Raw genomic sequence first — 576716 nt, 5'->3', positions numbered from 1 at the left:
TTCTTGATCTCCCTCCGTCCCCACAACCTCCATCCCAAAGACCCCGTTCCTCCTGCAGACTGACTACCTCTTGCGGTAGGACGTACCTTTGTTAATTAAGAGGCGTCGTGTGTGGTCCGCGGTCTACGGCTCTCCGTGCTGCTGCAGAGATACGCTATCCAATGTCAGAATCCCTCCTGCTCCTGGTTTGGTTCTCCCCGAGTACAGCTTTGTCCGCAAGTTCCATCCCATCCACGTGCGCTGTTCGTACCGCAGACCAACTAACTAGACGGATATGTCCATCCAGGCTAACAAGAACTCGGAGCGAACGCGAACGGATCGCATGCAGGGATGGATTTGTAGGAACCGCGTGATAATGTGCCATTCAATGTCCATTTGCTCCTGTTCATGGAGGCTCATGAACCATGGACAAACAGACGGGCAGACATGTTATCGAAATTCGATGGAAACCTAATTTTAGTCCACTTCCGTTTGGACTCCGTTATATATTCTCACGGGCTTTCAAGTTGACGTAGCCACTATAAGGCTCCCGGAAATTCTGCCTCTTTTCTCTATCCAGGAATATCAAATCACGTACTCACATGCCTATTACTGCAGAGAAATTTCTATCCCAAAAACTGTGCCATCGTGTAACCCCTGCGGGCAGTGCAGATTTCCCTTTGGTGCGCAGTATTCTTTTGAGCATGTATTTCTGGACTCTGAAAAGACTCGTATTGAAACTGGCGCAAAAAAATAAAGCAGCCACTTCAGTTCAGCTGCTTGATTTGCGGAAAGTTTTTTAACCGAAGTTTCTCTTTCCTATTGCAGAAGCAGATCAGGATGGTGTTGAGGACGACGGAGCCTACGGCTTGGAGGAGGACGACATGCCCTCGGCAACGATCGCGACCGACACTGAACTGATTTCTGGTGGTAGTGGTTCACTGCCAGTATTCCTGACCGAGCCATTGGACTCTTACGTGGTGAAGAGTAAGCCAGCCACGCTGCACTGCAGAGCTGCGAAAGCGTTGGAAATATACTTCCGGTGCAACGGAGAGCGCGCTGTTGGCTCCCGGCCGTCAGACTTTGTAGACCCTCAGACGGGCACTAGGATAGTCGAAGTGGAACTTGACGTGACGAGGAACCAGGTCGAGGAGTACTTCGGCCAGGACAAGTTCAAGTGCGAATGTGTGGCATGGTCGGGATCAGGGCAAATCACGAGTCAACCTGCCTCACTGGACGTAGCTTGTAAGTATATCACAAGGAAGTAGCCCTTCCTAAAATCAGATGTATGTAGACTGTGAAAAAAGTACTTGGTCGACATTTAAAATCACGAGAAGTCACTTGTGGCCAGGTGAAGTTACGTGAAGTTTTGCGTGATATCATGTGAAGTCGGTTAAAGTGATGCAGTTTTTTGACGTCATGGATGCTGAAGTCTGGTGCTAAGTTTATCTTAAGCCTTTTGTTACATTATTTTATACGACTTAAGCGACTTGATGAGATACAAACTGTCTTATCTATGAGTGGAACAGTCAATCGACTACGATGCTTTGACTGGAAAAAAATATTGCTATTTGAGGTGAAAATCGTTTCAAATAACATGTGGGTGAAACGAAGCATGGTCAGCGATGGGCGAGAGGAGAGAGGTTGATCCAGGCTCCAAGCGCGCTGGGGGCTCCGGTAGCTGTAATTACAATAATTACTTCGTCGAGCCGATTAAATCCAAGCGCTGCTCTTATCTGCGGACGCGACAGAGGAAGAGTAGGAAGAAATATGGCGGGCGTCGCGCTTTGCTCTCGTATCTAATCACAGTCATTATCGTAATATTCGTGATGACGGGTCACCAGTCTGCGCGCTGCCGCCTGCACAGTCATTTTGTAATTATTATACGAGAGGCATGCATTAACCTAATGGTTAACGTTCGCCACAGACTGCACAGACTCCCTTGGACCCGAGGTGCGGTCCGCCGAGGAGCCACCGGTCCTCAGATGACGATGCTGAAACGTTAATGCGTCGTTAGACGCTGCAGTAAACGGCCACCCTTGGTTCCGATAACCATCACGGATTCGAGTTAAGCATCTTAGATTTTTAATGAGTGCCAGTTTTCAGCGCTGCTTTACAGACTAAACTGGACCTTACCAGTCCGTTAAACTGACCTTACTCGATTCTCTTGGAAATGGAATGATTTCCACACGTCAGCTTGACCAAAATCTCAGACTGCAACTTGAGTTCTTGACAATTGGAAGGCAATTCTATGGTCTTTATTGAAAATGAAAGCCCAGATCACACTACTGATTTCTTCATCTTCCTACACGTCGATAATCACTATTTGATAGCTTGAAGTTAACTGAAAAATCCATTTTCCTTATGTTTCAGATTTGAAAAAGCAATTCGAATCTCCGCCGTACTCTGTTTCGGTTGAAGTAGGTCAAGGAACGGAAATCCGCTGCGTTCCACCCGCAGGTGTCCCACCGCCAAGAGTTGACTGGCTCCGTAATGGAGTGAAGCTGGATGCGCCGACAGACACATTGCTTATTTCGAGTGAAGGACACCTTCTTTTGGGTCAGGCAAAGCTTAGTCATCAAGCGAATTACACTTGTGTAGCGGAGAACATCGCTGCGAAAAGGCTGAGCGATCCTGCAAGCCTTACTGTCTACGGTAAGCAGTGAACACTGTCTCATTCCTTTTACTGCGATACGTTAGACAGCTTCGCTTGACCGTCGCGTCGGGGACGCTGGCTTGAAACAGCAAATGATTTTTAATTAGTTATTTCGTAATTCCTTTCTTACGCTGGTCAGCAATTGCCTTTAATTACGACCGCGATGTTTTTAGTCACTGATGTGAGTGTCGTGTGAAAGTCGTTCGGGTTGAATTCACACCGTTCAGCTAACTCAGAAAATCCGGAACTACCTACGGTTTTTACGCCCGTTCGTAATGAGCATTTTACGAGACCTTAGCCGTAGAAGTAACCTGACGGACGGACGAGATCTTCTTTCAGTTCAAAAAGCCAAATGGACCAAATAAATCAAGAAATTTTTTTCCTCTGTTTCAGTCAACGGCGGATGGTCCTCATGGTCAGCCTGGTCAGAGTGCAACTCGAGGTGCGGTAAGGGTGGTCAAAAAAGAACAAGGAAATGCACGAATCCTTCACCCCTAAATGGTGGCGATAACTGCAAAGGTCCTTCGACTCAGACGAACGACTGCAACACTGTATGCCCTGGTGAGTGACTGCTATCTTTTTATTATTAACGACTATCTGCATGTTTTCGACGTTATACCGTTAGCAAAAGAATTGGACAGTCTATTTTCGAACGCTTGCAAAGGACGCGTGTCCTTGTGAATGCTTATGATCGTCGCATCGGGTATCCACCTCATTAATGGGACCCATAAAAACTCCGGTTCCGGTAAAGGGGCAAGAAGTTTCTCAGATGACCGGAGCTTCGTTCATGGCTTCCTCGGGCTGATAGCAATTCCCTTTATTCGTGTTTTGCGAATGCGGGTGCTGATGGGTCCGAAGGAGACTGCATGAGCGAGGTTTTGTCAAGGGCTGCACCACGCGATGATTGCTTTGCGAATACTCGTTGATTTATAGCCAATGCATGCTCACTGAGCCGCTGCAAGAACGGCGGGAATTGCCGTTGGTGCATCTCCTCTGCACTTGTAGTCTGCTGGACCGCAGGACGACTCTCGACTGAACGATGCTTCCTGGAAACCATCCGCACGCGAGTGTTTGCGCCAGCTAAATTCCTCCAGGCTTGAACCATCGCCCTCGGACACACCGACCGGCACTAATAAAATAGAAGGTGCTCTCGCGTACAGGTGTAATTGGACGTTCCAACTTCCAATCGTGTCTTCACGTACCATTTCCTTGGCTATCCTCAGCCTTCCGCGTCGCACTCTTCGATCCGTTTATCAGACTGAAAAACGAAGGAAGGTGACCGCCTCGAGAAAGGGGAAACCAATGGAGCTTTTTTCTCTTTTACCATGTGTTTTTCCACTTGATGTCAGTAAATGAAGCATTGTATGTTAAAGCGAACATGTTCATTTAGTCAGTTCATTCGACAGTTTAGGTTTAGCTACTTTGATCATTCTTGTTTCGTCGTGTTGTAACATGATGTAAAGACTATTGCAAATATTATTGATATATTAGGAATCTCAGAATAGAACTGAAAAATTAGAAAAACCGACCCAGAGAAAGTTCTTTCATTCAATATTCCGAAAGGACACGCCGCCTGTTAATTCGAAAAACATTGTATGATAGCGATTGAAGTTTGCAGTGGTCAAAATTATGGAAAAAATTGCTTTCCCATAATTAGCTTAGGTACACAGTATACTCTGTTATAACCTTCAAAAATGTTCCCACTGCGATCGTATGACAACTTCATCTCTTCTTTCCAAGAAATAGAACTCCTGGTCTGTTACTGCTGACATAACTAGATAAATCAATACTCATCTGCATGTTGTCAGAGCAGTACTTTTTTATCTTGGGACTAATTCGACCATAAATTCAGGAAATATGATCCATTTACTTAAAGCAAATAGAATTTGTCTGTAAAAATATTCCAATATTTCCTAGACTTGCTTTGAAAAGCATTACTCGATTCGAAAGACTTATGAATAATTTCAAAGCTACAATCGATTACGTGATACGTGGTCGAATAAGTCACCATATTTTCAAGATTTCAACCAAATTCAACAACAATGAATAATATCTACGCGTAACAATGTCTATCTGTCCCAAAATGCATTCATTTCCTGGAGCAGCTGGAGCGATAGAAGATCAGTTCACTAACACCCTGGGTAAGTGGTTAAGCCAAACGGTAATCGAGTCCACGTATTTCGACGAGCAATTGCCAACTGTAACGGTAAGCCGGAGGGCTTGAAACAGCTCCCGGCTTTTTCGGTCGGTTGAACATGAACGAATGAAATCCGAGCTTCGTGACGGAACTGTTCACACGGCAAACGGCCCCCTGAGAATCACGTAGCATCATTTCTCAAGGTCTATACCCACACGGGCTACTGTTCAACTCTGACTGATCGTCGGGTTAGGCAACTCCACTGCTACCGGCGCTGTCGATGGTAATGGTTGAGCCAAAGCACGGTGCACGCGGGCCTCGCCCACGCGATACACAATGCCAACGGGAGTCAATTTATTTAAGCCTTTGTACCCCGCGCTCCTTATTACCATCGCGATCCATTCACTCGCGGTAACAATAAACACCTGCAAGCGAGGCTGGATATCCAACCCCGCTCGTTAAGATTTTACCAGTATTCTCTCCAACGTTTAGGAAAATAAATTTCCAAGTCTCTTTGAAGCGAGTTGCCCAGAACCGCTACCACTACTTGCCAGAAAAATAGAAAACCGGATCGCAAAGGAGTTATATCGGATACATTATACACGAAAACCGCGCACTGAATATACCTTCAACATTTTCCTCGACAGCTGTTGACGGGAGATGGTCCACATGGTCGAGCTGGTCGGTATGTGGAAGCGACTGCTCATATACCAGAAGGAGATATTGCGACAACCCGCCGCCGAGTCATGGTGGAAGGCCTTGTCAGGGTAGAGACATCAGTGCGGCCAACTGCACGGGCGGAATGTGCAACGGTGAGTTTCTTCTTTGATCTCCAGACTCCCTGTTTCAACGGGAGCAGTAAGCGAGGACGTTTCGTTCCTCAAATTATACCCCCGTTTCCCATTTTAGACCCCTTTAATCGCTTTTTCTTTCCATGCCCAATGATCTTTGCGCTCGCGTTCAGTAGAACGTAAATTAACGCGGATATATTTTTCGCTTTTCAGTTGGTAGTGCGAAGATTGGGGGTGCTCAGCTAGCCGAAGAAGGTAAGTACTTCTATTGACGGAAATAATTTCTATCAATAACTCGGGTTGATGTTCTTATCGCGCGGTGACTGGTGGAGACTCCCAGCAAAAGGGAGGGGGGAGGGGGAGGGGCAGGGGGGCACTGCCGCATGCTCCTCAATGACATTCAAATTTATGCCACCCTGGCGTCATCCAATCCCCAGAGGTTCGTTTGCGCGGTGAATTAGTCGATAAGATAAAATATAATCTTCGTCATATCACCCCTTGCTAGCTTCAATCCTAAAGGGAACCGCAAAGCCGGGAGGAGAAGGGCTGTCGCTCGTCATTAGCTTGAATTTGTTCGGATAAATTCACCTCTGTATGAAATTTTCGTCGTGAGGGTTTTCCGTGGATTATTCAACCAAAGGTTTAATATTTGCATTTGATTACTGCTACGGTTGAAGAAAATGGAAGCTTGAATAGGTAATCACTTGACGGCGTAAACTAAGATCGAAGGTTCAACGACCTCGTGTTTACTTTTAATTACAAAGTGTCGTGCAAAGGGGAAAATTCACGACAATCAAATTGCGGATCTTGACTAAAGCGTGTTTCGGCTACCAATTTTATTCACGTCTAAACAACTTTACGTTCATTTGTAAAAGTCCTGCGTCAATATAGATATTCTTAGTTATTTATATTGAAATTTGAAGTTGAATAAGGATTTTTGATATGCACGTCGTTGTGCCTGCAAATTAAATAGTGCAGCCTTGATCAAATATACTGAATAAATAATGAGTGAGAAAAAATACAAAATGAAAACGACCAAAGAAGAAAAAAGAATGCAATTCTTTGACAAACAAATGGAATAATTCACGGTACTTTGCACAGATTGGGGGGTAATTTTCTTTAAGATTCAACGACCCGGGGCTTTATTAATCAGGCCTCGTTAATAACTGAAGGAAATTTGCTCGTGAATACCGTGTGGCTCGCTCCCTCGACTGGTTGATATTTACTTTTAATTACGGGGCTCGTTAATTATTGAAAATCAGAACGTAAACTGCTCTAATTGTGACGAGCGACCCCTCGCTGTCAATCTGGGGAACAGTAGCGGTGCATGCGATAAACAATTGAAAACCGTCGGTGCGTCGACTCTTTCCTTCCTGACGTCCTCCGACTTCGACAAACCGTCGGTAGGGTCTATAAATCGTCGAAGCTGGTCACTGTAAACGTATACGTATTGGTACAGGGTGTTTTTATCGAGCGGTATACATCAAAGTTGCACGCGATACGGTCTGCCCTGCGGGTGACTTTGGTATGAAAGAAAATTATGTAATTGGAAGACCACTGCCCTCCAACTGAGACGAGGGTTCGTTTTTTCTACCCACCGTTGCAGAAACTAATCACATATGCAAATAATCAACGATTAAGAATTGTAAATGAGTATATATCGAAGGATAAGGGTAATATATTTATGCATAATGACCGCTCCGTACTTTCTCAACGCCGGATTACGAAAATTGCACAGTTCTGGTGAAATTCTTGCTCGTGAATTATGGATCCACGGGTTAACGGGAGTGGAAAGTTCTCAGATCATTTATTCATAGATGCTGAGAAAAGCTTCTTTACAAAATGCAAGAATAAGTTAATCTCAAAAGTCTATTGCATTAAATTTTCTTGGTGAAATCGTAGGTTATTTTTTACATCGCGTATCAAGCTCTGTGGTTATTCTTTGGTATACCTATTATTTGTTCTTGTCAGCGTTCCTTTGTCTCAAATCTAAAACCAAACAAAGACAAGTAGAAAGGCAAGGAAAACCCATTCAACAAGGGATGCAAAGTATCCGCATTCACTTTTGCGTTTACAATGTGTAGATTTATGTGCGTGCTAGTCGGCGAAATGCAAGTTTTACCGATCTATTTCACTACAGGAAAAGTCACTTTACCTTGGATAAGATCGATGCGATGAAGTTTGCGGAGTTTCGGCAGAAACCAGGTTTGCAAGACTCGTTTCAGCAAATGGCGGAAAGCGCTCGCACCTGATACCAGGGTTGAAAATGGTTTTGGAACCAATGGAGCACGGCGGTGCTCAGTAGTTCGGTGCGAAAGCTTCCCCTCCGTTTCGCTTAAGCGTGACAATCCCTCGTGGATAAGATCTGACCTAGGGCTTATCGCAGTCTTGAGACATATGTGGCTCCGTTTCGTGCAAAATGGAGCGGAATGAGCTCAGCGATCCTGAGCAATGCGAGTACGGCTATGGCGTTCTGTTTCAGCTAATCGGCAGATGGACGTAGCTCTTTACGTGGGCCTTACGGTAGCATGTATTGTGATCGGGGGCCTGGCGTTTTTCCTGGCAAGATTGCTGAGGCGAAAGGGTCGCGATCATTCCTTGTACTCGATGGCACGTAACGGTAAGTAATCTGTTTCCTCCAGCGGGGATGTAGAGGGGAAAAAATGAATGTCGAGTTGGCAGTTTTAATGAAGCGGTAAACCGGTCAAACCCTCGTTAAACCATAGTTCAATTTTCAATATTGCAGACTTTCAGCCCGAATTTTTTCCTGATCAGGACAAAAAACTGAGCTTGCAGCCAGACGTCACGGCTACAACGGTCCCGGCCTGCTACGAGTATCCTTTCGATCCGAAACTGTCCATGTCTAGGTCTCTATCCGAGCACCATTACGACGTTCCCCACCTCTCGATCGCCCCTCAACCATCCCCCATGTCCCCGACCCCCAGCACATCCACCCAGGAGTCCTGCAGCGACAAGCAAATTCATTCGGATAGTGAGAACAGCGTGACCAGCTCTTACCCATCCTCGGATTCGACCTATAACGTCGCGTCGGACACGGTGAGGCTGCCCAAACTCGAGACCGGAAACATTGCCAGGGCGATCGTTAACACTCGCGGCGCTTTACTCGTCCTTCCTGACGCCGGGATTTCGATGTCAGTCCCAGAGGGTTCAGTTCCAAAGTCCCTGCGTGAAGAATTGTATCTCGCAGTTTTAAACGAGGATCGATTTAGGCCGAGACTTCCTGGTAAGCACTTTCATCGCACCCCAGGCTTTATCACGCGGAACAAAGAAAAGTTTGATTTCCAAATTCCAAAACTTGATTATCACTATCAATTTTCAATCTACTTCAGACAAAGTCCAACGAATAATTTGAGACAGAAGAACGAAGGAATCTTGTCCATCAAATTCTCGATATAGTACCCAATAATAAACCGAAAGCACTAAATATAGGTATAAAAAATAATTTCAGTTTGTAAAATTCATCCACCACAGATTGCAATATTACTTGCTGTAAAGTCTGACTCAATGGCAATGAAAATGAACGACACAAGTTTTGGAATTTCATATCGTATTTTAAGAACCTTGATCTCCAAGTATGACGCGATTCTCTCTAGATGGAGTAACTCAGTTGTCAGCCGTGGTGACCTGCGGTCCTTCGTCAGCGTCTTTCAACAAGCCTGTCATCCTGCAGTTCGAGCACTGCGCGATGCTGCACCCAAGCACATGGGAGCTGAGCGTATGGGCGTCTGATATAGACCTCGACGAAGTGTCCGGGGAACAAGTGACCTGGACCCGCGTCTTGACCCTCGGAAACGAGACCATAAATACCCCGCTGTTCACGCAGCTTGATCACGCCGAGGCTTTCATAGTTACCGAGCAGCTGAGGGGCTACGTTCTGGCCGGAGAAAGCAGTCAGAACACGATAGCGACCAAAAGGCTGAGACTGGCGCTCTACGCTAGCCAGGGAAACCAGTGCTGTGTCAGGGTTTACGCCATCGAAGATACGAAGGCTGCCATGAAAACGATCACCGACAGAGAGTCACAGATCCGAGGTTACCTCCTGGACAAACCCAGGACGCTACTCTATCAGGACAACGGAGAGTCGCTCTGCATCAGTATGGAGGAAGTGGGCAACGAGTGGCAGAGCAAATCTCCGACCGAGTACCAGGAGATCTCTTTCAAGGAAGTATGGAACTGTCAGGAGAACGGGCAACACGTCTCTTTCACCCTGGACGGTGCATTCGGACCCTCCACGTCGAGGAGCTACAAGCTCCTTGTCTGCCAGGGAAATTCCGACACGCGACAGGTCTTCAGAATCGTTTATGACGGCGCGAAGCAGCTCGTCTCTTCCGGTAGCGTGACCAGACCATTGAGAGAGGTTACCGTGGTCAGTAGTGGACACGCCAACAACACGACCACCGACTCCGCTGCTCTGAGACCATTCAGGTTTACCAGGTCCCTTAGGAAACAGCTGTGCCAGTGCTTGGACCCGCCTAATGCCCTCGGGAACGACTGGAGGATGCTGGCGCAGAGACTTCAAGTCGATAGGTGAGTAAATTTGATCTGAAAGATATTTTTGCAAGAGTTTGTTAGTCTTTTATTTGCCTGTCATGCCGTATTGTGATTTTTCTTGACACGGCATAATTGTAATGGAAAAACCACAACAGGTACCGATTTGTTTTTTTTTAATACGTTGAACATTGAGCTATTGACTTGGGTTATTATAGGTTTCGGTGGTATCGACTTGTTCTAAACTTATTCTCGCCAGGTTTTTATATTGCTGACTTCATTTTAGATCGGAACTCGGTTATAGGCAATTTTTTGATAGCACGAAGTCATTTCAGGCATTTACAGCATATCCATATACTGTTACAATCAGCATCACTTTTACTCTGTAATGTTTCTATCAGATCATTGTTTACAAAGAAAATTATCACTATGAAGGCAAGTAATGTGCTTAGCGATTGTAGTTTTTGTATCAACTTTCAAAATCCCACCAGTCGCCATTCAGGAAATATAAATCTGTTAAGTGAAAATTATGATTTTATGATCACCATGCAGCTGCGAAACAACCACGCCTTCAGTACTCAATGTTTATATTCACATGAAACTTTCACGAATATTATATCCGTTAAGATTCAAAAAAAACTACTTCGTAGTATTTGTCGAAGATATTAAGTTGTAATCGTAAACTTCTGCCAATGTCTGAAAATCAAATATCCATCAAAAATACGTTATTTTTTTAGTAACGTATAATAATTTGCTTGAAGATCAATAATGCTTCCTTGCTTTCGCGGGATTGATAGATCCAGAAGTATCCGTACGCGCGATTGTTTTTCCACCAGTAAGTATTTCCTCTGAACGAACACAGGTATAAATTTGCCGGAGAGACGTGGTAGTCGGTGTCTGTGAAACTTGAAAATGTATTCTCATCATGAATTCGGCGCGAGCCGGGGCCGCCTCTGGAAACCTTTTCGGTAGAAGTTTTTTCATCAACATGCCTCGGCGAGATTAATTGAGCAGGTTTCGGCTTCGGGTTTGACTCAAAGTGTATAAAATAAATGGAACGGAATTGTGCGTGGGATGCACGTCTTGTTTAGATTGGCCCGATCAGATTCCGCGGTAACGTCAACTTCCGTCCGTTGTGTTCCAGGTACATAAACTACTTTGCAACCAAGGCCAGCCCCACGGAACACATCCTGGACCTCTGGGAAGCGAGACATCGCGAGCCAACGGCTGTCACTGACTTATTGAATCATCTCAGAGTTATGGGACGGACAGATGCCGCGACGATACTTGAGGCCCAGCTTGGACCATGGCTGTGAGGTGCTCGTGAAACGAGGTGATAAACGCGTTTAGTGACAGAAGTGAAATGTTGTGAAATGACACTCAAGTGCACATGACTATGTTTAACTTCGAGATGCGATCCGGGACAGTGAACCTCGAGTGTTTCAACGCCGTCGTAAGAGAGTTCTCAAGATGCGCTATCGATTTCTATCGAAATTTACATAAACAGATAAATAGAAATCTGTGAAAATGACAGCGAGCAGCAGATGGTCTCTGACTACCGGGTGATATAATGCGACGGAGAGATAGAATCTTCGAACGGAGTGAATCGTGTAAGGACTACAAATTGGCGGAACGGAATGAGTGGCCGATGAACTTTTTCGGATCGACAGGACTAAGGAGAGGTAACGAATTTACTTTTTCGTTGACGGAAGATAAGATTTTTGCTTGCAATTGTAATTTAGAGCAAATTTATTTGTATGAAATCTAATAATACACGTTTGTGGTGACGTGTAACGTGTATAAGAACGTGAATCGAGAATGCAGGGGTCAGGATGACTCGATTTAAAACACTGCCTTAACTGTGCGTGATACAATACACACCGCTTGTACATATAGACGAAAGTAACATGCGATTATTGGATATTATATAATATGATATTATATTATGTATATTAACATATAGAGAAATCAAAACGGTATGAATTTAGGTTATATGAAATGTTATATAATCGAAAAAACGAATAAATATAGAGACAGAACTATGCATTTAGATGAAAATATTTACAGGAAACTATTTAAGAAATAAAAAGAGGTAAATAATATTTAAAGAAAATAAAAAAAAGACGAGAAAAATGGAATAAAGAAAGTGACGATTGGGTATATATGGCGGAAAATTATCGATTTATTATAGAGTATACTATATTATGAGACGAGGGATGTTATTCGTTTTGAAAAAACGTGCCAAAATTATTTGTTGACTTGTACGGATGACGTTTTTTTTTTTTTTTCTACTGCCGTTAAGGTATTTTGCATTTCATAATTTTGTATTACTATAACTATTATGATGATAATGCTAATGATTATTGATTTTTTTTTCTTCTTATTCTCATTGATTACAGTAAATGTGATACACAGAACTGTATCTATGTTGTCGGGAATTCATTCTAAATGTTTATTGATAAAAGTAACATTGACTATGTACAATATTAATTTAAACGACACTGTTCATCATTCAAAAGATTGTATATTTGTTACTTTCGACGAATTAAATATTCTTGTATACCTGAATACCTTGATATTTCATTTACAATTTTCCGCACCTCACATATTCAGACAACTCGTCAAGCTGATCTAGGATCAAGGTAAGTGACAATAGTCAGACACGATTAGTTAGTCTATTGCAAAGTTTACCCCATTTCGTATGCATTGGATAAAATTAATATTCTGCCACGATATCGCATTCATCACATTCAACATTTATCGGTCGTCAAATTAGGAACTCATCGCAACTTCCTAAACTTTAATAAAGTCCGTCTAGACTTATCGGAAAATCAAACTTAGCGAGTATAATTGAGATGAATGGTCTCCGTTAATTCAAATATCAACTCAGCTTCAAGAATAGCTAAAAATGCATGAGATTGAATGCATTCAACAATTCACTCCTTCCGCAACCAGAATTCTACGCTAGCACATTTTCATTATTCAGAAAAAAATGTGTTTTCGTGGGTTATTTGTTGGGAAATGTTCGTCGCTCATTTTGATACAAATTAAATGATACATGCAGTGAATTTAGCTGGAGTAACACAAGCGTCAATTAAGAGGCATTTGAAGTACTGACGCTTTGATGAACTTTCGCTTTTACACTCAGGCAAGTTCTCAAGATATTTTTGGCAATAGAATTCGTTGACTATAATCAACGACGTGGTATTTTTGTACCATCCAAAATAGTCGATTCGTTATCGTTAGCTGAGTTTACTGCCCATAAACTTTACCAAGGGACCATTATAAATAACGAAATCTGCTAGAAGACAATTTAACACTACTCAAAACTTGTGTGAATTTGATCGTAGAAAAGAGCTGAACGTACTTCATACCAGATATTCAGTTGGCTCAACGTCTCGAAAGTTTTTCCATTAGAATTAGAGACACGCACCAAGATAACGGCTGCAGTAGAACGGATCGGTTTGGTGGGAAGAATGAAAAGAGAAACAGGGAAAATAAGAAAGAGCGAGAGAGGGAGGGCGGGAAGGAGGATGGGAGAAAGGTGAGAGAAAAAAGAGGAAATAAGTCGTCACGGTTGTTTTCACGAACGACACGGGAATTGTTATCCAGGCGTTACATCATCGAACGGTGCGACTGCGCCTCCGTCAAAGTGGATTCGAACTGCCATCCATACAGCGAGAGAAAGAACAGGCTAAGTTATTTTTAATGGAAACCGAACACGCGACTGGCTGTTCTTTATCCCCCATTTATTTCCGTTTATTTTCATGTAGGACAGCGAGGAAGCAAGTCGGGGACACTTAATAAATGTAAATTTCATATTTCGTATTCATATTTCCCGTGTAGCACTTAGCACCATGTTACGTTGAACCGTCCCTGGTCATTCTTTACGACGAATGCAACCAGCGCCGCAGGACCGACAAACCCGAGGTATAAACACGGAGGCGGAGAGGTGGGTCCTTAAACACACGTGCAAAGGGCCGCGGCTGGTCCTCGGAGTCTCCTCGGGACCTTTGCTTCTTGTGTAAGCTTATATCGAGTTATACGAGAGGCTCCAGCGGCGAGTAACACGATACCCACATTTGCGTCGACTGCGACTGGAGATGTTCCGACGACCTCGTGGAGGTGGATAAGCTCGTCGAACTCGTCCTCAAGTCCTTGCACCGCAGGACTTTACCCAGCCGTAGAGCCTCGGCGAGAAAACGGCACCAGCCCTTATTCAAGATCAAAAGGTATTTAAGGACATTAAAGGATTATATTTATCAGAAAATGATAGAAGAACTTTTTTGTAGAGCGTTCAATTCCGTGCAAAGATACGTTCTGGGCTTACCAGTACACTAATGCGTAAGTGAGTTACAAAATTCCAAAGTTTAAGATAAATTTTTCCCATATTATTTAAATGGGAAATAAAAAATCGCGATGAGGTACGTCCGAATATTAATATTAGGAGCTGAAATGTAGACAGCATCTTTTTTTCCTCACTTCCAACAACATTTTCGACTTGAATTTTGAAAAAAAATAGTCGATTTTTTTAATACAGTCTAATGGACTGTATATAAAATTTTTATAGAACGAACGTATGAGAGAAGTTCGGATTTTTATGAGTATTTTTTTAGAAATAACTACTTGGCGTTAAGAAAATAACAAGAATTGAATCCTTAGTTGTATACGGATAAATGATTTCTTCATTCAAGAACGCGTATAATAAATTGCTTCTTCTACTTTTCTTTCTTAAAGATTTATATCACAGCTACATTATAGAATTACAAGATATTTCAAGAATTCTTTCTGCTCCGATTAGATCTCTGGCTTATCTGAAATCCTTGTCGAAATGAGCTTATGGAATTTGATCAACATTTCTGAGAGTTCATCGCTCCATAGTATTTCTGAATTGACAAATATCTTTTCATTAACAGTGAATTATTTACACCGAAACACAATGGCGTTGCGCAAGAGGTTAGGAAAGGTTACTTTATAGCTGCTCAAGACGATTTAACCGCCTTGAAACATCAGTCTTAAGACTTTGAATCCCACTGAACGGTCTCGAAGTAATAAATTACATTACAAGCATTAAGGATCTAAAATAACTGCTCGTGAATGAATTTTTTTATTGTAAATTGTATACATGGTTGTTTTGAAAAGTGGACATTCTAAAGCGACTATATTCACCCAAGAATCTATTCATCAAATAGTTTTCACATTGACTTCTTCTCGACAGTATATTCGTTAAGTTTTTAAAACTTGTTTAGGAGACGATTGAAAAAGCGAATGAATTTCACTTGAAATGATAGAAATTGTTGAAGTTATTGTCAATAACAATGCCTTCTATTAATTGAAATAGATTGTAATAAAAAAAAATGATCCGCGAAACTTGATCTACATCCTTTGAAAGGAAATGAAACCCAATCAGATTAAAGAATCGGTTTCCAAAAATTCTTACAGAGCCTGATGACCACGTTTCTGTAGTCAAATTTTGACCGTGACAAGGAAGTTATGTATTACTATTTGAAGAGGGGTGCAGAAGGTTTATCTGACTTAGGGGTAGTCGATCTTCCACCGCGACGTGCACCGTCGTATTACAGAGACATCCTGCCCCCGGGCAAGAGAGCAAACAAAGCTTCCTGTTGCCGGCGAGTAGAACAAGTGGGGAACAAAGTGGAGTCGAGTCGCGTGAGTGCAGTAAAGACGCGGCAGATATGATATCTCTGACCAACGATTACGACACGTGGTGTAGTAGAACAACCAACGGTGGACGTATATCAACGTGCAGAGTCGTTTTGTCAAGAAAAGATTTAAACACACGACACGGGTGAGCTCTCTTCTTACTCCAACAATATTTACGCGTCACTTGAATTCCCGTATCAATGTTTAGAGCGTGTTTAAGCCGCGTCTCTGGTAGCCGCGACGAAAGACGCGAGTTTCCCATCTGGATCCACCGTTTGTTTGTTTATTTTTCTTCACTTTTGCAACGTGAGATTCCAGCCGGTGTTCAACGACTTGGTATTTTTTTAACACCACTAACCGTCACACGAGTCATGGTTTATCGGTTGAATGCCGAGGTTTGCAAACAGTCGTTGCAAAGATTAGCTGCCGGAATTTGAATAAGGAAAGCAATTGAGTGTCGGGTATCGTTTCATTATCTGTCGTGTAGCGTACCATATGCCAAATCATGTTCATGCGAAACCATATTTAGTCAAAACAAATACTTTATTCGTGAAACAAGGTGGGACTTGATTTTGGAAACAATTGTTATTGCTAAATTGAGAAATCATTTATTTGATTTAACTGATCGATACTTGATGCAAATGACGTTTCTGTCTAAATACATTTTGCAGATTGAAAAAAGTCTCTGGATTTATTGGATTTTGTGACTTATTGTTAGCAGATCCAGAGAAAAATTCTAATGTAAGATCTTGGAAGATCGCCAAAATTGAGTGTCTTTAATCGAGGACTCGATTTGCGGTATGAATTAGATTAAAAATATTGAAAGACATCTGTTTGATCGCATTGTAATATTCTGGAATATTAGAGTAATGGTGAAAAGGTCACAAAATTTTGAAGGATTGTTAGAAACGAGTAAAAGTTCTAAAATAATTTATGTATAATCCACAAGCGGAGCTGCTGACCTGGTTCAACTCCATTGGAACGAGTTTCGGATTTAATTCACTTTCAAATGAGTTTCTTGAGTGATATAAAATTTTCACAACAGACTCTCATTAGCAAGATTAGAGTACATGAATTATTGGAGAAATTTGATGCCGTTTTAGCGTTAAATAATAATTTTGTACGAAGTTATGATTTTTTCATACGCCAGCAATTTTGAGGAAACTCTGAAAAACTTGACCGTTTTTTTTTTTTAAATCACCGAGAGCGAAACAATAACCATGAAAAACAATGTAAAAGTATATACGATTTTATTTCAAAGTGTTCCTATAACTCGTTTTCTTCACAGTAACAGCTCATATCATACATACCTACGACTATCCGCAGTAACTTGGCGCAAAGCGGGAGGAATTTTTTTTATCCTGCGCCAACAAGATCGTTCCAGCGGTTCTGTATCCCACTGTCTAGGCCGACGGATCGTAATAGAAGACAAATACTCCAGGGAGGTTTTTCTCCGGAGAAAGTGGCAAGCGAAGGAGGTTCTTGGGGCGAGAGAGAATTCGAGAAGAAAGAAAATAGAAAACGAACGAGCTTGCAGGGCTGTAAAAGTTGGTGTTGGAGGGAACAACGCCTAGGCGTCGTCTAAAGCGCTTAAAATCGTTGCGTAAACGACGTGGAATGTGCGCAAGTGTTTTTCAAGTGTTTCAGCATGACGGGAAAGCGGAGGCCAAGTGCTATAAAAATAGATACACGCCATTTCCCCGTAGACTTTTCTGGAGATATCAACTCGATTTCCGGTTAAATACGCCCGGTTTTCAAACAAATCACGAATATCACCTTACAGCTGTTTAAAGAAATTATTGTTTGTTACAGTGAATGAACAACGCTAATAAAATTGGCATTGTTTCGATTATAGCTGTTTCGATATTAAAATTACATACGGAAAAAATTATTACATGTACTACCGATGTAGTATAAATATACAGTTTTCACCGATACGTTTCTTTTTGGTTACTGGAACAGATTTGATCTGTTTGTTTAGTCAACTGTTTTTTTACTAAACTAGATCATTTTTATTTTTAGGATTCCGTAGTTCAGAAAGAAAAAACGGACCACGTATAGGATCACTTTGTTGTCTGCCAAGACCCTTTTTCTCACGAACGAGTGGAGGTATCGATTCGAAATTGATATCAAATTGTAAGGTCTACGATCCCTTAGACGTGTAAAAAATTCAAGCTTCTAAAATAACGCAGTCAAAAAATACGGCCATTTATGTCACATATTTTAATCATCGCCAACTCACTCATCAAAACCTGTAGGGTACTTCCTGTCTGCCTATAATCATGAAATTTGGAAAGTTGCAGGGTCTCATAGCACAAGTAAAAAAAAAACTCAGAAAATAGTTAATTTGTGGTTATATGACACACAAAAAATAATAATAATAATAATTAAGTCTGTACGGAACCCTCAGAGCGCGAATCCTACTCGTACTCGTCCAATTTTATTTCAACTCTCAACTACTTTTTGGTTTATGGCAAAAACTGAAAACAGTTCAGAACTGTACAGTGACCGGAACTAGAAATCTCTCTCACAGTGTATTCTCGATGTAGGGAACAAGGGATGCTCGGCCCTTCGTTAGGGTTGTAATTAATTAACGAGACTGATAGTTCCTCCGAGATTACCTGCACACTGGACCAAAATACACAGTCCGAAAATAGGACGACAATTATTCATCATCATCGCGGAGCTCCGCCAATCCGTTAGCTGGAAATCCCGGCAACTTTCCCCGTTAGCAGGGAATCTGCACAGCATCAGTTCCTTCGGGACCACGATCAGAGTTTTGAGTAGGACTCCGATTACACCCATATCTGTAACGATTCATCGGGGGCATATCCGCGAGTCGTTCCGCTGACGTTAAGCCGCTAATGGATAATAACGATCGATCCTACGGTGCGATCCGTCGAAACGTAAAGTATACGCGACACGCATGCAGCCTGACTCCGAGCCGCTCAGAAGTCACACCCCGGCATCTGCAATGGGTACAATAAAATCCTTTTTGTCCTGACGCGTCATTGTTTAACGGTTGATTGACGTTGATCGAGGGGTTGTTCCATGGGAGTCCTGCGGCAAGTGTCACTGGCTTTTCTCCTCTCTTTTAGCTCGATTCTTCGGCGAGAGATGCACCCTGGGTTCCATGACGCGTGACCGCCCCCCAGGGAGCCACGCTAAATGGAACCCCCATTAGTACGAATGCCGCTCGGTCCCGATAGATACGCGGTTTATTCGCCGATCTCGATTCGCTGCGGTATCGATGACTGCACCCCTGTCATATATTCTTGGCCCGGGGTGAGCGAGTTTTGGGTAAAAACTGACGGCGTCGCGAGGAATTAGGCCCAAGGGTCGAGGACCAGATGTCTGCGGGCTCACGGTGGCTGAAATTAATGGTGACTAATTAACACCCGACACCGTTGCGAGGTTTATGGTGTGCGAGCCTGGTTCACCGACCAAGAAGCACGCGCCGGACGATATTCGTAACGTAAAACGATCCCATCCGACCGCGCACCTGCGTTTTACTCATATAAAATTATGTACGACACGGCGGATTATATTATCTATCAAATTTCCAACCCCATCAATGTATCGCTCATGGGTGCTGCCGATATCAACCTGATCCCAGAGACAGGGGCTACTCGCTTAATTACAAGCTATATACCCAAGGAGTTTATGGACTGTTTCTGTCTGTGCGAATTATATTTTTCTTCACTGTACTTCTTCTTCTCACTGTACGGTAGACAATAATTGACTTTCTTGTGGGTTTTAGCATTGAAAATGCTTCAATGATGGGGATACTGGCTAGGATGGAGTCCGTATAGGGTAGTTCCGACGGAGACGTTACACGAAAACGACGGCTCTGTGATTGGTCGAGCGCCTGCTCCATCAGTGAGCCGATGATTCTGACCATTATGCCGGCGTGTGTGGTTTGCCAGTGGTAGATTGACTTTGCATGAGATAAATGCGAGTGCCAATTCATTTTGCTTTGACTATATCTGTTTTGCAACAAATGTGAATTCTGATAACGATATTTCGTAGAACTACATTTTGATATCTCCGAAAGTTTCACCCTCTGTTATAGCTGAATATTTTTTGCTCGAAAAAGTAGGGCTCTTTGGATTGTTAGAGAGAATTTTGTGGATTTTGAATAATTCTAGGAGTAAATCTTTGATGCACCATATCTACGTAATTTTGTAAGAGAAATGGGTTGAGCGCAGTTAAGATACGCTGCGAGCAATAAATGAAAAGTTACAGCTGAAAAACTGAGAATTTCCTTACTTACTTCACTGATGATGATCTTACCCTCTTTTTGATGTCGTTTCTGCGTTCTTGGGCGTCCAATGAGTCCGAAAAGGATCGTATGAAGCAATTCTGAGACCAAAGATTATTCGCGCGAAAAAAAAGTGAGGCTGACCCCTCAAAAATTTTGTTAAAAATTCTGAGAAATTGGAATAATGTTGGAACTTATTCTTTCATGCACTGTATTGACGTGATTTAGCGGGAGGAATCGATAACGCTCAGTTTTGACTGAAGGCGAACAAAAAATTAGAAGAAACGTCAGAAAAACATAAAATTAGCAACATGTTGTTCAAAGGATGGGTCGAGAAAATAACAAATACATCGCTACACAGTTTCGTTTCTGTTCATTATGAGTTTCAGTAGATTTGTTACGCCTTAATCCTAGTGAAGGTGTTCGGGTGACAGTGTATAGTACGTTGATGAATTGCTGAATGAATTTAAAATGAATAAAAAACAATTTGTAAAAATATTTAGACATTCCGTAAAGAGCTGGTTATTTTATTAAGGTGTGACAGTACAATATCCTGAGCCGCATATGATAAGTAGTATATGAGATAGTAATAAATGTAGTTTGTAAGGATATATTGGGATCCGCAGTGTGAGCAGGTGCAATGCACCTCCTCATGATACAATATGTATAACACTGTATGGTTTTATGTAACCTGAATTGAAATAAATGAATAGATGAATTTCTGTGTTTTTTCTTCGCACTTCCTCGGCTATCGGTGCCACGCTCTTGTTCACATTTTTTTTGTGTGTTTCAATGCATGCCTGCTTGCTTGAGAGAGCCCGCGTTCGCTTGCTTATACATAATACTTCGATTGAGAATTGATCAATTCGGAGAAATTTCAGCGAAAAATTATTCCTGGTATCAGGAGAACATCTCAGCCGAAGAGGTCGACCAAAAACAGAGACTGCTTGATTGAATGCTTATGATGTCGACGCTGTGAGTCCCGATGCATGCCTGCTTGCTTAAGAGGGCCCGTGATTGATTGCTTATATAAGACTTAGACTAAGAATTGATCAAATCGGAGAAATTTTCGCTCAAAATTACTCCTGGTATCAGGAGAGCAGCTGAGCCGAGGAGGTCGTCTAAAATCAGAGACTGCTTGATTGACTGCTTATGATGTCGACGCTGTGAGTCCCGATGCATGCCTGCTTGCTTAAGAGGGCCCGTGATCGTTTGCTTATATGATAAATAGACTAAGAATTGATCAAATCGGAGAAATTTCAGCGAAAAATTACTCCTGGTATCAGGAGAGCAGCTGAGCCGAGGAGGTCGTCTAAAAACAGAGACTGCTTGATTGACTGCTTAACATGTCGACGCTGTGTGTCTCGATGCATGCCTGCTTGCGTCAAAGGGCATGCTATCGATTGCTTATATAAGACATAGACTAAGAATTGATCAAATCGGAGAAATTTTCGCTCAAAATTACTCCTGGTATCAGGAGAGCAGCTGAGCCGAGGAGGTCGACTAAAATCAGAGACTGCTTGATTGACTGCTTAACATGTCGACGCTGTGTGTCTCCATGTATGCCTGCTTGCGTCAAAGGGCATGCTATCGATTGCTTATATAAGACTTAGACTAAGAATTGATCAAATCGGAAAAATTTTCGCTCAAAATTACTCCTGGTATCAGGAGAGCAGCTGAGCCGAGGAGGTCGACTAAAATCAGAGACTGCTTGATTGACTGCTTAACATGTCGACGCTGTGTGTCTCAATGCATGCCTGCTTGCGTCAAAGGGCATGCTATCGATTGCTTATATAAGACTTAGACTAAGAATTGATCAAATCGGAGGAATTTTCGCTCAAAATTACTCCTGGTATCAGGAGAGCAGCTGAGCCGAGGAGGTCGTCTAAAATCAGAGACTGCTTGATTGACTTCTTATGATGTCGACGCTGTGAGTCCCGATGCATGCCTGCTTGCTTAAGAGGGCCCGTGATCGATTGCTTATATAAGACTTAGACTAAGAATTGATCAAATCGGAGAAATTTTCGCTCAAAATTACTCCTGGTATCAGGAGAGCAGCTGAGCCGAGGAGGTCGTCTAAAAACAGAGACTGCTTGATTGACTGCTTAACATGTCGACGCTGTGTGTCTCGATGCATGCCTGCTTGCGTCAAAGGGCATGCTATCGATTGCTCATATAAGACTTAGACTAAGAATTGATCAAATCGGAGAAATTTTCGCTCAAAATTACTCCTGGTATCAGGAGAGCAGCTGAGCCGAGGAGGTCGACTAAAATCAGAGACTGCTTGATTGACTGCTTAACATGTCGACGCTGTGTGTCTCGATGCATGCCTGCTTGCGTCAAAGGGCATGCTATCGATTGCTCATATAAGACTTAGACTAAGAATTGATCAAATCGGAGAAATTTTCGCTCAAAATTACTCCTGGTATCAGGAGAGCAGCTGAGCCGAGGAGGTCGACTAAAATCAGAGACTGCTTGATTGACTGCTTAACATGTCGACGCTGTGTGTCTCGATGCATGCCTGCTTGCTTAAGAGGGCCCGTGATCGATTGCTTATGTAAGACTTAGACTAAGAATTGATCAAATCGGAGAAATTTTCGCTCAAAATTACTCCTGGTATCAGGAGAGCAGCTGAGCCGAGGAGGTCGTCTAAAAACAGAGACTGCTTGATTGACTGCTTAACATGTCGACGCTGTGTGTCTCGATGCATGCCTGCTTGCGTCAAAGGGCATGCTATCGATTGCTCATATAAGACTTAGACTAAGAATTGATCAAATCGGAGGAATTTTCGCTCAAAATTACTCCTGGTATCAGGAGAGCAGCTGAGCCGAGGAGGTCGTCTAAAATCAGAGACTGCTTGATTGACTGCTTATGATGTCGACGCTGTGAGTCTCGATGCATGCCTGCTAGCTTAAGAGGGCCCGCGGTCGCTTGCTCATATAATACTTCGACTAAGAATTAATCAAATCGGAGAAATTTTAGCGAAAAATTACTCCTGGTATCAGGAGAACATCTCAGCTGCGGAGGTCGACCAAAAACAGAGACTGCTCATGATTTCGATGCTGTGTGTCTCGATGCTTGACTGCCTGCTTAAGATGGCATTTGATCGCTTGCTTACATACTACTTTGTAGAAATTCTAGCCTTAAACTCTTCCTGGTATCAGGAGAACATTCGAATCAAGGAGTTCGATTAAAAATAAGAATTGGACGGAGGATTGCTTGTGATTTCGAGGCTGTCCGTCTGTATGCATGCCTGCGTACTCAAAATCGCACGCGATCGCTTACTTGTTGGACGAGCCAGGGTTCAAAAGTGACCGCCGAAAAGAAAAAAAATTGCATCACCTGTTGAAGAGGCGGGGAATATAAATCACAAACTCTCAGGTTTAAACTTTTAGTATCACTTTATTCAATACGCCTTTACATGTATACTGGTGTCAGTGTATAATACTTTTACAAGTTGCTAAATAGTATTATTTCAGAATACAAAATAATATGCAAAAGAATAATTGAACATTATTTAAACAATCACATCAGAAGGGCAATACACATTACTGTACACAATATATGAAAAATCTCATACGCGATAGCTCTCGCGATAGTTATTATTCTAGTTCGTATGTAAAGTACAATCTCCGGCCTGCGTGCAGGCACGATAGCTCTCCCCAGGAAACGATATGTATGATATTGTATTGTTGCTATTCGATGCAAACTGTATCGAATAAATTGATGAATCAATTGATTTGACTATGTTTCCTGGTCATTGTCCGAACTTCTGGTACTACGATTTTTGAAATCCCTTTTTCTGCCGTGCTCTGGGTTTAATTCGATTGGTCTGAAAAGTGTCATCTGAATTGATTCGAAGGGTAAAAGCTTTTCAACCCAAGATGAAAGATAAATGAAGACAAAATGCTTTCGATTTCTTTTAAAAATTTCTAATTTTGAAAAATTCGCAGTTCGTACATGCTGCGAGCAAAGGATCAAAAGTAAAGGCCAAAAACGATAAATTTCCTTCGTCATTCCGGCACTGCTGGTCCTTTACTTCCTTAGATATCTTCTTAGGATTCTCAAGGATCAAATTAGTTCAGAAATGAGCATGAAAATCAATTCTGAGGCTAAAATTTGTTCGTTCAAAAAAGTAAGGCTAACCCCTATGGATTGTCGCTAAAAATTTGCAGATTATTAATAATCAATGGATTCGATCGCGTGCAATGGATCAAGTTCCAGGCAAAAACGAGGAAATTCCTTAGTTTTTCTCAACCTGTTTACACTCCCGTACTAGATTTCTTCGCATCCCTTAGTAGATAATTAGTCCAACCAAAGACGTACAAATTGACCCTCGATGCAAAAATTTCCGTGTTCGAAAATCGCAAAAAAAGTAACGACAACCCTTTTGAGTAGTAATTTAACAAGTTGCCACATATTCTAAAAGTAAAGAAAAAAGAAATGCACAAGTATGATCAAACATTACATGTGTAATAATTCTAATTATTATAACAGGAAACAGAAGTGCGGTACACATTATCTGAAGCAGGATTAAAAAATATAATATCAGATAGTCATTGTCATAGTTAGTAAGTACAATTCGTATTCCGGCTCATACTAGAAATGTTACAAACGATATTGTATTGTTACTATTTTATGAAACCTGGAATAAAATGCATAAGTTATCGTTGGTCCCACGACGAGTTAAATGCCTTTTTTGGAATCCTTAAGGACTAATTATCATAGTTTAGGAAGAGTTGTACGAATAGATTCTGAGATGAAAATGTTTTGCTCCAAAAATCTCGAATAAAATAAGGATAACCCACTAAAGTTAACCTAAGCAGCTATGTCCATTTCGTTTGTGGTGTTGCTCGGGATGTACATGCTTGTCTTATCGTAGGTAGTTTGGATGGCTCACCATCAACGATCGCAGGCTGTATCTTCTGCTAAGTGCACTATTTGGCATTCTACGTACAGGGCGTTCGGCGTTTCTGAGTTATTTACCATCCGTGAGCTTAGTGCCTATCGTCCTGCGTGCTTAGATCTGCGGGACCAGTATCAAGAAGTGGGGCTTTTAGCAATTCCTTCACAGTCGCTGGTACTCGTCATTGGAATTCTCTTCCGGATGAACTCGGGTGAGCTTCGATTCTTTTGCCGCTTTTGAACACGGTCTTTACATGTACCGCTTCCAAACTGAATAGAATCATTCTTACTCGTGATGCAAATGCCATTATCTCTCGTTCCTTCACTCTTCTGGTGTGTGTCAGCATAGTGTGATATCTTTCTGTCAGTCTGTAGTCCTAGAACATAGTTTTCAGTTTTAAATAATCAGAAACTGTGAATTTTAACATTGAAAATGCTTCTACAATGGGGGTACTGGGTAGAATAAAGCCTATCTAGAGGGGTTCTGGAATAGAGATCAATGGTTCTGGCAGGGATGTCAAACGAAAAAGAATCGGCCGAGCGCCTGCCCCTCCAGTAAGCTAATGATTTTGATCATCATGCTGGCGTATTCTTACTCAAGGTCTGCTAAGTCATAAAAAAGATAGAAAAAGTTTTCTACACATTTATTAATCTCATATAAAAAGGTGATAAATGTACAAAAAAATTTGAATGCGAATGAATTTCAATGACTGTGGCGGGAAAAAATTGAAAACAAAATTCGAAAGGATAGATTGATACGTATTATAAGTATCACGTTTCACATAGGTTAAGCGAGAAAGAGTAAATTTTCGATACTCAAATTCTTGCAGATTCTCATCTAACAGAAAATGTGTTGTAGCAAATGATCTACATTCATAATATTCTTTGGTTCTACGTGAAAGCTTGAAGAAATACTGTAAAAAATATTTTGATGATAAACAGAATTGTCTGTTCTTTTTTTTATCGAACGCAATCCGAGCATACATTTCGTGGGCATGATGGTTTTATTTTGTAAAACATTTCAACGATTTCATCGGCCTACAGATGTTGTTGAGATTTATTCAGCCAGATCGTGATCAAAATTTTTCTAAAATTTGTAATGCAAATATTTTCATTGTTCTTTATGATCCACATTAAATTCAACCAGCTTGTAGTGAAGATATTACGTTTTTGGGGTGAAAAAAACCACACTCACCAAGTAATGACGTGGCCTCTGCAGCTGCGGTTTCACCGACACGGAGGTCCAGGCATCACGGTGAAATATGCCCCTCCTCATCGTATCAAAATTCTACACCAGAGTTGACACTCTCTCGATTTCAGCCACGTTATAGGTATAATGTTTACACACGCCAGTCTGCTCTGCAGCTCGAGTCTCAAGCGTGCGCAAAATCTTGAAATTGCAGCTGGAATATTAAAATTCCGTGACTATAGGTCCTCTTCTTCTTTCTCTTTTCTCGGAAAGAATTATTATTTGTCACTGGCGTCGCGGTGAATCGATTTGGCGATATTGGCAGGCAAATATTATTTCCTCAGCTAATCCATTCTAGAATTGCTTCACACATTTTTACATCCGTAACTCATGGCCTTTGTGTGTGAAAATGACAGGATGAGAATGATTTCAAGCAATGCACGGTGAGATTTCAGTCCGAAATCAAAGATTATAAATCAGCGTAACTCGCACGACACATGTCGTGGATTAGAAGATACCTTTGGATAAAAATTGAGAGACCATGCCCGCAGAGATAGACGGGTTCGGTAGTGTGACAAATTGAAAGGCAGAACCAGACCACATTTTGGGTGGCGTTAATTTTAGCCTTGAGATAGCTGCTGCAGTGCCCGAGTCCTGTGATTAACGGATTTTGTCATTGGGGCAAAAAAAGGCTTTGCGGGCTCGGAATGCCTGTTGATTGCTATCGTAATTGGCCTAATTGTACGGTGGCCCAATTTATTTAATTACAGATAATTGAATATTGAATTTCTCTTGCCCGATTCTTACCACTTTTTACGTCCGTTTTTTCCCGCCCTTGATCTAAAGCTTGCCTGTCGTCGCCCACGCCAACTCACCGGACTCAGGAGACTCGGTAAACGTTTTTGCGAAGGCGTGGCTGCGAAGACTATCATGGGAACGGACTCTCGTGTAGCAGCCTCGGATCCCGCGCGAGACACGGGCTCTGGACCAAAAAATCTAGGATCCTGTTCTTGGGAGGAAGAAAAAAAATTATCTGGCAAAGGATCCTGCAGTGCAATGCGCGTTGAGCAGGGATGTAATAGACTTCGAACCGTTTGTTACACCGGCTGTTATACATAAGTTTACGGCTTAATCACTTTTCTCTACACTGTGGTGGGCTCCGCTTTATGTAAATTGCTCGAGGCTTTAAAGCACCTTAAAATACTGTGGCAATATTGCTCGCGGGTACGTGCGCACCTTGGCTGTGTAACGGTCATGCAAATCTCGACTATAGTTTCAAAAGTTTGTTATTATAACGCGTAGGGATTTTGTATATATCATCCGGAATGAAAGAAGGGAAGGGGGATCTAGAATCGAGCTCGCTTGTTCAGGGAATTTGCATTTCTTGGGCTAAAGAATTAATGGCATCAGGTGTAGATACAAATAGCTTCATGCTTGATCAAAAATTGAGCTAAGATGATGTTGTATCTTATATTCTTAGCTACACAAAATTTTCGTTCATTAGTTGTCAACAAAATGTGACTCATTTCTTTTAAAAAAAGAATTACAAATATCGGCATTTGGCTCTAAAGTTTATATTTCATTCAAAAAGTTATTCAGATTGATAACAAGGCATTAAAAAACCTGTAATAAGCGGTATTCTATGACGTATATTGATTAAAGAAAAATTAAACAAGATTAAGGCGACGTTCCACGAAACAGAAAATATTATACTCATGACCATATTTTTTAATTTTCCGGTAATGAGGATGTACAGCAAGTTCCGTTCCGAACAAATTTTCTCTAAGACACGCTAAGATATTCATTTTAGGATATATACTGTAACATTCAGTACCGTTCCTACAATGCAGCTCGTGGCAGATTGTTATTGTTAGTAATTTAAAAAAGTTATTAACCATTCAAACAGTTAGATTTTCGAAAAAATGTGTCTCGTGTGTTGACAACGCTCGCCTTGGCTTATGCCGCGAACTTCACACTCTTCGGAAACCACCCACTTTCCGCACTTGAAACACCATATACAATTTTTCAAAATATTTTCCGAGATCAAACCAGAACAGAAAATATCGTTGATAATAATAAAAAATTTCGTCATCAATCGTTTACTTAGTTAACATAGAATGCTCCAAATATTTTTCCATGAAACTTCGTAGTTCCGAGTGCCTCGTGTCAGGTGGACCAACGACGGGAGTCGCCGCTATAAACCAACACCGAGGTACTTGAATCAAACTAATTTGTTTACCCACTCTATAAAAGCACCCTCGCGTTAATCGTCCGTAGTGAAAGAGGTGGACACTTGAGCTTTTCGGCGAGGAACGCTAGGCTGCGCCAGCATTCTTTCATGCGAAGCGTCATTTCCGGGCGGGTTGACACGTGGGGAATTTTTATTTCAAGATTAATTTGTTACCCTTTTCATTTCGAGTGTCTTAACTGCAGGGTGAGGCGCGTGTGTCCTTCACTAGGCCCCTCGGCAGACTATCGCGTCATGGGGCGCCCAGCTAGCCCGCACCCTTCCAATTTTACTCAACACCAGGGTACCCGAGAGCCAGGGAAAGACAACGAGACTGAGAGAGAGGGAGAGGAAAAAGGGGGAGGGGAAGACAGATAGTAATGCCGAGAGGGAGGGAGGACCGACTTCGAAATGGATATTAATAGTTCTGGCTGGTGCACCCCATGATCACCGCTGATTACTCCGTTACAGCTGTTATCCTTGATTAAAGCTTAAGTCCTCTCCCGGTGAAAACGGTCTTCCATTTATATAAATTCACCCAAAAGTAGCATCGTACCCGTGGGCAATTGCCGTCGCTGATGTCAGGGAGATTACCTCGTTCGTTCGCAAATGCGCGTCGGATGGAATCCCTGACCCTCCGCATGATGCCCCACGTCACCGAGGCGAAATCGCTCCTGGAGGAAAAGTCATTGTCGACGGCTGGAACTCAACCTATAGGTCCCTGTTCAAGAAATTATAATTCCGCCTTTCGTCTGCGAAACAAACGGCGCTGAATATTATCATTGTCATGTCTTCCTTTCCGGATTAACTTAAAAGCCTCCTTGCTGATCTGGCGGGCGAAACTCTGAAATTATCCAGTAACAGGGCCAATAAAAGTATCGTTAATCCTAACATATGAACGATCCTGACAATTGAGCCATCCTCTACAAGTAGGAAATATCAAGTCTAAACAGCGGCGAATAACGTTGATCTCTGGTTTAAAGAATACAACTGATGATGCATTGAGGAGATGAAGACTAGTGTAAGTTCTATGCTTATACATTCATCTGTTTTTGATGTTTGAAAGCGGTGAAAGAAATGGAAAATTCATTTTCAAAACATGGTTGGAATAGCTGTGCACATGTGAGAGTTTCATGAAAATTATGTAATCGTAAATACATAACGGAGCTAAATTAGAATTATATTGATGAACAGTAATTACTACTCAGCAGGAAAAAATACTGGCGTATAATTCCGGTTTCAAAATGTTCATGTACGTTCTACTGTAATAAGCCTGAAGTTACACTTTGATATGCATATGTTGGGTTCTTCCAATGTTGAAATGAGCTAAGTTCACGATAATAGTAGCTGTGGACTTTAATTTAGCTTGAGGTTATCGAATGAAACTACCTAATTATGTAATTCCAGGAACTTTACCAACCTTTAGCGACATGAACTGCTTCCCAGGATGATGGTTACAAAAAACCGAAATGCAAGTGCATGTGGTAGTTGCTCTTCTTATATGCTTTCTGGGGTCGTAAGTGGTGTTAAAAAAGTTTTCGACCGCTGATCCTGTGTCAAGTGAAAGTCACGATGGTCGTGTAACAATGTGCAATTAAGAAGCCAATCTTCCTTATAGGGTAAAGAGGCTGGGTTTAGGAGCGTGAGGTGCAAGCTGGAGGACGCCCTCGCACCATTAATTTTTTTCTGTTCTCCTCATTTCTTTTTACAGCAAAAAGTAAAAGAATTGAATGATAGAAAAGCTTTTAGCTGTATTGCGTCTCGTCTCAGGCCCATAATCCCGAGGTAGCATCAATCACTTACTTCATTAGCATGCATTAACAGATATTGATAAAAATCCAGTTGCATACCTGAAGAAGTGTTGGCCTCGGTGGTGGTCAACTATATTTCACGAGCCAGCGCCGCAGCACCTGCACTGATAATATCGCGAGCTGCCAGCTACCAAGAAACAAACAAGTTTAAACGGTTTGCCATTGGTTAGCGTTTAACTGATCCTTGATGCTGGCGTCTCTCTTAGACCCACGTGTTTTCGATATTCATCTGCATCTCTTCAGGACGACTTCGTATAACTTTTAGCTCAGCTTGGCTGCCGTTTGTTATTTACTGAGCGTTATACCGCGTGGGAAGAAATTGGACCTGTTAAAATGCATGTCGTTGAAATGCCAACGCGTACGCAAGATGTATTGATTCTGCCTACAGGATCATCGATATAATCCACCCTAAAGCTCCCAGAGGAGGATTTCATCCAAGAACCCACCTTATGAATCGAAGAGAAGATCTTCGCCTCTATTTTTCTCCTTTCTTCTCCTTATTCTTCTCCTCCTTCGAGTAAATTAAATTTGTCCCCAATTCGGTTGTTTCCATTCCCTGCCACGGCACCGCTCCGGGACTCTTTGAGTGCCAATTTAGCAACATCTGGTCGCGGCCTGTTTTTCTTTAGGAGGAGTCCGTGTAGGTACGAAAGTGTCGCCTGCCGCTTCGTCTTCCTCTCTCTTCTTCTTCTCACGATATAAAGGAAAAGACACTCGCCTTCGGCTGACCTTGGACGATTGCTTTCATCAAGAGGCATTCGGGGCTTGCCAAAGTCTCTGCAGCCTCCAGGCATATCCGATAATCTCTCATCTTCGTCTTCTACACTGATGGCTTCAAGAATTTTTTTTCGAGAATTATGTAACTTTCCATCGCACTGTCTTATCCATTTATATCACTTATCAATATGAACGTGACATTCTGTGTTCCATGATTGCGCACACATCATCCCCCGATTTCTGGCTCAATTGGAGAATCCGATTTTGGGATGAACGACCTTTTACGCTCCGCTGTATAAATAGCCATATCGATTATGCGAACTGGGAGCAAGTTAATTACGCCGCGGTATGTCGCCCGTTATAACGAGGTCTCCCGTAGAACAAGGAGCGATCAATTTCTTTGGGCGCATCGTCCTTCCCGCTGACAAGACGAGCATAAATCTTAGTTCAATCTGAGTCATCTTCAGCCCTCCTAGCTTTCAACGCATCTTTCCCTCGCGCCATAACTCTTGTACCATTAAACTACAATTCCTCGACATTACCGTTGGGTGGGTGTAACTGAAGTGCGTTTGGAGATCCCTCCACTCGAAGGGTAATGGCACGTGCGTTCTCCGAGTTGGAGACAGGACAATGACGATGGACAATATATCGCCGGACCTAAAACGCTCGCAGGCACGTTTTATTTGACGAGAATTTTCACCACCGTCACGAGTTTGAGCATTCGCCAGTCGAGGCGTCTGGCAGTCAGTCGATCCGCCGCTTTTTGATCTCCTGACGGAGCTGATATCCGCTCGTGTATAAAAGCCTGCGTTGGACGGGGGGAAACAGAAATGTACGCTTTTCAACGTTCTCTGAAGTCCGTGTTCAGAGTGAAAATATCGCGAACCACCGCGCGAACGATGCCGTAGGCTGTGTAGCCATTTACATTATTGAAAATTTATGACTGCACCGGCTCTCCTTGCCCGCTGGAAATGTATTATGCATTATCTTTCCGCCACATAGATCACATTAGCCCAAGTTCTGAACTTGTGTGTTCTTGAGTGGCCGCGATTTCTGAAACCAGGCGACAAACCTTACGAGCAAGGATATCGGGAACTATTTCCATTGCGCCATTTCACGATAAACTCCTACGACTTACTACCACCGCTGCACTAGTTTCCTTTAAACATAACCTTTACTAAATTGTTCGTAAATCTTTAGTCGATTTTGCCGACACATCAGATTATCGTATGTCACTTCTCTAGAAAATGATGAAGAACAGTCTTTCGATATCCACATTGACTTGCATTTAAAAGAGGAGTCATTTCTCCTTTTAGTTTGCGATGATTGTGCTGAAATAATTCACTCCTTGCACGCACTGTAAGTGGTCTCAATCTAACGAATAATCCACTTTGAAGGACAACTTTCCCTGAAATACATGAATTAGTGTAATACTTGCAGGTGTCCTTTTACGAAGTATCACTTATAGTCATAGTCAGTATGGATCTCTGATCCAACTATTTCAAGTACGGGAGCAAGTTTCAAGCGAATAGAAAAGGGCTCGCATAATTTCCCGAAGAATTTTGAGTTTCTTAAAGGCACATCTTTGATAATTAGGCTGCGATCTACCAGGAGCACATTCTATCCACGTGCCTGTAGAAACCAAAAAATTTACATTGCAGAGAACACAGGGAACAAGAACTATGGCGAGATACTTAAGTACGCTTACCCAACTACAGTTCTGCAAGTTCCAAGTAACGGTTTGTGCAATGTATTTTGTGAAATAAATCAATGGAATAAATTGCGAGGCGGTGCAGGACGGGTAATGCGGTCGCTTCCAGGAATGCGGTGACTAAAGCGAGGGGCATTCGGACTGCAAAGCAACGATGCTGGCAGTTTGACAAGCCAATCCTCTCCGCCTGCCAAGATGCCGTGTTTCTATCTATACCAAAACGAAACGGTGGGTCTACAGATTGCATTCGCGAAATTAATAGTCTCATACCGATAAGAGCCTGATACCGACTCCCAGCTACTTTATACCCACTGATTTTGACGTACAACCGACTTAAGTTCTGTTATACTTCTTACTTCATCAGTGGATACAAGACGAGCCTGTAAGTGCACCATATTTAGTACTAGTGATAAATGTATTCAAATGATGTTTGAACCGAGGTGTACTTTTATTTGCTTCAAATAACTTGAGGATACTCAAGTGAATTGATTTGAATAAGTAAAGAGTATTTTGGAATCCTGGACTTCCTGAATCACTTTAATTCAATCGTAATAAGTATACGGTTTACGATTATGATTTGGATTAGTTTGAAAACACGCTGCTACTATACGTTGAAATGGTTTAAAAAGTTACTTTTACAAAAGTCTTTTCTATGGTTGACTCAAATAGTTTTTATTCACATGGGTGGCTATAACGAGGGTAGACAACAATCTTACCAATCAGTTTACGAGATTTTGTACTCCTCCACTGGACACTTGACAAATTGGTAACCACTTATAAAACGATCAGTGTTACTTTCAAACCTATTATAGAAGTTTCAGGTACACCGTCCTAGTGCATTAACCGACAAAAATGTTTAAAAAATGATGCTCAAGTATTACCATTAAATATAATGGATACATCAAAGGTTGGATGTGGATTGATTAAGGGGTTTCAGCATGAAATTATCACGTCAGTACAAGATCACTGTTAAACACTAGTCTCGACTTGGCACGTAATGCGATGATAATTAGGGTGGGAAACGAAGAGCATAATCCGACGCCTCGAAGGTTCTCCGGATCCCATTCGGCGCAGAGGAGTCAAAGGGATCGCCGAAACGGCGAGAGATCTTTGTAATGATATAATTGGTTAAAGACGGGTACGTGAGCCACCTTAAAAGGTGAAAACATCAGTTCAGCGCGGTATTCATTTTGCGAGCACGAGGTGGCCGGACACCACCAACGTCGTGGCCGAGAATTATAGGCAGGCGCAGGTAGATCGCGCGAATCGCAGCAATTGCACCGAGTAATTTGAACCTCAATAACGTGGGCAGCCGCGTGGATTCACACCGGGTCGCTTAGCCTTGCATGATTACGACTGCAGTCGACGCACGTGCCCCCGTAATTATCCTCCCCTGGTACGCTAAGTGACCCTCATGTGTGAATCCGGGACCCGAGTATCGTTCGTATTTCAGGATTGGTTCGTTCACGATGAAGTTCAGAAGTTTCCCGCAAAATCAAATCATCGTTTTTATTCTGAATTGCGATGTGTCAACCACGCTCGTATAGCTCAATTCGGAAGTTTCGAGTCGACCGTTGTAGTTAGCAGATTTTTCTACTAAGACCACAATTTCAATTCCTCTGTTATATGTTGTATATTTATTATACTGATGTACTTCTTTAGTTGATTATTTGAAACAAGTGTTCACACAAGACTTGAGTACTTTTTTTTTTGTTCAATTGCAAAATTGAAAACAAACCACCCCGAGTTTATCAACCAGTTATATAATCTGATAAATCACTCAAAATATCCCGAAGGTTATACGATGGCAAGTGCCCAATTGGACAAAGAACACAAGGGCATGTACCAATTCACAAAATGGGCTGAATTGACGAAAGGTGACTCTTGCTCTGTGCAGAATACAAAATGAACATAACAGAGGCTTATGCCTGTCTTTCAGTGGGCGAGCGAAGCGGCTGTCATCGGCTCAGCGTACTTATCGCATTCTTAGGCTGGTGAAGGGAGAGCGAGCTGGGACGAGTAGGAGTAGTACTCGCAGGGAGGAGTAGATTTTGGTAAATATAGACTAGATGCCGTTGGTCCTCGACGAGTCCGTCCGCTCCCGTTAAGCCAGATGTAACGTTTCACTTCCGTTTTGCTGCCACTTCTCTCGAGTCACTTTTTTGCCGGCCTTTTCCGACATGCTAGGCTTGCGTGTGGCAGGACGCGTTGAGTGTTTCCAAAATAATGATTTTAATTAGAAGAGTATGGCGGTTTGGAAATTGCACCCTAAGGAGCGGATCTCGTCGCCCGCGTATTTCTGGAGCGATGTAGTGGAGATGCGTGCTCACGCCTCAGGGTGCGACCTTCTTCTCGAGAATGTTATTCCTTAATCACCCGGTTCACGTTCGAAGGCAAGGGTATGCGGACATATTAGATCCCACGCCTAATTTTTCCACCTGAATACCCTTTGGCCTCCAGCATCGCAAAATCAGTCCTGACAACATCTGCTATAAAAAAAGAGACGAAGGGGAACTGTGTGAATATAATCTCATTTACATCGGAGTGTAGGCTGGTTTTTACTCCGTGGTAAAACATTTTTTTATGCTCGTCAACTCCGTGTCCAGTAAAACCAGTTCTTCCTACAGCAGCACGGTTAAACCTTACGTTGTACAGCTGATGGGATTCAATTAAGGAAGAACGCTACGGAGTCTGTACACTGACCTGTACACTGAGAGGAAAAATATTGCACACCCAGCAATTCACAGGGTTTCACATGTCATCAACTTCAACTGGTGGTTGTCTGAGGTAAATTCTGTACATCAGACTACTAGCTCGAGACATGATGAATGAATTTCAACCATATTTTTAGACTTTATCGATGGGAAATGGTAAGAAAATTGATTTTTGTTCACTTGTTATAGAAATTGATATCCTGATCTGGTGAGATTTCAGCAACTAATTGATCCCGAAGAGCCTACTACTTTCCTTTCATTACTAGACTAAGTCTGCAGTCAAAATACTATATACCGAAGCACTCATCGTTAGTAGAATAGCTTGTCCATGAACTGTGGGATTTACAATGGAAACAAAAATCAAGAGAGTTCAATTTGAAGAAAACCGATGACGACATGATTTGGATAACCACACCATACGATATGTCCCGAAATCAAAACCAAAGGTTTAATCCATTCGTAATCACGCAAAACCCTGAATATCTTTTAAACTCATACTACATTCCAATTCTCATCGTCCAGTGTAGAAATTCACCATCGCCGTATCCGACTGAGCTTTAAGGCTGGCCAAACTGGACAACCTCAAGGTAGCCTTTGCATACGCGAACACGTAACACGCGAACTCAAATTTCCCAGAGGCGTCGGAGGTGTTTACTTATTTTGTCACAGGGGTTGGCGGGGGTGCGGGTGCACGGTTAAGGGAGGTGCGAGTCGTTTGTCAACGCAGTGGCTATTTATATCGGTCCCACGGTGACTTGGGGTGACAAATGGGGCCACCTCGACTCTGTAGCCGAACCTGGTACTGCCTGTTTACACCCTGGAGTCCGTAAAAACAGCGATGCAAGCTTTATGCTCTGCATCATCCACCTCTCTTATCCAGCGATCAAGGACTCGCGTTATCAAGTCACTTTGATACCGGAATCCAATGGAGCTTGAAGCAAGGAAAATGCTTCACCAGGATGAGGACGTGTGTCCCGAAATACGGGCGGGTCTTAGAACGAGAAGGTCTAGCAAGAAACTGTGCGTGGGTGTAATTTCGTATAAATTTGTCTCCCTCGGTGTAAGTAACCCACTTAGTCCCCGATGCCATCACCCCTCGTGTATTTGAGTGTCTGTGTATGTATATTCACCCAACGCATCAGACGTCACGGATGTCCCGGAGTCAAGGTTCCCGTTTGAAGGCGTATTCAAAATACATTAACAGCTACCCGAAAATCTGAAAGCGCCGAAATACGCTCATTAAAATTCCGTCTGTCCTGTACGCCGTCGCACTACGTCGTCTTTATTGAACCCGCGTGTGTCGTCTCGCGTGCACCGTACCGTACAGGAACCTCGTGTAATGTACATACGTACCCAGGATGGATAAATCCAACCAGCTACACTCTTCGGCTGGCAGCCAGAACCGGCAGACACGAATGTATGCTGCAGTTTGTATAAATGTCATTTGGTTGTTATTCGAGTACCACGTATCGCCACGTTGGATATTCAAGCCGTTTCAAACTCCTCATCACAAGTCCAGAGAACAGATTTTTGATCTCTCAGTAACGGTTTTCAGAGTTCAGAGTTTCAAAGTTCAGTGCACGTCGTGATCCACGTAAAGTTTTGCCCGTGAAACAGGAAACTTGAATCTCTTCAAACTCAAAGTCGTTGTACATTGATATTGATTTCATTGGCAGCGTTGCTGTGAAAACGGTTTCAATATAAAGTTTCCTTGTCTGACTGAAACAAGGCTTAAGAAAAACAATTTAGATACTGTAAGATCGAAATCAAGATTTTTTTCATGCAACGATAGTATTACTTTTTCTGTTGTATGAGTATGAACGAAGTCTTGCTACGTATCAGGCCTGGAGGCGTTGATTTGATTTACTGTATATACCATAAATAATCATGAGCTGTTCATTGATGATGATTAAGAATGATGAAAATTGGAACTGCTGAGGTAGGCTCACTCATTAAGATCTCCAACTTGAGTTTCTACCTACGTATTTGCAAAGACGGAGAATCCCTTGAGGTGAATTTCTCCACGATTCTTAACTACGAAAGGTCTCTCAGTGATTGATTGATTCTATTTTTCGTACAAGTTCATTGCCTGAACGATTCATGAAAATTTTAAGCCTGAACTTGGGTTTCCTTGTGTCCTGACAGGACTGTTAATCACTGTAAGACCTTACTTGGCATCAAACTTCCGAGGAGTTTCGGATAGAAAGAGACTCCTTCAAAGCCGTCTAAAGTGCTGACCCCTCCCGTTTAATTTCACTACAGTTCGGCTATTAAGAAAGGTCTTATACGTAGCAAGGTGGCATATTTCTGGTATACGCCCCAGAATATTGCCGGCTTAAGCCGTGGCGAGGGGCCCGCGCTCGCGTCTTTCATGGCATATCAAGTAGTCCCCTTTTCACTATACCTCTACCTTCACTTGCCCTCCTCCCGCCTTACTCCCTCTCCCCCTCTCCTGCTTCAAGAGGAGGATTACCCGACATTACGCGGGTTTGACGCACCGCGTCGAGTGGAAGGTCGTAAAATGAACGTCAAAAGCTTGGGGTTGGCCCTAACTACAGCCGACCGCCTATACCCACCGGAAAGCTGTTAAGTCAGCCTGACGAAGGCATACTTGCAGTTTGGATCTATGATGTTTGAAACAAGTATCACTTGCCGAGGGTTCTGTACGAATATTCTTGTTCATCAGTAAAGTGGACGCTAGATACTAGCACCCTGCAGGTGAAACGGTCTGCGTTAGTGCAAAACTTGCTGGAGTCACGCAAGCAAAAACTAACACAAGAAAAATGTTATGCCATAATAAACTGCTCATCATGGAAAATGACACATCCTTTTTTCTTCTTTAAATTAACGATAAGGTACAAGACTCCTAGGAATGTCTCGACAGGTTTCATAAATGGTTGGAAGATTTGAAAGGGAAGATCGATTGCCATTCAAAATTCAAACTATTTCCGTAAATCATTTGGGAAAACAAGGTGATGGATCCAAAAGTTTTATGGCATATTGTCTGAGTGTGATATTCCCGCGTAAATTTATTGTAGGTTATTTGATGTTAAAGAACCGAAAAATAATCACAATGTGTTTAATTTGAATTTGTCTTACTTGGATACGAGAGTGATGTTTCTCTGATGGTGTCCGTTATTCAAAACCATTCAGTACAATTGCCTGTTACAACATATTTGATATTTTAATATTATGTCTATAACGTATGTTTTTTTTCACAAGTTGTATCTATTCAGATACTATTTATTGTTAGTTACCACAAAATATTTTTTTCGAAGTTACGTTATTAACCCACTAAAGAGTTCGTCGATAGCTCCAGTTCTAAACGGCCATGCCTTTAGTAAAATCTAATTACTTTCTTCTATCCATACGTCTGCTACAACGAAAAAAGAAGAAGTAAATTTGAGATTATTTTTCTTACAACTATATGCGCTAAACGTGGAAAGTGAAAGTAGACAGAGATTACGGGGGATACAAATGGGTATAATGGTCATGGTTATCAAAAAGCTATTCCTAAAAAAATGTATCGTTGATCCACTTTCGCGAATGGTACCTATATTGTTTTAAGTCACGAATGATGTGCATTTTGAAGACAAGAAATACCATCAAACGATCTTTCTTGAGGTGTTTGTATCTAGAATCGATGATACGCTCAAGGAAAAACGTCTCAATTCGTATTATTATTCATAGGCTGAAGTCACCGTGGTCGGAGGACAGGAGTACAGTCTTGTCGCAGCGGAGACTGCATGCGGCGCGAGGCACCAGCTGTGTAAAAAATGAAAGCATGGGCAGGTAGGGACCGCAAAAAAGGCAAATCGATGCGTAAATACGTTGTTGACTTTACAGAGAGGCTGAAAGCCAAATGGAATTCGGTCCCGTGATTTAGTGGCCGGTTCGTTCACTTTAGTCGTGCTACCGTGCGAGGCGGTGATCCTTGGGATCCATCTTCGCAACCCATATCCTTGCTACACAGGAGCGAAGCTGGATTTGTACGTGGGTGGTCGAAGCCTGCACGAATCTTTGATAATTGTTTCAAATCACGCTCCTTAAATCAGGAACGTTGTGGACAGAAGAAGTAAAACACTTTTAAACTAAAGAAGCACCTGCAGAGGATTCCGTGATTAATATGTTGTTCCGAAATGTCCACAGTTCGAATGACGAATTGGCAACTCGCAGATAATCCAACATTGGCACTGACGTTTGGTAGACCGTTGATAAACCATTTCCATTTATCGCCAAGGTCCTTCGGCCATATATTTTGGCTCACTTTTTTTCCTGTAGTCATTTACGACCTCCACTAACGGGCAGCCACAAATGGTCCCTATTTAACAATCATCCACGGTTTCAATTTTTCTCCGAATTTTTAGTCGTCTGATCAAGTGCCTACGCGCAAAGGCTTTGCGCACACAAAGCGCTCAAACTCTACCGTAATATTTAAAAAAATTATGGAATACAGTAAATCCCCACAACCATATGTAACTGCGTACTTAAAGCTCATTACTCAACGGATTAACGCTGGATGAAAAATCTCTTTGGCTTCCTAAAAATCTACAAGATGTAACGTAATATTTCAATTTTTATACCTTGGATACGTACCTGTTCTTGGTAATTTTACTTCAACATCTAAGCATAATTGAAGACATGGAATCAACTATATTTTGGCCTTGCCTGATTTTACGTATAAATACTTTACGATCTTATTCGTTTCAAAGTATCGGTCATGGGGTTGAATTTTGCTATGTTTTTGATGTTTATTTTGTGATTCTTGAATGAAAAATTTCAACTAGTTACATGTTTACGTGATAACGAATCCAAAGTGTCACTCTATAGTCTTGTCAAGCTATTTATGATCATTCATTACATAAAGGAACTCAAACGCCAAGATCATAGGATTGAATTTTATAATAAGTTGCTCTTAAAGATGATATATTGACCTTTGACAAGATCGAGGTTCAAAAGTGGTAAAGAATTGGGAAGGGAGGTGGAGGGATTTAATTAAGGGGTTGATAAACGGCCTTGACGTGACTACTTCCTCGCAATCACTTCGACGATCGGGGACGTGGATAGGAGAGTTGAGTAATCGGACAGTCAAAGCCACACGCTTGTAGCAGATGTTAGTTTAAATAATTACAGTTGGACGACGCGGGGGGAACGTTTGGACGGCAGAAGTTCCAGCGTTAATCACCGTAGGCGAGAAGAGCTGAGAGTCGAGGACGTATCGTTCCGCTAATTACACTGTCTCGGAAAAGCTGGCCGCACATTCATCACAGCCTGCAGTCAGCCTTCTCCGCTCAAAGAGCCAACGAGTTTTATTAAATCTTCCGTATAACGAAAGGTCCTCTCGCCAGGTCCAGCCGCTGATGTGGTTCAAGTTCTCGTTGGGACTGCGGTACTCGAGGCTCGCAGGACGTCACGGATGGACGACTCGTTGCCGAGGTGGACGAGGGCTTCATCAACGACAGGTGATTCTTCGCTTGAGTAACCTTCGGGCGGATGGTAGTTTCGAGCTAATCGCCCGTCCTCAACCGCTTAATCCTGGCGCGGAATCCGCTGGAGGCTGCGCAGCTGAATATCAAACTTGAGCAACCAGTTCGCTGTCCTCACCGCCATGGCGCTGCAGACTTCACGGATAGACCAGCGGTCACCATGAGCTAGCCGTCTCTAATACGAGGAACTAATTATACAGTCTAATTAATTGCGCTCCGTGATACACCGCTTTGCCAGGAGCAAAAAGTCCTCCTGGGATCGCACATAATTTAGGGACCCTCCCTCACCCCTATGTCTGGACGAGGCCTCGCCGTTGGATGGCCAGGTGCCCTCGCGGCGCGATCTTGCCCTCTCTCGACATTCGATGCCTGCGTCTGTGGGTCCAGCTACCGTAAATCTTTTCGAACAAGGTACGTCGTCCGTGATTTTGCCCGGCCAGGTTCACGTGCACAAGTGGACCCCAATGCACACATAAATTTCCGCATGCAGGGACGCGGCCGAGCGCGGAGCGCACGCGAACTCGTGGACACGAAAAGCTCGTCCTTAAGTCGCCGGCTTGTCTCCGCTCGTGCACCGTAAGCGCAGGTTCAAGTTTCAGTCTTATTCTGCATTTTATGCTTCATGATGACCGGGGATTTAAATTCGATTGTTTTTTACAAGGAGGGAGATCCTGTACTACATCCGACGTGTCGTCGCGGAAAGACCGGATCAGAATTGCAGCTCGTATAATGACACATGTTCCTGCACAGATTCGTCTGATGCTGGGGATGGTTTTACATTACCATCCAGCTAGAGTGTGATGATAAATGATCTGTCAGTCAATCACTTTACTCGATCACCGCGAACGTTCGAATTTTTATGTAAGTCGTCATACTTTCAAAGATTTTCAGCGGATTTCATCAAACTGTCAGACCACACCAGTGGAATTGTCAATGTCGTATTCTTTTCTGGATTTCCCCAGTTATGACCTGAAAATTCTTTAATGATCTCAACGATTTACTCAGTTGTAAAGAATACTCAAGAATAGTACAGAGCTTTTTATAGATTAATGAATCAAGTTCTTTTACCCATCAGTTTTCTATTCCACCGGCATCGGTTAAACTTTTCACTTTCCAACTTTGAACATCTGAAAACGTTTATGATCCAGCTTGATATGCAACAATTCACCATTTACTCACGCCTTTCTTTAAGAGTTTTCCCAAGTTCCAAGCAACAAGAGATTCCGCTGATGGTTGAAGTTACGGATTTGAACTGAATAGACCGGATTAAATTCTCTGTAACAACGGTTCCCTCTGCATAGCATACCTACCTTTCGAGATTCTTCTTATATCTCCATCCAATAAGAACTAACTTGCCAGGTATTCGTTCTACGGTGGAACAGCATCCCGCTGACGTAGAGGAATGCCTGTGTGATCCGCCGTGCCGCCTGGAGGACAAACGAAGAAACCGCGACACATACACAACGGAGACCATCGCGGCTGCAAGAAATCGCGCAGAAGATAAACCGTATAAAATAAGATGGGAGATGGCGGAGGCTGCGGGAGGCGCGGGCACAAGGTAGCTCTGATAATTAATAACCCACTTCTTAGCCCCGGTACAAGCCTTTGTTCTGCCGGACTCTGGGACACGGTGATGCGGACCTCGAAGACCGCCTCGAGGATCCTGAACCGTTCTCCAGCCGAACACCAGACTGCATACTCGGCGATTTCTCCGGTTGGCTAACAAAGAACGATCAGGGCCAATTCATTAACCAAACAAAACACTAATTGGTTTGCTTCGTCGGTATTAAACCGGTCGCGAAACCGCCACTGGATTCCGCTGCACATGACCGTGAGGTTCCGCAATTATTTTCCCAGTGTATGCCAGTCCATGGCCATGCATGGTTTGCATATAGTACAATATTTGATACCTGCACGAGAATCCTAAGCGGCAGATAAAATTTAGGCATAATAAACGTAATGTATGAAAAACGTAGAGTAGCGTTATGAATCCCTGTGAATCTAATTTCCTCGACTTTACAGCATGCGACGAGGGGAGAATTATTTGTAGCTCGCCGTATGTCACCCCCGTGCAATTTATCAAGTTTATGCAAGCTTCCGTTCCGCCTGGAATGGTATTTTTCATTTCGTTTCTTCTTCTAATCCCTCATTTTTTGGTAGCTTCTCCAACCCCAAAATGCACGGTATGAAAATTCTACACAGTTTTTCTTCCTCCCCATTTAATATTCATAATATTGCTGCTGTGCATTGTGAATCGTCAGATCAAAAGTTTTCGCTCTGAAGAGCTTTCGTGAAACGTTTTAGTCCCGTCTTCCTCCGAACCTATATCTATAACCTGCATTGAAAACATATCAAGCTCTTTCTTACTCTTTCATCAAATTGCCTCTCGTCCAATTTGTAGATCGAGACATGCTTCAGGATACAAGGGAAATGTTTTCAATAATTCAACAAACAATGCTGTATACGTACATCCAACTGTTACGATAGCGCACACAAGTGAACAAATGGATGTTGAACAAGGCTTTGAATGCATACACAGTCTGAAGAGACAAAATGTCCGTCTATTTAAATAGAACAATATAAAAGATCGTTATTCTAATGATTCTACCTGAAGGCACAAGGGGAATAATTGTCATGGTGTCTTAATTATTGACAGTTTCATGTTGGCTTGACTGTCGACCATGGGTTGGTAAGAGATGTTACCTACCACATCAAAGAGATTTCCATCAATGCCCCTCGTGGAACGACTCACTGTACAATAATTGGAATATTGCGACACACCTGTGAAACTTGACTCTACGTATTGGCATCGTGATTATCCGGAAGTCTTAATAACAGCAAGTTCTAATCGACTCGTAATTAATCGACGTTACGCAATAGCGTAAAACTCAATTTGAAACCGCAATCAATTCTGGCAAGGATCCAACGAGTTCGTCTCGATTCACGTACGTACATCCCTCATGAGAAACTTCGTACCTTGAATGATCATCCCATCAATCACACTCCGTCAAAATCTCCTTACGCAATAATTAAATACCAGCATTAACTCTGGCAACATCGACTGGCCTTTCAGCGAGAAACTGAGGTTAGGTACTCAAAAGCCTTCAGACTATCGCAGTGAAACACTTTTTTCTTCAGTCTCAAATTAGGAAAAAAATAGAGCACTCAAGTTGAATAGATACCCTTTCGCTAAGTTTTCACTTCACAGTTGATCACGTAACATCAAACTTTCCAGACTTCAAAAAGTTCGATGAATTATATCACGTACCAATCGCTCTATAATCGATATTACAGAATCCAGATCCTGGTAGATTTTTCGACCGTTAATGAGCAAGTGAGATAAAAAACCAAAAGAGAGAGAGGACGAAGTAACTAGAAACATAAATATCCAGGGCAAGGGGCGTCGATAAACGGTCAATTGTTAGAGTATAAAAATCGATAATAAAGATCTGGAGCTGAGGTATAAGGTCTTCTCTTGAGCCTGGTTTTCTCGGTCTCCCACGTAGCCGTGCTCAGTGAAGTATAATCGCTCGATGATACCCCACGTGCGTTCCTCCAGGTGAGTTATGTACCGACCGGGTTCTTTAATCTGATCGCCGGGCTATGACCATTATGCTATTACGGCATATGACTTAACAGTATTAAGGCAATTATCGGCGTGTTATATTTCCAGTCAGTGCTGAACAATAGTTAGTGAAAGGCGCATGCTGCATGCCTTCGGATATCCCGCAGAGAGTTTAGCTCGAGGACGCGCATTGTGTCAATTGTTAGCTGGATATATCCTGCCAGTGAAGACAGACGGAGCCGAGGATTTAAACGGTATGGCCATTGACGAAAAATAGATAATAATGAAGTGGAAGTTGAAAAAAACATTTGAAACCGCGTGGCTTTGTATTTCGATTATTCATATGATATGATAAAAAAAACTCGATTCAGATATCTACCGATCATCAGAATCAGCTGTATATACCGCAAGTTTTCTTTGAAATTTGACACTCAACATCAGTAAATAGGCAACTGATGTTACATTTTACACTGCTTTATATTCAAAATTTCGCTTCGGTTACTTATCCGCTAGCGTTGGACTCGATTTTCGCAGAAGACTCCAGTCATACCACTCATACTTTCAGTTTCACATAATTTGGGAAATTCTGAATGTGAAAGACTTCCAAATTCTGAAGATGGTTTTCTTTTTTTGTAAGAAAAAGTGCGCCAAATATATAGAAATAAGTTCACCAAGAAATAATTTATCTGTTCATTCTAATTTAAGTCGTTGTTCAACCACTTGGAAAAAATTTCACGTTTTCGTAGGATGTGTTTACGGTTTCCGCCCTCTTGAGAAGCACTTGAATATTTCCAAATCGTTGAATTTGCACTCGGCACTCGAGTTGAACCAATTAAAGTACAACACAGAGCCGACGCGATTGCCGGGTGCCCTGCGGTTGTGTGTGGTAGGTTTGGTAATTGAAAATTTATCTCCCTCAACTTTTTGCCCTCACCACCCGCATTTACAATCCCCTTGGGAGGACTTTCGGGAGTCCTCGGTGATTAAGCCGCCCCATTGAAACAATGCCTAAATATTTTTTCCGTTATCTCTGGCTTCATGCGTACATGCATCACACATCCTGGCGACACCAGAGGTGAGTATTCGCGCGCTGGCGTGCGGTTGAAATACGCAAAACGATCGGTCAGATTACGGATTACAAACAGTTATTACAGACGGGGAATCGTATCGAATCGGCCGTAATAACCTCGCGCTGCAGCGATTTCCCTACATGCGTTTCGCCTCCGGATCAAAGATCGGTCTCGATATTGGACCGCTGTCACCCTAACTTACTAGAATGGTCCGTGTATTTGTAATGAAGCGTGTAAGCGAACTAGATGCATTAGGTATGCAACGATTCCCTAGCGCAGCTGTAATTCTTGGTCTCGATCTAAACTGCGCTCCGCTTCATCAGACTTCTGATTTCTATGCTACTCTTTCTCTTGCTTCTTCTCGTCCCAAGAGAGAGAGAGAGAGAGAGAGAGAGAGAGAGAGAGAGAGAGAGAGAGAGAGACAGAACAAAAGACCTGTTACACGACGGAACAAAGATAGAGTGAATAGATGGCAGTATAATAGATTTCCGATTTCTTGTACCTAGGTGCAAAGATGCAACGTTAAGCTTGTTCTATCGTCCAGTTTCGAACTTCGACCCCATTTCTCCGTTTTTAGAAAGAAAGGAATTTAATGTAATCACCCTAAAAATTAAAAGTTGAATTTTCAGTGGATCTCCACATTTTGAAGCTTAGAGAATCACCTCCAATCATTTTCAGATGAAGTTCCGTGTGTGTGTGTGTGTGTTCATAACAAAAGACATCGACATATCTTTATGTAACATGGTATTCAAGGGTTTTAAAATCGTTAATCAGGGATCTAAATTTCTAGTTTGAAATTCAAATTCAGCATTATCCTTTTTTTCTCTGTGAACTTGGAAGCTGCAGTATGAGAACGGGAATTTCGAGGGCTGGCTCATGGCCAGTTTGAAGCCACTTGTTTCTTCTTCGCTTTAGCAAGGAAGAAACAGTGATATAAATGGTATAATGAATTGAACGTGGCATTATTGTTTTATATCAAGGTTTGCACCGTATTTCAGTCTTCAAATGAAAACCCGAATTAAAAAGTATCATTAAAATATGTCAACCGGTTACTAGGTAACATAAAAAAAGGTAGATATTCCTTTTCCTTAAACATTTCGAGAATTGACAACGGTGTCCGTGCCTGGCCTACCAGATTGTAAATATATGGGGCTGATCGTTTGAAAGATCGAAGGGTGCAAATATTGAGGGTTTACGCAAGGCTGACGGCAATGCATTGCGCCAGGTTTACCAGCTCTCCTGTGCAGTTTCGAATTGATATTCGTACGATCGCGCTTCGCGGATACAAACGAGTCCCCTGGGCAGGAAAACGAGTTCAGCATCCGTCCGACTGCGGGAAATTGAATAGTCCGGATCTAGCGGATGAGTTCACCGTTTGTTAATCGTCGCTAAGCAACGGTAATCGTACGGCTTCGGTAATTAATGATAGTTGGATCGAGTTGACAGATTAGTACTCCCACGTACTATTCGGTAGATCTCTGAAATTGACTGACGGAACGATTTGTGGTGAAATTTTGGGGGACAAATTTTTTGTCAGCATGATTACGCAGACTTGCCAATTTTCGGAACTTTACGTGCACTGGAATTGAAGAAAAAAAAATGTACGGACATTCAGAAAAATGTTATTGAACTCTTTGAGTCTTTAGCAATGATTGGAGATCCATGAAAGAGAAAACAAAAATTCCATCATTTCATTTTATAAAATCGTATAAGAGATTTGAAAATCAGACAAAATGAGTGAAGTTTCTTTTCGAAACGCAGATAAGAAGACCAATATCAGAAGAATTGAGACGATTATCAGAAAAGTTTAAGAAGTTGTTCGTACAAACAATCGTAAAAAATCGTACAATATAAAAAGCCGTTGGAACCAAAATCATACAAAGATTTCTAGAGGTGTTTTAACGTCAACAATTTTCAGATAAAATTTTTCAATTACTAGGTAAAACGAAAAAAATTCTTGGAAAAATCACGAGCAGAGTTTTGCAGAAGATCGTCTAACGATTATCGGAAATAGGTTTGACCTTAGAGTAGATACGCTGAACTCCGTTGGATCCAGTTTGACGAGATGATCTATCCTCTCCTTGGAGAACGCGCGGAAGCAGCTGATCTTGATTGAGCTCAAGATACGCGGGCGTGTCTGCGTGCAGAGCTGTTACAGACGTCTCCGTTTCGATCGCACTAAGAGTCCAACAATCTTTGTTATAGTTGCGAGACGTGCAGAGCGTAAATCACATTTCCTTTGGCTGTTGTCTGCTCATTCTCGCGGGGAGTTGAGAGTCTCGAGCGGAAGTTGAACTTAATGACATAGAGAGAGAGGATTGCACTTGTCGCAATAAAGCATAGGTTGAAATCACTTTCCTCTCCCCCATCTCGAAGCCTGCTTCCCAATGAGTCTCGTTTAGCTGCATGATCTGTGTAAGCGTGCGAAATATGCAAAGAGATAATAGAATTTTCGTTATCTTCAGTAGTACCTAGATAAATCCATGAGCTTAATGATTTTCTTGGAAAAATTAAATCGAGCGTAAGTACGAGTAATCTTTGTCGGAATGCACTTATGATAACTATTCCGGATAATTCTGCGGGTAGATTATTCAGCTGACTAAGTTTTCTCTGATAACAGTAAGCCTCTAATCCTATTCCATTTCTGTTTTCATCTCGTTGTCAGCTTAAATGATGACAGACTGTCGAGACAAAGATCCTCACTTACGCATGCGCATGAAAAATGGCCTTATTTATTTTCGGATATAGATTACAAATAATGGATCAGTTGTCACGTCTTTGGTCAAGTCGTCGAACAAATTATGATCGAGACATTTTCACTCAGTGTTAATTTTTAGAATTTCTAAGCTCTGGTCGAGACGACATGACGTTCTACCAGAAATACGCTTTAGAGCAAAAGTACTGCACGTTTATTCATTCAGACGCATAAATAGCTCTACCGTAATTAAAGGGATTGCTATGGATTAAACTCAGTGGCTTGTCGCGCAAATCTTGAGCCAAGCTCTGATCCTCGGCTTAGACCCGTTCGTCTGTCAACGACTTTGAATTAAATTACTCTGACGTGTCCTACATCCGCACTTGCTGTACGCGATCTCAGTTTCATAGTTGTAATTCCCAGCGCTAGTATTATACCGACAAAAAAATAATTTGAGGAGTTTCCCCCAAGGTGTACTATAATTGTCTTTCAGGAATAGGGAAAATTTTTCTCACGTCACGTTTTTTGATGTTTATTTTTTGAAAGATTATATTTTTCAAAGCTCAGGGAAAAATTAGTAATCGGGAAAAAGATTCTGACCATTCGAGATGTTCTTTAACTGGTTTACAACGGTCGTAAGTCAAGATATTAAGATTTTCCATCCAATTCATGTAGAAAATTTAATAGAGCTCAGAATGATTATCTTGAAACGAAAGTTGTAGATTCACATTTTAGAGTTGTAAGATGAGTTGAAATCTGTTAGATTTCGTGAAATATAATTTCGAAGTAGCAAAAATAGACCAAACAGTTCAGCCACATTCAGTATTTGTTGCCGTTTTTGTTGTTGCTATTTTTTACGGATCACTTCGGTTCAGTTAAAATTGAAATTGGTGAATGGTGAAGAAATATTCACTCTTCTATCAAAACTTCATTCTACAAGAATATTTCAGTTTTGGCGAAATGATCGGTATAAGAACATGATTAAAATTCATGCTTTGTCGAAAGTGACTTTAACAACATAACCCGGGTATCTAAATTTTCAGTTACTAAAGGACTACATCATGTTTATTACTATGAAGAACTGGAATTTCAAATATTATAAAAAATAAACAGATCAATGTTCACCTCAGAGTCCTACAAGAAACAACGAATTCAATTTCACATACCCTTAATTAATTCAAAGCAATGACTAATCCTTTCAGACACACATTTTTCAATTCAATATTTTGGCCTGAATTTTGCTTCTCGGGGGTTTTTGAATCGCTAATCACGATTCTAAAGTTGGAATTCGATAACGTATAAATCCAATACAGCGGGTATAAAATCGAAAGTCCACAAATTAGATTTTTCCACATTTCAATAGTCATACGAAGTATCAAAGATAATTCGAAGTTTTTAATGAACTGTGATAAGGCTATGCCTTGAAATTTTTTAGATAGGACATTGAGCGTCCCACCGTGGCTGAAAGGGTTAAAATAAACTAGATTCGGAATTTGATACTGAATAGAAAAAAAAACCCAAAAAAGATTTCATTCCATCGCATTGTCTCTGAAGAGGTAGTGAAAATTTTTGTGAACGAAGTTTGGTTCATCGTTAGAAGAAAAAGACACCGTGGTAGTACATGACATTGAAGGTAACAGCTGTAAGGAGTCAAGAGCACACGCAGCGTCGGCACACATAGGTGTATATACATTATCCGCTCGTCAGCTGACAAGGTGTTCGTTGCCGTCGTACAACGCTACTGTCACGTACAGACTCGGTTCGTTCTCGTAGAACCGCGTAGCCTGCGATGCCCCTACCAAATGCAATTTCCGCTATTTTTACCCGAAAAGCTTCCCGACATAACGTCCTGACACGTTCCTCAAATAAACCTTCACGACGTCGGAACCGTTGCACTGCGCGCGTTTTGTTCCGGTACTTGCAACTTCTCCCGAGGATTCTTCCGAATACTCAACCTTCGTCTTTCTTTTTTGTTTCCAATTTCTGGGTGGCTTAAGTGGCCACCGATAAATCTGAGATTCTGGACAATTGTACGAAAATAACGGAAAAAATTCACCAGGGAAGATCTCCGCAGGGATACGGAGCAGACGTTTCTTTGCCTCTGCAGAACGGATGCGATAATTAATCAGTTTCCAAGAGTCGAGCTCTGTTACACTGTGACCGGTTGTCAACCTCCTGTTCTACAAGCTTCTGCTTACCGGCTGAGAGTGCAAAATTGAATTAATAATAGATATGCAACAGTATAACGTTTCACCGTGGTTTCATACGTTACATAGTGATTTATAGATCGCAGAATTTTGATCATGCTCTTTTTTCATTCAGTAGCCTGAGTAAAATGCAGCTTCGCAGTCTGCAGACGCCTAGACGGCAAGGAATATAAGCATTTCCAATATAATACCGACGGTGCAGTTTTTTCATTTTCATTCCTTTCCTTCTCTCAGTAATTTTGCAAACAAAATATGTATATATATATATATATATATATGTATATAAATTGATCGGAAAATTGTCGGAAGATGAGTTACGACCAGCCGCGTTGAGCCCGCAGAAAAACGGGTTTGCCCAACTACCGTGTATCCGGTATATGTGTACCCACATACACACGGTTTTTTTTAAAGTTATCGACCCCTGCGTGATTGTAAAACACGTACCATGTGAAAACGTGTAATTCATTAATTTTTTAACTAACCATTTTTCTTATCACATATTTTTTTCACCTGCTCGCTAATTATACCTATACACGCCGTGCAACTTGACTTGACGATGTCCCAGAGTTAATTAAACCTGTCATCAAAACTGAGACTTTGGAAATTACACGTAAAATAAAAAATCCATGCTTCTGAAGAATCGCTATGTGCTTCAGAATTCTTATCCACATTGTATGGTCGCAATATATTGAAATAAGATTCCGGTTTTGAGGATTAGAAACCACAAAATACGAATTGGAATAAATAGATATGGCATAAAAACTTTGGCCAAAGCAAATTTTGAATTGAGCACTTGTACTTTTGTAAAATCTGAGCTACCGTTAAGGGATATAATTCAAGTATTATACTCGGGGAGTAAATTAATACTTCATTCTCGCGGTTCTCGATCATGACGAGAAGACGTTGATAGGTTTAAGAGCCAAGTTCAGTTCTTACGTAAATTAAATTCTTCATCCCATCTATCTATCATCGCGTCACGTTTATGGTTTATGTTAATACACGCATATTATACACAAGCTGCTACGCGTCTGCTGGATTGACGCGGTCCGTAGAAGAGGATGCTCACGTAAACATTCGAAATCTACACGATTCCCCTTGGTCGGGATTTTTTTGTACCCTTAAGAAATGCCACCTCAAGTTCATACACCACTCAATAGTGCGGAGCAAAAATGCAAAACGTACAATCTTGTCGTTCTAAGATAACGAATTATTAATTCTAATTATAATGTTACACAGAATAAATAAAATACATTATACATCAATTACACACGATACACACGTGCAATCAAGTGTTTCGAGGATCAAAGAACAACAATTATTCTCAAACACTAGAGCAATCAGTCATGTTCTAAAACAAGCGACCAGTTATATCTCACCACGACTGCAACCCTTCACTGTCCAGCAACCCCTCGAGTTGTTGACATCGACTCGGAGGATTCGTGGTAATAGTTAGTCCCATGGATAATCGGCATAATCACGATGGTGAACAGAGTGAGAATGCATGGCAGAGAACAACGCGTGACTGGCCAAATATCTATAACTCTATCTCAATGATAACTCGGCGTCGTTGGCAGCGAGGGAGTCGACTCTCATTAATAATACCCCGTGCAGTCGAAACGGGCGTCGCGACGCTGCGCTGGTGTACGCTGATTTCCCGGTCCTCCGATTTCTATCCTCCACAACGGCTGTCCGGTGGACCGTATCAATCAGTGAGTACACTGGAAGGGCGGGCTGGACTACGTCGCTCCCCAAACACGAAGTGACCCCTGGCTTGCCGGTTCCTTCTCGACTGCACGGAACACCGCCATCAATTGCAGCTGCTCCATAACCTAGTCGATAAATAGAAAAGCAGTCGAACCGATGAAAGGATATCCACCCTTGGAAGAGAGGGATGGTGAACCGAAAGAAAGGGGAGCTGCTAGGAAGAAAAGCGGAAAGGAGAAGCCGTCGCGTCGCCTCTCTTTTTGCACGACAGTCGCAAAGAGGACTGGAATGAGAGTTAATGACCAGGATGAAAAAATTCGAAACGAACTTATTGTAAGATCGACTCGCGAGCAGTGCACGCAGGGAAATAAAAGTCGGCTGGGAGATTAATTCCGAATTACGACTTATGATTCGGTCTTTCGTGAAATAACTTCAGTCGAATGAAACTCATCTCAGCAGTTTTGATAGTCAAGATAAATTTCTTAATTGCACAACCTTAACTGTTCAGAACCTGATCGTTATTCCGGAATATATTCGAGGATCGAATCGACCACGGCGATGAATAAATGGTTTGATTATTAAATAACCAGATTATTTTCATTCGCAGTTTATTGTTGATTTGACATCAAATCGTTGAAATACTTGATTGGAATGAGGCGTGTCTTTATTTCTCAAAATACATGTGGAAGCAACGGGTGATGGTGCGAAGATGGAACGTGTAACATGTTGCACTTTGCAATCCCATTCTTCACGCGAGAGTGAACTTTTCTCCTTTTTCCCTCGCAAGCGCTCCGAAAAATTCAGATTTCTTAATCCATAATGCATAAGCCGTTTAAGGATCACTTAGCCATGACAGAAACTAATGAAGCGAGATGACAGGGATTAGAATAAAACGATCGTTTACCGAAGGAGTGACGTTCTGAATATATGTATATATAGATGTATAACGTATACTATAATACTTCACGCAGTTTTGTGGAAGCGAGAAAAAAAATTAATTGAGGATTAACAAGAATTCTGTTTAATCGGAGAAAAAATCGAAACATTAAATCTATATTGCACCTAAATTTTGAGACACTCGCTGATCATAGAAACCGTATATTGGCTTTTGGAGAGCAAAAAGATGTATGATCGTTCCTGATATTAATGCTGTTAATGGTATTCCTATTACATCGTACAGAAAAAGACCGAAACAAGATTGATCCGGGTTTAATTTGCGAGTTGACGGTTGAATTTTTATAAGCCCAGACCTTTGAAACCCCGCTTTTTTCAACTCATCAGAGAAACAAAGTCGTTCAGCCTGGCTACATGCTATCGTGAAGTAATTTCGCTAATGGCCCAGAATCGTGGCAGTCTGGGTTATCCGGCTTTGGGCCTCGGTCAGCCTAATCCACTGTTGGATATTCAAGAATTAAATTGGTGCCTTGGGGATTTTAATATACGCCGCCCGTCATGTCAACATATATATTTCTTGCTCCGCAGAAACATTTTAAACTTGACGAATGAAAGTAATTGATATTCATTACTCAAGAGTCGGTTTAACTGAAATGCAATCGTCGTGATTGGACAATTTTTATTTTAAAGGCTCGTCGTGCTTTTATAATTTCTTCTTTTTTACCCCGTTTCACCAGAAAACATAACAATTATTTTATGCTCCTCTTTGATCTTCGGACAATCGATATCGGCGGAAGCAAATGGACATTAATTTTCCACACACTCAACGGGGCAATTCGTATCGAAATAACTGGAAACAACACACGGTAATATCAACGAATATAATCTTGCATCGGTCGTTGAAACAATCGATTGTCAATAATAATTTCTATCACCCTGAAATTAGAATAACTGAATTATATCCAGTTTTTTTTTAGAGAAAATAATACGTGCAGTCAGTTCCTGGCGAAACTTTTGTTTCAAAGATGTTAAAACAACGTCCTGATCAGTACCAGTAAAATGTTCTTTCCTGTTTTTCATCTTTCTCTGCAAAATAATCAAAGAAAAATTCGGTTCGTTGTTCGATGTTGAGTATGCAAAGAATAAGACATCGCATTTTTGTGACTGCAATGATTACGAGCGCGGTTGGTATATGCATCCAGAAATAGGGTCTGAGGAACGCACAAAGCTGAGCTGACGTTAACAAATGAGGACCCTCTACTCAAACGCGTTCCAGGTGACGCGAGAAAATGTTCATTTCATAAAAATTTGTCGCTCCGTCCGTATCCATCCGTTTGCGTAGCTTTAAGTATATCTCTACTAATAGCTGGATCTACTAGCCCGCGTAGCTACTGCGCATTGTGACACATACGTCGCCTCATATTTTCACCCGAGTTCTGTTCACCGCACGAAATCCAGTGAAAATAAACATCGAGCTCTGAAATATTATCGCCGACGAGCGCTGAAAAATATCCTACAGCTTCACAGTTCACAGCACTGCACATATATGTGTATATATATGTAACTATATATAATATATGAATACACTCATATGCATATATATATATATGTGTATCTATCGCATCCCGCGAGGTTATAAATACGTAGCTGGAATGGAATTACACGTCATTTCGGGGTAACTATTTGTCTGCAGCTATTCGTACTGGAGGTTTGTGGAAACGGTTCGATTCGCGGTGAAAATCGAGTCGTAACTCTCACCAGTTTTTTTTTTTTTTTTTGCCTCTACTGTTTTTTCTATATATTAGAAAAAATCCGATTCGTCTCAAATAATTATATTGGGTACGTCCTAATCTTTTCTTTTATCTTTCTTTTATATTGTTCCTAGCTATAAATTTAGAATCTGTGATTCCAAAAGCCGCACGGGATATGGTTTGGTACAAACTGAATTGATTTTTTATGCGTGGAAAAAATCTAGGGTCGAAAACATTCTGTAGCAGTATTTTGCGTTAATGGGCTTGATATTGGTAACATGAACATTTCACTATTTTCCATTGGGAAAGAAAGCAAAGAACTAGTCTGAGTTTATAGACAAATGAAAATTGTGATATCAGAAAAACAAGCCGGAAAAACAGTTTTTTCGTGACACTCGATCTGTCGGTCTTTCCAACGAACTTCCATGATGATCTCGAAAATGGCTAGATGAAAAATACGAAACTGACAGGACTTGGCGACTAATTGAAAAAGTATTATAGAAAGACTTGAAAAAAAAAATCTGAAAAACCAAAAGTTGATAAAATTTATTCTAAATAAATTAATCAACTAGGAAAAAATATGATTGTTTGTTTAGAAAAAATAATAAAGAGGAAAAAGTATAGGTTTGTCCTGAATTGAATTTCCGGTAGAAGCAGAACTTCAAATTAATGCAAACAACAATTTTGAATTGATGAAAATATGCCCATCATTTGGCTGTAAAATCATGTAAGTTTTAGTTTTTTTCATTGAGACCTTTCAGAGATTATCGCGAGAGTTCATAGAACAGCACCGATTGACCGATACGCATTGCAAAAACCTGCTTTTCAAATTCTAGAGGTTCGAAAACGTAAAGATTTGTTAAAATTGTAGAAGTGATTTTGGATCGAAACTAATATCTTCCTTACGTCACCAAAGGTGATGAAAAGTGAAAAAAGAGAAAAATGTATAACACGTACCAAGTGAGAAGACCTAGGATGGCATGATTTCCATAAATTACAATCGTGAGTTGTCAGGGCGGTACGTAGCGTTAATTATCCCCGCCCGATTAAATCCGGTCGATAAAAACTAGTTACTTTCTTACCCTCAGGGCCAAGAAGGGGTTGAACTTCTCGCTGGGTGGCCTCACGCCTGTAATTCTCACAAGTGTCCACTCCTAATACTGGTAATTTGGCCCGTGACCTATGACACTGAGGAACTTCGTAACTCCCCCCTCCCTAGATGAAGTGAACGTCCCCTACATCCCACGGGATATTGCGAGAGACGCGTAGGTATGTGTACACCAAAATTCGCACAAGAATCTATTGAGCAGTAGAGAATTAGTTCTCTGTCTGGAAAATCCAAAAAATTGTAATTTCAACCAACGAAAACTGATATCGTGAGTTTTTAAGAAGGATCAAGCTCCTGGATAATTCAACACAGAATCTTCCCAACCTGCAAGCTGTGTCCGATAAATAGAACGGAACTTACTTTTATGAAATTTTGAAATAAGTGAGTTTCAATTGACGTCTGCAATATCGACAAAAGAAGACCCCACAACTCGTGACGAGTGTTCTGGAGATGCACTAAGCGACACTCACGCCTTTTTGGCGTGTCCCGTTCGTTGGAGATAGATTTATTCCCCGCATCCTTCAAGAGACACACCCGAGTGTGGATTCTGGCACACTTAAGATCTTGAACGCTCTATGCACCGAGAAGAGTTAGGGGTCGTTCAACGTGCCGTGTACTGTAGACAAAACTACTTAAGGCATGAGCTAGCGTTGCAGAACGAAGAAGGCTGAGCTCGGTGCATTTGCCGCGTGAATTCTGTACCAACCAGCGAAGGGAGTTTGCTCCGCAGTGCATTATGGATCTATAAGTAGCCAAACCTAATTTCACGCGCGATGGTAATGCAGCTCCAACTTTCTGCACGTGAATACACCCTGCGCACCCACCTTCGCTGGAAACAGTGCACCCCCCAAGTGAATGGTTGAACCCTACTGCAGGGGTTGATATCGCCCGCAAACCCACCGCTAAGAGCTGCTAATCAAGCGTGCTTGATTGCGTTCAAAGTGACCAGAAATTCCGCTCTCCACAGTTACGAACGCGTTTGAAAGCTCAATTTTGGAAACAAACGAAACGGCTGTTCAGATGGTTGCACACCCATTTTCCAGAGGTGAGAGAACTGCGATGGTTTGCCAACAAAGCGAGTTGTTCGTAACAGTTAAACGGGACGAAGAGAGCAGGAGGGTGAAGAGGAAAAAGTGGACCGGAGAGAAACGCACAAACACATCAGCGGTACTTGGCCATAAACACTGGTTCGTAGACCGTTCCATGGTGAACCCGGTTCTGCCCAATCATATGCAAATGGTCCCGTTAAAGGCCAGGTGTAAATTATAATTTGAATCGTCCCTAAGACCGGCCATTCAACGTGTGAAATCGGAGGTCCGATCCGATAAGACTTATTATGCTATCACTCACGTGTCAAAATAGATCTTAGATAGGATTGAACCGGCGTCAGAAGTGGTCCAAACTGATTTTCAGTTTCGTTGGGAGATTCGGCGTCTTTCTTTACGGATCCGGGGGCAACAGACACGCCTCCCATTCCACATAGATTTCCCACCTGATACGGTACCCATTGATTTTATTGTACCATCAAAATTATTTCAGGCAGCATTATTAACAACGTCGTTTCGCTTACTGATCGAGAATCAAAAGTCTCAAGAGCAACAAGGATGCTGCGCCATTTCAAGTTTAGATTATACAATTCCTGAGTCGTTGGGTAGAATGAAAATGCTCAGCTTTTTAGATGAACGGATTGGAAAAATACAAAACTGTCTTGTATAGATTGACGATAGGAAGTAACTATTATAATATCAGCGTTGTATTTTGAGACATATCTTGTTCACCGAATTTTATCCGAATGAACACGTGTGATGCTGGTTTTTTATTTTTCACGACCTCATATCTACTTATAAATTGTATCGTTCAAGAAAATTTGATAGCTCTTAACCCCAATGGAGTCCATGCGAGCGCCAGAATTACAATATAAACCGAACGTGATCAAAGAATCAAACAATTTCGTTAGGGAAATTAGCGGGTTCTTCACGCCTACTGTGCGTTATAACTGCATCCGAAGGCCGTGAAGGAGTTCAGCATCAATTGGCTCCGACCTAACGTGTTCTTATTTATAAGTTACTGATGAAATCAACTGAACTCGAGTTGGGCTGCAGAATGTATCCATGCTGCGGGAGTTTATACTACCATCGACCCCCCGTGGGCGGATGTGGTCTCACATGTTTACATATGCCAATTGCAAAACGGCATATGTACTCTCTCGCAAATTAATACCCACCTACATATCACGGATTTAAGAACAGGAAAAAGTAATGCCAGTTATACGCCATGATGGGGAGATCGGAGACCGTTTTAGCAACTCAGTGTAAATATTCGATCGTCGGAAGTTGGAAATATGAGAAAGAGAGAGAGAGTAAGAGAAAGAGAGAGAAAACTGTAAGATGGAATTTGTGAGATTCTAGTACTTTTTCTTGGATTCAAAAATCTCAATGCAGCAATCCCTGAAATTTGATGAAATTCGCACGCCGATCCAATACTATATAGTTGTTGAATCGAGCGGTGCAGAAGACGAGTAATCAAGCGGTTAAATCCGTTTAACGAAGGTTGCAGGCCGTCACTTTCGACAGTTAATCCGACACCTAATATCGAGTCGAGCAAACCGGGACGGACCCCTTTTGGGGCGGGTGCAGAAGCCGTGCCAATTCCGTTGATTGGATGCTCGGAGGAAAAAGTTAATTGGTCCAGCTGAGGGACGTACCTACCAGAGTCCACGGACGTGATTCTATTGAAAACAAGGCAGCTGTAGAGTCTTGCAAGACGTCCAGATGGTTCGCGGCGCTAATTGCGACCAGGTTCATCGGGGAAAGTACGAAGTCGGCTTAGCGTCGGGTTCGATGCCTCGGTTAATTATCGCCGGAGATTAATCTCGTGGCGGATGTTAAGCCCCGTGGAATTCGGCGACGAAGTCGAAGGAATAGTCGTGTACAAAGTTCTGTAAACAATAATCATATACGATTCGAAGAAGATATATCCCGGCTTGCAATTCACAGGGTATGTACTATATATATAGGTAAATACCCTGGAGCTATAGGGGATACATTGTTTTTAATTAAGAAATTGATACGCCCGACTAATTAAAAAGCTGTCAGTAGCCAGTTAAATATATATAATTAGCAGATAAGCATGCGTATTCATTAGCCCGACTAACGCCTTCGAATAACATTTGCATTCGTAATTATTACCTCTCTCGTACCCTCTCTTTCCCCCCTCTCTTTCCCATTCGCTGCGCGACAGGGACAGTAACCATTCTCCATCTTACAAACGATAATGACCAATAACTTATTGTAATTTACGTCGCTTACCGCTTCGAGCTTTCCATATTCCCACGAAAGGCGACGTCGACTCTCTCCCACTCTCTCGTGCTTCGTGTAGATTCACGTATGCGCATCGACGAGCACCTTTAAAATCCGAGCCATGTTCACACGGCTGGGAGTGAACAGAGCACACCGCATAACCGTAGCCTGTGCCTATACAAATGTTTCAAAATTTTAGCTAGCCATGGCTCCCTGGCACACGAACACAATGACTATAGCCGTGTGTGGCACGTGTACCTGCATCGTCAGACGTTTACGTAGTCAGCAAAGCTGGTTTATAATAACCCGGCGAACCGGTACGTTTGCGAGCTCGGTGGTCCCTCGTCAGTCCGTCGTCCGGTTGCCCGTCCAGTCGAAGCGAAAGCCTCGCTTTCATTTGATATTTTTGTATCAGCGGTTCAATCTATTTCGAAAAAAAAGCATGAAAAATGAGAGAGAAAAAAAATAGAAACCAGAAACGTAGATGTACGAGATAAAATAATGGAAACATCTTGGTATCGATTATTGGTATATTTCGGGGAATGCTGCACGGTTACCGGGGACACTTTTCTACCGGAGCGTCATGGGGAAAGCGGCGGAGATCTGATACGATCTTCTGAAATTAGAATAACGAGACGTTCTGTGCCCGAGGGCCGAACTTCGATGACCAAATGTCGTACGCACACGCCGGTGCTGCACGCGTTCGTTTCGAACAGATTGTTTGACTGACGCAAGAGTGCTTTTAAAAGTAACAACTGGCTTCAAACGAGGTCGTGTTTGCCATCAACTTGAGTCAAAGTTAGTTGATATGTAAATAATAAAGGCTAGAGCAGGCCCTCGAGTAGTTAAAAGACGGTCAGAATGACCACTGGATAGATGCATTGAATGGAAATTTTCAAAATATTTATTCATACGTTGAATTTATATGCCCGCTCTGGAGTTTCAGGCTGATACTTTTTGCTTTAGTTGGATTTATTTATTCCGTTGTGCACTGGCGTCGGGGAGGGGGGAAAAACGATGGTGGCGTATGGGACCGGATACAATGACACGAGCAGCTCTCCAGAGAACCCTCGTCCACCTAAGTTGAATATAATACACGTTGCTCGAAACATGACACAATATCGACTTCACACCGTGATATAACGCCTTCAAAGCCCGGGTATATAATACACTCGAAAACGAGTAGGGAAAAGTGGGGCAAAATTTGGACACCTGACCGTCTGCTTTTTTCGCAACATCCTCTGCGTGTATTGCTTGGTTTCACGGGTTTTCATTGCAAGCTATGTCAAATACCGATTGTAAAGTACAAATTACTTTCCCAATTCGTAGAATTGAAGAATAATGATATTTTATTTGATGCTAAGAATTGATGCACCTGTTTGTACTGAAGAACTTTGTTAATTTATTGATTCGTATATCGAACAACAGGACAGCTTTAAATTGATAAATTGAATTCAAATTTAAATTGAATAAGAATTGAAACCTTTTATGAAAATCAGCATAACGAATTACTTCTTTCCAAATCAACATCAGATTCGACGAAACATTGATAGTGAACGATTTGTAAGTGAAAACTGGAAGGAATCGCAAACATTGAAAATATATGGGACTGAATGTATATTATTAATTATCTATTCTATACCTACCAGTTTGTTTATTCCATAGAAAATTCTTCGGAGCAAAGTCTGAAATATTTCTGTCAACTTATTCTAGAAGATTCTGCATATAAAAGTGTATTTAGAAATTTTTTAAATATATTTTACCTATCTTGAAACCCATTTGTCCTCTTCCAACTACGGCTGTATCGTATCGTACATGTATCCAATATGTATCGTATTTCGGTTGAATCCGGTAATGCAAGGTCACATATTCCATTAGAACAAAAATCTACTAACTCGAGTTGTTGTTAATTAATAAGCCCGTGAAATTTTTTTTCAACATTAATAGAATAGTATAGAGGCCAGGGTCTTATACCAATCTTTTTTTTTTTTTGTTTAATCCATTATTCCACGTTTGTCACACCAACGTCGGTGGTAAAAATATGCATCCATGTAGGTGCGAGATGTTTGAAATGGAAAGAGCTTCGCAATCTAGCTTATAACCGTAAAGTGGTAAGGTAAACGAGAACGTGGAACGTGCGTGAAAAGTGCCTCAGCCGGTGAGTTCCTTTTTTTCGATTCCACGGGTCTCCGGGCCCTGCGGTAGCAGCAAGCGGAAATGAGATTTTTATTCTACGTCCTGGTTGAAGCCGTTCAAGCTTTAAACCACGATTCTGCACGACACATTAAAGCTAAATTTCAACATTATTTTTGCACTTAAACGATTCGCTGCGCTTCGTTATTACCGCGTGTACATAAGAGGTTAAACGCGTTGGTTCAAGCGTTCTAAACGTCTGTGTTTACGGCATCAGAGTAGCGCAAGACGTGGTCCAACGATTAAGCGTGCTAAAAGGACTTGTATAATTGGAAATTGAACCTCCTTCTGACTTGGCGGAAAAATTTTGCAATTTCAGGAATGAAACTTCGATTCGAATTCAACAGTTGACGGAAAATTATACGTCAAGCTACGGTGTCAAAGAGTCAAGTCAGTCACCCCGCGTTAGGTAATTAAGAGAAATTTAATTGCGTTAGTTTATGAACTTGTTTGACTAACTTCAGTTCGGTGCTAGATGCAACTAAAGCCAAGGTACGCGCTTTCATAACGAAGTAACTCGATGGATAGACAGACGGACTGACAGATAAACGTGCAGCGAAACGTCGTCATCACTGTCTAACTTGTGATGACAGCTCGTGTACCGAGAACAGCGCCACTTAAGCTAATATATGAAATGCAAAGATGACGTCTAACCAACAAGAAACCACACAGGGGCCATTCTATTAGCGAGTTGGTTGCAATCATTACAGACAAAAATAAACTTATTTTTGACACAAGATTCTTTTTGTGGTAAGTCATTTGTTGACCAATAACTTTTATACAGACTGATTCGGAAAATTGTGATTATTACGTTCTATGAAGCTCGGGCTAATGCTTTGAGCACCTTACCTTGTACCTTCAGAATCGTTATCTTAATTTTCTCAAAATTTATTAGCGTTTAATGTACTGAGAATGCTGAAGTTTTTACCTCGTAATCTAGTCTACAATTTTTTGATATCCCTTTGTCGTCTTTCAACAGGGATTCGCTTGGTATGCGCTTGTTGAAAATGTAGGTTAAAAATTCCTAGGCTTCGTTAGAGCATCACGTGAAAGCTAGGGTTGGATTTTATGATCTTCTCGTCATCGTGTCACGAGGAAATTTTCATAGCATGATAAAACTGGTCTACTATAAAAATTAGTCCACTACGTAAGGCTAGACCGACACGGCCCTAGAACACACAGCATTCTTCATTTTATAGTTTTCTAATCAAAAATATAAGGATAACCTTCTTTGGCTAGGTGGAGACGTCTCATTAACCGTACCTTTGAGAGCCTTTAAATGATAAACAAGAATACCCAAAGTTCGATAAAGAAACACTTAGGTACTTCCAAAGTATCAGAGACACACCTAGAGGAAAAATAAGAAAAAAGGTAACAGTATTGACACGAATACCAAGATATTTATCATGCAAATATGCATACTGTTCGGTCAGGAGTTTGTCACGAGTTGCAGAATTCCCAGGTCACGGAAAGGTTTTTCCATGCGGAACGGCGTTCATGGAAAACTGGTTTAATTTGCACCAAGTGAATGGAAACCAGTGCGTGAGTAACTCCGAACCTGCAGGCGCCAGTGGTCTAACCATATTCGTTATATCTTCACCATACCGGACGTTGAAGGTAAACTGCATCGATCTTCCCGATAAGGGATGTGAGTTTCAGTCCCAGCTGGTGCGGTATAAATCGGCTGGATGCGGGTTGGCGGGAAAACTGCTTCTCTTGGTACTGTATACACGAGCTTGTCACGTTCGCGACAAAGACAAGTCCCTGTAATTGAACTTGAAGTAGGTAGCTGTGCGAATACCAGTACTTGAATGGAGAACACAGACATGGCTCGTTGCCTGGCGATGAGTTCATGTGGCGGGCCAACATTTCCCGCGTGTCGGTAAGCGTTTGGTAAACCGGCTTGTTCGTTGAATCAAACTACACGGTGGGTGGATCGCGAGAGAGTGGCTGGTATTTGTGAATTGCGATTGTCCCAACGGAGCTCTGACTGCTGGATCAACGACCCGGCATTGACGCGGGCTTCAGGGGATGCCCATCCTCGCCGTTTCGAGTTTCATCTGGACATCTTTCAATCAACGTCTCTTCCAATCAACGGCTCGAATCTCGTATATCCTTTTCATCAACGCGTTCCTTCTCTATATCTTTCCCCGAATAGTCACCTAACCTTCCTCATCGACCGCGGCATCATCCTCCGCCTGGTGCCACCCCTCGAGTAATAAGGTCGCTTACGTCACAATCTTCATAAATTGATTTACTATCCTGGTGTGTATTTGGGTCGCTAAGGGTAGCGCGAAATAGCGTCCAGCTACGAATTCATATCAGATGACGTCCACGTTTGAACGTTTCGTTCTGTCTTCCATTTTCTTTTTTGTATCTTCTTATTACCGTTACCTCTTGTGTGTTTCTTCACTGCTGGTAAATCTCATTATGTTTTGAACATCGAGGCATACAGATTTAAATCGGTAGCACTGACTTTCTTTTCTTGGTGTATACATGTAGTGATCGAACACCGTTGACTCATACTGCTAACCTGCCGTAGGATTGGACTTGACGGTGATTTATCTTCCAGATCTCTTTTTACTCTCTTCTGTACCAGTTCAAACAAGTGGACATGGAATAATGGAAGCTTACGACTTGTGGGAAAAGCATTTAGAGCAGCGGAACACGAGCTCGAAGAATGACTGTTTAGTCCTCCTCAACCACACAGTATCCTTCAGTCCCGCCAATTCGAAGCTTCACTTGTTTCTTTGATAACCTCTTGTTGATTCTTCCTGCGGTCGAGTTCATTCCCTGAACTTTTGTTCAAATAGTTGATTTCCCGGAGTCTACCAACCACAACGAACTACCACTGGCCTGAGGGGCTTTCTTCAGTACTCATGATTTCCCACAGTTTATCTGATTAACATGATCACTTCAACGCGTATGAAAAAAAAAAAAAAACTTTGTACTCAGACCGAACGACGAGTTGATGACCTCGAGATTACGCAAGTTACGTATGATAAAGTGCAATGCGGCAAGAGTTATGAACAAATACAAGTGAATCTCTGCATCATAACGAAGGCATATATGAATTTAAATACAGGACGATTCAAAAGCTATGCAACAAACGTGTCTACACATTTGCAGTATGCAGCACAAGATTTTCGGTAAATAATTACAAGCCAAGTGAGAACGGTACCTTCAATTCGAAGATCAAGGAACTGGGTTCGCCAGTTTTTGCTCTCTCAACTCTCCTCAACTGGTGTACGTGACACCGATCAGATTGAACAGGACTTTTGAATCGTCCAGTACGAAAGTGCAGCCCAGTGAGTGGTCGTCCTGGAACGAGTTCCGTCGAGGGCAACCAGCCGAGGGCGTGTCGTTCGTATTCTGAATGATCGTCAGGTATAAATCTTCGACTCTCGACCAGTCGCGTGCACATTCTGTACCTACTCTACTCGACGCGCGTGAATCCTTGCACGAGTCGGTGCAGCACGACTTTCCATCTGTCCGTGGTTGCGGGAACTAGGAGGAATGTCGATATCTCGGGGACGAGAGATCGAGGACTAGAACAGGAGGAAGAAGAAGAGGTCCGGAGGAAGGAAAGGTGAGGTTAGCACAGCCACTGGCCTCTCCCGCTTTACGCCTAATTAACTTTGAAACCATTCGGATGTTCTTAGTCCCGGTGGGCCGATTATATCGACGAGTAACGAGCCGCGGTAGACAATGGGAAAGTGACAATTAAGAAAATGGCCACCACGTGTAAATCCGCCTTAAGACGAGCTTAAAAGATCAATGCGAGCTGAGTCCTCTCTCCTCTCGAAGAGATACAGGCTCCAATCATATTAGTACCTACGATTCGTTTCGACGGCATTCTCCACCTTCTGCAGCATCGGATGAAAGGAAATAAGGTTGTTGCGCTTGACGAGTTATGCAAAGCCGTAGAGTGTGCATTTGACTAAGCCGTCGAGGATGTTTCGAGCAGTTTTAGACCTTCGGACTGTCTCCTCGCTCCGGCCAACCCTTATCCACATCGCCTCTTGAGAGTTACAGTCTTTTTCTCCAGGCAAAAGCTGCTAGTATACCTTCTCTCATCTCCCCTTTGCAGACTGATTACGTATGCCAAGGACATTTCTTGAGCTTATGAAAATTCCTAGGCTTTGTGTCTCCAGGTATATACCCGGATGAATAAGACGTATAAGGTACAAAATAGCTGCGACATGCTTTCGTACACTTTTCGCCATCCGCCACGTGCTTGTATCTTTTTGCAGTGACGATCCGTCTTCTTCATAACCTGAAAAGCGGTGTTTTATCTCCCCTGACCTGATCCCAATCACCATAAAATACACCACCAGAAGGATTTTCAGACTGGACTTACCGAAAATCAGACTTTACCTCCCTCTTTCTGATCAAAATTAGCATTTCCGATTGACGTATATCTGCTTTTAGTTGGTGATAATTTCCCGAAATGAATTTTAGACCCCTTTGCTTTACCCTAAACCACAATTCCTATGGAAGTCCAAGAGTTATTCGCGACTATTGCTACGCCGATTTGAAATTCATCGTATTACTTTCAGTTTATAAATAATAATGGCACCAAACGAGAATTGGTATTTGGAATAACTCTACGGCTTGTGGTTGGTTGTGAGGGAACACCGACTAACTGTGCACGCTACGTGAATGTACTAGCTATAATCGTTCGAATGAGGTTGTGGCGTCGAACACATGGCGCTATCCAAGACTGACGGGCTTCGACGAGAGGGGGATTCGGTTTATTTTCACTGGATGCTCGGGACTCCCTCACGAGCTTCGTTTCAATATTGAATGCACCGAACTGAGTGAGCCGAGCTGAACCTCGGCAGCTAATAATACGGCATATAATTGGCCAGACTTCTAAGTCTATATGTTATTCTTATGATTATGATTTTCGTGATTATTAATAATACCTAGGGTCTGCAGCGCCGAACAGCTGACTTCCTCAACCCTTCCTCCACTTCTTGATCTCCACCTTTTCTTAAGCTGCTGCATATGCTGCACGGCAGCTCTTGATAGACGTGCCATACGCTGTTGGTCACAAGAAATAAAAATAAGAACCACCACCCAGTTTTTACTGAGAAACTGTTTTGGTAACGATCGTTGAAAGCTATTTCTAAAACAATTAGCAAATCGATAAAACGTAGGTATTTTAGTGCTCCTCCGTTACGACGAACTATATGCATATGCTTGGTGAGAGTTTTCCTATTGACTTTGAATAATTACTTATCTCTTCCCAAGTGGAATGAAAACCATGTGAGAAAAATTTCGTCTAATCTATTACTAACCAGCTCAGCAATCTCTACTACAATTTGTATGCCTGCTATCAATTGATAAAGGGATAGGTAAAATGAAATTCGCGGATTCGTTTATTTCATCAACTAAGACTATACTTGGAGAATTTTGATATTCAATGGGATCCCAAAGTAAGATGCATACGTAATCCAACGAACGACATTTGATGCACTATATAATATATCCACGGTTTTATGGAATCACCAAAATCTTCATCGACAAGCTTACGTCTCAGCCCACGGGCCGAATAGTGGATCTCGCTTATTCTCCGAAACGTCAGAGTAACACACTTGATATTCTCACCTTAGTTTTCCACCTACTGCAGATAAAGGACACCGTCCATAAAATATGAGCCCTTTGCGTTCCTGGGGGAATACTGCGGTCCATGATCCAGTATCATAAAAAGAACGATCTGCGCTTAATAACTACAGCAGGAAGGATAAACGAAAGCGTAGTCACGTAAAAACGCAGAATCCTGCGGATAAGATGAAGAAAAAGGCTTCAGAAATAGAGGCAAGGGTCTGCACACGCGCACCCAGCCAACTACGAAGAGCAAACCTAATCCACAAGGATAAAAAGAGACCGTTTGGTGTTCATCAGCGCGCCATGTTCTGGTCAAAGGTTGGAATATTCTGTCTCGAGATTAACAGAGACCAACTGGCACCCAGCTTCATCTGAGTCCGATTCCTGTCCTTCTTCCATCAGCAAAGTCTCCGTATCGTTTTGTCTCTCTCTCCTCAACTGGGCCCCCAGCCTCAAGTTATGAAGTTGCGCTCCCCGCTCGTTCCAGGCTGTGCTTCTCGCCTTTCCGCAGTTTCTAACCGTCTACCGGGTTATGAGGGCTTGTAGTATGGATAATTAACAGGAGCTACTTCCCGTGGCGTTCTATATTTGCTCAGACGCGAGAAGGCGGCAACGTGAGTGGTGCCCTAAGCTGGTTTGAGGTAATGTAGTACTCGGAAAATTAGGGATGCCGGATAAGGATATTTGAAAGGGGTTAATTAACTGCGGCGAACTATGCTGACGTGCATTTTGCTCTTTCCGACCACGCATACACACCGCTCAGCCGTGCTTAGCGAAGACTAAGTTATAAAAATCCCGGCATCCGACGCTCCTTCCAACACACTCGCGACTTTATCGCCGTACATTTTCACCTCGTAACCGGAGCGATTACCACCTGTGTACAATTAGAATGAATGTAAGATCATGGGATGATTATACCCTCCATTCTCGTTGTTGTTTCGCATCCCAGATACGTAATGTGCCTTTGCGAGATTCTCAGCCTACACGTAGTTGACTTCCTGATATTCGATTGTATTAAAATTTTTGATTAGACTCAATTTTACGCTTACGATTCATCCATGGACAAATAATGCGGTTGCAACTAAGAAAATCACCCTTAACGAGTTGCAAGCTTTGAAAAAAATTTAAAAACTCAATGGCTCGATAGATTTACAATACAGTCAAACTTCGATCAATGGTAAGCTTTTGATGTTAAAGGATAAGAAAATTTAGAAGTTCAAGGTATCATGACATACGGAATACTTTAATACACTTATGATCTCGAATTCATTCCAATCGAATCCAAAGATTTTACACGAGAAATATTGGTTTGTATGAAAATGGATAGGCAAGAGACGAAATAGTGGCGAGATCGATCTGGAAAGTCTCATATATAATTTGCTAGCACCCATACGCGTACACACGTGATGCACAACGTAGACTGACACGAGTACCCTTGACGGTTCAACTGCAGGAACGCTAGAAAAAGTCAGGCAAATGACCGGCGCTATTAACGAATTCTGACAACCCATCATCACATCTTGTGATATATATTGGTTCACGTTTAGTGGTAATGAATTTTCACGTCCATTTCCAGTTTTGATTTGCAGGATTTATATACTACTCAAATCATATTAAAGAAATAATTGTCAAGTAGGAATAATTTTTTTCAGAATTAATTAACTTCGCTTTTTTCTCTGTTAGAACAAAAATTTGCAAAAGATCGACTGAGGAACTCGTTATAACTCACTGTTAGGCCTTGTGCATCACACTTCGGTGAGATATTTTATTGAAAGCTAATATTTTCTCTCCTTCATGAATATATAAACAGACCGATCTGTATTGCCGCATGCATGGCATACATAACTCGTACTAGCAGTGTAAGCAACGGCATGAATGACTATTATAACTCTCCGCAAAAAACTTCTAATAGATATATTTATTGATTTTCATTGAATTAAATATGTTTGCATTTGCAGTTCACTTCGTTCGGTTTACATTATGCTAATTATATGTGTTCAGCTAATGTGATCTTATCCGTTTAGTTGAGCCACTGCAATTTCTATACGATTAGCATACCGATATTGTATACTATTCTAAATAATTTCACCGCATTTATCCAATAGTTGAATAATTCTTCCTCGTTCGACAAAAAAATAAGGATTCAAATCAAAATCGCCAATATTTTAACACTGTACAATCTCATAATTTTTATCCTGATTCAATTTCATGCTACCGATTTCTATGAAAGCTAATGAACCGGTATCAAACACACGGAATTATTCATTAGCGTTTCGTTTAGCGCTTTATAGGATTATAAAGGACGCGATACGTGCCAAGGTTGACCGAGTGGTAACAGGCTTACGGTTAATCATGCCGAAGGGCTCGCGGAGGACCTTCGAGCCTGGAATATGGATAGTAAAGGTTAAATCACGAAACGAGAAGCGCGGGTGGCGTCGAGAAGGTTGAAATCGTTCGGGGACATCAAGACTGGGCCCACGCGCCACCGGATCTCATTGAAACATAAAACTTAAAACGCACTTCCGTCGGTGACTCGTCGTCGGCTGGGCTGGGATGGCTTGCCGCCCGCGTTCGAGACGTCGCGACGTCGGTTTTAGCCGCCTGCCCATCCCGGCGGCGCTTTTGAATCGTTTGATCACGTTTCAAAGCATGCTCCATGCTGTGCTCCGACTATTTAGTTGTAATAAACGAAAACAAAGACGAGCCACCACCCGAGGTTCACCGCCGTGTCTACCAAACTTTGTCCAGTTCCAACCAGCCATTAACTTTCTATTACACCCAGACTGTAATTCCTGGTCACGGGGTCTCACAAAGTTTTCTACCTTCTAATTATTCAACTTGCAATGCGTATCTAGCGTAATGCGTTACAATGACCCCGCCGCCTTCACAAAGTGGAAGAGAATTCTGGTTTCGGCTGTTAATTTGAATTATTATAACACGGTATGCCTATTATACAGTATTCAAGAGATCCGAGAATAGCTGCTGGTGCCGTTTTTTTTTTTTCAAAGTGTTTGTTAACGACGTGGTCGCGATCACTGAACGGTCTCGCATCATAATCACCTTCCGTGTATCTATCGTGTAATTTAATACCCGGCACGTAGCGCTGTCCATATAATACGCGCAACGGAAGCAGCTGAACTATAATTAGTATCTGATTTATTAATCGATGTAACAGTTTTCTCGGATCGTAACGCGCACGTTCTATTTTTTTACTCACTGAATCACTCGATCATTCGACGCAGAAATTGCGACAAACTTTGTGCAGTAATCCATGTGAAGGAAGCGTAGGAATTTCTCGTCTACTTTGGACAGGAAGCTGATGCTGGATTCTGATACAAAGGTGAAATATCCAGTCACGTGATGACTTTAGGATGGGTTGTAAAAGGCAACATCAACGATATCACGTGTGGCGCCTGACGCTCGCGTCGTGCCGCATAGCGCGAGAGCGCTGCACACTCCAAACCGGAAATGCATTGTGACACGGGTCGGCTATAACGGAGAGATATGATATTACGCGTAAAATAGCCATAAAACCTCCTTCGCGGCTACGTCATTTCGCAGAGTGAAAACCTCCGCAGCGAAATCTCTGGCGGAGAACATCCTCGCACAATCATGCTACAGTAGCGCGACTGAGCTCTGAAAACCATTTCCGCAACAGCAATAACGGAAATTTAATCAACTATCGAATGCTTGCCAATACCATTGTTTCATTGGTGTTCCGTGAAATAGCACAGAATGCACGCTTGATACTGAAAGATTTTTCATCAATTTACAGCGAGACGCTTTTATCTGATCGTATTGGTTTTGATTATTATTTATACCCGAAGACCATTTTCAAAATTTTTAAGCTATTCATCTTCTGATGGTAAAATTTTTTCGCATCTAATAACGAATCGTTGTACGACATCTGTGTAACAAAAGATCATCGAAACGGTGTTAAACAGTTGAGTCAGTTACTTACAATTTCTGCATCTGCGAAGCTCTCAAAATCAGTGAATCCTTCGACTGGAACGGCGAATAAATTAAACTCGAGATTGAAGTGGCAATGCTGACCCTCACTAACTTTGCGAGCTAGAGTATCGACGGAACTATCCCACTTCCTCAAATCTACTCAGGTGACAAGTTCCACAAATCCACTTCACTGTATCGATTCATCTATCCGTGTAACCGCCGCGTTGTGGTCACTGTGGCTCGATGTGTGGTCAGTGTCCAAAGGGATGCCCCCTTCAGGGTGTTGGGTCTCAACCGATAAAGTAATGTCTTCCATTCTAAGGTCCGTGGTTTCAATGGGCGGTAGCCGACGACAATAGTTGATCCATTTCGATGATTAATCCGTCTTATTGTTTGAAAGGGTCAACTGTACAACAGATGGACGTTCGCGTTAGTCATATGTAATTGACCGCTCTTTGAGGTATGCTTCATACGGTTGCGATGCACGTGTTTCTATTCAAGCAGTGGAATCCTGAGCCATCGAGCAGTTCACGAGTCTTGACGATTGTTTTACAGATTTTTACTGAACTTCCGCGTATTGAGAACGTCTGCAACATATGAAAAAATTCAAATTTTTCACAGCAACGCCAGGAAACGATAAACAACAGGTGTTATTACTTTGAGCCTCCGTATATCAGTTGGCTGTAATTGTACAATTTCTTTTCAACGCAACAACTGAGAAAAGAAATGGAAATACGAGTAACTCTGGTACCTACTCAATTCGTTCGGAGTTTTTTCATTATTATTTTATGCTTTTTGTTGCACCTAGTGTGCAGTAACGGGATCAGGCCGGGTGCTTTTGTGAAAAAAGAATCTTTACAGGCTTCGTTGCAGCTGTATGGTACGTTTAATATAACGGATGAAATGAGTTAGCGGCGGTTTATTTCCTTTACAGAACGGGATACGGGTATCGATTGATTGTACAATTTTACGTATATTTTTAAGTGAGCATGATATGAGGGAACAGCTGAGAATAATCATTTCTAGTGTAAAAATCATTTCCACCGCTGGAACTTACAGTGGGTTAGATAAACTGATTAGATCGACAGACGAACCAATTTCATCTCACCTAAAAGCGACTGACTAATAGATTGATCAACGTGATAACACTTTTCGACGGGTAATTAGGTGAGGACTAGATATTTTTTCTCACAGTGTGAAAGCTTTCAACGTTAATGAGGTAAAGGCAAACATCAGTTACAAATAGACCGTCACACATTCCTGGTTTGACTATAAGATTTCGACGTGGAAACACGAATCTCTTTTCCACTCACGGCATATTTCGAAACTACGGTTTATTTGCTTTATTCCATTATTCTATTCAGGTCAAACCCATAAACGGAGCTTCTTATAACAACTCTGAGGCTCGTAACCCTCGCGTGCTTCTGTACTGCACAAAAAATCATGCTTCACGGTATTTCCAGTTACTCATTTATCGACCCATTCTTACTTCAGGGCCTCAGCTAGTTGAGAATCTTTGAATCTAGAGATAAATTACTCAATATCGTTTCCGCGAGTGTTTCTAATTATGCTCTATACAATTATGAAGGCAACAATTATTATTTTACTTTAACAACAACTGTTATTGAAATTTGAATGCAAATCGTATGAGATGAACTTTCTTATTCATTTTGAAAGCTTTGCATAGTCTTGAATATATTTATTTGAGATGCTTGATTCGAATTTTGCGATATCATCAATTAAGCTGATAAGACATAACATTCAAACCCTTGACTTGCAATACTTAATATGATATCTCATTCGAAGCAGTACTTTGAAATCGATATTCAAATTTCAAGTGTTCAATACTTCACTGATGCGATCAAACATATCAATGAAATTCAAATAGCCTTGGGAATATATAATATCTTGAAGTGAAACGCCATAACTAGCGATGGAAATTTCAGTGAACAACCAAATTCTTGAGTTTCAAGTAGTTAAAAGCGTGACGCTGCGTTTCGTATACTAAATACATTCGACACGTGACGTAAATGAGATGAGAAGCTGGACTAGTACCTGCGTTATGTGTACCAAATACTGCCCATTTCTGGTCTAAAAACACATCCACGTCTGTCTTTTAACACCATTAAAGGATAGCTAATTCCGAACCGTACGAAGCGTCGAAGCGAAGAGACGCGAACGTCCATTTTCTGGAAAATATGAATGAACACACGATTTCTTTTGATTTAACTTCGTATAGGTCTGCACCGACGATATAGAAATACCGCACAGCGGGGTTCTGGGCTTCGGGTCCACGGATGAATTAAGCGGTGGAAATACGCGTATTATCTGCAGTACGGTGAAACATTTCATTACCACTTGGCTCAGTCTTGCGTAAGCCATTTAACTCAAACCACGGAGGCGGCCGTTGTAGTCGTACAACGTAGTCACCGTCGTGTGCTAAATCTGCCGCTAAGTGGGCTCTGTTTTGTATAAAGATTTACGTCTTCGAGGGGGATTGTTGCTACAACCGGAGAGTCGGCGAACCAAGGAAAGCTCCCACGTGTCGCTGGAACTTCGAAGGGAGGGTACCATCTTTCCAGAGGAGCAAGAGTGCCACGAGGATTTAGGCACGTACCTATATGTATACCTATTCGACTGCGATAAACCGAGGTGCCGTGATTTTTCGAACATGGTTCGAGTCACTTCAGTTTAACGGGTGTTAAGGATGAAATGAACTTTCGAGATGATTACGTGATTTATCTTGTAACGTTTGATCGTGAGCCCGGATGGGCAGGATCTTAAGGGAATCCAATCCATTACGGAAAAATAAAAATTATAAGGCACGTGCTGCAGTTAGGCGTTGGGGCTCGTTGTAAATTTGATTCGATAGAATGGAATTCCATAACAGGAAACCTGAAGAGTGACCTGTGGTTCATGGTTTGGCCGCAAACCGCTACCGAAAAAAGGTTTCAATGGGTTGATTGTTACTCGAGATACCGAGGTATCGTTTAGAGGCTCGAAGCATTTTAAAGAGGTGGAGTATTAGGCTAGGAGCAGGAGTCAAGATGCGTCTGGATCGTTTGATTTGGAAGAACTTGAAGAACTGAATGAAATACCGGGATGCGGCGATGCGAGGATCGATGAGCCGTCAAGACCCTGTAATTCACGACACAGCGGCCCTTGTAGGGTTTAATTTAAGGTGCCGGGAGGAATTTTAGGAGAGGGTGGTAAATTGACCCGGAGAAACGGAAATAAAACAAACATGTTTTGTTATAAAGAGCCCGCGGAGTGGCGTCTCGGCACGCTCTGAAACACCCGAGTTATCCGAGAACTCCGGAGAGACTTCGTCGCCTCGTAGTTGAAATAACAACTCGAGTCAATACGGTGAAATAATGGTACTTCTGCTCGACTCTCGCTAAAGTACCACCGCGCTATAGAGCCTTTCTTCCATTTGCGAAAAATGAAATCTCGGATAAAATATTCTTCAAGCGATATAAATTTGATAAGGAATTACAATTTAGGATTTAAGACGCTGTAATTTTCGTGCGAGGGAAGAAAAATTACTCTGAAATGCATGCGTGCGTTATATTTTGGAAAGATCATCATTCTCACCCATGTTCCCGATGAGTGACTGGAGACTTTTAATGCCTTCGAAATCTTTTCTTTCATCTTGCTTCCACGGAGGATGAAGAAGGGAAGAGAAGGCAAAAGTGACGATTTCCGCCTCCGGTTCCACACAGTTTTTGAGACACTGAATGACGACGCTAACGACTCTGTGTAAGTATAAAAAATTTCATTTTATTTTGAGTTTTTCAGTGCACGAAACTTTAAATCATTTTTCAGAAGCTTGTCATTTTTAAAGTCGGTGAACACTGTAAATCAAAATCTAATGTACCGATTCTTTTGAAATTTCGTACACTATTTCCACACATAAATCATCAGGTAATATTTTTGAGTATTTTTCTTTTTCATTATTAATTATTTTACAGCAATAAATTTGCCAATTTTGTAAACGAAAATCGAGTTTCTGACTTCCAGGTGCTACCAAAAATGGAAAAATCGATGAAGAAAAAAACTCGATGATGTTACATCGAGTAACATCTCCCCTAATAAACGCATTTTGATTTTTTTGTTTCAGCTGATCCAATGACGAGTAATAGCGTTCACCGTAAACCAACTTTTTTTCGCGGCGCCTGCTGAGATTTGCGGCCACAGGCTTATGCATCAATATTTTACAATCAAAATTCAAGAAAATATAGTTAAGATAGTGTATTATTATATGAAAATTAATTAAATGAACCAGGATTACCTGTATCACCTAACAAAATTCTTGAAAATATGCTTTTATTTCACCAAATTAACAAGCGAACAAGCTAAGCCACGCAACTCATCGTCTTGTCCCAATTTTTTCGTTTTGTTGTTTTGTTTTCCCTAGTAATAACGAATTCGTTTAGCGTTTGAAATAGTATCAGATAAGAGTGCTCGGCTTTTATCTTTCCCAGTTAAATAAAACGTAAAAAACTTTGAGATCCCACGTTCTGAAACCTGTCAGATTGAGTAACCGAACAAAAACGAAGTTTTGGAATCTTTTCTTTCAGGCTGGCCTATTTTGTAAATTGAGAGCATTTTCATGATTTTCCAGTATCAGGAAAACTTTCAGCATATGACAATATTGGCATTGGATTTGATGCCTCAAAGACCCTACAGAAAATCCGTTTGTTTACGCGTGTCAAGCGTGGAAGAGGAGCGATAGTAACATTTAAATACCCTTTACGGTGTTCCCGGGAAGGATGTGTGCTGCTTGACGGTAGGTGCCCACATGTACGGCTTAGGTGAGGTGGTCGAGGAAGAGAGCCACTCGGTGTTTACTCAGTGTCGACGGCAGTGTTTGCCAGCGACGCTTAGAATTTCCTAGGCGAGTCTGAGAGTCGCCGATGGGTGTCATCGGGTCAATCTTTCCGAAATAGAATTCCCCTAACAACTTTCGAAGCAAGTTTAGGTGCAGGCACGACGATTTGTTACCCACTAGACTCGGACGCGTGAATTATATTTGGACGGGAATGATCGCACTGCAGCGGGATCTACTTTGTGATTTGTCAGCGCTGCACTTTGAGCCCGTCAAGCTTCCAGATGAGCGTCACTTAGTCGGCCATAACCTGCTCGCAGCCAATGAAACGGTACGCTTGAGCTTTCGCGTTTCAATCATTCCTCTGTGTTCCATAATACGCGTCCCTAGATGGAAACGAGGCGGTTTGCAGGTTTCAGACCGTCGAGATTTGGTACTAGGGAATTCGGAAAGCGCTAATTGGTGAACGAGACCGTTTTCGTGTTCGTAATGACTTTCTCTTGTCCCACTGGGACGTAGAGGGTGGATCGTTGTCGCGTTGCAGGGAAGCTCGCTTACCGGTTAGACCCATTGTCTACCATTACAGAGATTGTTCCAATACCTCGTGGCTCTATTCAACCGCCTCCATTCTTCCCGACGGCAGGGTTTGCCTTCATTTCCGGTTATGAAAGAGCTGATTTTACCCTGACATTCCAACCCATATATACATACACACACTGAGGTGTCCGCATAATAACGAGAAAAAATGACAGCGTCATCACCTCCGGTTTTGCAAAATTTCATGTTATACTTTTTGTAAAACACTGAACTAGAATTCTTATGTCAATTCACAAGCTTTCTTGCTGTCTGTACGTCAAAATTTCTTTGAGGCTATAGTAGGTTAACATAAAATAGAATAAAGCATGGAAAGGTTTCAGATTCTCTTTGCTTAAGGTTTTCGAAAGCAAGTCGAGTCTCTTATTCTTCGGTTTCACCAGATCAAGCCGTTGTAGATATATGCTTTACGATTAGATGTGAGAGTTTAGAAAGCCATGCAACCTTTTGGAAAACACATCCACGGTATTGTATATATCGATTTGAAACGCACATTAGTGTCTAATGAATGCGCAGGAGAATCTCCGTATCGGATAAAGATATCAAATAAATTTCAGTATAGATGGTGTCTGAAGTATCGTGGGCTAGAAGGCAGTTGGCGCGATCCAACGGCTTCCAACGCCCGCTAAAAGCCGTAACCTTAACGGAGAATCGAAGCTGCTTACCATAAAGTCTATCCTAAAGCCGAAAAGCTCGCTCAGACCGGGCATTGCGGTCCTACAGGGAAACGTGGCCAAACAGGATTGAAAAGCTTCGAAGCTCTTGTTTGACCCGCGCTGGGCCATATCGTTTTATTTTTGGAACCTTGTGCTGCAGAGGCCCGGGAAAGCCTGCGGCGAAGCTCTTTTTCACCCTCGGCACTGATCTGCTCCGAGAGGATGATATAACTGTAAGCAAACCGTCTTTTCCAACAGCAACGCCGTCCCTTCAACCCTTTTTTCACCTTGCTTTCGTCACATTATGCGGCCTACACTTCTGACGTCGGTTTATCCTGGTTCATCTCCTCTGCAGGGTTCTTTACTTTGAATTTCCATTATTTTAGGCGGGAAATAACTCGCCGTACGATACTTTGGGTCGTTGTTGACTGAACGAGGTTCACTTCAAAGTCAACTGAGAGACTCACAGCTCCTCTGATGTGAAGCTTGTATCGTGCGTTTGAATTCCGATCCTGAACTGACCGTATAAACACACTGACCTATGGGTATCCACTTTTTCCCCGTTATTTTTTTGGGATAACTCATTTTAATTCTATTTCTAATTTTTTATACGTGTTTGCCAGTTCAGGTATGACGTAACGAGCACTTTACTGCCGATGCCTTTTAATCTTACTTATTCAGAATATAATGTATTTCTTATGTCGACATGCCTCAGACAAGAAACAATGTGCAAATATGAAAATGTTCAGTGTACATGTTTCTAGGCATGATTTGTTAAAAAAAAATTGAGTTGGTTTCAAACTATTTAAACGTTTTACATCGGAAAAAATTAATTTCTTCACGCTGTTTCACAAGAAATTTTTCAAGTTCTGCAATTCTACGATATTCGCGAAATTTTCCATTCCAATTTTTTCAATATCGGTCGTAATGAAACCAGAAATCCACATCTCCTTGCCTTGCGTTTCAACTTTGGAATCTAAATGAAAATCGTAGCCACTGAAAAATGTCACTAGCGGAAAGTGATGAAGCTAAATAACTTAATTTCCTGTGAAGAGTTAGTTCAACTTATATCACTTCGAAAAAAGTTTCAAATTCCCAAATCAGTGTTATTCTCTGGATTGATTGTAAAAAAATATCGGAAGAGACGTCAGTGGTTGATTAGCTTTTCGATAAAGTCCTAATCTGTGTGCAGGTCGCTTTTGAAAAAGTTTATCTCCTACTCCACCTTAGCGCAGTAGCGAAGAAGCTTGATTTGGACCGTGAACTGTCCGGGTTCAGATAAGCCAGTCCAAAGTACGTCGCGGAAAATTGATTGGTGCAGCGAAATCTGTTAGGAGACAAGTAAGACGCGACGAATGGCACGGAAGCTCATGGGTATTAGCCGAGGGTCAAACTTCGTTGACAATGGAGGATTGTCCTTCACGAGGATAATGCTCAGCTGCAACGAGTGCGCCAATATTATCACACGTCCTGCTTTCAGCCACGCGTGCCATAATCCCTGCATTCAAGCAGTATCTCCAGAAATTTCTCCACAGTGAATGCCTGCAAGCGGAATAAACCGTCGCAAAATTGGCGCAAATTTGGTACTCAGGCTTTTTTTGCTACAGGACGTCAAGTGTTCAAGCGATGTCAAAATACTTGACATCGTGACTTTAAGTGACTTCGTGAAGTGATATCACATCAATTGATTACATGACTTTAATATTGGCTTATTGGTGTGGATATATTTCCGATCAACAGACAAACCGATTAAACTCCGAAGAAACTTACGTTAGTTGTCTATTGAGAACATAAATTTCATTCAAAATTCCCTTTCGTGATTTCGTATCGGCCCTGAACAACAAGTCCATTGTCATAGGCTGCTTCCGCAACTCTGTAACCAATGGACAAACAAAAATTGTGTACACTGCGTGCATGTTCACACATTACACATACCCATAACTATGCGTAGGTATGTATATACGCATAAATTACACAAGGCAGACGTTTTACAAAGATACACTGGCATGCGCCGGAATATTGTACTTAAGGTGCTTATACGTATGTGTTATAGGTACTTGTGCCTTGTGTGGGGTCGCCCTACCACCTGCACATGCGTTTGTGTAGAAGCTCTGATATGCTTGCTCAACTATTTGATGCTTGTTTGAGAGTTAGCTCAAGGATTAGGCCTGAGTTAGCAAAGTTAAGCTGACTCTGTATTTGTGCCTGTATGTGTTCCGGGTAGCAATTTAATCTCTTGTTAGACTTGAGGTGCAGGCTATGTATATGGTTCCACGGATATATCCATGGTTGGAGAAAGTGGTTTACTCCTTTTTCAAAGCTTCCTCGAAATTTCGAAACAATGTCAAAGCCTGTCGAGGAATTCGAGGAATTACCTGCCCCCGAGACTCTCTTGTAGCTTTGAGCTCGTATAACGTTCAACAATTACCCACCCAAAGCTATTTTCCACCGCTTTTTAAATTCTGACTAATATATTTTATCAACGCGATAATTTGAGGTTATGGAATCAACTGACCGGCTTATGCAAATATTTTTATCAAAGAGACTTGAGGTGATTTAACGGCCATACAATTCCATATCAAAACTTTCTTAATAACGACACAGATTTGGAAAAATATAATTTTTTTAAATATATGATACGCAGAGCATGATATTTCCACATTTTAATGTTCTCGAGTATCACTTCAGAGAATTTGAAAACGAGACCATCCGTCATACTCTTGAACTGTAGTGTGCAATGAAACAAAAACGGAAATGGATGAAAAGTTGTAATTGCGTTACGCAGTACTTGACTCATACTCACTACCCTCGGTTGTCACACTTCGTCACTCTGTCACAAGCTCCCCACTTCCCAAACAGTAAAACTTAATTTTCAAACCATCCCTTGACTCTAAGTTTTATTACCTGCAGACTCAGAAGAATTATTTACAAGAATGCGTATCTCAAAGATAGTATTAGGATAAACTCACAAATCATATGCAGGCATACCAACAAAGTGTTTGCAAATTAATTCACTCGCATATCATAGTTCAGTATGAAAAAATATATTTTTTTAAACGACTAAATCCCGCAAAAACTACGTTTTTTGTACATAAAAGGTGAGGTTTTGCATTTCGTAAAACCAAAACAAAGCTTTCATTACTTTGAACAAATTTTTTCTTCCGATTGAAAAAAAGGATCTAAAACAATATTTTCTTCAAATAAATGACTTATAACTGCAGACTCTGATTAGACGATTACTAAAAGGTAACGATGATGGTCGAAAAAATTTTCAACGACCATTTAAGAAGTCAATACAAGCAAGACGTGAAGTGATATGAAAAAGTGAACTACATTATTGAACATATTTTATATTCATCCATGGGGGTCTGCAAAAGCGTGTGCATTTATTTGCAAATCTGTGTTTGCCAAGCGTGTCGGATGCATTCAAAATTACGAATAGGTAGATATACCTGTATAGAAACATACATGTATTTGCGAAGGGAGTAGAGTCGTGTATCTGACGCGTATGAGTTCCGAAATATTATTATATGTGGCTAGAACACCGCTTAGTACACGGGGTAGAGGCAGTTTTGCCTGAATATGACGGGTGCGCATGCACCCGGCTTATCTTTATGCATGGGGAAAATTAGTTGTCTAGCCTCGTTAGATAATATCCCCTGCACGCCCGAATAGCAAATAAGCTTCACAAACGAGTTACGTAAGTTCCGTCGACGGTCGGCCCGCACTTTATCCACCTCGTTTCATATCACGCTGCACTGAATCCAAAAGCGTGTTTTGGAGCCATGATTTTTGTTTTTTGTTTTATTTTTTTACAGTGAAATTTACTCACAGTCTTAGCATAGAATGTAGTATTGCTGGTTATCAAACGTTTCTGGTACTCGTGTCGATACGTCTAATTCTCTTCAGTTCTCTAACCGGAAGTAGGGAACTAGTAGAGTGGTATTGCGCATGAAGAAATTTCTCTATGGTACAATTTGACGAAGCTGTGATGTGACAAAGTGGTCATCACTTATTTAACGAATTGTTCTTGAAAATTCGAGTTTGAGAAATTGCAGAGTTATGAATTTGGGAATCCAAACTTGCGGTTTTAATATGACGGTTAGAAATTCAGGGAATTGCTGGGTTCGGACGAGAGTTTGAGCCCGTAGGTTTTCCAAAATGCTTATTATTACAAGTTAAAATGAAAAAATGAAAAATAACTGTTCCGAAAGTCAGTCATTTCGAATTTTCACTTTACGATTTCAGATTCACGATCAACGACTTTTAATTCTAAATTCCAAGTTACCAGTAATAAAAAAGATATGGAAAAATATGTGTCTTGGATAAACCCTTTATGTTTATCACAGCTTTGTTGGATATACGATAATTGTTACAATTCGAGTTATTTTCAAGGTCTTTTACCTCATCATGTGATTCCTTCTAATACCCATTGATTTCCAATAATCCAATCATTTCCGAACGTTCTACGTGATTTCTAAAAGGCAAGTAGAACTAACAGAAACACGAAATAAATCATTAAAATTCACCACGAATGTTGGGAAATGATTGGGATTTGCTTAAAATCACTTTTCCAACTGATAATTAACGAAAGCAAGTAATGAAATCGAACTCAATTCAATTTCGATGAATTTCAATCATTCGTTGTTTACCATAACATATTCAGTGATTTACATCATTTCCAATGATTTTACCAATTTCAATTGATTCCACATACGATCCTAGAAAAAAATATGAATTGCATTCGAGTGCCTTCGATTTTCAATTTCCTTTAAAACTGTCTAACTAATCACTTCCACAAGCGAATCACGTTCCCTCAATAAACAGATTGTTTCTCGTTCACACTTGACTATCCTTATTTTTCACGAGGGGCTTACGAGACACCCTGTATATTGCAGGTTTGCAAGGGCGTGTGTTTCGAACGGCGAGGTGTTCAAACACTCTCGACGCTATCTGGCGTTCTATTGTCTTGGTGAGCGGAACGAGACGCGTGACGCAAACAGCGACATTTAACAATCAAATTTCAATTTGGAAAGCAGATAGGCACATACGCCAGCAGCGAATCGCGCCCGACTAGTTACACAGTTAAACAAGCAACCCTTTCCATTAATATCACAATGCCGCGTTCCAGTCTGACGTACTTATCTCTCATCGAGTCCCCGTCTGCATCCCGTTTCGGAGAGTCGAGCCTATTTTCGAGAAGCCATCTTCCCTCGCGCCTTCCGGCACCTTCGCCAAATATTCAACATTGCAGCCCCTGTTTCGCGGCGGAGAAACTCTGATCCCCGTGTTGCGTAATCCTGTGACGTCACACCACCGCAGCCATGCCTTATCGGCGAAAGCTCATCTGCATATTCAACGCTTTTACCGCCTTCTCCGTTTTTCTTTATCCCCCTTTCGTCGCCACGTAATCTTCACCGATTCAAAGTCAGAGGCTCGGCTCTTGGCATTGAGCAAACCGGACGATCCTCACATTTTCGGGATCTAGTTCTGGCACATAAAGAAACACACCCGCGCGTTATGGAAATCATAGGGTTGAATATGTTACTCCTGGACTTGTCAGCAACCCTCGAGGGTTTCGGTACCCATACGTGCTGCCTTTATCGCCAGACGCAAGCGTAATTGTATTCAAGGTCGATGGACGGCTGGTCTATCTAGTCCCATGGGAATACCACCCTGCATTTATATATATGCTCATGTGGTTACATAATACATGTATAGGTAGAGGAAAAGGAAGTACATAGTAGTCTATCTATCTGCTTATACGAGAGTAGTGATCACTGGTACTCTTGTCAGAAAAAATTGGGGTTCATTTTCTTTTTTTTCTCTTTGTTAAGCAGTCAATCCGGGAATTTGATCTAAAAATCATTGATTTTATCTGAAGTTATCTGGGTACCTGGAGCTGTGACTCATTTCAAGTCACTTCAAATCATGTTAAGTCATCTAAACTCATTAGAAAAAATGCTAATTCATTTTGAATCAAAACCGCGACGTAAAGTTAATGGATTTCATTCAAATTCTTTTGAAGTTTTAATGAAATTTTCAAAATTTTTATCATTCCGATACGTTATTACTTTTAAATTGATCAATGACACATCACAATACACTGTTTAAATCCGTGATGAAAATTATATTGACCGTTAATGAAGTATAATAACATGCATCCGATAACCGAATATTACATCAATATTTGAAAGTTCCTCAAAGTGCGTTCCATGAAAACGAAATCCAGTATATATGTATTTATCATCAGTACAAGAACTGATCGATTTTCATTAACGATATGCGTTTAGTGATAATTAGCATAAACGTCAGTGGCAGAGTCCTCCATCCCGCATGCATCAGGGGTCACGTTGAAACCGTCGATGCGTTTGTTCTTCCTGGACTTCAATAGCATATTGAATCTCTGTCGAATAACCTCGAGCCTTCGCAAAATAGCACCATGTGTCGAGTGCTGAACAGTCTTTTTCCTAACTGAGTGCGTAAAGTTCGATTTTTCGTATCCAATTGAGTAAGTGAAAAGTACATTCCCGCACTAGAGCGGAAAAAAGTACTAAAAATCTACTATTAGAAAATGGATCAACGGAACGATTTTCATCGCTGCTATATTTTACAATTAGTAAAGTTCATCGATTATTCTTACTTGCAGACAAATATCGAGCTGACAATGAGACACAGGACTCGGAATTAATGGCGGCGAAGCGAAACGGAGACGAGTTAATTAGACTCGCGGTGAGATTGAGAGGAAGACGTGTGGGACTCTAGGAGATCTGCCAACTCGTTGAACCGTTTTATGGTACCAACGGAGTTGTGGAAATTGTTTTCTGCAGCACAAGGAAGGAGGCTGGCGATTAACGGCGGTGCCAGGATCGGTTTTGTTCTCCTTATTTCAACCCGCCGGGCGCTCGATTTTTCTATTATATTTATTTTTTGGCCCCAGCTAAACTCTTGGCTTAATGACTGGCGAACTGAGCGTGCTCTGCAGCGTCTGCATGGCCCCTGCAGGTAATTACTGGAACACACTTTAAACGCTCGCATTTAACATTGCCATGGTTTATTTTCAATTAAGAGCTCTCTTTTCCCCCTGAATCAGTCCTGCGAATGTAATCACAAGTTGTAAAATATTCTCGAATATATTCATTCTGGATCTGATTTGTACCTGTGGCACTCGTGTGATCAAAATTAAGGGCAAAAAAAATTCTCTCCGAGTAATCATATTTCCAGACAATCCAGTGCGGATCAAGCGATTATTACGTATAACGCGTTGCGGAGTGTAACGTGAAATATATTTGACGCAAATTCCGAATGCGGTAAACACAATGCAGAGACAATGCAACGCACATCTGGCGTATATGCATTTTCAAATAGATGCACGTAATCTGCTCGTTTATCGCAGCTTTGGTGTGCAGGTTATAGGTATGTATAGCTAATAATTCCTGAGGATTGGGATTTTCCTCGCCCGATTCGACTACTGTTAATTAGAATTTTACGACCAGCTTTGTTCCTCGTAAAAACGAAGCTTTTGACATTCGATAAAACCATCAGCCAGGCATTGAAACGTTATCAATGAACTCAGTCAGCGGTATAATCGCTTCTGTATTTCCACTTGGGAACCAACACCTTGTTGTTCGATTATTCAAATGCATCGAGACTCAAATTTCCATTTCCTCGATACTTCGTATAACGTGTTTGGTAATGGTGAAAAACATTGACACCTGTGTTGCATTATTCTTATTATGGAAAAAATGTGCATCCAAAAGTTTTTGAAGTCCATAATTTGTAGAATTCAATACACCTGAGTTAATTGTATTAAAAATAACCGTTCTGCGTAAAAGAAAGAAATTGAAGTGATAATACAACTAAGCATTTCTAGAAAAAGTCGTTCTTTTTTTTGTAACTTTAGGATTGTTTGAAATGCAGTAAATCGTAATAAATTTAAATACAGTGACATTTTGGAAACTCAAATTCTTTGAAGTCGTTCTACAGCAACAAAACAATTATTTTAACGTCTGCAATGTTCTGTTACTCTATCGTTACCAACTCAATCATGTGAAAAATGATGTTTGAAATTCGATTTCCTCAAATACTAACGTTAACAGTCCTATTATGAATTTTTTTTCTTCTACTTGCCAGAACCAGATATTCAAATCAAGTCACGAATTATTACTCAGTCAAATAAAATCCAAAATCCAAATTTAAATAGGTATTTGAATTCTATAATTCGTCACGCACGCTGCAGAACCTGATCATCGAATAAAACAGGTGAAGTAGTTGAAAGTAAATATTTAGTGTAACAAAAAATCAGTTATAAATTCACTGCGAATCGATGAAAATACTTGAGATAAACAGCTTGTTCTTCTGCAAAGAAGCAATAGCGTGTAAAATTGATGTCGAACGATTTGCCAAAGATGAAGCAGAGTGTTTTTTCTGGAAGAACTCAGCTGTGAATAAAAAATGTGGCAAAGTGTTCTTGGTGCTACGAAGTGAGGAAATACGTGTGACGGGAATAAAAATTTCATTTTCTATCCGCAGCCATTATACCCACAGCGAATGTTGCACAGCCGGATTCCAAGTCAAGGTATTCTGACCGAATTCCCAAGCGTTGCAGCCACGTAATTCTGGCGATAAACACGCTCAGAATGTACCTACGCCTCCGATATATCCTGCGCATCGAATTTCTCTACTGCACGGTGTGTAACGCATACCGCAATTCGCCAAAATGCGAATTTCTCACCACGAATGGGTTGAATGCAGCCGCAGCTATGGATCTGCCTGGGAAAAAATAGATTTGGGAAACGGCTGCCGCAGGAAATAAGTATGATTCCTAAAATAAATACAATTATTAAAAATAATAATAAAGTTCAGAAAGCGCCAAATTCTGAATTATTTGGTGGCGAAACTTGAAGTAAAGAGATCAGAATTTTACGAAACGACGAAGTTTTAAATGGTCGCAATCTCGATGTCTTAAAGTTCTGAAATGCAAGATTACGAAAATTCAAGTTAGATACGATGGAGCAAAGTTTCAAAAAATAAAGTTTCGATGCAGTAAAATTTCTATAATCAAAATATACTCACACAGAGTACTTTTACTCGATGAATGGGTGTAAAAAATCAAAATGACCAGAATTTCGAAACTCAAAATATCGATAATCCAAAAAAAAGAAGGATGAAAGTGGTGAAATTTCACTAAGCCAAAAGTGCACAAGACTGAAGATCTTGGATCATTCAGAATTTCGATGTTTCAGATTTTTTAATTTTTTCATTTTCGCACCTTTGAACATCCACTTGGAGTTATGTCTTTTGGTCACTTTGTCCTCTGAAAATTTTGCCTTTTCGGAACTTAGCAATTTCGAAACCTTGATCGCCACGTTTCAGACAATTTAAAACTTGATATTTCGTCAAATTTTGATTTCTTGATTTCTTTCTTTGATTTTGCTACCAAAAAATTTCGGAATTTGGCGCTTTCAGAACTTTTTAAATTCGGAACTCCAGCCCTGCTCCAATCCGACTTCCTATACGAGGAAACTTAAATATTCCATGCTCATCGAGAGGTTGTATATTTCAACGGCTTCCCTCGCGTACTTGGCCCGTTTTCAGCAATAAAATTTCGTCGGTAAATCAAGCCAGCTCGCTACACTACCTACTTGGTAATGCGGCTGTATTGGACTCCGCGTTTCCCATTCGTTCCGAAATTCACTTCTGAGTTGACTGCGGTGAATTTATCTGTATTCAAGTGCCCGTTGAATCGTTGATTCGAATTCAATATTTCGGACTCGGCTGCTGCTGGCCACGCGGAGTTTAGTTGCCAAAAAAATATATACCGCATTCAGGAAAACGGTTTATTCCACACGTGCAACGGCCGTTAAAAATTTCTCTACGGTCAGTAAAGTATTTTTATTTTTCAAAACAATAAATGCTCGGCACAAATATCTACAGATATAATAATTTCTGAAATTCATATAAAAGTTCAAGTAAGTAGATACATTTTTCTAATGGCTTTAAATATATCTTTTGCTTACGATGGAGGAAAATTTTGTACTTTTTGCAAAGAATCTTTCTGCCTAAAGAATATATCTGATTATTAAGATGAGGTTTTCGTTTTAGTTTCGGGCGTAATTGATTACTTTTTGCAGTAAAATATTGCTCACTGTACTTTCGCAGAACTTTTTCAGAGATTTTTGAACCGGAAACTTAGCATAGTTAGACGGCTTTTACTGTGCGCGCTAAATCTGCCAGAAAAAATCATCCTCGACTCGATTGGACTCTTAGGCGAAGCTGATTTGTGAAAGACCATGACCGTGATCTCTTGGAAAATAATGGTGGAACAAATATAGGTCGGCATAATTTTCCCTAGAATGCTCGATCAAAGGAGGAGGGGTAACATTGAATCAATAGAACTCTAATAAAGGTCCAGATCCGTTAACAAAGCTCTTTTGTTCCGTTGTTATCGTGTAATACGATATTATATTTTCTTTGCGAATCCGAGATTACTTCCGTCCTTCCGTCCTTTCGTTCTATCGTTCTTTCTTTTTCCCATACCCATCGGTTCTGGCCAAATATAATTTACCTCGATATTCAATATTATAATTTTTTTTATCATCAATGGCAGCAGATTGCATACGCGCATATGTATTTCATCCGATTTACGTTATAACAAACGTACAACTGAGGTTTGACAAAGTAAGAAAAATGGAAAGGGGCCGAATGTAATCAATTCAGTATCTGATAGATACAATACGTCACGTGAAGATATTTGAGAAGATTTCAAGTAATTTGCTTGAGATTTCAGAGATTTCTCAGGGCTTAACGATATTCGAAATAAATTGCTTTACCTCAATTTCACGAAATAGAATTTTTAAACAAACAAAACTGTTTCAGAGTTTTGACAATTCTGAGTAATTTTAAAAGAATTAAACGGCTGGTACACAAAAAATTGAAGAAATGACGAGCCTTTTGAAAGATGTTGATAAGCTTGCAATGGACCTCGAACCACGACTTTGAAAACTCGTTCAATCTTGTGTAATCAACTGCCACCAAAAAAAAAAAAAAAAAAAAAAAAAAAAAATAAACAGAAACAAAAAGTTAGAAGAAGTCTCTCGACATCTCGCGGTTGGTACTTCAAACCCACATCCGACAGCTGATGCGGTCTTCGTGCCGAGCTAATGTTAGACTGAGAGCTTTCAATTTGTAAGAAAGAGCTTTTTTCGCGTCAGAATCGACGGAGACCCGTTCCATTTTATTCCCGTCAAGGGACGATGGAAGTGTGACACAAATCTGTCCTAACCCGAAAGGCAATCGTTCCTCATCATTTTGACCATGCAAGATGGTACAGAAAATATACGCTATTGCACGACGAAGAGAACTAACGTATATAGCGGCATGTGGTGCTGACGCGAAGAGCCTCTCCTAGCTATAACACTCCAAATCTGATTAATCGTTACACGTGTTGTTGGCCTGTACACGCTTCTTTCTACGTGGGGTGTTATTTTTCGAGGTTTAGGGTCGGGTCGCGGTTTTTGTTGTGTCGAGAGCGTGAACGGGTCTGGACCTCGGGCGATAGACAGATTATACTTATCGGGTATTCACAAGGGGCTTCACTCACTTGTGGAAGCGATAAATTCGAGAGTTACAAGTGAAATTTTGAATCAGAGGAACTCAAGAAATTACTGAAACATTCGTTGAAGCAACGAAAAATCAATCAATATCATGGAAATTATGGAAATTGTTGTGAATCTTGCGATAAACGCCAAGTAGTTTCGATTCGTCGACATTCTGTTGACTCCAATCCTATAATGTGCTTTTTTAGATTTCCAATTTACCAGGTGATTTTCAATGTCTTTCTAGCGTATTAAAAAATCACTGAAAATTTCGTAGAACGATGGAAAGTCATTCGAAATAGGAAGTAAGATCAGTATTAGTGATTTGAAATCATTAATTTGTCATCAAATCATTTATTCGTGTACCTGCACATTTTGGTGTTCATGAAACATTTGCACTGCATTCAATGGAAGCTTCAAAAAAGCTTGCGGATTTAACCGGAGAAAGCAGTGAGCTATTTTGGAGAAAACTGCGAGATTTCGGGTCGTTCGCGAAACAATAAGGCGTTGACGGACGAAAAATGTAAATTGAAAACGCAATATCAAGGCGGCGAGATAGTGGATCTCCGACGACGACGCGACGTCGCGGCCAAGTGACGGGCTTAAGACCTAAGTATGTGTGCGAGAATTTCTCTATTCGACGATGTCGTCGCCGAGATGTAGAGGGCGTAGCGTGTACATCTTCGTATCTTCCTCCTATCCGAGAAACTCATAACTTCAAAGGCGGAAGATGCAGGCGCTCGGTTGACAACTCGAGCTTTATTTTTCGTCAAAACATTTCCCTGCGGCTTATGCGTCGACCACAGGGTGCATAAATTGGACGAAATTGTTTCTTTGCTCCTCTGCGAAGCTATAATATATATCTATACTGTACAGAACTGCGAGACAAAAGGCCGACAGTTTGTTAGGAGTAATAGGTCCGTTTTAGCCGGCTCTTATTCTTCTTATTCTTCTTCTTCTTCTTCTTAACTTCTTCACTCGTTTACTCCCCAATTTGAACCCCTCCGAATTGGGTTTACTTATCAAATTATCTTCCTTCGAGAGGAATCACCACAGACCCCACTCTTCAAGTCTTAAACCAAGTATTACACCCCTTCTTGTTATACTCTTTGATCGGTTCTCTATCATCTCATAATTCATTGACGGTCTGTTCCAATTGGCCGGTATTATAATACGAACCTTTTACAATTTTCTGATTCATCATACCAATCGATATTAGTTTTTATTTGCAATTTTCTAACACTGTCATCCTGTAATTTTTTACCATACACGCATATTCAATCACGTTGACATCCGATAAGCCGAGGAAATTGTGATAAATCTATGAAGAAGTTTGATTAAAAGATCATTAATTGAATGCGAGATTAAAAAAATGAAATGAAGAATAATAAATTCAAATAGAGAAAGAAAGAACAAACATTATAATCCACCTTGCGCGTAATGGTCAGCTTCAAAACGGGCGACTTCTTAAATGGAAAAGTTTTCACGCGTGGAATATCGCTTGCGAAGCAGGCAATATCCGCCATGCATATTAATATTTCGTGTACTGGTCAGTTCGTCCGTTCAAAGGTTTGAAATCGGTGCCTGGCAGTGAATCTGATTACGAAGCTGTGTAGGCACCCCGACCATCGGCTGTACATGTTTGAAGTCCCTCGATTGCCATTAACGCACCCCTCGTTGGTGCCTGAGCACCGTTATTGAAAATCCGGAATGATTTTATAACTGTTGACAGGCAATACGCCGAGCCCTTTACGCCTGACCTCCTAAAAACAATGAACATTATTAATGACCAGAGTAATTTTTGGTGCCGACGAGTTTTCGACGTTGCGTCATTTTGATGGTGAGAAAACGCGTTGTAGAGGATTAACCATAACCACATGCTGCGAAAAAAAAGTAGATGCAATTGCAGTTGTTGATTTTTATTTAAAACGGTAGATAATTTGTTGATTTATTTTATTCATTCGTTTGATCCATTAATTACCCTCCTCTTGCTTTTTAGATACGATTGTTAAAAACGAAGTTCCTTATATATGAGCGATCGAAGAGATATCGGATCAACTGAAATTTCTGAAACCATATGAGGAGCACGTTTTGGTACTTGAAAAGTCCTTTTCGAGCATTTTCAAGAGTGGATTTGAAACTCGATTTTTTGTAAACAAGGTTACAGTCAAACCATCAAACCAATTCTCATGAAATTGGCACAGGATACTGTTTCTTTCCCGCAGACGTGCAAATAAGCGTTTTCACCTGATTTCACTTACTCACAATTAGGGAAATCGCGATTACCTAAATATGACAGTGGCTTTGGAGTACAATCTGTTAACCTCGAATCAAAATTTTGAGAATCATTGGAGATTTTTAGAATTTTTTAATCGCAATGCCTTGTCCTGGTAGGCGAGAGTCTCGCATCATCCTCTGTGCGGTATTCTGAATACCGGATGTTTCATCAAGCAAAATTCTTGATGGTTCAGGGAAACTAAGATTTTGCAATATCGAACCCGCAACCAAATGAACACTCGATTTCATGAGACGCGACGAACGACGTGAACTAATATTCACTTGAACGACGTCACGCTTTATTGATTTCTTTATTTGTAATTCATTTCTCCGATCCTGTGCGTTGACTGTTTGCCAGCCACGTATTTGAATTTCCCATAAGCTCGAGGAAACTCCGTTGCAACGAAAATTCAGTACATTCTACTTGCATCGCCCAAGTCTCGCCGGATTTAACCGCTTCGATTACCAAGAGAACTCGGTTCGATTCAACACCCGAATTAATCACTCGGTTTCACAATATTTTATGATCACTTAAATTTAGTAGAATTATTACGAAACATTACTTGACAAATAAATTTTACTTTGATTAGGTAATTCTCATGACTTCTAAGATTTCATAAGATTTCTTAAGATAAGAAAATGATTTCTCATGACTACTGTTTACGTTGAGAGTGGGCTCGGCTGAATCGTCCAAGGACAAGACCTGGCCTTTGAAAAAGAAATGCATTTGGGAAACAATTATAATAATTAAAATAGAATTAGAAAAGGTAAATAGAAATCGTTAAAATAATCGAGGTTTCACAACTGAACTGCCCTGTGCGTCGGAAATATTTGAAAAGTAAAGAAACAGTATTATTTCGTTGCTGATTAAAGAGGTTGGTCAGGAAATGTAGTCACAAGTTAGATATTCTCATAGGTGAGTAGATGTCGTATTCAGAATTAAGTAAGGTATGCAGAAAATGCGTTCAATAATGGTAATCGATCAAGTCGGATTGGGAAAATATCGTGAACTAGACGCGCGGACCAAATTGCACGAACTAGGTGCAATCAAGTAGAATGCATGAATTAAATGCTCTCATGAAAGTTGCACGAACTAGGTGCCGTGTGAATAAGGGAAGGTTCTCGTTGTCAGCCTGTTATTAAACCAATGTGGATTCGTCTGATTTGCGAAGCTCAAGTAGACTCGGCGCTGGTCAAACGAGAAGTGAGTCTCGCTCAGTGTTGGCGCTTTTGTAAGAAGCGGTTGGTCGGATCATCGAGCGTTCAGCAGACGCTCGGTGACGTCACCGATATAGAATTCGAGCGACTGACAAATTCTCATCTCCCTTGCTGAACTATACTTTTAGGTGATCATTCATTGATTGTATGTGGGAGTGAGTTTGATAGCGTAAATCCATACAAATAGAATTTATTCGTTTAGTTACAGTAAAGAAAAAATATAACTGTTAGGTTCCTAAACAATTACCAATGATTACTAATGCAGAATTTTATTGGAATATGACTGTTGTCAGTTTGATTTCGGAGATCACGAAATAATTTCAAAAAACTAGAAAAAATGAATGTCATCCATCGATATAGATATCGTCTTGACTTTTGAACTCTAAAAAAACTGCTTGTAACATTGCAATTTTAAATAAATATGGTAAACGTATGAAAAATTTTGCAGCTCAGAACTGTCTACGGTTTTATAATGACACAATATCAAAAAAATATACAAAAACTCACCGATGTTATGCGCAGCATGCATCAAAAAAGTCTTGTGTACCTCTGCAATACTACTGAAAATATAAATTTTTAGCCGTTTGCTTTTTTCATAGCATCACGGAAGAGTGCTCAAGACCGGTCCCATATTACCGTATAATTTTGTGATTTGACGATCATTAATTCGTCTATATCAGGCAGATTTTATGTTAATTTTATGTGAGGATTCTGCGCGAATTTTCAAGGCGTCTATTTTGATTGTTCGTTGCAGTGGTTTGATTCATGGTGAAGTGCAGAATCTTGGAGATTGCAGGGTTTTGCACTAATCCTACCGTTCCCACTCCCCCTAACGCCTCTACTAATACATTGTGAACGCTCGCATGGTATTCGTATTGTAAGTCTATTGTGAACGGTACTTTACTTTCCAGAACAACTATCTAGCTGCTTCACACACCAAAAACTCGGCTGTAGTTTGTAGCATACCGGTTATTTCGCCTTTTTTTCTACAACGATTAGCATATGAAGCAAACTCGAGGCGCACATGTAATCAAATTTTAAAAGGATCACAAAAAATTATGGCCAAGATTCCTTTGAACACAACTACGAAATACTGACTATATGTATATATATAACACGAGTCCATTTTTCTGAATGATGTTTAATCTGCCCAGTAATTAAGATTGTTAAAACATTCCTTCACCATTATAATCTTTCCACGTTCTTACAATAAATAAAAAGCATTCTCCAACCTTTTCATGAATATATTCTTCCTTTCGTTCGATTTACTTGAAATTTTGCATTGGTGGGCGCTTGTGGCCACTGATTGCGAATTTGAACTCGAGATTCCAAAATTCGAAGTAGCGGATGCAATATAGCTGACGTAAGTTCAAAAAGCTATTTGACTTTGATAAAACTACTGAAATTAAGCAACTTTTTCTTCAGCTTCAAATGTAAACAACTCTCGAAATGAAAGTTATCAGTGAATACATTCGTCATTTTCTATAAAATAGGTAAATTACGGTATTTTTATTTTTTTCAACAAAAATATGAAAATTTTGAAAACATTCTGTATGATTTTTTTATGTGTATCAAGTTTGTTTGAAAATTGGGATTCGGATTCATATAGTGGATTAGCTGAAATTGCTTTTTTTCGTGGAAAAGTACGAATTTCGACTATTTGTTTTTGTGCTATTCTTACAATGAATGAATTAATAAATTTAGTATTTTTTTAGACTTAGAAATATTTTAGAGACCATGTGGAACAAAAAAACTTGGCAGCTGTTACCAAAAAAAGTAATTCGACAATTAAAAACCTTCAAAAAAAAGTGGGACGCTGAACGTCCCAACGTGCATGATAGGGTCAAGTGTTGTACAAATATTAGCGGAGAAATTTATGAATAGTTGATATGTTTGAAATGCTTTCATAACTTCAGAATGATATCTTTATACAACGATTGATATCATTGTGAAAAAATTTATTTTAAGAACTTGAATGCTTCCGACGTCTTCTAATATTATTATCCGTCGACTGGAATACATGCCTCTTCGTCTCCCTTGTCTTCTTCACTGTAATGACTTTATCTGATTTCGGTACGTAATCGAATATAATATTTTCGAGGGCAGCGGCTGGTAATTCGATGAATAAACTAAAGATTAGCCCTGCTATCATTGTCAGTACCAAACTACCAAGATATCTATCAAACTGCAAGTAGAAAAATCATGATAAGTCTTGGAAAGATATACTAACAAGTTGTCGGAAAAAAACTCACCACAGCAGAAAAATCGAATAAACCAGAATTTCTTGATGCCGAAGCTTTTATCATCTCAATCGGCAAATGCAGCAAATAGATGGAATATGATAAGCGACTCAGAGGCCGAAAGAACGGCAGTGACAAGAATCTAGCAACAGGACCTGAAATGTTTTCAACAGCATTTAAGTCTCCTGAATAAATCTTATTGCCTTAAATAACTAGCCTTCAATTATTTGCGGAAAAAAACCAATAAAAGCGAGAAAATCACGTATTATTGTATTAATACTTGCCTCCATAGCCCTGAGTACACGCATAAACGATCCAAGCCATGGCGATCGACCAAAACGGACGTGACGTTAAAGCGAATACAATCTCCAATACTGGATTATAGGCAAAATTAGTATTGTAAATATAATGAAGGGGCCACGCACAATTAAGCATGAGAGCACAAGCGATAATCCAGTAGATCGTTGAATTCACCTAAAACTCCCGAAAGTTTCAGTGCATGGAACTCTAGTAGTCGTCAAATGGGACGGCAAAATATGGAGTTCGAATAATTAATTATTCCAGCAAAATTCCATCACGTTACCTTCGTAAGCTGCCTCTTGTTGTTCGTAACATCGTAGCCCAATAAGATTCCAAGGAAGAAGGGAAAACCACGGTTATAAGTGGCCATATAAAAGTCGAACATATCATCCCATATGATTTCTCTGGAGCCAAAATAAACATGATGAACATTATTGAACATACTACGATTAGGTGAACAATATAATTGGCTAATAATTACTTACCCTGGGTCGAAGTTGACCCTGAAAGTTGCGCTTGAGTAACCATTGATAGCTAGATCAACGGGCGGCGTGACGATCGACGCAAGGAGGAAGAAACCAAGTATTCGGCGTCCGTGTTTTGGCCAGTAGTACAGAAGATACATGATAATTGGCGATATCCAAAAAAGTTGCATATCAACAGCCAAGTACCAGGTGTGATGCAGACACTGAAGTTTGCACAATACCAAGTTAATGAAACGACTAATTACACTGTCGTAGACAAAAATTCTAACAACATCCGGTAACGGTAAAATGTCCTGATAAGAAACGTATTAAACGAATAGTATCAGCTACTGAAATTATAAAACTATAAAGAGACAGTTTTGCTTTTGACTACGCGCTGAATGCCTGTGAACAGATTCCAGTCGGATTTTGGTGCAAATTTCATCGATCCGCAAAAATAAATATCTGTAAGATGCCTTGATAATGTTTCAAGCTCTTAAGAATCTGTTCTATTCATACTTTCAGATGTGTGCAGTGTACCCTCAATCATTCCTGACACTCCTTCGAAATGACGTAATGATTACGCTCTATCAGTAGATACTATAATTTATGTAACCAAGAATCACAGCTGAATATGACACACCATTATGGTTTTGAACCGTTAAGGTATACTATCACATGTTTTGGTCATGAAAATTCCAAAATGTTTTGTAATTGCCAGTAGTTGAAACACATTTTGAGTTGATTGAAAGCCTGAAGTTTGTACTTTACCATTTCTTCTTCTTTCTCAAAGTTGTGAAGGTAGAATAAGTTGACCCACCAATTTTCACGGCAAGAGTCGACGGCTGAACTGAGTAACGCCTTCCACATAGAACCGCCCGCAACGCGATGCACAAGAAACGAGGAAAATAAGATGAGAACGGCTATTGATGCCGTCAATCTATCGGAATGTAAGATAGTCATGTATGAATCAATTACGTAACAAAGGTTTTAGATTATTAATTCCCAACAACATGCAGAGTAATACCTATGAATAAAGTCTGAAACAGAAAAGTTGTGTGAAATTTCTCTGTAAAAGCGAAATATACCAAATAGATTCACTCAATAATCAAATCAGACATTTAATATTATACCTGAGATAACGGTGGACGTAAAATTTCAGCCAATTAATTTGTTTCCCCGATTTCAATTTTTTAAAAACGGAGTAAGCCATGCAAAATCCGCTCAGTAGTAAGAAGGTGTCGACAGAAAATGGTGCCACCTGAGCAACCACAGCTAACCACGAATTTGTCAGCTAAAGAATAATTGTCATTATGTTAATAACTGCTTATTTATTTCTTGCCTATCTATGAATTTAAATCGTCTCCTAGTCTTCCAGGATAATTATAATTATTACCAAGCCGAGCCTACATTTGAACTTACTTTCAAGATATCTGCCAAATTAGGCATCGGTTCGTATATAAATGGGACGAAATGGTGAGGGATCGTGAGCCAGTACATACTCAAGACTCTTATACCTTGGATCGAGGGTAGTTCTTTCGGGTTTAGCAATTCAATTGCATTTGTACGGAGGGAAAATTTCACAAATGTATTCATTCGCGTGGATGCTTTCGAAGATTTACGGTTTCCCAAAAAATCGTAGATGGTGCAGAATATCACAAATACGCCAACGGCCAAGAAGAACATTCTGAAACCCATTCGCTGCTTAATTCACGGACCGTATAATTTATCCGAGAATGCGTTCCCAATGTGAACTTACATTGTCAAAACTTCTCCAACAGTAAAATCTTCAACCAATTCCACTTCTGAGCAGGACGCTACGGTAGCACCAAATCCCAGACCGCTTATTATCGGTATGCTTTGGATGGTGACATTTATGATCTGCTCAACTTGCGTCTCATTGCAAGAGGATGGAAAACAAACTGATGAGAAGATTCTATCATCTATATCACTGACTACAGGTGTAAATATCTGGGAAATCGACATAAACGACACCATGCAGTGCTTGCCTCGAATACTAACGTTGTTGTAGTGTTCGTTGACTTCGATGCACTCGTCGTACATTCCATAATCCCGTTTGTTACCTCTTAATAGTCCCGAAGGAAGTTTCGACGAGGCGTCCAGCACTGTAATTATAAAAAATGATACACCCGAGGAAAGATTCTTCCACACGATGATGTCGAGTTATGTCAATTCACACAAATTTTGTCTAATTTATATGCGTATGCGTCCATACACTCGAGCGAGAAACACGCGTGTGGTGAGAGCACGCGAATTCACGGAGAAACTCTTCCCCTCCGGGGCTTTGGCGTTATTATTGAGAGGTCGGACTGTCCAAGAAGAGGTGAAGTTGAGCTACTACGAGAAATGATGATCACTTTCAAAGTGAAACGTGAAGTCTTTCCCGTCTTGCCTTTGTTATGGCCATTCGAAGCACACCGAAATTTTTGAAAAAATTCTGGTAAGTTCTTCGAAGCTTCTAGTTAAAGATCCAATGGTCCCAAAGTTTTCCTCGTAGAGAAGAGAAGACCAAGCTCCTTCTTGATTACAAAATACACACATAACAAGAAATCGCACGAGCACGAAAGATCCTACGTTTCACTTCAGAAGTTAATATTAATAGTCAGGAGTCTATCAGTAGATCGTCGTCTCGGTTGAACGGATTTTTCTTCCTTCGTTGTCTTAATTCTGAATTTGGTTTGGTACCGTCAAAATTGAGCCTCAGTGTTTGGATTCAATAGTCGGATTTTGTACAGAGTCTCTTTGCTTATGATCTATTTGCATTGGCAAAAACATGAATATTGACTCTTTATGTTTGGGGTCGTAAAAATAGTGACTTTACTCCTGAAAATTCTTTCTGCGAGTCTATTGATAAGGGAATTCTGTAAATTCTTACTTTGCATCGCCCACGTCTGACCGGATTCAACCGCCTCGATTACGGCAAGAACCTCATCGGCGCAGGTAGATTCGGACGATTCCACAGTCAATTTGATCACTTCTTTCCATCGTGCTGGAAAATAACTAAAAATATCTGTTGACGATGCACCAATTTTTCCCACATCGCCTTCCACAGATGCGTAAACTGATATTTGTCCAAAAGCATACAGTAGCACTGTCACGTATTCAAAATGGAAAAAGAACATCTTATAATTACAGCTGAGTGGATTCAGAGAGACTGAATTCCTCGTTAAATCGAATTTCATGAATTTAAATTCTGGTCCCTTCTCTTTCCATGGATTATCTGCGTCCAAGGCTATCTATCTAATACATAATCACAGGAGCCCAAATTTGTTTCGTTGTTATTTCAACACACGTGGAAAGGTCACGCATCTCTCGTTTTTGCATAACATTTAGGTGTCGCGACATTAAGACTAGGTAACTGCAGCGTATGCGGCATGCGGAAAATGCAAGCCCAGGAAAACACACCTTGGAACACTTGGCGTTGTTGGCAGAAGGCAAGCAGTCGATACGGAGGTTCGGCACACCTCATCTCCACATACGTCATAGTCACATTGCCAATATTTTATTGATCAATGCTAGAAACAAATGTTAAACTGACATTGTAAATAAAATTTTAAGAGTAACATATTGCGAAATTCTTGAACTTACGTGATCCTACCTCAATCCAATTTCGTCGGATTCCGAAATCAGAGAGAAATCATCCAGCATGGTCTGGAAGTATTCACTTTTAGACATTGAAAATACAGACAATGGGATAAGCATATTAAATGTTTTTTCAATCAAACGAAATCAATTTAACTATAATCAGCAAAATGATGGAATCTATTGATTAAACTCAAATTTTGAAGTCAAACACAGGGTCTTTCGTGCCCACGTGATTTCTTGTTGTGTGAATATTTTGTGAACAAAACGGCGCACGACTGTCTCTCCTCTGAATAATTATGTAAGAATACTATTGGATCTACGACTAGAAGTCTTAAAGAACTTGCCTAAGTTTTTTTTTTTTTTAATTTTGCAGCACTTCAATTGGCCAAAATAATGGCAAAACGAGAGAGATTCCATTTCACTTTGAGGTGAATTTTTTTTTTTTTGAAAATGTGAAAATTCGACTAGAATTTTGCGCAACGTTTTGCCAGTAGATCGGAATCTGCAACACGGCTTACCAATCTTAAGCGGGTTTCAATGTCATATTGACATCCGATTATTCTTACTTTGCATCGCAGTTGTTTGTGAAAATTTTGTTGGCTCGTTGCCCTGGTGGTCCCTGAGCATGCGACATTTTTTTTACTTGGTACATAATTTCGTGTCAAGTCGCCGATCGCGCCAAGTTCTTAAAAAAAAACAAGATGCGCACGATGCGATGCACTAAAATTCGATATTCGATATGTTTTATACATTTATAGATTTTCAAAGCTTCCAATCAAGCGCTATATCAATATGATCGATGAACGTGTGATACGTTTGTTTATATGCGAGATGGATATTATTTAGTATAAGAGTAAAAGACACAATATTTAGGAAATGCTATATAATTTATTTGAGCAATGAGCTCTCAGAAGCGGAGTAATAAAAAAAAAGGTGATAGTGAATCAGATTTCTAATTTATATTAACAAACGTAGTAACAACAGAATAATGCGCATAATTAAGAAGCCAATCTTGCCGGTAATTACGTTGAAATCCGATATACGGATACTGCGGAATGCGAAGAATGCGAAAATGTATAAAATGCTTAACAAATCATCAGAATAACAATTAATAGCACCAAAGGTGCGAAACAATGAGCTTTACAATAAAATAACTTGAGAACGAATCGACAAGTTTAAAATTGTATAACGACGAACATATAATACAATAAAACGGTTGAGAATAAAATAACTACTACACAAAATATAAAATAATGAACAAATAGAGAAAACTAGGCGGCATAACAAATGTATTGATATAAATGCAACTCAGTATAGCTCGTCTCACAGCCTCAAAAACGATTCGTTTGAACAAATTCAATCAAACTTGTAATTCACACAGAACCAGAATGTTTCGATGTAATTATTACAACAGGATGATAAATTTAAAATTTACTGAGCTACGTCTACCGGTCTTACGCAGAGCACGTTTCGCCCAGATCTGCCGTATGATGACGACGCTACGCATCTACCGATTATACGTCGAAGAGGGGGAAATTCGTGACAAACGGACAACCGAAGTATACCTACCAGTTGTAAGATTTCCAACATCGACAAAATCGTCAGTTCGATCAAGAATTTCTATTGTTCGGTCGACAATAACGTCACGTGGTACTGCGGTACGAGGTTAAGACCTTACGTTTCGTAAACAATCCATCAGCTACGCGACATTTGATGCGAATCAACGCACGGAAGCAGATCAGAAAGTGTAAAAAAAAGTGTTTACAAGTTCACAATTATAATAAATAAATCGGTAAACATCTATTGAATCGATTTCTTCAAGGTTATGATAGCACAGTTGTTGAAATATTCGGGACAATGGATACGGAAGCATTCGAACGTGCTTTAAAACGACGCCTGACGACGTGAAAAATGTTAAGCTAAATTTTACGCGAAAGCAAAGTTGCTTGTCAGATACTCATCGGAAAATTATTGTACTAATGAGTCGGACTGTAAAGTGATTATTTTGGACTTGATGTGAGAAAATTTGTGCGGTGCAGAACAGCATGCTTCGTGGGATAACCTTCGTTCCATCAGTCATAAAATAAGACGCGATACTCGGACGATGAAGGTAAGATTAGAGACTAAAAAATATGAATTATTATTAATTTTCAAGCGAACAACTCGAACGATGACGTTCCTATTTTTTTATGACATTTTTGGCCAATGCAAAGTTCTGCGCTAGACTAAAGCGTTGGAATGCTAACAACATACGAAGCTCGTTTCTGATTTTAATTATTAGAAACAAACGAAATAAAAATGTATATTGATTATTCCTTATTAATATGATATACAAAGGCACTCGGCTAGTGGTCTTAATCATTAAATTTTTTGCAATAACAACAGCAGAATTTCAATAATCGTAATTCAAACGTATGAAAAAACCGTAAAACTGGCTGGAAGAAATATTTATTACCCATGAATACCAAGCTCTAATAACTTGTTCGGTATCGTCATCGTCGCATCTATTTTTCGATAGCTAGTTAATTCAAGACATAATAACATCCGCTCGTTATAACGAAGCTGACGAGTAAATTTTTCGGTCAGACGTAAAAATTCTGGTCCACCTTTACCACGCGTGCGTGTCTGATTGTATGAACAGTGAACGACGGTAGCAAGAACGAACTTCTCCCCGAAGTAAGAGCCGCTAAACCACATGAGCTCGGTGGCCGGCCTCCTGTCCATATAAATCTCTGATCCAGCGATCCAGGAGGCGATATACGCGGCTGGAGATTAACGTCAAGTCGAAGTTAACGTCACTGCAAGCCTGCCGGCTACCGATTGGGATGTTCGCTGTTTACGGCTCGAGTTCAACTTATCTCGGTTTCGTTTTTCACCTCGCGAAATTGCCGGCAAGAGAAATAGGGACGAGGAAGGGGAAGAACGTCATTGGATCGAGGCTTGCATCCTGTGTAACCGGAAGCAGTAACGATCTCTTTCCCCGAGGCATGGGGACCGTGTAGATACAGGCGCAAAAGGAGCCTGAGCGAATCTCATTCTAGTGCAAATAGCCGACATGCGTCACTCGGCTCTTCGTCGTATTTACAAAAAAGCTCGGAGCATTTGTCAAAACTCGAAATGATGGTAGAAAAAACATATACAGTGGATGTTTGGCTATTTATCTAACGGGCGTTCCACCGTTTCTGTATAAGGGTTCCGAGGCAACTTTCTTCTTTTCTTCCCTGCCTTTCGCGCCGCACATCGTCGGTGATTTTTCAGTCTAGAGCTTCGTTTTTCTAACCCGGAGATATATACTTTGGATATAAAGAAGAACGTTTCCTTATTATTATCATACTTTTCCTTGGTCTCTTTTTTTCTTAATATTTATTGTGATTTTTATCATCATTTTCTCTCTCTTCTTTTCCATCATCTATTCTTCTATGTTATACCTTTTTGCCGTCTTTCCCAAGGGTTTGTTTACCAAGAGCCGATTCGTCAGCGTCTTGAAATGAATTTCGCCCCGTTAAGCTCGGCTACTGTAAGACGTACCTTATATATATATATATATATATATACCATAAAAGAACCTCTTTGGAATGAAAATATTTTCCAAAGCCGTCATTATCGATTCGCTCGGAAGTTTTCTCGGCAGACTTTGTCCCACTTGAGCGGTACCAATTGATGAAATTTTTTTTCCGAAAAAAAAGAAGATTAAAAAAAAAAAACTCATTATTGGAAAAGTTGGACTCGCGAAAAAGCACTCGGCGGGATAGGGTTCAATTAATACTTACGATTACACCGGAAACGATTGGATTCCGTCCTTGTAGACCAAGTTTTTATTAAACTTCGGAGCAGGTACGACTTCACTGCGATTTAATAAAGAGACCCTGCAGTAGGTATGAAAGAGTCCCGGCAAATACTTGAATTTTCGCAGCGATTCACGTCGTCGTAATTGCAACGCTTTCGCTGACCACTTTTGATAATCTACCTCGAAAAATGAGTGAGAAAAAATAATGGTATGATATTTACTCGGTTTGAACTTTCTTTTTGCGCAACTTTCTTCCGAAGTTTATTCTCTTCACCTTTCTCTTCTAAACTTGTGCTGATTCATACGTTCACATTTTTTTCTATCCATTTTCTCAATCAATATATCCGATTTCCATTGTGTCGCGAATCTTTTGCACAAAACAAATAATAATCTGCGGTCTGAAACGACTGCTCTCAGTAACTCTGTTTGCTCTGTGCTGTGTTCTCTTGTTTTTCATTTTCGTTTCATGTATTTCCCGATTACTTACTGCTTTAGTTTTAATTTCAGTTTTGCAGTTATTTATATCTTATCTTACGAAGTATAACCTTCGTCCATTTGCACTCACTTTACTTCTCAATAATGTTATTTTGTTTCGCGGTGCTCGAGTTTATTGTGCTTCTGTTTCTCTTATTTTTACTGTGCTTTGGTTTGTTTCAGTTAGTTTAAGGATTTTTTATTATATTTCAAATTTTGACTGAGGAATTGTAACACTTATTTTAGACAGCAAATCTAAGTAGTCCAACATTGCTATAAACATTAATAAATACCAGTAATAATAATAGTGATAAAAACCTGACATAACCGTTTGAGAATGATTAAGTCTTCTTCGTTATAATTCTCTAAATTGATATTTTTGTTCTCATTCAAAAACATAATCCATAATGCACTCGCAAGTATTTTTGTGAAAAAATTTTCTTCCCTCATATCCGTCCAAAATACGACCACCACATGGTAAAACAGAGAGGACGCATTTTACAGTAAAGCTTCGTGGGGATTATATTACCTCATTTTTCACACGAGTATACCGCAGATGTGGGCCAGTCGTCGGGGTTTCAATTTGATAGAACATTTTTCAAGCATCTAAAAACGCTCAATATTGATTTCCCTCCATATCGCGTGGCACGTATCGGCCCCAGGTAGAAGCGTCCCGAGCCCTGCAACCCTTCGCCACAAGGCCAGAGACCACAGCCGGTAGACACCCCTCTGGCTATTACTCGGCCATACAACCCTTCTTCCGCGATATAGCCGGAATCGCAGGTTTTTCCTTTTCTCGAGCGATTCTCTCGAGAAAGGTTCGGTCACGCCCAGCGCTATCTTAACGCCTGTTTTAGTGTTTTAGTATTTTTAGTGCCCCAGGATAATATACTGGTTCCGAGGGAGCGCGGAAGCTCTGCATATAAAGATAGCCATCTTCGTTACTCGAGTCTATGATGCCCCTTGCACTTGGCGAGCATGCGTGATGCAGGTAATTACAACGACGCTTCGGACGCACGTATTTCTTCTCGCGCGGCTCTTTCTGGGACTCGAATATGAGTAGTTTTTTCCTGTCTCTGCACTCGCTTCCACCGATCGTTTCACCTGCACCTTTAACGGCTTGCGCCGCGGTATCGCTTGGTCTTATTATACTTACTCAACGACGACCGAAGGCTCTTATGCACTCAACGCCGTCAACGAGAGTCACGCTGAGTGACCACTTGACAATTTTCTTCACCTCAAACTCCGTTAACTCCTTCACCTTCGTGCTGCATACGTATTCACTTGGCTTTGCTTCACGTACGTGCAGCTTATTCATGCATTTACAACCTGCAGGGCTTTTAAGGGGTTATATATATTATATATACAGTTAGGAGGCCCAAAAAAATCGATTTTTCAACAATTTTTCTTGGGAAGATCTGTTCATTTATTAAAGTAAGAATTTTTACACATATTGTGGTAAGCTTTAACTGTATTTTAATATTTTTTATTCATAAAAATAATTATTTTCAAAGCTGCTATAGCTGATTTTCGGAAGCACTCTAAAAAAAGGCGTCTTACACGATATCTCTGGACTGAATAATAGAAAATGAAAAAATCAAAAATATTTCGTTTAGATAATGTATTATCTTGTAACTGATTAAAGGAATAATCAAGATAATAATTTTTCACAAAATGGCGGTTTGTTAAAAAAAAAAAAAAATGAAAGTGTTCATAAAATGGAAAATATTTGTCGGTCAGAAAAAAATCTTCCATTAATTACTAAAAAATATACTTAAAAAGCCCGTGTTAAAATTTGAGATTGATTGGTTGAGCCGTTTCCGAAAAATCTTGCTCGCAGACTTCAAGTCTAACACAGTTTTGAGGAGAAGGCGTTTAAAGTTTAATTTTTTTTTTTCAATTTACATCGAGTTGTTAATATTTTCCGGATTGACGTACATTACGAAAATAAAATTACAAAAAAATCGATTTTTACAAATTTTAATTTATGCGTTGTCGTTAATCGATTTTTTTTGCGACTTCATAATACTTACTTATGTAATTTGACATTATGTACCTTTTTCGAGAGTAAGATTTTTCACTTGAAGTAATAAATTTAATAACAATTTGTGTTCTCACACTACATCGTCTGATAAAAATAATTCGTACCACTCGAATAACGTCTTATATTTTTAAATTGTCATTAGAAAAGATCAGTTTTGGTCAAACAATGAGAACGATTGTTAAAAACATGTTAAAAATGAAATCTCGAAGACTGTTTCTTCACTGCTCAGCTCTTTCTTGATAGCAGTGTCATTTTAGCCGTACTAAAGATTGTCGACGGAAGCTATTCATGCATGTGATGATTCAATCCGACAAAGCTTGCTCAGCGGTGTGTCCGGTGAATATAAATACACCTTTTGAAGTCAAAGTTTATTCGCGTACGTACATGTGTAGCACGGTGAAATTTATGGCCACGGATCATCGTTTGAACTGTGAGTGTATGGATTTTTCAGGAGAAACCCATAGATTCGGATTTTATGGCGAACGAGTCGGAAGACTGTAGATGCCAGCTAACCTTCATTTATATCGTCTATTTTAGGTTAAATTTCAAAATTATACGCTCCATTCACAGTTATTAAATGAATCAGTGATTTACCTTCAGAAATCCTTGTAAGCATCATCTTGACATCTAACATTTCAATTATACTTATGCAAGTAGAATAAAATTATATTTCAGTGTAAACCATTTGGATTCAGAGTCGATAGTAATGAGGTGTCACACGGCAAGATGATTTCTTCGCATCAAATTAATTTTCACTGTATTTTTATCCATCAATATCTGGGCGACTGGAAAGTAGTGAGCATGTATTCGCGAAGAGGAAGGCAGCAAGCAGCCAGTTAACGTAATAAAGCCTGATTCGACTATATATTCGCATATATACGGAAGGCGTTTAAACAATAGAATAAATTTGAATAATGAATTAGAGAGCGAGGGTACTCGAGGAATAAAGGTGCTCGCGAGCGCATTGCAGCACGAATATCTCATCGCACACAAGAGTATCGGGGTGGAGGGTAGGTACGACGAGTAGGTAGTAAGAAACAGAAACGTCCTTTGTGATTTACGATTCCATTGAACGTGCCAAGCCGGTAATGGGGCGACGCGCGACGCTAGGCAGCCTCGACCTCAAAGTCCGGTAGTGAGCAAGCGTGAAAATCCTCTCCGTCGCCTGCCTCCATCCAGGCATCTTATACGTGCGCCTATGCACGCCTATGCACGCCAGGATGCCTCCGAGCAATGCACGGTCCATCCGTCTTCCGTCGGTCGAACGCACTCTGGAGACAAATCCGGAGTGCGAGACGATCGTTCCAAGCGCGTCCCGCCGTTTATACACATTTCCGTTTGTCACAAGGGGGGTGAAAGAGGGGGGGAGACGGGGACGATATCGTCCCACGGCGACGACAGTCGTCGAAACTTTTGTAATAATTGTAACGATGGTAAGTCACGGGGGAGACGCGCTGCGCATCTACCCGAAACTGTTTGTCTTCCCTATCCTATAAACTTTATGTATTGTTGACGGTGAAGACTCGTCGATTTATCGTCGACCGTAAATCGCTCTCGATCTTTTTTTTTTTTTTTATTTGCTAAGTACAGGCATGTATAGCATTTGAATCAATGATGTATGGCGAAAGAACAAGATATGGATGGATTGGTAAATGATGTGCTGCAATTCAAGTCTTCATGCGTCGGTGGGAACGGTGGAACGGAAGAGGAACGTTGAATAGACGTTAAAATGTGAAACAAGAGAGGGACGTTGGGTTACCGTCGAGATGTGAAATAGGAGAGGAACTACGGAATGATGTTAGAATGTGGAACAGGAAGGGACGATAGAGTAAAGTTAGAATATAGAACTGTAGGAGAGGAACGATGGAAAGGGCTTAGAATGTGAAACAGGAGCGGAACGGATGAAATAGGGCTGCAAGGTCAGATAAAATAGATAACGTAAAAACGCAATGGATTCATTGTGTTACGTAGCTTACTAGAAATCATTTATTTAGAAAATTCGACATTCCGAATGAATTGAACGGAAGGATCACTTTTCAGCCAACTTAGTTAGTCATTTGGCTGATTCCTTGCGACGTTGATTAATTTTTCTAATTAAAGAAAACAATTATTCATGAATTTCTGTACACTTATGATAGACTATCGTTAATTGCGTATTAAATTTCGGAAAGCCGGTACAAACATTGAATGCACCATGTCTTTGTATTTTTTTGTTGATACGATATACACGAAGTTTTTCAGAAAACAATTGCAGCCTGAGTGAATCTGTATTCCCCCAATATATCAGAGTTTCCTCCCAACGGCAGTCCCCTCGTGGAAATCGCTGCTCTTTAGAAGCTCCGAAAAGCACTGCAGCGAACTGTTTTTTTCGGAAGTAGGGAGGTTTCGGAAACGCCCTTCATTTCAGGGTGGGTGATAAAAACTGAAGGGAGAGCTAAGAATTGTGGGAAACGAATAGTGCGGCACTACTGGTCGCGCATTGGGGGTGCATTTCGTCGACGCCCGGCTTGCAATTTCATTTTACGATTTCGCAAGACGCCTGCAGTATAGCAGCCCTTGTTCCTGGCTCATCCTAATATCCACAATCATTTTACCAGCACGTAGTCGCAGTAGGTAGTGACGGAAATTTCAATCCACTCCATGCAGAAGAGTCGAGTCGAGACTAACGTTTTTAATATTCTGTTTCAAAATCGAAGTCTCGTTTTCTTTTTTCTTTCATTTCGTACTCGAGCTTCGTTACTCGCTATAATTGCGAACTTGGTCGACCTGCGAGTGTTTTGTCATCTAATAAAATGCATTATTAACAAATCATAATTAAGCAATACGTTATTTGAAGTCCGTCGGTCGCTTGGCCAGCCTGCGATCCAAAGGCCAATTAATTAATGGAGGTAAATTAACTCATCTTATGTACTTAGCATTCGTTATTGTCAATCGGGAGGAACGCGTTGGGTAATGTGTGCGCCTTGTTGTTATCCCAGGCCGCTGCCGCGTGTAACCTCAACATGCCTGATCGTGAAGCCCGCATGAAATTTGAGATGGTTGGAATTATTCTTTCTTCTTCCGCTCACGATTTTATTCCTACATAACGAAGACAATGCATACTGCACACTCGGCCGATCTTTGGATATCTTCACAATCGAGACCAGCACCGTTTTGAATTGATCACCAATTAACAAAACGTAAAACGAAGCTCTCTGTTAACTGCGCACGTAACAATCATGGCAAACAATCACCACTGAGTAATGCATTCTTCTTAACAATTAAAACCGGTATTAAGGGACCAGGAATTGATTGCAATCTCTACTGACAGGCTGGCTTGAATATGCTTTGAGTGCTTTTGTTAGGTGCTTCACTGTGTAAATAATCCTTTAAAAGGTGCACGAACTTTATTGAAAAGGTGTACCTAAAAACGTATAACGCCAAATTCGTCATATCTAGGTGTAACGGAGATCGTATTTTGACTCAAAGTCAACAAACGATGTGACATATCAAGCTTTAAATCTGCAAAATTAAGATTCTGTTCTAAACTAATTGTGAGTTTATTTTAAGCAGTAATTATGTGCAAGAATATTGATCGAGTTGGAACAAATGATGGTGAATCTCACCAATAAATTTTTATGAAAGTTTTTTTAGTCCAGCAGAATAGATTACATATATATATACGTCTGAGAAAAATGATGGCTCGTAAGTATGGGTTTGCAATTTTTTATCAGCGTCTGATTGTTTTATAATTTACTTTAAGCCAAGATCATCTTGCATTTATACCTTAAAAATTTGGATCAAGTATAAAAATTTCACCGTAACATATTCAGTTCGATACACTTTGAGAAAAATGCGGTGTGGACTTCTGTAGAGTATAAAGTACTTGTATTTTGTACAAATTGGTACCAACTTAACACTATCTGATGATATTATATATATATATATATATATATATATATATATATATATATTATATCAATATTGAATTTCAAAAGTCATTATGAAAATTTTTCTGCTGTAGTAAATTTTAATAGCATGTTTCACACGTTTTTTCCGTACACAAAGTACCGGTTTCTATAACGTCGTATTCCATATCAATTTTCCATCCCGACCAGCATTGCACGTACGGAGCAGCAACGCTGTGGGACAATTGAAATTGTAAATCACCGGCTGGATTTTCCCTTCTTTTTATACAAATACGTTATACAACCGTAATTAAATCGGTATTGAAAGGATCGGGTGTACGGAGTCTACGACCTCGGCTTACAGCAGCCGGACAAACGGTGGCCGGAGAGCATGCCAAGGATCTGGTTACAGATGGCATAACAAGTTGCAGGTTTGCATTAGCTTTGGTAATGGCGTACGTGCCCAGCCACCTAATGCGCCCCTCGAAAGCCCCTTTTGATTCGGAGGACCTTTACAGGAAGGAATCGGGTTCAATCGAGACAAAGTTTTCAACTCCAGATCCACAACTCAAGCTTCAAATTGACTCGCGCTATTCACGTTGTTATCGACTCAGCTGACTTGCATTATCTTACAAAGTCGTATTAATTTCTGGGAATCGATTTTGCCAATTTCATTTGTACAGAGCTGACTTTCAGAGCTGACTAACTCGGTTAGCTTCCGGTGCAGCTTACAACGTTATGAAGAAAATCGGTATTTCTCGGTTAAAATTATTATTTAAACACCTACGTGTGTCCTAGTGTTGAATGAGTGAAATTTAATGGTTCGATACCTGAGCATACTTCAGATTAACAGGAATTCATTTATTCGTGAATAAAAAGAGGGCACTGGTTCACTTTCCGTCTCTTTATCTCTATAGCTCAATCTCTTTCCTCTTTCTTTCCGATGTTCAAGGGTCAAAAAAAGGGCAAGAAGTGTTTTAAGGGGAGAGGAAAAGAGAGAGGGAGAAAGCGAGACTCCTGGAGTTAATCCGAAGTGCTTAAGCCGGCGCGGCGTCGTGTTCTGAAACCAAACGAAATCGCGAACTGCAAACGACTTTAAATCGAAATAGCCAATTTGCCGACGGGGGTTGTGCCCTTTGCTTCGCGAATATCCTGAAGTTGGAATGAAATTTGGTGTTCAGAGCGTACGGCGAGGGCCGCGGTTGATGGTAGGAGTAAAAAGAGGAGAGAGAAACCCTCTCTACCCGCTTTTCTGCCCCTTGTAATTGAGTTAGCAGTACCATATCATCCTGTATATATACAGCGTTTGTGTACCGCGGCGGGAAACGCCGATAAAACACAAGCATTTAATTAAAAGATAATCAACAAAATTTCACCCTGTTTACTAATGTTGCCAAACGGCAGATAAAGGATATTTTCAATCGCCACGCACACACACACACACACATCTGTACATCGCAACGCGTGTACAAGTGAAGTAAAAAACCGTGCAAAGTAATGTTAAAAAATTTAAGAAGACCAGAAAATCTACCACGTGATAAAAAAATTGACCAAATTTGGAAAAGGATCAATATTTAACCCCAATTCTTTTGAATACTAAAATATTCGAACCTGACATAGAATTCTGGACTTTAAATATAGAGTTACTAAATGACAGAAATTTCTGTCACAAGATAAACGTTTCGTTCGGATTGCGTGGAATTTTTTTCGTGTCAACTGATTAAAATTTCTAGCACTTGATAATGAAATTCTGAACAGTTACGTCAAGATAGTAAATATCACTCGTGAAATAATTTATTCGTAAAACTTTCAGCAACATCGCTTATTGACGAGGAATAAGAAATTGAGCGCCGTAATTTGAGCATAAAATTTAAATGATATAAGCATGAAGTTACTTTCGTCAATATTGAATCATCGCATTACTTTGAATATTAAAATTTAAATTGTCATATATTTCGTAACTGTAAGCAGAATTCTGTTCACGTTACTCCCATGGCTTGAACTATCAGACGAAGAGAATTGGTTCTTCAGAGTGCAGTTGCAATTGGCAATGCACCGAGCTGGGTCACGCAGTCTGCACGAGGTTACGGAATAGCGTAAGTGAGTCGAATGAGAAAGACATAAAGTTAGGCTGAAACGTCGTAAACAAGTCGTAGGTGGATCGGAATTGATATTTTACGTCAGTTATGCTCTGAGCTTGCCCCTCCCTTTCGCTGCTTCTGCTGCATCTCACTCTCGCCAATAAAGATATCTTTGAAATGTACTTGAAACCGCGAGCAAAACTAAGAAATGCACTTCTCGTTTCGACCGTCGTCTGTAAGTCGACTGTGGCACACATACATACACATGTATCAGCGCAGATAAGTACGGATGAAATGAAGCTCGAGACTTTATAGCTACTATTATCGATGCACTGCGTGTCGGATATTCGTTTCAGACTTTGGTCGTAAATCCCTGGGTTACGAGTTTCAACTGTCTATACGTAGGATACGAAACGATTTACCGTATATTTGCTATTTCGTATATAGAACTAGAACTTAAACCTATACGGAAGATATGATATTCACTTTTGAGTATGTTGAAATATATATACGATTCACAAGTGAAAGGACAAAATGTGCGATATTTTTTACAGAATACTTATCCCAAAGTGTGATATATACATTTTCATGTAAAATTTATCACATTGTTTTGTTATTTCTACGATAAATTTACCACGGAATGAGAACCGATGAAAGTATAATTAAGTATATTTATACATATTAATTACTAATGCGTCTTTGGTGGAATTTCGTTCTCTGCGGATTTTTATACTCTGTGTTCATTTACTCATATATCATTCTTCAATCAATCTGTTTTCATGACTGTTTTTACTTTCGGTGGTTTATGTACTGTGAAAATATAGAAGACAATATCATTACTGATTGCTTATCAAGTGTAGCATGAAATGCTGTTAATATTTAGAATTATTCGCTTTGCAATTGCTCAGTCATGGTCAATCTTTTGCCTTCTATACTTAGAAACATTATCTCTGAAAAATTCATCTATTAATCATGGATCTCAATTCAATCTTTTCGAATTTTGCCTATTCGAATTGGACACATCAATAAGCTTGAAGCTTGTCTTTATTCTGCAATTTTTCGAACGCAAATTCAAAATTGAATTTCTTGAAAGACTTTGGTATGAAAATAAAAAAATAAAATAAAAAAATTAAGAAGACTGTTATTATAAATTTCCTGAACTAAACTTAACTTCTATATATGTACACGGGTTTTTCTCATTACGCAGAATTTTTCCTACGTTCATATTGATCTTCGATTCTCAGGTCTTTGATTTCTGCAAATCAATATTGTTATTCAAACCGTACGTATAACGAGCTTACAATTTCACGCTTGATTGAAAACCTTAACGAACCTGCAGCTTGTGAAGGGGAAAAAAAGATAATCTGAAGAAGTTACCGTGAGACAATATCGCCGTTGAAAATTTTTCAATTAAAAATTTCCTCCGGCTTCGAAGAGCTGCCACACGGAAAGTCACGCTCAAGAGACGGACCAGAGCATTTGAGATCTCCATAAAAAATAAAAGAAAAGAAAATGAAAACAATAACGAAGACGGTAAAATAATAGAGAAAGAAGAAGAAAAAAATAGTAGAGAAAGAAATTTTAATTATCACGAAGACACATTATGTTAACCACCCGACAACGAGCCGTTCCGTCACACACGAAGTACGGGGAGCCCGTCCATAAATGGGCGCAATATAATTTAAACGGAAACGTTTTCAGCTGCAGACTCTCACGATGGCGGTGTCTTTTAACTTATGATTCTCCCGAATATTCCAGACGCGAGGGCAGCTTGAAATTTTCAAATAATCGCCGCTCACCGCATTCGTAGGGTTCCGACGTAATAACTGTTTTTCATGTATTCTATTATATGCCTCTTGCCGGACAAAAATTAGCCCTCGAAACGTTCAATGGTCGCTGTAAAATATAGGTTACCACAGCATAAAAGGTTAGTTTATTGAAATGGTTTTCTGGCCCGTTGCATACTTATTTTTTAATGTATCGTGGTCGTATATATATACAAACGCCCCGCCTCTTTATCCTCGTCCGTTTCTCATTCTCTCTGATCGCTATTCGTTGTCGAAATTTGACTAAGGATTATTCGTTCGGGAAGAAAAGGGGTGAAAGCACATCGGATGAAACTCTCGACACCTTATGATACAATGAAAATATTTTTATATCTGCAGACATATTTGCATAATACTGATAATACTTAATTAATCCTCCGAACCGTCGCTGGTCTCTTAAAATAATAATTATTATTGATATTAATAATAATAATAATAATAACAAAAAACAAGAAGAGCGAAAGAAAGAACGAAAAAGAAAAAAAATGGCAAAAACTTTTAATTAAACAATTTTCCTCCGTCAATTACGATTCACTTTTAATTAACGCCCACGACGCCATAATGCGGAAGTTGGATAATTTTTCTCAACCCAATATCATGTATATAGTCAACCTGCACGTATATCTTAACGAGATGATAATTTTTTCGCGCATATTCGAAGCGCCCACGATTTCGTCACGTTTCTGGTACTGTAGCAAAAATCAGTCGACCCTTGTGCCGGTTACTCTGCGCTATGGACATTTGCAAGAGTAAAATTATGCGGATATTCAACATTCAACGTGTCGAAGTCCTGGAATTCGGAACAATTCTAAACTTTTGCAAGATTGTGGGATTCTGAGGTCGGTACTTCTCCAAGTTCTGCAGCCTCTTGTTTCAACGTGAATGTAAACCGGACAATCGCATCCTCTCGGTCCTTTATACCTCCTTGCTCCCAAGTCGGTTCAAGAATTTGCTAGCTGTCGAACCGTGATTAACGTTGTTTCTACCACGGCAATTCCGGGATCAAGGTCAGCAGAGATGGCAGTCTTGTTTCACGCGCGGAATTAACAATTGGAGAGGACTTGGAGTGGCTTGAATCCTTCTCCAATGTTATTTATACGTACATTTATCCCATTCTGGCTGCTTTGTTGGAATGCTCTTTGTTTCTGACGATTTTAAAATTGCAGTTATGCGAATTTAATACAATAGAATCAAATACTAATAAATGTAAGTCCTGGAGATGTCTATCTGGGACCCAAACCATATCCCATTGGTTCTTTCTCACTAAATTTTCTCGAAATGTAAGACCTCACGTAATCGTGAAGAGCCTTCACGATTGTTTGAAATTCGAGTTCCGTGGCTGGTTGTGTTGCTAAACTGTCGGAGGCGAGTTAAATTTTATCGGATGGAATTAACGTTAAGCTTTGGTACTGGAGTTGGTGAGGCTTTTTCGAGTCGTTATTTTGGCCCGGTCATAAAGGTTTTATCACCATACGTGATACAGATCCACGATTACTAGTGAAAGAATAATAAGAGCAGTCCGTACCTGCGATGGGCTCGTCCCGATGAATTATTAAACGAAAACCCTTCCATCTAATGAAGCCATAAAACGGAACTGAGCCTGGAGCGAAAAAAGTGAGAGTAACGCTGGGTTGCTGGAGTTGAATTCCAATTGGGTTACTGGTTCAAAACTCGACCTCGAATCGTGCTTCAAAGGCGGGCAGATCGGAAGAGCTAAGTGGTCATAAATGACAGTCGCGTCAGCGATAACTTGCCGGAAAACCGGAAAGGCACTGGATCCGATTGAACATGGACTGTCGCTTCGAAGAAAAAGGTGATGTGCCTTGTTTCGTGCCGGAAACGTGGGTCAAATTAACCTGGACGTCGGTATATCTCTTCAAAGACGTAGCTAGAATCGTGAGTAAGAACGCATATAAAATAGCAGCCGATGGGATTCCGTATCTCGATGATAAATTTTTCTCAAACTATACCTACACACTCGGCTATTCAACTGTCTAAAAGTTTCTGAATTGTGGTTTTATACTGTTCGACCCGCGGCTGTAGTACTTAGAACGCGGAGGCGTCGGGTCGGTAAATTCGAGTAATTTGATTTGGTGAAGTTAACGAACTGTGTCGTCTGCAACATTCGTAGTTCAAGTTAGCCGAACAAAGGTCCATTAGATATTCTAATGTGCCATGAGGAGGCTGCTCGAGTATCTTGAAATAAACGCGCTCGAAGAATATTTCAAATTACTGGATAAGATCGTGTCTTGAAGCTTACGCATTGCTGCCAACTCACTCTGAACAGTATGCTTCAGATTATTGATGCTTCGTCGTGATATCGATTGAATCAGCAGATCATAAACCCGTCTTTCGATTATTCCATTTTAAGCAGAAATATATTGTACCAGTGACACACGTGAAATATTCTTATTTGCATTTTAGAAAGCATTCCTGAAAATCATTTATTCCAATTCATCAATTCATTCTATTGCTTTTATTCCACAGCATATCTTCACTTTCACTTCTGTTCATGAATATGTACTAGCCATTAGTACTGTTTTTTGTTTCAGTAATCAAGTTAAACACAACTTTGGTGAACTTTTACTGATTAATTACTTGAACCTAATTTCCTTTAGAATAGAACAGAACAAGATTCTTTCTGAAAAAGGAAGCTGATGATGTTAGACACAGAATTTTTTGTTGGAATTACTAAAATAACATCACTTTACATCACTTTTTCCATATCGCATGATTATCTATTAAAGCTTCGACTTGAATGTGATTCAAAAATCTTTCTCGGCGTATTCTCCAAATAACTACGCACCCGGTACAAATATCTAACGAACAGTGTAAAGTGTAAAATTTTATTCTCTCATCAAACGAGAAGTACGATGACACGGTCTCACAATCAGCGTTTGTCACACTTGGCGCGTGTGATTTTCTCTCACGAATCTCAGAATTCCAACGGCATATTGTTTATTTACCATTAGCCTCGTCCTTTTCCCTTCCTTTGAATCATGTTTCCGGAAAAAGGGCATCACTCCGGTACCCCAACCTCCTCGTTACATTCTTTGATGTCAACACGGATCGACACGATAATAATACTTCTCAAGTTTTGCGTCGTTCATCCTGTCATTGCGCTGCAGTATATGCACCAGTCTTCCTTTCCCGAAGGAATCACAATTCAGTTACCATGACTTTCTGCATGTCTGGAAGGGTCGTTATCGATTTCAAATCATCACAACATTAAGTGCCGAGGGAGAGCCTGGCTCCCCCGTAGGATAATGTTAATTTTTCAGGGGCTCTTGGGGATGCTGCCGACTCAGGGACGGGGGTACTATAAGGGTATTTCAATTGTTCCCATTACCCACGGAATTATTCATCACTACTTCCTGCCGTGCAATTTCTCCATGGGAAATTATTGTCCCGGGGCACATGATCCCCCGCAGTCCGAACCAACAAAATTACTCATTAACCAGGAATCGGACCAATTTACAATCATACGCATGTAACACCCAGCAGACCCTCCCTGCCATATTCGATACACCCGAAATCGTTCGCTCGGTTCCAACTAAATCGATCATCCGTCTGTTAACTCGTTTGGGAATACTACAGGATGAAAAAGAACGTTGCAATGGAATAAAAAATGTCAACTACATCGATCTTCTTTTGACTATCCGAATCTCCTTCTGTATATGTATACGCACCCTGGAATTCATCAATATCTTGGAAATATTTTCACCCTGTTTTTCCCCACTTTTTCTTCATTGCACGTTGTTTTCTCCGGTCACCAGTTGACAGCCTATTCTGTCTGTCACTCTCGAGCGTGCGTCCAGATTTTTACACTTTTACACATTGAGACGTTTTCTTTTTTAATACGGTTTTGCTCTTTTCATTCAGGGACCCTTTTCACTGGGGTAAATAAAAAAAAATGCGAAATCATCTGCACCAATGGTGTACAGGTGTTATAAACTCTCCACGTTCGAATCGCGATCCATTATCCGTTTGCTTTGTAGGTTGGTACACCTACATCCGTTGCATATCTGAGTTGATTTCCCTCTTTCGTGCACGACAACCATTACTTCTGGTTCATTTCAGGTCGAGCTTGCAGGCAATATTGGCTCGGCTTTGGTGGCACTGACTGATTTATGCCTGAAAAATTTGTCTCGGGTTTAGGTCCCTGGCACGTGACGCCTTTTCTCCTTGGCACAATGAACTCTAGTCGAGATGACAATATAACGCGGAATGAATTTGCGAACATGCCGGAATTGAGGCCATGTAACAGGGCGAGCGAAAACATTGTGCCTCATTTTACACCAGCATTGAACTATTTGAGAAGAAGAAAAAGCATGTACACATACATTATACATGCTCAATTTTGTGGTAATAAATTTTCACCACAACGAGACGGTATTAGAACGACCAAGCCTCTCGGTGCAAGTAGGGTGGCCCATAACTCAGACCCGTTGATTATAATTGTGATTTATTCGGGTTTCCTAAAGTTATCGGAGTTCCTTTACCGTTGTGAAGTGCTGCTACCTGCTGCAGGCCAGCCTTCACTCGGTGATAAAACATGCATTAGGACCCCGTCACGTTGCTGGTAACTGGAATTAGCGACAAATATACATAGTCAATTTTAACGAGGTGGTCCCTCGTCATCCAAGCTTGACCCCAAAAGTGTATATTCAACCACCAGAGGTTAGGCCGCATAGAAATGTCTCGGAAAGTACTTGATAAACATTATATTATTAATCCGTCGGAATTTGAATTGGTTATCGGATTACAGATACAAGAATTTCTGAAATGAACCATATTGTCATCATGCGTGATTGAATATTTTTTTCCAAAAATGTACGTCATAAATTTATCCATATCTTTCATAATATGGTTTCAATATTCTTGAGATTCATCTTCTGTCCGGAAATAGAATTTTCACCAATTTCAATTTCTTTGTTCAAACTACTCGACAGAACGAACTTAATTTTACATCCTGTATTATGAGATGGAAAAACTCTAACTTCAAGATCGTGAATGCAAGTAATTTTCAATGCTCGTTCGCTTTAAGAAAATTTCATTCTGGATTGCATACTGTGAATTGTTGGAGTAAAAGTTTTATGCTCATAGATTAAACTCCCATCGCTATCAAGGTTAAGGTGTTAATGATACGGGCATTGGATCGACTAAGAATGATTATACATATCAAGCGGATTAATCCAAATGAAATTCCAATCTGCTGTAACGTCAGAGACCTAGAACCAGAAATTAGGTTAACTAGATTCACGGTATGATTATTCGATTCGCTCGACTAGCTTCCGAGGACCAAAACGATCCAGTTTCGTAATCATCACCGCGTTACCACAAAGACGAATGATTAATTAAGACGCGAAGTGGAACACGCGAGTCCATCTCACCTGCAGTTGTGCAACACGCGCATACTTTTCGTTCTACCATCGCACATATCTCTGCGGCGTGACACTTGACCGAGGTGTCAGCCATCACGTTGTCTCCTTACCACCGCAGTCGGTATAGTATAGTCACCCCAAATTGTCACAGCGCGAGGTCCCTTGCCCAGGGGTCTCAAAACCGTGAGATTGGGGTGAGATTTCTACCCTGCCATCCACCGCCGTCTCTGTCCCAGCCTCCTTCACCCGGCAACAACGTCCTCCCCCCGCAGAACGTCATCCGTGAAGGTCCACCCTGTCTGTCACTCAGCCTGTCCGGGGTGGCAGACAACTAGTGCAGGGGATGTATTGTCTGCTGGAAATAGGATGAGGGATGCTGCAAACCAACTTTCAGATCATAATCCTAAGGAAGAGAGACTTTGAGGATTTATTTCGGATAGTGGCTTTTTTATCCTCGACATTTTTTCCACGTTTTTTAAGCGTCTGGCTCGTCTTCTATTTGGTCTCGTTTCGTCGTTTGCCATCAAGTTCGCGTTTCAGACTATTATCAGTACGGGATATTCTAAGCATCATTTTTACCTCGAAAATCGAGTTTTTTACTAATTGTTGAGCTCGAACTTCGGCAATGATTTATTCGCAAGCAGAAGGATTCTGTTGATCAAGAGTTTGGATTTAAAGAGACAGTAGACAGTATTGTTCTTCAATAATCCAAAATTAACCCTTTTTACAGTTTATTCATGTTTGATTTTGAGAAATATAGATGATTGCGCGAGGATACATTGTTTTCACATTATGAACCGCTACAGAAATTAAATTCGAAATGTCAGTTCAATGTTTTTCGACAGCGATAATTAGTTACTGTAAATTTAATTTTGCATATCTTGATAGATTTTTTAAGGGCGGTGCCAATGTGGGGTGATGTTTAAATGGAAAACAAGCCTTACCATACAGACGTTGGATTACGATGCACTATGCTAAGCGAAGTCAATTTTATTCTAAACGAACAAGAGTTTGGCTCGGCGCGGAACGTGACTCCGTTTAGCATAGCGTTGGAGGAATTGTCGCCCCGGCCACTTCACCCTACTACACTAGACTACACAACACTTCACTTCACTTCACTTCACTTCACTTCTCCCTTGATTGAGGTACGCGCAACCCGACCTGACTGCTTCGCGACGAAGTCACTCGAACGCACGTCCTGCCAGCGCTAGTCATCTCGTTGCCCTTGGATTATAATTGAAGGTAGGAACAAAAAACTAGGAAGCTACTTCCCGTGTCAAAGGTCAGCCATACAGAGAAAAAATGTCGAGAAAGAGGAAAGAAAAAAAAATGAAAATGAGGCGACAATAATTCTTTGGTTCTAACATCAAACTCTAATTCCTCAAAACGCATGTATCTATCGGATCACCAAAGAGCAGTGTCCGTAATGTTATTCCCGAGGCTATGTCACTCCGTATGATAAATGTTTTGAAAAAGAAGTATAACGCAGCGGAAAACCGAACGGAAGAGAAACCAACTCTAAACCAACTTGCATTTTTCAACGTCGAAAGTTTTTGCCGCCTCGTAGAGGGAAGCCGAAGCTCGATGCAAGCTTTAAAGGGGACGGATTCATGTCCGGGACAAAGGGGCAAGTCAGGGCGGCGTGGAACGTGAGCTGCAAGGGTTTGCTGCACTGAACTACGCAGATGGAGATAAAATCCCCGGCGCAACGGACGGATTTAAGAGATCTAGGAATTATGGAATTAGAATGGCGTATACGCATTTCACGTTATCGGCGTAACGCAGAGTGGATTTTTTCAACGGTTTTTAGATTATGAGCTTGATTTCTCCTGCACACGTATCACGTGATCCCGGCCCGTGGCTAAAATGAATTCAGACGTATCCTAGCGCACTCTACCCCCATGGGATTTCCATAATTTGCATTGTAAAAGTATTCAGCGCCAATTGCAGCCCTCGAAATTATGCATTCCGCCCACTTCGGCCGGTGTTCCACAATTTAAACTCCCGGCCTCCGGACCTCGTTGCTTGGTAAATTTTCAGCTTTCCATTGCCAGAGAGAAAATGAAAAATAACAAAAAAAAAAAGACGTAGATATTAGTCCGATATTCGCGCCTATTACGTTTTCTTCTTCTAATATTATCTGTACCTAACAACATTGTGCACCAAGAGAACGAAAATGAAAAGTTTAACAAACTATAAAGCAATTTACAGCGCGGTCTAACTCAACCTGAACGACGTCTAGCTCCTGCCAATCGATGCTAGCGTCGATAGTTTTACCTGCGAAACACACTCACATTACAGCTCTGTTGCGAGAATATACGATCGCTTATGCGAGTATTACACGGGCGTGATATTGAAGCCCGTAATGAGCCGGTGACCAGGGGTCTGTACAAGTTAATTAATCCTCTGGAGACTAGACACGTATGGCAGAAGGTGATTATACGGGACTGCGCACGCGTCCCGCGATATTTGCGGCACCCACGCCTGGTCTACGTACAAGCGGCTACAACTAGTTATCCGCAAACACATTCAAACCACCGCAATTAAATACACGTTTTAATCGCATAACAAATGCTACGCCACGCTGGTGGCCTGGCGTTTCCGGAGAAATTAGATGGTCCGTAGAATGCAGTCGAATGATCTGCCCGTAGGGTGGCACCACTCTTCAATATCAGTATGGTGCTGTACAAATTCGACACGCCGAACCGCATCTATTATTCCTCCTACATGTCTGCCAAGTGAAATCGATTTACTCACGGATATATGTAGTAAACCCCTCAATTTCGAAACTACTGGATGGATTCGAAGCTATAAATTATTCACAGTGCACGCAGGTATATCGGTATATCTACATTTTGGGGTAAGATAATTCTCATGACTTTCAAGGAAGCTATAAAAATATTCGTGAAGAGATGCATTTTTTCAACCGATAAGAGCTTCGCAGAAATAAGGCAATAACTGTTTGTTCGGTACAACATACCTCACTTTTCGAGCAGAAGATTCTAAGCAGATCCTTGATCTGAGTTCGAATCTGTGGTACCGGAATTGGCTTTGAAAAGACGCTGATGTTTCGTCGATTTTCAAATTTTCCTATGTCCGTAGAACGCAGAAAGTTTAGAGACTTCGGAACTTGAGATCAGGTCAACAAACAACTTGAAACTATATGACTATTAAGCTCTTAGAATACAGTGGCCAAACGACAAGCTATAGATGAATAAGTTGAAACGATTTTGGTAATGTGACGCTCAAGTCACTGACGATTTTTGTTGGTACAACAAATTGTAATATCATTTTAGCGTGAATGAATCATGTATTCTGCCCATGTGTCAAGGTTCACGCATACCAGACTCTTCAGAGCTAGTACGACATAAACGCCACGGTAATTGCCTATAATAACCCGCCAAATTACGAACGTTGATCTGTGTCTGGATGTAGGTAGCCGTCGCAATAGGTATGCCGTGCATAAATACACATATTGTAGAAGTTTAACGAGGAATGTTCAAGTTTTATTATTTCAACTGGCTATGCAGAAGTGTTAGATCAGTTCACAGCGCCCTAGGCTTAACGCGAGGTGTCTGGGAGTGTTTATGACGGGCGTTCAAGCGCCTGTATCGTTCGTTTACTTAGGGTCTAAGAAATTCTTAGAAACGAGGCTGCGATGTATCTGAGAGCACATACCGCATAGGTTATACCGTTACACACGTTATCGATACACTGATTTTAACGATCTTCAGAGTGAATCATAGTTTTAATTGGTTCATCGAGATCAAATTACGATAAAGGTGATACATAGCAGGAGATATAGCTGAGGCACCATCGCCTTGAGAGAACACTTGCAGCAGGTCGCTAGGTGCGGAACATCTTTGACGATTAATGTTGTTACCATGATCATGAATCTCATTCCTTTATTACCATATTTATTCCATTGTCCGCACTTGTACGAGCCTTTTTTTACAGTGCCGTCTGGACTTGAAGAAAGTGACTGCATTACCAAAGAGAGACAGCACAATCTACATCATCGTGAATTCTGGAACGCTAAGGCATAATGACCAGCTTCTCCGAAGCATGTTGGTGTACCTTCAGGGTCCTTGTGGAACCACACAAGCCTTGCATACTTGCGTTTACGCAGAGTCAACTATCTCCTTTTCTAGCCACTTGGTACCTTTCGCTCATCCCAATTAGCCTCCTTGTATAATTTCGCTGATCTTCTGCATCCGTTGCTTACCATGCAAAAGTCTTTCAAGCGATACGGCAGAGACTGATGCCTCTGAATCCTTCACGTCACGGAGGGGAGATGCTGCCACATGGTGCCAGCTCAATTCAAGTACGGTATTTAAACTGCGGAGATTCAATATGAAGAAACTTTGTCTGGTTTTATAATTCTTTGCTTTTGCTTTGAACTTTGGTCGGATTTCTTGTATCAGGAATCGATTCATTGAGAACCTCATACAGAAATGAAGTTTGGCTGACTTGACGTAGCGTGCTGAAGCCGTGACTCGTCATTTCCTATCAAACGGTTCATTGCACGCTTCTTAACTTTTGTGTCTCCACTCTCTAAAATGATGTTCAGTACTGAATCCTAACCGTTACCCGTATTTGATTAAAATAGTTGAGTGAAACGCCCCTCAGATTTTGATCAATGATTAGCAACATTTGATCACACATGTAGCTCCATCTGAAAAGGTGAAACACTATAGGCTAACTAATCGGTTCCTCAGCAGCGAGTTTTTACCTCAAAATGATTATATTACTAAGTCAAAGCCAGCTGCTATGCATCACTGTTACCAATTTTTATTTTTGCCAATCCTTTTCGAAGTAGAATATATTCCTGTCAGTCATTTGTTCCGAGTGTTACTGCGTCCCCGTCACTCTCGCCTACACAATTACAGGAGAAGAGTGAGGACGAATAATGTTCCGGCCCTCATACGGTGGGTTTGGCGTCATTAAATCGACTTGATACAATGCATCAGCAAGTAAATATACCTCCTGATTCTCGCATGTCAGACCGCGGCGTCCCGACCCTGCCAAGTTGACTACGATGGAATTGGCGCAAAGCAAAGGAACGGAAATCCAGAACCTCCGGAGTAATTACCTCTAAAACGGAAGCGTACCCTAATCCTTACCCTCCCGTCCCCGACCCCTTAGAGAAAACCCGCCGCCGCCCCTACAGGCACGCACATTAGCGGCATGTGTGCCGACTGCGTGCGACGTGATTGATTCGCTTGGCGTGTGGCGGAGGACTTGGCTTCGCCTCCTCCACTCTGCTCATATTCTCGTCGCTTCTGTCTGCAGCCCAAGTACCCCGAATGAGCAGTAGAACTGACGATGCAATATTGGCCACATTTTACAGTGTAGTCGGTGGTTCGTTACGCCGCATCCCATACATACAGGTCACTCATACAGTACACGTATAAATATACACACTGTGTACACATGTGCAGTGTACACAACAGAGACCGGAGTTTACTGACGACCTATTGAAGTAGGACCGAGGTACAACGCAGAGTCGAGCATCAGGCTCTGGTTTTCGTCGGGCATGGACCTCCGGAGAGGCAATAGACGTCGGGAGTCTTGCCGACGACGGATATCTATAAATTGCTCCAGATGAAACGGACACGCAAATCTTTCGCTTTGTCACCCCAATTTTTAGTCCCTTAGGGTAGGTAGTGCACACTTCTCAGAATAAATGGCCTTCTCTCGACTCACTTTCAAACTATTTCTTATCTTGTGACACCCATTCAAATCCAACAGTTTTAAGCACACGACGGGTAGATGATGAAGCCAATTAGTACTATGAGAACAAAACAAATTGTTGCTTTAGTATATTCGAAAGTAGTTGTATTATAGGAACGCTCTTTAAAGTATTAAAAGAAAGGACAGCTCATTTTGACAGTTTCTCTTGATCATCAGGATTCTAAGTATCTCTATGTTTTCTAGCAGATACTATAAAAGTATTCAGGAAGGGTAAAGTTCACTCTTGATGAGCTAAGTCAAATTCAACTTACCCATTTGTTTTCATTAAAATTTTTAGGAACACTACAGATATGCAGGTACAAAAGTAATTTACCAGAAGGTTCATTCCCTTGGCGATTGGTCCCTGCGTTTATTAGCCATTTATCCATTTAGGCAGAGGTGTGGCAAATAAATGTTGAGATCTAATTTCACGGGAAAATATGTTCATCGAATTACTGAACCCTCGGTTCTGCATCTCTTGTCTCGTTACTTCTACTCGCCGTTACCTTTCAGCTACGTTTAATTCGATTTTCTTTTCACCATTTGACTTATCTTGGTCCTAAACTCAATAGCATCGCGAGTAAAGTATGTTCAGCTGTATTTTTGTAATCGAGCATTACGAACGACGTGACCGTTAATCTCAGCCAAGGATAATCTTGCAACCAATATTCTTGAAGCAAACTGATTCAGTGTTCAAGCGAGGCACTCTGCTTTTCGAATTAACTGTCAATCCGAAACTTCAATACAAAATAATGATAGAATGACGAATACTGTGAAAAAGAGTTTGCTACCCACATAACATTTGATACCAGAGATACCTTTCTTGATAACAGAGCACTTTCTCGACAATTCTGATTTTCTAAAGCTACCGAGCACATTACATATCACTGGCAAGTTGAATCTCTACATTTAAGATGACGTGGCATCGGTCGGTCGTGCAGTGCAACATCGGACTTGGGTTACCAAGGCCACACATCACGGTGCAGGGAGCTTGCACGGCAATCGATGCGATACCAACGGAACGCGTCATTGGTAACGGTAGATACAACAGAATTCTGTTTCATTGATGATCGACATTGAACTTGACGTCAAAATGACGTCCTGTATACCACGTGGATGAAGGTAACTTTTAGGAGCTTCCAACGATAAGGTTGATTCTTTAGCAGGCCAGCGACGGTGCTCAAAATGTAAATGATTGCCAGCCGTACGTCAGACTTATCTGATGTCGTTCAAGTTCAGGGAATCTATCGGTAATCATTCTTCATTGTGAATTTTTCGCGGTTGTAGATAAACTAGGTGATATGGAAACTACCGGACCTGAGTGAAGCTCAAAAAATAGTAGACAATGTACAAAGTTACATGTTACTTTAAAATGGATATTAGGATTATAAAATATGTAGATGGAAATAAGTGTTCATCGTACTATCGTTCAATTCATAGTCATGTTTCACAATGTAATATTAAGAAGAACAATTACTGTATGGATATTATAAGTAATCATTTCTGATACTTGATAATCGATACCAAATCGAATGAAAAACCTTGATTACTGAATAAAACTTTTGCCAACCGACTTACAAACTGCTGGCCAAATAACAATGGCAAACAACTTAAGAACGATGTTTTTCTCACCGTGTCGAAGGGAGATATTCAAAGCATGGTCCGACGTGATTGTGCTTCCGGAACCGTGACTTTGGTTTTCTTACAAACGCATACGTAACGAACAAGGGAAAACATCAAAGATCAGACTACACATCCGATACATTTTCCCCGCCCCTTTTTTAGAGTAGCCATTGCCCAACAACTGGCGTATTCTCTATTTCAGGTCCGGAGAGTGTACCTACGTGTTATCGAATATTCAGAATTCAAAGCGAGTGGGAGGCTCTCCAGTTATGCCGATTCGCGACCCCCGGAATACCATTTCAACGGTATCACGAACTCAAGAATGTGGGCTTCCTCTTCATCGATCGACATCGTACACTTCCGCCTTCAGGTCATAGGATATAGCATAGTCTTCAAATTCGAAAGGATTCAAAGAGAAGTATAAGGCGCATATAAGTAACTCGAGATCCCGAGCAAACGGGCTGATTGGCTTGGGGTTTCTTCTGACATTCAAATAGGACTCACACATGAAAGGTGTCGGCCTCTTCATTCTCCCTGCAATTTCTTTGCCACCTTTTTCCGACGAAACCCGAGACTCCCAGCCACCCTTGCAGCCGCCTATTCATTCAGCGTTAGCCATTCAAAGGAACCATTTATCAACATATTTGATATGCTCCTGCGTTATGCCAAGAAACGGCAAAGCCAGCTCAGACTCTATTGAAATAATATGCTAATCCAGAGTGGTAGAGTTTAAAAAGTGTGCCGATAAATTCTCGGGACTTTTGACGTAATTTTTCCCTTCTTAGAGAAGTTCTGAAAAATTCTTTTTGTGCCGCTTCCGTCTTAGAGAGACTTTTATACTTACGACCGCTCCGAGCTTGATATGCTTTATAGGCTGAATTTATTATTGCATTAGCCTTCCGGATCGTCAGTTGAAAATGAAAAAATCAATGGCAGCACGCGATGGCAGGGGGCTCATCCAGCCGGCAACGTGAATTGATAAAACTTACTCTGCACCAACTCACTCTTCCGTTGGATGTTTCTACTCAATTGGATTTTCAAATCAAGTACGACTTGTTCCCCTGAACTTTATTATTAATCATCTGTTTTTTCGCGATTTTCAAAATATGACAGATCAACGCGAAAAGCGCCTGATGTTTCTCGAACTTCCGATGAGCAGATCGCTGATGAGGATCTTATTCCGCAGTTCTTCATCTCAATCAAAAGTAGACTATAAAAATATTCTGAATTAAAATTGGACTCAGCGCATGCCATAAGTGATTGGTGAGCGATATGAGGGTCTTAGGTTATAAATCCGCATGCCGGTGTCTTATACGTACACAGTGACATGCGCGGTGACGCATGCGGAGATATTTATGCACCCCGGCGGCATAAACACGCGGTGAAAACCTTGCCTCATACATATATCGGTTGTATTAACCACAGCTATACTAATAGGGGAACCGCGAAAGTTAAGCACAGTTTGCCCCTTCTTACCATCGTCGCCTACCGTCATGCACTGGCTTTTTAGGTATACCAGGTGAATATCCTACACTTTCGCTACCTTCTTGAACTCGGGATCTTCTGGTTTTCTCCCGGTCTTGGCGCAACGCTGTCGTTAAAAAGGGCATTAGACTAATCCGGGACATTCAATTTCGAAATGCCACGTCAGCCAGACACTTTCAAGCATATTGGGTGGTACTTTCATTTACTTAAGTCCGCCTTTCCCTCAATTTTTGCCCCCTCCATCCGTGGCCCCATCTTTATCGTCACCAAACCAAAGCACACTCCTTCATTATAGCCACTTGAGTTTTTCCAGTTAAGATTACGACGTCTTCTTACGCCGACCACCCTGATGGGTTCGGTTATTAGGATCAGAGTGCAGATTGCCTCCGCGTGGAGCCAAATTTATGGATGACGGTAATGGTTCGGGCTTATTGAACGCGCTCTTATTATTCGCAAAGCCTATATTCGTACCCAGTCGAAGGTGTCCCAACATCTCATTGACCATCAAGCTGACATTTTTGCAACTTATTTTTCATAGACTACTTACGAATCTTTCTGCTTAAGCTCTATTCCGCATATGCGCAAACCCTGCCATATCGTTTTTTGTTTTCGTCGTGCCCTGTTTTGAAAAACAGAATCGAAAAATTTGAGGATCCAAACCCAATGATCAGGCTCTATCCTTACAATCTACGTCCTTCAGAGAATGCGGTGAGAAATGCTACCAGGAATAACAGTTTTGAAAATCAATCGATATTCGAAACAATAAATTCACTTTGTACATGATTTATTTGTAAAAATCTGACATAAGAACCCGAGTCCCTCACGAATTATGCATTGCGAACTCAGGGATCGTTTTTAGACTTCGTTTTCGATTGACCAAATCTTCCCAGTCTCGCCTCTGAACAGAATTTGCGAAGTTTTTTCATTCTTAAGAAATATTCATTCACATATTTACCTACCAAAGCGAACGAATAATAGTACCTAAGTATAGTGTGTACATAGGCGCGAGTAAAGCGCGTAGGCGAAGGAAAGCAATCGAGGCATACGCCCCGCGATTTAAGTCGTCAACTTTTATGGGGGTAGTTTTCTTGGAGATGGCCCACAGCCACATAAAGAGGGGGTCGGAAAGGGGGTTGAAGAGGTCGGGGAGTTTGTGGTAATATGGCGGCTGCGAGGGGAATATGGCGGCAAGTGTATACAAGAGATAGCGACAATATTGAAGCGCCTGGCAAAGAAAACTTGAGAGAGAGCGAGCGTCTTGCTTCTATCGTACGGCGGACATCGAGACCGGCACGTTTCCACCTATCCGCAATGTTAATGCGCTTTTATTAGCCTCGGGAAAATTCGCGGCGGAAAATACTGTCGGAACTTTGACAATTTTCGCCTCGTCGATTTCGTTGTCATCGATTTCATCCGCGAATTAGATGCAGCTGCGCTGTTTGACACATCTCCAAATTTTCCAGCCACCCGAATTAGGGAAGGGATGAGTTGACCGTCTAGGCCTTGGCATAAACTTGGGGTGGACACGACTCTGCCTAAGTCAGATCGCACTTAACGCCCTTTTATACTTCCGCTGATTGCATCTGGCATTTGTGTCACGCCCTCGAGTGTCCAGTCGATATGCCTGCCTGACAAAGTGGAACTTGGTATTCCGAACGCCTTTCCGCCGACGGCAGACGGATTTGCGGAGGACCGACTGCGGCTGCGACTGCGACTGTCTCTGTATGGTAAAGTTGGTCAAATCGCTTTCGGACGATTCTCATCGCGTAGAATACTAAAACTATATACGGCGAAGATCTGCCCTGTAGATGACGATCCGTATATACCGACGAACACATGCTTCGACGTTTTTTTGGGAAATAGTATGCAGCAAGAATTTAGTGGTCTTACTTTTCCCTCTGAAAATGCGAAACTTGAACACATCTAGGAACGAATATGCCTGCATGACAGTTATAATAACGACTTTATCGAAGGAGAAAAAATCGCAAGATCTCCGATATAAATTCCCGACACACCAGAGGCGCGAGTCGCTCGTTCAGCGGTGTGCGAAAAGTAGGTATAAGAATGGTGGTGGAGAAGTGGTACCACCTTTTTGTTATCAGCTCGACACAGCGCGCGAGTTTTATACCAATGACACCCGGGTGCCTGTCGATATCTTATTCAATACGTATTCTTGGGATTCGTACGATCTGAGGGACTCGAACCGGCATAAAAACTTACGAGCTGTGCTCCGAGTTGTCGCGAAAGTCTTTCCCGCTTGGCGATACCGAAGCCGCTCAAGATCGCTTCACCGACTTTCTGCGGTAGTCCGCGGTGTAACGCAGCTCTCCGCTTTCTTCATCCGCGGCTTTGCAGATTTTTTTTTATTCTTTCTACTTTTTTCCGATCTATGCCGTGTACCTACGTATCGTGAAAATTTTTCTCACTGGAAGGGGAAGTTTTTTTTTTTTTTTTCTTTTCTGGAAAAGGGCGAGGAGGTAAGCGACAGAGTGAAATCTACCGCCCTTTTTTCTCTTCAATTTAGGGCTGTATTGTACCACTTCGGAAACGATACGGTTTTGGCATATTATTTAATCATTGATTTCGTGGCTCACTCTCGTTAGGGGGTGCTGAGATAATTTCTACGCGGAGTGTACCTGCTCTGATTTACTTCCAACCGATTCGGTAGGGAATTGAATTACCCCTGCGGCGAGTGCAGGCGAGGTATACCGAATTAAGAAACACTGAGATTTGCGGGAAATATCGCCGATGTATAAATCAGAGATTGTGGAAACTTTTTTTTTTAACACAAAACTATTCTTCATTCGGTACAGTGTAAATCAATATTCCAACTGTGTGTACGTGTCTGCGGCGACAAAATCCGGAGGGCGCATGAGGAAAACGAAGGAAAGAAAAGATATACGTGCAATTAAATAAAAGGGCTGCGGGGGGTGGAAGTGATTAGGTTGATCGCAGTGCCTGGCATTTTCGATATTTAACACACCGATATATACATATACCACTGCAGTATTATTAAGAAAGATTTGCAGAATCGAGAAGGGAGCCACGCTGCTAACAATAAGTCAATAAAAAATAAATATGGATCATTACGAGGGCTATGACGTCTGGAAAATATGGAATATCTAGACAGTTAAAAACTTCCCTTCAGTGGCCATAAATTTACGTATTATACTCGATCAGCATTCCGTCATCCCGAATGCTTATACCGCAAGCTTTACATTTTGACAACTTTGTTATGGAACCGTATTGCGTATTAAAATTCACGTACGTTCGCTGGGTACAACATATATGATACAGCCACATGTGAGTATCGAAGATCGCTGATCGCATAAAAACATGAATTTACGTTGGTTGAGAGGGGTCTCAATAAGCAAAACCTCAATTCTTGACGTATCTACTTCAAAATAGTTCATCCAGAATAAAGCACTAATTAAAGGAATCCGTGTTAAATGTTACACAAAAATTTCTAATCTTTTTCGAGAAAAAAAGCTCGAATAAAATAAATCTTTTCACGAGGACAATCGATGTGTGAATATTTATATAAGAATAAACATTGTAAGTATAGATTCCAATTATTTTTTGCAAATATTTATGAACGTTTTCACAGAAAAGCTCACAGATTTTTTACACATGAGCAACATAAATTTTTTCGCTTCTTATTGATCGTTTGCTTTGAAATAGATCAAGGTTATTGTTGCAAGTACTGAAAAAATTAAGTCGTTAATTTTTAAACGCCGCAGATCTTTTCCTGACTTTTTACTTGTCACCTTACAAATCCAAAAATTTCTTGTTGATTTCCTTGAATGATCTTCAAGTTGATCACAATACATTGATAAGCAGCTGCATCTGATCCGCTGATATTTACCCGGTCCTAAAAGAGCCTGACGAGTGGATCTAGGAGTCCGTGGTTAATGGTGCTGAATCACAGATTGCGAAGGCCCCTAAATTTGAATTCATTATCAACCCTTTCCCTGCAGTGGATGCTATAGCACTTAAGGATCGTAATTCTGCTCGGATGATCACAATATTTATACCTACCAGCAAAAGGTTGAGGAATGAATTCACAGTCACCGACCAGAACCGGAGAATCTCCAGCCAGCGAAGACGCTCACCGCCGGATAGTCAGAGGCAAGAAAAATAGGCATAAACATCAAGTCTGTGTACGTAAACCCACCGCGGGAAATTTGAATCGGATCGATATACACAGTATAGTTTTATGATCCAGTCGTCGAACGATTATCGCGAGAGCGTTAGCAAGAAGGTGTTGATGTCGGGAGCGTTAGCCAAACGACCACGTTGTAAAATCGAACATGGTTGAACACAAAGGTCGAAAGTGACACGCGAGGCGGGGATTCTGGTTCCCGGCATCCGGACGGGAGGACGGACGCGCAATATTCAGGCGGCATTATTTGGCACGGTGGCGTTTGCAAAATGTGCGAACCTGATATCGGAGTAATAAATCAATTATAATATTCCACGGTTGGCTTCGGGTATCGGTTATTAGTAAAACCCGTCGACGCTCCGGAAGGCGGCCATATATTCATGGGCATTCGGTGTTTCTCTCGATTACAAATTTCGCGTTTTCCATCTCCTTTATCGGCGGTCCCTGTAGCTGGCTCACGTTAACCCGGGATTCCCACTTCAAGCGTGGAACCCCGACGTACATTAGTCACTCACTTTATTCGATTTGCCGATTTATTCGCCGGGCGGCTGACGCCCAAGATCGAGAGTGACCCCGTCGGCTAGTAGCGACTGTAAATATCCTTTCATCTCACCTCACGCCTAGATACTTCTCAGCCACCGCGCGATTTATCCCACTCCAAAAATCAAACGAAGACATAAAAATATCTCGCGGTTTGAGCCGTCTGTTCAGTCATTCATAGCTTTCGGACAACCGGTGAGAGGGAATTTCGCGATATCATGATTCAAAATTTATTCGATCGAGTTTTCGACGGCTCCTAACGATGTCCAGCATTCTTCTTCGCGGCATTTCTCCATTTCTTTGACCATCTAGCCAGTCATCGAGTTATTGTAAGGTACGTTCTGATCGCGGGTGCGAGACTGCTTTGCATAGTCCATGCCGATGTACCAACGCCTTTCCACCCTTATCCCCGCATTCGATGCAAATTACAATATTTTCGAGCTGCTCGTTCGCACGCGAAAATATACGAGTCTCTTCATCAAAATAAGAATTACATTCCGAGCGATGGAAAGTGGGATTATGCTGCTTCGAATTCCGCGGACAATATCTTCTTCTTTTACTCTTTGTTCTCCAGTGAAGATCATGGCTAATCTGCATCAGCTGTGACGCTGAATTTCGTTCGCCATCGACCTCTGGCGCGATTTTTTCCCCGTCATATATATATATATATATATATATATATATATATACATATACAATGAAAAGGAGAAAACTAATTTTCCGACCACCGCAAATCCGTTGTCACGAGTTACGGAGCAGAAAAACGAGACGCCGACGAGGTGGAATCAGCTTAGCCGGTGGAGCTCGCGAGATGACACGAAAGCCCTGCAGGATCTCGCTCCTGCGTTTTCGAGTAATGTTTCCCACGCGACCGATACATCCCTTCGGCCAGTTTTCTGTGTAATGCTTACCTTTTTTCCATCCGTTTTTGTTCCTTTTATCGTCCTGTTTCCCACCCCTTTCACTTCGTCCTCTTCCAATTCCCCGTGTTTTCACTTCTCCCACATCTCCCACTGGCAATATTCAGATAAAAACGGGGACGTGAGGCGACTGTGAAACGAAGAGATACAAATTGCGACCAAGTGCGTGTATTTTTTAACTAACTGCCGTGAGGCAAACACGCGTCGCCTGGTTGCCCACTCTCTGCATCTCTTCGAATCTCTCCTCTCTGAAAAAATTGCAGGTGAATTATTTTGAGATGAGGATATTACTGTGACTTGGACTTCCATTTCGTATGGCAAGCGCGTCTGGATTTTAGCGCCCGTTTTCATCCCCATCTTTGATCGAGATAAACGCTGGCGAAATCTTTTCAAATAAGCCTCCTCGAATATTCTTGAGCAAAAGTCACCCGCGAATAAGGCATGATTGATAAGATAATTATTTACCGTCTTTTGTTATTAAAGTAACAGGATATATATATTTTATATACATGTATATATATAGGCGAGTGGGTCCTGCCAGATTTCTCATACAAATCACCGGCCTTAGTCACCCGGCTTCTTATCTAAATAATCGTGAGTATATTTCGTCGCGAGGAATTTTCTGCTCTCGGTGTAATATCAAGTTTAAGAAAGTAAAAAGACAGAGAGGAATATATTTTTCTAAGACTCTAATTCTTTGACACAATGAAATCCCTCATCGTTTTCATCAAGCAGCAAACTATTACTTTAACTTTCAAGAGAATTTTTTTCATGCATTCTACAAAATGAAATTCCAGAAGACGAATAAAATTCTGCTGAATTTTCAAAATTATATTAACGAATTTCTTTGATTCAAGAAAAAATTCTACAACGCGAATGAAAGCGTATGTTAACAATTTCATGATGTTGAAAAATTGGGCCACAAGAAATATTTTTATTACTACAGAATATTGAATTTACATAAATTGCAGATTTTTTCAATGAAAAAATCTAGTATCAGATTTTTGCCCGATACTCAACGGAGTTCTATTTTGCTGTGTAACTTACCGAGTAATTAAACTTAGCAAAGTTCTTTCTCAGCCGCGCAGAATTGAAAAGTTTTGAGCGTAAGCTGCTGGTAGAGAAGCCTTCATCTAAAATTTCAATTTACTCGAGTAAATAATCCAATGAAATTTTTTCACATTGTCGTCTTTTACTCATCCTTGTTCTACTTTTTTTTGTTCGATATTGTTCCGCTGCACAGTAGCAGCCGCCATTGTTGTCGGCAAAGTACTCAGAGTGCCTCGTTGGTTTTGTTTTAAAATAAATAGGCACCGAGAACGTTGGGACAGCGTTATTTTCCGGCACGTTGCACTTGAGCCGCTTTCGTTCGCTTTCGACCGCTTTCGTCCAGGCTCGAAGTTCGCGATTGCCTCGCCAGCAAGAGCTATAAACCTATAACCATGGCGTATTTTAATCTGATGAAACAGATTATATCACCCTCCGCGAGAGATGTAAGTAAAAAACCGCAATATGAGGCATCAGCGAATATATCGCCTCGTAGAATCACACTCACGCCGTAAATAATACCCGGCTATCATCTATCGAATCTGTATGCATCGAACTCTATGGCGCTTCGTGAATCATTTTTAGGCCGTCGTTTTAAGTCTGGTTCAATATTCCTCAAACACAAGATGGAAATAACATTTTAATATCGTCGGCCACTGAATGAAAAATAAACAGAAAGAGCCGTAAGTTTGATAGTGGAAAGTAGAGAGTAGTAGGCTAGAGTTCGATGAATCGTTTCCCCAACTAATCGAACAATCGTTTTTTACCGAAACCATCATTTAATCGATTAATCGATTTATCGAAAAAAACCGATAATCCAGACCATAGATAAAAATAAATTAGTTGCACATCCCTAGTGGACAGAAAAATGTACCATTGTGGGGATCGAAATTCAAATAATCATTTAAAATTCTTGTATTTCGTCCAAATTTCGTTCAATCAACCTGATGAATTCTTATTTTTCGTTACGGTCGATGAAATAGGTATTGTAAAATACAATAAGATCAGGTTATCAAGCCCAGTGAAATATGGATTCTTTGTAGTTGAACAAAATGTCTCAGTCTTCTCGTGAAATTCCATGAGGTATTGTAATGCCTTGACAAGATTGTTCAAACTGTTATGAAATTCAACTTAACATATTTCAAGATATTCATAAAATCTTGTAACAAAGCTTATAGAAACCGATTAAAAATTGAATGAAATCGGTAAAATTCCACGTCAAGTCCTTTGAAACCTATACAAGCTACCTCAAACTCCAATAAAAAATGCAGCAGAAATATTTTCAAACATTTTGAAATTTCCCAAACGTCCGTGAAGCATCGTAAAAAATCTTGTAAAACTTCCAAACCCAGTGTACATAATTATCCCAAATGATCAACCCCTTGATACGAAACACAGTTAACACGATTACCGATAACCGGAAACCGAATGAAATGAAATTTCCACGAACAGTCTCAGTACTTAATGATTCTCCTACGGTAAAACAGACCCGCGATCTTTCCCTCTTTCTTATTTCCTTCGAGGATCCTTGCTTCGCAGACTTGGCGATCGCAGTCGAGGGTTGGGTCAGTCAGTCGAGGCGACTCCCTGTCGCACCGCATGACGGTCTCTTCGCCCTCTTCCCCTTCCAAGGATTCCCCAGGGCACTTTTTACGTCGCCGAACCGCGTCAAATGTCTCAGCAGTATTATCTGTTAACATACTCCCTCGGGTGCTCATCCCAAGCCTGTAGGTTTCACCCCGACGACCAATTCCGCCCCTATTTCACATCTTCATTCCGTTTACTGCAATCTTCCGTTAACTCTTCTGCAATATCGATCATGCCATGATTTTATCTCTGTTGAAACGCAGTACACTAAATTGTTCACCATGACTGACTCATCGGTGTTACAGGTGATTCGAATCAGCAAAAACTGTGCTGGTAATCCATTGAGATACTTTTTCAAATTGAAATACATGCGGAAATACTAGTCTGAATGCAATAGTCGAGATCGAAAAGATGATGCGAATGTTGAAATAAAACGTCAGCGTCACTATAGCTGCTTAAATCGTATAAGAAGATTCAAGAGCAGACGCCTCTCGCCACCGTCGGGTCGCAGAGAACTTTCTTCACTTTTTTCATATTGACTACTTTGCTGCGCAGACTGCCCAGCGACCCTGCAGGAGGCGTCGTCAATTGGGAACCGCTTTCGAATCTCCCGGTCAGCTCGGCTCCTGCGGGATCGTCTCTTTGTCGCTTATTGCCGGGATGATGGAGTCCCCGTAACTCGATTCCAGGCTCCATCTGAGATAGTGGAAATCTCTCGCCTTCCCACTCCCGCCAAGTCAATAAGGCAATTCACTGACCCAAATTGACCTATTGCTTCGAAAGAATAGCTTTTAAAGAAGGATATTTCCGTAGCCTGCTCTACCGAAGTTCCATCAATCTCGTAACTTCCAGTTCTGTCGTCCATAAATTCCGTTCAAAACGCTCCTTGAACTCGTCCGGAACTTTACACTTTTGTCATTGGCTTTCCGGGCGACTTAAATCGTCATTTTTACGCGATGGCTGTGCGTTTGGAGAGTGAGAAATTATAGAATTTAAGCCGTTGATAATCCGCGCGCGTTGCACACGGCTCGATGTTTTGACACGTCCGCAATTATTACAGAATTGATTTCAACAACGGACCCCTTATAGATCGAGATCTTTATCCGTCCATAAAACTAATCCTATCAGAGCCTTCCAAAGCTAAAAAAGAGAGCGAGAAGAAGAGGATGAAAAAAGTACGGTACGGGAAAAAAATATTTTATGAGCTGCTTATACGTTCCAGTGGTCACCCTGGCCAAATCCAATTTTCAAGATAGCATCTTTACTACGAGGATCAGGTGTTGTCCGCATTTATCATCTTTCCTGCAAGTGACCATTCTCACCAGGGGACCGATTCCTCGAATTACTTGTATATAGGTGGCGCATATACATATATTATACTTTTCGACCGATATTCCGTGACGCGGAATATTCGGCGATATGTAATTGCAAAAAACGAATCGAATTTAAATCTGTCCAGGCACCGTTTGTCGCGTCATGCTGACGGTAACTCAAGCATACAAGGATCATCAGAGAACTCAGGAGTTTATTTCATACTGAAAATTTTTCTTTTTTTCATCCGTTGACAAGATTTTTAACTCCTTGACCACAAACCATGAAATGATGAAAATGTCAAGATCCAAAAAAAATCTAAGTTTAAGACTTGAAATATAATCCTTGCGCCCTGCGTCTGTACAATCGGTACAATTATAACAATGAATCATTTTCAAGACAATGACGCCCGGTGTCAACTGATAACTTTCGTTGAAGAGTTATTACCATATTTAGTATTTTCCTTGGTTCGCCTACCATAGATATAAAATACTTTATAGCAGGGTGGAATTAACCCTTGATTTCTGAGCATTATTCTTGCGGGTGGCGAGCCTCTTAAGATAAAAGGGGCCTTCGTATCTTAAACACATAATGGTTGCTAAAGAAGGGTACGTCGGTCTTTACAAAATGAGAGAATTAAGCGAGGGATCCCGTAACTCGGCGTTGTACCGCACAATGTACTCAAAGGATTTATGATTTCTTTTATTATAGGTAATGGTCCAGAGAGCAACTCCTTCGATCTTGAGTCTCACAACACGTGCCTCTGGCTTTCCTTGAATTTCTTATTTCTTAACTTGCGCTTTTCTTCTCTCAAGAATATTTTAGATTTGGACAGTACTTTGTTCAACTTTTTTTTCCAAACGCGAAGATTCAAGTCTCACGTTTTTTCATGATAACGAGTCTAAGAGGTGCTTCATCCCAAGTGACTCTTCTTCGAACAAATAGCATGTGAAAAAACACAGTCATTTATAACGAAATGACATTATCTCTTAACTTCACTTATCGTAGTATTTTTCAGCATATAAAACTATTATCCATACAAGTCAAAAAAACTGTAGTCAGTCTATTTTTCGTGACCAATTATTTGAATGGAAAGCAATCACGTGCTGTGAGGCGCCTCTTAGTGTCAAGCCAAAAGTCTTATCCTTCTTAGAAACTAATGGTTAAAACAAAAAGAATATTGCATAAAACCGTCCAGAATAAGCGAAATCTGCACTCTCGCTTCCTCACGGAGTTGTTGGAACGTGGGTATGGAGACATGTGGATGCGGATAGATATATTATAAGGGAGGATGAAACAGGCGGCGAGCCGCGACTTGGCACCTTGTACTTCTCACAGATAAATCCTACGCGAGGCGATAGCGAGAAAGGGTTAGAGAACGGGCGGGAGCGAGTGAGAAGGAGTATCCATATTCATCAAGCTCCTATGTTCGGCTGGCTCAAATTCGGAGGATTAACGCGAAACTTCGCGCTTGACGCAACGTACCACGGGCCACCGTATTCTAATCCGGGCATCGTGACGTCATATTGCATAACAATTAATCAACGAGCGATAACTCGCCCCTCCGCTGCCAACGCCACCGTCGAGTTGTCGGAGTGGGAAACTGTGATAATCATTTCACGGGGCAGCTTAAAGTGCCACTAGTTAACGGTAAGCCGATTTAAAACCGATTTAATATCCGGGATAATGTATACTAGATCTCATACTGCTCGAGGTATTCGTTCTAGCTTCCTTGTATCTGCCCTTATGGAAAGAGATATACGCGCCTCGACATAAAACAGTGCTGAAGAATTTTCGCAAAAGTATTCACTCGCCTGATACCTACGTAAGTTTAAATCCCATTTCTCTAAGACAAGCACTTTCGAGTTCAACTTCATTGAAACTCAAGATCCTATGTACAATTTTTTGGTGTAATATCATTGACTTCATTATATTTATAAACTCTGGTAAAGAAGAACAATCTTTTTTTTTTTAATCAATAGTAACATGTCAAACGAATCCAGAGCCTGATAACCTCGCTTTGAATCGAGGTTGAAAATGATGGCGAGTATATCAGAATGTACAAAGTTAAAAAAAACGGCTGTCTTTTATTTCAAAATGTATTCATTCCGTCATAAGTTTTTTGCAATGACACTGAATGTCTCAGTCCAATGTAAAAATCATCGCTTCAACAACTGTTCTATGCAATGCAACGAGTAATGATTAATTCCTCGGAGTAGTGGTCGAATGACTCACGAATGCACTCAGGTCTGATCCGCACTTGGGAAAATCTCCGCGAGTCAAGATCACTCGATGAAAATCCTCTTTGTACCCCGGTTGCATCGGGTAACGCAGGACTGCTGGCCTAAATCCTGGCAAATAAATTTTCCCGCTGGCACTACATCGGTTCTCTTTTCGTCCAACCCTTATAAGTCTTGCAGGGGTCCTTTGGTTACTTTTACACGATGAAGACCCCACGTTCACCCGCTTCGTACGTCTCTGTGTAGTTCTAATAGGCGGTGGCACCCGCCACATGCTAATGCGTAATGCCGATCAAACAACTGTTTAAGCAACCTCGAGTTAAGTGCGCCTATTCTTCGGGGGACCTGTTCTATCCCGCCAATATGAGGGTGGCGGAAAAAATCTTGTCCACTCCGCTGGCGCAAGCTTTTGATTATAAAAGCGTTGTTGCAGGCTTCGATAATCTGTTCCACATTAAGAGGATCGAAATTCAAGAAAACAAATCGCAAAAGATCGTTGAAAGCCATGTTCAGACCATGATCAGTCCCATTCATGCGTTCTCAGTTCTTGTTGGCCAATATTTGTTCGCCGATGGAAGCGTATATTCCATTTTCGGAGTGCGCTGATTGGGGACAGATGCACCAGGAGGGGCAGCGTCGGTGCAAGTCCACGGGGCGACCCCGTATCGCGTATGGGGCGACGTTCACAATAACCCAGGAACACAATACCGCACTGGCTCTCATAGCTACGGGGTGCAGAACACGGGGCTAGACGTCTGAACCCCGAAACGACGAGGCCACGGAGCCGGTGGTGCGTAACAAAGCGCGGTGTTCGCACTGCCGCAAATGTCCGACGTAAATGCGATTTTCACTCAATAACGAGGAAGTAAATGATCCGGAGCTTTGTTTCGGCCGGGTAGTTGTATTTACGCAAGTTGCAGTGTTTCTTGATAATTAAGAAATGATCGTAGATTTTATACTTCGTATATCTTGTGGTAAATAACGAGTAATTCGATCGTCGACAATTTATCCTATGTTTCTTTATTTATTCCTGATTTGAAAAAATGAATCTTCATTTTGTTGCAAGTGTTACGTATGTACTGAATTTGTATTTTATATGAACAGTCGTTTAGTATCTGCCGATATAACAAATTTGTAAATTATTCAAAAAGTAAGAAATTTATAGCAATGGATAAATTTGGCGATTGATAAGCAGAAAAAAAATTTGTTCTGTCTAGCTTTCTATCATTTTTCAATTGTTAATTGAATTGACATATTGCTGAGCGTGACAATCACTTTCAGTATAAAAACATATTATTTGCAATTTTGTGTTGACGTATGATTGATCAGTGTTATTGATCTTATACGAACTTCTCAAAAACTTTAGAAACAAGATCCAATTATTCAACACAATACACTGTTTTCCAAGTTGATAATTCTAATTTTTTCAGAATGCCATCGATTATATTTGATAATACCAACGCGAAAAAATTGTTGCCGATCTGCTCATCCTGCTCTAAATTTCTGAAAAAGGGATTTCCAGCTCTGTGTGTATGTGACGCAAAGTTTTCGTCAACTCGAATAAAACTTTCATTACTCGTAGGCGTAAACTATTTCGTGATTCAGGGTAATCGAGAATGGGGCTGAACAGCGTTTGCAAGTCCGCCTGGATTCATCTGGTGGATTCTGGCGTGCAAGATAATCAGCGAGTTTGTATTTCCATAAAATCTGTTACTCGCATGATCGCTTGAAATTCTAATTAAATGGCAGATTCGATGTGAGCCGGGAATGATATGCAATCCTGATCCGATACAGATACCAATAATATCGACCGATGAGTTAGTTAATTAAATTAAAATACTGGTATAATAGTGTGGCAGATGGCCTGGCCAGAAATACAACTTGGAAGCGGGGTTCCGGGGATGAAGCCCTCTCCTGACCCCCTCCAACGCGCCATAATACGTAACTCGTTTAGTGCTGCAGGTTGACAAGAACGCGCGACCCACGAAGCGAGAGGGTGGATGCGATTCAGCAACGTTGCTCTGGGTTAGGTTGGCCAAAATGTTTGAAGCCTTTTTTCCACCCTTTCTTTTCTCCCTTTTCCCTTTTCTGTTGCTTACAAATATGGAAGGCCTCAAGGCTCTACTGCAACGTGAAAATGAGTAACAATTCACGTTAAAAAAAAAATTCTCCTCATATATTCAGATTTGAAATGCGGTAATTTAACGCTAGACACACTATTCCGAAAAAAATAGAAGCACAACTTCCCAAAGTAGTGAAAAAGATCAAAAGCTGCGACTTGATAGGATTACTCAAGGTGACACAGATTTGTAATTTTTTTTTTACAACACAGTATCGAGTTTTTGGGAAGTTTCAATAGTTAAAATAGGGTGGAGTACAAAAATGCGAAAGACAAGAAGGTCTAAGGGACAAAATCCCGAAAGTCAAACTACCGATAGTTAAAAAAGTATAAAAATAAAAATTGAGAACGCAAAAATGTATAAACAATAAATTCATAATGAGGTTTTTTTTTTTTTTTATGAGATTGACCATGATTACGAACGGCAAAAATATCAAATTGCAAAAATATCGAACAGTCAAAAAGTTGATTTTAACATTTTTTTAAAAATACATCTTTAGTCAGTCTGGTGTCTTTGTCGAAAATCTGCGAATCCGAATTTATCAATAACGACAAATTAATTTTTTCGGTTTTGCGGCTATTCGAAGTATTAGTAACTCAGAATTTTCAATATCGGAATTTTCTTTCTTCCGTACCTCCACATTCTTTGCTTTGATCATTCGGAATGCCTTCTGCTCTGAAAATACTTTTTCTGATAAGAGAACTTTTGGTTAATAAAGTTTCGGGAAAACAGTTATTCTACGGGGTGATTCATAGAAAATTCCAACTTCGCTAGGCTGATCATTCGTTGTTTTCAAAATTCGTATCTCGAAAATTTCGTGTTTTCGACTATCTATTTTTTGGTCTTTCGAGATTTTGATCTCCACCCTATTTCAAAATTCTTTATCGAATTATGTGCAAATTTTTTTTGGGCAGATTGATCATCATACTCGTATGATCGTTGATCGGTAATAATTATAGATTCATTGAAGTTGAAAATTGATTCCAGTCACTGATGACTTTGGTGAGTTGACGAAACTGCAAATGAAAAAGAGAAATTGAATCGTGAAAGAATTTATAATTTTCATCAAAATAATTATAGCCAAATTGAACTACCTATATCTACGTGGCACATCTGGTCGTTATAAATCAGGCATGAGATTTGTGCAAGGTTTTTTTCCCGTGTTTCGTACCCCAGATTTTTGAACTTTCCAAAGTTTCCCATATATATCTATAACGTGATAGATTTATCGTCCGTAACTCATTCTGGCTCCGGAAGCTTTGTTAAAGTGTATTTTCCATTTTTTTCCAAGCTCGTCGAGATGAGAAAGAAAAAAAAGTGGAACAAAAAAATTGAGACAATTTAAACGATCCGGAAAGTTCGACAGTTTTGTTTCCCCGCATTTCTCGGTCTGAAAATTTTCGACATTCTGTAATTAAACTTTTTCAAGGTTCACAAACTTCTTAAATATCAAACAAACGCGCTAGTTTTCAAGCTAGGTATAAAAAAGAATTGTTCCAGTCTCCACCGCGATTCAGGTCGGCCCACAAAACCTAAGTTTAGATGCATTAGTTATTTACCGATGCCAATCGGAGTACTATTTACTCGCTTGGGGTGCGAAGCAGTGAACGAGCAGACCACAGTTTAGCGTTTCGGAAGACCAGAACTCCTCGTTAGCGACGTTGTCGCAACATATGCGCTAGGCAGACTCCATATGGGCTTTCGCCAACCCAAATCCGAAGCTATTCAGCCCTGCATTGCCCGGATCGATACGATTCCGTTTCGTAATCAGCCTCAAGCCTAAGTTCATTATCCCTCCCCCTCAACCCTCACTTGTTAAGAATTTCCAAATCACGATTCAAAGCTTCGCCGTTACTCTAAAAGAGAACGTATAAATAGTTAAAGATTTTTCGGTGCAAAATGGTTTGTCGCTACTCCTTACTTTGCGAGAAATTAAAGTCATTCATGCTAATAAAAATATTGCTTATTAGTTTCTTGGTAGAAAAACTGTACTTGGAAAAGTCGTTTCGACTTACAATAACGTTTCACCCTCCCCGATAAACATAAATATGAGATGTGACCGCTCAATGAATCTGAAATGAAAGTAACACCGATGTGCCCATATGAAACGTGGCACGGGTCGTGGGCATAAGCGGTGCGGTCAATGGCGACTTTAAATGCAACCATATGATGCAGGGGTAAAAAACCTGCGAGTTCCATTCACACAGACGTGGCTGACTATGTTCGTGTATGAGCCGCGCATGCATGGCACGACAAGTGTAGGTGCCACTAGAGCAGGCCACGAGGTTCTAGCAGGTTGACTAGCTTTGTCCATGGTCGATGATGACTACCGGGTCGCCCCCAGCACAGATGGGCCGCTAATCTCATTGAAAACTCATGAGGACTCGGGTGCCATGGGGGGCCGGCTTATGGTCGGAGGAAGCTGGCATCATCACCGGGTTCTTCATGGCGGGTACTCGGGCACCCGTGGATGTTCGCCTGCATGGATGCAGGGGCCAACCACCATATGCCTCGCCACACAAGACACACGCGGGGATCTGAGCCTGTTTTCCTTGAGGGTGAAAAGGAGGCAAGTGAGACGCCCAGAATGATTGCAGCAAGGACTCGAAAACATAGGATAATTATACGCCGAGGGTAATTACCACACGCAAAAATCACTCCGCGACCCCGTCATGCATGTGTTCAAGTAGCATAACTCGCAACACGGGGCGAGGCTCATACATATTCTCTGCCCGCTGTCCGGGTGGCAAGGTTGGCTGCCCGCCTTGGTCCGCGTTTAACAAACACAACACGCAATGCCGCACGCCATACGGGGACTCTTAACGAGCGGACAACTAAGGTATGCTGAGGTAACTGTACCCTCGGTAAAGCCTTGCGGGGCACGAGGGGCATCCAGCTCGCCGGATGCCACCAACATTTCTGTACCACTCGGGGGTTTTATGCTCGTCGACCGCCGCGGTGCATCCTCCGTGTCGGAGGGCAGACTTCGTTCCAGGTCGAGGGTGGCTTTGGAGGATGGAGAAAACCTCCGCGCAAACGACGATTCCTTGTCGCTGGTACCTGCCACGTTCGAAAACTCATTCCCTAGAGGGTGTGAAAAGGGTTTTGTCTGATGGTGACTCCCAAAGCCTATTTCAATATTTACGAACATCGTCGCTTGTGTTCCGGGCTTTCTAGGATAGGAGGAGACCGTCGACCCCAAAGATACTCAGATAACGTGACCGCCTCGTGTAGGGTTCGACTGATCCGAAAGATTGCTTTTGACACTGTGATTGGGGTGAAGCAATTGGTCGATTGAAAGATAGTGAAACTGGATACCTTCCGCCGTATGCTTTCGCGTATACTATAGCAACGTTATGCCTTGCTCGGTTTTCATATGCCCGGCTTCTGAATTAACCTTGCATACTTTCTCTAAAACTTGTCCGTAAAAAAGAGAACAAGATACCGAGTCGAAACCCATAATGACAACCGCATCGCGAATCAATCCAACGCTGAACAACCATAAATCCAGGATGGGGTGAAGGGTCGAGAAGGGGTACCTGTGCCACGAGACCCCCAAACCCACGCATCGACCATGATACCTCCATATTGTCACATGATGGATGTACTCGCATCGAGGCATATGTGAGATGCATCTGACATACTGCCTGAGCATTGTCAGCTGAGACAGGGGGCCTGCGAGTCCATTGATGTTCCAAAATGGGCTTAACTCGGTCGAATGCAGAGTTTAGCTTTTGGATTCCCTCCGTGTCCGCTACGCCTACTCCAGCAAGTCGGCTTATCCTCGTCCAGAATGTGCGGTATATTCCGTTTACGCATCGCGTAATGGCTCTGCTCGACAACTGGGGTCAACTCGTTATATCACGAAACTAGGCTTCCGGAGCCAGCCACCGAATGATGGAAAAAGAAGAACCGTGGCCGATGGATCTGCTCCAGAGACTCCATCAATCTGAAATGGAGCGCAGGTGGTTGGTCCAGATCTATTCTGAATATGTCGACCTTGGAAGACGCGTGATGGTTCGACTCGGACAAATTACCAGACAACACTGGTGAGACTAGGAGCTCTGGTTCCTCCAGGGAGAACGGCGGAGAATCAAAGTCGCATCTGTGACTACTGCAGGCGCTGGTTTTCTCCGGTGGTCCTACGGAGATGGGGAACCAAGATGCGGGAAGATTGATGGAGCGGGTCTCGCCAGCGCGTGGCTCCTATCCCATTCTCTCTCCTGGGCCGGGTGGGGTGTAAATGAGACGTTCTGCCCAGAATAAGTGGGAGATTTCGTTGTAGTTGATTCTTGAACTGTGACGGGAGTCGCGTAACCCGTGTCGCTGACAAATGCCGAGAAGCGTTTGTTCCGCTCTCCTTGAACCCGCTGTGTATGTATTCACATTCTCTTTATCTTAGCTATATAGCTACGCTCGCTGCTCTCACCGTTCTCAACGATAAATCTACAATTTCCTCGTGTTATCGCAACCAAAACTTTCCCCACTTTCCCGCTCACCGAGGATCCACCCGACACGAGGACGCGGCGTTCTTGTTTTGCGTTATATTTCCCTGGCGCCATACCCGCAACCCTGTTGGCAAAGAAAACAAATATGCTTCCCAGAGAATATTGTCCTTACCGTGCCTGGGGTCTAAGTGCAATCTGGAATACCGCGGCGTTCTCTTACGAACCACGTATATCAGAGTGCTACTAATGGATCTGTTTGCCAGAAATTAAGCAATTAATCCGGACCACCGTCACTCCATTCTTTGGAACGTACTGTTGGCGCAGCAATATTCCGAGAATGAGTTTTGGCTACGTTACGTTTTCGCTCGGAGTCGTTGTTGATGACGTCAAAAACTTGCTGGAAATCATTTTCACTTTTTATATATTTTTAGATACTTTTTATTGACATTATGAGTAATTTGAAGTTGGCAGGTCTGACTGTGATTCTAGCTTAACATGTTTGAAGAACATTTCAAAATGACGTTTTGATCTGATTAATTTTGATGTTTACGATACTCAGAAAATGTACTAGGAATCCAAACTCATGGGTGGTAAAGCTGTATCATATAGATGTATATAGATTATTCTCACAATAAATTCCGATTCATTATTTTTTAGGTGAATCCAGTTGAGTCTAGTAACTAGAATCGATTTTCAAATCGATGATGACCAAGTTCCAACGAATAGCCGAGAATATAGTCGAGATCGTAGATGCAGTGCAGACTGCAAATCGCGTAATTCACGATTGCAAGATCGCTGCGAAGAACTTTCACGTAACACGTAAATTCACCCGGGATAGGTTTCCTCTATATCCTGCAGTTCCAGTCAGGCGTTATATTCTCCTTGCAGGAAGAATTGCGCAGGAAGATACTTTCGCCGATGTCCTGGCGTAGGTTACGGTCCGCGACACACCGTTCATCACTGAACCTGCGGCAGGGGTCCCACACAGGCAGGACGAAGAGGACGCAGACGAGAGTCCTGGACCCCCGAATCCCCGAGTCTCGCGACTCCTGGCGCAGATCTGCATAGCCGTACTGGCATCTCGGGACGGGCGAGCTAAGTGCTGGATTATGCAAAGCAGCGGCCATACAGTATAAAAATACGGAGCGACTCTGCGCCATCTTTTCCGGACCATTCTAATAACTTCCCCACGTTTCTTGCCTCCGTCCCTCCTTCCTCTTTCCCATTCCGCGTTCCCTCTTCCCGTGTGTCCCCTGCTACCGTCGCTTGGGCGAAGGGAAGAAATAAGAATTCCACAAAAATAACCATAAAGCTGTCTGAAAACCAAAGCAGCGCGGATAGTCTGGTTTGGATTATTCCATTATCCCCGAATAAAGGAGCACTGCTCCTCAACTTGTCATCAGCACTCTATAACGGAGAAGAAGAATCAAGGTTGACGTGTCCGTGAAATATTTTGCTCAATCAAATATCGAGAAGATTTTTTTACGTGGATTGATATACGCATATTCCCTATCATCTGAATCAAAAAATTAGCAATTTATCGAGGACATTGCGATTTTCAAAACTGCCTTTAACTTCCACTCTGATAGAAAAAAAAAAAAAAAAAGTATACAAATACATTTTAAAAGCACCCTCAAAATCACGCGGGGCTCTAGATAAACAGTAGCTTCATCTCCCAAGTGTCCGTTTTCGGGGCCTCAAATAGAGGAACGGGAAAGTTAATGTGTACTGTATACTGTAGTAGAAGCATTAAAATCTGCTACATTTTGGAACACTTAATTAATTGATGGCTATGTACCCTGCGACTCCGTGATTCAAGCATCCCAAGTACGTTCGAGTGACTCGATCAAGCTTAATATCGAAATCTGTGTAGTTCGTAGCGCTTGGTAGTCATTAATAAAAATGAAATTGGTTTTAGCTCGAAGCATTTGGCGCGCCAGCCAGGCACATGACTTGAACCCTGCACCCTAAACTTTTGCCAGTCATTGGCAACGATTAATGACGTATGAATATTTAGAAGTATCGTTAACTGTGCTCCGCGACCCAGCACAGCTGAAGTCAGGCATAAAGCAACAGAGTTTCAATTAGAAGGCGACAAAACGCCACCCAGACGGTCCTCTTTTACCACGCAAGTGTAAAAATTAATGTATTACTAAAAAACAGATGGTAATGTGTCATTATGACTTCTCAGTCACAAAGTCTTTCTACTCTGATTCAATTTTCAACCTTTAGAAATTAGTTGACAGTAAGTTAACTGGTAAGACCATTGCTCTTCGAGTAATTTTTTAGAAACCTAGTTTTACAATTCTTGCAACATAGCTGAAACTCAAATAAAGTTTAAATAGAGACTCAAGTTTCAACTTACAGTTTAAAATGAAAAGGAACATACCGAGAAAAATATCGACCACTATTAAAGCGTTCAATGAGGGTAAAATATGTAGGATAAATGTATACTCACACACATGCCTACTTATGCTTGATCTTCCTATCGCAAGGATCGTGTAGGGTTGAAATATGCTAGAAGATGTGCAGCAGTACAACTATAGCGAGAATGATTAACGTGAAACCGCAGTTCTAAAAGCGAAGCGTGATCATCTCCGATTTCCTCGTTTCGTTCTGGCTCGTTAAGTCGTAATCTTCTTAGGCACGAATTTACAATCTTCTCGTCGACTCAACTCACGTTTTCCGCGGCTAAGAACAAGGCGGAGATAACGCCGCGGAATAGCTATGTAGTACCGGAACATTAATTTCGATGTAACCTACCTTCCTCCCTCTGCAACACCAGCTATCCTAAGGAAGGTAGGTAGGTACCAGCTACATACTCTACACTCTGTCGGTTTGTACTTTGGTAAGGTGTTCACGTTCCGTGTTTCGCGTTCCGCCTTTCACGTTTCCCGTCTCACGTTTCACGTAAGCAAAACTACACGCAGCCACCGTGTGCACAGAGATAAGCCAGATAGCCCGAGCATCTTACCCCGGTAAGATCTGAATTACGAATCTGAATACACCCTGTTCTCTCTCTCCCTCTTCTCCTCTCTCCTTGTCCTTCAAGCGCTAGCTTCTATAGTTACTCCGACTTGAAATTACGCCTCGTTAACCTTTGGGTTAACTTTCGGACGCTCCGTGAAGTGTTACGCTTTTCCGTTAGATATTAGATACGACCCAGGCGCAAAAGGAGGTAAGAAAATCAAATTTCCTCCAGGCAATTGTCGATCGAATATCTGATCATATTGATTTATTATTTAGAAGTGAATTGCAGTCGTTGCAATTCAACTTCGAGATTTTTAACTCTTGCACCTTGAAAGAAAGAAGGAATTTTATGACTTGACCATTCTTCGACTCATGACAAATTCCGTGACAAATTTTAAGAGATTGTTGATTAGGTACACGAGTAATCTATAATTTATTTTATTAGTATGATAGAAAGCCTAATAATTCTTGAATTATCAAACCGGGCTGATGGATTTATGTCGCTTCTGCTACCCGTTTTCTGTTTTTTTTTTTAACAATAACTGTCGACCCGCAAGCATAAAATTTTTCTCTTGGAACGGTACGAAAGAACTTCCTGAATTCTTGCTTTGCCCTAAACTGTGCTAAATATGCAAACTGGAACAATTCTTTGAGTACTTTTTACGTGCATAGCTTCAAGCTCAAGAGCTCGTGAAATCTAGATCCTTCACACTCTATATCTTGGGATTACTGATCTGGTACACCTTCTCGTATGATCAATAATTTTCCTATACAAGTGTGTAAAAACTGAAATCCTTCACTTTGAGTCAAATCAATCTTAAATCATTTAGGAACTGAAAATAGGGATCGTGTGCAGGAGCGGATAAAAACGTGTATCAATGATGGCGATGAACAGTCTCTAATTAAGCGATGCTGCACCAGCTTCGTGCGCATCGATAAGCGAGAAAAGGGGAAGGAGAGATAGATTCTTATGTCGAATTGGAACAACCATCAATAATCCCCCTGATAAATATGCACGTCCAAAACTTTAAAGACAAAGGATCATTTATCAATCGCAGATTAATGCTTTCTGCGTAACGGTAATCATGCGAAATACAAAGGTACGCTCTGCCGAATGAACTTTTCATAAGTCGACGATGATTGATAAGTGCCGGTCAAAGTCTAGCGTGAACGACTCTTAATCACGAAGAGTTTTAACTGCAAGTCAAGTCACATTCGGTCGTCATTTAGATTCGCATTACAATCACACATTGCGTCTTCTATAGATGAGGATTACCTGAACACGTCGCATGATAACTTCAATTTTGGAGATTCTTTATAGATAGGTGATGCATCTTGCAAGGCTTTTTGTGCTCTGCGAACCCATCGATTACTATTGAGAATAAGAAAATAAAAATGGCACGATACGCACTGCTTACCCTCTTTGAAAAAAAGAAACAATTGATTTCTGCAGGATACTATGTGTTCCTACAAGGTGCCTTTTTCGGTTAAACTTGTCGGATGCGAGGCATGAGAGACACTCTTTGTGGCGAGTGACGCGTGTTTAACTGCCGCCGCGTGCCAGTCACGTGTCAGGATATATCCAGTCACCCTTTCGCCCGTTCAGTTTTCAACGAGCCAGTCAATCGCGTGAACTGTGACCTGCTGGGATGACAATTCTCGTGAAATAACATAGACAGATGGTTATAAACGAACTCCAGCGAAGAGAAATCATTTCGAGAAGTCGACAACTCGAGTGAAAAATTGACTTGTAAGTGTAATAATAAATAACAGTTATCAGCAATACAGTCTTAAAATTATACTTATCAGGTGTAACGAAAAATATCTACGTTCCAATCTCGTGCAGTGACTCAGGAGAAAAGTGAAAAAAAAATCATTCTATAAGGAAACTGGAAGAAGGGCCAACGGAATATAATCTGGAATTGGCTCACGGTGAATCGTCGCTCGAGGGTCACCGTTTTACGTCTGCAAGGCCATAAATACCCATTAGCTGTCCTAATCCCAGGATGGTTTGTGGAGATATAAAGATGTTCCCAGAGCCCCGCGGAGTGACGCGTGCCACAGATTTTTCACAGGGGGATCTCTTGCCACTCTTTGCCCGCGTCCTTGTTATCGGTAAAAATAGGACGATGATTAAAAATAATACAGTTACGTAAGCCAAGTTTATTTGCTTATGGCGGTGTAGATATGACCTCACTCGCTAAGTGCAACAGGAATATTGCATACACTATCCCCAGTATGCAAAATCGATGGATATATGTATGCGATTTCACACGTCTATTAATCAGAGGTGACGAGGCTCTTGTGATAGCATGTATATTCATATATCCTGCACCGTGCGTCTAGGCGTAGGCATAGATTAGTCGCTCGACATTTGGCCCTTGTAGCACGGCAGTGAGCAGCACCCTCATTCCTAAAATCATGGAACATTCATTCGAGGCAATCGCCCGTCTCGCGTTAGTGCGAAACCTGCAGGGTGAAGCTGTAATTTATTATTGCACGAATTCACGATGCACATACGTATTGGTCGTGCACGTATAATATATACCTATATTTATTCTCCGGAAACCAATAAATACCAATAAATACGCGGAGAGATTGAATAATTCTGCACTTACGCGCGGGCATAAAGTGTGATCGGAATTTTGACCTCCTCCATATCCGGAACTCCTACCAATATCTCACTACGACTTACATTACAAACGATTGGAAAAAGGACGAATCCTATGTTTGATCGGAGGCTTGGAACCGGTGCGAAGGAGACTGGAGTAATCAGAGCGAAGCAGGATCCAATCAAAAACTCATTAAAACTTTTTGCAAACTTGATCAAGAAGTTAATGTCCTTCAACCTTTCGGGATTCCCGTAGGAATCTGCGGTATCCCAGCGCAGCGAGTTTTGCCGCGTAAGAAGTCGACAGCTCTCACATGTCCGGGAAAATGGATTGCTGGTTTATGATTGATTGCCTATTGGTTTCGCGGTGAGACTCGTCCATATCGAGACAGGGTTCCACAGGCTTCGGAGCGACCTTCGTCGCGAGGAAAAACTGCATCGGTACCTCAGCAAATGAAATCCGTCAACCTCCGCTGCGGAGGATATATATACTAGAAGAAAAAGAAACGGCCGCGGAAGGCGAAGAGGAGGTGAAGAGAAAAAGCTTGAGCTCGTGGACGATGTGAAAAATTACTATCCAAGGAACGGTCAGCTGGACCTTCTGTCCTCCGCAGTCCATTTGGCACGTCACATTACTCTCTCATGATGACCACTCATCCCCCAAGATGACCGCTGCTGAAACGCGCGTCTGTCCACGCGCTGATATACGTTTGAAATATTCCTACGTCCGCACATATCCCTGACGACATTCGACATTTTTCACACAGCTCAAGGGTACACTTTGGACTTCAGTTTCAAACATCTCGAATATCCGGTGCTCGTCCGGCTAGAAATTATTCGTGATGAGCGGATAAAAATATTGCTGAACGATCAGTGAACGTTGTCACAAATCACGCTGGTATCAACGTTCTCCTATAATCTGGATTTGTTTAGGGCGCGGCATCGACTGTTCTATCGTTAACCGATACAATAAGCAGTGCCAGAGGAACCGCAACGGTGTTGAAAATATTCGCTCCCGTTAATCATCCTGAAATATAGCGATCAAGCACTGGAGCGCCGGACTCGTTCTCGGCGTGGTGCCCGCGCGCATAGCACATGTGTCGAACCTGAAATATGTGGGCGTGGCCTGAAGGGTGCCAGCAGACACGTCCCGACGACGGAATATGTTCACCCCTCGGTCGCTCCACCCTCGAACGAGACCTCCGTCGCTCTCATTGGCCAGGAGACTCCAGCCACCCCCGCCGCTCGTGGCCGTCTCGAAATTCTATCCCCTAAATACGGGGATGCTGCGACGCTATCCTCATTTGAACGTGGACCGCCGTACAGAGTCGCGCGTCATCTGCTTAGACCTAAAAGTGACAGATGGTCCCGACTCCGAAACCGCCACTTCGAGGCTAACGCTGCGATTAAGTGTGTTTCCTCCTTCGACCGAGGTGGAGGTGTGCTGTGCTGTGGATTTTATCGTTCGGTAAGCAACTATTCATGAATCCTTCTTTGTCGTACTGCACTCAGTCGTCGTTTGAAGTAACCGCTTGAAATAAAATTATTCGTTTTCGTCATCCAGCGTCATCTAATCACCTCAAGTATTGCCCCAAGCTGTAATACACTTGTCAGTGTAGACGATGATCAGTGTTCACCAAACCATTAACTTGATTTGATTTCGGTTGGCAGTGAGATAGATAAAATTAGAGTTAAGTAACACAGAGCATTTGCTACTTCAGGTTTATGCAGAAGACCGAACGACGTCACCGCGCACGATGACCATGGAAGATCGCTCCGGAGGGATGGAGCGCGCTGCACCTGCAACGGTGAACAACGTGACATCCTCCTCACCCTCCGACGCATCGTACCCTCTTCAACGTTCGGTGAAGCGTTCATTCGATGTCGCGTTTTTGGTAGCACCGGACGAGAATCTGGCCCGTCGTCAGAGCGAGAAGCTGCGTTTGGTATCAACGGAGAGCCTGACGGAGAAGAGGAGCCAGCGATTGCCAGAAGTGAACGTGACGACGGACCACGAGGCGGACAAGATGCCGCAGAACCTGACGATCAAGCACTATGATCACGAGAGGAAGATCCTCGACACCCCGATCAGTCCACCCTACGTATCGCCGCGGCTGCAGATGACAAGTCCGCCAAAAGTGTCGCCCGACGACGAGCCGACGCGGAGGTACAGTCTCCCGCAGCTTCACAAAACCCCGAGTCCACCGATATTCCTGAACCAGACGAGCTTGAACAAGAGTCTGGACTCGGCGGAGCTCGTCGTCGCCAAGGGTTACGACCCTGTTCCATCACCGGATAAGAACGAGTCCAGGAGTGCTTTTACTAAAGTGGCATTCACCGGGCAGAAGAATGGCTTTGACAGTAGCCAGGTCTCGCCAAGGTCTTCCGTTTCCCCGGACCAGCTGAGCTATCAGAGCAGCATCAGTCCGCCGGTGAACCTGACGAATCCTTCGTCGTACAAGTACGCCCCGTTTCCCGGTAAGGTGGCGTATCCCTTTCTGATGAACCATGAAGCCCAGCAGAACAGCATCCTGGAGAACCTGAAGATGCCGCAGATATCTCAACCGCCGAAGGACTTCTCGAACCAGATACCGAGCCCCAAGGTGGCCGGCTTCAGGGCAGAACTCTCCCCCGTGTATCCGAACCTCCCTTACAATCCAATATCCGTGTTTCCACCGATGGCCGAAGCCTTGGCCAGGCCTCGATTCCTCGCGACCGCTGGAGTTACCGGGCTGCTTCCGCCGTCCTTTGCCGCGCTGACTCTACCCGCTCAGAACGTATGCGCCAAGTGCAATTTGTCCTTCAGGATGACATCAGATCTCGTCTATCACATGCGGTCTCATCACAAAAGCGAAAACGCTGGTGAAGCTGCGAGACGGCGCCGGGAAGAGAAACTCCGATGTCCCGTCTGCGACGAGAGCTTCAGGGAACGGCATCATCTCACCAGACACATGACGGCACACCAGGATAAGGAGAGCGACGCGATCGTCGATCAGGTTGAGATCAAGAGGCGTGCAACCGCTGTGCAAGGCAAATGACATCGCAAGGTCAGAGATGATGTCAATATACTAGGTTATGGTTATGGAAACTAATCAACAAGTTCGTCAGGTGTTGATTCGATGGTTGTTGCATTTAATGGAGATCTTGGATATCCTAACGGGCGCGATTTGAGATCGACGATCCAATTCATCACGCGGGGTCGTTGAAGAACCGATTGTTTTTGTAAATTGATACGAAGAGTCAAGCGGAAATAGGTACTTAGTAATCGTAATTTATCTGTATATCTACATACCGACATTCCCTGTATGGTCAATATTAGATAGGTGAATTTGTACATATTTGATATAGTAATGTAATTACTCGAATAGAGTACATCTACTCATACACGATACCACTTTTAGGGATTAAAGAATCTGGCTTCTGTTAGCCAAATTATACTGTATATTAGATTCAGAAAATTTTTAGTCAAACGTCTCTGCGTACTCGAACAATAAATTTAAGGAAAACGAATATAAATCCGAAAGCTTATTAGCTCTCATTAAACATCGGATCAACATTCTTAAAAATATGCCATGGATGGTTGCGAATGAGTTAGTATGCAGTTTGTTCACTTTGATCGGTGTAGCAGGCCTATTAAATAATCGATAAGCATTTTGATTTATTGGATTCCTATCGACAGCTTCCACTTGATACACGTTTAAAATTAATTTCTCAATTTCCATTTTTTTCTCGAAGCTCTACGAAACCTTTAAGAAATTTTGTCACATCAACATCGGGTTGACACAGAAATTAAAGTATATTTCAAAACAGTAGTTATTATTTTCTGTAATGACAAAGGCCGCCCTTCGTTCGTTAACTTTTTATAGATCAGATCATGGAATCGCGCATGGAAACAATATATTTTCATCCGAAATGCATTCAAGATATGTCGGAGAATGTAAATCTAGTCGACGATTGGAACAAATTTCCGAGATGTGTCGCTACATCTATTTTCATTGTGTTTTTTTTCTGGAAATTAGAGTCGTAAGAATACAAGTAGCTACATCTACGCACTTTGGGGAACTACGCCGGTAGAAAATCCTGTTTTAGTGTATAAGAATTTGCAAAGAGCAGTTCATTGGATCTCTGAAAGTTCGAAACAGTCAATCGTCAATAATCCTAATACAAATATTATTGGTAACTATTAAACACCATAATTGACACCGATTGCTAAGTTTTGCATTTTTAAAGGGCCTTCTTGAAAACATTTATCATTGTCAGGAACATTTTTGTGAGGAAGTCGAGACTAGAGAATACGAAAAAAGAGTATACATCTATTCGAAAGCGTGAAACTGTCCAAACAAGTCAAATTACCGTGGAAAGCGTGAAGAATCTTGAAAATTACGATTCCGCAATGGTCAGATTATTCGATACAAAGAGCGAGTTAAAATTTATCAGCCACAAGGCGTCTTTCGCCGTGAAATAAAAAAAAGGATCTTTGCTTCAATTGCAAGTTTATCAACCGATTGGAGAGATATGGAAGAAAAGGAACGGATGTAATTTCCGAGTTTCAGTTTCACGCTTCCGTAAGCAACTGATAACATAAAGCTTGCAAACATTTAGCAACGGTACCTGGGGGTCGGAATCGATGACATCCTCGGTCAGTGCAGGCGGTAGGAAGGATGATCTGTGCTTGGCAATAAATAGATCGTAAACTGTAGCACGTCACACATAAACCTCTGGAGTGCGCATAATGGCGGGAAACAATGAATACCGTAATCGGAAACAGTGCTGGTTTGTTATCTGGCGTTTACACTCCATTTAACTTGAAACACCGAATCGCCCGGCGTGCGCATTCGCGTTTTAAATACACGCGACCTACACCCACCCTCTCACACCCTGCAAACCCACCTAAACCCCTCTCCACACAACCAAGTCTCGCGGCTTAACATAGGGTTAAACACAGGATACGAACGGTTTAATATTGTCCCAAATTACGTAATTTATCGTCCGTGTGCACTTCGCGCTTCTCATTTGAAACAAGGGTTGCGTTTAGTCCGGTGCAATACAGGTAAGGGTTTATCAGAAAGAATTTTGTTCGAGGCCTCCCTTGTTTGGCCGCATTAGAAATAACATTCGATAATCAGGCTAATTCGATTTACGTGAAATAGATTTGGTTCAGTTGACAAATGGAAAAATTCTATGCTTGACTATTCTGAAGTTTTTATTTGTCGGTGATTTTCATGATTATTATTGCCTTGTTATAATTTTTTCAATCATGAGGCAGTAATTGATGGCATAGTATACATGTAATATATTAAAATGCCAGGGTAACGGATAAATATGCCATTAACACATAAAATTGTAAAGAATAATATATGATTCTGTGTATATTTGAAATATTCATACCTACAGTATTCTGTACAGCAATAAATGAAAAGTAGTATGTAAATATATGGTTAGTGAAATTTCTTGATATAAAAATAAATTATTACAAATAATCGAGGATCCTCAAAATTATAAACAGTACTAGCTTGAGGGAAAAAAAGTTGGCTTTTGTGAAACTGCGGTAGTTCGAAAACGTGTCGGAAGGATAACTTGCGAATTTATCCATTACATCGAATTTGTACGAGAAGCGGCGAGCAAGCTTTAACAAAATATCATCTCAAAAATATACACATATATTTTTTTTTGGCATATTCTTGGTGAAGTGAGAGGTAAATCGATACAAAATGATGGCTGATAATCGAGCAGTATACTGCGGTTCAACCTATAGGAAGAAGGGAATGGAACCTCGAGTTTTGTAGAGAGATCTGATTCTGATTGCTTCAAAATTGCGATTCGATTTTTATCGATGTTTCTGATTTATTTCATCAAGCTTGAAAGCAAAGTGATGCGCATAGACATTTTTCACAGTCCAGATTGAGTTATCTTCGGTTTAAACGTTATCAGAATTTATTGCCTCACGTCTCGTTTAGAACAGCAGATGCTTTCGGCTATCTCGTAGAGATTAAAAAAAATCATTATTCAGCTAATAAATTATTAATCTGTTACGCGAACCCTGCGATTTTTCTGACCCTGTTGTATTCATACCTTGGAATTATATATGGTGTATAATATGAGCATGGATTTGTTACCGTATTACATGGAAAATCAATTTTATATACATATATATGTGAAATGTAATTAAGTTTTCATTTATTCGATGTAAATTATATTTATTTTCTCAATGTATAAAAATCGTTGATATAATTTTTTATGTAAATATGGATTATATTATGTAAATATGAATATTGTATATGTATCGCAAATCATTGTTAATTAATAAAAGAATATCCGTACAATTAAAGAAAGATTAAAAGTACTTCAATCAATCTCTTCCCGCCCTTACTTAGCAAAACCTTTCGATATATATCCTCAAACTCAAAATCTCTGAATCATCCTTTGTATGTGGGAAATGAATTTCACTTTTAACCAGTTTTTTCAACACCAAAACCCCCTATTTTGATAGTGTAAATTATAAGCCGCGATTTCTTTTTCTTTTGTTTTTCAAACCTGACCCGCCGTTCGAGGCAAAGAAAATGCCGCAGACCTGCAGGGATGAAATATTTCACATCCAGCTTAGAGCTTCTTTCTTCATTCAAAAACAACGACCGATGTGTTCTACCCTCGCACTGGACATACGACGTTGCGAGTCGAAGGAAACCACTCGACAGTATGGCCGAGCTCCGATAGCATTTTATAAGAAGCGAATTGATTCTTGGTGAGAGATTTCATCCGTCTCTCTCCAGCTCACCCTTCGCCAAGCTTTTCTTTCTTCCACGCACAGCGCGGTAAATCACAGAAAGCCGATTACACAGCAGCAGATTAATTTGTGGCCACTTCTGAACCCGCAAACTCAGAGAGAGGAGCGACTAAATTAATTATTGTTTGGAATTACAGTTACAATGCCGAGGAGGATTACGCCCCCTGGCGTCAGCCGAGATACACTCAACGGTAAACCGTAATCTCTATTTTTCAATACTCGTATACCTCACGCGATATTTGAAAATAAATTCATCAATTCTCACTTGATCACAACCGACGATGTACGCTTGTTTCTCATGCGAGAGACAAGTCCTAACAAGTAGACTACAACTTGGATGAAGTATTGAGAATATGACCAAATTCAAATATACACAAACGATACACCTTTTCTTTTGTTTGCTATACGCGCGTAAAGGTACGACGCAACAGCGGTTAACTTGATGTGTAAGTGTAAATTTGTAATGAGACTCTCAGTCTCACTTGCTCCGCTCGCAATGATGTGTCGAACAAATATTGTGCCTATGTAATATCTAATACAGATCAGAGTGATAAATATTCTTAAATCAATAATGAGTATCGATTAACCATGGACCCTGAAATATTAACATGAAGAACAGGATTCAATTGAAAAACACCCTGTGATGGAAACAGTAAATAAAAGTTGTATTTCGATTGCAAATTAGCTGCAAAAGAACAGTGTCAGGAAATTTTCCGGGGTTATATAATATTCCAACCCAATAAACGGGTTATAGATTGATTGAAAAATGACCGAGTCAATAAACAATGCCATATATAGAACATGGATTACACGTGCGAGTCACGCTTTGCTTCGCTTCCTAATCCACTCTAAGTTCGATCTTGGGATTATTAACGCGACTTTATTCGGTTGCTGGGTACCATTCACGAACATACGACCCTCGGACCACATCTCGGAGCTGGTTGGCTGGCAAAATCTCCTAGTGAAGTTTGGGACTAGGTATGTCAACTCATAGTAACCCGACCTGGTGCTCAATGACTTCGATTGCAGAGAGGAGTCAAGTTCCATCCAGTTGGTGAGTCGAGTTTTCCATCATGTATTACCGGTCCGTTTGTCCCAAGACGCCTTCGAGGATTGTGGACAGGATATTTTCGTTACTGATACTTGAAAATGGCACCCAAATTCATTTCGCGTGATCATTACTTTTGGTGTTATTTTACCAGCCCTATGCAGTGGATGCGCAGGTGATTTGAATGAAGTATTTTTCCTCAAAATTTTTTATGCATATCGCTCTCAAGTGCACTAGATTCTATAAAAAAAAGGTTACATGGAAGATTTTTGCATTTTTGCAGTTGAATGATATTTGAAAGACCGTCATCACTACATTTCTTTGTAAAAATGATTATGTTTTTATGCTATTAAATTCCTATGCCAACGTATTTTAATTTCGATTTTATTCTATATACGAAACAATATATTGAGAATAGCAGTTTAGAATATAGTGCATCTTATTGTACATTGTTGATCGTGAGGCTTGACATGATAAGTGACCTTTCATAGAACAAAAAATAATATTGTTTTGCGGTAGATTTGACCGTCTCATATTTTTGCGATATTCAAAGAAATATCAGCAAGTCGTTTACGTTGCAACTTTTGATCTTATGCCATACAAAATCGAAGGGCTCCTCTGTTTATAATATTTCTGACGCAATGGAAAAAAAAATTAAAACAGCTTAATACCGATGTTTAAATTGTTCGTACGAAAAATTTTAACCTTTCGACTGGAAAATATTTTTAGCCATCTTTGAATGTCATTCCATTTATTCAGAAGGGATTTTCTGATTGTTTTCAATTAACACAGATCAAATGTAGCTATGGGATTGTATTTTCGATTCAAAGAAATGTCATTTATTTCGAGAAAAATAAATTTTCAATCAAGATATTACGTTACCTAACATTAAATCACATTTATTTTCTTCTCTATCTTATGGTAAACTCAAGATCGTTTTTTTTTTTTAAACCATCTAGGATTCTAAGGACACTTATTTAATGTTAAATTGCACAATATGAAGACGATCAAAGCTTGAAACATTCTATGGACTAGACTCATTTCTATAATTATGCGTATACCATACTCTGCACTAAAACCAAATGCAAACTATATCGCGTATCAAAAAAATCGGGAACCCTCGTATAGAAAGTCTTTCACATTGTTCCCACTATAATCTCCGGAAATTAGTTTCAATGTCTGGAAGTCCTCGGGCGACACGCGTCTCTATTAACACCCTGATGTTTGAAAAATCCTTCACCTAATCCTCGAACCGCATCGGAATAGGACAAACAATCTCTTACCGGCCTGAACGGCTTAAGTTTCTCCCCCCCCCCCCCCCCCCCCCCCTCAAGTAAGTGTACTTACCCTCTGCCCGAGGTCCATAAAGATAAATAACACCGAGGTTGTCCCCCCAGCAGAGGGGCTATTCAGCCTCCTTTTCTTTACCCCCCACCGGCTCTCTGCCCTTCAGTTTTACCCCGAAGTTCCACCTCCGCGGAGTCATCGCTCGCCCTTTAGACTCGAGCTTCCCACCCTTGTTAGCGATACTTTCCGCCGTGGCCGTGGCGAATTGCGCGCATGCTTGTTCTGTCACTGAAATAATGACGACGTCATAGCCTGGGGCCGATTCGCCACAGCCCGCGGGACGCGTGGCCCACGTGGGTCACGATTCGAGCCGATTGGACGCGGCTATGCTAATATGGCGACCGTTCCGCGACATTTACTCTCAAATATGGATCTCCCGAGGAGTCTATCTTGACAAACATTAAACCAATACCACCGGAAATTGTCGAGAGGAGCAGGTTTTACTTTCTTTCCAACCTCTTCTGCTCCGTTAATACCGATTGACAGATTTTTCCCCGACTTTTGTCCTGAGCTTCGAATGATCGAGCAGTACTTAATTGATCGGCTGGCGTTCGATCTGCACGTGAGACTGACCAATCAATCGTAATAAAACCTTACTAATTAATAGTGTTCAGTTCTTCAAGTCATGTTACTACATGATCTTGGATTTCTAGAAATATGTACTTTTTCTCCTTCGCACTTACGATCGGTTTTCTATGATTGAGACATGAGAGTACGCTTTGCTATTCGATTATTATGATTCGAGGGTGATTCGTGGCTGCCGCAGGACAGGCCTTTAGCACTGTCAAAATATCCTATGGTAACAAAAAAATCGATACGAACCTCGCACCCGCCACCCTGTTCCCAATTCGTCGCGGTCTTTTGAGGTGATTATGTAACTTGACTGCGAACATGAAGCTTACGGAGCTCTCACGGTAATCCCTGAACCAGATTCCAAACACAACAAGCATCACTAAACGATTTTACGTGAGTTAATTCGAGTGAAACTGCAGTAGAGCTACAGTTTAAGGGCATATGTTTTAAAACTCTTCGTGGGAATGTCTCGTTCGATTTTTTTACTGTAATGTAATTCGGTTTGTAAATGACGAATTATACTTGTTTCAAATTTGAGACTGTTTTTCGACTTCATCAAAATCAAACTGTCTGTTCGAGCAGAAAAAAAACCAGCAATCGTCTCGTCACGTGACTGTAGCGATGTTTCATCCTCCCTTTTTGTATTCTTTTCTCTTGTTTCATACGTTTTTTTCGCACACACCTTGATTTACTGTGCAATATTTTGCGCCGCTGCAGTTGGCGCCTATGTGTCAAGCACAATGGCGCTGTGTGACAGTTCGTTTCAAATTATCATTGCAGTGAGTACTTCATAGTTTCCTATTTTTTCAAAACTCCATTGTTAACTGCACCGGTTATTTCGTGGTCGGTAGAAGCCACGTTAATATATTTCCCTTGAATTTCGTGAACAACGTGACAGCGGTCGACTGAATTTATATGCCCAACCCTGAGCTACACAGTATTTTTTATCGCTGTCGTAAAACATAAGATGATGTTTGTCTCATTGGTTTGGTAAAAGGAGCACAATGGATGAAACGAAACAAAATCTTGTGGTACGATCAAATTCTACAGTGAAATTGTACGATACAGTGTTCTGTGATTAAATTATGCCACCAAATCTTACTCATTTGGGCGACACGTTGATTGTTTTTCAAATCAACGTACGGTAAAATTATCGTGGGTCAAAAAGATAACCATTTAAAAAATAAGTTGTAAAAATAATATCTATTTGAAGCACTTTCTCAGTTACAGATATCGCGATAAAAACGATTCTTTTTGAAATTCTTAAATTCGAAATATTTCAATGCAGGTGAAATTGTGTTCTCGAAGGTGAAGTATGAGTATATTTTCTACTGTGAGATTGAATTTGGAAGTAGAAAAGTCACAATAGACTTGCAAAAGAGTGATTATTGAATTCTGAATATTGCTACTCCGAAACTCATTTGCTAAATTTTTCTTACGAACTAAAACATTCAAATCTACCTACAATTGAAGAAACAATAAAATCAGGTGTTCTTGAATATTGTGAATATAACTGAATAACGTGAGTTTGAAAAAATTAAAATATATAATTTAACAAAAGCATTACTTCTCAGAAGAATAAGCAAAATTATTCTGGGAGTCTGAATATGCAATTTATATAATTTTTAGCTACCTGAACCACGTAAACATTATTCGAGTCACCGAGAATTTTTATGGTATATTATGTAACCTTGACGATGAAGTTATTTGTGGATAATTAAGGGTATGGAACCCTGCTTAAATATGTCCCACCACAAAGCAATAAAATATCTTTATCTTACACGTGCCATTACCCCCTTGATTCTGAGAGGGGGAAAATTTACATTCATATCGGGAGTTCGGAAAGATAACCCATTTAAATAAATTAGTAATACTATCTCTTACCGAATGAAGATTAAATATATTATCAATTTTTATACCATTGCTTCGTGAATATGAGAAAAAAGTTTTCACAAATTCGAAAGCATATAGAGTTTACTGTCTTTCTAAATTATTTAAATTAACCTATAAATACCTTAACAAATTTCGATTAGTAGATGAAGATATTCATAGATCGTCCTGAAGTTTGTGACCGATTGTCATATCGAAAGAATGTTTATGCAAGTGGGAAAACAGACCAGAAAAAAACCGTAAAAATAATTTGGGTGCGCGTACTTTTGTACACTAAATATGGCGTCAAAATTTTTCTACGATAATCCATACTGCTCAATTTCCCTCAATTTCTACACAAAAATTTTTCACATTGTATAATTTGAGAAAAATTTTACGCTGATTTAGAAGAAGAATTATTTACGTCTGAGAATAATCTGGCAGAAATTTGAGTGCCTCCGAGATTCCGCAGAGCTTCCGAGTAAATAGGAGTAAATTTCGCAGGTACAATGGGTGGGACGTAGTAAGGTGGTCACATTAATTCCTAGTAATTATCAGAGATGTAATTCATCCGAGGGTCCCGGGTCGCGTCCGGGGTCACCCACTGCGTGTTAACGCCGTTGTTATGCCCCATTATTACCCCACCTTGCGAGCACACAACCGCACGCAGGGACGACGCGTGAAAAAGTTGCCACTTTTAAATTACCTGCTGTAACTTGACCCTCCATCTTTTTTCGTCTGTTGTTCTCCCCGAACTTGTTTTTGTTCATGATGAATGCTGACCTTCTCCTTTTCGATCAGGAGCTAAAGTCTCTCCAGAAATTACTCACCATATTCAAAACTCAGAACTCATCTTGCGGCCTCTGGATCCTGGTTTCAATTTTATAGGCGTATGAAAACGAGAAATTAAACGAGCCGCTTCAGCCGGTTTTGAGCAGATAGTTTAATGTGGATTTATTACGATCGAGATAGACTTGAAACGTGGGGTACATAGTCACGTGGTAGGAACGCATGCCTCCAACTGATAGCTAGCGGCTGGGCATTGTGTTCTGGGTTCCTCGCCGATTCTAAACTGTACTCGTTGTGCGGGGAACCGCAATGTTTTAAACCAATGGGGTGTTTCACCCCAACAAAGTAGTTTGGAATGCTGATCAGAAAGCAGATATCGCTTCCGTTCTTCACCGGAGTACAAAGATCACGGGGGGGAGATTAGAGCATATTTTGTATTCTTTTTTTCGACAAATTTGTCCTGCTTTGGTCTTGGATGAAGGCACAAAAATAGGCTGGAGGGACTGGCTTGCTGTACCCCTTAAGTGAATTACCAATCGGGTCACGGTGACGAATAATATCAGGATTATTTATCAAGATTTTTAAAATTCACATCCACGCCTGACGCGAAAGAACTTAATGATGCGATGTCAGTTTTTTACTTTAGCTACAAAAAAAAAAAAAAAATGGAAACCATAAAAGTGTCTCTACACAATTATTTCACTCGTTAGGATTTTTGTTGATGCAGATAATTTTGTCTCTATTTGCAGTTTAGCTATCAGATCCTACGGTTATTTCACCAAAATTTTCTTTTTTTGTATATCATCATGAATCAAAAGATTTGGTACTTCCGCTTTCAACATCATAATCTGAATTGAACAGTTTCATGATCAATAAGCTACGTAATTTAGATCCCTAATTTGCTTACTATAAGAAATAGGATCGAGCAGTGAAAATAGATTTGGAATTAGCCGATAAAAAAAAAGTAACAATCATAAGAACGAAGCCCGAAGAAAACCATGAAGGCTTCAAACATTAAAATTTGGTGAGAACTTGAGTACCGAGTACAAACAAATTGGTCATTCCAACATCATTTCTTTTTACACAAGTCAATAATCTGAATTGCGATGTAAATCTACGAGAGTTTCATCAAAGTATCTCTCTGCAAGTTGCAATTTGGAGATCATCATCAAGACAACGAATCAATTCTGCGAGAGCAAGAATTCAAAGGAAAGTGAGCACATCGTCTGACCTGACCAGAATCGGTTCAGCTATCTGCGCCGTAACTATCTCTTCGAAAGTATGAATGTAGACGGGGCGACAGAGTCCCGAACCATATTTCACGTTATTTAATTCATATGGTAATGCGGCGTAGGAGCGTGGGTTAGTGAAAACTTTGGGGACAATGGGAGGACAATACACTAGCGTTGCAAACGGTGCAAACGCGGTTATCGAATTCACTTTGGCGACGCGCCTGTTATCGACAATGTCCGCGTCCGCTGGCCCGGAAGCCATTCACATTGGCCCATGACGAAATTTATTTAACTTTCGAAGGCCGCGAAATACAATCGAGACTTGACTCGCTGCCTCCCCCGCATTCACTTCGTGAAGCTCGTGCCAATCGCCTCGCAATAATTTTTTAAAGAATTTTTCTGAGCCTGGGTTATCAAAAATATAATACAGATTCCGTCACTCCGATCCGTTTGGCACTGGCCCCTTCATCTCGTACATGAATTTCCCATTTTCCGTCGGAGCTACGCGAGGCCATCTGCAAATTCACATATGCCGAAAGAGCACTCCAATCTGCCGTTAGCCATAACGTAATAAGCGCAGACTACTAGGTCTTCACTCGTTGCCTCGCATCTATTTCCCTCACCACCGACGTTTCAAAATATTTTTGCCAAATGGCGGGGGGAAAGGAGTATTCAAGAAATTAGGAAAAGCAAAAGATCAATCACTGTTGAATCCCGGCACATATTAGTTACGTAATCTCTAAAAACTCTTGTCATTCTTTTTCAATCTTTGGATTCATTTTGTATTTGTCATGCTATCTTTATGATTATTGTAACCTCGATGCAATCCTTGGAATCTTTGTAATGTTTGCAATCTCTTAGTAATACTAAATCTGTGCAGTCATCGGGTAATCTTTGTAATTTTTACTGTTTCTAGAATCTTTGTAATCCTTACAATCTGTTAGTAATTTCTATAATCTCTTTGCAATCCGTGTAATCTTTGTGTAATCTTTGTAATCCATGTATGTGTAATCGGTCTGCGCCACTTTTGTATACCGAATAACCCTTCGAGAACTATTAGTGACTTCTAACAACGAAATTATACATAATATTACGTAAAAACATTTATACACACGAACCAAATGACTGTTGAGTAAAAATAAAAAAAAATATTCAACTTAAACAACAGATTTTCTAAGTCGTTTGTTAGTTTTTTAGATTCAGTTTTGTCGAAGAATAATGTATAACCAACGAAGAAACGGAGGCACGGAAAGTGGCTAGTCCGTTGGGCATATGTGTCGTTTCTCACTACGCGAGAGCTGCTCAGCTGTGTAAGGATAGGGCGAGAATCTGGAGTGGACCGCATTACAAATTTAATCTTACAAATGGATCCGAAAACTTGGAAACAATGGAATATACGAAATGCGGCCGCGTATATCAGGGCCAAGGCACTCTCGCCTCTGCCATGGGGTAAGGGTGGTGGGTGAAGGGTGAAGGGAGTCCACCGGCAATATTGTACGGACAATCCATATTCTCGGTCGCCTCTGTTTGCTCCGAAATTGCAAAACACTTGCTCGCTCCGGAGTAACGCGGGCAAGAAATTTCACCGCAGCTGATAAGACAGTTACAATAGACCTCGTCCATGCGATATAAAACCGCCTTATTCATTCCCGAAAAAATTCAACCCAAAGACATGTTATTCCGCAGGTTAAACAATTTCGAAAAAGATATTTTCCTGCACCGAAAGACATTTCTTTCACCATGTTTGGTCACCCTATTTAGTCAAACCAACAGATATTATATCATTTTAGACTGAGTATACAGGAGAATTATTCTTCACCATTTTTAAAATGATTTCTAATTAATTGAAGATTAACGTCTCGATTTTGACGATTTGAGATTTGCTTACTCAAATTATTCCGGCTTCCCTGAAACCTGAACCGATACTTTGCTGATAATTAATAGATCTTTTTCACATTCGGGGTCAGACACGCACGCTATTTGTTCTCGTATGGAAATCAGTGAGTTGCGAGACCACGGCGAAGGGCGAGGAGCAAGACGGGGATGAAGGGGGTGAATTTCTAGGCAGATTAGCATAAATATGCCGTCTTAGAGCGGGTCGTTTGTCATCGTTAGCAAAGCACACGCTTCCTGGGACTGGCGGAGTCACACTCCTACGAATTGCCGAGCTGTTCTATTCCCTGTGGATTCTCTTCTCTCCGGCTGCAGTCCCACAGGAAGGAAGTTCTGATATAGTAAGCCCGCCCTGGGTGTTTCAGGAACAAGTAGCCAGATATTCTCATAGGTGGAAATGCGATATATGTATTTACGCTAACGCGCGTACTATCATTTTGGTAGGAATAGGCTCAACATCGCGACGCAGCGTTTTGGCGTTATTATGTACCGCTAATCAAACGCCGCAGTTAGATCGACTGTCATAACTCAAGTCACGACTGATGAGGTGTGAAAAAAAGTCTTATCTCGAATCCCGCTGCAGCAGCTCTCGAAATTCGGTGTCTAATTTAAGGATTCAAAATTCAAGGAATCATCGGACCTTTCTGTTCGGGATAACAAGTCTAGAGTTGATTGTCAACTACAAATAATTTTGATGACATCAAATCAAGCTCCCCTATATAGCCCCGCTCGTTTCTCTTTTTTTCTCTTAAACATTTATAGGCACTTGAAATTTTTAAATTAGCTAGTTATTAAATTACATTATAACTTATCTGACAGTTTTTCTTGAATTAAAGTATCGAAGAATTCAATTCCGCGGAAATTTTGATTGTAGTTCTCAAACTGTACAAGATTTTGTTTCACAGCTTACATTTTTTTTTTTTCTTTCGTCGGATTGCCTCAGACTACTAATTCGTTTCGAAATCTAAATATTAATTACAAATACCATCAGGTCTAAACTTTGCGATAGTATATAAATAAAAATATCGCCACACTTCTAATTCCGCGAAAAAGAACAAAAAAAAAATGTTAAACTTCAAACGCATCACACTACTTTAAAAATTTAGAAACTCAAGTATTTTATCGAACAGTAAAGCCTAAAAATTATTGAAATTGAGACGAATTCACACGCGTTTCGTGTCTCCTATTTCCAGCAACTTTAATCCTTGGAATATCGATAAAAATCAATATCATATAAAGATGATTTGCTGCGAATGGAAAATACTCCGTCGATTGAAATTCGGAGCAATTCATTAACGAATATTGTCTTATTACTTCAACACGTCATCGTTCCTGGTGGTTACAAGGTTTGTTTGCGAGTGAATAAATTTCAGACCATCCAGCGATACAATCTGCGTTATTGGTATTGGTACGGTATTGGTCCCAATCTGGTAAAATGTATGGCAATACTTCTTCATAAACACCCTCGCCACTTACTCGCGCTCAGTTATATTAATACGCACATATACGTATATATCCTGCATGTATGTATATATATATATAGATTCGTCGACAGTCCTTTTAGGGATGACATTACTTTTCTATTACCGTGATTGAATTATTCACCACGTAGGTACGGGGCACACTTCGGTTTCGCGGAAAAAAACTTTCTTCCGAAACTTGGGCTGAAAGATAATCTCTCAAACCAAGTCCGTGGCTGGAATTCCCTGAAAATGTACTCGAAATTCTGCCAAACGCACAAGAATGACTGCAAAAAGAGAATTTATGTTTTAAGAGTAAAATAAATTTCATTTTTTATATAATTAAATGATAATTCCAGTGAAATTAGCGTCGTTACAATAATTTTTTATTGTTTGTTGTTGCATCAACATCAAATTATGACAATAGCTGTAAAGAAAATATATTTCGAATAGCTAGAATCACAAGAAATAGTAAAATCTACTAGATTTTCTGGGTGCAGCAGCAAAACTTAGTTTCATTATCTACCCAAAATTGCATTTTTCGATGATGTTGAAAAAAATTAAGACAGTTGAGAAATGCATAGTAACAACAAATAGAGAAATTTCTCTCGGTACAAAATTTTTTTTCACTTTAATCGGCAAACGTCACTCCAATTTTGCAGTTCAACTAAAATTGGTTTATAATATATTGCAAAATCATATCAGTTTGATTTTTGAAACTCCGTCTCCGCTTTAGTCTAATCAAGGTGGATTTCGAAAAAGTGTACGAGCTGGTTTAACCTTTCACCGATCTGCGGGGGAGACGAAGCGTTTCGTTCGCAAGAGTTCTTCACCCTTCCGCCACAGAGACCGTTTACTGGATAATTCATATTTATGGGCAGTTACTTTATCAGCCTCCCTTCTCCCCTCCTTTCTTCCGCCCCTGCACGTCGCCTTGTATTCGTTTAATTGAGACGTCCGGGTCCGCAATCCTGCAACAGCGAGTGCCACTGTTGTTTGATAGAGGAGGGTGAGCTCGCAGGGGTGAATTTCTCTCTCTGGGGGTGAGAAGACAATGTTTCCCAGTCGATACGGACCTCGGTGCAAATACGAAGCCGGTCGATCACTCGAAGGATACGCGACACGGTGGACATTGTCCATAATTCGATGGAGGATACGGATCATCATTTACGTCCGATAATCTTTTGCCGTCGCAGTAAGAGAAAGACGCCATTATAGACCGAATTCACTTGGATTCGGGCACGTTGAACCGAAACTTAATGTCCCATGTCATTCAAAATCAAGTAAATGTAATCTATGAAGTCTTCTAAATCAACCAAGATAGGCATATTGAATTTTTTATTCAGAAAGTGGACTTATAATGGGCCAAACATAACCACATTTTTGTAGTAATAGTTCACCCAACGTATCCCTGTAAAATCTTACCGAATCAAGATTAGAACATATGATTGTTTTTGATGTTCCCTTTTGGAAAATCAGATCAACCTACTTCTCTCGGTATTCAATTTGAAATTTCTGAACCTGTAATTAGGTGGTAGATAATGATGATCTACAGATTCTAATTTTTTCGATAAACCGTGCGTTTAGTGTATTTAGGAGGGAGGATTCGGAATCGGAAATTACAGTATTCGTGGAATATAAGTGCAGGAGTGTTAATGTGAACACCCCATGTATATCCACTTAGTTTTTAGAGGACCCTCCTTCCCAGAGCGCCCCCTCAACTATTAAATACTAATTCCATTAAATCGAGGAAGGGTTGCTCGCGTGCTTATGTATCTGACCCATATTTCATAACGAAAGCTTTTCAATCTGAGAAAATACTTATGGACCCTCGCGCGAAAATATGGCTGGCACTCTGCTCGAGCAAACTAGATTTGATGGCGAAATTATTGCCGAAAGTTTTTGTTTGTTCGTTTCTCCGCTGTTCGACTTACCGATATAAAAAACGAGAAGAACAGAAGAAAAAAAGAAGCAATCCTCTCAACCAAAAAATTATACGCGTATAATCATTTTTTTTCTCTGTGATCTCTGCAGTCGGTACCGTTCGCTTTTTAATGCGAGTTGATGCGCATGTATGAAATACATAAGGTCAGGTGATCATTATTTTTCGGGAAAACAAAGACATAAAAATTATAATGAATAAGAGAAAGTTCGTCGTTGGTGCGTTATAGTGTACATTCTATGAAACGCTTCACGCAGAATAAGACCTGCACCGGTATCTTATATCCTAGAAATTTCAATGCCGTTGAAAATGGGAAATTTTATACTTTTGGCAACAATAAAACAAGGCTACGCACGGCTATACAGTCGTACCGTCAAATCAACTAGATCATTCACAAGCGCCATAAAATGATATGGGGTTCGTGTGTAGTTGATGCAAACGCGGCTCGAGTAGAATCCAAAGAAATCTCAATCTTATCTCGAAATACCCAGGCTGAAATTATCCGATCAAACTTGCCTTCACTAATGTTAAATGGATTTCTAAAATAGGCAAGTTTTTGTACCGAGCGAAACGCAAGAGTCGGGGTTTGGCGACGCGATGACGTAGAACGGCGATAACGAAATTTCAATTATAACTTGTTCAGTCGTGATATGTAGTAAATTATTATAGAGAGCTTCGGAAAACCTTAATCAAGAATTAAAATTACACGTAGAGCCTGGATCCTGAAATTAGAAAGTTCACGATATTCCAGCGGTATGTATACTCAAGCTTGCAGAATCTCTGGTGAGAAATTTCGCACTTTCTCACACTGTGAAATTCTGATCCGTTGATATCATCGAGTTTCAGGTTTATTGGCATATTATTTTTAAGCAATGCGCAAAGACCTAGATATTCTTTGAATATCGCTGGAATTATATTGCAGAGAGAAAAAGCCTTTTGTCGAACTTTTAGATAGGATGGAAGTGTCGTTGCAACTCATAATATATAACCGCGCAAGTTACTCTATTTTATTTCATATTTCTTTTTTATTCTCCACGTACGATGTTTGTTTTTTTTATTTTTTATTTCTTCTTCTTCTCTTCATTCTAAAACTATTTTCATGGCGAAAATTTTGATCGAGCGCCACTTTCTCGAACAAACTTTTACTTCAATTACTCCACAAGCTATCAAACTATCGCGTGATAACTCAACCTCAGCTTTTCTCGCGTCGGGTAACCTATATAACACATAGCTTCAATCGCTAAAAGGTCTTGCTATAACATCCCTGCTTCAGTGACGTGTGATCTAGGATAACTTTTGTATTTTCTAAAAAGGAGACGGTTGATCATTATGTTTACGACGCACAAGAATATGCTCAAAACTGCCAGAGCGTATGGAAACCAGAGAATTTTTTACACTGTAGCAGTGCAACGAATATCCCTCTTGCACTCTCAATACCCAACTTAGACGTTCATGTGAAAGATGGTATGTATGCGGAGTTTTGTCCAAGTGTTTTGTCCATGGTTCGCAAAAATGGAGAAGAATGTAAATTCATTCATTTCATTCAAGCAGGAAAGGAACGCATTGTTCTTACCAGTCAAAACAGTCAAACACAGCCATTCGTTCTAATTGAATTCCGAAATGAGGCTAATGACGATTTGATACTCATTCGAACTTTCAGGATCGCTGACTTGACATAATGATAACTTTTAATTTAATGATTTGATGAAAATTGATTTTTTGGTGTGATGAATTATCCTGTTTCCTTACTCATAAAATTATTTTAGCATAAAATTTTTTTGTTTGTAGTCAAAGTTAAAGACTTAATGTCTTCTTTGAATTTTGGCATTCAGCTTTCCCTCCCTATTTTACCGATGAATTGTTTCTTCTAAACGAAAAAATGTATCAATAAATTAAGTAATCGCGAAATTAGTGTCTTAAATTAAACTGTTTTAGATTATGGCGATGTCTTTATCGCTGAAACAGATTCTAAAAACAAGTTCTAATGCCAACTGGATTCGCTTGAAATGACTTCAGATCGTATCAAGTTATTTCAAGTGACGCAAGATCATTTGAGTTGGATGTTTTTTGAATTAATAACATCTCAACGTTATCGAAATGTATGTCGTGCAACTTAAGAATGTTTATTGCGCTTCAAGCATGAAAATTTCCGTAATCTTTACACTCCAAAAGGCATAATCTCTATTGCACATCTTTTTTTTTTTGTGCATGAAAATTCATTGAGTCTTCAACTAAGTGACCTATTCGAATAATCATCAAATAATCGTGCAGAGAATCTTTGACGGATGGCGCGTGGTATCCTTGCAGGATAATCCAAGCAAGGAGCACGGATCCCTTTTACAATTTATGTAAGGGTTGAAGCACCTGCGCCAGGAGAAGAAGTACTCATTGGTTGATGCGGTGCGGAAAGACGGAGGGCGGAGTTCTACGTGGCATATCGGCTTATCGCGAGGTAGTCTTGCTTCCCTCGAGGGTGCTGCCACCAAACCGTTACCCCCGGCTCTTGCGGCTCGGTTAACCAAGCATGTGCGTTAAACAGCCGCCGGGGACAAATTTCATAATCCTTCCTACGTTGAATTATCTTTGGTTTAATTTTAACGGGCCTAACGTCATGCCAACCTTTACTTTTTTTACGTCATGCAGACGATCAATTACATCGCAATCGCTTGGATCGTTTGATCGCTGCAGCATTCTCGCGGGAGGAATATCGGTCGACATATTACTACATTTGTAAGTGTTAGACTCGAAGCTTCATTTTATAATTTCTCTGCTTACTTAACTAGCATTAGACAGTTACCAATGATTTCAATTTTTTGGTAATTTCAGTCAATGTTTAGGATTTTTTTTGAAACTTTATTCTAAAATCTACTCTCAATTTCGGTAAGGATTTGAATTTGCGTTTAGTTGCTCTAAATAATATATTCGAGTTCGTAGCAATTTTTAAGTACAAGTTTGACTATTCAATTATTGAGGAACCGATTACATAAGTCTTACTTCAACAAATTTTAAACTTAGAACTGTAAAATTGTTGCTCTTGTATCGTGAAACGTTTGTGATTATTCTCTCAACACTCTTTACGACCGGGGCAATGAGTTTCAATTTTTCAATTTAAGCCGTGCCAGTACAGCTGTAACAATCATTAATTTTTTCTATACAGTAACTGGATTATGTATTGGTAAATCAACTCTGTGAGAATTGAAATCGAGTCAACCAGAAGCATAATTGAAACGTGTGATTCGATAAAGCGTTAATATTAGTTAATAAAAGTTCACGTATTCTGCAACGAATTACGACGGCTTACTATATCAGCATGTTATAATTATACGAGATATTTAATTCTAAATTTTCTGTCCAAAACACTAATGTGTGCAAATTTGTTACGGACCATTTTTCCATTTTGTCGAGTCCACCTGCCCGATGTCTGTGACTTCCATATTGGATGAAAAGTGAAAAAATCCGTGATATTTCGACCGCGACTGTCTACACGGAGTATTTCCTTCCCCGAGGACCCCAGACACCCCCATCCCTCGGCCAATCAACGCCATAAACTCATTCAGCGGTTTACTGCGAATCGCTTTACAACTGGCGGTTACGATGTCACCTACCACCGGAAACAAGAGAACTAGTTACCGAAACTGCGCTAGTTTAAATTACGAGCATGATTTTTACGATTTATTTTTGAGGGATGAAAGCTCGGCGTTGCATGTATGCGGGGGTGTCTATATCTGTGTAAGGCTCGGAATCTTCGGTGTGGGATGAAACTGGAACGACTGAGAATTAACATCCTACTGTTCGCCATCTCGATTTGTCCGCCCCTCAATAATTATTGCACAACCCGAATCGGTGTGTGTTATCTGCTATGTCTGTTGTTCCTCCGGAGTCTTTTCACATTTTCGATTATCGTTTTCCCTCTGTGACACAGTCACTGCTTGGAAAGGATTCGTTCCACTTGTCCTTGTTTTCTAGCTTATCTAAGACGGATAATACATAGTGGTGAGAAAAATTCTCACGGATATACCGAGTCAATTGTCTGATTTTCAAAAATTTCTGTCACCTTGTTGTGTTTTTCACTTCACAAAACTATTGCTTTTCACTGAACGATTGAATTTCCAAAACATTGAACCGATTTTTTTCCTTTTCTTAATTACTCTACAGTTTCTCGTACAAATTATACAATAAGGAAATAATGTTATTTGGTGCAAGTAAATCTGAAAACGAAAGAGAATAAAATATTGACTGTAAATATTTACGGAGATCAAATTGATGATTTAAATATTGTTTGAAATTTCTGCTTCCAATAGCCTGAACTTGACATTCCTCAATTTGTTTATAAAACATTCAACCTTGGACTACAAAAAGGTAGTAAAAGGTATAAAATTTCTTCGTAACGGTAAAATAATTCGTCTAATAAATTTTTACAAAAGCTAAGCACAATCTTGAAACTTGTCGGACTGAAAAAAAGAAAAGACAATGGAGAGATGAACTTAACTAAATTGCATTGAAAAGTCTTAGTTTCCCGAAGCTGTCATAACCTGGAGCTGAGTCGCCTCCACAAGGCGTTCTTCTGCAGTTCGTATTATTTATTATACGTGCGGCAATCGCTGGGCGCCTGAGGCCAGAATCGAAACCACCTCATTACTGCGAGGGCGTGTTCCCAGAGAATCCGTTTTGGGAATATTGAAGGTAATGTCACGGTGGGATTTTATGCAACACCCGCCGGAGGCTTGCCGCATTAACCCGCCGTTACGAAGCTCTGATGAAAAATGGTAATGCGAATTGATTCAGTTTTGTGTTTTTTTTTTCTTTTTCTTTTTTTTTTAATCTATTTATTCGAATTACTTACTTCTGTGTTATAAAATTTTTCCGTTGTTGAGATTTGTTGGTATAAGGGAAAATAATTTGTCTATAATTGGATAATTTTGTATTTGGTATCTTGTTTCTGAGAAAAATAGCAGTGAGAAGAATCCGACAACGGAAATCATCAATAATCGTTCCTGGATATTGATATACAATTAATTGTCTATGACATTCCAATCTTACTGTTTTAATGCCTTGAAATTAATTATTGAAATCTCACTTTCACTCGGAAAGAAAAATATTCCAGATCTTACATCTCCTGCGATAAATATATAGACAGCACTTTTCTTCTTTACAATCTCGATAACAAGAGTTACGTTACAAAACCAATACTAAGAGTTACAATATGCTTTGGTAGATTTACCACAATTGAATTTTTAGACTCCAAAAAAATTCTGTCCATATATTCACCACAACAGATGTGAAATCTACATGACATTTTTTTTATGCACGCTCAATGGGCTTGTGAGTCTGCGTGGCCACTCTCCTCGATTCTTCGTAGAAGGCCTCGTAGTCTTACACCTCAGGAGCAGATGACACGTCCGCCGTAGAGCGATAAGAAAATGGAAGCGTCTAAACGCGGCTCGCGAAGATGCCCGCATTACTAAGCACGAAACAGGAGCGAGAGGGCAGAATACACAGAATACCACAATCGGTTTTATGACGTCGTCTTGGGCCCTCGACGTTCCTCGAATACCAAGAACAACCGCTGGCAGTCTAGCAGGGGTGTTTCTCTTGCTTTTTCGACATAACTGAGGGGGTGAACGGGGCCGAAGCGACGTTGTTACAACTTTAATTAAATGTTTGTCGTTATTATACCTACGCCTGTAACTAGGCAGGTTCTGCCGGCAGGGCCGCCTCTTAGATTTCACTTTTAGCACCGATCTTGCGATAACGTAACCCTGGATGATCCTCTACTTGCTTTGCTACGCTCCGCGTCTTGATATCGTCGACACCAGGCGTACCTACTACCACGACTTCCATTCGACGTGAGATGGCTGGAAAACGCCCACAGCGGTAACTAACCACCGAAGAAACTGCCGCCGAGACGGCGGGGCTTATTCGAGCTCTTCGAAGGGAAAAAACTGAGGGGTGCTAGGTCACTTTCAAACTTAAAAGACCCCGGGGTCTGCCGGAGCGACTGTACTTCCCCCCTTTTAATCACAATCATCAAAAACTGATGATATCTTGAAGCTATCTCATATACAGAGCAGTTTGCGGAAAGAAAATCGCACGATACAACTTCACATGGTGGATTTTTTATAACTTTCTGGTGCTCGGACTTCTTGCGTGAACCGCTTCGTTGTATTGAGTTATTGATTCTCAACATTCCAAATACGAGAATGATTCTATAATTGTGCCTTACTTGAAACGCTACATGCATACCAAATGAATCACCCGATTGAAAAGAGCGGAAAAGGATGATCTACTTGAATAGAAATTCTTTGAAATTCTTTTCGAGTACTTAGATTAGGTACTTCTCAAGACAAGTGGATGTAAATAACAGAAATCTCATTGAGAATTCATCACATTATTATATTTATAGGCTAAGATCATTTTGAAAATACAATAATTACATAGACAAGAGTTCAGATTTCGATGCTTCATTTCAAAGTGCTTCTAAATGGTTGGAAGTTTAGTAGATGCATTTGATTGACAACTCATTTACTTAAAAAATTCAGGGAAAAAATTTTTTTTCGTCATGTTTGCAGGATTAAATATTCAATTTTACTACATCAATCGATATTGACTACGATCAACAAATAAACGTATTTAAGTGACGAGTAAAAAAATGATCCGTTTCAATGATTTTGCCGAAAATTTTTTGAACCAATCTACCTACAAGAGTTCCAACCATTTAACATCGATTTGAAATCAAATATCGACATCTAGGTTTCTTTTTAAAATTCCAGCAATCCTGGTTCCTTATATTCAAAAAGATTCTTATACCTCAAGAACATAATAATTTAATGAGAACTGAGTGTGCGGCTATCTAGTAGCAGAAATAACAAAAAGTACCGATTTTTTGGTGGACCAGACTCCTTAACCTATAGCCTCAGTTATCTACTACAGAATCCTCGCCACTCAACTTGATATATACAGCTATCCAACGTACATTCACGTCTCTCAAACGTACACGATTAGTGGCCTGAGACTAGGAAATTCATGCACAAGTTCCATGATTGCCGTCGAATGATAACGGGGTGATTAAATTAGGTAAACACAGATGCGGTGCAGTCGAGCAGCTCAGAAGTGCAGATGCACTGGCTAAACGAGCGTATCAGGTTCACATACATGTTGGTACACGGTAGGTACGAAAGCCTTTGGGGGTGCGCAGGACGATAAATAGAAGCTGCAAGTCCAGCCCGTGTGTTTCGTGCATCTGTGTAAAGACGGAGGCTTCTTCGCGGGCATATTGGCAATCTCGACCGGAGGCAATCTCGGCGAGGAAATATCTTGAGCAAGGGAAAACGGTACCGTGGTCAAGATGGCGCGGCCATATATACCTAGTTTTATGTAGACTGACGCGTACCCGCGATATACAAGCACACTGCAGTGTTCCGCTCAACCTTATATTAGCATATAAACTCGTAGCCCCGAGCGACGCCCTCGAGTTCCTTGATTTATGTACTAAATATGCCTTACCCAGCTCTCCGGATTCGTGGGAGGAATAGTTGTTTGTTTGGAGACTGTTGGGATGCTGAGACGCCGGCGTGATAACCGACCACCAAAAGAGAACAGGTCACTTCTATCAAGGACTGATCTTTAAGCACCACCAATGGAACCTCGCTGTGGCTCTATAAACGGGGTGGAACCAGCTCGGTGGACCCTTTTTTAAATTCACTAATTTTGTGCTTTTTCTTTTGTAAAATGGAAACAATATTGGCAAGTTCAAAGTACCGTTTATATAACGCGAGCATATTTTACGCGTTTTTCCATACGTGTATTCCGTACACAAAGTATCCGTTTCCATGACGTTCAAGTGAATCTGCGAATGCGCAAGCATGAAGTAATGAAAAGACCACTTTTAAATCCTAGGAGTTGAAAGTCGTCTTTTCTGTACTCCGCGCATGCGCTGTCGCCAACCAATCTGAAATTACGCGACCCTAACCTCAATTTTGTGAAAAACGCGTAACCTACTCTTGTTGTATGAAAAATCGTATCCAACAAGGAGGCAACAGTCTTTTAGCCTTGTGTATTTGCAATATTTCACCTACGACTCATATTGCAAACTTACGCTCAGTCCGAAAAGACCGAGGTTGCCTCCTTACAACATATTATTAGCTGCTGTTTGAAACAAGTTTAACTGTCCGTAGTTTTTCCCTTTGAGGATATAAACAAGCGACAATCTGTTCATTAGTAACAAATTTTTAAGGATATACGGCAAGTTCCGTGAAAATTTTTGGCTCTCTTAGTAAAGAGAAGAAGAGAGTAAAAAAATATACGCATTTGGTGTATTCGTAACGTGTATAAAAATATAAATCAATGCACTGATAATATGGTAATAGGTTGGAATTAAACCGCGTAATCCAGCAATAATTCAAGCTCCGCGGGTGTATCAAACTGAATAAGCATAAATGAATAATTGCGAAATAGATTATTTAACCTGGCCACGCTGCGAACATCTTTTAGTCGAATCTCGGCGCTACAATGACGTTCGGAATAAGGGTTGAATAATGAGTTCTTTCACCGTTATCGATTCATGAAAAATTATTCATTCAGTGGTAATCGTGAATGAAAGCACTTTGAAAAATTGACGCGGTGAGTAGTATATTTGTCAAAGGGTTCGTGGCTACTAAGCCCGTGATTATTCGTGCACAGCAACGCGTGTATAAACGGTTAAACTGAATTTTAGTCGCTATTCACATTATACGGATATCGGTTTAACTCAGTTTCCGCGGCGTTTATGCAGATCAGGCAATTTTCTTGTGGTTTTGCCGGTGTTAAAATATGTATGGAATTGAGTTAAGCTACTCGCGGTGACACCCGACGCCCACGTCCTCCTGCCGCCGTCGCTCAGCGCCCGCCTCCGCACCGCCGGGGAAGCTGTTACCAGCCTATTTGCATCGCATCACCAACCGTTTCATTAAAATCACTGTTTTACACCCGCGAAACGAAAATATGCATTTCACTTTCGCTCCCCTTCTACCACCGGTCGCAGTATCAAATATAAATTACCCCAATTTGAAAATCACTAATTGCAGAACGTTTGAGCTCTTCGAATCCTGGGTAACAAGTATTATAATTCATGTGTTTGTCACAGTATGCGCTCACAAGAAGACCACTGTGGCTTTTATAAAATGAATGTGTTTTATGTAAAGTTCCATCGTTGAAATTTTATCAGGTGGTTTGGAGGTAGCATTAAATATCTTCTAACTTCATGGTATAAATGAAAAGTAATGTTCGTTTTTCACTTTATCTTTTCTATGCATAAAAATCATTTATGTTGCAGTTTAGAATTTTTTTTTACCATATTTCAAATTAATATTAAATACCATTTCAGATCCAAATATTATTCTCATCCCCAAATCTCTAATTTCGTATAATTGCAAGTTCCATTTTATACTTAACGCAGAATCAATAATTAATATCATATCTATCAAGGACTTCTGACTTGAGAACAGCTGTCTCATTTTTCACAAATTCTCGCATGACAGTTCCATTGACATAAGTTTTGGTCGCACTGCAGATCGTCGTCTCGGTTTACCCTCCGAAGTCGAATAGCTGAATCGAAAGCTTGCATCTCGGAGTGAAAGCTTTCGTATAAACGAAAAGTCGGCATTGTTTCAGGGACGTAATATTCCCGGGACAATATTTTTCATTTCTTAGAGACATATGCAGCGCAACGTGTGGAATCGGTGAGTATCTCGTACATATATCGGGCGCCTATCTGCACCAAGAGTTATAGACGAGCAGTGAGAGGCGCGGGCGTCGCGACGGGCGCCGCCTGCCGCCGAGACTTTTGTTTCCGAAGAAGCATAAAAATCACTGGCAGCGTAAAGTCGCGGGAGCTCAGACCGCACCAGACACTTTTATGTGTCTAACGTTAATTTGCATAATCGAATATAAAATTTGAATACCGCGCACATTTCTTTGTCGGTTCTTATGTCGTATGTCACAGCCTCCAGCGTGCCTCCCATGCCTGGATCTCCACGCGTTCTCCCACCCTCGTTCAACTTATTACCAAATCAATTCTCACATTTTTCATTTCCGAAAGAGAAAAAAATATTGAATAAAATTCTTTCATTCGTTTTTGCATCGCAGAACTTCTCTCGTTACGATGTTTTTCACTTTGAGTAAAGACGTCTTAAATAAATCTTCATTTTTCTTTGCACGAATAGATATGCATGTATGCATTGGTATACTATGAAAAAACTACGGTTCTATTCTACGCATTTGGATTTTTTATACTGAATTTCGAAGTTCCGCAAATTGATATCTTAAGCACGATCGATACGCATGGAAATTTTGTTTACATGAAATAATCTGACAACTTTCGGAGTTCCATTCTATCTGCAACGGAATAATCAATTTGATAAATTGTTGCATGTATTCATCCGACTTTCATTCATTTTTCAGTGTAATAAACTTATTTTAAATGTTCACACATGTGGAAATTTTTTAACAAATCAAACAATTTATTATAATAAAATATCATTTTAAAAAAAATAGACGAAATATATCGAGTGTCCGAAATCCCGATTTATTACCTCCATGTATCAATGTTCTTCTAAAGAAACCCGTAAAACGGTAACACACCGACAGCCTTGCATCACATTCATTACCTGTTAGTCCACATATGATTTCAGCCGACTACAAATAATATCGATTCACTATTTTTCAGACATTCGATGTTAAATGCTCTGTCATCGGGTCTATCGCACTCTGTAAGCCGAATCACGGTAATCCCTCGAGATCACGGATTCTACAAGGGTGACATTATCCGTCGGTAAAGCTGAGGCCATCACCAACAGCATATACCGTGTGACCGTGTGATGGAGCTTGCCCAAGTCGTTGACTGAAGATGTATAAACACTGGTAATGGACGAGATGAATTCATCGTCAATCGGCGCACTATTCGTCGTGCATCTCAAGTTGGTAAACGATCGGTGCGCAAAGACGATGAGAACTAATGTTACCATCACTCAACGCTTGAACACAGATCGTTGATGGATGATGATGCAGTGTCATTTTCGTGTGTCATCGTATAAAGGCCATATACCCTCTACACTCTGCAAATTCAATTGAGGTTATTCGTTTCAGCCAAATTCAGCAATGTCGAAACTTTTTCATATAAAAATAGTACTTGCAGATATTTATTTGAAATTACAAAATTCACGATTGATAATAGCACAACAGATTTCACAATAATCTGGGTATTTTTTCACCTGTGCTGTAACTTGATTGAATTGTGAAATCGGTTACTAACCTTCAAATACAAGATTAGTTAGATATTTATTGGTTGATTAGTGCGTATTCAGTATTAAGAATTTCAAGTTTGAAAATATATATGTATTCCCAACTAAGTCAATACTATTTTACGCGGAATTTTAGAACTTTTCCAGGAAACCCTAGAATAATTGAATAGTGATTATTACAATGCCTGTACTTTTCCTGTGGGATAGTAAGCCATATTATCCTGAAGACACTTCTTGAAACTAGAATCTCCGTACTCACTGGTAATGTGCGGACACCTCGTAAACTTTGGCGATATTTTTTAGTCGAAATTATAAGTAACGCTAGTATTTTTATATTGTTATTCCTGAGAACAATATGAGCTTTTCCCATTTTTACTAAGAAATATCGTAAAATGTACAAAGTATCCATAAATTGACATTGAGTTCGGGAATTTTTATTACGAGAAGTTTCTCCGTATGTATAGCAATAATAATGATACCATTTGTGATTCCGCCACTGAAGACGAAAGTTGAAACTTTACTAAGTGTTTTAGTGTTAGAGAGATAAGATTTACAGATTACCATGAATGTACATCAATAAAAATCATTCACTGACTAATTCGGTAAACAATTACTACTTGAATGTTAGAACTCCAATAGAAAGAAGCTCCAGTATGGAACCAATGATCACAGCATGCAATCCAAGAATACACAGACAAGAACTGATATTGATGAAGAATATACACATCAGGTTTCGCCAATGCAAATTCAATAAAACTAGAACATAATTTGCTGCACGTCAATCCCTTGTTTCACTCACAAGACTTCATTGAAGCGTGATGTAAATGAATTATAAATCTAGATAGAATATGAAAAACTGCCGACTGAAATCATCTCAAGATGGATTTTCCAGAATCATAATTTTAGTTTTAGGATCAATTTGCTTGACCGTTTCGGGACTCATTAGATCTCAGAAACGCAGACAAGACATCAAATAATGCGTGGGACCACAGCGAATGAATTCCAATAAAAATCTTCGGTTTTTTGGATATAACTTTGAATACGTTTTTCGCAGCGTATTCGGACCACGCGCAATCAAACCGTCTCACAAAATTACGTCATTATACTGCATCAAAGGATTGTTTACAGCCATATTCGAAATCGTCAAAATTTTCGGAAAAAATGCAGTATATTTACCTTGATTTTTCTTTTATCTTGAAGTAAGAGACTTTTCGCTTCTATATCGATTCAAATGACCCTCTTCAGACGGTGTGAAACTTGTGCGAAGCAAAAAAGGGATTTCAATGATTGGTCCATCAACAGTTCGAAGAATACGAAGTAAATACGAGAAAATCAATTCATGCTTTGATTTATTTCAATACAGGTTAATTCAAATACCGTAACAATACAATATTATACGTACCGATTTTTGCAGAGAGCCATTTAACCCATAAGTAGGCCTATGCTCCAACTGTATTATTGAACTACAATAATAACTATCTGATACGACATTTTGCATAATTCACGAAGGGTCTTGCATATTGCACTTCTTCTGAATCGTATAATAATAAGAGTTCTGACTTAATGTTCGAAAATTTTTTTGCATTTATTTTTGTCTTTCCAGACAATACTGTTTCAAAAATTGTTATGGTAGTGTACACTGACACTGCAACACTTGTATTGGAATTGATTGGAACATATTGAATAAACTGAAAGTAGAACATTATACCATTGAGTTTGTGATTTATTTGACCCTCCACTTCAGAATGTTAGTGCAGATTTTGCTCTCGTCAGCCATTACTTATGATTCGTTGCTCGTCAGCGATCAATCACCAGCCCTATTAAGCAAGCAGGCATGCATCGAGACACACAGCGTCGACATCATGAGCAGTCAATCAAGCAGTCCCTGTTTTTAGTCGACCTCCTCGGCTCAGCTGCTCTCCTGATACCAGGAGTAATTTTTCGCTGAAATTTCTCCGATTTGATCAATTCTTAGTCGAAGTATTATATAAGCAAGCCATAGCATGCTCTTTGAAGCAAGCAGGCATGCATCGAGACACACAGCGTCGACATCATAAGCAGTCAATCAAGCAGTCCCTGTTTTTAGTCGACCTCCTCGGCTCAGCTGCTCTCCTGATACCAGGAGTAATTTTTCGCTGAAATTTCTCCGATTTGATCAATTCTTAGTCGAAGTATTATATAAGCAAGCGATAGCATGCTCTTTGAAGCAAGCAGGCATGCATCGAGACACACAGCGTCGACATCATAAGCAGTCAATCAAGCAGTCCCTGTTTTTAGTCGACCTCCTCGGCTCAGCTGCTCTCCTGATACCAGGAGTAATTTTTCGCTGAAATTTCTCCGATTTGATCAATTCTTAGTCGAAGTATTATATAAGCAAGCCATAGCATGCTCTTTGAAGCAAGCAGGCATGCATCGAGACACACAGCGTCGACATCATAAGCAGTCAATCAAGCAGTCCCTGTTTTTAGTCGACCTCCTCGGCTCAGCTGCTCTCCTGATACCAGGAGTAATTTTTCGCTGAAATTTCTCCGATTTGATCAATTCTTAGTCAAAGTATTATATAAGCAAGCGATAGCATGCTCTTTGAAGCAAGCAGGCATGCATCGAGACACACAGCGTCGACATCATAAGCAGTCAATCAAGCAGTCCCTGTTTTTAGTCGACCTCCTCGGCTCAGCTGCTCTCCTGATACCAGGAGTAATTTTTCGCTGCAATTTCTCGGATTTGATCAATTCTTAGTCGAAGTATTATATAAGCAAGCCATAGCATGCTCTTTGAAGCAAGCAGGCATGCATCGAGACACACAGCGTCGACATCATAAGCAGTCAATCAAGCAGTCCCTGTTTTTAGTCGACCTCCTCGGCTCAGCTGCTCTCCTGATACCAGGAGTAATTTTTCGCTGAAATTTCTCCGATTTGATCAATTCTTAGTCGAAGTATTATATAAGCAAGCCATAGCATGCTTTTTGAAGCAAGCAGGCATGCATCGAGACACACAGCGTCGACATCATAAGCAGTCAATCAAGCAGTCCCTGTTTTTAGTCGACCTCCTCGGCTCAGCTGCTCTCCTGATACCAGGAGTAATTTTTCGCTGAAATTTCTCCGATTTGATCAATTCTTGGTCGAAGTATTATATAAGCAAGCCATAGCATGCTCTTTGAAGCAAGCAGGCATGCATCGAGACACACAGCGTCGACATCATAAGCAGTCAATCAAGCAGTCCCTGTTTTTAGTCGACCTCCTCGGCTCAGCTGCTCTCCTGATACCAGGAGTAATTTTTCGCTGAAATTTCTCCGATTTGATCAATTCTTAGTCGAAGTATTATATAAGCAAGCGATAGCATGCTCTTTGAAGCAAGCAGGCATGCATCGAGACACACAGCGTCGACATCATAAGCAGTCAATCAAGCAGTCCCTGTTTTTAGTCGACCTCCTCGGCTCAGCTGCTCTCCTGATACCAGGAGTAATTTTTCGCTGCAATTTCTCGGATTTGATCAATTCTTAGTCGAAGTATTATATAAGCAAGCCATAGCATGCTCTTTGAAGCAAGCAGGCATGCATCGAGACACACAGCGTCGACATCATAAGCAGTCAATCAAGCAGTCCCTGTTTTTAGTCGACCTCCTCGGCTCAGCTGCTCTCCTGATACCAGGAGTAATTTTTCGCTGAAATTTCTCCGATTTGATCAATTCTTGGTCGAAGTATTATATAAGCAAGCCATAGCATGCTCTTTGAAGCAAGCAGGCATGCATCGAGACACACAGCGTCGACATCATAAGCAGTCAATCAAGCAGTCCCTGTTTTTAGTCGACCTCCTCGGCTCAGCTGCTCTCCTGATACCAGGAGTAATTTTTCGCTGAAATTTCTCCGATTTGATCAATTCTTAGTCGAAGTATTATATAAGCAAGCCATAGCATGCTTTTTGAAGCAAGCAGGCATGCATCGAGACACACAGCGTCGACATCATAAGCAGTCAATCAAGCAGTCCCTGTTTTTAGTCGACCTCCTCGGCTCAGCTGCTCTCCTGATACCAGGAGTAATTTTTCGCTGAAATTTCTCCGATTTGATCAATTCTTAGTCGAAGTATTATATAAGCAAGCGATAGCATGCTCTTTGAAGCAAGCAGGCATGCATCGAGACACACAGCGTCGACATCATAAGCAGTCAATCAAGCAGTCCCTGTTTTTAGTCGACCTCCTCGGCTCAGCTGCTCTCCTGATACCAGGAGTAATTTTTCGCTGAAATTTCTCCGATTTGATCAATTCTTAGTCGAAGTATTATATAAGCAAGCCATAGCATGCTTTTTGAAGCAAGCAGGCATGCATCGAGACACACAGCGTCGACATCATAAGCAGTCAATCAAGCAGTCCCTGTTTGTAGTCGACCTCCTCGGCTCAGCTGCTCTCCTGATACCAGGAGTAATTTTTCGCTGAAATTTCTCCGATTTGATCAATTCTTAGTCGAAGTATTATATAAGCAAGCGATAGCATGCTCTTTGAAGCAAGCAGGCATGCATCGAGACACACAGCGTCGACATCATAAGCAGTCAATCAAGCAGTCCCTGTTTTTAGTCGACCTCCTCGGCTCAGCTGCTCTCCTGATACCAGGAGTAATTTTTCGCTGCAATTTCTCGGATTTGATCAATTCTTAGTCGAAGTATTATATAAGCAAGCCATAGCATGCTCTTTGAAGCAAGCAGGCATGCATCGAGACACACAGCGTCGACATCATAAGCAGTCAATCAAGCAGTCCCTGTTTTTAGTCGACCTCCTCGGCTCAGCTGCTCTCCTGATACCAGGAGTAATTTTTCGCTGAAATTTCTCCGATTTGATCAATTCTTGGTCGAAGTATTATATAAGCAAGCCATAGCATGCTCTTTGAAGCAAGCAGGCATGCATCGAGACACACAGCGTCGACATCATAAGCAGTCAATCAAGCAGTCCCTGTTTTTAGTCGACCTCCTCGGCTCAGCTGCTCTCCTGATACCAGGAGTAATTTTTCGCTGAAATTTCTCCGATTTGATCAATTCTTAGTCGAAGTATTATATAAGCAAGCCATAGCATGCTTTTTGAAGCAAGCAGGCATGCATCGAGACACACAGCGTCGACATCATAAGCAGTCAATCAAGCAGTCCCTGTTTTTAGTCGACCTCCTCGGCTCAGCTGCTCTCCTGATACCAGGAGTAATTTTTCGCTGAAATTTCTCCGATTTGATCAATTCTTAGTCGAAGTATTATATAAGCAAGCGATAGCATGCTCTTTGAAGCAAGCAGGCATGCATCGAGACACACAGCGTCGACATCATAAGCAGTCAATCAAGCAGTCCCTGTTTTTAGTCGACCTCCTCGGCTCAGCTGCTCTCCTGATACTAGGAGTAATTTTTCGCTGAAATTTCTCCGATTTGATCAATTCTTAGTCGAAGTATTATATAAGCAAGCCATAGCATGCTCTTTGAAGCAAGCAGGCATGCATCGAGACACACAGCGTCGACATCATAAGCCGTCAATCAAGCAGTCCCTGTTTTTAGTCGACCTCCTCGGCTCAGCTGCTCTCCTGATACCAGGAGTAATTTTTCGCTGCAATTTCTCGGATTTGATCAATTCTTAGTCGAAGTATTATATAAGCAAGCCATAGCATGCTCTTTGAAGCAAGCAGGCATGCATCGAGACACACAGCGTCGACATCATAAGCAGTCAATCAAGCAGTCCCTGTTTTTAGTCGACCTCCTCGGCTCAGCTGCTCTCCTGATACCAGGAGTAATTTTTCGCTGAAATTTCTCCGATTTGATCAATTCTTGGTCGAAGTATTATATAAGCAAGCTATAGCATGCTCTTTGAAGCAAGCAGGCATGCATCGAGACACACAGCGTCGACATCATAAGCAGTCAATCAAGCAGTCCCTGTTTTTAGTCGACCTCCTCGGCTCAGCTGCTCTCCTGATACCAGGAGTAATTTTTCGCTGAAATTTCTCCGATTTGATCAATTCTTAGTCGAAGTATTATATAAGCAAGCCATAGCATGCTCTTTGAAGCAAGCAGGCATGCATCGAGACACACAGCGTCGACATCATAAGCAGTCAATCAAGCAGTCCCTGTTTTTAGTCGACCTCCTCGGCTCAGCTGCTCTCCTGATACCAGGAGTAATTTTTCGCTGAAATTTCTCCGATTTGATCAATTCTTAGTCGAAGTATTATATAAGCAAGCGATAGCATGCTCTTTGAAGCAAGTAGGCATGCATCGAGACACACAGCGTCGACATCATAAGCAGTCAATCAAGCAGTCCCTGTTTTTAGTCGACCTCCTCGGCTCAGCTACTCTCCTGATACCAGGAGTAATTTTTCGCTGAAATTTCTCCGATTTGATCAATTCTTGGTCGAAGTATTATATAAGCAAGCCATAGCATGCTCTTTGAAGCAAGCAGGCATGCATCGAGACACACAGCGTCGACATCATAAGCAGTCAATCAAGCAGTCCCTGTTTTTAGTCGACCTCCTCGGCTCAGCTGCTCTCCTGATACCAGGAGTAATTTTTCGCTGAAATTTCTCCGATTTGATCAATTCTTAGTCGAAGTATTATATAAGCAAGCCATAGCATGCTCTTTGAAGCAAGCAGGCATGCATCGAGACACACAGCGTCGACATCATAAGCAGTCAATCAAGCAGTCCCTGTTTTTAGTCGACCTCCTCGGCTCAGCTGCTCTCCTGATACCAGGAGTAATTTTTCGCTGAAATTTCTCCGATTTGATCAATTCTTAGTCGAAGTATTATATAAGCAAGCGATAGCATGCTCTTTGAAGCAAGTAGGCATGCATCGAGACACACAGCGTCGACATCATAAGCAGTCAATCAAGCAGTCCCTGTTTTTAGTCGACCTCCTCGGCTCAGCTACTCTCCTGATACCAGGAGTAATTTTTCGCTGAAATTTCTCCGATTTGATCAATTCTTGGTCGAAGTATTATATAAGCAAGCCATAGCATGCTCTTTGAAGCAAGCAGGCATGCATCGAGACACACAGCGTCGACATCATAAGCAGTCAATCAAGCAGTCCCTGTTTTTAGTCGACCTCCTCGGCTCAGCTGCTCTCCTGATACCAGGAGTAATTTTTCGCTGAAATTTCTCCGATTTGATCAATTCTTGGTCCAAGTATTATATAAGCAAGCCATAGCATGCTCTTTGAAGCAAGCAGGCATGCATCGAGACACACAGCGTCGACATCATAAGCAGTCAATCAAGCAGTCCCTGTTTTTAGTCGACCTCCTCGGCTCAGCTGCTCTCCTGATACCAGGAGTAATTTTTCGCTGAAATTTCTCCGATTTGATCAATTCTTAGTCGAAGTATTATATAAGCAAGCCATAGCATGCTCTTTGAAGCAAGCAGGCATGCATCGAGACACACAGCGTCGACATCATAAGCAGTCAATCAAGCAGTCCCTGTTTTTAGTCGACCTCCTCGGCTCAGCTGCTCTCCTGATACCAGGAGTAATTTTTCGCTGAAATTTCTCCGATTTGATCAATTCTTAGTCGAAGTATTATATAAGCAAGCGATAGCATGCTCTTTGAAGCAAGCAGGCATGCATCGAGACACACAGCGTCGACATCATAAGCAGTCAATCAAGCAGTCCCTGTTTTTAGTCGACCTCCTCGGCTCAGCTACTCTCCTGATACCAGGAGTAATTTTTTGCTGAAATTTCTCCGATTTGATCAATTCTTGGTCGAAGTATTATATAAGCAAGCCATAGCATGCTCTTTGAAGCAAGCAGGCATGCATCGAGACACACAGCGTCGACATCATAAGCAGTCAATCAAGCAGTCCCTGTTTTTAGTCGACCTCCTCGGCTCAGCTGCTCTCCTGATACCAGGAGTAATTTTTTGCTGAAATTTCTCCGATTTGATCAATTCTTAGTCGAAGTATTATATAAGCAAGCGATAGCATGCTCTTTGAAGCAAGCAGGTATGCATCGAGACACACAGCGTCGACATCATAAGCAGTCAATCAAGCAGTCCCTGTTTTTAGTCGACCTCCTCGGCTCAGCTGCTCTCCTGATACCAGGAGTAATTTTGTACGAAAATTTTACAAAAGCGGCATGTAAACAAGCGATCACATGCCCTCCGAAGTAAGCAGGCATGCAATAAGACACTTGGCGTCGATATTATCAGCAGTCAATCAAGCAGTCTTTGTTTCTGGTTGCCCTTCTCGGCTAAGATGTTTTTCTGATACCAGGAGCAATGCAACGCTGAAATTTCTCCGAATCACCGAATTTTAACTGGAATTAGGATGGAAACAGCATTGTTTAAATTCGAGAAAATTTTCACCAGACATCTAAACGGGTCAGCCTCACATTTAAGAAAAAAAAACCATTCACGTTCCAGAATTGATCTTCGTAACCCTTTTTCGACGAATGGGCCCCTGATCAACGCAAAAAACATATGATTAAGAACGGGGAACCGGGTGTAGAGGAAATACAAAGAAAACGCACCAAAAACTTGTACATTCATTTATTCAGTTTACATTTTTCTATACGAAACAGTACAATGTTTTACATTTCGCATCCTGCGGACGTGCATTGTACCTGTGTACAGGTCGGAACCTTATATATACTCACACAATACAGCAATTATTATTCTATCTACTACTTTTCATGTGCTCCTTCACTCTACCATAACGGTCAGATTTGTTATGGAGTGTTCAGTCATTTTGATTTTTCCTTATTGAATCCAATGTCATTCAGCAAATTGTCCACGTACACCTTATGACTGGTACCAGGATTATGGCGTGATAAGTATACTGAAACTGAATTGAAACAAAACTTTGCATCTATGTATTCATTCTCCCCTTTTTCAAACACCTGGTGCAGATATTAAGCGATGGATCTTTCGACACAGAAGACATCAAGCTTATGGAAGACTTTGCCTAAAGTCATTCACTTTTATTCTGTTCTACATCAAATTCCAAAGCCACGTATCTGTACTTTTTGGGTTAACACGCTCCTTACTCGACAGTAATAAACATCTATCACGCCCACTCATACCGCTAAATATTCCAAAAAGGATATTTTAATATTATAAGCATGATTATTGTGCTTGACAAAGTGATGTAACAGTTTAAGCGAAATTATTATCTCTCGCCCATCAAAGTTTCATGTCCATCGCGATTTCGAGTCGTCCTCGTACATTGTAGAAAGAGAAAGGGGCGATAAATTATATATTTTATCGGTTGAAAGAGTTAACTTTGACGGAGGAAAATCACGTTACCCTACGACGCAGTTACTAACCTGATCAACACGATAAGAAACAATAATTAAAGGGGAGGATAATGCTGTTTGGTGCTAGGCGCAGTAGCGTCAGATATAAGATAAATAAAAAACAGGAAAGAGAAGAAACGATCAGAATCTACGACGGTTTTGTACGGCTTACTCAATAGGTACAGATAATGGCAGAGGGGAGGGGTCGTATCCAATAGATAAAACACAAGAATTAAATGAAGTGGTATAGTATCAAATGTATTTTGAAGATGCAAAAAATTGATCACAATCGAGCAAGAGAAGAATTTAGATACATTTAAACAATTCAAGAAATTCGAATACAGCCAGAGAGAAAGATACGAGTGAGAGTTATCAAATTAGTGAGACAATTATTCATGTAATAAGCGGTATAAAGGCAGGTGTGTTAGCGATACTATGACTCGGTATAACAATCAGCAAGGTTTACAATAGCAGGTGTTATGAGCTAATATGCAATGCACAATCTGAGATCCTTAAAACTAATCGTTATAGTTCAGATAATGCCTAGATAAAGATAAAGGAATAATCGAAACAATTTGGAAGTAAAACAGTTAGATACTAAGACTGATAGAGAAGGCAGGAATTACTACGATTGATAAGAAAATGGAGAGATACTACAAATGATGAAGAATTAAGGATCATCACATGTGAAAAGCAAGTAAGAAATATTATAACTGCTGAGGTAAAGCAGGTAATACAAGTCAATCAACTAATCTTGGAATTGTAGCTAAGCTATTTAAATTTACAGAAGCTCAAATATGAAGTGGAATAATATGAAACGAGTATTATATTAGAAATTAGAGAAATACGTAGATTCTAGTTTGCGATATATGCGGTACGATGAGATATAATATCAGGAGTAAACGAGAGATAGATACTCTTAACGTATCAAAAACAGATATTACAGAGAGAAAATATGAGACAAATGTAGAGAATTTATAAGCTAATCTATCGATCACTACGGAGAACAATATTTGAGCAATTCAAGTAGAGCAAAGCAATTGAAGATATTCTACTCAAGCATAAACGAAGATATAGTAGAGCGCTGCTGTTCAGCGGTATCAAAAAGTAATTCGAACAAGATAAAATCACGGAAAGAAGCAATGGTCATTACAAATTAAATAAGTAAGCTAACCAGTCGCGAAATTACTTGCAGTATTAGGTAATAAGAGAGAATAAGATATGAGACAAGAAGAGAATGAGACCTGAGCCCATGTGGCTCATGCAGAGCAAGCTGCGAAAAAAAAAGAGAAAAGACATAATGCAAGTAAATTCGTGGCTTCACAAAATAGAAAAGAAAATCTCATTTACGAGAATAGTAGAAAGCTATAGAGACAGATAGTGAGAAGTAGGTGGAGAAGAGATATATAACACTGAGTGAAAATGATATAGAACAACAGCGATGAAATACTGATCACGAAAGCACGTCTGTCGGTGAAACTAGCTGGACGTAGAGTGTGCCAGGCTAAACGACGATCTTGACGATTCTGGCCGATTTTCTGCGTGCTGCTATGACGTGTTCCTCTTCCTGTTTTTGGTGATCGCTGATTGCGCCAGTAGGTCACGTTGGTACAGGTAAACAGGTGAAACGAGCGGTGGTCCATCTTCGATCGTCTTCTTCTCCTCCCACGTTGACATGAATTATCGATCCGTTGAGCGATATGTGGAAGGGTTACTGTCAGCTACTTTGCGTTACTTGTTAGAGGGGAATCGATGTGAGCGAGAAGATCCTTCTAGGACCAACGACCCTCATTTTGGAAAATAATAATGATCTTACTCGCAGAATAGCGGTATCGGTATCGTGCAGAATTGGGATAGATTTGGCTTCAACTTGTTACAGTGCTGGCACTCCCTACGCTGACTATTTCTCCGGGACTGCCACTCGGTGCTGGTCCTTCAACACTATTGCACCGAGTCTTCCTGGTGGTGATGATTCATATGCTGGGTTCTCCTCCTGAGTCCATCAGTCCGATGTGGTCCACCGCTTCGATCCTGGGCTTGTCCTCACGTTGCAGCCCTCCGATAAACCGTGGGTTTCTAGACAACCACGATTCTGGTTTATAGCAGGTGGAAGAGTATATATTATGGTTGGTTCAGCTCCAGGCTGTAGGTTTTCTTGTGTTTTTGAGGCAAAACCCTGTACACCGTCTAGATGCATCCATGCGGCAGTGGCGTTGCAATGATGGTTCAGCTGCTGGCCGATAAGTTTAAATGGTCGGAGGTCTTCCTTGTGCTTCACGCGCGACCATATACGCAATTTTGGTAGGTATCCATCCGAAGTTGGTTTAGCGGTATTCAATTCGTTGCAGTTAGCGATAGTTGGATGTTGACCCGATACGTGACCTCGGCCTTGCGAAATTCGATTCCCTCGAAGCGATGTTCTTGAAGATCATTCTCGTAGTGCTATAAAAAGATAGAAAATAGACAGGAATTAGCTTGATAAGCAAATCTTACTTAGAAATTAATTAGTCGTTCTTATTTGAGTTTTGGGCTCAGACGTATTTTCGTGATTTGAAGGAGTGCGATATGTACCATGTGACGTGGTATGAAATACCACGTCACAACATGTATGTAGTACGTACAGCTTACAATTAGCCGACAAGGTAAAAATTGACTTTACGGGTAATGTTGCGTCGGACACAGGATTTAATGATTTGAAAGCCATAGCATTTACTTTGAAAATCAGTTATTGAAAAGCAACCGTTGATCTTTCAATAACGTTATTTATGTAATTTTGAACATTCCAAAATATTCCCTATAAAAAAAAAGATTTTTTTCCGTCTTTTTAGCACTTACAATTAAACATGAATTGAGAAGAATCAATATTGAGTATTTCAACAATTGATGAGAAAAATATGGTGTTATAACGACATGAACATTATGCAGAAGGTGAAATTAATAAGGTTTAATTTTGGCCTTTGTATTTCCTGTGCGAGATTTGCACACGATAGTTGTTAGCTGTGAAAAACTTCTTTTACCGGCGTGGTCAGTTACTCGATTGATAATACGTGAAACTGCTAATACCCTCAAACCCGCCAGGGCTGTGAGTCTTTATGTATCTTCAGTCAAAGCCAAAGCGTAAAGTATTTTCGTGATGACCATTTCTCGGTAACTTACTCATTGGGTTACCGACCGAGGCCATGTATCGACCTATGGTCAGAGGTCCGAAACTGATAAGAGTCGTCCTAACAAAATCGATTTTGATTGAAAAGGCCAATACTAATGAATTAAAGCTGGGTTGAACAAATTACTGTTTTTGTCCTCTGTGCGCCTGTTTTTCTTCTTTCAGAACTACAGAAGTATAATGCACGTATGCCTATTACTTTGAGCTAAAAAGCATAGATTTATCATAATATAAGTAAGGAGATTAGTTTATATTAGTGGAGGTTAAAATTCATGAAATAATTAGAGATGTTTAATTAATTAGTTCGCCTTTCTTTTATCTTTCAGCAAGAATAACGCCACTCATTTTACAATTTAATTATTTCGTCGTTCGTGCCGTTAATTTAGAACTCCTTTGTTCGTATCGGTCATAAAACACTGGCTCATTATAAGTATATGAAATAATAATGAAATTAGCTCCACGGAATGTTCACACAATAGTAAGTGTTTATCCGTTATTCCAAATTTCATTGTCTTATTTCTATTTACGTGCAATTTGTTCACAAACTAACTTCACCCGACCTCTCGAAGTATTGTGTTACCGGGAATAATTCGAAACATCGTATTGCTAAAATGTTTTTACGAGCTTAATCAATTAAATAATCGATATTTCAAGAAATATTTTCATAACAGAATTGCATGAATTGATACAAAAATTGAACGTCTCTGAGCAAGTTGGTAGAATCACATTAGAATGTGGTATAGAAAATCACTTTGAACATAAAACTACACTGTGCCTCGTACTGTGCGAATTACGTTGAAAATGAGTTTTCAGTTGATAGTCGGGCTACAATTAAAATAATGAACGGACCCCCTAGTAAAAACGAAGTATAGATAATTGTCCTGACGGCCGTTGGGCTGTACAACACGAAGGAATCGAGTAAAAAGCTTCTTACAAAGGGCTGACAGGTGGTTCGGAAACGATTGATCGTAAATTTTGCTCAAGATAGATTATTGACGGCGAACTTACAACCCTCGTAAAGTTTGGTTTTATTAGGTTTCGTGGTATCGTGTTTGAGACCGAAGGGTCTGTTGACGGGAGAAAAGATTCATTTTTGGTGTCATGAAGGTGAAAAAAGTCGGTAACGACTCATTGTCGTTAACATTACTTCGCAAGTATTGGACCGCAAATAATTTGTTGTCGATGGGTAATAATAGTCCCTGAAATAACCGAGGAATTGGAAAATGCTATGCCATAGACTCCACCGCACTTCACGAGAATAATAATTCCGAAGCAATATCGTCGAAGAAAATTTAATTTGTTCAACGACGAGTTGAAGAGTCAGAAGTAGAATTTTGAGTGAGTGCCCTTCATCTTTCGAGCACTTGACATCGGTAGACATAGGGGAACGGAATGAAATGGAACGAAATGAAATGAAATGAAATGAAATGAAACGTAAGATATAATGGAACGAAATGAAATTCATATTGCCTTTGGCGATCTTGTGGGCGTCGAAAGATAAGACGAATTTCGACACAAGGATTGAGGAGCCAATCTGGAAAAGCTAATCATCGAACAGTCTTCTTGGATGACAAATTCAGAACTCGGGTTTGACAGTCAACTCTTCATCCTCATGTGACTCGTTTTTCCTTCCTCGTAAATGTTGAACAGAGAAAAGTATTGACGGAGAAAACCGTGTTTGCCGTTCCCTCGCGGAGACCGATATAATAGACCAAATTCGCTTTTTAACCAACCATACATCTTGTGAAGTACCAGCACTGAATTTCGTTTCAAAGAACCGGGAATACCCAGGTTATTATTGATCGGGAACAGTTCACGGAACAAGTGGAAGGCAGTTCGGGAGGATTTGAAAAAGCTGGGCAGGAAAGAGACGCCACGATCTGCGGAAAAGTGTGGGGAACCAGGCGGCGGGAAATTGGCAAATTGCCTATCAACACGAATCGCGCGCCATTCAATATGTGAGATATTGGCCAGGATTCCGGAGGCCCCTTAACACCGCTGAAAGCTCCGCAACGCGACGCCGCGGGATCCACAGGACAATGTGGCGTGGCAGCTTGCAGCCACCTCAGAGCTTTCCCTGAGGAAAATTTTGCGAGAAATTCAGTGAGGCGTTACTTATGACAGCCGCCATTCGCAACGGAATCTCAGCAAACTGTCAGTATTGTCTACATGGTACTCATGCCCGAAAACTATCCGTTGCACAATAACAAGAACTTCACCGCCGATCTTTTTGCCCAACAAGCTCTTGGTTTGACAGGCGTTGTCACTTTCAGGTCTCACCCAAGCTATTGTGCGATTTGAAGATGTGTATACATTTGCACATACAGCAGCGTAGCGAATTTCACTGTCGCAGTTCACCTTAGTTCTGAAGTATCGCTGATTTGATATTTAAGATCTATAAGTTATTCCTCAGGCTTTATAGTGAGATGGATACGATTTATACTACCGAATGCAGTTGCTCGTACCAGAACGTACCTTCTATCAGTGAACACTGTAATGAAGGGAACAAACTACATTTACAAGCTTTGAAATTTCTCGAAGGAAATGGATGTTGACTACAGAATTTCTTTGAGCACCTGCAGAGAGAAGAAAGTTAGCGCTAACTTGTTAAAAGAGTCATTGAAAAATATTGCTTTCCTTGAAGGCTTTTTAAGGGCTATTTTATAGGCAATCTACTTGAAAAAGTTTTTATTCAGAGAAACTAATTGAATAAAAGTCAAAGACTGTAATTACATCGAGCATCTGACAGTTGAACGAAGTCAAAGTTAAAACTAATTATGTAAGTCTTGCGATTGTGTTGCGTGCAGTATTGATGAGACAGCTTAGAAAATTCATTTTCGAGAGTAATGAAATCTAAGGCTAGAACAATTTATAATCTCGTAGTTCATTTTTCAACACTGCATTTAGTGTCGCGGTTGAAGAAAGTAGTCGGATATGTGTTGCAACTGAAAAACTAGTTTCATGCTCTGCACGAATATATTTGAGAATAATCATGTCGAAGGTCTTTTTAAACGGGACTCTTTTTACTACGTTTTTATCTTCGTCTAGCAGTAAGGTAACATTTATAGATCTCAACCTGTACCTGATTCCGTCTTCCATTTTTGGAGGTAATATTTAACCGCTGTAATAAGCCTGTGCACCGACTCGAAAAGAATTCTGAAACCCCGGTATCAGTCCTTCAAAAATATATATCAGTTTTTGCAGTTTGCATGCCCATTTCATGCAAAAAATACGCTGTAATACGTTTCCCTATTACGTAGTAAGCTCAACTCGCGTGATTTGAAGTAATAACGTACAGTGTTCTGAATGAGACGAATGCACCGAGAAATTGAGTTTCCAACCTTTCCGAATCACAGGCATATATTGAAAAAAATGCAGTATTTGCAACGAAACATCGTGGTTGAATGAGCTTTTTTTTAACGAAACTGAACCATTCGGTGACTCCAGAACAAATGTTCTCAAACTGAATAAAAATCTGGTAGAAGCGTGTTATTGGAGAAAAAAATTCGCTAATTGAAACAACATTTAATTTGTTGGACGAAATTTTTTTTCAGTGCAGTACAGATTTGACTGCAAACGGTCATTTGAATATCGAAATGAAAATTTATCAAACACCAGCTGGTATCCTCAGAAGACGACGGGTATAAACAGAAAATCATGCAAATAGGCACATAAACAAAGGGAGAATTTTTCTTTTTTTGACTCTATCGATTTTCTAGCCATATTCCCTCGTGAATCTACTCACTCGATATTCATTCGCGTCGAAGCTGAAACGCGTAAGATTTGCATAACTTTTGTACACTGAGCTTCTACATTATTAACTTATTTTAAAAAAGCTGCAAATACAAAAGCTCGATCTCATCGTCATATCGGCAGCTGTTCTATTGAAATGACCTACAACTTTGTAAACCATCCATCAAGTCCACTATAAACGAATCGCATGATGTTTCATAATGGAATTTCCTGATGTAAAAAGCATCAGCAATCTCGTACGGTTATCTGCAACTCTTACGCTGTGATGTCCATCGAGTCGTCACTCGGTGCGTTCATCGTGATATCAGATCTTGCAGTCAAGTACCCATGTAATGTGGAAAAGGACGTTGTGCAGTGTTCGCTTCTCTGACCAGACTACATCGCCTCGATATTTAGGGTCTGTATAATTGCACGTCATGCCCTGCTTCTCGAGGTACGGGAAAATAGGCGCGCCGTAAAGCAACTTGTTATGGCTGTTAACGTTGCCCAAGCAAGTCCGTGATGTCTTCCAGAAACGAGCCAACTAGCGAACTAACTACGAGTTTAAATCTTAATAACGACTTAATCAGAGCAACGAGCTAGGAGATTATCTGGCGTATTCGTTGCAGCCCCCCGCCTGTCTAGCAGGGTGCTCAATTCTTACCCGCGATAACCGGAATACGCGAGCGAGTATCTCGTGTGCAACTCTTGTGCACGTGTGCAAAATTCTCTTGTTTTTCTTATATTTCTTTGCCTCCTACATTTATTCTTTTTCTTACTTTCCCCCTGCTTCTTCCTGTTTATGCTCCATTTTTCTTCTTGTTCTTTCCCCCCCAAGAGAGCAACGGATCGCTTAAGCTCGTTAAGACTTTCGCGGTGGACGGGAACCGCAGAACCAAATTGAATTGTCCCACTTATTATATCAACATACACACACAACAGCCTCGAGTTTGCAACGACTTCACCGCCTCGGTTTCCCCTCTTTCTTATCCGGTTCCCACAGGCCTTTTGCTCGAAATGTCTTATTGTTTTTGCCATCAACATTTGCCCATCTTGGTATCGATTTTAACGGACGTCACATGATCGGCTGGACATACGGTCTGTACACCCTTCCCAGCAGCTTCTTGTGGTTAGGAAACCGTTTCTGTCCGCTCCCGTATCTGAAGAAGCGAAATTAGCCGACGAAAGGCCAAACGCCACGTACGTACCACGCAGCATCCTGCTTATCCTGCACCCTTGTAATTCGTTCGGCTTATTGGCCGCAAATGCATCGCCCTGCAACCAACCATCCGGAAATTCCCTCTGACCCGATTCGTTCCTCGCTCGTCTTGCACCCGGCGTATATAACCAGCCAAGAAAGTATGCACTGGGACGCGGGTTATACGTATCCATAGACATTGCGTTCAACGGTAGTTGGTACATCTTCCTGGGCGAGCGCCAACTCCGTGTGTAACGAAAAATAGACGAGAGCAAAGACGTAGGAGGAAGAAGTGGAAGAGGAAGAGGAGCTGCAGCTAGGCGGATGTAGAGCGGGGAATGAGAAAGTCAGGCGGTCCCGTGGTATTCAAATGCGTTCGGTGCCCTTTGCGGCGCCTTCGAGTATAATCTATAGCGAGACAATGTCGCCCCTCCATCTCCATGACCGTACGTATTATGCAAATGTAAAACACTCGACAAAAGTGTATATTCGCACATGCGCCGAAAGAACGACCCCGCATGTCTATTGTCCCCGTTTACATAACCGGGTGCAAGATCACCGGAAGTGATCGGATGGCCATAATATGACCTGCGATTACGCTTCGTCATGGCACCGCGAGCGCCAGCCACGAATGAGTTTCGCACAGCATTGATACGATCTGCAATTATCCTGCCATCATGATCTCGTTGGTAATCTTTACAGTTTTATTTCACCGGATATTTCTTTTTTTCAAGATTCGAATGCAGTGGATTGTCCTGAAATCAATTAAAAACAGCCGAACATTTCACTGAAAGGGACTGCAAGATGATTTCGTTTGACGGGGATTCAATATTATGGAAGGAAAAACGGAACAAAGTTCTTTCTCGGAAAATAAATTGATACAGATCAAACGGCGCGATACACACGTGACTCTTTTCTTCTTTTGTTGAAGATGTATTTAAGAGTTACGAATGAAGCAGAGACGTACGTCTGTATGCTCCGATTTTTTCCCCATCCACCGAATACAGGGACGTCTTATCACTCCAGATGCCGTATTCAATTTACATTCAACCTTAAAAATTCGTTTTATAAATCCATACATACTGAGAATTTCTTTTTCAACTCTCACTTTTCTTATCAACATCAGAATTTATATGATCAGAATCTATCCGAAAACTAATCAGGTTCCTGTTCAGCTTGAACGAATGAATCATCGATCGAGGTGCATGAGTCTATTGTATCCGGTAAATACAAATCTACGAAACATGATTGTAAGACCAAATCTTTACGAACAGATCAATGAAAGCAACGATCAAACGTTATCATTGAAAGTAGCGGCAAATAATTCTACAGATTCTTCGCAACTTTTTTGGCTACATCACGCTGATCAATGACAAGGAAATACGGCAGAATTTTCCAATGCTGTTATAACACGACCGCAGTTATGAATATAATGATGTGTTTTTCCCAGAATATTATTACGGGAGTAAGCAAAGTCAAAGAGATAGAAATCGGCGATCAGATATGCGGGTGGTCCGCAAATTTTTGAGAATTTAATCATAAACTGAATACACCATAACGCACTGGACCGATAATAATTTTCTTTGATCTGCTTTTAATTAAGTTTGTTACCGGTTTACCCAGGTGAAGTTTTCTTTTGCTTTCATAGACTTTTTAGAAAAGATTCGGGTCGATGTTGCGAAATTAATTTTACTCGGGGGCTCTGCCTCGATCGGTCCGTAAACGAGGCTAAGGACTCTAAGAATTGAATTTTAATCTCCTCCGAGCGTTGGAGAAGCTGGCAACTGCAAACCCGGACGTAATACACGGTGTAGATTTCGCAGATTCACCCAAGTTTTCCACTTTAAAGAGAGCGCTTGGCTACGACTCGCTTTGTGTATTAACGTACCTTTCGCACGAATCTCGTTTCACGTGCAGCACTAATAAATGTAAATGCGGAACGCCAAGAGTCATATTTCGACTCATTGCCTTTTCTTATCGACAAACGCTCCGCGTCTCTCAGCTCCGCAGCTCTTTCGATGTAAGCCGGGCGTTCGAGCGCAAAAACAATGGCTGTAAACAAAGGGCCGTCTATGGGGCTGACGTGGGCCTGTATACCTTGGGGCTCAGGCCACCGTACGCCAAATAAGTCGAGCTCGCGACCACCTGGACGCCAAGACTTTTGGAGACGAGAAGCGGTTTTTCAAGCCAATCCTCCTAAACGGGCACAGCCAAGGCTATCTCTAAATGGTGTGCCAAGGCACGGGCCAATACAGCCATGGGCACTCTCGCCGTTGCATGTCAGCATCTGCGGGATTTAAGGGCAGCTCGAAGGGAACGCGTACCTACACATCATGGACCGGCTGATCAGACAGACACAGATTTCGTTTCAGTCACGAATGGTACATTCTCATCGTCAGTTGGTTCTCTAGTAAAATGCTTTCGATATCAGTACTATTTTTAAAGATCACTGTGTACATAGAAAATATTACAGCGTAAGGTAACATTGCGCGAGCATATTGGGAATATTGATGATTTTTTTAACAATGGCAGCAGTTTCTTAGACGTTAATTGTTGATTCGATTCTCAAATATCTGTAAAGGCTAATACTCACAGGTGATTAATGAGTCGTTCCACTGACTGACGAGTATATACGAGTGTGTAGACTATTTAGTGTTCGTCGCTCAGGCTTTGCAATCGGCTGAATTCTCATCAGTACCTGCTTTTCTAGAAGACGGTGATGAATTATCGCATTCAGGAGTGATCGTGATCACTATTTGCCACCTAGCTCTTGAAGATGTCAGTGTTTGATGAGAGCGAGTGGGTACGTAACTAGATCCCGTTGTCGCGTACCTGTTTATTTGCTCGTACCAGTATACGAAGCCTCGATCTTAGCTTTCGACTGCTATACGTGACTGCCTACCTGTTCCAATAGCTAGAAGGAGACGGAAGGAGATGGAAGGAGCTGGTAAAGGATACGGGCACGAAGGAGAGGAGGAGTACAAGTCGCGGAGCGGTTAAGGACAGAGAGGGTTCCATCCGAGGGTGACTGACTATACATGGGAGTCCCCGAATGGAAACCTTTACGACGGCTTACTCAAACAGCGGTACTAATTCGGGAATTATTTGAGTAAACACTCCCGAGTTTCGAGAGTTGCTCTTCTGAACGGTAGCGGCGCTTCTGATGGGACGTGGGAACAGCCATTGCTGGTCCCGATAGGCAGACTTACTTTGATTTTCTCTCAACTACTTCTGGCTCCTCCAACGACGCTTAACCCACGTCGAAGTACCACCTTCAATTGCGTGCACCACACCGTTTCTCGGTACTTGAAGAGCTAGTGTGTCCTCTACACTCGATTCAGCCGTCATCAGGTCTGAATGCACAAAAGAAGACTATTCTGTGTATTGCGGATGGAATGGAACGAGAATAAACACCGTATTTCCAGCCTTCAATGTACGAATTATGGTCTGCGGAATCGCAAATGGGGAATAATTGAATGATCATGGTCAATTTTCACCCTCCTTATTCATGGACAAATTTACCCCAATCGTCCCGAACAAACAGCCACCCCATTTGACGGCTTACGCCTGTGTCTTATGATTTATTGTGGTCAATATTGTGCTTGGTACTTTTACCCCCGCCAGCGCATGTGCGTTCAATCAGCCCCCGATGGTCGTTCCATTTGCTCCTATTCATTGTAAGCAAACCACCAGTGCCAGTGACACCTGGGATCGATCGATCGGACTTACACAGCAACTCGTGCCCCTGAAAGGACGCTTTAGATGGCACGTGGAACGATCGTCACAGAGAAACTTGATTCGAGCACATGGCTCGCTGTGAAAGGTTTCAGACGCTTATACGATGCAAGTATTGTACTCGCCCCGCGAATTCGTTTCGTTGAGCATTCGAAAGTGTGACGTGTAAGGATGAACGTGCAAGTCCAACTGCATGTGCTAGTGGATCAAGTATTGTTGACCGCTTTCACCCGAATTGAAGTAACTTCAAGTTCCGGTATTTGGTTAATGCGCAACACATTACCTCGAACAAAAGGCCGGTGAAGGTCCGACAAGCCCGAGGAGGATCGCGTACCTTTCGCCCATATTAACGTGCTTGTAAAGGGTCCGGAATATTTGTGTACATAACCCATGCATTCATAGCATTATGAGAATATACATACGCGATTGTTCCTAAGTATTGTTTGAAATTAGTGAAAGATTTATTTGATCATTAAACAGCCGACAAGTTCAACAGGAGTATTGCTTCTGTTCATTGAATCAATCTAATCTTAAGTATAGAATGTGCGTACAATTTTTATATGAACATTTATAAATGTCAACAGTCGTGCCGTGCCAATTTATAATTTTAAATATACTTACAAGCATCGGTACGACGGACAGTTCCTTGTAATTCAAATTATACTTCAGCTTAATTTTGAAGTGGATACTTTTCTTAAAGAAGGTATCCAAGTTGTTAGCAGAAGTTACTGAATTGAAAAGACCGCGAATAAGTTTGTGCAACATCAAATGACTTGAGAAGTATTTTAATTACTTTGAACCGACGTTAAAAGCATTGCAAAGCTGTATTTTAAACAATTTCAATATGTCTCCAAGTTATAGAGATTGACTTGATCTTGCCCTCACATGACTTGACGTGTTTAACTTTCCAAATCCTAACAGACAATTAGTTGTTTTGACACCACCGTACAGAAATTGAAAGACCCAGCCTATTGTCATCTACGTCCAGCACCTCGAACTTAGACAACGAAGACGTAACTCCAAGTCAGCAAGATTAGCCGTGTCAATTCACGAAGTCAAAATATTTGATAAACACGTCACCCGTAAAGACCCACCTCGGTCCGAGACTGATTTGCCAGGCGTCGACTCCCTGTGGGCCCTACTGCAGGTCCTTGTTGGCTCTTACGAGCCAGTTTGTCGGTGAGCGCGTGAACGCACAAATATAATATCTTGAACGAGGTGGCAAGGCAGGCGGGTAGGCTGCGGACAGAAGGATCTGGCAAGGACTATGACGAGGGCTTGGGCAGAACGCTCACGGGGAGATCGGCCCGGGTGGAGGAAGAAGGCCAGGGTAAACAACGGGGTGGCCGGTGGCCCCGAAACTAATCGCTGTTCGTCCTGGGTTAAGGTTCCCACAAAGGCTCCCGTAGCACTATGGGACCCGGTGTTCTCTCACGCCCCCGCCACCCCCGGGCCACCCTCGACCAGTCCTAGGATAGCCGAGCCTAGCCGAGAGCCAGGGTGTATACGTGCACGCTAGAGCACATAGCACATGTGTGCGTCGGAGCGCAGACACTCAAAACTGTCAATATTGAGGGGGTATCCGAGTGTTTGCCTTTAGCTTAAAGAGTTTCGGCTTGTTTTAGTTTGGACTTTGAGTTTGTACCAATTATTGAACTGCAACGCAACGTCCGCGCTGTCACCATAGGGGACAGAATCGTTGACTAAGATTCACGAGAAATTTATTATACCCTATCTAATTTCTTGAGCGATGACCTCTTTTTATACGTTATATTCATGGACATAAATTTTTATTCGTTAATTAATAGATCTCATATAACTGGAAAGTTCACGAGCTCACATGAATACAAACGATTTCAATCACCTCTCACGTTAGGTTTTAACATCATTTCTTGCAATTGAATTATGAAATGTGATTTCAGAAGGTCGTACGTATATATTCGAATTCTTTTTGTGAATGCTTCGCTGGTATCAGTTGCGGAGTTTCAAGTCTGGGAAAATGAACCCATGGTCGAGTTACTGTCAATTAAAAGTTCTCTTTCCCTTTGTGCACAGCATCGCTGTAATAATCCATCTCGAAACTTTTTCACCCTCGACATTAACGAGGACGATAAAGATATAGTTATAGACTTAATGACTTTGCCCGGATGACGGTATACCCATACACAGGTGGAAGTATCTAACTTTCATAACACGCGTGAAGGGTCTTTTGGTCAAGTTTAGGGTCCAGTGCAGATCTACACGGTTGTTCACTGTAAATCTAAAAATCTGTATAGGATACTTGGCGTAAGCCAAAACAGTTCCGAGCCCCCTCTTGCTATTCCGATCACGGTTTCCTTATAGTACTGTAATTGGGAGTTTTGTTGACACGAGGGGTTGGCCTACTCAGTTCATTGACTGCGAAGCGAGGCTCTAATGTATTCCCCGAGTACGGTGTAAGTTTCATCTCCTGCGACCCAACTTTCCTCCGTGTAAACCTATATAACACCGTGGGAAAAATCTCTCCGCTTTCTCGCGATAGCTGTGGGTACGAATTTGAATTCATTATTTTTCTTCCGAAAGCGTGTTTCGTTTTCTTTACTTTTTCTTCCACAGTTTCTCAGATGAGAAAAAGTCACCTTCCCACGTCACCTAACTATTTAACATCAATATTAATTTATCGAGACAAACTCTTCGCTGAAACACTTTAATGGTAAATAACTACGAACGTAATAATGACGCCAATTCGCGACGAGCAGCATTACGTACCTGTGTTAGTGTGTTTGATCGAATTTCGAACCGACAAAACCCCACCTGTAGCACATAAAATAGCGAACACCCATGTCCTGTGATACGACGAAGAACAAAGATCACGCAACACAACCTTTTCGTCTCGCTTCTTCAGGTGTATAATTGACCTCCTGGTACGGTAGGTGAAAGGCGTAGGAGAAGAAAATCGTTGGGCCTCTCTCCGAGCGTCATTTGGTGGGTCCGGATCCCGCGAGGTGTGTGGGCAGCGTTGGCGACCCCCGCCGAGCGTCGGGGCCTCTGTGAGCCGCCGCCCCGCCGCCCTGGCGCGAGGCCCAGCGTGAGGAGGTCTCAATCTCACGGGACGCGAGGCCCCTCAGCCTGGGCCCGGTACCCAATATCTCTCGGCTTAACGTCATGATTAATCGGCACCGCCTACTTATTGTGTCAGAGTTGGACGGGGGCCTGACGGGGCGGATAAAGAATCGGGATAAGGACCCGGATAGCCGGTGATGAACTGCATCCGAACGTTCACAACATTATTAGACACGGCCCAGGCAGGCAGCAGAGATCCTCGTAAACAAGCGAATAATTTAAACCAGGATGCCAGAGATGAGTAGAGATCGAGTCCACAGAGTCTCTCCGCGATGGGACGACTAGGAAGTTTCGTCGAGTTGACTTGACTTGACTTGGTCCAATTTACTCCTGGCAAGACTCGTCGAACTTGCACGTGGGCTTATAACGTCGGGAAATACGACAGCTAAGACAATTTCCACAAAGCTCTTAGCATCATCCTCGGGGCTTTTACGCGCTGTGCTTTTCACAGGTACGGAAATAATACCATGTTTGTTGAAAACGCGGCAGGAGGGATGGGGGAAAGAGGACGGGGAAATATTCAGGAGAATTTACGACCCCCTATTCACGCGTTTCGATACATCCCCTGATATTCTTGGGAAGATATATATCACGAGAATAGATAAAGGGAATATATCGAATAAAGGTATAGTCGTATAACAAAACTAAAATCCGAGCTCGCGTCAAGCCATTAATCACAAGGGGGTATACGCTTTATGTTAGGCTAGTCTCCGCCGGCCCTTGGAGAACTGACTTAGAGTGATAGCCCAGAAGATGATGTAGGTTGGAAAGTGCGCGTGGCATTTGTTTCAATCGTTCACAACACCCTTAGAAATATAGAATGAAGAAAATTGCCACAAGACTGACTTGTTTTCTTTCTATCCTTTTTTTTTCTTTTATTCTTCGTTGAACACGAGACAGCCACCTTTGTCCAGTTCCAAGTCGATTAGCGAAACTTTTCACGCAAGAAAGGTATTACTGCACACTTTATTATTACTCCGCAAAACATACCATTATAATCCATCTAATTGCAATACCTCGTATAAGGTCCTTACGCCTCGTCAGAACGCCTCGCAATCATCATTAGCGCCCATTAACGTGTCAACCGCGTCAGAAACGAAATGTCATTCGTAAAAATTCTAAAAGTTACGATAACGGCCGTTCTGGTACCACCTCGATAGTCACTATGAATGACTAAGCATGTACTTTAGGATGATGGAGTAACGATCCACTCCATTTGTTGCCGAAAATTTTCATTCAAGTGGAGGAAAACCAGCCTGCAATCTTCTGACTCTATTAAACGCTGCAACACGTTGTTGATTGTGGGAACTGTGAATTCTCAGAAGGATTTTCGAACGACTGTGACAGACGAGACTTTTAGGGCCAACCAACACCTCGTTTTCTCCAAAGGGAGGACAATTTCATTAGGCTTAACTCTCGTCCCGTAGGTTGCGGTTAGCCGAGTTGACTCGCAGAATGGGAATGAGAACGGCAGAGTGCATGAGGAATTGAATTTCATTGAAGGTTGTACTATTTTTTTAAACGCCTTGGCGATTCTAATTGAGTCATTTCTCGCATTATCGTACTCTTTCACATCTCGCTCGTTTAATGGAGCTGTTAATAAGCAAAAATCTTTGAATCGAAAGGATTAAATCAAGCGAAAGGATCAGTAAAGTACCGAGTGACGTGGTGACGCGGTTGCGTGAACACTCCTGCACCTTCCGAAGAGATCAACTTTACACTTATACCCACGAAAAACTTTTCTATTACACGGTGTTTTCTCACCGAAACTCTCCGACCCTTAACCGCTGATCAGACGCCGACACTTCCGCCGTTCGCGTTTCAAGGTGAGACGTTCTCACCTTGCGAATGGCAAAGCCCAGAAAATGGGCCGTCGCCAGGTGCGGCCGATCGATTGTCTGACTTGAAACACCCGGCCAACGAAACCACAAACCCTGAATCCCCCTCGAAGAGATTTGGCTTACGAGGGCGTTTAACGGAAGAAAAATGACAGTAAAAGTAGAGCGCTCCGAACCCAAAATGGTGCAGGATATTTTATTTTTCCCAAGGGGTAAATAGCTCATTCTCCTTCGTAACTGATTCCACGATGTGCTGCCAGCCACTTACCTTACGAAGCCGAAGCCAGTAGCCACGGGTGACTCCTTCGGCTGCTGGAGGACTGACGGTTCGTCCTGATGGTGGAAGTTTACCGAGGAACGTGAAGAGCAGGAAGGATGTGAAAGTATAAAAGTATCCGGAACGGAGAAATAACCCCCAGCCGTCTCTTATCCTTATCTCATTTTGACTCGTCCTTAAGAAAGTAATACAACTTGTTTGCGACTAGCACTCGCTTGGATAGTCGCTGTAAGAAGGTTATGGATGGATATAAGAGGTTAACTTGTTATGTCGTTTGGATGCAATTTCCTGACTATGCCGTTATTCGTCTTCCGTTTCCCGTCTCCCCCGTCTTTCATCTTCGTTCCATCTCCGCTGCAGCTACAAGCGCCGCATCGTCTTGAAATATCCGCCGCCTCGCTTCACTAGCCCCGATGCCTCTTTATTTACGAGACAGATTCCTAGTCTCACTAGCCCCTCCCTTTAAACCGGCTTATTAGTGAACTTTCATCCTGCCTCGTTCTGGGATTTTTTATTCTCAGTGTCGCTGTAAAATTGAGAATATCATTGTTGATTGACCCATCGCACGAAAGAAGGTTAACTTCACATCAGGCTGCAATGGCGTCGTAAAGTGGACACCGTATTGTTCTCCACTTCACAGTCCATGAAGAAGTTATACTCAAGTGTTCATGTTCATTCGTGAAAATACACTTGAATGTTGAAGCACCGAAGTACCTAGCGAGAGGATTTCAGTGCAGGTATTATACTTGGGGCAGAGTGTCTTTTGATTTGTTGAATATTAAAAGAATATTATTTTTGCGTTGTACCTAAGAATATAATACTTTCAATAAAGACCTTCGATTTATGTCGTCCGCGATAAAACTAAAATCTGTGTGTTTATGCAAATGCAACATTTTCCCCCGAAACCAGTCCTTTACCTTTCAAAGTAATCCACTCCAGCATAAAAAGTTTCCCCATACTCGTTGACTGATCAGATTATTCAACGAATGATAAAACATCACCTTCCCTGAACTCTCGTCACGCCTACCACGCTTGCCTATCGAAGTATTGGGCAACCTAATCGATTACGGATGTCGCTCATAATGCCGTTGTTTAAGGTGTGTCGACACACTCTGGTTGTCGAGATAAAGATTTTCCTGAGACGATGACTGTAGACAATTGATTGATGACCCATTTGACGCCTTCATCAAATTTCAAAATTCAGGTCATTCGACGTCCATCATCTGCATTGAAACCTGGTGGATGGATGGATGTTAACTTGAAATCATGATAAAGTTCAAATTTGCACTACCATGGATGCCATGAAATCTTACCGCAACGTGACAAGAATTCTTTTATTCAGTCCAGCAAGAATCTGGCCACAGATTTTTTCTGAGGATACTCTGAAGTTCGGGAATCGCGTCAACCTACTTGCAATCAAAGATCCAGAGCGCTACACTTGTGCATGATGTGATCCTTGGAAGGAGGCCTGATCTAAGCCAGGTTTGAACTCAACAACACATCTACTGTACTAGCTCCATGATCTGAATTTGCAACGATTACTCACAAGAGTCCAAGCCAGAGTTAGAATTTGTTGGGGAACTGAATCTTTGCGAGCACTGGCTGTAGTGCATATCCACCTGGTTCCTGATAAATAAAAAAAAGCAACGTTCAGCGCCGCGATGCGCTCAAGTTTCTCAGTTTTCAATTCTTCACTTTTCAAACTTGTCAAGTATACATTACTTACTCAATGTGTATGCAATCGGTAGTTGCATATAAATTGAGGATTTATTTGAATGTTAACATAAATTGGGTATAATATTTGTTATTTTGATTTATTCTGGATAGAAACGGCGTTCTTACCAAGGGAAAAGTGATAGCGTCAGCAGAAAATCGACTGAAGCTCGGAATGTGAACATGGGATGAAGATTGGACCAAGGTGTGAGCACAAAACGGTGAAGGGAAACTTCCGATCGATAAATGTCAATGAAAAATCTGTACACCATTAAGTGAACAGGCCTTGAATTTGCGCAGTCGCTCGTATGGCAGTTTCGAAGTCATCGTGACATAAAGAATCGTAATCCCGGTCACCTCCGAGATATCCACGAGGCCCCATTGGTTTAAAGCGTCGTAGAGCGAGAGGGGATCCCGAAAATATTGCAGAATGGTTTAATCTCTGGGGCGTGGAGGTAGGAATTTCAAAATTCTCGATGCGAAAAGTTGAACAAGCCCGAAAGGGTTGTATTTTCCGTTAGGAAAGTGTTCGAGAGAGGTTTTTAATGGGTCGTTTTAGGGGTCTAATTATTTGAAGGTGTTACAGGACATCCGAGGCGTAAACGCCGGACGTGCCCCGCGTACGAACCCGTTTCAATTCAATGAGGGTTACAAATTTGTTAATACTCTCCTGACCGGCGCTGCAGCTTATCGGTTTACGGAGGCTACATTTAATTCCACGCGTCCTTCCGTGCCTATATAACCCCCATTCTTATCCGCTCTAACGTGAGCCGTTCCTTTCCATGAGGCAGATGCGAAATCCGCTCTCCGCAGAAACCGCCCTTAACCAAACACATTCGAAAGCTAATTAATTTCGATGAACCCGGCAGTAGGTACCTACAATGGAAGCATGAAACGGTCAGACAGATATTTAGACCGAACACAAAGGCCAAAGGCAATCACCATGCCACCGGCAATTTCTTACTCACCTGGACCGTGTACGTTCTGACATATGAATGGCCAACTCCAATCTGCCTCAGCTATCACCCGCCCCTTCGCATTCTAGCGTGAGAAATGGAGGATCCTTTACAGGCAAGGCTTCAGAATTTGCTGTACCGTATATTTGATGCGAAATTCCCTTCCTGGTCAATCTACCATCTGGTCGACGAGTTGACGCACGTTGGTGCTCAGGTCGAATGGATGAGGGGGTGAGGGGGTGAGGTTGTCAGGTTTATGCTTCCATAAACGTACCTGAGGTGCGGTGCAGAGACTGGATCACCAACCAGCCAGCTTTTATAAGTGAGCCCAGCAGTTTATGTCACACGTAAACTGAAGCATTGTAGGTATTTTCACGTCCAGAGGAAACCTGAAAATGTAACACAAATGTTGCATGAAAGTAGGGCAAGAATATTTTAGTACTGGAGTCAGCTTCGAAACTGCAGTTTGGAAAGAAGCAGATAGACAATTATTCGTACTTCAATGTACCCATAAAGACGCTTCAAAATAATGAACAAATCAGAATACTGTCTATGATAAATCGGTGATCGAATATTCATAAATGGTGATCGCTAATGAGCAATTAACACATTGTCATCCTGACTTCTCGAACCAAAATCAGTCTGAAGTGTAATAGCTATTTGAAAACTCGCACGACCTGAAGTAAAGTGCATTCGTTGGTATCAGCATATTTTAGAATAAAAATTTCGCAGTATATTTATAACAACATTAGAGATATCACCCCTGAAAAATGGTGAAAACATTGCGATTCAAACTCTATCCAGAGAGTTGAAAAGGTTTGTTCAGCCATCTGATTTTCACTTAAATACACCAATTCGTTGGCAAAAGAAAGTTGTAATGTATTTGGCCAAGTCTGCTTGATGTGACAAGCTTTTGGCCCGTTTACTCGTTCAACGCGAGTCGAAGTTATCTTACTCTATTTTCGCAAGGGCTTAATTCAAATTATGCATGACGTACTCTAGCATAATTTTCTGCGTTTAGTTTCAGCATGGAAGTTGGGTATTACATAGATCCATGGAAAATGTCGACAAATGGTATCGCCGTTCTTGCAGGGCAGTACCTTTCATGCAACTGTCCGGTGACACGATGTAATTTGCATAATATCGCAATGGAGTAACTCACCTAAATAGCTGCTTACAGTCTGCCCTGTAATAATTCAACTTCCGTCAAAAGCGATGTTGCTGCACGAATTGAAAGAAACGGGGCAGCTCTTGCCGGCGGAGAATCGACCCAAGTTTCGATTTGGTTCTCACCTGAGCCCCAGACCTCGGTATTCCCTAGAGATACGTTGATCGGCTTTCCAACTCTCCGAGCCGGCTGCAGGGGATGGCTGTGCCTGGTAATCCGCCAGGCTGTTGCTAAACCAATCGCAATGTAGTGCGAAACTTTTCAAAACGTATGAGAAAATCATTTTCAGTTACTTGATTACACCAATTGCTTCGATTCTGTTATTCTCTTCGTCTTATCCGCCAATTGAATCGCATTAATACATCAATTTACTTGAACATGGTCGAATTTTCAACTGATCACAGTGTGACTTTTACTGACTCGATTCTCTTGCTCAGGATGTTCACGTCTTTTCTCAAAGGTATCTAGTTCTTGTGCAGTTGATCAGAAATAAGTGCTAATACCCTCGGTAGAACGCGTCTTTGAAATTGCGAGAGCTGGTGTGGCGGATATACGTATAGAGCAATGGCATCGGACCACCTGCACCACTTCCCGAGAGCACAACCCCGGATAATTGTAATTGTGATTGTAATTGCAGCTATGCCGTGACACAGCGTCTCTTTTACCCAAGCTGAGTGCTTCTGGCTCTTAAGAAGAAGATGGCTTTTGCTGACGAGTCGAATCCACGTGTTCCATGGAAGACACGTCGCGGTGGCTTCGTCGTCGTACTGCAGCAGTAGAAAGTTCAAATGGTTCGATCGCTGGGTTTTTCGCTCTGCGTTTTAGCGCTATCCGGCTTACCGGGGTTACTCACGTTTTTCCCTCGTTTTTCCTCCCTTAATTTCACCTTCCTTTTACACGATGTGTTCTGTAACCTCCAGGTAATTCTTCCTCGAGATACGCACTTCCGTTTATAGAATCGACGACACAGCATAAGATGGCAAGTGTGACGTATAAGAACCAGAATATCACCAGCCATTTATCATCCACGTTGGAATACATGTGTCAATTGGCTGATATAAGCTGTTTCCAGGAAATACGGAAACTGGAGGCTTGTCGGAAAGGGGGCGAAGAAAAAAGCGTACAATTTTCATGCGAAAGTTGGAACAAGAAAAAAATATGCATAAAATCTCCTCACCGCACCACTGGTTCAAAATATAGGTATATGGTATATAACCTGCGAAAGTAATCAGTTATTTTTTCCAATTTTACGCACGATTTATCAAGCGGGGATTTCCCATATATGCCTCGATGCAAATGAAGTCACGAACCGGCTTATCGAAGTGTTTGTGAAATGAAGTTATCCGTCTCGGTTGGTTCTAAATTCTAAAATAACCGCACACGGATGAAATGAAAGTTGGAAGTAAACGGGCTACACTAACCCCCGCCGATATTTCAAGAGAGGAAAACTGCTAACGTCACCGATTTCCAGGTCAGCAGTGTAGCTCAATACAACACTGAGCCATGTGCCTCACTCGCCGTACTACAAGTTCTTTGTGTATGCGAAGGAATTGAACTCGATTGAACGCGGTTTCAAACGGCACTTGGAACTGAATGACAATAATTTCTAATCTACCGGATCAGCTTGTATTCAAGAGGGGAAAGGGGGTTCCCTTCAAGCCTTTCGAAGAAGCAATTCCGTCGTTATGACGTACGGCCGAGGTTATATCGGTAGTTTATTTTCCCTAAGATTGGTACAGGGTGCTGGTGTGTATTGGTCGGATATCTATAAATCTGCTCGAGGCAAAGGCAACCCTTATCAACCGACTTGGCAGATCGATATCATGTTCACCCTATCTAGTTAACAAGGCAATCAGGGGTGGTTTCTCGATGCCGTACTACTCGGGTTAACTTAATTAAGGGATGTTCCTGCCTTCGTTGAAAGCAATAGTGAGCCTGTAACCGATGATATACAGGGTTTAACCAGTTTACTTCGGTACCATGTGAGAATAGAGTGAAGATTCAACCGACACGAGTATGCGTGGCGTTATTTTCGTAGTTCAACTCGGTTCTCCGTTCATTCGATACCCTGGAGATCACTAACGCTTCGTATTCGAATACTGATCAATCACAAGTTACGTCAGAAGCAGAATAAACAGAATAAACAGAATAAAACTAAATTCTACTGGGCTGGATGGTAAAACTTAATTTGCGTAACCAGTAATGTAGAAAATTTTGTTAACTACCCTATTAAAGTAATTTAAGAACCTTTTCTACAAATTAAATTCAGAAATAATTGCGTCTATTGATATTTTTCATTTGATTTTTATAATTCAATGTAATTATATGGGCATAATTTCTATGTTAATTATCTCGGTTATTCACAGTTTTCTTTCTTCAAAAATTGTAGTAGAAAAATTGCGGACTGCAATTAATACATACGGCTTTGTGAAGCTAGAATATATCGAGGTCGATTGAGAAAGACCAAATGAAATATTCAAAATGTTCAGCACAAACAATTTGGCAAATGTGAACGAAATAGAACAGAGCGACTAAGTACATCAGCAAATGGCCGAACGAGGGTAGTTTGGCAAGTGAACTAATACAGCCAATTATCAATCCGTTGATTATCATTTCCATAAGGTGACGTGTCTACAAAGAGAATATTGTAGATGGCGGAAGAATACGATGTGAGCATACATTCTGATAGAAAACTTTGGTTCTTCATGCTATATGAGCATACAACGTGGCGTGAGCTCGCAAATAAATGTAAATTGCCGGGCAGAACCAGCAAAAAATCAATCAGATTGCAGAGTCTCTTGTCTTGATATCTGTGATATTAGTATTAATACCGATCGTTGAATAGAGCGAATATTACTATGACACTGTTTTAACTCTACTGGAACCTCGAAAATGCGATCAAGCAATTTTTCAATCATCAACGTATTTTACTTCCATTCCAGCCCGCGATCGTTGCAGGGTTGCAATAAGGCCACGCAGTCTACGTTTCAATTTCATTTTATGCAACCAGCTATTTCAGATTACTGGATTTAGTATGGTACCATTCATTTTTCCTTTATTGCATATGCGAATACCGTATTATTCCAGATAAGAGCCCGACTCCGCGGTGCACATTTTAAGCGTTTGCTTCAGCGGTTGATTGTTTAATGCATAGTTAAGAAGGGGGAGATCAAATCTCACTTTACCCTCGACTCAAATTTTCAGATTAACCGTAATGTTACGTTTCATTTATCGTAGCACTGTTATTTCAGTCTTTAAGCTGACTGTTGGAATTTAAAAATTTTCCATTTGAACTTTGGAAATTTGATGCAACGTGTGAAAAGTATGAAATACGGTTTCATTACAATTTGGTGATCGAGTTAAATGATGCTTTCGATTAACGGCTGCTCGATTAAGCACAGGTTATTTAAGTGTTTACAATAAGCTAAAAAGTATATCAAACAACTTTGGAGGTTCGTGGCTTCAAACTCGAACCCGTAATTGGATCACTTAAAATATATCAATACCTACACAATTAGTGAGTAATTGCAGAAGCAATTTAGATGTTCAATCGAGAATTATTCTGTCCTCTAAGCACCCGCGTGGCTGCGTAGTGAAATATTTTTCGCTTAATTAAATAATGAAATAGAGGTGATTAATTATGCCGCAACAATAACAATATTTCTTCCAGCTTAACTCACCTTTTTTCGGCTACCCTTTACAAGCCGATCGATACAAATACGTGCACAAAACTAGAAATGAATTTATCGCATCGCATCTTGGCTTGAAGTACACGGTAAATAATTATAAACGAGTGAAAAAGTGAAGTTAATTCTAACGCGTCGCCGGTTGCAGTTGCGTGTCTCGAACTTGTACAATACAAGTCGCAGGCTTAAGGGCGAAACAATTATTCCTGCACATTTTGCGATCACGTGTTCGCGTGTTGTGCAATTTTATAGTTAATAAATAAGGCCGGACTGAATCTCCTTTATCGGCGTGGAGTGTTATCACGATAGTCACGTGCCGCGGGATCTATATTGAAAGATGTTAACCGACTGTATTATTCCGTCTGAAAAGTTTTCAAGAGAGTGATTAAAAAAAAAGGCAAAAACTGGCTCCGAGCGTCACGCCGACTCGCAGCCGCTAATCTGCGAGCTGATTGCGTCGAGCTCTGTTTATTGAATTACATAATCAGTGGGTTATTAATATCCGATATTATCGCCGATTATCGTGAACCGGAAACGGCTTTATCGGACTCGCCGAGACCCAGGGCCCTTCGCAATTCTCACAGCGTTCACGACCTGGCCCTTCACCCTATCTCTATACGTACTTATCTTCCACTCAACGAGGGTTTGAACAAATTGGCCAGCCATGGTTAATCACGCCTACAACTTGTGGGCATAGCCCGAATCCCGTCGTGGCGGAGGCAAGTCCAAAAATTACCCCGATTAATTAACCCCCGTGGCAATTACCGCTTCTTGAGTGTTACAACCTCTGAGCACAATATTGTGTCGGTGGTATTTGTGCGGACTGCTGCCCAATCCTCTGGCAACAATCAATGCGGACTTAACAACGTTTTGAACGAGCAAACAGTTAGAAGCGCGCTGAACGAACAGTGCAGTTAAATATTTGAAGGGTGGAGGGCCCGTTGCGGTAGCTGGTATTGATGCATCGAACACATAACTCAGTATTACACAAAGTCAAAAGTGTCGAAAAGCTAAATTTTGTTGTATACAAATTGCAGTTTTTTTTGTTTTTTTTTTCAAAACTAAAATTGCTCTTTAAAATATGTTCAGTGCGTAACATAGCAGAAATGAGGACATTTTTTTCACTTAATGTTATTGTATACGCACAGATTTCCATAGACTGAAAAACATCACGTTGTTTTATTAGACTTTCTGGGACATTCAAAAACTGTTAAAATTATCATAATTTTTTTTCAACGAGGTAAAGTGGTTACGCGACACTCGCGTGTTTGAAGTCGAATAAATCTCGAAGGTTAAATTATTCCGGGTAAAGCCAGCAACTTGTATAGTAACGTCGGTAGGTAATTGCAATTGTAATTTGTTATAAAAATACCGCGTTAGGTATATTAACCTATAAACAGTATATATTTACCCACTATTTTGAATCTCGATAGGTTTCAACTAGGCTAATTGTTCTTCGATAAACCCTCGGAGTTATGTTATGCCTACTTATTACTGCTAACATACAGAGCATTGAGCCATAATAAAAAGGTGCAAAAGGGTGGAAAAAGGGGGAAAATTGTTCTACGAGTAAACATGGGACAAAGCACACAAATTAACCATTGAAAGAACAATAAAAAGTCCCGCGACTGCTAGTTTGGTTTTTCTAGAGCGTGATTAGGACCGCGAGAAGAAATGTCAGCAAAAGAAAATGCATTTATACTTCCTCGTGTAGTTAATTTTTTCAACTGCTTTCAAAAGACTGCTCACTATTCGTAGTTGATGAGATGATAAAGTTTGCACAGAGTATAAAGCGCAAGCACCGAGAGACGGTACAGCAGAGAAAACACTCGGAGAAAAATGAAGGGTAAAAATAAAAGCAATGAGAAAAGAAAGGAAAAGAATACAGGAAAGGATAAGGTGCAAAAAAAAATACACTGTTCATGAATCCAGGGTTGAAACTACGACTATAATATTTAGAGCCGGCTCAGGTCGTATAGTTCAAGAAGGTAGAAGAAACTAGGGGAAATCTTTCGTGAACCAAAACTGCTAGGAACTTACGGAGTAACCTGAAATCTCGCGGGACACTATATACTTGGCAGAAGTTACGCGAAAGAGTCAGCCAGTTTCTTCGAAAGTTTTAAAAAACGTGAAATAGTTTCACCAATAAATCAGTGCACCGTATACGTATATAGTGTACTGGTACAATTTCTAGTATATTCGAAAGTTCACATCCACAAATCTACGTTTTGAAACCAAGTAGCTGGAGGATTACCCGACCTTTCGAATCATAAGCGAGCTCCAATTCTCTAACGCGAAATTTCTTTTTCACGTTCTACAAACGTGGAGCGTATGAGTAGTAAATACCTTAAAGCAAATAAACCTTGCAGTAGCTGTTTTGACGTCGCAATTAATTTAGTTCTTGAATTTATCGAAAAATTTTATTTCATATTTGGTACGTGACTCCACAACGTGAGGTACATTCGCTGAATTCGAGAAAAGGACGAAAGCTCGTTAAGGGCTGCAGCTTACACCCCCGTGAAAAGTAATCGGAGAAAGTGGGACCGCGTCAGGTTATAACGTACGAAATGAAAACAGATTTACATTTCGACGTAAACGGAATCACGACCTTTAACGAACGGGCACTAAACCCGCGAAACGTCGCGTCAGGGGCGGCGAACGAGAAACGGCGAACGCCAGCCGCCACATCACCGTAAATCTTAATGGATTTCTCATTTCTGGGATTATCATGCCCGTTATTCCGCATAACTTTTTACTCTCGCCGCAGAGTTTATTCGCCTCTTAAGAAAATTAATCATAAAGCGAAAAAGGCATTCGCTGCAGCGCGATCATTCCAAAACAGCCCCGGGTCCCGAGGTGAACTGGTCCATGGTTCATGGACAGAAGCCTCCGGCAACTCCGGACTTACTTGCGGCTAAGAGAACACCGGCAGTGATATGGTTCCGCAGAGACAAGATATAACCGTGCGATGGCTGCTGCCCCATTATACGTAACATTGTGTTGTTACCTCGACTTCGAGGGGGCGCCAAGGGCTGTAAAATGTCGGCCAGAAACCTCCGGGTCATGAAATTCAGATGGTCCTCCTCTACTTCCTAACCGCGCCCTCGTCAGTCTGCCGTACAACAGTGGAAAATTAAATTTGGATCTCTTGACGTTCACCTGAGCAGACTATGGAAGGGGAGAACCGCCCCTGGGAGCGGAAGAGGTGTCCGAAATTATAATCTCTGGTAAACTGACGTGCAGATTGGTAATTCGGGGCTTGCTAATTTGCTAAAACTTGCTAATTCGGTGATAAAAATATTTACAATAGATGGATATTCCACTTTTTCAAGCTCGTGACGTCGATTTTTAAATGCCTGTCATCTCGAAATTAGACGCCATTTCATTCCGAATTATACTACAAAGTATGCAAGATACTTTACAACTTACTGAACTCGTTTTCTATGTACACGTTGGTACGTATATATATATATATATATGTATATGTGTATCAAATAACAACGCAATACAAAAATATATGAATTAGAAAATAAGTATTCTTTACATAAATGTGCGAAGCCCTGAAATGACCAATTGGACTAATAAAAAAAAGCTGCAATTACGTTCGCATAATTAGAAAAATTCTAAAAAAATTTCGGAAAGCGTATTGCTGGAAAGATTTTCAACCATCTCTGGGTAGTTTGTTACATTTGCGAAGAGATTTTAAATAGACTAAGAATTACATATTCGATGTAGAAATCGTTAATTCCCATGAAACCGATAATATAATTTTTGATTACTTCGTATAATACACGTATGAAACGTGAATCATAATCAGTGCTTAACATTTTAATTCACATACTTCCCTTCGCGTTGATATTAAACTTTTGCAATTGCATAATCAATTTTTATGTTCAAAATATTCTAGTGAATTAAAAGCTATTCGAACGCACTTTACGCGATGTAAATATTGAAAATAACATTTCACAACTGTAAACAATGAAGGGAAAATTGTTTCGATAAAAGTTTTCAACACATTTTCAAGGTATACAAAAGAATAAAAAAAATTAAAAAATGTTATTCATTATAAAACCTATTGTTTCACATCCATACCCTTGGATAATTTTGAATATAGGCACGAGAGCGTGTAAGTACGTAAACAACCGTATTCCATCGTGCGGAACCACAGTGGAAGATTGAAAGCCTAATGAATACATGTGCCACGGAAGTATTTTCCCCTTGGAAAGTACAATGATTAATGATATCAGAATTTAATGAAATTTTGATGGCTGCTGCTCGTATATAACCATCTTCATGCACCGTTTATCACGTTGGATTATGCATTTACATATTTATAATAATGTTTTTGGAAACAAAGGCTGTGTTTTCAACAGCTGATATCAACAGTTTCATCCATTTTTTCCGTCAATTTGGAAATCAACGCTGCTGAAATTACTGTAATTGTTTCCAGTGATGCATGCTTTTGAGTTTTGATTCATAGTTTACTGCTCCAGATGAACTGGAAGCGTGACGAATACCGTGATCTGAGTTTTTCATTCGGGAGACGTTGAGGGAAACTGATGTAGCAGAAACTAGAATTATTCCATGACGGTTAAATAATTTTGAACAAATTCACACCTAGTACTCATTAGGATTCCTTAATAGTTCCAGTGTCCTTCGCTTCACGTCATATGAAGCGTTTTTATTATGACAATAACGTGTAACTTCCTTCAAGCTCTTTCAAAGTTTTTAAAGCATCCTCAGATCCAACGACCCGTGTAACCACGTATCCTATATGGCCGTGTACCACATCCAAGACACAGAAGGGCAGGAAGGTTGCAGTTGAAGCTAGTGACTAAGAAGTTTGGATCCTTGGAATTATCGTATCTCCAATGCCCTCCTTTGCGAAGATCAAAGTGCGGGTTGGTTGGTACGATGCGATTTAAATGGCCGGTGATTTTCCACGTGCGTCCTAAGAACTGGGGTAGCACTGGGTGGCCGCAAAGAGTCGTGGTGAAGCTGTATACCTTCGTAAAGGCGACTTATCTTCAAATAACAACTTAATAAGTGGGCAAAGCCGCGGTGAACGCTGTTTACTACACGCCATGGTCTACGCTGCTCATGCCCTTCAAGTTATACCGTACAAGAGGCGAGCTGAAATCCTCGCATGCAGCCCGCGGTGTTTTCTTCCGTAAATAACCAGGAGGAAGCTCGTACGTTAGGCTTTAAAGCACCGCTTGTCTTCTCCCGCTACGGTTCACTAGTCCACCTTTCGCCCTAAGATACCCTGCACCTTAAGGTTGAATTAGGATTAGAATTACAACCACGATGAGAGTAATCCGAAGAATAAGAAGGTGATGTTAAGATCCACGCCCAACTTCGCGTGATTCCAGGGTAGTCTTAAAGGTCAGCATCCCAGAGACAGGAAGTTATAGAGTCGGTCAAGCATTGGTTTACAGAGAAATCCGTTCCTTCGTTCTTGCATTTGTCATCCAGTTTTCTCTAGAAAGTACTTTCAACTCCTCAGGATCCTCGAAATCCTTGAACGTGATTTAGCGAAACACCAAAACGGTGCCTCGGTGTATCGTAGCTAAAAGCACGCACAGCGACAGACAAGTGCTGCAAAACTGAGCGAAGGTGAGCCACGCAAGGCAGCAAATAGGACGAAGGAGCCATCGAACACCGATCTCGGCGTCACGCACGAGGAGATACCGGTTTTGATCGAACGGAGGAGACGATCACGCGTACTTGCTGGTTGCACCTGCTACCAGGAGATGCCAAGTAACCAAACCACGCCCATTCCTCGTTGACCTCTAAAGGACGACCGCCTGACCACTTTACTACCGCATTTACTACGCCGGTGCCCACGCGTCGACGGAGTTCCCCTTTAAATCGAGTCTCTGCAGAGCCCGCGGCATTGTGTGGTCTCAGCCCACCAGCAGACTCAAGGTGGGTTGGTAGGCATGCTAGTGTAGTGCCTGCCTTATAGCTGCTCGCTAAACGGCGCGGCGGAGAGAATTGATCGAGACAGGGAATAATTTCACTCGTTGTATGTGTTACCCCCCGGACAACCGGTCTGCTCAAGACGTTACAGATTTGATTGATGAGTTATGCGAGCAAACTCACTTGTTTGTACAGCTCTTGTAGGTATTCCTCTAGTCGTTTGGCACGCGGTGCCGGTATTAAGTGGAGGCTGGCATGTATTCAACCGATCCCACGTATCCGAAGAAGCGATTGCCGAGTTACCGAGGACGGAGGATTCCCGGAAACAGCCAGGTAGAGAACATCGATCAAATTCTCGTTTATTGAACGCTTCGATTATGCCCATTAATGGTCTGTAGGGCGGCAGGACAGCCGGCTATTTAACGAGCGGCAACTTCTGGAGCTTCTACTGTAGCAGGATCAGGATTCCCGGGAAGGTAAGCACTGGCCATCGCCCTCGGAACGTATGGTCGGGGCCACAAACGAATACGAGATTCCGTTGTCAGAGAATTTACGCAAGAAGTGGCTCGGCTTTCCTCCGACCGAGGAGGAAACTGATGCCAGACTGCCGTGCGCCGTTACCTCCATTCCGTATCGAGTCTATTGCCCGAGCGACGCCGAAATACTGATTTTATTACAAAGTATAAGAAAATCGAAGCCGGTCATCCTTGAATAATACAGGAGTCGGGCGACCGGGTGACGGGATGCGCATGCTGTACTGACGAGCGGCCATCGAGTAGGGATAAACTTCTTTTTGACAACCGTTTGACGTTTTTCGCGACGTTGAGAAATCCCTCGCGCAAACCGTTCCTACCGTAAACCTTGATTAGTTTAGTGAAGTGGTTTAGTGCTCCCCTGGGTCCGGCTCGTCGTAAACTGTCCATGATACTCGCTTGCTCTCCCTTGGCGAAAACTTGCTACGAAACCCCTTCGGACCTCCAATAGCCCCGGTCTAACTCCTTACGTAAACGTATCCACATGTGCGATTTGACAACCCTGGATTTTTTCCAGACACGTTTTAGAAAGTGCTATGGACAATATTTGATGGAACTGCAACGACAGCATGGTGTGATTCAACGGTAGAGAATCGGAGAATACAAACTCACGGTATATTGATAATTCAGGGAAACATGGCGTTCATTAGCAGTGACGATTAATGGTAGAAATTATCGTACCATCACAAGTCGTCGTCGTGATGTGGCACAATTCCATCCACGGATCGTGATATTTTTTGTGAGGCACAGTATTAATGACTTTTCATTGTTATAGAAGCGTAAAAATCGCGTAAAAAACTAGAGCGGTCGAAAATATTTTTTATAATTCGCATTTTATGGCTAACGATTGAGTGAAGATACGTCCATTCGTCATCAGGCGTTACATAAATACTGATGAATACCACTTCATATAAATTTTTACCAAACGACCCTTCACCATTCCCTTCACCCGATTATTAAAATCAACAGTACAATTGAGAAATCAAAAAGCTCACTAAATTGGCGAACGAGATTTCAACCTCATGCTGGCTTCTACTAAAGCTGATTGGGAGAATTAGCGACTGATTAAAACCGTGCAATTTACCACACGCTATCGGGCTATAGAGAGCTACTGACCCCTTTAACTATAGTTTCCTCAACTATTTGCAACGGATCCCAATGGTCTGTCGGGCCTTTCGATGGGTTGTGACCCAGGGGGCCGACGAAGGACCAAAACTCTGTACTGCTTCGGCTTCTAGAGGCTGGGCTCATGCTCGCTGAACACTGCAGGGTTTAACTGTCCAGTATTCATCCTTGTACTTCTGTTGAGGAGCGCTCATTGGATAATGGAAGATCAGCCTGAGCCACGTGATTTATCAAAGAATCCATTGCCTTCAGCGGCTGCAGTTGTTATTATATCAATTACAGGTTTTCATGCATGAGTATAAGGTGATCAGTTTAGAATTCACTTTAATTAGTTCCTGATAAATTTCGCCAAACAGGTGATTGCAGATTCTCCATTGAATGCGAGATGGAGCTTTTCGTTTCTATATGTCGGTTCAATGAGTGGGTTATCGCAAATCTTTGAAGGCTGAAGAAGCACTCATCAGCAGTCGGTTGAGTCAAAACCTCAATATTGCAGCCAAAGCATTTGATTCCAATGGTTTCAACGACATCCAAAAATTTCACGCAATGATTATAAGTTGATAATTTCTACTTACTAGTAGTGCCAATTGAGTGATTAGTCACATACATTCATTCGAAATACTTCATGATGAGAAAGTGGAAAGCAAAATTGCATCTTCCACAAATATGTCCAATGCATATTAAAATGGTGATAAAAGGACACGGAATTGCCGGTGTAGATGAGTATCAGGAGATTCAGCCGATTTGCATCAGTATTCGTGACATGATGGAATCGTCTTGCCTGTTTTCAGCCTCCGAATTCGGTATAAACCCGATAATTTGGTGAATTGGTCTGATCTTTTGGCCCTCGTGTATTTCTCTTGTTTATGGTCTTTGACGCGTTAATGCGATTTGAATCGTAAGTGTTCCGCAGTCAAAAGCATACCTATATTTGTGCTCAGCGATGCTTTTTGCACCCCATGATCACGCCCGATGAAGCAATGATGGAAGTCAGCTTTTGATTCATCTTTATGAAACGTTAGCGAAATCCTGACGCTCCTGATGAAAATTTAACGTCGAGGGTTGCGTCGACGAACCGAAATCGCGACTTCGTCTTACTCACCAGTGTGGAAAACCTTTATACGTGTTCGCATTATTTCTTCCAAAGACCGCCAACTTTCACCAAGAAAACTAGAGAGAGCTCCGATTATTCGTTGGGTAAGAAGTTGGCTCGTACGGAACTCGACGGCTCGCCCAAATCTCCCCTCGAATCTCCTTGTCTCTTCAATTTTCCGGCTCCCTTTCTCCCGCAGTCCCATTCCCAGCTCTTTTCCGCGATTCTGTCTCTCCACTCTCGTTTCTCCGGCGAGACGCACGTTTCAAACTTGACTGCCACTAGGATGAGCCTTACGTCACGGTCCTCCAATGCTACGGCAACCCCCGTGGGCAGCATCCCTCAGGAGCTTTATCGTTACGGAACGTAGAATGTATGCTAAATTATTAACTGCTCCCTCTTGGCCAATTACCGTTTTCTGCATTTCCTTGTGTACAGGAAAATATTCCAACAGTCAGCCCCAACACAGTTGCGGTAATGCTTCTCTGCTCTTCCCCCCCTTTTTTTTTTTTTTTTGAAAAATCCTTGCGGTTAGTAATATTTACCTCCCATACAATTAGTCACTGCCACCGCATTTTTTAAAGAATACTATAACAGCCAGATACGAGCACACTGCAAAGTACAGTACGTCCCATTCATCATAATGTTTATGCATTTGTAGTTACTTGTCAAATACTTTGGAATCATCATACTATGCTGGAACGATATACCAAGTGTAACTCGTGTGTGAGCTTTCAACTGTACCACAATAATTCCCTAGGACTTAGTAATTCAGGAACAATTCAACAGGACTTAATCACGTCTATGAAATTATACTTTACACTAATGCTAGCTACCTTCAACAGACCTGCCATCCAATTGCCTAATGAGCATGATGAGCATGGGATTTCTCAGGCAACATTTAAATTAGTTGAACAAATCGAGTCATCTAGTGAAGTGGCTTGTTAGTTATTAATTTCTGGAAACTACAAGTTTCTACATGAGAAACTGGTTCAACTGTTATTATCCTAATTACACGGCGGCTTGTGTACTAATTCAATTAGTAGGTAATATTGTAGCCATTTAGAAGGGTTATGAGGAAGCGTAATTGTGTAGCAGGAATCGCGTAACAAATTTGGTTTGATAATTCGAGAGCCGAAGCTGAGTCTGAATACGTGGATCGCGTGCCGAGTGCAGCGGGTCAGGAAGAGGACGCGGTGACCCGCGCACCGCTGCATCCTTCCGTTCTCCACGTCATCCACTTATCGCGCGAAGCATCCACGCCAACAAATGGGAGCCAGCAGACTGAAACGCGCGGGGCGTCTGAAGGAGCAATTTGCCATTTACAAAAGCGCAATTTGTATTATACAAAACAACTGCTCCGCGCGCTTTGTCGGCTCCTGTTTCTGAATTTCGTACGTGTTTGTCTTCCCTTTCCCTTCCTTCCATTATATATCTTCACCGATCAGAATAAGGCAAAAAATTTATCTCTGCCCTCCTTGAAACCCTTCATCTCTTCCACAAAATTCTAGTGCTAGGCTAACAGTAAATCGAAGAATAGGAGTTTCCTGCCCAAGTCGTTCTGTTGTTTTTTAAAACTGTGAATCTCCTCAAGATTTTAAATCCTGTATTTTGTTTTTATTTTTTTCTGTTTTTTTTTTTTTTTTTTGTAACTTCGGTAATGTTTTTCATGCTATCGTCCTGATCTAAACGAAGAATCAGACTGCCTTGATCGAATATATAGGAAAGTTGATGAACAACATGTAACCTGTGAGAACGGACGTTTCAGACAATTGTACACCATAATTATCGTGCTATAGATCGGATGACTGATGTCTGGCCCTGACATGCCAGCCGATTTCTGCATGCGTGAAATTGTATCCACTGTTTCATGGTGATTTGATACGCTCACATATTTGCGCTCTGGTTTCATGATAAATTCTACCAGTACTAATTATTCCGGATTACTTTGACTCTTTTGAAATATTTGGCAAGAGTATAAAAGTTTATATCAGTTCCGACTGATTGAATAGTTTCCAGCAGTCAAAAATCACAAATTTCAATGCAGCAGGTTTGTAGAGATGGTGATCGTATGAACGGTGAAACTAATTTTGGTAACCGATGATACGCATCTCACAATCTATTCGGAAAATATTATTGTCGATACGTGACGCGACGATTAATTACCTCTGGCAAATATCTGATGAAATAGATTTGATACAGTCAGAGAAATAGGAATTTGCATGTGATAATATGAGAATCTCAAGCACTGGCACATAAATACAAGTTGATAAAATTTGAATCTGAAGTCACGAATGATACAAAATCTTTTAATAAATACGGAAAATTTACTCTCCGAATTCTTGACGTTTGTAATTGTTTCATTTATGGCTTCGAGTCGTTTGAATAATTCAAGAAAATTTGACTTTTAATTGAAAATCCAGTGTTTCCTTCCCATTTAAGACATTTCATGATTATTGTTTGCTAGTATAACAAGACTGTATTTATGTTATGCAATTATCTGAATAGACAAGATCAGGATGGAGGTTTCTTTGAATTTGCATGTCTCCTGAGAAATAGAATTTATAAGATTCCTACCTTACGAAACCACCTCGGCGTATTCCTTAAGTCACATTACTTCTGAGCTGATGGGTATAGCGCCTCGCAATTGCGTGCACTCAAGAAGAAACGCGTCCAATTTATGGAGTCCTGTAATGCAACGACTCGTGAACTGCCGAGCTGAAAGCAAACGTAAAATGTTAATAATTTGACGAGTGAATACGACACTTTCTTGGATGTTGTAAATTAGTTTGAGCTGGACCAGTAAGTCCTGCAGTCTGTCTCCGTGAAGTAGTTTTTCAAAGTGAAAAGTTCCCCGGCTTAAGCTCCGACAGTCCCAGGATCCCGATTTCCAATTCTCACGTAAAGAAAGGCGCAAAGTCACTTGTTTGCCGAACTGTATTCAAATTGAAGAGCTAAATTCAAAGCTCCGTGTAGTTGAAAATGTTTATCTATTCTCGCCACGTCTGCGCCCAATCCCCTAAAACATTGCACAGTTCCTCCGAGGCGTGCGCTTCGTATTTCAAGTTTCTTCCGCGCTCTCTGCGATACGCGAGACGTGATTTTTAGAAGAAACAGAATTGCTGAAGCAAAAAACAGGGCAATAAAACGGGTGGAGAGCAAGCTCTTTTCAATATTCTTTAGAAAATTGACGACGTACACTTTGGGAATGCAAAACTTGGATTTAACAGTCAGCACGGAATGGTATGTACGTTGAACCATAAGACGCTTTCAAGCTATATTTCGTTTCACCCATCACCTCTATGGGACAAAGGACGAAGCAGTAGCTAGTTCTGTATGTTTGCAGTTTACTCAGAATAAATTATTTAAAATTTGTTTAATGACGATATCTAAATGAAATAATAAAAGTTTTCTGCAGTTATGTTGCTGAAATATTATTGAGGGATATAATTTTTCAAAACTTTCGAATGCCTGCAAATATTCAAGTTTGCACCATACTGTGTCAATGATTAGATTTATGAAAATTTGAAAAAATGCCCGTAAATCTAGTCAGCCGGGAGAAGCGGGGTCGAAGTTCTGAATTTTAAAAATTCCGAAAGCACCAAATTCCAATTTTTTTGGTGTGAAAACTTGAAGTGAAGAAATCAAACTTTGACGAAACATCGAAGTTTCGAATCGTCTGGAACCTGACGTTCAAAATTTCAAAAGCGTAAAATTCCGAAAGAACAGAATGTCGAAACTCCGGGTAGTCAAAGTTCCGAAAGTGCGAAAATGAGAAAATTGTTATATTTGACACATTGAAATGAGGAATGATGGAATATTTTCAGTTCTCTCAGTTTCTGGTTTGGTAAAATTTCACCACTTGATCTTTCTTTGTTTTCGATTTTCGATATTTTTCGTTTCTAATCCTGGTCATTCTGATTTTCTGTTTTTCTGATATTTTATACTCATTCGTTAAGTAAACTACGTTGCGTGAGTATATTTTGACTTTCGAAATGTTGCTTTACCAAAACTTTACTTTTCGGAACTTTGTTCTACCGTAACTTGAATCTTGCATATCGGAACTTTGAGCCGTCGGCTTTCCGACCATTCGAAACACCGTTCTTTCCTAAAAATAAAAGGAATTCCTTAGATACTTCAAGTTACGGAACTTCTTAAATTCGGAAAACCACCCCGCCTATAAAGAACGGGAACACGTAGGTACGACGATTCGTGGTTCATCTGTAGGCCACGGACTATTTGACGCGACGACAACGACGTCCATATAACCTATGGCTGGAGGGATAACCGTAACATTCGATTGACGCTGATCGTGTAGGAACGAGATTGCATCACGACGGTTGACCGTTTTCACAGGTCAGTCTAGAACGAAATCAGCGCTATAAGCGACAAGACGTCAAGCAAACTTCTGCTTAGCTTGTTTTTGATTTTCGATTGAGAGGTTTCTCCGTTATCTCAGGCCATTACTCTCCGAGATAAAGGCGTTTTGTTGAGCTCTTTGGTTGGACGAAGTTGCAAAAGCGTTTCTACCTTGAGCGTGAAAATACGGTATCAATAAGCTCGGAAATAATTTCCGTCCTATCTCGCGGCCTCGAGTTGTTCGCAAATACCGAAAGAAACTTCGACGCTGTGAGGAAACTTGGTCTAAATTAGCTCCGATAAGAATCGTCATATTGAGTCCATGGCTCGAGTTGAACGTTCTAGCTGCAGGATAAACGTGCTCGACGTCGAATTTCCTCCGCCTTAAGTAACGAAGAGATGCGAAATTAGTTTGTATTCCAGGGTGATGTAATTCCGCTGAGCTCCGTCGATACGTCGAATTGAATGCCTGCCCCTTGACGACGGACAAGGGTGAAGTCGAAGGGCGTAAGTAACTCTGTCGTCTCTGGCTTTGACTTGAATAAAAAATCGCACAACGCTTTCCCAGTGGCTCGTAGCGAAGGAAAAGCGGTGAAAAATTCAGCGGAAAGTCTCCCCGAGACTACGCGGAGCTTTTCGATCTTTATTCCCTCCCTCAACCACGCTGCGTCTCTCGTAAATTTATGGAAGATGAAGCCGCTGCCCGTTATCATTCGCTAAATCTTTTCTCAACATGTGAGGTTGAGGAATAGCGCCAATTTAAAGGATACTTTAATCCACGAAAAATGACTTACTGCCGCGATCCAATATCCCTCGGATTCCGCCCGTCCCAGAGATGAAAAACCAAATTCGCTCGTCGCCCTGCGTAGGGACAAATAATTACCCAGCGATATCGCGTGTTTGTGCTCCGCTGCAGCCGACGCGACGCGAAATACGTTAGATAACGCTTACAAAAGACTTCGTTTAGCCTCTCACAATACCGCTGTTCAAATTTTGGCACGCGTCCTAAAGCAGGTGCTTCGGGGGAAGAGCCGTTGTCTCTATCTCTCTCTCTTTCTCTCTCTCTCTCTCTCTCTCTCTTACCCACCAGGTATCTCGCGCTTCTTTATACCGCGTGACAGGTGGACGTCCGGATTACACAGCGCTCCTTGTCAGGTCGCTTTCACCGTCTTCGACCAATTTAAAGTTGCGTCTTGCGTGCAGTTTCTGCAGTCGAAATCAGCCGCTTTTTTCACCGGTCTTCAGCGGTTTAACGATTTTTAGCTGATAATAAGCAACGGTGAATTTGAAGATGATATACAGTTGCCGTATTACTCCAAGATCAAAATTATACCGGGTCGCCAAAAACTAGTCAAGACCTTTTCATCGATCTGCAGAGTCATACAGGTCGGTTCACAGACGCACAGAATTTGTACAAATTTCAGTTTTCATCGTGTTGTGCAACAGTAGACGGAGTGGCTGGATAAAGATGAGTTTTGCTTTTTAATTGAAATAAAAATAGCGGATCTGTTAGACTTGAGCAAAGTTCAAACCATGTTTGGTTAACTTGGGCAGTTTGTCCTTTCTTCAACTTTCTGTACCCGCTGTGAAAATTATTTTGATTCAACTGGATTTTTTTGTACACTTTTTGAACTGTTAATCCAAAACAGATTTTATCTACCTCGGAGTTCGTCGTTCGGCTTCCTCGTATTTATTTCTCCCATTTCAAGGACCAGGAATATTGATCCGATAAAACCCGTTACGCGATATTACAACCATTCATCTCGTGGCATCAAGATATCGTCTGATAAATAATCGGCTGCCCTTAATTCACGTCACCTCGAAATTTTCCGAAAACGTGCGATATCTAAATCTTGAGACGGTCCGATGTCCGCTTATTGAGGGGGTTTCATCATCCTTTGGCAACGCAAAGAATATAACCTAGTTCTTTGTTTTCACACGTGAGAATAAAAACATCGGATAAGAAAGATGATTTATTTGATATGAAAATCCAATACCGGTTCGTTCCAACCTTCGTTCGCTGATACGAAGGCATGCAATCACAAAGCGAAGGACTCTGAACTGCATGGCGGTCAGACTACGTGGTTTTATCGCATCTCTTTACTACTTTGATCCGGAAAGTCGATCGTGCTCGCACAAAGGGCGGGTTTGAAATTTTCGGTCGCAATAAAAGTAGGGAATTCAAAAACAAAAGATACCAGCCGCATCCTTTTCAGCTCTCGGTTCCCTTGTTGCTCCTTGGCCGCCGACTAACGTTCAAGATCCTCAGCGTCTGATCGACTTTTCCGTCGTAGGAAGATTCGTCGGTCTCATTTCTACCGCAAGCCACGATGTATTTGTAAGTTTTTCACCCCGGCGTCCCGTATTGGTCCCGGCTTACGTTTTATCGCTTTTCAATAGACGCCCGCCTCGCTCAGGAAAATCGAATCCGACTGTCGCCGAAAGGCAGGAAGCTCATGACACGTGCGTGTAATTTACCGGTTCTTATTTCCGTGGTTACAGACCCGACGCCGGGGTGGAAAAGGCGTCCGAACCACAAGCCGGAGAAAATTGTATTCTATAATTCAGCGAACCGGCCTAATTCACTTCTAACGTACCTCGTAGCCTGACCCTCTTAAATGGTCGGTGGTCCCAGCGATTCTTCTTATTATTCCGACGCAACTGCAAGCTTCAAACTTTCCAACGAGTACTTTCCGCGAAAGCTATTTCACTTTCGAGCACATCCTCTTTTTCCAATTTTTGTGCCATACTCGTTGGACATTCCATTAAATCAACAACTGACCACTAACTTGACCTGCGAAAAATATAGCCTTCTGCACTTATTCTTCAAACTTCTACGTTTTGGGCTCAAGGGTTTAGGCATTTGGTAAAACTGATTACAAGTTTCTTCATAGATCCTCGCCCAATCCTTGGACTACTAGGGTGTGTTGGAAGATGAATTTTTGTGAAATATTAATTGGATGAGTTTTGTTTGAGTGGACATGCTTGGGATTTAGATATTAGAAAGCATCAACGAAGCCTGTACAATTAATACCATACTCGTGTTACACTTGAGGTTCTAAGTGGTCTCTGCGTAATTCCGTTCAGATTGTATAAATCATACATAAATGCATTCTCCTTTTTTGCATTGGAGCAAGCGTATTACGTATCAAGGAAGAGAGATGAATAAGCCGACATGATGAATATGGAAAAATTCACTTGAACCTCATCTGAAGTGGAACAATTGAAGAAAGGATTTAATTCAATACTTTGAAGAATTTCACAGAGTTATTTTGTCGAAATCGATATAGTTGAGCGATTTTTTCCACTCTCAAATTGTAAAAGTGTAATGACTAGCTAATTTGATTGATTCTGTTCCGTTATATCAGTTGTTCTAGTTTGATAATTGAAATGATTAAACAACGCTCTTGATAAGAATAAATGAATTCCATTGAAAAATAAGTAAGCACACATTGATACTTATGGTAAACAATATTTTTAATCCGTTCAAATATCAGGATCATCTATTTTCTTCGTCATGTTATCATAGCGCTTCAAACAACGAATTGATTTCATGAATTTATCAATTCGGATTTTCCATCTAGCACAGGACCGTGTAAAGCCGATTATTTGCACGTCCATGGAAAGAGTCCCTCTGGTACTGATCGATAACAATTCTCCGTTAGGTTCAGCAAGGTTACGTGATGAAATTACTACTCTGCAGATGGGTGCCATGGTAACATTGAGTGGACGTTAGCTGCAACTGGTGGAACACTCTGGATGTTGCTGAACTGCCACCGCTTTCCACCAGCTTTCGTCGGAGTGCAGGATTATCGTAAGACTCGTACCGAGTTCAAGAGCTCACTGAATGCTTTCCCGATATTTTCACGTGAAGCGACCGAAGAAGGCAATAAACGTACGAACTCTGCAGTTAGATATTATCGATTTAATCGCTGGTTCTACTACTTGACACTTGTAAATACCAACTTTCTACTTACCTAGGCAATACCGTTCGAAAGAAACGTGATGCGTCGAAAATACTCACCGTATTCAACATCAGACCCTTGAATAGTTATTGGAAGTGGAGCATTAAATACTATTTCACTAAATGCATTTTCGAAACCAATTTGATGAATACTGTAGTATCAGCGTTTAACTAATCACCCGTAACCACTGATCACCATCAATTTCATTGTTACGAAAGTCGTGAATAATAAGAAAAAATAGGACCATGGTTCATCGCACCCTCTAGTAAATCCAACAGTGATAAAAATTTGAAATAAATGAATGCGGAAGGAATTTCCGTTCCTCCAATTTTAGATATTTCAGTTTGCTGCAGAGTTACCTCCAAATTTTCAACATCTTGTACAGTAGTAAGTATGACCGTCATCCACTGGGGATGAAACGGGCCTTACATACGATTCAGGGATCAAACGATGGTTTTTCTATTTCAAGAGCCACTGACTTGCAAAGCATTATAATCTCCTTTTGACACAATGCCTGTACTTCTGTCTCATAATATGCCAAACCGGCACGAACGAAGCTGTAGAATCACTCCACGTCATATTTAAAATCACAATTGAAAAATAAAACCGTCTCAAATATTTTTTTCTTATATTGAATCCAGAAATAACTGGTGTGCTAAATGAATGACCCTATAATAACGAGATAAATGGCGCATCAGTTTTCCGGCGGGATGACGAAATTAGGCGTTCACGCTTCATTCAAGCTCGACGAATCCCAGGGGGGTCTTTCCAAGAGTGGAGCAGGTGACGTCACCGACACCGGAAGCTGCAGGCGGGACAGGGCTCGGATACGTATAGCTAGGTATAGTTCGAGTTGCATAACTTTACCGCAGCCAAAACTTGTCGGCTGATATTAATTTGCGCCGAAACTGCACAACAGGCGTTGCCAGATATCCGCTGAAAGTTGACCGCAGATTAATGCGATGGTGGATTTTGATCCCGTAACACCGCACTCTGCGCCAGCCGCCCATACCGCATACGGGTTTCAGTGATCCAACGGTTCCAATGACTCTGGATAAACTGTATTGACTGTCAAAGAACTCCGCAAAGTGGGTAATTACCATCGCGATCCTTTATTTACCGATGTACTCTGTCCTGCAGCAGCATTGAACACCGATGACATCTGGTTTTATACAGGAATAACGTTGAGCTAGTCATTGCACATTTCATACACACAGTTTACCCTGACATTTGTTACGTATTTCAAAATCCAATTCTCTTCCAATCTTCTTCTACGTTATAGCTATCATCAAATTTGAAATCTGATCATTGTGATTTTTATTCAATTCAATAGAGCTGTGTCGAATTCGGGAGACATTTATTGTTATTCTTCTGGTTAAAGCGGACTTTTTAGAGTCTCATGATTATGGATGACTTTGTTATAAGTCCAAGACGTGGTTAATCCGAATCCGTGAGACAGCTGCGTTTTTTTTTTTTACAATTAGACTAAACATTACGGTGGCATATGAAGCTATAGGTCGGAAGAATCGTGATCAATTGGTGGCTACAGTGAATGTCGTTAAATTAATGAAAACATTTTCGTGGAAGACGATGTAAGATACCGAAAGGTATCGTCATCTTGAGAAGAAGATAAGATTGAACACAATCAGAGTGAATATCAAGCCAACGACCAAGTGCCAAGATGGCGATGGTTGAAACGTTCTCGAATAAGAGGCAAGCAAAGGTACCCTGCAGGGTACGGTATGCGGTCCATGGAAGGCACTGAACCTTAAAAGGATATTTGTCTCTCTATATGGAGGAATCGGATACCAAATACATCGGCCGAAAGCAAAAACAAAAGAACATCGGGTTCCAATGCCTGGCTGGGTGACACCAGTTCAAAACGACGACGTTTCTCGACGAAATTTCTACCGCAGCCTGAAAACGTTCGGAGGCATCGCGTCGAGAGGGCCTCGCCATTATCTTTCCCCTCTGGTGCTTTTCGAATTCATACAACCGAACACACACACATGCATACATGTATACGCGTATGTATCTGGACGAAGTTGTACGCGTTGGGAAAGCCAGTCCTGCCTCGTAAATGGAGCCGGGAAGGCTCGGCTGAAAAATATTGTGTCCTGTGCTCGTAATAAAAATGATATTTCCAACTGGGTCCTCTCGATTCCTCGGACTCGTGTCACTCGAGCCAGATCGGGAGCTCAGCGTTCCTCACCGAAGCACTACACGTGGGTTCTGCGACCCAACTTTTGGATTGGATTCGCGGAAAAGTTAGGAAATGTGATCTTAATCGAATTTTCATCGAACCCTTGGCTGACGCAGCCACGGACGAAGTACACTTACGGCTTCCGCTAAATTCCCATCGGTGCGGTCGCGATTCGTTGGTCATGGGTGGAGGTGGAGGTCCCACCCCAACGGCTGATCCGCACGGTCTAATGCTCGGATGATTCATGTCGCCTATTAGAAATTAACCAACGGAACTAATATCTTCGCGTACTTGCTGGTCTCGCTGCGTATAAGCTCCGTATATAGAAGATACCGGGTATACCTCGCGCAGTCGGGTAACCTACGGGCCCTTTGGGATCGGCTCAACGCTCACCGGGGATTCCCAGGAAATTCTTCGGCAAAAACTATTCTTGCGTACTTATCCCTACACGGACTTATGTACGGTGCTGTAAGTAGGCACGTCGTAATACCCTGAAGTACTCTTCAACCGTGCACGTGACACGAAGCGGCACCGCACGCGTCTCACACGCTTTATATACCTACTCGAGTGTATCCGACTTCTGTGATAAATTTGCACAATCGATCAGGGTTGGTCAATGTTCGGGATTCAAGGTAGAATCATCGGTAACTTAGGTGTAATGAAATATTTCAGAAATCATATTTCGGAAATAAACAAAATGAACTTCAACACTAGCATCTACTCGACTTCGTCGATAGTAGGTTTATAATCTCGAAACGATTTGATATTTACTTATTCGCCGCAGGTGTGTCATTCGCTTGAAACAATCATTTTGTGCAAGACCATTTTCAAGATTTTATCAAAGCACTTTGATCGTGAACTTTGATCAGCTTCGACTGTAAAGATTTTCATCTATACGAAACCATGCTGCCATTTACGTATCTACGAATTATCTTTTGTAATCTATAATTTTTACAATTTATCACTCAAAAACAACGAATATACGATTATGTTACAAGAACTTTACATTATCACGAGAATTGTAGATCCGCACATCATATATGTATATTAAATAAAATTCATTTCATCAAGATGATTCTGATATTCGTTCATGAATTACAACTGTTGTGTTTCTGCGCGCCTGCGTTTCTACGGTCAAGGGAGTCCCTTGTTTAAATCCTTAAAGGGAAATTCATTTCGCTTCATCAGATTGACGACATTTCGTCGGAAGTATCGCAAACTTTTTTCTTCGCAGAGGTTTGTCGTTTATTAAGAATTGTGGTGAAGAAAAAGTTGGAATTTTAAACAGGGAAACTCCTGACTAACGAGATTGACTGTCCAAAGGTTTACTGGAGCGTTAATATTCGCATCGATCAGCTTCTCGCGTACACTGATGTAAGAAACGCCGTATATTTGACGCAAAAAATCTGCGCAGCTGATTCCAGTCCAGCGTCGATAGAGAGAAAATTAACAGAAACTTGACTACATAAGTTTGTATAAAACCGATTTCGACACCTTTTCAAACGGTTGAGTTCATTTCAACTGCTGGTTTTCTAACGTGGAAAGGTGCTACCGAAAATTTACAGGAACTTTACATTGGCGATCCTTCCCAGAACTGTGACGTTGCACCAGATTCGTGCTCTCATGGTAGCGGTGAAAAATGTATAGGACAATTCTTTAATGGCTTATGCAAATTGGTGGTTATAAATTCAAGATTATCGACCTCCCTAATTGCGTATTTTAAAGAGAGATATTGGTTATTGCTGATCATTAGAATCACGACGGTGTAAATAAATGCTTGGAGTGGAAAAAAAGGAAAGAAAACTCACTTCAAAGGTGCTCATCCGTGTCCTGGAGAACCACGAGCGGCGTTTTTGACTCACGTTTTATTACGTCGAACCAGAAGCTTCAAGGATCCGGGAAATGAACCTCGCCGCAATTAATATCAGCCCTTCATTGGCCGAGGGTGGCCAGAGAGGCATAACAGATCTAAAACCAGAAATCCTATCAATTAATGAATTAACGTTTGTGGATGATGAAACACTCCTGTTCTAATCTCGCTCTCCATTCGCCTCAACTAACTTGCATCCTTACACTTTTTTCCTTGGGTTATGAAAATTCAAAATCCGATCGTTTATCCATTGAGAATAGTAGATACGTTGTAAAAGTATTGCAAATAGTAAAATCTGGAAAATTTTCAGTGATAGCTAAGTACAACAAACCATATTTTATCCAACATCTGTAAAGAAAAGTTCAAAAGTACTCTACGCTCAATAATGCAGTCTATGATATCGAGTAGTTTCAAAATGCGCATGCGCCAAATAAAGCCCTAGTGTGCAAAATCGAGTACTTCCCGTGTGCGCAGGCGCCAACGTCGTCTTACCACACCGTTAGGAAAAGTGAAACTTTCCGCACGCTCCATAGGCTTCGGAAATCGAACTGTCCAAGCAGATGTTGGGAAAAAATCTTTTCTAATGGATAATCCATTCTTTCCTATCAATATATACAAAAGTTCAGCAAATGTAATAATTTTCAGTAATTTATTATAACAACACCGAACATCTGCGAATACGTTACTAACCACTATCAACCTACCCAGCTCAAAAATGTCGTACCAAACCCATTTCGCAGCCCCGTTTTGGACTCTCAGCAACGCGGGTGAGAGTGTTTAAACAAATGGAACGCGGCGGGTGGCAAAATATCGAATGGGGTCGGATGAATCTCGACGGTCGGTGGCACCGTGCGGTATGTGCGACATAACGTGGGTTGACAGGAGTCCATTCCGATTGAAATATTTCACTTCCTTGAAATAAATCCCGACCGAGTGGAATCCCGCAGAGGTGTCAGGGGCGATAGTATTTAGCGCAAGAATCCGGTTGACTGATGCCGTCAATGGTCAGTCCGGACTGACCCTGGCTTAGCCTGGGGCGCGGCTGGCCCGCAGAGATCGTCAACCATACACAAGCGGTGAAGATATGCCTCCGAGAACTTCTAGACCTCAAATTACAGGCCACCGCAAACCAGGAGGCAAATTCCATATCCTTGTATTTGAGAATTGTTATCATTTTGTTTTAGCATATAGCCGTTGTATCGATGCTTGAAACTAATGGAGGACTGTAGTGGAATTTTGATAATATCGAGTTTTTTGTTTTCGAAATGACTCAAAAGGATGTAATCAAAAATTCTTTCCAACAATATTTTTATTGTAATAGTATGTGGCGTGAAAAAAAATTTTAATCTTCTGCGATGAAAGTGTAAGGAATATACGCGTAAAGAACTTTTGGCGGAATATTTCCAGCGCACCGCTGCCAAAAGTTCCTTGCTGATATACTTTTATTGCCGAGGTTGAAATTTTTTTCAGGACACGTACTACAATAATTCGAATTTTGTTGGAAGGAATTTTTCAACACGTGTTATTGAGTCAATTCGAAAACGGAAGACTCGATATTATCGAAATTTCACCGGAGCCCCCCCCCTTAAAGTAACTGAGCGAGAGACAGATTCATTTGTTATAAAGTAGGTGCACCATTTGCAATTATTGTACCATTTGTGAACACATATAGAATTTCGCAACTAATTTCTTTCATTTCGCGATTCATAACTAATATACTTGACGTAATTCAGAAATTATGTTAGACAGTACTTTGCACAATTTTTTTTTTTTTTTTTGAAACCAATAGAACGTAATGAATAAGGTGACAACTAGATCAAGCGATAGCTGAACAACTGCGACTAAATTGATCGAAGCCGATACATTTGTCCTACAGTTACTAAAAAATTCTGATAAAATCGATATCTTCACAATAACAATTGAAATGTTAAAATTATAGCAATTGTAAAAAAAAACAAAAAAAAAACAAGAGTCCGGAATGCTTGCTAACAACAACTCGATCAAGAGTACTAGGAAACACTTTGACATGCTGGGTTGATTGTTCAAGAAAAAAAAATGAGTTAATTTTTATCAAGTTGTTTTCGATGTTCTTCAATTTTCTGAAAAATTCAGCTAAATTCTATAAATAATACGATAATTCCAGTAATTTAGGCAATTTTCACTACAATGAAACGCTAGATCAATAGCTGCTGCAAATGATGATAAGTGCAAATTTGAGATTGTACTTTTACTCTCTTAAGCGTCTTGTAAGAATTTGAACATCTTTAAATTACAAAGTATTATTTAATGCATTATTTTATCTTGACATTTGTTCTCTTTGTTTCTTCAAACCCTTCGGGGGAAATTTATTTATATGTGCCCTTTGCGATTATGAATTTTTTTTAAAATGACAATATATGAGGAATACTGACGATTCGACATTACTGTAATTAACTCTTACCCTGTCACATGGTTTTCAGTACACGTTGGCTGTCACGTAAGGTCTCTCGCTTTCAACTCTTATTTTGGCTATTTTGAGTGCTCGAAAAATTTTAAAAATATTCATGGTTGTTCTTTGAGGCGTCCAGTTGAAGACCCAATAGTTTGTTCAATTTATTATTTATTTGGGAGGAAGCTACGTGCTTTCTAGTTTACAAAATATACTCATAACAATAAATCACGTGAGCACGAGAAACCCCATGTGACACAGTTGAGGTTGAAACATATCTTCAATATACGATGTTTCTGAAGATAAACATAACATTTTTTTATCATTAACCGTTCAAGATAGTAAATTTTTGTTATAAATTTAATGTCCTAGAACATATCTTTTTACCTGACGATTGTATGTCATTTTTGACACTTTCTTTAACCAATCGTGACGAAAATGATATCAATTTAGCTAACCCATTCCCTAATTGAATTTTTCAAACAAAATAAACTTAAATAGTTGACCACTTATCCCGTTTTATATTTATGCAATTATTTTTAATTTTATAGAAGTTAATATAGTTCTATGAAATTCGTCTGTTGTTCTGCAAAAAATTTGAATCCAGATGAACAAAATCAAGTTTCTTCCCGCGGTTACATGTTCATTTACCCTTACATCGGATTGGCGACTGAAGTACAATATAGTTAAGGGGCACCATAACCGGCTGTTTCTGTCTTCCAGTCGCTTCTCGGATCTGCAGTTTATCGTTGACTGATTTTGGAGGCAGGAATTTCCTGGCCCGCATGAACCCACCCACCCACTCGGATTTCGTTGTCTCTGGATCTTCTGGATCTTCTGGATCCGTGGAAAGACGCAGGGGCGGCGGAGCCCTTTCTTTTGGCACTCGAGTCTGGCAGTGACTAATTATTTGCGGAGCACCCATGATCTCTGCGCCTCACCAAGCGGCCTCGTTTTTCTTTATTCTACCTCGACTGCATTTCTCCCGAGGCAACGAAATACTTATATGGTCTTCGTCACCGGGCTCCGCAGGCTTCGCCGCGTTATACCAGCTCCTTGATACAGCTGTATACGTATAGTATGCACGCGCCTATATATACTTATAGCTCTATATATATATATATATATATATATATATATATATATAGGTATCCATCGCTATACCGCTACGCAGCCATTGTTTTGTACGGTTGGCTGAAACGAAACGCATTAGCAATTCAAATTGGCGGCAATTTTTTGAGCGCATTTTTGACCTCCTGTATCGGACTCTGCGCTTTGTAACTACGCCGCGCCGAAACTCCCGGCCTTATTAAGCCCGCCCTCGCCATATTAAGGCCAACTATAATTGGTCAGTGTGGCCAGCAAGGAGTTCGTATCTCGCTTGCAAGAAGTTTACTTTGTACCCGATACGTATCCCTGTATTTTGGTGAAAATCATCCACGGCCAGACGACCCACTGACAAACCTTCTGTCACGAATTTTATTTCCCCTTGAAAAAAATGTCACGTCAGTAACTGACAACATATCAAATTATGAATCTTTTCACGTAATTTTAATATAATAATATAAATAAAGGATCGTCACTCTTCGTTTAAATTTTCTTTCAACTATTATTACAAATACATAAAGCATCTAATATGAAAGTTCAGGATTTTTTTCAGACCATCCTATTTTTTGAGAGATATAAATAACATTTTTATCATAAATATTGAGGCACTCGTCTGGAAGATTTCAGTCTCACAAAATTTCAGATACCAACCGAAGTTCTTCAATTGCCAAACAACTTTTTTTTTTTTTTTTGTCTGCTGCATTTTATAAAAATTTTAAAAGCAGCATGAAATTATTCAAGTACAAGCAACATCAGGAGTTACAAAATATGATGTAAAAAGAAGCTGTAGTTACTGATTGGAAATACTAGATAGCATCAACTAAGAACTGACATTCTTTCAATTTAACCATGGAAGTAAATTTTTTTTTGCTCAAACTTGTACGTCCCGTAATTTATAAAAATATTGTAGAAAATGCAAAGTACCGGATTCCGTATTCTTTACTATAACTCCCTGGCAAACTGTACGTCACGGTTGAATAGAAGAAGAAGTTCCGAAGTTTAAACTTTGTGCTTGATTTTATCAAGGGTTTATCAACCCCGCTGCTCTTCCCGTGCTTAATTAAGAGTGTCACACTTTAGCGGCGCAGTTGCAATTGGATTTGTCACGTAATATACCTCCGTGAATTATGAATTAACAAATGGCAAATTTAACGTAAAAAATTAATTGAGTAATGCGGTATGACTGGTAAAGTCGATAACGAACCCATTTTATTATTATTAAAAATTCACCCTTTTAGTAATTTTTTAGCATCAATTGCGTAGAATTTTATTTCTTCACAGTGTCTCAAACTCGTGGTTATTTCTCTGCGATAACTTTACCGTCCGAATTCTTGCGATTTCCAATCGATTAGATAATAAATAACCCAACGGGATACGGATGATGATTGAGTTCATCTTGTAAATAGAAATTTGCGAATTCTTAAACTAAAACAACTGGAAACCGAAATGATTTGCGGGATTATAATCCTTATCTACAACAGGAAGAAGTATAAAAAACGTAGTCAGAATTTTTTGTTTTTTCATTACCGAACTTGTGATTCACCCCGTTACAATTAAAAATCAGACTCCGGGTAAGAAAATTCCTGCAAGTTTGATTGCAGCTGAAAATTGCATATAAAAAGAACTTCACGTCGCCAGAGATTAATTTTCAGATTTTCTCGATTCGAATTTTCGTATTTGAAAATTTTCTCTCTCATGAACCAAAATAGAAACGGATCTGGGCAGATTTCTATCGCATAACAGGCAATATCAGGAAGCAGTTCCCATCGATTGTACCCGCTTTAGTTTCCATAGTGGTATCATGTAGTGGCCATGGATGATGGTGATTTAGCTTGGGAATTGGGGTAGCAAAGTTTCTCCAGCTTGATCGCCGGTCGTTGCTGCACAGCGTCTGGTTTCCGTGTTATTAATGAGAGGCTCGCGCGACGCCTACCAATCAGCTAATTACTGGAAACTCCACTGCACCCGGTATTGAAGCATCGATTTTCATGCCGCTCTAGGCTTGTTTCAAAGATCCAACAACGACTTAAAATTCTCCGAAACTGTAGTTCGAAATTCATTTTACCTAACACGTGGCCTCTCGATTGGTTACCAAATTACAAAAATCGCAATTTTTTTACCCTGTCATTATTTGTCTACACTTCTTTTCACGATTTCTCTGTTTTTTCAACCATGTAAGAAGATTTCTGCGTTGATGTGCCTTGATCGACTTCACGCCGTTTAAAATGGAGAACGTGAAACGGCGCTTTTCATTCTTTCCCAAATCACGTAACTTGGCAAACGCGAAAAATTATGAAGACGTTTGAACAAGAGGAACGGAAGACTTGCGAAACTTCGTTCCTTAATATCCCACGTATTTTCCAACACGTTTCTCAAATATTTAATCAGTTGTGTATCGATTGAATTATGAGCCCGTTGTACTGATTTCTTCTTCCTTTAGTCAATATCATTCTTCCAGTAATTTGCGAAAATACAATTAAAAAGAAGCAGAAAAATAACTGTCACATCGTTACGATTTTAATATGTACGTATATGGACGTGAAAATTGCGAGGCTGTAGAAATCAGAAACACGGCACATAACGCGCAGCTGTCACGTAACGACATCCGCGATTTAGCCGATAAAATTCAACGGGGAAGAATTTATATCGAGTGACGAGTGCGAATACGCGTGCGGTAAATAGAAATCCCGAAACGGAATACAGGGTCGTTACTAGCTCCGTTTACACAAAGTATTTATTCGACATATCAAACCGCAGATAAATACAAAAAAACGGAAATTTATCGAAATTTTTTCGCACTTCGAGCCTGAGACTTGCTAAAGAACAAACTTGCGTGCAGTATGATGTAATTCGGGAGTGGGAAGGAGGAGGAAAAGAATAGGAGTTGGGGGATGAAAAAGGAAAACAGAAAGGAGCCCAATAATCTCTTGTTACTCTTTCAAATTCAAATCCTAATTAAACTGTGATCGATATATTTTATTCCCTTGGTAAAATTCACCTGTAAGTCAAAGCTGTAATAAATCATGATTCAGCGTTTGGTCGAAATATCAAATCAAGTAGGTATAGTGAATGATAACCAATCTGGAAAATTGAATAGCTAAATTTTTTAGCGATGAATATTAAGGCAAGGTGATGCAGAAACGGTGTTTGAAAGCTACACAAAATCGTTTTCCCAAAGCTTATGCGTTACGAAATACAATGTCAAGAATTTAATCATCTGTTATGGTTCTGACAAGAAATCAAAATTTAAAATTAAACTTCTGAAAAAACTGAAATTGCCATAAAACAGCAATTTGTTATTAAACAGTGACAACTTTATTAAGAACACTCTTCTTGATTCAGAGAAGAGAAAGCTTTTTTATAAGTATGATTTTGACGATCTTGCATAAATGTTAGTATAAATAATATAGATGATTTGATGGACCAGTTTTAACGGCTGTACAAAATAGTATATGTACCTAGTATTCCGTTCAGCGTTAAATAAAACTGTCTTTTCAAGAACAGTTGATTCGATTTTAATACATCAATTATCAAACATCAAAACCGTAACGAGCTGTCAGTTGAACCCACCAGTTTGTGTCATCCGTGCGTTTAACAATTTAGTTCTGCAAATTTGCCGGTGAAACATGACAATCAAAGTGAACGGAGTAACTCGATTCCAGAATTACACACATGCTCGTGTGAATTCCGAATTTTTGACCCTATTGTTCCAATCGATGTACAAAGCCTGTAAACAACTACTCGATTTTCGGAGGTGGGGTTGAAATTCCGAATTTTGAAAGTTCCGGAAGCATCGAATTCCGAATTTATTGTTAACGAAACTTGGAGTAAAGAAATCAAATCTCGACGAAACATCAAAGTTTTAAATAGTCCGAAACGGTAAGATTTCGAACGGACAAAATTCCGAAAGAAATTTTGTTGCTTCTTAAAGATTTGATCTCTTTACTTCAAGTTTTGCCACCAAATTATTCGGAATTAGGCGCCCCGATTTTCAATCCGCATATCATCCGATTCCATACAGCAGCGAAGCACTTCAGCGTCAGAAAAACGGGTGCCAAGCATATTATAACACGAAATTTTAAATTGATTTCCGATTCTCGTGAGGTTTAACCTGTTAACAGCGATATATCAACTAGTAATCAGGTCGGGTACTCACCAGAAGAAAATAATTGAATTTACTTTCAAATTTCCCGTCTAATAAAAGGTCTATTTGAACTGATATTTCCTCGCCGTTAAAAAGTCAAGATTTCTTGGTCTATTGTGACCGTTTGATTAGAAACGGATTAAACGATGATTGGAAAGGACGTAAGTATAGTCCGCGTTTTCGGCGTTTCACCTCAAGTGTCGTTTCTTGGCTGAATTATACGTAACACAGAAATAACAGCAATGAAGATAGGGGCTGAAAAGAGGATGCTCGGTAAAAAATAAACGAGTAAAGGAAAAACGTAGCACACACACCAGCCAAGATTCAAGATTCTGCGAATGTGCGTCAGACACGACTCGCACCGAGTGGCACGAGTGTGTCTGAAGTCAGCGGTGGGAAGGTTCGAGTGAGGGAAAAGCTCGCGAGGGTGGCGTTAAGCTCGACACGAATGCCGCGTCAGGGTACGTCTGCAAATGTTAATTTGAATGTCCAACAAATATACATATTACAACGCCCTCGTAACTCTCTCGACGCGGATTTATTCAAGTCCATAACCTTCGTCTACCTTGCGAGATAATTTACTTCACAAAAACTCCACTGCATTCATATTTTCCAACCCTCTTTATCCTTGCCTTTGAATTTGACAACTATTTTGTTTTGTGTGGAGTTAGAAACCTCTGATTTTACTGCACTTTTCGTTTCAAGATAAAACAATCGTGCAAAAAAAACTGACTCCATATTAATCATAATTAATGGACCTCGATACTTGTGAGTAAAGGTTGTTAAGTAAAATTTCCACTGTCTTTTTATTATAATTGTTTATCAGAAGATGATATTGAAATTTTGTCAATTTCAAATCGATATCACAGCTTTGAAGAAGATAGTTTCTCAAATAACAAAAATATGCCAATTACATAGAGAAAATAAAAAAGCAGACTCTACTCATTACTGCCACGAAAGAAGAACACATCAGGTTTTTCTGCAAAATGGGCGAATTTACCCTACAAAGAATGAAAACCACTGTGTGCAGACTAAAATCTGCAATATTTACAATAAAACTTGGTTTTGAGTAGATTTCGCGCTTTCATTCTCTCCGAGTATATCATTCAAAAATCTTGGTACTTTCAAAAGCCCAAGAAAAGTCTCCTTTCCTGATTGTAAAGGTACAGCAAAATCTGCAGAGAATTTCAGGAATCCATTCCGCATTTGTCGAGTACGTTTCCCGCTGTCGGGATTACAAGTGAGCAAAGAATTAGGTAAGCGTTTGAGATGAACTAGATTTCTCCGAGCAAGTAGGTAGAGGAAAACTATTTGATGCAAAAGTATGCAGCAGCAGGATGTGTGGTTTGAATCGTAGCACCGCAAGTTCGCCGCGACTCTACGAATATGTACGATATATTAGACCTGCTCTTAAGAAGAGTGAAATCGAATTTCGGTGATCGCACCCCTCAAATTGGTTCGACATAATTCGAAAAAAAAATTTCATTTTCTTCCCCCGTATTTACCGACCCCTAAACATTTTTTTCATAAGAAAGGCATTGATTTTTCGAAGTTTGTAATAAAAATTTGAATAAGATTTTTTCTAAAAAATCAAAATGAAGATAAATTTGTCCTCTAACGCCGTTTGGGAAATTTGGGTATCTCTATTTTTGACTTTGCTATCCAACTTTTAGTGTGGAAAGAAATTTCGACGAGTGAATCAAAACTTTTGAGCGGTTAAGGAACTCAATGGGATTGGTCTTAAAAAGAAAATTTTTCGCTAAACATAACAAACAGAATTTCATAATTTTGATCGCTTCATCTTCTATCTGAGTGTTTGAAAAACCGCTGAAGAAAGATTTTGCAAATATAAAAAAACGTAATTCGGAGTGTTGAATATCGAACGAATTAAATCGGAATAGTTGTAAAAAATCAAAAATTCTTTGTAGAAACTAATTGGTCAATGAACAAATTTGAAAGAAATCTGTTTAATGAGGTTTAAATTTGTTTGACTGTGCTATTTAGAATTTCAAAATTTCGAGTCCAGATTCGTATTCAGCGACCCAAAAAACCCTCCGGTGTCAAATTTTCATCGAAACCGGTCAGGTAGACTTACTGTTCCCTTGATAAAGGTTAACCCTTTCAGTCACGGTACGATGCTCAGCGTCCCACCCCAAAAATGTTTATATCCTAGCCTCATTACAATTTTATTAAACGTACCCAAAAACCCCCCGAGTAACAAGATTCAGGTTAAAATACTGAGTTGAAAAACGTGTAACTGAAAGCATTAAAAGTGGAGAAATCAACCCTATTTGGAGCACGGGTTAGAGTTGAAATAAAAATCTGCTAAAATTGTAGAATTATTTTTTAATTACATCGAGCCAATTTGGAAAGTGAGAGAGTCAAAATTCAAAAATGACCTTTTCAACGACCACCCTAAAATACACGGATGATTTTTAGAACGACACGAATTGCGAGATAAGATCGCATCTTTGTTGCGGATGGAAGAAGGGTAACGCGGAAACGACTCTGAGTTACTCTGAGTAATGGTCCTACTCAACGTTACAAATGGCGGCATTCAGTGCCGGCGATCGAGAGAAAACAAAATAAAATCCGGACCCTGCACCACGTGCGGATCTCCCGCGATTCACAGCAGGTCGAATCATCCCCCTTCGAGAAAAGCTCTGGCTGTTCGGTGTATGAAAAACTGAAAAGCTTTCCTGTAATTTCCACAGTGGTCCGTTTTCTCTCTCCTTCTCTCTGTCTCTATTTCGAAGGCAAAAAGTAACCCAGTTCAAATTGCCAGCTCCTGAAACTGCAGAGACTAGATCCTTTCGAGGATTCTTCTCGGCTGACGGAGGCGCCATCAGTCTAGTCTGCGGGCTGCTGCAACGGCTAGATATCGCGGTACGAAACCGTCAGGATTTTAAGTGTTCCAGGCATCGATCAGCGGTGAAGCGTGAAAACGATCTTCGCCAACCCCTTCGCCAAATTGCAATTCCCCCTCCCGCAGCTGCCGGCGGCGTTAAGACGACGTTAAAAATACAATAAAAATAAAAGATGGATGGAAACGGTACAATAAGCGCGGGGGAATTTCAATTACTTTCCGTCAGAGTTCATCGAGTCTCCCATTGGATTCCAAATTTTCGGGTTATACAAACTGCGGATACGGTACGTTATTGCGCGGTTTCCGGTCATTTATTCGTGCTTCGAGTATTGATTTGCTCCGTCGAATGTAATTCGGAAAAAACAATCCTCCATTTATACATAACACAATGAGCCGAAAAAAATTGCGATTTTTATCCCGTTTCAAGCCAAATCCAGGAAGAAAGCAAGCTCCATAAATATGGACGACCAATTACAAATTCCTCAACCCAGCCCTGCAACATTCCGAGATCAGAGTCTTGTCTTCCGCTAAAAAGGAGGGAAGTTTAATTCCTTGTGCTTTTTTTATCCGAATACGGCGGGTTTTATTTCGGAGAAATTCTCGCGAGTGAGATTCTTGTTTAGACGGATTCCTGGGGTGCGGAATGATCCGAGTGTATATAGCATCACGTGTCTTGAGATCGAAGGCGTCGATTTTCTTCGCTGAAAGGCGTTGCACCGTGGTCGTAAAATTGCGCGGTAATCAAACAAGGCTTAATTCGCGCGCCTATCTGATCGGAATTACTCAGAGTCACGTGATCGTAGTAAAATGAAATTGGCTGGTCGCTCGACTCTCGATAAAAGATAAAATTAATTAAAACTAATTGGAGGAAATGACTGCACCATGCCATCGGACCGCGACATCGTAACGTGATCGCTTCAAACTCTCTTCTACGCGATCAAATCCACGAGTTTCTTCTTGGTTACAGCTGACGTCTTCGTTTTTCATCGCCTTCTCTCACGGTAATTATCCATGAAATATGAGAATACCTCTGCAAATGTTCATCGTTTCGTAGTGTTAAAAATAATAAACATATCCTTGATAGTAGCGAAATGAAGAAGTAAAAGCAAACACGAATGTATTGATCAGCTGCAACACCTTGAACATTAGAGTAGGCGTTACTCTCAATTAGCTAGCAGAACACATCGTATCAGATTATTATTATACGAATCGCCTGAATATAGATGATCGAGTCATTAATCAAGTTGCATAATCAATTGTTGAGACTTTTGATTTTTTAGACAAAATAAAAAAATCAGATATATCATTAAATTTTATGATTTCTAGAACTGAACTTATCGATCCTTCGTGAACTCGTCAATTAAAATCACGCCTCAATGTGCCTGAATATTAAAAGATGTTCCACTAATCTCTTGTCGTGAAATGAAAAGTCGAGATATTTTTTACAGGTTAATTTCAATGCAAAGATTTATAGATTATTATGTGTTTACGACATAGAGATAGGCGTATACCGAACTAGTGCATGAAAATTCGAAGATATGGATGAATGTGTTAAAATTTAATGGTCAATGAAAAAATCCAAAGAGACAAATTAGCGGTTATTGAAAAAACGCTTTGATCCTCGGTAGTTTGATTATCATCTCGCGAAACCGGCAGCAAGAGCCCATTAAATGTGTAATAACGTATTATACTATATACCGCGTGAAAAATTAGCACTGCAGAAAGATTGCGCGAAAGAATTTCGTAATATTAACCGTTTAAAATTCCCGCATGAAATTATTAAGGCGGCGTTGGCGAAATAAGTCGAGAAAAATGAAAAAAATAAAAGTTATAAATTCACGAAGGGTGTATGTGAGAGGCAGAGAGAGAGAAAGAGAGAGATAAGAATCCGCCGACGGAAGGGGAAAAAGCGAGAAATGAGAAATCGAAAATGAAAAATAAAGTAAAAAAAGGCGGATTCGAACGTCGCGTCGAGGCGTCTCGGGTTCGGACAGGCCGGTGTCTTGTTTGTTTTAGCGTCGATCCAGCAAAGCGCCGCGACGCAAACCTCGACTTAACGTGGCAATTTAAAATCCAGGCAGGTGTCTAACACCTTCAGAAGGGGGTCGCATGCCTACGTAACCCGTGGCAACGGCTCTCAACATCGTCGTGGTAAGATCCCGCCGCGTGCAATTCCTTCAAGAGCTGATCGTCCACCAGTCCAGGTTCAACTTTGCGCCCATATATCTGTGATCGGAGCTACGATTCTTCGTGCAGATTATAGCCGATTTGTTTTTCATTAAGAATCTCTAATGTTCATTCATTTAAATCTCAACTATTTATTGCATATTATAAAATTTATTAGAGACAAGACTTAGGTATGGAGTCTGGTGTAATCAAAAGAAAAATAAGCGTATGGAATAAGATTTCTAATGCAGATTATTCATTTCACAATAAATTGGAATGATTGATTTATTCGTTAATAATTAACTTTGTGCGAAGTAAGTTATGCGATCTTTGAATAATATCGTCTACGATGTTTACAAATTGAAAATGGTATAGCTATCTTACAACGAGACACCGGTTACAAACGAGATCAACAAAAACTTGTAAATCTAAAATTGTATAAAAACAACACAGCCGAGAAACACAATTGCAACTTTAAAATCGTAGAAGCATAGTATAAATGAGACAAATGCATTCAATATTTTTGAGTACGAGGTGAAAGCAATATTTGTGACAGGTGAAATTCATGCGATAATTATAAAAAAAAAGAGAGGATTTAGAGTTAACTTACCCCTTCAGAATAAGATGAAGGATTTGTACTAGTAATAACTTGCGCCATGTTCGAATTGAAGGAATATACAAAGTCTGCACGTGGCTGATCGACATCTTGGCACACATACTCTTGACTTGAATTATTATTTACCTAATCCTACTATCTTAGATATCAGAAAATTGATGAGCCTTAGGTATATTGTCTATCCTAGAATCTACTAACCTCCAAGAACATTCAAACGTTCAAAACTTTTCATGTTTTTTCATAAGAATTTATAATGTTATCCCCTCCTTTTTCACTTTGTATATATATTTCTGAGACATATAATATGTATCAATGTGGTAACTCAAAAGATGAAATGTACAAACGAGACTCCTTTGGGTAATCCAATTGGATTGTGAACAGAGAAATATATTAATAATAATAATAATAATAATAATAATAATAATAATAATAGCAACAACAACAACAATTCGAACACCATGGTATTAATTTCTCACCGTATGCCTACGCCAGTCTACATTATTGCAGCATCGTATAATGCGCTGGTTCAATCGGAGGCAAATCCTTACCTCGAGCCCCGTTTCTGGAAAGCTATCAGCCATCTGTATTGTACACGTCACCGCGAGTCGAAGGGATATCACAATCAGCTAGGATTCGATTCATTGAACCGGCTCCAATATTTGCGGATATAATCGGTTTCGTCGTCTCAGGATTATCCCCAAATATTTCCCCTTCAAATCAAACATACATATTTAAGCGATAACGCGACAGATTGTGTAACAAAAAGAAATACTGCCAACATTGTTTACAGCATTGACAGAGTTTATTAAGTTGACAAATTTAGAAGTCAGAGTAAAAGTTTACCGAATGATTTTGAAAATGGAAATCCGTTCGACCAGTGAATACATTCTGCTTTACAATATTGTTCCGTGAACATGAACTGAGTCACGAAGAGCAGGAAAAATGCTCATCGAACTTCTCCCAAAGCATTTCTGGATTACACTGGTCGACTTGAAGTTTGAGTGAGGAAGGTGGGGTGCGAGGACTCGAAGTAGTAGGGAGCATTAGAGGAGGTGAAGTAATCCGATTGAGGAGAGGGTCGAATACATGTGGAAGTCCCAAAATCCGTTCGACCGTTCGCTTATTCGAGTCACGAGTCGCGAGTATCCAGCCAACATTTAATATCGGGACACTTAATGAAATTCTACCCCAGAACGCGCGCTAAAGCTACGGTACATTAACCACCTGACCAGTCATAGATAGCCACTATACGGTTACCATGTCTCGCTTATGGGGTTCGCTATGCGTTGTGTAAGCAGAGGAAACATGTGTGATTTACGCACACGTGCGTACCGAATACACGTGTATATTCATAGGGGAAATTCGAATTCGCACGCGCTGATTTCCACGCTGGAAACACGAATGGGGGAGGCTTGGTTAAATAGAGGAACGATTTGCCACCGAAAGGCAACCTCACGGTACACAAACGCTGCTTGGTATGTACTAATCGATTCCATTTATCTATGTTTCACCCCGGAATGCTTGCCTACCTTTAGACATGTGGATACACGAGGTGCAGATGTGAGCACAAATCAAAATACGAGTAGAAACCACGAAGGCCACAATCATGTACCCGTTGACAACCATTTTCGTATTGTTGTACCGTGATAGGAAGAAGAAAAATGTAGTTTGGACTTATGTAGAGTATAATTTGGTGTCATTTCCACACACTATCTGATGTGAATCATCCAACGCTATACTTCAGCTCAATCTGAAACTATCTGATGTTGAATTTTTGATTTGACTGTAACAATTCACCCTTCGGAGGCCAATTTTGGTCAATTTTAAGACCGCCAGTATTTGCAGTGTATTCGTGTAACGTGTTATGTTGCAGCTTACAGTGATATGGAATCTTTTGAAAATCGTATATAGTTTTGACAAAATGAGCAGTTCATTGAGTCGAAATTTTTAACAGTTCAAATAGTGCACTTACTACGTAAGTCGAGTGAGAATTTAGTCAAATACAAGCAGTGGATGTGGATGAATGGGTTTCACCGAGGAGACGCCAAAGAATCAATATTTAACCAGTACCTCGTAGTCCACGTTTTCAAACTATTTGCACATTTCAATATATCCAATTTTACAATATACGTTTTTCTTTCTTCTATTAAACAGAGTCTCGTCACATTTTTTCTAAAACTGTGAATGAAAATATAACAATCTTCACAGGTTCATAGCAATTAAAAGTAAAAAGCCATTTACGAAAACGTGGCATAACGGCTTGACAAGATCCCTCACTAAATATCCACCTCGTTGTCTATCCACAAATTACGGAACCTGCCTGAATAACAATAAAAAAAAAGTAAAAGCTAAGTAAAAGCAAAATAAAACTGTTATTTTTTAACGAGAAGGCAAGTCACAAAAAATTTGTCGAGTTAAATTTGAAAATAAACATTTATACATAGAAAAGGTGTATTTTAATCTTGCAAATGAATGATTAAAAAATGAATTATTAGAAAATAATTGATATTTACAATTTTATTTCTACCAGTTAATCAGAGGTGTAGATGTATTCGTCTAATAAACAAAAATAGAACACATACCGTTTACCTAAAATGAAAGAAAACTCTCAAAATTAATGATAAAACAAAATTGTCTGAGTTTACATTTATAAATGCACGGCTAAACAATTTAATTCTTTATAGTTTGAACCATGTATCCTTAATGGGTTTTCTTTTTTTGTGCGTTAAAGGAATATTTCTTGTCAGTGACCACAACCGTTACAAATTGTCGTAAAATTTTGAGACAATCCTCAGTCTGATTTCGACTTTCGATCCGAGTTCCCAACTCTTCGTAAATAAAGAGCGAGAGATTATGAAAATAAATGTTCTCTTTGCGAATTGGTTCACTTTCAAACGTCAGACAGTCCAGACGTGTATTCGCCAAGGAGCTAAAGTGAGATTTGATAGACTGTTGCTACTTTCGTTTGAGAAATTTATTCAGAAGATAGAACGTTCAGGTGAAACAAACAATCTATCGTACAATACCTTCCAAGTTTCCGACCAACATGGCAATCCATCACTTCGGCTCCGCCACTTGTGGCAGCTTATCTGAGAATATCGTGTTAATATTAGCACGAGAGCGGACTTGCACGTGAGGATTTGTTGAATTTCATGTAAAACCCGGATCATCCATGTTCCGGCAGTGCCTGGGGAGAGTATCCAAGGAAAACAGAAGAAATTTCGACGAAAGACCATCCCGACCAACGGAAACAATATCACGTAACGGTATATTTTTACCGTAGTTCGATTCACTTTGCGGATATAAAGTTTCGAGTAAAGTTAAAATTTGGAATTTGAAAAGTTCCGAAAGAGCCAAACTCCGAATTTTCGGCTGGCGAAACTTGAAGAAAGAAATCAAACTTTCACGAAACAACAAAGTTTCGATTAGCCGGAAACCCGACGCTCAAACTTCCGAAAGTGCAGAAATGAGAAAATTAAAAAATCTGAAACATCGAAATTCAGAAAGTTCGCAGATTTTCAGTTCCGTGAATTTCTGGCTCGGTGAAATTTCACCACTTTGATCATTCTTTCTTTTGGATTTCCGATATTTTTACGTTCGGAATACTGGTCATTCCAATTTCGGTTTTTCTAATATTTTACACTCAATCGTTGAGTAAACTGCGTTGTGTGAGTATATTATAATTTTCCAAATTTTACTCTATCGAAAATAATTCTCCAAAATTTGCACTTTCGTTACTTGATTTTCGAAACTTTAAGCCGTCGGTTTTCCGACCATTCGCCGACCAAGTTTCACCAACGCTTTCGGAACTTCAACCCTGCCCCGTAAAATTTCAGGGTGGAAAAATCTACGAGCGAAAGGACGCGGGAAGAGTCCGCCCCTGAAGTGGAACAGCACGCGTGTGTTCAGGCATGGATGGAAAGGCCATTGGCGGAAAAAATCATGGTCATTCGTCCAAGGAATCGTCCAGGTCGAATGTCCCTCCCATGCTTTTTCCCTTACCCACCAACGCGAGATAAGGTTTTCCATTTTCCTTAGCAGGGCTTCTTCCGCATCTTTTTTCCTGAACGTGGTACCGCCATGGGGATACGCAGGAGGGTTTCGCGTCCCATGCACGCTGAGTTATGGAACGCAGATATCCTGCGGTTGTACTTACGACTGGGAGGAGGAAACTGGTCCTAGGACTCTTTTTGTGAAGATTTCTCCTCTTCTTTTGTTGTGTCTCTATTTAGCTTCTTCCCTCTCCTTTCCACATACGCGGCACTGAAATTGCTATGTTTTATCATATTTTATTATACATGAGAGGCGGCGGTCTCTCGACGAGGATGGAATCCCTTCACCGTAGCTTCTTCTACGGAAGATCCAATATAGATCCCAAGTTCTGTGTACATGGCGTGGGTTCAATTAATCCCGGCTTCTTCGAAGGAAGCGACGTATCGCACATTTTTTATGGGAAATTCCGTCTGTTGTGGGTAAACGATTATGTGCGAGAATTTCGATTCAAGTGAAATTTTCATGTGTTATCAGGTTTGCTGATATACGAATAACTCTTGAATTTCACAGCTCTCGGCGGTACTGTTAACCGGAAACAAGTCGATTAGTTTTTTCTATCAGATTCTTAGTACTTTCTACTGTCGGAAATAATATAATTCATCTGACGTTTTATGTGTCTGAAAAAAATCTAATCTTTTCAAATGTCGAGTTCATTTTCAGTTAGATACTCGGCAACAACCAGAAATCATATTTTTCAATTTTTAGTGAACAAAAAAAAAAAAAAAAAAATATGAGCATTTTTAATTATCATCTCAGGACAAAAATTTTATTGAAAAATAACTCAAGATGTTTCTCGCAAACGATTGGGCTATGAAATTCGGGGGATTTTGATATCTGAATACGTCGGCTAAGACATCAAAATTTCAGTCTAATTCAAATTCTTTAATCTGATGTCTAGCTGTTAATTTTCAGAATTTCTCACGCATCGTAATAACCAGGGGATAAACGGAAATTAAGATCTCGGGAGTATTTTATACAGGATTCGGGGATCTCTAATAAGCTTGGCGACGGGCTGCAGGAGACAACCTCACCACCCCGAGGCGAATGGAAACGACGTGCGCATACAAACTGCCGTGAAAGTTGTAAGCGTGGGCTGAGATTACAATTCCAAAAGCTTGAAGAAAGCTCAAACGGCCGAATATATTGAAAATATGAATTTTTATATGAATACGAATTACACAATTTCTCCCACGTCATAGTGAAATAGACGTTAATCAACAGTTGATATTACGATCAATATTCCTCCAGGTGTGAGAGAAAAATCTATCGGGGTGTGCAAATAAAAAAAAAAAAAAAAAAAAAAAAAAAAAATATATCCTCGCGAGCTCTACGTAGGTGGTAGAAATCCCAGAGATTACTAATCTTCGTTAGAGGTAAACAGCCACGGGGTGATCGATTGTGACAGGTTAACTACGAGGCAGTCGCCGTTTGTTTTTAGTGAGGAATATATGCGATAGAGCGCCCTGATTTCACACCGCTCGTTCATTAGCCCCGCAAATTGTTACGAGTCGTTTGTTACACAACGAGAGATCGTTTCCGTCACGATTACTGCTATTTTCATTCGTTGTTTTGGGAATCGCTGTAAATAATTAATCAAATCCAGTCCCATTATGATCAATTCATTCGTCATTCATTCACGAACACTTTCACTCTCATCGCTCATACACGATCAGAAAAAAGATATCTCAGCACGTTAACCAAAAATTTGAAGACTGATTTAACCGGTTTTTGGTGCATGACTAAATAAAATGAAAAGCGAAAATTGAACATAAAATGCTGGTATAATAATTTGAATATTTACATTACAAAGATTTGCGTAGTATTTGTTAACAGAAATTTAACAAATAACACAAATACAAGATGGACTTGCTGGGACATTATCTTTACAGTTCAATCAGCTTATCGGTCATTACTATTTGCATTCGTGCCAGTTTACAGTCACCAGTCAGTGGAGATGAATTCGTTTACAAGAATGTACAATAGAATGAATTTTTCAAACTACAAAAAGGACTATTAATTCAACCTCATGGTTTATAGTTTATTTATTTAAAGTGCGAACATACTTGGTGAAATTAATAAAGTGAATTTTATACTTGCGTGATATTTAGAATGACTGGTAGGTAGCTGTTTTTACGCTAACAGTATTATTCTGTAAAGAGTAAAGCACAATTTCATAGAATGTGATAGTGCACGTACAGATTATTAAAAGTAGTACCGTATGAATAGGAGAACGTAAACTCCAGTGTTATCCATTTGGTAGCCCCCGGAAAATATCAGTCCTGGTCTTGCAGAAAAAGCATCGAGAGGTTTCAAAGAATTGATCTGGGAGAAAAGAAATGGCGGCAAAATGACCAGGGGAGAGAAGTGAGTGCATGGTATCTACAGTGAATAGACGTGAAGAGGGTAAAAAGTACTTTTTTCGTTCCTCTTTTTCGAATTGAAATACCCTTATGAAGACACTCTCGTACGAGTGTTTCTCTGTATTTGGTATGAGATTCTGAAACTGAGCGGCTCGCCCACTTCTCGGCTTTGAAGGAATAATGGTTCCATCACTTGCAAGTGGTGGCGAAATAAGACGCCGCAGATGAATCACGAGTCTTTATTTTACAAGTATACGATGTACCTGTGGGATCTATCTTGAACTAGACGAACGTCTTCCGTGCTTTGCAATTGGATCGATAATCGTTGACAGTTACAAGTTGATTGTTGGTACTTTGAGGTCATCTGATAAAATGATTATGTCGTAAAATGAAAGAGTATCTGGAAATAGAGTTGGAGCAAAAGACTGTAGAGTTGCGAAGATCACGCACTTGAATAGCAGATCCGTGCTAGTATTCACCTTGTAACTTTGTCACACGATTTCCAAAAAATGAATGAATTTCTGAATGATTTTCATTAGAACCTACTTGGAGGATTGCCGGAATGTAGATATTAAACCAAAAACTTGGAATTCTGTATTATCTTGTCCGAATGGAAAAATTCAAGAGCATCCTTAGGAACGATTCCTTTTCCTCTAAATGTTGAGCATCAAGTCAAGTATGAGTGGACTCACTTAGCCACGAACCAAACTAGGATATTACCCGGTAGCCAGCTGATGACTTGGCCCGAGTCGTGTGTTCGCGATTTGCAAGCACGGCTAGCAAACGAGGGGCTTGTGATAGCTGGTGAGGAACGATTTAACCCCACTCGGTCACTCCGGGTGAATTTCACCCCAAACATTTTTCAAACTCCTCGTAGAGTCCCTTAGTCATGGAAATGGGTCTCGTCTCACCAAAAGTCTTGTTCCGACATTTTGGCAATTTTCTTTAACCTTGCCAGATGTTTTACAATCTTTAAACAATTAATTTTGGTTCGGAAAACTAAGAGAACTTTTTCTTCCATCCATAACAAAACACCTAGGTATAATTTTTAGATTTTTAGAACTCATATTTGAAGTCAAAAACCACTTTTGGACTGAATTTCACGTAACTAGAAGCTTGGGATTTCTTAATTAATCGCGAAATCCGACTGGAACGCTGTCACTCACACAACAACCTTACACTGGCACTTGACTCACCGATAAACCAAAATTCAGTACATCACCTATGGGTGTTATTGTCTGACTGATGAAAGTCGTCGATCAGAGGTGGCTTGTAGCCCCCCCCCCCCCACCCCGCTCCTTTCGGGGCTACGTGGGCTCGAATATTCTCTAAATACGTGCCTTCGCGCTACAATACCTTGCCTTTCGATATATCGAAATTCTGCGGATTAGGTGCTTCTTGAAAATTCGATATTATTTGGCTCATTTAACTTCTCCAGTCACAGCGGTGAGAATTCTTACCACCTCTTTTGTATGCATTTTTTGTATATTTAAAGAACTTTTCAATATATTTCCCTGCGGTTTTTTGCCATTTCTGATAGTATACCAATAGGTTTTCAGTACTCGAATGTAATTGGTATGATATAGTACAAATGACTATTATTAGAAACAAATTGATTGAAAAAAAATCGTGAAAAGTGAAGGATTAATTAATTTCCGAGAAATTTAGAAATTTAATGTTTTCGATAAATTATAACTTTTTAAGGTCACTGCTTACAAATTTGAAATCTGATTTAAAAAATTTATGACGGCGGATCAAAAATTACAAATTCAGTCAGATCCGCCGAAAAAACTGTCCAGCGGGTTTTCGGGATCGTTAATGACGAATCCGAAATCAGATTTTGAAAATTCAGTATGGCGAATTCAATCAGCGATCCCGAGAACCCCGGAGCGGCATAGAGTTTCTTAACCGTATTCGATCAAATTTGAAATTTTCATTAACCACATTGGATGCACCATTTTGAATTTTTATAATCTGATTTCATCAGTGACCAAAAAAATCACTGACAGAGTGTTTTGACCGGATTTGACTAAATTTAAAATCTAAAAAATTTTCATTCCCGATTCGTAATCAAGGATTCCAGAACCCATAGAATACTATTTTGGTATAAAACTTGAATCAGCACAATATCCTTTGACTCAAAGGGTTAACTTGTTGACCTCCGGTCAATGAAAAGATTTTCCAAGCCTCTTGAAGTCTGCCCACTTCCGGTACACGTGTAATTCACAGAATCCCAAGGCGTACGTTCTCACGTCCCCATCTGAATATTTAAGAAGAAAAAAGATTATCGTGGGCAGATATCCCTGTAATAAAGTAACCGGGAAAATGGCGTCGTCATCTCTGCCCAGCGTGATCTCCTCGCATCAGCTGTCTACTTATGTCGTAGAGTCCTGGCTGGTCGCTTTGAACCCGGCTCATCTGCGAGCACAATCTTGTCAGTCAATCCGCTACTCCAAGCCCTTAACCAAGGCTCCGCGATCCTCCATCTCCCCGAGGCTTTCGCTGAACCCACTCCTCGCAAAATAGAGTCTCTAATTGAATCACGAGTTATTAGATCATGCAGAATCGCAAGTTTTCCCGCTCGCAAGGTGCGAGACTCTCACTTCAACATGGATCGGAGAGACGGCGGCGACAGGGCGAAAGCACGAGCTGCAGCGAGAAGCGAGCACAAGGGGTTGATTGAAAGGATAACGTGGCTGCTCTTCGCCCCACCTTATATGCTGTCAGGTTCCGCCTGATCCTTTTCCCCGCCGGCGTGTCAGACACCCGCCGATTTCAGGAACCCAGGAATCTGGCTCGGCCTGCTCCAGAATTAACGACATGCGCCTGTGGGTTCGTTGAGATTTGCGAATTGCTTTATCCCCCTGATATGTGGGCGCGTCGTTTACCGCACCCTTTATAAATCCGGGACGCTGAGGGATGTTCGGAAGTAATTCTCCCGGTATGACCGAACAGACGGATTATAATATTGATGTTTGAACCCCGGTGATAATTATATTCTCGCTTCGATATTCGGTCCGATTTTCATTTACATTTTAATGTCGAATATGGTTATTGGATTTCCTCTTCAAATCACCGATAACTAGTTAAATTATTATACGGATAACCAAAGGAAGTTTAATTAAAAAAATTTCCTGCACTTGTAGTTAATTTTCTGTGCCATTGTTGGCTGGACGAATTCCTCGTAACATGCCTCACATTCTGTCTATGTTCAATCGGATCGTACCTTTCAAACGTTTACTAAATCACGGCATCGATTAAAAAAGTTTCTTTTTTCATGAAAGTAGATAAATTCTATATCGATTTAACGTATTCATTTTTTTTTTTTTTTTTCATATAATTATGCAATATATCGCTTTGAAGGATTTTAATATTGAAACGACACCGCGTTTTTAACCATTTTAACCGGATTCCCAATCGACACTGAACACGAACCACACTTTTACCTCCGATCCCGCAATCGCAACGAAAAAACCGATAGTATGCAGTTTGAACCGTAAAACGTAATCGTCCATTAGCTCCGGAACGCGAGATTGCTGGCGTTGAGAATCAATGCGTTGCTGAAATAGTAAGTGAGATAACGATTTCGTTAATGAAGGTTTATTGCTAACCTCTTTCGAAATAACCGCTTCGTCAGATATTTGATCGATTGAATTTACTAGAAGATATTCCCTTTATAAAAGTAACAAAGTGTAATGATAAATCGATTATTAATTGTAGCACGTAGTCTGCGAAATATATTTGAAAATACGGAAATATAATTGCTATTTGTTACTTTTCATCGATGGCTGCAATATAATAACGTTTGAGTTCGATATATCATCATTAGAAATATTTTATTTGGAAGGTTTTTGTTTTTTTTCTTACTATAAAAAAATCTTCAAACTACTAATCACACTGTAAGAAACTAAATAAATTGCTGTTTTCACTTTTCAGTTCGTTTTTGAATGTGTATATTTTCTTCCTTGTGAGATCGCAAGACTCCGAGCAGCCAAAACTGGAAAAAAATTAAATGACATTGATACTCTGCGGAGGAAGGTACGAGACGTCTTTGAATTTCTACTCCATTAAACTGATTGAAAATACCCAGAGACCATTTGTGCCTTGTTCAAAAGAGTGGCGAAAAACCTTTTCAGGCTGTTGAAATGAGTTCATTTTCTCATTGAAACGAAAAAAAAATAAATCGCTATACGACGAGAGAAGTAACGCGTATCTAATCATTTCTAAACTAATTAACTTTTTGACGCTATATTACATGCTATGACTACATGAAATTCAATCTTTTTTTTTCGTTACCAACCGAAACCTTGAGAACCACAATTTTTTATCAAGCTTTGACCTGCGCCAAGGCAAGGAACCTCATTTTCTTGCATCGACTCTCGAGTTGAGTAAAATTGTAAATTCGACCTAATTTCATCCTTAATCTAAACAAATTTTTCACACGAAATGAGTAAAAGTAACTGAGATTTCAATCGAAATTGGATGGCAACAATTAGAAGCACGTTGGCTTCAAGATATCAACTACGATTTTTTCATAACATTTGTAAAACGCCTAATATATTATCTCTGATATTGCCATTACGTAGAGATGAAAATTTGTGGATTCAAGATGATTTTTCGGTGAAGGACGTTCAATTTCAGGTGAACAGATCCCTTCAATCTAGGTACGCTTAGCAATCGTCCCGTGTCAATCCCTGGATAGACGTCAGCATACCCGAGGGTTTGATTGCCGGATCACGTCTCAATTTTGTCTGACAAAGCTTCGAGTTGAAATTTAATTAATATATATATATATAAAAAAGGGTCGAAGGACGAGTCTATGATTGGAATGAAATAAACTCCAATTTCTAAACAGTTATTAAATTCGCTCACTCGTTGTCGAAATCATAGATTCACGACCTGTCCTGCGAAATAATTAAACTTAGTGTCGTTTCGATCGATAAAAAAAGTACAAGATAGGTTCGCCTCAATTATTCTCCGTTCGACTTTTCAATCTGGATAGCTAAGTTTCCTAGGTCGGTGAAAAATTATCCTTGAAACTACTTAAAACTTCACCCTTTCTCGGAATTTTTCTCACGTGCCCATTTTAAAGTGAATCTAATTATTTTAATTATTCCGCGCCACTTTACGTTCGGGGTTAAAGTTTGCTTGCTTAATCCAGCAGCGCAACTAGCGCTAGCCTTACTCGACAAGTTGCTCACGAATTTAGTTCCACTTTTTGTTTTTACAAATCAATTTTTCAAATCTCTTACTGCAGCTGCAGCTCTGGAGGAAAGTCGAAGCAATTCTTCCGAAGGCTGGATCGGATTGAGAGAAAATTCGGATCTGGAAAAGCGAGGATCTAAATAAGCGACTGAAAATAGTGAAACCGTAACCGGAAAAGGAAAATTTTTTACCCGGTGAAACCAGTCAACAATAAAACGTTTGCTAACCGATGAATACTGGGATTCATTCACTGCTTCGCATTGTTCGTGGTTTGTAACGACTTCGGTGGTGAAATCAGTGATGCAAGTATGGGAGGGTGGGGTAAAGTGGGCCCCTTAAGAAAATAATGCCTAAAATCAGAATAAGATATTTAGAGTAATTATGATTTCCGAATAATTAATATTTAATAAAGAGTTCAAATGGTTCATTTTATCCCTTGTCATTTAAAAAATTTTAAGATGCCCACTTTGCCCCACCCTCCCCTATGCGCAGTCTCTTCAGGGTAAGGGTTGAAGTTCCGAATCTGAAAATTTGCGATTGCCGAAAGCGCCCATTCGGTGGTGATACGCCCTTGAGTTATGCCCTTTCGGCATTTTGGAATTTTGGAATTTCGCGCTCTCGTGGTTTTTCAAATGTGGAATTTCAACCTCACCCCTGTAATTGTTAAATTCAACTTCGTCAAAGCGGATCGAGTTAATATGCGATTCTCGAAATTCATCCCATGAGAAAAGGGTGGATAGTGGATGGTGAGGAGCGAGCGGGATGGAAACGCTAAGCACGCACCTGAAATACCTGACCAGCGGCTGTCGGAACCCTCTAGGATTCTAGAAGTCATTATGCCAATTCCTGATGCAAATTTATGATGATCTAATATCAAACCCACCGGGCTGAGAGCCGAGAACCGCATACCGCCATGCGAAATTCCTTTTTGCATCGTCGTCTTTGTGCGTAACACACGTCGGTTTTCTAGCATCCCTATGGATTATATATGGGAAATTCTATCCAAACCTGACCATCGTCCGACCAGCACCATTTTTTTGATTTTGTTTAAAAATTTTTTCCGCAATTGTCCAAACTCTGAAACAGTAGCCTAAATTTTGTTGTTGGGCTTTTTATGTAACTGCTCGATTACTTATAAGCAATTAAAGTGATTTTTTAAATGACCTCTTTTAAATTTTCAAAAAGTTCTCAAAATCTGTTTTTTCTATTCCAAACACTTCCATATTTTTTCAGGACTTTCAATTTTTTTGTTTAAGTGAAACATTGTTTGAACCGTCTGAAAATTTCTGAAAAATTTTCAAAACTTTAATTTTTCACTTAGAACATTTCTAGACCGGTTCTATTACGAAGCGATTTTTGTCTATTTTTTTGACACATTCAACTTTTTTTTCAACTTCGTAATAACACCAGTCTAGAAATGTTCTTAGACGTTCTGGGAATTTTTTGGGCATCTATTAACCATTCAAACAATGTTTTAGTTGATCAAAAAAATTAAAACTCCAGTCTTGAAATGTTAGGAAAAGAAAATACAGTTCACGAAATTGTTTTGAGAATGTTAAAAAAGGTACTTTTCAAAATCGCTCTTAATATTTATGAATAATTAACCAGCTGCTAAAAAATTTGTGAAATTTCAGAGTGATTTTTCAGAGTTGGTATAATTGCAGAAGTAATTTTAAGCAAAATCAATAATGGTGAGGGTCAGACATTGGTTGAGTTCACATGGAATCCTCCATATACATACTTACCGGATACAAAAACCTTGCCTCGAGCTAGAATCGGAAAAAGTGAAGTTTTCTTTCATCCATCGAATACGTTACGCCGAAATTTCGTTTGCTTATTTTATAAATTTCAGTTTCAAATTTTCCCGCATGTGTTGTTTTCCACGAAGGAGGAACCTAGGCGTTATATTTAAAAATTGTTAATAAAACTGTAAAACTGATTCCGAAAATCTGCTTACAAATTTCATCGCTTTTATAATCATACTCAGATGTGTGTGAAACAATATCTGTGTTAATAAATTTGCTGACGGACAACAGAGCTCTTATTTCCTCTTTTTCTTTTTCCTTCTCAGCGTTTTACATTTTTCATTCCTCTCTTTTATTCTACCTTCTTATTTTATCTATCACGCGGACTCCGGGGAAACAACTTGCCTTGCTTATTGCGAGGGTAAAGGTTCAAAGGGGTCTCACGAAGCAAGGTTGAAAACGTATACAAAAGAGAGCTAGGGAAAAAATAAAGTTGGAAAAACAAGGGAACATTCTGCAGGCACATATTATACTCATACAAATATGTACCTACCCATATTTTTTCGTACATAGCTATATACATCTATGTGCAGCTACCTACCTAGCTCGCATCCCAACTAAGCCATCGGATAAGCCGAAACATTTCGATGCGAAAGAACGTCTCGTCAAATCTTTTTCAAGCATCGATAATCCTCCAGCGATTGTAAATCGAATGAAACACCTCACTCAGTGCAGACTTGAGTGTAACATCTGCAATAATGAATACTTGCTGAATTTAAAGCTACTTTTCCACGGTTATGAGATCGTCGATGAGTAGTAAAAAATAGAGCAGGACACATGCAGGAGTACATAAATAATTAATAATAATAAAAACTGTATCGCACTCCAGTTCGTTGTAACACAGAAACATTAATGATTGCAACACATTTCGTTACGTCTGAAACTTTCCGATGAAAATTGTCTATATTTTGGAATGAATGTCAATGCCAGATATCAAAATCTGTCCGAATCCATCTTTCATTCGATCTAGAGCCGATTGAATCGGCCAAAACTAAATAGTATCTTATATAACACACCATATTTTTTGTAACGAATGCACGGATTTTTTTTTAATTCTTTGTTCACAAAGTTCAAATACGTTACCAGTGCGCGAAAATAAAAAGGCGAAAACCGTGCACGCGTTACAAAAACACTTTTAGAGGCCTCAATTCGCGATGCTTCATTTGAAATCGCTTCAGAATATAGACATTCGCTCGACCTCACTTTGCGATGGCTTATTTCATTTCGAAAACTGTTTCATGCAACGACTGGTGAAGATTTCTTTTTTTATGCTCAGTTCAATACTACCATCTGTGTATTTGTAATTTATACCGGTGCGATGTTTCAAAATGAAATATTCAACGATACCGAGACGATTAATATAAACTGTGTTCCACTGTATTCGTCGAACGAATCTGTACAAGATTTGATACCATTTCGAAGCGTTTTGAATTGAAGCATGAATATCGCTTAAAAGTTTTTGTTCACAATTAGATTACTTCCTACTTAATCATTTTCAAAAAAATCCCCGACTGTCTTGCAACACATTTTTTCTAAAAATCCCAATTTCTGACCGGCCGATTTCTACAAACGGTTCAAGTCTATATTTAAATAAGATCTCTGACGATTGGCTTTCTCAACCGTCAAAGACAGGACAAGATAAGCAAAGTGCGAACGACAATTTCGCGTTTCCTATGGCACGTGGGCCACCGAGGTGAAGCCAAGAGGCATAATTTCTGCCATTATTACACCACCCACTCACCTTTAACGTAGTGTAACGAACGTCAGCCAGGGCTCATAAGCCGAATACAGAGTCTCGCAATACGTAGTACCTACATATCGCCGTGAGACAGGCGTACTACATGCTGACCAGGAAGAATCACTCATCGTTTCACCGCAGTCACGTGCTCCAACTCAATCACCGCTGGACCATGTCTAAGCCCACGGTAAAGCTGTGACGATGAAAAATCTAAGAGGAGACCAAGAAATATCAAACTTCTTTGCTGATTGTTTCAAATGTTCCACGATAAAGATGTTCCCGGCGTATTAAGAGGAACGAATCGTTCTTCTGTCAGATAAGTTTAATCCAAAATTGGCAATACCATAATCTGTTCGAAGCTGACTGATAAATTGATTCAATCCCATTAAGTCCTGAATTATATAAAATACGAATCTGAGCCACAAGTTGTAGAAAAAAACCATTTCAAAGTGCATACGTTAGTAATATTGAATGAGCTGTTATCGACCAGTTATTCCAATTCAAGATTGATTGCGTCGTGAAAAAAATACGCTTGATTTATTTGATGATAAATGCTGATATGAATATTCTCAGTCTTAATTTTGGTCCACCATTCATAGTCCTGCAATTCAAATTTTACAATTCATAATTCAGATCCGTGATAAGAGAATCCGCAAAACTATGAATATTGACATTGCTGTGATGAAAAAAAAAAATTCATCATCAAATTCTTAGTAATAAAATTTGCAAGTTTAAGCTTGCATTTGTGAATAGCAACTTCTCATGGAGATTAATTGGATGCAAGTACCCCGTCCTCAAAGGGTAAACGACAGTTTGTAGCTCATTGAGGAGGTGTATCGTAGCTCATCTTCCTAATATCATTGCACAAGCTGTGTAAAGATGCATCTAGGTACCTCGATCCAGAATATAATACGGAAACACATAAATGGCGTTATTAGCCATGAAAGTTGACAGACCCTGAGAAAAAATGAAAGCACTCATGGGTTCAGAAGTTCTGATCAATTGTCTAATTTAACAGACACAATTATGGTGTCCTGAAAGTAACGAAAAGGATGAGGAGGATTTTTGTGCTTGTTACGCGATCTTGGGTACTGGAACATCCACGATTTTAAGGAACAAGGAATCCTTATTGGAGCTTGTTGCCTGATTGAACTACGTCGTAAGTACGAAAATAAAGAATCTTCCTTTCCATTAATTATGAAATAATTTCCTACAGTTGAATATAGTGAAAATTTAACGGACACTTAAAACTTGCGAGTTAGTTTAACGAGACGAATATGGGAATGCGAAAACGCATACCTCGAATTGATATAAACGCAGATGATATCACGAGGTGGATAATATTCCCGGGCGAGTAGGACGAGCCGCAGTTTAACCCGAGCCACGTTGGTGACAATGAACCTACCGAACGCTTACGTTGCACTGTATATTGAACAGGTCGGAGGTGGATAGCGGTTCTCGGTAAATAGTTAATTACCTACCAAAGCAGATTCAATCTCTGGTGCGTTTGTCTAGAACCCACGAGGAATTAATAGAATTAATTTGCTCTTCGCGTTGCGGCAACGGCTCGAATATTATGGTGCATTGTGCAGTATGGAGGATCGGATCGGTGATGGAAACAGGGATCTAAAAGATAGTTTCGTGGTTATACCTGCGGGTGTGAAATTGATCATAATTACTAGTTTACTATAATATATATTTTAATTTTCATATTTTCTTCGACAAAAGCGTGGAAATAATCGAAACCGAAATCACGAAAGAATAGTCTTTGAATTTGAACTAATAGCTCTTGCATGAAACTGGAAAACATTCATTCAATGATTGAAATATTCATTATCTGTAGAAAAAAATTCATGTAAAGTTAAAAAAGTATATGAAAATCGCTTTTCTTCAGTTATAATTGTATAAATAGATCGTCTTTCTGACATTCTAAAGTTTTTTCAGAACACAAAACGCAGCTTTTTCATGACAGGTTCTAATTTATTCGTATGCTCTGTCACTTGAACATTCGATCAGAATCTTTATGTTTTCTTCCTTGTCACTTTAAAAATGAGTCAGTTTGTCATATCAAAGGTTTATTTCGACTTGGAATATAAAAACGACTAAGCTTTAAAATATATAGTATCGAGTGACCATAATAAGAAAGAATATTTACACACACTACTTTATTTTAGTTATTTTCGTTTTGTTTTTGGTACTTAGAATTATATTTTTCACCTATGGTATGAAAACGATGATAGTCAGAGACTGTAAAAAGTTTCAAAACTTCTCAAATTTTTATCAATAATGAAAATCCGATCCCTAGACTCACAAGCACGAGGAATTTCGTGGCTGCATGAATATAGGTGATACGTTATATATGTAAGAATATTGTGGTACATTCACACGTGTGAAAATCGTGAAAGAATAGCAAAAAGCGTTTGGGAACTTGGCCAACCAAAATAGAGCCTTTGGTTGAATGAACAGATTTTTACACGACTCCGTTTATTCATGCGAAAGATCATTTGAGTGAATGGAGGCGCGCCTGGCTCGTAATTATTTTTCGCCAACAGCTTCTGCGGCTTGAGCACCTGGCGAAAAACGTCACGAGAAGTTGAACGGAAAAAATTAAGGAGACAATCCGTCGTCACATTTATGAATCTTACGATTAGCGCATGGCTTGTGACGAATAACAGTGCAGCTATACGTATACACTTTTTTTTTTCATTCTCTTCTTATTGTTCCACGTTACGAAAAAATGCCATATTGTTATTGAAATTTCGGAATCGATGTTCACGATGATGCAAAATATTCTGAATTTCAAGAAAAACTTACACAATTTTAGCGAACTTTCGAGTGAAAAGAAAATTATAAAAACAGTATTTTGAATTCAATTTTAATGTAGAACGAAACTGCAGGAGTTAAAAGATATTTTTATTTCACTTCTATTATTTCCCTTAGCTTTGACGTAGTAACTCCACATATATTTATATCGTTAAAATCTCGTGTACAACAATTTCTCAGAAACAGACATCTCTTTCAACAAATAACTGTCCGCCGTCTCGACAAGCGATTCATCTATTTTTATTGACCAGACGACGTGCACCTGGACGCTCGGTCACAACTTGTGATTGGCAGAGTCGAGTAACTTCACATATATATCTGTCGAAATCAATTATACCTATTAGTTTTCTGGTGCTATCAGCAAGGTTTTAAAGCTCTTGGACAGATTTGACAGAAGCTCGTTAACAATTCAGCTTCGATCAAAGCTGGAAAAATGCATTGAAACAAAAAAAAAAATTCATAAAAGAATTAGATTAATAAATAACTATGCAGAAAAGAAGAAAAAACGAGTTTTCTACTTTTTATAAATCTTCGGTTGTCGGCACTTACAGCCCTCTTTAACCCTAGAACGGTAATGTTACTTTTTGACCTATTCTATTAATAGTATTAATTCTCCTCTACAAACATCACTGGAAGTCTGATATCGCAACGCCATAGTTAGGTTATCAATTTTCACGTGGAGGAGATCGGTGTAAAAAATTTTACGGGACACCGTTATCGTTTCAACGTTCAGTAAGCACGCCAGAGAGCTTCTTCTCATTCTGATTGTGAGTTTCTGCAGTTTTGCACCGCGACAGAGCCGGAGTCGATTGAACTGGCCCGATGCTGAGCCATTAGTCAAAACGCAGACGGGGTCCTTTCGATAACAAGGCAGAGGGGCCCACTTTACAGGCGCAGTCATAAAACAAGCTGAATATCGTGGTGGGAGGAGGGCGAAGATTCTGTCGGTTGAGAAGAACCGGGGTGAGATTAATGGGGCGAATTAGTATTCGTCGGCGTATGCCCGAATTACACAAAGTTATCCGAGTCTCTGGATATTCCGACATATTTCTTTTTCGACCCGATTTGTATTCTCGCTTGAATAATAGGCCGATTTATTTCTCTTTGTAATCAGTAGGGGGCCACGAAATTCGCGCAAAAGGGTCCGGCGAGGGATTCTAAGTACGTTTGAAAATTAGAAATTCACGGAAGTTGGAATGTGAAAATGGAAAAAGGATAAAAATTCAGGAAATACAGAAGACTTTGTTACCACAGAAAAAAGATTTGTCGTACAATAAGTTGCGCTATATTTTTTTTTTACCGATCTTGGGAATTTAACTGCCATTCAAAAGCTCTCGAACTCTGTATAAGATATTTGAATATATAAAGGACCACATATTCAAAGCGTAGAAATCCCGAGGGTACGAGTGGAACAGACGCCTAAAATATTGTCGAATTTTTTATACCATTTACATTTGAAATAAGTCGCAGAAAGAAAGAGAGAAAGAGAGAGAGGAAAATTCGTACTTGATGTAAAAATAACGATAAGTTCTATAACCCAAGTATCCTGATAAGCAGAATTGTGCGATGACTCAAGAAACAACTTGAGTTCGCTCAGGACAGATGTTCCGGACATCTTAAATAATCGTAAATGACTTCTTTTACTGCTGCTTCTCTATCTCGCAAGTTTTGGTAGTTAATCCCAACATTTTTTCTCCATAATGTATTTTTACATACAGAGAAGAATACAAAACGCTGTGAATTTATCGGAAATGCAATTCCAGACGTCACAACCGCTAAAAACATTACATTTTCGTAAAAGCTGAAATATCATTTGAAAATGAAAAATATCTATCGATTGTTCAATTTCTGTTTCAATCATCAATGATTGCAATCTTTTCTTTCGATCTTCTCAGACAGACTAATGACTACGTGTCGATATTTTTCCTCAAATCGTTTATCGTTTTAAATCTGAAACTATCGTCTTTCGATATTACATGAAATTAGTTCACATTATAAGAATCACTGTAGCACGTCCTCAAGGAAAAACTTGACCAAGTGAATATATATATTCATACACGATTTCTGAAATATGAGAAGTAAAAATAACATAAAGTGCATAAAACGAAAGATGCTACAAGCTTTTTTGCCTGAAGAACAATTCCACGAGGCTGTTTGTTCATCTGACTCGATGTACATGCATTTAAAAAAACGGATGATTTTTGTGAAACGGCGTGTAAGCAGGGGTAACAGCTTTCATAATACAGCCCCGATTTCGGTAATTCTTCCAATAATACCGTCGCAGAGCCTGAAGTTCGCAGATTATAACAGTCCTTCGCCAAAGCAAAGCAAAGCAATAAAATGTCTCCAGGCTAGGATTTAATTAATATTCGTATCCTTCGATAATTATTTACCTCTTCGTTACGGTCCTTCAGCAACGCCGTAGAACGACAATTACCTAATTAGCAGGCTCCCGGCAGTGTTTCAGCTTTGTTCGTGGCTTCCTGAGCTTGGTTCGCACCATCCTCTTCCTCTGCCAACCTCCGCCGGTTGTTTGTCGAAAAGCGTACACGACGATCCGGGGCGCAATTGGCAGCCGAGTCAACTCAGGGTAAATCAAGCCGAGGATGTCTTCCTTACTTCAACGAGTTCCTTCATAACGGTTGCACAGTAAAGGAACTGCCGTTACGCGAATACAATACCGGTAAAACTTGAACAAGTATCATCGACTCTCTAAGTTGGTTACCTCATACATTATTACATTATTACTTGGAACGAAGCTTTTTTCGCATCCCCACAAGATTCAGTTTTACGATGATTTTAACAGAGCGTTTTTTCCCGGTATCAAACCAACCGGTCTTTAAGCGTCGGTTTTCTCCCCAGCTCGACTAACCCAAAATAAAGCCAAGGGACCGCATAAATATTGACCGAATTAGAGGAGGTACACTTTATTCGATCAATGGTCGTTACTGTTAAACTAACCGTTAAGCCCTGTTGTAGCTACCAACGCCGATGTATACAGACTAAGGCTGACAGTCGATGATTATACGCCAGGTTCCACTTAATACCCCATCGACTGACCCTAATCGGAAACCCTACGCGAGTGCCTCCGTTCCTCCCTGTAAAAACACAACATTCCGCAATTTATGCCACGCAGTTACCGTCAGCCTCGAACATCGTCTCGTGTTTCACCGGCCAGAATCAATTCGGCTTCTCGTTGGTTCCCTGCAGTATCGTTGTCACTAATCGTCGATGACACCGGCTTGTTTTCGCACATCGAATCTCCTCTACAGAATTCCTAAACAGATACTTACAACAATTTGCTAAGTATCCAACAAGATATACACAAAGAACAAACACACATCTGTGAACACTTCTCAAACGTCTTCTATGTCATTTGAAATTTATTCTTTGTAATAAAATTCATCATAACGCCACATGAAGTCACCTGTGATTCCTACTGAAAGCCTCCGTCGATGGATCGCCCGGAGGGAAGTCGGATAAATAAGTAACAAGCCGATATCCTGGTCGTACCTTACAGACAAATAGATGTTTCCTACAACCAGGGTAGAGTTGGAGCCCCAAACCACTTCCACCGAAAGCCAAGGATTAGTGGCTTCAATTATTCCGGTGGTGGGGACGGGGGGGAGGGGAGGGATGAATGGGCATACTTCTTTTCCCTCTAAGGTTACCCGTCCACCTTTCCCTCTCTGTCAGGTTTCATCCCTTGACGTCGCGCTGACGTAACGAGTGGAACGTTGATGTGCTTGCGGTTATTATTGGCAGGTAGTATGAGACCTTTTGAATCCAGATACTTACTTGCGAATCGAGGGCATGATTCGACTTGCGTGTTGAATATGTACAACGAATTTCAATTTGCGGTGAACGAGCAGTTTTGCAGAAAGTACCCCACGTTGGAGATGAAAAATAAAACAGTTTGCAACATTTTAGGTTTCGATATTCTGTCAGACACCATGACCTCAGTCTTTTAATAGGATTTTGTTCGAGATAAGTTTGTCACGTTTCCTATAATTACTCGATAGCAAGCCGATAACGAGCTGCTGGGTCCGATGGTCCAGAATTGATATACGAGATCCCGGAAGGGAGTCTCGAAGTTTTTCAATTGCAAAGTAGTTGATCAGACCACTGAGTTTCACTTCTTGATTATCAAATTGTTATGAAAATGTCAAATTGCTACAGTGAATCAATAAGCTTCTACAGTTCTTGACGCAAAAACAAAGAATGCAATGTTTTTTCCGCTTCTGAATGCACTCAAGTTTGAAAAATATCATGTGTAGATATGATACCTCAAATTTTTATAATTCAAGTCCGATAGTTAGATCCAGAGAAGAAATTCCAAGAAAAATGTTAGAACTGAATACATTCGCGCATGAGTTAAAATGTTCAGCGCAAAGCGATGTGCCCAGCGGGTTTCACGAAAATCGATGGACACGAGATGGAGAAAAAAGTATTCTGGTTATCGCGAAAAGCTTCACGTTATGCAAATCTTAAGTGGCTCTCCGCGGACAGGGAATCGCCACAGTAATTGGCCAAGACTCGATCTCGAGGCGTTCAAATTGGCGAGACAACGACTAAACGCGGGCTGCACTGATTTTATATTGGAAGGCAAGGTCTGGTGTATGGGGCTGCGGAATGGCAAGAACTAAAATCATTATTTCCAATCCAGCGGGCAGCGGGTCGTTTGATAGGACCGCCCGCGGAGAATAACATTTTAATCTGACCAGCAGCCGTGGTCAGTGGACAGAACCAACTTCCAGTCGACGCGAAGAAACTTGCCCGACTCGTCACGCACATTTTACGCGTGTTTTACGAGTGCCTGCACGGCTCTCGAAATCTACAAATGAGACGTACCCTTAATTCAACAAGCACGCTAGAAATTATACAAGATAATTTTTCACTGCCCGAAGTTACAATTCCATGTAATCACCAGGACCATTAAGGACTCCTTATAATTAGAGGTAAGTACATTTTGGAAATTTTTTCATTCGTACTTCAGTTGGCACGACTACTGTAACTGCATATTATTATGTTGGAGGGTCTGAAAAGACAGGAGAATATCGGTCAAAGTATTTTTACTCTAATAAAAAGACATGGATCCTCGTTTTTCTGGCAAACGCCGTTAATCTGTTTGCTAAATTGACAATCTGGCTATGGAAACAAATCTCTGGAGGGAAGTATATAAGTATGAGTGTGAGATTAAAAGCAGATAGCCCCGAGGAAGACAGGGAATGAAATTGTTTAATCAGGTTGGAGAAAATTGTCAACGAAAGTCTCCGGAGATCTGGAGACAAAATGTATTCACGTGACGCAGATAAAGATCTCGCGAGAAAACTGCGTCAAGCGAAATGGAACAGCGTTTCTTCCATACCGCCAATCTCCTCTATAAAAGGATCGATTTCCATACATTACGCCTCCTCCTTCTCACCCAGGAGTGACCAGAGCCTAATGTATCTCTGATCTCACAATCGACATCAAACTTGGCCCAAGATTCAAACCCTTGATTATCAGAGACCTTAAGATCGTCAAATGAACGACAAGCAATTAAAATGGCCTCACATTGACGGGCATCGTTGAAATTTATTACCCAAACATTCGAGTTTCATGGACTATATTAATTCTGTCAAACTTAAAATAAGTCGATCGAACCATCTGATTTAGGGAAGCAGAAATTTGTCTAAATGAGATTTATTCTTCGGAAAAAAGAGAGAAATTACGAATTGCTCGTCCTTATAGAATTACATGACAGTATTTGATATCCGAGCTTCTCTCACCGAAGGTCATTGGCTCGTTTGATCCTAAGGAACTGGAGCTTGATACAATTACCAACTCTGAAGAAGGTATCGATCAGCCAAGCGACTTGCCCGATGTATGAACGGATCTGAACTGGGGACCGAGGGCAGTCCAATTGGCAATATCAATCGTTGGGGTTCCAGTTTCGTTTTGGCTGTTGGCGAGGACGGCGTCTTTGACTGACGACGACCCGCGACGTCAGGATCAAAACACAACGAGGATACAGCTCAATCGAAGCAGGCCAGCTTGTTCACCTCCTGCGATCAGGCGGACACTTGAGATGGGATCCCAAATGAGATTGGAACCTCCTTGAAAGCCGGAACCTCCGAAGGGTCTCGAGGACGTCTGACGGAGGCCGAAAAGCCACCGAGTTAAGCATGCTCGACGTTGAAGAACAACGCTCGAACGGTATTATTCTCAGTGCGAATCTGCCCTCGGTGAACGCATGCAGCAGAGTTAATAACACGGTCCTCCGAGTGTGCGGGTGGATGCAAGTTACGGCACCGGCAAATAATAACACTTTTACGAGGGCGCCATCCAACTCTCTTGACACCTGAGCACACCGCCGACGTGGGGAACCCCACCTCGCTGCACATTGTTGTGCATTCTTCGTTCACTACCTCCACCACCGACCCCAAGCGATGTTCAAGATTTACTGGACCCTGAGGCATTTAGGTTCACCGGGTGCGTCGTTCACTTTTTATCCTTGTTCCTCGTGACCCGAAACGTTATTCAATCAATTTTTTTCGCGCTAATTTTAAGCCGTGACACACGTATTTCAGAATTATGTCAAGTTATGGATAAATATTTTTAATGTCGTTGTAAAGTGGAACTAGAGCGTGAAAACTGTGGGTATTTTGGAAGTTTTGGAAATTCAGTGGGTCAATTATTGGGTAAAATTATCGGGTTCAGATTGCTATCGTTATGGTATAAACTTTGAATAGTCAAGACTTCCGGTTTTGACCATTCCTAATTATTCTTATCTGTTTCGGAGTTTCAGCCATACGGAATGCTCGACCATTCGGAGTTTCGACGATTCGAAATATCGTTCATGAGATGTAACGATCAGTCTGAGCTTTGGAAATTTGGAACTTTCATCCGCACTCTGAGTCATCTTTCTTACCAGACTTTGACCTCCAAAGACCATCAACATAATTTCATTCTTATCTGATAAGTACTTGGTAACTTGGTAAATTTAAGAGGTTTTAAAAATAAATTACAGCCTTGGGATTTTGTGGTATGTTAGATTTCATGATAAAGGTTCAGCGAGTCCAATTTACAGAATGAGATTGAATTTATTCAAGCAAAGACATCTCAGAAGCGGAATAATCAAAGAAAAGTGATATAATGTATTAGATTTGTTAATTCCGGTGTGATTTGTACATCAACATAATGTTATTACATTCAAAGAATCAATTGCCGGTGTAAAACAGGTCACTAATTGAATTTAGTTGCAAAGATTTTATAAATTAAAAATTGTATAAATCCAAAATTAACAAAACGACAAACAAATTACACAGAAACAGGCGACATCACTGTGAGATTTAATCATAAAACAAAAAGATAGCGCAATTCGTAGCAGCTGATTATTTATCATTTTAATCCCAATTCACGTACGACAGTGATTTTACTGAATTGTAGGACATAAATGACTCGTCGACTCACAATAGAATAATAAGTTCTTTAACCATTAGCAATGAAGATAATGACATAAAGTACAGCTAAAACAATATGACGTCCATTAGATTGAATAGCAAGTGATGCGAGGATCGATGGTCGAGAAAAACTTCTTGTTCAATTACACAATACGGAAAAGCGTAGCAAGGTACAAATATCCGAGTCAAAAATCTAATCAGAATGAAACGAAGCAAAACAAGCCATGCGAGCGAATGAATAAGTGCTTTAGAATAATGCTAAGTGTGTAGAAGATGCCTAATATAGTGAAACTTACTTTTTTCGGGCGGGATTGAATGTGTCCAACTAATAATTTCTGACGCGTGAATTCAAATGTTACATAGTTAACGAGTCTGCGTGTGTTGGTCCGGCTTTTAGACCGTTTCGCCATCGTAAATCTAATTGAGAAGCAACAAGAATGCGATGATCACCCGTCGATACTGCAAAAAAAAATAGGGGATGATACGTGACTCAGGAAAGTAGATCATCTATCAACGGTCTAAGGTAAACCTCGATCCGTTACAAACCAATAGACAAAGTGCTAGTTTGAATTTAGAAATTCCATTTTGCAGCATCACTCATATTATTGCCTAGGTCAGAGCAATAATTGTAGAAGAAAACTTCGAAAACAAGGTTGTGAAAAATGAAAAATGAAAAATTGGAAAGGTCTTAACATCCCAGGATCGAGTCTATTCACGAGTCTGAATTTCCGATGTGTATCGAAAAAGAATCTGCCTCCCCTTCCCAACCAGCGTGTCTATATATCTGAAATTTGAATTAATACCAGGAGTGGTTTTAGTGAAGCGCTGACGGTGCACTTGGAAAGGATTCCTTTGTCCTCGGAAGGTAGACTCGGGTTCTTGGAAATTTCGAGAAACTGTCAACGCATACTTAATGAACCAAAACTGTCTACCGAGGAACGAGAACACCCCATTGTATTCCTTTGAGCGATTAAACACCGCAAAGGTGCGAACATGAATATAGATACCCATGCATAGATTCAGGATATAGAGATGCTCCATACATCGATCGAGGATCCAGTCTGCAGTTTCAACCGGCGATACTCACACGTGCGAATCGATGAAGTCGAAGACCCGATGCTCCCTTTCACGACCCGTTGTCACTTTCAATTGGGATAAAATTCATCCTAGGTATTCCTACGTACGGGTTCGCCCCACGTCTTCCAGAGAGGGAGAAGTGCCACGTCGAAGACACGCCGCGCCATGCATAAAAGATTTGACCATTAAAATCATACGACCGCACTTTTATTGCCCGAGTTTCCTCGCAGCAATTGTACCGTTTTATACGAATTCAAACACTACCCAACTGCCCGTCTTACAAAGACCAAATTGCGTCTGGATCGGAAAATGTATTACGTTTTCTTCGTACAAACCATTAACCATGAAAGTCTCCACCTCCTTCCGACTTCCCGTCTCCAGATCGCCAATAACAAGTCGAGCAAACACATGATTTAGGTTATGTTCAGACGTTAGTACTCTGGATGACAAACAGATGCGCTGATGCATATATCCCTCAATTAAGAATGGAACATCGAACATTCGGTTGTTTACGGAGAGAACAATTCGATTTCACGTGTGTTGGGAGTTGCAGAGTGACTTGTTCTGGTGATGAACAGCTCCGTAAGCCACTTTTACTTCTCTTCTCTGATGACAATATTCCGATCACCATTGGTGTAACGTAGTGTTTCACCTGGTAAATTCGGCGTCACGTCAGAGTGGAGGTGATGAAAAAAAGGGTGTCGTTACAACAGCTAATCAGTATTCATGCAACGCGCAAAAGGATCCATTTGATTCAAGAGTCGACTGTAAGTTGACTCTGAGTATAATTTTATGGCAGTCGCACGTTAAACTGGGTGATAAAATTTTGAAAAAAAATTCCAACATTTTTTGTCGCCTTAGTGGGCGGTTGAATTCTGGTGACAAAATCTCGTTTATTCTAGGTGAAATGTCTGGCTGTTCTGGACTGCAGAAGAAACCACACAAAGCGGGGAAACGAAATTCATAAAACTGTAATCTTATTGCTCACTTCGAGCGGCTGCAGGCCCGGTGGTGTTAGGCGATACCATCTTTATCTTTGGTCGTATAACTTTTATGGAACACCGTGTATCCGTGGGAAACGTGCAAGAACGAGGATAAAATTAGGAATTGCTTCATTTATTTCGCTAATCTTTTATCTCGGTTTTAAAATTAATACGTTCCTGCCGTTCTTTCTTCACAGTTTCTGAACAGAAGCTTGGATTAACGAGTCTATCAGTGCTGGGCGATTAATTTTCACAAGCTATGCATTGCAAATTACACACTTTATTGTCGTTGAACTACAGGAACAATATTATAGAATATCATCCAGCGTCAGAGTCGTTCGAGATAGGAAAACCGATATTATCACCCAGGACAAAGAATGTCGGAACGCGAGGACTTCCAGTAATTAATCGACTTCGGCATTTCCTGCAGACTTAATGTTAAACAAGAATTTCAGCATGATCGTGTAGTCGACTAGATTATGGTGACTGAAACGAATTCTTTTATAAACTGAAATTAAATTCCACTATAGCACCAAATAAACATCCTCGAAATAAAATTTGCTGTTCTGTATGCAAGGCTTAATGCTGTTTTTGCCGTCTATAGATATATTCAATCAATGAAACAAAAAATTGTCGAATTCAGATCAATGTGCTATCAATCATTACGTTTCATAAGACAAAATTCCAGTTTTATTACTTGCAGCTTTTTCCTCTAATTGATTGTTACTACGCTTTTCTTTACTATTGAACAAATCATGCGGATCCATGAGTATTTCCAATAAATGAATATTTTGTTTCTTGTAGCTCAATATGGTACAAAACAGTACTTTAATTTCATCAAATATTTCGTTCTGTAAATTTTGTATGTTTCTTTTAACAAACTGTTATCCGATAATTGAATGGACGGTATAAAAGCACGTCTCAAGAATAAATGCATTACTTACTGGTTCAACTATTTGCAATACTATCCCAAGAGCTTGCCTTGCCTTCTCACACCCTGCATTTGCGTGCTTACAGGAGTTTATAAGTTACTCATTCACTGTACTTGAGATGCATACTGCAATTCTATTGGTGAAATGTTTTTAAATAACACATTTTCCTACTACGTTATATAGTACTTACTTTCATCGAAACATGGCTCTGAAACTTGTTTTTGCATATAATTGAAGTTTGAGCGACAAAAATTTGCATATAAATTGAATACTTCTTCCATTTAGGAATGAAAAATTAAAGAAGCGAAATTCATGCTGTACATAGCCCGAAGAAAGCGGCTCATGAAGAGGTTCAAGAGCGTCCTCAACTCGGAAACATAATATAAGCTCTCATTTAAGTCTCGTCGTCTGTTCCAAGTCAAAGTGTAATCTTGAGCGAAATTCGCAACACGACTCTGGCATAAGCTTGAGGGTTTAACCAGTAGCGGCAGGCGACACGTTAGAAGAGTTTGACCATAAAGTAGAAGTTTGGCTGGTCTTCGTCTGGTCGCAGACTCCTCGGAGGAAGTTGGGCTGTTTACACCGTCGAACTAAAGTCCGGCATGTCGGTATACCTTTGAATCTTAATATCCTTCCGTAATGTTCATTCCAGTACGTGAGTCTCGACGAAAATGAAATTTTGAGACATTACTTTTGTTTTTTGATACTGTAGTGTTTCGAAGAAAATAAGGGCGATGTAGATGGCGTAACAAAGAATCACACAACAACGTGAAATCTGAATATTTCTAAAGAATGGGAACGTCATCAGTTTTGAAAAAGTTGACGTGACGACCATTTCAAAATTCGGAGTCAAAAACTCTTGAGAAAGTTGATTGAATATACGCTTCTCGAAATCAATCGAGCTGTTCTTCCGAAGTTTGGGAACCCACACGAAATATAATCGTTTCAAAGTTTGAAAACTCGCCTTCCCAGAACCGGAGGTTGTATTAGAAGTTTAAAGAGTACTACGAAGCATCAACACCAAGTACTTGCTTTTGTCCTCAAGATTCATCCGAATCGGTATTGTGGTGTGTCTGGAACTTTAGGACACATCACTTTTTCGAAAGAAAACTAATCTTATAAATAATGAAACGCGATTTCAAGTTAAAGCCAATATTTTCATTTCTTGACCAATCGCGTTTTTCGAAATTGTAAATCCATAACGTAATATGCACTCCTTGCCTCACGATGCTGTTCCAAAAAACATCGATCCTTGATCATATTGTGTTTCAATCGCGGTGTTCTCCCAGTTTCTTGGCGACGATGAAGACCCCTCTCCGTTTCAAAGCAAGAGAAATTGGGCAAAATTCTTCGACTTTGGAGTGTTGGAGAACTACGTCCAAGTCTGAGGGAACATTAGCAAAGTTTGGGGTATTAGGTCAGCCCTGAACTTTTTTGGAACGTTAACACTTCGTCGATTAGAAGATCCGAAGGTCGGCACACCCACTGATCTCAGTATGCATCGTGCAGTAAAAAAAGTTCGCGAATCGTGAGAGAACTTACTACGAACCAATAACAATATCATAAAATTGAAGACACCCTGTATAAGACTGAAAATTTGGAGAAAGGGAAGTACCTACCACATTCAGATCTAAAACAGTTTCTCTATTCAATGCAAACTGTGTCCTCCGTAGGTCATATTATATCCTATAAAAACGTAAGGACTTCAACACTTGAAGTAGAAGCGCAAAATTTTGACTCTCATAAAATAAGGACGATGGATCTTCGCCAGCGGTCAACTGTATCTAAGGGGTAACAGTTCCTGAAGTTCAGCATACACTTTCCTCAAAGTCACTTGAAGTAACTTAAAGCCATTTAAAATCACTCGAAATCATACGAACTCAAACTAAGTCATTCGAAACCATTTCAAGTCAATTAACTTCACAAAGTCATGAAGTCAGGTGTACGATCAATCGAACCCCTTGACTGTATCTGAGTATTTTCACCCAGTGACAAGTTGGTGTCCGTAATTGAGCGCTAACCATTGAAAGCGTAGTTCCAACCCCTGCGTTTCATCCCTCACAGTGCCGCACCCTTTCCTTTCCTCGTCCTGCTCTCAATCTCGGCGCTAAGCGTCGCGTCGCCGAGCGTCAGCCACCACCGAGCTGCGTCGTCGCGAATATTCGCAAGACCACCGAGACTCCCTTGGGCCTGAATTAAGCTGCTTGTTGACACAGCTTCTGTTAGTTCCCATATTCTTTCGCACAAACCTGGACCGGCCCCTTGCAGACGTCGCATCACCGTCCCAGCTAATCCCACCACAGGTCTCCCTATCTCTCGTTTATTCAGAATACCCTGCGCTGCAATACCAAGGTCCTGTAATCTAGGCAGAACGATCTGCAGAGGCGAGCAACCCTCCTGTGCATCTAGATTCTGGAACAGTTTAGGGATGGGTTGTGTTAAAATTGAACTATTCGCGCCTCGGTTCAAAATTAAGCAAAACTTTACGACACCAAATTCTTAAAGGTTCTATGGAATTAATTAAAAAAGGTATCTATAAACAAATCATCCGTTTCAACGACGTATATAAAAAACAGTAGCTGCTTTACCTATTTCAGATAGTGTCGACAGATGTTTCGTAGAGATTTTTTGGATTATACAACAATTCCATTAGACCTTCATAATTTTTTATCTTGATTGAATTAATTATTATTGTGGTGACTCTAATACCATTGATTTAACGATTAATTTTGCTTGGCGAATGACTACGGTGAGTTCTAAATATTAAAACTTTTTCAATGTTCCGCCTTTTTTTAAATTCATGGAAACGAAAATCCACTCGCACCGATCATTTTCGATTGATTCTACTATAGAATGATTTGCTTCAATATGTACATTTAACCCAAGAAAATTTCATAATAATAAGAATCCATGTTTCAACCCTTCGTGGTTACTAAGCATCCAAAGTACCCCAACATCGACCTCCGAAGTAAATAACTATACGATCGCAGTGACCCAAGTGATTGGCCAGCCCTTGATTCGAGGTTTAAACTACCCTCCTTAAGCAGGGGTGACTGACTCCTGAATGTATGTATAAGTTACGTTACAGCCGTTACAAAAACATCATCCGTGACTTGTAGTTGCGGAGAGTCCCTTAGTGACCAAACAGCAATTTGAAATAAGAAAAATTTCATTTTCGAGATAAAATTTTTGTGATAAAATGGTATAAAAAATTTCTCCGGGTTTCAGTATTCTTCGGTATTACTGCGATCTTTTTGAACTCTATGTGAACACGATTGCCTCTTTTTGATATCCTCTTCTCATTATCAAAAATATAGAACCTATTTCATGTAAAACTTATTTCCAATTTTTATAAGGAAAGACTAACAGTTCCAATACTAAAGAAAAACTGAAAAGGAACCAAGTGAAAAAAAAAATGATTAAAAGTCAAACCAATGACTCAAAGTTTGAATTAGAAATAAAAAATTGACGAGCATGATTCGAATTTACGTGGAGTAAATTTATGAACCTGTCCCCCTTTCATTGCGTCTAAGGTGAAGTAGGCAGTATTAAAGCCGAGCTCGAAATGATAATATCTACATAAATACTAGCCGCGCGTGTATGAATATATCAAGACACGTGCGACGCCCAAACGCGGTACAAGAAGACAGGATGAGTAGAGCTCTGTAATGATTTTACACACTCAGGGGCGTTAATATCGAGTGATCTACGACACCTGGGAACCGGCTCTTCGTCCTTTCCCCGAGAATTTTTTCCCCAGGCTTTTAATATCGGTGACAATTTCTTGTCTCTCTTTTTCCCCATCCCGGCCCGTCTCTCTCTCTCTCTCTCTTTCTCCCCTCTCATTCGTTTCCAGGCTCTCAAGACGAGTCGCATTGCAGCCTAATGGGCGAGGAGAGACACCCCGACACCCTCGCGATGTTTGAATTTTCAGAACCGTCTCTGAATGGGGCAAGACTCTATTTTAAAACGTGTGCGCGTTTTCTATTCAGTAAAAATCTGTGGACGATGTTCAGAAAGCTTAGTTATACGCGGGCACAGCAGACCTCGACGGCGTGAAAGGGATGATAAAAAAGATAACTCGCACCCTAAGAAATCCCAGACAAGTAAGTTTTCTATCAATCTGTAGAGCCACGGGAGGACGGCACGAACGAGTGAAAAGAAAGGGAAGGAAATGGAAAAAACGTCTTGAACGTGAATCATTCCATTGGCCGGGGTGAGAAATGCTCTCTAACTAAAACCCGGGAGGTCAAAAGGACTCAAGCGATTCACACTTAGAGATACAGTGTACACCGGTTTGTGTGTTGGTCTATAGTCGTTTTCCAATAGTTTATCGCCTCGAGAACGGAAAGAGCTTTCTCCACCAAGTTGAGAACAATTGAATTGGAGAAACGTAGGTACGACAGATTTCCTCACGGCTGGAATAGCACCAGCTTTCAATTTATTTTCATCCGCTAGATAAGATGAAAAGAAAAAATATTACGTTCTAGGCAGAAATACTACAGACGTGTTTGAGTATTCTTGCAGCTACAATTATACCTCTACTTTGTATCATTTATAATTTTATAATAAAATATTTTGACATATTTTGTCCTTTGAAAAAGGACATTCAAGGTACCTGGTATATTATAAGCCAGGTCAACAACCATGTTTCAGTGTCAATAACAAAGGTGTATGCTCTGAACTGTAAAACTGTGTTACCTATCCGGTTGGAAGCTAATCGAATTGGGTTCAATTAACACAGTGTTCATTGATTTGAGGTGGAAAGAGCTGATCCTCGAAGTTGAACTAGAAAATAACAGCAGTTACATTGATAATATTTCACAAGTAATTCTCAAATGTTCTTGTAGGGGTAAATTTTTGAAACCTAATCAGATTAACCTTCATTTGTTAAACCGCTATTTTATTTCTTGCATAATAATGTACAAAAACCGAAGTTTTCTTGATTTCAAACACCAATTTACAATTTTTGATAGCCAGACTCAAATTCCAGGTTAAAGAATCGCCCAGTTACACCGTGAAAGTATTATAGTGATCCGCACGTAAGTATGAAATGCACTAAAAAAATGGTTCAATAATTTCCGAAGAAAAAACGGTATCCGAAACGTGGTTACTTGATTAAAGCAAAATATTCCTAATCAGAAATACGCATATTTCTGGACATTCGCATTTGCAAAAATCGTACAAATATTTTGCGAATGTGATTGTCACGAATACTTAATGTTTTGCTTTTAAAAATTGTGAAAATTATATGAAATAAAACAAAGAATATTAGTTTAATAATGAACTCTTATTATAAAAGTTTATCTCCACGTTTGAATCACGCTCTTAACTAAAAATTAATTCCTATCATTTTATGAATTTGTCGTTAAATAATCAAAAAAACAATCAACTTGGTTCGGATTAGCTCGTCAATTTCCGGAATAAGATGACAAATTTCGTAACTTTGAGCCATCGGTTTTCCAACCATTAAAAAGTTTTTATTCCGTAAGAGTTTCATTTCTATCCTTCACACTTTTCCACCAAATAATTCATTATCAAACGGTTTCGGAACTTTTGAAATTTGGTAATTCCACCACGCCCAGGACAGATTACGGAGTCTACAAGAAGTGCATGGGAAGTTTAAGAAGAAGGGGAATCGTGGGTGGAAAACAACCGTATTTAGCGTCTTTAACAAGGAGGGAGAGGAGGAGAGGCCTTTTAAGGAAATCGGGGTCCACCGAGGCCCGCCGCGTTCGGTAAGAAAGTGGCAATGATCGATGGGAGGAGCTGCAAGAGGGTTCCACACGCGCATTCCACTTTTGTTTTCGTTCTATTTTCGAATGCGTCAGAGGGAGACGCGCGGGTGGGCTTCGTGTTTTCCTAAGCCGGCGCAAAATTACACACCACCCCGTCGTCCCGGGGGCCCATGAGTCCCACAGGACGGCCAAGAGCCGTGCAGGTCGGTCCCCGCTCTTGCCATTCTTATTTTTCGGCGTTCCTTTATAGGCTTCCTCCTCGCCACCCCGCCAATCAAAAGCAAGTAAAACGTAAAAAATCGGGGCCACAAAACTCGTGGAGGGTCTTCTGGTACAGCAGGCTCAAATGCGCTCGAAAAGGTATTGACCGGGCCCAGAAAGGCTGCGTGCCTTTCACTTCCACCGAATTATTAGCCTGCAACATTCCCCTCTAAGCGTCACCGAATCCCGACTCCAATTACACAACGAAAATACTTCACGCTCTCCACCCTGTTCTGGGGGTCGAACTCGTACATCCCTCGGGAGTTTCACACTTTCGTCATTGTTTGCTCAGTCGGGAATAATCTCTGACTGATCGGAGAACTCGAAATCTAGCGAGAGTGTGGAAATTCCAAAAATACAGGGTCGATCCTCTGTCTGTGAAAAATTCTTGATTGTTGATCCACATTCCTCGGATCACATTATACATGTGAAAATTTGTTTTTAACAACTTTTGTCTGTACACTGTTTCAAAGCGTTCTAGGCTTTCGAAAAATTAAAAAATAATCAATGTTTTTTCGTAGAATGTTAACTACATTATCTCAAAATTGGTAGATTCAAAAGTTTTGAAGAATTGTTCGAAAGAATTGATAATCAGACAACTACTGTCGCCTAAAAGACCTAGTATTCACATGGAGAGTTAATATGCCTGAATACACGTTTTTATTTCTGACTCGATACATGGACAGGGCCAAAGTGTTACATTTCTAGCTCTAAATTAACTGATAAGAAAGAAAAACCAAGGAAACACATTTTATAAATCACAATTGCGTGCTTTTGAACTTTACATCTGTATAGTTCTAGAAATTCTGACGATAAATCACTTCCGAATTGCCTGTAGAGGTGCAAATTGAAACCAAATTTTTTCCGTGTTATTCTGATTATTACGTAGTTTTAAAAGAGGCTCAAATTGTTACCGAAATTGTAGAAAATAATCCACGGTCTCATTTCAGCCACTGTCAAAAGAAAGTGACGGAATTAGAATCACAAATCTTCGTTGACTATCATTCTCATGAATATGCAAAACCGTTGATCAATCCTAAAATAAGTACTTCCAAACGATGGTTCAACGTTGTTCAAAGAGACACAAGATGGGCAGAAAAACTATTATCCATAATCTTAACCCAATAAGAATGATAAATTAAGGGTGTAACTATACAGTAAATGAAATGATGAAAAATGTATATTTCAACCTAAAGTAATGAAACATTTTTCCGCAAATTTTCTCGTCTGACGATTACTTACACACTCAATTGATGAAACCAATCCCAAAATATTGAACCCCCTTTCACTCCGCAACGTATATATATATATATTCATATGAGGCAGAAAACGAAGTTAAAGAATTTGACTTTCAGGAGAAATCGTGCATTCTTGTAAATCCCGACCCATTTCCGAAATCCCAGGTGGCAGTTCCTAATCCTCAAAAGAAGTGCATGACGCCGGGGGCAAGGATGCTGAGCAATCGGAGCGCCCTCCGAGCGATCGCGAGTGATTACCACGGAAGCAAAAAACTACGGTCAGAGGGTCAGCGCCAGCGGAGTCCTTTCGTTTGTCTGCGGCGAAGCGGCAACGATTGGGTTAAATCGGTTAACGAGACGGAAGATATGTTGACTTCCAGAATACCTACCTACCACCAGCTGTATAAAGCATGTATATGTATACATATATATATATATATGCATATGCTATACCGGGGAACGAAATGATTATTATAGTTTACAACCAAAGAACTGCCCATTGTAGAGCCTGTGGAAGCCGCCGTGTAATTTTCTACCCACTAAAATAGCCATTGTCTTCCTTCACCCTTTCCCCTTCGCCTTTTCCCCTCTTCGCCGCTTCTCTCTTCCCCCTGATTCCCGGCAAATAAGATGTACAGGTGGTTGAAAAAATTCGTCTCAAGTTTTCTCGGCACATCGTATAATTCCGATGCTGTTGGATGAATGGGGGGTGAGAAGTAATTTTGCACTCCGGAAACACGAATGCACCGCTTGCATTGAAACTAACATTGGATATTCCGTTCGTAATTTTGTAGCTTCGTTGGCACGGCAGAATTGCAGTCGAATAAGTTCAGACTGCGCCATTTTTTCGAGCTTATATTTGCCCTTTGTGTTTTACGGCACCTGATGATGATAAATTGCAAACTTTTATTCATCAAAGTTTATCAGGATATGCGTTTGATGCTCACGTGTTTCGGGAGTTAATTAACACCGCGGGGTCTGCAGGCTTTGGGAAGTTTGTAAAATTTAATTGGTGGATTGTAATTCTATCATAGTTGTTATATTTGCGAGTATAAACGCAAATAAACTTGTGATTACTTACTGAACTTTGTACACACGTAGTAGAAAAGTAATTACTCTTCCGTGTAGGAAAAGTTCGTGTAATATCAGCTTGTATAATTAAAAAGTTTACACTCATTTTCTTAACTCCTTAAACAGTGTTTGAAAGTGACAGATGTTAATTTCTTAGGAAACAAATAATATTTTGAAAAATTCTGGATGTAAATCGTAAAGATTCAAATACATCTTGTTCAAGCAAGTTCGAAAAAATTTATTAAAAATTTCCTGCCAACTGATTACTCTACCATATAAAAATTCTTATAATTGGCAAAAATTCAATCCTTAAGTTTAAATAAAATTTGATTCCATTTGTTGTTAGAATTTTCCAAAACGACGATATACAAAGATGATTCCTTTTACTTTCAACTTATGTGACTATCCAATCGTATAGTCAGTATTACACAAACTTTTTTAGTTCTGATCAAACTACTGATCGATTATTCGAAATAGTGTAAAAATTTGCTGCTCCCTCGTGAATATGGAAACATTGTGCGCAATGAATTCAAAGAATTCTTGCCTTGATTGAAAGTTCATAAAGAAAGTTGAAGTGAGCTTTACAAAAAGCTGTCGCATAAAACTTCGCACTTATCGGCCTAATATCCGCGGAATGTGACAAGGTGTAATTTTGCGTGACTAGGCGAAGAGATGAATTATATGGTTCCCTGTCCGTTGAATCATCCACTCATCGTCGTAAGGTGACATCGTATAATCAAACGACGAACGGCGTCGTCATCACGCTGTGTAAAAATATATCCACCCTCGTTCCCGGTTCAAAGTTCCGTGAACGTGCCATCACGCTTTCTCGCGTCTCGCGGCAGCTTGTATATAACAGGTATATATATGTACATACACTGTATATACGTATACACATTATATAATATATAGCTACAATACGGAGTAGACAAGCGTTTGAAGCGAGAACTTTCAGAGGCAATTTCCTTTTTTCTTTTATTTCTATTTCGCTTCAAAGGCTAAACGTTCCGACTCGCCTTTGCATAATAATTGCTTCTAAATAATGACCCTACTGAAACAACATTACCATTTCAGAATACAACACTTTGGAGTGAATAACTTTCTCGCCAATTAAAAAATTCGCCTTTTTCACTCAGCCTTCTTAATTGGTTATTTCCATTCTACTTTAGTTCGCTCTTTTTTCCAAACGCTTTACCGGATCGTCTTTGGGTAAACAGCAGTTTTCTTTTCACCTCTTTTTACCCGATCACTGCAGCCGGCTTTGCCGTGCACTGCATCGCATACCTCGGACATCCATCCATAGCGGAGTCGTCAGTCAATAAATTGCCACAGCACGCAAAGTAGCCCTCAATCTTTATTCCGCGGGTAAAAAGACCAGTAATTTCATTGATTTATTATACTTTTTTCAACCAATTCCTCCTTTTCACCGCTGTGGACAGCAGCTGGCCTTTTCCCAGTCAGCGGAGCTACTCCTCCTCCTCCTCCACCTAGTCCCCCTTCTCGTAAGCTTGACAATCTGCAATTTGCTTGGACAATTCCACTATATTCGTTCGATTACTTATCTCGTCGCAAGCAATGCAGACCTATATAAGCGAAATGCCGCGATTCGTTTCACGAGACGAATAATTCCATACGTTGTCAGTACAAGCGTACAGTAAAATTCTAGGAAAAATTAATTTCCAGTCACCATCTGCCAAGAAGGCTACGATAATCAAATATTACACGTATATGGTTGGTCGAATTATTGATCTAAAGAGAAGTTTGACTGGTACAGGTTCTCTACTTTATAAACACTTTAAGGAAGTGTATTAATTTTCAAACATCCTGCGACGATGTCAGGGTAGAAACCGTATTATTAAGTTATAAATATTAATAAGTAATAAATATTCAATTCACCGTCGTGGAGGATTTATAACCCTTCACAGGTGTACGTTAATTATAATTCAATCACAATGATTTACACGTTTTAAAATCGATTTTTGCACTGACATATCCATGTATGTACATATATGTATGATATTTTTCGTCTGAAGAAAATTCCTCTGCACTTACAATTAGGATAACGCTAGTGCGAAAAATTCAAGCTACACTTTAGGGTCTCTGCGACCGCAAGAAATGTCTAGTTGTGATTAAATATAGTATACTATAGTATAACCCTAACTATTTTCCAAACTTTTAGAATCGTAACCACGAAATCTAGTGTTTGTTACTATTCTTTTTGATCGATACTCGTACTAAAAAAAAAGACAGTAATGCGTAATTCAAATGACGAAACATAGCAAATTAAACGCAAAGTTTAATATGACAATTTCCAAGAAATGTGGTCTAGACTTTGCATAACGTCAAATATAATCGTTATTTCAAGAATCGAGAGGTGTTTCACTCGAGAAAACGCGGTACCAATACAAATCGAAATGATTTCGTAATCTCCGACATGATTTTGAAATCAGTAATATCACAAAAAAAATCTGCATTAGTAATCATTGGTAGTCGTGAGAAATCATTTAAGTTCAAAGAAATCTCTTTGTAATCTCCAAAAATCACTCAAAATCATAAAACTCGTGAGAAATCATATTAAATCTTAGGAATCGCAGGAAATAACAGATCTGCCCCGGCCATGTGTTTCGAAAAAATTCAGGGAATCAGTTTATCATTTCTACTCGATGATCCAATACTTTGCATAACAAGATTTTTAACTGTTTAACAAATAAACATTTAAAAAAATCGCGAAATTCCCGAGATACCGAGAAATCCAAAAATCAGAAGTAACGATATCGTGACAAATGGTGGGCGCAGGGTTAATCAAAATAAAATCATTTCCCAACGAATCTCTGGTAACCACTCCATAAAACGTGAGTTATCATCAAGTATATAATCAATAATCATGGTGTCAATTTTTACTCTACAAAAATACTCTGATTCAAGATATACGGATTCTCATTTTACTAGAAATTTTTTTTAGCATATAGTTATATTACAAATGAATTTTTTTCTCAGCATGGGCCCTAACCTAACCTAACGCAACACAACACAACCTACGATAACCTAACTTAGCCCAAATCGTCTCTCGGCCTAAAACGGTCCAGCGATCGGCTAAGAAGCGAGAAAAGTTCAGATTCCGAAAGTGAGACGGTTTCGCGTTCCTAAAATACCCGAGAGCGTTGCGCGGCCTTTGTCCAACGGTGTTACCGGCGCGGTTAGCATCGGCTAAGCTCGGTATTTAAGATTGTGTATTAGTAAGACCCTATAAGCTATTGGTAACACGATTCAGCGTGGTGTAGGTCAGATTTAAGCCGCCTTTGATATTTAAATCGACCGCGGGTTCCCGGCCGACCGACCACACATGTATCTGCATACTCCGCACCTTCCGCACCTTTCAAAGATCCCACATTCCCTTTCCCGCTGCTCGTCTGCCTTGCGAGAAGAAAAATGGAGGGACCGTGGTATAAAAAATGAAATGAATAAAAAAAAAAACCAAAATCTAAAATAAGAAAACGCCCGTTGACGTTTTTTATAAATTTATCGCTTGATCCGTTCTTTTTTTCAATTCATTGTCGGTGCTTCTGAGTTTTCGCGACATTTTTTCACACGACAAAAGCACAGTAATCATTTCTTTAGCCAGAGATAGTGTTCATTTTTACACGTAACTTTCAAACAGTTTCGAAGGTCGTAATTTTGATGGATTCAACCATTTTTTTGCTATTGATCAATGGGACGCAGAGACTGAAGTAAAATTTGGAAACGGAGAAGAAAGAAAGCTTGAAAAACCTTCAGTATATGTAATTTTCGGTGATGGTGAACACGAATGAAATAACATTATTACTGTGTAATACCTGCGATTGAATCTTAGTAAATTCGGATAATATAAAATGTAAGGGATCAGTAATTTCAGAAAAGGAGTTTCAGTTACAAACTTTAGTATTATTGAATTATGGTGTTTTTCATTAGATCGTATCGCTCGCAGGATTATACTTGGTTCATCGACGCAAATAGCATTGCCGAATTGCCGATGATTTTGTAAATGGTTCTTCTATTTTCGTGAATTCTAATTTAACATATTTTGGGTCCCATTGATGCTTCAATAATTCCGGAGGTGTTTTTGGAATCAAAAGTAATAAAACTAAGTTTCTAATGTGATTCAACTGTATAGTTTTGTTCGAAATATCGTATAACCCCATGATTTCCACATGCAAAAAGTATGAGAAAAATTTACAGCGACATTTTGTTCCATTCGTCAGTACTTCTATCTATTCTCGATGCAAGGAAATGCACGTATGAACAGAAGAAAATTTAAATTACATCGGGCAGTTTACTCTTGATAATATTCTTGATAAAAAAAATAAAGATATTAGTAAATTTGAAAACCAAATCAATATATCTAATCGCTAAAGTCCTCTTCCCCTGCGGCGGAAGGTTCCCCTTGAATATTGTTGTGGTCCAAAGAGGTAGGTGGTGGACTCATTATACTCGTGATTCCACATCTCATAATTGAACAAACGGATTACCAATGAAGTTGCACGGCAAACGCGTTCAAGAGTATGAATGAATGAAGGAAGTTGCGCACGTGTGTGCGGCATTGCACAAGAAGAGACTCCGATTCACCCGCTAACTGCGCCGAGGTTTATCTGCGAGTAATAAAACTATGAATTTATCGTCTTCCCCTTGGAGTAAGTTTTCATTCCTCCAATATGCGCGGTCGGATATTCCCCGAGCTGATGGAAAAAGTTGAAGATATCAAATAATCGTACTTTCTCCGTGCAATCTCTCCGGAAGACAAGAGTAATCAACGTTCGTTTTTCCGCCCTAGCGAACTGCATGGAATCGAACCAAAACTTCGTCGTAAGGTATATCACATATGGGGCTATCGACGCCAACTTTGCGAACGCTTGACCATGACATTTTTTAATCTTTCATCTCGAAAACACGAGAATCGACTATTTTAAAACAAGAAGACAAACATTCCGTTTTCGAAATAAAGTAGGACTTTTTTTTCTATTTTTTTAACCCATATTTCTGTTTTCGTACCAGTTAAAAATTGTTACAAGATGTTGAAAAAAATCGTACGTATGTTATCTGGGACTAGATAAATAATTAAGAATATTTTTCTCGTAATCATAAAAATAATTTAAAAAGCTTCCTTTCACTCTCAATCTAGGGTTGTTTTCGGGATGGATTCAAAAATTCACAGGCTAAAGGAGAGTGATTGAAATAATTTGAGATTTTTTTTTTAAGGTTTTTAAGAGTTGTACTTGGATAAAAATAATCCTTGATAAAATTGAAAAATATGATGATCAACTTTTTACAAAGTAGGCATGAAAAGATTTATATGTTCCTCATTTTTGCACTGATCACTCGTATAACATCCCTGCGACTATGTATAAGGACTCACTCCTGTCCGCTAATCGTGAAATTGCATCGCTGATCTAGATAAACGGAAGCGACCATTTGAACCGCGGCTTTCGTGTCTACGGAACATTTCCTACGGATCGAGGAATTTGGTAAGAAGAAAGATAAAGTTAGAAAAAAGCACTCAACAAAGGTAACTGCCCGAAGTTTAAGCGAACAGATAAATTATAGATAAACTTTTTCAACCGTGTAACAATGCACCGGCAATTGTTATCGTACGGATCGCAAAGCTTTTGGTGCATATGTGAGCTTTCATATTTTCCGTTCTCATGTTAAGCTCGATTTTTCCAATTGCTAGAAAAATAGGAGGAATAACAGAATCGCTCTAACGGAGTAAATTCGCTGGAAACAGTTCTTTGAGTGCATTTACTCCGAAATTCACTTTAGATTAAACTGACCCGCCATGAGTCGTTGCAGTTTTCTCTTTTGGTCGTTAGACCGAATGTAACTGCAATGGAAACTTCTAATGGAGACCCAGCCGAATCCGGTCCGAATCCAGGCGTGAGGGAAGCTGGAAAAGCGCGATATTAAAAGCGGGTGAAAATCGATCGGTGCCCAGGTTCATAAAATTAGAGAATCGACTCTTTCTCAGCCGGGCAAAAACCTTAAAGAAACGCAGGAACAGGACGAGGCGAAATCTCCCGGCTGCAGGACCCGCTGCTCGCAATAACGGAAAGCACTCCGTTATTCGCTCCTAAGTGGGCGAGAAACGTTACGAAGCTTTTCGAGAGGAGAGTAAATTCCAGTCACTGCACCCCGGAAATATATTGCGAACTTTCTTGCCGCTGTTTCATCTGGTTTTCAAAGAAGTCAAGATAATTTCACGGCAAGAAACAAAAGGAGAAAAAGCCTGGCTGTACATTCTCTGTTACATGAATGACCGAGGATAACGTGGTGAAAAATTCTCAGCTGCAAAAATTCCTTTGATCAAATTCTCAAAATTTGATCAAACTTTCAAAAATATCTAGGATTGTTTCACAAAATTTAAAAAAAATGTGAAGGATATCGAATGCGTTAAATCTTTACTCGAGTAAAAGTTTAAGTGACTCATTTTCTTAGTTTTTCAAGTTAATCTTTTTCGATTAATTATATTGTACACGAATACCCACAGCAATTTCTAATTGTGGGCATTTTAGAAACCTCAAGTGCTCTTATTTTTCATAAAAACACAAAAATTTACTTCTGGGTTCAAAATGAAAATAAATTTTTTAACCGTAACAAGAAAATTAAGTGCGCTGGACTGTACTTATCGATTCACACGTACCGTAATTTCTTGTAACGGTTGGGACACCTAATTTGATGTTGGTAGACTTTATACTTAGCTGAAAAAATAAGAGTACACTAAACAAATAGAAATCGTATCATTGTCAGCTATACCCAGATCGAATAGTTGAAGCGCGACGTCATTTCCACGTGATTAAAAAAAAAAAAAAATTGAACCGTCATTGTAACAATACCGAATATGTTCGAAAAATTTTCTGATAAGAATATCAAAAGTGACGTAGATAATGTACTGTATAGAAACATCTGTGACGGAAACAGAAGTAAAGGATCCATTATTCCGAGTTGACGAAAAGCAGAAAAGGAGTTCCATGGATAAGAAAGAGGTGAGGTAAAACGACGCAGTGCAGAGGTATTATAAGAAGGGAGGAAAAGTCAGGTCGATGACACCGTTTCTTATCGACTTGTTATTGGGACGTAGCCGTAATTGCAGAGATAAGGTGTATCTTGAACTTGGCCGTTGATTAACACATCACTGGGCCAAGTCGGACAGGGTTTTCGCATTGACTGTATCGCTAATAAGACACAGGTAGTTAGTGCCGGGAGTCGGGAGTGAGTAAGGGCCCCAAAAGGGTGGAGGATGGCCGGAGGAAAGAGGAGGAAGCAGTTGGGCCAGCTCGCGCGCGCACCGTAGAGAAACCACGGACCCCATGGTGGACCACCCGAGTTCTGAGGTGAGCGCTGACCGTACCCTGTAATCAGGGTCCAGCCGCGAGCCGACAAACCGAACCAAAAGAGATAAAGATAAACAGAGATTCAAGCCTAAGAGTTGATGGAGGAAAGTATAAGAAGTGAAACCGGGTCTTGTTAAGTATGATCTGCGACGTCGCTGTCCGTGCAGGGCTCCACACAAGCCCGAGTCACTTCCACTCGAAATCCCCGGATCCCTGCGGGCCGGCACGAGGATTCGAGGAGAATCAATAGTACAGATAGCATCACGGTTTATGCACTGCGAGGCAAGATATTGCCGTGACTCAATGAATTATCAGTTGCTTTGGTTGTTTGGTGTTTTTTCTTTTTTTTCTTTTTTTTTTGCTTTTTGCTTTTTTAGGCTTCTTTAGTTACTTTCTTTTCATAGGTATAAGAGGATATGGTGCTTTTGAATGACGAACAACGGGACGGTGATGTACGACAGATGATCACGGGGTGGAGTTGAAATACGAATTTGAAAAGTTCCCAAAATGCCAACTTTCAAGTTGTTGGTGGTGAAAGTTGAAGTAAAGATATCACAGTTTCGAATAGTCTGGAACCCGATGCGCAAAGTTCCGAAAGTGCGATGGTGAGAAAATGAAAAAATCTTGAACATCGAAATTCCGAATGATCAGATATTTTCAGTCCCGTGAATTTCTGGATTGATGAAATTTTACCACTTTGATATTCCTCTGTTTTGGATTGTCGATTTTTTTATGTTCGGAATCCTGATCATTTTGATTTTCGGTTGCTCGGATTTTTCGGAATTTTACTCTATCGGAACTTTGCTTTATCGTAACAATCACTTCGAGGTTAATTTGAGTAATTCTTTACTATGTAAACGAACGACTGGTTACGAAGAGCAACGTGAGACTATACACTCAGAACAGTTTATACTATAGTAATATATACCTACTATTCGACCGAGTCCCAAATCAGTAAAAAGTTGCCGCGACTCAATGAATTTATACCTGTAAGCTTATAATGAGGAAATATGCATATGTTATAGCTGTCGTGCTTCAAGTACGAGTAAAATTCTAAGTTCTTAAAGTTATTTGTTTTGAATAAAATTGTACATACAATGCTTGCGCAATTTATGTCAGATTGATTCACATCTCTTTGGAAATCATAAATTTTTTCTTCACAGCAATCTCTAAAAACGGGGAAAAAAACTTTTCCGATCATTGCAAAATGAATGAAATACCTTTTTGTATTCAAATTTTGGTGGTTCAGTTATTTTGACAAATAATTAAGGATCGAAGTAAGCTGTACGATCCACACGAATGAACTATAAAAGCTTCGCGTTGAAGTAATTAGTATTCTTGACACGTGCATTGAAATAAAGCGGTACGTCATTTCCACTTCTGAACACGATGAAACATGTGACGAAATTTATTTCAAGATATTAAATAAACCTACGGTGTAAAAAAAGATGGGAATCAGAAATTGCTCAACAGAGATAATCGTCCATAATCTGCCAAAACTGGCGTGTCCGCTGTTCAACAAGAAGAAAAAAAGATGCGTGAGTAAGTCTGCGTTTTTTTTTTGTTTTTTTTTTATATATTGTTTTTGTCGAAAATGATCGAATAATTGTCTATAAATACCCGTTTGCGTAATCGTATATGTCAGTTCATCGCTAAACTATCTTCGTCATTGTATTTTGCAAACTTTCAACATCCGCGAGTTATATCTGGTGGGATTCCTAAGATGTGACGTGTCGTCCGGTGATATCGAGAAACCGTTCACCCACACCTTGCTCAGAGTGTGACTAATACAAAATGGCATTTTTCCCACCGTTAATTGATGGCTTGATTTACGTTTGGAGGAAGAAGCCCCGTTTGCATATAATATGCATACCCCACTCTGTCGCAATATCACGTTCTTTGCCAAATGCTTCGTCTCTCTCTCTCTCTCTCTCTCTCTCACTTTTTCATGTTCCTTTTTACCACCTTCGTCGAAATTTACACAAGCCCGATCACGGGATCTCAAGTGGGGCGTTGGATCACTCTAATTAATACATCCTGCTGAATAAATGCAGGGAGAGGATGAAAAAAATATTTTGAAGGAGCTGAAATTTTTCAACGCTCGCTCTCGTGAGGAAAGGGTTATTGCCAATTACGTACTTTGACTTTATTCTGCAAAAGAAAACATTTTGTAAACAAACAAGGATAATTGGCTTGATCTAAATAAAAACATGTATCTATAGTTGGTTTTACAGACGAATTTTCAGTTCGTTTGTATAATTGAATATCTTGTTTAACTTGTCTTACAGTAATTCGTGATTCCTGAAGCCATTCCGAACTTATTAAAAGACTCAATTTTTAATGAGTATTCCATATCATGATCTTTGATTCGATTTGATCAAACTTTTTTCTTTCCCATAATTCGAGTCAAGGCTTGCCTATCGATCTACAAAGACAAGATAAGTACAACTAAGACGATGAAGTTTATAACGTCAACGTAACGCAGCAGAGTGAAAAAATCTAACTACTTGTAAAATTTATTACGTCGTCGAAGTAGTTAAGTTTGCAAACTACAAGTGTTTATTATCATTACGTTTCACCAAATTTCTGACAATCCTTAAAATCACAAACCAACAATTTTTCCTAAAAGGTGTGGTTAAATTAACGGGGCCACTTCAACCTCGTGTAAAATTCGCATTGGAGTATGAAAGAATCCTCAACCCACACCCATCCGGCGGTTCTCGCTGTTGATCGAACTCGATGGAGAACACCGATCGGGATGTTCTGACCTACCACCCAGAATCTGAAAGTGAATAAATTATCCAAGTACTTAAAAGAACAAGACCCGTACGAAGAAGCAGAATTTCACGATTGAACAACAGCAATACACCGCGCCGGTTAACTCACCACCAATGCGCAGGAGATTTAATAAAAAGCAAACGGCGGAAGCATAACGATAACAAGAGGTAAGGTGGAGCCAATTGAGAGAAAGGCGACGAGGGGTGGAGAGGGAGAAGGAAAGAGGGAAGGGCGAAGGGGGGAGTCGAAGGTGAAGGTGGAGGTGGAGGTGGAGGTGGAGGTGGAGGCAGGTTGCGCCCGCGAGCACCACATGGCGCGTCAAGAAGATGTTCGCCAGGCCGTCGGTCGGAGGCGTCCTCACCACCACTCGGTCGTCGGTCTACCGGTCGGCCGGTCTTGCTGGTCGGTCGGATGAGACCACCGTGCTCGCGACAGGTGCGACTAGCCACCGCGCTCGATGCAGAGGCCAACACCATTATTATGCCCCGCTTGATGTCTCTATTCCGTCTGGCTCGTTGTTGGCCTCACGGAGATCAAGGTTTATTCAAAGGCAGGTCCAGCCGGGAGGAAGACGAGTAAGACGAGGAAGAGGAAGAGGAGGGGGAGGTGGAGGTGGAATGATACGGATGACGTGGCGACCTCGACTCTGCCTGAGAACTCCGGGCCTTTCCTACAACGTATACCGATATTGCTTCATGTGCGTTCTCGAGACCTTCTCGCCGCTTGATATGCGCGACTTTTGTTAGATATCGTCGTACGGGTGGTTGAAATTTTTCAAAGTCGCTCTGACTGAGACAAATTTACGAAAATTACACTCGAATGTAGATAGTAGTTGACGAATTTAGTTTAGTGTAGATAGTTTTTAACCGAAGGTAGGTATTGACTCGGGCTTGTAGGAGAAAGTTTTGGATACTGCAGAAAAGTACCAAATTAACGTTTTGTTGGATTTCAAACCAAAGTTTTATTGCTGAACGTAGTGTAAAAGTGAAATAGCAGCATCCGGGCTATTAAAATACTGTAATAAACTAGCTGTGTCAGTTCTCAGTTTTGCTGAAGATTGTAGTAAGTCCAACGGAGTAATTTTCAAAGCGAAAAGGTGTTTTTAAACAGCCAGACATTTTTTGTTACAGGAATTAAATCGTTCGACATTGTGAGCTATTGAATATTCGTGTAATCGTTTACGCGGATCAATGAAAAGCCACTTTATTCTCTTAAAATGTTATAAGGATGCACGTATAGAAATATGCATTTTCTTGTACGTCAAGATCATCGAATGATCTCTTGTATTCCATTTCCTGATCAAACTCCCTCTCACGTTTGCGGAGAATAACAAAGTGAAAGTTTTCTTTCGAGTGATTTCAAGATGAAAAAATATTCAAAAACATTGCTGAGCCCCGATTCTAGTGCTTACGCGTCACTCGTGAAACTCCGACTCTTTGTCGAGTAATCCAGACGGCAGTTGAGATACGAAGTCTTCGATATCGTGGATCAGGGTCATCGATGGTTCATCCGGAATTATTGCACACCCGTTATAATACCGGAAGAGTCAATGCTAGGCTTTCCCAGAAAGTATACCGACGTCGTAAAAGGTTAATAAGATTGAAGTAAGATTCCGCCAAGACGTTGTTCTTCGGTGCGAAGGTGCGATCGATTCAGAGCTTTAAAAGCTCTTATCCTTTATGTCCCTGTTTCCGGACGACCACTAGGATAACCGTGTTCAATTATGGATACGTGGTTTCGGCTTACTCAGATTATCAGCTGGTTAACGACCGAGCTTACAACTCTGCTGATTAGAAGGTTCATGAACACTCGAGAAACTCGGAAATTTAACGAAATTTTATTAGCTTAATCTGAGAAGGAGCTGCACGACTGACCGTCTGAACTGTAAATAATGGTGGTATTAAAATTTGGCAAAATGGTCCACTGTGCCGTACTATAAAACAATTTTTAGGTCAATTTGAAAATTCTACATCAGATGGCGGTAAATTCGCACCAAATTATAGTCTCCAGAAGGCCACACAACATTTTTCTTACAGTTTAGTCGCTCATAAGTCACCAATGATTTTGTTTACTTAACAGAAGCACCAGTTATAAATATTGCATGGAGGGAAGAACGTAGTCCGAGAAGCACAGAATGTGTAAAAAAAATTTCGTACCGAATTTGGACGAGTTCGATACCCAACTCAAGTTGACTGACCAGAACATGCAAAAGTGATTTGGCGAACAAAACGAGACCGATGCAAGAAATCCGACCTTCGAGGTCCATCTAGTCTGATAATTGTGCAAACTATAGGCGAGCCTCTGAAGAAAGAAATTGAGCTTTGCCAGAGGGCAAAAACGACGCGTTCCGAAAGGGCGGAAAGAAGACTATAAATAAGCGCTTTCTTTGACGTAGGAGATACATTCGTACGGATAGATGTGAGGATACACGACGAGAGCAGAAGAAGAAGAAGAAGAAGAAGAAGGGATGGTTTTTGTGTTAGCCGAACGGGATCTGACTTTCAAGGGTACCGTAATGGCAATGGATTCGGTTGTTTGGGGGTGGCAAAAATACCAACAACGACTTTTTCTGCGCTTCGAGCTTTTTCCCTTGAGTCTAGTCTCCCTGAAAATTGCTTTTTAAGGGTGGCAAGGGAAAACTCCTCGTCGTTTTCGAATGGAAATGATGAAATATATGAATAACTTCGGACGCGTAACCCCAACAATTGAAACCAACCACCCGTCCGCATCACGAGAGAAAATCGAAAACCCAATGTGCTATATATCACGCCGTCTGGTGAGAGTTTCACACATCCTCACGTTGATGTTGGTATCAAATTTCGCACGTCAGGAATACTACCTAATTACAATTTCTAGCTATAGACATCACTGTTACATAACTAAGGATATTTAATAATGTTAACGTGAGACTCCTCGTAAAAGAAAACGAATACAATTTTAATAACATTGCATTCTGCGAATACTGTTCTGATTTTCCACAAACTTTTCCGCAAAATCGAACACTGTCGACGCTTTAATGAGCAAAGAAATAAGTATTTAACTAAACTGGTTCACAAAGATCAAAACTTTTTGACATTTGTGAACAGTATTAGACCATCAGAAATAACCAATTTGGCCCCATTTGTTATTTGCATACTCTAAGGATGCTGGAATCCAGACACCGGTTATATTTTATCATTCTCCTCTGATCTAATTCTTGGAAGACTTAGGATTCATCAAATCAATTCGAGCCTCTTGATTCCTTTACAATTGTAAAACACGCTATAAGATTGATGTATGATGATGTCTCAATGTATAATGTACAATTGAAATACCTCACTCATTACCCAAACACATATAGTCATTTGTAAAATGATCTGTATCTATTTACTACGAATCACGCAAATAAACTGTTGAACCACTACTCCAACCCCGGCATCTAATACCGTGAGGGTGAAAATTTGCAATTGCAAAAGTGAATAACCCGAAGTTCTTGACAACGACGTCACGTTGTCGCAGCCCCTTAAACTGCGCAACTGGAGCGTAAAGTCTACCGGAAGAACAAACAGGAGTAAAGGAAGGAAGCGCAGGGGGTCCAGGAGCTTCGCGATCGCCATAATCCGTGAACCACCTTCGGAAGACGGTGTATAAACAGTTCCGAGGAGATGAGAGGGCACAAGTCCCGTCAACGCAGCGGAGAAGGTGAACAGCTATTGAAAACGATAACCGTCGGACGCTTCGGAGAGAGACGGAAAACAGAGGCGGCTAAGGGTTGAACAGAGACGAAAGCCGGCCTGAGTTTGCCCAACAACTCTTAACTAGCTTAGGATACTAGGAGGCCTTGCTTTCAAGTGGCATTAGCCAGAGTTTAGAGCAGCTGCACTTAAGCGCGTGCTTACTGGCTAGCTGTGACGTTGCCCAGAAACCAGGAAGAGGGATGGCGAACCGGGAACCAAGGACCCCGGGCACGAGCCATATGCCGTGGTATTATGAACCATTTTTTGTCGCCCCGGTGGCCATCAGATCCCAGGTTATCCAACGGGCAACGGGTCCCGCCGAGGAGGGCAATCAGTGTAATATACCTTATACGCCTCGCCTTGGACGAGGAATCACCCCGAATCTGCGCACCTTCATTACGTCCCTTATCATTGCAGATCCGAGGTTCAAACTTTTTGCTCAAATTTTTTTCTGCGGGATAATTTGTTCATTACACATTACGCGCGGGATATCCAAGCGGTGAATCTGTTCTCTGAATTTCCTACACAAAATTTCACACACAGTCGACAAAAAGGTTTCACGTGCTTGGAAATGAATTAGGGACATTTTTAATGCCCTGCTTCGTTCTCTGGACTTGAATTATTAACTTGAAATTTTCGGAAACCGGAATCCACGTACAATCTTACTCTCGTATTCGCAAATCTCTGTATTTGCCAAACAAATTGAAACCGTGTTTTACATACCACTGTGACCTCTTTTAACTTTTGTACCTGTTGAGAAAAACGTAACAGTCATTTTTAATAACTAAGTAATGTCATTGATATTTTTAAAGATATCAATCACCAGCCGATAAGATTTCGGAAATATAACGTTTGGAATTAACGTTTTAATTCTATAAATTCAAAGAGATTTGTACACAATCACAAGATTGCAAGTTTTCTCATAAATTTCTGTAAATTATTCGTCAGGATAGTTATCAAATTAGAATATTTTCGAATTAACAATTAAGAGTGATTGGAATTAATTTCAATTTTCAGTTCTGGCCTCGGGTCTAATTTGAAATTATAACACTGTTATCAGGAACGCCTGTGGCACATTAATTTTCGGAAATGCTCAGGATGATCAAAATGTGTATATTCAATGCGACGTACCCTTTACAGAGTAAAGCCCCGATTTCTGAAAGTTACAGCCTCGAATTTACTTGAGGCATGAAGCTGAAAATGCTTCGACTTATTATTCGGTGCCTTAACTCCATATTAAATCGGTGAAATCTAATAATTCTTAATTCGATTGACTTCGCTCCTTTCCACACGTACATCGCACGACTTCTCTCTACGGTACAGTATAGAAATTGAAAATAAAAATTGTAAAAAAAGCAGAAGAAAAAAGGAAAAATAAAAGAGAAACCGAGCAGGTATTAAAAAAGCCAGGGGATGAAAAGTGATATCCGGTGGGCAGATACGACTGTACGGGTGGGCTGATAAATTCGGCAAAGCCGTAATCGGCTTATCTGCGTTCCTCCAGAATTTCACCACGTTTTTCCTCGCGCCACGTCTGCGGTCCGTTGATTTTTGACGTGAATCCCAGGGCAGTAAATTCCGATGAAAATTTATTCAAACGACTTTTATCTGTGCCGAACAAAACCACACGCGGTCTGCGCGAGGTTTGGGGACGTGTGAAGAAGGGCTTAAAAATCATTCCCTCATCTTCGTCCGCGTCTCGCCTTAAGCTTTGAGCTTGCAGTTGTCGACCGTTCAACCATCGTCGAAACTATCAGCCCCCAACCCCTGTTTTCAACGGTATTCCCGGATCGGAGGGTGGCTAGCATTAAGCGCATGGTATATCAGTGCACGTAACAGGGCAGCAATTATCACCCCAACCTGAATGCAGGCCAGCGTCCCCTGGGAGCATCCATCGCATGCGTCTACGCGCAGTGCCGTGTAGTGCGTGTCGGAAAGCAGGAACAACCCGAGTCCGTTGGGGAGAAGGAAGAGCAATGGGGGTGGAATGGTGGAATGGGGATGGCGCTAATGTCGAGCCGATTGTCGAGCGCAGGGATGTCGAGGGATTCGGAGAATGGAGATGAATTAATTCCCGTCTCATTACTGCTTTGCTCTACGGATCTATAGGTGATCCGATATCTCCTAGTTTCATTCCGGCAATGCTTCTTACTCTTCACCTGTGGAACAAAAAAGTGTTGTCGAGCTGAATTCCACGCGCGATTTAACCTTTTTGCAACGTTATACTGGGTGGTTTTTTTCAACGTCCCGGGTAAACTTATCGTAAACTGGAATAGATGCAAAAAAGTTTTATATAAAATGTATATATATATATGAGTTTATTTGTGAACTAGACCACTTCCGAGATATTCTTGAGTGCTTTGTGATTTTAGATAGGAAACACGTAGATTGACTATGATCAGCAGATAACGGGTTTAAAGACAAATTCAAAAATGAAAAAAAGGATTAATTTTTCTAAATTTTCATTAAAATTTTCAGAAAGTGAAACACTCGACCATTCTTATACCCAAAATTCCCCAAAATTATTGCTAGTCATTTTTGACAACTCTTTTATCTTTCCAGAATATTTCACACAATGTTTATCCTAAATCTGCATAGGAATGAGACTTTGAAAAACCTATGATATTCAACGATAGATTACAGAATTCGTATTATTTGTCGTAAAGCTGCTTAAACGAAGATACAAAATCTTTTAAATATGAATAGAGAAGTCCAACTCGATGTCAAATTATGTTTCGAACAATATGCAATTACGAGTTCACAGGTCAAGTATTGTAGCTTGCACGGTCGAATACCCTTAAACATATAGATAATACCGCGTGTAAGACATTCGGTAGATATTAGACTGGGGAAAAAATGGCCCGCAATACTCACAAAAATAGAAAATTCTTTAGAAGATATCAAGATCAAATTTCCGTAACATGTATCTCTTTATTCTTGTCTAAAAATGTGATAATTTGGTTTTTCTTTAATAGGCCGGTTTTACGAATCGTGCAATTTCTTAAGGATTTCTGTTCCAAGTCCTACAGGATTTGAATCAATTTTGTATTATTTGTATTAAAATGAAATGTAGAATATGATATTGTAAAGTATTATTTGTATGTTCAGAAATTTTGCACGTATACGGGAAATAAGTGGATCGAATATAGTGATTGGCAAGGGCGATCAATTCGCAGAAACTCTTTTTTGAAATACGTCGATCCATTTTTAACTCTGTAAAGTCACGCGAATACGAAACATACCTACCAACCATACCGAATTTCGCGTGTGGATCTCAACGCCATACACCTGCAGCATTCTGCACAAAGTAATACAAAGCTGCCGTATGGGAATCAGGCAGTACTTTAAACGGAACGCAATTAATCGCGAATATTTCGTGAGAAGCAAAGGAGAAAATCTGCACCTTGCACCGTGATGCGATTTTTTGTGTTTCGTTATAGTCGGTTTGATTTGTCACGTGGTGGGTGGCGCGCCATTACCTTACATTTACAATTTCACGCGTCGAGTCTCCTTTCCACCTTGCTCCGAAATCTCTTCCCTGATACAGGGAATCATCCTTGATGCTTTTCTCGCTTATTCCTCGCTCCACGCTCCTGCAGCGCAAGAGAAATTTCCGAGACTCAAGCGTCTGTTCGACCATGAAATTATGCACAAAAAACCACTGTGGTAACGATCGGCACCGTTTTCGATTGGGTGAATTTCTGTGTCGTGAACCAGCATCGATTATAGGATAGTCGAAAACCCAAAGTAGCACGATTTTCTTACACTTTTTTCGAAAATCATCGCACCAACACTTCAGCGAAAGGTATTCTCTTAATATCTTGGAGTAAGAAGTCACTAAGCGAGATTGAAAACTGCGAAACTCAAATAGAGCGAAGATTTACTCCAATCGAATGAAATTTAGGGTGCATTCATTCATTTCAAGCGTTTGAAATGGAAAAGTTGACACTTAAATGAATATTCACTCCGTCATGCGAGTTGCGCTGTTTTCGCTCCAACGAAATTTATAGGCTACCGATACTCATGGCTCAAACGAAAACCGATCGTATTCAAGATAGTTATTATACAATTACGCTAGGATTCGAAGAGCTCGTAGAGAAATCGATTGGATCATCGATCAAGTACCGATGGTGGCCACACACTGAAACCAACATAAATAATCTCTCCACGAGGCTCAACCTGTCGAGTATATATATATATAAACCTCTGACGAAAATTGTTTTCCAATTCTAGTTATAATTGGTCGGAGCAGCGTCGACGAGGGCGATGCCTGCATGTGATGGTCGGTGATCCATAGAGTACAGCTATTCTCTACTCCAGTAACGGAGTCAGACAGTCAGAAGATCCAGGCTTGACTAATCGTCCTTAAAACAATTGCCACCCGCTGCGGAAGGACCGAGTCTTGTTTACAGGAGAGTAAGACAACGGGGTTTATGGTGTTTGTGTATAATAATGTATATGTATACCAACATATAGCAACGAGTCTATTCCAACAGCCGAAAACTCGTTAATAAATTTCATCTCGTTGACTCGAGATTTTCTCAACAAATATTCTTCACCTCTACGGGGTGCTCGATTCACGTTGAGATGAGAGGACGCGAAGCGTTTGTGTGAATTCTCGCTTCACGATCGCTGAATGTATCTGATATGTGAGGAAAAAACGAAATTTACTATTTACAAAAGTCATGAAGAAGACTGGTCGTCTTGTACTTCGAGACTCGTACAATTTACGTGCAATTAGAACTGAGAGAGAGAGAGAGAAAGAGAGTGAGAGAGAGTGAATCGTTATAATTTAACAACCTCGGGCGTTTTTCTCATAATAATTTTCTGACTATTCGAGCTTCATCTCACCATCTCGTTAAAGTTGAAGATTTTCATTGACTCCACTAGATACGTTTCATTGATTTTATTGCAATCTACTGAATATTTATTTCATTCAATACGTATCGGCTCAGATCAAACGTGAACGTATCTTTACTAACCAAAATTTATAAAAATGAGAGAACTGTTTTTTCAATCATACGATAAGTGTGAATGATCTTGCATTAAGTACGTTTTCCATTCTCTGGAGAATCTTCTTTGTCACAATAATCAAAATTTTCAACACGATTTCAATCTCAAATTACAGAAATCAATTTATATACTTAATAGCACATCGCAGAAAATTTTCCGAAATTATGGCACAATAGTAACTATTTTTGTGGTTAAGCTGTATTAATATTCGGACAAGCACTCTTTATGTTTTAATAAGAAGGAGATATACAAATTTTACAAACCGTTGATTTTCAGTTTAAAATTTTATCAGCCGAGACAAAAAATGTTGGGAATATCGATCGCTTCCCGTCGACACCGGCGAAATAACATTAGCCTGAAACTTCGGGAAACAGATTGAATGGAAGAAATGATAAAATACTTTTAAAACGTGGAGCATCTCCGGAGGTAATATAACAGAAACATGTGACAAGGTGTCGTTTTCCCGTGTTCGAATGCTCTTGAGAATTCACCGAAAATTGATAACTCTGGGTTGAGTAATCGGCTTCGGAGTGGCGGATAGACATTACCCAGATAGGTATGTGCTTTTGAAAACTTTGCGAAAAAGCCAAGCAACGGTGATTTCGTGACGTAAACAAATTGCGCTGTTGAAAGTACGACGCGGTTCGATGGCATCTCGCAGCAATTCTTTTTCCCACAATATTTCCATTCGAAGCTTCAACTCTGTTGCAAATTCAAACGTGTTATTTAGGAAAAAACTGTATATCATTCAAGCTACGTTAGAAAACCAATCAGGTACTTACTCGGTTATATCGCTAAGCTTTGAGCTAATTGTAAAAGACAGCATGAGAGCATTTCATCCATTCGATGGGAATTGAAAACTGGTTGTAGCATTCCGTTTGTCAAATAGATACAATTGAGGGGGAAACCTGGATTCGAGATTTAGAAAAATCGATTCTTAAGTATTCATAAAATGATAGCTAAACACGTTGAGAATATGATATGAAATGCCTGGAACAAAATTCAACCTGTTTCCGGTGCTATCACTTCTCCTTTCGGTGCCGGAGCGCGTCGAAACTTTAAACGCGTTTTTATTGAAACCACACTCACCGAATTGGCATACGAGATAGAAGATCTATTCGACTTTTCAGCAAAAATTGAAAATTTTGTTTCAAAGTTTCACAATTTTTTCAATTCTATTCCATCTGAAATTGTTTAGATTTTCATAAAAGCTTTACGTAGCAATTGCATGAAAATCGAGAAATTTGTTTCTTTTTTATTTCCTATAAACATTACTTCGTTAAATATTTCAGAATATTTCTTATAAAGAAATTAATATTATCGCGTTACAAAAAATTGTTATGTAATGTCAAAATACGTAATAAAACACCAAAAAAAAAAAAAAAATTCAAAATCACACTTTTTTCAGCGTTATGATCCAGGTTCCTCCCCTCAACTCATGGAGAATCGAACGTTTCTTTGATTTATTTCCTTTCTTCAAGTGTTCGGTTCATCGATTCGGAGTGACCTCACGTATTACAGGCTACCCTGCCACCGTAGTATAGTTCCACAAGCGAAACCCTCTATGGCGACCACGTATGCGCTGAGATACGTGCGAGCATCGCATCAATGTACATCATCTACATTCGCGCGATACGACTCGCATACCAGCCTCTGGTCGTTGAATTTTTTATGGCCACGTACACATGTATATATATATATATATATATATATATATATATATATATATATATATATATATATATGCCGGCGCAGTTTCCTTGCCCATTTGAAAACACCCACTGTGCCGGAAAGTCATGACGGTTTCTGATTAATTACATCCAGGTGTACTGTACCTGCAGTTCAGCGGCGATTCTGTCAGACACGAATTGATTCGTATTCGATATACGCTGAACTATGAGGCCTTCTCTTGTCGCCTTGATAAGTGTCTCCATAGTAGGCATGCCGGATAAAACATGTAAGCCTCGCGAGAACTGATAATTAAGAGGAGAGAGCCGCGTGACGCGTTAAAAGGAAGGTGATTTTCAAGAATCCCTTCTAAAGGTACCGTTCTATCGATCCTTTTAAAATTTTAGGTCATTTTGTTGCAAGTTTAAGCAAACAAAATCAAATATCTTTGGGATCAAAGAAAAAAAAAGGTTATCACAGTAATTGTAGATTGATTTGTTTGGTGTGAAACTGTTAAACACTCAAAATAAAATTTTTTTTTTAAGAAGTATATGCATGATTTGAACCTTATTCGAAAAAAATATTCCAAATTGTACCCTTGGAAGAAAAAAAATGCGATTTTAACGAATAGTTTCCACGTTAATTATACAATTACAGTAAGGTAACCAGATAATATTATTACAAATTTTAGTTCAAATCATGAGACAAGTATTAATGCAGACGCGCGTCAAAGGGAAAATCAGTCAAATTAATATTTTCTAAGTTATCTCGCACGCCGAATCATCGCACGAAATAAATCGATTCAGAATTACTGTGATAACTTTTTTTGATTGCACAAAATTTCATTTTGCTCGTTTAAACTCGTAATAAAAAACCCTAGAATTATAGGGTTTCTTGAAAAAAATTCCAAAAAATCACCATCTTGAGCACATTTGGGATGGAATTCCCTCCATTTCCTTGACACGATGCAAAATATCATCGACGTTAGAGCACAAAGCGATGTTTCAAGTGTGGACTGATCGGGATCCGCTTTCATCTCATCTACGAGCTTGATTTTTCGCAATAATTATGCACGACGAAACTGCGTCGATGCACTCGAGCTCGGTTGGAACGACTAATTGAGACACCCTGTACACTGACGTACTTTATATGGCACTCCAAGTGCACTTGGTAATTACACGTACGTACATACGTATTTAGAAGTACAAAGGAACATGGGAAACTCGTCAACAACTGTACGTATACATTACGCGAGAGATTCAACTGCAACGATGTGGACACGCTCTATTCGCATCATGACGCAATTACATCAAAGATAAAGAAAATACATATTAATTCTCAGAAGGAAGCCAAGGTCGATGATTCCGAACTAGGCATCGACTTACCGATCTTAAAATTCTTGGAGGCTTATTCAACTTCGATCCAATTAACCGCAAATCTGAGCTTCATGATAAAATTTAAACAACTGTCATTGTCTTTGAATAAAATGAAAACGTTTGAGCTTGAGTAAAAGTAAGCTTTTACAGACGAATTCAACCATACATCGACTCAAGTGGGTTGAGATACTTCAAAATCTGAATGTTGATTAAAAAGAAAAAGAGAAAATAGATTGTACAATTCTATCATAAATTTATTAAAGTTGTTGTCTCAGTCTTGGGATTCTCGATCTTCACTTTTTGGTCTGATAATTTCTAACAAGAATTTTGGTTCACCTAATTTTGAGTAAAGAGACGATTTTTCCTCAACATTAGAAATATTCTAAGTAATAAACAAATCCCCGTGTATGGTATAATTAAACATTTAAGGCTGAAGCTAACGACTGTGCAATTTTATCGGGAATGTAGTCGTGATACGTGCTGATGAAATGTCGTGTGGTAGGTACTATTATCTGTGGGAGCGTGATTCACTCAATCCACTTATCAACCGCGAGTTAATCAGAACTGTTTGATAGGTATTTGCGATTATTGAACCAGTCCTTTTGTCACTTGTGTAAACAAGATTCATTTCCTCCGTGAAGTCGCGCCCATTACGACGAATCTGAGAATGAGACCGACTCGCGGATTCGAGTCATCGTCCAAACAATAAATATAAAAAATTTTCTCCACAGTTGCGTTAAAATATTTTTTTCAATTCAGGCTAATTCCGACTATGAGTAAAATCATTAATTCGACCCGCGCAGTCTCTTAACGAATTAGCATCAACATCTGTCAAGTTCATATCCGACATGAAAACTTTTTCAATAAACGAAAGGCGTTTGTCACGTAATTGCAGTGGGGATGAGGGAGGGGGAGTGAGGAAAATTTACGGACGTATATTTTAATCTCACCGTCTGATTCTCCCGCCCACGCGTTACAGAGAGTAAAAATAAAAGTGATAAAAAAACAACAACCACAACAACACAACCGCACAAAGGTTCATCCGTGTGAGCTGGAAAGCGATTTGTCATTACATATTTTATTTTTCCAGCGTGTGGTGACGTCCTCGTACCAACTCTTGCAGAAGGGACACGTCCTGCTGTATTCCTTGTTTTACGAGGGTCGACGGGGCTCGAGTTTGAACGAAAATTAAAATATTAAAGCAGGCGCGCGAGTCACACACTCGAGCTCTTTCGAGGGCAGTACTTGGTGCGTAATAGAATTGGGGATTACAAAGGTTCGAGGCCAGGACGAGTCCTGTTTCTGAGGAAGGGGGAGAAACGGAGGCTAAACAGCCTTCGTACTAAATACGCGGAGCGAGGTGGAGCGAAGACGTGTTTTGACAGTCACAACAGACGCGTGGCAGCAACTGGGATCATATGTCTGAGCTAGAGCCACCCTTCGGGACTTGATCTCGAGGGAAAAGGGGCCTGCGGTGAAACACTGCACACCCCACTCCTTAATTTTTCACTTTTCATCTCAAATCCAACTGCGGCAACACGTTTACAGGCTTCGTAAGGCCCCAGCAAAGCCTTGATGAATCGTTGAACCTATTCTTCTACGGTAGGATCGAATTTTTTATTTTTTTTCATCAGATCTCGAAGTTCAAACCCGAATCCAAAAAACGAAAACAAAATTTCGACAAAAATTCGCCTTAATTTTCGATCAACTTGTCTCGCGAAATATACTGCACATTCAATTAAACGTGTGGTCAAAACGATTCGAGAGGCACTTTAATTGTATTTGCTAGAACCTTTGTTCGGAAAAAAATGACTCCGAAGTGAAATGAAAATGGGAGTGATAGAATGTTTGCGTGTTTCTTTACAATCGTTAGGAACAGCGAGGAACCTGTGATAAGAAGACGTCTCTTGTTAATTGGATAAATTCAATTTCGATAAAATCGTTCGGATGGTAAAGTAGTTTAAAAAAAATTATTTCAAGAGAGAAGCATTCCAAGGATTGTATCGAACCGAAAACGTTATTCCGAAATCGTAGACACTGGCGGCAATCATGCAGAGTGAACTAAACGCGGCATGTGTGTTGAAAACAAGTGGGGGAGTCGATTAGGAGATCAAATTCACCGGAGGGAGGCCCAACCCCGCTTTCCGAACATTTCCCAGAGGACAAAGCGCTCGCTAAGAGCCGGCACGCGCTCCAGAGACTCGTTTCAAAACATGCCAACAGACATGCAGCATCGGATACGTACCACCAGGTGCACCGGCCACAATGCTTCTCTGTCTAGTCGAGGGAGCTAGGCGAGTCCTTTCAGGGAACCGGAAGTCGACAAACGTGCGTGCGCGTTTCTTCTATACGCGACACACGAGCGCGGGGGTGGATTAGGGAGCGCAGCCGGTGGAAGGAAGAAAGGGAGGGGAGGAAAGTGGAAGAGGGATAAAAAGCGACCAAGCGAGAGAGAGAGAGAGCTGCAGGAAAAGGGACGGGAGAAGAGGAAAAACCTAAAGAGGTATTGGCATAGAGGCTGACATCGGGAAGGGAGTGTTTTGAAAAGTGTTCCAACCTGGCTGAGAAACATGGTATGACGTCACTAAAGACGATTCGCTCAAGTTCGTCTATCTTAGACCCTTAGAGCTCAGAGAGAATAATTCCGGAGTGTCCGTGAGAAGTGGGGATATGAAAATATTCCGTGAAGGTAGGTATTCAAATTTAGTGGCTTACGATTTCACCTTACCCTCAGGCTATCGAGTTCCTACATCTCAAAGTCTACGTCCGATCATCGAGTAGAATTGCAAAGCTATATGTCAAGTTCTGTTTAAAGTCATCTTGAAATCGAGTCTAGTCGATGCTCGGTTGATTTGATTCTGAATACCTTCAACCGGATCTTCTGTACTTCCTAGAACCCGCACAGTAATCATCGGGCAATAACTAAAGTCATCAAAGGCTAGGTCGCCTGATTACAGGAATGTCCTCTAACGTCCAATGCAAACGCGTCGCGTCGTTGAACCGAAAATACGGCTGACAGCGAGCAAAGATCAGGGTCAGAAGGGCCGCGGGCGCAGGGTAAAAGTGAGCTGGGCCAGGTCAGTGTAAGGGTGAGGGCGAGGGTGAGGGCGAGGGTGAGTGAAGCAGTGCGCCGGTCGCGTGCCGGGAGTAGCGAGCGTCAGCTCCTCCGTAGCTCCGGGTGTCCTCTCTCAAATCCAACCCTCGTCGGGCGACTGCCAGGAGGCGCCTGGTGGCCAATCCGTAAATACCCTAATGGGGCTAAACTGTCGCTCCTCTTCCCGCCGGTTCCTACCAAACTCCAGAATCCTCGAGGGTCCGTCGGTCGCTCCGCCGAGAAAAGCCAGGGAGCGGATGCCCGTTGGCAAATTGCTACCTTTGTCAATGAAATAAAATCGGGATATATATTGGGGCTTTAAAATTGGGTTTCATTCACCATTTGTCCTGGAACACCCTCGCACCCGGTATTCGGTTAACGATGGACCCACGTCCGTTCTAAAAGGTAAACCGACCAGCCGCATTTCGGTTTCGGTTCCCCGGATCTCTCCACGGTGCCACTCGCGTTATTATGAGCCACGGAGCACACTGGGTTTGCAATTCAAATGAGGAAACCCCGAGGTTGATGTGCTGTAGGCGCCTACGGCGATTGGATTGAAATTTGAGGGACGGAAAGAGAATTTCTGAAAAAAATATCACCTCGTCAACGCGACCGGACGACCCGGAATTAGGCGAGATGGGATGTCTCTTGCATCCGCTGCTATTATGGTACCTTCTGTGGTATGTTATCTATTTTCTCGACCTTATCTTGATGATACGTGTAGAGTTCTCGGTGTCGAATTTCAAAATTAATCGAAGTCGCTCTCTTCAGAAAACTATAAATATTTGTTGTTAAATAAGTAAATAAGTTACAAAAAGCTATGATTTTACAACAAAAAAACTAGAGTAACAGGTAATTCAATCTTGATTTGTTAACTGATTTTTTTTTCAAGATGTTGTTAACAACATGTACTGTGGACTTTTATAGAGTACCTAACCTGACACTGCTCGAAGTCAATCTAAAACTATACCGAATTTTGAATTTCCTAATCAGCCACTAAAATTGCTCTATCTAGTAGTCCTCACCAACCAGTTTTGACATATTTTGAATGTACTGCTTTTTTTTACACTTAACGTTTATTTCCCGAGCAATTTCCCTTTCAGGGAACGTCGATGGAGGTTGGTAAAGATTGCATAGAATTGACTATTTCAAATTCAATAACAACTAGTCGGAGCGTATAATAATTATAAATCTCCCGATTAGAGGGAACTATAATCATGAACAAACACGCTCGCGTGGCTCCTGGAAGCGAAGTGAGTGAGCACCTTGTTGTGAGAAGAATAGTGCTGCTCTTGTCACCTGGAAGATTACGTTCTAGGTTGTCGTAGCAGAACGTGATTCCAGTCAGTGTTAGAATAAGAGCGGTGCATAACAAGAGAACCCATTTATCCGCATGGGCAACTAAACCTGGAAATAAGGATAAGCCACAGCGATGGAAAATCGCACTCCAGTAACGTAACGAGCCCAGAGAGTTTCATAAAAACGTATCGTCGCGTGATATGGAGATTCTTCTGTAGGCCGTCGACGGATGTTCGCATACTTACTACCACGTAAAACATCTCGGTACTCATGTTGTGTATTTTTCATGGTATAACGCGGCGAATTGCATGGTACAACAGCTCGTCCGATACTCGCAGCACGGTGAGTAGGTACCAGTTTTATTTTTGAGCATGAAGGACTTTCGCCGAAAATTCAACCGCGTCAAATTGACGACCTGACATGAAATTTAGTGGGCAGAGAAAACGCCCTCGAAACATAGAAATGTTCGCTGAGGCAGACTCGGATGGAACCATCAAATGCCGAGTGACACTTGCCAGGGTTCTTCGTTGTTTATTCAGCTCCTCATTGTGCCTGGAATTGAGAATATTCAGCCACACTCGACGAAAGAACACATTTCTCTTCAAAGCTGTATCATTCTCTGATAAAGGATGCAACTTGATTTTTCACTCCCATTTTTCTATGATTCTCCTTATGTTATTCCCTATCACAAGAGTTCCTATCTACAAAGTTACGTTTGATTCCTTACTTCAGGTCTCTGATTGGGAATGAAAACTTTGTTACGGGATAAGAAATAAACCTGAAACCAATCGTTGGAAATTGGAAATTCAAATTTTCGGGTAAAATATCTGGTACGAATGCTCGATTTCTTCTGATATTTGTCGATTCGTTGATACGGCGATACGATACGTCTGAAGCCTGGTTTCAGCGCATTGCGCAATACGTATAATTTTCAACATATTGACGTTTCATTTTTTATTATAAAAAATAATTTCTAGTAAACCAAATCCTACGGGATTTCTCAGGAAACGCTGCAAATGGTCGGAAAAAATTCGATTCTGATTAAACTCCATATAGTTTCCACCAGTTCAAATTTTATCAAAATCGGTAACCTAAGATGCGTGTACTTCCATCGTTAGATAGAATTCGATAATTGTTTTATTTAGCACAGCCTGATCCAATTTTTAAAATGCAAATTCAGATTGGTGCAATTAACGCACGTCATTGCACACTGCAATACGGTCATTCGTTTATTACTCAGCTTACAAAGGCTGATTAACATTTTGAAGAATCTGTTGTAACGCGAGTTTATAATAATTTTACGTAATAACGATACGTAATTACGGAATACGCCGTGGAGGAGCTTAAAATTATCCCACCGCTTGTAGGTCATCTTTATTTTTCATAACCCGCACAAAATTTATACCGTTTGTGCAAATTTTTTCGAGTATACGTTAGCACGTGCTTGCGTGTACGATGCTGCGTCCGCAGGCATATTTTCACACACCGACTCACAATATTTGAATTCCTTTGATCTCGCGTCCTGTATGCATATCTATCGGTGTGTCAGCATCGCGTACATGTATATGTGATCCACCTTGTTGTGCGAATATGTAAGTCTGTATACATGTACATTCGTACGCGGTAGGATGATTTATTTTAAATCAGTCAACTGACACACACTGCACATGATTGCATCCAAGGCTTCGTTTGCAATTCTGGTTGGTTAAATCCCTCTTGCCTGTGCACAGGTTGCACGGTATATATATGTGTATGTATATATATGTATAATGTATATATATATATTCATCCCAGGCTTCGAAAAGCAAATCATATAATATAGAAGCAAATTTAGAGGAAGCGGGACTTGGAAGCCGGAATGTGCTCTTTGTCGCGTTTCCGCCTTTGCGTTTTTCCACCGAGAACCCAGATTGATAAAGGAAGCCGTTACACGGAGTGGATGAGAAGCCTACACGATACTCTCTCCAATCCCCGTCTCTTGGATTGAAAATGAAAAATTGCCTCAGGTATGCCACGTATCACCTTTCACAAAGAGAAAAGTACGAAGAAAAAGTTAATATCATCCTTTATCCAATACACGTGCCAACAAATGCTCGTCGTCATTTAATCAACGATCATTATCTCAACTAAAAACAAGAATTTCGACACAAGAAACTCGCACGCCTTCAACTTGAAAATATCGGATTAAATTTTTTCTCATACCGCCAAGAGTAACTAGTCAATTGCAAAATTTGCGAATTTTCGCTTCGTACCGTCGAAGATGGTGGCTGCAGTAAGCTCCTCAAAGACTTCGATATGGGCGATCAATGGCTCTATTGGACATCTCTGTTAATCCTCTCAAAATCTCACTCATTACAGTCATGATGACACGTAATATTCGCTAACTGCGAAGCTTTAGCTGGGAAACAACACCTTCGAGACACATCAGTGCGGATTCATTACGTCTCCAAGACTGCTAAAAAGTGGTACTTTCCGAAATGAAAGTGACTCTCTCTCTCTCTCTCTCTCTGTCTCCCTAACCTTCCTCCATTTTATCTCTTCCTTTTCTCTCTCACTTTCTCTTTCTGTCGCTATTTCTGCAGCTTTCTCCATACTTTTATACCGAGCTTGCACCCCTCTTTTCGCACGACCTTTTTTTCCGCTTTTACCACCACCGCGAGCATAAGGCTCACGTGTTTACGTTCAGACCTTCTATTTCCTGTTCGAATTTAACAAAAATAAAAATACGAAGCGAAACAGGAAAGAGAGAAAAGTGCGGCGTACTCGAAAACGCTGGCATACTTTCCACCCCGCGGTTTGCACCCCCGAATAAGTCACACGTACATGCATGCATATGTGAATACGTGCCGGTATATTCTCTGAGGGGATATTTATGCGTATGTATATTGACTCGCGAAATTTACATAGGCTCTGAATAATTTTCGTTACTTGCGGGAATATTTTTGAGGATCACCGAACAATTCATAAAAATTCACCACTTTTTTTACGAGAAACAGGGTAAGTGAGATTTTTTCTTTTCGAACAATAGATGAATCGAGAGAAGAAAGTAAGACGTAAAGTTAGTGTTTTTCCAGTTACTCTTGGTTACTTTACAAACTAATTTAATTACTGAAACTAACCATCAAGTATGAATAAAATCTTCTATAGCTGAGACTCTCTTTCTTTCGTTATTCTTTCTAATCATTTCGTTATTCTTTCTAAAAAAATTTCCCTATTGCATTACATTATTCGTTTTACCGTCTTTTGTATCTATACAACTTTTTACCGACCTTGTATATACTGTGTCGAAAATTTCGAATTGTTTTCGATAGCAGTATCGGTTTTAAAAAAACAAGCCGCAAATATAGTGTTTTCGCGATTATCAATCTGTTCAACAAACTTCCACAATGATCTCGAAAACGGTCCAGTGAAAAATCTGAAACCGAAGGAACTTGGCAGCCAAATACAAATGCTTTAAAAGAAGAATTTTGAATGTTCTGAAAGCAGCTTGTTAGACAGACCGACGGAGCGACGTTTTTCTAAGAACCTGTTTTTCAGATTCTACAGGTTCGAAGACGTAAGGATTCGCTGAAATTATAAAAAACAACTTTCGATCGAAGCAAATACTTTCCTCACATCACCAAACGTTATAAGAAGTAAAAATTGAACATGGCAATTATTCATACCCATCATATGATTTTAAAATTGCGTGATTTATTATTCTCTCGTTAAACCTTTTCCATCATAATCGCCCGTGTTTTCCGGGACAGGGAGACAGACATTTCTCCAAAATACTTGGCTTCCATTTACTATTACGTGTTTGGATAGATAGCGAAAAAGACTGGATCATCGACGTAGGATCCATGAATTAGCGATAATTATAAGTTCAAACAAACTTACCTTAAGTGAAGTTCCATCGTGATTATGCTGGTCGTCTTGTCCAAATAGATCAATAGGTAGTCCCCCAACTGCAGTTCCGAAGCCGGATGATGATTATCGACACAAGATTTTGATTCACAATAAACGATACACTTTACCGAAAACATACACGATACGAACCGTACCGCAAGAAAACGATTCGACAACTGAGGTTTACAAAGACGAGAGAATACATAGATGTACACAGATATGACTTTGATTGTGAGACAGTAAACAGTACGTGAAGTACACAGGTGAATAGACGGCGAGGTAAACATTGCACGCTAGTGTGAGTGCGTGTGTGAGGACGATTAGATTTAAATAGCAAGTGAAGTGAGACTGAAACGAGCGCGATACGATACTTTGATTAGAACTGTTAGATCGTTACTTCACCGAGACATATAAAAATGAATTAAAGATGTTTTTTACATTTTTTCGAATCCGTCGAATAAACCCTCAATTCTAACTGTAATGAAATTTTATTCTGGTTCGATATTCAATTACACACGTTTGCGGAACCGCGCAGAAACGATACGCCAAAATTCAGCCTAGGTCGAGCGATAGTCGCATTGATTTATAAGAGATCAAAGTTCGGGGCGAAGTTCTTTCAGCCGGAGTTTCTTCTTTACTTGTGTAGTTAGGAGATTCGATTTAACTTGCCCTCTAGCGACCAGCCCGAGGCTGATGTACAGAACAGCGAGCGAGTTTTGCTATACGGTGATTCGCCGACATTGAAAATGTTTATCGATAAGCTCAGTGCTAAATTTCATTGCTCAAGAACTCTGCAGTTCAGACTTCGTTGTAGGTACCAGTCTAATCGTTGTAATTCTCCTTAACTTTGACAGTCTAACCAACTTGTACTCCGTGGAATCGCTGATAAACGATTTCGTCATTTGCGTTCCAGTTTTCGCAAATTGCTTGACCGGCATGTCTTATCTCATTCCTTTTCAAAGTTAAATTGAGTCTGTATATTATATTATTATATGAGCCCAATTTCACATCTATTTTACTCAAGTTCAATCCTGATTTATTCAAATCGGCACAAATTGAACTAAGAGATCAAAGTTATCGTGCACCAGATGAGGATATGGCTTCCAACAGCAATGCACAACGAGGAAAATATTTTCTCAACACCCAGCTGCACGGCAGCCGCACTTGACTATAACCGCATATTAGTATTAATTAGGTCACGTTTGGAATATAATTTAGTTACTCAGCTGCCGCGTATAAAAAAAAGTGATTTGTTGTTTGAGAAAAGGTTTAAAAAATATAGCAGGATTGCATATTTTCACGAGTGATTAATTAAATACGAATGCTTGGGTAGCTGGAAATAGGATCATTTAATTCACTCTGCGAAGTATCAAAGGTGAACTTGAGTTCCCGGCCGCAGATAAAACTCGAGATAAATACTGACCTACGTCCGTTTTCCTCCTTGAGAGCTCTTGCAATGTATGATGTAACCGGAATACATTCGAACCGCAACCAGCAGCGAGAAATTCTTCTGTTTTTGAGTTAAAAACGTTTAATTCGTTTCTCCTCGTGCCACGTAAGGTGTTTAAAATTATAAATTGAGCAACGGATGAGAAAGATGAGAGAGCCGACCTAATGAAATCGAATTTTGAATTGATAGGTGCAAAAATAAGTATTACAAACGAGGGCGATCACCATTCGTCGTAGTAAATGTCCTTCGTATTTTGAAAGGGAGGAAAAACAGGGTAATTAAGGGCCATTATATCGCCTCCGAAGAAACGTCGATTCGATAAAGGATAGGCGACGCGACGGATTCGTCGCTCCATCGAATTCTCTCAATTGGCAATTACTCTCAGACGAATGCGTTCTAGATTCACGATTCTAGGTATACGGACTGACGAAATTGAGTGAAAAACTAATATTCCACTTGATCAATTATTTCTCGGGAGAATTTTTAACGATACGTCGACATCGTATAAAATTCTTCATATAAGAAAAAGACAATTTAGTTGTATAATGAATTTGCTAGAGACAATCGATTTTTTAAATATAACCGTCGACTTGTATTCATTATTAGTCGACGAAATTCAATTTGATTTGCTTGAAAGTAACTAGTTTCTTCAAATGGAGTGAAGAATCGATTTGTGGTAGTTAAATTTTTAAACAGTGATTGGTATAAAAATAAAAATTCAACCGTACCTACTTCAGCCCTCAATTTCACCTTATGATTACAATGTCGATCAGAATACATGATAAGCGAAATCTTGTAACTGACTTCAACGTCTCATTTCGCGAAAAATCTTTTACATTCGCAAGAATAATAATTCTTCTACATCAATTGCAAAAACAAAATCAATATCACCTGTAAGTATAAAACCATCGAATAAAATTCGCCAGTCCAAAATGAAAAAAAAAATTCTTCTTAAAAAGTTTTCTTTTTCCAAATCACAAGATTTTCAAGTATCTAAAATGTAATCTCGGTGTTAAAAATCGTGAATAAAAAACATATTTCGTTCGAAGTTACTACATTTGCCTCCCGTCATTATCCATTAGAGACAATTGCCGCGTGTCGTCTCCCCGCCTCCGCCCTCACCGACAAGGTGGCAAGGTGGTAAGATGGCAAGAGAGCTTCCGCGGTGTTTTCACGCGTCAAAGAAACGGGCGCCAAGAGGGCGAAGGGCCGAGCGCCGCGGCGCCGAAAGGAAGAAGGAGCGGATCGGGCTTTGGGGCAGCGAAGAGCGGCACGGCGGCCGGAGGCGGCTCGGAGGCGGCTTGGAGGCGGCGGAGGCGGCGGCGTGCGCGCGCAATGCCTCGACCGGCGTCCGCGAGGAGTCGCTGCCTCTGTGGCCGGCCTCGCTCGCGTACGCGGCCTGCTCAGTCTAATTTGAACCGCCGCGAGTGTCCGACTTACGGGGGCACCGATCTTTTCGCCGTTGTCGCACGCACTCCGGGCGCCCACGCAGCCACCGACACGTCGTGCCGGCCGATCGGAGACGAGCATAAGTGGTCAGAGATAAATGATAATCGAGGGGAGGCCGAGCAGAGGGAAGAAAACGAGGAGGCGGAAAAAAAATTAATGTCATATCGGAGCGGCGACGATCCCCAAACAAAAGTTCTAACTTTCTAGTCCCGGGAAAGTAAACAGTATATAGAAGAAATTATATTGAAAGAACGGACTGTATAACGTATAGGAATTATACGCTGATATTATATCGCACGCCGCCCATGAATTACACTTTCGATTTATTAGCTTTCAAAGACGCAGAAAACATCAGCCCCCGGAATTAAGGAGTCTAATTTTTTTCATCCCTCTATCTTTCGCTCGTCGGAATCACCTCTCAGTCTCTGTCTCTCTGTCAATCCCAATCTTTATTTTTTTTTTATTTCGTTGCTCTGTTTGTTTATCGCCGCAATTTTTCATCCAGACATCCCCTTTTATCTCTTTAACATCGTCTTAAGCCGGGCATAAATATTCATCGTTCTGTCGCGTCATCGGTGCAGACGACGCATAAAATTTTTCAACAATTTTTCCCATCCTCGATAGATGATTGCGTGATTAAAAATCGTGAAACACGTTCCGTGATACCGTGAAAAATCGTATCGCAGTTGAATTGTGCGTGAATTTAATGCAGGCTCCCTGCAAGAGTTTCTCGTAAAAAAGTTAACAAAGTGTTAATAAATAAATAAACAAACATATAATTGATAAAACCGATCGTTAAACAAATTATCGCGAAGTGGTGTCCCTCCCGGAGTGTTTAAATTACGTGTGAGAATCGAGAAGACGGTTCGCTCCGATTTTCGACGAGCAGCTCTGCAGACGGTGATATATTAAAATAGTAACGCTGGCGAAGGGTGACACGGCTCCTCCTAAGTGCAACGTGATATCCGAGCTAGGCGACAGTGACATCTGATGAACGCGTGCGTGCCACTGCAGTGCGTGCCATTTACCAGGAGGACCATCACGTTTTCCCGTGTGACTTTAATAACACTCTGGAGTCCAATTTTCCGCGCCAATTCCTCACCGAAATTCGAAGATTCGGAAAATCCTGGTAACGCTAAAAACTGGAGTCTCGTATAATCGCGAAAAAGGATTGTCGCCGTAGTGCTTTAGCTGCGAGTCACGTGGTCCGAGAGTCGAAGAGGCGAACAGGGGACAAGAGCGAGGAGAGTATAGACACGTGGATCGTGCACTTCAATAAAAATATCTAACTCGATCTCACAATGAAGAAGACGGCAATACGGAAGATAAAAGTTAAAAATCCTAAAGTCTGTTTGGAAATTTTAACCACATACCAGTGGTACAACACGTCGTGAACGCAAGATCAATTAGATAATAATAATAATAATATATACATGTATGCACTTGTAACAGAGTGTGTATAAACGTGTGTGTGTGTGTGTATATATATGCATACACATGTGTGTGTATATATATATATATATTTATCGAAGTGTGCGTGTGTGTATAATATATAGAGAAAGAGAGAAGAAGTAAAATAAAAATATTTATATATGTGTGTGTGAAATTTTTGGTGTACCAACGTATGTAACGCAATTGGATACGAAGAGCCTAATTGGAGTGGTGTGGAAACTAAAATTGTGCTATCGTGCGGGAAAGTAGGAAAAACAGTGAGGATAAAAAAAAGGAAAAGTGGAGGATTCGGAGGCGGAGGCGGCGGAGGAGGAACAGGAAGAAAAATAAGATAATTAGACGACGAAAAACGACCGAATTAATTCGACCCCCCCCCCCCCCCCCCCCGTAATTTTCGTAAAACGAAAATTAAATAAATAAACAAACAAGTAAAAGAACAACGTCAAAGTGCCAACAGACGGTAAAAAAATTGCCAACTTCTGGTCAAATATCGGGGGGGGAGTGAGGCGGTGAACCCCCCGGGCGATAAAGCGAAACCAGATTGGATAATGTGGGCATTTCTCTTTTTGGCCGGTCTATTTAGCGGTTGGTGGGGCGCCCTGTCTCTCGCCGCGCCCCCAGAGTCCGCCGTCGCGGCTCCTCAGACGTCATCGACGCCCCGAAATTCCCTCAGAACGTTGCTGTTCCCGCTGACGGAGAACCCGGAGCCCGAATTGGCCGACAGTCGGGATCACCTGGAGCCTTATCGCTATAACGCGGGGAAAAGACACTCGACGTCACTTCGGCGACGGGAATCAAAATTTCGGTACGACAGCCTTCCGCGAATTCGATACGGGGAGGGATTCCCCCTGCAGGAGACTCTCATGAGTCCCGTAAACTCATGGGACACCGCCTTGGCGCTCTTTTCCTCCGTCGAAGGGCTCGAGTCGACCGTCGAAAGACCCCGCGTCGCGAGGGCGGCGAAGAACCGGAAGGAGAGGACGAGGACGAGGGCCGATTCCCCGAGGGAACAGCGCAGGCAGGGGAGGAACAAGGAGAGAAGGGGGCAGAACTGGTGCCCGGATGTCGACGTCGGGAACAGGGCGTACCTTGCACCGACTGTCTTCGAGGGGAAGGCCAGGAGCATGTCTTCGGCCAGGAAACCCGAGTCCAACTATGCGGTGACCTTTGAGGTTAAACGCGTATACAAAAGTCAGAGCGGCTTTCAGCCGTTGGTGAAAAACGACAGTGTGAGATTGCACTTCCGGGATAAAATGCCCGGGAAGTCAACCTCGTGCGAAAACAGTGGGATCGGCGGACTGAGTGCTCCGGGTGTTGTACAGGCCAATATCAAACGGGGCAAAGTGTATCTAGTTTTTGTTAGCCGCGTCGGACCGAGGAACTTCACTATTCTAGGCGAACCGATTATTCGTAGCAAAAAGAACGCCCAGGCGGTTCAAGCCGTCGTTCGACCAGACTATGGTGAGTAAAAATATTTTTACGATTATTGAACACCTTGTTATCGTATTTATATTACAAAGCCGAAGTTAGCAGCTAAACTTGTTAAGCTTTTTTGAAATAGGAAAATGTAGTTCGATTTCAGCCTCACGATTCCATGAAACTATCTGAGATTCAAGGTGTTTCACAAAATTTTTACTTCTAGACCACGTTGCCTTATTCGAATGAATATTCGAAGGCTTGGCTGCCAGCTTCAGCCTCGTCGTACTTACACTACTCCCGTCAAATTTTCTCTGAAATTTTTCACTTTCGTGAAAAACTCTCTTCGCTTAGCGTGAAATTGAATATCATTCAGCGTTTCCCGCATATTTTTTTTCACCTATGAAAATTTGACAGAGTCGATATTTCGCAACTTTACGTCGTAGTGTATCCATTATGTATTTCTTGTGACGTAGTGAATGTATCAGGCGATAAACTTTCTCCTGAAAAACTGAAGTTCTGATTAGTTTTTCACAATTTTTTTTCGCTCGATAATATACTTGTACTTCGGGATTCGATTCTTTAAAAAAACTTCCGGATTCGTATTCATTGAATTAATAATCGATCTTTGGTACCAACGGATCTCAAAAAAGAGCCATGGCTTTGGTGATTTTCAACCCATAATTAGAAGGATATATTGTTTCGTTATCTCAGATGATTGAAAGCCTATTTTTTTTAATTGTTTTTTTTTTTCGTTATTGGTACAGAAATGCCTATTCCACGTAAACGAAGAGAACGAAAATTGTTAAATTAAAAATCTAATTGACGTGTAACTGAAAAAAAAAAACACCCAAATACGCAAAACTGTGGAAATTAAGTTTCTTTAAAAGTAAATACTCTTGGAAAAACAAACGAAAAATGATCCTTGCGAGACTGTTTTGAATGAAAACATATTACATAACCTCATTGTTTTCTTGTCAACAAAGATAATTGGACGATTCCACCGAAAATAAACATATTAATCTGCCTGTTGCTCATGGAACAGTACAAGTCGTAAAGCTTTTTAAAGTTTTCCAAAGTTCCAGATCTTATTCACACATTGCCAGTAGGTAAAAAACTTTTTCTCGAAAATCGAAATTGCAGCTTAAAAATTTCGCGATGAATAGGAAAAATAAGGGCGACCTTCCATTCGTTTTCCGCAATATTTGTTATCAAACAGACTGAATTAGCGATCTGGTAAAAGAATCGAGCAAGGAAGCGGCAGCAGGTTGAAGAGAGTCGGGTGTGTATAAATATATACGGTTATATATCGGGCTGTAGGTGCGTTGATCTGGTGCAAAGCAGCTTCCAGTTGGTGACTAAGCCTGCACTGCAGTCTGCAGGGGGGTCGAGACGTCAATTATAAGGCCTTAATCGGAAACTCGTTGTTACTTCTGCAGTTAGCTTATACATACATACGCGCCGAGTACATGGATATACTTGTTGCTTATGTACCAGCCGGACTCTGACTCGCCTTTGGCTGCCATACCGCAACTATTGGTGCAGGTATTGCTTTCTACTCATACTCAGTATGGCCATCGATGAGCCTCTGGACTCCGGCGTAAGTTGCCTGCTCCGTGCAATCGGATTGTCTTTACTTAAAAGTAGGTTGTGCTTAAAAAGTCTCCTTCTTTTCTTGGGGGACTCTTGCGATACTTTTACTGTTGGAGAACACGCGACGAGGCAGGTGGAAATTTGAGTTTCGAAAATATTGTTCAACTTCTCGTCCGCAGAAATTGGCAACTGTTATACATCATCGTTTGCCTGTTTTGCAATTGAGAAAGCTTTTTGTGAGACGGGAAATTTTGTGTCTCGAACTTCGTCGATCATTTATCATCATTTATATGTGACTGAAGTGTAACGATGCATGTTCGAGAAAAATCTTTATCTCGTTCTATTGGAATTGTCTGAAATTTAGGTAGCTATACTGAACCTAACGTATTCGTATTTTCAAAAGCCAACTGCTTGAAGGTCATTCTGAAATTTTAGAATAATTTCTTTCTGATGTTGACGTTACTTACGTGACGCTACTTCAAACTCTTTATCATTTACAGTTTAACCCTCACGCTGCATAACGGGGTCAAAACAAACCCACAGCATGTTTACCGTAAATTTTGTACGAAAAACATCAGAAATAATCTGATTTTATCCAAGATAAATAATGAAATGTCTTGAAAATCGTTGGTTTATTCTTTTTCCAAAAATTCAAAATCACTCACTCAAATACGTACCTTTTTTTCATCGGCGTAGTATCTTAAGAGTATCGAAATCTCAGTAAGTTATGATACTCCAAGTAGTATGATCCATTTTCCAATGTTTGGTTGCTTTGTGGATTTTTTTTTCATACTCAAAATTTCATTCTGCTGAAGATCAATAATTTGTTTTAAAATATAACAATTCACGAGGCGTATCCTAGAATTTTTCGAGTCATTTGAATCCATATCTCCGTTTCTACGCAATGATTTTTTCAAATCTTGCAGTCTAGCAGTCTTGTAGTCTTGTAGGACTGAACTATTTGCATAGTTACTTGGTAGCCACTTATGAAACAACGATTCAAAAAAGTTGGTTAGATCGAAGGGAATTTCATTCCGGCGCCATTATGTTTACTTCAAAAACTCATGATAATTTCAGTTTAGAAACTTTTCAGTCGAAACGATTCACGTTTTTATAGATATGAAACAAGTGAATTAAATTCCGAAGAATTGCACAGAATTTCCGAGCACGCACCGAACCGACGGCGAGAGAATTGGCGTTCACTCCATTATTCATAATCCTTGATACCCGTATAATAAAGTATCGAAGTATGGAAAGCGCTTCAGGTTCCGGCAAAAGATGAGCAACTGCAACAGCCTTGTATACACTCGTATTACATTGAATTTTATTAATTTCACTTTAATTAAAGTTAACCAATTTCCAAATAACAATGCTGAATAAAATTTGGCAAGATTTATACGTCGCGAGCTGTTAGAACCTGAAGTGAATTTCTCTCTTACCGAAGTTTCGCGGCGAATGTTAAATTAACCGTTCCGTCGACGTTCATTTATAGAGATGCGTTTCAGGCGAGCAAGCGGTAGAAGCAATCACTCCGATATTCCAAGTTTCGGAAACAAATTGCCGTTCTGTGTTTTCCGGTCTGATTGGCTTACGTCATCGTTCTATTGCGGTCGTCTCAAATTAATATGAAAATTAATTGGTACCAATTATTATTTGCGGAACGAATATATCGCGTTTTACGCGGTTTTTCATCGCAGAAATAAAACTTTTCACACGCGTTCGTTTATTCGTCATCTCCTTCGATTTTCTCCTCTTCTTTTCTTTTTCCCTCACAAGATCGTCGCGTTCTACGGAAAGTAAAGAGTTACAGGATGGGGTGAGAAAAGAAGTACACAAGCCTGCGATAACGGCGTAGGAAAATCAAATTTGCCTCTTTCGAGAAGAGTTTGCCGACTGTCGTCGAGAAGAAGAAGAAGGAAAATTGCCTGCCGAGCGGGGGAACCGCCCGTTTCAATTAAACGGGACTGACCCAATTAGCTAAGTCTCTTCATCAAACGGACGGTAACATAAATAACGTAGCATTCGAGCTTCAGAGCGCGGGTATTGGCATCGGTGAACCTCAGCGTTTGGAATCCCGTGGAGAAAATTTTCGGAAATGACAGACCGGGCATCGTAGCTTATAAGTAGTTTGGAATCTTTTAGATCAGGAAAGACTATTCGAGTAATTTCCACGATACTTTGATTAGCTGATATTCTGAACAGACTCTGATCACAATACAAGAGTTGTAAGAAAAATGCATAACCGAAGGATAAAGTTCGCCCCACACACTCAACGAAAGAAAAAAGTATACTTGAATTGAGAGGGTAATAATGTTAATATTTGAATAGTCTGCACTGCTAAGTAATTCATTTCATGGATCTGTAGAATATTATATCAGGTGGAAGGAAATGCAGTCAGACCAAAGTTGGACGATACACTAATGTTTGCAAATTGCACGAAGTGAATTTCAAATATACAAACAAATGTTAGTAATTGAGGTCTGAAGTATTTTTTTTATTTCATGTTTACCTAATAATAATCAAATAAATTTATCGAGCTACCTGCTGACCTGTATTTCATAATTCTATGTATAATTCAAAGGAAATGAAAAACGTGAGGCATGATTTTCAAAAGTTATCGGAAGACTTTTTAATCGGATTATTTGACTTATTCAAAGATGTAAGAGGCTGAGCAATTTTAAGACAACTTTCTAGAAGTTAGATTTTCAAAATATGAATATGTTTCGTCCAATATGGCTGACTAAATTGCAGACAATCCTTAAAGTGCGAAGTGATGATTTTTCCGAAACATGCACAGTTAAAGTGACGTTGCTAATTCCAACATGATGCAGATCCAGCAGCTTCTAGGCCATCCTAGATAAAAGAATGATTTTTCCGAATTGGCAGCATTGCCATTCTTTTGTACAAGGTATGTTACTATATGTAACTACTGTAGTATAGAATGTAGACCTCGAAAAGAATGATTCGCTCATCGCGCCTCCCGTTGGGCTCGCTGGTCTGATTAATCATGTCGATTATCAAACCTAACGAGAGATTAACAATAAACAATAGCGAACGAATTACGAAAGGTGGTGCCTAACGACTCTGATATCCTGTCGAATTCAGCTGGATGGATTACGTGTACGGGAGCTTTTACGTAATGAATTGGGAGGCACGTATTGAGGTATTATACCTACGCACCACAGATGATACTGTAGAGGCACGTGAAACCGCAGATGGGATAATAGTAACGACATTTAAACTCTACATGTACGTACACCGCGCGATAAAAGCCGCAACAAGGGATAAAGTAAACGGGGAAAACAAAGTGTCGTTAAAATCGCGACAATCGCCGTATTTTAAACAGCGATCCTGGAATTATTATCCTGGCGCAGATCATCCAGCTGCAATTCAAAATTTGTGACAGCGCAATGCGGTAGAAATAACAATAAATTTTGATTATTCGATATTTACATTCAAGCCGTGTAATCCCGAATATCGTTATAATCATATAATTTCATCGTATTAGAACTGTTTTCGGATTAAAATTGTATCGATGATTTTTTTTAAATTGTTTTAACAATATGTGGTCAGTCATTCGTTCATCACGCTGATTATTTTTATATTAATCCTGATGATAAACTTTTGCTCTAGTCAATCTATGTTCATAATTTATAAATTGAAAATTTTAATTAAAACGAAGTTTTTCAGTGGCTTTGAAATTCAGGATGGATGTACCAGATACATCGTGAGTTCAACTATTTTCATAATTGCTCATTCATGTAGGTTTTTACATATTTGAAATCAGATTATTTACGTACATTCGAAAATTTTCCGTTCGATAAATTTCTTTGATACGTAAAATGGATTTCATTGATAAGAGAATTAGCGTGTTCGGAATATTGGTAAAAGCTTTAATAAATTGTTCGATACAAGCGCAAATTTTTCATTCGCTAACATATTCGGAGCAAGGATTTATTGAATCTAGCAAATATAACGATAAAATATGTCAAAAGAAATATTTGTTTGAATAAAGCAAATACCATGTGATTCTTGAATGATGATTAATTAGTGAAACGACATTTATTCGAATCAATAAAACATTTCCTCAGTCATATTTGTAAAAATATGCAAAATTTTTCCCTCACGACGCGAATGATGACAGCAATTCATCCAGTTTCCAATAAATAAAATTTATCAATTCAATGTACTCTACTTAAAGCAAAAATAAAATTTCTATCTCCGGATGTAAAAATCTCGTGCACAAAAAAAAACAAACAAATGCGTGTCAAGGTCGTGCCAATAATTGGCGACGTCTAATTTATGTTTGGCAAAAGTTGTATTTTGCTCGATTTTGCCTCGTTGGCTAGACGGGGTCCGGTTTTGGGTCGAGGAGGATTCCCTCCGTCGTCGTCTCAGGATCGGTGGGCAGGAAGGGCGTCCAGGAGCCGCAGGCCAGGTACATAATCGCGACGGGCAGACCAGCCAACTCCGATCTGTAACCGATATAACCTGTCCCCGAGCGAATTATTCATTTCCATCGGAGTAATTACTTTCCGATAAAACTTTGCCGCGGGTTGCGGCCTGGGAGATTTCTTTTTTCTTTTTCTTTTCTTTTTTATTTTCTCTCTCTCTCTCTCTCTCTCTCTTAGATCTAAGGAAAAAGAACGGTCGGAACTCCTACTTTGCTCCTTTTTCACCGTCCCTTCGATCCAAGGATCCTAGCTGCTATCACTTGACTTCGGGTATAGAAAGTATTATATGAACAACAAGGCAAGTTGAATCGTTGATTTGTCAAAAGTGATTTTCTACCCTTGAATTTTACTCTATTGAGTTGATTCTAATTCGCTGTATTTTTTTTTGTAATTTTTCCAATACTAGCTGCATTTTGGAGTCACGAATTTCAGGATCTATGATATAATCAAGGTTCAAATGAGTTCAGAAATCACGGTGGGAGGAAGCTTGCCTGTTATTAATTTTCCTGGACTCGTAAGTCCTGGTTATAAATTATCAGAGCAACCTGCAGTTGATTACAGAATAATATTTGAGTAAGGAAAATTCTCCAGCTGAATCCTCACTCTCTTCAAGTCTCTCTCCCTCTCTTCCGTGTATATATGCAGTGGTTTGTTAGCCCAGTCTCATTAAAAACTCGACAAAAAGTTTGAAACTCATCCTTGGGTGAAAAGGAAAAAAAGTCTTTTGCAGCTTGTCAATAACATGTGTTTCCCCGCGTGCATGCCTGCCACTCTCTACTGCTCACTCTATGCATCGCATTTTATCCCTCGAGGGGAATGAATAAGTTTGAAGGATTCCAAATTGAATATCGACTGTTAAAACTGCGCAACGTTTCGCAATTTATTTCGCTAGGGGGTTTTATATATTTATATATATATTCATACATGTTTAAATATTCGTTTTGTATGTTCCATAGGATAAACAAATCAACTTGTTCAGGTTACATTCACCTGCGATCGGGCAAAACAGAAAATAATGCCAATTTATGCCAGAGGCAAGTGATACGACAAAAAAATTGGCATAGTTATAAACATTTTTTTCTCTTAGAGACGCATGAATAAAAATGTGACGGGAAAGCTCTTTATAATACAGGATTTAAAGCATTTCCTGTAACAGTTGACCATTTCTATGTGTTTCGAAATCGAGGCCAAAGTTTATTATCCTTGAATTTTTGCCTCGAACCTTTGCCACTGACACAATAACGTTAATAACAAACTTTGCTACGAAGATGAAAAACTTTAAATCACGAAGGTAAAATTCCTCTAAAAACTCCAAAGCAAAAGCATCGGTTGACCATAAGCAGCGAGACTTTTATAAGTAACTTTCATGAAAATGTTTTACGTCAAACTTAAAAATAAGAGGGGATGTAGTTGAAATTTAAAGAAGCTTGGAAATTTCGGTTGTCGGGAGACCAAATCCGAAATTCACCACCAAAGAAGTTTCTTTGCCATTACAACCAAGCTTTGGAACTTAGGAGTCACTTGGCCTTGAAACAAGCTTCTCAAGATTTTTGACTACTGCTTTGTAAAATTTTATCCCCAATTTTGAGTAATCCTAACGCTACACATGTCACAACTACTATTTTTGCTATTATTGTGCGCTACGAGCATACACCTTAGAACATTCGATTAGTTCCTTGCCCCGAGATTCCGGGCTTCGATATAAACTTTACACTCGGATTCAGATGACACACGGAGAGTTCCAACTAAATTCTGGCTAGTTAGCCGAATGCAGTTCATTGTAAACTTGGCAATTTCCTACCAGCGACTTGGCAGTAATAATAATTATGCAAAATAATATAGTTTCCAATCTCTTCCCTTGCTCTCATTTGCACGTTTACAGAATTACGAGCTCATTGTCATAGGTGTGTCTAAGCATCCCCGGGGTTTCCGGAGCGACTTCCCTCCGCCGCCTTACGACAGTCCCACTGATTAACCGTCGCATTAATTACATATTATTCAAACTCCGGCAGCACTCGAATACGCTAATTGTAAAGTCGCGTACCCCGTGACGCAGATCTGATATCTCGAGGCACGCGAGCAGGTCTATTTTCAAACACAACCCCCTCTGCTGCTGTACAAACGTACGCCCTATTATTTATTACCTTTTTCTATACAACTGTGTCCGTGGGATCATAATTTATCGTTTAAGGTTCGTGTCCGCGTGTATATATTATACGCTTATCAAAAATACCCCGAGAAACACCCGCGTGGTATCGTATACACTGTATATATATATATGTTGTACCTACATTCGCGAAGAATCTTTAATTCTTGATATCGGTCACTTTTTAACTACCACCCGGTATACAGCCTGCAACGTGTGTCTCTTGCCGATTTCGAAATTCCGAAATTCCGAAATTCTTAATTTTTTTTTTCTTTGGTTCTAGTCTCGACTATTTAAAATCATGTTGAATTCTTTTTTTCGTAACAACAATTCCTGCAACATTATTGTATCTCGTATAGAAGCGAATTAGATGAAACAGTATTCAAATTTATTGTGAACCTCGTTTTGAAATGAATTTTTTACAAATCGGCATTGTTTGTTCATTTCGAAATTCATGTAGATATCACCAACTGCAATTTGGATAGCTTATTATTTTTTTCTCCCTTTGTAACCCTGATAGCTGTGAATTTATTTCAAACTTTTATCAGGGAAAGTGTTACAGATGTGCTAAGAGCTTTTTAAAGATAACCAATTTCTGGCGACATTTGAGATAATACTTGGAAACACACTGCAGATCATGGATACATACTTGTTTTACAAAACTTTATTTACAGTCTAAACTTCATGTTAATCAAAAAGTTTGAGTTTTCGTGTCGTTTTCCGTCGAGAAATTTTTTTTGGTAAGTCCAAGAAATCACTGTAAAAAACTTTTCATCAGATTTGCAATTTTTTTTGTAGGAGCAAAGCTTTTCATTTTTCACAGCACTTACTGTTATTCATACGAAAACCTTTCTCGTTTTTCTATCATAGCTGATAATTTATTATCTGATTAAGAAATTTCCTGAGTCTACTTTCTGCGCACCATGTAATAAGACTAATTGAGTTTTTGAAAAATTCCCATTTCCAAGGTCCTCGACATGAAAGAGTTTCAGATAAACGGAACCAATTAGCGTTTCATCACTTCGTTTTGCCGAGCAGCAGCGTGCCGCTGATAAATTCGGTCCAGTCTTAACCCGTCGCAAATATTTCCTCGGAAGCGCCCATAGCCTCCTAATTAGTAGCGAGTGCTGCATCGCATCCACCCGTGGAATAATTTCTCAACCGAATCCAAATGTCTTTGAGGGCCCGTATTTGCTTAGCTCGCTTTGTACGCCGTTCAAATTCACCCCCGACCAACAAACGATCTTATTGTCAGCACGATCTAAGCGGATAATTCCGTTCTAAGCCGCTGAAAAATTGGAGCAATCGAGTTATCTTTTACTTACGTATCAATTTTTTTGTTCTTGTTTTTCGTGTGAATTCGGAAAAATTAGTTTTAATTAGGTTTAAATAGACACCATACGAACGAGTGTGTCAAGTTAAAATCTCCTACGTATTATCGGAAAGATAAAATTCTTCTCGAATAACGCGCGTGGGTGAATTTTTATGCGATCTTACGACTTTCGTTGAAAGCGAAGAGAGAGACAGAGAGTCGCGTGTCAGGATGAGAAATTAGCCGAGTTGAACAGTGTCCAAGTATCAAGGGGCTAAACGCCGAAAAGTAAATCTCGCAGGATACTCTTCACCATCTGTCAGGGACTAACAACGGGTCATATTTCCAGTCTTGGCAAGGCTTTGCTGCTGCGACCGTATAGCGTCCATGCACTTGACAAAAATATATTTTCCTTCCTCCCTTCACCCCTTCTGTCCCCCGCTCAGCGCCGCCTTTCTTTCACTTTTTACTCATCCTGCAGGCGTATATACCTGCTTCCTCCCTCGCATTAACAATTATTCCCCCGACTCGTCCTTCAGCCCCACGCAGCGCATTCAATTCCACTCGTCAACGCTTTACTAAAGTGTATTAAAGTCAAGGGGTGAATGTCTCGGTTCGAGTCACTTGGCACCCAAGAAGCTGCGGTAAACGGCATTTTCTTTAAATACTTTCCAACCAGGGCATCCAGGCTTTGGGGAGAGAATAACATTCGACTCGTTGAATCATTTATACATACTCGTTTTCCAGGTACCTACCTAGAAAATATTATAGACTGTCAGGTATTGAATCCTTAAACGAAGTGAGATCACACAGTGTAAAGGGATGATGTAAATCAGTTGCATTGTGAGGTATAGAAACATGTGTAATGAAGAACGCAAACGTGTAAACGATTACTTAATACGCGTGTACTTGGTTTCAACACTCATAACGACGATCCCACCTCACACACACACACACACATACATACACACGTCACCATATCGTTTGCTAGGCCAGTTATGGACTCGAATATTTATTTAAGGTGCATGAATTTTCATCGAGTAGATATACATACTTGATATTCCGGTCACGAGACAATTAATTATTCACTTCGGTGGGTGATGCTTTGTTCTCTGTGTACATAATTCACTTGATATTACAATGATCGATTATACAAGGTTCATTTTTGAAAATGTTCAGTGCCGGTAATAATCGTTTCCTTACATATATGCTCGTGTAACAAGATTCACATGTCAAATATTCATGAAATTGACAATTTTCTACAGGTCCTAATCAGGACTAAGGATTTCGCAAGTGTACTGACTCAATCTTGCAATTCTCATTGATTAGCTTGAAACTCACTTGTTTATTGTTTTCGCGATCAAAAATTATTTCGATTTTTCAACAAAATCGTCAAAAGCGTTGCGACTTCGCGACGAAATCCAACCAAAATGGATAATTCTTGGCAATGCCGAAGGGTAATGAGGGGTTTCCTCGATCCGAGACCACAGCCTCGGCCTCGGCCTTACAGCAGCGTCTCGCAGTCTAGCACTCGCGTTGTCCAAGCCTGCCGCAAGTCTCATCGGTTAGTCACAACAGGCTCGAGTTATTGCTGCCGGTCTGGCTAAACTATCTCTTGCCTTTTGCTTAATTCCTCCAATTCGCGGCAAAAAAGTAACGAGCTTCTCAGCTGGCAAGAGGAAGAGAGAGAAAAGAGAGAAATGTCGAATCGGCGGAAGCTCGAGAGCGAGAGAGAATCCGGAGCATCAATGGGCGGGCGGGGGTTTGGGGGGGGGGGGGGGGGGAGGGGCGCAGAGAAGAGCAAAAAAGGGGGCCAAGAAGAAGAGCCGAGGAACGCGACGCCCAGGAGTTGGCGTCTGGCTTTGATGCCGCTGCACGCATGTACGCGAGAAGGACGGAGGCGTCGGGCTAGTCAAAACAATAACTATATTACCAACGGAGATAGAGTCGTCGGCTTGGTCGTCGTCGCCGTCGGGTCTGTCTGCACCGGCCTCAAGTCTCCTTCAATTAGTCGTAATGCGTCGCCAACGCGCGACTCGCGCTGACCGCAATCAGCCGAAAGGCGACGAGATCGACGGACGCCGACGGCGACGGAGGTCAGGAATGTCGCCTGTGCAAACGGTCACTGTCCCTGACCAAAGACGAGTCCAGACGCGTCTGCAACACGCTTCGCCGATCATATTGACGATCTGTAATTCGATTCATCGACTTCTTACCAACGAGACAGATCAACGGTTGGCTGATCTCTTCGTTACGTCGTTGCGACGAGGGTCGCCTATCGGAAGACGAGGAAGTACTACGTACCTACTCCGAAGGGATTCTCTCTGAGCTCGTTTAAGAGGACGCTATGGTTAGTCTTTACCGACCGAGTCAAATGTCGATTTTCTTTACTGTCACCTACGGTGATGCATCACTAACGAAAAACAGGTACTTTTTTGTTCAGGTACTGTAGTAATTTTAGCGTGACGAAACTTTGCGGGTTTAATCACTATTATGCAATGTTGTAGTGATTTTGAAAAGGCTAAGTTCCGAAGATATCAACTTCTTGCTTTAATATAATCGATATAGACTCGTTCATTCTAGTATACTTTGTTATTTAAATTTTATTTGATGTTCAAAATTCAAAACCGACCAAGATTCGAATGAATGGTCAGGACTCTGGATTTGTCAAAATTGAGAATCGTCAGATCCTCGAATAGGAAGAAGTTCCGAAAGGTCAAAACTTCAAACGCTGCAACCCTTCACCTATATGCGGTAAACGCTTCATGGCGGTCACTCTGAACTTTAGCAATCCGGAATTTTTACCCGCATCCGTGTCGTTACTCTTTGAAAAGAAAACCTGACTCTACTTCGTAAAAGTTTCTGGAACTCACGTTACTTGAATCTCGCGATCGATAAACCAAATGTTCAATCTCATCAGCTCGTACGATTCTCCTGATATTTATACGGGAGCGGATGATGTACGTGGCACGATTCGAATGGGATCAGTAAAGTTGAAAGTCTTCAACTCTTCAGGAAAAAAACTCCTATGATAGTTTAACAATTTCATTCAAAAAGGATAATTTTTTATTAGTTTTTACGTGACTAGGACACGTGAATCACGGATTGCAAATAATCAATTCGACCTAAATTCTTATCTGCTGTATTTTCACTTCTTCTCGTTTCACCTTAAAGATTTAGTTTTCCACACATCGATGCTGACTCATGCATTATAATGTTAAAACGCAGTGCGTAATACTTTGCCCGGAGTAATGTACTCGGAGGCGAAAAAATGTTGTAGAAACAATCATTTCGATCACCGTGGAGTTAAATGTCCCATAAATTGATCTTGGACAATCAATTTACAATTACCTTAATCCAATGCCCGATTTAAAGAACGGAGTATTCTGTTAAACGTCCTTTAAATGTGTTCAATTTATTAACGAGGTAAATAAATTGCTTTTGTTTGGTCGATGAAATTGCATTGATAAGGGTACTTCCACAGCATAAACTGAATAAGAAATTTAGTCGCTAGTCGGGAAGCTAAAGATACATATTCGAAGCGTTCGCAAGCAAAATTGTACGTCATTAGGAAACCGGAATTATACAATATTAAAAAATTGATTGGTCGAGATAAGTATGTTGGGTTCAACTGATCAGTGTATTTCAATCAAGTAAATGGACTATTTGTCCTTATACTATTTTCTCTCTCTCTCTTTTCGTTTCCGTTTGTCAGTGAAAATATTCAACCAATCCGACTGGCTTTTTGCGACGTCTGATTACGATACAGTTTACTTAACCTTTGAACCCGCGATCGTTCCACGACGAGGCTTATACATCTAGGAAAAATCGAAGGATCGATCCTTCAATTATTTCTTACGTAAAATTTCAGCGCTTGTATAAGTTGGACGTCAGAGATGGTCGATTTTATTTTCAACATAATACTGTCAGGTTGAATTGGCGATAAGAACAACGTCGAAGAATTCACCGATAAGGAAGCGTAAGGAATCTCGCGGAGTGATCGAAGCGTGGGAATGACAGTTGCAGGCCTTAACTCCTTGCGAAGGCCTTATTATAACTCAAATATGTACCTAAGTAGTTATTCATCGTGTAAAGACACGAGGATGTCCATGACTCGTAGATAAGGAAAAATAAATTCATATTGAACAGCGCGATGAAGTACGGAGACTGACGCTGACAGCTCGATGGTTCCAACTTTCCGTTGAGACATGAGGCATTCCTGAACCCAAGCTCACCTCCTGCGTCACCAGTAATTTTCTTTATCTAATCGACGATGAATTCCGTATTTTTGCCAGAAATATTACGCAACCTGTTTCATGACTAACTGAACTATCGTCATCCATTATCGGATATATACGTGAGAAGTACGTTGATCTGAATATAATCCACCGAGGTCAATTTGGAAGTATATAAATCGTCGTACGTGCGGTATAACACTTTTGAAATAAAAGTCTTTGATCTATGAAGACCAGATGCGTTTCTGTTCTTTCTCAAGCTTCGCTGAGTCGTCATTCAGACATCTTAATTCCATGGTAACCGTGCAGTATTGGAATAAATATAGAATATGAAAATTCTTTACTGCTGGAGGTGATGGTTTCAATTCTCACGCTTTTTTTTTTCAATCTTTGTAGATGATTTTTTAATCTATATCTATGTGATCCATAATTCTGTAAAGACTGATCTTCGGTAATCAAAGGATCACCTCTCTACGAATTTAGTCATACTTAATCAACAGACTTGAAGATATCTTTTAGTAATGCAGTAAATCAGCGAACGGCAGCGTTTCAATCAAATAATAATAATTGCCGAACGTTTGTGATAATCTCGAAAACGGCTCGATGAAAAAATCTGAAACTTACAGAATTTTACAACGAAATAATGGGCATAGAGAATTGCCATGTTCCGTTTAATTTGACATTCCGGTCCTACCGGCAATGTTTTATCGACAAACATATACTTTTTATAAATAACAAATTATGATTTTGCCCGTTTACATATCTTTTTTTTCTAACTTATCAACTTTTTATCTGTCAAAAAATATTTTACTCAATTCTTCTTTGAAACTTTTTTCATTTAGCTCCCAAGTCCTATCAGTTTCAAATTTTTTTACTCAGCTGCTTTCGAAATCATCGCGGAAGTTTATCACAGACAGACCGAAAGGCTTCCCTTTTCACGGCGACGAAAACTGTCGCGAAAAAATTATTTTTCCGACTTGTTACCATTGTCTTAATACATGACAAATAAAAAAATTATGAACTCGACCCAGGAACATTTAAAGAAAAAAGAAAAAAAAAAACACAATTTTGTCGACCAATGCAATCATCAATACCATAACCAACAGCTGATCCATTCTCGAGTAAATAATAGTAACTTTCTTCACATCGTAATATCATCATCGGCGACACACATGATGATACTTGGCGTCACCTAGCCGGATCGTTGTTTATGGCGTGTAAACGTATATGGACAGACGACCGGGTCCAGAAGTCGAGTGCACCTTCGGATGTCGACTATAAGGAGGCGTGTGTACCTACGGCAGAATCGCTTTTGCGATGCGCAAGGAGCTTCTCGAACCGTTGCACTTGGTTAATGCGGTCTGAGCCGGTGTCTTTTGGACGGTATCGCGTTGGAACGGAGAGTGGAGGTACTGCTGACCATATGTATCGCTTTGCTGCTGCAACTGTTACTCTCTAGAACAGCAACGTTATTTTTTTTTATCTAGAAAAAATCATTATTGCATGATTTTAGAACGACTTTCAACGAGTTGGTTTTGCAAAATATGAGCATATTTTATTTGTCATTGGTTACTAAAATTTTAAACATTCCTAAAGGTGCGAAGTAACGATCTTTTCTCAACGTGTATCGTTTCAGTAACGTTACTAACTTCAAGCTCATTACTATTTCATTTCCACGTCGGACCCCTTACCAATTTCCATCTCTCTCGAAAGCTCTTGATCCCATCACCGCGATTGAAGATTGACTCGCATGGTGGGTTTCGTTTCTATATTTGCGAGTATATGTGAGTCGAAGAGCACCGACTATCCTGAAGCTGCATCACGCGACTCGCTTGCGTTAGCTCGTCCGGAGCAGGCGCGGTGGCGCAAATGCTCCCGACGAAAATATTGGGTCTATTTCGAAATTCTATTTTGGTGGAGTGTCGGCTGCCGAGCCGAGCGTATGGCACCACCGCCTCCTATTCACGACCCTGCAGCTTTCGCTGCTCCGAATGACTCTAACTACTCGAACTTACTACCGAAGTTACGCGCCTTGCGATAAAGAAGATACGCCGAAGCGAATTGAGCTGCCACATGATACCAGAATATAAAATATATTTAACTAGTTCGAATTTTTTATCAAAAACTATCCATAGCTTGGTATCAATGAATTCTTATTCACTATGATTACTGGAATCACTTTTGACCATGTGAAGTTTGATATTAGTCTATAGAATTGTTTCGAAATTGGGATAATAATTTCATATGAAGTTTCAAAAAATTATTCGACACTTCCGTTTAATAGTTAATTGAGAATTATACTCAACAATATATTAGAAATTTATTTCAACGAACCAATTAGATATCCTGCTTAATTTTTGAGTCAATGACTCCTTGGGCACACTTCAGTTGACGCATAATGAAGTATAACGTAGTAGAGTTCATCACTTTATTCTTTTGAGGACGAGATACAAGAAACGGCTTTTGGCTGCCAGCGATCGTAAAGCGAGGAATATACACACCCGAGAATTTATTCATTTTATTTATTCATTTATTTATCGATTTATTTATTAACCAGAGTAAAGATTACATAAGTAAGCCTGCAGAGGTAAAAAAAAAGTAACCTTTTCGTAGACCTGGTACTACAGAACTTAAACCCAAATTTCTTAAAAACTACTGACAAAGACTAGTATCAACTACAATAAAAAAAATTTTGATACTTGTTGAGTGTTACAAATTGGAATAGGATCGTGCAGGAGAAGTAGTAAGATCGAGAGAGATTTTTTAATAACTTAACTGCCTCACTGATTTCTTGAAGTGAAACAGTGTCGAAAATGGAATCTCTGTTTGTGTCAGCGAAGTTACAGCAAGAGATTGTTTTTTGTATAGTTTTGAAAAACCATTTTCGCTACAATGAAAATGTATAGTTAACTTCGAGAGGTGATATATCACGAATCACGTGTAGAAAAGATAAAAACCTCACCCACCGCTATGCGCATAAATAAAAATTCATCTTTGAAAAAATTCCCTCGTGCGTCACACTGTTCCCTCAACGGTATAATATCCCATCTCAAATAATTATGTATTCCTATTTTATCCCGTCACAGCGATATCGTATCACCGAGACGAAGCGTTCACAAGGGATGAAAATCTTCTGTCGTCGCATTTTGTTTCACTTGCATAATCAGATTACAGTTTGAGGTAAAAGTAAATGAAAATTTTTGTAATTAAAAATATGGGCGTCGATCGTTCCGTCTGAAAAATTAGTTCCTTGCACATCAGGCAGCGAGCAAAAATTTACTGTATTTCTCATTTTCAAATGAATCGTTCTATATAAATTGTCTTCCTCTCTTTCTGGACGGTAGAATAATGATCAATAGATCGAGGCAACCTTTGATGCCCTGCCGTGGAGATTCATAGTCAAATTTTGTTCTTGGGGGTGGAAAATGGCGGTTCTGGTACAGCGTCGTCAGATCGAAACAGGAGTGAGTGAACTAAACGCACACAAAAACTTCACGGAGAAACTTTTATTTTGTGAACATGCTTTTATATTCCTAGACATATACATTGTATAGATGTGACCGAGATATTCGATGCTGTAAATCAATAGAAGCATGATATAAGGGATGTAAGGAGAGTCCGTTGTGTACGCGATCAGGATGTGGCACAATCAGCGAATGCTCGTGACAGATTTCCAATCAGCATGATATACCGCTCAATCCCCGGATGGATATTCATTTCAACGTTTCCGAACGATCATCCCGCGGAAATATGCACATTCTGTACGCCGCGTGACGTATTAACTCAAACAAAAGAAACGAATTCATTGCAGAGACTTGTACCTTCGAGGTGGAAAGCGGTTTATGAGGGGTTTATTCGAGTTGATATGTGAACATATTCATTCTGTTTGATTCATTGCTATTTGCGAAATGAAGTAATGCTTGTATGCGGAAAGAAAAGTTCACGTTGCGTGGGACGAGGAAGCAATTTTATCTAGGACAAAAATCAACTTCAAGAGATAAAGACAAGAGTTGTTATTACGGTCTGCTATAATTTGTTTCATTCTGAAATAATTGGGCTACAAAATTATTTGGACTTTGATTTGTAGAGCAAAAATGTCACTGCATCCAAAGTGACAGGATACATAAAATTCACGTCGAGGTAAAATTAGAAAAGAAAAGTCAAGCAATTATTGATTATTATTAACGTACTGATTTTCAGAGTGTAAACCTAGAGTGAAATAAAAGAAAGAATATTCATCTAGCGATTTTACAAAAATATTCGGCGAGTCTCAATTTTCCGATCTAACTATAGTTATAGAAAATGAAAACGCTCCATCAATCTTGGTAAAGAAAAGAGACGAACTGCACATGTCAAGAGTAGCATCACCCCAAAGTTATTGGCCTTGTAATAGGCGATAAAATATTCGAATAATTGAACCTCTCTATTCAGCCACGACATGCTCATGCATAACGTTGGATGAAATGCTGATTTCATAGTCAAAATATTGAGACGAATCTAGTTAAAGTTTTTTCGAAAAAATAAAATTACGCTGTTGATAGTTTTGCAAGAAAGATCGAACAATCTTTGGTTCCAGTTCCATCGAGTGATTAGAAAATTCTCAAATTTCGCATTGAGTGAAAAAAATTCCGTCATCATTTCCAAACCACGAAAACCAAATTTAATCAATGTCGAATTAGGAAACATCGTCGCTCTTCGATTCCGCACTGGTAAAAGTTGATCCAAGATTTAAAGAAAAAAAAAATATCCGACAGCATCAAAGTGCATCAAGAAGGAACGTCGTAAGCCGTGTAACAAATCAGCTGTGTTTATCAAACCACCACCGTGGGGACTTGATTTGTCAGCAGGAAGCTATTGATTCGTACATACTAGGTTCTAATGAGGCGTGCAAATTTGTCGGCTGTATATCGCAGGAAGGTGCAGCGATTGGTGATCGTACCTATCGGACTGAATGCAATGGGACTGGTGCAATGGTGGACCCAAGTGCGTCGGTGGTTCGCAGTGACGCAACGTAACCCAAGTACCTACGTGCATCTGCATACTCGTGCGGAGGTGAACGCGTGAGCAATGGCGATCGGAAGAGAGACCTGCACGTCCTATTGTGTCGGTGTACAAATAACACACACAACCAGGATGTTCGAGCACATTGAGGACAAAGCGTGCGGCTCGGTGGTTCAGAATCGTTGATTACATAGAGAGGAGAGAGAGAGAGAGAGAGGCGTCATCGTACGTTCCGTGAGGTAAATTTTTTCCCCCTCAAACTGTGACACGTTTATCCCGTAGAGATGAGGAGCCGAATTCTCGTTGAGGGTACAGAGAAACAGTTGCGAAGAGAGAAAAAGATTTATGTTGCAGAGCGTGCAGGTTACATAGGAAGTGCAATTTTTCATCGTCATATAAGGAATCCGTCGGAAAATTAGCTGTTGTTATGTTATTCTCAATATTTTACGTACCTACCCTTCCTTCCTTTTCACACTTTCACTTGCATTCATCTTTCTTCCATAAATTTTATCTACATATCCTGAAAACTTTTAGAGGACGAAGATCACTTGGGGCGGAAAAAGGGGGCGAAGTTTAAGGGGAAAGGAGGGAGGAAATAAATAAATAAACCCCATATGTATCATATTCGGGACGCCCGAAGCTCGCCATGACACCAAGTCACCAACTCTCGTGTCCGCGAAATCTCTTCGAGTTTTGTCTCTTTCGCGAAGGTTCCAACCTGCATGGCTGCTGGCACCACGGTGTGAGGTAAACGTCTTCGTCATGCCACACCGGAAACTTTCGAATCCCCCGATACAGGGACAAAGTTCTTGTTGCGATCCGGCGGATCCCGCAGGATCCTCGATCCGGAATCCGTGTGTATCCACCTTGCCACATTTCCTTGTGCCCTGACTACCCACCTGACCTCCGTCTGTTCTACCCCGAGGAAAGCAGCGGACGTTTTGTGTTATGAATATCAAACGGAAACTTCTTATAGATTGCCTTGGGGATTCCAAAGGCTTCGCTTAGATTTGTTTTGCGCTTTTGCGGATCGCTTTATACAGCCGATGTACTTTTTTCTCTCAGATCTTTTCTGGTTCTTTTTATTCTGTTTTTTTTTTTTTCTACCCACATTCACATCCATCACTCGACCAAAAATCGCACTTCAAAGTCTCGCGATAATTTGTTCGGGAAATATTAAATCGAATGATTTAGGATTACTCATTGTGAAGTGTGTAAGAGCAAAACTCAGTTTGGATAAATCATTTTTCGTGCATCTAAGACGGAACTTTTCCCGATTTCATGGTAGACGATGACGACACGTTTTCTGCTCGTTGATCACCGCGCCTTTTTGGATTGAAATTGATTTCCTTTGATATGAAAATGGGTTCTGTGTACCCAGGCAGCGGCCAGAAGATCAGATTTGCAAATCAATTCACCCCGCGGACCACAATGCGGGTAGTGAGAAAATGGTGGGTCGGTAGGTAGGTAGATAGGTACTTTTCAACGACAAGGATACCCTTATAAGTTCTGAACTGATCTGAGAATATATGTATGTATATATGTGATACCAAGTGCGATAAAAAATAGAAATCTACACCACAGAATGGGTGGGAAAGAGCTTTGTGCTGGGTATATCCAGTATTTTAGCACCCTCTATGCTCCTCTCATACCCCTTCAGTGCAAGTATCGTCGATAACGGGATGCTTTTATCTACCCGAGCCCGCAATATCATGCCAACAAAAAAAAAAAGAGACAAAAAGAAAGGACAACGAAATAAATACAACAGAAACTCTCGGTTGCATCGCTATACTTGTTTTAGCCATAATGCTAGGCGGTTTTTTAACTTCCCGTTTCTCTGTTTTCAGAGGAAATAGAAGATGTAATCAACCCGAAAATGAAAAGTTGAGTTTTCACTAGATCTCCACGTTTTGAAGTTTAGGAAATCGACAATTTTGGCTGTGATCAGTTCAGTAACTTTTCAATTATTCATATAACAATATTCTAAAAAGCAAATAAAAATTATGACATCTTGAGAATGGATATGTGGATTGGAGTGAAAATTGGTATCGTGAGGGTTTTGGAGTTGCTAATCACGAATCTACGGTCAGGTTTGAAAAATTTTAATTTGACGCATTCAATAAGCTGGAAAAAAACTAAAAACATTTGGATATTGATGAAAATTGGTACTCGCAGGTTTTTTGGATGGTTGATCACGAAAAGTTAGATTACGAAATCCAAATTGGCGATCTAATATGTTGGAAGAAATTAAAAAATATTCTAATCTTGGTCTAAATTGGTATATGGAAACTTTTTGGGTCACGGATCAGGAATCCAAAATTTATAATGGCGGATCCATTATATTGGTTCAAAATGAAAAAAAAAAATACGTCATACTTTCATGTCAGACGGTATCCGAGGCTGAAAAATCGTGAATCACGAATATGAATTCGTAATTCGAATCTCGGATGGGAAATTATTTATTTATTTTTTTCTCTTCTTGAGTCTGGAACCTGCAATATGAGAACGGGAAATTCGAGGGCTGGCTCGTTGACAGTCCAAAGCCGCTTGTTAATGCAAGATATTCCGTGCATCATATGCACTATATGTATAATCACGCCTACGTACCGGAAGCTACAGCTAGAAGTAAAAGTATGTGTAACAACAAGATTTTTCACGGTGGGTAGCACGAGTCATCCAGGTCTTGAAGAAATGGTCGGCACATTTCGTGTAAGCCGAATAAAAAGCTCGGATCTTGTATAAAAATTCAATTATAAACTTGTAATCCAGAATAATCCGATTCGTCGGTTACGGCTCTCAGCAGGTCAGAGGGGTGGTGGTGGGCGGGTCGGTCGGTATTGTTTTTTATAATCCTGATGAATATTAATGAATTCGTAAAAACATTTCGGTCGTTTCTGTATTCTTTTCGCGTTTGGCTTACTCACCGCGCTCTCGCTGTTCGGCTGCTGTGTATCATACCTTCAGGCATGAGAAGCCACTGATATACAGTCTCGAGCTGCACACACTGTGCGCCATAATCCACCAACGTGGGTATTCAAATTTTGAGAATGTGCCTTGAATGAGAAGTTCAGAAAGGACAGTTTAACGTCATTCTCTTAGTTAACTATCCATCCACTCGGTGTGCCTTCTCGATACAACCGTCACCGTCTGGTCGAAACCCCAGACATCTCTATGGTGTAGATATCCTGCAGGGATTCGCCCGGAGGAAATATCATATGTACCAATTCCCTGACACAATTACACGTAACATTAACCGCGCAGTTTTACATTATCCATCACGCTAATCCCCCGCTGCTCAGGGCACATGAACATCCGCGTAAATCCGCTCGGCAACGTACAGCTTCCACGCTTCTTATTTCTCGTATCCTGCACACACGCACCCATATATGCATACGTAATCGGTGTAATGTGGGCACAATATACCGTATATTTCAAGCAATCTCTCCGTCATCTCTAACTCCCGGAGCCAACTATTATTCCGCAAAGTTTCCAAGACTCAAAGCACGTGGCGCCCTTCACTTGACGTGTTTCCGTTGAAACGATACACGCGATCTCAGTGCTGAGTGCTTCGAAAAAGTCACGAGATTGAACGTTAGTAACGGTTTCGTAGCGAAACATTAGCCAAAAAATCACTAATTTATTACTTTTACAATGACTTTGGAGGAACGAAGATTTCAAAATATTACTACGTTTCGTTTGATTACTGTTTACTGAATTTTAAACGATTCCAAAATCGCGAAGTTACGGTTTTGTCGCGGCATGAATCGTTACGATAACGTTACTCACTTAAACATGCTAAAAGTCGATCAAATTGAAGAATAAAAACCGTTATTCGTTGATTTTGGAATTATAATATCTGCAATTCAGTAAACCGTAATAAATAAAAAAAAAACTAATACATCGAGATCTTACCTTCTTTCAAATCATTGTAAGATTAAGAAAATAGTAATTTTATTCCATAATGTTTCGTTACCATAACGTTACTAACTTCAATCTGATAAAAGTCTCCAGTCATCAAGCTTTGAAGCACGTAGGTTATGACCTTATTATGATGACCTGCACACGCTTGATCTCGAATTGTCAGTATATCTCCTACAAAATTCGATCCCTCGATTTTTCCTTACCTCCTACCATTTTTTTCTTTTCTTTTTTTTTTTTCTTTCAATTGTACCCTTTTCCTCTTCCGCTCGTCTCCGGTCTCGTTGCCAGGCATCAGGGGTGAGTGTGATAAAGTGCATTCCGGGGACTGTCACGTAGGTACGGGAATAACCTCACGCAGAGGAGAGGAGAGGAGAGGAGAGGAGAGGCCCATGGCTGCTGCACGCGCAGTGTCGAGCTCCCAAGCGACACCCAACCAATTAATTCGCAGCGTAACACTCGCTCGCGCGAAACAGCATTCCTTGCATAACCTTTTATCAGTGCACCCGAGTTGACAGCTAACTCCAGTATACGCTGTCTACATACCTTTTACTTCGAATATCTTGCATTCTACGTGTATATTATCCTACTCGCTTTCGTAGGCATACTAATCTAATAGTATCAACCTCCACCCAGTCGACGTTAAGTTGAAGCGATTTTTAACCGATCGCTCCGACTCGCGTATCAGAGGAAACTCTGTCAACGTACATTGAAACTCGCGTGCACTGTGCTCGGTGTTCTCAACCTCGATTGACGGTCTGTCCGGTTAGAGAATTTTACCATGATTATCTACACTGTTAAACGTGATCATGATTTACTACATATTTATTGCACAAAAGAGTTGTCAATTTACGATATCAGGCTGCAGATTTACAAATTTGGTGTAGCGATGTAAATTACTACGTATTTGTCTCAAATTTACAATGAAAATTTTTGATCTTACGAAAATTGATAGGAAAAACATCGAAATAAAAATAAAAAATTCAGTCTACTAAATTGTGTGGTAAATTTGTCGTATTTGTAAATTCAATGAACAGTAAATATACGGCGAATTCAGTGTCTCGCATCCGAATAAAACTTCCAACATAGCGTAGGAAGTTCCATACAGAAATTTTTAGCAGTGTAGATAGGCGGAAATGAAGCTTTTTTTGTCATAGGGATGTCAGTCTCTAAATCTCAGCCATTGGTACGAAAATTTTGTTCAAATCTCCAAGGACTACACATGTGCATACACGTGATAATCGTCAAACGGAGGCATAGATACGATTGTAGAAGAGGAGACGTCGAATGTGACGAGCTGCAGTGATTAACAGACACCTGCTGGTCTGTCGACATTCCGTACGATGTCGAAGGTTATCAGATTTTACGGTCCACTATCAAGATCAGTCTCTGCCGTGTGTCCTATTCGCGAACTTACGTTCATTGTTGTCTGTGACTGACAATGAGACTGAGACTGATTACCGCTCCAATTAAATCAGTCACTATTTTATCGATATCCATCTGTACCTACGCATCTACAATCTCATCGATTTTCTCCAGCTGATCTGTTTTTTTCTCCCGATTATCATCTGTAGTACTTTGAAATTACGTTTGAACTTGGAAGTGCAAGAGAGGTTAGCACGGATCTTTTCAACTATACTCATAATGTACCGTCCAAGTGAATGCAAATGTAGTTAATTCTGTGTTTCAAAGCTCTGCTATAGTAGCCTAGTATAGATGTGAATAATTGTGAGCTGAAAATTATGTAAAGTAGGGTGGAAATATTGTTTTTTCGTAATTGAATAAGAAAGATCTTTTGCGCGATCAACAATTTTCAATTTTTTTTCCCCTGCACATTTTTGTTTTCTTTGACTAAAATTGCCTTATCTATAAACGCAGAAACTTCATATACGATCACACTACTATAACAGTTTTAAAAAAGCGTTGTTAATGACTAATTTCGGATGCCTGATGAGTGCTAATAATTATGACAACGCACATTAATGCATCCTTGAATTTAAAAAGTGCTGTCAATTTGTCAGGAGCTATTCAGTCTTGTGTATTCACCATTGTTTGATGTCAGATGATAAGAAATAACATCAGAAGCTGAATTACTCACCGTCAACGGATAGAAAGCAACCTAAGAACCGGGATCAAATAAATATCCAAATGCCCGAGTGCATCGTCAGGAAAATGCAGTACTCAAAATCCCCGGAAACAGCATATCGCAACTGTCTGTCAGACGACAGTCGGACACCGTTATTCTTCGGGTGGCACATGGCTTGACACCCAATATCGAGTCCATGGAATATTGTCCGGCCATCCCGGTGCCTGCGGGTGACACGAACCCAAGGCGCCATGTTGCACGGAGGAATAACCATTTTTGGCGGAGGTGAATTCATTCGAAAGTAAGTCCCGTGGGTGCATCCTCGAGGACGTTTTCCCGTGACTCGTCAACGGCAGCTGGGATGACGCGGACTCGTCAAAATGGGTATTCTGGGGCACTGTTCCCGGCTCGGAAGAACGCGGTTCACTCATTTGAGCATGACGAGCATGCATATCAGGCCCGCAAAGGAGAGCCGACGGGGTCCCATGTCCACCCAGTGGCCGGGACGATTGTCATTCCGTCGACGCGTCTGGCCAAGGCCTCTCACGTGGAGCACACGCGTGTGCGTTGGTAGGCATACGCGTTAATACGGGTCTACAAGGTACGTGCACACGCACCGAGGCACGCGCATAGCGGACCCCCATCATCGCCGTCGGCATCGACATCGGCATCGGCATCGCTGTAGCGCCGAGTCCTCGATGGTTGATGAACCTCTGGATTCGTACCCATGCATCCATGCTCGCGGTCATCACCCACTAGGTACGCACACATTCCCGACGCGACGGTCGGACTATCCCCACGTGGCTCTTCCTTCCCACGGGAAGTCATCCGAAACGAAGATTCAACCTTGGCACGATGCGATTCCCTCGTGTGTTTGTGCTCGCGTGTCTGCTCGTCTTCGTCTCCAAGAGCTGTGCAGCTCGTTGCCGATATTTGTTAAGGTTTTTGATCATTTGCTAATCGATTCATACCCGGACCCTGCCAATGCACTTCTGTCACTGACCTAAAAGATGTGGTAAAGACTGTGAGAGATTATATGAGCTAGACTTGTTCGTCGTGATAAGATAACTTTTTGTTAGGACTCAATTCCGGGTTTCGATGAAGAGCGATTCTGAAACGGTTGAATATTCGGGGCTTGGACTCCAAGTCAGTTACAAGTTGGCAGGATAATGTGAAGACGTGGTGACTTGTGGTATCGTGAATCTCGTTTTCACAGGCATGTCTGAGACTTGTCCGTTTTTCTGTGACAACGAAGGTATCTTAATTAAAATTGCAATCTCATGCTACAGGTACGAAAAAATTTTTGGTTAAGCAGAATATCTTTCTTATTCAATCATTAAAAAACAACTTTTCTGCCCTATATTATCTGATGTTTCGATTATTCGGATATTAATTCAGCATGTCGTAATGTTACAATTGATCAGCCACTCAAAACAGTCTTTAGAAATTCAAAATCGAATTTCAGTGGTAATAAGCAACATCTTAAATTTTTACTTGAAGTAAATCGATCAGAATTTCGGGTTCATTGCATTGAAACCGAAGGCGATATTCTTTTTCACTGGAGATTGGAGAGAGAAGTGTACACTGGAAGAACAATTTATGATTCTTTTTTTGCCTGGTATCTGTTACTGGTCACGAAGTACACTCACTTTGGCGAAAAATAGACAACAGAAACGTAAAATTAACGTAGCTCACCGTGACTCACGTGGTAATACTACGTTTCAAGATATTGATCTAGGACCAATTACAGATTTAAGTAGTTTTCAATTAAACGAATACACGTACTCGTGGAAAAAAAAACGATCCGTCCAGCATAAAATTTTTTAATTCTTCCGCAATGTCTCTTCGATGAAAATAATGTTTCAATAAACGAAGAAAACTTTTATTTGAAAACTAAATGTTGACGATGTTTATACATCGAGTCCACGACGCGACTGCTATAAAGTAACTATTATTTTATCGGAAATGTATCTTCAAAATGTTTACACAATTGGCAATGTAACTCAGAATCATGTGAACTCGTTTTCAACTCGTTTGTTCGACCCACGTGAAATATATTCATTTGTATAAGAGAATTGATGATTCAGAAGAGCGTGACACTTCCTTGGATGAAGCCGACATACATATGACGCCTGCTAGTCGATCTGCGCATTGATTTAACCGTGCTTCGTAATTCGTATACAATCGGTATACTAACACCCACGCGCAAACCTACAACTTTGATCGGCGTGTGCAAAGTTTGTTTCTCACGATTATAGTCAGTATGTTTTGACTTCGTCCTTTCATCCGGTGTACGATTACCGCTGCAGACTTATCGCGGTAGCTTCGTTTATATTGGCACAACATACCGCGTTGTCAGAGAGGTACGACTGCAGGGCGATTCGAGCCGAACTCGAGTGTGGAAATCGAACCCAGTAGCCGGTGTCTTTAATTAATCTCAATTGCAATCCGCACTCAGGAGATATAGAGGAACAACGCGCAGGTTCGCACTCAGGGTAATTGAATTAGCGAATGCCTCTAAGGTATCTGATTTCTATGGTGATAAGTAGTCGCAGGTTACGATAACGGCTCAAATGTCATGCTCACCCATTTCTCAATCAACTTAATGCACGCTATTCACACTCCCCGTGAACGTTAACAACGAAATCACGAATAGCTTGGTGAAAAGCATCACGTGGAACTAAATTAATACAATCTCGTTTCCGGTTCACCACCAAATTCACTCGGCTATCAACGATGTATGTTATACAATCTTGTAATGAGTTCGTTAATAAGTCTTTGATGCCTCTTGTACTAGTTCATAACGTGGAAACTACCAGAAATACTTCGTAGAGGATCATAAAAAGTTTGCTGAATTTTGAACTACTCCGATAAAATTCAATTTCTTATCTGATCACCGGTATCTATGCTGGTTTGTTTCCTGTACATGAAATTCATTTTCGAGTATGAAATTTGAACTAATTTTCAATGTTTGAGATCACGATGTTCTTGGAAATAATCAACGCGGAGCTGCAAAGTTGTTTTAGAATTAGAACACAAGTATTGATCGATTTGATCAAGAACTGAATTCCTTTTGCAAAATGCTCGTATTGTTTGCCTGTACTTCGCGAAATCGGCGACCGACATTTAGCCATTATTCCATGTCTGTCCAACGATATCACGTTTGCACTGTCCGCAAAATTTGCAGTGATCAGAATTTTCGATCCTATTTATCATTTGTCAAACTCGATGCTCGCTCATTACGCGAAGGGTGTAGGCAACAAGCGAGGCCGAACCTAGGACATCCTGATATCAGCAACCCGTTGGATTGTAGAGACATGTAGGCACATGTAGTTATAGCGGCACATCAGTATCGGTATCAAATGCACCAGAGTTCCGATTAAAGCACGTACATCGTACCCCCGGGATCCAGCATGCATGTGGAATAGATAAATATTGGAATCCTGTCTAATGCTCGCACGTTGCCTGCACCATCCAACGAAACGTTTGCTTTCACGCTCTGTCAGTGTAATTTCACGACGCCAGTCAACAATGCTCTGAAGAAATTACAACGGCCTGCCAATGTTCTCCTCGTTGCACATTTCCTGCGACCACCTTGCTTTCATAAACTGTCTCTTAATTCTCATTCACCATCATTTCCTTTCTTCTCCTCTTCCTTGCTTTGGACCTTGTTGTCCTTTTCCTCTTCTAAATCACCTACCGTCGTATTACACTTAAACACGTTTACCGCTCGTTTAACGTCTTCCCTTTGGTCCAGCGGATGGAGGTCCTTGCGTATTTTTCTTTAACGAGCGCTGCAGCTTCCCCTGTTGTGCACAAGGCACACGAAGGCAGTAACGTAGCTACGTAAATGACAACATGGTATAATATATTGCTACATTATATGTGTAATTACGATTTTGCGCACGAACGATACGCGAATGATATTATACCGTCCGCAGTTTCGGATATACTAACATGAAGATTTAACTGGACAGTGTCTATTTGACACAAGATATCGGCCACTTTAAAAACAAACAATATTCACTCGATCATTTATCTCCCAGTTGATCTATGCTTAGTAGGGTGGCGCAAAAAAACCGACTATTTTTTTTTTTTTTTTTAGAGTCTCGTGTGACAAAATGTTAGTTTTTGATGTCTTAAGAGCCCACTCCAAAGGACAGCTCAAAAAAAAATTTTAAGAGGTCGCTCCAAATTTTTTAAAACGTAAAAAATCGTCAAAAAATTATATTTTCAGTATTTTGTTTGATTTTTAATTCATGTCGTGGTGTATTGTTATCGATTCTTTCTTACTAAATAAAAGAAAAAAAATTTATGAAATTTTAATATGAATATTAAAAGGTCGCTCGAAAAGATCTAAAAAAATGCACCAAAAACTTGGAAAAAAATTATGAGCGACCTTTCAAAATTCAAATTTTGAATTGATACTTTCGGAAACTTATTTTTTTTTTTGTCTATAAAATTATACCGTAACGAGAAAAAAAAAATCGATTTTTGACGATGTTTGACGTTTTAAAAAATGTGGAGTGACCTCTTAAAAATTGTTTTTTGAACTGTCCTTTGGAGTGGGCTCTTAAAACATTGAAAACTAACATTTTGTCACACGAGACTCAGAAAAAAAAAAAAACAGTCGGTTTTTTTGTGCCACCCTAATGCTTAGGCTTTGAATAAATCCGTTTTATGCAACTTGTTATACATACATGTATAACGGTTGAGTAAGTCTTTTTTCGAATCGTGACTTCTGAGATTAGTCAGATCTCTTGGCAATATTACACCATTAAATTTAAAACCCTAAAACAATATCGTTTCACGTGAGATTGAGACGACAGTTCTGATCCGTATTTGTTTATCTACCCATCGGCTCATTTGGTTTCTCGGACGAACGTACAGGCTTGGTCATCCAACTTCCATAAAGTTTCGAAACCTGCGGGTCCGAGCAAGCGAGGGTAAAAACAGCGGCCCTCGCTCGTAAATTTGCACCACGTTTAGCTACCGCGTTCCGATTGTTTTTGCCTCACGCCCCCGCAACCTGCAGACAATGAGTTATCAACCTGGTTTCGGAAAATCTCCTGCTCGGTGAGCAGCTGGCCTTTAGTCCACGGTGAAGAGTTGTTGCGACATGAAAGTCCCCATGTCCCATAGGTCGATCGGATAACGCAGACAATGAAATACCATGCGGTGAAAATGGGAGAAAAAATGGTGAATGTCTAACGAAACCGAAAACGGAAGTAAGTTCTATTGAAGCCTGAAGTGAATTCATGTCGTCGATGTAGCAATCGTCCAGAGCTTGAAAAATAAAAAATAAGCAATCAACTTTTTTTTTTGTTTTTTTTTTATTGCTTTGTTCGTATTGTATTGAAGACTGTTCCAAAAGAAAAGAGGAACCGAAATTAAACGCTCCTTGCGGTATTATCATATTATCGATTCATTCGTTGATATAACGCGAAATGGAATTGCATAGTTTATTTATTGTAAATTCAACAGATTAGTATTTTCACGTACATTGGAAAGTGTGTTTGATGTGACGGATAAAATGTAAATAAAAATTGTTTATTTTGAGACAAGGGAAGCTCTGATAAATTATTAGGTAACTTAGATTCATTTCTCAGCATGTGCAATTTGTAATTAATTTCTCTTTCCATCGGCCATGTATGACAAGGATAATAATTGCACTCGTGAAACATTATTCAGTTTAAAATTGTCACTATACCAGTTTTTTTATTGCAGATTTTCATTTTCTCGACAAGGGGTTGAATTTTGATATCTCCTTTACAGAGCCACTCAATTTTACTAACCACTCGGCAAAAGCTCGGGGGTGGATATAGAAACTGACTGCGAGAGGAACTCGTGAGACCTGTAATAACGTTTATTCCAAGCACCGGTAGTAATCGCCTGGGTGGAAGGGAGGTAGGCAGCCGCGTGTCTCATTTATGATTAGCGAGTGAAGTGCAGCGAATAATCGTGGCTCTGTAACATATTTCCGCGGCAAGCTTTCATTCCTTATTCAATTTCTATGTTCTCTTTACTTCGCCTTACTTTTTACCCCATTTTTTGGAGCATATTGGCCGGATTCTGGCGAGAATAAAATGCTGCGTCTAGCTTTTTGCTGTATTTAATGGTCACTAATCACACGAAAATTGTCGTTAATGCACGTGAACGTGACGAAAAATTTGCGCTGCCCTGCAGGACATAAAAATACAGATCCTAGTAATTATTATCTTACTATGTGGAAATGGAAAACAGTATGTTAGCTATAAAATAGATTAGGCAAGTCTTTGACGATATAGAACACTTACACTAGTATTAGAGACTCATTGTTACACTGAATTTTACGTATGTACAGGTGTTATTTCAAAACTTCATGGTACGGTGTTTATGCGTCTAGATGATTTTCTTGTCGGATGAAACGTTTTTGAAACCGGTCAAAACCGCTATCTCGTGTCTTAATTATCAACGCAGAGCGATATATGAGTTTTTCAGAAGGTGATTGACTGGTCATTGATGTATCGCAACTGTTATTCTTCCAAATTCTTACGAGTAATCTTCTTTTGAACAGACCGATTCTGAAAGACTGAATCCCCTTCCAGTGTAGGCAGAAAAAAATTGGAAGAAAATCAAAACGTATCGAAAGTTTGCACACTTGCACAAAGTGCATATATAATATATATATGCATATATATATAAAATGTGCTATTGTGTACGTACGAGTTGGTTAATTTGCTACAAGTGTCCGATGTTTTTACCCATTCATATTGATGATTAGCACGCTTGTGGTGGCGGAAAATATCAACGGATTGTAGAACACTGGTGCATGGCAGGAGTGTCTGTAACAGACTGTACGAGCCGATAGTAAATTGCAATCAAGATAGGTTATCTCTAATAGCGGATAATTGCAATAGGTACCTACCAAATGGCGCTTCACGCTGTATGCTTCTGCGGCCTGTAAATATGTACTGTATGCATATTTATAGACTTGAATAATGAATGGCTGGATAGATATAAATGGATACGTAATGTATGTCAAACTAACATTTATCTGCTTTATCTATAAAGCGGGATTGTTCAGGGCGGGATTGAAGTTCCGGATTTGCGGAGTTTTGAAAGCGTATAATTCCGAATTATTTGCTGGTGAAACTTGAAGTAAAGAAAACAAACATAGTTTCAAATTATTGGAAACTCAATGTCTCGGATTTCCAAAATGCAAGATTCCGAAGTCTCCGAAAAAGAAAAATTCGATTATTCTCGCCCCGAGCTCTCTCACCAAAAACATTCAGTCAAATAACATGTCCTTTCCTCCCTCTTCGCTCTTTGATCAAACTAATTACACTGATTGCAGCTTACTCGACTGGTTATTAATTACATTGCGCTACTGTAACTAATCTGAGATTGTTTGGCTGGCATAACAGAAGAGCCGGCGATAAGTCATAGAGCTTGCACTGTTATTAGATTGTTACGTCTCTTATATTATGATTACGTCGAAATTTTGTCTGCGCACGGCGAAGCTATATCCGAAATTCAATTTCGGCATCACCGATGATTTGCTCTTTAAGTATAGACCAAAACGTTATCCTTCAAAGCACACTTCCGCAGGTGAGACGCCCGTCTGACGGCTGACGTTAACAAGCACTATGAATCACTCGTATTCATCCAGCACGTGACTACCCGAAAGCCAACAAACAACTGGGATCAAATAAGCATTGATCAAAAGAGAGGAAAATAAAAGATTCGATCAATTTGTTGATTAGACAGAACTGTGCTCAATTCTTATAATTGCACACTGACCCTGATCGGAACATGACGAGACTTGATATTTCTACGTCAACCTTCGTCGTCGTTACAACGTGGGATTAAAGCGATCACGTAGATAGGGAAGTGCTATAAACGTTGTCCCAATTCTCTCTTATATTCACCGTTTCTGAAACTGGCAATTGGAACCAAACACAGATATATGTACAGTGTTTGCATCCATAGTTTAAAGCTCCTCTTTTGCCTTCGATGTTGGTTTCGGTGCCACAATCTCAGTTGCTGCACTTTTCAGCTTCCTTGAAACAAAGTTTCAAGATGATGACTGAGGGGAGGACGACTGGCGTACCTGCATAAATAAGTTAGCGTAGGCCTGACATCTATGCATTCGCCAATTTTTGGTAATAGTCAAAATTGACGAGGGTTGCTTCTCAAGGAAGGAGAATTCTAAAAGTGATCTTCTATGTATTCACTCCTTGAAATGTTTATCTTTCAACGCGGAGCCGAACCGTTGTTGACGTTTTGGAGAAGGAGCAACGTGCGGGAGGATGAGGAGAAATCCTGGCTCGATACATCGTTGTTATACGCAGCAGACAGCTGTCGGACATTTCGCCAGACTGTTTAGCTAGACGTCATAACTACGGTACTGACGATGATTAGAACTAGACACAGTAGCGTAATTCGAATCAGTTTGTATACATTGCATTCTCCACTGGCAGAATTGATATTATTTCGACTATTCTCTTTCCCTTCCTTTCCTTTCCTTTCCTTTCCATATTTTTTTATTTCATTTCTTATTTTCAGATTAACATATTGTCCAAAGAAATCTTACACGCTCTGGCTTTTCTCGCTGTCCAATCATTTTAGCTTTGATCGGGTTCATTGAACGCGCGGGCAAATAAACTACGCGTATAATTTAAGCTACAGACACGTTACATTCGGATCAGTGCTGCTCGTCGTCCTCGATCTTGTTGTGATCTAGATTAACTACACAAAAGTACGTACGTTCTACATTTCATTTGCACGTCGCTTCGCTTCGGATCACATAATTCTATTTCGAATGAGGCAGTGCATTTAACACTCAAATTCTACATCATTATCAAATAATATAATACTCAAAAAGCGCAAGTTAATCTTTGCCTTAATGTACTAATCGATCGTGGGAAAGTCAGCACGTAATTAATATCAGTTTACAGAGTTGATTTTTCGACTTCGAAGTCGTTCCAATGGTAAATAAATTTCTTTTGTTAAGACTCGATGCATCTTATTTCAGATACCCACGCTTAAATGACAGAATTTAAGACCAACCGCTACAGCAACAATTACATAATATTTTTATGCACAATCAGGTTAATGTCAGGATCTGTGAAACGATGTCTGTTATATACATACAGATCCGTTAAAAGTGAAAGCTTGCAGATGATCGTGAGATATCAGGTTCTGCTGTGATGGTAGTGACGTCACAACAATAACGTAAGAAATAGTTGACCGTAAAATTTCAAAACCATAATTATACTTAGTTTTTACTACTTTGACGACAAAATGTTCTTCGTGTGAGAAACACAGATTTTATTTATCACTAAAAATTTTCCAAACTTTCTTGTGTTTTTGAGTCGTGACTGATTTTTACTACCCAAAAGCCAGTTGGCAATATACAATTTTATTTTCTCGTATTTATTCACTTTTTATATTTTTTACATTGTGCCCTTGTCTGAAAGGGGCGAAAAATGCGTGGAAAAATATTTTAGGGTGAAAAGAACATGAATCGTGCCTTGCACCTGATCACCACTCAAAAATACGGCATTGCTTCAGACTCCCTGTGTGCTGTGCGTACTGTGTTTGTGATTTACGCATGTGTAATGTGCCCACATTGCCCCATAAACATTATACGCTTTATGAGCCAATTTGTACATTTTGCCTTATCCTTTTTTTCCTTCGTGACTAATTTCATTATTCAATTTCTTGCCTGTGCCTTGTTCCAAACGAAATAGCCAGTTTTAGTGAATCCCTAATTCATAATTTATAAAAACGTTGACGCATTTATTTGCATGAAAATTCTCAAATAGTGGTTAATCTAAAAAAACAGTAGCAAGTGGTATTGTTAATACTTGCATAAATCAGCGGCAAACAAATACTTTTATATATATACGAATGAATTATTTCACCTAGTTCATCTGAAGCGTGGTATTTAACTATGGAGCAAATACACACGATTTGAAATTAGCTTCTATATCTAAAAATAAATTCATGCCTAACCAAAAAGTTCTGAACTTGAAATGAAAACGCAATCTTACTAGAGAATTAATAAAAGTCAAATGCTCTTGACAGTCTTCAAAGATACTTGAATTCACATTTCATCGCAGAGTGCATCTTTCGTACTCGGATTACCAGCAGCTGCTATTAGTAACGAAAAGATGTCACAGGCCCTGACTCCTTATGTTTATTACACCTTGGAGTACTAATAAAATGCAGTAATATCACGGCAAGGGGATGAAGTTTCTAGTCATCGTGCTGTTTCACAGTAGAGAGCACATCGTCGCAACTCCTTGAAGTTCAAATGCTTGGTAAATCACGACTGCGAATTTCCTGGGTAAAATTTTCGTCTCAATTTTGAGAAGATCGGCTGTATCAGAAGTTAGGAAACTAGCAAAAACCCTTTGAAAAAACTCCGATAATGTTTTTCACGCCAATGATGAATTAAACGATTGTGTTCTACTTTCGAACGAGTCGAAAAGAAAAAAAATAAGACTGACTATTTGTAGATAATCGAAAGCACCGCAGCGTTTAAGGGGGTGTCCCGTCGATTTCGATGTACATATCTCCAAATATCAAAGTCCACGTATCTCAAATCCAAGAAAAGCTTAAAAACCCATTCTATATGCAATTCCGAAGAAAAACACTCTCCTGCGTTTTCCTTTGTCACATAGATAAAGAAATGGCACAGATTCTACGAAATCGCAATAGTAAATTCGTACAATTCATACCATTTCTTTATTCCTTCATCAATTGAAACTGCATTGGTATGTTTTTGTTCAAAACTGTGTACACAATGCGGCTGCTAAGCCCTTTTTTGCTTTTGAGATACGCAGACTTTGATATTTTGAGATATGTATATATCTGAACGTCGAAATCTATCTGAACACCCCCTTAACCACCTTCGACATTCTAATTACAAACCATTTCCATTCGAGGCCACTATCATTGACATCAATAACATTTCCACAAATTTTTCAAACGCTTTCTCTTCTCTTCCTAACTTTCGATCCTGGACCCATTCATTCCAGATGCAATGTCTGCGTGCTTTACAATCTCGAAGCACCAAGTCTGTGGCAAGTTTCGCGCGGTAATCGCGTGACAGTTGGGATGCATTCTCCAGGCGTTATAACTGGAAATTCTGGTGCAGTTGGCGCCTGCTTAACGCAACACTGCCACATGTAAGCAATGCGCAACGGCTAGACATAACTGTCGGTCCAAAATGCCCGACGTGCTTTCGAACACTAGATTTAGGTGCGCCAAAGTACGCGTTCGGCCATTAGGTAAGTGTAGGTGCAGAAGGTGTTCTCGCCACTGTACGCGGTGCGCGTAGTTCCAATTTCTACCTGCACGAAAAACAGTATTAATTGAAGGGCTGCCCTGAACGACGATCTAAATCGATTTTGACCCCTTGTTTCTATTATGGTGCTAAAGCGATTCGCTTACACCCGTTCTATTTGTCCTATAACAATATAATATAGCTTCATTGGGGTAGGTTTTTACTAAAATAAACACCTCGTTACGGGTATTGTGCTTGTTTGTACAGTGTTAATCATTCCTATTTCGAACCTGAATGTAACATCCAACTTGGTGGCCACGCATTGACTTCTTTTGTATACAATAATGCAGTACAGTTCTCTTTTTTTACCAATTTTTATGGGAAATACAAGGAATCCTTGGTTTTAGTTTCAGACCTTTGTTTCAATGACCACTGAATAATGAACCCCTTAAGCGCAAAGAATTTCCTGTCATGGGTAATTAGTTTTCACTCAACAATCCAGTCAGATTTTGGGTGGTTGGGCTGATACGATTAATGAGGGGTCTGTGCGTAACTCCGGCATGTGAGATAATGTACGATTTCTCGCCGATACACTGACATCTTGACGTCGCACGCTATTCGATGATTAAGATAAGGAATTAAGGCTTGCCACCTAATTCAACAATGGCTTATGACAAAGAAAATAAGCTCTATGCTATGTGTTACATACATGGATGTGTAAAGTTTCGAGACCTTGACGCACCTGAATTGGATGCAAAGTTAGCGTAACGATGCAATTTTGGAAAAAATGGTTATTTTGTAACTTTGAGATCGTGTGAATTTCGATAAACCGTTGTAATGAAAAATTAGATAATGTGTTTTTAAAATTTAATCTCTTCAAATTTGTTCTAAAAGCTTTGGTGTAGTAATATTTGTTGCAAAGCTACGTCACATTAACCAAAGTCGTTTATATTTTCATTTATACTATAGATTTCACCTTGTTTTGTTTTATTAGTTTTTTTGTTTCGCGCTTTTCTTCACTTTTCTTGAAAATCGCGTGATTCAACGGCCTGCAAGGTGAATTATAAACACCTTTGAAACGAAACGAGACGAATAACTGGAACAGCTGAGGTATTACGTAGCGCTGGAGAGTTGAAGGATGAAAAAGTGAAAAGAAGTCTATGAAATCCTGCCGAAGAGTAATTTCGGAGCTTGAGCGTGCCAGGAAAGAACAAAGGCTTGATTATTGTTCAACGAGGATGATTAGTTGACCAGCTTTTCTCTTCGAATTTTTGCGAAAACGAAGAAAGAAAGAAAAACGAAAAGGAAGAAATTAACTGCAACCTTTTTCGCGCGTCGCTTAATTTTTCAACGTGCAAACAGAATCAATTTCGATAGGAAAACACAACGATCGTTATGCATAATGCAAAATAATCAACAACGGCATTGTGTATTCAGTTTATCGGTTATAAATTTTATGTTAATTGACAAATAATCAAGTTTGCACAGCCAGAGGATCAAATATTGCGTACCTACATGTGCATCTCGACAATAATCGTTAAAATTAGGCAAATTCGGGAAATGATTACCGCTTCTATTATACACCAGCTACCGCGTTGGTTTACAATTTACGTGGGTACGTGCGGTGAAATTATGAACAATTTTAGTTCTGCGCGGTGAATTGCGTCTGGCAGTTTTACCTCACTCGTAACGTGCAATGCTTGAAGGGTGCGGGAACGATTCGAATCAATAAATACAACGTTATTCAGGATAAACATCAAAACCATTTGATCAAAACCACTTCTCGAGCGCGTGATCTGACCTACGAAGAAAATTCATAATTATTCGACGAACGTTCAGACGAATTCCCTCGGTTTTGAGTAAAACGCGAAATTAAATAACTCAGGCTCGCTTTAAAATATCTCGAGGATATTTTCTAAAATACATTTACAATTTATGGATACTACAGTCTTGAACAGAAGTATCAGCGCTTCGATTGAATTTTTATCTTCCCTTTGAATTTCAAAGATCACCACCAAGATCCTAGTCTCGTTCTCTTTTATCACGGAAAATCGTTGTCTTCCCTTTCTTTTTTCGAGAACAAGAATTCGTGAAACGAATTGATTTCATGCTAAACACCCGGATGGTAAACGCGATTATTATAAGCCACGTATAAATGTTTTTAATAAAACAGGAACGCACACGGCAGTCGTGATTAATTCAATTAAAGTGAGATTGCGAACTTTTTTCCTCGTCCCTCGAGAATTATGTTGTATACGTGAAAGTGAAACGATAAAAAAAATTAAAAAAAGGTAATAAACCACTTGTGTACAGATATAGAAGGGTGAAACGTAGAATCAAGTCAACTCCCAGCTCACCGTTATGTACTGTTTAATAATTCTCTCATTGTTTTACCGGAATTCCCTTGGAACGTCAACTAAGCCGTAAGCAAGCGTTGCGGTCGTTTAAAGCACGTCAGCTGAAAATCATCCGTGAGGAAAGGAGTGTAACGTCAAATTACGAAACTCCGACGCTCAATTTCCGTCTTATTTTTACAGTATACCTTTTGCGGTATCCATATGCAATACGCGTTGGTGTAGCTGTATCTGAAATTCATGATACATCATAAATATGCGATTCGTAACTTGGCAGAGCTGCTGCTTATAATGATAGAAACAAACCCAGAACGTTTGAGAATTTTATCTTAATTTTATAATGTACTTTTGTTTTTATGTATTCTCAGTAGCTTCACTTTCATTAGTCTTGTATACAAGGGAACAATAATTAAAAAAATTTGAAAGCTTCAGGATTTGTTTCTATCATTATATAAACAACAACTGTGCCAAGTTTAAAATCGGCTCCTAATTTATACCAAAGTCATACAAAACTAAATAACTGGTTATAAAAACTACATGTATTTTACATTTAAGACGTTGACGTACAGACTTTAAACTTTACACAGACTTAAAACAGCTACATATATACATGAAAGTAAAACCTGTTTCAGTAATTTTATAGAAAATAGTCTTAATTGAACAAAACAAAGCATCGATATCAAAGCTTTCGTTTGTACTTTTGGTATAAGTTCACGAATTAGTGATTTTCAATGCTCCACTCTTATCGACTAATAAAATAAATAACTAGTATCGATATTTGGCGATCGGATATCAAGAAGTTTCTCGATATCAAGAATAATAGCTTCTCGTAACGGAGAGACTGTTGTAATTTTCACAAACCGTGAAGTTCTCGAAATTTCAGTTGTATCAGCGTAAGCTGTGAAAACTGGTTGTCTCCGGCAGCTGTCGCTCTGTCAAACGATCGTCGAGGACGGAAACAGCGAGCTTTTCACATTCGTGCAGGATTATTTTTCACTCTGTTCTCATATTCGTATATGCACGGTGTTCGACCATCGCACGCTCGTTTATATCCATCAACCTTTGAACTGTTATTAACGATGTTGTACCATATTTATTTATTGCGGTTATTAAACAAGACAGGTTGCACCTAGTGTGTCACCGTCCATGCATGCCACGTACATTATACGTGTGGAATTGTGAATATCTAAGTGCGGCACAAGATCACAACTGGAACAGTCGTCAATGCTGCTGTCTCGCTTCGTTATCTTTCACAGTATCTAGGCACAGCGAGGCTGCAGTGCGTGGGCGAAACGAGAGAAGGACAATTGCGGAGAAAAAATCGGCTAGACTCGCAAAAAAGTTGTCGGTATATTACGGTGTTAAAAATCACCGAGAGGCTGTGGCGGGTGAATATTCCAAATTTGAAAATCTCCAAAAGTGCCAAGTTCGAATTTTTCAGTGACGAAACTCAAAGTACAGAAATCAAGCTTTGATGTTGGGTCAAAGTTTCGAATCGGCCGAAACCCAACGCTCAAAGTTCCAAGAGTGGATAGTAGAAAAAGGAAACAAATGCGAACAATCTTGATTGGACCACAAAATTTTTCAACCGCATATATTCTGTTTGTAATAAGTCTTCAACTGTAACTAAAGAGTTTGCTAATTATTACCAGTTTTTCCAAATTTCTTTCCCCATGTATGAAAATTAATGAATACACTTGATTTTTTGAATGCGGCACAATTTTCTTTCCTGATAAATTAATACGTTATCATCATTTTACGGTGGAATTTATGTGATAATGACACCGCACGATTCGGCGAATTGATGGGGTTATAAACCCTCGATGCTATAAGTAGCTCGGCGTTATTTGATAATCCTTAGCAGCGCGACAGTAATTATCTCGGCTGTCTACCTTATCGCGAGCTGCCTAACGAACGTTAATTCCAACAGACAGGTATCAGAAATGGCTGTCGACTCTTTTTTGTATCGAGTACAATGTCCCCGGATTTCACCGTCAAAAATCTGCGCTTCATGCGAAATCGATCTAATTTATATGGAAATTTCATTTCAAGGTGTTACCTGTAGGTACTCTCTTTAATTATTCTGAATCCAATACGAGTACGTAGAATTTGAAAAAACGCCTCGCGAGATGCTTCACTAAAATAGATTCGTCGGTATGAGACGATTTAAAAATGTATGAAGTTCAACCATAGTTAGTTATTCATTATCGAATTTTGACCAAATTTGTGTTGAACTTCAACTTTCGATCATTACATATTTCTTTTTCCTGAATGGATCCTGGGAGACTAGAATTTTTTCAAATTTCTCAAATCTTTGAATTGATAAAGAAACTCCACTCCGAAGTATAAATTAATGGTAAAAGCTCCGCTGTCTTAGATCGACACGAAGCTCATAGTCTGAATGTAAACTGGCTGAACGATTGGGGCAAAGAAAAGGCTGGACTGAGCTAATTCACCCTCGAGACGAAAGGTTCTGGTTTGAAATTAACTTTACCCGGATGACGTAAGACTAACCCTTATTAGATGGAGTAGGTTAGAGGACGAGGATCCCGATTGTACGAAGGTTTCGACTCGGAAGCTCCAATCGGGTTGCCACCCTCCGTGCTTTCCATCCTGTCCTTCTCATTTACCGCAAACGATTCAGCGAGCTCTTCAAACTTTGCGAGAGCTGAGAGAAAACGCAATTCGCGAATTCCACGACTGGTGCAAATTGGAGGGAGACTCAATGACTCAGAGTATTATGTGCGTTGGCACAACAATGTTACTTGTTTGCACGATGTGGTTCGTCCGCGATTTCTCGTAAATCGCATCATTTACTTACTCACTCTGCGAAGCTATACTTAGAAAACTACGCCAACATCTGTGCAGCTCGGCGTAATGACGCGTGGCTCGCGTCACATCGTAGAATATCTGCGGAAATACTTTCGAGATATAGGTCAGATTTCAAACATACTCGCACTCCTCCCCCCCCCCCCCCCCCCTCACACACATACACGCAAATATATCATAGTGGCCACACACCTGAAAATCTTGAAAAACTTAGAAATATCAGAGAATTTAAAAGGGGGCATCACAAATGATTTTTTTCAGTTGACAAATTTACTTTCTTGCGTCGAGAAAAAAAAAATTGCCTTAAGCTGATTCTTTTATGCATGATAGTAACTAAACCAAACGATGAAGGTCTTAGTAACTTACTAGAACTGGAAAAATATCAGAGAAAACTGGGTTTTAGGTCTTGGAAAACCTGGAAATGTCATGGAATATATATGTATATACATATATATAAGACAGCTATGGTGAGGTGCAGGATTTCTTTTCCTCTTTCTTTTTACTTTAGTTTTTTTTTTTTTTTTTGTAATCCAGATGTGTGTTTTTTTCAACTTTTTTTCAACTGGTTTCCAACAGTACAAAAGAGATAAAATTATCTACGTGTATCGAAGTACTTGTTTATGATTATAGCTCGCGCACGTTAAACATCGTTATTTTACCAACGCCATGCAGTGAGGCTGTGTTATTCTCTCGTTTATCCGTTGTATTCCTTACAGTTTTATACAGTTGAGCGGAATCATGTTTGACGGAAGACATCTGCTCCGTTGAAACTCAATGAAAATTCACCCCCCTTGCCCGATCTACTGCATATTCATTGACATGTAAATGCAAATGCCAATATCCTACGGTATTGAAATTGACAGCGCGTTACAGTTTCTTTTACAGACACACGAGAGCACGGAAAAATTAAAAATTCTTCTGTTATTACAACCGCGTTTAGTTAGTATGCAAATAATAAATTTGTACAACATATTTCAATGATGAAATATGTTTACTAATCATACGTTGAGAAGAATTTAATTTTCTATAATCTTGTGCTAGGACATTCTAGTGAAATGGATAATTCAACAACAACGGCTTGAATATTGTTGGACTTACAAGAAAATGTTGTACAAGAAACCATTTGATCTGATGATAATAATTACCATTTTCAAACTGTTTCAAAGTTGAATCTGCGTTTTCAGTTAACTGATTTTTTTCACCTCGTTAAGACCCTGAGAACAATTTTTTGCGGTAATAGACTCAAGAATAATTAACAGATATCTACTAAACTTTCTGATTACAGCTAGAAAGTTAATTTTTATTTTTTACGATAAGCAATATTTTTCAGTTACGGTAAGATTCGTTTTTGCTGTTTTTCCCCCATATAAATCGCATACTCACCCCCGCAATACTTAAGTTTTCATAATAATTATCAGGCGGAGCTGCGTGTCCTCCGATATTATCCTGAATAACATCCCCGCGTGCATATATAGATGTGGTAGACACACACTCGCCTCTGGGCACAGCCACTTGAGCTTTAATCAAGTAAAGTAGCTAATTACTACCCACCGCGAAAGCGAAAGAGCGGAGGCCGAAAAGCAGGGGCTTGTGTTGTGCACAAGACAAGCCTTCGTCAACATAATTAGAAAGTATCGCTTTGAATAATCATCTTAACGTAAGAATGAGAATCGTGGTAAAAATTGAGCCCGTCGAGGAAGTTACGTGTGAAATTTCGAGCCCTGAAACTTTTCAATTATTGTATAGCTGTGCTATAGAACGGACGAGCGAAGTCGAATAAACGCAAAATTACCACAAGCACACGTCCCCGACTCTCAAAGCTATTATTCTGAAAGTTTTGAACGTTTAATAGCTTTTAGGAAGGCGCAGAGGGCGCGACCAAAAAGTCGTTACAACTTCTACAGGCTCTCTTCGAGGTAAACGGGGTGCGCGGAAATTTTCGGGCCGCGTTACTGTTTTTGACAATTACACAAACCCCGATTCATATTTCAACGCATTGACTTCGGGCCGCTGCGAAAATTTCATTACGTACCAACTTTTATTTCCCTTTCATTAAAATATGAGAAACTACACGTATCGATTCTTAATTAAATATCTTGAAGGGGAATCTCAGTAATTCAGTTTTAGATAATTATAATTTTCAGCCGTTTTTTAAGATGCAAGTTCTATTCTTGAAATGTAATCGATTAATCGATTCTATGATTCTTTAAATGAACATCATGGATGAAAATGTTGATGGGAAAAATTAAATGTTCAACTTTAAATAAAACTAAAGAATGAAACGGATGATCTAATAATATTACGTAATTCATTCAAATACGGTATCGTATGGATAGAATCGTGTAGATATTTAATTTGTCTTTAAAACTGATGATTATCTATTACGTAGAAGTAACTATGAGCCAGATGCTGCAAAAATATTTAAAAAAATTAAATCTGGCGTCGAATTTCAAAGATTCCTGACACCGAATATACGTCGTTATTGGTACTGAAATAGATCCGATCAAACTATTCAATCTACAGGATTATATTGGAAAAATTGTAAAAGAAATAGGAAAGAGTATGTTTTTTATGCATGTCGTCGGGCACCCTTTAGACTTATAGACCTTATTCCAACAGAAAAATAGCAAACATGGCCTCAATCCAAGATAGTCTGACATATAATAAATGATATTTTTATGGTGAGTCGATCACCGTTATACCAAATATTCGTGAATCTTTACTGCAATTCAACGAACCACGTTTTTCACACACATGGAAAATATCTCTGTGCATGGAATGCAGAAACGTTCGAATTTCCAACTCATTGCAGCGGTAAAGCTGGAATACGCTTTCAGTGCACGTTTGAGCTGGTCACAGACGGCGTATACTTTTTTTAAAATCGATACGACTGACCAGCAACGAGCTATCTTTGAATGGCGGATTTCGAGTGGTTCACATATTATATCCGCCTCGGAGAGCATTACATGGGAATAAAATAAAACCGTATCTCCGTAATATCAATGCAATAGTCGTTAATCTCTTGAAATCTTGAACAGCGATCCATTGAATGTGGTTCGAGTGATCCTCTTTCTGGGAAAGATGTTTTATCTGCGTAACGGTGTCCTGATCCGTCCCTCCATTTCACGTGTGCCAAAAATTATATGCTGAGAATCAAATGCGATTATCCATTCATCTCCAACCCCTCGATTTACGGAGATGAAGTTAGTTACGTTACTGTAACGAAATATCAGGGAAAATTTCATTATCATTTAATTTTAGTATGACTTGAAATTTTTTGGCTTTTCAAAATATGCATGTGTTTTGTTTATTGTGTTTTATGAAATTTCAGACAATCCCGAAAGTGTGGACGTAAGAATGATAAAAAATTTACTCGTGAGCGATAATTTTTTTTTGGGCTGGATTAATCGATGCATCGATTATTTTTAGCTCAGTGACTATCGCTAGAAGTAACGATTTTTCCTAAAAACACTCATCGTTACAATAACATTACTCACTTTAATCTCATCTTGATTTGTCGCCGGGATGAGACTTGATTCGAAAAACGTGCTTCTCGTAACTCGAGTCTGTTACACTTACACTCCGCATCTGCCTAACTGATACGGCTTCTTTCGCGCACAGTTGTGGCAAGTGTGCCCTGTGCTCTGTTAAATATCTTCCACTGGCTCTATAAATCTTTCGGCAGAGTTGCCTAGAGGGATACTTTCGGGGGATAGTGGTACCGCTCTCTTTCAAGTAAATAATAAATAAATATACAGATATTCTGGCAACGAGTTTTCACGTGATTCATGGAATCAATAAAATGTACATAGACAGCGCGGTGGTACAGGGGAAAATTAATAGACTCAAAACATGGCACGAAGTTAGTTTTTATTCCACGTTTTTTCTTTTTCTTTTATCTTCTTCTATCTTCCTCAAGAATCTTTCTCCGTTTGCGTTCGTCTGGTATGTACGTGAAAAGCTTGGATATGGGTATAAATTGCATTAAAAAACAGAAGAGTATCGATTATATCACTTCGTTATTACTAATGAAAACTGCGAAATTTTCGTATGCAGATTTACAGGATATATATTGATCAAGCTGTGCGAACTGAAATGAGTTTAAAGATCGAATATCTGCGGGGAAAAAATATTGAAATAATGTAGCACGATATGCATTTCAATTTATTAGTAGCAGAAGTGAGACGTATATCCGTTTGCAATTCGGAGTAGAAACTTCAATTAAAAATTCAAGCTGACTCAACGGTAGGAAAATAAATGAAAACGAACCCGCTAATTAATGCTGCGTCTCTCGCTTTGTCGGAGAAAAATTATTACTCACACGTATCTGCCTGAAGTTAAATCACGGTATTTCGCTCTGATGATCAAACTTGAACAATTTTATATTACTGTTTGATTAATTGATTTGCCCGCAAATTTCTGAACTGATAAGTCTCGCAATTTTCGCAAAATAAAAAATATTAGTCCTTGGCCGAAAAATACATTACGTGTGATCGTGATCGAAAGAAAAGTAAAAAAATTTTTCAACACATTCCAAATTCTAATCACCACGCAATTCGTGCTGTTGCGAATATTGGTATAAAAAAAAATTCGAACAATTATTTTTAAATCGAGAAATGAGGGGGTAAATCTTTTGCTGAAAAATTGATACCCGATGTCGCGGAAGCTGTCAGATATTCCGACTCTTTTTTCCATTTTTTATTAACCGTATATATCTGCGGCACGATGGGAAAATACAAGAATACCGAACACCACTCGAGTGCCTTATCGTCGTTCAAATCGGACCATTGTTCTGCCGGGAACTCAGGAAAACCGTTCACGCGCGCAAAGAATATGAAGGCTTGTTCGGAACACCGGTGCAAGGTTCTACACAATTTTCCAACGTTTTCGAACTTTTTATTTTCATATACATTCCGTACGTGTACCAGATCGTTGGTCTCACGGGACGATCACTACTCCCGCAAATCCTCCATGGAAAAATACCCTCTTCGCGTCAAGCCTTGGATTTAGTGTAGATAGGTATGTACACTTTGAAGGAGCTCCGTGATCTTCTTTCTCATTCTCACATCTGGAATAAACGTTAACTATATACAAGTGAAATTTATTCTCTAAGGATGAACACTGCGGAAGGAAGTTGGAGGGGAAAATGGACCTGATATTGGATCGACGGTTTTCTCACCCTTGATTTCAACGCCCGAAAAACATTTGGATCGATAATTAAAGACATTGATAAACAATTAAAGAGAAATAGAAATTCCGGTGTCTTCTTCGCCGTGGAAACGATTCTCGATCTCCATACAGGGTGAAGAATGAATGAATTAATTAATTTCGTTTATTACAAATTTATCACAAAATTAATTAGTTATTAATTGAATTATACAAAAGTTTACACTAATGACGACAAAACTTAGAAAAGTACGAGAAAGAAGATAATGCAAAAAGTCTTACATGCAGATATTAAAATGAAGAAAAAAAACGTGTATGTAATGGGAAAATTAAATGAGGTTCCACCGACGAAGGATTTTCTCAGATTTTATCGAATCATCAGACAAGCGCATATTTTCGGGATACGAAAATAGCGAAGAAGACGGTTTTGACGTGGCTCTCGACAGGTGCCATCAACATGGTAAGCCACTCAGCACCGAGTGGAGTACTGAATGCCCTAATTGGCAACAGAACGATCCGGTGTGTGAGTCTCCAGGTACCGTATTTCTCCAATTAAGGAACGATTCCCGATATCACTGGAATCCTCTCGACGCAGGTATTCTTCGTCGCGGACCGTTCACTCCGAGGAATTTTTCATGATCTTTATAATTCATTGCAGGCCAGCTCTATCTCTAAACGACTGTAAATGATCGCGCGCGTAATATTAGGCATGTACAGTTGGGTGCGTGCCAGCGTATAAAACGTAATAAATCTTCACGCGCAGCGTAGGAATACATATTACGTAGAGACGCTGGTCTTCCAGCTCCTGAATATGCTGCGCCGAATTCGAAACGCTAAGAGTAAAGTGGCGGGAGCCAATAAGCCGCCTTTGTCGGATCTTCCGGTCGGCCGAGCCTCAGCTTCCGGTCGACCGAGCGTGGAAAGTATGGAATACTCAATCCGGTACACCCAATATGACCCGCCCATCGAGCTGAGAAGTCTGCTTCGCTATTCGAGCCACGAAATTTTCTGTAGAAAGAGATTGTGTGCTGAATTCATCGCGTATTGTCCGCTCCTTATTTCCCAGTTTTTCCGGTACGTGGTACAGACATATTACGCATATAACGTATATAGATATAAGATACTTGAGAATCTTTGATTAGCGATTGCAGATAACACAGGTAAACGAAAAATTAAAAATTCGTTTTGTGCCCTGATTTTTCCGTGAATTTTGTTATTTGCAAATGCAGAATTTACAAATTTAATCATGATTATATTAGATCGGCTCTGGTTTTTGGGTTATTATAATATTGTATTCGAGATGACTCAAGATAAGAGGCGTTATAAGATCTGGCCAAACGTTGTAGACGTCCATGGAAAAAAGAATAATCAAAATCTATTCAGTAGTTTCGTTGTTAGAGGCGAACAAACGTCAGAAAGACTTGGAGTGTATGCGCAGAGAATAAGTACATTGAACGCCGAAAGTTCCTCGGCGTTTGAAACTTTGCCGAGACACTGCAGCTTTCTTTTCTTGCAAAACGTCTCCTTCTTCTCCACGGCAACGCCGCGTGTGGTCCGCAAGTAATTCGAAAACCGGAAGCATGGGGAACTTGAGGAAGTCAAGGTGGATCGGTATTGTCGGGATCAAGTTGGTAACGTTACAGCTTAACGATGCATGGGTAGGAATAATCGTTACTTTGCTCCTTTAGGAATGTCTGAAATTTAGTAAACCATGAAAAAGAAGACAAACTCTTAGTTTGAAAAGCCAACTTCTTCAGTCGTTCTAAAATTGCGCAATATTCATTTTTTCGTTAATGTTGTTAACTTGAGCCTCATAAAATGAGCCATCGTGCCAGGGTTCTTCTCGCAGTCCGAATTGAAACTGAACGAAATTTCAAACCGCCAAAGCAACATTTGGCACGAACTAGGATCGCTAGGATCGCTATACAATTGCGTTATTATTCCATGCATTTAAATGCAGGAAACCCAGCCGCGTGGGCAAGCGGATAACTTCGAATAATCCCTAATTTTTCCCGCTCGACTGCGTTAAGATTTCCCAACGGTAGCAGCGGCGGGGATTCTACGGCTTAATTTTAACACTCCTGGGAATGATACCATGTGTCCCGTTATATTTCACCCTTACACGCAGTAGTGAACCTCGCTCAAAATAAGTATATCTATAACAATCCACCTGCAAAACGCTTCGGCTGCATTCCCACTGCGGATTTTTTCCACTTTCTATGGCTCCTCTCTACTCCTTTCCTATATTCATTCCCTTCGTTCGCTATTCTTAATTTCTTTTTACCCTACTGCTGGATAGTTTCCCTATTTTCATACACCGCGCTAGAAGATAAAAATATTATTTTACATTCCCTCGGGAATCGGTGCGCGGTGCAGTTTTCTTCACCAACGTGCCGCAGGCGTGCCATTTCCTGCAAAACTGAAAGCTCCTTACCCACCGTTGGTGAAAACCCTCCGAGTATTAAGACAAGTGCAAGGCATTGCGGGAAAGAAGCTTATGTATCTGCTGCACGTTCGCATAAGCGTTATACTGTTACATCGGGATGTATAAGCGGCTTCGTCCTGTCAGTCGTTTTACAGGGACTATTTCACGCAACGGGTGTTTTCTCCTTTTTCATGCTTTTCCTTTTTTTTTCACTTCATTATTTCGCATAAAATTCAGCATAAAACAATCTCATGTTTATCAAATTCGACTCCTTCGAAGTTATTCTTAAGCTGCAAAAACAGTCATTTTGGTCGCAACGTTACTTCGATTTATATTATATCGTATGATTGTCTCATGCTTCCAAGATGAACCCACGGATTCAATTGTTCGTTCTCTCAGACCTTTTCAACATGTTGATCTAACCCGAGAAGATAACTGCCCCTGAATTCAGGTTTACTTACACTGTAAAAAGAAAAAAACCGTGAAGTCACATTGAAGCCAATGACGCCATAAAGTTATAAAGTCACGAGTAATCACCTAAAGTCGTAGAGTCCTGAAATCAGGTTTATACCCAATTTTAGGAGTGGTTTCTCCTTGGTTCAAACCTTCTCGTACAAAAGCAAGAATACAACTCGTAACACAAAAGATTTTATTTACCTCCAATGTGTTCAACTCAAATTCAGGGCTTTTCCTCGAGACAATGAAAATGCTGATCGCTTCAGGAAATTCGTAGGATATTTAGGACACAAAATTACACCGTGAACGTTGACATTTGAGAAAAGTACCAATATCAAAATAATGTGTGTATAATACAGATATCACGTGTACAAGAATTCATTTAATACAAGAGTGCGAAAATTATCGAAAGCATCGTATCATTAGACGACTGTTTATATAAAATACGTATAAAATCTAATCATTCAAAAGTTGGAAAATAATTTATTTTTGAATTTTCGTTGCGTTAATGATGCGAATTTCGTCAACGTGTTCGTCGGGGTTGTAAGATTTCGAAAAACTTAAAAACTTTCAAGTCAATTTGAGAGCCATGAAAAAAAGCCGAGCTACAAAATGAGCAGTGCTTCTCTTTCTTGGACGGATTTCACCGCGTTTCGATCCTTTATCAAGCTTCTAGTGTTTGCTCCGAGGAACTGACCCGTAGAAACTCATTCCGTGACAATCTCACGATACGGCTCGTTCGCAGCCAATACACGAGACGTGGCAATCAACGCTCAAATTCAGAGTTCGCACAAGCTGCTGAGGAGAAGGTTTCAGTATCCATCCCCGGATCAAGCCTCGAGCTATTCGAGTAACAATGGAGGCGCAACTTACCCATTACCGTTAACCTCGAAATTGCCAAAGTTTTCGACGGGTTTTCTATTTCTCAAAAAAGTTTATGGAATTTCTTTATTTACCTACAGCCGTGAAAAGCGAGACGGTAACTCTGCGCTCTACAAAGGGTGTCTGATCATTAGGAGTGTTAAATACACTTCAACGTTCTGACATATTTCAACGCTGTTGAGAAAAATGTTGGAAGCATCAGATATTGTATTTTCATAAGTGACTCGTATTGTTTTTCCGACAATATTAACGCCTCTTTCAAATATTACTATTGCAAAGCGCGAAGGGTAGGTATTCCGATAGTTAAAGGATGAAAATTGAAGCTGATCTGACTTTTTGTCAGACTATTTTTTCCACTATTACCGCTGAATCCCAATTCCTAGCGACGCGACGTTGGTGGAGACCAACGTACACAGAGAATACCTTTGACTTATCTTTAGTCACTAAAGTGTCAAGTGGTTCGCGTGTATATTTTCCACCGTGATGCATAGGCGGTGATATAATGCGGTGGGATATATTTAAGATCTGGCGAGAGCCAAAGTGACATTGGCAACAGCATCTCCGGTCCAAGTCGCATGGCTTTTACAGGACTCGAGAGACCCGGTGAAACGTAATACCTACCAACCTCCGGTCTTCTTATTTTCTTCGCTCTTTATTTCTTGATCTTCTCTTTCCTGTTCTGCCTCTTTCATTATCTCGCTGTGGGGCAAAGAAGAGGAGAGGAAAAGCGAATGAGAAAAAAGTTTTCGTCGGTAGGAAAACGCCGATTTTCTTCGAACAAACCTCTCGAGCGAGATGAGGAATTGGGGCAAGGCGTTTCCACTGACAACGACGTAACCTAACCACTCCGCGTAACCCACGTATACTCGGTAGATTTTCGCCGACCATTCTCGGGTTCAATGCCCACGGGCTTCGTTAGAGCTTTAACGCGAATTGCGTCAAGTGTGAGAAATTTCATTTCGGAGTAACAAAAGTCGACTGGCGTTAGGACCTTGTAGGTTACATCCACACCCTACACGGACATAAGCTCACAGGCGAGTATTTCTTCTATAAAACCCAACTGCGACAAAGTTTTCGCCAATTTTCAAGTCTAATGTATATATGCATGCACACATAGATACAGTACAGGATCGCTGTGTGAGAGAAAACCTGACGGTGGTGATTCCATGCCACGCGTAAAAGTTTGACTAATTGCTGTAAGTACAATTACTGGAATTGGCCGCAATTAGCACGGGTTAATTCGCAAGCTGTTACGTGTAATTGTCGAACATTAGTGGGTCAGCGCTAAGACGTTGGAAGGGGGCGAGAGCGGGATGTGGGGGGGGGGGGGGGCAGATTTGAATATCGAATCGTCACACGCAAGTTTTCGCTCCACTCGAGTGCAACCCTTAATCTGATAAATGAAATATTTGTAATCACGCGACAATCGACACCTTTCGTGCAAAAATATGCGAAAATACTTTTTCCTTCTAACATTATTCAGCTTTTGAAGTACCAAGATGGGTACATATTAGAAAAAAAAAATTTCGAAAGATTTTTTTCACACATTCTTATACTGTAGGTTTTCTTTTCTTCTTCATCGTGGAATCGTCCACAATTTAATTTGATCAATGCTGTAGTAGTAGTAGTAGTAGTAAAAGGGTTTGGTGTTGTTTTTTTTTTGCATCTCTCACGTGTCAAAGATAATGAATATATAAAAAAAAAATCATTGCAATCCATATACGTAGGTGAACAAAGTTTCAACAGGATAAGAAATTTAATTAGTAACGAGGAGCGTAATACTCTCATTTAGTCAAAGATGTATTTCAATACTTATACCTACAACTTAAGTACTTACGGCATCTTTTTTCTGAGATTCTGAAATTCTGATGTCGCATTTTGACTCGCTTCGCATCGCTTTTATTTTGCGGTTTGTACAGCTATTGCGGGAAATTCACCGCTCCCTTTGTGTAATTCCGGTTATTCATTTACTCGACCCTCTTTCCGGCAAGCAGCCCTCGCGAGTTGCGGAGCTTCAAGGTAGGTACACGCTGTTGCAAGCTGCGCGCCACTGACACGATAGATTTATTGCATAGCTGAAACGTGCCCCCGCTAACCGAACGCTTCCGCAGCGAGCGGAGCGGCGCCACTTTGGATTTGAAAGGAGGTTTATTTGAGAAGTGATTTCAACCGCTACGCTGAACCAAGATTGATTTACTCCGTCAGCGAAAAGTTATTTACTGGCGAATCGGGAGAAGCTTTGTACCTTGTGGCCCATTATCGCCACGCCGCATACATCCGAAAATATAATATCCAATCGTCCCTTATTCCTTCTGAGAAGGAAGCTGAGAAGGGTGAAAAGTTTAATGAAATAAATTCAAATCAGCCACTGCTCTATCGATTCTATAGCCTTTCGAGAAAATCAGGAGATTTTACACAATTTTACTTATCACGCGACAATGTTCAGTTGCTATAAGGCTTTCGAAAAGTTGCTAGATAATTTCATCATCAGATCCAACCACCTTTGCACGTTTCTCCGCGATGTAGAATTACATTCAAAATCTCGTCAAAAGGTGGAATAAATTTACACGCTGTTTGTCATCAGGAATTATAAAGAATTCTGCACCGTTTCTCGAATTTCAATTCGACACAAAACAGCTGTTTTGCGTTTTGATCGAAACGTTATACAACTGAAGATGAATTTGACACTGGTTTTTCAACGCGCTCAATGGCCTGTATTTGTTTAATTGATTTCGTTGGAAAAATATTCTTTAGTTAACTGCGGTCTTCCTGAACTCGAATGGCTTCGTATCATAGACGAAGTACCGTCTTGAATTTAGCAACGGTGTTGATACCCCAGAAAATTTAACCGATGGATTGCAGCTTATATGCTTGGATAAGACAATTTAATTGCCATAAAAATGAAACATATGTAATTTATCCATATCGATATGTCTTTACCTCTATACCTATATTATCTATAGGTAATCCATCAAAGTAAAATTTGTCTATCATTCCTCTCATCCGCTTTGCCTGCAGAAATACTATAACTACAGTTAAATTTACTTCATTTGGAAATAACCATAATATGATAGCACAAAGAGAAGTAAATTCGTATAGTTTATTAGTCGGTCAAAGAGTACAATACAAACAGTAATTGGCCAATGACATAGCATATTCTTCTAGATGATAAAAATTAACTGTGATGAAAAAAATTATTACATCTGCGCCATAGTTTTTGCACTCCGTGCATTATTCTCACGCCACAATTAAACGCGATCTTTGAAAGTCGATGAGATAATTTGTCAACATTTATTCTTGATCATGGCACAATTTATTACCGACAATCGGTTCATACATTCGGACAATTAATAGTGACGTCATAAACCATTTCTGAGGAGCCATCGTGCTAAGATCATTCCGTAATGAAACCGTTTCACTTTTACCGCGCACTTATCACGAGAGTGAGGAGCTTATGAATCCGTTCGTCATTTTAGTGAAATTCGAATCACGCTGCAACACCTCGTTCTGTTATTCAATGGAATGAAATGAATAAGAAAACGATAAAATTTCCACTTCCGGATTATACCGCATTAAATACTCACTTCAGTTATCAATCAGCGCCGATTTAGCAAGCTCCTTTTAGATTCCTCCAATGTCTGCAGATATTCTCCGGGTAGTCTGAGGCAGAATTTATACAATAACTAATGCAGACGAATGAAGGCAATGAAGGATAGTACCTCGTGACACAATTATTCTGTTTCAAAATTCAGAGACCGTGGGTCAAATACGATACCCGGATGTAGACGCATCAACGCCAGTTGTAGCAGCCATCCTATAGTGTCTACAACTAAATCGAACTTCAGTCAAAGTTCCACCCCGAGCGACGTTCAGTTGCTATTGAACAGATATTCGATGCAGTCTAATTGAGGTTGCAAGTTGTACCCATCGCCAATCCACCGACAAACCTGCGCCAGCCTTGCAGAGCTTTGCCCTGTAGTTGCCTCTCGACTTCCTCAAATCCCCCCCCCCTACAAAGTTGACCGCAATTTGAATATGAAAATTTGAAAGCTCCAATCGTTGCTGATGATTGAGTTACATGCTCTATCATGGCTGACGAGTTACGGTTTGCGGATCGACGATGAATGAGGGAAGCTGCACGTTGAGGTGCAAACCTCATTAATCACGCTGGGGAATTGCAAGATTGCCTAAAGCGTTTCATGCACTGTGTAAATAGGTGTAAATATGCGAATAAGGAGGGAGGAGGAGGAGGAGGAGGCAGGTCGTGAGAGACACTTTGCGGCACCAGCTGTGAGCTGTGGGACCGAGGCTGAGACTTGAAACAGTGTGTTTGTTAATTGGAGTACACTGCAGGGTGCCATAACTGTCTGAAGAACTGTGAACCGCTTCTTTGAGTCTCCCGACGTTGCTGCAGAGTGTTGAACTGCAGACAGTGCGCCGCGCAATTAATTCCCGCAATTAGCTCTTCTGAAAAGATAAAGTTTACGACTAAAGATTCACCTATACATTGCGCTGATATTTACAGATACAGTGTCAGCACTTCTCGAACGCAATTAAGCGCCAACATGATTAGGGCCTACAATTTTTTCGGTTCAACTGTTTGTAGAAGATTGCCGTAAAGTGGGAGAAAAACTGAGATTCAGAGAAAAAGTTTTCACTTCATCAGAAGCGTAATTTACTGACTTTGGACGGTTTGTTAAGCTCGCGACATTTTCGGGGCAACTGGGTAGAAAAAAAAAATCTGGTAGCAGGTACTCACGTATCGACTTTAAAACTGTAGGCTTTGATGAAAAATGGAACAAACTTACTTAGATTCGTTTAAACAATGGGCAGTTATGTTTACCCTCAAGCTCATAAGTGTTGAAATGTTCCTGAATTTTTAGAATTCGGCTGAAATTTCTACCGAGGGACCCTTAGCGCTCTTTTTTTCCTCATAGAAAGTTAGGTACAAAGGTTATGCCGATGATGAGTAGCGTAATGGTACCTCATAGCCCGAAGGGAGAGCTTGGAAGGTGTTCGCTGTGGCGGATATAAATCCCATATACCTTGGAGCGGTATTCTAGTTTCTAGGTAAACGTAGTTTAAGCCATACTGTGGCATGGCGTTTTGGCGGAAGGCGGAAGTGCAAAACGGTCATTTTAGCAAACAGGCTTAATACTCCCAACAAAGTCAGACAGGTGTTCCGTGTCTCAGGGCACGCTCATTATTCAAATGAGAGATTAAGCGCGACTCAACTTTGGCTCTAACCTCATCCCTTGCCTCATCCTCATCGTCTCACATTCTGCATCCCCTCGTTGTTCACCGCTGCAGAGAGGATACAAGGCTTCGGCTTTACAGTCTTGGGGGTAAGTTTAATAACGTCATCCATCCGTCAGAGAATCGTTAATATCAACTTACGTTCCGCATCTGAATTTGAATTACAAAGCGTTATACACTTATCAACTGAATATTATATACATTGTGCGGTTTACGCGTCTTGACGACGTCGAAAGTCATCTTATCCGCGGGGAGCGGTAAACTTTGAAATAGGGAAATATAAACCGTGAAACTCAAGGCTGATATCTGGACAGAAAATAATATATCCTTCATAACGAGCGAGTTCTTCTAAAAAAAAGTGGGTTACTTTTCACAAGAATTGCCATCACAGGTCTGCATTTGTTGATTAAACTTAAACGAGCGGGTGAAGCGTGCAGCCTGCCTGCGGTTTGTGTAGTCGGGAAGAGGTTACACAACTTTGGTTACACGAACGTAACCCAACTGATCGATATTACGCCAAAGGGTATAAGAAATATTGTAGCGCGTGGAGAGAACTTACCAAGTTACGAAAGGGATGTTTGCTTACACTGTTCGCAATAAATCTAAGTTGAATTACAGGATGCAAAATCTGTCATTTAAACACCTTGTAGATTATGGCGAAGGGTATTCGATACTGACTTTCGTAATTTAGCAGGCAATTCCGTTTACGGGAAAGTCTCGGAATAGCACATACAGCCAGTATTGTACAGACAACAGCAGTTCGCAAGCACCCCAGCGACATTTGCCCTTAACGACTGCTATCAGTGCTATCTCTCGGTACTAACACATCTCAACGGTTAAGCTCTGGTGTAGAGATGTTATAAATAACGTTTCCGAAGGGCTGTTCCTCGAAGCGAATATCCGCGGAGACGATGTCGAAAACTATAACACTATTATGGTCTGACACCATATGCTCCGTAGGGTTTGATCCTCGAATCACGATAAGCTGGTATTAGAGATCTTTGCTCGAACAAAAATAAACTCTCCAAAGTCCCGAGTAATTTGTCAATACTCAATTAACATCAGACAGACTTAACGTAGGATGTGATTTCAGCTACATCTTTGCCTTTTCAAAAGTGTTTTCTCAGAGTTTTTCATCGCTCTTTGATACGAGAACAACGTTCAGCTGAATCACCACGATTTATCATTGTGATTAAGTACCATAGGAAAAGGTGTTTAAAGTATCCCTTAACTTCTTTATACAGCTATCACTAAAACTGTAAATTCATCGTGATAAGACGGATTATATTTATAAAGGTTATTTCATCGACTGAAACGTTGGGAGATTAACGTCAATTTTAATCTTACCAAGATTTGAATGGAGTTAAAAAGAATCGCTATATTAATGCAGTAAAAATTCCTCAATTAAGTTCTTATCACTCTCCATAAAATTTTCAACTTATCATCATAAGACTACTCATATTTTCAGCGATCATTTCACTGTCTGGAAAATTTAGAAGTTTAACGTCAGTATGAAACTGACAAAGATTAGACTTGAGTATAAAAATGGCTGTAGTTAACCACTGTAATTGACCATTGACAGAGTCGTCCAAACCAGCCACGTAACTCGAGACAAGTCTGGAGTGAGCTAACAAGATTTCGAACGACTTAAGAGTGAAGAACTCTCAGAAGTTGAAAATCTGCAGCATGGCAGTGACTTTCAATTACATTTTCGAATGGTGTACGAGTATTTTCCCAGCAAACTTACGTGGTTTGTACGGCAAAGGGGAAACTCGGTTAAGGGTGAACGAGGTAATACATGCAGCTATCACCCAGTTTCCGTAGCAATGCGTTATTCAGAGCAAACCAGCGTATATCAATGGCCTTTCGGCGGCAGGAAGAAGGAGAGTTGCGAGTTAGCCTGGGACGATTTCTGGCTCTAGGCGGAAATCCATATGCAGGGTAAACCCGGAATTGTAGCTAGCCACGCCACGTCTCTCTATGTGTATAAGGAAAAGCTCTTTGATCGCAAACTGGAGACACAGAGGGACGTGAAATCAACGAAACCCTTGACGGCACTGCAGCAGGGTGCGGGGCATCGTTCTGTATTTTGCCATTTCCGGGTTCGAGCTGGCAGAACTCTCGCAACGCGACGTCCCGTCTCCGGAGTCATCTTTCTAAAGTCACGTTTCTAAGGAGTCTAATGAAATAGGGCGAGGATGCGGGGGAGGGTGGGGGAAGAGGTGGCGAAAGACGATTCGAGGGGGGCACCATCCGGAGAAACTAGTCGAGTCTGCTCTCCTCCGTTCCGGTTTTCTCAGCTTTTCCGTGATTCTATCTTGGCGAAAAATTGGCTCCGATGTAGACTCTCGGTTCACGGAGTCGACGTCGAGTCTTCGTCGAAATAATTCAACCGACTTGGTGGACTTTTTCCAGGTGGTACATGCATCTGGATGGTGGGTAGGTTCCTACTACCTACTTCAGGGTCAACAATCCCCGAACGTGTGTGAGAAACGTGACACAGTTACAACAGTATTTACCCCGTATGCTCGAGGAGTGCACTCGTCTCTTCCTCTTATTCTTGATCAAACCTCCACCTTTGCGTGGGGAGCCAGCTACACATATATGTATATTACCCGGAGACCCGCCGACGACGGTGGAGTTACTCGATCGTGAAATATATTTCCAATCGTAGGAACGTAAGTTTTCGAACTTTCCTACGAATCAGGTATATATACCGTTTGCCAGAGTAAGAAAACGCGGTGGTCTTCCTCGGGCACAAGCCAGGAGAACTCGCGACCAGCGGATGTTTGCGGAATTCATATATTCACATTTTTACAGGTCGGTAGGTATTCGATAGAATTTACCGACGTTACTCGAGGGGCGGGAAAACGAGGAGGTACTCAGCCGGTTCGCTTCTCTTTGTGTAGTCGGAAATGGAAATCAATTTGAGAAAAAACAAAAAGGAACCAAATACTCGGCTGTGTTATGCCGGAGGCATGCGGAATAGCATGTTTCGACATGCCTACCTTATACACCTTCGAACGTCATGCACCCTTCGTTTAGGATCCAACAATTTTCCGTGGAAAACGCCTTTATTAGTAAATTCCGATTTCAATGTTGGCCAGTAAAAGTTGATAAAGTGGCAATACGTATAAAAGAGAGGGGAGCGGTACGTCGAAATTGACAGTTTATGAAGAACTCTACAAAGTATGTCGAGTACGAAATATTAGGATTATTTCCAACTAACAATAAATGTACGAAAACAATCCAAGTACTAGATTCTGTCTAATTCATTACTTGCGAGAAAAATGCGGTTCGTGAACTTTTCCAGGTTCCAATGGAAGGTAATTCACCTTTGAACGGTTGTGCAAACGTGGAACGAGATCTGAGGGGAAAACCTGACCACGTGGTGCTGCAGCTTTTTAAAAGCGATAAAGACTCTCGTGCACGATCGGTCGGTACGAGGCCGAGGTACGAGCCTTGCCTATTTAACGCCAGTTGCTACACGAGACCTAAAAATATATGCAGCGAGTAAATGACCTTTGGATATCTGCATCTGAACGTCGTTTATTGTTTTAACTTTGAGCCTGGGCTGCTCCATAACTCCCAGAGCGCCATGTTTGTATTAACAATTCATTAATTTTCGGCAGAACGCCGCTGTCCTCGCTGCACGAAAGATCATAACGAATTACATCTATTTAAACACCTATTTTTAGAAGTGGTACACTTCGGCCAAGTGAGACACTCCACATGCTCCGATGATTTTCAACGTATACACAGTTCAATGTTCTAAAATAACTCTATATCTCTCTCTCTACTCATACGATAGTCACTACCACAATTCCAAATGTGAAAATAATATACTTTTTATCCTCCCGCCTGCACTGATTTTTCCATATTTGAAACAGTAGTTGTATTCACTGTACGATCCTGCCAAAAAATACATCAACAAATCTCACAATCATACAACCTGCAGCTTCTGGTGAATGTCAGATTTTGTTTAGATTTCCTTTTATCAACTCGTCGATTCGTTTTCTTATTATTTTTCCTCTCGAACTCCGAGAATTCTTAAATGACCTTTACGCAGAAGTGTGTGTCAAAAGCAAAATATAACTTCATATAACATCGCAGATTGCGGTAGATCCACATGGACAGCTTGGAACGTTACGACCATTGTCGTTACGCAGCAGCCAGATCAGCGACAGCGGGGGTGCATAAATAACTTGAGCATAACCTTAACTTTTTGCTAACTTCAACGTGCGGAGCACGAACCCTGTTATCTTTGAACGTGTCGACTTACTTGGCTAACCAGCCATGTCTGTGCACATATCTTCAAGGTGCAGAGCACAAGATTCGTGGACAAAAACTTTTCACTTTACGAGCGAGTTGTTTTTAGATTATACACAGGAAAGGAAAATAATTCTATTTCAACTAGTCGAGGAGGCCTCGGAAACTTAGTTTGAGCCAAAACTATACACTCAAGTTGGGTGATAAACTTTTATTCCACGACAATAATGGACCGCCTATCCTATCTCCATGTTCATCTCAATTCTTTTATTTCGTTTTTATTATCCGATACTATTAATAGATAGACGAAAAAATGGTTTTTAGATTTTCATACTTGCACGTTGTTACCATGGAAGGTATTTTACATTGTATACATTTCTATAAGAATATCCAGACTATAAAAAGTAACGAGTTACATTGTTTTGTATTTTATTGAGCTCGTCAAAATTTAATGTCCACTCATTTTTTCACAGCTCTATATCCTTTAGACGGTTTTTGTTCGATTTTTCCGTTACTCGAATCACAGTAAAAATTGTTCTGGAAAACTTTGTCTCCGATGTTGGCTGTTTGTTTTCGGGGCAGGATTTAAAAACTATCTATACGGCCATGATTCTCTGGCCATCTCATAATCATTCTTTCCAAAAAAGTACTCCCATTGCAATCGCGCAAAAACAATAATCAATTGAATACCAATTTTTTATCAGCGAAAACTACATTTACGATAATTAACTAACCTCGAGTTATTTTTTCCCCGGTTCGCCATTGAATTTCGTAAATAAAATAGCGTTTCGAAAAGCGACGTTAGTTTGACTGCGCGCAGCTGAGTGCAGATTCGAAGTGCGTCAGACGCAGGGTGAGCGTCGAGCGATCCAACAAATTTTTCAACGCCTCCGAGATGGGTTTCGAAAATAGAAGTGTGCCACACTGAGTACAATACATCGGTCTCTACTTAAGGCTCATTTGAGGGCTGTTAAAATGCAGTATGTCATGGTAGACCCTACGTGAGTCTAGCCTTCCAGAAATAGAAGCTGCACCCTTCGACCAAAGATCCAGGCCGCTTTCGTCCGGAGAATCTCAGCCTCAGACGCTCTCCGTTCTCGATATAACTGCGCTCGACGAGTTCTCCAAAGATCTTGTAGCATGTCGACAACGATTCGCCCCGATCTCAACCGATCTCGGTGTGATTTTATTCGCAGGAAGATAAGCATCCAAGGATTTCAAGGGCGTGAGAGCTCATAGGTGGAGTAATTATGGCTAAGTATCCCGTGGAAATAACCTCGGAGAAAAATTACTTTAACCTTCCGGACTTTTTCGCTTCGTGAAGGAAAAAAGTTCGGTTAACGTCCCGCGGTTCATTCGGAAGCGGGACCACCGCACTTTGGAAATAGACCGCTATACGGAAAAAAAAGTCTTTCCGACACTTCCCAGAGTCCAAAGCTCTCCGGCGCTTTCCGTTCCTTACTTTCCTCAACTTCCTGCGCGTACTGTCTCTACGATGGGCAGTCTCGCGTTGCTTTCTCCACAAAACCGTGGCACAGTTCCAAAGTGGGTTTGGGACCCCGAATTTCCAGAAGGATTCTATCTCCACATTGGCATGACTGAAAGGACGAATTAGCCCAGCCAACGTACGTCTTTCTATTCAGCAAACAGCGAGGGTGAAGGTGAAGTTGGCACGAGGACGCTTCTTGAGAGGAAAGAAGAAGGATAACCTGGTTCAAGGGACCATCTGCACCACCGTGTAACCTGCACGCGTTGTGTCGTGCAGCCTGCGGAATGCACGCAAGAGGCAACGGTAGGTGAATGGAAGATTCACATGCATCGAGCATCGGAGAAGCGTGTTGGGGCCGAGTCGTTTTCTGCGAGAAGCCAATCACCTTAATGATAATTTACGAGGCAGGGCATAAACGTGTCTTGGGCAAAAATTGATTTGTTTACTCCTCAGCCATCTTCGCACGCAATGCAGAAGCAGCTCGCCTGGGTGGCCTCGTCGAGATGGAACGGCGAATTTTTTTCCGCCACCCAGCTCATATCTTCATCAACCTGGCACCGTTTCTTTACGGATAACTTTCCCTGGCCTTGCAAGACCCGGCAGCCGCGTCAAGAACCGCCATTTTTATTCAATTCTTCGAATTTTTCGTTACGCCTATACCGCTGGATCGATCGAGCGAGGAAGCGTTGCATAATAAAGTTCCCTTTCCTAGTCGAGACGCAACATTGTCACTCGGTAATGAATTTTATCACCTCATCACTTCAGTAGAACGGCATTACACCATCTGATCAATTGCTCCTTTACAATGATAAACTTGATGGTAGTTATAAAATGGGGTTGGGGATGAGGAAAGATGTTTGGCACTGAAGCATGAAAGGTACAAGCGAGCATCTTAACAATAGCACTAACGATGCACATTTTCTACAAATAAATTCACTTGTCATAGAAATAACAACGAAGTTCCCATCATGGATGCCTGTTATAATATTCTTTCGTAGGAAAGTGTTCCCACCTTTTTTATAACACATATTGAAATGAAAAATTTACTTCATACTCCGGATTGAATGAAACGTCAAAATGACAGACGCACCCTAGATGTTTCTGCAATTAGGAACAACCCTCGGTTTACTTGTCTGTATTTGTTAAGTTTCAGTAAAGAAAACCCCCCATATTGGGACAAAGTTTTTTTTTAACTATCGAATGTCCCTTCGTATGTACGAAAGGAGAAATTAAAGATCTATTCTTGCCTAAAGGTCGTTCATCTGATTCACTCGAGCTAGTTAATTTAATTAACGGTGACGCACCAACATCGTCCCAATTGCTAAGTATAGTACAACGCTGGGTTAGAAAGCACTTTTTCGGTTGAAAATAATTCTTGTGCGCGGCTTTATATGCCGTTATTTATAGACGCGCGTGGCAGGACTTTGTAATAATGTATAAGCTCTCCAGTCTCGTAGAAAAAGCTCCGAACACTTCCCGTTTGGCGTGTTGTACGATATTCTTTAGGCCTCGCAGCCTCTTTCACAGCTCGTAGATGCACAGGGGTTGCCATGCCAGGCAGTTTAAAAGCTCACTCTTCCATACATCACGCATTATTTTCTCAGGCCCAGCCGTTCCATACGCGAATTCATTGGCCATTTATTTATGGGATCGAAACTTATTGGCGCTCCGATAGTTTATGCAGTGAAATATGGATTCGAGAGTCAAGGGTGACCCTTTCGTAAATAAAATAAATCTAAACGACCATACCCGACGGGTTTCCGAGGTTCGAGAGAAACACCGGTGACAAATATATGTTTTTACTCACGCTTCGACGCTGATATAGTAAAGCTGACATCGTTAGTCTTCAGGGAGCAAACACAGGCGATATATGAATCGAAAAGTTTGACGACCATCAAGGCACCCTCCAATTATTTCTCTTTCGTATATTTATACGCGTTCAAAAGTTGAATAAATACTCGCGTTGACACAGACGATAGAATAACATATGATTACGCGCCAATGACAGGTGTAAGGGCGAGACTTTTTTCCGGGAAGAAATCACCTAAGCGAAAGCTATATCGTTTTGAGAATAGATCTACGACTTGAAGGAATGAACATTTTGCGAAGCTATAGTGTAAACTATAGGCTCATAAAATACGGATACGGATTATCTCTTAGTGTTTACGGAAAACTGTCAACGTAAAGAACGTAATTTTCGAGGTTGCGAATGACGTTGAGAATTCGTTCAATTCGATGGGCACGATAAAAAATTCGTCAGACAATATTTTTGATAAATGAATTTAAACTGGTTAATCTGCATGTAAGAAAAAGAATAGATACAAAGTTAAGGCGAACAACCTCGCCCCATGGGTCTAACGCCATAACGGCTGTAGGTGTGAATTCCGTGAACAGGAACGTCAAGCGGATTGTTGGGCGCAATTAAATTAGCCCCTCGTAGCTAAAATTCATCCCCAAGACTCCAACAGCTTCTGAATAATATGCTCGGAATGCGGAGGAGCAACGAGAAATCTTAATTTAGTTTCAGTTGTTCCAAGTTTGACGTATACGGTATACATCATTATTACTTTGACATGCGTCGATAATATAATAAACGTGCAGCCAATAGCTATAATCACGGCCTATTACAACCTTCGGACTAATCTCTCTCTCTTTTCATTTCTCTCTTTCTTCTCTCTCCTCCAGTCATGCATAATCATTATTGATTATTACCGAGCATTACAGAATTGTGAGAAAAAAAAATCGCAAGCATTGGCGAATTGGTGAAAAACGAGAGGAAGAAGTTAAGGAAAAATGTCTGCTTTGGCGTTATTAAATGAACCTGCGAATCGGTATTCCGAGGGGAGAAAAATACCTTGCGTGACAAGTTCCCCTGTCCGCCTATCTTCTCCACGGCATATAATTACGCAAGGTTTTCAGGTGCCGAAAAAATTTCATAAGCTCAGTACCATTATAACCAGAGAAATGTAATAATATCTGCGTTTGAAGTTGGCGTGCTCCTGTCGAATAAATCCGGCCGGTGAAATGCTGTACGACCCAAAAGAAAGAAAGAAAGAAGAGAAAATGGAGGAACCATAGAAAAACAAAATATACAAGAAAACGAGTGATCGAACGAAGGAGGGAAAGAGAAAATCGTTCCAATTGCCGCACGGCTCTACAAACGGATTTCGCATTAGTCGAAATGTGTGCTCGAGGGCCAATTTAAATATACAACAAGTATTTCACGGTAAAAGGCAGGAACAACACGTGCAAGCAAACGAATGCGTTTAAAGGACCCTTAGACTGCAGGCGGGCGCATTGAACGAAAATAAATTGACACCAATGAATACCAATAGCCGGCTGTGTTTGTTCAACGGGTAAAGAGAGGAACTCGGGAACGGCTTTTACAACTACTCGAAACTCCCAGCTCCCAGGCTCCTTCAAGCGCGTTAAGCGACTCTCCTCCCTGTTGTAGCTTACTTAGCACCTATAGCCAACAATTTACTCCTCTCACCTCCAGCACTTGTATGCAATTACCGCGAAACATCGATACTTGTACAACCAAACACTTACTCTCAGAATCACCTCCGTCGCAATCTTCTTTTTTCACTTGAAAATGACCCGGTGCTCAGTTCTTTACTTAATAATGTGAAAGAAGTTTCGATACTTTCGATACTGAACTTCATCTCTCATCAAACTCTGAATCTGATCACTGATTAACTTTCAATTTATATGTTAAAGATATTTCCTGGTTGTGACAGATACTCAGGTAGATTGTCAGTATTGAAATATTTCAGATTCACGAATGATTGAAGTTACACGTGAATTTCACCATTCTTCAACACAAATGGTACCTTATTCTACAATTCTCAATGCAGCTTTGAATTCGTTGTTCCATCGTACGAGGAACAAAGGCTGGGTTAACTAATTATTCAAAGTTATTACCTGCGGAATTGGTCACCGTTGGAACAAAAAGAACGAAAAAGGGACAAGAATGGATAAAGTTAGGGCATGGAAGGATATGGGATTCATACGTTTTCTCTGCGGCTTGGTTGGCCTGGTTTTACGGACAATTATTACGAGCTGCGAGAAAATTGCACAGCGCAATGCTTTCTCCCTTTCCATCATACGGATTCCCTGGTATCACAACCAGGATCCGGATGTCATGAGTATTTTATTACTGGTCATAAAACAAAGTACGTTCCACTTATCGAGTAGATTTCGAACGGTCCCCGAGTACAGTATTCTCGTTGAAGAACAAAACTGATTGAATTTTCACTTCATACGTAATCAAACTTGATACATATTGTGCGTTGCTTTTCAATGTCGTTCCGTAGTTTTCGGCTTGGTACCTTCGTGGCGGAAGGAATAAGAAAAGGGCAACTAAGGTATAACGTAAGTGGTTGAGACTGGAGAGCAAGGCTCGAATACTTCGTCTCCCAACTCGGGGGTTTCAAGTCGAAAACACGTGTATCAACTTCACTTTGTAATTCATCCAAATAATTTGCCACTTAAAGGCAGATATTCAGAAAATAGAAAAGTGAGAGAGAAAGAGAGAGATAGAGCGAGAAGGAAAAAAAGGTACGAAGAGTAAAAACGTAGTTTCCTCGCTTTTTAGGGGTCGCTATTGTGGGGTACAGGAAAGGGGCGTTCTGAGGCCCATCAAAGCCATGAAAGCTCTGAATGGTGCACGGCTAAAGCCCGCCACATATTCACCCCCACAACCACGCGATGAACGAACCACCTCGCGAATGGTGTCTGTTGGTCTTCAACCGACTGGCTCTGCAAGAAATCGTTAAAGGCAGACTGCACTACTAGCTCTATTTGCCAGGCTTTTACAATTTTGTAAACCGTTCGTCAAAGTGACTCCCCATCATCATCTCCACGTTTATTTCCATTACTTTTATTTCACCGCGTTAATTCCCTCTCTTTTTTCGCCTACACCCACCCAACGTTATTCAGTCAACCGAAATCAACACTGTCACTTGAATCCTTTTAAATATCACGAAATGAGAATGGGGAATGAAGTAGTTTCAACACCTTCGCCAATTTCGGTAAAATAAACCGAAAAGTACGGTGTTTGATTCAAATATCGTTCAGGATACTCGAATTTTGGTAAACCTTTACTTTTTCCATGTTTTTCTTCGCCGATTTTTATAGAATTTGAAACAGCCGAATTAGTTTTTTCATAACATGTATGGCACTGGGTATCAGTCAAACTTTCAAACCATCATTAGCTTTAATATGAAAACTGCATCCCTTCCTATTAGTGAATAATGATGAAATTTCAGAGCCTTTGATGTGACAGAACCTGATGCAAAATGCAGGAAAGTCTTTTCATCTACAGCGCTGCTTTGAACTCGATTTTAGTTCTGCCTCCGACAATGAATGCAGTAGGTATAAAATCCAACTGGTCAAAAAGGAAATCTATCGATAAATATGCACAAAATGTTGAAGCTGCAATAATGCCACTTGTCGAAAGATAATCATGAACATCACTAAACGATATAAAGACATTTTCTAACTCGTACCGTAACAATTTAAAACCTAGACGTTATTCCGAACGCCTTCGCCATGGATCGCAATGACTTTCAGATTGCCTAATCCGATGGACGAATACGAGATGTTGAATTGGCAAGCCGATGATGTAAAATGGAACAAAGTAGGAACGTCGCGGGTGGCGGTTAGAATTTCCAGCGCATCGCGGTAGTTAACGTTAAACTCAATTCCCGGTTCACGTGTCTCTCTTTCAAGTGTGTTACATATCAAGTGGAAGTAGGTATGCGAGTGTGTTTCAAGTCGCGCCGAAAGCTCGCACGGAATGTTCCTAATGTCCCGAATGTCTTCCCACGACGCACAACGTTATTGGGCGGCATTCCGATTACAGCCCAGACGGAACAAGCCCTTCCATTAACGCTACGGTATACGAAACGCATACAGAGGAGATCTAGACCAGGAAACACGTAACGGAGTTCCGAAACAGGTCCTTTAGTCTGCACTACTGCATTGCACCGAGCAGCGGAGTTTGCCGCCTACTTTGACACACAGCCACCCACCCTCTCGACTAGCTAACGCAGGTGTAAGGATCGGCCGGTGTACCAACATGGCGTCCCATCTTCAACCCGTGTTCGCCTCGGCTTGTGCTGCTGGTAGGTGGATGCAGCCAGACAGCGTGACGCCGACGATGCATCTGCAGCACGTAAACTCTCTCAGCTCTTCGGGAAGCTACGAGCTCAGTCAATACGTTAACGCTCTAGATTGGGTTACAAACTCGACCTGCCCTCCTTGAGCTTCCACAGATCAGGCCAAGTCGATTCAGTTCCAAACCTATTCAACTTTGGCTTCGACTCCCTTCGGGGTGAATTCGATACATTTTCATCCTGCACGTGATCTAAATGTTTTTATTCATTCTCAGAACACCCGCGGCTTTCGAGAGTCAGAAAGAGGAAATTTTTACCAGACCTTAACCTACTGTTACTTCTATAGGTAATTTTCACAACAAATGCATTTCACTTTTTCAATTTCGGATCGCGATGTACCGTAATATATATATTTTTTTTTTACGTTCAAATCGATGGTATTCCTCTAATTCTCGTAACCCTGCATAAAATACAAGTCTCTACAGGCGGTGGAAACTATAAGTGCTTCACTAGTTTTTTGTAATTAAAAAAAATGGGATAAGAGAAAGAGGGAGAACGAAAAGGAGAGAGGGTGAGAGATAAAGAGAGTTGAATACAGTCACGGAGCCACTTCTCTCGCCCAACCCACTCGTTAGCTACGATCACTCAGCCGTGCTCGATTATGATATTTTACTTGAAATCTACATATTTTATTACACCTGGATAATCTTCAATGTCGGATAATATTATTCAACGCGCTCTACAACTCTCAATCCGTCATATAACAATCCGGCAGAATTACAACTCTAAATTGCATTTGCAGTAATATTAAGACTGCCTCCCTTAACCTGCAGTCAAGATGGCGGTTCCAACCTCCGGGCTGAGCCAAGTTTGAATCAATCGACCGGAACAAACACTCATACATATGCTACTGGATAACGCCAGTTCGTTCGATATCAGCCCCATTCTTGTGAATCGTTGTATCCACGCTTAGTTGCCTAACCGAATTATCGGAACCCAAATTTCCTTACTCATCAAAGAGTTTCTCGTCTTTCAGAACTCGATATTGTCATCCTTGTATTATGTGACCATTATACCTTTTTTCACCCCCACCCATACAAAGTTCAGCCACCCATGTAGAGTTCTGGAATTTGCACTGGTTGTGAATGGAGAAAAAAAACTGCAGCACCAACTTTATCCGCTCTGCGAGGGCGAGTAACCTATTTTTTCAAAATGAGAGTGGGGTGGTTTTTTTCCCGACATTATCTTACCCCTCTACACCTTCGACCGGCACACTTCCGGGCTCACCAACAGCAACGACGATTCTCGCGCGGGCATTTTGCAGCTGCTGATCGTAAAATTTTTCACTCGACAAAGGGGTAGTCGTCATGCGATCCTTCGGGGCAGCTCATGCGGCACTCGGAACTACGGTGGTTGGCCTGGTCTCAACCGGAAATCGACGGTCTGATTTAAAAGTTGAAGACTGGAGCGTCATACGCGAGTTTCTAACAATAACGAGTTTCAGGTGAGTTGGAATCGCGGCACGAATACCCGCGTATAGTTGAACCGCATTAGAAGTTTCTCACATTTTCGTTTGTGCAGAGTACGGAAAGCAAGGGGCGGTTTATGTTCCGCAAATTTGCTACCGCAGGCAATTTTCATGATTTACGATTCCCGCGAAATCAGAGATGAATTCGGGGTCCCTGTTACCCCAACTCGGATTATTGCATCGCTAGACCGACCGCACGCTTGTATCAAAGAGAGACACGCGCCCGCATTCGTTTGCGAACCGATGAACCGTGCTAGTGATTTTTCCCAATTCTCGCTCATCTGTAAGTCCGAATCAACGACAACCGCAACCTGCTTCAGGTTGAAAGAGTTGTTCGTTTATTCGACTGCGGGAGGGGGAGAAATTCGGCAGCGTCCCTTCGTTCGAAACTCACTCTTTGATCCACAAAACCTTTTGTCCAAGCTTTTGAAACTCGAACCACTCGTTCGGTCGATAAAAGAAAAAAAACATGAACATAACCGTGCCTAAAAAAATAACATTTATTAAACCGTTATACAAGCTGCTATCACTTTTTAAAAGTGAAATATGATTTAAGAAAGCAAAAAAACTGCGTATCCTTAATCTCTAGAAAAAAACAACTGCCAGATTCACACTTTAATGGTTATAACTGTGAGAAACTCAAATGTGAATGAGGAACGTGGCGATGAAATGCGAACCGCAATGTCAGGTTGAACCTCGACGTGTACACACATAGCTTTGAGCTTTTGAAATTCTGTCAGCGCTTTCGTCCGCGTGTTATAAAATTGTTGAAAAATTTCTTGAGTAATGACACTGAGTATCCGCGTGTATCGCTTTCCCTCAATTCCCACAGAACTGATCTTTCGGGGAGCGTATCGTGTCCCGTGAATCAATCGATCAATCAATCATGATCCGGAGCTTTAGAGATCGCTCTGCGGTACAAAATGCGGGTAGTGAAACCATAATCGTAATTGAAAAGGGTCGTCAATCGAGCAGGTGAATGCATGGATTTAACGGAAGCTTGGAAACGGAAGTCCATGGAACCGGCATGTCCAGCTGGAAGAAACTCGCGTACAACATGCAGGCACATACATGGGAGGTACACAACGACGAACAATGATACGATAAATCTGAAGAGGACTACCCGGGGAGGGAAGCCGGTGTTACGGAGCAATTAAAAAGTGGGGCTAGCCTCGAGAGAACTTGTTACGACCCGCGCCCTGGGCATTTATCATTTTTCCACCATCCCATCGCACGCCACGTCGTTGCGACTCGCGCTTAGTTGAATTCCATTGTTTCTATTTCCCGCTCTTTCCGATATAACGAACGGATCCCAGGGATGTTTTATTCTTCTATTTCTTCGTTTTTATTTTCCTTCGCGCTTCGTTTTCTCGCGAAATCTGACCGCTGAACAGAGGTTTCCAATTAAAAAGGAAACACACCACAGATTTTCGCGAATGAAATATTCACCACTTTCAAACCTTGCCGGTATAACTAGAAATTATACTACATACAGAGCTCGTCTACTGAAAAACTTTTTCCCAACCTCGCTCACGTCCTTACTTCAAATAGAGCAAAACTAACTTCCCTCTCAATTACGGTATTGCAATGTTCCGACGAACATGGATCAAAACTAAAGTCACTCAGTTCTGCTTTTGGTACATTTGAATTTCTGGTCGAACTATTTGCAGTAGCTTTTTTTTTTTTTTACAACCTGCCCGAGTCTTTTCCATGCATCTACTCCTGAAACTAGATAGAACCTCAATCAAGGGTTACAGATTTTCAAATCTATGCTTCCAAAATTCATCAAGTTTTCTTTTTAGAGGTCACTAATTTCTTCCTGAATCACTGGTTGAATCTCAGGTTCAGTTTTTCTCTTACAAAGAAAAGTCTAGCAAATTTTCATCGAAGAATTCAGCAAGTAGATACAATTTTCAAGAAATTATATTCTCCGATGATCTTAGCTCTGGGAAATTGTTTCACCAACTGACTAATCATCAGAGTGCAAACTTGAAACTAAGCTGCAAGAGCTTCACGATTTTAGCAGGTACGAGCTTTCTTCATCAAACCTACCTAACCAGTCTTCATATGCTTGTTCCGAACGTCCCGTCAACTTGAAACGTGATTCGCCACCACACGAGGCAGCTTCTATCGACTGTACAGGTGCAGGAGCGATGAATTCACACGAGTATGTGGAAAGTCTGCAGGTGCCTGAGTGTCGGTTTGCACTATTGTAAACAGGCGCACGTGCGCTACTATTATTCAACTATTATTACAACAAAGAAGTGCGCTCCAAATATGCCGTTCAGTGGTTGCTCATTTTTGCATTGTGCTGCCCACGCGCCGTTTCTTTTCACCTGTGTGGGTGATATTTTCTCTTTCTTTTTTACTCCCTTTCATTATTCCTCCGCTCGTCCTTGCCTCGCTGTATTTTTTCCAGAAAATAGCGATAAAAATCTCCTCGCGGGTTCTCGGAAGACGTATATAAGCCTCTCAGCTCCACTGCACAAGTGAGTCCATGCCGTTGCTCTCCTGCTTCGTTACCTGCAGGAATGAGTTTTCTACGTTTTTATTTACCCGCTTGCAGTCGACCGGAAGTGATTTTTTCTCTTCCTTCTCTGCTTTCGCCGATTCAATTGATCTCGATTTAAGTATAACTCAGGAGAATAATTCTTTTCCTCTGCTTTCTGACTTTTCGCTATTACGATGTGAAAGGTTATACGTATACGTTTTCGATATGAAAAAATAATGACGCTGTGAAGGCGCTCGGGTGGAAGTGAAAATGAAAAATGGGGAGCTTAGCAACTTTTATCGCAACTGCTTACACGAGTCGTTCTGGTAAATGAGGAAAAGAAGAAAAAAACTTAAATAAATATAATAATAATGATACAACAACGTGTGGGAAAAACTCTGCAGAATGCTTAGATTCATACGCCGTGTCGAGCTCGTTTTCTAGCCAGGATTATATATTGTGCCGTTTAAAATAAGTATTTGAAGAATTAATCAAATCACTTATGCAAATAGCTCGTGCTCGCTTTGATAGCGCCCTTAACTCTGCAACCTATTAACTTCACCACCAAAGCCTGCTTATGCTGTTGAAACACCGAGTCGAAGTGTCGGGCGAGCAACTGACCGTGTTAACTAGATAAGCTGCCAAGCTGAAACTTTACACGCTATTAGTTAAAGCGCAGCTTAGATCAACCAGTCTGACTTACGACCGCGTTTCATAGCGAAAAAAGTTGGAATACTCTTATACCCTTACACTCACTCACGACTATCCAACCGTACGAGTATTCCCGTGATATTTATAATATTTCGTTCCATATTATTGGAAATGGAATTAAAAATAATATTAAACACAGTGAATTGAATCGTTACTTTGTCTCTTGTTTCAAATGTACGACGAAGGACCGTCTTTACTTGTTTAATATCGCTAAAATAGCGAAGACTGTTTTGACGCCTGGGTCGCAAAAGCAGCGTGAGACTTGAGAGAAAGCAGATAACCATATATCGTCCAAAAAGTTCTCTGCTTATTTATATTATATGTGTATTTCCTCTCTGGCACTTTCCACGTTGATTTGTTTTTGAACCTATGATTTTAAGGGAACATAATTCTACGTATTATTGATTACGTGTAATATTCTTTTCACAAATTTTCGAGTTACCGAGCTTGGCTGTTTTGTAGGTTGGTTTCCATGTATAGGTACAGCCTTATAGTGCGAGGAAACTGTTGTGTAGTAGAAGGACAAGTTTTACGGTGAAGTGCATGATGACCTGGTGTTTGTTCAGAGTAAGTTGCAAGCGGAGAGTAAGAAGATGGTCTGTAGAGAAAACAGCTGCGGAGAACGCTGAGAAGTACGGTTTGAATTTAATTAACACCAGTTTTGTTCTCAAAGTTAGTAGTAAATAGGTATATAGAGTACTTTAATAATTTGCCGCCTGAAGCTTGTACGACAAGTTAGACACTTTGTACACAATCTTGTGCAGGGTGCAAATATTGTCGGTGAGTCTTCGGCCTCTTCTCCATTGTTCCACACTGAGCGGGATAAATTTTGGGAAAATCTAATTAAGAATAACCCCAAGTCTCGATCGCTCGAACGTAGTTTAATCAAAACGCATTCCGGCCCGAGGCGGGGGCGTGATTCCCGATCATCAGAGAGCCGCAATTCCCATCTCGAATTCCTCAATCGATAACCGAGGTCTCTTCGAGCGGAAGAAAATGAACACGCTGATCGAAGGCGTGGTTTAGAGTTGAATAAGCACGCGGAAAAGCGACGGAACAATGTTAGATACTTCTGAAGCAAGGAACGGAGAAACCCAAGCGTCTCAACGTTGGAAGATCTTCGCATCCGGAGGTGAAATGAATCATTTTTACGACAAGGAAGCAGGACACCTTGAGACAGACGCACGTTGTAAATAAAATTTCAAAGCGGAAATACGGTCTTTCAATATCCGGTTCCAGTCAGATGCCATTCTGGGACAGAAGGGCGGGCTATAAAATGAAATAATAAAACGTACGTGAGGGGCGAAAACAACGCCAGTCTTGTGTAATACTTTTTCAGCCCGAGTGAACCTACGACTCGCTCCGAAAAGTTCAAGTTTCAAATTTTACCCAATTTACCTCGCACTTTGAAAGCCGTCGAAGCGTACGGAGGAACAACTTTCACTGCATTTTCACTACAAAAGTTGGAATAGAAATCATCATTTTTTTGGTTACACGTACATACAAACTGAAATCTAGCGGAGGATCTGAAAATGGCGGTTGATTGACGGGTTGACAGAGCTAGAACTGTAAAAATGTTTCAGCAATGCCGGAGGTTTTGCCCTGATGTGAATCAACACTTTTATCTTCTGGGGCAGCAATTCTCTTCCTTCACTTACCCGGTCGTGTCCATTTTCAGTGCGATGAAAATCGAAATAAGGGCTCATTGCAAGCTTCTGTGAAGCCTTTATCCTTGAAGTAATCATTTCTATTCTAGTAGCACAAAAAATTTGCTACTCTAGTTTCGTGACGTTTCTCTGACTTTTAAAAATCAATTTCTTGCTCAGAATGGCATAAATTTTTACCCAAATCCCCGGTTGTACGGCATTTTGGCACTTTTGACTCTCACCTAACGTGATCCTTGAGCAGCGAAATCGTCGAATTGGACATTTTGACATGACGTGAGAGTATTTGAGGTTCCAGGAAAAGTGTTAACCGATGATCGAATATCCTAGTGAGTATTTAAACGCTCTGCCAGCAGGACGAGGGGGACCTTCTTGTCGTATTGAGTCAGTCCCAGACTATCTATTCCATCAACGATATCTCGGAAGCATAGCGGAAAGAAGACTCGATTCCGTGTTGAACGGGTTTGTCTGCAGTCCGTAGATGGATAACACCTTCCTGTGACGGGGCATCGTTCGCGTGTAAGGTTCCATCTCCGGTAGTGTACAGTTTCCCCGACGGGAGCGCACGTTTCAACGTTTCAACGTTTCAACGTTTCCACGTTTCCACGTTCTCCACTATCTTTAGGAAATATACGGCCAGGCCAGGAGAGTGAGTTTCGATGCGCTGGCTCCGGCTTCTTATTCCTAGTCGTCAGGATCCCGGGGCTCGAGACTATGAGAATAATGTGATTGACGAGGAAAGGGGATCCTCGGGACGTGCAGGTTCCCGTAAAGTGATGGATGGATCCGTACTGTGCTCCCCGGCTTTCCTTATTCTCGAACCGCTGCACCGACTCCTTGACTTATTCGCAAGAGAGAGAGAGAGAGAGAAGAGAGAGAGAGAGAGAGAGAGAGAGAGAGAGAGAGAGAAGGAGTCGAGGGGTGACGTTAATTATACCGCCTTGGATGATGATGGCGCCGACACAATTACTGTGTCTTTCAATGCGTGCGCTGAAGGATCTTTCGATCGATCAAACACAATTTATCCCTCAACTATATTACATTATATACATGTATAGAGTGATTATCGATCGACGGAATGGTCCGTCGTCTGCTATGGTTTATTACGCATGCGCCAAAATTTAAGATTAGTTCTTTGTCAGGGTGACCAACAGTTATAAATAAAATTTATAGGTCGTCGCGATTTATGTAACTGCAAAAATCTTGGCAGCTGTCGATACTGAAAACAACTGCACAGTGAGCAATCTCAATATTTTTGACATTATGTCACGGTTGGTCATCCTGGCAAACAACTGCTCTCCGATTTTAGAGCATGCGCATTAAACTATAGAAGACGAGGGACGATTCTGCCGATAGATAATCACTCTGAGTAAGTCTTATACTCGGCAGCTCCATCCGATTCCAATATTCCAGGAGTTTTCAGTTTTCTTCACAGCTTAAGGGATGCTATAGTCAACCCTTACAGTTACTTATGTCAAATTAACGTAGTCAGCGCAATTCTACATTCAATACGGAGTAAAAGTTTTGTTCTAACAGAGATTAATGCAAATAAATTCAATTACCACTTATTGCAGAATTACGTTTCGTTATTCCTCGTATTATTTTTTGGCATAAAGCCAAAAATTTTTTGGATACTATTGTTTTTAGCAGCGATGTTATTTTTTCATTCACGCTCACCATCGGCGTAAATAACAAATGCTGCAGATTATTTTACTTTTTCTTCCGCTTCCCCTCACTTTTCACTTTCAAACGGTGTGGGAAATTCATCTTCATAAATGCATTTCCACTCTCACATCAAGTGGACTGATTCTGTAAATGTATTTGTTTTTCCTATTTGTATCACACCATCTATTTACTTATGTTTCAGGTGAGTTGAAATTACGAGGATTATCTTGGCTCAACCAATCTCAAATACTTTCGGCATTCGCTAGCAAAAGGTGAGCAAACAAATGCTGTCAGTTATTAATATATTGTCCGACATGGATGAATATCTGTATAAAATTTGATGGAAAATCGATGTATCGAGTCTCCAATTTTTCTCACCATCGATCAGTCGGCCTAGCCATGTAGACTACAGGCACGAGCATTATCAACGTTCGAGTTTTGTGTTTGGTACGATTTGGGATTGTCATAACAACTGTTTATGTAATCAAAAAAAGAATTGCGTCCATTTTTATGTACCAAAATAATTAACTTGAAAAATGATTATTCTATATGGAAAATTTTATCGCGATGATAACGACGTATTACCGAATTAACGAAAATGTTGAAACTTTAATTTTCACCCATATGACCCCGAACGTTTCCGCATTTTGTTCATGAAATATTCACGAGAATTCACCGCGCCTTTCACATTTCCAACGAGGAAAATGACGGAATGTTTAGTATCTCAAAATGCATATAGTCAAACCACCGGGAGAAAGATATGGGGTAAGAGTAAATTAATCCTGGGATGTAGGGCTCTGCGTATTCCGTGTGACACGCTTTTCATTCTGAGAAGGAATAAAGGAGAGAAAAATATTCTCTGAAAATAAATTGTAGACAGAGGAAATGAAAGCGCGAGTGTGTCAGGTCTGACCTTGTCACCTCATCGTCTTGGATCTCGGATCCAAATGGCCTCGGATAAAGGCGCCCAAAGGTATGGTCGTAAAGCAGAAACTGATCGTTCCTCGAGAAAATTCCACCCTTGCATCTTGGATTCACAGGGAGGCAGCTATCCTCGGTGGTTTAAAATATTCAGATGGCATTTAAAATCCAAATTGAAGCCGCGGAAATGTCGCCGAGGAATGGAAAGTGTATGAAACCACCGGAATGTGGTAACCCAAATTGATTTTAAAATACGCCAAGTATCGCGCTGCAATTCTGCACGCTGATATTACGACGCTAAACTTTTTCCGCCCCTCAATTTTTCTCCCCCACGTGTACACTTGCGTAATAATAACGTTTGACTGGAAAAAAATTCCCCCCCCCCCCCCCCCCCCCCCCGTCCGCAACAAAACAAAATTTAGTTTCCATCACGGATTGACGTCCCACCAGCAACGTGAATGTTCCTCTCGTCTGAGAAACTTTTCCATACGAATAACTCTGAAAAAAGGTAACGAAAACGAGTCGAGCGATCTCGTTGAAGTAAATTACCGTCGTTAAAAATATCTGGGTGTAAAGTAAAAATTCACTCTGGGTACTGCTGGTTCGAATTTTTCCGTAAGCGAAACATTTTTCAGGCTGAAATTGAATATCCGATATTTGTTGAACGATGGAATTTGAAGAGATTGATTAATTTCAATACGATTCAAGGATTAACCTTATATTAATGAGATTTTTGTACGACGTTTGTGTCCAGAAAAAAATTGATATATTTATTCAATTACCTCGGTATTACGATTTTTCGTAGGTCATTGAATTTGAATCTGAAATCAGATTTCGGAAAGTCAGAATTGTGGATCCAATATGGCGGTTGCTAATTTGAATTTTGATTTGATTGAGTTGATTTGAATTTGAGAGCCCAAATGCGAGAAAAAATCTATAACTTAATACGAAAAATTATGAAAATACTAAAAGATAAAATTTACTACCGAAATCCAAATACTTTGTACTTTCGAATTTTGAAAATTTGATTTTAGATATAACGACCAAAAAAAAAACAATGATTCACCAAACAACAGCCAAATAAATAAAGTAAAAACATATTTTATCGATTAAAATAAATATGGTTTTATTCAACAACCCAAAATTGGTTTCGATCGCTTTTCGGCTTATAAGAAACAAAAAATTTCACTCACCACGTTTGGTAAATTCAGCAAATTCTTCCTCTGTATAATGTACATCCAACCAAGCTTCTGGATCTTTGAAACGACTATTCCCCTCTACAATAGAAAAAGTAAAAGTCGCCAAATTATTGCCAACAATATATCTGCGCCAAACGGCGTCACGCACGGATACACTCGACTTGTTTAGCCCGTGTGTTGTTTCAGGGGGGGAAACTTTGCGGGGGAATTATAGCAGGCATCCACTGGCTGGGTTTAAATGGCCGGCATAGCTTCTAAGGGTGCAACTGCGCACCTCCTGACCATGGAAGTGAGCTTTCATCTCCCCTCCCTCCTCCTCGCTCTCTCTCTCTCTCTCTCTCCCTTTCTCCCTCTCCCCGTCCCTCTTTCCGGAGATATATCGTACCTGTACACTTATACCTATCCTCTGGGCAAAGCAGAACTGAGGAATATGCATTGCGGTAGGCCTGGATAAATTATTTCGTCCGAGTTTGACCTCGGCGATGAATTCATTCGTTCTAATTGCGGCTCGTTACTGCTCGAGACTCGTCAGGATGCGACCCCACTTGGCCGTCGAAGAAAGGGAATATTAAAGTTGAGATAAGCGTCCCTCCACCCTGCAACCTCGCGGCGAGTGTCGCCAAGGGATTATTTTGAGACTCAAGGCTTTCTCAGCCGTCGGGGAAAACGTGGGGAAATTGCGAGTCACCAACCCCTCTGGTTATACGCGGGTACCATCGTTTTTTCTTCGGCGATTTTTCACCCCGTGTATACCTGCTCATCTTGATCCCTGGGTCCTTAGTCAGACTCTTTTGACGGTCTAACAGTATTTTTGCGACGGATGGATCAACCAGCCAACTTCGTTGAGTATGATATTAATGGATACCGGATATTAACTTCTTGCTAGCCCGATTGGTATGGATAGCTTTGCCGCGTTGTACATACCTCCACTGCTACTACTCGAGGGCAAGATGGATCGAGTCTGGCAGACATTAAGCCACCGGCATGTGCTACTCACGATAAGCTAAGTCAACGGGGAAACTACTCACCCTCGAAACCTCCTAGTTTCTGGAACATACACAAACGCACACTAGCGAATCCTTCCCTGCGAATATTAATGTATACGTTAATACACGGTCACGTGCTTTACCTGTGGCATACAAGGAATCGCGTATTAATTTCCTCAAAATGAGCCACGCTCGTACATGCATAAGCTCTCGTCCCTCTGCCATTCCATCACTGTGTAATTCAATTAATATTCCCTTGACAAGTTGATCACTCGTTGCGATACGTTTCATTCGAATGGATATGCTCAGACCTCGACCTATTTTCTATCCTACTACTAAAAATCACGTTGGGTATGCGAATGAATGTTTTGACCCTTTTTATAGCGTAGTTAATGAAAAGTGTTTTTTGTTAATGAGATCAAAAGAGCTACAACATTATACCTTTTGGTTTGGTTTTATGTCAGTTGGGTTCATTAGGGCAGTTAGTATTTCTGTTCATCGATTAAAACTAGCTTCGAGATTTCAAAACTTTTGATTCTAGTCAGAGTAAAAGAAACCTCACGCATCGGTGGAAAACAAATAAACGATTAAGGGGTGGTAAAGTTCAACTTAGTGGCCATTCGAGTCGGTGACTGCTAAACTAAACACGTATTGGTGAAGTATTTTCTTCTCCCAGATCCGTAATCGCCTCGTTCTGGTGCCGGGGTTGATAGGATAAGACTTGAAGTTGATTGCGAGATATCGTAGAACGAAAAGATCGAGGAAAAGATACCCGCGTTCTATTACACTAACGGAATCTGGCTGAATTACCACTTGACCGTAGTAGTGCTCTACAGATATCGCCGTTTTCTCAATAAGTCAAGATCGATTTTGACAAATCGGGCTAAATTAATCCTCCGAGCCGAGAAGGATTTCCGGTCGAGATTGTCGGTAGCCGGTTGATTCTAATCTCAAGTAATTCGGGGATTTGTCAGTCGAGTTTTTCCATCTTAAGCAAGGATCTGCCCACCCCTTGATTTCGACCCCACCACCCAGCAAGGCCTCAGACACCCTTACGAATCGTTAGAGAATTTAATTGGATCTAAAAGGAATATACCTGCTACTATATAATATATACCCGAGTCCCCAAGCGCTGGACAAAGTCTCGTTTTTCAAATTTCACTTTCTCCACACGCCGCTGACAGCGATTAACACGTGTGTAACCTACCTAACCGAGGAGAATTCGCGGTAAGCATAACGAACCGCTGTTACTAATCCGAGTCTAACAGGGATGAGGAAATTAATCGAGAGGGGGGAATTAATCGAGCAGGCTCGGCTATCCATGTTCGGCAAGTAAAGCTTCCCCGCAATCCGCTGTTGACGAAGAACAAACAACGCCTACCTTTGCCTGATGAAAACCATGACGAAACTCTCCAACCCAACCTTCTGCGAAACTTTTGCTTGACCTATAGTCCGATCCAAGTCTCAAACTGTCGAAGGGCTTTTACTAACTTAGCCAACGCCGATGTCGAGGTTGGTTCAACCGAGGAAAGCTTCCCCGCGACAATTGACGATTGTCGATGTCTTTTATTTGACCATTAATATCCACGAAGGGCGTGTACTCGCCCCCTTGACTGCAGGGTCAGACACATTGTGCTACCCCAGGGCGATGTGCGCTGCATTCTTCTTCCTGGACAATGTGGATCAGTTATCGATCTCTTCGCTGAGCACCTTCTCTCTTCCACACACAATGACCCTTCAGAACTAGATCCTTTTTCTCTAAAATCCGGATCACGTGTGTCATAGTCGCCTCGAACCTCTTTCAGATCTAGTCCATGATTTTTCATGAAAGGAACGATTCATTGGATTTACCGATACTGGGTCACAGTTCAAGCTCTTCCGCTATTTCACGACTAAGCCCCGAGTGGATATTCCACACACAAAAAAGACGCACACTTTTCTCAATGAAACTTTGGTCGGTTAGTTGAATTGAAGCGATTTTAGACGAATGTTCAGACTTTATCTAACTTCTTTGGAACGCCTAATTCAAAGACGTTCTATTTCTTCTGGTCAACTGATTATACGATCAACACTAAATCGAAGGATCCCTTCCATTCGGATTTTTCGAGCAGTTCTTCTTCGAAACGAAATACTCAGGAGCCGGCTTTCTGGGTGAGAAAATCTCGATTTGAGCACAGCCTTGGTAAAACGCACGAGTTGAGCCAAAGACTGTTCCACAACGGTGTCGGCAAAACTTTATCTTATTCTTTCCGCGACTTAACGCGCCTTCAATTCTAGAGGGACTTAGTTCCGCACCAGCTTGGATTAAGTAAAATTCAAAAGAAAGAAAAAGGTAGATCCGAGTCTTTGCAATCCTCTGACACAATCTTTCGGCCTCGACATCTGTAATCTCTTTGTAGTCTAATGAGCCTGTAATGTAGGTCAGTAAAGGATTAAATTGGATTCCTCTTCGAATCGCTAAAACGGTTGTTTCATCGAAATACCGTAAAAATTAAAGTCACTTTGAAAATCTGTCCATTGCGAACTGCCAAACAACTTACACGTGTGTCATTCGCTGATTAGGGATGAGTATAATAATCATTCACAACGAGTACAAGTGAACCCAAATATAAAGACTGCGATTCGCATATCAGATTTGGAATAGAGAAAGCAAAACAACAACAAAATTTGAAACAGATTGGCACAATTCCTGGATGACGTTAAATTTTCGGAATCAATTGAACTAGAAAGTAGTAGATAAATTTTACTCGGACGAATCAGACACTTTAGCGTAGACGAAAATAGAAGAGGATTAGATAGACGCGCGGTAGGTTGGTCGAAGTTCTTGAACTCGAAACCAATATTAAGTACGCATTACCACGGTCCATTGGGAGTGAAAATCCCAGCTATTCCTGCCTGGCTCGCAACCTTTCTCCGAAACCATTTGCCGGAAACAATGTTAAACAATTTACCGGAAACAAGAATGCTCGGAAGAAACCATTACAATCCCCATTGCGATAGACTTGAGGATCCATCGCGTACCTTTTCCTCTCTACTCCACGCTACGCGACTACCAATTTAAATAAATTATGGCCTGACTTAAACACTGCCATTACTGCAGAGCAGCTACTGCATTCTTAGCCAACTATTTTTGCGCCCTTGCTTTTTTTCCCCTCTCCCTCGGTCTCTGCTGATAAGGTTAGATTCTTATCGAAAATTTGTTTCCTCTCCTTTTCCCGAAATTGGCTGCCGTTGTACTTCTGGACGCATTTTATCGGAAGCTGATACGCGGAAGAAGGAAATACCCGAATCCGTATCTTCGCAGCTTCGAATTGGATCTTTTTCCGTTCCCTCTTCATACTCACGCGATACGAGGGCGATATTTATTTCCTGAACTTATATTTACCCAGGGTTTTATTCCGGCTCCTGATCCTTAACGTTAAGTATATTACATGCGTTACGCAGCAATTTTACGACAGCACAATCATTTTATCAAAGATGCTAAATCCATTCAAGGGGCGGAGACTCGCGTGAAAAGAAGATGATTTTCAGAATTTTTTTCTGAAGAAGCCGTACAATAAATTGACCCTTTCCAAATTTTTAGAGTAATTTATTTTAAGTTTAAGCGAACGAAGTCAAATTTTTTTGATAGCCAAAAAAAGTTATCGTAGTATTTATAAATTGATTTCTTTGAAAATAAAAATAATTACTTTTTTCAAAGAGTATATGCATGATTTGAACCTAATTCAAAAAAATGTATGCCAAATTGTACTAGTTGCAACGCTCCGAAGCAAAAAAAAATTCGATTTTAACGAAAAACTTTCACGTTAATCATACAATTACGACAATCTAACCGGACAATATCAATATACAAATGTTAGATCAAATCACGAGGAAAGTATTATTGCAAAGTCAATCAGATTATCAGTTTGTAATTTATCTTGCACTCAATGTACAAGAACAAAAAAAAACGAAAAAAAATTTTCATCTTCTTCGCTTAAACTACGATAAAATCCGATAAAAATTCAAAAAAGATCCAAATTGTACATTCCTTTAGAAAAAATGTAGAAGCATCACCTTTCAGCGCCTCACTCGGATCTCCCCCCTAAAAATTTCCGAAAATATTCTCCTAAACACCCTCGAATCGGCAACACGACACCATGCTTGAAACCCTTTAAATAACACGTTATCCCCGGTGTTTGTCGACGGCAGGTAAGCATTGGGCAACGCGAAACGATCGCAGAACCTGTCGAGGTGTGATAGGCGTCCTATTTTACAGCCGGGGTGGGCGTCATAACTCGAATAAGTGAGAAGGGGAGGCAATCTCGCGGTGGTTTCCGGGTGTGCGATTATCTGGCAACCGCATATCTGCGGAGGACAGTCGGTCGTTCTCACGTGCGGTTTGGCGGAGAAGGGCGACGAGCCCGGTCGGATTAACCGAAAAATCTCTGATATAATGCAATCCCGGAATATCATGGCAGCCGGGAACCGGGCGCGCCTATAAAGTCGTCCAGGAGTTTAATATTTCGGGAGAGCTGGAGGAGCACAAAAGGCAGGACAGATAACAATGTTTCAGCGTTTCCCGCACGCTCTGCCATTCAAACTCAGACACAATGCGATCCCATCCTCTGCTAGAAGCCCACCTAGTGCAGTGCGACTAGAATCGGCGTTGCCTAGCACTGCATACTCTAAATTGGACGGAATGACAGCGGGTCATAATTAAGCTGGTGTAATGTGCCGGTAACGAGAACTCGATACTACGCTCTTGCATCTTCCTACCTAAATACTTTATGAATAGGATTGCTGTTTTTGCTCCGACAGTTCTTTGCAACTTTGGCTATTATACCCGAGGTTATTGTAGGCTCCTGTCGCTCGTCAGCCGATCCACTTCTACGTTTTACTTAGCGCTCGTATAACTATGCTTAGATGAACAGAGAAAAGGAATTTTTTACGTAGCGTGTTATAATTTTGCAAAGACAGAGAAAAACGACGTTTTCATGATATTTGACATTAGGTAATCGTGGGAATAGACGAAAGATTTTTTTCTACAAAATTATGGGTCGGGGTCAAAACTTGGAAGGGTCAATATTGCGAATGGCCGATTTATCGAAATTTCAAATTGTTTGAAATCTTGATTTTTGAAAGTGTCGCTGATTAGAATGACACTACTAACCAATGACTCAAGATTTCGAAGAATTCATGTTTCCTTATTTCATTTTCACATTTTTGAGATTTCGATACATCGGCCATTCGCAATATTGACCCTTCCAAGTTTTGACCCCCAGCCAAAATTACTTAAAATCGCTTTGGTGCAAGAAAAAAAGGTATCCGAAAGACTATTTTTCAAACATTAAAATTCACTTTCCACAATAAAATTCAATTTCCAAATTTTTTATTAATACGTATATCGAAATTTGATCCTACGATCATCGAACTCTATCGATTTTGTCGATCTTTAACGTTTTTTCAATAATTTTGAATAAGTGTAAAAACAAAGTCGTTTGTGCATCGGCCTTAGATGACGGACGTCAACGGATATAAAAGTGATAAAATTCACCGATTACATTTTCCTAAACGTCAGTTGACGGTCAGAACATCGCGATGATTCATACACGCACCAAATGAACTAATTATTACCGCATCAGACGGTTTCCGCAGATAAGGATCGCGTGGCAGGTACACAGATTCGCTTATAGACAAAATAATTATTTCTTTCTCGGGTTCTCTGCCGTTATGCGAGTACATCACGCGACTGACATTAATTATGGTATATATACCGTATGCATGTATATATACATATATGTGTATATGTCGGTGTGCACTACGCCGGTACATTACCAGAGAGTAACGCATATAATGCTCGTGAATCGTATAGCCGTGCAAAGCGGTCTGTTGCAAATGCAATTTTCCTTTGCATGACGGCTTGGAACCGGAGTTCTCACACCTCGAGCACCCTTTTCACTACTGCTACGAATTTCGCAATTCCCTCGAGCTCTTTTTCTCCTTCTCCTTTCGTCTCTCTTTCTCGCTCTCCAGCTGACGATGAGTTACAATCCGTGGACACGAACTCGCTATTTGATATGGACGGTTAATGACGACAGGTTTATTAGACGAGGTTCTTTTCAAACTTAATCAAATCTCGCTCGCTGCATCTCGCGGCAGGACCATTCAAATTCATCTCGAGTCATTACACGGGGTGCGCAGAAGGTTTGCCTTTCTATGATGTATCCACCTTATATTCTACCGACCGCACAAAACGATCTCTTAGATGAATCTATTTTTACATTCAACTCTCTCTCTTTTGGTAAGATGCTTCACAGCTCGTGTACAACGTTGCATAATTATTTTACAGACGATTAGTAGAATCGCTCAAATCATCGATCTGCATGCATGACGGCTTGTTGTCGAGTTAAAGTTTTTCATAAACTGTAACGAACAAACAAGCGGACTCGCATATATTTCAACGTGTACACGAAAACTTGTTTACAATACATTAACGGAGAATTCTGATCAGAGAATAAACATTTGCTCATTTTATTTTTCCACAACCCGTTGTTTGAATAAAGAGATCCTGCAGTCTGTTTCGCACCGAGCGCCTCTGAATTTTAAAAATATTTTCATATTGTTACTCACAGATTGAATTTTTTCTGTAATTTCAGTTTTAACGTGCCGTTGATTGTTTTTTTAATATTTTTTTTCTTCGGCTTTTCTACTCTCTTTCTCTCTTTCGTTTTTGCTCTGCTTTTATTTTTTCTAATCGAATTTTTCCTTTTTTCTCTCGACCGAGACGACGCTTTTCCTACCCTCTTTCTATCCCGACAAATGAAGGTGCCTCCAATTGCTCCCGAGCGTGCATCCAACACGTTTCAACCTCGCACTTCATTCACCAGTGCGAACAAATGAGACACAAAGACTCTGGTGCGCTCTTCGAGCCTGCAGCAAGAGCTAAAATGGAAAACGAGTTGGTCAAAAAATGCGAGTAGGTGTCAAAAATTAATGTACCTACTAATATTCCAGTTCAGAGGGTGAACATGTGTCTTAACGGATTGTTTAATGTGCTTTAAATCGAGTTTCGAATATTTTTTACCTACGTGTCGAACTTACGAAAATTTTATAAACAGTCTATACTAAACAAAAACCGATTAGGTACTAATATACATGCGTGAAAAATGGCGAGGGTAGAAACAAAAAATATCATTAGAAATTTTTCATACAATACTCGCGGAATTCGTACCATGTCGCTATTTTGTGGTACTATAGACAGAGGAATGTACACTTAATTGACATACCTCTGCTTGCAAAAAATTCATATGAATACCACATAAGTTAATCGAAATCCGATGAAACTCCTCGCTGCTTATTATTAGTATAATGACGTATCGTGAAAACAGCCGTAGCAGACTATCAAATCTTCGTTTTTGACAAACTAACCATCATAAATTAGCTCACGTGAAATAGTTCACGTAAAAGATATTGCTCGTTTTGAAATTCTGAAATATTGTTAAAAAATGATGTTTTTTTTTGTAATATCTTCAAGGATTTACCATCCACTTATTTTAAATCAAAAGATCCACGCTATCGTAATCAATTGCAACAATTGAGATAAATGACAGACTACATTATGATTTAAAAAAAATCCTTCGATACGATTTCAACTATGATGTCTTGTAATTACGAATACTGAATTCGTAAATCATACAAAAATACAAAACATAGTTCAAAGTATCCTTTTTCATTTCAGATTCTGTTATACCAGAATTAAAGAGGTAATCTTCGCACAAGATTCCTCATCAAACTATACTCTGTACGAAAATTACCCAAAAAATTACAGTTCTCTGAATAAAACGAAGTGTACACTGGCTATGAATTAAGTGATTTTCAAAATAGGAACAGCCCGTTACCCGATTAAAAAAAAAATTCCAAACACTTGTACCTCAAGGAACAGTTTTTCAGAAAAAAAAACAAAAGTGCCAGTAACTTCCGGGTTAGCTAGCGATCAACCGACCCGTGTGATACGAAGAAAGAAATAAGACTAAAATAAACTGTGAACAGGCATTCAGCCCTGAAATCGTTCATTGATTTTACCTGCCTACAGCTTTGTGATAATCTTCTCTCAATTGCGATTTAACGTTTTTTCCAATCCACTATTTTGGCGCACGTTGAGCGAGGGAAAAAAACTGCACCAGGATCACCTCGGAGTTTGGACCGGAATATTATTTAGATCGGATTCTAACAGAAGCCTATTATTGAGGGTATCTGCGAGCACAGCAGCCGGTCGAAGATCCGTCGTCAGCGGTGAGAGAATATCCACCCGATGCATCCGCCGGGAGGCAAAGGCTCCTCAGTATAAGTAATTCATCGGCAGACTCCATCTCAATTTACCCGGAATGTGGATAATACCCTAAGCTACGGGATCCGAATTTCAGTTATCACCGAAGAGTTGCTAACTGGTGCGTGCAGCGAGGAAATGTTTTACGAGGTACGCTGGCGCTGCACGTCAAGCTGCACCGAGAGCATCGGGTCGGTGGTCATGCTGCAGGTATAAGGTATGCGCAGAGCAGAAATCCATATAAGTACCGCAGTGGATGATGAGTGCAGCGAAACTTGCTCCCTTTCGTTTTTTTTCATCATTTCTTTTTTACCTTTTTTTTTTTTCTTTTCTACCACTGGAAATCATTTTTCTACCTCCGACTGTAATTCGCTCGCCACTTCGCATGGAGTGATCGGCTAATCTTCGACTCAAACAGCTCTTCTGAACAATGCTGGCGCTGCTCTGGCCGTGTCATCGTGCGAGCTCCGCACAGCCTCCTGGTCCAGCAGCTATGCAGTGCGTACTTACAACGCTGCGAACCCGGGAACGGGGAACTGCGTACGCCTCTTGCGTCTGCATTGCCTTAAACCGATCTCTATATGGCCAGGCAATACCTCGGCTGCTATCGCTTATAAGGCAATCGGTCCTAGGTAATGTCAGGTTGACTCGACTTTCCGAGCCACCTTTCTCCCCCCGCGGACTCGACCACGAGTGCTAAATTCATTCGGGAAATCGGTTTGCACGTGTGCTACCTGATGACGCTTCTCTCACATGATTACTTGCATTCCACTTTGATGTCGAGATGCTACGTTAACTTCATCGATGAAAACAAAGAAAATTTTGCCTGCGTGACGAGGATCGCAGATTTTAATGTTCATGCTATTTCACCACGGAAACTGACTGATCACCACGTGGAAGTAACCGGAATTCCTATTTCTTTGGATCGCGAAAAAATTAAGATGTGCAACTGAAAGATAGAAGATACTCAGGATTTTTAAGACTTTATGGTACGAAACTATTTGTGCAATTTTGGGGATATTTGAAATTTTTATTGACGACTTTACGAAATGTTTGGATTTTGGATCACAAGACTAGACTTTCTTCGATTGTTTGTGAAAAATTGACAAAGTCCCTAAGAAATATTCAAGAATCTGGAATTGAGTCTCGAAATCATGAGAAAAATTGACTTTGGCGTCTGCTCCATAACAGCGACTGGCAATAAATTCAATAAATTGGCAACACTGTTCGCGAGTATAGTATAATGAATAAACCACGCACGACCTTGGTAGGTATTACAGAGAATACCTACATAAGAATAAGAAGAAACTAGACATGAGTGATTTTCTCAGGTGTTCTCTAGAATTCAGGCATAGAATTCTTCCGTGGTAATTCCTCATCCTGAGTCAATGTAACTTTACACTCTTCTCGGAGAATTCCCTCTCCGATCTAGACGATTTAAAATGGATTTACTCACGCTTGGTATCGATAAATCTATCCCGTATTATAATACCGCTTGTGAATCAGTATCCCGATAACCCGAGATGAAAATAAACTGGATAAACGGAAGACAACGTCGTGCGATTCTCAAAAATGAGCTACTTTAACCAAAATTGAGATCTATGTGTATTTTGTGAAACACCGTTTATTCAGCCGAGTCCTTCGGGACCCCATGAAAAAGCCCCGAAATTTTTAATCTGACGTCTTGCTCTCCACCAGTGTTTTCCATCGGTCATCGTGTCAGACAAGAACACGGATACAGACCCCCGGCTAATGGGTTACTCGGGAATTCGATATCCCAGGTGGCAGGTAAGGTATAAAGGTACACTCAGTGGTTGATAACTCAGGGCCTTTCCGTCTGGACGGACAGCTTTTGCAGCTAGTCATATATAATACGGTTGAACTCCGAACTCCGAGGGCACTCACTCTCTGTTCTTTAAATATTAAAGGAGTAAGGATCTTGCATTATTAAAATTCAGATGTAGGAGCGGACTGCTGGTCGGGAACCATGCACACTTCCACCTATGGATGACTCGATTCTCATGCTCTCTGCTCGGTGAACTCGTGTCGGGGGTTTCGGTGGCCTCCCTCTCTACTACGTGTTTAGTTTTGTCCCGCACTATAAAACGGGATGTCGTTGTTTCTTTTTGCCACCATGCCGTTCACCATGGATTAAAATTTCATCCTCAGCCCCCAAAGCTGTGGCCTGGTCTCCGTGTCATCTCGGTTCCGCGTTGCTTCGGTAGAAGGACGCCGTCGCCAGTGAGCATGAAAGTTTTAATTTGCATTTCCTTTTTTTTTACTTTTCCTTCCCTTTTCTACTCTCGTTTTAGCAACGAAAATGCTACTACAATGAAGATACTTTCTAGGCTGAAGCTCGTTTAGGGGGTAACAATCAAAAGCTTGATGATGTCTGTGGAATCGTCGTCAGGATGAAATTATCGACACGTCTGCATGGGATACAAAAATATTTCATAGTAAATGCAATGCAATCCAGCATAATGATTATTCGACATTGTTGTAACTACATTTTCACTGTCTCCAACACTAACATCCTATCTAATGTATCTTGATTGTTTTCGCTGAAATCGGTAAGCCGAATTTTTAGAGCCACTAGCCACCGGTATTCATTCAGCGAAAGTTTCCAAACGAGTTTGACTACACTGGGCGAGAAGAAAATCTCCTCAGAAGTGCGAACGCGTTTCGTTTCCACATTTCTGGGCTGTTAAGACCCTGCGCAGTCTGAAAGTTGAATCGAAAGTTTCCAGGACTAGGGAGGAAAAGTTTTTACTGAAAAATTCAAACGCTGGAATATTTCGAGGTCGTTTTCATTCCTTTCCGCACGCGTGATGCCTTCCGTACCTTTGTTTATACATTTCTATCTTCGGTTTCCCGATTGAATGTGCCTCGGGCCTGACGAAAGCTCGATGAAACGAATATTAGAATCTGCTAAGCCGTCATGGTGAACCAGATAATTGAATGGTTATAGTTCAGGGTGCGTGAAACGTAGGCTTCACCACTTTAACCACACGCGTCTGTACGTCAACTTTCGATAACAACCTCTCGCAAAAGCGACGGACGAACGAGGCTTCGCTTATTAAGCACTTCATTATCTCTCCGAAGTCAAACACCCATCAACTCTCTCGCCATGCGCGCATACAGGACACCACAAATGCCTTTGAGAAAGAATTTCGGCGTCGCAAACGCAGTTTTCTAACTTCTAACAGCGCCGGTGAATCGTGTTGGTTTCTGTTTTAATTAATTATGTATGTATGTACGTGTAGGATACCGAGAAATTTATTAGCATACTTTTGAATTTTTTAATGCGCCTCTTGTAATAAGTATATAAACGAGTTAAGTACGTTGTGAGAACGCCGTTTAGGAAGACTTCAAATTTTTACCCCTCACGCGAACAAGTAGGTACCTTGGAAAAGAGAGAAGAGGCAAGAAATGGAGAAAAATTTTCATAATTCTCTTTCCGGGACGCTGGAATAAATCCATAACGAACGAACTCGGCTTCGAGTATGTATATATAGCTGCGTTACGAGGGACTGAAATTTTTGAGTTGACAAATTGTAATTCTACTCATCGAAGTGTCTCTTCGCGTATCAGTAAAGTGAAAATATCCCACCGCTTCCGAATAAAAGAAGGGAATGAAACTTCATACATTATTCACAGACATTCAACCCCCAACAGAAACCTAATTTTGAATTATTATGTCGAACATGAACCTGGGTTCAAATAATCTCAAGTGCCTTTACCCTTAATGTATATTTGTGTTCATTATTATTATTATTATCATACAATTTCACATATGTGGTACAATCAGTATAACGACAATATAGATTTTCCTGTCCCTCGAAAAATTACATTACTTACTTGTAACACTGATCGATAATCGTACCAGAGTAACCTTTTCTCGAATACATTTCTCGAAGTCATTCACTGCAGCCCAAGGCAACCGAGAACTGGTACAATCCTAAGATCGAGATTATTCTTCAGATATATGAACTATCGCAATTTGCTCTCTAATTCTTTGCCACTGCGAAAAACACTCGTAACTTTGCCAACGTTGATATTACATACGCCGAGTTTGAATAAAGTCAAAGGGTGAAAGCGGTTATTTCAGGAAACGCGCGGCCATTCGCATTGCATTTGAACTGAAACACCGCAATGGTACCTGCGTAGGTTTCAGGACTTGTTCAACCGTGCCTTGACTCGCTTGAAATGAATAACCGGGCACCCCAAGCGAGCGAAAACTTTCGAGCCATGACAAAACAGGTATCGTTGATTTAGCAACACGGCTGGTTGCTCTCAGTGCATTATGTGGTATCACTTCAAAGCTGACAAAGCTGGTACTTTGTTGAACCGTTAGAGTGGTAAATGAATACCGGCAACAATTCAACCATCCAGAGGATTAAAATTTGCGCGACTATCGGATTTGGCGACCCTGCACTGTGTTAGGATGATGCACCATTTGTGGAACTATATTCCACGTGTTTAATAATTTCAATTTCAACCCCTTGGATCTCTCAATTCCTGACCAAAATCCAACCTTGGAAAAGTTTTGGGCACAAGGTTTTGGCACTTGGTATACTACTGTGCAAAAAATAGTGTTTACGTATCGAAGTACCTCTTTACCATTTATGGTCACAACTGGTACCGAAGTAACCAAATACGGAACATCATTCCCAAATGAATTCAGTGAATGTTGATGACCAGGGAAATAATCGGGGAATCAAAATATGAGAGGGTCGAGGTGGAAAGGAATCGTCCAAACTTCCTCGCCATTTTCGGGTAGACGAGTTTCAAGAGTCTTATGTTAGAATCAGTCGAGCTATCAAAGCGAGCGAGGTGTTCTTGGGCTACCCGTCGTCCGGCCTTCACTGGCGTCAAAAGAACGAGGTCAGGCTGAAAGAACTGAAAGGTTTCATGCTAAGCTCCTCCACCGAGGTACGTAATTAACAAAGAAGCTCTCGCGGTGATTAATTTTAGCGAACATGACCCGCCTCAGAGCTGCGGAAATCCGGGGAGTTGTACGATGATGATGATAGTGTCTGTTTGTCCGTCAACGTATTCTCAGAGGCAAAAGACAGTCCCATTCTCGAATCAACTATGAATTTGCACCGAGCACACGAGACGCTGAGTACCTTACATGAGGCAGAACTCCAGGTTACTGTGCAAACTCTTGCGCCCACCAACGCGTCTGGAGCGTCCTCCACTCCATTGGGAGGGTCTGATTCCACCAAAACCCAGGAGGATTCATTCCACGGAATTCGCGATGCATTGCAGAACTCCAACTCCCGACACCAGGTTGTTCGCTCGCGAATTCAGCCACGGTTCGAGCATCCACACATGGCTCGTTTCTCCACTGTATCGTAGAATGCGGTCGCGGAGACGTAGACGCGCTTTTGTACTGTAGGATTGAGTTTCTTGGTGAGTACACGCCTTGCGGATCCTCATCCTTGTGCTGTTTTCGTTGGGAGAGGAGCAGGTGGGCGGAGGAGGAAAAGAGAAATGGGCGAAGACGGGACGCGGGTGACGCGCCAAGGCTTTAATGGGATTCTATTTACGGGATTCGTGCCCTGGCTAGACAAACATCCGAGTCCTCTCCGGGTCCTCCTTTTCGTCCTCGCTGACTCCCCGCGGCGCCTCCTCAAGTCAGGCTAGAGGGTGGGTGCCATTTCGCATTAGGGAAACGCGAAAGACCGCGGGTTGCTACTTAGACGCGACTCGAGTACGCTCACTACCTGTCCGATGAACTTCCTGCTAATTGGCCAGCTCCGCGAACTCGCGAAGTGATGCTCGCTGAGGAAAGCCGCGGTCCTCCTCCGATTCTTTGGTTCGCCACTTGGCTTCTTAAGTGTCATTCATTAATTTTCACTCGACGATGTTTTCTTACGAATTACGTCCCCATTCTTTCAACGATACCCTTCGGCCCCATCCCCTGGCCTCGTTGGTATCCAACTGTGATATAAAGGCTTTCATCAAACTGTCCAATATCTTCGACGTTCATCCCTCCGTTGAGTTTCATCTAAACTTTAAACATGCAATTCCGTTACGTGTGGATTTGTTCCTCCGTCGAATGAACAGAGATTATCTGCATCACCCTTACTTTTATCTCTCAACATTCTCTTGGGTTTAGGATTATATGGATACTGATTCGGTTGATTTCTCATCAGTTAAAGTGTAGATAGGCATTGCAAAAGGTGAACAGACAATTTATACGTACATCTTTCGAAGATCAGGTTATGGTACTTGACGATGTGTAAGAAATTGCGTATTTGGAGTCTCATCTCATGTGTATTGACCTCATTGTCAGTCCTCATGAAGTAACTAAATCACAATTATGCCATTCTTCCAAAGAATGAGGTTCATATTGACGTACCAATCTTCTCTAAAACCCGCATAAAATCCGTCATTCAAAAATTCGCCACTACCTACCTGTAAACGATCTCCAGGAAAGAGCTGATCTCGCAGTCGACTATGAGGGTTGAAAAAAAAGTCGAAACAGAATACGGAGGGAAGAAAACAAACGAAATACGAAGTAGCAGATTAAAACTGGATACGTGATGGTATCAAACGACTGTTACCTCGAAACTACGAATCCGGGCCAACGTGCGCGAGTTTTTCGTAGCTTTTTAACGCGATACCTTATGCGGCCTCAGCACGGTACGTTTCATCCGGCAAATGCGTTTCACCGCGAGATGGTAGCCAGAGGGCGTGCTTTTCATTTTCGGAAAATTCGCCATCCTTCTATGCGGCTTCTCTTCCCGTCGTATCACGGCAGCGCGAATGCGCCCTCGGCTCCAGAAACAAGACACGTGTGTGTACGTTACACGTACGTCTGTCTTCAGCACGGGGAGGAAAACGCCACCCACACTCTCTGCCATCCCTTACCTAGGCCGGAACCGCAGCACCAGATTCATTTTTCACCGTCCAAATTAGAAATCGTCTGGGCCAAACCATATCGCTGGAAGTACCGCTGGATAAGCATGTAGGCAGTTTAAGCATGGAATAATGCACTAATGAGTTGTGTGTTGTCTGGTGAAAATTAGTGATCCGGAAAAACGTGGGAAAATTAATTATAATCTGTGTTTTATGAATGCATTTTACGATTTTTTATGATTTATGTTTCCTCACCACATTCGTATGGGGGTTTTTGTGGGAATGTTTTGTTTGTTTTTTTTTTCTCTTGGTGTATCCTTTCTCATATGCTCTTTCAATTTTCTTATATTCCTTTTTCCCCCGCAAGCTACAAAAATGGTAATACGAAATCTCATTGTCTCATGTTTATACGAGGGGTTGAAAAGTTTTTACGAGCATGACGACGATATTGCCAACCTTCGTTGGCTTGCCTGGTTCCATTTCAACGTGATGAATTCTTCTTGAGATTAATGCTGAAAGGATCATTCGACAGAAGACGGTTAACGACGGAAAACCTTAATAAACCATGCACCCCATGCAGCGACGAATGGTATAGATCATGATCAAGAAAGTCTGGATACGTGGAAATCGTTGCTTCATTACCTCTGTGACTAGCATTGGTAAATGTAATATGAAGGTGTGAAATTCGTAGACGTTAGAATTTGAAAATTTACACTCGCCAAATGGGGAACAGATGAATGCAAAATTTAGAAGGATAAAATCGCGCTTAACAAGGTACAAATGAAAATATAAGCCACTCTGCACTCTCACGTCAAGTTCCATAAGTTGAAGAGGGTAAGTCGCTGATGCGTGATCAAGGGTGACTGAACAATACGTTAAATATAAAAGTGGTACTTGACTTGACTCGTACGTCTTCGGCAAAATTGAAAATTTCGTAAGGGTTCTCCATTTTTCATATAACTACCTACGATTTTAACGCAGTGGTCCAGAATGCTAAACAGCCCATAGATAATTTAAAGTTGATTGAATTCAAATGAAAACTTGACTGCAACGATTACCAAAACTTCGAAATGCGTTGCATGTAAAATAATGAATTGACATGATGGAAAGAAATTGATTGAAACTCAATAAAATTCAATGATGTCCGAATTATTCATCATACATCAACGGCAACGCTAATTGATTTGTGATTGAAATCATTTTCTTTTCAACACTCTCCGAAGCCTGTCACAAATATTTCTAAACAAACAAAGTATGGAAAACTTCAAAGTAAAAGCGAATAAGAAAAAGTTTTACGAAGAGAATGAATTCAAGGTGAATTCAATTTGCATATATTAAAGACAAAAATAACAGCCAATATACCGTCTTTACAAAAAAGGATGCATCATGGCCGATCTAGAAATAATTATCGCATTATAATTTTAATCAGTTTGTTTTTTACAGATAAAACGAGTGCTAATGAACTTACGTAATGTATTTGTAGAATATTTTAAGTTTCGTTTTATGCAAGAGGAAGCCTGCGTCATACCTATTCGTGGCTCACATTGACGGTGGTTTCCGACAATAATTATCGACACTAATTAAAAAGTTGTCCAGGAAAGTGAAATATAAAGCCTGAAATGTGTGCGTGGATTTTCTTAGACTTCCTTCACTCGCCACCCTGATGCTTTGAACGAAAATGTATCCCTCCGGGATCTCAAATGTCAAAGAAAACACGGAGAAGACTGGGACGGGATAAAATAAATGAGAACGAGGAAAAGACGGAACGAGATGCAGGATGGCTACGAGGTGCCTTGACGCCCTCATCTCACCTTCAGGCATTAGTTGGACGAGTGAAAGCGAAGCAAACGAGGTACAACAGGCACTTGATAAAAGTTTCACCCTCGCCTCAGCCACCCCAAATAAGAGCCGATTTCCTGACCGATTCATACCAGGTTTGAAACATATTTGCAGAGTCTGCCAAACCCGAAGATCGAATTTCGAAGATCGGGCGAGTCGGATAAACGGCTTATAAGTTGCAAAGACGCCGGGTGAGAGGTCAGCACGAAAATTGAAAACACTTGTGCGAATTTCCAGCCACATATCCACGCTACGCTGTTACTGTCGGACAGAGCGGTGGAAAAAATTTTCAAAAACCATTGGCTCTCTACTTTGTCGGTGGAGAAATTGGCGGATATAATCTCCTGAAAATTATCTTGATGTAAAGTCACTTACACTTTTACGGGGATGAGAATGAACGGCGTTTTTTACGGGTGTGTGTGCGTCTATAGTTACATATTTTTGGGGAATAAAAACACGCAACATATATCATCGCGAGAGCACAAACAGGGTTGTATAATTTATTTTGCAACCTACATAAATTTTGCAAGAGCTGGCACCCTCTCTAGCTATTCATATTGCATTATTCCATGGTACCCAACGGCCGTATTTTAGCCGACTAAGGTCTTATAGATTCCTCTGCTCGCCGCTACTCTAGTTGCCCGAAAATTGCCACGCCGTTACCTGAGATTCGCCCATTCATTTCGGACGCCAATCGCCCGATACATCTCGCCGCGAACACAATGAAAAGCAATAATTGGGAAACTGGAAGACGCCATCGCGCCCCGCCTGCAGTACCGTAACGAGAGATGAACACGACCTCCTCCATTATCTTTCTCTCTCTCTCTCTATAACACCGTTTTTCCTCTACTTATCATCCAGAATTATCTTCGTTTCATATTCCTCCAGCACTGTGATCGAATCGAAATTAACTATACGCAATTTGATTTTTTTCGTCATTCAACTAATGTAGTAAGTAACCCATCGAATCGGATTGACTTTTTCCTGTTTTCCTATTATAGGTTACTTTAAATGGGAATCAGAATATCAATCCACGACCTAGAAAATTTGTGTCTATCTATATCGAATATACAGGCAGCGTATTAAATTTGCGATTGGTAATTTATTAGGCCTAAGGTAAAAAGCAATTTATTTTACGATTTAATTAAAGCTTTGACAAATAATTTATAATTGTATACAAAATAACGGTGACATGGTAAATCTAAAATAAATTCGTTCCCGATTTCATTATGTTTTATGTGTAATTCTGGCTGTATTGTTGCTCGGAAAGTGGAAACTAGGTCTCAGATAGTTGACACGCCAATTGAATTTTTTTTTATCCGTCTTCTACATCTTGATACGAACGACGTCCTCGAGTGCCGTTGGAAAACCGTGATGGTGGCCTAAAAAGGGGTACGCTACGTGAGTCGCGCGTGTGTAGGAACGGACAAATTTATTAATAATTTGGCTTCAAGTTTCGTCGTGTTCTTCGTCCAAAATAAAGAGCTACCTTATCTTAAATGATCCCTTAAAAATAGATCTTAAAGTTACGGAAAAAGACGGCCAGAGCTTGTTGAATGAAACTTGAATATGTATTCATGGCTACCACTTTCATTTGGAAAGCATTTCTTTACAATAAATTTTTCAAGATTACTATTGCTCCTCAATCCTCATTCACCCTACAGATCTTTTTATTGCACATTCGAATAGTCCGTAAAATTCTTTTACCGTACTAATATTCCTTTAGACAGACAATTTTCTGCAAAATTGAAATTTTTGGGATATGATTTCGGATCGCCTTCGCCCGAAAAATTCTTCATAATTTCAAGTGCCTGAACTTGACGCAATGTACAATTATTTTGGAGACTTCCTGAATAGTAACTTCTGTTTTTATACTGATTAATTCACTTCGTTAATGGCAATATCTAATAATCAGTGATATTAAACACAGTGATTGGTTTATAACGAAATTCACTTTTCAATATTTCCAGAAACTGATACTCAGGATCCTGATGAGAATCAACATTCAAACCAAAGTTTATTTATAGCATAAAAATGAAGATAAATATTCTTTCCTTTCATAACGTGTGGCTTTCCGATTTTGGCCCTGCAATTTCATCTTCGTCGAGAAGAAGTAGAAATCCTTTTCAATGTACTCGATAAGGGGATCGAGACCGAAAGAGTGCGTAAGCCGGGAACAATTCTTGCGAGAATATCCGGATAAACTAAACGGATTGATTTTGGTCCTTGAGTAAGCCGATCCAAATCGAAGCAGAAGTTGTGGTTTTCGAGGATGTGGACAGTGTTCATCGATGCCGTGGAAGCTCTTGGCTTTTCTCCTCGTCCGTTTCCCTCCGCTGGTCTGAGCCGAATATAGCGACAGCTACTGCCTCTGGCCACCTTGCCCAAAGTATATATTTACTTTAAACACAAACTGCATGGTAGTGCGGCACAGTGGCGTCTGCACTGTAGTTCAGCATACGCTGCATCCTAGTCTTGCACATTCACCCACGAAGTCTACTTGTCGCTCTCATCCTCCCCATCTGTTCCTTCAGTGGACCACGTTAAGGCTGACTCGATATGGTTGCAACTTTCTCACTGATCGTGAGAAGAAGTTGACGAGTTCGTCTAGGTAAGTGTCGTAAGTGCCACTTTCAAGTTGAAATCAGGTGTTAATCCTGAAACCTTGGACATAATTCGCTGACGATCCAAATGGTAGAAGAATCTATGACTAGTTTGATCCTCCAATGAGGTTATTCCAACAATATAACTTCTGGTTTTAGGAGAAACATCGCTCGCATCAAAGGGTTTTTAATACGTTTTTGAGAATTGAGATTAGTTTCAGAAGAGTATTCGATCTGCTCTTTTTAATTTTAAGGCCACAGTGTCACGTGACAATAATAAGAGCACTATCATGTACTATAAAACACTCTATCGCTATCGAGTCAATTAACCTTATGGATATTCAAGCTATTCAGTTAAACGAGGATTCTTCCTTTAAAGTTAACAACTTATTATCAACGGTTATCGGAGACCTCAAAAATCTGATAAAGACGTGAATCTGTGATATTAAAATTTTGCCCAATAACAAGGACCTACATAAAGTAAGCAGACTTGATTATAAATCGAAGGATTAATACATCATGTCTGTATCGAAAAAAGCGCATATGAATAGGGAAGAGGTTCCCCCTGATTGTTCTAATACCACGTACTTAATCACTGGACTTGTTTGACCTCCATTAACCCCCAAGATCAGACTCGCGGTTCTGCAGTACTACTGTAGCCTGATCCACCCTGCGTAGTCAGCAACGCCCCGCGTGCGCGAAGAGTGTTCTGGCTAATATCAAGCCGCGACTACCGAGGTGTAAATATCTCGGGTGGGTGCAGTAAGTTCGGCTGATTATTTAACCGCCATACAACTCGAGATTAGAAAGCGCGTTGAGGGTACTTGGCAAGTGGTGGGCAGGCCATCCTTGAGAGCTTGCACCAGCCGGAGAGGCTGCGGTCTGTGTACGAACCGACCTACACAAAACACATGTGTCGAGGTGCGAATTGGCTGATAATTGAATCTCGCTCCCGTCTTCCAATCGGCCGACCAGAGTTGCCAACTCCCTTGTTTATTTAAGAAATTGAAATTTTCATCCGTTCTATTCGAGCCTCCACTCAGCTGCCGAGATCTCCAGCAAGTGTTTTTTCTATTTTCCTTTTTGCTTTACGGAGGATAGACGATGAAAGTAGACGTATGATCGCGGGGTGGAAAAACTGAAAGCCTGCAAACATGTCGATGGATTCTTAGACGCGAGACGATTCGTCGACGTCTGTCTCGAGGAATTGACATCACGCTTCAACGAACCCTCGAAACTCCTGGCAATCCCTAAAATTTGCTTTATTACGTTTTCGCAAGCTGGCGGGAATTCGTGCCTCTAATTCCTCCCGCGTTTAGGCGGTTTTCTTGGACGCGGGTGGAGACCAGTGGTCCCTGCACCCTTTCCGTGGGTCGTTACTATTGCAGACGCGACGCGTGATGTCGGGTGTTTATTTAGCTTAACACTTGGTAATGCTTCCCACTCGCAGCCCCTCGCTGTTTATACTTTGCTCGGAGTTCGGGCTTCTTACCCTCGAAGCATGCTGCCCGCCACCTCTCTGGGTCTCTTTGGGTCTGGTGGTCGGGCACCGACAAGCCCAGGTCGCCTCTCCCCTCGGGTCTTCCTCGCATTCACCGCACCCCTACACCCGGCGATATTCGCGTTAAAGGTAACAACGAGGCGCCGGGGTTAAAATTAGATTAGCTTTCCTACTTCGTTTACTAGGATCTCCCAACCTCCGAGCAAACCACCATAGCTATACGCTCTCGTGACGTACGTTTGTAGAATTACTCACGACGAGAGGTTTCACTGTAGGATCAACCGCTTCAAGTGAATTTTCTTGTCACACATTTTTGGGCCTAAAAGAAGACCCTCTTGCTTTGGTGATTCACTGAATGGGTCTTCTGCTAGCAAGGAACAAAACATCAATGACTTGACTTCTGAAAAATGTTCTTTTTTCCGAAAATTTGAATTGATCTTGAAGTATCCGGCTGATTTTTTTCAACTATCTCATGTTATGCAAATATTTGAAACAGGATGTAACACAGGTATTGAACTATTCTACCCGTAAGGTAGAATCTTTGGAACTAGTCATTGCACACAGTCTTTACCAGATTTAGTTCATGTTTATACGCAGGAAGAGAATATTTTTTTTTAACTTTATTAAACAAGATGAAAGAAATATTTATGATTGAAACAAATTTTTTCGTTTTTCTATTTACTTAGAAGTGATCCGAGCCACCATTTTTCATTACGACGGAGTCAAGCAATAGCTGATAAAATTGAGAATATCTTCACGGGATCTCATCGGCAATAATTAATCCCTGAAATTGGCAATTCGTATACACAATATCGACCAAGTTTAGCTATATACTGCAGTTTGGCCCGATCTTCCTTTTCGGCGTTCTTATCATTCCGAAGCTATGTTCGTATCGGTTGATTCCCCAGGTGGCTGACGGTGGAAGTCGTGAAGATGCGAGGGCATAGGGGAAAAGATTTTTCCTAGATTTCCTACCGGGTTGACCCGCCGTCTTCCCGCCTCTTTGCTCTTCCGGTTCCTGCAGAGCAAACGGCTCGGTATCTCGCAAGGACGAGATGGACCAGCGGGGTGCTCCGAGGGATCTCGATGAAGAGAAATACCTCCCACGAGATGACGATCGTGCCGAAGGAATCACCCTACCGGCAACGCGCGACCACCGACCATCCAGAAGTCCCGATCGCCCGCGGGATATCCGGGATGTGACTCTACTCCAAAGGACTCCCTGCGTGTACACGACAGGGTGAAAAATGCCCCTTTCCCTCCCTCCGCGTTATATTCAGTTCCCATTTTTGTTCTGCCTCCTTACTTTTTTCGGTTCCTTGATTTCTTATTTTCTATCTTTGGCGAAGCGATACCTGAACTGAGTGTATATGTGGGTGGAGGCTATATTACGGTATATGCTACTCCATCTCTCGCACGTGGTACGGTGGAAATTTATCACGCCACCACGCAATTTACCTGGAATTCGCACACACGCACACACATACACACCTACGTGTGTCATGTATGGCCATCAAGTGTAATCTTGATAAATTGCCGCAGATTTGTTCGTCTTAATGTTTGCTCGGAGGGATGAGAAAAGGGAGGTGTGGCAGTGGTAAAAACGGGAAAGGGAACAGCCAGACAGACTGATCCAGGCATTCAGAAAAATCCATTAGAGAAACGAGATTTCCAATAAAATTCAGTCAATGCATGTCGAAAATCCATTGAACATTTATGTATGAGCTGTTTGGACGAAAACGAGAGCTTTTAAGTTATATTTTTATTCGATTATTTTAACAAACGTCAGAAATATGTGTGGTTCCAAGATTTTAAGGGGGGTGGGTGAAAAACAGGGCAAAAGTGAGAACAACTGTAATAAATTCATTTTACGACCTATTTTCCACACAGACGTGAAGAGAAAAATCGTGAAAAAATATTAGAGATTTCACGACGCACGTATTAATATTATTATTATTATAATTAATCAACAGCAATCACAAAGACGAAATTTGAAAGAGGAAAAAACTAAAAATACAAGTCTAGAAAATAATATACAATCAAATGTTTCGTATGAGTTCTGAAAAATACGAATAAAGTATCATTTCGCCGATTAGCGAAATTGTTTGTATTATATTTTGCAATGTCAATGACAAGTGGGATGAAGTACAAGATGTAAAGGAGAGTTCATTTTTTTCCGTAGATAATACCATCACTTAAATTCAATGCACTTTAATATGTTCACGCTATATTGTTCACCGGAAGTGAATATTCAATATCGCTGAGGTAATTCATCACCATGCCTATACACACAACCCATGCATGATGTAAACGTCGTCGTCGTATTCCGCGATATAAAAGCCTCTTCAATCGATAATCGTGCACGAAGGTAAATAAAGTGTAAATAAGTCGACAAAATCTTCTCGCACCATTTATTCTCGCAGGTTGTCCTTAGTGTTTGCACCGAGGGGGTGCAGAACAGCATCGAGATTAGTTGCGCAAAATTATTCCGTTCCACACGCACATTAGCCTGATAAAAATATAACTTCAGCTATCTTTGCACGTCGTTATCGTCGATCCGAACAGCAATATTTCAGGTAGTTTTTTCGTTTATCAAAAGACTGTCTCACAACAGGATTTTAAGTAGCCAGACAAGGCAAGAACTCGGTTATCGACGTATCGCAAGTATTGAGTTCCCTAAAAGCGAGATTGAATCATGTCCAAAAAACTGCATATATGTGCACAAATTTGCACCTTTGAGTAAAAAATCGATGTCATAAAACGAGTTTTTTATTGTTATCAACAAATATCGTAGAACTTATTGAACTGTTTGTGACAAGGTGAGCTTCGAAGCATTTTAAAATAGCCAAATTGAATCCTTGAGCCATTGCATCGCCATTTTGAGCTTGATGCGTAAAGCCGCAATGGACGAGGTTGAAGAGAAAACTTTTGCAGAAGGCAAATTTCGCAGGTTCGTATGATGACGAAGGGCACTGGAGAATCCTCCGCCGTCTCGCGATCCTGCAACTACGAAGCCAGGCACAGACCAGCCTTTTTGCTTCACTTCAACTTTTATTATCTCCACAACGTATACCTTCGTATTCATGGTATACCTGCCCGAATGCCACGCACAACGCACACAACTCACACGCCCCTACTTACATGGGTAAATATACACTGTAGCTTTATACGTACATACGGAAGCCTTAAGTCCTTTATACTTTGAGGAGAGTCCTTAAAGCTCACTCGACTTCCGTGTACATTTCAAGGACGAGCCGTCTTACGCCACGTGTAATAAACTTTTCTCCAAAGCTTGCGTACGCATCCTTATGTACGATAAATGTATACTTTACTCAATAAACCAGCGTGTACGTGTGTAAATCACGTGTGTAAACATGTACACATGCATATCCACCCCTACGATATAAGGCAAATAGGGCAAGTGTATGCACACCACACCGTCCATGCCACTCTCTGGTCCTTGGAAATTGAGATATCGCCAAGTCCGTTCTGATGTGTCTTACCATTTTTTCGTCGGCTTGGTTTACAGTTTCGTTGAAAGTTTCGGGAAAAGTGACACACGTTGATAAACTTGAATTTATTTAAAAAAGAAGGAATTACCGTTCTTTGATTTAGGCGGTAGAGAATGGATAGTAGATTGTTCAAGATGGTTAGGATTATTATTATTTATTTATTCATTTGTACAGATCAACGGGTATAAATATCCTTTTACAAAAAAAGAATACATAAAAAAGAGTTACATATGGAAACGAGGATGATTAAAAAGTTAATAAACGATAACTTCAATAAACGTTAAAACGTCGTAAGGTTTGAACAGCTTTGTAATTTATACGCAGCGTTATTCTAGAGCCTCTTTAGCTTGTTTATTGTTGCATAATAAATAACATTATTTGTAGAAAAGCTATCATTTAAAGTTCTCGACTCTCTGAAATTGTAGGACAGTGATCTATGTTGAAACAAGTTGAAACGTTATTGACTATTTATACCTGTATAAATAATAGTTGTGAATAGATTTTAAGTTTGATAGTTTAAAGAAAGAAGAAACTTCAGAGTAGTTATGTTCGTAATGTTTTTTTTTTTATTGGCCATTATGTTTCAGTTAAAACAAAATTCTGGTTGTAAATGCTACTTGTACTCGGGTGAAAAACGTGTCTTTGAATTAACGAAAATATGTTCCTGAAATCCGTGATTTGCAAATATATTTCGCAGGCAAGGGATTTCGCCAACTCGGCCCAGATTTTCTTGGACCTACATCTCGCATCTTGAAAGTTTAATCTGCTGCGATTCGCTGGGCGCAAGGCTATAGGAACGTAATAGACACACTGAATTATTAATGCACATCGTCGAACCTCGATTTTAGGATTTCACCAAGCTGGTCGACTTTTTTTGAAAGCTTAATTAGGGAACCTTTCAGGATATTAATCTTCTTGTCAACGCGCTAAGCCGAAAAAAGTAAGGGCTCCGATATTAAAATTACTTTTTACTGAAAAATAATTATTATTCTCCCTCCTCTTTTTTCACAGTCACTACCACCACCACCTTATTTCAGGTCGTCGTCTATACACCTAAATATACATTTATGTATGTAAATAAACGTAGACGTATATGCATTATATATATATATATATATATATATATATATATATATGTAATATATATATATATACTGTTTTCGGGATGTGCCTCCCTCCGTGTGTACCGTCGAGACAAATATTGATTCATGTTACGTCAATCTCGGACCGGGACTTGGTTCAGTTGAATACATATAGAGGCTTTCGCCCAATTATCAGCACACCGTTGGACCTCGGCGAGTGGATTTCGCGCCTGTTTTTTGTACTTTGACACTTTTCGAACCCCTGAATCCCGGGTGATTTAAAAAAAATTAATCACAAGCTAAAGTTCTTCATTCTAAGTTGATGAATTCATCGTAATTTTCGATCAACGTAGTTCATTTTTCCTTTTTTCTTTTTCTTATGAAAATTCTACGCTGTGCTTAATCGATTGATAGAAAAAAGGAATCTGAATCAAGGATTACTTTTCTTTTCGGTGTAACAATGTCTGGACGACCCGCATAATGATTCTAATCAGACTAAACAGTCGTAATAAAAAACCGAAGATTTTAAATCGTAGCTTTTAAACTTTCAGTCCTGATTTTAAATACATGTAATATGTTTCGACTCAGCCCAGGAATAAATTATACAATAAACGTTTACACAGTTGGAATAATACTTGATTCAATATGTGGATAAATTTATCAGACGAATTGATACTAATCAATATAATCTGTGAAATTTATGGACTATAATGAAAGCTTAAGTTAATTCTTCGTAAAAAAAATATCAATTTCGCAATACGTTGCCGTATGAAGAACGCATTTCGAGAAACGAAAAAATCATCTTTGTTACAATCTCGTCATCCGAATCATCATGAGGAGTTCCTTTTCCGATTAAGACAAAATCTAAATTCCGCAAATCGTTGTGAAAATCGCACCTCAAACTGCAAGTATAAAATCTGCTCCAGTCGTCAAAAGCTCTGACATAAAGAGGGTCTGTACCAACAATAAATAATTACCATTTCCCCTCGCACAGCGCCATTTCTCCGAGCAGCTCCATCTCCCTGGACAAATCTCCGTCGAATCCAGTTGACGCGTAACAATGATTAATCAGGCGAGAGAAATGCCCGACACGTTTTGCTTTGAAATCCATGGGGTGCAGAGAGAGGATGGGGATCCAGGACTGGATCGGGCCGGGAACACGCGTGTAAAATTAGCTCGAAATCGGTCCGCAGAGGAATTCCCACCTTGCGTCATGCCGATGTTACCGTTGAATTTACTGGGCGAATCTGTCAGCCGTGGCGCTTCGAGGGTGAATCCTGGAACGAATTCACCCCTTACGTCATACGGGAGGCGACTGTAACACGCAGAGCCTACATGCGGACGGACGCTAATGGGTGTAACAGTTTCTATCAATAAGTTTCCCGGGGGTTGTACGAACGACGCGTTCGCGCAGCCATCTTCGCGTGACACGCACCCTCTCTCGCCCTCCACCCCCTCCTCCGGATTGGTAATTTGCGGATGATCTTCACCCCAGCAGCCCTTGAACGTCGTTCTAATCGCTAATCACGAGTAATTACCAGGTGGATTCAGTTCCCCGCGATTAATTAGATCTGATTACGATGCGCCCCACACATTTCCTGAGACACTTATAATCTGCACTCACACTGTCGAGAATTTCTTTGTGGAACTTCCTATACTGTATTGGAAGTTTTATTCGGTTACGGAACAGTGAATTCGCCGTATATTTACTGTTTATTTCATTTACAAATGCAATTAATTTACCAAACAATTTAGTAAACTAAAATTCCTTTTTTGTGTTTTTTTTTTTCTATAAACATTAGTAAGATCAAAAATTTTTACTGTAAATTTAACACAAATATATAATAATTTACGTCGCTACATCGAAATTTTCAAACTGATTTCGTAAATTGACCATTTTTTTTTTGTACATGAAATGTGTAGTAAAATCACAATCATTTTTAACAGTGCATACACGCAATTGTAGTTGTGCAGTTGCGGAGAAAATTTTTTTCATTCCGTGACATGTTGGAATACACGTAAGGATGGGTAAAACTCATTTTTTGATGTCCCAAGTTGGCCGTTTGAGAAGTTGAAAGTATCCTTAAAGTTCACCGTCAAAAAATAAGGGATGCGACCCATGAGGATAAAAACGCTGCGCATATTACCGTATTTTGATATTGAATAATGTCCAATTCTCGGAAATACATTCTTAGAGGTGAACCCTGAGGTGATTTTCACCCCTTAACCGGCCGAATCACTACGTCAATATAATACGTGTCAAATGTTTTATGATGAAATAATCCTTTCGAATTATAACATCATTTCCACGTCAGATTAATCGATAACCAGATTTTAACAATTTCAGGACTTTTGTTTACAATTTTTGGAAAGTGGTGGATTAAAACCGACCTTCGATCGACTAAAAAAACTCTGCATCCCTTAATTTATATTTCGGTGTAAATGGCCTTTATCTGAAATATCATTTTTTTTAAAAGCTTTAAAGAACAATTTTTTCGTCCTAAAAGAGTTGTATGCTTAAATTCAACATATATTAAACAAACCTCTAATAATATCTCAATATTAAAAAAAAAATTATTCTCTTCCACCTATATTAAAATGAAGCTAGTCAGACTGAAGCTAAAAATCATCTACTTTGAGATGATTTAATTTTCAGACTTTGTTACAGAAGAGAAAAAAAAATGTTATCAAAATTCGAAACAGTCTAATGTAAAGTATGATGTGACTCTTTAATCGTTAGCGCCACGTCGCTCTGACGAGCCCTTGACAAATGCTTTTGACATCGCGTGTCCCTGCGGATGCCAACTTGGACCGGATACGAAATAGAACGAAGCGGAACCTCGCAGTGAATACGAAAGAGAGAAAAAAAAGATTTTAAAAACAAAACGAATAATAGTAGTGAAATAAAAAAAGTTAGAATGCGAAACGTACAGCTGACAGGTAATTTTTTTGTTCTTACGCTTCATTTTACCAACACGCAAGGGTTTGTTATTGTTTCCGGTAGGCATTTTTTTATACTACCCTGTGACTTGTTATTCATGCATCTTCTATTCCCACTGCGTTTGGCAGCTTCTCTTGATTATTCTAATCGTGATTTTTCAGTTCTAAATCTCATGGTTCCATCGGCAAAGGAATGAATAAAATGATGGATGATGAGATGTGCAGAGTTTGGAAAGTGAGACTTGGGTGAATCGAGTTGAATTTTTTTCAAGAATAACCTACAAGCTTCGTTGAAAGTAAAACAAGACCTGCAAGTTCCAAGTCTTGTACTTCGTAGAGTAACATGCGGAAAAAGCATTTTTTAGAAACATTATTTAGAATCAAACTGAACTAGAACTTATTCCATTAGAACTAATCAACGATGAATTGATGATATCAAAAAACTGACACTGTATGCATTTGTTCCAAATGCATAAAAAAAAGGGCAGATTCTTTCCGTCGAAATTTATTGTTTAATCATTTTTCTTTTAAATCAAGAACAAGTTTTAGTGAATGTAGCTTAATTGTCTTTGGTTACGGCTCTATGACGTAGTTTCAACGTTTTTGTTCATACAATATGCCTGATACATACCTTTCAGAGGTCTCAAAATCTGTCTCGGTTGTCTTTGCTAAATTGAGAAAATTCAGATTCGGTACATGCATTTTTCACGATCCAGCTTTACCCGTGGGATATTAAAAATGCGAGCCAGAAAAATGCTTAATGCATATCCAATTTTTCCCCGTTTTGCGTCAGAGATAATCATTTTGCAGTTTGTCAAAGCTGGTTAAAGTTTTCTAAATACCTTGTGCCAAGTCGAGTGAGGGTGGCTATCGTAAGTTGAAAAAAGTAGCTATATATAAATACACATGTATCCTTGAGACATATTCTCACACCTTCGCGAAAAAACTGTAAAAGGTAAACAAAATCGTACGTCGAGATATTTGGAAGTAGCGCAATTCACGCGAAATGCTTCATATGTAATAACGTATCGGTGAATAATAAAATAAGAAATGAATTGCAAATTCTTCCGGTGAGACAGATCGAAAAATAAACCACAGTTTAAAAAGAAAAAGAAAAAAAAACGAACAGGCATATAAAAGGTAATGATGATAACAAAAGATTAAAGGAAGAAAAAAAAAATAGTATGAAAAACGGTGGACAATTAACATAATTACTTTTTCATCCCCCTCCTGGTCGTATAAATAAGCGGGTAGGCGTACAATGGCAGGGGAAAAGTAGGGAGGATTGAAAAATAAAAATACATACGATATTTATGCCACGTTATAATACGCGAAATTTTTACGCACGATGTGATTCATTAGAGTAAACACGAGTGAATTAATTCTGCCTACTTTTATACGCTACATACACAATATATATAATTATGTATATATACCAGGAGAAATTTTGTACCACAAAACTAAGAGAAACAAAAGGAGGAAAATTGAAAAATTCAGTTATAATATTTCGGTTAAAAGTAATGCAAACAATGCAAAACAAATGAGGAAATACGATGATGCGTAACTTTTGATTAAATCTCATTTGTCCCAGAAAATTTACGGGGCAACTTCACCGAGTCCCTTAACCCCCCCCCCCCCCCCCCCCCCCTTCTCTCTCCCCCCCTCACTCGCAGCACCCGCCCATGACCAGAAATATAATTATTTCAGTCGAATTTGTGAACTCTGTATGAATAGACGGGATCCATACCTGCCTAGGATACAAGAGGGGAGGATGTAGGCCGGTGTAGACGAACTTTACCGGTCTCTCGGAAATCCCATTATCACCGCGAGGCCGGTGAAATTCGCGTTTCGACGAATTGCCAATTCCAACTCTGGGATGCTGCGCCAGTCGGACACAGTTAACGTAAACAATTAGGCGCTACCCGTCAGTATTCAGTCTCATGAAACGCGATTAAAACTCCCTTTGCGATCAACCAGACCACATTCGGGTATAAATACATGGGGATACGTGTATCCCAGAGTACAACGCGGCTCAGTACGGAAAATAAACTTATCTACACGTCACTAACAACCAAACAATTCTTGTTCGTAAACTGTTCTCGAACGGTGAATATATCTCGGCATTACGTGGGTATTTGTTGAATCAATCGGTAGAGTTTTGAAACACTGATCAATTGATGGAGCTGCTGTTGTACTTTTGACAAACGGGACATTTGGTGATGTCGGATTTTTTATCGGAGGTCAAGCTTCAAAGAATCTCCGATGAACGACGCTAAGTGTCGCCTGGTGGTCAGTGAGGGATGAAAAGATGGCGCGAGCTTTGCCTCTTTAGACACGTTGATTTGTTTGTTTGTTTGTTTGTTTGCTTGCTGACTTACGTTGCGAATTATTATGGCTACTCGACATTCGTTTACTGAACTTGAGGAGGATGTGATGGGAAGTGACGTTGATGTTGGGCGAGGCACTCGATCAGTGAATTTCAAAGTGTAAATACCTATACGTGAACTTGTAAATTTGTGGTGAAATAATCACTTACTTTGGCCGGAGTTTGATTCGGTAAGTCAAAATTGTTGTAATTTTTTTATTAAAACAGTCTTCCGATTAATTCGAGTTCATGTGTATCAAAGATATTTCAACCATTATTTCAAAACTTATATTTTATGGGTTTTCATGTTGATAGATGTTCCAGTAAACTATGTATGGTGCAAATATTCTCAAGTACTTAAATACCGCGCATTCTGTTTGTTCATTATGGAACAGAAAACATAACTAACTATCGATTGCCGCAAGGAATACAAATATTTGAATGAAATTTCGAGAAATTAATCACCTAAAATTTTACGCTTTTTTTACGTTTTAGAGTCTGTTGTTTCGTTTTGTTTAGAAAAATGAACTCAGTACGCGTAACTCGTCAAAATGAGTTAAAATATTTTTTCTGTAGAGATTTATCGGCGTGTTGTAATTACCGTGACAATTAACTGTTGAAAATATATATGCTTAGCGTATCTCTCGAGAAACGATTTACAATGGAATCTTGTAATCTGCGCGTAAACTTGTTTTGTATACTACAAATTGCCTTCTTGAGTAATCAAAAGAGCGGAAGTGAACTGAAACCTTCCACCTTGCCTCTGCGAACGACACGCAGACGCAGTACAAAGACATTACAAATCCAATCTTGTTTTCGTGTATTATAACCTATCTAAGTACTTCTGTGAAAACCGATAGCAGTTTCTGACCTCATGATTTACGATTTTACTTCAATTTTGGATATGTATTTTTCAAAGTTTTGTTTTCAAATTTTCAAATAGATATCACTAACGCGCTATTTATTATACGTAGGTATTTTTGTTTTTGTACAGTTTACTTATTTATTTTTACCATTACTGAAGAAACGATTTCCGGTTCTATTTAAATATCAGGAAATATTTGAAATTTTTTTTTTCGTTGAATATGATATATTCCTAAAGTTACAAACAAATAAAAAACAAGGAAGTCAGCAACTGTTCACAGTTTTCAGAGCTCGCAAATAATGTGTAAAAATGAATAGATTCTCAATTATTTTACCACTTTTCGAAGTTTCGTTTCAAAAATTGATGTCAATTTGACACATTAAAAGTTGTTGTAGAATAAGCGCAAGTTCAAGGACTATTTTTTGCAGTGATATTATATTGCAATAATGCACATATTGGTGAATGTTTTGACATTTATCGTCAAGTAAATATCTACTGTGGCTTGAAAAAATCACTAAGTGTTTCTCAGTTTGAAAAAAAAAATTTCAAGGTACGCTGAAATCGCAACGTTTTAACCATTTTCTTCCAACTACACGTAAGAGAATGTCCCACATGCCCAAGGACCATAACAAGATTTAATACAACCTAAAGTCCGAACAAATCCTCTCGCTTCCGGCTGGATGATGTTGTGGGAGTCGGTTTCGGTATGTCAGTCGCTGGGAGCAATATAGCCAACAATAAGCTTCCACGACGCTTTCAATGGTAGACTTTCGCGAAGCCGTCGGGACGCTTGTGGGACTCGAGATGCTTTTTGCGCCGACCCACACAACGACCTCCTTCCCGCACAAAACATGCAATTTCGTGTAACAACTTCGCTGTTTTCCGTTACCTTTGGGTCAAAGTCCCACCCGAGGCTGTATATCCTCTCGTTTTTCCATTCCGCTGTTCAGAATTGAAGCTTGACATAATGCAAGTTGATTACGCCGTGACAGAAGTTCACTATTATTTATACAACGAATCGTAAGCTGAAATATTGAAAAACTTGTATTCAGACTAGAATAGAAACGCACGTCAAAAATTAGGAGCCAAATTCTCGGTTCAACCATTCCTCAAGTCTAGTCCAAGCCTCGAAGAAGGCTTTCAAGTCGCAGAAAATCATTCTCGCGAATTAAATCTCATCAAATTATGTATAAAAGTAACTCCAAGTCATGCAAGTCGTGGTGAGATTCGATTTGTATCCGCATAAATCGTCATCTGAATTTTGTTGGAATCGTTTCAGCTGACATAAAATGACGATGACGTCATTAGACAGTTGAATCCTTTCAGATTCACGTAGACATATCACGAGGGTGTTTCACACCCCTGAACTCATTTTTCTGAAATACGACACCAGGCGTATCGTTCGTAGGTATAAAGTTTATTTAAAACCTGTGACAATTTGTTATAGCAGGTTTTTGTGCAGCTCACGCCTCTGAGCCTTGAATCTTTGTTTTATTAATTGTAGTCTAGCCCGACTCGGTTTACCCTGCTTTTCGCGTCTTTGTGGTTTTTAATGATTCCCGTAGTTCCTTTGTGATTTTTCTACGGCACACTTTACTAGCCGGGTAGGTGGTACGAAGCTTTGTCGTTTCGCAAACAATGGCGCAAGCTCCGGGCTTCCGAAGTATAAGAAATTTTTTTACAATAGATCGAGCTGCGGCAAGCTCCGAGCATTGTATGCACGTGTATATTTAATTTCACCCAGGGTAAACCGCACACGATCGACACACCGGTAAATAAAATTTCGGTCAAGGGATATTCCTTCCTGTCACGTTTCTTCTTCGATGTCGTAAAACCCGATCGAGCCGTCGCGACGCCGACGTCAAGCGCTCGAATGTATTATACATACTCGTCACATGCAAGTATAGTTGCCGGTATCACCTTGCGCGTGCCATTTTATCATATTTCTTCTCATGTACGTAAACACACAAGCTGCTCACCCATTCGCATGAGAATTCGCACGCGCCGAGCACGCGTGTCGTGTATATAATCGAGAATTCATGGATCGGTGACGCGTCTCATGTCACTATTCATCGTTTCGACTGAGAGGTTGAAGTGTGAGTTGATAAACCGGGACGCGGCCGTGACGTTTTCTTAAAAATAGCTACGCCCTATCGCCTGCTGAATCACCACACGCGATGATAAAATCACCCCGCAGGATTCTTTTTCTCCAACCTCATACCCACCCCCTATCGATCTTATATCCTATTTTTAAGTGCATCGGCAGTAAGGGATGCGCCTTATCAAGTTGGTATAATATATGTTAAACTCTATTTAGATGAAACTGAAAATGAATTCTTTTACATCATCCAAAAGAGAGAGAGAGAGAGAGAGATATGGAGAATGTCTTCTCTTCAACCGCATCTCTTATCGTTAGTCGGATCCTTCGGAAATTGTGTGGAACCACAACTCAGCAGTCTCAAAAACCGAGGTATAATACCGATGTTACTAGGTGTTCAACGTCCTGCACGTTAATCGTGTTCCGCGCATTTGCCTGACTCACCCAACCGGCTCCACCCTGCAACCCCGTATGTTTTCTCAGACGGTCGGGCAGCTAGAGAATTTACATTATATACGCGGTGAGTTATGACTAATTATTTCCGCTAATGAGAAACAGACAGAGAAACAGATGTCGGTTGGTAAAATCCTTTCCTCAGCCCCTCCATTCAACGTGGCGTACTTTACTTCGAATTAAACCGCCTTCTTGTTCGTTATAATCTATACTGTGGCCAGTCTACCATCTGACTCTACTCTTTCTCAAATCTTGGATCGATGGAATACGCCTTTATATTATACACCCGAACGAGATTGAATTGAAAAGTTTTAATAAGCTTAATTTATCGACTCAATGTCTCGCCTGAATCGAACGCCACCCCAATGCGAGTACTGTCATATAGTCAATTAACCGCAGCTTTTCAAGAGCGATATGAAACGGACGCTGTGATTCCATTACGAGCTTTTTCTGTGACGAATTTTTTCAAGCCTTGTGTAGAGCGTTTCCTTTCACACCGTTGCGTCATACGACGAGAATCGAGACCCAATAATGGACAAGGTGACGGATCGGAAAGATGGATACAAAACGAAGTTATCGTTTAGTTATCATGTTTCCATCCAATTCCTTCGACATGAAGTATAAAATAAACACAAATTACAAAATTGTATTCAAACTATTAGAAATTATAATTCCTAATATAATCGTCTCAATTTCTATATCTACGTCAAGCGCGTTGGATGTTAACATCCTCTCCAACTAAATATTCGAGTTTCCATTTTTGCATTATCGCAATTGTGATGTTGAATAAAACGTTTTAAGAACTTTCATTTTCACGCTCATCACCGATTCGAAAATGGCATTCTAGTATCCGATAAGCGAAGAGCATCAAGGTGAACTGATTCTGCGATAAAATCACTCGAGAAGTCTTTTATTATTGTGAATTCACTTCTTTGGTAGACAGCAGCATATTTTACATGCATTGTTTCTTGTTGTTGCAGTGAGGGAAGTAACATTGTCTGAGCTTCGAGACGCAGTGGCGAGGTTACAGGAAAAAGTGAAGCTTGTCTGCCGGACGAGAGGGTCACCACCCCCAAGGGTGCACTGGCTCAAAGACGGCATGCCTCTTCACCCCAGACGAGGTCTCAGAATTCAGCACAAGCGGTGAGTTGTGCCCTTCTTCGTTTCCTTTTTTCCGTGACGAAAAACTTTTGAAAAACAGAAAACCATTCAACCAACGCCTCAAGATCTCTCACGAAGAGATTCTCGTACCGAATTCATACTTTCTTTGGATATCGTCATTTCTCGTTCTCCTTTATAGTATCGCCGAAAGCTTATTTTCTGTTGACAAATATACTGAGCTCAAAATTCTTGCTTTTAAGCATTCTACTTACGGACTAAAAATGGTCCAGACATTATTCGTTTACTCTTTCGTTTCAGGTTGACACCTAATGACATATTCTTTTTCTTCATTATCCTTGTACAGGAACAATGTCAGTTTCCGACTATATGCTGTCAGCTTATTTTCAAAATATTCATGAAATAGTTAAAATTGTTACGAATTGGCTTTAGACTCCCTGCAGAAGATTTGACGTTCTATCCGAATTACATATTTGACCTTCTAAAGTCTTCTTAACTAATCACAGAGACTTAAGTTTTGTGCTTCTCCTTCCAATCTGAATAGCAATATGTTATATTCATATATTAAAAAAAAAAAAAGAAAAATCCCGAAAGATGTTGGAGGAAATTAACATATTCAAAGTCGATCATTTTCATGTCAATCGGCAATATAGATTGACGTTATAAAAAAATCACGTCGCTAATTTCTGAATGAGGAAAACGATCGCGCTTTTACCTGCCACGTTAACGACGTCTTGCCTTGGAATACGCAGCTGAACGCAATCCATCCGTGTAAAAATAATGAAAACGATTATACATGCACTCGCCGAAAAAGGTGATGTGTGGCGCTAGAAGCCTGAGGAAGCTTGGCCAAAATTATCCGAACCAGCAAGGCAAATAGTAACGGTAATGGCGTAGTTATTAGTAACGCCGACTACTAAGCGCATTACTGCATTCGCGGGTGTAATGGCACCAATGACTAAGCACTTGGCAAGGTTCGTTGGATCGTAAAATTAAAGATACACTTATACCGTGGCGCAGGGTTGGGTCGGGCCCATCAGTGGCAAGCGTCACGCGTCGCACGTGGACGGCATCAAAGGCAAAATATAACACACCGGCTTACGCAATTATTCGAATCCCGTTTAATTTTCGCTCTGTCCTTCTTCCAAAGCGTCGAATACAAAAGTTTAAATATATGTATTCCGGAAACGTCTCAGGCACAGTCGGAAGGAGTGGTGGTGATACTGATGGACCGAAGACCCAGTTCGAGGTACTTTGTAATATCAAGCTCCATGAATCCGAGTCCTTTTACGCAAGTAGGATGTTGTTCAAGTAGAGTAATTCGTTACAATCAATTATAAATTCTTTCTTGTCGCGTGAAATGAACTTTTCCATTCACAAATACAGTTGTTAATTGAGAGGAGGAGCCAATTTTATTGATAAAACTAGGTTCAATCTGACACTGCGAAAGAAAAACTTGGCCATGACACAAACTCCGGTGAATTACCTTTCACCAATTTTTATCTTATCTCCATTAAACTGAAAGATTTGGAAAAAAAATGCTGTGTTTCGTTTCTTTATTGCCATGCCGTTCGACGAATGAAGGTTCACCAATGATCGAGGAATATAACAGGTTGCATTTTGTCCATATTAACACCTTGGAAAGGTCAAGACTACGAAAAACGAACGGCTAGAAAAATTGGACACGTGCGCGAAACGCGGATGGGTCGGGTTAAAGAAGTCCATCGTGGTCAACTTTATCTCACGTAGCCCTTGGCTTGGTTTACCAGTCGGTCGCTTTTCCATCTCTTTCGAACTCGTCCCTGAGCGGAAGAATACAACTACCTCCCCTATAGTGGCTTCTTCACTTCAGAGCCACTCGCTGTTATTCTCTACCTCTCTTTTCGGGTACACAATGAAATGCGATGGATTCACAAGATTACCGCCCTTCTTTCCTGCCGCGGCACGATGCTCGTACGAACCCTGAAAAAGTACTGAATTAGCTACCAAGTGTAGCAACCCAACTTCGTACGTGACATGAAAATCAAATCGCGGTTTTGTCAATGCGAGTGAAAAAATTACTCCTAAATCATAGGCTATATTATACGCAGCTATAGAGGCAATCTTCTATCCAAATGGCAAATGTTTTGATCAAAGCAAAGCAGACATGGTTTAGGTTATCTCAGAAAAGCACCCCAACTTGGTAATTTCTGCCCCGCTTAATGACTGCTCGAAACCAACTCACAGGAGATGAAAATCTTGGTTCCGACCGAAGCACCTCGACCAAAGTTTCATCCGCGAAGGAAACCCAAAAGCCGTCTGACTCGAGGCTGAATCTGATGGGGAAATGATGTGCTATACTTTGTATGCCGACAGCTTTTGCGAGCTAAGAAGTTGTTTTCGATAATGTTTCGAGCGTCCGGCTAGAAAGCTGCAACTGTCAGGCGTCCATCGAACACCGTTAAATATGCGAGACAAGAGTATGTTGCACTGCAGTCTGTAAATGCGCTGATTCGAGTTGTAACTCATAACACATATAGTATAATACATTAAAGCAGCGTTTCCTACAACGTATGATCAACATGTAGACCGACCTAGTTTCGCAGTCTAGGAGAGAACCGGGTAGATCCGAGATAGGAATAAGGAGTCTGAGATTCGGAGTATAACCGTGTCCCAATCTTGCAGTCACTTTGACCGAGGAAAACACCTTTGATGTTGGCAAAATCGAGTTTTCTGTGGAGCACCAAGAGCGTAGCAGACGACGTTCACGGCGCTGGTGCCGAGGGCGTCGCAGGATGCCGTAAGCATCGCATTGAGGCTCTCCTTGCTTTGAACGTAATCATTCTGGTACGTGCATGCAGTGAAATTAGTTTAAGGGGTTAACAGATTACACTCGCGTGTGGAGGGATGTCGCCTTGATTCGAGTAAGAAATTTCCCCGACAAAGTCACGCGCATAGAACAAGAGCCTCCGTTATAACAATTTCCGAAGTCAGGAGGGCAGGATGGCTGGTCATACGAAGAGAACTCGAACAGCGAAGTGAAAATCTGTTTCCTAGAGGCAAAAACGATCATAAAATGCTTTCTACCAACGATATCAGCCATCCGGAAAAACGATTCTGCGAGAAAACTCGAGAAAGAATGAAAAACAAATAAACCAGTCATTCAAAATCTGCTGCACGTTTGTGAGTTTGCTCGACTGGCTGGGAAATTACGCGATCTAGCGATCAAACGGATCAAAGAACTGCAGTGATGTATGTTTTTTTTTTTTCTTTTGGTTTTTAACTTGCTAAAACTTACACACCAAAGACGAAAACGCCGAGCAAGCCAGAGTCGATTACACGGTCTAGTTACCTGCAGTTCCATTCCGGGGTGATTTTTAGCAAACGAGCAATCGCCTGGGGAACCGGAATCGAAGGTTGGATAACCCAGAAATTGCCTCCATTAATTGAACTCGGAAAGGGTACAGGGTTTCTTTTTCTTGGAGCCAGGTCATAAAAGCCAGCGGCTGAGCCAGCTCCTGCAGGACTAATGCTGCGCGGACCAAACTGAGAGGTTTCGGGGCCACCGTGTCGAGATAAGATCCGTTTTACATGTCGGATTCCCGCCTATAACATTTCCGACTCGAGGCGAATTGGAGAAAGGATATGTGCTCGCTTAGAGAGGTGAAGATTGAGGAACGGATAAAAGGGAGACTTAATTTTACTCTGGAATTGAGATTCACCTTCTTTTTGGTGACCTTCCGCCCAAGTTTTATTAAACACGTGTCAATTCCAGGCTCGGGGATCGCAAGTTGATTCAAGCAAGTGCCTAACGAATAAAATTTCAAAAACTCTAAAGTTGACACAACTTTTCGCAGAGGCTATTATCTTCCACCAGTTGCACGACTGATGAGGATCGTTAAATTTCATAACGGAAATTCTTTACTCCATGCTCTCGTGAACACTCGCGGAAACTTTTCTTTCCTTTGCCTCGCCCTGATACTACAACGCTGCAATAACTTCTGCACTATATAGCAGGTTTTAGTGCCTCTGCAACGTAACTGCCGCTACTACAGCGATACTTCGCCTGCAACTCACCTTCGACGGTATTCAACATGGCACGTGCCTCCTTGAAGGCTTTAGAACTACTGAAACTATTTCTCCTTATTTGTACGAAGGGAATAAACCGCGTTTTTCATTGCAATTTATCGCTGTTCATCTGCATTCTTATTCTGCAATAGGAAACATGTTTTTGGTCCTTGACACAGTGCTGCTTGACGTTGAAAACATTGTCTGATCAAACGAGTGATCAAATACTGATTCAAAAGATAATACGCCTTTGATTATTAACTCGATGTCGGACTTTGTAGTACCTACTGAAAGCAAATCGTTCGATTGATTTCAATTAATTGTCAAGAATCTTACTCAAATTGTGAAGTCTCTACGCATTTTCTCTTCGCCTCTTCAGTTGAACGAAACTTTTGTATGAGTTCAAGCTCGATATATGTCTCGGGGAAATTGAACTTGTGGAATTTCCGCAATTACAAATTCATAGCCGTCACTTTAAAAAAAAATTCCGAACATTATTTCGTTTATGTTATGTAATAAGAAAAATCTGCAAATCTATCGTTTCGAAGATCTAGTTTTGACCTGCCCCTGCATAATCGAGCGCTTCGAGAGACTGATCAAGACCGATGATCGTGGTGCCATGGATCAAATTTGGCACGAAACCCGAACCGATGGTATTTACGCACGCGTGACAAGTATGGTGTTAAATTATTTATCCGCCACTATCCGCAACGCATGGATCACGATCGTAATAAAACGCCCGGCGTTTATGACACGAACAAATCCCAGACGAATGACAAAATTGTCAGTGATAATGGACGCAACGTGAAAGTGCAGTCCGATGACGCAGCGAAACTGCGTATGCGTGCAATTCGACAAACGACGTATTAAGTCATCCTAACGATCCATCCACGCATTTCTGCTGAAAATCCGTCATCCGTGTGCTAACGATTTTCAGCTTGAACACCCCGCTCTTTCTGTGGTAGAAATAAAAGACCTTCGGCTGGCACATTAGCCGGCGATATTCGTTATTGACGAGCTTCTGCACGATTAAAATGACTCGAATAAATGGACGTGGAGGGTCCGCATGGATGCCTGCGTCTATTAACCACGGCCGTAAATCGTTGATCGTCACACCTCGCACCTCGTATGTATAGGTAGATGGTACTGGTTACAACACGTGCTAAAATTCAGCTCTTCGCGTTACGTTTATTGGATCGAATACTCACAAGGACAGCTTTACGCGTCACGTATAGAAAAAGAAAAAAACGGCAGCAGTCGTTACATTTCAAGGCATTCGTATAATGTTTAGAAAATTTCCTTTCAACTTTCAACTCACATTATATAGAGGTAAACTGGGAAAGGAACAGTACAGACTCTGATTGTTCATTTAGAACTCTTATTACGGTATAATGTACCGTTTCATATCGAATCTGTTGGCCTGAATTTTTGGAGGCACTTGTTCCTGGTCTTGAAATTAGAACTCGTAACTTCAATAATGAAGATTCAACAGTTTCGAAGATTTTCGTGACATTTTCTTTGTATACTTGTGCATTTTTATGTAAAAAGGACGGAAATCGTAAATTCTGATTCGCGAATAAATAACCACAGTCAGTCGAAATTAATTTTTAAGAATACCAAGAACATCCTGCCGCGATCAAAAAAGAACTTTTTTTCTTACAAATAAATGGCAATTCTGGGTTAGCTTGAATAAAATTTAGCACCATCTGTACTTGAAGAAATTTTCGTCTACCCCTTACCAAAAGTTTTTTTTTTTTTTTTTTTCGTTCTTTGTAATGCAAAATCTTGCGTGATTCAGTCCACTTTTCAAGTTCAACCGATCGAGATCGTGATCATCATGACATGATAGCAACTCGACTCATTCTCTTCTGCACGAACATGAAACATTTGGCTGATTTTATTCTAAGTAATTTTTTTTTTTTAACGTTTCCTGTAGTGGATTGGAGTATTTTGGACTCGGTCAAGGGTCGGTAATGCCGGCTGAATCCTCCCAGTGGACCATAAATATGAAATATAGGCGTAATGAGAGGGTATAAAAAATTTGAGTATTTCGTGCGAGTGAAATCCCCTACGGACTTCCGAAATGTCTTGTTCAAATTAAAATGATTAATTTCAGCAACGGGTATAATTGACCAAAGGTATCCTCCCTGATGTCACGAGACAAAGTTTTACGTCAAATTGTGACTTCTGACAAATATTTCAGACTAATTATCAATATAATTGTGGTAATTTCTCGGATGAATTCCTTATACACGCGCACATTGTATAAATATGAGGCATTCCATATGGTTTTACCTAGCATATTTCCAGTTTTGTTGTCACTTCAATACACGGTAATGCTCTTAAATAAAATACAACGCCGAGTATTTTTTACTGTTTGTCGATGTCAGTTAGTATTGCGAAGCTAGTAGCCGTTACACTTCGAATTTTTAGACTTATTTAATGATTCATAAGAAATATAGAAGGTTCTATGAAAAATTAGAAAAACATCAACACTAGGCAGAAAGTGGTTTGTTCATTAATTTGGAAGTTATGAATTATTCACTGACGTTACGACTCAATTTCACACTGTGAAATATCTCGAAAAAAAGTACATCGCGATGTGAGAATAATTACAAGAATTTCAGGACCCGGACAAAAAGCGATATTTTTATTTTTTTGAATGTCTTGTATTTATTTTTCATAAACTTCAGAATTTCCTCAAACTTCAATGACAGTAAATTGAGTCGTTTACGGTATTAGATAATTCACAACTTCAAAATCAATAAAGATACCATTTTCGTAAAATTTTCTGTAATTATTGTCAAAGGTTTTTAAAGAGCGGTCAAAAAATTAAACCTCGAAAAACTGTGAGTAATATCGAGAAACAAAAATATACCGACGATTGTATTTGACAGTAAATACTATCATGTACTTCAATTACAACAAAATTGGTAACGGTGACTTTCCAAAGCTAGGAATTCCCCAAATATTATATACCGTGAAGAGCGAAACAACGTCGAACACCACCTACAAACGCCAAGATTGAATTACTTTCGCGGAGTGCGAAGACCGGAAACTAGGTATTCCCTAAAAAAAAAGGAAGGACGGCCCTTGTCGTGCGGGCACATGGTGGTGTCATGGGACAATAAATTCCGACGAACGATCGCCGTCGACGTGGGTGGGTACAATCCATCTCTGTAGGTGTGTATCAGGTGCATGTGATCCATGGGTGTTTGGGAGGTTGGACGTTGCGCGTCGGGTCGATCAGATGCTCGGGTATTCCGGAGACGATCTTCACTTATCTCGCGAACGTATTTTCAGCCATTACACGAAGAAGCTGAGAAGAAGGACCTGCTAGAGGGCGAGTTTTCCACGCGAAGTGTTCCACCCTGGAAACTAACTCCTGCAGAGGGTGTCTGATCGCCATTAACGGCGAAGTTTTATCGCCCCTTGTTCGCCGGAGTATGATTTTTATCGGCGTCGACAGTCATAACAGTCCGCGATAAAGATTATAATTGCGGTGTTATCGCCTGTCTCTTCCGTGTCATCCTCTCCGAGATTCTCTCTTCGGGTGTGTATAAACTTTTTGCATTATTATACTACCAGCGCGATACGACCAGCCCGGAAATGGATAGGCATTCTTTCGTTTCTGGGGTAAAAACCAAAAACAAATCGACAGTTTCATCTCTGCGTAAAGAAATATCAACAATTAATCAGCGGACTGTTCGGGATACGAATTTAATTGACAGCGGACGCGACATCATATTCGTCATTAAATTCGTCCCCTTTGGTTCCCGTTTCTCGCGATGCTAATTTCTGCTTGCCTTCGTGCCTAAACCAACAACCGTTACTGTGCACCGGAAAATACCCGCTGAGGAAGGTGGCGCCACCCGATTACCACCCTGGAGGGCTCAACGCGTGGTAGTCAAAACAAATCGCCACTGTAGCATTGCTTCGCACAATATTTGTTCGCAAACATCGACCATTGATGTGTCCCCCACCTCGACGAAACCAGCTGCGAGTGGATGGAACGTTCGGCAAACACCGTTATCATCTCTCGAGTACGAACCACTTTCCCTTTAATAACGTTTTTCTTACACGACGTATATTTTTTCGAGCGCTCATCACTCTTCTCACGAAATAACTATATTGACCAATTGTTCGGATTCTCGACCGTTATAAAAGTCTGCGTTGTTTCACCTGACATGTAAAAGTCGAAGATAGTGCGCTGCCGCATGCAATTCCAAATACAGATACTGTAATAGAAATAAAAATCTCGTTTTAGATTTCAGCCCTTAAATTCGAGGGGGGGGGGGGGGGGGGGGCATCCTCGGAACTGTAAAAGTATATTTTATTTACAACCAAAACAAAACTATTTCTGCCCAATATATCAGCCAGGGGCGCCGAAACAAGGGACCTCGGAAAATGGTTGCTCAGAGGGTTCGCTTAGACAAAGAACAACAGTCAATAGGACTCAAATCTTGTCCAGAAGAAAAGAGCCAGATTGTCAATAACCGCTTCCAGCAATTACATTTGGTGTTTTTAATTTTTTTTAATTGTTGGAAGTAGTTTAACAAGAATCATGACCCCAACCTAACTTTATTGTCGTTGTTTTTGACGACTTGGCTTCGCTCTTCTGGACATGATTTTGCTCATCTTCGAATGGATTCTTCACCAACAAAACTTCAATGAAACTAATTTCGATATGCGCCATTCTCTTCCTGATCAAAAAACGAAAACACTCATTCACTTACGAGTCCCATTATTGCTCTGGTAACAATTTTACGAACAAGAAACGCGTGGGGTAAATATTTACCCCAGTTTTTAGTATATTTAGTCAAAAAAATAAGTTTGTCGTTCCAGAGCTAATTGAAAGTTACATCATAAATTTCAGTAATAAATTTTCTGGCGTCATTGTCACATGGAACAAGAAATTCTTGATACATTAGCGTTTATAACATAGCGTTGCAGGCAGAATTGCACTATTTGCGTTTTTGAGGCATTAGTGATGGTTAGGCTTTGATTCCAGTCGAAATAAGTCACCCTTTACACTGATTATACGTATAACATCGTCTTGTGAGGCTGTGTTTATTTTCCCAGACAGATTACAACTTTCACGGTAACTTATTTGGCTTAAATGGAATTGTTCACCTTCAAATATTAATTGGTTGTAATCAAGCGTCAAGCAAACATTTCTATTATATTGTGTTAACATTCGACTGAGAATAACGTTGCCTTATAATGTTATTCACGTTTATAATTCATTCCGAATTTCATTTCACGGCTGGAATTGACCCGGCTAAAGTAAAAGGTGAAAAAAAATGAGCCGTCTTAAACAAGACGTTTAAAACTCGAGCTCATTATTTTCTCACCAGTTTCCCTGACTCAATTTTTCCCTCCTTAATTCCATTCCCTTTCTTCTTTCCTTTTTCCCTTGATTTGTTGGTAAGCAGCAGCAGCAAGCAATCCGATAAAAGTTTTTCCTCTCCGGGGAAAAAACAAGCCGACGGTTTGTTTTCGTTTTTCTGTTATTCTTTCCGGCCAGTATCAACAACGCCCAGGCACCGGCTTCTCTATCTGTTCGTAGCTGCTGCATACACACTCCGATATTCTAGGTAAATACCTGCACGTATACACGTAGGTATACCTGTGTATAACGTATCATTCCTGCAGGGGATGCGCATAAACGGGAAACGCAAGTGCGAACAACAATTGCCCCGGGTCGGTTGTAATATGGCGGAAAAGCAGGGGGAGGACATCGTCGGTGCAAATCTGAGTCAGTTGCTATTACCCTTCGCTGTGGATGGTATTAACTTCCGCTTGCCCCTCGGCTGGACAATTGCAGTAGAACATTGCGGAGAATTCCCGTATTAAAGCCGCCTCTGATTGAGGAAGAATAATTAAAAAACTAATTAACACAAGATGTGTATTGTAATTGGTATGCCTGCCGAATCGAAAAATGATACTAGGGTAAGTTTTTTTTGATTAATTGGGAAATTTTATTAGATTTTACAACATTCTTTTAAATCTTTAATAACAAACTGGTCGAAGTTTTCTGGAATCTCTTTAAATCCTGTGATAGCTTAGCAATAATAAGAAATGGTTGAAATCGTGTGAAATGACGTTGATTTTTAAGATATATTTTTAAGTCGTGGAATTACGAAACTATATTGATATGAAATCATTTGCATTTTTTGAAAAATCTTAGCAAACTTAAGTAATTCTTTGTAATCTTGAAAAAAAAATTTCAAAACCGTTCGATTTCTTTTTTGATTTTTATGAAATCTGCAGTGAATGAAAATAGTTTTTCAGTAGAAATATTTCCAAATTATTTAAAACATTGCAAAACGGAAGGTGTTAAAATGTTATAACTGAAAATCCCTTTAAAACCTTGAATTCTTGTGTCTTATAGAAAACTTAAGGGTAGTTAAACAATCGAACAATATTTTTGACGAAGGTTTTTGGGAAATGTTTCTTTTAATCGTGCTGTACACTTGTTAATACACGACCTACGAATATCCTACACAAACTTTGTCTCATAACAAGAATCTGCGCTATGAACTTGTCACAAAGATACCGGCTGATCTTGCCATCCTGCCAAGTGTAATCTCTCCGTAGTTCTGCTCTCTTTGGCTCGCATTTCCATAGTCTATACATAGTTATAACGCCTACGTTTACGAGATTAGATTTTGCATCGTTCAGCTTAGCGCAAATTACGTTCACCGGGATCATCGTCCTCGTGATTCCAACCCTTTCAAAATGCGGGTGTCAATTTCAGCACACATTGAGTGTGCATAAAATTACTATATTTATAAACGAATACAAAAATAGAAAATAATATAACTATGATTAACAATGGCTTGGATATCGATGCGTCGTTTCAAATCGCTTCAAAACAGCGAGAAATTTTGCAGATTCGACCAATTGCACTCTAGGACGGCGTATTTTATTAAAAGAATACTTTTTACGAAATCACTGATTCAATTTTTTTAACAAATCCAATGTTACTATTTGTTGATCATAATCAACTTAGGCCCAATATTATGAAATTAAATATCGAACGATGCCAACGTTTTAAAAAAGAGCCTTAGTGCGTTTATAGAAAAAAGTCTTATAAATAAAATGAGCCTTCGTGGTTTAATCAATCGCATGAATCACTAGATTATTAACAATTCGTCTATATCCAGGCTTTGTTTCATAATTCCAGTATTTTCTATATTTGTACTTTAAAAAAATCAGAAAAAGAAAAAAAAAATTTCAACTTTCACCAGACATCAAGTTTTCAAACATCTTAATCCAAGTTGAGAAATTTTCTCCAGACCTCCAATTAACGAGAGCTTGAAATTTTGGTCTACAAAAAGAAAGATATGTTCGAAGGTGACTTCAAAAAGTGGATAATTATCCGAAAAGTGGGTGAAAAACCTTTTGCCACTCCGATAAGTGTATCACAAAAGACAGTTTCAGTCGTTTTAAGAAAGGTACAGCTCATTGATTCGCGTTACGCCATTCACGATACGAATTCAAGTTCGTTAATTGAAACCGTTGCTGGGCTGTAAAGTGGGAAACGTTCTTTACGCAATGAAACTTCGTCATTAATTTGATCCACGGGAAGAAGGTCCTTTAAATCCCTTTCAAAGTGATCGTTTGAACCAGATAATTAACCGTTTTATCATGCGTTGGATCGAGCAACTTTTAACCTTTCGTCTGCAGTGGCAGAGGGTCTCACGCTCGATCGATCCGTCGCCTCGTCGACGTGGCTGGAAAAGCGTCTCCAATTTTCCTTCGCCAAATGTTTTTTCTCCGCAATTATTCCACAGCGCCTAATTAAAAATTGTTCGCGTTAAACAGCCGCAGCTTTTTAGCACGACGATACTCCAATTTTGACCAGGCTAAAGGATACACGTATGCGACGACACTTTAAAGGTCAAATCGTCGTAATTGCCTGACGCTTACACTCGTCTCGGGACCAGCAATTTCCTCCGACCCTGCACAACATTAGCAGAACCCAGATCTACCATGGCTTTCCCGGCTTGCGGCCTGCCCAATACCGACACTCTCCTACAGGATTTATCCGTTAATCTGCAACAAGGATAATGTTCTCATCCGAATAATCGTGACCCTTGTTCTCTCCTATCCAAAAGGCTCAGAATGTCCAGTACAACAAAATACGCCTCAATGATAATTTCCAGCGACATATAGTTTCAGCTTCTATTTTCACCCAAGATCCCCTTGTTATTATTTATTTTTAAAAAACTACGAACGGTCCCTTGTGTTGGCGGATGCTTTGGTATAATAGAGGACGGGAATTATGAACTAGTCCGAAGACACGCTATTAGCGGTGGCCACCCTTGGCCCTTGGGCCACACTTGCCCCATACCATCCGACACCTCTCGCCGAGCTCGTACCCACGTAAATTGTCTCTTCCAAGTGGGGACAGGCAATTTACCTTCTCGAACCTACAGGCATAAAGATACCCGTGTAAATGGAAGTATGAAATGAGCACGCGTGGAGACCGCATGCAATGTAAAACATTCGCGTTAGCCACATCTACGTGTTCCTTTGTTTCCTCTTTCCACACGTCCACAGCAACAATTCCATCGCAAAACTCATCGGAGCAGGTTAACGAAACGTTTGGTACTTATGAGGCAAAAGTTAGCGACAAAAAGCATTTTTTATTATGGGAATCGACCCTATTTCGACATCCCACCGCAGCCACTAAATCCTCTGCCAGGATCTGACAGTGGTAAAAATCAGGCAGGTCAGACACCGGCGGTTCAGGAGTGCGAGTGGGCCTGCGGGTGGGCTGGCTGACCAGACGCGGTGCGATTTCACTGCAGGGAGAAGAGAGTCCGATGCAGAGGATGGTGGGATAACCGGGAGACAGGCAGGCTGGAGCATGGCCAATGTGATTAGTGGCTACAAGTGCTACAACTGAAGCTCTGTGCGAATACAAGGGAATACGGCGGTGATGGGTCATAGAGAAAACCACGTGTCATACACGTTCCAATTTTGTTACCCTTGGAATTTGGCCAACGAGTGACAAAATTGAAAGGTACATCGGGGATTCACTGCTCCCGTGGGATTCTTCCGTTTTTCTCGCTTTTTCAGAGTTCTATATTCTCCGTTTTTTGATTACACGTGTGATGCGCTCGCAGCAGAGGTCGCGAGATCTGCAATCGTTGAATCGTCGGGTTCTTGGAGGGGAAATTGGGGAAAGGGTGAGTCGGAATTTATAAGCATTCACCGAGTGAGACGGCTGCGTTGAAAGACCTGTGAATTTAAAGCTCCGAAAGATGTTAATATATTACACTCTTACCCTTTTCGGGGGGTTCAGTATTACGCAATTTCCATACCTGTCATCTCTTTTGAGTTCACTTCCCTCGATCCTGGAAGAGCGACTACTGCGACAGAAGGAAAAGGGTAGGGAGATTTGGTGATACCTGTCTTTCTGACACAACCGCAAATCGTTTAGGTTAAATACTTAATTGTTAAAGATTTCACGTGAGTATTTTTTTCCGGGTTTGAATAATACTTACTTACAAAATTTCTTGTATTCAACTTACAGAATTTTCGATCATCGTTTAACCGCGGCATCAAAATACTGATCTAGTGTTTGACCACAGGAACGTATATTTTGATGGGAGTAAATATTGAAGTTGAAGAATTTTCGTTATTAAAATTGCTGAAGTTTAAGAGAAAAGATATTCGTTTTGTAGAGAAATTCTATTCCCGGAAGATATAATTTATAATTTATTTTCGTGAACAGTTTGTACACATCCTGGGATTCGGGTATAAGCCAGCGATCATTTTACTTGCATAAAAGTCTCCTCGATAATTAGAACAAATTTCTAGCTGAATTCGGTTGATTTTGAATAATTACCAGCATTTTCATGATATTTCAAGGGTACGATGTGAGGGTTCAGTATACATGGCAAAGTGGCGAGCACGAAATTTAGATATTAGCGTAGATCGTGCGAAATACATACCAGAGTAGCGATAATCGTCGGGTTATTATTATCGGCATTCGTTGCGGAGTTGCGTGAGAGCCGTTTCAGTTCAGCCCAACATTGGCGAATATCGTCGCCGTCGTCGTCGTGGATTTTGCCTCGTTTTCATCATCCAGGCGATCTTTGAGTATAATTTAAACACGTATATAGGGCTAACGAGTGAATATTAACGACATAATAGCTGTACGCAAAACTATGCCCTGCACTATTCAACATTATGGCTATAATCTTCGTCCGCTGGACGATGAAAGGAGTATGCCTGTATATATTTCGAGAGCCGGTTCTCGCCAATTAGGGTAGAATGGCCCATCAGTTTTAATTAATAATTAATTTGTAACGGACAAAAGCCTACGCAGAAACGCTTCGCCCGTCTCCTCCCTCTTTCCTCCAAACACGGCTTTCACATAACGCCGGAAAATATTTCCGGCTCGGAAAATTTTCAACGGCTGAGCGCTTGCGCAGAGGATAAAAATCAAAACAGAATGAATATTCGCCAAATCGCGAACGGTTGTTACTGTTTACTATGTATGAAGAGAGACGGAGATGGAGAAAAAAGAGATCAGACTCAGTCCACTCGACGAAAACCCTAAGCTCGGCTTTGTTCACTCGTTACTTACCGCCTACGCGCTCAATTCTGAACTTGGAAAAGCGAACGAAGTCTGAAGGAGAAGAAAAACAATAAGCTTCGCGGAAAAACCCGTCTCTTGCTTTATCCCGGGAAAATCTTGACCGATTCTCTTACCACGGTAAACAGATCCGTTTTTATCTCTGGGATATTTTTTCTTTTACAACACATGGGCAAGATATAAGCGACGGTTCCCAAATTCTTCATGGTTTTTTTTTTTCATTATTATTATTCCTTATCAAGACATGGTAGAAAAAAAATTCGGACAGGAATTACTGTAGCCGAAAAGCAGATGCCCACCCTCGTTTTGAACGCGAGCTAAACCTGGACTATAAATTACTCACCTACCACCTTCTGACGAAATTTTATTTCCACCAGCCAGTTCGTTTCCATAAATGGACGAATTCTGTGGGCTTAGATATCACTTGAATTTATACATTTTCAAACATCAAAAAGAGTCAAATTTTTTCATTCATCTATCCCAGAGAATTCATTTAATAACTACTTTTTTACGTTAAACACTGCAACTTTTTCAACTCTTGTGAAAACGATGAACAAACTATGTTAAGTGAAGTCACTTTATGGATTTATTACCTTATTAAAGAAAAATTGAGGTTATAAGTGAAATAATCACAAACTTGCCTTGGAGATTCCAAAATTGAGTTAAGAGTTGTGCCATTGTTTTAAGGTTCGATTGCTTGACAACACGAATTACGAGCTGAGAAATTTATTTTTTTAGACAAACGATAGCTTTATTTACAATCAGTTTGCGAGTTTTTAATAACTCCTTAGATTCCCTTTCCCAATGAATACTAGCTGACACTTGATACCCTCGATCGATTTTTATAATATTTGCAACACCTCATGGTTTATATAAATTAAAGCGAACAATCTTTACCTCGTAATTATAACTACAAGGAAGAAATTTCAGCGTTTATCTAACGATTACAATTAGTTCATAAAATTTCGGGACAATTTATCTGTCCATCTAACGGGGATCTCTTTAAAAATCATTTCAAGTCAGCATTGCTGAAATACTGGACTATTGGACCAGTGGACGTGGTGCTTCTCAATAGTGGATTTCCGATAATCCAATGCAAGTGAACCGAAATGTAAACCACCAGTGACTTTTCGTCAGGATTCCGTGTTGATTTCCCATTTAATCCTGTGGCTTGCAGCTCAAACGACCAAACATTTGATCTCTCTGACTGAATATCCGTTCAAAGAGAGAAGAAAATAGCCGAATTCAGTCTGCCGCGTGCAAAATTGTACACTAACGACGGTTCGCTATTAGGATTACTTGAATTAACGTATAAATTATCTCTAGACTGTGTAGTCACGACAAGATGAATCCAACGAGCCCCGATTTTCTTTTTTATATTTGACAAAACTCTGAAATGAGTTTATTCTACGTTCTCTGCAGCAAAATTGACGAAAAAATGAGCTTTAAAATGAGTGAAAAGTCACTAAATCGCCAGTTTATATGCACTGTTTTTTTTTTTTTTTCAAGTGGTATATACTTGTAACATCGAATCAGTGAATTGTCACTGAAGATAAAGAATTTGAAGAGTATACAAGACCTTCCCACATTTTGATAACTCCACAAATCAGATATTCGCGCCTTCGAAAATCCAATATTTTCCTCCAACCGCCCGAACTTTATTCACCTCTTCAAAGCTCGGATAAAGTAACGTGTTCAGAGGTCCGAACGATCGCCCGGTAAAATTCTTGGCGAGGAACATAGTCGATGCGCCAAAGATGAAAGGGTGAGGGGATTTCGAGGCGAAGCCATCTGTGTTCCTCGTGAGTATTCGTCGCCGTTGGGCAGCGGCGATAGCGGGAGACAAGACACGTGAGGTAAATTTATCGTCGGGTTACTCACGCATTTCTAGCCGATGCGATGTCTGCTAGCCGCTCGTGCCTAACCCCCTGGCGCACGTATTTATTTAGATTCGCGACAAGGTCCGGACTGTCTCCCCTGTGACTCACGATCCTCACACGCGGCGAAGGGAACTCTCGTCGTCTCTTCGTCTCCGGCGAGATGCTGCTGCGGCAGCTCTTCGCAGTTAGACCGACTCTCGGATCCGTGCCACTTGCCAAAACGGCGAGGCGAAGATGGTTGGACGTAAATCGGACGGTTTGGAAAAATTGCCGACGGAAATATCTCATGGCTTGAAAATATGAGCAGTGGGCACCCTTTTCGGGTTCGTTGCTGCGATGATTTTTCACGTTTTCACTCATCCGGCGAACTCGAACACCCCGTATACTGTATAGAGTAGAATATCTCGATTTTTTTTTACCGATTTGGATAACGCACCAGTCGACAAGAATTTTCAGTCTGCGTTCTAGATGTGAAATTTTGATTTCTTTCGCGTAACTAATGAAAAAAGGAATTGTTTTAATAGATAAAGTTTGCTTTTGTAGAAAACTCGTCCGTCGTCTGTGAATCCCTGCCGCAATGTTGAACTCGTTTTTTCAAAAATCTCATCAACTTTTCACCAGAGGTTTTTTTACATACATGTACTCCTTGAATACGAAATTTTCGCGGTCAGATTTAGGAACGTTGGACAAAACTGTGAATCATGCATTTGTGACGATGTAAAATTTATTCTTAGTTTTATCTTACAATTAAGTATCAAAGGCAATGTAATCTATTGACAGCCCATTTTTTTTTTCCGCAAATCACACTGCTTTTTTGGTCAGCATTACAGAGGAAGTGATGATCTGAAACAAATTCTGCTCATCAATTTTCGTTAGTAAAATATCCAAGTTATTATTTCGAATGATTCAGAAATTTAGATTTTGTAAGAACTTTTTGTGAACACGCTTTGTTAAAGAAAAATCCTATTGCTAACAATATAAAAATATGACGTTCCGAAGTGATTTGACAGCAAGCTCGATTTTGAGTAACAGTTCAAACTATATCCTTGCAACGAAAATTTGATTTCAAAATTTCTACTAATAATTCTCATTCAGAATATGCAAGAAATTACTGGATTTAACTTGAACTTAGATTTTTTGATACTCTCTTTTTGATTGATAAGTTCTCCCGCCAAGTATTGAACTCGTTCATTATACTAAGAAAATTTTCGTGTTAAAACGGATAAACTTTCAATTGAAAATCTTCGGAAAGTCTCATAATGCGTCGCAGCGATATTCCGTGATCGGATTTCTGTATTTTATCTAGTAAAATCTGCCGTCCACATTTTTGGACCAATGTCACAATACTATTTCACAAACTAATGCCACTCAGTCTGTCGAGGTTCATCCCGTGTTATCCATAACACGTACACCCACCCACATTCGTACTCTGCAAATTTTTTTTCCAACCAACGATAAAGTTCCGGTAACAAATTCGTTGCCCGAGGTGATAATTTCGTTTCCCGCGGATAAGTTTGAAAATAAAAATGATCAAATCCACCAGCGATGATCAAAGGTTTACATGTTTTCCCTCTTCCTCTAATATATTTACACGTTCTATTTTGTATGTATTTTTTTCCTATTTATTTTTCAAATTGATATGTTTTCTCTCCTTATTCCGGGAATCGCGCATGTTTGCGCGGTTTCTTCTTCTTCTTCTTCTTCTTCTTCAACTTCTTTTTCCCAGAATCGCTCTATTAGCTCATCTCACCCTCCGTATAACCACCGCACGTGGTGATTGTGGCTACCGGCGAGTTTCAAACTGATCATTGCGCATGTGCGCCGGCGAACGGCGTTGTAAATCTTACGAAAATAAACGCTGGTAATAGGGTATTTATTTGTCGTTCGAAAAACTTTCTAACAACGATTAATCTCAAGGCTTATTGTATCGCAGTGCCGTTGGATATTTATTTTATTCTCTTATCACTATTTATTCTATTCCTTTCGTCGATTATTATTCTGTTTTTGGTAAAAAGTTGTCGCAAAAAAAAAGAGAAAAAAAAACGAAAAACAACAACCGTAGAGAAGAAAGAAATATCAGCGTGGTTCCGTCAAAACATGAGTGAAAAAGTATAAACGCGGTCTAGATTCTGACCAAAAATAAAATCTAGGGCGCGGTGGCAAAATTCAAACTCCCGGTGAGCAACGAATCGTAAGAATTATGCTTCTTCAAAGAGTTTAGCGTTTCTGCATTATGCTTAACGTATAGTTGCTAACGCGAATCTAACTCATCCCCTCTAAACTTTTCAATTTCTCTCTCCTTCTCTCCACCTTCCAGCTTTTCTGGGCTTTAAAATTTTCAGGAGTCTTTACTCCCCGGCATCGATGCCCGTGCTTTAATTGATTGTAAGTGAAGACTGAAATCTTTGTAGAATGCTTCACAAACTTTTTGGACGGAGTTCAAAGTCCGAATTTGAAAAGTTCCGATTGCACTGAAATGGGAATTTTTTGATGGCGAAAGTTGAAGTAAAGAAATTAAACTTTGACGAAACGTCAAAGTTTTGAATGGTCCGAAACACGATGCTCAAAGTTCCAAAAATGCAAAGTTCCGAAAGTACGGAAATGAGAAAATTTAAGAATCTGTAGCATCAAATTGTCGAATGATCGAAGATTTTCAGTTCTGTGAATTTCTGGCTTACCGAAATATCACCATTTTGATATTTCTTTGTTCGGATTTTTAATATTTTTAAGTTCGACATACTGGTCATTCATACTGGAACAAGTTCTCGAACAAATCATGGATTCGTTTACTTTTCTCATAAAGAAACGTATAGCAGTATGAAATTATAGACATTGCAATTGAATATTGATACGATTATTGATTAATTTTATAATCAGAAATTAATTTAAGTTTCCGTTAATTTTATTAAGCGCAAGTGAAGAAAAGCATTAACAACGAATAACGATTAGAATGAGCGGAAAGGAATTTGACGTGTGTTCGATGAATCACAACACTGTTTGAACACTTACCATCAAAACGTGTAAATCATACTTTAATACCTAAGAATTGTAGTCAGAGTCTAGTGTTTCAATTGAATACCCCAACGAAGCTCCGCAATAAATCTGGAACCGAGAATTTCCTCGAGGAGAATTCCAAAAATCTCAGATTTGAATACCGTCACCCGTCTACAGAGAAAGTCGTCGCGTCCAACTCTTAATTAACAACTCAGGGATTTCTTCGACTACGACATCCATCCCCAACGCAGAAGCTAAGGATCGCACATATTTCTCTGCCGTGACAGTTGAAGGCACTTAATTATGGGCAGGACCATATTCGGTGCTCGACTTAGCCCGGAATAATCTCTGGCTACAATTCCGAAGCGCGTACCGAGACAAATTTCATTTATTACAATTACCGGAAGGTCCTGTTCAAGTAAAATGCTTATCGTTACAATATCGATTGAAATATTCTTGGAATTACAATGAAGTGTAGTACTGCAGTAACTATTCACCATCAGTTCATCTAAATCGCTACATTTTTTCAGTTGAATAAGGCCTTTGACTTCAATTCATTATTGCACCAATATCTAATTTTATTGCAATAGTTACCAGAAAATATTGTGCTAATGACCCCGAAGAAAAAGAGCAATAATCACACTTACTAGATCATCTAGGTCCAAGTACAAATCTTATTCTCATTTTATAATCATAACTATAATAGTTTTCGATTGCGATAAGAATGAAAACAGTTAAGAAATGTATAGTGACCACAACTGTGATAAAAAAAAAAAACTGTTTCGGTGCGAACAGGAAGACTTTCTCTCTTTTTCTCTCCCTCTATAAAAATGATGTCGTTTCTGTCTATCGAATCGAGCGGTGAACTTTGGCCCGAAGTTAGCAAGTCTTCCGAAATTCGCCCACGCACCACCGGATTGTGTGAGTAACTTCTTCGGGTCTGCGAACCCCGTTGCTGACAACCTGTTGTAAAGCCTGGAGGCCTGTCGTGACGGCTAACCGACGAGCTCTAATATAATAATCAAACCCAAGACGTCGAGCTGCGGTGATTGATTGCCAAAAGGGAGGTCGGCACTTGCGAACGATCTATGAAACTCCGCGTGTTTATAAATAAAGTGAAAAACTACACCAGTTCGTTTTCCAGAGCTCAGATGTCGAGCATCGGTTGCCAATTTCGTACTGCCGATTAATTAGCCTGTTTCGAATTTGGTGATGAAAAGTCCGGAGAGCTTCAGACGTTGAATAATTTAAAACCAGTCATTGTAGTGCTCTGTGAACGAAAGTGGACAAGCGTGAAAGCGAAAAACTATGAACTTGGAATTTCGATCGATCAAGATTGTTCCTAAGCTCTGATAATAAGCTTTTTATATCACGAACTTTAGAGTAAATATTCCTCTGATTTATATTCGTTCATTGTGAGAAGTAGTATTAGGTGAAAACTTGAGATCCTACATGAAAAACTAGACATCGAACTAAAACTCTGATCCATTATGAAATTGTTTCACGATTCCTGTTTCGATGGTAAAAATTATGCCTTGATTCTTTTTTGCCAAGTTGGGATTTATATAGGAACATAAAAAACGTGCAGAAAGTTCATTACTTTGGTTGCAGTTGTGTGCAAGCAATGAACGAACAATTTTTAGACGCTGATTTGGCAGACGAATATTTTCCAAACAATCAAATGATATAACGCGGATTATTTAAGATTCTATAATACTTAATGACGAATGACTTTAGCTTCTTATACTGTATTTGATAACGAGAGGTGACGAGGTATCAGTTCTTAAATTTATTCCAATAATATTTTTGTCTTTAAGAAATCACGAATTACTCTGGAGACTTGGGATCCCCTGGAAGCGTTAACCGCATCACCTCGAGGTTTTTCGCTCCCACTTTGAATGGTGCAAGCCACGCCATTGATGGGTCATACTATTTATAAATCCCCTGAGGTTCGCCAGCTGCAGAGCTTTCGACGACTATACCTGCAGTGTATCGAGGTCACGTGAAAGCTCTTCTCTCGATCTTATAATATAACTTCACAACTTGAATGCTCTTCTCCTCGTCGGTCTCTCTTTTTCTTATATTGCTCTTTCTCGCAAACTCGAGCTAAGCTTTGTTGCCTGAGCCAACTTTTTGTACAATTTTACGCTCATCGCGAGATCGCTTATCGGAAATCAGCTCCCAACTGATCGAGCAGACTGCAAACTTCCGAGGAAAACACGTCGCGTCTGTTGACGTGAGAACGAAGATCGTTATACAATTGTGGAAATTGTTTAAAGACCCATTTGATCAAGGTGGACGGAAAGAAAGAGAAGGAGGAAGATATATCTAAGGACGAAACACTCACGAAGGATTTAAAACTGCCATCGAGTTGGCAGTGCACGTTTGCGCATCTCTCCTGCCATTCAGGAAACGGCCTAAGCTGCTATTTCCGGCTGATCGCCGGTGCCAAAAAGCAATAAGGTCTTCCCTGGTTTCCTCCTCTGGCTTGGAACCCGATCCCCGAGGGTCTAACCAGCCGGTGGAAGAGCGGCGGTATCAAAAAAGCGCTGCTTACTGAGCGATGTGCTTTTTTCAGGTTTGAAATAATTCTGTATACGTTTGATGAAGAAAAAAAAATAACTTTTGGGAACCAACGTAAGTCGCAACCACTGCACTGATCGCTCTGTCTAGACGTCGTCAATCAATTGGCGATTTTATTGCGGTTTTCATTATTATACGCAGAATTATGGGAATATGGGTAGGAAGGGGGAGAATCGTATCGATAATTCTTTCTTTTTTATTCCTCGTAGAACAAGTTCGCTGAATTAGTTAACCGGTGTGCAAAATACAAACATGCGGAGTTTCAATTATCCCTTGTCAAGATCCTGTCGCTGGTAGATTATTATGTTTTTTATATCTATATACGCGTCTCAATATTACAGAGATGAAAAGGAACAGGCGAGACATGATAAATTCGAGTTATACGATTTTTCTTATTTTTAACTGACTGAATTACGTAGTCGAAAGACAAACCACCACCCCGGTAGCTACGATAGGACATCGATCACTGGGGCCCAGTACCGCGAGATTTATATAAATTCCGAAATCTTTCTGGTGGAACACGAACTGCGATCTAATACGTCATTACGTCTCTGCGCTGCTCGTACTCGTGGAACACAATAAAATTTGCATACATCAAAAGTGACGGGGAATTTTTTTTTTTTTCATATTCAAAATCCAGACCAAGTCATCGACCAAATAATGCAACGAGAAAATATTAAAATTCTGATCTTTATACTGCATTTACTGGTATAAGACTTATGTTTTAAGTAATGAAAGTAGGATTTCTGATAATCAGATGTCGCTGAAAAACAAGACTCGTGTATTTTTCATACAGGAATTCCAAGTTTTATCCAAAAATATTAGGACGCTGGATGTTCTGAAGAGATATTGAATTTCGATGTTGGAAAGTAAGATTTTGTTGCATGATTTGTGTGTACAAATCAAATAGTTTTCATATAACTTTTCAAGAATGATCGGTTGTCGAATTATGAATTCTCAAAACTCAGCCACGTTTTTACAGCCTCAAAGCGAAGTTACAAGCTCCGGCAGGTGTTCAAGTGATTCTTCTTTCTCTGCTCTTCTTTTCTCACTGGCCTTTACGATCAAGACGAAATCTCAACTCGCGTTACAAGGACAAAACCATGTATTACGCCATGCGGTGCAGAAGCAAACGCGTTCAAAGTCGACATTCAAATTAACGAGCTGACTAACCAGGTTACCTGAGTTTCCTTCGACTTTTATATCTTCTTCTTCTTCTCCTTCTTCTTTGTTTTTTCGCACGAAAGAAAAGTCATCGGAAACTCGTTGGCCCACGTCGAATCCATGTCCGAATCCAACGCAACCTTGCAGACCATTAGCATCGAGCTGGACACTCGGCTACCTCGACTTCTATGCTTCCCAAATTCACGAATGGCATGGCTCTAGGTCGTTAGCCCTTTAACCCCATAGCGTTGGCCCCTTTTCTCTGAATGCGGTGTGGAACGCGATGAATTTATAGATCCGATAGTAGACCACCGATCCCGATGTTGAAGAAATGCACTCTTCTGTAGGAAATCGTTGTGAAAACGAATTCGGAATTGATTTCTCAGATCAATTCTTGTAGAGAGTTGTTTCACTCTGGCATAAAAAAGATGGCATGTAAGCTTGTTGTTTTCATGAATCAACCCGAAATACGACTCGCTGCTATCACTTTTCGTGACTCAAGCCGTCAAAATCCCTCTGAGTTTCATCTGGCACCTGTTTGGCACTCGGCACATGTATACTTTGTAGTATTTTCAGTGCCAGGTTGGTTTCAAATAAATCTCCTCTAACAAGCATTCATTTTCTTTTCAGTTGAAATTGTATTTTCGCTGTAGTTGTAAACTGCAACATTATCGAATCCAGCTTGGAAATTTATTCGAAATTTAATGTACCTAAGAACTCGCTATTTGCGATTTCGTGTATTGCTATTGAGAAGGTGGAAACTCTTTGAATTCCTGTCAAGTCAACTGTCCATTCGGTGATAAATAATTTTTAATAATTAAAAATCAGTCAAGTACACATTTTCGTACGTATTATAAGCAATGAATGAGTAATCAACGATTGTATCCACAATAATTAAAAACGACGGATCAATTTCCTCCAGCAGTGACGTGAAACACTTGGGAACGTCATTGAAGTCGTTTCGTTAATGTTGCCATTCGCGATTGCGTCAAGTAAGTTCAGTGCAATAGTTACTAGAGGAAGACTAGACACTTGGTTGGCTGTGCGACGTGTGCGTGGAAGCTTCTCTCTCTCCTCTCTCTCCTCTCTCTCCTCTCTCTGCCAGCTTCAACTGGCTCACCAAATGCGACGTCTAATTTTGTAACCCCGACGGTTCTCAACGTCGTTCGTGTATATCCACCTCGCCGGAATATGAATCCTCGAACAAAGTTGAAAACTAATTTCAGTTGCAGCAGTGGTCGCAAATCGGCCTCGTCTCGTGGCGTACGTATTTCCGAATCGCGTTTTGCTACGGTAATCCGTTTGTCATGTACACCCCAGCTGCGTTAATTCCTTCAACGACACGGCGGAAAATACGTTCGTGCTTTCGCTTTTCACCGATTATTCCATTCATCGTAGTTCCCGAAAGCCTGATCTCCCTGTAAAGCTTCGACAAACGTCAACCGCGAACAGTGTTGGACAAATTTGTAATTAATTAAATACAGATTACAAATTACAATTGTACTTCACACTTTTTTTCGATTCAATTACAAATTAAAAACGTACCTAATTAACATATTTTTCGCTTCCATTAAATTCAATTCAAATGTACACCGAACGTGAATATTAATAACGTTGCATTCCTTTAACACCGTGAGAATTTCGAAATATGCCTCTTCTAGTGTTAATGCTTGAAGATTGAACGAGACGCACCGTCTACATCAGAAGTCTGAAAAAGTTAAGAAACAGTTTTCAAAGTTTTTCATCTTATAGAACGTCAATTTTTTTCCTTTTTCCAAGTGCCTCTGTCACTCAGAAGCATCGGAACATTCAACTGTTTGCGTTCTTGTCACAGTAGTTTTAATCTAACGCTTTTACTGCAGCTTTATTGAAATTTACAACATCGTATTTCGTACCTCATTCTGAAGGCATTCAATTTGCATTTGAAGCCCAGACGTAAACTATTTATATAATAGGTATTCGACATTGATTTTGCACATTTTTTTTTTCCTTCTTATTACTGAAATCGAAATTGACCAAGAAAATTTCTGTTCATCGGACGTTCTTCTTGAACAGCCAAACCACACGTTGAATTTCGGGGTAGAAAAAGCCACCACTTGAGCCCCCAAGGCAACTGCTCGCGCCGCAGACATTTGTTAGTTTTTTCTAAACTGTCTATTTTGCGCAACGAAAATGCTTGTCGGAGAAGAATATTTTTGCTACTTTCGAGCACGTGTTTGTATGTTGTGTGTAGATACCTACATACAGGCTGATGCCGAGCCCTCGATCTTTGGAATCTTACGGATAATGGGTTTCACTTAGGATCGCGCAGAAGTATTTCGTGAAAGACGTAGTCAAGGAGGAGGGGGAGGAGAACGAGAAGAAACCCCCCTCACCATTCAACCGGCAAAGGCATTAACACAGCGAGGCTAACCCAAAAGAAAACCATTAACCACGAGACCGAATTGAAGAAAAACAGAAGGGGAAAGAGAGACTTTCTTCTTTCGCGTCTAGTTTCCTTGTCTCCTCCCTTTCTGGTCCTTTTCACTTTCTCTCCTCCCCCTTCGCCCCCTTCGAACCCCTTCACTCTGTCTCTTTCTCTCTCGCCACTCGAATTCATCCGTTGTTTCCATTACAAGATAAATCGTTCAGACTCCAGTTCTTCGTGCAGTCGAAGTCGCCATTAAGAATCCATTTTCCGACTGGTCAATGAGCTTTTGATAATCGATACTATTCCGGGAACGCGAAGGTGGAGTCGAAAAACAGAAGCGAAAAACATTTTCATTGGTAAAATGACTCCGAGAATTGGTTTCTTTTTTCTTTGGTCAAATTTGTTTTTGCTTTTTTCAATTCACACTTCGCGTCAAGCTCCGGTTACCCTGCTCGTTAGTGATACGTGTGGAAACCTGTATACTTCACTGACGCATAATTGCGACTGAATTTAATTACTGAACGTACATATGAACGCGTCGAGTGAAATTCGCAATAAACCAAAATGGCATTCCGACGGCCAAGTGATGCCGGCCATTTGATGTGGCATCGATGCAGGTAATTTGATATTACGTTAATCATGTAACATCCGAGGCTTCGATATCAAATGTCAGATTCGAGAACCGCCGCTGCGACCCTTCGGGTAATTCTGGCGAGCTCTCTGACAATTAGCTCCCTTGATCACTGCAATTCACGTTGTAGAAATATACTTCTTCTAGCGTCTAGTCTATTCTACGTAAAGTTCAAACTTGACACTGTAAAAAGTCTTGGTTTAATTTTTCAACTGGAATCCAGGAATAAATAATGCTGTGAACGATATTTACCTTGTTTAATCCATCGAGATAACAACAAGGGTTAGATTGAGTAGTTGAAATTGGTGTACGGTTTTTAAATTTTAGCAGATCAAAAACGTGTTAGTTTTACGTTACACTTAAAGAAATTTCATTCGAAACTATGCTGCAGTAAAATATGACTTTAACACAGTTTTTTCTATTTCAAATCTCATGTAAGAAAAATTCTATAAAATTGTAAAATGTGAACATCTTAAAGTGTAAGGACCGATAAATGATATCGGGAACTCCAAGTGTGTCGAAATTTTGAAACTAGTACAAATCGTGCAAAATTCAACAAGATCTGATACACAACTCATAGAATTTTTTTACTTACATCCATTAACATTACATTAAAGCAAAACTTATTTGTGTCGTTTTAAATTCGAACGGGTTTTTCAATGATTTCCAGTCGAAAAAACTCTAGCATTTCCAACAATCTATTTACGAGTATTGGGTTCGATGACGCGTGATTACGAAACTGGCGACAAAAAATTTAAGAAATCCGGTTCTCTGTTACACAAGTGAATAACTGAAAGTGAAATGAAGTGCAGCTTATCGAAAATCTTACGATCCTTAGCATTTCTTTGTCCACTCAAAAAGCTAGATCAGTGACGTTTTGAACGCCTAGAAAACTCTTCAGGTTTATATTATACTACGATGACTCGAGAAATTGTCGTTGGAAAAAACAGAAAAAGAGTAGAAGATAAAAAAGCTATCCAAAGAAAGAAAGAAAAAAAAAATTCGAGACACGAACAGCGTCTGGCGCTTACATTGCGTAATATTCTTGTATTTTATTTTATTCTTCTTCAATGATTTGCTCTTTTTTGGAGATACGAGAGACTTCGTCAGATTTTAGCGAGTAGCGAGGCTTTCGTTCTTATCTTGACACAGTCTCCGCGTCTTGTGAACTTTTTACTCCACGTCTCTGCGGAGCTTTCTTCGATCGCAATCCAGTTTCTTGCAATCCAATTGCTGAGAATTTTCCGATGAAAATCACCGCGTTGAATACTGTGACAGTGCCACACTGGTTGCAGGAGAAATTCCCCGCAATATGGCTAATCGACGTTCAATATAACCGAAGTAACTCATCGAAATGATTTTTTCATACGCTGTTTATTGCCAATAAGAAATTCCGTCGAATCTCAAAATTTCAAGAGTAGAGAGTTTCGATTGTGATCGTTGGCAGGATCTTGAAAAATAGAGAAAAAAAACGCAAAATCAGTCTATTTCTCCGGATCCTCGCAGAATTAAATTCGCAGACTTCGTTCTCGGATCATAAGCCTTGGATGTAAGGAAAATTGGATATCCAAGTCTTTAACCACGGATTTGAGAGCTGAATGGAATTTTTCACGGATCGCAATTATACCGAAAAACAATTTCCCTTATCATAGCTTCCGGTTTCTTCTTCCAGCCGCTACCAAATTTCAAAGTGATTTCCACCTTGCCGGCATTTCCGTGGGGATTGAAAAGCTTATTCCTCCTGACAAGGTGGCTGCTGGCGTTTTTCCTCGACAGAATTTGGCGTGGACGAAAAATCCCCTCGGGATATATTCCTACGGAGGGGAAAAATTAATTTCACCGACATACATCGGGTTCCTCCTTACTAGGATCCGATCGCGGTCGACGAGAGTTCTGTTATTCCTCCTGTTTCCTCTCACCCTCTTATTCCAGACCGGATTCCCATTCTCGTGATCCTAAACGTCGTAACGACGTATCATCGATCTGTGCGGCTCTTATCTTGAGACAACGGCTCGCCGCGTCTGTTCGAAACCCTTCAAGTCTCCTTTTCTCTCATTTATCCGTTTCCTCTTCCTTTCCCTTTTCCTTGGCCTCAAGATCCTGACTCCAGCTGATGATACCCACACCCGATGAAATAAAAGCTCTCTTCCTTTTCTCTTTTTCGCTCTCAATTTTCTTCTCAGCTCTCCGGAGTTGTCGCGGAATGCGTTGGGTTCGTGAACTTGATCTGTCCCTCCGCTTTCCTCTTTAAAGAATCTTGCATGTGCGCGGGAAAGAAGAAGACGGTCCCAGTGGAAGAGACGCGGTAGTTTCTAATTTGGTGCGGTGGCAAAAATCGACACTCCGTCTAGACTGCCGCCACTCCTCTGACGGTGCGGGCTCTATTTATAATATTCCACTTCGTTGATGCCGTCGCTCCTTTCCTCCTTTCCGTCTCCTTTTTATTTTATCTTTTTACGTTTCTCAAGTCGACGAGGTTATACGAGAAAAGACCGCGCGCGGAGGAATCGAGAAAACCTCTGATTAGCTTCCCTCCTTTTCACCAGCTCTGCCACATTTCGTTCTTTACATGGCGGCACGAATAACTGCGAGACTTTAGCAATACCAATCTGACGATAAATAACGATATTGCAGACCGTCGGTCTGCCGGAAAATTCGACAACAAAGCAGGCGGCAAAACCGCGATGAAAATTGTATGTATAAATCAGTTGAAATTCGAGGCTTTTTTCACCCCCATAGCGTCAAACTTTCGCAAATTTTTACTCCCCTTCTTGCTACAGCTAATAAAGTCGCTCGATGTGCTTTCTTGTGTCCCTTATAACAGAGTGAGTTCCGACTCTTGATTGATTTCGCTAAATAATTAGAAAAGGTTTTTCGAAACAGGTATAATCTTTTCACGAATTTCTTAACGTCAAATAACGGAAATAAGCGAGATCAATATCGCGTGAGAGCAAGCCGCGTCACATTTACGGACGTCATATTGAGCGGAAGTTACGGCATGTATCGTAGTCCAATGTTGGTTACGCATTCGGAATGCTTTGCGTTGTACACGCAATCGGGTCTATAAACCCTGCGAAACCTAAACCGCACGGTTACGACGCCTCCTCACCCTATTGACAATCGATCCTGAACTTTATTGTATCCGATTGAAGTTTCACACCCCCTAAGCCCTGAACGAAAGGGCGGGCTGCGTGTTTCAAGCCTCCTTGAGCACACAATACTACCTGCATAAAAATCCGAACCAGCACGAGGTTATATATTTTATGAAGCTTGATTTTTTACGCGAAAAGTATAATGAAGCTAAAGAACAAATTTAACTTTTACCTTTCAATGACAAATAACGACTGTAAACTTAGTAAAACTTGTAAATTTTTCAGAGAATACTTAGTAAAGAATTTGAGAAACAATTTGAATTATCGAGGTATGTTTTAATCCTAAATTTAAGGGTTTTATATACGAGTGTAATATTTTTATTTTCGTAATACAACCGTACAAGAAATATCCATTCTAATATTCAGTCCATTGATGAAAATTGAATTGATGGAAATGGTTAGGCTGTAAAATTTTATAGCTGCAATGAGAAAATTAATGTGACAATATCGATTAATGAAGCTATAAATGTATAGATCTCAAGTTGCCTGGCCTTAGTCCAACTGAGAGGTAATAAGAAAATACTTTTTTTTTACAACTGTCCCAACAATTTTAGGGAAGTAATCCTTCAATGATATACGCTCTAAACTTTCGTTTAATTTTGCGAAACAGTTATTACGGATCTAACTATATAGGCAGTAAATAACGTTTGAAAAAGCGACGTCAACGCGCTAAACCAATATCACAACGAAAAATGAAAACTGAACGTAAAACTTTTATAGCATATAGGCGAAATAAAATGGTTGTTAGAATAAAATGAAAAAAATACGTCGACCCAGTGTCGTCGGTAAGCCTGCACCTGATCACTCGTCGAATAGAATCTATCTCGATCTAGGCTTTAAATCTCTATCTATCTATGAATGTAAAAACAACTTGCAGCAGTGTGAGGCCGTAAAAATGGTCACCCAATTTAAACTAGCCTTTTCACATTTTCCGGTTAACTTCAACAATCACCGGTTGAATGAATTTTGCTCACGTTATTCACACGAGTAATTAAATACGGACGGATACATCAATTATTTGCAAAAGATCCGAGGCTACGTTTTTTTATTTTCCTGCTATTTTGATATCTTGAACTGTTTAAAAGGATACAACAATCCTGCAAGTTTCAGACCTTACGAATTGCGAGAAATACAATGATCAGTTTTCTGACTATGAACAGATTAGTTTTTACATTCGAATATTTATCGTATCCGAGTTGTTTTCGATCTACAAAAGTTTGAATTCTCCAACTATATAATACATTGCTGGATGAATCCGCTGATGAATGCAAAACGAATCTGAATGAAATGACGAATTTCAACACAGTGTTTTTCCACAAACAGTAAGACTAAGAAATTTGGTAAAAATTGGTGAAAAAATGAAATTCTGGCTCGGATTGTTTACCAATAATTGTTGGTCCTGCCCATGTGTTATCCGAAAAATTTATCTAGTACAAAGATTGACTTGTTGAAATGAAAGAGGATGTAGAGCACTAGAGAGGAAGTTCTTTGGATAAAGAACTTCCGCCGAGCGAATAAAATTATTTCAAGTAATAGAATGTACCTAATACAGAAGGGCGCATGTACAGTGTTCTGCAATTCACTCGAAGTTGATAAATAATTGATGAAAGTCTTTGAGCTTTTGAAAGCTTTATAAGACTGTCTTTTTTTGCGGGGCGGGAGGAAAAGTGGTCAACTTGTAAAGGTCATCCGGTCTGACGGGTCCATCGTATGAGCTGAATAGATGCTCGGTGGGGAATTTATGTTATGAATTATATAACGCCACTTCAACTCGAGTAGTTTAGGGTTGAACCCGTTCCTTCCAGCTCGTGTCTCTCTATTTCCTCTTTCAGCCACTCCGCCGCAGCGTTTCGCCGCAGAACGTTGCTTCCGGTTATTTTAAGGGGAAATTTAGCCGCGCAAAAATCGCAACGAATTAAAATTTTCCGGTAAAAGAAAAGCTCGCGTTCTATCTTTTCGGCAGGAAACTAGACGCGCGGATGGATGGATAGAAGAAACCGGGAAGTGATTAGACAACGAATGACTTTTTCTGTTTAGTCTGTTCTATTCCAGTCGTTAACGGATTTGATTACCAAGGAAAAGAAAAATCAACGCATTTGGGTTGAGATCAATTGTTGTCTTAAAATAAACAGAGGAGTTCAAGGCTGAACACTAATCGTAATACAAAAAGCTGAATGACGGAGGTTTAAATTTGATAAACGTGATCGAACAACTACTTTTTCAAAAATTGTCTCTCCATTGCTTTTCTTGGCATTATCGTTGTTATTGTTATTATTGTCATTACTTCAAACGATTCAGGATCACCGACCCACCTGCCCTCGTTCTCGTAGAAAATCTTAACACTGAACGGTTGTAAAAGTACGTCATTGTTTTCAAGTAAAAAAAATATTTATATCAGCAGGCGCCCATGCCTATATAGTTGTGAAATATCGAGTTCAATCAACCCGCGTTCAACTTCTCTGCTAAAATTATTCGGTCGAACGATACTGACCGTGGAGAGAATAAGCTGCGAACGGGTGATATTTTTAATACGCTTTTCGGCTGTGATGCAAGAATCGTGAATTATGTCTTCGTTTTATTATTCATTTATTATCATCTGTATCAACGGTTTTCACATACTCAGTCAATTTTAATTCCGCACCGAGTTATGGGGTTTTTCAGTCGCGTTGTTCGTCCACTTTCGCTGCTTTTTCCGCAGTTTTTCAATGCTGTTTCACATCAGTTAAAATCCTTGAAGAATATCTTTGGTAAAACCATTACGTTGGGATTTCCCAAGCAAGTATGGTGTACCAACTTGCCGCATTTCGAGATTGCGCAAAGCGGAATTTCCTGGCATTTCTATCGACTTGATCCGACGTCTAGAGTCTCCAACTTACGTACGGATTTCGAAGTGGCAGCTTCTCGAACTCGATAAATCTTGTTTCTCTGCATCACGTATTGGTGCACGAATTCCTGCAGCGTGAGATGTGCGCTGGCTTGAGAAATTCATGCATATCGTACTTGTGATGAAAATCACCAAGGAAATGTCCCGCACGTGTAACCCGGGGAGTTGATTCGTGTCGAGAAAAACATGACAGCAACTAAACGAGGATGGAGAGAAGAAAAAGTTCCCAAAGCATTAATTCAAAAGGTTATTTTTCATCCTAAATACGGCTGTTTTAAGCCGGCGCCTCAAGCTTTTCCTCTCTGAAAAATTTTTAAAGTTCCCCGCTCATCGGGGTACCGCTGATTCGGTCACGTTTTAATTATTTCTGCGACGAACTTAATATTTCAGAATGACCATAAAATTCAATTATCAATTAACTTAAACTCTTCGGTTGCCTGACATGCTGGCGAACCAAATTGAATGCAAACCCGGAAGTAGAGACGGCTTCCGTTCAAATCATGTTCCATTTTCGTGAGAAAAAACATCTACAATGAATCAATGGAAAATGTTCACAGTTTACTCTTTTATCTGTCGTAATAAACAGTATCGTTTCAACTTTTTTTTTTCAATACAACAGCGATAATAACTACGTCTTAACGTGTATTTTGTTTGGGAAGTTTTCCTGCAGTAATTGACCAAGAAAATTACAGCTTGTCTTAGTGCTGCATATTTCGACTTCTTATGAGAATATAAATTGACATGGTTGTTAATAGAAAACAACATTTAATATCGCAGAAAATAACGACACTCTGAACTTCAACCATCAATTTCCTAATTTGCAGAAGATAACAAATTTTTAACTCTTATGACATTTTTATAATTAAGAAATTTGAATTATTCACGGTAAAAATTTGCAATAATCATGTAAGAAAATATCAAATCAGCTTGGAATGAAGCTATAGTAATTAATAGAAATCTTTTTAGATACGTAAATCCCGAAGAAAAGAAAACCTCATTCGAACCTCAGAACTGCGCATAAGTTCCGATTCCGATGTTCGAAGCTGTAATGAGAACGAAAATTGGGACTCGTTTGACCCTTGGAAGCCTCGATTGCAATATTCCTGGTTTAAACCTTACTTAATCCTTGAGGTTTTCTTTTCTCAACTTTCGCAGATTTGAGGTTCAGTTTCGATCCAGAATGTTTCAAAACTTCGAGGTTCTATTGAGTCAAACTGAGCTGAGCTGATTTGGAGAGTGTCAATCAGGCCTAAATTCGAGTCAGCATATCTGAACTGCAAAGCAATCGAGTGTCAAGAGGTTCAATCGAGTTCTGAAATATCGGCTTGGAAAAAATAGCAAAAAAATGAAATGGTAACGAGAGACTATAACCACAGAACATTGTTAGATCCTGTGGATAAATCGCATGCTAGGTCTTACACCAATAGATCACGTGCTTAGGGTATTACTCTTCCATGTAGAAAAGGGTTCCCGACCTTCTTAGGACAATGGGAGTAACTTTTTCGGTGTCTTAGTCGGAACAATATAAAATACATAATATATTTTGACATACTTGACCCTCGATAACGAAAAAATTATTGCCATCATTATTCTTTACTCTCGTGTAGGACCTGAGCGTATGTCGTTTGTATGTCCATTCACAATGCGTCTGATTCAAAAATATTCGGGGCGTGGCTGCATTTTTGTGTATCTACAAGGATATTCGGGCCTCAGGAATTGAGATCTACAGTTATTTTTCAGCGGTATATCGGGTGTTTCCAGAAAACAGCAAAATTTGATGTACTTTGCGCTTTCCTCAAAAACTGTTATCGATATACGAAAAACGACTTGACAGTCATGTAGAGCGGAAAATTCTACATCGAATCATGTCTTCAATTCAGAAAAAAGAAATGATGTCATCAAAATGTTTTTTTTTTCTTAATTCGTTAATCCGACTCCGTTTCCAAAACACGAGGACATAATTCGATGCAGAATTTTCCACTCTACACAATTGTCAAGTCGATTTTCGTCTATCGATAACAGTTTTTTGGGGAAAGTTCAAAAGCGTCAAATTTTGCTGTTTTCTCGAAATACCGGCTATACCGCTCAAAAATACTTGCATGTCTAAATTCCTGAGGGTCGAAAACCCCTCGACCCAAAAATGCAGCCACCTTCCGAATATTTTTTTTATTCGGACCTATTTCTACTAGACTATTCTTGCGTTTCTCATTCATTGGCACCCCACACAGGCTGCAATATTCTACAGAAATGATACTGAAGCTCGTTCTCTTTCTGGTTACTGTTTCCAGGCGGAGGTCGAAAGTGGTGATTGCCTCTGCGGTAGCAGAGGACAGTGGACGTTACGAATGCGTGGCGGAAAGCACCGCTGGACATCGAGCCGCCCTGGCCGCCAAACTTCTAGTCACACACGCTCCAGAAACTAGTGAGTAACGACAGGAACCCTTCGTATAAAAAGCCTTGAACCCCCCGGCAGTAAATCTGCCCCTTGAGCTTATATATTCTTTCCGAGTAATTTCATTTCCCGTCTCGACCCTCGATGCCCTGCAGGAGTTTCGTCCTCTCCGAGGCTCGTGGATCGATTTCACTTTCACTAATCTAATCGAGTGTCTCGATCAAACGTGCGAATGCCCGCGTCCTTAAATAGACCTCGAGAAGACGCGCTTCGACGCGATTCAACGACGACGCACAATACATCTCAGGCTCTAAATACCGAACAATCCCCTCGCTGTCCTACGCTGTTATAATATTAGATTCCACAGGCCTATGGATGAACTTCGAGACGTAAACATCGCCTCCTTCGTCCTTACCGTGACGCAATGTTTAAACGGCTGGCACGTGTTTCCAAAATTTTGTCCGTCTGTCCCCAACGCGCAAGTCTCGTATCGCAAACCCACAATAGCCGAGTCTCTGTTTTACGATTCCCAGACGCGACGGAACCTCAATCAACCTCTGGAACAACACGGCGCCAAAGTCACAGCCCGCCAAAATGAGCTTTTGCCTTCTTTACGCTCATTTTTCACGTCGCGGTCGTCGAGGGAAGAAAGTATAGCGCGATTTTCACTGCAGCCACCTGACGCTGACGTTCATTGACCACGTACATTTTTTTTTTTTTTTTCTTTCTCTTTCCTTTCATTTACATCCGCCGCACTGGTGAATGATGTAAATCGACTATCCCACATTGTGGTGAAAAAGCTCTGATATAATGGAATAATTTAATAATAATCTATGAAATTTATGCGGGCTCGTTCACTTTTGCGGGTAATCACTGATAGATTCTATAACATAGCTAATTTTTATTTACTTGCTTCATGGGGGAAAATAACAAGTCGGATTTCCATACGCGATGGTATTCATTTATATGCACAGTATTTTTTTCGAGTAAAAACTATACAAGGATTCCCATAAGGATTAACGATTTGGGTGTTGATGGTACATCCACGAATGTTTTTTGAACTCGTCAATCGACACAATCGACGACATTTTTAATCCAAAAATGTGCTACTCTAGTGATTACCGTCACGTTTTCGGTTTTTTCTTTTACCTCTTTCCACATTCAATCCCATGTGAATCAGCTTTCTCGAATATTTCACTCGACGTGAAAGCCCTTAAGAGGGTATATACGAGTGTACACGCTGAAAAATATTGTGAATTTTAGAAAAATGTATCTCAACAAATAATCATTCAGTTTAATCGGAGTTTATTCTGATGAAAGTAGTATCGACGGAGCTTTATTTAGCTATTTTTTCATTGCAAAACTTACCATGCAAATGAAACTCGATATCCATGATTTTAAGTAAATGAAACTCTCTAATCGAATCGAACAATTTATTGTCGAGTTGCAAATTCCAAAAATCAACGCACTCTTTTAGCAGTCTACTCGTATGCCCCGTTAAGCCGCGTTCAGAACACATACCTGTTGTATATATATATATATATATAAACACATCAGTTGATATCGATATCCCCGTATCCCGTAGACGCCACTATAATAGGAGAGACCAGCTATTTATCTTTCCGCACGGGCTGAAGTAGTCTGTGAGAAAATATATCAGCAGGTGCTCCACCTAAAGTGGAAACATTTGTAATCCTGCGCACCTATCATTGGCATATACATTACACTTTTGGTGTAATAAATTCTTTGACCAAAGGCCAAAGCGAAAGGGCTCTCACCCTCACGTCAGAGGACCCTTTCCACATCTAACGAACGACTGACTCGATGAAATTATTCCTTAAAACAAGAAAGACCCAAAATCGGTGATCACTTGATTAGGTAATGCAGCATCCTTGTTTCCGCAAAAACTCTTACGGAACCTGTAAAACCTAATCGTCATCTTCGTTCTTATGATTCAAATGAATAGTTCAAACACAAAGTCGTCGAACAACTGCTCGACAAGTAGTCCATTCCATTAAAATTTAAATCCATATTGCTATCTAATCATTTTGAAAAATCATCAAAAATGTCATACATAAGTGGAATGAACCATCTCAAATCCATGATCACCACCTGGATCAAGTTTGATGGAGTATTTGAGTTGGCAAAGCGGTTCCAATAGTCCAATAATCGACTTTCCAGCAGAATCTCGATCTCGAGAGTCAAGAAGACGACGTTACATGGCATGATAGAAAAAGCCTATAACTATAATCCGCATTCGTTGGTAGTCTGACGACGCGAATTGCCGCAATGGCAAGGTGATTAATGCGCCCGTCAATGGCAGCCGTACCTACGTGTCCCATTGCGCATAATGTGCAGGATCGGTAGGCAGGTGGTAATATCGGGGCATCGGGGTGGACTCGGGAGTCAAACGGAGTCTGCGGTCAGCTGTCACCTAACGTCCTGCGAATAGGGGGTCCGACAAAGGGAAATAATTAGGACTGTGGCGGGTGGTTACGTCAAGACTTCCCGGACTCCCAGGGGATCTGCTGACAGGCTTCCGACGCTACTCGGAGGGTTTTCGCGCGTGTCAAGACAAGAAATGACAATGAGCGTGTACGTGGTACACGACCACCTGCCTCCGCTTCTCCAAGGAACAATTTCTACCAGATCACAGAAACTCCTGACGCTGCTAACGTCCGCTCAAATACTCTCAACCTGGTGGACACCACTCCGAGACATCCTGAAGTCTAGCCGCAAAGCCTGCTCAAGATCGTTAATTATTCTGTGCTGAAATGACGACAATAACCTGTTGTTGAACCGACTTAGATACCGAGGACTCGGTGCCCTCCCTTCCTCTCTTTTTTCCCATTGACCCCTCTCGAACTTAGTTTCTGTCTACTTCTTTCTTGAGTAATTTTTTTAGTTTTATTTTCAAATGCGTGTAATTGTGGCCAGTGATTATTGGTGCTGGTTGTTTTCTATATTGTGCTGTTTTTTTGCTTATGTCGATGTCAACTGGCTCCAACGGCTGAATTAAAGTTTTGGAAAAGAGAGGGGAGTGAAAACTGTTTGAGAAATTTCAAGCAATGTTATTTGCGCCAATGATAGTGAAAGTTGATAATACGGTCAAATATATAGACTTTTAATTTCTGATTGCAGAAAAATTGCATTATTTTTGAAATTTTATTGACATGTTGGGGTTTACTGAGTGAATGTATGATTATGTTGATAATGAGGTTATTGTGGGTTTTGCCGATATTCGTTAGTTTTTTTTGTTCATTACGCAAAGTCGAGTATTAAAAGTTATAGTACTTTGAAAAGGTCGCAAAACCGCAGCCGACGTCTGCTCAGATCAGGAGTTAGGAACAATTCGATGTCCACAAAATTGCAGCACTGCGATTGAAGAAGCTTTTAATAATAATGACAAGATTTAGCAAAACAATATCTGCAATGAAAAAATAGGTAGGTACAAAATATGAAGCACTAAAGAAGGAAAATGAAAAAAAATATCGACACTGGGTTAGGATACGAATATTATACCCATTTGCGACTTCTGTTATTCTCAGTAGGTCAGATTTTCGAAAATCGTGATGAAAGATCGCTTCGATCTAGAATCGTGAAGAGGTTTCTTAAAAAAAACTACATAAAAGATTCCACCCCTTAAAAAAGAATTTCAAATTCAACCCGTACACGAATGCAGTGAATGCATGCATGCATGTGTCTAAAATTGCGATAAAAGAGAATAGGATTCGGGTCAAAGGCATATAGTCTTTTTGACCGAGCATAAAAAGAATGAGTTTCGAAGCTCGGAGGTGGGCGGAATCGAGTGAGAATGCCCCATATACAAGAGGACCGATACAGAAATGTATACATCGCTGGCGAGAGTTAAAACACCAAGTAGCGCACATGGAGAGAAGAAGAGGAGAAGAAGAAGATGAAGCTAAGAGGGAGAGAAAGATGGCGAGACGGCGCCCTGGCTGTTAGCTAAACAAACATGGCTAGGATCCCTTGTCTGAGTATGCATTGGTCCTACTACTTGTGACGCGCATGCCGTCGCACACACTCCCTTCATATCCAGACAAACTAGCCACGCGCCACGGGACGCGAACCTATGATACGAGTCCACACTCCACTCCACTTCACCGCAGATGAGATGAGATGAGATGAGATGAGATGAGATGAGATGAGATGAGATGGGAGGAGATGAGACGAGAGAATATACACCTAGTTACGCGTATAGATGCGGAGCGGGGTGGGGGGCTGCGGCAAGGCGGAAGTGAACGTAACCCGTTGCAGGGACGGCTGCCAAGCGCCTAGATCCCCACAGAGCTTGCGACGTGATCTTTGATCCATACGAACGATGCAATTCCTGGGTTTTAAGGGGGATAGACTGGCGATACAGAGGGGCAGGGTATAAATTCCGAATTTGAAAAGTTACGAGAGGGATTGACTCCGAGTTATTTGGTGGCGAAACTTGAAGTGATGAAATCGAAATTTGACGAAATAGCGAATGGTCGAATGGTCGGAAACCCGACGGGTCAAAGTTCTGAAATTCAAGATTATGGAAATTCAAGTTAAATATAAGTATATGAAATATTGGAAGAAACGAAAATTAGAATAACCAAGATTTTTAACGTAAGAATATCGAAAATCTGAAGAAAAAAAAAATCGAAGGGGTAAATTTTACTAGGTAAGAGAGAAATTCACGAAAATGAAAATCTTCGATAACTCGGAATTTCCATGTTGCAGATTTTAAAATTTTCTCATTTCTGCAGTTTGGGAACTTTGACTTGTCGGAGTTATGCCCTTTTGGCATTTGGTCCTTTCGGAGCGTCGTACTTTTAAAACTTCGAGCGTCGGGTTCTGGACCATTGGAAACTTTGACGTTTCGTCAAGTTTTGATTTCTTCACTTTAAGTTTCACCGCCAAAAAATTCGGGCTTTGTGAATTTGCTTTCGGTAATTTTTAAATTCAGAATTTTAATCCCACTCCGATACAAATTCATGCAATTTTCATTATTCAAATCGAGTGATATAAAGACAAATGGTTTGACAGGTAAGTTGAGAAATTGGTAAACTGTACAGTTTGCATGAAGGTTGAAAAAAATTGTTCTAGATAAGTCGAAAAGAACGCAAAAAAGTATTCTTCGTCGAGCTTATTCGTTCCGTGATTTGTTGTATTATATAAAAAAACGTTGTAACGCATTTTTTCAGTCGCTAATTCGACGACTAAAGGGATAAAAACTTACCCTTAGAGATTGCAGCCTCTGATTGTTGAGGGTAAACTTTACGGGTGTTTTCTACCCCCTTAATGTCCCAATGGGCTTGTAAAAATACGTTTCTTGTGTTTTTTTTTTTATTTACTACAACGTATTACAACTGAAAAAATTAGTGAGAAACACCTCGAGTTCTTTCCTTGTCAGTTTCTTGGGGGGGGCAGGTCAGTGATGCTCTACATTTTTCCAATTCACATGAAATTTTAAAGAGGTTCGAAACCCGTGAAATATCTTCGCTCTTAAAATTTAGTCAATTCAAAAAAAGATTCAATCTAAGCACGTCAGAAAATGTCGCCAAACCAAAAAGTCAACATTATACCATCGAGAGAGAATATCAATTTCATCAATGCACTAGGATAGTGAAATCGAAAATTAATTACCAAAAAATGCTAATGAACGAATCGATAACAGTCGTGCACAAAATATTCTCGAATCAAAATATTACAGTATCAAAAAAACAGCAATTTTTTCTAACCTATCGTGAGTCATACTCGTTCTTTTTATCTAAAAACCAAGCAGAAGGTTAAAGCGCAATACATATAACGAAAAGAAGACAAAATCGATTTACTTATACCGATTCCGTTGACAAAGCCCGATGCACAATTTATTTATATTCAGTCATTTATTTTCAAGTATCCTACATCCTTTATCTATCGAAATAAAACTCGGGTTGGCATTTTCTTATCAAGCGAAAAGTGATACGTTTTTAATGGAAAAAATGACAAACGTGCCAGATGTTCAAGCCTTTGTTGTCGCGGTGAACTGATAGGAAAGTGTATCAACTCTTAGGAACCATGTTGGCCTGTTTGGGGGTTGGCATTAAATCTCTGCATGCACAATAGTGAGGTGTCATCGAACCGGGAAAAATACGTTCCGTTTAGCTATGTTGCGATATTTTTCAGGGTCCTTTTCTCGACTTGGAGATTTCCTATCCAGGTACCTACTAGCCTACCGAAATTTTAAATTCCACCCCCGCTCGATCGCTCCGGTTACATACTCCGAATAAATTATTTCCACTATACAGCTCCATCGAATCGTCTGATCACGTCAGACTTACAGCGTCACGTGACTTGACTGCTTTCAGAGCGTAACGTCGGCATGAAACGGAAACAAAGGAAAAGAAATGAAAAAGAGGAAATGAGCTCACTCCATTCTTGGTATGTTCGTTGGGATACAGAAACAGCTGAATCAAATATTAGATTAATCTAATCGGATCACTCGTGCTTTGTAAACTTTATACATAAGTTAGAAATTACCGAAACACAAGGGATCTTAAATTTCCAATAATCGGGGATTTGGATTGGTTAAAAAGTTACTTTAAGGAACCCTAACGCATATTCAGATCACTTAAATTTTAACGTTATACATACGGAGTTACGGAAAGTAAGAAAAATGATAAACTCTAAGTATCTCGTTGATGAATCGCGACCATTTTTACCCTTCTCAACTTTATGCAGAATTTTTTCCTCGGTTAGGGTAGTCAAGAAAGATACTTTTAAAAATGAAATTTAAGGAAGTTAGGAATATTGCGAAATACGCCCACCCCTTGAACCGAGACTGGAGTTGATTGGGTCCGTGTTCAGTGTGCAGTCCAACTGTTAAAATACTTTGCTGGTGAATGTTGCGTAATTCCGTTTGTAGTCGACACGTGATTAACCGAAATTCTCAAAGCCGGTACAACGAGGCATGAACCTCGTGTGTAGAATATTTGCTAGGGACGTGACACGGTCAACTCCGCATTTCGTGTGTGCGTTTTGCACGTGTCACTGAGCTGCTAAATGCACCCGAAACTGACCGTTTCTCACGGTTGTCTAAAAAACCTAAACTGAATCGAAAACAACGAGTAAAATAAAATAAGTATAATCGAAATTTGAGAATGTCATTCGCATCGTCATTCCCGTTTTCTGAAAAATATTACGTGTCATTGATAAGACGATCGATGTACTCAGCTTCAGAGTTTTATTAACTTTGCCTCAACATAGATAAATGCTGCTCGAAAACTCTTTTCGTTCCACTTTAAGCCATGCTTGCGTATACATCTGATGAGGAAAAATTGTTCAACCTTATCATTTGTTACACTTTATACGTACTAACTGGAGCAAAATAATGCTTCCAAAAATTCGCTACATTAATTTTAGAAGCTTGCCAAATACTGTAGGATCTTTTAGGAGTTAAAATCGTAGTTTCCAGAATAATTGCTCTTCAAATTTTCTCCGAGGTCGCTGTCTTGCGATATTCAATTCGTCCTGAATTTTACTGACGAAGTCGGGCATCTGTTTCATAATTTGGTAATAATGTTCAACTGATTTTTTTCCATCTAACCAAGTTTGAAAGCAGACCAATATGTTTACTTTGACAATACGTAACGATCGGGGACCAAAATCTCACAATAATGAACAAAATCGTCTCGTATACGTTCCCCTTTAACTGTGAGTAACTATAAACTAAAGTTTTTCCTGGATCATTGATATATTTGTATCCACACAATACGAAACAAGATATAAAAAATATGCAAAGAATTCATTGAGGCAATTAGTTTCAATGCTTATTCCAAGTTTCGATCGAATATGAAAAATTTCCCGTCTTTCTAAACATTCTTAATCAAGAAACTACCGCATACATATTTCACGATCCATTCGCGGATCTCTTTTCTGGCTTTTAAGACGCGGTTACGTGCAGGGTTCGAAGTCGAAAGCGCCCCAACAATGGACGACTTCGATGAATAGTTATAACGGGTCTATTTGGGGCGTGGTCGACGGAGCATAACCTTCAGGGCAATGGAACGGCGGCGATATGCGATAATCCGAAGTCTATTGGCTACGCAAAGCTCGCCGGAAGCGCCTCAGCTTTCAAGCTTTCACGCCATCCCTCGGATGGTAAGTCCCTTCCTTAACCCCCGAAACCCCGATATTCCTACACACTTTCGTCAGAGCTTTCAGCCTTCGTGCGTCATTCGCTTTCTGAAAACTCTACAGAACACGTAGGATGAATACTTTTCTTTTTTTTGCGGATAAATTGCACGTCCGTTTAATTAATGCTTAACAGCTAGAAGTAATAATTACATCGGTAATATATGTCCAATTTTTTATTTTTTTTTTCTTCTTTTTGATTCCTTTTTTCATAAGGTTGTTAAATTTTAATTGGAACGAAGACGTGCATAAACCCACACATATATATGTATAACACCTATATATGTATATACATATATGCTTCGTGCAGCAGCTGCGATAATTACTAAGCTCCGAAAATCGTGACGAGTTTACAGCGAGAAATTGGATTTCGCGCGAGACATCATTGTGTAATTCTGGAAGCAGGATGTACGCTCAAGGATATTCGTAGAATGGATGTAGTTAATTAATTTCCACATTGCTGCAGGATACAGTTGAGCGAGAATCAATAAGCAAAAGACGATTGTCTCTGGGAGATGAAAATTAAGCAACTCGTGTATGGAATCGACGTTTAAGGGGTGAAACCTCGCGATTTAGAACCGGCTGAATACACAGCCGACGTCAGTTTGAGTGGGAGGCACGTAATCTTTAAGGGTTGGTACAGAGTTTTGGTTCAGGAATAATTTTGTTTCGGTAACTTTAGCCAGGCCCTAGGTGCTTAGTCACTGTTTTCGATCTTGAACCCCTCGCGCTCAGCAACAGCTACATACAACTCCTACGAATGGTTTCATTGTCCAAATTCACGCTAGACATTACCGAGTCGCTAATCGTGGGAAGTTCCAGACGCCCGCCGCACGTCACGTTAAACCTGCACGATAAAGGATTCATGCCTGACGTTAATAGAGCCCCTCTGAATGCCAGAATCGCATCGCCTAACCTGCTAGACGAGAAGTCTGAGCTTTCAAATCCACAAACTACGAGCCACGCGTAGCTTCCGGTGCAAAATACACCCCAACACCGTCATTGACCACAAATCGATGTGCTTTCCAAAGAAAATCAATCCGTTAATCACTTGCTTTCAGCTTAACCTGGTCAAATGCCCAGTTTCTTTTCATTAGGTTATTGGGAGGATAGGAAGTAGAAATAACGCTTTTTCTACTTCGTTTAACTTCTTTTCGAGGAACTTTTCTGCATGCATGGTTTGTGGATATAAAACCATTCAAGAGGAAATGTTCTGAATAAGGTTTATAACATTTTCCGCTACCGTTTATCGGTATTCTATATTTAATTCTTTTCGCACAAAAAGAATACGCTCTGCACATGCATCTGCACGTTTCGATAGCATCGCCCTTGCACCTGCAGTTCGATACACCGTGAACTCCGGCCGGATTCAACCAATAACGCTGACCAGTGGACCGTTCGATTTTCGTGCGAAACTGCAGCTGTGCAGAAGACGGAAACTTCGCTCGTTCGAATTGCCCGACGAACTGTAGAACGGATGGTGTTAAGGCAAAATCTCGATAGTTATACTCCGGGTCGTTCTCCTTAACTCGCGACCCCTAAACGGCGCACTGTTTTAGTAAGAATCTTCAATAACGCGTACAAATTATGGAACACTGATAAAACTGGGACACTTTCAGGAAGAGAAATATCTCCAACAACGATGTAACTTTACATCATAAAAAGAAATGGCCACCTTTCCATGCCACGCTACTTGTTTCAAAGTATGGGAAGGTGGACAGATTTTACAAGAATAATGCTAGAATAGTATAAAAAACTGAAAATAACCATCCAAAGCATTTTGTAACCAGAAAATAAGGAAAACGATCTAAGGAAAACAGTAACTGCTTGTCTCTACAAGTTATCACTATTATGGGAAATACAATCCCTGGAGATCGATGGCCAATCTTTCAAAACTGAGAGAATAATCTCGCAACTTTTGAGATTATTGCAGGATATTTATTGTAGCATGTAAACCCATTCAACAGTCAACAGATCCATTAACCTGAAACATTTTGAACCTGGTGGCACCAGGTTGGGGATGGCAGGTCGTAGATCAAGGGCGTTTAGCACTCAGGAACAGTGGACGCTGACCATGAATTGTGCGGAGTAATTCCAGGCGGTGAATTCCAAGGAATACGGTATCTACCAACCCCCATACGGCAGGTTCGTAAGCAGCGAGCGGCGAAATGACGCCATAAATAGAAAATACAATGCAGCATAGCAGGTACAGAACTTGCAGCAAGACTGGATCGGCTGCATCTGCGCTTCAAGGAAGTGAAATACTTCCTTCGTTGGATGTGCCGAGAAGCGCTTACCTGTCTAGGAAAAGTCTTTCTACCTCAGCATGCGTATCGACCAAGTAAATTGTTGAGAATCGAAGAAACGTCTTCACCCGTCGCAAAACCACCCCGTAAAATTTCTTCGGAATACTTTCCTTCGAGCTGCGTATTCACAACCCGCTTGTATGGTCCTTCTGATGTCTGCATCGATGAAAAGAAATCATCTGGAATGTATACTATATAAAGCTCTTCCAAGTTTTCGGTTTTCACTTTTTACTAGTACTTATTAGTACTACGCGATTAATCGTATTTCGGATGAAGAAAGAAATTATGAGGCAACTTCGATCAATCGATTAAGCGATAACATTTGATCGATGGATCGTTGATTTATAGATTAATCGACTAATTGCGATTCCTTAACTTAAATCGACTCCTTACCCTTTACCTGCATCTGCAACTTCTCTAGACTGCAAAAGGCGAGCTTTTTGCCGCACTCAGAAAGCTTGGGAAGCCGAGGATCCAGAACCACACTCACCCCGTCACGCGCCTCGGGGCTTTCTCGCTCCGAGACGTACAATTCTGGATCCCACATCAGTAGATGCGAGAACCATTTCCTAACCTCCAGCACCCGCAGCCTGGTTTCAGAGTTTAGACTGATGGGGTGAAATTCGGCAAATGTACAAGTGGTTACACCACCTGCACCGAGATCCTGATTCCCGCTTGCGGCTTTCAATGGGCGGGGCTCAAACTTAAGGAGGCTCGCAACCGCCGTTTCAGAAGGAAATTTCGAGCATTAACTACTTTTCAGTAATTAACGGTTACTGTGTTGACATTTTTATGAGACCTCGGAATTTCCTGTTTAGAGTATGAATTCTCACGAGACTCGCAGCTCGTACGGAAAGCGAACTTCAATTTATTTACAACAAAATACTGTGCGTCAAGCAAATGGATTAACGTTTCTCGACGTGAAAATCCGCTCATTTTATACACTAATAATAATAAACTGATGAATGAAAATTTACCCAGAATTTAGCGAAGAAAAGTTGAAAAAGTTTCAAATACCGTATATGGGATATTCCGCGCCAATTATCATTCTCAGTAAACGATTTACCATGCCATATTTTATTTTCGCCAGAGACATTTTTCAGTGATAGAATAATACCTGAAAACCTCTGGAGATAATTTACTATTTTTTCAAACTATTGATCTTCAGCCCAAAGCATCGTTTTTGCATAAAAATTTTCCGATTCGAAAACCAAACTATTCCATTTGTAGTTTTCAGTTTCAACTTCAGTTGCAAAATATTTAAAGAATTTTTTATAAATCATCGACCGAAAAGAAGTTGTTTGAAATGAACATAAAAAATTACTATCACGGGAAGAATCCCTGGTGAAAATCATAAATATTACGATTAATCGCTTACTAAGTTGGCATGGAATACCCTGTATACTATTTAATAACATTAACTGTCTTTTTTTTCTTATTTCGGGGTCATTCTGTAACCATCAATCCATTAACATTCGTTGACTAATTGACTCAATTTGCTTGTACAAAAACGTTGATCACTATGTAAGACACACTTTTTAGTGTGATCAGATTCAAACTTGCTTTCTATGCGAAATAAGAATATCTTTTGTGAATTCATACTCTTCAGTACGAATGCGATGCGTAAGACTCTTCAACTGATGTGAGACGACATACACTTTTACTTTGACTGCATCTCAACAAGACGTCTCAAAGATTCTGACTTTAATCCGATTATATTTCAAAAGTGCATAGTTAAATCCTGTAATGAGTCTACTTTACGGATGAAAACTCCTTCGGGACAGACTGTAGTTCTCTTAAAAATCCCCTTCGCATTCAAGATTTGTCAAGGTAACATGAGATCCTGAAGTACCGGTGAAACACGGACTCTTTTGCGCTTGTTAACGAAACTTCAAAGTATGGAAAAGATACCCATATTATAGTATTACGTACAAAAACGTGAGCATCTGATTCCAAAAAGAACAAACCTGACAATGTTTTACTTTAAAAAATGCAGATTTTCCATTATTCGCAAGCACTGATTTATTTTCTGCTTGTAATATACAAAGATAGCGTCAAAGGGTTCTGCGACATACTTTTTGAGATATGCTTGAAGCTATGTTGCCTGTTGCGAGCCAAGAAGAAAAAGACGTTGTAAATTCTCTGTGAAAAATTCAGCCCACTTGATACTTCACGGTTCATGAGTTACAACCTTCGGCCTGCAAAGAAATATAGTCTTACTGAAAAAACTGCTCGAAGAGTATAAAGTTCAAGGATACGAAATGTTCCCTCTCGTTCTGCTTTTCTTTTCTTTTTTTCTCTTCTTTTTCTTTCATTTAAATAAATTCTCTTCGTCGATCGTCGGATAATATTTCGCATTCCAAAATAACGTATATTGCTTCTTTCAACGTGTCTAGTCAAGGCTGAAAACACGTCACTACAGACCAATCGAATATGCTTCAACATTCAAACAGACAAATGTCTTCCTGCGGTTTTCTCCAGACCAACGTCATTGCAGGATGTAAGTGTTGCATATCTTAATTTTCACCCGAAGCTACCAAGTGTCGTGAAATTTTGTTGGACGATGAAAAATAATGGAAAACAATGACGGCGAGAATCCAACTCGAAGAATAAAATTCTGCTTGTATACGTTTACGAGTAACGGATCGCCTCTTAGACACAGCAAAGTCTAAAAAGCTCTAATCTCACGCAACGTTGTTACATCCTATCAACTTATTCGGAAATTGGATATTGATTTATAGGTGGCGATCAGATCTTATTACGTGTTTAAAAAGGCCGAGACTTGTCAGTTTTAAAGTCCTAAATAACGGACGCGACTTTGACCGGTATAATTCGATTCTAAAATAATCGTTCCAGAAAACTGGGATGACTAATGAAATCACTCCATTTGTATACTTAGGAAGACTCAAAATTCGTAAGTATTTGTGGAAGTTTAGACCTATATCCATTAGTTATCGATTCGAATTATACAAATCGGAAGATGTTCTCAGAAAACGATAGTATTCGTTACGTATGCAAGATCTGACATGGATCCGCAAATAATGCTGCAGGGATATATTATGTGTGTTTATTCTAAGTTGTGCTTTCCATCGGTTGATGCATGTCCTTGAATGTTACATTTCTTTACGGTTTAAAATATCCACTGAAACTGAGACTGATGTCACACTGTGTATAAAGTAAAATTAGATCTTACTATCTTCAGAAAAGCTTCAAACAAAAATGGAGATCAAAACTATTTTCTAATTGCTTTTATCGCACATTTACGAGCACATTTACGATTGACAGAAGCTTTTCAAAAATGATTAGTCTTGAAAAAAATCACCAACGTATTTTCAATTTACGATTTTTTAAAAGTTGCGTTTTACCTTCTGCACAAAATCTATGTAGAATTAGTGAATATCATAAGAACTGAGCTTTGACAATATCCAAACTCAAAAATTTTCTCCATTTCGCACTCTCAGAACTTTGAGCATCAGATTTCGGACCATTCGAAACTTTGATGTTTCCTCAAGGTTTGATTTCTTCACTTTGAGTTTCGCGACTAAAAAATTGGGAATTTCGCGCTTTCGATACTTTTCAAATTCAAAATATCAACCCCACCCCGCAAAGTTCCTCTGCGCATCTCTTAGAATCTCTGATCTCGCAATTTCACTAGTTGCATGGTTTCCCCTGAAGACCGTATTCCATAGGTGTAATAGTGGACGGTCTGACAGATGCGGGGAACAAGTTTGCGGCATAATAATACATTTTAAACGCCAGGGAAGAATGGGCCAAAGCTGAGACGAGGACCAACGCCACCCTCACCAGTACCAAAACAAAAAGAGCTTTCATTCAGACGTCACGAACCGACGTCCCACTTTTATATCCGTGGAACAATCCAACCATCAACCTGCCTTTGATGTCAGCTAGACCGAGCTAGAACCTAAACACTTTCACGTCATTAACACAGCTGTACAACCCTCTGCACGGCCAGAACACCGTTTCACATACACGCACAGTCGCAGAACAAGGCGCAAATGAAAGAGCTTTTCAGGCAGCTCAATATGTTTAGGAGACGCAGGCTTGGCCAATGGCGACGTCTCTCTATCACTGACACCTGATCCTCACATGCCGCGATCCTGGATTGATCCTTCTCCAATGCGGAACTAAAAATGGAGCTTGCATCATCATTCAGAAGTAGAAACACTTCCGAGGGTTTCGGCAGAGGGGACAAATTCATTTGGTAAATGGATGAATGGATCTGTTTGGGGTTACTTTATAAACATTTTGTAAATGTTACTTTGACGTTAATCCTGCGAGTCAGGTTAGCCTTTAAAATCATTGAAATATTTGATGTAATTCTACTGTGACCGACAACTTGAGAAAAATTTGACTGAAATTTAACAAGTTATCTATCCTCGAGTTATAATATAGAGCCTTTAAATTTCAGGAATCAATAACTCTTTCTGGATGGTGGATATTGAGGAAAGTAATTTCTGGAAGAACTTTTTCAACAGCTTTTCCGGTGGCTGATCCAAACTTTTTATCGATATTGAAAAATGAAAAACGGCCGATTAGCGATGATGGATGGAAAATAGAAAGCGAACACTTTCAGCGTCATTTCACTTTGCCTTTTCATCCATCAGCTTGAATTTTCGAGTTTTTTGGTCAAATTCAAAATGAACAGCTCTAAAAATCTCGGGGAATCGGTTTTTACTAGCCTCATTACTACATAATGAGTCTTCTTTCTCCAGATGTCTTAGCGATTAGAAATTATTCGACGTTTCAAACCCGATTTTTACGCTGCCAAGCATCTATTTATAACGCTTTTAATCCCGTCACCGAATTTCCGTGAATCGAAAATTATTTGCGTATAGCTAGAACGCGAATGCGAAGTTGGGAAATTTTTTACTGCGATGCAGTTGAGGATATCAAAGAGGGGCACAGGCTGATCTATTATATCTACTGTGCAACACTTGATGGTCTTAAATTTGCGCTCAACTTTTTTCCAACTCCTTTGGGATGCCAGTAACGAGACGCCCACGTCGGTTGTCTCCATTACGACAGTGCTAAATCTGTATTTTTAGCACCCACCTCGAGTGCAACTTTGTATTATTTTTGCACCGGATTTTACTTCTATCTCGTTTTTTGAACGCAGGTGTTCGTCTACGGTGCATTGAAATTATTTATGGTCGTCCCTCGGTCTGTTGGTTGTCTTAAAAAGAGGACGATAGACCTGAGAAAATGTTGGAAAAAAAATTATCTGCCAAAATTCGGACAGATAAAACGATCGCGCAGCGAAAATTCTCTCGTACGAATCGTATTTCTACAGCGTTTCTTGAAGTTGAACTGCACTTCTGCTGTGAATTATAATTGCAACTGCTGCTGCAGACAGATTTGCGATAATCGCGTAACTCTGGAGTATTTCTCACCACGTCTGGCTGACGTTGAAACCTTTTCCTTTCAATCACGAACAAAATTTAATTTTATATTTTATCAGTACATTACAGTATTCCAAAATATCATAATTCCAAAAGATTAATTTGGAAAACTTTTTTCTGCCCGAGGAGACAAGCATTTTTCTCAACTCTTCCTGAAAGCGATCTTTCAATCTCAATTCCACAGATCTATAAAATTGTCATAAAAGACACTTTGTTCACACACGTTTGCGACATCAAATCTGTAAAGCCACGGAATTTTTATTAACAGCATTGCGCGTGATATTATAATAATAACCTGTCATTTATATACGATTAACAATTTGGAAAATCGGTTTGAGAAAACAGTATCATCTCCCATCGCGAAAGAAACTAGCGTCATGAGTCAGCCACCTTGAATCATTATTGCTTAATATCTGTGTCAAACTCCTTTCTTTATGCGTTTCAAGCAGAGCAGCGCAGTCAGCAAGGCCTATAATCCCGGCCGGTCTAATGACCCAAACAAAGAACAAATTCTCAATTTCCTCTTCCAGGCAACTTGAACAGCTCGAAATTAAGCAAAACTTTTTTCATCTAATCCAACAATCTTAGGGTAAAAATGCCTCCCTATCGACCTCGTGATGTAAGCTAGGCCAGGATTGAGGAAAGAGGAAAGAGTGTAAAAACCAAAACTTCACACCGCGCGTCGAGCTTGCAGGGTGCGAAAGTCAGGATGGAAAAATTGAAAAGAGATCGAGGGGTTGAACCGTGAGGAAAACGGGGCAGAATGATGGACAGCGACCCTCAATCTCCGCGGCGTAGGTAAACGGGATTTTTTCATGGCATGGGAAAAACTACGAAAGTTAGGCCGACGTCATTGCGAGGGTGAGGAACACGCGAGATCGGAAGAAAGATCGGCTCGTCATGGCTGACGTGACGTGGGACAATCGACGCGGCGTCTAAGCCAGTAATTAGCAAAAGGGCTCGCAAGTAGAGGTCATGCAATATAGCGCAGTCGATTAAACAATAATTTTTTACCTAATTATGGGCGAAAATAGAGAGACACGTGTTTCGCCGTTTCACTCAACGGACATTTGCTATCGCTGGCTTACTGTGATGAAGAAAATTACATTCGGAGTGAGACTCGGTGTACATACCAGGGTTCTGAATTTCGGATTCCAAGCAGCGAACTCTGGCCAGACGCTATTAGTTCAAGTCAGCAATATCTCCGTCTGAACTGCCTTTATTGAATCCGTCGGTCGTCCCCGTCGAAACCGATATAACCAGGAAATACGTACACAGTCGATTGTGTTTCTGTTTCGCAGAGCTGCGAGTACCAAACAATGATGTTAAGGGTCCATGGGATGTATAGTCTGGTCGGAAACGGTGTTGGAACAAAGGCTTGGATAGTCTTACTCCAGATAATGGAGTTACATATCACTAAAAACGATCCCTTGATATGGAAACGTATATGAATTTCGAACGCAATGACGTCACTGCGTAAACAATTACCATCGAGAAATACCATCGTTCTATTAATTTTTACTAACAATAACTCATTTTGTTCGGTATTAAGTTCGCCATAGATTAGTTGAGTTCAATTTTGGGTAATGATAACCTATTTCTGTAGTTGTAGTTCAGGCTGAACACTCTTAGAACATCGCAATTTTAAATTTGCCCGAATTTTTGAAGATTTTAAATTTTCTTGTCGGCATATTTTCGGAAGTAATGAAAGTGGTTGAACGAACAAAGAGACATCGGAAAGTGCTTGAAGTACTCTTTACATTGATGTGATATCATTCTTCTTATGACCATTTGGCCGTGAATTTCATGGGTTTAATTCTTTGACCTGATTTTTTTTACCAACGATTGCCAGTTTCTTATTCCCGAATAAATATGCTTGTATTCGTTTACTGATTACGCATCAATTAATCAAGTATAAAATAAAACGTTTCGATTTCGTTAAAGTTGTTAATAAAAAGATGTTTAAACCTGAAATTCAGTTGAAATACTTCTTCGTACAGCAGATGAAACTTTTTTATTATATTTACCTTGATGGGGTTTAATTACACTTTTTAAACCCTTGTTTAGGCATCTTTTTTCCGAGACATTTTTGACCTGACTGTACATCCAGGACATTTTCAAACGAAATATTCATCCCTTCCGGATCAAGTTCTCGGTTAACGGAAGTTTACTACATCCGAAAATCGCACGTGTACATTTATTATGCTTACCCTTCTCCAAAGGGGTAAAGCGAGTTAAAACAAGTGGTGGACTTGATCCGAAATTACCTTTGCGTGACTCGAATGAATTTTTCATCCAACGAATTGCTTATCGTTCTATACAACTAATTACAGGGTTAAAGAATAATTTTTTTACGACCAAAGTAATGATCTGTTTCCTCCCCTTGGTAATAATAGCCTTCGCGCTTCATCAACACGCTTCTCCGTTGCACGCTGTGCCATTTCCCTGATCAAAGTCCTCCTTTCGCAAATCATTCTTCTCACTCACTCTTTCAACTCGATAAAATTTCAAACTGCCGGGACAAATCAGGACTCATAGGATCGCGAGCTTCTCCTGGACGACATGTTTGCCTGCGGTTTTACGTACGACGTATCCTTGGGTTGGAAAGCACATTCACACGCCCTCAACGAGGAGAATAAGCCGGCGCATACGGGACTGTTTAAGTAACCGAGATTAAATAAGCTGTGTAGGCGTGGCTGCGGCATTAGGGTAATTATATCTCGGTTAATTATGTTGTGGCTTCCATGCCACGCTTTTAATTATGAATAATTTAAGTACACCAACCTGCTCGCCTACCTACCGCGGCGCTGCTGCAGCTCCAACCTCCCGAAGATGCCTACACCATAAGCTGCGAGTGTTTTTACTCATAAAAAGATTTTTTCCTCTTAGCCGTGCATCAAGCACGGCAAACGGCTCGATTATTATCTCTGTATTCTCGCTCAAGTTGCGGTATGAATTTATTATATCACATGACCGCGGTTCTACCACACTTTTCACGCAAATCCGGATCTAAGAGAATTTTCAACTCACTCTGAAGAGATGGGATCGAATTTTTTACTCGATTAATTTCCTGCCAAGAATCTTATGTGCTTTTAATACGGAATATATTATTTTTGCCGAAAATTAGGAATGGAAGCTTCCATCGGCAAACTGATCTTTACTCTTTGAAACGTACAAAGCTACTTCATCGCTAATCTTTTTATTCTTTTCTCTTGTTATAAAAATGCGGCTCCGTTAAATTAATCGAATGAATTTTTAGTTTTATGTGTACATTTAACGAACGAGTCAATAAGGCCACGTAAATATGAACAAAATTCATTGAAGGAAAAAAAAACGTTTCTTAAAAATTTCTTGCAGAGATTACAAAACAAAATCTTTCAAGTTCTCTCTGAATTAACACTTTGAGTCATAAATTATTGTGCCAAGTAACTTTTATAACAATATGGTATTTCATGGTTTTTGATCAGATTTCGGAAATTCAAGATGGTGGATGTAATACGGTGGACGAAAATTTCAAATTTGATCAAATACGATAAAAAAAAAACTATGCAGAGATTATTGATATCGTTTCTAACAATAATAATTAACAGTGTATCGCAATAATTACTCTCGAGTGTTAAAAACCTTAAAAATATCAGAAAACCACCAGAGAAATATGTTGCAAAGTTTTCTGAATACACAAAAAATGTAAATAAAATAAGTAATAAGAATACTTACCACCATGTATGACTCAAAGAAAAGATTTGAGATGTTTTTGTCGTATTACACTTGCAGCTTTTTTGGGTGATGTATAATTGCGCGAGAGCCATGTATGAAACCATGTCTAAATATATATGATATACGTGCCGCTTTTCGATTACAGTTTACACACCCCGAGCTGTGAAACCCGGTATTTTCATTGTTTGGCCGTTCCCACTTTAGCTCTTCCCGATAATCTTGATCCCCCGAAATGAGAACGCTGCGCCCGCTGAAATGAGGTATTCATAAATTTTCCCCCGCGATAGATTTGCATACCTGAAGGTGGGACGTAATCCTTGTCCGGTTGGTGGAAATTGAAATTTACTCGTTATATTCTCTATGGAAATTGAGACGGTCGCTTGTGACCTTTGATCCGGTAACTTGAACCCGACATTTCCCGAGGATTATCCTGGATTTTGCAAGACTCGACCAAATTACTCAGACATATTCTTCCAAGGCTTACGATCAACCGAACTGCGTCACTCAAAGATCTGATTGAAGAAAAATTCTGTCTATTTTATAAGTGTATGATAAATAATTACAAATGATTACGAATAATCCAAGAATTTCTTCACGTCATTTGAAATTATTTTATAGAATTTCATGCCGACAGACAGGCAGGTGAAGGGGGGGGGGGGGGCAGATTTCAAGAGGTGTTAACCCGTCGACTCCACGCCTAACTAATTTCTGTACATTTATACGAATCTCGGAGGCAAATGCTGAAGTTTATCAATTCGGGTTACACCTGAAAGTTTAAATACTTTGAAATCCAATTCATGCTCAATTGAAACTTCTGAATTAATCCGGATCTTAAATAAACCGGGCATTCTCTCAAGTATACAGTCTGTGCATTAAACTCCATTCTACATTTTATACTCCTCTATGTCTCTCTCTCTCTCTCTCTATTTCTGTCTGTTCGACTGTTCTTCCGTCTTAATTTATATTATTTATTCCTTCTTCTCCTTTATGCGAATCACAACGAATTACGGAACGCGGATGTAAATCGATTTATCCTGCGGATGATATTCACAAATAACTAATTGTGATTGATTTCTGTTTCAGCGACGGCAGTGTGGCCACGACAAGAAGCTCCTTGTCCGATTTCGGAGGACTTCTGCATGAACGGTGGAACCTGCTTGTTCTTTGAGACCGTCGGTGAACCAGCCTGCAGGTGAGCGACGAACCCTTGTTTCTAGCTTTTTTCCTCCCTTTGTTTTTCACCCGAAAATGAGGAATTCCCAGCTCGCGAGGAGTCAAGGAAGAGCCGATTTAGCGACACAGCAGAGTAAGAAAAGAGAGCGGTTTTTGGCCGAAGAAAAGGCGAAGAATCTCGTTCGCCCCGCTACGGAAAAAAAGGATCGCGTTTGACGTAGATCCAAAATTTTCTTTAACTCGACTGAGACTTTTTTGCGGATGACAAAAATAGGAACGTACCTAATCTGCGTTCTCTGCTTTATTAGAGAAAAACATTGATACGTTGATTCAAGGAGGCTGGTTGGTCAGAAATTCATATTTTCCGTCAAACGTATTACGACATAATCGTACGTTGTGTATTGGCCAAATTACTGTATTCGTATAACCTATGAAGGATCTCTTTCAAAAGTACGGAAATGGAAAATACTGGACTTAGAAACGGAAGTTTTGACATCGATACTTGGTTTAAAATCGCTTTCACAAGAATACTATTTTCTACAAATTATGTATTTAACAATATACCTCCCATGGTAAACAAAAAAATTTATTCGAGTGAATAAAATCAGGCAACGTAGAATGAAGTAGGACGAATCAGGTAGATTTATATATAATTTGAACGTTTTTTGCATACGTCCGTACAAGTAAATCAAATTTTTTTATCAATCACTATATCAGGACATAAATGATGACAGAATACATTTCTGGAAGAGTTTTATTCCGGCTTAAAATCACGCGTACATAACTTATAAACAATTTACAGTACATGAAGGTTAAAACGTGATATTAAATTAACTGATACTGATTAAATAAATTACAGTCAGATAATCTGTAAACGAAATTTTTCAATTTGTCCAAGTTTCCAAATCCCATGATCTTAAAAAATTTGTATGACTGTCATTTAGCTTTAGACAACACACGTCAGGATAAATATTGAACGTTCTACTTTGTCGATTCGCCAAACTTTTCTCTCGGTGCAGTTTTGCAGTCCATAGACTAGATACCCTAGCGGTCGCAACTTTGCGCAAACAAAATACGCAATAAAGAATCCTCCCGAGGGAGAAAAGAACAAAGAAAGGATACCGACTTTGGTTATACCAGCACGGTTTATTCTTGAAGCCCACCGGCATCCAGCGAAAGCTCAACCGTCCTTGGCTTAGGCGGTGAACGTTTTCCCCAATTTCCCAGAGATCTCGGTTGATTTATTTACAGAAAAGATTCTTACCCCCAAAAGAAAACAACGCCTTGGTTCGTATAAGGTTTATGCCCACCAATTCAGCATTCCTGTCGCATATTACACCCCGCGCTTTGCTTCAGCCGCTCACTCTCCAACTCCAACCCCCATTCTGCTCAAAACGGGTGATGTAAAAAGCATTTTGTCGTCGCTTTCAACCGTGGACTTAATTGTCGCCGTGGGTTGACTTTCGTTAAAAATCCCCGGTCTTCAAAGTCGACATCTTTTTAAGTAATTTGAAAACAACTGCACCGTTTCTGTTACAATTCTCAGCAGGTTTTATCATTTTGAATAGATACTTATATTAACCAGTTAATTTTCTTATTCAAGCTCGAGCATTTTACCATAACCGTGTTTGTTCTTGATTCCCAAAAGTCACTCACTGATCGCTTTTGTTGGAAAAACTCTTCAAACTCTCACAATTTCCGAATACAAATTCATAGCGACCAAGAAAATTCTGCAGAATTTATGTGATTGTGGGCTCGTTTTTGTTGACTTCCAGTTTCTCTGTTTGCAGAGAAAAAAGGAAGTTATTGTAAACACCCCGTGAATGACAAGTTGAGTTTTCACTAGATCTCCACGTCTTGAAGTTAGAGAGTCACCTCTAATCGTTTTCAGGTGGACGTCTGTGTTTGTGTGTGTGTACGCATGTGATCAATTCTTTTGTCCCATGATATCTAGAGAACGAATTTACAGATTTCAATAACTTTAGTCTCAATCATCGCCGTTTTTCCAAACTTAGATTCGATTGGACTTTGGCTTAGACCTGTTCGGTACTTTTTTAATTATTTAAATAGAATGGATTCGAATGAAAACTGGTAACGTGAAGTTTTTTTGGGTCACTGATCGCGAATCTAAGGTCAGATTTAGAAATTCAAAACATCGAATCCAATATTTTTGATTACTGATATCGAATCGAAAGTCAGACTTCCAAAATTTGTACTGATGGATTCATTATGGTGGTTCAAAACAAAAACAAATCAAAATATTTTCGTGTAATATTGTACCTAAGGGTTTTCAAATTGTTAATCACGAATCTAAATTTTCACTTCAAAATTTGAACTGAATACTGATATTTTTTTTCTGTGAACTTGGAACGTGCAGTGTGAAAACTTGAAGTTCAAGGACTCGCTCACGGCCAGCATAAAGACGCTTGTTTTCCGATGAATCATCATCAAATCGACCAATTTCCGAATCGATGTAAAATAAGGTCACTAAATCTTAATCATCTATTTTCGGTACTTTTGGTTCTACAATCGTGCTCATATCAAATTAAAAAAAGTGTAACTCTTTATTCACATACGGTTTTAATTGCATAGTTTTCACTGGTAAAAACGATTTCGTACTCTTGTTCTCTGCAAGAAATACGAGGTCCTTCGTAATGACATGAACGATCCTGTATCCACAAAAGCTCGAACGACTGTTTATTGGGGACTTTGGATCGAATTTAACTTCGGCTTTTGTTTTCAATTTCTTTTTCCACCTGCACCCTCGTTTCCCTGTTTGGAATTTGAAACGTGCGTTTTCGGAAATAATTCCATTATACCTTCATACGTTCACATTCTTAGAGGAACAAGAAATGGAGAATAAATAAAAAATATTTGTTATACCACATAACCAAAGCGCAAAAGGTATGCGAGTATACAGTAACGTAGCAACGCCCCTTCAATTTATCCTAAGCTGAGGCTGACGAGACTTGAAGATCTGGAAAAGGGCTGACAGATTTGCGAACCGAGAGCACTGCCGAGAGGATTTCGCTTTTGTGAAACACACAAGCGAAAAGGCTTGTCTCTGGATTTCGGGTAAAATTTCCCTCGCGTACACCGATCTTGGTATACAGCTTCCCTCTCTTCCTCCGGGATATCCGACCCAGTTCGCCGCCCGAATCCCCAGATATTTGATCGAGAATTAGGAGATTGCCTGGCACTGATCAATTGGCCAATCACACCGTGCAGGTTGGGGTTGAAAAGTCCTTTAATGTTACTTTGTTTTGGATTTTTCATATATTTACGTTCGGAATTTCGCTCTATCGTAACTTGAATTTTCGGAACTTTGTATCGTAAAAGTTTCATTTCTTTATGCTTCAAGTTTCCCCTGCACCAAATAATTCGGAATCACACGCTTTCGGAGCTTTTCAAATCTGGAACTTCAACCCTGCGTGCAGTTCGGGGATATATAATAAAATCCCTGATTATGGTGATTGAAAAAAGTTTACAGGAAACGTCCATTTGCCCAGCGTAGCGAAATCTGTACGCGTGATTAGCCGTCCTATCCGATTCTCCCTTAGGACCGATACGCATCGGCCAATCTAACTGACGAGTCACGGGCCTTCGGCCAATCACAATGCCAACCTCGGACCCAAACCTACCTTCGAGAGCTTCCGTCGAGCTTGATTTATGCTCCAGGGAGCCTCCGGCTGTCGAGCCGCTAACTGATCGCCCGCGATTTCTGCTCCTTCCTGCCTTACGCAGATCCCGTCCATCCGCGCCTGTCTTCTTCCCCCGCAGCGAGGCTAATCATCTTCAACTTATTTTCACCCTTGTTTCCACTTACGATTCTCCAGACAGTCTCTCTTGCCCGGCTTATGAACCGTCGAGTTTCCTGATGTATGGGGTTTAGGCATTGAATAGATTATTTAGATCGCGAGCATTTTACTTTGAATTTAAATTGAAATTCTCACCCCTCCGTTTATTATAGTGAGATGAATTTTCTTGTTCTTGTTACTTCCAAGTTCTTGTCTGTTTTCATTTCACACCATGACCGCAGATAATCTAGAATTTGTTACTATTCTTTTTCGTTGTGGCATCCCGTTTTATATTTTTTGCGACTATTCCGATAATGTGATGTTAACGTAAAAATATTAATTTGGCTGTAACAAAAAAAGTTGATTTTCCAGTAGCTTAATTGTTTGAAATTTTTCTCACAATCAGTGTGAGTCAAGCACACGAAAAATTATATCAAGTTTTCTGAATGCTAATCTTATCCGAAATAAAACCCTTAGCATCCGGCTTTTGTTATTTCAATGAAATCGAATTCAACAAACGATCCGATTTCGTAATTGAAAGGAAATTTAAAAACTGATCAATTTTACAAATTCTTGGATGTCTCCTGCAATTAAAGTCTTCTAACGATAAATTTCTAAGACTTGACATTACAAAGGTCTGAAATCCGAATAACCGTAGCGTTTCTATAAAAAATCAATGTTTAAATTTTACCGTTTCTACTACTTTTCATTGAAAGTCGATGTTCTTCCATCAAATTCTATTTCGATAACTTAGACCGACGTTTTTTTTTTCTAACGATCAATTAGTGTTTCTCCTTGCTAGGTAGATAACGTTATCAAAGAAATAGAACATTCGGCGAAACTTGGCGTAGGAATCACTGAAAAATTTAAAGGATTTGGTAACCGATTTCCAAATTGCAAAAATTCGCTACACAAATTTAGCGGGCGATACCGTGAAGGGATTTCCCCTGCAGATCCTGCAGGGGATGAAAATAAAAGTTCCCAAGGGAGAAACATCGCGTGTGAGAGGCTGACAAGGGGTGACCGTCCTGGTCACACTGTCCAACCGGGCGATGCTGACCGATGACGAGGGTTTATTGGCTTTATCGGAAAATAAGGTCACCCGAAAAAGGCTCTGGCACTTCCCTACCTTGCGAGCAAACGCCTATTTCCTCTGAAAACTTTTTGGGAGGTCTCCTCGTTTCGACTACCTCATCGTATAATTATAAACGAAATAATGGATGCGTATCGTTCTTACTTATGCACAACGGTTAAGAGTTGGAGATACTGAAACTTTCGTTTCTTATTCCTCAAATTCAGCGTTATAAAAGAATTTTCGAAAATTGCAGGGTATGAAGTGTGATAAATAGTTTTATAGCTTACGTATTGAAAAAATTTTCTGTACGATCGAGAAATTTTAGTGACAGAATAATTTCACCTCACGGCCATTTTAATTACATAACGATTTTAACATCGTGCACGTACATTCTGACATTAAACGCCACAAACCGGAATTTTTTTTATACAAGATCAACTGTTTTTATTACACGTAAAAAATTAATGTAAATGATACGGATCCTGGGAATCTGCAACTAACAACGATTCATTGGTCATCTATTATCGAGTAATTATGGTTAGAAAACGTTATCAAGTAACCTGTTACTAAATATTTCATATGAACGAAGCAAACTGATGAAAGCTTTTCTTTTTTACTGTCAGAGTTCCCAGAATAATTGAAAATTAGCAATAACAAATCGACCAACACCACTTTACGAATAAACTCAACCCTTTGTTAATGTTAAAAATGAAAAAAATTTCTGTCGTGGATGGAAGAGTTTCAACTTTTTCAAACAACAATTACAACCTGCCTGGGAGAATCTGTATAATAATTTTCGTCATAAATCAAAGTGAAAACTCGTACCAGTTCCGCGTAAGAGAAGCAAATGTTGCAACTTCTCCAGAAGTCTGAAAGAACGGCATCTTTTTTATTTATTCACTGTTATCACCATCATTCCGGTGAAAATATTCTTCCCCCTCTCTCTCTCTCTCTCTCTCATTCTCTCCCCGGTTTTTCTTATCCTCTTCTTCTTTCCCCATTTTGCCCATTGTTGTATAGTATCGGCCAAAAAGTATGTTCAAATGTAAACTTTTCTGGACCTTCTCACCAGCGAGAAAACCGTAAATTTTCCCCCATCCCCGACTCATTTGTTCACTTTTGCCACCCCAACTTTATCTTTATCTTCCCTGGCTCTTATTCGACGGAAATAAATGTCAAAATGTACACGAAACCGGAACTGGAACCGGATCAATTGTTAAGGAGTACCTAATATACGCGTCAATTTGCAGGAGACGCTCTTCTTTTTTACTTTTTAATCGTGGAAAATTTACCCCGCACAACCCTTTAGGCCAAGCGGTATTTTTATCCGTCCAAAGTATCCGAACGTGTCGCGGCTGACTTTGCGATTTGTAGTTGTCACTCAGCCATGGACAGATATCCGAACGCGGCTTCTTGTTAAATCGCATTTGATAGATATCCGCCTCCTGACGCAAATGGCTTCTTGGATTGGTTTTCACTCAAAAGCGAAACGGGTTCGCTTCGATCGAAAGGATCGGTCCGGTATCACCCCGGAATTTTAACTCGACTCAATTCGCACGACCTTTGGACAGATATCACGATTCTCATCTCCGAATCCTGAGAAGGCATCTGAACGAACGCTGTTACAGACACGATTCTGTATCTGCGACTAATAATAATAATAATAATAATAATAATAATAATAAGAATATGTGCATGAATATATTAATTTAGAGAACCATTCAGTTCAGGATTTATGAAACGTACAATCAGCGCGAAAGATCTTATTTTTACGAAGCTGTTGGCATGAGGATGACTTTGAGATTGAAATTTGTTGTTTGGAAATTTTTCCTTTGTAAGAGGATTATTTCATTGTCGGTTTCACATGTGTGGGAGGTGAGTTTGGAACTCTCGAAAAGCTTGGAAGAGCCCATCGGAATTTCGTCCGTTCAAAATCCCCGGAGCTCGTCTTCTTTGTGACAGCCTAATGACTGTGTCATACCGTTGAAACAGTTTCACGTTTCGTTGATATACTTTCTGCAAGTTTTTTTCGGTTCACGGTTTGAACTGTCATCGTAAGAGAATTATACCTAGGAATTATCGTTTCGCGCGACATCTGATTATTCACGAGTTCCCGTTAACCGGTGAATTAAATCCATTATTTATGCAAATGACGGAAAAACCTCAACTCCTTTACTTTGACGCGAGTGAATCATTTTCCTCGGATAGCCAGCAAGGACGAAACCCGCCGTCGCGTGATAACGGAATCAAATTTCTCATAAAATCGGTACAACGTTTTACGTATAATACGCAGGTTTGAGGTGAAGGACGTATGTCTTATAGAAAAAAACATAATAGGCTTGATAAATATTAAACCAGCTAATGTGCATATCGTCATGACATCATCAACGCTTTTTCAAAAAGAAAACCGTCAAGTCTGCTGAAAAAAATCTGTTCATCTTGACTCATCACCGTTTTTGGAGTTATGGAAAGCTACAAGCAAGCTCCAAAGTCTAACCAAAGTGATTTTTCGACAAATTCTATTGCAATTGAAAACAATATTCGAATTAATGTCGTTGGATTTGCAAAAACTTTTAGGATTGGGATGGGTACGTGCAAAAAACAGACTCTGACTTGGTACGATAAAATATATCTCGGCGGATGTATTGGGTCCAATAACAGAACGGCTGCATCGATCATTCGCAGCAATTAACTGCTGTCTAATTGTAATTATCTGATTTTAATTGCCAGCAGTGTAATTATCCGAATCAAGAAGGTAAGTACTTATTACAGGATTACGACCAGTAGCTTCTCATCGCCTATACGTGGGGTGAATTAACTTCCCCGTCCACTATATATCCGCCTGGTGATGATTCGTCTGGTGGTTGAAATTATTAAACACTAGACACAGTGAAGATGAATATCAAATCATTCTTGAACCGCTTTCAATCAATGAAGATGTCTCGATGTGGTAGAAGAGGTGCAATTTCTCATCTTGAAATAGCAACGACTCAAGAGCCCCAAGGCTTTGGCTCGTAGCATTTCTGACTACGATTATGTTACACAAACGTTTGACAAAAGCGTATCGAACTTGTTATTATCAAGTTATTTAAAATTTTGATTGATTCAGGTGATAATGAGTTTATAAATATATCTCTAGAAACCATACTTATATTGAAGGCATGGCCAAGTCAGTATTAGCCCGATTATCGAGGTCGAATTTATCCAAAGCACACACACACAAGCAGATCCTGGCTTCCTTAAGTTAGAATAAGCCTTTTTTCCCACGCTGAATTTCACGGGATGCAAAATCGCTTTACGACGGCCCCCAACCGAAGCGTGTAAGCAATCGAAAGAGATCCTGTCTGAGGTCCAATGTAGTAAATCATCATCAGACACAACTTTGATATTTGTTTATAATACAAAATCAATACTGATAAAGAAAGTGAAAAAATGGAGAGTCGAAACATCCGGCGAAGCTTGGTCCATCCAATTTGTAGTAGGTAGTGTAATTAATCTCTGGCTGTTGGTCCCGGTGCTCGGCAGGCAGCAGCCCCATGCTCGCCTGGTTCGCTGAGCCCTTCCGACCCCGTGGAAAACCACCCTCTGTATTATGCAGGATAAGCGGGCTGCTTCGCCTGGGAAGGGTAATGATTTATTTACCGGTGAAATTGATATAAGGTGACAGAGAGACGCAAAGAAAATTATACCGAATATAAGAAAGGCCGCGAAAAATGGAAGCGACGTGAGTTGGACAGTTTTCTTTTTGACATTTATACGTCGTCTTCTACTCCGAGGTAGGGGCTGTTGATTTTTTTATTCACGTTGCTTTCTCTCTTACTCTCCTTTCCCCCCCCTCTCGTGTATAATTTATAATTTAGCTACTTTATGCGGATTACGTGGTGAACGGATGGATGTACAAAATCATGCGAAGTTCATGACATTCGAAACCGCAGGGAACGAGTATAATGAACTGATGGAAATTTAGGCTGCAGATTTACGATGCTAGGGTGATTATTAATGCGTTAATTTCAATTTTATTCTGCATGTCAACGCATCTGGATCAATTTCTCGAATATGCAGACGATGGTCAAGAGATTTGTATGTACAGTCAAATCGACAATTTGTGGAAACGGATACCTACGTGACTGAACATAGATTTAAGAGCGCAACTAAGCCTCAAATTGAATCTACTCACGTCGAATTGAACATCGTTTAAAAAATCACCGTAAGTCAAGACAAAAAATGTTAATGCACTGAATTTCTGGAATGTGGTTGAAATAGAACAAACATACGATTCTTTGTATGATTCTGTTGACTGTGATGTTCGAGCCATTTAAGTCAGAAAAAGAAGAAACATCGTTTTAAAAACTTTTGTGTTTCTTAATTCGATCAATTTTTTTGTACAGCGTGTAAGACTGGTCAAAAAATCTATAGAATACAAATTTATCGAATGGCTGAAACATTCTTTACCAAAATTACCGTGAAATCTATCGGGAAATCCGAAGAATCATATTTGACGTTAAGAACACAATTTTCTTTAGGAAAGACGAGCTGAATATAGTTGATAAAACAACAAGTAGAATTTAATTGTAAAATTGACAGAAAATGTGGTCACTTCGTTGATTATTCAATCGTTTTTATACTATATATATACACTAACGAGTTTCACGATTTGCAGCTAACTTTAAGTTTAAAAAAAAAAAAAAAACTGCGACTCTAAAATATTGATTATTGGTTTAAAAATCGTGAAAAAAATCAAGAAAAAATCTTCTCATTTCGTATTAAAATAAAGCAAATTATCAATCTAATTCCCGGATGTTATTCAACCGTCGATGCAAAAGCGAGGAATAGCTTTACGTCTGTGTTTATTTGTCGCGGTAATTTCGGGCGTTATGCCTCGTATTATATATCGAAAATAATATCGTGACAGGGATAAACGGAACTTTTGCATAAATTTAAATTCATAGATTTATGATGAAAAAGTATTTCCTGCCAGCGCGTGTTTCACGAAACGTTGAATATTCTATTCATAGAGTTCCATGGGACTATACCGCCGTTTTCCCCCTCAATCGGGGATATAATATCGGCGTTTTAGTCGTTTTAACAAAAACGATTGACCTCAGCCGGAAACGGGCAGATTAATTGCGGCTTCGAATATCTAGAATTCCATCGCCTGACCACCTCGTTAAATTCACCCGTTCATGCTGTTCAAAAATCTGACCTCACGCACGCGACATTGGCTGTCTCCTTAACGCATTGATTCCTTTACATCCAATCGAATCGGAAAATAATTCATTTTTAGTACAGCCGAAGGTTTTAGTCAAACTTTCCATTCATTGCCAACAGATTAGTAATCGAAACCATTTTTTAGGACTTTACTGCCACTTCTAGAAATATCTGACTCGGCAGCTGACGCAAATTTTTACGGTCAGATGGGGATAGTTTTTCAGAACTTACGGAATCTAAAAATTATATTTCGGTTGCCTGTCTGCTGCTGCTGAGCGGTGAGTTTGACGGAAAACTCACGGGATTTCATGTCAGATGCCGATTTTGTCGTTAAGATGTCCGAATCGTAGGCGGAGTTCAGTTTCGGTTTTATAAACTTAAATTTCCGATTCTGCCACTCTTCGGCAAATTTTCAAATTCACGTTTTCTATATTTTAACATGTTACCTTATACTAACGCTTTCATATTCAGTTCTTGATGCTAAAATTTGAACAAAAAGTTAGTACATATTACGTTCAATCAACTAACAATTAATGAAAGGATCCACAAGAAACTTGTAGAATAGTATAACCGAAGAATGCGGTTCGATTCTACAGAAATCAGTTCCACAAAGCAAATGTTCCACATAATATGTTTTACAGACTTGTTTCTACGGAAATTTTTTTTTCACAGAATCGATCCTCCTCCCAACCTAATATAAGTAAATACTTAGAGTTTCGTTAGGGATAGAAAAAACATCGTAAGGATAAATTAAAGGTTGTGAAGGGATTCAGTATTCGAAGGTTTTAGGCAATTTTAAAATCGCAAACTTTATATGAAAACAGAAAATCTCAGTATATCCTAGTGATTCCGTGATCTGGTTTTTCTAAGCAATTCTATCGAATGAATTTTTCGAGTTCACTTTTTCACACGGGATTCAAATTGTTATAGAAACAGCCGCAACGAAATAAATAAATGCATAGTAACGGAATTCATTGGTACATTAAAGCATTATTTTTTCCGTGCGAATGACAATATTACATTACTATTCCAAGCGCTGGATTATTGCCAAGCCGATATTGTTCATATTGCGAGAAATGATATCAAAATTAGCGATACCGTATAGTGAATATAACAATCTTATGATTCAAGCCCATCAGCAAGACTGGCTATTTCGCATTCAGAAATTATCATCGGAACATTGAGCTACTATTTACAGGCCTATTGTTCAGAAATATTTTGCAGCAACTTTTACTCGACAAATTATCTCTCTACTATAAATTTCTGAACCTGTATAAAATTTCTTATTTGTTTAAATGAATACTTGCGTACGAAAAAAAAAAATTTTGTCATGTAGAAAAAAAGTCCATCGTTTAAGTGAAATGAATTAAAAAAAATTTATTTCTAGCGGTTACGTATTTCAAATTGGTGAAATCCATAAAGTTCATTGTTTTGCGAACCTGTCGGTAAAAATTTTTTTTTTTGGGAATTAATCTCGCTTGGTGAGAAATATATTCAACCGCGGTAAACATGTTTATTATTAATAAATATATTATACCAACCTATCGCGGCTCACGTGGTCTGCAAGGTGAGGCGATTAAACGATTATAAAATGAGATCCCTAAGCGTGTTAAATTTTTATCGATAGCATTTACTTCGACGACTAATCATTCACCCCGTGATTCCACCCCATCACGTAGTGAAAATATTTCCCACCCTTCACCACACTAGTTTTATAAATAAATTATTATTCACCTTTACTATTAATATTTATTATGAAAGTTCCACTGCAAAAATAGAATTTCCAACATTGTATGGAGTCGAAACTTCTCTCGGGAATGTAATACGATGCTTTTGGATAAGCACCGTAGTGTATTGGCTTGCCCATCGTCCTGTTTCCCAATTTAGGTAACAGCTGGCAAGGGATGATAAAGGGTGGGATTATTACTTGATATTTCCCGTGGACCGTTCTTTGTCATAAGTAATACACATTATTTTTTCATCGTTGCGTGAGCAAAAGCAAGAAATGTTCGATTTTTTTTTCTCATTATGTCATCATCGACCACGCCGAATATCAGTAGAGTGCAATGACAGGCAATCCAACGCACCACAGTGTTTACTAAAACAAAACCAAGCAGAAGACTATAAATATATATGGATCAACTATTGTTACATACGTTACGGATGCATAAGGCGTGCAGAAATTATAGCATCAGAGCTACAAAGTGAAATTGATGTGAATTAAGATGATGAATTTTAGTCAAAAAATCTTCACTCAGCATAAGGTTCAATTTAATTTGATTAATTGGCAATGAATGAACACTTTTTGGTCATTTTTCTTCAAGATAGTCGTATATCGAATGTTTATCCAGTTATTATATACCTAAACTACGGAAATTCAGTTGAAATTACAAAAGAAAAAAAAAATTGGTATATATTGAAAAATATTCTTCTGATTAAAATGAAAAATCGAACAAATGTATTAGATCTTCAGCGATTATGAAGAAATTCGAAATTAAATATCCATATGTAAGCTCCTGTTTATAACGTCAGAATTTTCGATTTTTATATTTTCATTAAAATAATCTTTCTTAGCTTGTGAATGTAATAATATCGTGCAATTATCTTAATAAAATCCACAAATCGTATCGATCTCTGGCCGACCAACGTGCTTGAAAAAGCTTAGTCAAAATTCTATTTTTGTTTAATAAAAACACCGCAATGCAACTGTGCTAGAATCGATAATGATCGAGCTTTTTTACGATCAGTTGGACATTCATGGGATAAGAAAACGTTTCCCATGTCAATAAGGTACAGATTAAATCACGCATAACTCGACTGAGATCAGCAAAAGCCTTCGAAGTTTTGTTTCATGTTTTTCCTTGCTCCACAGTTATTTATTTCTGTATGTATACGGGACATTCCACGTCAATTCAACTAGGGTCTGATGAAAAGTAATTTTTAATTTTGTTTTTAGTTCACAAGTTTGGATGCATCTTCAACAGCACAACAACAATCTGTAAATTTCAATTAAAATTCAAAATAACGAAAAAAGTTTTTTTATTTCAATTGAAATTTACAGATTGTTATCACATTCGAGAAGATATATTGAACCCTAGATCTTGAGAGAAAAAAAAGATTAAAATGACGGAGTAAAATTTTAAATTAGTTTAAATATTGATAAAAAATCACCATTTTGCCTGCCCACTTCAATTTTAACTGTCATATTTTTGGTTCTGGCCACAAAACTTTTCGAAAAAATTGCAATGCTTTTTAGAGCTGCAACTAGAGTATAAAAAATTGCAGAGAGTCAAATCCTGGTAGCTAATTGACGCGGAATGCCCTGTATAAAAGTATCCGTAAAGGATAGAGAATCGGCGGGAGTTCTTGTGGTTTTTAAGACGCCTTGTACGCCGAGCCGTCAGAAATCGGGGCAGACATGACGGTACCTCGATAGCCAGCCAAAACATTTGGGGTGATTTGAACGCGAGCCAAAAATCGAGCAGTTGGAAAAGTTACACCTGGCCGATGCAGACAAGCGCGTGGTTGTAGGATCAAGAATAAAGAAATTTATCTACCTCCAAATTGGTCCCCGAGACGCGTCGGTCTGCCCCTATGATTAAGAATTTAGGAATTTTTGGGTGGCTGCTTCGCTGATCGTCGACCCAATGACAGAATTACGCACTTATTGACGATGGATTTATGGTTGGAAATTTTTTCCACCTTGCTCATTCGCTCCTTGGCACGTCGTTGGCGATCACCTGCACGGTTATTACACACACGCGTCGAGAAAAGAAAAATTCAAATTACTTTTACCCACGCGAATTCGGATGCAAGATGTTTGCGGAATTTTTTGGAAATTTTTCATCGTTCGAATCCGTTTAAAAAAAAAAATTTCTATATCTCATCGCAACGCGAGTCGGTTTTTTATAGATATTTCCACGAGTGACATTGACATTTTTTTTTATTATATTCACGGAAGTTTGAATTTCGATTACAAGTATTTTTCACGCGTTTTAAAATAACCTCTGATTCTATAATTGAAACAACGAAACATTATTTCTCATCCGTGCTATAAGATTCATAAATAATGTCAAATTTAACCAGTATCTGACAGCAGAATTTCACCTTACTACATACATACTACTACATACTACTACCATACTACATACTATTTTCAAATCGTCTGATGCAGGTTTTATTTTTAAAAATCAATTTCATCCCACGCTATGGATAAATGTGATATTGAAACAGCCACGGGGCAGCAGATCTTTTATCAAGATCAAAATTAAAAAGCAAATGTTTCACATTTAAGGCTGATTACACACCAAAGAATTGGAAAAAATTTCTCTGACCTCACGTTACGAAAAATTTTCATATATTCTTTTACGATACAGTAATTTTCTATAATTTCATTGAATTTCGGAACAACTCGATTCATCATTTTATTTTTACTCAAAACAAATTATTCGACAAGAAAAAAACGCCCGAACTGGAATACGATAAATTTGCGAATAAAAAACTAATTGCAATATTCAAAACGGAACTAACGCGTACACTAAAAAACATAAAAAATCATTGAAACCAGCCAAATGAAGAAGAAGAATAATGTTTACTTTCACAAAACAGCTGTGAAAATTCGAAATCTTTTAAAACTGTGACACATGACAGTCAGAATTGAAAAACAGTTTCGCGTTAAATATTATTCCACATTTACGACGAGAATTCATGTGACTTGTATAAGTCTCTGATTCACCCGTCAGAAATTGTAAAGTTTCGGTAATCCTTCGTTACGCAATGCGACAATCTGAGAAAAACTCAAAGTTTCTTGACCGTTCCAAACGTTGATGGATCCAAAAGTGCCGAACCTCCGAGCTGCTGCTTATATGTTCCATCAGTCAAGTTGGTATAAATCAGCGGATCGATGAGGCTATTTCGAGCTTTAACCACCGTCGCATTTCGATCTTGATCTCTATACCAGGTTGTGCTTCCCCCCCCCCCCCCCTCCTCCCCCTCCCTTCGTCTCTCTCTCTCTCTCTCTCTTCCTGCGTAATTCCTTCTCCGTAGCAATCTTGAGAGTGAAAATACATGTATGGCTCCAGAGTAGGTTTGTTTGTTCGTACGATAGGTATAACAGAGAATGGTGCACCGGTCCACAATTCGTTTCGGAGACTAATGTACCCGTCGTGTCGTTCGTCCTTCCTCCACGATGCTGTCCGCGTGCCCGTGACGCTAGCTGGTTTATCTTTATGCTTCCGAGTGTCGGCCGAGAGGGCGAGTAATGGGACCTTGGTGGTGACGTCACTTGATCCCAGTCGTCGGGACTGATATTTTTTATTTACGGTTACTACCGTGATAATGATTAATTATTTATATTTTTTATAAGCATATTAAAATGTTGATCTCAGTGTAGAATGAAAATTAGATTTTCAGCTTCAAACCAGAAGACGTAATACTTGTTACTATTCTTTCATTTTTTTTTTATAATTTTCATTTATATCATATTTTCATGCAATTTTTACGTGATATGTTGATGTAACAATAAACGAATGGCTTTAGTCTAATGGAAAAAAATATAGTGAAGAAAACAGATTTAATGTTGCTATGAGCAGAAAATATTATAGGTAGTATCGGCAAGTGTAATAATTACACTAAATACTTACGAGTACTAAATTTTTTTGAATACATTCTTATTGTATAGTAACGATAATCATTTTACTTATATAAGAAGAGTGAAGTTTTTTTTCTGTGTGTAACGCTCGCGAGTGCCTTAAAACTCGGTCAACTCCGCTTTGAGTGAAAAATTCTCAACCCTTATTTGAATTAAAGCAAAAAAGTTAGCCGAGTAATTATTTGACGGGCGGTAATTAGGGAGTCGTTTTACGTCCGTATTCGTTACGACTTACATCGGTAACCGCAGACCGTCTCATTTTTCAAACCGAAACTGAATTCAAAAATTAAACTTCGTAATGCGGAGCAGCGAGACTTGATTCTCACTGACATGGCATCGCGTAGTGAGTCAACCGTCCAAGGTGAGCTTGCGGCGGCATCACCGAGCACATTTTCACCGACATAAATCAGTCTCGAAGACGCGATCATCCGAGATAATCCCTCCAGATTAACCGTTCAGCCAGCCGTTCCGTTTCGAACGCCCCCCTTTCGCCCACCCTCGACCATTGGACCCGTATTCCATCGGCAAATCTGTCGACGGTATCCGTGAAACTGCTTTTTCTATTTCGACCGAATTACGGCACGTGCAGCGACTAACTCGTGGCAACGGCCACGTAATTGCCAGCTTTCACGCTGACTAACCGCTGGTTTCTTTATTTTCAATTTTCCACCCTCTTCCCGGCCTCAGATTTTAGGGTTTCAACCCCTTGAGTCGTAGTGGTAAGTATTCTCACCACCCATTTTACATTCAAACTTTGAAATCATATTTCTCTGCGGATTTTTGCTGTTTATAATAGTAGGTATTCTAATTATTGGTTAAATTATTGTCGTTTGAAACAAACTCATTGAAAAAAATCGTGAAGATTGAATGAAAAATTCATTTCTGAGAAAGTTAGCATTTTTGGAACTGTTAAAAAATCGATTTTATATTGTTAAAAAAAAAGGCGGTGCACTTACGATTTTCATTGCTGAATAAAATATCTCCATACAGGATCAACAAGAAAATTTGAGGTAATCCGATTTTGAATTTAATTTTCGCTAAACGTGCCGCGTGATCCAAATTGCTATTATGAATACGAATAGCGACGTGCAGTTTTTCGTGCTGCGTCAGGAACTTGCATAATTATTTTCTTCTTTTCAAGTTCTTATCGTTCCCCGAACCAAAGCTTGAGTCCCGGCAGCGCCCTCGACGCGAGTAAGAGTACAAAAATAATTCATTCTTGAACAACAAGCTATTACCAAACCCATCCACGTGCTACCAGCACCATATGGAACCCACTGACACCAAAAGATCTCTAACCGCCGACTCTACAACCACTTCCGGCGCCGAGTTATTCCCGTAGTGCGCTACAAGAACTCCCGATTATCGGGGGTCCCCGTGCCTTTGCTCTCTTCGTGTCACACTCCCAAGTACTTAAACTCGTTTTCCTTGGTTTTCACTCGGTCACCTGCTGCTCAACATCTGTATAATTTTATACTTAGCCTTTCGTCGCGATTCGGAACGCGAAAAACACTTCACGATATCGTTTAGATTAACGCGAAAAGCAGTTTGAGGAGGGTAGTTAACACTTTGTGATCGATTTTTAAGTTGACTTAAGTTTTAAGAAAGAGGAGTTAAGCTTTGAAATTTTTAAAATTATCTGTAATTGTTAAACCCCACAGTTTCTTCATGAATCGTGAAAGAAACTTTAATTTTTTCCTTACGTTGAACGATTTTTATCAAGAAATTATTTTAAAAAATTGACACGTTTTAGGATATTGCTGAGAAAGTTTCGAAATACGAAATTCAGTAGAAATTTTATTCATCCACCGCTACAAGAATTGAAAACTCGTATTTTTTCAAACTAAATTGAAATGTTCAGGGATTGCACATTTTTTTTTTCATATCGAAGTGGATGTTCAACTTAGAAGGTTAACTTTCCCTCGTTATACTCAAAACGAAATTTTTCGATACTTTTCATACAACAATGCTCCAAAATCATTGCTACAATTTTTATAAAATTTAGTACAATTCTATTCCAGTATTAAATTTTCGAAAAAACTGGAATGATTCACGCTCTTCGAAGAAAGAATCGTCTGTCAAGTTAAAACCAAATCCATTCGCTTCGTAAGAAAAAAAAAAAAAAAATACTCGACCAAACCTTTTTCGAAATATTTCCCTCACGTATAAAATCCCGAAAATTCCGGGTTTTTCGCAGCAGCGGTGCTGTTCGGATTTCCCTCAACCACCGTGGATCATCCCGTACCGGAAAACGTATACCAACCTGCACTCGAGCTTGTGAGTGGATACGAATGACTTTAAAATGGGGCACTTTCAAAGCAGGGGAATGGCGGGGGAGGGGAGGAGAAAGGATCGAAGGAATAGAATTAAACTCGGGACTTTTCAGCGGGTTATATAGTTCGCGGTGCCTCTGACGATCCAGCAGGAATATGGGGTGGATAGCTGGGGTGGAGATATTCAGGATGACGATCCGCCTCCCGCTCCTCAATCGAATCGGAGTGCTTTTCGGCGTAGCTTCTAATCAACGCCCATTTTACTACTCAAAAGCTCGTGAAATCCAACGAGTGGAGAACATTCAACATAATTAATCGTCCTGAAGATTTAACCGCTAACGTGCAGATCCAGAAATAATTTTACTCCCAAGGTAATTTCCCGTTGTTGAACCGATTCAAACACCGTGCAGATGCCGAAGCAGGAACCTCCGACATTCAATTTTTGGAATAGTCGCCATTTTATGGTCTACTTGTTAATTTTTCGCCATTGAATAAACTTTCGAACGATGCTTAATCTGCAGATATCAGCTCATCGTCTTGGGGTTTATCAACATCAAAGAGAAAACAAGTTTCTTGACATTTTTCTGTAAAAAATTTCAAAATCCTCTTAATTTCCCGAAAATATTGGTTCAACGGGCGTTAAAAATTGTTAAATACAAGTAATTAGTGGGAATTTCTTTTGACAAAAGCAAATTTTAACGCGTGTCAGCAAACTTTAGATGAATTCTAATTTTAAAAACTTTCACACCTTGGCTAAAGAAAATGTCTGAATATATACTTAATAAAAAAAAGAGATAAAAAAGAACTCTTGCTGATTAGTTTTAATAAAATTGAGCTGATTTTAAGGTCTCATGAATCTTAGGAAAGTCGTTGTAAACATCTTCTGCAGGCGTTCTTAGATTGAATTTTCCTTTCTAACCGACGGAGTTGTAAGAGCGAACTCATTTCATGGGTGGTAAACTTTCTCACTGAAGTGAAAATTCGCACGAATGCGACTTCAAACGAGCAGAATTTGCAGGAAATCCAATCCACGCAAGCAAAATATTAGATGAACGCGTCGTCGCTGAATTTTCAAACTTTTCTGATCGGCATGAAAGTTTAATTATCAGTCAAGTTTTAACTAACAAATAGTCTTCTGCCTTTTTAGTTCGAGTGTATTCAGTGAGTTTCCGGATATCAGTTCAAATGACGTTATAAACTCGTGTTCATTGAAAAGTTCCTTGCGTCACGTGCTCTTTTTCATAAAAATTGGATCATACCTACGTTTTTTCATCACTTCATATTTTCTGCAAATGAATGGCATATAAAGTTTGATGTTTATTCATCAGACTGAATACGAAATTGTGTTCTTTACGTTACCAAGACAGGTGTGAAATTATTTCAAAGTTTGATGAGAAAAAGCATGACGAAAAGAGCTTTTCGAAGAACAATAATATTCACGTGACTACATCCAATACCTAAAAACTTACCGCACAGGGACAACAAACCCAAACACGGAGAAAAAGACTTGTGTCAATTAAACTTTTACCGATCGTAGTTGGAAATTTCAGGTCAATCGAAAAGTTTGTTTTCGGGGAATTTCACTTAAGAGAAACAGAACTCACGATGTATCTAGATAAGATAAGCCATGCTTTACACTGAATTACAGGCATATCGATAATGCGGTAAAAAAAAAAGTTGAAAAAAAGTGTTTTTCAATGCTTTTCTGTCGGAATACGAGTAAATAATAAACCAGCGGTCAGCACCACTGCGGAAGGGATGAAAAATGTATGAAATCGATGTTCACCGAGAATCCGGCGTAAAGCCACCGAAAATCAGTGTGAAATATTTCAGGCCATCACTGATCGAGCGTAACGTGTGGCTGTCATATTTCAAATAGCACCAAATCGTCGCGAATATATATCCCGAAGAATTCGCCCAGAGGCACGATGGATTTCCATGTTTGCCGGGAAACATTTACCCGAAAACTACACCGCCAGCTATGACTTCCGGTATAAGGTCCTGAGGCAAAGAATTCTCTCGACCCAGGATCGCCTCGGGACCCGGGAAAACAGCCCCCGACTCCATTGTCGTTCCAATTTTCCGCAGACAAGCGCTTGTCTGCCCAGATGGCACCGTTCGATACCTCGCTGCATTCACAGCGCTGCTTATACATTCTACAAAAGATCACATCGTCGGGCATAAATCTAAAACAGCACCGCGAGATTCGTTTCAGAGACTCGTGAGTGTATCGCCATTGTCCTGATCAGAATTGCGATTCTAAGTCGAGATTCGTTGGCAAAAATTGTAGGTTTGATTTGATTTTATTGCGAGATAGTTGTAGAAATTATTGTCATTTATTAATTAACTATACAAGGATTTAGTCATAAATGAAAGAGTGAAAGGCACTGGAATTAGGAACAAAAGTTTAATCAGGTATCTTTATTCAAGAGACTATTTTCTTACCAAGTTTGCACTCATATATTCTGCAAATTTTCTAGTACAAGTCCAAATACTTTTGACTAATTTGTGTGTATTATTATAATGTAAAATATGAGACAACTAATGCATAGATTATAGATAAATATGTGAATCTACAAATAGCAAGACGATACTACAATATTTTACAGTATTCGACAATTCGTAGGAAATGGAAATGAATTCCACAGAAAAATCGTTTACACAACAAGTTTTATCGGCAAGAATTTACACATCCCACTGAGATTTTTTTATTTCTTTTTTTTTCTGTGTGTAATAAAAAATTCAATCTATCGTATAGAATCTAACGCATCGAATGATGAATGACAGGGAATATTTCCTAAAAAATTTTTTCTTCTTGTAAATCCATACGCTCAATGGCCGTGGTTTTCAGAACGTATACCAACTAATTAGGAACGAAACGATTGAGCTCACAATACCGAAAAAATTGAAAAGGGCCGTTCTCACTGAAATATGAAAATGATGAAGGCAGGTGCAAATACGATTTTTTTATTTCATTCACACGCATATCGGCCTGTGTAAAGCGAATTGAGCTCTCTACCTCGGTTGCAGCTCAACGTGATGCAGTTTGTATCAATTAAGTAACAATTCTGTATACAGCGGGAGAATAAATTTGTTGAGGCGGCGAGACGAGGCGAGGCGAGGCGGGGCAAGGCGGCAAACTACCACCGTGTGACACTGGGAATTATAATAATAATTCAGGAAGAAAATTGCCCTTGTTTTCCTAGATAATATATCACGGCGTATTGCCGTTGGCATATATTTATCCTGGCTGGTGGTAATTTCACTTTGTCGCCGACTCGGGCGACCCTCGGTGGTGAAAACGCAAGCTTAGCTGATAACCGGGCTGCACTTATTGTTAGTAACTCAGTTTTAACCAAAGAACTACGAACAAACTATTTTCGTAGACGATAAGCGTTGCTCGGAGTAACTTTTGGCGTAAAGTTTATACCCTGCATTATTATTTATATTCACAAAGCTGCGGTTCGTATTTCGAAGGCAAACATATTTTGGAGAAATATTTTATCCGATTACCGACGAGCTTTTACTTTTTCTTTTATCACGCAAGCGATTATCTCGAAGCGATCATCGTAATAACGAAGAATCCATGTGATCTAATTTTCTCACTGCAAAATCAGAAATCTTTTTACATCTGTGCTAAATTTGGGTGAATTGTTATTTTTTTTTTTTTTTTTTATCAACATGCACTTGAAACTACACTTGAAAATCTTTGAACACTTTCAACTGCTGCTAAGCTTTCATTGTAATTTATTGCTTCGACAACACGTCGCTGGATTAAAAATCAAACATTGGTATGCAGGAAATAATTATACGTTATTCAATTAAAGCCACGTTTATTTTATTTATATGACAAACACTCAAGACTATTTACTGAATTGAAAGCAGTCATTTCTCTGCAGCCTAATCGCAGCTTTTTTACCCCGCATCAGATGATAATATAACTGGCCAATTGCCACCCTCAAACTCATTCCGACTTTTCAACTTCACATCCCTCTGGTCTCAAGAGCATTAAATTATTCTTCTCGTCCTACAAGTACGACTTTCGTTGAAATTATACACCGAGAGAAATGTTTTACTGCCACAATTCACGTTTAAAATTGTATTAATTATTTATTCACCGTTGAAATTGCTTGACGAACTTTGCCTTTGTGAGATTCACTCGGAAATATATATAAAATCGTTACAAGTTACTCTATATTTGGCAATTATTTACAGCTGGCAATACTAAGAAGATTGCAACTCTCAATGCTCAATTTCTTTTTCATAACTCTTTTTATTTTATAAATAAAAATCAACGGCGAGCGGAAAATTTAATTGAGAACTTTTATATTAATTAATAGTATACTAGAAAATTTATTAATATTTTCCAAATTTTTACGGTCACCACATCTCTCAGAGAAAAATTTCTGAAGTCAGTAAATTTCCAGGATGTGCTTCAAGTACGGTGTGAAGTAAGAGACTAATTGCAAGGCCCAAGTTCCGTAAAAGTTGAAGAAAGTCTAGGGTCAATTGTCTTCGAAGCGATGATTCGAAAAAGCACTCAACGCTGGGAAAGACCTGAAACGAAAAAATGACGAGGCGATTTATTCGTCATTATTCAATGTGATTAATTTCATCCAATTTGATCCATCGTGTAACAATGAAAGTCGCAATATCGCCAATATTGCGCCAACTTGGTCGGGGGTCGCGGTTGAACGCGTTGTTTCGTACCGATCGATCTTTCCATCGGACTCTTCCGCCTCGATAACCTCACGAAATCATTTTTTATACCGTTAGGCTCTTTCACGTCAATTTCTCTGCCCGTCTGAAAGCATGAATGACTGCAGGAGCTTTGGTATAGTAGTGATACCTATAACTAATGCTTACTGTTTGATTTCTACGAGCCAGCGATGGCGGCGACTCTGCTTCCCTCGGAAACGTTTCACCAATGTGAAATGCCATCCAGTTATATACATTATCATGTCCAAACGACTAAATCATTTTTATCGCCCCACGCTAGTTTCGTACAGTTCATCATCCGAGTAAACAGATCTTTTTCTCTCTTTCTGTTGTTGCTTTTTTCAGTTTCGCATGAACTATGGCCGATATAAATTTCGCCGCGTTTTGATCCCCGAAAAAATCTGCTGAGCTTGCAAAGTTTAATTATTCGCGTATGATATAACACAAGGGACATTCCATGACAATTCAGCTAACGTCTATATGTCTGACTATCTTGCATTTTCGTTTTTTCAGGTACATTAACTCAAAGTGGGCTGATGTTTTTTTAATGCTTTTTTCACTTGAGCTGTGATTTTACTTGCTGAAACTTTTTTTCAACCCTGTATTCCGAGCTCACGAAAAACGCCAATTTTCAAAGCAATTTGGAGAAATCTCGAAATAAATACTCCGTCGAAAATTATACGCAATATTTCATCACCGTGGTTGTAACTCATTCAGAAAAAAACTTTATTATTACTGTTCGAAAAAAGTAAAATATTGAGGTTTGAGAAAATGATTTCTTTTAAACAATACCCGTTTGAAATTGCTTACGAAATGTTTAAAATGTAAGAGATTCGTTTGGTTGCACTCTCTGATAACTGATTTCATTCAAAAAACTGTTTTTTACAAAGTCATTGAAAGAGATATTCTTTTTTTCGATAATCAATTCAATACTGTTATTTGTCGATCATAATGAACATTGGTGAAATGTTATGATATCAAATATCGAACAATATCACGACGATAAAAAACAAAATCTTCCAACGACTTTCTAAAAGATAGTCTTTAGAATAAAATGAGTTTTCGTAAAATGAAATCAAATAAATGTCCTGAGATTTTTAACCTTTTGTTAAGATTTTTAAGGAATCCAAAAGAAAAAAAAGAGGCCCAACTGACAGAATACTTTCTTTGATTTCAGGTGTGCCGAGGGTTTCACGGGCCTCCGGTGCGAGAACAAGGATGTAACAAGCACCGGAAGTGCGTACAACCGTCACAGAGGACCATTTTCCTGCAAGCTCGGGCTCTCCACCTCGTACTACTGCTAGCGAAAGAGTGTCAGGGTCGAATAAGGCGTAAAAATTATTGCGACCCATGCACGAACTGCTTTCCCTCCCTCCCAACTGCAATTAGTAAACCGAAACGCGAATTTAGATGATAACAACGACCCTGTAAAAAACGGGGCCCCGCGTTGTCAGACTCTTTTTGAAAAAAATAGTTATCGACTCGTTACGCGGGTTCAATCGATCGAGATATAAATGAATAAAATTATTTTAGCGAAATGTTACATGTAGGTATAATAATAACGATAAATCGGTCGAAAATAGGATAGAATCTAACGACGACATATAAAAATAAGGAAATCTCGTCACGCGATTGGCGACAAATTATTCCTACACCTGTGACACGATTCATTTGATACAATTTTAGAACATTGTCTCAATTCCTTAAACGATGCAGCTGCTGCACTTTTCAGAATCCAAGATCTTTGAATACTGAATAAACGCGGCAATTGTGCACGGATTGAATATTATTAATTTCCCGATAACTGCAGTTAACGACGCGAGGGCCCATCTGAAAATGTGCGTGGGTCTTATTTTTATTAATTCTACAGCGAACATACCAAAGAACCTCCCCCCAACCCCCTCTTCACCTCTCCGCCCTCACCCCTTCCCTCCTGCCTGAGTGAATATCGCGCATAATTTTTACTATCAAAGAAAATATCCACAATCATTCGGTTTAGTTTAAAGCAGACAAACGAAAGAAAAAAAATTAATTAATTAAAATAAATAAAATAAAAGAAGAAGTATAAAATCGAGAAACCGCGACTGTCGAAAATTAAACGCAAATAAATTTTACAACCACGAAAGATTGCTTATAATTTACTAATTTGTATTATCACGTTAACAGATCCATAGTACGCAGTACACTGATAATTTTGAAGTAAGAAATAGAACGGCAGTCTAGCGAGTATATTAAGAAAGTTTTTACGGGATAGTTTTTCTAATTTTTGGTTTACTTATCACTGCATTGATAATCCATTTTAAGCCTCAGACGAATGCCAGGCAAAGCGCGTAAAGTTTCACTGGGCAAAATGAAGAAATAAAAATTATAATAATAATTATAATGATAATAATAATAGTAATAGTAGTAGTGGTAGTGGTAGTGGTAGTGTAGCAGTAGTAATAACAAAAATAATAACTACAATAATAATACTAGTAGTAATAATAATGATAATAATAACAACAATAATAATAAGAAGAATAATAGTAAAAATACTAATAATAGTAGTAATATTAATAATAGTAATGATACCTAATAATAATAAAAATAACACTAAGAATCATAATAATGATAACAAGAACAATAATAATCATAATGATAATCGTAATAATAGTAATAATTACAATAATCATAATAATGATAATAATAATAACAATAACACTAAGAATCATAATAATGATAACAAGAACAATAATAATCATAATGATAATCGTAATAATAGTAATAATTACAATAATCATAATAATGATAATAATAATAACAATAATAATAATAATAATAACACTAAGCATCATAATAACGATAATAATAACGATATTGATAATGATAATGATAACGATAATGATAATCACGATAATAATCACAATAATAATAATAATAATCGTAATCATAATGATAATAACAGTAGTAGTAGTAAAAATATTAATAATAGTAGTAATATCAATAATAGTAATAATAAAAATAGTAATAATAATCACAATAATCACAATAATCACAATCATCATAATTAATACTAATAATAGTGTAAAATAAATTAAAGTAATAATTATTATAGGATAGCCGAAACAGCAGAGGTTTAAGATAATAGTTAAACAGAATGGATTTGTATAAATAGCAAATACGAAAAAAGAAAACTGGTATACGAAGTTGAGGGGTTTCTAAACAATCTGTTTTTCTTTTTCATCTTACTAGAATTGGTGTGCAAAATACATGCGGTGCTGCTATTATAGTTCTATTATAAAAATATATTCGACGACGAATATCTTTAGCAAAATTTAATAAGTCCAACGCAGAGTGAAATTAAATGACGAGAAAAAATTAAAAACGTGACCTGTTGTAGGATTTGTATATGGTAACTCAACACCGGTTCCAGGTCGGTCGCGATTTTCGCAATTCAGTCACTTGTGTGAAAAAAGTTTATACATAATATATATGGCATTCTGTTTGGAGACCTCTTAATAGCTGTCCAATATCTACAAGGGATACACGCGCTGTGCTCCGCCAGTCTCGGGACCCGCTTTTACCTTTTACATTATATCATATATATTTATATATAGATATATATACACACACGAATACAAAGAATCCTATACATATATGTATATATATAAATATGTGTATAAAACCGGTAAAAAAAAAAAACAAAAAGAGAAAAAAGTAAAAAAAAAGTAAAAAAAAAAACATAAGAAAAACACAAAGAAAGAACGAAAGCAGTAAGAAGCAGTCGAAGAAGGGAATTTCTTAATTTATTTATTTAATTCATTATTTTATTGATTATTGATTAAACGTCATATCTTCACCTCGGCGAACACTTTTGTTGTTTACCTTGTGTTGTCCTTGTCATATTTATTATTTATTTTTCATTTATTAAACGTTTCGAAATTCAAATATTATTTATTCATTGTTATATATGGTTAATGGTTATACTCTCTCTACCTTTATTTATGTATAATGTATATAATTGTGACACGCAGATATAAACACACGAATCATTCGCTCACAACAAATGAAGGATTTTGGTAGGTAAATTCGTAATGATAGCCTGTGTAATTATTTTCAAAACAAACGATTTTCCTCTTTATCATTCTTTTTCTATATTTTATACGTACAATATCATTGTACGACCTGACCTGGGTTCCTGGTGTTTGGATTTACATTCTCTTTATATTTATTTGCTCATCCTTTAAAGGTAGGTAATTTTTTTCATTTATTTATCTTTATTCAATGTCATCTTTGTAATAATACATCATAAAATTAATCATTCCAATTTCATATACTAATCAAAATTAATAACCCTCCAACGAACTGACGGACAAAGTTATCCCGGTGACGCATTTCAGACTGTCCAACTTCGATAAAAAAGGAAAAAAATGTTTGAATTCATTACGGATATTGAGTAACTAGAGTAAAAATTATTAGTCACTTTCATCATTTCATTTTTGATGTCCCCTTTCATTTACATCCCTCGATTATTATTATTATTATTATTATTAATATTGTTACTTCTAATATATTCACGTTTTGAGAATTATCAACGTTATATATATATATACATATTCACGATTATCATTTACGTGTTAAATTTTGGCGAATACGATTGAAATGTCGAAAGTGAATTCACTGCGTTATACTGTCAAGTTCCCAGTTGTTGCTAACGTGGCAATTTCTCACACCTGTGATAGCTACGTAAATAATATAATATTTATGACGCGGGTGACGTATGCGGGGGAAATTTCTTCGAGCGAGGTTAGTAGGCGGTTATATTTTCATATCGTAATTTTTTTCAATTATCGCCAGAGAAACATAATATTTCTACGTGGATGATATCGCGCGTATAGGTATAGGTATAGATATAGGTACCTAGCTCATGTGCCATGCCGTCCTATAACGATAGCCGCAATAAAACGTTCTCATAAAACACCGTGACCACCTCGTAAAGACTCTCGTTCAGTCGATATAAAACCAGCTGAAAAAAGTATATTTCTCTTATTACGTCTCTAATCAAAGTTCGGCAGTAAGCTTCGGAGCTTTTCGGAGATTGGAAAACGAAATATAACAGTTGCCGGTCTTAAAGCTAACGGATTATGGCCGCTGCCCCTTTCCGCCCATCCGGAAAAAAACTTTCCCAACTTTTCACGTCGAGCAAAAGTCAAGCGACTGTTTCTCCCTTCCACCTCGATGTGCATTAATATGAATGCCCAGGAGCGATAAGTTTCCGAAAATCCCAAAACATCTCCATCGTCGACTTTGATATACTTATATAAAGAAAGATTTCACATGGCTATGCAAGACCTAGACTCGCCGCAAAGTCACGAAATGTTCGATAACTCGATCGGCTTAACACCACCCTGAAGTCAAACGATATACCGTGTGTCCATGAGAAAAGTGCGCACTTAATGCGCGTGCGTAAAGTTGTTCGAATCTTATTGGTCGACAGTTACCGCCTGATTGAGTAGGCTACGCAGTACCAATCACAAATCTCAGAAAATGTTCCTAGGAGCCAATAGCTAACAGTGATAGGTTGACTAACCTAACCTAACCTAACCTAACATAACTCCACCTAACCTTATTCAACCAACCAGAAGGCTTGGATGGTGAGAAATGCTGCTGCTATATTTTTCTGATCACGAAATTCCAGCCTAAAGCAGTCCCATCTCGCGATCATTCTTCAGGACTTCCAAGCCCAAAGGTGTTCCATCTACGTTTTGTCATGAAAAAAAAAAAAATTTTGATCCAAGATGGCGTACATCTAAGTTTAAAGCCAAGGAGTCGTATACAATTTTTTTTTAATATTTAGCTTGAAAATAAATATACGAAACGATTGACAAAGAAAAAAATTTTTTACACCCTTTTGGCTTTAGATAGTTCTCTAAAGCATAAACCCTTTTGGAATTAGCAAAATGGTGCATATATTTCTCCTTCGAACATGCGAAAAATAGTCCCAAGTTTCATGTGAAATCAATTCACTGGTACCTTAACTTAACCTTATCAGTAACAAACCTACGCGAAAATAATGAGACACCGAGCCAGCAAATTTCGGTATCAATATACTCACAGGAGGACAATATTTCCGTGTAGAATTTCTTTCCATCCCTCTTTATTCGTCGTTTTTCATTCCCATACTTATTTCATTTCTTCTACTTCTGAAAATGATGAGAAAAAAAAATGGAAAAAAAAGAAACCGAACATGTATATATTTAACCATGGAAACAACTTTTCTCACTCGCAGTTAATTATCGTTAAATTGCCTCATTTAAGCGTGATTAACGAGCACCAGCCCTCGGCGCCAAAGCAAGGTCCACTTTTCTTTCTAACAAGGGTCCGCGGCTGAGCGTGCACGACGACGCAGTGATAAAACCGTATCGCGCGCGGTTGAGGCGGCAACCAAAAAAAGAAGGAGAGAATAAAAAAACAGCAAAAAAAAAAACAACAAAAAAAAATAGAAAAAAAACCAGCAAACGTTGATAAAAATTTATGATCTGCACTCTGTACGCGCCCCGTCAATTTAGGAAGGATATTTATCACTCTCCACTCGCGCGTCAAAGAATCCGAGAGCCAGAAGTGCGGCCAATCACCACTTTCCAAGCCTGCGGTGTGTGAACTGTAAATGACGTGACGCTGTCACCTGGTTCAACGGTAAACAATCAATCAAACGCGTAATTATCGAAAAGGAATCAATCGCTGCGAGGCGCTGAACGTGTAACCAATCCCGAGTTCCCGCCAAAAAGCAACCCTGTGACGACGGGGGTCAGTCATTAGCCGTCGGACGTTGCAACGACTCTACATCCAGGCCTCACAATCAGTTTACTGTTGTGCTGCTGGTGCAGGTTGGAATTAGGAATCAGAATAATTAGAATCGAGCATTTACGTCATGTTTTATTAATCTATGAGGAACAGTGAAGACTCCAAGTGATCCGAATATTTTTAATGGTTAACCCTTAGAGGAACGGCATACGCCGTTTGGGGTTGGGGCATTGATCTACCAACATTTGAATTCAATTTGATCCAATGTTCTGGAATTTAGATCGCTTTTCTATGAAAATAAAAAAGATTTTTTGAAATTCTTCAGACCCCGTCTTCTAAGGGTTAAGGAATAGGTTGGTTGGACAAAAATCGATACCGTTTATTACGACACAGTTGTATATTAACGTATTTTATGGTATAATCGAATATATTTTCAACCATTTTTCAATCATCTGAAACGAAGCATCGATATCCAAGCTTCTGTTCGTGATTTTAAAATTTTCTGAATTTTTCTTTTTTTTTCTTTTGAGAAGATTTTTGTAGATTATTAACATAATTACTGGATAAGTATTCAATCTATGCAAATTCCGTAATAAAATTAATAAAAAGTATCGATCCTTGCCCAAAAAATCTCCTTCAATAATTACGGAGACTTCAAAGCTTCAAGTTGCTCGAATTTTCGAAAGTCGTATAATATTCTTTATGCAAGGTCGTTATTAATCCAGATCGGTCGAAATTCTGCTTATTTCAAATTCGAACCCGAAAATTCCTGCCACTCGTTTATCTCCGATTTGGGTTTTAACTACGTGAATACAGCTACTGGATAAATTTAGTAGCATAAAGGGCACGTTAATAAATCTTCATGCTTCGTAATACATTTGGAACTTTGCTCAGTCCCTTTGAGGTACCATTGGAATGTGAATTTTTGGATATCTGTTAGGATTTAGACGGATTCAAAAGGATCGACAGAACTGTCATGAACGTGTCGAGTAATAAAAGTGCATCTGTAGATAAAACAGTTTCTTCCTGTCTTGTTATAGTCATGCAATGATAAACTTCATCATCAGCGAGAAATCATCCCTTGATTTTGACCCAATTTAAGAAAGTTGTAGAGAGGATGAAGACACGTACTTTACACGTATATTTTCGAATTAATTGACTCGTAAATTATTGAACAACATAATCTTCAACTCGATCGAATTAACATAAATAAATTCACCACTCAATAAATTGGAATATAAAAAACTAGCGAAAATTTTTAATTGTAAGAATAAATTAATGAACAGAGAAGTTTCACAGACCAGGTTACTCATACGCTGCAGCCTGTACAAGGATTTCAAATTTCAGCCTCATGCCGAAAGTGGCTGAATGAAGGTCGACTCCACAGGGAGTGAAAAACTTTCGTTGGACAAAGAAAAGTTCAGTATTAGTACACTTAACTACAAGAGTAATTTTCTTTTCCGCCTTTTTTTGTCCCCCACTTTTTCTTACTGTGTAGATTTTCCCTGAAGGAACGCTTATTAAAGGGACGTGTTAATTAAAAAAAAAAGATTGAGCTTGTTATTTAAAATATAAAACCTTAACTAACCTCTTATCGCATCAATAGCACGATTATTCAATATTCTCTTAAATACTAATTCCAAAATTAATCGCCAAACGAGTTCGGGCTTGAATTCCAACTTGAGATAGAACATTGGGGCGGAATTTGAATCACCCTCGGTTGGGTGATTGGACAATGGTCGGACCGTGATATGCGAATATCTCTGCAAAAGTCAGGCTTTTATATCGTACGATCACCGACCACATCGATTGAGAAAAGTTCGGTCTGGGGATTATTTTTGCGTGTGTGTGTGATCTTTTCTCTCTGCCCTTCTTGCTTCTTCGCTTCCTTCCTCTCGCACAGTTCCCGAGAAAAGTTTCCGCGAATCGCGAAATCGGCAGAATGCGACGATGAGAAGGGTCAGCAAAAGATTACGAGAAGTTACGAAAAGTTTTTCTTTTATTAGAAAAGAGAATAGCCTCAACTAATCGCATGCTCACTAGAACCAACCTGTATCAGCGACTTTCAAGACCACGAAAATCCCATGCGGTATATCATATAATCCTTCCACTTCTCATTCGCATCTCATTCTTCCTTTCGCAAAGACCGAGTCTCCGTTTTGCCATTTCTGATTTTATTCTCATCGCTCGTCTGCGGTATTTATTTTGAACGAATCAGTTTCTATTCCAACAGGTGAAAAAAATGTTCCATTTGCTTTTGATAGAGAAAGAATATATTCAATTTAACAAATTGAATTTACTTTTGATAACAATATGGATGAGACAGCGAGATTCGATTCGAACAAACAAATTTTCGGTTATATCAAATGAATTTTTGGATAAATTCGCAATTTGATCTTGATTTACCTTTCGTTCCATGCTACGCTGTAATTTGAGTCAATCAAATACACAAAATATTTTTCCATCATCTGTCATTATTCTTATGATATCGAGTTGATCCTTTCATTTGCACACTTTCTTTTTTATGCGATACTGCAATGGAATCATCGGTAGAAACCAAAGCGTAAAATAAATTCATAAGAATCACAAAATTGATTATTTTTCCGCAAATCGATTACCACTTGAATCGGTTACGAACTGATTAGCGATCTAACCGATTACCGATAAGTCACGGCAATAGAAGTCGTCCTGTGATTATGCGATGCCGGTAACGAGGGCAGGAAAAATGGATCCATGATTTCGGGCATTCTTAATTTGCCAAGTCCAATCACGCGACCGTTATATGAATAATACTGAACTGTCACGCGCGGTTCCAGACCGTTCAGCATTTTTGTGTTTGTTTTTTCCTTTCCTCTCTCGCGTCTGCAGCTCGAGTTTATTATTCAATCGTTGAATATTAATTTGAGGCTGATAATATTCAATAAATTTACCGTCCTTCTAATACAACGTGACTGATAATAATATGAGCCTTCAAAACTTGTTGAACTGGCGCATAAGATCGATTTTAAAAAACTAAACGAGGTTAAAATTTCACGCTGTCATTTGATTATCTTTAATCTTACTGATCACTAGCTTAGATCTTTGAGCTGCTGAGCTAGAAATACATTCAGACTATTTTCACGCCATATCGAGATTAACCGCATGCGACATCCCATCCACTGTAACATATAACATCCGATACGAAACAACAAAATGTGTATAACAACCTCGTCGTAGAAAATTGTAAGAACTTAGAATTAAAAAAAAAAAAAAACGTCTATATGTCTGTATAACAAATCCTACATTTGTTGTGAGAATGTCAATTGTGTATTTCTTCGTAACTTTTTCAAATCCTCAATACTGCCATGTAGAGAAACTCCATAAAATAATCTCTACATTCAGATCATCATTTATACTTGATATTTGTTTTTTAGTTTACATTTTTTATTTTTCATCAAGTTATAATATACACTGTACAATTTTTAATTTCAATCTTAATGTTCGAACAAAAACTACAAAAGTGTACAAGCCTGCAGGTCACCGAGCATGTCTGAGGAGCATGGCGACATAATTCTAACAAATTATAACTATCGATATCGTAATAATTGTACACTAAACGTGTACAATGAAATCACATGTCTCGTATAACCTAAATGCACTTTACTTCACAGCTGAGGAAATCAACATTACGTGACTATAAACGCATATAAAGAGGCGCCATTTGATGGCAGACAGTTTAATATCTGCTGCACATTTCATTATGAAAATCGTACTTTATCACTACATATTCATTCGATTCATCAAAATAGAAGCCTAACAGCTTGCCCAAACTTTTTTATCCATTTGTACTCGTATAATCAATTAATTTCTTCATTCCAGCGATCAGCTGATCACTCTTCTCATCGCCATCTTGACTTTGGTTCTCTTTCTGGCCGATGCTTATGGATTGGCAATCGAGTATCTCCAGTCAAAATAAATGATAAAAGCTTCTTCTGGTTCTTTCGAAAATATGAAACCAACGACCCACATACACACCTTTCATTAACTATATATGTAGCGTGGCGTATGCGCACACAGAGAGTCCTAACTTGAACTAACCTCGAAAACTCTGAGCTAACTCGTCTTTTCGTTGACGAGATAGAAACTTGTCGATAAACTTCCGGCAGCCATAAGTCAACTTTCAGTTCTTCCCGATCAGCACGGTGCTAGGTGCGGGAGGGTGATCCTATCCGGAACTCGAACCGCGACCACTCAGGATCCGGGCTCGGCCAATGTTTGACTTTTCCCAAGAAAAATACCGCGTCAAGTACACTCGAACTTCGCTGCACTGATTGCGAGGGCGATGCATTGCACGGGTTTCCGGTTTGGTCTTTGTTTTTTTGTATGTTTTTCATTTTTATGTTCCCTTACTCGATGACCGCACGTTTTTTCTTTTCAATCTTCCAAAAACACCAAATTTTTGTAAAACTCCGATTTAGAAAAGAAAATTTCTCACCCAAAGTTTGCCCAATTTTTTTGGATTTCACTTCATTTTACGGATTTTGCCATAACTAGTGCCTTTACAACATTTGCACAATGGATCTGTGTTCAAACACAGTTGTGACTCTCAGTTTTGATTCGGTGGGCGATTCATCGTATCGATTTACAAGTACATTTGGAATCGGTCATCGGTTTGTAATTAATGTTTCTACTCGTAATGCATGGAGCCACGTATGCAGTGTTTAGTGCAGTACAGTGTTTTACTTGTTTCACTCTAATCAAGCATTCCCAGTAAGAACATGTTTAGTTTACGGACGTTTCGACGAAATTACGATCCCTCATGTTTGTTGATCCATGCACATAATAATCAGTGCGCCTATATTGTTCCATCGAAGTCCATCCAGTTTGTCAAAATCTTCTACTTAGCTTGAAACTCTGCTTCAAATCGTGTTCAAATAAAAATCACGAATTTAGACATTTGAAATTTTTATAGATCACGTCGTCAAGTTAGAACATCTTTAAATCTCCGTAATAAGATTCTTATTAATTCTAAATAATTATGGCACCCATAAGCAATCAGGGAATCAATCCGATTTACACTTTGTAAAACTTTTACTGCAGCATCGTCATCTTAATTTCCCTCTACCTCGAATCCAGTTAGTAAAGAGATCAGTGCCTTAGATTATATATCACGGTACGAACACAACGTTTCGAATGCATATCAATTCCAGAATACTACATCGATTGCAGCCTCTAAATCAATGAGGACAATCCGTCGTAAAGAGAGTCTTTAAACTGAGTAAATTGCAACATTACAATTAGATCATAGAAGTAAAACGGAGACAGGTTGTAGAGGTGTACCTATTGTGTAAGCGATGGTGTTTGCGTCGAAGTATGGGGTAAAATTATGCCGTATCAGAGACCGTGACGCATCGGACGTTCGCATAATCAAATGAACGGACGTCGGCGTCCGCAGGGCGCAAAGCGCGCCAGTTCGAATGCAAATTTTCCTCATTTTGCATTTTGTCGTCCCAGCAGCGAGTGGTTCGCGTGCTGTTGTACGGCTGCAAGCCCGGTGCTTGCGATTATACATTGCCAACGCAGTTGTCTACATTTTACTGCAGAGTCATGAATACGTTACGAATGCACAGCCCGCGGGATATGGAGCGCCACCGAGTGCCGAAGACGAGAACGGTCTCTAACCATTTTTCGAAAAGTCTGTGCAGTCGCACCGCGAAATTGTATTAGTTCCTTTAGTTCTGCTCGTGAGGATAGACCCATGTATCATATATATATAGTACATATGTAGCAGTGTATCCACCAGTGGAAGAGCCACGGGTTCTTGACTCCTGCGCTGCTGCACTTCGGCAGAACGAGCTATCGTGGTTTATTACACACTTGTGGAATAAAAACTTTTCCCCCGATATACGAAGTCACCGAAGATTTACAAGGGTTTTATTAAACTCGAGAAAAGGATACTGGAATTCGGTTTCACTGTATAAGCTATTGCTAAAAGAATGTGACGAATGGAACGCATTTTGCAATGCAGCGTTGTTACTTATTTAATCCAAACGCAAATATTTCCGTCGGTGAAATTTTTCGCGCATCGTTCGGGCGACAATATTTACGGAACCGCAAAAAATATTCGTAATTCACACAACGTGACATTTGCACAAATCGTTGATCAGCAGCGCAGTGGCTGACAGTTTTGATTATACGCTCATACGACGCTGTTTATTAGGCTCGCAGTAAGGATTACCGTTATTCCAAGTCCTGAAGAAAACATTTTTGAGAATTTTTCGACTCTGGAAGTGAAATAGTATTCAAAATTGTAATTGAACTACTTTCTCAAGTGTATAAACGGGAAAATATGATAATCAGAATCGATTTTCAGTTATCGTTTATACTAAACACAGCAGAGTGATTATGAACTAGAGTGACGTAGTTGAGATTACGTTATCTGAACGACGTGATCAAACTGAACAATGGACTGGATAAATCAGGCCAGCATTGCATTAGAATATGCCATCTCTTTTTTTCTTTTTTTTTCTAAGTAATCGATCAAAGTCGATGCTTCGGACAAATCTCAGGTTCGTTCTAAACTTTGGATGATAACTGCTTCTCTGATCGAAATATCGCACAGTGAAAAACTTTCAATATTACTCAATTGTTCAATGCTAGTAATTTTAAAAGATCCGTAACAGAATTCCATGTTCTTCCCAGTCCGCGAGGAAAAGGTTTCAGCTTCCTATCATTTATTTATTGAATATTCAATATACAAAATCAGTTTCAATTATTTATTCTCAATTTAAGTGCTTCGATCGTTCCAGCAAAGGTACTAATCCAGAAATACCGAACCTATTGTTAGAAGTTAGAACCTATTGTTCTTTTATTCACTTTAAATTAACCAAATTTATTGAATATTCCACGCGAAAAGGACGGGTTTCGACCGGCGGTCAACAAATTTGACATCCAGCCAGAATTTTATTCCTTACGATCTTGAGGAAAGTGTTCCATAGTTTTGAGTCACAAAATACACTTTTTTCACAACTTGGTCTTGTTCAGTAAAATTCTCCAGTAACTTGAGTGAACCCTAAAGAAATTTCCTTCAATCGCAATTGGCAGGGAGTCAAGAATTATCTAGAGCCAAAAACTACGGAAGACCCTTTATAAGATAGTAAAGCACGGCCATCGGCCGCAACGCGTTTCGTGTGGAATACCCGTTATACAGCCTACTTCATAAATTCAAAAAATATCAATACTCAGAATGTCTCTGCATGAATTTAACTAAATTGACATAACACGAAAAATTCATTTAATTTCAAGTAAATTTAAGTAATTTCAACTTCAATATCAATGGCTTCACATAAGTTAAAATGGCTGTAATGTCATTGCATGCTTTCAACAAATGACTACTTGCAAAAATTCAGGTAAATTCTGAAGACTTCAAATATTTTTAACTGAATTCACATAACACAGATGAACTAATAAGTCCTCATTTGCTTTCAAATCATGTCGAAAAAATTCTCAAGCATAACATCTCGCCTTCAAAAGCATTTCGACATTTATCGAGATTTAGAATTAACAAGCAATTGTTTGCAATTTTCTCTCGTCTGCGAATAACATTGACGCAAAGTATTCCTTATAAAAAAAGAAAATAAAAAAAAAAAAAAGACCTTAGACCTTGCGAACAGTTATGGTAGTATAGTTATTCCCCGGATAAGCATAAAAAACGACATGTACAGTAAATCCTGCACGGATGCTCGTCCTTGTGTCTTTTGGTCTGATTCCAAGGTAATTCGCTTTGGTATCCACGAAATGATTATGAGATGTTTATTTCGATCGCTCCGTCCGAATTTCCCGAACATACAGTACTGAACTAACAAGAGAGATGACATACCAGAACACTGAAATAGGCGGGTGGAAGGGTAGGGCATTGGCTAGACTCGTTTAATTCGCCAGCTCCGACGCGAGTATTATTACGACGGCGCCCGACGTACTAAAGCGTCGCGACGGCGACGGGTGTCATGACTCGAACCCACCGAGGCAGGATTTCCCATCAACCATGAGTTACATGTACCAATAATGGTGTAGCGATCCAACTTGCAAAATCCAACAGAGCATTCAGTAAAAGTCCAACAGACCGTGAGTGAACGAGCAAAGCGTCGAGTCATAACGTCGGCAGCGTCGCATAAATTGAAATTTCATACATAGGTTGTTGACGTATGTTATAGCTGCAAATGGTCCGAAATATAAGCTATATAACTGCATATTCACATCTCACATTATCGTTCATTTTTTATTTCGGTTTGTGTTCTGGGCATTTTTTTTATTTTTTATTCTTGTCTTTTGTTCATCTTTTCAGTTTTCGCACACCCTGTGCGGGAAAAAGAACAACACTTCGCTTCCAAAGCTATTTATCACTCCCTTTCCAGAAAGAGAGAGCGAGAGAGAGAGAGAGATAGAGAGAGAAAAAACAAACACACTCACGCACGCATGACGGAATAAAAAATGATCCGTCAAGTAGCCGATAATTACATCGTTCGTATCCGTGAGGTTTTCCTACACTGAAATACTGACTTCAAAATTTATTTGAATTATTCAAATAAATGAACAGCCTTAAGATATTTTTCACTCTACAAAATACGGTCGCCTACCTTCTTATGAAAAAATAAAAATCTATTAGTCATAAAACCGAAATTGTTTAACAGAAAGAGCTTCAGCATTGTGTTACGAACTTTGAATTTATCTTACCTGCAATTAGATTCATAAGATTTTGTAAATAACTTTCTACAATTGAAACTAGGTAACATAAATTCTCTTTAGAATCCTGAAATCATCTCTATCAAAGAGGCCAGACCTTATCATTGATGATATGAATAGTTTTTATACGACGCGAGTATGTCTTACATGTCTTTTCATGGTTGTGTTCGGTACGTAAAGCAACTGTTTTACCGATGGTGAGAGCGAGCCACGACTGCGTATGCGCGGAATACAAAAAAGCGCACTTTTAAGTCCTAGGAGCTGAAAGTGATCTTTTCTGTACTCTGCGCTTGCGCTGTTGCGAATAAATCTAGCATTACGCGACCCTAACCTCAATTTCGTGCTTCGTGAAGTAACGTCGAACATATTCTCTTGTTACATTACGTAAACCTCTTTCGCCTTGCGTATTTGCAATACTCGTCTTTGGCTCACTCTACGTAATATGCTATCGATCCATAGCTCAGAAGCTGATCATGTAGACTCACTGCAAGTTCCTAATTCTCAAAAGTACGATTTTCGAAACTCGTTTAGATTAATTTCGAACGGCCTGACTTTGCAACGGTTAAATGAGCCGCTCCTTGGAGTATAAAGTGTATTGATTACGCGATAAACCGTCGAAAGACAACGGATTCAAAGACTCACCCACCGACAGTATAATCCACTTTGCAAGTATAATTTGGTCATTACCATCGGTCCAAGCAAACAATTCATAGACCCGGTCACCCAGTCGATTATCACGAAGTAGGTACATGAATCATAATTTTATTTCAACTAGAAGCAGCAATTCCTGTAAAATCAGTTCATGCTTTTTTTCAACAAAGACGTAACCCAAGGGAAGGAGTCTCGGTGATTACCAAGAATTGTGATCCGGTTTTGAATCTAGGATGAAATCAAGCCGAGCTTACGGAAGGGCGGAAGTCTTAAATTGATGATCAGATTAGGAAGTGGTTCGTCAGAGTGTTTCACAGTAGGTTGCGTATAGCGGCTTCGCGCTCTATGGTAATGCGTATCAGGGTACATTTCACGGCTGATTGAAGCGCTGGCAGCAAGGCCATAGACAATTTCCCAAAGGGTTCCGATATAATGGCTTACACAAGGTAATATAGTCCATCGTATTACAGTTACAAGCCCTTGCAGATTCTGTGTGCTCGGGGTTGAAGCAGGTTCATTAGCAGTGCACACAGGGCAACTCGTTTTAATCAGCGCCACTTCCTCGCGTTATCCTCAGTCCGCTGCAACGAGCAGATATCTGGGATAGACCTACGGATTATCATCCTGATCCGAATCGTTACCAGCCACAAACCCGCCGCTGCTTGCACCTGGCAGTCGCAATCGTCACCTGGGAATCCCAAGTGACCTAATATAGGTAGCCGACCCTTGTATTTGGGGAAGACAGTTCTTGATCATTGCTGTACTTTTTTTTCGCTAGAACAAGGTTTAAACATTAAATATTTTCACTTCACTTTTCATTAGCTTAAGTCTAAGAACTGCCTCACAGAATCTGACTTCTTTCCATCATTCCAAAAACATCCTTGTTCTAGATTCTTCCTGGAATTTTACCAAACAATCGTGAGAGTAGAATAGCAAAGTTGGTTTTGGGTACAGATCCGGTTACCGACACTTATCCAAGACGCAAACCTTTTTTTCGAATGTCCGAGAGTAGGGGCATATCCCCACCTGATTGGCTGACTTATCGATCATCGGGACTCGGATCACTTCCTCCTACAGTTGAGAAGGGTTTTCATTTAGGCAAAAACTAACGCTCAGACCTTAATTCGGCAAAAAAAATAAATTATGCCCTAACCTGAAACAGTCTAGTTGCGAGGTTATTAGTCCCGCTGACCTTACGCCACCTGGGTAACCCCCATCCTGCAAATGGGATCGCTCGCCGTGAAAAAGATATGCTAAGTACACCGTCGGCACCGGGTTTCTTAATTAGGCGAAACGACATTTATAACGACCATAGACCATAGCTAGACACGGTCTAGCTTCCTTCTAGCTCTCCCAGAACTTGTACGTATCGTGTTATCGTGCATTCGGCTATATCCGTTGACGACAGTTATTAGGGGCAGGTCGTTAAGGGTGTTTTTTAGTGGCAAGATGGAAATGCTACTATGTTTCTGTTGTATATGCCAAATAATTATCAAACTGATGCTTAAGCAGCCTGTAAAGTTTCGAACAATTTTAGAACAGTTTTTACATTCAGTGTTTTTTAGTGGCAAGATGGAAATGCTACTACGTTTCTGTTGTATATGCCAAATAATTATCAAACTGATGCTTAAGCAGCCTGTAAAGTTTCGAACAATTTTAGAACAGTTTTTACATTCAGAATGCGTTAAAAATTATTGAACTCTCGTGTTTTTCACCCAATTCTCATATTTTGGAATGATTTAATTTCATGAAATACTTTTTTAAACCTGTAATTAAACTTGACTGGTTTACTGCGGTTATCACCTTTGACGAATAACGGAATATTGTAAAAAGTTATTTTCGTGAAAGATAAGGACTAATGACCGTCTCAAACTTGAAAATTGTTCGAAAATATTATACCGCTGACGAACAATTTCATTCTTCAATTTTTTAATCGGTTCAATAATTCGACTGTACAGTATACTTTACGTCTCGCATCGCATTGCGCATAATTATTTATAAACATCAACTAATGCGAAATTCAAATTAGCATTCAGGCACCGCTGACAATCTCATTTATATATGAATCTCCATCTACCGCATCATCGAATTTAACATAAAATTAAATAACATAACACAATTAAAAAAATTGGCCTGACGTCAGTTACACCGAGTAACACACGACGAATGGAGAAATTAATTAGATCATTGTAATAGCTCGGTTGTGTAAATTGAAATGAAGATGCCTAGTCTCAAGTGACTTGAAGCAGGGTACAAAAAGCGCCACAGAATCCACCGGCGCATTACTTTGTTGCTATGCGAGATTAAACTACCAGAAGAATTCCAACCCCTTCACTTCAACCTTTTGCCACGTCACCCGACCCTTCATCCCCTGATCTTTCCTCAAAATTACTCCCGTCGCTTGCGCGAAAGTGAGAAGAAAAATCATCAAAGCAGTACGAGAGGAGGTCCTGACGCTTGCAGTGTATAAAATAACACCTCTTTACATACATGGCCAAGCCATGGACAGTTTCTGACTTAATTTTCTAATTTAAGAAATGGATAAGTACTCTTCCTTCGCCGAGGACATCTCCCTTGCCCGCTTCTAGCGCATCTAGCGGCACTGTCAAGGTAAATTGAGAATTGATCCGACCAACGAAAATTATTCTCATAATGTTTTACACAAGCGCATATGTATGTCTCTCTGTTTCTCTCTCTCTCTCGCCCTCACTCTGCTCACTCTGTCTGCCTCGAGCACTCTGCACAACGCAATAAAGATCTGCTTCTACAAAAAATTTTTAAGTACATTGTATGTACATGTATGTGCAAGTATAACGTTCGCATATGACTGTGTTTTACCTCGAAGAAATTATTTTCAAGAATAGAGTGGCGGCGTTATGAATATCTGCTGCTGGAGAGGTTTTCTCCAGAAAGATTATGAAAATTGTGAAATAATATGACATACTGAAGTCTTTGACATTTCCTAAGCTACCATATAAGTCCCTGCAAAAAAACTTTTCCGAAACATGTGCCACTTGTTGTGTAAGGGGAATATGATTAAGAGCGAAACCAGCTTCAGGGATATTCATAAATATATATTCATTTTTCAACCGAAATACACAAAATCTATAATCTTATAATGTAAAAACATCTTCTGGGTTGATTCAGTATACCGTGATTTTTTTATGTCGATGAAATTAGGGGGCGGCAACATCACGAAATCATTCAAAGTGAAACATATTGAAATTTAAAATCTTAATCTATAAATAATACGACTTTTGTTAAATAATGAAAATATTCCTGAAAGAAGGTATCACCAAAATCCAAAGCTCATATTTGTGTGAATTAGGCATACAAAAATTAGGACACCGATTGGTATGAAAACAGATCTATATCATTTCGAAACCGAAAAGTGTGATTATGATGCTTGAATTGTACACAATTTCCATGAAATCTAGAAAGAGTTGCAAGGTTTTAGGCAATAAAATACTTACCAAATCAATTTTCTGCGATAATTAACTAAATTAATCGACATTATTTGCATATTTTTCATGCTGAAAAGTGTATTTAGTTCTATAAAAATAGAATTGCAAAACAGGAGTAAAAGTCATCCGTTCTTGATATGCCGCGTTCTTAAACCCGAAAAGTTGACAAATATTTTCACAATTTATAAGTGAAAATTCAGCTGATTTTCAGAATATTGTTCAATAATAATCGTAGCAAATTGCAAATCGGCAGATGATTGTTTTGCTAACTAATCGCTCGAATGCAACTCAGGTTGTCAGCCATCAGGCGTCACATACTACAAGTTATGAAAGCATGAACACGGAAAACGGATGTCGCGTTGGTTGTATAATAAATAGGCAACACCCTGGGACGGATGTTTTTTTTTCTATGTATTTTTCGTTTGGGAAAAAAGTGTTCCGCACATTTCTCTTTTTTACTTTTATCTCTGTACCTACCCGGGAATTGGGAACGTGGCGAATGGTGGTAAACGGTGAATTTAAAACCGTTGATACCGAAGCGCTAAAATCTCGAGGGAATGGGCCGAGTATGAATTGTACAGCATACGACTACAGATGCATGCAACCGAGTGCCAATATTTTCCGCAACACGAACCAGCGTATATCACATTATGCCGTCCTTGCGAGAATACGTAGTCAGAAATCGCATAGAATTCCATGTTCGAATATTTCGCGGTGAAGATAGAAGTGAAATCTCGATTTTTATAACGTGTAAAAAATTTGAACAGAAAGATTTTTCTACTTCTATCGCAAAATTTTTTCAAACGTAGATGGAAATTTTTAATGTAATATTGGACTTTGGTGCAAATTCCATACCGTACGTGCAATATCTCGTAAACATAACTTTGTATGTGTATCTACACGGTTTGATCCACACGAGCTTTATTTGCGGAAACAAACACTGACCCTTTTTATTAATTCACATCAGAGATTTCGTGTTTGGTGTGTCCACAAACCGTTGAAAGATAAAGCAATACTGAAAATGAATTGCCGTTTAGTCGTAAAATACGGTTTTTCAAAATTACATATTTGACAAGTTAAAATTTGTGAGAAAGTTTATGATGTCAAATAAATATTTTGCATTTTGAAATTGAAAAAAAAAATTACACAATCAATACTTTTTTGTCACGAGAAAGTCCTAAGTGAGTATTTATCAAATTATGATATTCGTAAAGTTCCTTTGCAATCTCAGTATTTTCTGTTGTTATATTTTCAAATAGATCTTCACAGTTTATGCATATAACAATTAAATAAATTCTGAATATACCACTATTTCAGAATAAAAGAAATAAAAAGTATTGCTATCGTAGAGTGAAATTGAACGAATCTACTAGATTTCCAACAATTTTTAAGAAATTTGAAATGAAACATCGATGTCTATTCCTCCATTTATAATACCAGTATTTTTAATTCTTGTATCTTTATTAAACAAATCTTGCTAACTTGCGAATATATTTAAATTTGATAAATACTCAACGTACGACTACCTTGTAACAAAATCAATAAAACGTATCGGCCAACGAACCTCCTGAGGAGAGGCTAAAATTGAAAGAAAAGAATTATACATTAGAAATATCGTCCATCTATTAACAAAAACTAACGAAATTTCCGTAAATTTCTTTCTGCTTGCAGCTTGCACACCGGGACATACATCGTGTTTTGTTTTATTGTAGCCTTACTTGATACTCCCGACACCCTCGCCTTTCCTGCCCTTCTCCGACCCCAAATAACCCGCAATTCCAATGTTTTACCCCCAATGGACCCGCCCTGCTTTATGCTTATACTTTACAAATGTCCGTTCATTCTCCAATTTATTATTATACTTTCAAATGATTTCTGTATCTCCTTCTCTCAGTATTATTTCTACGTTTTTGTCTTCTCTGCTCTCGTCTTATCTATTTCATCTTGGAACTTGCTGGTTCTGGGGCTGTTACTCAACCCAAGGTAAGTTTGTATACCTACTCCATTAATCCATGATGAAACAACGTTTTCGTACGATGTTGATGACTATTTGTTTAAATGTTAAATTTTATATACATGCATAGTAAAATCTGCAAGGAAAAATATTCATACAGAGGCAGGAAGTTTAAGCAATTTATTGCATTATTTGATATTCGTTCAATTTTACATTAAATGTGGATGAGGGTTGTAACAAATCAGTTAAATCGACATTAGAAAAAAAAGAAAATAATCCTTCTCGTTGACAAAATTTGCAGAGATAAAAAAATCAGTTAAAAGTCATTTTTACAGTTGTTTTCTGAATTCATTTTACACTGGTAGTTTTTGCGAAATAACGAAAGTACACGATGAGATGTTTTTCTATATAACCTCTTCTACAAAAGTGCTGAATTCTGTAATCAGTTTTTTATCAGTACCTTCCAAAATGGAAAACATATCTGAACTATCATTAGCTTTTGAAGGAATTTCATGCGATATTCCTTCGTCTGTAAAGTACAAGCATCCTATTAGTAACTATTGACTATGACTATGACTATTGAAGGATAATAATGCTGTTAATTTCGGAAAGCAATAGGATTTCATCTCTTGTAAAAAACAAACCTGCTGAGAAAGTAAAAATTCGAAAAATAATAGTAGCTATTGAAATTTACTTTATCAATGATAGACGAAAAACTTTGAAGGAAATCCCGTTACTCGATATCCTTTCACGTTTGTCAGCGGGAAATATTCTACGAGCTTCTGTTGAGTTAGGACCTCCTGGTTTACCATGTGCAAATATGTAGTTTGAAGATAATTGAATTTCAAGTTCGATGTACACGTGCAAACAGTTTGCGCACGATCCCTCATCCACGAACGGTGGATCTCAAAATGTTTTCGAATATTTAATGAAAGTCAAAGTTAAGAAGAAAAACCCCAATACGAATCAAAACGTACTTTTAAACCAGCTGGAAAGTTTATGAAACCAGCTATTCCGTTGTTAGTGTTAAAAAAAGAAAAAAAAACTCCGGAAATATCTTCTGGACAATATTTGTTGATATTTATTTGCAACTGGCCATTCTGGATCGTCATGGATCAACGTAATAATAATAATTTTGACGATTGACGATAACACTAATCGTTTTCGCGTGTAAGCATTTCCGAGTAATAATTGATGGGACGTTAAAAAAACGATGAGAAAAGAAAGTCTGAAACGCGTCGCTAAGAATGTATGGGATATACAGTCAGCTCGCAAAATCGGTTGTGAGTAAAATTAGATCAAGATTGAACAAAACTATAAGAACTTTCCGGTAAAAATAGCAAAATAATGTGATTTCTGTTTCTTAAAATTGAAGTTTTTTTTCAACTACATTTACCTTCATGGATTTCAGTTACACGTTTCAAACTTTTGTTCAGTCACGTTTTCATTTCAAAAAATTTTTGAAACCACTGTACGTCCCATATTCGTGTAAAAGTCGATGTTCCTGATGGAAATAGCATAACAGCTGCCATTTGGGTGATCATATCGAACAACATGCAGTAGCAGTCCTGCCCTTATATCAATCCCGATAAATGTAATGCTTGGAGTTGATTGAGGCCTTCTCATGCCGCGTAAAAATTTTGTAGGTATATATTCGTGGCGTCTCGCGCGTATCGTTATCCACGATCATAAAATTCGCAAAGCTTTTTTCACATGTTCGTTTTTCCTTTTGTTTCGCAGACATTACAGCTGTGGCGGAGATTTTCTAGTCACAGTTATACGTCACCACAAGCCTTAGATTGCTGGCCAAACTCTCTACGTCATGCTTCTTCGTCAGAGCAGCACTTTTGAAGAGAAACTTTAGTGAAGTTGATTGGATATTCCAACCCCTGAATCGTCTTCACATTGTTCTCGGAAATTTCAGAAGCTCCGAAGGTAAGTATATTCAACTTTTAAAACGTCACTCACTGTTTTGCTTGAGACAACGGGCCTTGACATCGAAATGAATAGATAATGCTAAGGCACCTGCGGTTTCGTTTCACAGATTCATTGGAAGTTTAACTTGGAATTCTGTCTTTCGGTTCTCGAGATTTGAAAAAACTTTGACTTTAGGGTGGTTAAGTTAAGTTTTAAAATATCGATGTGCCAAAATACGGATTTGAATAGAAAATAAAAGTCGTGGTTTGGTAAAATTAAAAGAAAATATACGACACCTCGAGTAGAGTTCGAACATTCGAACCGATAAAAATTATTCATATTATGTAATATTGTTTCACCCTATAAATTATTACAACATCGTATAATATACGAATATTCTCAAAATACAAAACACGTTGTCACAAGTATTTTGCTCAATAAAGTAAGTATTTTATTCGCTCCATTTGACCATAGCATTTAGTTGAATCAAACGAATATATCACTTGACTCAAATAATCCTTTCCTCCGAGTATACTTTCGCATTTATAATATTCGTAAGCATTCTAGCAAATTTTCTTATTATTCGAACAACATTTGAACCGCAATTATTCCAAGGATATTCTACGTTACTAAAAATTTTCCTCGATGCCCGTGTGCAGCTTCTTATCTTGACTCTGCACTGGAAATGTTACTCTGGTTGAGCAGTTGCAAATCGGTATTTCCAATTCAAATTTCTCCACTGTAATAACCGATCGAGCCAAGATACAAACGCATCGTACACTGAGAATATGCATGATCTACAGGAGGGGGGGGGGGGGGGGGGGCTACTTGTTTATCCTAATCACTCCACCATCATGATGCGCAACAGCCGGAGATTATGTGCCGAGGGATTACGTATGAAATGTATATACCTAAATCTCACGTGTTATTTACGGTGTGCTTCTATATAACATGAATATTTCATGATACGGTACCAGTGGCTGTAAAACTCGATGATACGAGCGAATGTTCCACTGAATATTTACTCACGTTCGTGGACACTTTTTGATCGACAATCCTGCTCCGCCAAGTAGTAACGCGAACGCGAATAGTTATATATGGCCGCAGCGTAGATAATTTGACAGAAATAAAATAACAGTCGCGTTACAACGTGTTTCTGGTCGCTTTTGAACGGATAAAATTTATCTGAAAAGGGAGGAAAAGTGTATTCATTAATTGTAAAATGGTTGATGTAGCCAAAATTTATATCTGAGAAGCCTGTAAAAGTAATAGGATGGCAAAATTGAATTTTTATTGAATTTGAAAAATTTTCACTACAAACATTCGTGCATATTTTTTGCTGAAAACAATCAGTGTTTAAAATTCCCGTATTCGAGAGATTTATAAACTTTGATAGACTGAGTAAAATCAATTATCTCGATTTGGATCAACATGAAAGTGATTTTAATTATGTGATTTGACGATTTATAAATGCTACACTTATAGAACTCAATTGTTTTACTCATAATCAATTCGAGAGACGGCAAATTTGACAAAAAAAAAAATTAAAAAATTCTGTCCCGTATATTCGTTGCCAATTATTCACTACATTGCTGCTATTTTTCATTTTGGTACACATTTCCGTTGCTGTAAACACTCCGTAGTCTTCAAGTATTTTTTTCGGAAAAAGTTCATTGCAATATAACAATTACAACTTTTCATTTTGATCATTCACTTTGACGTTCAGAAATTATAGCCAATTAGTAATATTTTTTGCGATGGAAATTGTGGGCGTCGAAAATTTTATATATGTATACATGTATATATATCACACTCAGCTTATCACAGAAGTTCATCGATAATAAGCAAGAGTTTTGAAATTTGAGCACGTAAGCACGTCAATACAGATACCTAGTGCAACGATCGCCGGAAGCAACAAGTAGTAACGCTACCCGCGGTGACAGAGAACGATAAAATACAATCATATTTCCCCGAGGCTTTCGCGACATCGATGTCGCCAACTAGCTCATGCAATGCACACCAGGTCGGTCGTGCTTTTCAGAGCTGCACTGCGAACTTTAACGACAGCTGCACTTGACGATGTATTCGCGCTAATAGGTACCTGGTACACCTCCACCTCCATTCTCCGTCCAACCTGGACCTACACCTGCCAGTTCCTCTATTCAATTAAAGTCACCCAGCTCCAATATTTCACGGGAAAAATCCTCGGCCACTGCAGCCAACGAGAGTAAACCCAGTTACAGGTATATAGGTAGCCCACCATTCGCTCGTCGAATTCTATCTGTCATGATTACTCGAATTACAAGCGAGTTCAGCAATATTCAAACTTATACACGTACAAATCAGAGTTGAACAGTTTTTCTATTATTTTATTTTAATTCTTTTTTTTTTCTATACGTGACTTGTACTGCGAGATTGATTTTTACTGCATGAGTTTGATTTGATTACTTTTATCTATCGTCTAACTGGGGAAAAAGGTGTTGGGGCAATAGAATGTTTGTTCACTGTAAATGCTTTTTTTCCATGCTTGTTTTTCGTACATAAAGTACAGTTTTCTATGATCGTCGAGTCAGTCTGCAAATGCGCATGCGCGGAGTGCTGAAAAAACGACTTTTAAGTCCTGGGAGTTTTCTGTAGGTACTGCGCGCATGCGCTGTCGCGAATAAATCTGACATTACGCTTATTTTTTGCTTCGTGAAAAAACGCGTAATATACTCTCATTATATAAAGAATCGCGTGCAACAAGGAAGCAATGGTCTCTCACCTCGCGTATTTGTAATATACTATTTTTACAAAACAGGAAAATGATTTTATTAGAGGATCTGGACAGGATAGTTTACTTTTTTCAAGCCAGTACCAATGTTTAGACTTTATTCGAGTGAAAAAAACATGATCTACTCTGATTTAAAATCTAGTCTAATACGCGTGGATACAATACGACAAGTTCTGTGAAACTTGGCGAGGCACGGAAAGCCTGAAGAGAAAACATAAATTTAATAGTATAACGGAAATAAAATTCCGAGATTATCCGGGCACCCCAACCTGAAATGTTTACAGACCTTCCTCTTCAAACACAAATAAAGTGGAGCTTTTCACGTATCGAAATACGCCGTGCAATATACTGCATAGTTACTCGCGACACGGCACCGTTTACTTACGTATGCCTTAGACACGAATGAAGTAAACAGTCGTTGATTTGATTCGCCATGAGCACACATCACGTGACCACGCACGGAACCGATATCCGTACGCCATACGTATACTTATAATGCAGAAGATTATACCCAAGGGAAGAAATCGAATATTTGCCGTTAAGGTGTTTTAGAGAAAAAATTTGCGATTTTTCACTCAGTTTTTTTAGATTAAAAAAAAGTTTTTGTCAAAAGATCGCACTCGGTTAATTATTCACTTTTTGCACTTTTTTGAATTCGTAAATAATCGTGATTAAAATTCTTTTTACTGCCCACATTAATCATAATACCAATTTACGTCACAAAGAAGACCCGTTTACATTTGTAATATCAAGTCTCCACCTGATTTTTGTGAAGTGTATCGGACCACTTTTTCATTACCAATTCAATCTCATAAAATAGTTACATAATTTGATACGAACTTTTAACTTAGGAGAATAAGATACCCGGTTGATATATTGTAGTGTTATTGATCTTGATCTTTGGGTTGAATATACCTAAATGTAAGGAGAAAAATAATAATTGAAGTGCTACAACGTGTTTCCTCATGAATTTAAAAATATGTGAATAAAGTGAAAAATCAAATGAGCGCGATCTTACACGTAACATAGAACGCCGATCTTTGAACAGAATCTTTCTTTTACCCTGAAGAAACTTTTAAGGGGATGCCACGGTGGAAAATCGTAAATTATTTTTACCTCAAACACCCTAATAGCTATATTATCAAGCGCATCGCCAATTCATCAATAATTGTGTGCTCTGTCTATTGGGTAACATTTTCAGACTGAGAAAAGATCTCAAAATGTACATAATTGCCTAAATATTGCAACTGATACACTAAGAAGAAAAAATCATTGAATCAACTAAATGTACAGTCACGGGCAGTGAAGTAAATATTTATTTGTCTCGATTCAAGATCTATCAGTCTAACAAAATGTTTAGTTATTACAATTAAATTTTGTCAGGCCAACAAAAGTTTGTTGTTGAATTAAGCAAGTATATTGTTCTCGGCGCATTTAGTTGAATAAAACGAATATCACGTGACTCAAATAATCCTTTCCCTCCATGCATACGAATTCAGTTAAATATAAATATGAAAAATATCTACAATCGTCGTAGTCTTGTGAACTTTCAGCAGTCCAATCCACCCATATTCATAGGCAATTTATCATGTTATCAAATATTTTATGTCCCCTGGCCTTTTCCTGCAATAACAGGTCAGTCATTATGATAAATAACGCCACCACAATACACGTCGAGTCAATTTATTTGCCCAGCGCCAAACGGTTAACGTGCAACCAATGAATAATCAATCAAATCAATGAACTACGGAGCAACATTGACTGGCTCGAGTACAACTTGGATAATTGCGATAACCCACGTTCCTCCTTATTTGCAGATCCAGCCGAGGACGAGTACGAGGGTTGAAGCCACATGGACCTCAGCACCGAGATCGAAGCTATGGTGAAAAATTTTGGGACCGAAGAAAACGCGACATTTCATAGGCATGATGAAGACAAGAAACAACGAGAAATCGGAAGCAGCAAATCGTTCTCACGAGCAATTCGTGCAGCTCTTATCACGAATCCTCGCGGATTCTCGCAGGTTTAACAAATGTCCAGGTTAACGTGTCACGTCGCGGAGAATTCGCAAGGATTCGAGAACCGCTCAGAGCACGCTCGGCACAGTGGTTCTATGTAGATACCTTATCGCCTTCCTCTATATTCCGTGTTTGCATACGAGGTCATCCGTCACTGTCAGTCGACGGTGCGGCGTCGGGACGCCCATGGGAGTTAATATCTTTTTCACCGAGCAAAATGGGGTGGAAAAATAAAAATCAAAAACCGCATTTCGCCGGGCTGCAGCAGATATCGCAAAACCAAATGGCGAGACTGACTCCAGTGCATCTCCGATAGTCTCGTTCTATCGATCTTCCCGTTCTACATCTCGCTTTATCCTCTCTCACTCAAGATTTCTCAAACCCTCGGGGGTGCAAGGTAAACCCCTTGAGTACCCCAACGAACACGCTTTCTTTTATGCAACGAGCTGAAAGTGGGTGAAAGAATTTTGATTGATGCGCTTCGAGGCGGTCGGCATAAGTTAACACTTTTCACAAATATCAGATCTGATACACCTGTAATCAGGTCTATGTACGATTCACCTTATCTTCTCTGTTATAAATTAAAAAGGTCTTTTTTTCTACTAACATACATCATCGATATCGACTCACTGATGATGAGAAAAAAACTTACTTATCCTTCCTCATTTGATTAATTCGATAAGTCGTTAGTTGTTGGTTTAAACAAAGCGCACTGGAATTTAATAAATATACTAGCCTCAAGGCTTTCGTTGTTTAATTTAATTTATTTCTTACACCGTTAAGTACATACTGTTCAAATAATCAATGCTTTTTGAATTTCTAAAATAGTCACGTTATTGGAATAAAATTTATTTGAATTAAGTAAGATCTCACGAAATCGAAAAAACTTCATCCAAATTAAGAACTTTCCTTTGATATTATTGAAAGTTTACAATAATACAGACAGATGTGGTTCGAAATTGATAAAAAAAAAAGAAAATCAAAAAATGGGAAATGTAAGGTCTTATTTCCGTAAATAAGGAATAACATGCCACTTTACACAGGCCAATATACGCCTTGATCTTAGTAAATTTATCAAATTCCAGCCGGCCTGATTTTTTTTTTTTAAACCATACGAATGACTTATTGAATGGAGCAAAGCAAGCAGCTCAAGTTAATGTACTTGCTTGTAATGAATGAATATTCATCTCATTGCATAACACGAACCATCGTCGCGGTTTTTCAAAATCCACGAATATACTAAATGCCAGTGAAAATTTAATAATAAAAAAGTGCGAATGATTCTCTGAACAATAATAATATACACCGCAAGGAACATTTGATAATTTTACAACGAAGTCTTTCCACGATTTGTTGAGAACTTTGCCTTTCTTATCCGCATCAGCTCCGAAGCACCGACAGACCCTTGTGGGAGCGGTTTGAATACAGAAGATAAAAAAAATTCGCGAAATCATGATTTTATACGCGAGCTGAATTGGCCATAGGAGAGGATCGGAGAGGTTGGGTAAAAGGCTACGAGCAAAGGAGGAGGGTAATCGTATTCCCTGCACCTCGTAAAAATGAGTTGATCCTCCGTGGATCATTCCCTCTTCCCCTTCAATTTGATCGAAGAAAAATAATATAAAAATTACAACCCAACCCAGGCCGCAGTCGTAAAGTAACGATCAAGATACAAATAGCATTGGCTCAAATTTGATAAAATCTTTGCGTATATCAGAATATTACGAACGGATTCTGATTCAATGCAGATAAAGCACGCTAATCAATGGATCTTCGATGTAAATGCTTCATTTTGCTGTACACCGTGTTTAAAAAGAGGATTATTTTATTCGTAGAAAAACGAAAAAAAAAAAAAAGTTTCCAAACTAGTTATAAAATTCAGCATAATATCACGGTGACCTTTTACGAGATATATAATTTTATACTGCAGGTACACAGTTCACAGATAAAACCGGCATGTTACAACTTTGTTTCACAGAAATTTCCGTTAAAATACGTTTTTACATAATCACGCAATCGAGAAATTACACCGACATGAAAACTGTGGAGTACGTTAACGGTATTACCTAAAAATTACTTGAAACAATACAAAACATGAAAATGCATGAAAAGAGGAAATACAACTACATTAAAAAAACTGTCGCCGTACCGCCTTGAAGTGGATGTAAAAGAACAATTTGAAGTTCGGAAGATAATTTTTACAGATCATAAAGTGAATTACTCGAATCTAAATAATAAAATTTCATACTCAAATTTAACTGAGTGATTTTCACTTCATGTCGTTGAAAATTACGTATCGGAATCGGAAACCAAAATTCAGGGGCGGCCGTGATAACTATTTTAAATATCTACGATGCTTGAAGACTTTTAACATTCATATGCTTGTCAAAATAACCCCCCCCCCCCCTCCCCTCCTCTCCCCCACCCCCTATATACATAGTAAATTATATATTATAATATCGAAGGCATTCAATTTAAATTATTTGTGAAAATCGAATAATCAAAAATTGAACTGCAGTGTATTTTGAAAGCAAAAACGAGCGAAATTATACTTATACAAAGACAGAAAAAATATTATAATAATTTAACGATTCTCTACCAAAGAATGTTATAGCGTATGATGTCCGTGCAAGCTTATTAGTGCCGCAATTACGTTTTCAGCGTAATTTTTAATCGTATTCGTACACGTTATATTACATGTACACATATATGTATATATAAATAAATACTGTATTTATATCGGATGATTTATGAAAGTCGTAGGCTATTATATCATATAAGGATTTAACGACGCGGTTCTTTTATCGAAATTTTACTCCGTCGAGTATCAATATTTCTTAACTGTAACGAAGAGTGGCATTTTTTCAATTCCCTGCGGTACAATATCGATAAAAGAACACCGCACGCAGTCAGCGAAAAATAAAAGTATTTTATCGTGTAATAATAATATTATTAATAATAATGATAACAACAATAATAATAAATATTACAGGCATTGATTATAATGGTGGACTATAATAAACCGTTTATACTGCAACGGTTGTATAACCACGGCTCTCAAAAAATAGCAATTATCTGTACCTATATCCTAAAACTGAGGAGCATCGTGGGATTGTATAACAATAAGGGAATAAATTGTTTATTAAAAAATTTAAAAAAATAGAGCCTAAGGTAATATTAAGTTGGAATTTAGTTTTTATCGGGAAATACTTAAAAATTAATCGCGATTCGTAACGAACAAGATATAATTAATATTAGGTATACTATTATGCACTTTATAAATATATGCCTGTATAAGTAAGGAATTATTACAGAGCTGTAATTCTATCCGATTGACTTGCAGGTGTTATAATCATTGCGATAATTTGACACATCCTTGGGTAAAACTAGGCAAAATCATAGCCGATGACAAAATACACCGAACATGGTGCCAGGATTGGTTGATATACATTTATAATAAAATTACGGCTGTCTGTACCGATGCATTAGATAAATACGTATAACTATAAATATACGCGCTGTGTAAAATATTGTGTATTGTTTATCGTTATTCATTTTTCAATGTTTGTACTAGGAACGTATTTATACGATACTATATACAAATATATATTATATATACAGTTAAGTATACATTTAACATAATAGGTAAGCAATTCGTAGTTCAATATTTCATAAAAATATTATTTCACTTCAAGCGAAGTGTAAAGTTATTCCTAATTTAACAATATTATACCTATATATTATATATAATAAGATTAGACAGATTTATTGTTGCAATATATATTATATATGTTCGTTACGTAGCTGCAAGGCTAATTGAATCAGTAATATAATTTATACCAAACGAACTTCGTTATGCAGCTTTAACTGTGTCGACAAGAGTACACGTATATGCATGTTATACGATATACACACTCGCACACATACATATATATGTATATTTCACCTGGATATAAGTCGTATGGATTTTCAATCAGCAGAGAATAATAGCTTCATTTCATTTTTCAACGGTTAATCGGTTATCGTAAATTATATAGGAACCTACTAAGTTCGCGTAGAGGCCTTACGTCTTAATTAAAAATCTATAATATAACACACGATGAATAAAAAAAAAAGAAATTCTCAACATTGGTGTAATACTACTGCAATATTTTTTAATAAGTGACCATAAACGTAATCGTAGTAATAACAATTACTATTACAATTTCATCATTGAAACGAATCACAAACAAATACTGTCGTGAATCAGGTGATACGATCTGTTCAATTCACCTGTAAATAGGCTGCTTTGCCGTAAATATGAGTATAATAATGTATACATGTTTACATGTTTACAAGTATATATATATATAATATTGTCGAGCGTCATTTATTGAATTTAAAAGAGACTCTAGAAACAAAACTGTGCGCTTGTATGATGAACTGTGCAAATATTTGGCCTTTAGTTAGTATATTTTTGAAGAAGTGCACATAAAACATATAGAGCTGACTCTAGCCGCACCAATATTAATATTGATATTCTGATATTTGTTAAAATTAAGTTACTTTATAGATTATCATCATTCTGTAATCCTTACAATGTAGGGTATATAATAATATACAGTACTACAGCACATTATATAACAATATAAAGCATAAGTTGATGTTTCCTAATGATCTCTAAGCCGGTAAGACGATTATGTATTTATGGAATTAAATAATTATTATAATAAATAATAATAACGAGCGACAGCAGGCTTTTATAGGGTAAAATGTAATACCTATACGCATTGATAAACTTATTTATTACCTTGCTTAATGATAACACATCAGAGCGAAGTGACCTAATGAAGTCGTCCCATAATATGCGAATTAAATTCGAGTGCTCGCATTTCTCACGTCAGCGGTTGAATTGTTTCCAAAAATTATTCAACTGCCTCGATTAAACTTTCTTCATTTATTTTTCTTGGTCGTTGAGTTACTTTATTTCACATCCCTCCGTCCGAGGATACAAGAACTATACCTATAATCAAATTCGCGTTTGCAGCATTCTCTTTCAGTCGTTTGTTGTATAATTATTATTATTCTTATTATTATTATAGTGGATGTATACATGTAAAGTCGCGATCGAATTAGGCTGTAATGAATTCTTACAACGAAACGTTGCTGATGTACTGTTCAAACTTTAGTCAAATACGTTGTATACATATAAATATATTTATTATTTATTCTAGTCCTATTTGCTTAACTGTAACATAATATATATCTAATTCCTGTGTCAAGTGTAACAACTATAATTAAGTTCTAATAAAATCAGGTAAGACCTGCTCACTTATTTAATCAACACTTATCATCTTTGCTTCCCAAACTAGGTATGATTATACTGTAATATATCCAGCTATACAGCTTGGTGTATATGCCAATTACCAGCACCAACCGACAAGGTAATTTTCGACGCAGAGCTCTACCTTACCGACGGATGAACGTAATCTGTTTTCCTCCACAATCAAACCGGATTTTCGGTATAAATTCACGGACTGACCATCGCTCGGCTTCAGTTTCATTGCGAATTTTGATGCGAGAAGGTGGAAGAATCGATTCTGAAAATCTATTGATTATATTTGTTCCTCCGATTCTGAGAATTCATATATCGGATGAAAATAGCATGGATTCTAAATAATCTGCATAGCATTTTTAAAAAAAAATGAGCTAATTGAAAATAATGAACATTACGACGTACTATAACAAAAATTTGTTGCAATAAAATAACAGGAATAGTAAATGACTTTGTTTTATGAATTATGAAAAGTAGGCGTTGGTTATTAGAATATTTCTTCTCAATTCAAAATACTAATACTAAATATAACATTACATTTTTATAGGAAGTTGTTCTTAACGACTTATTAACTTCATAATCAATGGATTCGTATAGAAAAAGAATCGGTTCGATGATAATTGAAATTTTGAAAAATCGAATTATAATTATCCATTAATCCAATGCTATAAGGAACCGATTCTTCAAGAATCGTCGAAGAATTACGCGCTACTAATAGCGAAATATTTGCCTGCGCTTGGATGCCGTAGGTCAACAAAAACAATTTTTTTGGGGTTTATATCTAAATATAAACTATACAAATTCTATACATCAAATAATAACCAAAATCTTGGTTTATTATTCATAAAGTTTGCCTTTATCAAGGTAAAAAAGACAAAAGCAAACTTTGTAAGTAAGAAATGGAGATTTTAGTTTTTATTCGACGCATAGAATCAAAATTCATTTATTTAAATATAAACGGGAAAATTTTTTTTTTGTGTTGACCTGCGATTAATTAGATCAATAGAAGTTTGTTCAGTTGTTATTTGCAAGAAATATTTGAGAAAATAAATAATTTTTCTTAAAATCCGAAATATCGATCTGGTTTCTACAGAAGTAAACTTTATCTAATAAAACTATTTTTTCTTTCTTTAGTTACGCGGAAGAAATGAAAATTTGACTTCAGATCTAGAACCCAAACTCAAAATTCGTGTTGACCGGTGTAATCGGCTGCACTTCCCAAAAGGAAATTTGATAACTTGAGCTTCTTTTTCGAAAACGAAATATACCTTGCATTAGAATGACTTGGTCAAAATCGCGCGACAAATAGTTAAAAAAATCTTTGTACTTACAATTAGTAAAATTTCAAGATATTAAACTCTCGTAATTTAAACAGAGAGAACGCTGATCGTAAAACGTGGATCAAATTAGTTGCTAGATTTCAAACTTAATTTTTATAATTTCATTTATAATTCATCTTATTTTATATCAATTTTTCTTATCGTTTCGTTTGTAAAATTGCGTGACGCCAGAGAGCTAGAATTCAATTTGTTTAATCAGAATTTTGCATTAACGAAATTATTTGTATTCTTATCTGACCACGTGTTTGATTAATTTGATAAAGCTCGAATAGGGTCAAGTAGTTACAGCAATGGTAAAATAGAAAAATATGTACGCCACTAAGTCATCCAGACCTGATGACATTCGTTAGGGGATTCTGAGTCTGATGGACAGCCATGGCTGACGCCTTGGTCTGTAGCTCGTACACTACAGTTGAAGCACGACGCAGAGGAACGCAGTGACGCTAGGTAATCTAGCCACCTCCATAATAAGTTAAAGAATGCAACTTCGATAGTTCTACTACTCAAGTCTGTAACAATGCGCCAATAGTAGAACGTAACAATAGGTATATTATAATTGATGTACGTCATCTTTGGTATGCTGTGATTTCTATCTCAACAGTAGAAGTAAAAAATATCCAGAGTCTGCACCTTCTGGCTCCTTGAAACAAATAATACATCAGGAATTGCGTAAGGCGAGGTATTAAAAGAGCAGAGAGAAAAGTGAATGAGAGTATGTAAAAAGATTTATTAAAAAAATTATTCGTGTGCTTGATCAACTAAATTAAAGACCATTACATTCTAATATGAAAGATGATACAATTGAAGGAGCATAATTACAATTGAATGTATATGAAGAATAAAAATGACAATAATAAGCACTTCAGTATGTAAGCGTACTGTTTCATTGGTATCAATCGTTTTTATAGCTAACTATGGTCTGCATCTTATGAATGGATGTAGAGAAAGTCCTGAGTTGTACTTCCTGACTGTTGGCGATAAATACTGGCTGTGTTTCATCCCATTCGGTGGGTATATTGCAGTCTGGAACTGTGTATGTCAGTATATCAAAGGAGCAGAGACAATCGAGTAACGGCAAAAAACTGACTGTTCCCGTTATTTGACGTATCACTTCACGGATCTCTTTTTGAATCGTCTTGGTATCTTTTGTACCGACTTCCGGGAGGTTTAGATTTTTGTTGTCGATACCAGTGCCATTTGGAGTCGATCCTTCGTAGTCAACTTTGAAATCCCATTTCTCAAGTACCTCTTTAGTGTTTACATTGGTTATGACTAGCGTTAGCTTTTGTACTTTCTTTTGTAGTAACCATTCTTGTATCTGACCTAGGACAGTGTTCAAGAAAGATTTTATCTTTTCATCCGTAGAGACAAGGATTGACAAACCAAAATGTTCGGCCGGTTCGAATGTTTCCGGTGGATATATGCCCCGCTGATAAAGTATGCTGTTGATCCCGAAATCTGTAATAATGCAACGATTCTGAGTCGTCAAAATACGGTTCAAAAATAATTGATATCCAAAACAAAGGGGTGCAATGTGACAATTTTTGTTAAAATATCATTCCAGATACTCACGCAAGTATTCAGCGACTAACTCCGCGGAACCCTTTAGAGTAATGCATTTCGATTTTTGTTGCGTTTCTGTCATTATGCCACCGTTGTAGCCGACAATAATAAATCTCTAGCTGCTGCAAGCCTGCATGCAACAGCCCAACGAACCAAACAATACTTTCGTGAGGTTTCAGGTTAGACACAATCACCGGTAGCTTTTCAAATACACCAATCATAGCTTACACGGCGACCACGTGACTCCTCACCATTCCTTGCAGCCAATCACATCCCTCAACCTTCGTTATCCGTAGAGTACGAGGTACAGTAAGACGGCAGACTCTATTATTCAGTCAACGTAATAACACTACATTCTCTCTCTTTCTACGGCCACAGTATGTAGCTGTCGTAATTGCATCGTGATCTGCAGTTAACGTCATTGATGCGTCGGTATTTGCAAAAAAATTAATGGGCAGAGAGAATTTTATATTTCGATGAATTAGACGGTGTCTTGTCACGGATTGCACGTCAAGTTACGACTCGAATCCGGAGAAAATGCATTTTTTTATGTACATACCTAAGGTTGCGCACTTACAACAATTACGGCAAAAGGCGCTTAAAGGAACAATCACTCTAAAGTTTTGCAATATATGACAAGATTTTTAATCTCATAAATTTTCGCAATTTTTTAATCTGAACAAACTTTACAGTCTGGCCGCTACAAAATACCTAAGCTACAGAGATCGAGGTGCTGTACCCTCACAATTCCCATGGACTGATAACCAGAAAAATAATGAAGACACACCGCAAACACCGGGAATTATGTCTAATGAATTACATGGTGTTGTTTCGTACAGTACATCACTAGAGCCAGATCAAAATGAATCAATGGCCAGATTGTATTTTTTTGAAACTCACTTCCCAAAGTTGGAGAACAGCGAGGCTGTGCCTGCTTTTTCATGAACTACTAATCCAAAGTAATTTATAATTTCAATACTTCACATTCATAACTTTACCATTAAATAATTCTATTATAAAGCCCAAAAAAAGAACTACAGAGGTAGATGTCGAAGGCAATCAAGATTCATTTCTTCCAGAGTCTGTGACGAAATTTGGTGCTCAGAAAAATCGAATGGAAGATGGTGTCATACTTTTCAATATCGTCTCGACAAAGCTAACTGATTGCAGTCGGAAACTGAAAATGCAATATATATTGGGCATTGCGAATCATCTCGCATAGACCGGCAAGTTTATCAATGTTTAAAATAATTAAGCGAGTCAATATAGACTTGGTAGTAGTGAATTATACATTTTGTATATTGTTACACAACATTTAACTAATCTGAACTTGAAAAGATGCCCTTAATGCGCTGTCGTCATAATGGATTCCTTTAGCAAGTCATCTTAATCGAAAGATTAATTCAATTGAAGTAATTGTATTTCATGTAGATGCAAGACTTTCATCTACTTATCTCCCGTGTTAATATAAGTAAATCTTTGTAAGTAAGTCTTCGGGCTACGTCAATACCCATAACAATTAAGGACCTAGAAACAAAAAATTTTCTTCTAATAACATTGCGTACACAATAGATGCCTTATTGAAATTATTAAATCTGGGTTTGTACACCGATACATTACAGCCTCGTCGTTACATTGCAAGAGGATAACATTTTATTCGTTATTGCAAATTGTAAAATGGGTGATGTACGCTCATCGTACGGTCGATATGGACCTTCGGATTCAAGAGTCAGTCTTTACCAATTGTTAAATGCTATTTTATTTTGGCGTTTCAATCAGAGCTTACGAATGCGTTGGAATGAAAGAATTGCTCGCGCAATTCCACGTGCAATGCCAAACACAAGTATTCAAACAAATTATTGTTTTACAGAGCAACGAATATGCCAGCCAATGGTTTCTCGTAATTCAATTACCACTAACTCCAGAATATATTTCCTGGTGTTATGAAATTAAAAACTTATTAGATCTCATTTCGCATTACATGCATAATTGCGGTCTAACTGTGAATCGCAGTTTAATTAATGATCTAGATAAGTGGCTGACTCTATCGATAAGTACTGGGTAAAGTAGCTAACATTCCCTGATATCTTTCGATGCCACACAACCTTAGTCGGTAAAACAGATCCTCGAGCACGCCGCTAGTGTAACGTTGAAGGTAGCACGAAAACGTAGCGCGTTAAGCGGTAGGTGAAATTGTGGTCCGTGCTTGTAGCCGAATTCAATGCGCTCCGAAATACGCCATCTCTTCGCACGCGTCCATCATGGCCTCCACAGACGATCCGACGATCTCCGCGCTCGTTTATGATTATTTATTGAAGAAAGACACATCTTTGGCGAAAGTCTTTCAGAAAAAAACAAAAGCGGTAAGCTTCAGAATATAATTGATATATTTTAACCTTGCATGACTATATTCTACACGATATATTGCGATCGATAATTGGCAGCCTCGATAGCCGCACCACGTGGATAATTCCGAAATTGAGACGATTTCTCATAACACAATTAAACCACGCACAATATTCAATCCGCACGTGTCTCCTTATTTCTTTCATCAAAACGAATTCCGTCAGAGGTACCTTTTCGATATTCTTTCACAAACCCTGAATACGAGATTCAGGATTTTCTAACCTCCCATGTCACATATGAGAAAAAAAAATTCGAACTATTCGTGACTGAATGTGAAATGTGTTTACTAATGCCAACAGTTTATTGACAATTAGCGTTGTAAGTCAGTTTACCGGTAACTTATTCAGATCGCGGTGTCATTCATCGTTATTACTTAAATTTTATTTAAATAAGTACTGACCAAAATACAGCCAACATACCTTCAATATTGTTTTTTTTTTAGAGAGATTTCCAAAATTAACGCTGTATAATTGCCAATTTTCACTCTTCATGCGATAAAGTACTGTAAAAATAGATTAAATAATATTTCATTATTTTTATTAACATTGCGGTTATATCGTATCCTAAAATATTGCATACCTATATTTTACGTGACAAATAGATTAAATACTTATTCCGTTTACCACATAACACAACCATGTACGCATACGTTATACATTTATTTTTAGTTGTTGAATTGATGGCTTGTGTCCACTATAGCATTGAACACAAAAAATATACACACATATTGTGCACGTCGTGAATTTATAAATAAAATATTTGTCTTCATGATTGATATACGTATATTGAATATATGTTTTTACTCCGCCAACGCCGTGTGGTTATATTAATCATGCACTTACGAATGAAGTGAGTACATACTTGGAAATAAAATTACTTGTGTAAATATTATATATATGTAGAAGGTTTTAGCCCATTCATTTGAGGCATTTGAAATTTCCCGAGTTATAGGGCCTGATGTCGTGTAGTTTGCGAGACGTGAACTGTTTAAAATTTAACCCTTCGTTGTGATTGATGCACTGGAATCTCCAACATCTTTGAAAAATGTGTGTCATATGGATTGTGAATTGGAATCAAATAGCTAGAATTTCTCAATACTTTGATCAAATTGCAAATTTATTATAATGAAATTTTGAATAATTTTAATTTCAGCCTGAACTTGCAAAAGGCTCTCCGACAATACTGCAAGTAATACAGCATTTTCAAAAGAATTCGTCAAAAAAAGTTAATGTCAAAGCACAAAAAACAAACAGCAGTTCAGATTCAAGTTCGGAGAGCGAAGATGAAGCGCCTAAAAAAGTTCCAATAGTTAACGGCAAAGCGCCAGCAACAAAAAAACCAGAAATCAAAAAGCAAGAGAGTTCATCGGAAGAGTCTTCTAGCGAAGATGAAAAACCGGCTGTCAAAGTGCCCCCGCCTAAAGCTGTGGCGAAAATAACACCTGCCGCTAAAGAATCAAGTTCAGATGACAGCTCGTCAGATGAAGCTCCAGCACAAAAGATTCCCACAAAAACAAAACCAACCCCAGCTAAGCCAACTGCCAAAAAAGCTTCTTCCAGCGATGATTCTTCAGACTCTGAAGAAGATTCCAAAACACAAGTGGTGCCCAAGCCTGTGGCTAAAGCTGGAGCTAAAGTAATCCCTGCAAAACAAGAACCCTCGGACGATAGTGACGATAGTAGCGACGATGAACCTACTGTTAAAACAGTCGCCAAACCTGCAGCAAAACCTGCCGCCAAATCCGCCGTCAAACCTGCAGCTAAACCTGTGGCAAAACCAGTCACGAAAACAGCTACTTCTAGCGATGATTCGGATGATTCGTCAGAAAACGAAAAACCAGCAGCTAAGACTCCAAGCAAAGTTACACCTGCGGCAAAGGCTACTCCTATAAAAGCAGCTAAAAAAGAAGAATCTTCAGATGACTCTTCCGACGACGATGAGCCTGCTGTGGCCCCAGCTGCTAAGGCGGTAGCTAAGCCAGCCGTGAAAGCAAAATCAAGTAGCGAAGATTCGGATTCATCTGAAGACGAGAAACCTGCACCTAAACTAATCACCCCTGTTAATAAGGCTGCCAAACCCGTTGTTAAGCAGGCTAAAGAGTCTTCGAGTGATGATAGCAGCAGTGATGAAGAACCACCAAAAAAGAAGGCTGCAGCACTTCCAGTTAAACCTGCGGCAAAAAAAGAATCATCTAGTGACGATTCTGACGATTCATCAGAAGATGAAAAACCAGCACAGAAAGTTGCCGTAAAATCCACACCAGCTAAAGCTGTTGTCAAACCAGCAGCTAAGAAAGAGTCCAGCGATGACTCTGACGAGTCTTCAGAAGATGAGAAACCGGCATCGAAGCCAACTGTCCCCAAAGTTGTAGCTGAAGAAGAATCCAGTTCGGACGATAGCGATGAAGAAGAAGCACCCAAACCAAAAGCTACTCCAGCTAAGCCCAACAAAAGAAAACACCAAAATAACGATAACGATGAAGGCAATGATGACGATACAGAAGCAACACCAGTTGCAAAAAAACAAAAGGACAATTATAGCAATTTTGTAAAGGCTGGTAACAACGTAAATGGAGATAAGGTAAATAATTGTTGCAAACCTTCTAATTTTTATCTCGTATCACGAAATTTGCCCTCAGTAGTTTATTGATACTGTTTTATGCAATTATGGTAATCAACATTACTTATTTTACCCATAAAATAGAGCTGAGATAATGACTCCCTTTGATCTAGTAAAATGTATACTAATTTTTCATACTTCAATTTGAGCACAACATTAACGATATACTTATCTTTTACTTTCATTGTGTGAACTAGAAAAATACACCATTCAGACGCGTAAAGGATGACGAGATCGAAGTGGATCCACGATTGGGGAGTAATGCATTTGAAGCTAAGGTAAATGCTCGGAAACAAATGAGTACGAAGTCAAATGAGAAACACAAGGTCACTCCTGTACTCTTTCATGAAAGTTGAAGATTGATCTGTTGAATAAAAATTATACGATTTTGTCCTAATAATTCAAGTAATCAGAAGAGTGTACATACTCATATTGTTTATTATAACCGATGTTTGTTCAGTTCTAAATCTGGCACCTGGCTACCAAATTCGAAAGCCTTGTTTTCACCTGTTTATTGTTTGCGCTCATGTTTCCATGCATTATCCTGAATTTTTCCAGATGCCTGCCTCGCGTCAGTGGCTGAGAAAGAGCAGTGCTTGTGCAAAATGATATCAACTTTCACATTGGTTGACCTTGTGTTTCTCTCTTGTTTTAGGAAGAGGGTGAGGAAGATGGCCATACCCCAAGTAACGGTAACTTCAGGGGTGGAAGGGGAGGTTTAGGTTTCCGTGGAGGAAGGGGTGGCGATAGGGGTGGTCGTGGCGGTTTCAGGGGCGGGAGGGGTGGTGATCGTGGAGGCTTCAGAGGGGGTAGAGGTAGCTGGGGTGACCGAGGAGGAAGAGGCGGCGGCCGAGGAGGGGGTGGCAGAGGAGGCTTCGGAGATGGTGGCCGAGGGGGTGGTGGCAGAGGAGGCTTCGGAGATGGCGGCCGAGGGGGTGGTGGACGAGGGGGAGGTGATTTTAGAAAATCTTGGGGAGGTGACGAAGGTGGTCGAGGCGGCGGAAGAGGTGGGGGCTTCAGGGGCGGCAGAGGGGGTGGTTTTGAGAAGAGAAGTTCATTTGGAGATGCACCCGCTCAAAATAAAAAAATCACTTTTGACGATTGATTATAGCGGTTTTTAGAGATAAGGTAATCGCTCAACATAAGACTCAGGATGTATAAAAAAGCCTGTAATTAGTATAGTAATTTAGAAGTGAGTTTTTGTTTTATAGAATCGTTGCTTTGATTTAATTTTTATAATTTTGATATTCAAAATTGAGCACATCGCTTAGACCAGAATTAACTAGTGACTTTATAGGATTTTATTCGTAAACAATAAATTTGGCATGACTTTAATCTGAAACAAAATCAGGCTCATGTGCGTCAGGCATAGATTTGGTAAAACTAATACTGAATTTTCTTCTTTCCAATTAATTTCGGACTTATAAGACTTTTTTGTACTTTGATGATATATTGCAGTAAAATTTATAAAAAAAAAGCATGGTGTTCAGACGTAATGAGAATTCAAGAATTCCGTTTCATCTAAATTCCCCGAGTGACTTCGAACTCTGCAAAATCTCGAGAAATTCGAATATCTGTAAGAATATTCATTTTTGTTTTTTCAAATGTAATTACTTATCTCTAGATTTCCACATTTTTCTCTGTTCAATGCTCAAACCGGAAAAACTTGAAATTATCATAAAATTCTGTCCACCTTGTAAAATCGTTACATCAAGTAAACGTTAAATATGACGTGTAATAACCGAAGTTACCTTCTTTTATTTTAACAGAAAGGTTTCCGAGGTTCCTGGGGAGAAAGAGCAAATCTGGACCTGAAACACACCAGAGGGAAATCGTTCCGTCATGAGAAAACTAAAAAGAAACGTGGCAGTTATCGTGGTGGTCAAATAGACATGACTGTCAATTCCATTAAGTTTACCGACAATTGACACATCGAATATTTCTCGTAAAATATTACGATTACAACATATTATACGCGATAACTATTTCCTACAAGAGACTTATTTTTATTACAAACCACTTATTATTAAATTATTTCTCACTGTACAACCGTTATGGAATTATCATTACTTTCAGATGTATCGGCAACGGTGTATTTATCACCTGACTAATTCGCCACATGTATTATAATAATAATATTTAGCTTGTCAAAGCTAGATTTATGTTTTAAAACAATTTTATCCATTCTGATTTCGCATTATATCAAGTACATATTGAAAGACGTGAATAGGAAGCAAAGAAATTCCTATTGTTGGTAGAAATGTACACGAACAAATCATATATATGTATAAATGAATTCATCAAATACGTGCCACTCACCGCCTATACATATGCTAAAATGATTTCAAAAAAAAAAAAAAAAAAAGATGGTTAGAACTTCAGAATGAAATACAGTTATCGGCTTTTCACGTCGCCTCGCAACTTTTCCATGTAGATATAATAATCTGTAAGGAACAAAGCTATGATATGAAAAAGTATTGAATAATAATTTACATCGATTCATAAATGAGAAAGAAATTTTTTGGAGAAATCATAGATACGAGAATTAAATAAAAGGATGAGAAAACAGAAACGCGTTCTTGCAATTTGCACACACGTTTAATACAACCACTCTGACTATTGTTAATTTTTATTTTTAGAAATATTACTATAATTACAAAGTGTTGAAAAAAAAAACAAATATAAAAAAAAAAAAAAAACTACGTGTGTGGTTATTATCGTTTTGTATATTATACATACGTAAGCATAGGCATATTGTAACTCTGTGTACGAATATAACGTTCAAATGTGATGTGATCCAACTGATTCAATAATAATAATAATCATCACTCAATACTTACCAAGCGTTGGAGCATTTAATTACCTCATGTTTCAATCAATCTTTCTGTTTACTTTCGACCAAAGTGTTTATAAGTGATTATAATTACATCGTAGTTGCGTTGAAAATAATAATGTTGAAGCGCTCAAATTATTGTTTTTCAATTTGTACGTATTTTATGTACCGTGATTTTAATCGCTGAAAAATTTTCTGACTACATGAAATATTGTGAAGCGTCTTCTTGCCCATGGAGAGAAGAAAAAGGGAAAATACCTTTGAAGCAGAATAGGGGCCATAGTTCCCCCTCCCCCCCCCCCCTCTCTCTCTCGGTTCCCACCACCGGTGCTTCCAGCAAAGAGCAGTTACTTACAATTCTACAGTCTACCTCTGGACATCCACCTGTAAAGGCAGGTACTCGACCTCAAGAAACCCAGTGCATACAGTGACATGTATAGTGTTTAAAGGTTCAATTTAGTTTTAATGAACAGTAGTTAGATATTATTTATTATTTTAAACAATATTCAAAAAATGGTGCTTCAGATAACCGCCTTGATGGTGAGTACCGTTGTTTATCAACATACATTTTTTTTTTTTTTTTATTCATTTATTTATCCGCAAAACTTGATGTTATTCTGTTTATTTTTGTGAATTTCAATACGCGAAACATTTTTAAACATTGGTAATCACGTTGTTTTCCAAATATTGTGCAAAGTAAAAGGCTTGTTAGATTAAAAAATTAACCAACTCTCAACGCATTTCCAAAAATTAAATGTTGAAATAGCCATTAACAGACAAATGTGTATAATTTAAATCTAACAATGAACCGTAATTCAGCTTTAATCAATCGATCGTGTCAAATTTGAATCTATAACAGGTGCAGCGTAGTGTCATTGAATGTATATAATTTAAAACTCGTGCGCTAGTGTTCACAGTAATTATTTCTCTGAATTGATTTAGCTGTGACTGACAGAGACATACTGTCATTACAATTTGATCCCAGTAATCGGTGGAAAAAAAAATATTTCATTTCGATACGTCGGCAGTTTGATACAAAAATTGCGTATCTCAACAGAAAAAGATAAAACACTATCATATTGAACGCGTGTAAATTCAAATTCAGAATACATCGTTGCATGGATTCGAAGCCTGGGTTGTTATGATTGGATTTTATTAGTCAAGGCATAAAATGATCCGTTTTTTCTGTCACTTCAAAGCAAAGCAGTTTCAGATATCATCTATTCGTACATCGAGAGACAGTTAATTTATTCACGAAATACTGTGCCCAAAAGAGTTTTACCGTTAGGAAGCGACATCGAGCACAGACGAGCCGTCATGTGCCACAATTAAAAGTAAATTATATTCGAGTATACGTAACACGCATCCCCTACCGCGAATTATAAAGGTTTAATTAGCGATACGTTGCTCTAGGAACAAAGAAATCAGGGTACGAATATTAAAGATATTCACATATACACAAACTTGGAAAAAAAAACTAGAGCGTTAATCGAATCGATCGATTTGGCAAAAAATCTGCAACAAGTTGATCCGATTCAACGCTACTCGCTTCCGAGATAATCGCAAGTTCAAGCCATTCTCACGGGCACCATTTGCTCGTGATCTTTAAGCGAGAAACTAGATGAATCCGTTAGCCAAGATACTCTTATTGTTGAACGAGCATCGCACGCTAATTACGAGTACACATTGTTCAAGGCTTGCGATTAGCGATTGCAGGCTTATACTACTTGGCAATTTGCATTTTGTCCATGCAGAACTCTGAGTCTCCGACAGAATGAAGATCATGCATTAGTCATTTTTTGGGTAAAATGTTACGTTGAATAAAAGTTGATACGAGTCCACTGCGAGGAAGTCGTAACGCATGCAACGTACGAAATGATGATATGCCTTTTACACGTCAATAACCTGCGGTGTACTTCATTACGTACGTGTATGTGATCAGGACAACTTCGCACCTCTGAAAATTCAATCCAATGATATGTATCTGCAGGCTATTAGCAATTGTTGTTAGTACAATACTGGGAAAGACCTTCGGAAAATATTCAGGATGTATACATAATATATAAACATATAGGTATACGTGTATTTGTGTGCGAGTTAAGGTCAACGACCATTCTTGAGACATGTGATGTTAGACTTATCGTTATAATCTAATTTGGGTTTGACCACAAAGTATACTTCACACATAATGGCTTTGTAATTATCCATGGTTTAAATATAAGAGACCAAAGTTTCCATCATCCATGGGGTTTATATTAAAAAATGTGGGATGCAATTTTATAGTATATTATATGCGACCGAAAAGTGTGGCAAAACGTTGGATGTAAGGGATGTACAATTACAAAGGTACAATAGATGACAAGTTAGTAGTCTGGTGATAACTGGTTTGGAGTCTCAAACGTTATATTCGTACAATCTTAACAGAGGTACTCAGAAATAATCATTTACGACAAGCTAAAGTTCTGAACAAGTGCAGAGATTACACGTTTTGCTCTTGCAGGAGCTCTTGAAAGTATAAAATTAAATAAAAATTTGCCTATGATATGGAATGCAAGTATTCGGTATATGGATCATGGTTATCATTGCATTTATCATGACCTGACACAGTTACACCCATGAAACACCAGCTTACGCTGCGACAATGCAATTTTCAGTGCAATTCACGTCTCATTAAACTTAAAAATTGCATGATCAACATCTGGACAAGAACAAGGTCAACGAAATAGGGGCCAGCAGATGAGCACTGGGTACCTCTGCAATTCGCAATGCAAGTGTTCGAGCACGTTAATGCATTTTCTGCATGTGCTGAGGTGTATTGTTCAAGAGTATCGATGCATATTTTTTTTTTTTTTTTTTTGTTAGGCGTAGTACCTAAACGGTGGTACACACGTACATACACACATAGTTACGACAAGCTTAACGTGATAAAGCTGGCTCTTCCTATAGTCTAGACTGCTTTCACTGGCCAATTTAGCGTCGTGCAGGTCGTCTTCACTTGCAGTAGCCAAACGCGTTGGAACATTGCGAGAGACGATAACGGAAGTTATATGGCTCGCAACCCAGAAACCCCGAACACGTCTATATCGTAAACTGGCCGATCCTGCATCAGCGTGTGTGTATCGATCGCCATTCATTATCATGAACATGTTATAAATCGGACCCGTTAAAGTCAGCCATCCTCGAATGGCACGTCTGTCTGCCTTTCGATCAATCCCACTGGCACCGAATCATAATTTTCAATGTAATTACACGCTCGATGTATGCAATGCATTGAGACGTGCGCGGATTTTTGAAGACTCGGAAGTGGATTACGACCTAGGCGAAAATGCATTAAAATTAGTAGCAGCGTGCGAGTATTCGCGTTTAATGAAATTTGCTATTTGGTTTTGACCTTCAAAGAACTTGCCGGGTTCAAGGAGAGACGGACATGATCACCTTTGGCACACTTAAAGAGTCGTTCGTGGAACATGTTTGCACGCGGACGTGATTTTATCTGCCCACTATTACACCAAGAATGTGAATATTCAAGAAGTGGTTCACTGAACCGACGGCTAATTTGTACTGGAATCACAAATAGGCATACTTGAATACATTAAACGCCACGTTCTTGTAATTTTAGTCACGAAGTGGTCGCTTTTTTCTTGCTCCCTGCGATTGGTTCTGTAATTCTAGGTCATCAGAGAAAATCGCAAGGTCTGCACAAAATTTTCGAAATTAGATGGTAACTTTTTTACTTGATTATATTCGTTGACCTGCTTTTTTAACTGTAATTGTGTAGAATATAGAATTTGCTATATAGATATTTATTGCATGCAGTTGAAGTCAAATTAATTAATGATTAGTAAATTATCAGATGAATAGATTTTTCAGTTGCTTTATTCTTGTGGGATAAAATTCGAATACTGAAGAATTAGCTTGCCTAGCTGAATCCACTTTCAATCGCCTTTGGAGATCTGAAATAAAAATTCAAATCAATCGAGGATTGAAAATGCCTTTGTTGAGGTAATTTAATCTAAGCGAATCGAAAGTCTTCCGAAAAAGAACTAACCCCCGTATATTTGAAACAAAATGATGATAATCGTTTGCTTTTTGAATCCCTTTGATATATCTACTGTTCACGGATATGAAAAAACAAATTTCTGGTCAATAAAATTAGAATATCCGTATAATAGGGCATGGAATATTTTTTCGAACAAAGACCCAAAATTGAGATCTCCTTAAATTACACAAAGAATGGCACATACTTAATCGCCAAGTAATTTGAATTTTTGATTTTAACCTACCTGACTGATTTGAAACGAAATATTTTACGTCCTGAGTAATTATATATCATTTTTGTGCCTTAACGCTGGCAAAATCATTTGAAATTTTTTTTTAATATAAATTACGCGCGATTTAAGTCTCTACGTTCAACAGCTACAAAGCGTTTAGATTTTCCTATGATACTAGGGAAAAAATTAGCGGTTTACTATATATTGATATTCATGCAATCCATTATTGGTTTAGAGATTAAAAGTTTAAATACCCGAATTTTTTAAAATCTAGATACTACATATTTTGAAAAATTTTATTGTGGAAATTGGAAGGCCCAAAATTTTGAGGGTCTATGGCTATACCTTTTTTAGGTTTACGGTTAATCCGAGCCTGCCGGTTAACCGCATGAATGTTTTCGCATAATAAACTATGACAATCATTATAACTATGTTTAATCGGTTTCCGTTCAGCGGAAGTAAGTGGTTATTGAAATAGAGGGAATCCGAGTCATTGACAGCCGTATAATTTACGACCGTCATAGTTTCTCAGACCAGTCATCATCTGGTTTAAAAATCTTTCTTTTTTTTTTTTTGCAGCTTCAGGCAAGACTCTTAGACAAAAAATCGTTCCTGACATTGACTGTGGCAGTGGAACCACAATATTTCCGTTATGTTCCGTTAATCAAACATTTAACGCCTCCTCGACCTCACGTTATTTTTTTCTTTCTTTCCTCCACAGATGCTCAGGTACCTTGGGTTAGTTATCATCCTGACGACACTCTGCCTAGCATCCGATAATGCGCCCCGAAAATGCGAGGGTGGTGGTCTGGGGCTGAAATATGTCTGGGGAGACGCCCTCACAGATTCCACCGACTGCATAGGACCCAACGATATGCAGTATCCTTCGTAAGTGCGAAGTATCTAAAAAATTTCTTGAAGAATTTCTTTACCAAGAATGACCTGATTCTTAGGAATGAGTCATTGTGGAACAAATATTGTACAAAAAAAACTGCTCAAAATATCTACTACAATGTTCAGACAGCTGTTCAGATAGATCCATAAAACATTTTTTAACTCTAAATCTTTCCTCATTATCCATTCAATACGCTTATTGTGAGTTAACTGTGATTTTTCTACGATTTTCTTTTTCCCTTCTTCTGAAATCGCAACTATTTCTGTACTTCCATTCTTGTACAATAGTGTCGGTAATAAAAGGGAAAATACTAATAGTAGTACCAAACAAATGCGCAATCTCGTTAGAATACCGCATAAATTCGCACTTGTAACCGCAAATGACTCAAGAGGAACTTATCTTTTTGCAGAGCAGCAATTTCCCGTAACTTCAAGGGTCTCTGGGCCGGAAGCAGCCGTTCCGGCCGTGCGTATCGACCGCAAACCATTGATCCTGAATTGACCCGAAAGGCACTACTTCACAATTACAAAGCGGTCCATGGAGATTATTCGATTGCAGCTGCAAATTCTCGTAACGGTGAGTAAACTGCTTTATAATCTCTAAAAAAAAAACACATTCAAACTTATCATATGCGATCAGGCCATTAAGGAATGTAATGACAAAAAAATTGGTCAAGGTAATTTTTACCCTTTTTTCAATCTAAATTCGAAGCATTGACTGCGGTCAAAATCGGCCAAACTTCTCGAGAAAATGATTGAGGAAATGACGTCCGAACATCACGAGATAAAAATTGCCTATATAAATGGCAGAATGAGGTTGAGTAGAAATAAGATACCGATACGCGTCTTACCGTTGCATTCCATCTTTGTCATAGTCACAGGCATTAAATAATTTATCCACCTATGCGCGTCTAGGTATCCAGTAATATAATCTGGGTTACCGGTTTCCCACAATTATTCGTAATTCAAGTAACGTTCGTCCGTCCGTTACGCGCTTTTGTTGCGTCCCTATGTGAGTAGAAAACTGTACATAGATGCGAATTGTGCAAATAAGAGTTCGCAATTTGGCGGCAATGTTGCCTCTGTATAACGCGGTTTATTGTTTCCTCATAATGGGTGCCGCTGCAGCCCCAAGCACCCTTCGGCATTACTTACAAATGGCACGTTTCAACGGCCGAGATGAAATACTGCAGGGAAACCGTGAGATTATTTACCCCTACAAGTAACTACCTTGATCCTGTTACACGCAGCTACAGGGATAGTAGTATAATACAACAAAATAAGCAATGATTATTCGTATTTATTATCCATTTTATAGTCCAACTCGCGCATAATCCTGATCTCTGAAGATACTTAACATCAAGAAATAACATTAGTCCTTGTTTATAGCTGCCAATATGATTGTTTTTTGTTTTTTTTTTGTTGTTTTATTTGAGCATAATAAAAATCGCGTAAAATGATGTATTATACTAGCTCACCTCGGGTAGTTCCAATTATCGGAAACGTTTAAAGTAGTAAATGAAATATAATTAAATAAAACAAAGTAAACGCGTAGTCAAGTTACTGCTGGATGTTAGAGTATCTTCACCTTGCTTTGTTCCGCAGCCTTGAATTATGCAGCTGTCCTTATGACACAGAAACCCGGTTCCGTAATCGATACGTCGTGTTTCTCCCTTGCTTGAATATTTCCATATTTTCTTATGCAAAATGTTGCTTTGACACGATTGTTTTAAAAGATCTCATACAGCCATGCTGAATGCTTGACCTATACACTTCTTCTATTACTTCATACTTGTATTCTGCTTTATTTTTTATTTCTTCGTTCCAATATGTGATAATCGTTTTAAGAATATCGAATGATGTTGATTCTTTTTATCACTGTAAAATGATATTGCTAATTTCATGATATATTTGTATATATACAGTAAATTAAAAATGTTAAAGAAAAATGTGACATAATCGGCGAATTACGTTTTTGTTCTGAAACTCAGCTGCCGCGTTACAAAAGTAGGTACGATACGCCAAACTCTTTGGCGACTTGAATTTTACGTGAGAATTTAAAGATACAGTATGAAAGCAATACTTTACAATGGGTTATCCAACCAATACATTTACACAGTCACCCATCGCGTGGTCATCATGTACGATGTGAGTACCTATTCGTAACGGGACAAACTTCCCACCGGGATCGCCGTGGCGAAGTGTTTGCTTCCCAATGGAACCGTGCTTTCGTAGATTACAGTTTTCAAAACGAAAGATAATGACGTTCAGACTAGACCGTACTTATGTATATACTCCATAAAATACCCTTTTCAATGCTCCAAAGTGTATCCGGCGTGATTTCTGCCATATATTTCTCGTGTTTGAACGATTTCGCAAAATGTCCTGGAGTATATTTTCCGCGGATACTATATTGTAGGGAGTAGCCGATGTGCACCGTTACAACGTTCATCCATTTTCAGGTCGAACCTTCTCGTCACGAGAAACCTGCGGGTCACCGGCTAGGTTGTGCAAAACGAGGTACAACACCACAGCTCCGATGTACGGAGTGAGCTTGACCAGCGGTCAACCAGTCACGATCGTTCAAAAATTCCCTGACCTCCTACAACAGGTCGTCTTCGAAGTTTGCGAGTAAGTACAGTCAATTTTCTTGTTATATTTGGAATGAGATAGACACGATGCAGCATCTTCATCTTCGTCCGCTAATTTCCAAAATAATCAGAGAATCGCAAACATTGCCGTTCCCATTCTTGAATCGATATTCACCAGGTAGATGAGTCACAAGTTTTGAAGGAATTCGGTACAGTGGGCCAATGGCTTACCTCAGGGACTGTACGTCTTCGGTAACACGTGTCCATCTTTCTTTTCTTTCTTTTTCTTATTTCAACGTCTTTTTTCTGCCAGGTAGTCGGGTCGTCTTTACAACTAGGTATATACGTATATATGTATAAATGAATCATTCACGCCACAGGCGTAACCGAGGTGAAAAATATTCGCAATGTACTACGTATAACGTGTCTACGTGAGCGAAATAAGCGTGGGTGCATTTTTCTCAGCATGCCACGAAGGTCACATCTTCAGCTCTTGAATTAACCGATGCCTCTGAAAGGCTTGGGCTTGACCCTGGCATTGCCGTCTCGGTGAATTATAACCGTTAACCGCATCTTTTGACCTGGAGTGAATGCTCCCAAGGATGAGGAAAAAACGAGGGAAAGAACACGGGTGACGGTCAGGGGACCGGATCAGCCTGGAAAGAGGGCGTAACCTTTTCCATTACTGAAAAAGGAAAACTCAGCCCTAATTTGTGGAGCGGACCGAGTGCAGATGTTTACTTATCCCCTGTCCGTTTATCTTACAGATCCAAGGAATGCGACCTGGTCCACGGAGAGTGCACACAGACCTACGTCCCTTACCTGTTCCTGGTGATACCTTTGGGTCCGGTAACCCTGACCGGTCAAGATTACGTTTTGGTTGAGAGCGGATGTATCTGCAAGCCGAAGAACTCGGCGGCGAGTGGCGCTCCTGAGACACCATCAGCTTCCAACTTCTAGACAATCCTTACCCAGTAATATTTAACGTGTACGCTATGCCATTACAATGTGCAGACTGCGTCACCAGACCGTGTATAATAATTTTTTGACCTCTGCCTGGTAACGAAACATGGGAAAATTTTTTTTGTCCGTAGATCAAAAAATTATCCGCTTATTTTCTACCGATGCACCGCGCTAGTATACACGTGTATGTATGCAGTTACAGCGTTGCTAAAATCGACGAAGATATTGCTAAAAGTGAATCTAGCCCGGAACTATACTTCGTAGAATCTGGTCTTGGAATTCGATCTGGTCAACCTGACCTGTTCACGAACGTCTCCCAAAGCCGGTTTTCCTCACATGAATATTATACACGCTGCGTTTTATATACATGTATATAGGTATATATATATATATATATATATACACAGACAGACACGGGTGTATATAAGTTCGGTAAATATCGTGGTAGTAAAATTAGAGATCATATAGGTAGACGATCCGGAGGTAGGTTATATAGGTATACACATACCTATATGCTCTTTTCACTATTAAACCACGCTTGCAGTCCCCGTCGCAATTACGTCTCCGTTGATCTCCTTTCGGAACTATGAAGTAGAAACTGGTAAAGTAAGACACTTTTATGGTACAACGCTGTGTCAAGGATACGAAGTACATTTGGGATATGGCAAAAATGATACTTGTACAGTTACTGATTATCCCATTCATTTGAAATTGACTGATATTTCAAACAAAGAAAGTATAATGTAAAGAAGTAATCAGTTACATGCTCTACATCGACTAAGTTGCTCAAGTAATAATGACAAATTTCTATAGATGGAAAGTAGGCAAAAACTGAAATTCAATATAAAAACCTGATCGTGGTATAGAATCTATTAAATATACCAAGAGTTTAAGATTTTGTTTAATTTTCACATCTTTACGTTCGAGGCACGTCTCACCACCATTTCTTACCCATATTCGATGATAAAACTGTACGACTTTTGAAAATATTTCTTAATTTTTTTCCAATATCGTTTCACTCGCGAATCACACTTTGGAATACTGTTAATTCTTCAGAGAAAAAAATAGCTAACAGAAGAAAAAAGGCAGGCTGAGGAAATTTTGTAGGGATGAAATGAATTTTAAAAACCAGTTCAGTCCCTTTTTCAAATCATTCGGTTCAATTTATTCTCTTGTACCATGTTCGATACACAGATACAGAAGACCTTTCACTCTATACTGCACATAATAATATTTCAATGGGTGACTACGATAGTATATGGTTAAGGTCAACACGACGATGACGACGTTCGACGCGACCCAGAAACGAGCGTTCAAGGTCTCAGAAGCAAGTTCTTAGCACAATGTCATCGAATTCTAAACGTTGATTATCTATTATTATTATACGATTACTAGGTAACGGTGAATGCGGCAGCCCGCGTGGCTGCTGATAGCGAGAAGAACCGCGTGGCCGTTTGCGGTGTCGCTGCATGAACATTATTGACATACGTATGTGGCCGATGCTGCAGCACCCTGATAGAAGCATATCTGGCCTTATTGAAAACCGGACTTCTCGGTGGCTCATCGCGTTGGGTTCGGACGTGGGACGTGCCCACGGACTAACGTACATGGACGGACGGACGGTGACCGAATGGACCGTACCGTGAATTCCGATGAGTGGAACGTACCGTTACTTCTTTGCGGGATCCACGTCGCCTCCTTCGCTTCGCTGCTCACTTCGCCTGCACGTACTGTTTATGGGCGAAGAAGAGTTAAAGAAACTCGCGTATGGTATTAAGTGCATGTAGGACACATTGGACATTCATGAGAAGTGCCGACTGCATAATTTTATGCCGGTGTGCCGATGATTTAACACGAATCTAATGAGGAAGGAAATATGGTGCGTTTATTGACTAACACCGCACTGCCATATGATAATATATAGGTATGTTATGCAATTGTGATAACGGATCGCGAGTTTCATCCTGTTGCAGGATTTAATATCACGGTGCGTTGGTCTATTGCGTTGACACTCTTCATATATGTATTTCGAAATTTTGACTTTTTGGTAAACTGAGGTTTTTCTTCCCTCTGTTATACTTTACAACGAGTTCGCACTTAAACGATCACGAATGTGCGGAATGGGTGATTATTAAACATAGTTTGAATATTAAAATAATAATAAAATATGTTTAGCACGATCATATGTCGAATTACAAATTTGCTTTCGAGACTATTCAAGATGTTCAAATGCGGTTGTCTCGAGAGTGAAACGTGCTTAGATCATTTTGTTTTCTTAGAAAACGAATTTAATCGAATAATTATCGGCTCTCATACATTTCATTACATACCGCATAATTTTCAACTGATTCATATAAAACTCATTTACTGTAATTAAAGTTTATTATTTTTTAGATTTTATAGTGTAGAATCATTTATAATTTATTAAACAGCGTGATGCATTGTAAAAGTAATAGACCCTATTTTCTTTATCCTTTGTCCATATTGGTAATCCCCAAAATTTATACAATTAATATATTTACGGTAGAATAATTCAGTTTCTGTTGACGATATTATTTTATCTAAGATTACTGATTAAATTTAAAAAAAAACGGTCACTGTGTGTCAGTATCTTACAGCAACAAAAGGACTAATTTTCGATATCGAATCATACCTATAAAAGTTTAATATAGCATCAGTGTTCGTAACCATTTGAACTAGTGAAAGTAGATCAAAAAGTAAGATGCTGATTATTATTATAAATTGTTTAGTTGGGTTCTTCAACGGCTAGACATGTAATGAATAAATTGCCGACTTTCAACTCAGTTCGATAAATTGTAAATTGCATTTCACTGGTACATATAATCAATTTTCTCACTATCCTAATAACTATTTCAATTTCAGATCTGACTGTACCAAACAGATCATGAATTATGAATACAATAATTTGGCCAGCGTCGCCTGAAGACGCGTGTACGTGTTTTCGAGCACGAGCACATACGACGTTTAACACGGTGATTCCGCCTCAAATAGGCAACTGGAAGTACATTCAACAACGTATCCGCCTGCGCTTAGGCAACTTGCCCTACTTTGACGTTCGATTTATTCAAAAATCAGTGCTTTCTGTTATCGACAATTCAGAATTCCTGATCAGTCTCCCATCAAACCTCAAGACAACAGCTCAAGCGTCGCCTATTGTCATCTGGTCATTGAACCGTGCTACAAACACAGCGCAAGCTTGCCTAGCTTAGTGCCACACCGCCCATTTCGTGACGAGAGAGAAGCAATCTTCACGGGAATCTCTATCCTTGTCACTCTAGTGGCTGATTGGGTCGAACGGTACGAAACAATAGCAGCGCGAGTTTATTTCAGCAGGTTAGGTTGTGTACTGAAGATGCATCTGTTCTGGTATTACTAGTGATCAATGCGCACGCGGCGTTGAGCACGTGGTGCGTCTGGGCCTTATATGCTCTAAGGCCTTTGTAAACAGAAGACTGCCGATTACCGATAACCGTCATCCTGCGTCATCCGCCGAAACTCCAGAGAAGCCGGCAGTGAGCGGCGACTGCATCCGCAGCGTGCGACGTGTTCGGGATCACGTACCTATTCTCCCAAGTTCTGTGCGGTGCCTTTTTACTCTCGAGTCCCGAATAGCCGCTGCATTTTCGATGAAGCCGCCAACGCGAGTACACCGAGGAACGTTCAAAATCTTTCTCGACTACTAAGTATTTATAATTTATGAGAATCGACACCTCAGGGAAGGTTAACATTCACGTGAGTTTATAAATAATTCTATTCGCTAAATGCATGTTTGTAACGCGTTGTACCAAATAACTAATAAATAACGGTCAAATATTGATATTTTTTTTATTTACGCGTCTCAGACTGTGTCAAAAGTCTTGATATGATGATACTTTATAAACCTAATTCTGTTTCGAATTTCAATAAAAGTTACTTGAAGAAGTATTTTTCGCTGGCGTGTTTCCAAAATTATACCAACAGTCTGTTTTTTTTATCTTAAATCGCATTTTCAGTCAGAAATAATCTTGATAAAACTTGTGTGAAACTATCAATATGACGTGCAAAAATATGTATTTATTCTTATATTTCAGTTGAAACATTCATTTTTTTCTTATATATTATACATACATATATATGTATAAACCCAGATTTTTATCTAAGGAACAAAAATATACTATGATTTATTCTCGATTTCATAGCAAGACTTGGGTGACAAAAATATAATATTTTGTGTCTTGTATAATTGCGAGAAAATTGATCGAGTAATAAATCCATGAGATTTCTGCAATTTAAAATTTTTTTAATTTAATCACTACATCATTTTGTTTTGTAAATTTGAAATATAAGAATTGATATATTGAACAAAGTTTGCTGTATTAGACGGCGTATTGAATAGTGAAAAATGTTATCCAATCAGGGAATCTGATAGTAATTTCTTAAATTCTTATAGTTATTGACTTTTTAATCTCAAACCAGGAAAAACAGATTTAAGGCTAAGCAGTCAATAAGAAAATAATGTATAAATTTTATGTTTAAACTCTAACATCCAAGCAGAACTGATCATTCTAAAAATTTGTCATAATCACAAGATCATTTTTACTTTTGCGTAGATTCCAATTTGGGTTTTGGAAGACTGTTCTGCCTCTTTGCGAAAGAAAAGGACAAAATGGTTCGCCAGTTGACTACGAAAGAGAAGATCCAGTCATTCATCAGAGTAACTGGAGGTGGATTGGCCATATTCAGTGGGGTCAACATTCACTCAGGCAATGAAAAGTTTTACGAGGATTTCGTAATGCCCGTCGTCCGACGTATAGATGCGGAAAAAGCTCACAACGTCGCTGTATTTGCTACAAAATTTGCCCTAGTTTCTTCAGGAGCATATGAGGACCCCGCGAGATTAAAAACTACCGTATGGGGACTGGATTTTAGCAATCCAATTGGCATGGCCGCTGGATTCGACAAACAGGGAGAAGCTGTTAGTGGACTGCACAAGATTGGATTTGGTTTTGTGGAAGTAGGATCTGTGACGCCACAGCCTCAAGACGGAAATCCAAAACCTCGAGTTTTCAGACTAACAGAAGACAAAGCGGTCATAAATAGATATGGCTTCAATAGCGACGGACATGAGGTGGTTTACGAACGTTTGCGAAACGTTAAAAATGGTACAGAATTCGTCGGTGTGGTCGGCGTGAACCTTGGCAAGAACAAAACGACGTCAAATCACGTTCAGGACTACGTTGAGGGTGTGAAGAAATTTGGCGAAGTTGCTGACTATTTCGTCATTAATGTATCCAGCCCAAACACACCTGGGTTACGTAGTTTACAAGCTAAAGACAATTTGGAGGAATTGATAAGCAACGTCAAAGCTGCCAGTGAAAATTTGCCCAAGAAGCCTCCGTTGCTGGTCAAACTGGCACCAGATTTGAGTGATCAAGAACGACAAGATGTAGCGGATGTTATTAATTCGTCCAAATGCAGAGTAGATGGTTTAGTAATATCCAATACCACGATTGATCGATCAAATTTGACGAGCTCTGAGAAAGAAGAAAATGGTGGTCTGAGTGGAGCACCCCTGGCAAATCTTTCGACTGCAATGATTGCCGACATGTACCGCAGGACCCATGGAAAAATCCCAATAATTGGTGTTGGTGGAATATTCTCTGGGGCTGATGCGTATGAAAAAATCAAATCTGGAGCTTCGTTGGTTCAGATATATACCTCTTATATATATCACGGCCCTCCTATTGTGAACCGCATAAAAAGGGAACTTGATGAGCTTTTAGTCAAAGATGGACACACGTCTATTCGAGAAGCAATTGGCAAAGACGTTATAACGTTTAAAACATAGGTAAAGTGTCTTAGTTAAATGCAAATCATTAATTCAGATTTCGCCTCACTTTCCACTATCATTCAAAATCATTTTGTACATACGAGTTTTTCACATTCTCAAGGCATTAGTTAGTTTGACTAAGTAAATACCAGCGTAAACATTAATGAATTTTTTTATTGTTACTGCTATAAGTATAAACAATTTATATCAAAAGGCAACTAACTAATGTAAGCTGGCGAATGAGGTGCCAGCGGTACATTGGATTTCAAATTCAGAACGGTTTAAAAACTTAGCTAATTTAAAAGGGTTTTTCGATACAGTACTTTTTTCTTATAATAGTTGAAAAGTAATAATTCTCACCTCTCGTAGGTATAAGATAGAATTGAAGAAACGCAGTTTCTAAAGCTGTGTGAACGATTATATTATGGAAGAATAATTGACTACGGTTCATAGAAAAATTCTTTTGTAACACCTCAGTGCTCCACGGATAAATCACCTTTTTGTGATTTACAGTTACAAGTTGTGAATATAAATAATAATTCACATTAATTGTTAAGTAGGATATACTTATGTACATAAGTTGCTTTAATTGTATGTTATTAGTAAATTAAAGGTTGTATTTATGTTAGTTTTATAAACATTAATAAAATGTCGAGTAACGTTGAGATTTCATTTCGTTTTCAGCTTTTATTTTTAAGTATTGAGAGACCGTTTTCGTAGAAATAATTACAATTATACAACTCTAGTAACTGGAGGTAACGTTACAAAATTTCAATTCCTTAATTCCCTGACTTTTGAAACCAATCAAATGTACAAATATCTTCGAGAAATAGGTACATTGCAACACTGCTTCAAGTTGCTATTTATATTGTATATTTACGTCTTTATTGAATTAGAATATCAGCACGTTGTACAAAAATATAAAAACGTCTTGTATAATCATTGTTCTAAATCTAAGGGTAATTTAAAATTACAAATTATGGTCGATTATTGAAAACATCTGTTATAAAAAGTTGAAACGAAACAGATAAATATTGGGTCACCCAGCTCGTATAAATTATGCTCAACTTCTAGACTATTGTATGTATACTTACGAGTATCATTGATATGTATATATACTTTCTTGAATAGTTCATATAAGGTTTAATAAGCCAAGGCACTAGTTTTTCATTGAGTAATAGTTTTTGGAATGTAATATTACAATTATCAGTGCATCAAGCTTTGCTCTACATCTATACATAATGGAGAGAAATCTTTAGCTGCTTTTGTATTCATCTAAAAAAGTGAATAATTTGATAAACCGTGATTGCGAGAATCCATTAAAAAAATTAATGTACCTTAGAAATGAGAATAACTAAAAAGGTATTAAGCTATAAATTATTGGATGAATAGCTTGCTATAAATCTTGATGTATAGAAGTTCAAAATTGATTCAAAATTTGCTCAAATAAGCTGCCTCTTTTCAGTCACTTACAAGTTACTATTTAATTTTTATTTGTACCAGATTATCATCTCCATTTTATTGCTATTGAATTTAACGGAATTACATTTCTAGGTCATCAAACAGGTCTTTCAATCAACAATAATATTTGATCTGAGCAAACAGACAGTATGAAAAACCCTGGAGATTCATATCCCTTATGATCATGAAGTTATTGTACATGTGGACGGATAAACATTCGAACACGTGGTTCCAGTCTCTTAAATCATCTTTGAATCTGCCTTTCAAGTACTACTTGGTTATCTAATATAAAAACAAGTCACAAGGTATGTTGCTAATGCAGCGAGCAGTACAGCAAACTGATTAGAATGTACCAATGGTCCTGTGTTGCAGCCGTCTTTACTATTGCATGTGCAATATTCCATGAAGATATTGTAGGTCCCTGTGCGCATCAAACAGAACCTTTCATCCCCTGCGATACCTGGCTCCCCCATCCATGCACAGCTACGAAAGTATCTCCACTCTCCGTTCACTGAATATATATAATTCAACAATTAGCTATTGGTGAGTCAATTTAATTAAAGCTATACTATTGAATGAATGTTTACAGTTTTGATAGAGTTGTACTTTCAAATTGATGTGCTTTCACTATCAAAATTTGAAGTAGCTGCAGTGACTAACAATTCGTACGAAACTTAACAGAGTGGCCGATGGAACGAGTTTTGATCACACTAATAAATATTCATTGATAAGATTTCACTTAATTACAGACTGAGGAATAGAATAAATGGTGGTCTCAAATCAGTGGAATAATCTCACCATCAGAAGAATATAATCTTATGGAAAATACCATCTGGTGAGTGACGGAAATTGATAATCTTCAAAGAACACACTTATTCAGAAGTTGGAATGCGAATTTCAACTCCAGCCGAAGTATCAGTTGGGGTGGAGACACTGTTCTTCGAATTCACTGACAAACTGAGGAAACGTGTTTATTACGGGAGAACTTATTCCAAGGTCGGACTGTATAAGCGGACTGTACGTACAAGGTGAGTGTGAGATGAAAATGCAGTTTAGTTGTATCTTCATAATTCTATACAAGTATTGGGGGTTAAAGGTCTTTTACAAAATTTTGGTTTTTGGACTTCACTAACTTATTCAAATGAATATTAGAAAGTTTAGCTGCTCATTCTGATTGCTAGCATCAGCCTCGTCCAATGAGCCATTGAAATGAGGATGCGGCCTGTAGTTTTAAAACTTGCACGTAATACATGTTATGTTCACCTTTTTGTCGGATCTTTCTGCACATCGTAGGTTTCACACCCGGTAAGTGGTCAAGAGGTTGTTCTTGTTTACAATCCGTAATTGGAACGGTCGTGTTATCAAACGGATCGGCGCATTTAGGATCAGAATCCGACCTGCATACCCAGCATTTTATACCGAGTCCTAAAATTTGATAACAACAGGTGAAAACATGACAAATATAAGTACGAACTTGAGCCTTTCAGAGTAACGTGATAAATTGTTCTAATGCACTACTGATGACTGGATTTATGTTTGTGTTCCACTATAGAACACACCCACTTTTATTAATTCAAAGTATCTATACACATTATCATCATGCGTGCAATTCGGCGCGCCCAATGATTCGTTGGCATGGATTTTTTACCTTCGTGGATGCACGTGGCCAGGACGATGATAAGTAACGGAAATAACTTCCAGTTCGAACCCATTTTGAACTTCTGCACGACTGAATTACAGGTGGCACAAGCTGAAAATAATTTACTCCAGTCGTTTACTCGCTCTAGAACGCGAGGCTGTCAGGTCGCGTCACCTGCTTCTCTGCTTCACACTCTTTGCTTCGTGGCCGCGCCCCAGAGAATTACAAACTGACTAAACTTGTGGCCTGCGTTTCGTATGGCCAATAAGCACCAAGGTATTCCGTGGCTGCATCGTGTAATAAGATCGAAGGGAAGGCACCAATCGTGCAAAGCTCAGAGGAAATTGAGTACTTCTTTACCGACCGAGTAGAGTTTCAATTATTTCAAGTACTGTTCGAAGCCTATGGATCACTGCGTGAGCCGAATTTTATTATTGCATACGCTGAATGAAGCTGAACATACACGAAGACTCACAGCCTTGGTTTATTTTTCGTAGCAGTTTT

The 576716-nt window shown here is 39.9% G+C and overlaps 9 protein-coding genes across 14 annotated transcripts in view; 6 read left to right on the top strand and 3 right to left on the bottom strand.

The window, feature by feature from the left end:
* The window catches only part of LOC124413548 (netrin receptor UNC5B-like), a 25193-nt gene extending 13452 nt beyond the window's left edge, over positions 1-11741 (top strand). Inside the window, exons 3-12 of one of the 2 annotated variants that reach the window (XM_046894225.1) lie at positions 808-1224; positions 2353-2634; positions 3029-3196; positions 4741-4776; positions 5420-5584; positions 5777-5818; positions 8046-8183; positions 8310-8807; positions 9178-10111; positions 11217-11741. In XM_046894225.1, coding sequence (XP_046750181.1) covers positions 808-1224; positions 2353-2634; positions 3029-3196; positions 4741-4776; positions 5420-5584; positions 5777-5818; positions 8046-8183; positions 8310-8807; positions 9178-10111; positions 11217-11388 — 2852 coding nt within the window. In that variant the 3' untranslated portion in view covers positions 11389-11741. The remainder of the gene's footprint in view (positions 1-807; positions 1225-2352; positions 2635-3028; positions 3197-4740; positions 4777-5419; positions 5585-5776; positions 5819-8045; positions 8184-8309; positions 8808-9177; positions 10112-11216) is intronic. The other variant, XM_046894233.1, reaches the window with a different exon arrangement.
* An 82199-nt stretch (positions 11742-93940) lies between these two features.
* LOC124416233 (nose resistant to fluoxetine protein 6-like) lies at positions 93941-98124 on the bottom strand. The gene is made up of 10 exons (XM_046897160.1): positions 97878-98124; positions 96741-97107; positions 96404-96668; positions 96115-96275; positions 95753-95921; positions 95003-95205; positions 94801-94921; positions 94502-94691; positions 94230-94372; positions 93941-94162 (listed from the first exon to the last, which is right to left on the bottom strand). Exons 1-10 carry the CDS (start codon positions 98122-98124, stop codon positions 93941-93943), a joined length of 2088 nt encoding a protein of 695 aa, XP_046753116.1.
* Positions 98125-152624: 54500 nt separating this feature from the next.
* Positions 152625-153911, top strand: LOC124413515. The gene has a single exon (XM_046894147.1). The coding sequence runs from the start codon at positions 152625-152627 to the stop codon at positions 153903-153905; it is 1281 nt and encodes a 426-aa protein (XP_046750103.1). The 3' UTR covers positions 153906-153911.
* Positions 153912-320736: 166825 nt separating this feature from the next.
* LOC124416155 (protein vein) lies at positions 320737-556573 on the top strand. Of its 2 annotated transcripts, XM_046897077.1 has the most exons (11): positions 320737-322014; positions 435813-435975; positions 470600-470733; positions 491396-491504; positions 515385-515443; positions 532898-532972; positions 535498-535809; positions 537521-537715; positions 542288-542311; positions 554088-554089; positions 556564-556573. In XM_046897077.1, exons 1-6 carry the CDS (start codon positions 321102-321104, stop codon positions 532948-532950), a joined length of 1431 nt encoding a protein of 476 aa, XP_046753033.1. In that variant the 5' UTR covers positions 320737-321101; the 3' UTR covers positions 532951-532972; positions 535498-535809; positions 537521-537715; positions 542288-542311; positions 554088-554089; positions 556564-556573. The 2 variants fall into 2 exon arrangements, with proteins under 2 accessions (XP_046753033.1, XP_046753032.1); XM_046897076.1 differs by lacking the exons at positions 532898-532972; positions 535498-535809; positions 537521-537715; ... (1 more) ...; positions 554088-554089; positions 556564-556573 and having other exon boundaries at positions 515385-515660.
* LOC124416159 (mitotic spindle assembly checkpoint protein MAD2A) lies at positions 549850-550928 on the bottom strand. Its single transcript, XM_046897083.1, has 2 exons — positions 550715-550928; positions 549850-550600 (listed from the first exon to the last, which is right to left on the bottom strand). Exons 1-2 carry the CDS (start codon positions 550785-550787, stop codon positions 550035-550037), a joined length of 639 nt encoding a protein of 212 aa, XP_046753039.1. The 5' UTR covers positions 550788-550928; the 3' UTR covers positions 549850-550034.
* On the top strand, positions 552923-557662 carry LOC124416153 (nucleolar protein dao-5). Of its 4 annotated transcripts, XM_046897070.1 has the most exons (6): positions 552923-553068; positions 554264-555691; positions 555928-556008; positions 556386-556602; positions 556642-556858; positions 557500-557642. In XM_046897070.1, exons 1-5 carry the CDS (start codon positions 552967-552969, stop codon positions 556833-556835), a joined length of 2022 nt encoding a protein of 673 aa, XP_046753026.1. In that variant the 5' UTR covers positions 552923-552966; the 3' UTR covers positions 556836-556858; positions 557500-557642. The 4 variants fall into 4 exon arrangements, with proteins under 4 accessions (XP_046753026.1, XP_046753025.1, XP_046753029.1 ...); XM_046897069.1 differs by having other exon boundaries at positions 556386-556858; XM_046897073.1 differs by lacking the exons at positions 556386-556602; positions 556642-556858 and having other exon boundaries at positions 557500-557662.
* Positions 557663-558854: 1192 nt separating this feature from the next.
* On the top strand, positions 558855-569735 carry LOC124416158. The gene is made up of 5 exons (XM_046897082.1): positions 558855-559103; positions 563556-563722; positions 564139-564305; positions 566191-566359; positions 567087-569735. The coding sequence occupies exons 1-5, from the start codon at positions 559077-559079 to the stop codon at positions 567277-567279; spliced, it is 723 nt and encodes a 240-aa protein (XP_046753038.1). The 5' UTR covers positions 558855-559076; the 3' UTR covers positions 567280-569735.
* A 998-nt stretch (positions 569736-570733) lies between these two features.
* LOC124416156 (dihydroorotate dehydrogenase (quinone), mitochondrial) lies at positions 570734-573649 on the top strand. The gene is made up of 2 exons (XM_046897078.1): positions 570734-571035; positions 571893-573649. Exon 2 carries the CDS (start codon positions 571949-571951, stop codon positions 573128-573130), a length of 1182 nt encoding a protein of 393 aa, XP_046753034.1. The 5' UTR covers positions 570734-571035; positions 571893-571948; the 3' UTR covers positions 573131-573649.
* A 319-nt stretch (positions 573650-573968) lies between these two features.
* Positions 573969-576427, bottom strand: LOC124416161. Its single transcript, XM_046897086.1, has 3 exons — positions 576222-576427; positions 575837-575998; positions 573969-575084 (listed from the first exon to the last, which is right to left on the bottom strand). The coding sequence occupies exons 1-3, from the start codon at positions 576283-576285 to the stop codon at positions 574852-574854; spliced, it is 459 nt and encodes a 152-aa protein (XP_046753042.1). The 5' UTR covers positions 576286-576427; the 3' UTR covers positions 573969-574851.
* Positions 576428-576716: the final 289 nt, after the last annotated feature.

Source organism: Diprion similis, chromosome 2 (genome assembly GCF_021155765.1).
Source record: "Diprion similis isolate iyDipSimi1 chromosome 2, iyDipSimi1.1, whole genome shotgun sequence".
Lineage (NCBI taxonomy): Eukaryota > Metazoa > Arthropoda > Insecta > Hymenoptera > Diprionidae > Diprion > Diprion similis.
The sequence above is the reverse complement of the archived record's forward strand: the minus strand, read 5'-3'. Positions and strand labels throughout refer to the sequence as shown.

Bases quoted from the DNA above. Each gene is read 5' to 3' on its own strand.
- LOC124416233 (XM_046897160.1), bottom strand. From the start codon at position 98,124: ATGTTCTTTTTCCATTTTGAATACGTGACAGTGCTACTGTATGCTTTT. The intron at 96,669-96,740 runs GTAAGTTCACAT...AATGGGTTTCAG, and splicing joins GTTGGAGAAGTTTTGACAAT to AATGTTCTTCTTGGCCGTTG. The intron at 95,922-96,114 runs GTATAATATTAA...ACATTCCGATAG, and splicing joins TACGTCCACCGTTATCTCAG to ATTGACGGCATCAATAGCCG.
- LOC124413515 (XM_046894147.1), top strand. From the start codon at position 152,625: ATGACCATGGAAGATCGCTCCGGAGGGATGGAGCGCGCTGCACCTGCA.
- LOC124416155 (XM_046897076.1), top strand. From the start codon at position 321,102: ATGTGGGCATTTCTCTTTTTGGCCGGTCTATTTAGCGGTTGGTGGGGC. The intron at 322,015-435,812 runs GTGAGTAAAAAT...TTGTTGTTGCAG, and splicing joins CGTCGTTCGACCAGACTATG to TGAGGGAAGTAACATTGTCT. The intron at 470,734-491,395 runs GTGAGTAACGAC...TTTCTGTTTCAG, and splicing joins CACACACGCTCCAGAAACTA to CGACGGCAGTGTGGCCACGA.
- LOC124416159 (XM_046897083.1), bottom strand. From the start codon at position 550,787: ATGACAGAAACGCAACAAAAATCGAAATGCATTACTCTAAAGGGTTCC. The intron at 550,601-550,714 runs GTGAGTATCTGG...GCATTATTACAG, and splicing joins GTTAGTCGCTGAATACTTGC to ATTTCGGGATCAACAGCATA.
- LOC124416153 (XM_046897069.1), top strand. From the start codon at position 552,967: ATGGCCTCCACAGACGATCCGACGATCTCCGCGCTCGTTTATGATTAT. The intron at 553,069-554,263 runs GTAAGCTTCAGA...TTTTAATTTCAG, and splicing joins TTCAGAAAAAAACAAAAGCG to CCTGAACTTGCAAAAGGCTC. The intron at 555,692-555,927 runs GTAAATAATTGT...TGTGTGAACTAG, and splicing joins ACAACGTAAATGGAGATAAG to AAAAATACACCATTCAGACG.
- LOC124416158 (XM_046897082.1), top strand. From the start codon at position 559,077: ATGGTGCTTCAGATAACCGCCTTGATG. The intron at 563,723-564,138 runs GTAAGTGCGAAG...ATCTTTTTGCAG, and splicing joins AACGATATGCAGTATCCTTC to AGCAGCAATTTCCCGTAACT. The intron at 564,306-566,190 runs GTGAGTAAACTG...ATCCATTTTCAG, and splicing joins AGCTGCAAATTCTCGTAACG to GTCGAACCTTCTCGTCACGA.
- LOC124416156 (XM_046897078.1), top strand. From the start codon at position 571,949: ATGGTTCGCCAGTTGACTACGAAAGAGAAGATCCAGTCATTCATCAGA.
- LOC124416161 (XM_046897086.1), bottom strand. From the start codon at position 576,285: ATGGGTTCGAACTGGAAGTTATTTCCGTTACTTATCATCGTCCTGGCC. The intron at 575,999-576,221 runs GTAAAAAATCCA...ATCAAATTTTAG, and splicing joins GGCCACGTGCATCCACGAAG to GACTCGGTATAAAATGCTGG. The intron at 575,085-575,836 runs GTGAACATAACA...ATATATATTCAG, and splicing joins CAGAAAGATCCGACAAAAAG to TGAACGGAGAGTGGAGATAC.